General features: G+C 40.4%; 33 protein-coding genes across 57 annotated transcripts; 18 read left to right on the top strand and 15 right to left on the bottom strand.

The window, feature by feature from the left end:
- The first annotated feature begins 30,071 nt into the window (after positions 1 to 30,071).
- On the top strand, positions 30,072 to 67,867 carry LOC125766334 (ras-GEF domain-containing family member 1B-like). Of its 3 annotated transcripts, XM_049432184.1 has the most exons (11): positions 30,072 to 31,183; positions 41,342 to 41,999; positions 46,829 to 46,933; positions 52,811 to 52,930; positions 53,151 to 53,347; positions 53,597 to 53,720; positions 53,786 to 54,082; positions 54,193 to 54,336; positions 57,979 to 58,283; positions 58,537 to 58,700; positions 66,257 to 67,867. In XM_049432184.1, the coding sequence occupies exons 2-11, from the start codon at positions 41,841 to 41,843 to the stop codon at positions 66,325 to 66,327; spliced, it is 1,686 nt and encodes a 561-aa protein (XP_049288141.1). In that variant the 5' UTR covers positions 30,072 to 31,183; positions 41,342 to 41,840; the 3' UTR covers positions 66,328 to 67,867. The 3 variants fall into 3 exon arrangements, with proteins under 3 accessions (XP_049288141.1, XP_049288139.1, XP_049288140.1); XM_049432182.1 differs by lacking the exon at positions 66,257 to 67,867 and having other exon boundaries at positions 58,537 to 66,250; XM_049432183.1 differs by lacking the exons at positions 30,072 to 31,183; positions 66,257 to 67,867 and adding an exon at positions 31,427 to 31,500 and having other exon boundaries at positions 58,537 to 66,250.
- Positions 67,868 to 77,703: 9,836 nt separating this feature from the next.
- Positions 77,704 to 78,853, bottom strand: LOC125766359 (protein SCO1 homolog, mitochondrial). Its single transcript, XM_049432228.1, has 2 exons — positions 78,727 to 78,853; positions 77,704 to 78,655 (listed from the first exon to the last, which is right to left on the bottom strand). The coding sequence occupies exon 2, from the start codon at positions 78,642 to 78,644 to the stop codon at positions 77,817 to 77,819; it is 828 nt and encodes a 275-aa protein (XP_049288185.1). The 5' UTR covers positions 78,645 to 78,655; positions 78,727 to 78,853; the 3' UTR covers positions 77,704 to 77,816.
- Positions 78,854 to 79,075: 222 nt separating this feature from the next.
- On the top strand, positions 79,076 to 80,798 carry LOC125766339 (nuclear pore complex protein Nup58-like). The gene has a single exon (XM_049432194.1). The coding sequence runs from the start codon at positions 79,217 to 79,219 to the stop codon at positions 80,717 to 80,719; it is 1,503 nt and encodes a 500-aa protein (XP_049288151.1). The 5' UTR covers positions 79,076 to 79,216; the 3' UTR covers positions 80,720 to 80,798.
- A 193-nt stretch (positions 80,799 to 80,991) lies between these two features.
- LOC125766352 (DNA-directed RNA polymerases I and III subunit RPAC1) lies at positions 80,992 to 82,106 on the bottom strand. Its single transcript, XM_049432216.1, has one exon. The coding sequence runs from the start codon at positions 81,993 to 81,995 to the stop codon at positions 81,009 to 81,011; it is 987 nt and encodes a 328-aa protein (XP_049288173.1). The 5' UTR covers positions 81,996 to 82,106; the 3' UTR covers positions 80,992 to 81,008.
- Positions 82,107 to 82,143: 37 nt separating this feature from the next.
- Positions 82,144 to 87,019, top strand: LOC125766304 (leucine-rich PPR motif-containing protein, mitochondrial). The gene is made up of 4 exons (XM_049432124.1): positions 82,144 to 82,316; positions 82,469 to 82,650; positions 82,723 to 83,068; positions 83,137 to 87,019. The coding sequence occupies exons 1-4, from the start codon at positions 82,180 to 82,182 to the stop codon at positions 86,774 to 86,776; spliced, it is 4,305 nt and encodes a 1,434-aa protein (XP_049288081.1). The 5' UTR covers positions 82,144 to 82,179; the 3' UTR covers positions 86,777 to 87,019.
- Positions 87,020 to 87,389: 370 nt separating this feature from the next.
- Positions 87,390 to 91,228, top strand: LOC125766329 (very long-chain specific acyl-CoA dehydrogenase, mitochondrial-like). The gene is made up of 4 exons (XM_049432175.1): positions 87,390 to 87,666; positions 88,492 to 88,921; positions 89,100 to 90,362; positions 90,451 to 91,228. Exons 1-4 carry the CDS (start codon positions 87,602 to 87,604, stop codon positions 90,589 to 90,591), a joined length of 1,899 nt encoding a protein of 632 aa, XP_049288132.1. The 5' UTR covers positions 87,390 to 87,601; the 3' UTR covers positions 90,592 to 91,228.
- A 120-nt stretch (positions 91,229 to 91,348) lies between these two features.
- Positions 91,349 to 93,799, top strand: LOC125766331 (very long-chain specific acyl-CoA dehydrogenase, mitochondrial-like). Its single transcript, XM_049432177.1, has 3 exons — positions 91,349 to 91,971; positions 92,047 to 93,315; positions 93,380 to 93,799. The coding sequence occupies exons 1-3, from the start codon at positions 91,702 to 91,704 to the stop codon at positions 93,731 to 93,733; spliced, it is 1,893 nt and encodes a 630-aa protein (XP_049288134.1). The 5' UTR covers positions 91,349 to 91,701; the 3' UTR covers positions 93,734 to 93,799.
- A 111-nt stretch (positions 93,800 to 93,910) lies between these two features.
- LOC125766330 (very long-chain specific acyl-CoA dehydrogenase, mitochondrial-like) lies at positions 93,911 to 96,333 on the top strand. The gene is made up of 3 exons (XM_049432176.1): positions 93,911 to 94,505; positions 94,577 to 95,845; positions 95,908 to 96,333. Exons 1-3 carry the CDS (start codon positions 94,236 to 94,238, stop codon positions 96,259 to 96,261), a joined length of 1,893 nt encoding a protein of 630 aa, XP_049288133.1. The 5' UTR covers positions 93,911 to 94,235; the 3' UTR covers positions 96,262 to 96,333.
- A 127-nt stretch (positions 96,334 to 96,460) lies between these two features.
- Positions 96,461 to 99,933, top strand: LOC125766327 (very long-chain specific acyl-CoA dehydrogenase, mitochondrial-like). 2 transcript variants are annotated; one of them, XM_049432173.1, is made up of 4 exons: positions 96,461 to 96,700; positions 97,760 to 97,952; positions 98,012 to 99,493; positions 99,562 to 99,933. In XM_049432173.1, exons 1-4 carry the CDS (start codon positions 96,624 to 96,626, stop codon positions 99,700 to 99,702), a joined length of 1,893 nt encoding a protein of 630 aa, XP_049288130.1. In that variant the 5' UTR covers positions 96,461 to 96,623; the 3' UTR covers positions 99,703 to 99,933. The 2 variants fall into 2 exon arrangements, with proteins under 2 accessions (XP_049288130.1, XP_049288128.1); XM_049432171.1 differs by lacking the exon at positions 96,461 to 96,700 and adding an exon at positions 97,149 to 97,357.
- LOC125766353 (leucine carboxyl methyltransferase 1) lies at positions 99,849 to 102,323 on the bottom strand. 2 transcript variants are annotated; one of them, XM_049432217.1, is made up of 6 exons: positions 102,219 to 102,323; positions 101,799 to 102,086; positions 101,546 to 101,729; positions 101,101 to 101,452; positions 100,831 to 101,025; positions 99,849 to 100,757 (listed from the first exon to the last, which is right to left on the bottom strand). In XM_049432217.1, exons 2-6 carry the CDS (start codon positions 102,012 to 102,014, stop codon positions 100,721 to 100,723), a joined length of 984 nt encoding a protein of 327 aa, XP_049288174.1. In that variant the 5' UTR covers positions 102,015 to 102,086; positions 102,219 to 102,323; the 3' UTR covers positions 99,849 to 100,720. The 2 variants fall into 2 exon arrangements, with proteins under 2 accessions (XP_049288174.1, XP_049288176.1); XM_049432219.1 differs by having other exon boundaries at positions 101,799 to 102,147; positions 102,219 to 102,287.
- A 4,258-nt stretch (positions 102,324 to 106,581) lies between these two features.
- Positions 106,582 to 136,119, top strand: LOC125766333 (neurogenic protein big brain-like). Of its 2 annotated transcripts, none has more exons than XM_049432179.1 (6): positions 106,582 to 107,177; positions 110,034 to 110,200; positions 111,409 to 111,535; positions 134,272 to 134,479; positions 134,550 to 135,376; positions 135,477 to 136,119. In XM_049432179.1, exons 1-6 carry the CDS (start codon positions 106,993 to 106,995, stop codon positions 135,769 to 135,771), a joined length of 1,809 nt encoding a protein of 602 aa, XP_049288136.1. In that variant the 5' UTR covers positions 106,582 to 106,992; the 3' UTR covers positions 135,772 to 136,119. The 2 variants fall into 2 exon arrangements, with proteins under 2 accessions (XP_049288136.1, XP_049288138.1); XM_049432181.1 differs by having other exon boundaries at positions 135,444 to 135,593.
- Positions 136,120 to 136,632: 513 nt separating this feature from the next.
- On the bottom strand, positions 136,633 to 154,493 carry LOC125766332 (neurogenic protein big brain). The gene is made up of 6 exons (XM_049432178.1): positions 152,751 to 154,493; positions 152,044 to 152,210; positions 150,305 to 150,431; positions 140,811 to 141,018; positions 138,483 to 139,261; positions 136,633 to 138,357 (listed from the first exon to the last, which is right to left on the bottom strand). The coding sequence occupies exons 1-6, from the start codon at positions 152,915 to 152,917 to the stop codon at positions 137,934 to 137,936; spliced, it is 1,872 nt and encodes a 623-aa protein (XP_049288135.1). The 5' UTR covers positions 152,918 to 154,493; the 3' UTR covers positions 136,633 to 137,933.
- A 56,562-nt stretch (positions 154,494 to 211,055) lies between these two features.
- LOC125766312 (venom dipeptidyl peptidase 4) lies at positions 211,056 to 323,013 on the top strand. Of its 5 annotated transcripts, XM_049432136.1 has the most exons (18): positions 211,056 to 211,295; positions 211,827 to 211,905; positions 232,754 to 233,551; positions 281,593 to 281,688; positions 287,566 to 287,680; positions 287,811 to 287,905; positions 290,857 to 290,984; positions 292,466 to 292,677; positions 293,224 to 293,383; positions 302,555 to 302,668; positions 307,832 to 307,955; positions 308,989 to 309,103; positions 309,961 to 310,075; positions 310,197 to 310,811; positions 311,428 to 311,780; positions 311,877 to 311,995; positions 312,408 to 312,593; positions 314,167 to 323,013. In XM_049432136.1, the coding sequence occupies exons 3-18, from the start codon at positions 233,522 to 233,524 to the stop codon at positions 314,215 to 314,217; spliced, it is 2,628 nt and encodes an 875-aa protein (XP_049288093.1). In that variant the 5' UTR covers positions 211,056 to 211,295; positions 211,827 to 211,905; positions 232,754 to 233,521; the 3' UTR covers positions 314,218 to 323,013. The 5 variants fall into 5 exon arrangements, with proteins under 5 accessions (XP_049288093.1, XP_049288091.1, XP_049288092.1 ...); XM_049432134.1 differs by lacking the exon at positions 211,827 to 211,905; XM_049432135.1 differs by lacking the exon at positions 211,056 to 211,295 and having other exon boundaries at positions 211,326 to 211,905.
- LOC125766348 (testis-specific serine/threonine-protein kinase 6-like) lies at positions 281,336 to 282,985 on the bottom strand. The gene has a single exon (XM_049432213.1). It carries the CDS (start codon positions 282,813 to 282,815, stop codon positions 281,718 to 281,720), a length of 1,098 nt encoding a protein of 365 aa, XP_049288170.1. The 5' UTR covers positions 282,816 to 282,985; the 3' UTR covers positions 281,336 to 281,717.
- A 1,453-nt stretch (positions 323,014 to 324,466) lies between the features above and the next one.
- LOC125766342 (uncharacterized) lies at positions 324,467 to 333,834 on the top strand. Of its 8 annotated transcripts, none has more exons than XM_049432200.1 (8): positions 324,467 to 324,723; positions 328,645 to 328,932; positions 329,574 to 329,652; positions 329,738 to 329,852; positions 329,947 to 330,178; positions 330,342 to 330,715; positions 331,845 to 332,172; positions 332,240 to 333,834. In XM_049432200.1, exons 2-8 carry the CDS (start codon positions 328,822 to 328,824, stop codon positions 332,462 to 332,464), a joined length of 1,464 nt encoding a protein of 487 aa, XP_049288157.1. In that variant the 5' UTR covers positions 324,467 to 324,723; positions 328,645 to 328,821; the 3' UTR covers positions 332,465 to 333,834. The 8 variants fall into 8 exon arrangements, with proteins under 8 accessions (XP_049288157.1, XP_049288156.1, XP_049288155.1 ...); XM_049432199.1 differs by having other exon boundaries at positions 324,467 to 324,776; XM_049432198.1 differs by having other exon boundaries at positions 324,467 to 324,783.
- A 5,482-nt stretch (positions 333,835 to 339,316) lies between these two features.
- On the top strand, positions 339,317 to 343,909 carry LOC125766323 (bromodomain-containing protein 4-like). Its single transcript, XM_049432168.1, has 2 exons — positions 339,317 to 339,360; positions 340,500 to 343,909. Exons 1-2 carry the CDS (start codon positions 339,349 to 339,351, stop codon positions 342,474 to 342,476), a joined length of 1,989 nt encoding a protein of 662 aa, XP_049288125.1. The 5' UTR covers positions 339,317 to 339,348; the 3' UTR covers positions 342,477 to 343,909.
- A 421-nt stretch (positions 343,910 to 344,330) lies between these two features.
- Positions 344,331 to 348,090, bottom strand: LOC125766372 (REPTOR-binding partner). Of its 2 annotated transcripts, none has more exons than XM_049432244.1 (3): positions 347,764 to 348,090; positions 345,086 to 345,167; positions 344,331 to 344,959 (listed from the first exon to the last, which is right to left on the bottom strand). In XM_049432244.1, the coding sequence occupies exons 1-3, from the start codon at positions 347,809 to 347,811 to the stop codon at positions 344,742 to 344,744; spliced, it is 348 nt and encodes a 115-aa protein (XP_049288201.1). In that variant the 5' UTR covers positions 347,812 to 348,090; the 3' UTR covers positions 344,331 to 344,741. The 2 variants fall into 2 exon arrangements, with proteins under 2 accessions (XP_049288201.1, XP_049288202.1); XM_049432245.1 differs by having other exon boundaries at positions 344,331 to 344,956; positions 347,764 to 348,087.
- A 215-nt stretch (positions 348,091 to 348,305) lies between these two features.
- On the bottom strand, positions 348,306 to 349,485 carry LOC125766368 (translocon-associated protein subunit gamma). Its single transcript, XM_049432237.1, has 2 exons — positions 349,125 to 349,485; positions 348,306 to 349,033 (listed from the first exon to the last, which is right to left on the bottom strand). Exons 1-2 carry the CDS (start codon positions 349,258 to 349,260, stop codon positions 348,612 to 348,614), a joined length of 558 nt encoding a protein of 185 aa, XP_049288194.1. The 5' UTR covers positions 349,261 to 349,485; the 3' UTR covers positions 348,306 to 348,611.
- Positions 349,486 to 349,767: 282 nt separating this feature from the next.
- LOC125766328 (pre-mRNA-splicing factor CWC25 homolog) lies at positions 349,768 to 351,923 on the top strand. Its single transcript, XM_049432174.1, has 2 exons — positions 349,768 to 349,899; positions 349,970 to 351,923. Exons 1-2 carry the CDS (start codon positions 349,882 to 349,884, stop codon positions 351,851 to 351,853), a joined length of 1,902 nt encoding a protein of 633 aa, XP_049288131.1. The 5' UTR covers positions 349,768 to 349,881; the 3' UTR covers positions 351,854 to 351,923.
- A 217-nt stretch (positions 351,924 to 352,140) lies between these two features.
- On the bottom strand, positions 352,141 to 354,512 carry LOC125766326 (glutamate receptor ionotropic, kainate 5-like). Its single transcript, XM_049432170.1, has 5 exons — positions 353,741 to 354,512; positions 353,549 to 353,675; positions 353,371 to 353,479; positions 352,502 to 353,306; positions 352,141 to 352,427 (listed from the first exon to the last, which is right to left on the bottom strand). Exons 1-5 carry the CDS (start codon positions 354,428 to 354,430, stop codon positions 352,212 to 352,214), a joined length of 1,947 nt encoding a protein of 648 aa, XP_049288127.1. The 5' UTR covers positions 354,431 to 354,512; the 3' UTR covers positions 352,141 to 352,211.
- Positions 354,513 to 355,358: 846 nt separating this feature from the next.
- LOC125766335 (uncharacterized) lies at positions 355,359 to 357,983 on the top strand. The gene is made up of 8 exons (XM_049432185.1): positions 355,359 to 355,818; positions 355,887 to 355,996; positions 356,079 to 356,145; positions 356,214 to 356,621; positions 356,711 to 356,827; positions 356,887 to 357,103; positions 357,182 to 357,725; positions 357,794 to 357,983. Exons 1-8 carry the CDS (start codon positions 355,670 to 355,672, stop codon positions 357,880 to 357,882), a joined length of 1,701 nt encoding a protein of 566 aa, XP_049288142.1. The 5' UTR covers positions 355,359 to 355,669; the 3' UTR covers positions 357,883 to 357,983.
- Positions 357,984 to 358,004: 21 nt separating this feature from the next.
- LOC125766362 (transmembrane protein 147) lies at positions 358,005 to 359,054 on the bottom strand. The gene is made up of 3 exons (XM_049432231.1): positions 358,868 to 359,054; positions 358,613 to 358,754; positions 358,005 to 358,549 (listed from the first exon to the last, which is right to left on the bottom strand). The coding sequence occupies exons 1-3, from the start codon at positions 358,942 to 358,944 to the stop codon at positions 358,079 to 358,081; spliced, it is 690 nt and encodes a 229-aa protein (XP_049288188.1). The 5' UTR covers positions 358,945 to 359,054; the 3' UTR covers positions 358,005 to 358,078.
- A 235-nt stretch (positions 359,055 to 359,289) lies between these two features.
- On the top strand, positions 359,290 to 361,475 carry LOC125766346 (syntaxin-5). Its single transcript, XM_049432210.1, has 3 exons — positions 359,290 to 360,164; positions 360,250 to 360,530; positions 360,622 to 361,475. The coding sequence occupies exons 1-3, from the start codon at positions 359,609 to 359,611 to the stop codon at positions 361,090 to 361,092; spliced, it is 1,308 nt and encodes a 435-aa protein (XP_049288167.1). The 5' UTR covers positions 359,290 to 359,608; the 3' UTR covers positions 361,093 to 361,475.
- Positions 361,476 to 361,589: 114 nt separating this feature from the next.
- On the bottom strand, positions 361,590 to 397,464 carry LOC125766318 (striatin). 6 transcript variants are annotated; one of them, XM_049432147.1, is made up of 7 exons: positions 397,286 to 397,464; positions 393,321 to 394,446; positions 371,050 to 371,251; positions 370,750 to 370,977; positions 370,456 to 370,674; positions 370,099 to 370,215; positions 361,590 to 369,598 (listed from the first exon to the last, which is right to left on the bottom strand). In XM_049432147.1, the coding sequence occupies exons 2-7, from the start codon at positions 393,672 to 393,674 to the stop codon at positions 368,451 to 368,453; spliced, it is 2,268 nt and encodes a 755-aa protein (XP_049288104.1). In that variant the 5' UTR covers positions 393,675 to 394,446; positions 397,286 to 397,464; the 3' UTR covers positions 361,590 to 368,450. The 6 variants fall into 6 exon arrangements, with proteins under 6 accessions (XP_049288104.1, XP_049288108.1, XP_049288109.1 ...); XM_049432151.1 differs by having other exon boundaries at positions 370,456 to 370,632; XM_049432152.1 differs by having other exon boundaries at positions 370,162 to 370,215; positions 397,286 to 397,463.
- A 593-nt stretch (positions 397,465 to 398,057) lies between these two features.
- Positions 398,058 to 398,833, bottom strand: LOC125766373 (barrier-to-autointegration factor). Its single transcript, XM_049432246.1, has 2 exons — positions 398,692 to 398,833; positions 398,058 to 398,604 (listed from the first exon to the last, which is right to left on the bottom strand). The coding sequence occupies exon 2, from the start codon at positions 398,584 to 398,586 to the stop codon at positions 398,314 to 398,316; it is 273 nt and encodes a 90-aa protein (XP_049288203.1). The 5' UTR covers positions 398,587 to 398,604; positions 398,692 to 398,833; the 3' UTR covers positions 398,058 to 398,313.
- Positions 398,834 to 398,962: 129 nt separating this feature from the next.
- Positions 398,963 to 403,538, bottom strand: LOC125766305 (neurogenic locus notch homolog protein 1-like). Its single transcript, XM_049432125.1, has one exon. It carries the CDS (start codon positions 403,370 to 403,372, stop codon positions 399,197 to 399,199), a length of 4,176 nt encoding a protein of 1,391 aa, XP_049288082.1. The 5' UTR covers positions 403,373 to 403,538; the 3' UTR covers positions 398,963 to 399,196.
- A 2,985-nt stretch (positions 403,539 to 406,523) lies between these two features.
- On the top strand, positions 406,524 to 509,604 carry LOC125766320 (E3 ubiquitin-protein ligase TRIM9). Of its 2 annotated transcripts, XM_049432157.1 has the most exons (10): positions 406,524 to 409,133; positions 479,104 to 479,199; positions 479,560 to 479,691; positions 479,936 to 480,037; positions 488,752 to 488,911; positions 490,206 to 490,238; positions 494,745 to 494,884; positions 500,272 to 500,410; positions 505,128 to 505,361; positions 505,480 to 509,604. In XM_049432157.1, the coding sequence occupies exons 1-10, from the start codon at positions 408,255 to 408,257 to the stop codon at positions 505,767 to 505,769; spliced, it is 2,205 nt and encodes a 734-aa protein (XP_049288114.1). In that variant the 5' UTR covers positions 406,524 to 408,254; the 3' UTR covers positions 505,770 to 509,604. The 2 variants fall into 2 exon arrangements, with proteins under 2 accessions (XP_049288114.1, XP_049288115.1); XM_049432158.1 differs by lacking the exon at positions 490,206 to 490,238.
- LOC125766341 (uncharacterized) lies at positions 473,100 to 476,096 on the bottom strand. Of its 2 annotated transcripts, XM_049432196.1 has the most exons (4): positions 475,687 to 476,096; positions 474,328 to 475,557; positions 473,992 to 474,238; positions 473,100 to 473,910 (listed from the first exon to the last, which is right to left on the bottom strand). In XM_049432196.1, the coding sequence occupies exons 1-3, from the start codon at positions 475,738 to 475,740 to the stop codon at positions 474,032 to 474,034; spliced, it is 1,491 nt and encodes a 496-aa protein (XP_049288153.1). In that variant the 5' UTR covers positions 475,741 to 476,096; the 3' UTR covers positions 473,100 to 473,910; positions 473,992 to 474,031. The 2 variants fall into 2 exon arrangements, with proteins under 2 accessions (XP_049288153.1, XP_049288152.1); XM_049432195.1 differs by having other exon boundaries at positions 473,104 to 474,238.
- LOC125766310 (kinectin-like) lies at positions 501,041 to 504,290 on the top strand. Its single transcript, XM_049432130.1, has 4 exons — positions 501,041 to 501,396; positions 501,458 to 502,117; positions 502,191 to 504,052; positions 504,136 to 504,290. The coding sequence occupies exons 1-4, from the start codon at positions 501,184 to 501,186 to the stop codon at positions 504,188 to 504,190; spliced, it is 2,790 nt and encodes a 929-aa protein (XP_049288087.1). The 5' UTR covers positions 501,041 to 501,183; the 3' UTR covers positions 504,191 to 504,290.
- A 44,428-nt stretch (positions 509,605 to 554,032) lies between the features above and the next one.
- Positions 554,033 to 561,132, bottom strand: LOC125766314 (ER degradation-enhancing alpha-mannosidase-like protein 3). Its single transcript, XM_049432139.1, has 12 exons — positions 559,755 to 561,132; positions 559,420 to 559,566; positions 558,441 to 558,593; positions 558,225 to 558,378; positions 557,592 to 558,155; positions 557,439 to 557,528; positions 557,112 to 557,364; positions 556,777 to 557,045; positions 556,458 to 556,692; positions 556,280 to 556,375; positions 556,032 to 556,204; positions 554,033 to 555,965 (listed from the first exon to the last, which is right to left on the bottom strand). Exons 1-12 carry the CDS (start codon positions 559,922 to 559,924, stop codon positions 555,858 to 555,860), a joined length of 2,412 nt encoding a protein of 803 aa, XP_049288096.1. The 5' UTR covers positions 559,925 to 561,132; the 3' UTR covers positions 554,033 to 555,857.
- Positions 561,133 to 561,314: 182 nt separating this feature from the next.
- LOC125766317 (DNA repair and recombination protein RAD54-like) lies at positions 561,315 to 564,230 on the top strand. The gene is made up of 4 exons (XM_049432146.1): positions 561,315 to 561,606; positions 561,671 to 562,179; positions 562,247 to 562,742; positions 562,815 to 564,230. The coding sequence occupies exons 1-4, from the start codon at positions 561,604 to 561,606 to the stop codon at positions 564,162 to 564,164; spliced, it is 2,358 nt and encodes a 785-aa protein (XP_049288103.1). The 5' UTR covers positions 561,315 to 561,603; the 3' UTR covers positions 564,165 to 564,230.
- LOC125766311 (nuclear pore complex protein Nup50) lies at positions 564,152 to 567,398 on the bottom strand. The gene has a single exon (XM_049432132.1). It carries the CDS (start codon positions 567,271 to 567,273, stop codon positions 564,544 to 564,546), a length of 2,730 nt encoding a protein of 909 aa, XP_049288089.1. The 5' UTR covers positions 567,274 to 567,398; the 3' UTR covers positions 564,152 to 564,543.
- A 110-nt stretch (positions 567,399 to 567,508) lies between these two features.
- Positions 567,509 to 574,186, top strand: LOC125766351 (protein ABHD13). Its single transcript, XM_049432215.1, has 3 exons — positions 567,509 to 568,443; positions 568,511 to 569,273; positions 573,599 to 574,186. Exons 1-3 carry the CDS (start codon positions 568,290 to 568,292, stop codon positions 573,705 to 573,707), a joined length of 1,026 nt encoding a protein of 341 aa, XP_049288172.1. The 5' UTR covers positions 567,509 to 568,289; the 3' UTR covers positions 573,708 to 574,186.
- The last annotated feature ends 2,530 nt before the right edge of the window (positions 574,187 to 576,716 follow it).

The raw sequence follows: 576,716 nt of genomic DNA, 5'->3' as shown, positions 1-576,716 counted from the left end.
CTTTTATTAGTACCTCAATGTCTTTTTCTGATGCAAAACAAATTGTTCCATTTCGTTCTTCCCAACAAAAGAGTTATAATAGTGCTGCACATTTTTTATTAGAAAATGTCCTGTTCCAAAACCATTTTTTCGTTACATTATAAAAAAATTATGTAAACAATTATGCGACCGAAAATTTTATTAGTTATGCTCATACCATAGTCATATCATGCAAAAACACAATTAAATTATTGAAATACAATCAAATTTTTGAAAATTATGTACAAGAAAAGGAAAGGAAAAAAGAAGGAAAGTAATGGACACACTGCTATTAAGGATTAAAAAAATATATAATATTTTAAAACAACAATAAATAATCTATAAATAAAAACGTTCGCTAGCTCCGAATGGAAACATTGTAATAATAAAAGCATCCTCTACAACCGTACTACTCAACTGGAACACTAACAGCATATCAAATCAATGCTTCAATCAGTTTCTCAATCAACGTGCCAAGAAAAGTTTCCTCGATCAAATAATGAACTTAAGCGTATCATGCTGGTTTTGTGCTGGCCAAATTCACCATTACTCGTTGCACAGTATATTAAATTCCGCTTCGAAAAACTAATAATCCGAGGCGAATGATCCGGGGCGAGTTTATTATAAAATTTGAGCGCTTTCCTTTACGCACGCTAGACAAAGAAGGGGTCACGATCCATTCTTGTTTTCTGTACAATTGGTTTTTTTTTTCGGGGCGAAAATTCAATCGAAAGTTTTTTACTTTTCCTTCCGACCAGTAGGACGACTACGAAGGGAAAAAAATCACATCGACGCAGAGCAAATCATTTTGTTACTCAGTTACGTGTGAGTTGTATATTCTTCCTTATAAATGATTCAGTAAAACTCCAAAGGTTTTTGTTTATTTTATTTTAAAGATAAAAATGTACACCATTTGGAGCATTTTATGATGAGTTCAACTCCATATTCCAGTCATCTGAAGCTCAAATTAACGGCTAAAATACCACCTTTTGAAGCACATTTAAATGTATCCTGTCCATGTTAATAAAAGGCACAAGGCACCCTCACTGTTCAGCGCCATTTATTGCTCACGGATCGCTCAACACACAAAAACCGTGTGCTGGCGGGTTTTAATGTAAAAATATCCAAATAACTAAAGCACTACGACCCTCTACGGTCAGCAGCATCCAAAACGGATGCGAACACCTTCACGCAGGTGTTCACCAAAAACGCACATCAGCGGTCCAACCCGACCCACCGTAATTTTCATGATCACATTTTCACCAGCACTAAACATGTTACGGGCACCTCACCTGTATAATAATGTGGTTAATGGAATCATTTCGTGTCACGAGCCCTTCGCCCGAATGGGGACGCTTTTATTAGTTGAGGTGTTTCTGCTTTTTTTTTTGCCTTCTTTTTAAAGAACTGCTGCTGCGCTTTACGGGATGTTATCATGGAGTGATACTATACCGAGAAGGAAAAAGGTGACCATCAAACGATGCCATTAAAAATCATGATTTCTGTAGCAAATGGTTCAGACGGGTGCCATTGCGGGGGGTTCCGATAAAGTGAGCCTCCCTCGAGAAGCAAACGTCCCTTCGGTGAAACATCTTTCTCGTTCCACATTTTTCCTACACGATAGCGGTAGGTGTGCTCGATTGTGTGCATCACTGGAAACTAATATGGAAAATCTCATAATATGAATTTAATCGAAATAGCTTCCTGCTGATAGCGGGTCGATAAACGATGGTGGGATTGGAGAAAAAAAATACAAAACACATCCACTCATTCATGCCCTTTCGTTATGTTATGTATTATGAATAACATTACAAAAGCATTGTTATTTTATTTGAACAATTACCGGATTTTTCTGTTGCATTTTACATAGCTCGTTTTTCCAGTCTTTCACACGACTGGTACCAAAATCACATCGTCCGGATGTGAAGGATCCTAGCAAGGACGACTATCTGGTTACGTGGTACTAATTAGTGGCATGACCTTATAGACCTCAAGGTCAAGAGAGATAAACTGCTTCATTTTAGTTATTATCATTAGCGGTGAAGCATTGTACAGATTCAGTTAATACATCGTGTGTTTTTCGAATAACTGAAGAACTACCTCAAATATCACTATGTGTTGTTTTAAGTTGATTTGCATGTAATTAAATTATAAAATGTAGAGGTTTAAATAGTTAGGACAATTTTAGTTGATCATGTGACGCATATAACGCAGCTTCTTCTTCTCGGCTTAACTACCTTCCAGGCCATGCCAGCCATTTCTAATCAATCCTTCCGAGGGGGGGGATGATCCGTATGGGATTAGACACCTGGCCCTGTCGTGTGGCACTGGCACCATTAACCAAGTACACCTACGGTTCGCCACTCATTCCTTCTTGATAACGAATTATGACAATTTCGATAAGCTGATTCGTTTACTAGATTAAACTTAATCTAACTCTTTCGTGTAGGAAACAAATCGATCAAAATTACAACTACTTATCAACAATTTAACATCAACCAACATTTAACCCAAAACACAAAAAATGGCCAATAAAATGAAAAGTTATGCTAAAAAGACTAATTTGTGTGTAACATTTGGAGATGTCCTATTTCATTTTCTAAATATTGAAAACGAGTTCATTTCTATCCTCAAGTCGTTTAATGTATCAAATTATTCATTTAGCGTATTATTATAAAAAAATTGATTACTTATGTATACAAAGAACACAATGTACATTGCCTTAACTAGGCTAACTAGCCTTGATTATTGGTGTAAAATATTGATTATGAGCCAGGTAAGGCTCAAGATTGCACACTAAAAGCACCCTAAAAATTTGATTCCATTATACGGTTTTATAGAAAATTATTTGTTTTAAACTTCTATAAAAAAGAAGCTGGAATAAACGAAACAATAAATATTGTGCCTATTAAATAATATCACTCCAAACAATGAATCCCTGAAGAGGGGTATAATATGTTAGTGCTCTTTATGTTATTCGAATAATCCTTCCTAAACACTCTAAACCCGGACAGCCCAATCTTCCCACAGCTAAAATGCCAACCAATCAATGAAGGAAACAAAAAAAATACACTTCAGCGACACCTGAAACACCGTAAAGGTGTTGAACGACACGATTTGCAAGGCGTAAAATTTGTCCCAAGATGCGTTTTATGATGTTTACATTTCGCTTACCGTTCACATTTTTACTCGACCCAACTTATCGTTCCCATGGTGACTGTGTTTTTTTCTTTTTTCATCCCGGGTATGCTGTCGGCGAACAGACAGCACGTCGCAAGGTAAGGCAAATGATAAGATCTTGCGCCTCCCCACGTAAGATACGATCTAATGGTGCTTCGACTGAAACAAACTAGAAATGGTTTGCTGGTGAGCGTTCAGCTTCATAAACGCTCTATAGAAAAGCTGACATCGTTTGCAAAGCGTTTCGTTCACATTTGAGCAAAATTGTCACACACCTTAACAAAACGGGTTTATAATAGTATGAATGTAAATAAAACGTGTTTCAACCACCGGGACTGGAACTTTAAGATTTTCTTTCCACTGTCTTCAATGTTTGTATCCATGTGTTTGTTTGACAATTGTCAACTTGATTGGATATTTTCGGTATGATTTACTCTAGATCCGAGCTATTTGCTCAGCAATCATTTTCGTTGATTCTACAAATAAACAAACAATAAAAAAAAACTTCCAATTACATTTACTGCATGCTAACCGAACTGATTCATTCCGCAAAAACTTGACAGAAGCAATAAAAATTCATATCCCAGCACAAAACTCAAGTGCCCAAAGTTCGATATTAATTACTTTTTCAACAATTTTTTGAAAACAAAAAATCCAGTACCAGTGCGATAGCTTGACAGTACGATTGCCTCGGCCCAGAACTACTTGAGTGCGCTCAAAATTCAATTTCCATCAGGGATTTGCATAATTACAAAAATCATTTAGCTGACGTCGTCTGCCGGGTTCGTACAGTTTTCGACGGTTGGCTTGCAAAGAGGCCTCAGAGCTGGTTTATTAAAATATTTACAGCACACTTAAAGCTTTACAAATAAACAAGGATCATGCGAGGGCAGGGCTAAGTAGGTCACTTTACATACGGACTTTGATATGAGCATTCCTACCATCAGTCGTCAAACTGTGTTTTTTTGGGGTGCACATACAAGTTTCCGGTACGAATACTATAGCAATATCATATCAAAGTTCAACAATGGAGGATATATAATGGAAATACGGTCCGTTTGTTGGCATCTTAATTATTGTTAATATTTCAACAGGGTTCTTAATTCACTTGCTGTAAGCGTGTAAAAAATGAAACAAAACATACTTTTTACCCATCACACAAAACATGTCTTAATTTCCTCGAACAAAAAAAAACCCATCACCTTCTTATCTCAAACTTCTAATTAAACGACGGCACACCACAACAAACCATTTGTGTATAATTCATATGCATAATCTTACTCACGTTTTATGTCCGTCCGTTTTGTACCGAAGCCACCACCAGCCACCAGCCATCCAGGAAGGTTGAGAAGACCTTTACAAACAGGTGCCACTTCTCATTATTTGATTTTTATCATTTATGCCGAAAAGCAACATAAAACATGCGAAAATAAGCCCTCGTTGGTGGAGTAAAGAAATTGGTGTACTTCGAGGCAAGATTACGACAGGAGATTAAAATTAATAGCCACACCGACTTGCTCTCGTAGCGGTCCTCCTGAAAATGATCGTTATTTACACCGTTGCTCGCAAAAAGAGCAAAAAAAAGCTTTAAAGCCGTCAGGCTTGGTGGTTCATCGGTGGTGAAACTAGTAATGCATATTAAAAAAAGCAACAAAAATTCAGCAATAATGGAAAGATATATTATGATAATATTTCTTGTTTTGTAATGACCTTAGTTAAGATAAGCTTTAAATTCGAAAACGTGTCACGCACGACATTAAAATTATTCCGGTGACATTCGTTTTGATGGGCTTTTTGAATGCGTCTCCACTTCAGTAAGACTCGTGGCTTCACAATATAAAGTATGTACCATTATTATTTTATTAAATCACTCTTTTATGCCACATGTATTTAAATTCATCATTAGCGTTTAGCGAAACAGCTATTTAAATTAAAAAAATACCAATCGTGTGTATTACAACCACCTGAAAACGAAGCATTCTTGATATTGAGGTATGTAATGTTTATTTGTTTATTCAATAAATCCATGCTGCTTAAGGGCGGCTCGATTGTGATAAATGGCGCCGGTTTCACACGACAGGACCGAGTATCAAATCCCATCTGGACCGTCACCTCGCAGCAAAGAGTGACTATCCGGCAACGTGGTAAAAATAAATCTTGGTACGGCCAGGTCGTGTTCTTAAGAAGCAATTAAAAAAATCCTGTTGCTTTTCTAACAATCAATTATAATTTTAAAACACGTTATAATTTTAAACACGACCAAATTAGTTGTACAAATTGAATAAAAATGTTGTCAGCTTAATATAAGCCTACAATTTAATTGTCCTTAAATAAGAAATACTAGAAATTTAAAATGACATTTATCTACATTTATTTAATTTCGTTACTAAAAAAATTCCATGCAAGATGACTTTGGTTCTGTTTAAATTTTAAACATATATTACATGTGATTTTTAAATTATAACCATGACGCTTTGAAGCCTGTTTGGCTCAAAACTTTAAGTTTCTTTTCTGTTATAAAAAAACTCTCATATACAAACACAAAACAAAAAATTGTATTTAAACACCGAGCTAGAAAATGTGACACGGATATGTGTTTACACGTTACCAACTCATACAGCTCATAACACGTGTTCACTTCCAAACAGCCCGTGGCAATATTACATTGCAAGGCAAAGTAAAAAAGGAAATGCTAAAAACAACACAGCAAATGTATTATCCAGCCCCACCACCACTCTGATGCACGTTATTCGTACCGGAAAAGCCCTTGTTTTATCGCCACTAGCGTGTGTCTTTGTTGCGGAGTCGGGATTTTCCAAACGCATTGTCCTCACATTGTCTTACATTACAGCGGCACCGTCAGGGCGGGCGAGCCGCACCAGCTAAAGCATAAAAAGAAATGCATCTAGCGGAAACAAAGCTATGACAACTGACAGTTTGTCAGCTGGGTTGTTTGCTGAACCGCACAAGGAAAAGTTGTGGAAAACCGAAAGCGTACAGCAGAAGCAGCCACCAAACAAACCAGACTCACTAATGCATTGCGGTCCGAGTTCTGTCACCTTTCCGTCGGCATGATAGCCTGATGAAAAATATTGCACATGATGATATGTTGTGTAGCATAAATGGGCTCCCGGACAAAATGCCTCCATCCACCCATGTGCATGGGGATTGTATGTGAACGCAAACAGGCTTGTCCTACATTCAACCGCCTGTGCGTACCCTAAACAAACACTTGAGCAAATATAAATGAGATCACCACCGTGCCCGCACCACCGCACACAGGCTCGCACGAAAAGCTCATGCTTTGTCACCTTCGCTAAACACTCCCGTACAGGCGCCTTTAGAATCGCAAACAAAATAGCGGCATTACTCGCTACTTATTGCGTAAAGGAAGCATATTCAATTATTTTCTTTGTCACTTTCTGTGGTATGAGGGTGGAAGGTGCGCTTGCGACCGAGACCATGCAATGTAGCGTAGCAGTTTCGGTTTTCCTCGCTTGCTGTAGCTACCGTACCATCCAGGCACAAACAGTACGATGAGCTCCTAATTACGTCACGGATGCTGCTATTTACTGTGTGCCGTTTGGCGAAAAAATGGTCCGGAAAAATTTTTGTACAATTTTCCTTTCCTCCCTATTCAGTTATGGCGCAACTTCAACGGGCGATGACAACCGGGTAGTGAGTAATAGCATTCATAATAATAAACATGTCTAGACCAGCTGAATGAGGGCGGGTGGGCCGGACATTTTCCCCTCCGAAAACACGAATGACAAAGAAAGCGAACTATTGGTATCTACATAATAATTGTTAAATGGCACGTAAGAGGCGTCCACGAAGCAAGAGATCGTTTAGCGTACGAATGTGGTAGCATTTTTATTCTCTACAGCTTAAATTAGATTTAACGCTAAGAACTGTAACATGGAGCTTTAAAGAGATTTCGAATGAGTAATGGAATCATAATCTGAATACAATAGGAACACTTATTGAAGAAACAGACCAATCCAATATCAAGTGATTGTAGAGTTTTAGATAAAACGCATTAGCGTTATTTGCGATTATTTTAAATTAAAGTAACCAATAAATATGTTTTTGTGTTCAATTCTTAACACCAGAAAACAAAATACTAGAAAAATAAATACTTTTCATAAAAAATTTACAAAATAAAAGTTAAAATATCCTTTCTTTACCAACCTCATTAAAGATCATCAAATATTTTTTTATAGTGGCTTTGGGCCTATTGGCTGACATTTGCCTCGGTACTTTAAATTATTTATAATTGAGATTAATCTTATCATTTTCTTAATTGGGGCAATGGTTTTTTTTTTTTTTGCTCGGTTAGAACGGCCTGGCCGTATCAAGAATTATTTTACCCCGCAGCAGGATAGTCAGTCCATGCTACGGGGGGACGGTCCGAATGGTATTAGAACCCGGTCCTGCCGTGTGGACGGGCGCCGTTTATCACATGCACTCCCGGGCCGCCCCAAAGTAAAATTATTATTGCTATTAAATTTCTTTGTACATATTTGGTACATATTACATATGGTTTTTAAAAATTGCAAAATATTTCATTCATTTTCATTGTAATTTGTTTGGTTCATCTATGATATTCCCTATTTTGTGCAACATTCTTTCTTCGTTGCAGCCTTCTCAGTCTGGTATTATGATTGAAAAAAATGGTTATTGAAAGTATGATTGACAAATTATTCAAAATAATTCGTATACAAGAAGGTTTCGCCAACAACATTTCGAAAATAATATTGTGGCTGCTCTCTTATTTTGTTTTTTAAAAAAAGCTAAAGGAAATCTACAGAAAATATCAACTGATAAAGAGGAAACTTTTTTCACACATATTCCTTATTGTCAACCATCCCAGCAACGGCTACTTAATTTTTCATCCGAAAAGGAAACATGTAATCATTTTTATCTTTACAAACATCGTTCCAGTTCCATCCGTTCTCGGTCCATTCTCTACCACACCATAAGTACAGGACAACATATTCCGCTTTGTGTCCTTTCCTTCAAAGCGACAGACGATGAACCGGCGATAAAGTGCATTGACTGATTTTTCACTCCAACTGACCCAAATTACGTCGCCATCCAGCCGTCCAGAAGGTTCAGATCGGGGTCAGTTTTGTTTAAGTTTGCAAGCTTAAGACATTTTCCCCTCTCATTTCACTTTCTTACTGTTTTCATCTCATCGCTATGTTCTACCTATTTTTTACACTCCTCAACACTACGTGACTCAAATGTACAATGCCTGTTTGTTTGCCCCTTTTGTAATCTCTATAATTAAACCGAAAGTATCTTTTCCTTTTGTGCAATAAAATGGCAAAAACCCGAGATGATTTAACGACAGTGCATTTCATAACAGTGGCCCAAGTGTACGCAACACTTCCTGGACCCACCCCACGGAATGGACATTCTGCTTAAAAGCACTTGCTTAATTGAATAAAAATAGTCTTCCATTGCTTACTGAGCAGCGACACTCGGACCCGGGGAAAAAAGGGAAACTAATCATTTGATAAGTCACAATTTGCATTTAATTTTACTTTTTACCTTTTTACTTTCCTGCAACATCCTAAGCGTAATTTCGCTTCCAAAATTAAGCTCGTTAAAAGAAAACCAACTAAGTGATGGTGTGAGGGTGAGCGAAGGTTAGCTGCCTGAGGGGTGATGTGAGGGAAGGAATGGTTGAAGCTTCCCTCTTTCGCACATAAAAGGAAGCTATTTTGTACAATTCGGTTGCAGTTGAACTGAAAATGTCTACTGTTTGCCGTTTTTCATTAAAATAATTTAGAATCCTGATGAGACCCGCCGGACGTGCTTGTATACAGCTTCTTTCAATTAAAATAAATTAAAAAATACCTAGAGGTCATTATCACACGAAGCGTAAGTGTAACGGACGGGTGCCGGATTCTTTACCCATTACCCCGGGATGGGTGTAAAAGCGATAAGAAAAAGTCCAGCAGGTGGCTCTACACACCTTTTGGATATTAAATCCGAATAGCACCTTCACTGCAACAAAAAGACACTAGCTTGTTGCCGACGATAATGCCCTAGGTAAACTCGTTCGGGCAGTAAAGTTGTCTCTTCGTTTACCGATGTGCTTCCATTATGCAAATGAGTACCGAATGTAACTTCATAATCAAAAACTTACCCTAACAGGGGTAGGTTCAACTGCTGTGAAACGAACCAATCTGTATAAATTTCTGTAACAAGCACCGCGCCGAGTGCTTGGCTAACGCCCCCCGAAATGATACAGCAATAATCTTATGCAAAACAACACCTAAATGCGAACAAATATAACTGCCTCAACCGATCTCAGCAATATCAAGTCAAACAATTTGTAGTAATGTGTTTTTTTCTCTGCTTGTTCTTTTGCATATTGCTGAAACTAGCAGGAATTAAGCGCGAAAAGATTGGCTGCTAAATGTCGTTTTGCTGCATGTTAATGTATCGCCCAGATTCATTCATGATACTAGTTGAGGGAAAGCACTCGAGTCTTGTATTTCAATGAAGAAAATCTCTATGTCCAAGTGAATTCACTGAATGAATAGAATTCGTTATTTTTATTTGAACCATTTCGAATACTTTCCCCTCAGTGAATTCGACATACATTTCGCAATAATGAGGTTATAGTGAGGAAAACTTAGGATGAATGATTTTAGGAGAAAATTCTCCAACTCACTGGAAGTAGAACGTATCTTTCACTCGTGAAAAATTGTGAGAAAATTCATTCCTTATCTCATCAACTGTGATGAGATGGCATGAAAACAAATGAGTTGGGGAGGAAATGAAATAGTGAATGAATTTATTCGCTTGAAAAGATGATGAGAACAAAATGAGAAATTCCTTATTGGACCGATTATCACCGATGAACGCCTTTTCAAATGGTAGTTTATTATTTCAAAAATTTTCTTTAATATCTGTTGCAACATTTTGTAATTATTTTTACGATTCAAGCAAACAATCTAGATAATATTTAGCTTCAACCACCCTTTCTTGACTTATTTTATACAACATTTTAGACATCATCCAAAACAAGCATATTTTAATGAGTTGCGAAACAAATATACGCTAATCTTTTTATTATTCACAGGTTTAAAGCTAGCGCAGCAAGGAAAAGCTATGCTGCGTCAGTATCATTTGATGAACTAATGTGGTTTTGAAGAAGGTACCATAAACCTCAATTACACTAGAAAAGATAACACGGAAAGTCTTCCGTGTTTTTACTTATTCAATATTGCTTCAAAAAGACCGCAACCGCAGATTAGCAAAGCTATGAAGCAATTCTCCAAGCAGCCGAAGCTTTGAGAATCATGTTAAATATTAGACACGTGCTGTGGTTTACTGTAAAAACAGAATGTAAAATTGTTCTTGTGTCAATGGATATGCACTTATAAAAACCAAACATGAGCAAAAAAAGCTATTTAAAAACTATTAAGTTAAAAATAACTTTGATGATGATAAAAACGAGATTGTTTATAATTTACAAAACTACGTTGGTTTCAAGTGGTTAAATCGAGAAAACTTTAAATTCTTCTTTAAGGAGTGTAATATTGGTGTTATTACTATTTGTTTAAATTTAAAAAATTTCAAAAACTTTGTGCATTTACATTTTATATTAATGCTTTTTTAGGATTAGAAAGTACATTCATTATTCAACGATTAGCAAAATATTGTTTTTCCTTCAAATCCAAGAACAGTTGTCTGTTATTGCTTCGTGTTTCCTCTTTATGCGTAAACATTTCTATGTGACATTTCATGTATGGAAACAGGCACTTGAAAGCACATTCAATCCTGTCATTATTTAGGAATTTGAATAACACAATGGACAATCGTTAAGACGGCCGTAACAATCAGGATGATGGCAAGCATCCTGGAAGCAAGCCAAATGTCAACCCGGTGACAGAAATTTATGTGTATTGTACAATAATATGGCAACCTAATTATTCCATTCTCAAAGCGATCAACGATATTTCAGGCAAGATTCACTTCAGCGTTCACAAACCAAATCACTACATGATGATGGTTATCGCTATTATGAACGCATTAAGTTTTATCATCTATACGCTGTGATGATTAATGGAAGGCAATAGATGATTGAAATAATTATTAAGTTTAGTTTATTGTATTATTGAAAAGGTATGAGAATTAGTTACCTGTATCAAGTGATTGTTATTACTTAGAAAATGTGTAAATATATCTATCACTTCAAGCTTTAAAAAACAGTTTTACGATCACAGTATACAAACTACCAATACCGGAATATCAAATGAAATTCGTCTAATTTAAATTTAACAGTAAATTAGATACTAATTTTTAATGTGCAATATTGTTCACTTCCTACATTATTTTAATACATTTTTACTGAATTTTGCTTTATTACAACTTTACTAACAAAACGTTACCACATTTTTAGACGTAAAAAGCTAGTTCTTTGTTCAGATGAAGATAGAAAGTCTCCAAAACTAAAGAAACAACGGTGTCACCATGAAGAAATGTCATCCTTAACTACCATTTTGTACGTAAAGTACTGTATTTTTACACTACCCTTAACAACCTTCATGCACGACGATGCAGTAAGTGTTTCTATTCAATTACGATTCGATTATCCTTCGTTATGATAAACCTGCTATGAACCATTTTTTCTTCACGTCAAAAGAAGATCCAGTAAAGAACGGAAAATGTAATTATTGCCCCTACCAGCACAACGGTTTGAGCTTCATTCTTTGGCAAACCATAGCCGAAACCCAACATCGAACCCTTACCGTAGTACTTAGAGGCTCGTTTGCTTAGAGTGCATTCATAAAATGGAACTCACACAGGGTAAAATTAGCAACACGCGTTATGTTGTATGGTGCGTAGGTAAAAAAGAAAAAGTACACAAAAACAAACAAAGTTTAGCCAGTACTTATGCTACACAACCGTTTCACACCAGTACCGGCACCGTAAACCTTCCAATCACCAAAACTAGGCAAACAAATCAATCGAAGCGCGTAACCCACCACCGTCAATATTTAAATGGCAGTGAATTCTATCACCGGGCAACTGCAAACATCGGGTATAGTTCGAGTGTGAATAAATTATCACCTAATCGAATCTGTAATCGAAACAGATAATCAACTCCATGCAGCCTCTTGTGCGGTTCATTTAACAGCGCTACTCTGTATGAATAATGTAACTTCCGGCGATTTGTAAACGATCGTAGCCCAAATGCCTTCCGCATACTAATATGCTTCCTGTCCCAACAGGAAACACCACCCCAATGCTGTTCCATTTGGGATGGTTCCATTTTCACCATCCGGGCAAAGCTAGCTATTGCTTGCTCCACAAACATCCGTAGCTTATGAAACATGCTTTTAAATGACAGCGTGATTGATGTTATTTTATGAAAGAAGAAAAAAAACAAATCATATCTACTTCAAATTAAAAAAAAGAGGTAATGGAAAGCTTCTGGTCATTTTCTAGCATGCACCTTATCTTTTCTTCGCCGCAATCAATGTGAAAAACGAAGAGCCTTTCAATACAAACATGCTTCGCCAGTTAATTTGGCATTCTCATTCAAAGGCAATTTTCAGATTATAAAAGCACGAAGGTAAAGATCGGCCTCATATAAAATTCATCATCATTAAACAGAGCTCATGTTTTGCTTTCTCGGAACTCACTACATACTCTGCAATGTGCTCATTGCTGACCGATACAATAAATAAGCCTATTGAAAATATCACGAACATATTCCTGCATACCAGCTTCCCCTTCATTGTACTCCGAAATGAGACGCATATACAGTAAACCATTCTGTGGGCTGTATTCTATTGAATTTGAAAATCCGATCAAACTGGATGCGTTGTGCTTCGTGCCGGGATTGGAAATTGGGTACAGCATGTGTTAGGCTGTGGTCTCGAACTTTTTGAAGACCAATGATGTACAGGGAAAGTTGCAAATGATAGGATGCCGAGAGGCCACTTTAAGGAATCGTACAAGCGAATATGAAATACGCTACCATTAATATGAAAATTCCCAATAAGTTAGCGAATCATCCAAAATTGTTATGGAATCGCGTGCCATTGAAATGGAATGTCAAATGAGAGGGCCGTTTACATGCGAGGATTGAAGAGTTGAGCAAATATAACAATATTTTAAACGAAATTTTAAACAAATGTTTTTCGATACAGGGATTAACATTTTTTATTGAGAGTGATAAATCACAAATGGCTTAGCTTTTATCACATTGCAGCTAAAAATGTTAAACCCTAACAGTGTAAAGAACAAATTGACACACGAACACAACAACAACAACAGTCGTATGTATCTGACATTCCATATCAATGGCACGCGATTCCATAACAATTTTGGGTGATTTACTAACGTATTGGATGTTTCCATATTAATGGTAGCGTTTGTCATATTCGCTTGCACGATTCCCGGCTCTCCTCATTCTATCATTTGCATTTCCCCGTAAGATTTTATACACATCTATTACAGTATTGTTGCAACAGTTTCAAAGAAAGTACCAACAGAAATTTTAATAATTTATTTTTCTAATTGCACTACTGACAATTTTCAATAAATAATATTACCAAAGGATGAATCATTTTCCTAGAACACCGTCTAAGTACGCTGTACTAGTTTCTTTAGCCTTGTACTCATGTCTGCTGCCGACATAAGCACCAGTAACCGATTGCTGACTTTTCGTTATTGGTGGCCCCTTTCTTCAACCTTGTTGGATTATGCAGATGCCGATCGAGATGCAGCATTTTATATTTGTACAACAGCACAGAACCACTTGTATGTATGGTTGTTTCAATAGTTACGTTTGTGTGTATGCGCGTGTACTCCTGCGTTGTGCAAAATCAATTCTGTGACTACCTTCTGCTTCTTCATGCTGAGTAACTGAATAACCGATAGATAAGATATGTTAAGAGCAAACACCACACCTAAAGCTTTCGTTTTGTGGCAAACCACTAGCAAAACTTATTGGTGCAATATTACCGGCACAGGTTTACAATCGACAAAGCAAAAAAAAAAGCAAACTTATCAAACATGAAAGTTAAACACGCAACTTTGATTTATCTTTTCGATTGCTTTCAGAAAGTATCGTTAAACTCGAGGTAAAACATGGAGAATAAATTGCAGGAAAAAAAAACCTCAAACTACTCTCATAAACTATCAGCGATTATTCATTCAAACCAATTTATCGCTTTCCTTGCAGAAGGATAAATTCTGTTCCAAATTATACAGCCCTCTGCCGTGCTATTCCAACCGACCATCCTTGAACAAAGATTCAGTCATCGCATTATGCATATGACCCATCCGGACGAGGCGGTAATAATGTCGTTCTCAAATTTTCATCATGTCACGTACATTGATCCCGTACTCTTGTTTAGGAAGCTTTGCTGTGCGTGAAGAAAACCCCGGAACCGAACCAAACTTGGCAAACAAACAACAACATCAGCAGAAGAAAAATAGCACACACACACACACACACGCGCGCGCGCGTGCACTCACCGAAGACAGATTTTGAATGTCGATTTTTCCGTTATCAGACCGTTATCTATTGGGTATGGCACTTATCCTAAATTGAGTTTGCCGACAAACCTATGGAAATGTAAGAAAAAAGAAACCTTCACGTACATATATCTGACAACGTAACAGAGGATCACAAAAAAAGATCCTGACATGAATTTCAGATCATTATGACACCGGTACACGCAAATACACAATTACGCACGGCCAAACACACCAGCATTAACTCAAGCAGTGCTATGCACGGCACGCATCTACTCATGTGCGTGTCGGGTTTCGGCATTGTGTGATGAATTTTTTGAACCATTGAAATCAAAACCAATCCGAATCTCTTGAGATCCAGATCCACTGATAGCTATATGTAGTAGGGGAAAGAACTGCAAACCAACCGTACAAATAAATCATCAAACTCGCTCCACACTTGATGACACTGCTATCAAAAGTTTGTTTTACAAAGATCCTAATCTTCGCGAAAAAATCACTTCACAATGGGGTTCATAAATTATGAACCGAATAAGTTTCCTGGTTTAGAACTCGCTCCGTTGAGTCTTCGATAGAAAATTCTCCACTTCATACGTACAACAACTTTCTTCATCGGCACTTACATGATCGGCCCGCAGCATTTCTACGTCAAAATCACAAAAGCACTACTTCACGTAACATCGCAGCATTGATAAATAACTGCCGTTTTCCGCTATGCTTACTCGCAACTGCGGGCAACGGTTAACGGCGGTGCCTCAACCCGGAAACCCATTTATCGCGATAGCGGAAAGCGATAAAGCAACCCGACGATTGTCGTCCCCATTCGTCGAAACCGAAACGTTTCCCAAAACGATGTGACCACCGAAAATTTCATCTCGCCATCCAATCTCCCAGATTTGACCCAAGCCGAGGCTGTGTGTTCACCTTCATTTCAGCATTTACGGATAGAACAGATAGAACCGGTGGAAGCGCAATGTCATGACGTCCCCAAAAACCAAAGCATTTCCGGAACTGGTTCTAGCTAAGATTAGCTTGAATTCGACATCAACACTCCGGATGGTTGAGGTTGACGTCAACGTCAGTGAGTGAGAAATTTATGAAGTGGTGATACTGTTGTTATATTTATTGCGCAATAAGCAGCCGCTTGAAGCTAACCTTCATGCGATACAGTTTGAATTCCGAGCCGAGCAGCATCTTCGCATTGACGTGTTTGCCTAAACAGGTCCGTCAGCAAAACAAGCCAATTACGGAAAGTAAGGGTTAGATTGTAATATTTAGACAACGGATTTTGATGCCTTTTAGGATTTTTAATGATGCTGAAGCACAAGAAGCAGCTTTCGCAAAGACTCCCAGAATGAAATTCAAGTCGGAAATTGCTGACTGTTTTCGTCAATTTGAAAAGCAATTCTACGCTAAAAATAGTTCAATGATTGGAAGTTTATTTTTAATACGTGTATTAAAGGCATGAGTTTAGCCGACAAACCATCAATTGAAAACAAACACTTGCTTTACTTACGCCCAAAATCTACCTCTCATCGCTATGCTTGCTGTTAGAGAAGGGATTGCTATATTTAGATCCATTCGACCTATATCATCTAAACAACATACACTTAAGCATTCCACCTACATGCGATACACCAGGTAACAAGAATGGATAATCGCAATTTGTCATTTTGCTTCATTAACGTATATCACAATGATCTCCACCCAGTAATCTCACGACATCAATGCAGCCACATTTCCATAAGCTCTTCACTACACCAAAAACGAAACTGATTAAGTCAACTTTGACACTTTGGCTCATGTCGTTAGGTATCGGACTGGGAAAATAACGAGAACGAGGCTAAATGTTTTTCCCCCGTTTTCTTCCGCCACACCTCACGTACCTCCACCGCTTCGACGAGCGATTCTTTTTATCTTTTTCTCTATCAATCATTCGATTTGACGCCGGTTGCCAAATGCTGGGTCCTTCGCAGCACAGACACACACACATGTGGGCTGAACAGATGCCTCAATTCTATTGCCCTAACTCTCAACTAAGTCCCATCAATCAATCCACCAGCCAGAAACTTCTTTAGGCTGTTATCCAGTCGTTTTCAACGGCGTTCAAACGATACGTATGGTACGAAAGGTGCACACAGGTGTTTCGAAGAGTTTGACAAAGTTTTCTGGCCTCCTTAAACGAGACAACGAAACCGGTGAGTGGAAAAGTCAGCTACGCACGTGGTTTGTTTGTAGGCACGATCGTTTTTCATTTCCGGCAGAAAGTTGTAACTACTGAGAGGAAGCTTTACAACGAACCTAATTATGGTGCCACTAGTAGCATCTCCACTACATATACGGAGGTTTCTAATTTATCATAATAAAGCGTACATAGATGCAACAAATCATATAGATAGCCTGACTGAACATGGACACAATGATCGAATGAACATGACATGTCCGGTTCGTGTTATTCGAATTTATTTGGATGCATTACCGAATCAATTTCGAATATTAGTTTTGTGTTTTGTTAAAAACTTTTACTATATACATGTAAGAATTGGGTTTGACAACCCTGGAAGGCTATTCGAGGCAAGGAAAGGAGAATAAAAGTAGCATCAATTAGGATATCAGACAATTGTGTTATGAATATCGCAACGAAATAATAAGTATCACAATAAACTCTCGATTTTCCCCTCTTTTTACGTACATATCTTATCACTTACTGATAAATTACTTACCAATAAAACTTAATACAATATTCATTTGCGACTTAATAACCCGATTTGCGATCGTGTCTACATCCCGACCATATTGCTTATAAATTAATGGACTGCATAGCTTCAAGACCCGCACGCCTGAAATGTGATTTGGATAGGTTTGGTTTATTAAAGCAAGAGTTATCAGGAATAATTCTGTCGTATATTTCGATGACATGGTATGGTATGAGTGCCGGAAGTACTCTTGGCTGCCTTACTGTTTCCAACAGAGACAGTAAACAGTAAGTGGTATTTCTAGACCATGATCTGTCAACCATGTTCAATAAAAAAACCTGACAAACACCCATACGATAATAGGAACTAGACAATATACACTCAAATATCTTAGAGATAGCTTCGTCCTTCTTGATCTTATGCAGGGCTGGAGGTGGGACCATCATCATCATCATCATGCAACTATTGGAGACTTTAATTAAGATACAATTCAATTTGATTGGAAGACATTTCATTCTCCGAACCATGAAAGTGCACCTTATGACGGGTGTATTTCGGAAACTGACAGTTGGTACTGGTAAAACAGTGCATTAGACACGCCAGGCTTCGGTGGGTTGGTCATGTCATTTGAATGACACCGAACGACCTATCCCATAAAGTACTTTTAGATCGTCCACATAAACTGAGACGTCGTGTTAGACTCAAAATGAAATGGAGCGACCCTGATTTTGGATTAACAAACGACGGCGCTCCACCCGTATTTATAAGACTCTTGCAGCTATACCAGGACCTTGAATCTACATGTGGTCCTATGTGGTAGAATAAGTTTAATAAGCCAGAAATGGCCGGCATGATTTTTATTAATGCTTACTTAATTTTTTAGGACAAAAATTAATACACTATATCGTAATGATGATACAATACGGCCGAAGCCGTAATAATTAATTATAAATAAAATAAATAAAAAATTAAATATCGTCATGATGAAAATATCGTCAAAGAAAATTAAACTTCATCTGGTATTTGAACCGAGCTATGCAAAAATTCGTCATATTCACATTTATTAAAGCTAAAATTAAGCTTCAAATAAAAAAAATGGCTCTTCCCGTTTTTAGTTGGAATAAATTTGCTACCTACCACAATACCACGCAAAGCTGCATTGCCAATGAGCTTGAAAGCCAAATATCATCGCTGTCATTATGGTTTGTGTGCGAGTATATCCTTCAAGCAAAACCATGATCAATTATGGATACTTGCTCCATTATTATACCAGCAAGCCATTCGGCACCGGCCAACCCGTGCCACACCATTAGCAAGTCAAATCCGTGCGCCCACTTGCATCGTTTCAAAGCGTTACTATTGTAAGTGTGTCTCGGGCTGACTGTTCGTACGCTCAACAATCGTGTTATGGTGAGCGAGTTAAAGCTCATATTTCATCCCGGGATTGCTGCGGAACGTTGCAGAACCAGTCCAATTCCCATCTCCCGGAATGGTTCAGTCGAATGGGTTTTTGCGTAACATCAGTAATATCAGCTTGAATTTCAATTCGATTCAATGTCAATCGGATTGTCAGTTAACTTATTATGCTGATTGAGCGGCCTGCCGCTGCTGCCGTTGCAGGATATCACGTTTTCGACCCGGCTCGTGAACTCTCATCCTAACCGCCGTAGGTATTCTTCATCTTCCGACACGTGCACCATTCAGTGAACGCATGTGGCTGATCGACAGGAAGAGATTACATGCCAGTAATATCTTCCAAGGTTTCTTCGGCCATTGAATATCCGTTTCGTAAGCTGGCTAATAGGTAAGCCTCCGGAAGAAGAAGAAAAACATCAAGAAAAATGGATCATAAAATAAACGAAAATCAGTCATCAACACCCCATTTCAACTCTTTCAGCTCATCTGTACATCCAATACTGTAGAATAATATCAAATATGCATTGGTATTTATTAAATATGTATTTCTGAATAAATATTTTGTCACACTACGAACTACGAGAGAAGGTTTTTTTTTGAGGCACAGCAAATGTATTTGGCAATACTCCACCCAGTTCAAAATTGAAACAAATAATTCCAATTGTATGGCAGGCAATATTCACTTTATAGAATTGAATTACATAAAGAGGTATGAAGGATAATTTTCGTCGCGTAGTACAACTTACCCAAAATTTTAAAAAGCTACAAGGGTTAAATAACTAAACTCAAAGTAAGGCATAAGAAACATGAGTTTAGTTTCTTGGAACAGTCCTGAACTGTCTAATCCTCCAGTTAATATTATAGGAACAGTATAAAATTGATTGCTTATAAACCTTCATAAACTTCACGACGTCACATTTATTATTCATTGCTCATTCTATGCAAATTGGTCAAAACATCACAATTTCTGCTCACGTGCAAACCATATGCTTTGGTGTTTATCCTTACCGAAATCCTGCTCTTCCGTTTAAGCGAGCCAGGTGTTGTTATGCCTTAGTTTTACCTTTCCATCTTTAAGCCATTATTACGAGTATATTACAACCCAATTGGTTTCCGCAATGAAATATGAAGCTCAAAGGCTACCTTTTTTATTCACTTCCTGCACGGTACCAGATTGATTGTTTTTTCTCTGATTTACGTTGGCACCAGGTGGGCAAGAAGCATCGTATAAATTTTATTATCCACCTGTGTGCCGGTTTGTATACGAAGCAGGTAACACAGTGACGCCAATTCAGTTCTGTGTCTTACTTCTGTTGAAACATGTTTTTAAATGTTACTCAAATCATTTTAAGTTTAAATATAACAAATTACGAAGATTTCTTTATTAAAGTGTTCTCACCTATTTTGTACATAAATTTTGCGACTGACGACATTAAAACAATTAACTAAAACATTCATTTCTGTCCCGTTGCTCTCAGCCGATAGCCTACCCATTTCAACCAAAGCGCTACTTCCGTAATTTGCTGACGCTGGTTGCGCACAGTTTGCTTTCCGGGCAGACGTCGACGTTGCCCCACTGCGGTAACCAGCAATCCCTGCAGGGTGTAAATAACCGCAAGATATTAGCTCGGGATGGCTTGATATATGGCAGACTAAAAGGCGCAGTCGCTCTAAAATTGGCTGCCGGATAATTTATGTCACTCATTCCCGAGCGTAACCGCCGGTTCTGATGTGTTGGGTGCACCGTACATGGGGCCCTATCTGGGGGACGCTTTCGCTCATCTTGACGCTTTGCCCTATAAGTTTTACTAGCCGCAGATGAGCACTGGTGCATCTTCAGCGGCTACGCTACGCATTTATGAGTAGGATCGATTTCTCTAAGCACTTTCAAAGATATAAATCACAAACAAGAGGACGGTATTGCGCTCTTCGTTGGGATAGTACAGTGGAATACAGTGGAATAGTTAATAGTAGCTTAGAGCAATTACTCACAATCGTTTGATTACTGTTTCTCAGTATGCGATCAATATATAGGCAAAACGAAATTATATAGAAACGTTGTTTATTGTTTTATGTTAAATTAATTATTAATTACTGGAGAATAGTCCAATAACCGATACAAAGTTTATTAAAGCTGCAATGAACCTCTTTCAATTAATAATCATATATTTCGGTCCGGAATTTTTGGCATTCCTTGACTTTTGTTTAATCTTAGTTTAATAACAAAAAATCCCTCCACTTCGTTTTCATCAATTCAAAAACTTTTAAAATGTATTAATGATAAATATTCATTTTAATTGCCACAGTCAATCATGCAAATACCATTCCGATGTTCCATCCGTATGATCGATTGTGTGATACGCTGAAGTAATCTGTGCTGCATACAGTTCAAGTAAAGGTGACTGAGGATGCTGAGTGTTTCCACTTCAGACGGTTCCATTTTATCGTTTGGTTTGGTCATATGTAACATTATCAAATATCAGAGGAACTCCAAGGACAGTTCAAGTTGCACACTTCAGCATATTACGCGGAACGCATAAATAATATCCCACAGACAGAATAAATAAAAGTTTTTGAAAAATCCTGGAAAAAGTGGAATAAATGAAGCTACCAGTACTGCTAGCAGTAAAATTGTAGAAAGTTTTTAAATATTTTTTTATATTGAATATCTGGGCCCGACCATTCCTCCCCATCTATTGTTAAGTTAAAGTAAATTGAAGAATTTAATCATGAAATTTTTCAAACTCTTTTAAATATTTAATCACCCCGTCTTAGACAATACATCATTATGTTTAACAAACACAATAAAAACATTACATATTCATTTATTTATTGTACTTTTGAGTTTCCTCCCATGAAAAAAACAAATATTGCGCAAACACAGCACTTTTAATGCGCACTTCACCACGGTTGGCTCATGCATTGTTAAATGAGCTTTAACTAATGGTAACAAAATTAAGGTAAACCATGCTGCTGAGCTGTTAATTGCTTTTAATTATGGCTTTCCAATAAAATATGAGCTACCATGTCATCAGCCGTACTGACTATTATGAATAAACGCTTTGATACGTCCATCACATTGTTTTAACTCCAAATGAAAAACACCTCACGCGTACACTGTACGCATGAAAATAGAGATACAGCTGCTTGCAATTAATTAATTTTATTTGTGATTCAATTACTGGCCTCTGCAGGTAATCAACGCAATTAAACATTCTTTAGCCTGTTCTGGCGCATTCTGGCGTTACAATTTGCATCCCGCGATAATCGGGTAATGGTGATGAATTTACTCCCATAAATGAGATATGCAGTTGTTGATGGTTATGCAAAAAACCAAAAAAGTTGGAAACATGAATATGGAAATCTGTTGTTTCTTTTGCCTTCATGAAAGTAGCCATTTTCACCAGGTGTTATCTGCATGAAGGTCTCAACCATGAAGCTTACTAAAAGCTTGATCAAGTTATTTTATTGTCCATTCGCGGCAAGGTTCGTTCAAAGCTTTTCGTTAAATGATTCAACATAATGGCTTTGAAAACAGCTCTACAAGTCGCAATTGTAATCTAAGCGAAGTGCCATTCTTCTCTGTTGCAACATTCATTTGCTTTATTACTCCTCTGAGTTGCAACTTTCAGAACCAGTGCAAACCATTTGCCCTCAGCGTGTTTGGTTGAAAACGAAAAAACAGTCGCTGGAGTTTGCAGAACAATTGCTGTCCTTTCGCATTTTGCCTTTACCATTTCTTATTGTGTAAGTTACTACTTAACGAAACCACTTCCAGTGCACATTTTGCAAGAAGAAAAGCTTTATTAGTAATTTAGTGTGAAATGAATGACAAATGATGGCACAATATGGCTGGTAAAGTGTGATTCTTTGGATTGTTTTTATATACACAATCAAAAAAGATTTTATTTTCACTATTTATTTCTTGATTTTATTTTCTGACGCATTCTTAAATTTTATATGAAATCTTAAACATTAGGACAAATACCGTTTCTTTGATTTTTGGTTGTTGTTACCACTTTTCTTCAAGCATCAATTTGTATTAAAAATGGCTGGCTGTTGAAATGTTATTTATTTATAGCATTTTTTGTATTGTTTTCTTCGATATCAATCTACGCAAAATTATTTCATCACAAACATTCGAAGTATTCGCATTTGTACTTGTTACTGTAACAAGGTAAGCATTTAGAGAAGATACATGCAAAGTACAAGAACTTCGTCATGTAACAGTCGCTATAACCATAAATTCTATCAGTTATTCAGGAACATAAGCATTGTGAAACTTAATTAATCTTTCCACAAGGATTAAATGGTGTGTGGTTCGTTGTATGCTCCAGTTAGGGTTAGGTAGAAGATGCATAATGGCCAGAACATAGCGGCAGACAAACAATGGTACACAACCATGTATGATTGAAGTTTGCTTGAAAACAATTATCAACAGCCCGTATATTGCATTAAAGTTATCTAACTAAGCTTTAATTGAGCAAGTTTAGTTTACCATCCCAACATTGTAAACAATATAATAACCAACATAAGCAAAACTCATAGTAGAAATTATCATACGATGAAATTATGGAACAAAAAATGTGTCTTTAAAATCATAATTAAATTCAACAGAAATAAGGCTGTGTAGTAAACATATATTTCGTTTGTTTTAGAACATTTTTTGTTCTTTCACATACAATCAGCATTGTACTTAATGCTTGATTGCGCATATCTATTTCTGGACATATGAATTTCCAAAATTCAAATTTATCTCCACGAAAGTCGTTACAAATAAAGTAAATGCACGTTAGTCCGCTCATATGGCTTACATTCCTGTATAATCTTCAGGTAGTTCGCCAAAGACCGAAATCACCACCGACTATCGTTTGCAAAGTGTTTGCATCCAATGATGCGGTTGCACTACCATCCAGTGTAACCCACAACTCACCATTACACAGCTTTATCCACTCAAAAGGATTCATATTTCTGGGCTGGAGGACGGATATTCCTGCCAATCCATCCACGGTGACCACGGTAACGACCACTCACGGTGTGTTCCGACCATTTTCCGTAGCTGCGACTGTAATAAATCATAGTTTGACCTTGCACCCAACGGCAACCATTCGCGGTTAGGTGGATTTGTAGGTGGATGTCGATGACGCTGGAAGAGCGAACCTTTTCAGCCACAGTACGTAACCGACGTGAGATGGGCAAAACTTTACCACATCGTGCGACATGCAGGCACACGGATTAATTTAAGTTTTAACGCAACGCAAATAGGTTCGCATGCTTGGCCGCGTGTAATAATGAGCAAACTTTGCCGTTACCTGCTACCGAAAGTATAGTTGGAATCGCAAAGACACCGTGTTTAGAACAATGGTTAAGCAACGATTACTGTTTCAATACTACTAAACTATCAACGCTAAAAGTGTCAATGGCGTTGTTTGCCTTCGGAACTTTGCCAGCTCGAAAAGGGTTTCTAAAACGGCAAAAAGAGCATTTGTAGAAGGAAAAGGTTTCGCAATAATGGCTATTTTTTCATGCGAAAAGCTTAGAAAATTGGCTCTTGTTATCGCTCTGTACGTTAACTGAAAAATTCAATTCTCCTGTGAATAAAAAAAAATCACTTATCAAGCTTTTTTTTTCGGCAATGCAAACATATTTTTTCGTTTAAAAATATTGTTCACCCTATTGAAGAAAAACACGTTGCTAAATTGAAAATCTATATAAAGCAACGAAAAAAAAACAAACTCATCAAAATCTACGCGTTTGATGTCAATTCGAGCGTTTCGTAAGCTCTCGAAGAAATGACTTTCCTTTTAGTTCAATCCCAATCCCTTCCTGACCCGAAAGATGTGGATTAATTCGGTGCACAATACGACAACAACAAAAAATATAACAACAAGCCTTCAACAGCCACGCGCAATCAACATGATTGGCCTAAAAACAGAGCCAAAAATTAATCATCTTTGCGAAAGCGAAAATAAAAGCAATATTAAAACGCCATTAAAGCATTAATCGAACCGTTCGATTTTGGGAACGGGAGTGCAACGGGCAGACGAAAGGGAAACCTACAAATTTATCAACGGCAAGAAAAAAAATCGTACGCTCATGCACATACACGTATCTGTTCTCAGAAATAAAGGCCACCAAATACCGTGAAAAGGTTATTACGTCCAGCCGTCCATTATCCTTCTGATCCTTTTACCCACCGCTTTGCGTTACTTTTTATACATCAGCTAGATTTTATCGATGAAAAGGACACTGTAGCTTTTTTTTAGGAAGAGAAAGCTTCCAACAGTAGCTAAAAATATTTTGCCCTACAACTTGTATGTTCGCTCTACCTTCTGATGGAAGAAATCATCCGTTCCGGTGAAAAGACTTAAACTTTGACTTTATGTGAGTTTCGAAAAGTGACACTCATGAAACAGAAAACAGATTTTCGTTGGAATTTCAATCGTTCCCTATTAGCATCATTTTATAGGTTGCACATCCTTTTAGCTGTTTAATAATTCAATACTTTTACCTGCCAATGGTAGCGTAATAAGATTTTGTTTTGTTAAAATGTTAAAATTCTCAATTTCAAAAGACATCAAAAGCAGCAAGCGATCTCTTAATGGAAATAATGGAAACAAAAATAAAATTTACTGATATTGTGGGGCATTGGTGTGTGTAGTAGAGGCATCGGTCTCAAACGACAGAATCTTGCATCAAATCCTATTTGGACGCAAAAATTGAAATGTAAAGAATTTTCATACAAAAAATATTTATCGCAGCAAATTACAAAAAAAAAACTGAAAAGGCTAAAAGAATTACTGAAGAATCTTCACCGAAACTATTTAAGTGACTTACTAAAAGTATTAACAACTAAACTAACTTTCCTAATTTAGTTGGGTTGAGCTAACAAGTGGTATAAACAACTCTCAACAACAGAATTTTTAATTGTTGTATGTTATTTATTCATATTAAAACCAAATATACAAAAATACTATTCATCATATGCTAAAAAACGCATATTGTATGAAAAATTATATTAATTTAAAATTTTCTGCTTCCATTCAACTTTTTGACGCGTTTTACGAGTCACGCTCCTCTTCATGTCACATTCGCAACCTGGCGAAAGCAGTTTTTAAAACGAACAATATTATTTTCCAATTAATCTACACGTTAAGACAAACAACATGATTGTTACTTTTCAGCCACCTTTCCTTTACCTCAGTTACACATCCTACCAAACAGCGTTTCTTTCATGATACGTGGCAGGAGAGAAAGTTTCTGTTTAATTTTCACCGTGCCAGAAACGTGTCAGAAACACATCGCTCGAGCATAAATGCAGCATACGTCTTAACATGAGCAGTCCAAAGTTTGGTAACTTTGACAACAACGACAAGAACAACAGCCGTAAAAAACATTGATTGCCGGGCTTATGCTTTTTTTTTCTTTTTCATAATTTGGATGAACAATTTTATTCCTTGCCTTTCAATTTTGCACAAGCACCTACAAATTTACAATCACGCTTCATGCGGAGTTTTTCGTAGAAATGTTTCATTTTCAAGATTTTCGGGTGCTTCGTTTGTTTCGATTTGGGCACAACTGCATTTCGGGTTGAATTTCAAATACATGCAAAAGGATCTGTTTCCTTGGTGAGCAACATATGGAAGAACATTCTCACATTCTAATAAGTTTTATTTTTCCCAAGAAACTTTTTCCTTTTTCTTTGTTTTTAGATATTTATATTAATTTATGTTGCTTCTATTTAAGTATGTCAGACAAAACTTGCTTACAAGAACTTGTTTCACTTGTTCAAATTTTCATTCTTTGAGAAACTACCGCAACAAATATATTCCAAATGCATAATGTCTTTTAGAAAGCAGACTTCAAACATTGAACATGATTCAATCAACTTTCGTTTTCCTGTTTAGAAACATACGTGAAACCGAGATAATCTAACACTTTTGCTAATCAAACTAAACTACAGTAAAACGAACGTTTGTCAATACAGCAAAAAAAAACATACAAATGTATTACATTTCCAATCAGATTGTCTTATTGGTACCTTTTTTTGCATTCTATAAATAGTAGTCTGCCTTGCAAAAAAAAAACAACTCATGCACGACCATTATCGACCTTCCCAGATCCCTTCGTGTAAGCTTCCGGGGCAATATAATAAACCTGCACTGGGAGGTGGCATGCAATCAAAACCCCTTATGTTTACGATTGCTTTTAATTTATGTCACGAACTCCGTAAACCACAATTCAGCCCGCACAAACTTCGCCACACGTGCCACCGATCGATGGGAAATGTTCTCATTTTCGATGCGAAGAATCGAAAACCTCATCTTCGGCATTATCCCTTTTCCAACATGGGCACGGCTTGTTTGCGAATCGATAATCAATGTTTGGGGTTTGTGAAATTGAAACAAAAGTTAAACAAGGGTTCCACTGCTGTCCACCTGCTGGAACACACCGACCATATTTCGTATCTTATAAATTACAAAAAATAATATATACCCTACCCTTGTCAAACACTGCCTTATGCAAACGATTTCTATTTGTTTCCTTTTTTTACAAAATGTCAGTGAACATTATAACGAACCAGTTCAAACGGCATTCCGATTCCGGCAGGACCCCTTTCGGCACTTTGACCGCATTTTTCTCCACCCGAAAACCGTAACGGAACGTAAGCTGGGTTTTCGGAAAACAACAACACATGTCTCCTGTTCTGTTCTGGAAGAAAAGATAGGTATCCGGCTCACAAATAACGACAATCGTCCCAAAAGTGTATGCACTAACATACATATAAAAAAGGTAAAACCACCCAAATGGGGTTTTCAACCGTATAAACCCATCATAGTTAAGGGGCACAACATTTGAAGCATGCGAAAGTTGGTAGACAATTAGGAACGAAGCATCCCACTACAATCCATCGCACAATATGTCACTTTACTCTCAAACACCCACCGGTTTTGGAAACGAGCACTTCGCCAGGTATTTATTGTATGGAATGTATAAAAAAAGACGGGGTGCGGGTAAGATATCAATCAATTATCTCACGAATGCCATCTTAACCAATTAAAAGTTTCCCAACAGGCTCCGTAATACGGAAGCAGCTTTCTTTTGTCCACCAGGCTGCAATGCAAACCTCTTTAATTCCGAAGTGTTTCGTACGAAATGGCACCAGTTAGGCAGTTGTATTCGTGCGACTGCCAAGAAACTTTTCCAAAGCAATTAGAAGCAACAAAATTGCCTCAATAAATGGATGACTAACCTAACCTTACCCTAACCTAGAACATCTAGGTTGAATGTATCTGTAATTTCTTCGCACGACATAACAATAAAGAAACGTTGTTGTTTTGTTATGAAAGAAAAATCTTAACAACCAGCTATATAGCTCATCCACCGGATAGTCGATGTTATTTGTACTTAACTGGTGCTGTATTTTAATTATTTTCTAGAATGTTTCTACGATATAACATTTTAGTTTCTATTGCTCTCAAAGTAGTAAACATTTAAACCTAATCTGAAATATGAAATATGAATTTATTACTATTAAATAATAAACTCTTTTTTATAACAAGAAAGCAGTAACGCTGCTAACAACTTTAGATGATAAATTTTGTTATTAAAAACGCTTATAAAGCGTTAATATTATATTAAATATATTAAAAACGCTTTCAAATTTAATTACAAAGAAACTTCCTATCAAACATAAAAAAATTACTTCATATAAATAAGGCTTATTCTAAAAACAATTTCGTGGTCACAAAAACCGTTCTACGCTAATGCATCGTTTTTGAAATAGATCTATCTATCTAGCTGGACGGGAAAATCGTTTTGAAACCGAAAAAAAAAAAATTTTAAAAGATTACTATTTTTACCCAAAAAAAAAAATGAAACGTTTGATCTGCAAAACACAAACTGTGTGGCAATAAAGAAAAATCCTACCCCGCTTCATGCATAACCGAATCAAAATGCTGGACACAATCCATTACACGTGAACCTTCCCCTTCGAAACACTTTTCGCTAGGTTCATGCCCATGGTCCTTGCCTTACTGGCCTGGAACCTTTCAAGTAGCCTCCATTGAAAGGTCAAGCGCCTGGCTCGCTGCATTCTGTCTCCTGTTGTAAACTTATCCTTCCGGTTTGTAATTCAATAAATTTTCCCTTCGACTTTCATTTCCTCAGTGGACCGATTTTATGCTATCAAGCTGCTTTTTTTATTTGTTATTTGTTTTCTGTCTACTCTTTTTCTGTTTTGTCTCTATCTGCGCTTCTTTTCGTGTACGTTACGATGAAATTTTATACCATTCCCAATATCCGTTCGCTTCCGTTCTGCGTAACATGGCTTTCCGTTGGTTGGGCAGGTGAACGAAGCAGAAAATATTCATCACACCGACTGAATCGTTACGAGCTTGCTAGTGATTGAAAGATCATTTTCATTAGCGTTTAGGTGGAAAGATGCTACTCTCTTACTTAACCATTCGGCAGAAAGGGTCGCTTAGCATCCATTTCAATGTTGTTATACAATTATCGTGAAATGTGATATTTTATTCCGTTGCTTAAAACAACATGAAATATGTATTTATTTGAGAGGAGTTAAAAAAGGTTGAAATAAAGCGAATAAAATTCGTTCCTATTTTCCGCGTTTCATATTGCGTTTCATATTAAGAATGGTCAATGAAAATAAGATTTCAACAAATTCGCAAGTAGAAAGCATGTTCCATTACATTCATGTTTTTTTAGTTTAATTTTTAGAATTTACAAAAGCTTCACTTAACAATTACTTTACATTTTCTAATGTTAATTTAGAAATAAATAAATATTTATTAAAACTAGAAAAGAAAAGTATTTTACACTCTACAATAGCAAATAAAAACCCACTTTTTGTTAGTTTTAAACGTGTTGGTTTCTATTTACATTTGAAATATTCACTTTCCCTTTTTTTAATATAAAAAACGTTCAAACGTAAACTTAGCTGTTCACCCAAGATTCCCAGTACTACTTACATTACCCCATTCAAAATGAATCATATAGAATTTTGAATGAATTAATAGACGTTTTCAAAGAACATGACAATAAAAGGAACATTAATTGTTTGAAACAAAAGCCTAAATATATAGAAACTATTTGTTTTCGTAGGCAATTAATTGAAACAATTAAGGAAATAATTTTACACAAGTGATCGTTTCGATAAATGGATAAATTTTTACTGCGTTAATGTGTTGTTTTTTATCAATTAACAAAAATGCTTTCCCCTCTGCTCATAGAATTTTTAATACATCCAACGCAACACAAAACATTAAACAAATAACTAACTTAGACTAGCACTGAAATACGATATAAATATCTAAATTCAATTTAAAAAATCTAAAAGGAAATGAAAACAAAAGTATAATCAACAATCATTTCATTTCAAAGTTCAAACTTCCCCTTATTTGCAAAAAAAACCTCCAAATGAACCTCAAAATGAAGTCTTACACACAGCATCCCTGCCGTTCATGAGCGTTCATGCAGGAAATGACGGGCGCTGTAGGATGAAATTGTTTGACTAACAACGACTACATTTCGACGCTCAGTTTCTTCCGAACTTTCATCGCGTGTGGACCGAAGTTGACGCACGTGTGCTGTTCCCATCATTCTTTAACTGACACAGCTGGGTGTTACGTTCGCACATCCTGACCCAGGTCACGCCGTAATGGTTTACAATTTAAGCGACTACACGAACACTGGATACTATCGCTGGAGGATTACCAGACCTTGGATTAACCCTTATCTAGTCAACGAAAATTGAATTTACCACCGGGAATAAATTAACCGTTGAGTTAATAGAGTGTTTTTAAATTTTGTTTATTCTTACGTTTCCGTTCTGACCTAACCCAACTCATACAAACGTGATTGTGTTAGTGAAAAGTGTATGTGACAGGAAAATAGGATTGTCCATTCAGCAACCTAGTGAATGGACAAATTAAAAATGGAAAATATTTTCTCACCCCAACCACCCACCATTAACGGTTGAGTGATTGGAATCGCACGATAAAAGTGTTCCAACCCGCGTGTAGCCATGTGCCAGTGCAGTAGTGTGCAGTTTACAGCAGTGGAAGAGTATAGATTCTATGCGCGATAATCGGTGCGGCCCAACCCTTTAACAAGCACCTCCGACCCTTTGCGTGCAGGAAGTGAGTCTTAAAACCGGTGCGGAAACTTTTAGCAAGCCAATCCATTTCAGCGAAACGAGCACCGGGCGAGATAGAAAGTGTTGTAGCTGGAGCATATCCTGTTAGTGCTACTAAACTACTGGAACGTGCTAACGCTCGTTCGGCTAATGGAATGCAACGGTCGTATTTAAAGTTTCGTTATGGACAACCTATCGAACTTGGGTGAGTTAGAGAAGGAAGAGGTTTCAAATACACACCCAAAACGGCGTTCTATGGAATGTTACAATTTTCTTATACTTTAACTACTTTTTGTGTTGGAATTCATATGTACATGTTAACAAATTTGAAAATTTTGTGCGAATCGTGTAGTACAAATCCGTGTACAGCATTATCTAATGAAGACATGAAGCAAGTATGCTGTCACAAGTACAAGTAAAACTTCTGTTCGAGCTGTCTGCTAGCTCACGAATGGAATATTCCACGAGCAAACGCAGTAATGGTGGATACATGTACTACGTGGGTTTATGTTGCGCCAGCACGTAAGCTTTTTTCCCTCCCCCCTTTTTACCAATGCTTCCTTTTAGAAGCGAGCTCGACAAAGAGAAACAAAATAGCTAAACAAACATAAACCATAAACCTGTACCTGAGGTGAATTATTAACCTACCCATTTATCATAAACTCGATACGATACCTATGCGGCTGTTCATTTTCCTTCGACGAACAAAATTCGACATTATTTTGGTCAATTACTGGGAAGCTGCCAGTACCGATCCCACCACACGCTAGCTGCCATATATTTTTAAAAAGTATGCTCATTTTCTGTTAACTTACATAAAAACACATCACTAACTGTTGCAAAACATGTGTGGGGTGTGAGTACTGTTACGCATCGTAAACGGCGAAAAGCCAGCAGCGAAAAACGTAACACCTCAAACAGGCCAATATTGGTTATGGATAAGTGCCAAACAGACGACAGAAACAGTAACAAAAACGATTCAAGCGCAACCAGCGCAACAATCGTTACACGGAAATGGAATGAAATAAGTTAGGCTGGGTAACGCTTTTTTGTAACCAGCAGCAATCGGATGTTACGTGTTGGGAGCAAGCGAGACTTACGGTAAAAAGTGGCCATGAATCACGCCGATGTTTATTGGAACTTCCCGCTGTGATCGAGAATAATTAACCATGAATCGTGGGTAAAGGATACCATAAATCTTTCAGACTATTGTAAAAGAGTGTTTTTTTTTGTCAATCCCGTTTGTAACTGTCGGGTAGGTGAAATTTTAGCAACAGTCCGGGTCAATCCAAGGCTGAAGCAACCAGCTGAAGAAATGTAAATCATGCTCCAACTTATGCTTATCCATCCCATCCCACCTGTCCGGGTTGACGGAGACGAATAATATATGATCTTCTGACTCGCCCCACACTTAGTGATAATGTTTAGAACGATGTCACAGACGTGTGATACTACTACACTAACGGGGAAATGTTTATGTTTCGTGTGTGCAATTTCGTGTTTGGTACATTTTTCGAATCCTTTTATATGTTTAGCGTTTGTTTGTTGTTTTCTTTTTTTTTTGTTTTTTCTTTTAACCACGTTTTCGCATCCTCTTTTACCATAAATCATTTTTCATTTTTAGAATTCATCTGTTATGTCGTGAAATGATTTATGGATGGATTTTGTCCGGGCGTTTTTTCTTATATTTATTGCTGTGCATTGAACAAAAAAAAAACTGAAATGTGAATTTAAATTCTCGTTCAACCGTGACCTGCACTTGTCGGTGACACCTATTGCGAATGGGAATGGGAATGAATGTGGGATTTATGTAAACCTCGTACAGTGTCTCCAGTACACTCTCTCTTTTACCTCTCCTCTTTTACCAGTAACCTGAGTCGCATACCATTCGACACGGTACGAAAGTGGATGGTCAAGTGGAGGAGAACAGTTGATCCTCATTTGTTGCAAAACCGAGCCCAGCATGATGAAGCAACACTTATTCTGCTTATAGCGTACGTGGTAAAAAAACTAAAACATTAATCAAAGGTTTGTAACAAACTATTACGGTGTTGTATTCATCAAAACCGATTTTTGATTTTCGGAAATTGAAATTCAATAACGTTGGTATGCATTGAAAAACAACAGAAATGTAAACCAATTTTGTGTAGAAATGTTAAATTGTAATACAATCTGTTTGTTTTTCCTTGCTTGCCAGTAATTGAATGGTTCACTCTAATACTACTGTTTGAATAAAGTACGTAATCCAAATTTTTACATGTCTATTTTTTATAAAAACTTTTTTTTGTACATTTTGTACTTTTTGTACAAACGTACATACATTGAGGAAAAAAAAAGAAAAGTGTATTGAACAAATAATGTGTACACATACATTTACCTGTAGGACAAAACTACATCAAGGACGTTTTTATCAATCGCATCATCATTATCTGTCCTTTAAATCGCTCACATTCGAAAGTAGACTTTTGACGACTTTTAAAGCGTTGCTGACAATCCATCTCATTTTAAAACAAATCACATAACAAAGTAAATGTTAGATCTGAAGCATTTTTTCTTTATTTCTCCACAACAATCATTTAAACATAAAAAAATATGGTTTAGTTATTTTATTAGTTCATTCTTTACTAGAATCAAATTATGTTTATATCTTTTTCATATATTTCTTATAAATTCTTTTTATATTTAATTTATACATAAAATTTAATTTTAATTTCATAAAATGGTTTTTAATCTTTTAAATTTTTCCTAAACAGGTATTGATTTTTTCTACATCCTCAGAGATGCAACATTGGATGAAAGCAAATTCTCATAACCTGTTAAAAAACGTTTATATTGCTTTAATTTCTCATTCGTTGATAACCAACCGAAAGAGTTTTATTATAAAAATGTTCCCAAAAAAACTTAAATACCCAACAATAGTTCACAAATTCTCAAACTGACGCCACCGTTTTGTCACATTTGTTATTGTCAAACACTTGCTTTACGTTGTATTTTTGTGTGTTTCAATATATTTTGTAAAATCTCAACCCGCCCGTGCACTGCTTAACAACTTCTCGGAAATGTACAACCGATGCGTGAGAAAATGAAATTCCACATAAATCACACAATTAAAATTGACTTTTACCATGTTTTCAACCATACCCGTAAGCATGGCAGTTGCCACGGTGTTACACTTGGGCCAAACAAAAGCCATGAAACAATCCGGCAGCATCCGACATTGCAAAGCGCCCGGTGGAACTACAGCGCTTACATCGTGATGCTTGATCACGACCCGGCAAAAACCTTATCTAAATGTACCTTTCACTGAGCCGCAAGAAAATAAATCTCTCCACCCCAAAACATATCTCGCTGGGAAAACGGAACGAACAAATAACGGCTTTTCGCCACTTCGATGCTCCATATTGGATGTGCTTTTTTTCTCTTCTTTAAACTGCTACTGCTGCACGCTGCCCCATAGCTAAAGCATCCACTCATCGTGGTGGATCGCAACAACTTCAGCAATCCGGAGAAGTCCGGGTGCCCGGATTGAAGGACGGACGGTGCAGCTTCTTCAGCGACATTCCGTAGACGTTTGTGTCGTAAATTGACTCTACTGGCACGGACCCATACACACCCGGAGGGTTCGGTTTCGGGTAATTGAATTTTTGGTCACTGACGTGAAATACAATCTTTGCTGATAATAATGGGAACGTTTATCAAGTAAATAAATACATTAACAGCAGGCGTGTGTGTGTGTTTGTGTGGGTCGGGAGTGTCGGCAGCTTTCGCTGTGGAAGGAGAAATTTATTTTGCAAGCTAGCGCCGGATAAAAATCTTTCAGGGGAGTGAACGAAGGTTTATAATGTTTCACGCTGAATCTTTTCACGCCTGCACATTTCAGTGCAACAACGCGTGAAATTACAAAAACACTAGTCGTGTAGTACGTGTAATTTAGCACTCTCTCTCCCTCTGAATTTCTCTTGTCTGGAGATCTTGAAACCGAACACGATATTATTGCGAAAGGAGTGCAGAAAAGATATTAAACTTATTATTGGTACAGTATTCGTTAAGAATTGTGGCAAATAAAATTCTTTTGTTATCAACGGAAAGAGGGCAATTTTTAGGCTTTCCCATATGATATACATCTATTTCGGAGGATATTCGACATTTAATAGCCAATGCCTTTCAATAATGGAGCGTTTACTATGTTTGTTTTAAGTATAAACGAAGTTCTTCAGTACACCGAGGGAGCACTTTAACCCTGCTATAGTAAAGCTGTAGACATGCGAAACTGTGGATCGTCTTATACCTTGCTTTCGGTAGTAAACGGGTCTTGTGTATCAATGACCCTTGACTTTTGAATTTTTCCACAATTCTAAGAAGCCAATACGGTATGCGAATGCATACGGTTTGGTATGTATGATTTGACATACCCCATTCGCAGAACTATACAACCAGTTTTACCATAACACAACACGACTGACATACATACATTTGCTTTTCTATCGCTCTCTAATGCTATTCCAACTCATAGCAATTTGTGTCAAATACGGATGTTAAACATAACATGGGGGCTCCCGCATCACAGATGACGGCAGCAACATTGAAGCAAAGATCCATGCATAATCAACAGCATGAATAATACTCCAACCGGGCCTACGTGTGTATGTGTGGGCTATGAGTGTGTAGTATCTCGTACAAATTTCCTTTTTTGCTCGTGACCGTCCCAATTCCGCCGGGATCGGCCGAACCATTGTTTTCATTTACAAGTGAAAAATAACAACACAGCGAAAAAACCAATCAACCGAGCATTCTCGGCAACTCACCACCGAACATATGACACAATGGCCGCAGTGCTTTCGCACGATCGTCAACAAGGGCCAACCCCAAGAGTGCGCGACACCATCGCTTTTTTTCTGGCGAACGAAACGGGTCGATGGTTTTTGTTTTATTTTCTACCACTCCTCCTCCTCTATCTCTCTCTCTCTCTCACTCTCACTCTCTCTTCGTCCTAGACCATGGCAGAATCGAAAGATTTGAATTTTAATTTTTAATCCATCCCCAGCACTCTACGGTTCTCCAAAGACTCGCCGGTCCTCCGGGGAGGCGTCCATTGTCCTTTTTTTTTTTGTTTGCAAGCTTGTTGACGACACATAGTTGGTTCCATTAATGGCTTGTTGGCCCGTTTGTTCGACAGCTCATGAATTTCCGGCAATGAAACGCGACTAAAAAAAAAGACAACGGAAGAGATCCTAAATACTGTGGTGAGGCGAATGTACGTTAACTCCCTTCTCAGTTTACCAGTTCCGGGCTAGTACATACTGCTGAAAGTGCTTATTTTGTGTACGTAGAGATTGCATGAGTGATGTAACACATCCGGCATGGTCTAAACTATGTTTTTCGTTTTGTTTATCAAACAAACATAATGTGGAAAAAAACATGGTTGTATGAAAACAACACTATTTGTAGCTAAAAACCACCTAACCGGCTTAGTGGTTTCGGGCACTGTATTGTATATTGATGTGTTAATCAGCAAAATTGCAAATCAAACAACTTGCGAACTAAAATAGAGAACAGATTACCAACCCAGGCAAGTGGTTTGTTAGTTTTAGCTGATGATAGTTTTATTTACATAAAATAAATACAATCCTTCCGTTCGCAGTATCGCAACCCATTCAGCAAAACAAACCGATCGTTTACCATTTTGTTTGCCAAATGGTCTTTTAATTTATGTTTATTTTTTGCTCGTTTGAAATGTGTTTTAATTACATGAATTATGCACGTCCGTAATTAATGGCACATTTCATCAAACGTTTTTTCTTTCACTCTTGTGGTTTTTTGGTGTAATTTTTTTGTCTTTCACACACAGACACACACACACGCACACATTTAATTATCACTAGATCTAATTTTATATGCAGTAGAGAGTATGAGAAAGACGGAATCGCTTCCATGGTGATCTTTTAATTGCGATTCATGGAACCATTAGTCTCTGGTGACAGATACTGCGAAATTTGGCCTGAAATATAATTCACCGATGGCGAACTATTTTTATTTCTGACAAACAAATGGCTCCAACAGAACTTACGGAACTGCCAGAGTGAATAAATCGTTTGATAATTCATCGAAAACCAAATGGCATAGTGGTACCAACGTCATTAGCATTTTATCTATCAATATTCAGAAAGCTTTCTTTGTATAGGAATTTAATACTTAAGGAGCTTGCCGATATGCTTCCAAATTTCGACGTCATATTCCTTCTTCTTTAACATCCTGCTGTTTGTAATGGCGTAATAACTTTCTATTTTCTTCTATTGGTTTTCTTGTAGGGGTTTTATGACTTCACTATCACGTTGCATAAATGTTTTCGTTTTAATCAAAATTTTATCTAATAATTTTCACATTTACCAAACATACCCAGGATAATGCATAATAAAAGTTTTATGCGAAATAAATAACTATATTTTCATCAAAATAAATATCAGGTACATTTCTTTGCTACGATACATTGATTTTTTTTACTTCGGATTACGTGATATAAATATGTCAATTAAGCTATACTATTACTTAACATAATCTCATAAGTAATGTGGATACTTCAATAACTGTCGTTTATTGTGATAATAGTGAAGCAGCCCGGTGGTTAAGTCAAAAAGAGAGAATGAAAGAATTGTTGATAATCAATTCGCTGACATTTTGCTTAACCATCGGACTAACCCATCACGAATCTCAGAATCAGATTCATTCCTAAATAAAAAGAACTAATCACCCGAAGACATTGTGTTTTATTGAGAAATAAGTATGTTAGCTTGCTGAGAAGAAAAACCATTCCTATTTTAAAGCTTCCCAGTATCGTTCTACCAAAATTTGACATCCCAATTCCATGAAAGCTCTAAAAAATCCTGAACAGAACATCTCAACCAATCACTGAACAAAAAGTGTGCACATATAAGCATTTACTACAAAAATTCCCCCCAAAAATGCATAAATCATATTTTTTACAACCTTCAGTTACGAAACGAACTGAACACTTTGCAAATAGCCCCCGGACGAGCGGAATAAAAATCATTACGAAACGTTAGGTGCATATTATTTTAACATAACTTCCCATCAAAGACCCGACCGAACGTTCCCGGTGAAACTTCACCCGAAAACCCGATGCAAGGTGGATCATTTTTCCGACCACTTACACGCTATCGCACTCGCTGGTCAGCACTATCGAAAAAATCCCATTTTCATCGACCATTTCACATCGAAATAAATTTCCATTACCCGTTATGTTTCTGCTGCTGCTGCTGCTGCTCCACCAGCAAGCACTGCTTTACCTGCCGGTCGCTCGGTCACTAAGCTGAATGCTCTTCGCATGGCAAACACACGAAATACTGCCACGCTCAGCACGATGTGCCTGTGGAAACGGCATCGGTGGAGGATCGCTTCATCGCGACATGATGTTTGAAATTTATTATTCATAAGTCTATTTCCGTAAATTGGACTCGACTCGCCAAACGTCGCGAGAAATGCCCTGTGTTGCAGGTGCAATCCGTTGGCGCTGGCGGCAGTGGCCCCGGGAAGCCAAGAGTTGCACTATTTGCATAAAATGCAATCATCTCGAAAGCACTGCCGGAAGAAGGCATCCAAACCCGACCAACCAACCGAACCGAAAACGAACCCTACGATAGGCCAAAAATCGTACATTCCCTAGCACAGGTATGATACCGTTGATACCGTACTGGGTTTCCCGTGTGCAAACGATGAAAATCGACACGCGAGAAGCATGGTGGAAACGAGGGAGAGTTTTCCCGAAAATAAGGAAGTAATGCATGATGCTGCTTGTCTAAAGCATCGCCAAATTCGTCGTTATGCTTGGCCCCGCGGCCAATAAAGCACGATGAGGGTGGCACAAGGGTTCGGTGAAAGCGGGCTAGCTGGGTAGCTCAACAACATGATGCACATTTATATGCGCAAGCCTGATGAGAGAACCCTCCGATTGTCCGGGTCCGGGCGCTTGAAGCTATGCAAATCGGTCCCTGGACTACGCTTCCAAAAGTTATGTCAAATAAACGCGCCCAAATATAAGATAGCAACGACTGGCGCCAAAGATTTCGATTTGCATAACATCGGATTTCACTTACCCGACCGGCTGGGGCTCGCTTCACCTCTTCTGCCGACCGCTTGGACGCGTAGAACGCTTCCATCGTAGGGTTTGCAACGCTGGACGTTGGATCGCAGTCCTCACAACCAGCTGACAGTTGGGCTTGCATATTTATCGTCCAGTCTGCATACGCGTCGGATTCGGATAGTGTTACCTTTTCGGGCCCTCATGACATTCGGCTAACCGTCTAGCCTAATCGGACGGGAATGTTAGTGGAAATGGAAAATCGGTGGTAAGCAACCTTTTCAGGTTCGGGTTGACGTTTAGTTTGCCGGTGTTAATCACATGGTTCATTATGTGGTACACGTCTGTTTGTGAACCAACACTAAACATAGAAAGAACAGCTCTTTCTAAAGCACTAGAGAAGCTGATGTTTTGTTAACGAGGCCGTAGCTACATCAAAAGAAGGGTGTTTTCACCCTAAAATGGATTTTATTTCAAATTTGCGTTGTACGTCTATTTGCAAATTTAAAATTGCTTTGTAATCTATTCTAAAATGATAACCTTTACTGCATACTTTTATGAAAATTTATTGAACTTTTATGAAATTTAATTTTGTTTTAATAATTACAATCTGCATAATATATCTCATACACTAAACTTAAAGTAAGTTCATGTAAAGCTGATATGCATAAGTAAATGATCAGTCGTGCTGGTTTAAGATCACCTAAATGAAATACCTTTTTTATATACAAGTTTATGTTATTATTCTATTTTTATCTTTATAAAAAAGGGAGATCCTGGTGATTTAAATTATTTTCACTTAAGTTTTTGTATTGCTCATTTTTATAGCAACGATTGAATGTCTTTCATGCACACAAATCAATCATCCAGAAGCTTCAAACGCGCATCGAAACAAAAATAAAAACATTTTTCATCATTATGTTTAATGACAGCACTATTTGACCGCAAATATTATCTTCAGCCACCGCGTACAAGATCATATGATCAGTCGTAAGCGACACACCCGAAACAATTGTAAATCGTAATTTCTAAAACAAAAAACTTTCACCTTTTCGGTGCTGCATAAGAAATGGCAAACCATTTTCGGTAGCGTGATCCACCAACTTTGTTCGAATCCTTCCAAAGCTCTCCCGAACCGTGTCACAAACTTGTCCTCCAGCTCATTGGGGATTTAATGTTAAATTGGACTTTGTCCCCGGCTGTTAGCCGTCTCGAAGGAGCGGATTTTTGGGGCTTGGTTCAACGTTTTGTTTGCGCAGTAAACCCGAAGTAAAGAGCGAAATGGAGGAAGAAAAAAAGAATAACACAGAGCAACAACAACAAAAAACGCAATTCAAAGGACGCTCTAAAAATAAAACGAACCATGATCATCCTTTCCCACCCACCAAACCGGGCCCGGTCCTGGAATGTCCTCCGATGGTCTCTAACCGGCCGTTCTGGTCCGTTACGGGAATGTAAATAAACTTGAAAAGAGCACTTTTTAGAGGATTTGTCGATGGGATGTAGCTGCTGGCCGGGACAACTCTAGCCGGGGCCCAGCTATCAGAACAAAACGAATTCCACTTACATTAAAGCATTGCTTCAAGTGCTATAAAGTATTTTTTTTCACCCGCACAGTACATTCTGTTGAAATTGAGAAATAGTTCTTATTTTCTTGCTTTTGTGCTTCAATCGATCAGAACACCACAGATACAAATGGGAGTAGCATAATTAAATTTTCTCCGTAACCCAAACGAATTGGAATAATTAATTATGTTTTTCAGATCCTTTTTCAGGTTGAAGGTCAAAGAAATGGATTCGGGAAAAACCTATTTGAATTCATTTTGTATATTCTTTTTTCGTTTTAAGTAATTCAAACAATATTTAAAAAAAATACAAAGTAAATGATTCGGTATCGTATTAAACGATATCTGAAATGTACTTTTGTAGTACAAAATTAATTATTTCAATCATTTTTTTAAGTTTGTTTTTCTCACAGTCCATTCCTTGCTAGCGTATTAAACAAATCTTACGAGTAAAGTATTAACAAAATTCATAACATAAACCATCAATAGTTTGCAGAATGTGTTTCTAACTAGCGCATAATTCCATAAAACCATACCCTGTCCAATCCTTCGCAAAACTTTCACCCGTCAAATCTTTTAATCTTCCAATTTCATCCAAGGCACTTTCATTTCACTTCATAGCCCCAGGCCACATACCAGACGACTAAAACTAGCTTTTCTTCTTCTCACTCTGTGTCTCTCTCTCTCTCTCTCTCTCTTATAGCCTCTCCTGTGCAGATACGCAGGATGGACTCCCATCAAACGGTTACTGCATGCGTACCTGAGGCAGTTTAACAACGTTCCACCACTGTCCGATGCAAACGAAACTTTTCTGAAACAGCATTACCAGCGGCGGAAGCTCCATGTTTAGTGGTGTTCCGATTTTCCTGCCCCATCGTACTCAACACCACCCACGCCTGCCATGACTCACACACAGCCCTTCCCATCAAAAGAACAGAGGACGTACGGAATGAGACAGCCAAGCGCGGTTTAGCGGATAAGAAGAGAGCACTCGTACGTGGGATAAGGAACAACAAAAAAGAGGACGACACGTGGAACCCCCATTTGTACGCACACCGAAGTGCCTCGAGGGTTAAGGATCGTCCAAACTGTTTCCGCCGCACGACTTCGGGCACTTCACGCATAAACACACACAAACACAGACGCGCACGCACCAACTCACCTCTACTGCACGCCCCTAAATGTGCGGACAAACGTGACGTATGGCTATGTACTACTATGCTAGCAAGCTATCAGCAGTCGCATGCGGTACTCGCTGCCGGCAAGGATTAGCACGCCGCCAACGGACCAATCGCACCAACCGGCAGGGTGGCAAGAAGGACGACGATGAAGACTCCGACGATAATAGCAAAGATAAAAAGGTAATTGCGATCTCGCGCCCAAGATTCGCGGCAGTTCGTTCCGTTTTTGGGTAAGGCCGGACTGATTCGAAGGGGGAAACCGTAACCGGCGGATCCACCGTGTCCGCCTTCCCGGCGGGACTGACTGCTGGATGATCGTGTTATGTGAGGAGGTCATGTGAATATGTAACAAATCTAACACACCGACCGATGAGCACGCTTCACACACCGGTCGTATTACGGAAGGTGTATGAAAAAGCTGAAGATAGTACGTACACGGCCACCCGTTTGAAGTATGCAAAAAGGGCACCCTTCACGCTCGTACTCAGCCATGAACGCGCCGTGCATTGAAGGTAACGCTCGCAACTCGTTCACACTGAGGCCTTTTGCAATCGGCTTCTCCTGGGCTAGTGCTGCACCGTGTCAAGAGGGATGAAAGGTTTATCTTTCCGTGCGAGCACGGGCACAGTCAACTAACGCCCGGCGTCTCGTTTGCATTCAACGAATGCCTGAACGTAATAACGCCACGATAAGAAACGAGCATCTCGGTGATTTCTGGTGCAACGCTCCCAAAAAGCATACCAGGTGTATTGCCTGGTCTAGTGAAAATGTCACCACGCTGACGGTGCCACTAATCAGTTCAGCTCAATGGCGTTTGTTAGGGCTTGGAAGGCTCGTTGAAAGATTGCTGTGCCTGTGTTTTGTGCATTGAAGCCAGTCCTAGTTTTGAACGAGGAAACTACGGAAAACACTATTCTCGTTTCAATGGCATACATGAGGTTAGGTACAGGTGTTTGTAGGGATAAAAGTAATATCACTAATCACATGCAACGATAGCAGATAGTAGAAACTCGTTTGCACAACAACACAACCCCAAAGCGAATCCTTCTGAGAAGGTCCGATTAATGTCCTAAAAATTTAAAATGAAATCGAAATTCTCAAAAAACGAAAATTTAACCCTTTGAAATTGAAACTCAAATATTATTATTAGTTAATTCGTTGTTTCATCACTAACAAATCAGAAATTCTAATGCCAAAAAGGCAAACCCTTTTGAATTCAAGCTTTCCAGACTTTCTATTCATCACAGTACTTCACGGTTGGTAGCGACTCTTTCTGAGAGAAATGCTTTTAACTGTAATTGAATCATCGCACACCTGCCAGCTCATCAATGCAAGCTTTGTAGGAAACTGCTACGTTATAACCAGTAGAACTATAAATATTCAATGCGATTAAGCAAAATTGTTGTAACAGATTTGCTGAGTACAACCACCAAACTCTTCGCAATCCCTATTTACGTTAGAATGCGGTAGTACTTTCGTTAATGTTGATGTCTTCATTCTGCTCTTTCATGTGTTAAACAGCCCATCCGAGCTTCTTAGAGTCGGATTTATCTTTGGGCTGTAACATTGATAGCTAATCCATTAGCCTCAATCAAAACAAGTCTTGCGTGATCGTAGTCTAATGTCTGGAGTTATCCCAATCTGAAGCCTTCCTTAACAAGAAACATGCTTTTGGTCATACATCTATCTTGACATAACTTGTACAATTCTTCTTGATTAATGCAACTAGACCGGGAATTGCACTGGTCTTCTAAATTATGTTTTAAGTTATTTGATTTGTTCTATCAGTCAATCGATCCGATCCGGTAATGCTAAAAAAAAAGATTTTTATTTTTTATTATTTTCTTAATGCTTCAGATTTCAAGAACATCTGATGAAAATTTCAAAATTTATAATAAATTTAAAAATACCGGTTTTTCTTAAATCTTGGTTTTGTAAATCGGCTTGAAATTGTTGCCAAATATTCTTTACACATTGTACTAGAACTTGTTAAAGTTCTTTATTTTAAAATTGATTGCTCTTTGTGTTATGGGCAAAGTAGTGAAAAACTTTCGATCAAAAATCGCATTCTCAAATTTAAACGTCTGTCATTTTGTCGTAACAAAGTTCAAAACCAACCACGACAAAAATTTCATGTATCTATTTTCTTTCAAAATATTATTTTTTGGCCTTCGATGGTTTTTGACAAAACGTCAATGGCTACCAAAACTTCGTTTCTTCACAGTGCTCTGAAGAATGGTCTTTAAACATGTTTTTTTTTGTTTATTTTTTAACAAACTCTAACTATCTAACTTTTACTACCTCCGGAACTCTTTGTCTCTCTGGAAGCAATTTTTCAATTGGACATGCTATCGGACATCCTATATATAGAAAGCAAATCTCAAAACAGACTTGTTATTTGAGTTTCTGATTATTTATTCCTCTTGTATTCGAGAGTTAATTGATGTCCTTGACAGCGCTGGTTATTGCTCACTGGCTCATTTGGTTCGATTACTAAATCATTAGTTGACATCAAACAAATGTTAATACATTTACACGTTACAGAATGCAAATGTTAAATAATGCATTAAGTCAAACAAAAAAATCACTCGGAAAACGTGGCAAAACGAGGAAAACAAATACGTAAAACCGCCACCACAAACATGCATTACTGAAAATATTTTCCCTCAACTCTTCCAGGGGTGTCAAATTTTTTGATACCAACTCGCAGATTTATTACTTCCTAAATCATGACACCATGCTTCAGTTTTTGCAAAAATGCGCCTTGAAAAACGAATCAATGCGCCTATTTGAAACACATTTTCCTACGAGACGGTAGCATATGTAATTAAATTCCCACATCAACATCACCCATGGACACACGACGCCATCCGTGCGCATCGTTCACCGCCAGGCGAGGGTTTCGAAATTAGTCGTGATTGGGCTGCACAATCGTACCCTTGTACACTCGTCGTGTTCCACAGCTCTTACAGCAGCACAGCTCTTACAGTTCGAGAAAAAGAACCGAATGCAAACAGGCATATCCACTGAATTCCTGCCGGGAATCCTGCCGTGAATACGTAAATAACTTTTCAATGATGAATCATGGATACTTGGCTTTATCCTTATCCTTATATTCGTGATTTTTTATTATTGTATCTACTCGTTTTGCTGGTATGCTAGGCAGTGTTTCTCGCTAGCGCCCATATCACAAACTCTGCATTCCTAAGTAAGCAATCAGGCCGGTTTCATACATTCATGCAACGGTCTGTTTGCACTGGTCCTATGTTACTCTTTTTTCTGGAAAAAAGCTTCAATTCGATTTATTGCCAAACTGACTAGAATACGTTCTGCCGGAACCATCTCCATTCTAATGCAGCAGTTTGATGTAGCAACTGTGTAAATCTCGTGGCAAGAATGGAAAATAACTTCCAGCCCGAGTATAGGCGTGAAACCATGTACATCTCTTTACGTCACAGCCACTATTTCATATTTTGTCCACACACGCTACGTTACATTAGCGCACATGACGCACTGTCGCACTGTTAAATAGCTTTCCCATACGTTCGCTTTAATCGTGGCTGATACGTTAACTTTGTGGCAGTAGAGAGATTATTTTTGGGGTTACAAAATGGCACAACATCCGATGCAATCATGTACTGCACTACACAAATGGCTACGAGGCACGGGACTAATTTATTCAAATGATACTACACCGATGCCGTATAGGTTTTTGGTTTTAAGTTTTGGGCCCATGAATATTGTATAGAATGATTCCGTTATTAGCATGGATTATGCATAGATGGGCTTTGTTGCGAGCTGGTAGCTATTTGTGCGTATTTAATGAAGCGAATGAATAAGATATCTGCCGTTAGATATGTGTGTGCGGAGGTTCGTATGTATTAGTTTGCAGCATTTAGTATCGCACGTTACCTTTGCTACAAAACATTACAAGATAGGGTTGGTTGGGATGACATCGTTATTAGCTTGGGAACGGAAGAAAATCCTCAGTTCAATCCCTCATAGATAGTAATGTATTTGGAAAAGGTAACCGATTCCTGTTTAAATAAGGGATTTTCCACATTTATTTCCTTCTTACATCCTTTTTTGGGATGCTGTTCCCCAAAAATTAGACTTTTTTGAAAAACTAAATGGTGAAAGTACAAGCTTACCAGAGCAATAGAAGATCACAGACAACGATTTTGCGCTTCAATCGTTTCGGAGGTTGGTCTGCATATATGTCAGTACTCTAGTTTTGCTAGAGCTTTATCGCTTTAGGTTAGAGCTTCAAGATGTTATTACGCGTGTTTTACATACATATTACATAAGTGACTGAAATTTACAATATTTATTAAGTTTTTAATTTTGTCTAAATATTAATTTTTATCTACAATTTACATAACGTTTCTGTCAGATATTCTTGTTTTTTTTTTAATTTTATTTAACAAACTTGCGTACAAGGTTATATGTTATAGGTTGATAGGGTTTTTGATGCTAAACCAAACAAACCGTTCTTTAATACTTCTCTGAATGACTTCTCAATATTTACATTCCTTCATCCGCTTGAAACAGTTTTTTTTACATTTTTCGCTGTTTGTTTATTTATTTCCGGCTATATTACAATTCGTCAAGCGTCATCAAATTTACGGCACTATGGCAACATTCAAATGATCAGTAAAAGCCTATTATTTCTACAGAATTCTTCTTCTTCACTTGGCTGTTATTGATTTATCGCATAAAGCGTCTCACACCTCAACCTTCAACCTACTGCCCTAAGAAAACCTGCTCATGATTTCAAAGTGCTGGTTTTGAAATTGGATTCAAATTATTTGCTGGCCCCTAAAGGCTTTCAAACACTCGCCCAAAACACCTCCAGACGCTTCGCTGTGTGCCATCGAATCGGCAACATTTCACAATATTTATAAACTTCCCACGAAATGCTACTTTACGCTCGTTCGCCGAATCTCCAATTAGCCGCATTCGGAATAATTCTTTGTTTTCTTGTGATTCTTTCACGCTTCACTTCGCAGGCACTTTCGAGCTTCTTCTGCGAAAGCACCAACGATACTATTGTGATATCAGTGAAGTCGTCCGAGCAACCGGAAGTGTGCTGCGAAAGTACGCCAACCCTTGCGGTAAGTTTTTTTTTGTTTTTTTTTTGGGAAAAAGCTCACCATCACAACCATTTAAAGCTGTCAAAAAAGGGCAAAATAATAGCACATTTATCCACACAAGTGAATATTTTGCTGCCATAGTGGGTTCTGGTATACGTCCCCCCAAGGGACGTGGAACGGTTTTTGAGCAGAGCCCAAATTTTAATCATGATCAGGAATCCTTCCCTTCAAACAACAATCAACAATCAACCCGAGGGCAACATAACCCAGCCCATGTTGGAAGCATTGTAAATAACCATCGAATGAACATCGCTCCCGTTGGTGAGCACTGCCGGAAATGTACGGGAATTGAAAAACGGCTCGAAATCGAAATGTTATGTAGCGATTAAATGTGAGCCACGTCTATATCGAGAGCGTGCTTGACAGGTGTAACGCGAAGCGAAGTGCTTCGTGCTGGCACGTCACCGCACCGCAGAAGATAGGTTTCCGAGAATCGGATCAGATGCGTCTGTTGAATACCAAACACCTGGGTGGTTTCAGTTGATTTTCAGCAGAATTTTGCTGTACTGTTTTTAATGCATAAATTATTTTTAAAAATTTCTCCATACATAGTGATAAAAGAACAATTCATGATTGTTTCTTTGGCTGTATTTATTACTAAATATGCAGGCGAATATTTAAAAAAATATTTTCTATTGAAAATAATACAGGAAATAGCAGTCAAGAACATTTTCTAAACATATAAATCTCGTACCATGTTGTTAAATTAATAAGATTCAACATGATCCTAATCGTTAATCCATAAGCTAACCAGCATTAGCACTAAACCGCTCTAAAACATTCCAAAAATCTTTTAGATCAATCAAACGAAACTTCACCGCCGAGCTCCAGAACCCATAATCCCTCCATTGGCTTTACTGCAGCAAAACCAGACTCCCAGCGTCCATCAGGCCAAATTGATTAAATATTCTACTAATTCTCAACTTTCGCGCTACTGAATCTTTAACTTTCTGCCTCGGTCTTTAATACCTTGCCCAAACAGATCTACCCGGCACGGCAGCACCGTGTCCCGAGCACCTTTGCCACCCTGCTCCCATGCACAATTCCAATTTTGGGCCATATTTTCCATCCGAATTTCGAAAGAACTAAGCCATATCAAAAGCAAATCCGAGTATGAAACTTTTCCCATTAAGGCTCATTCGGCATAATACTGTTCCATCAGCCGCAGGTCGGCCAAATTTCACTCACCCTTGCATACCTTGCCCGAACCGGGGTTTTTGCTGGGCTCCGGGAAAACTACGATAAAATATCAGCATTATCACTCATCTGAAGTTAATACCTCCAAAAAACCCTAAACACACCGTAGCGTAGTGTGGCCGTCACCGTCGGTTCACACTTCCACGAATGGACCGTACGAATGGTTCGGCTGGTTTCCGTGTAAGGATGGGAAGAAAATAGGATTTTCCCAATTAATATCTGCTATTTCGGTATTCTATTTTGCTACGCACGGACGGAAACCAATATCATGTTTCGATATTGTAAGCATTCCTCCATTGTACTAGTCGGCACACAACCAGTCTTCCGACTTCTGGAGCCCAAAATCCAATTTCACCAAGTTGTCAGCAGTTTCTGTTTCTGCCCTCCGTCTGCACCGGACTTTGCTGGTTCTTCCGATACATTTTGGTTTACTTCGTGTTTTTACCATCCCGAGGGGCCAACGGTTTAGCCCTCCGGTCAAACTCTTCTCGAACCCGAAGTAAAGGAGTACCGACGGAATGTTGCCCCAAAGGCAGATTCTTAAGATTTATTTGACACAGAACGGAAACTGCTACTTTCCACCGGAGGAGTGGCACAGTGCTTTTGTTCGTTTGCCTCCCGCAAGGCGAAATGGCCATGAATAAGGTATGCACGGTTTGCTTACATGCTCAACCCAGTACATTCCAATATGTCTTTAGCTTTTTGACGGCCGACAACCTCATGACACATTCATTACATACGCCTGTTTAACACACATACACACAAACACGGCGAACCGTCGAGGATGGGGTGAACTTTTTGTTTCTTAGTTAAATCTTCTGCGGAAAAGTTTTGCCGCTCGCCATGTTCCATCGCATCATGTTAAACTTAAGCGAAGGTGTGCGTTACATGGAGAGACGCTTACAAATACGATTACACTGCGGTTTGGCGAATGAACCAGCATTACATTCATATTTCATATACCCGCATTTTGCCGAAATTCTTCAACATAAATAGCAACGGTACCATTTTTCGATCATTTCCCGAAGAAAATATTACACCCCAAGCATTCCTAGAGAGGGCAAAAAAACCTCGAAGACGTCGATGACAGACGCGTCCGTTCTTTGCAAGTCATAGATTTTCGATCTCTAAATACATATTTATTATGGTGCATAAGGAAAGAAAACAACACGGCCAAGGGGTCGGTGGATCGCTCGTAACAACAAAATCACACTCCAGTCGCTCTTGAACTTCAAATCAAATCCATGATTGATGACACGTGAGTGAACCGTTCTGCTACAACAGCTTCCAAAGCGCTCGACTCACTGTCGTCGTGCTTTTTCCTGTTCAGTTTCTCATGTCCGATACATTCCAAACGACATGACCGATGATGACTCTGTCATTTACTGGACCTTTTTGCTAAACGATCAAGGGCACAGTGTTGAAAGAAGTGGTCATAATGCGACTAATATGAGAGTTCTTTGAAATTAGTTTAAAATATTTTTATGTTTTTAGTATTTTTTAATTGAGAATTGTAATTATCAAAAAACTTATTGCAAGAAGTAAACATTTTTGTCTGTTTCATGACGTAAACGGTTTGGTATTGATTTAAATCTGGCATTGGCACAATGAAAGATGTAATGGGTATATTTTGGCTATCCGAAAGTGCCTCAACAGTACTAGAAAATTCAGTTCGATAAATCTATAATAAAAAAGCTCACCCTTATTTTTTTAATAACTTAGAACCAATAACCCTTATATGTAAAAGTCAACTTTATCTATATTATAGAGGTACTCTATATGGTTCCTAAAATATCTTGTTCAAGAAATAATTATTAATTTGCTATATGTTGTATGATTGAAATGATAATATTTTTATGAATTGAAGCCCCTTCATTGAAAATATATTTTGCCGTTTGTCGTTGTTCAAATTCATAACGAATTTCATACAGTCATACAATTCGTGCAATAACGGATAGTTAATATTCGAGGCACCAAACATCCCATCTCTAATTGTATACAAATTAATCTGTAATCTAACACAAACTAAATTTTAAAAATATTGTTGAAATTGTAAAATACCAAACGATCGAATCGAACGAAACGAATCGAACATACTAAAAGTGTAAGATAAAAAAAAATATTTTGAATTATATTTATATTTTTATCATAATTAGTATCGATTTTGTAAATAGTGTATTATTGGCAAACAAATTTACAATTTAATTATTCGAAACAAATTTGTACCCATCGCTCCTTGCCACATACAGATGTGCCTGGTCTGATAAATACGTTTTGCCAACCATAAAACACACTTCCGTTGATTAAATGTCGAGACCACAATTCATCCGAGTTTTCCCCATGGTTTGCTACAGAGTATCGCTCAGCGTCATTCGTCCATTCGCGTTTCCCCGCAGGAGTGTTTTGCGGATGGACACCATTTTCTAGCGCTTTCTCGGAAAACGCATTATGCTGCGCCACCATCGTTTTCCGATGACCGAAGCATAAAGAGTATCGATACATTTACAGCCGGAACTGTTCGTACGTACGCCGACATTCTTGCCGGCAAACGAGCTTATAGCTGTCAGGAAATCAATTTCATCGACGTAATTCCCAGCATCCCAGGGTTCCACAGCGGGAGCTACCATTGTTGGGAGAGAAATTTTTCTCCCCAATACATTCCGCCCCCGGGGTCCCAAGCAATCGCACCCATTGGCTATTGGACCTGATTAAAATTGAAATGGATTCCACGTTGAGTATGCGGCTCCGAAAGGACAGACCCGATTGTCTCTAAGCGTCTCACCGTTGATGGATTTTATTTCCATCTCCATTAGCGCGCTCCAATCGATCCCCTTCTCGGTACATTACGCGGGTTCCTGGACCCGGTACCACGGTGATGTAATTAAATTTTTCATTCTCTCCCGGTGACAGATCGAACCATGGACAGGTTTCACGCACAAGTACGCCACAATCAATGCCGCACGATCCCATTTCCAGCACTTAAATTAGAAAATGAACGAAGAAAGATGAGATGGCAAAGGAGACACAAACAAACCGGAGCAAAAACAAACCCCTTAAAAGGGACAGACATCCGGTGGTGTCTCTGATCGTTGGGCTCCACCGTGCGTAGGTTCAACAGTTATGATTCATCTTTAAACCATCAAAAATAGCCATCCAACGAGCGATCGAACGATGAAGACCCTTTCCTGGTTATTTGTTCACAGTTAATGTAGTAGAAACGGGTCCGCCGTTTCGTGTGGGTTTGTTTTCGAACTTACATTTTCATTCGTTGCCTGCCGTTCAGTGAGCCGTACAGTGCGTGTCCTAGCGTCCCGGACTTACTCTAGGGCAAACTGAAACCAGCGGAAACTTTGCATTCGTTTTCAACCGTCAACATTGTCCAATGGGGCACCAGCGAGATAATGGACGAGCCTTAATATCCGAACCACACCGTTATGCGGGTAATAAATAACATAATTTTACACTCTAGAAATGGAACGACCATCTCCTAATCGGGCATCGAGCACCCAGGCCCGCATAGTCGAAATGAGATGAGAGACAATAGGAACAGCAGAAGAAAAACTTTTTATTATTTTCATTTCATTTTCCACATTTCTTGGGAGTACGTTTTACAGGTCTATCAGATCTATAAATATGCTTTAAAAGTTTGAAACTAAGCTCGTTTTTACGCAAACCTAAGCTCAATTATGTTGAGGTGCGTTGAAATCATAACTTGCTTATAATAAATCCAAATGAAATAAAAATTTTTTTTATTGTTTTTGAGATGTCATCAAAACTTAAATCATTCAAGTTATTGGAACTCTGTTTTCGATTACCATTCTTTCACATAAAATAAAGCTTCTTTATGTTCGAATGAAAATTGCACAACTGTCCAATTAAATTATGAACTTTTAGTGAATAATTTTATTTTCATGTAATTCGTGCATAAAACGAACGAAGCCAAGTATAACGAACAAACACTTGAAGCCAAACATTTTCCGATCATGAGTACAATGGTAAGACTGACGCAATGAGAAGCCAAATGCAATTGTGCCGTTTGGTTAAAATGAGGTCAAGTACGCCTTATTAAAATGCATATCAACAACGTTCTCAACTGTTAAACTAACGAACAAAAAGCACCAAACAAAAAAGGAATAAAGAAGAATAGATTTAATGCAAACTCATTAAACATTATTGAATGCTATTCTCAAGCAAATAAAACGTTAATGCCGTGTAAAATGTATAAGTCACAAGTAAGCTGCTTGATCTGTAAATTATATACCATTAGGTAAGCATTACAATTTTTACATTGAGTCCCAATGATCCTATCAAGATTGGATTGCAAACGTTTTCGCCATTGCAAAAAGATAATTTGCGTAAAGGAAAGAATGTTTTCTGTTCAATCAAGTCAGTGTTTTCTCTCATCTTCCCTCATTAAATGATGCGTGAAGCAATTCAAGCCACAAATCCAACGGAACGTTTTTCTTGGAATAGCAAAAACACAGAATCTCACAGTAAACCATTCACAATACTCAATACAACACACTCGTTCCGAAAAACGGGTGGCTTCATAATGGCTTACTTTGCTTTCTTTCTTTTAACCTACCCCCGATAAACAACCACCACCCCATGGACGGTGGCACGTGAATCACCCAAAAGCAGCACACGCTAGGCAGTCTCGGTACGGGCGGCGTTATGTACGGTAACGGAACCATTGTTTCCGGTCCGTTGGAATCACTAATAGATTTACTGATGCCCGGCAATGTGGAAGAATTCGATCAGGTAAGTAGGCACTTCCGCCTGTCTAACCATCCACCTGTCAAGGGACCACCATTCCGGCAGACACAGCAGGAATGCATCGCTGTGCAGTAGACATTCTGCGTCATCCATTCTCGGGTGGAAATCTAATTGTGGTGCGTCATTTGCATTTCACTATCTCTCTTTCTCTCTCTCTCTCTTTTTTTCCTATGTTTGTCTCCCCTACCCTGTGCGTCAAATGCAGGACTACGTCTTTTCATTTCTGCTGTCGGCCAGATTTTTCATCCGCTCGTACGAGCTGCTCGGCAAGCTGCTAGAATCGATACCGGAACCGGAACCGCTCGAGCGCATCGTGCCCCTGCTCGGCGTCTGGACGCGTATGTTCCCGTACGACTTTCGCGACGAGCGCATGATGAATCACGTCAAACATATCGTAGCTAGGTACGGACCGCCATCCAGCTGACCAGCTGAGTTCCGTTGATTTGATGATTGATAATAGCCATCGCTCACCGAATTAACTATCGAGTTTCCGTATTCGAAAAATGTTCTTTTCCCTCTCTCTCTCTCTCTCTCTCTCTCTCTTTCTGTCTCTTTTTTCATGTGATACTTGTTTGTCTCTTGTTCGGTTTGTTTCACCTAATTAACGTTTTTTTTTTTGTTGCTTCTTTCGGTTACTCACCTCGTCGACAGATGTGCGGACACCAAGCTGGCGAATGTGGTGCCCCAACTACTGTGTGCCTTGCTGGCTCGACTTACCGAGCTGGAAAACCACGAGGAAGAGCTCAGAAGCTATCAATCAACCGTAGACAATAAGGTAGGTCCGTCCGGGATTGTGTATCGCGCGTGTCGCTCATACATGCTCGCCTACCCTTTTTGCAGACTGAATCGATCAGCTGGCCGACGGCAACGCAGCTGGCCCAGCTAGTGTGCCGCATCGAGCGGAAGCTCGCCAAACACGTCGGTCCGGAAGAGTTTGTGCAGTGTAGTCCCAACCTGCTGAAAGACCCCAACCGGGAGGACTTTACACCGAAAACTGCATCCACGGGCACGTCCAGCGCGGGTGGATCCGGTCCAGGTCACGCCACTTCACTCGATGGAAAGAAAACCTGCAACCTGGAAAGCTACCTAGAATGGTCTGCCCGATTGCGGTTGCTGGTGGCGAACGAGATACTGAAGGTGCGTTCTCTAGCTTAGCAGGGAGTGGTATTTTCATATTCATACATCCGTCATGCATATCGATCGGAGTTTTCATTATCAAACAACTGCATATGCTTTCCTCGCAACAGTGTCGAAACATTCAGGATCGCAACAAACAGTTCGAGCTGTGGAGCGGTGCCGCCCAATATTGCCTGCTCGTTGGAAACTACAATAGCGCAACTGCCATTCTAGAATCGTTTGATCTTCCACCCGTCGCTCGGTTGCAAGTCACGGTAAGCTTTTTAATAATATATCAACCATAAATGTGCCTTTCTGTCTAGAAGTAGTCGGGTGGTTTCATCGTTCGGTTTGGTTTGTTAGCAAATGCAATGCAACGAACTTTCCTTCTAGTGTTGTTGTATGAAATGCTATGTGCATTGCAGAAATAGCTTTAAAACTTTTAGTCTTTTGAAGGCACTAAGCTGGAAATGTTAAATGTATGTCCATACGGAAGGAATCAGGCAGCTGTAATGTCAACATTCAATAGAGTTGTGTCATGAAGGTTGTGTAGTGAAAAATACGTTTTGATCTTTCAAACTTTCTTTTGTTGTATTTTCTAAAGTTGAAAGTTGGCACTTTACTATTATATTTTAACATGAAACAATATACACTTAAAGTTCAATAAAAAAAACAGTATCATATTTCACTTAGCTTAAAGTATTTCAATGAAATTTTCGAACTTTGAAAATAACCATTCCAAAATGAAATGTTAAAAAATTAAAAAATGGTTTTTTTAAATAAATTTACATGCATAGTTTGTAACTTCAAAGAAGATAAAATGAACACAGGCAAAAGTTTTATAATATTATTATTTATTGAGTATTACGGGCTATGCCGTATTGTAAGAAAGTTTTATAATAATTATTTATTTATATTTTTAATTTGTGTTTGTTTTGAAGTAAAAAGTTTATCTTTAAAAATGTCATACATAATCGTAGCGATCATGAAATATTGAAAAATGTTCATCCCCTTTCTAAACTACTTTAGAAAGGCGTTAGGCTTTAGACAAAACGTTATTTCCTTTTTATCCTACAATTGTTAGAATACAGTAGTGAGAACTTTCGCAAATCTTAAATTCAATTTTCCCCTTCAACGAGTAAAACATTCTTCCAGCTCGTGTACATTCTTTGTCATCGTTCAGCAAATCATAAGCATTAACATTACATAAAAAAAATCTTTTCCTACAAACAAATCCATAATCCCTGTCAAGCGCATTAATGAAGCCGCCAGTATCGGTGAAAATGTAATCCAATCAAACAACGGAAACCACCCGATTGTTCCGGGTGCCAGGCCAGCCACTCGATCGAAATCACTCACAACAGATTATGCTTTCCCGCAAACCGCGTACGAATGGAGTCATAAAAATTAATTAAACGAAAAACGCACCAGCCTGGAAATGTGGCCAAAGCGTACCCCCGTAAGGGGGGAGGGAGTTGGCGAGAAGGGTTGAAAAAATCACTTCTCACCGATGGTTCTCCCCCGGGGGGGGGTTGCTGGTATGCTATAATTTACAATCAATTGCAAAGAGCACTCGAAGATTCTGTGAAAACTGCGCAGACCCCGCAGAATGAAGCTGAACAAATGCGCACCGATCCATTTCCTTTTTTCTATCCTGGACATGGATCGTACCTCACAAGGCAACGATGATAGTAAGAATGAAGTTAGAAAAGTGCACTTGAGCCGAAAGTATTGTGATCTGGTTCGCTGCATTCCGTTCACGTCCACTGCATATGCAGTGGTTGGGCATGCAGTGCATTGTTTTTTTGTTCTCTTTCTCAAATGTTGACTTCAGCATCGTCGCTAGAAGACACACATCCCGCACGCAACGTATGCTCTACCGGATATTGGAAAGGTTTGTGCACCAATTTTTTGTGCTGTTTTAACTTCACTTTTACCACAACGTTTGTGCAGACCAAAAAACACATACACACAGACATGCATGCAGGCACAATTGCCGAAGTATTTGAAACAAAGGCAAAATAAAAAAGAAATAAATCAACAAGATTACATCCCAGTGAAGCGTTGCAGTGCAATCGCGTACGATCGGAAACAACTTTTACCGGAATCCTCGAAAAACCAATCAACAAATAAAAAAGCACACATATCCGCATACACCCACATAAAAGAACCTATATTCACAAGCCCGAATGCAACGTGTATGCTGATCTATTGGTTTGCCAGTTGCAACGATAGCTCTTTCATGCGGACATCAAAGACAACTGCAACAACGAAGAGAAACCCTCGAGGAAGCAAAGGAAATCCAATAATGCTAAAACAACTCTATTTTGTAGTTTGAAACTATGTGTAGGAAGGGGGGCAAGCTTATGCTTGCAGTTGCCGAATGGCGTTTAGTGCATTTTTTGACAATTATGTTGCTGCCTAAAACGTGAGCTTACACCAAACAAATCTGCATGCGGATCTGTTGCACTCTACTTCATCGAAATTGGTTGTCGAGTACAGTGAATTTGTGTGAATTATTTTACATTAATTTAATTGAAATTAGTCGAAACGTTATTCAATCCGGAGCGTCTGTTCAACTCATCCCACAATGTGTTACAATTATGTGCACCATTGCATCAGTATGTAAATCTGTTTTCGATTCAAGTTTGCTTTTACAATGTGTGTTTCTATGAAAAGTGTAAATATTATTTTTGTAGAAGCAATTTAAAAAAAAAGTAACGCGCTATTGAACGGAATGATGGAAATCTATACCGGATTGTTATCTCTGGCTGATTTGCAGCCATATAAACAAACGGGAAAAAGGCGGTCTATTGTTTGTACAATAAAACGGAACAAACAAAGGGGAACATGTTACACACAAGGCAAATAATGGATATTAAACTCATTCATTACATGTTCACCATGTACAGACTTTACCTAAATGAAATCTATATCTGCAGCAGCGTGATTTTCTCGTGATGCGATAGTTTGCTTTAATCATTTAAAAAAATTACACCGAATGTGAGAAGAAATATCTTTGTTAAAAGTAATTTTCAACCTGGAATTTTAGTAACCAATCCAAACAAGAAAATTTGGGGAACAATTATAATCTTAAAATGGATCAATTTTTCAGTAACAAACTTTACAGTACAAAGCTAAAATAAGCCAAAAATAGGCCAATAACTTTTTTGAGCACAAGCATTTAAATTTTTTTTATTTCATTTTTAATTTCTATGAAATAAAATAGAAATACAATGTAAGTTATTTTGACATTCTGTACACTGAAAATGCTTTTTTCTCATAAAAGTAAGTTCAACCTATTTTCATCATCGCGGTTTTAGCTGTTCTACTACAGCTTTTGATGTGTTTAATGCATTGTTTTTGCAATAACATTTTCCATCGGAATTCATTACATTGAAACGTGGTGAAAATAGCAACCAAACCCATTTTCATGGTCCATTTAAAATCACTATCAATATAGCGGGAGAAAAAATAAAAACCCTTAAACCCCCCCGGTCACAAGTACAAACAAAACTCCCACCAACGCTGTGTTACACGTCAAGGGTGACACTTAAAATGTCCACCACAGCAAGTGGGCCAATGGTGTTGGGAAAGGTCTCACACTTCTAACCACTATCTACTACTGCGGAATCACGACGATGGGGGCAAAATTGTTCGAAAACAGAAGGCTCTCGATAACCCGCACAAAGTACCCCATCGTCAGCAGCATTGGCTGACAAGTTTCAATTAACCGGGACAAATTAGTTTCATTTTCTCCCATCAACGCCACGCCCTGATCGACCCCATCGGTGGATGCCAAATGGCAAACTGACGTCAGCCTCTTCGTTCGTCTTAATGCAACGTTTTACGCTTTTATTTTTGCTCTTACTTACTTTCTCTCCATTGTTTTACTCTTCTGCTTATGCGCCGGACAGTGGAGCAAATTGTCATCGACAACGAGCCAACAGCTCGACTGTATGCAGCGGCATGCCGAAGGCTGTGGTAGCCTCTGGAGCAAACAGACGGAGCAGCACGTAAATGGCAACAGCGAGGGACGCCGTTCCGTTCTGCAATCGACGTTAGCCGATGGAACCGCCAAACCATCGACATCGAGCTGCTCAGCATCGGTCGCGACCGGAAGCGGGGTGACCAGATCGACTTCCAACGAATGGGTCGTGATTCCGGTTTTTGTCGACATCATCAAGCTGGCACTGAAGGCAAGAGAGGACTGTTGCGTAAGGTGAGCACACACACACAGTCCTACCCACCTGTAAATGTTAAAACCCACAAACGGAATATCACTGGGCATTGAAATTGGACGGTACAGTACCATACAAATAGCTCTTCGACTGTCGAAATTACTCACATTTATGTTCCATCATCAGAGGATCGCCTGGAACTGTTTACCATTGTGCTATTTATCTTATCCGTCACGTTCTCTTTCCACCTATATTTTTTTCTTCTTTCACAAATGTACGAACGTTGGACGACAGACTCCCGAATGGTCACATAAACATGACAGCATTCGATCGACTGGCAGCCATCGTCGGAGCTTTTACCAAGCACATGATCCAGGTCAATCAAACGCTACCGGATGTTGGACAGTACGCGACACTCTGCCAGTTCATGCAAAGTTGTAAGCTCCTCAACGAAACAGGTGAGCATCTGTGTTTATTTGTTTGTCTTTTGTGCTCTTTATTTGTTCTACGTCCATCCTTCCAATTTGTTTGGCTTTTGACAGAGCATCGGAAGAAAGCAGAGGTAAACGAAACACAAACTTTACCGGATGTGTTCGTTTGTCGGTGTGCATAAACGTACGCTGCTATTTTTGTAAATTAATACCATGGACAGTTCCTAATGTCAGAAAAATGTCAGCTCAACTTCGTCAGAACAATGTGTGGAGGCCATTTTGAACCCTCTTTTTCTATTTTCCATGAACTCATCGTCATTTTCATGTAAATGAACGTTGATGGCTTCCGGTTGCATCAGTAACGTGTCACATGTGGTTATAAATGAAGCGATAGCAACAAAAAAACCCCTTTTATAGCATTATAATATTGAACGACAGGTTGATCGAACTACTATTGCGTTGGTGATCAATCAAATATAATTCAATCATGGGGCTTCACGCTTTACATGTTTTCATGTTTATTTAAATTTTCACATTGCCTTGCAACGTTGCTTTAATAATGCAAGTTGACTTTGCTTCAATGATGAGTCCACCAGGCGTCTCCATCAATTTCATAATTTTGGTAAAAAGTGGCATATGTTGCTGTAACTACAACTTAAACTAGTTAAAAAGGTTTTTTGTTTTATTCCCTTTATACTCTATGAATATAAGGAAACTTACACTTAACTAAAAACTCTAGCGCTAAAATAAACAAACGATATAAAACATCAGGCGTCTCCACTGGTTTTGAATTATGTTTAACAGTTTAATTCATATTTAAACCTTTTGCTGAACCTTAAACATGAAGCAATTAAAAAACATATTTAGTTTTTCTCTTTAAACTATATGCATGTAAGGAACTGAAATTAAACAAAAAATTCTAATGTTGGAATGATCGAATGATACAAAATACCAGGCGTCTCCTCTGGTTTAATTGTGTATTCTGTTCAACGGTTTAATTCATATATCAACCTTTTGCTTATTTAATTCATTGAGACAATGATACAGGCTGTGTTAAAATTTTTAAAATATGCTCATTCATGTTTCTTTTGTAATAACAATTTAATTCAATCGTGCTCAAAAGAGTGATAAAAATGTATGAGCGAACAAGCATTTTAATTAATTTAAAAATCAATTTTAGATATTGCAAATGTATTAAGTAACTTTTAATTATAACATATATTCATTCCTCATCGTTAGTGGAGTTGTTATTTAAATAAATTAAAAAAATCTGCCACTGAAAAAAATCGTTCAAACTACCAGGCGCCTCCATTAAATTTGACTTTCGAACGCATTTTTGTGTGCTTATTTCAAAATCAAGCTTTCACGCTAGGATTTCAAATTTGAATTCACTTTTTAAATATTAAATTTTTTTTGTAACACATTGCTCGATAATCACAGCGAATTCGAAAACGCTAATCGCTCCGCTAAGCGTCGAAATGCAATGTACAATTTATCAACCCTAAAGTATGTTCATAAATCAACGCTTTCATCTCCTAAATAACTACTATTTAATCGGTCGTTTGATCTTCAAACACTTAAGCTTCGTTTCGATTGCGCAAAAAAAAATCTACACTCAAACAAACAACCAAATCGTATAGCTGTCAGTGCTGATTGCGTTCATACCTAAAACGTACTGCACCCGACAAGGACATATTTTATGAGCCACACAAAAAAAAAGAAAGCAAGCGAACAATCCTAAAAAGTTCTCCCAACACGATGTTTGCCGACTGTTGGGAAATGGCTACAACAAAGCGAAAACATAAATCACCAAAAAAAAACCCTTCCACACCATCGGCCCACGGTCAGCCACCCGGAAAAGCGACCATTTAGTACGCATACAAATTGAATGTGACCACACTCGCTGTGTTTCTTCTTAATCTGGTGATGCAGCTTAAAAATCGAAGCTTAATACCGACACGCAAGCAGCTTAGAGCGTACCAAACATGTGGAGCAGAGAGAAAAAAAATCATATCCTAACATGAACCTCAGTCGGAAAAGAAACGAAACGACAGAAAACTTCCCTATTGCATCGACAAATAATCGCATCCGTGGGTGTTCGATTTCGTCTGTCGCTGCCATCGCGTTTCCGCTTCCGAAACACATATTTTATCAATTCATATGCATTTATCGATGATGTTTGCGCCAACTTGCACGGCCAGCCGGCATGTGAGTTCGTGTCCAGCGTCGAAACCGAAGCCGCGTTTTTGTTTGTGTTTGTATATCCTCACGGGCAAGGTTTGGACGAAAATTGGCATGTACAGCAAACCGCAAAACAAACCTCCCCAGAGCGTTGTGCAATTTATTTATTTCTTTTTTCTTCTTGTCCAAACCAGCCAATGTGGTTGTCCTTTTACTTGCATATGCTTTTTTTTGAGTTCCAAATGTGTTTCCTCTCGCTTTTATTTCTGCTGTAAAAGGTCCAATAAAACAACGTCCCTTAGCACAACGCTGCCGAGTAAGGCAATCGGTACTGCGGGGGCATGGGATAAAAATTCGTTTAGATTCAACATCACCCCATAAACCGGAACAGTGTGTTTCTTTCGCGATGCAAGAATGGGAAGTGTTGACGAAACAGAACAAAAAAAGTTAACCAATAGCAAACGAAAAGACACGAACTGGGCAAACGATAAAAGATACTGCGATTCGACAAAAAACCTACTCCAAAAACCAACTGGGCCACATCCGGTGCATATTTACCTAAGCTCATGAATAAGTCCACCTTACCCACGGGGACCGTTGAATGTTTGGAGCACTGCCTGTACATCGTGGCGATCTCGATTGGGGGCGAGTTAACGGGTGGATTTTCTCGTTCAACGCGCGCGTTCGAAAATCATGAAAATGCGCAAGAAAATATCAGCCCCTGAGCTTATGCCGTTGTCGTTGCTTCTTTGCTGCAACGGGACGTGTCATGAGCCAAACTTCCAGCGTCACACCGTGTTTAACGTGAGGGAATTTAACACCTTGCACACATTCACACCTCAAACCGATCCGAGAGTGACCGGGAGTGACGTAGCGAAAGCGCATGTTGATCCTTCCAGGTGAAACAGGCACACACACACACACCTGCATCGTGTGCATATGCATTTTTCAATAGCAACAGCAACGGTGGCAGCTTAGTAACATCCCACTGGGAATGCCAACCCGACCAGAAATGGTGTCACTGGACAGTGACCGTGCTCGGAAAAGCCGATACCATCGCTTAGAAACATGCACCATCCGGATGGTTCTGGAAGCACACACGCCGATGGACGCCTCAGCGGGGAACTCCCGCGTTTCGAATTTTCGAAGAATTGCACCAAACATATCGACAAAACAAAGCCCGATCCGATCGCTTACTGGTCAGTGCCGGAAAGGATATCACTTCCATACCTTCCGATGCACTTATTTCGCGAAAGCACGTCGTCCTAACGCTGGTCGGAATGAAATTTGATCGCACTACCCCGAACCAGAATTGGATTTTAATTCCCTTTCCATTGTTAAATATTTGCCAAAAACCCAAAGGGCTTTGGTTCGTGGTACACATTGGTGGATGGGTTTAGGCATTGTTTTTAATATGGAGACCATACGAGGCCAACGAGATCTCGAAACGACCGTGTAACAAATTGTGTTTTTGTAGCGTTGGGGAAAAAAATCGTTCCAATCTTTTAATGCAAATTGAAAATCGTTTCATTTGATTTTAATTCAATTCAATCGGTATGTAGTGACGGGGTTCGAATAACTTATATAAAAAGTAATATCTTTGACATTTACAATCAATAAATTATTCCACCATTAAGTTCTCAACGTTACCAAATATGTTTTTGTTACAAGAAGATCAAGTTAATCGATATGAGATCCCTTTGTTTTATGATGTGGTTGGGAAAGCTCTAAACATTCCTTATTTAAGCTTAGATACTGTTTGTTTATTCAATTATTTACAGTTCGATGGTCATTCATGCAATTCAAGTTGTTACACAAGAAATTCAATGATAAAGTCTACTCTTCCAACGAAAATCATCGATTAATAGCGATTCTCCTATGAAAGCAATATCGAATACATTAGAGAGAATAGTTTAACTACTGAGTACTCAAAAAAACGCTAAGGACAAAATTTCCTCTTTGTGAAAATCATAATTATATCAGCCTTCTGTGATCATGGAATATAAATAAAAAAATAAATAATCAAAAATTACTCAAAATAATTAAACACTTGTATGAAAACAACACAGACTGTTAAGCTCAGAGTCCTAACCTACCATAGATGGAGCATATATTCCCCAAGTGCTTCAAAGTATCTTATACTTGGATCGTATTCCTGCACGAAATACCAATCATCGTTCCCAACCATACCTTCAACATTCTTTCCATTTTGTTCTCTACTTAAAGTAGCAATAGTTCAAGTAATAGGACTCTCGTACATAATCTACATTGTTGGAAACAACAAAGCTGTAATTTTTATAAAAAATCGTTCAATGTTGTGAAACTCATTTCTTACCCTTTGAAAACTATAATGTAATAATTTAGTTAAAAAAAAGTAAATAAACTACTAAAATGAGACAGATTTTACAAGTTATCACCGTATGCATTATGCGTTCTAAACCAATTAAAATATATTTTTCTAATAGTAATCATATAAGATGTTTTTTTATTTAAAATAAAGAAACTAGACGTTAGTTTGTAAAACTCATGTTTCCCAAATGATCATCGCAACAACTAAAATCGACACTTTAAGTTTTACTTACTGTTGCTTTTTCACTTTCTCGCCATATAAGGAAAAAATACCACAGATTATGCTACCATAAAGCAAAACTATACAATAACACCCACCAGAAGCCTTTCATCCTCAGTCACAGACTTTCATCGAAGGTTTCAATGAATTTTCTCGACAAAAATCCTTTCCACCTTCCGTCACTAGATAGCGCGCCACACAAAGTTTTCTTCACTGGAATTCCAATAAAAACTTCACAAAAACGGCAAAATAATACCGTAAACCGTGTTATCACCGTTCGTCGTTCAGGGTGCACTTGGTACAGCAGTGAGTAAGAAGAGTCTTAGCTGAAAGAGTACACATTCTCTTCGTTGTACACTTGAGCCATTTCACCATTTTGCATCATAGAAGCACAAGGATGAGTAACATTCCATGCAAAATAGTTAATAACATCTATCAGGATGGGCCAAGGGGTTCAAGTATTTCTTTGAACTGCATTGATCCGGCTGGGAAGCTATGAATGTTCATTTTGCTCACCCGATTGAGAGGACGCGTAAAATCTGTACATTTCATTCTTAGTGTGTGTATTTGTGCTTTTGCATCCTAATAATGCTACCATAGAAAATAGCATCTTAAATAAATTATAAATCACACGCTTTAGTTGCCATAAAACTCCGACCCAATTATCTCGGTTTTGATTGTTCGTAAAGGTTCACGAAAATAAAACAAACCGTTCTATTGTCTGTTTTTTTTGCAATAGCTCATGCATCGCTCTACATGCAAATGCAAACTCTCGCAACAGGACACATGATGGACACGGTGGGAAATTTGCAAAATAAAAAGCGAACAAATTTGGCCAGACAATATGCATCATCCATGATGAACCTTTTTGCTACTCTCGTCTTTTTCGCTTTTTTCTCAGCAAATCGAGTTAAATTAGACCGCCAGACCGAAAGCTGTTCAGTGTGAAATTAAAGAGAGAAAGAAATACATCAAAACTAGAATAACCAACGAAAAATGGTAGCATACGCAAAAGAAAACAAAACATGAAGGACTATGGAAAGCTTTAGAAGAGCAGCAAAAAAAAGGAGGAGAAAAAACAAATCAACATATAAAAGTGTGATAAAAACTGAAATAAAATAAACTAACATCTTCTCTCCATTTTGGACCAAACTGGACCGAATTAAATTACCACATCGCAACGTAAACAGTGCATGCAATGCTTTTAACGCCACGTACAGTCTTTTGCTATTTTTTCTGTGAAAAATGATCCTCATTTCAGAAAACCCTTTCTACGGAGCAATTATGTGTGCTTCGCTTTTATTAAATGGTTTTCCTTTTATTATGCAAACTTACACTACGGGTAAGTTATCAAGCTTTAAGAGCTCCTTCAAACTGGTTTCACGAACTGTTAGTAATGCAAAACTCCATGCCAGAGGTAAAAAAAAAAAATAGATGGAGCACCATCCTCCATTCAATTGCATACGATGGTTTGCTGCACCAATACCTCATCTATTCATCCTGTTCAATAGCCGCTTTGCCTTGTTTGCTTTGGCAGCTAACGAAACTAATCAAAGTTGGTATTATCGCAACTTTGATCCGAAGCTATGGATCGTTCCCTCCAGAAACCGCACCCTGAACTGATGAAAGCCCGAGGATCACCGTCAACCGCAAGCCTGGGCAACCTGATTGCTTGAACTTCTGATTATCTGATAAATGGACTTTTCCTTATGGTGACCAACCACTGAAACTCACGCCAGGGGGAGCAGTTTTTTCTTCTTTTCCTTTACATTCCCATATTGTCACCAGTTATCTACGCTCAATCTTTGGGAAAATGTGCAAAGATACCGCAAAAACCTCGATGGACAGTTGGAAAACTATCAATCTTTCCATCTGCCTGCCGTGCTTCACATGCCACACCACGTATCAACCACCTTGATTCGTTTGCCCTGACTGTGAAGATCTACCGCCGGTAGCTGCAATTCACCGGAAGCGAATTTTCGGTTCCTTCCTTGCACGTTCAAGATGAAGTGTCATACTTTTGTTTTTCATCATCGCATCAGTTCTTACAGATCTTCTCGTGCTTTTTTCGCTCTTCCATCCGAGTTGCTTCAAAAAAAAACAACCAACCAACCATTCTGCTTTTGGAAGAGCTTTTTCACTACCGCAAGCTTAATTTAATTTAACGTTAACCGAGGTACAACAACAAAAAAAAACACTTCACAAAGAAAGAATGCTTGAGACGGCAAAAGTCCTGCAGCTCGAATAGTTGAAATAGGAAGGCAACAGGAGAGAGAAAAAAAGGCTCAATCCTTTGAAAGAATGATCAGCCTTTGAGCGAAGGACGCGTCTGCTTACGTTTACGGATAAAGAATGTTTCCTCTCCGAGCGATGTGCGATAGTACAGTTAATAAAAATGCCATTCCAAGACACCGAACCGAAGGTCCGAACGGTGCAGATAATAATGACGATGACGTTGGTCGTCCCAGTGCAGTGTCCAGCGGTGCTCGTCGTAAATGATTTCCCGGGAAGAAATATGCCCGACCAGTTTGTTAGCGGGAAACGTTGGGGTCGCTGTGTCCATTGAATGCACACAGTGCAGTGCAGTCGGCACCGGTCACTAGCAAAGCGACAGTGCAATGTTTGGCATTCGCAACCCCTTCAAGTGCACCGGCACACAGTGCTGGCTTCTTTCCGGTTATCTTTCGTCCGATTTGAATTACTTCCTTTCGTCGGCCGCTTCAATGGTCAACGGGTTTTGGCAAAGGGAGAAAGAAAATTGTACTTTTCTTCGCTTATTAATAATATTTCCTGCATCTTTTTCTTTACATTTCCATCGCTTCTTTTCCACCAGAGCTTATGCTGGCATCGTTCGAATGTGAAGCACCGACGCTAGCCGAGAAGGAATTGTACGACGTTGCATAGCATTTGCTTCGACTGTTGCTGCTGCTACTGCTGCTCATCTTCCAAACGGGAAGCTGGACCACGCTGCCAACCTACCAATGGGACGGGAGTTGGAACTGCTGCTTTTGCTGGTGACTATGGATAGTGCTACCGGAAAAACCCATTCTCGGCAAGTGGATTGAAATTCGATTGCAATCGGAACGGAAATCGGGTGCATCAACGGTGCGCAATTGCATCGAACACTCACATCCGGGAAGAAGGATGGTCATAAGGTGCCACTGGAACTGTGTCTCGGTACGGTCATGCAACGTGTGCATGATTTCCCACTGTATCATACATCAGAGCTAGGTTTATTAGAGTTTCTTTTACACCGCCATGGCCGTGTGGTCGGGGCAGGGCCAAACAAAGAGAAATAAAATTTTATTTCCAATTACCCATAAAACAAAATCTTTTTCCCTGGATGAAGAATAAACCCTGGGCAGCTGGAATGTATAGCAAAAAAAACAACACACTAGTAGCAGTATGTAGGAATAGGGAGGGACATAAAAAAGTGTGAGTTTCCGAGTGAGAGAGCGAGAGAAAAAAAAAGAGGGAAGTGATAAACGGATGAACGCTTATTTCCAAGTCAGTGAAACGGATGATTGTCTTTGGGGAGTGTGAGAAAAAGTATGTTATCCGACAACGATCCCGATCGAAAGCTTACGGGAACAACGGCAGAACATGATTCGAAAGCGTTACACCCAGTATGCAGCATCCGGTCAATATCGCCGATCGTTGATTTTATTCGCAGCGATTTTTTCCCCCTGTTTTTGTTTCATCATTACATAGTTTATTGTAGTCCAGCTGGAAGGAGTAGATACTTTTTTATCATTTCTATCTTTCTACCGTTCGATTTATATCGCGATGTACCAGTGCAGTTCGAAAGGTGCATCAAGCATGACGGTGGTTTTTGGGAAGGGAATGCGCAGAACCGGGTACACATTGTAGCCAGAACCTGGTAGACTAACGATGTCAACGATGAAGCTGGAACAGAAATGGCAATGATTAAAGAAAATTTATCGTTTTATCGAAAACACTCACTCGTAAGTCCACAAATCGTTTAATTGGTACTGGCCAAACCACTGTGCGCATTATCCGTAATTATATGTGCCGGATTTGTGCCTGCCTTTAATAATCTCACACTCAGCAAGGAACAGCAAGGTAAGTGTAAGGGAAATTAAATTCATAATGTATTGAATTTACTACATGGTTTGTATAGATAAGATCCGAAAATGTGGGATTTTTGCGCGGCCAACGATGAGCATGAATTTGAGTCGAAAGAAATTTAAGTCTTTCGTTTCTGTTTTAGCTTGTTTTTGGGAATCTTTTTCTAATGCGTTTTAAGGCGAAATATAAATATTAAGTATCTCGCAACAGTGGTTCTTCATGGTTATTTTTTAAGAGGAAAATTACACCAAATGTTGGATTCGATATCTTATCATATGCACACTTGCACTTGTACGCTTCCAAAGAGTATGAACAAAATAAATCTTAAAAAACATTCGTAAGTTAACCTTTTAAAAAGCTGTAAAAAAATCATTTTTGCCGGAATTCATGCTAGTGCTTGACAAGCTGGATTCTGAAAATGTCAATTTATGACAAAATGATTTACGTTTATTATTGGAACAAATAGAACTCATTTCAATTAAACAAAGCTCATCAAGTACTGGGAAATTATGTGAAGAAATCCTGATGAAATGGATTCATTTTTCACAGGTATTTGAGAAATTATGGGTACATAGATTTATTGAGAAAAGTGCGTTTAAACATAGGACCATGTGCATTTTCGCAGAGTTGAATTTTTTGCAGATGAATTATTTGTTTAAACTGTTCGTTGTTTGTTGATTTGACTTATGTTGATTACCAAAAAATTCTTAAACATTAAATTGTATCGCTCTTCATCTTTAATTGGATGTATCCCTTTAAAAATGTCAATAACATTAGATTCCTAATTCATTTTTGGAATAGATTTTCTAGATGAGTCAAAGTGTGTAGTGTTTTTATTTCTATTTTTCGTAAAGACACCTGTATACCTGAACAAAATATATCTTTCCATATATTTTTCTTTTTTTCTACACAATAAAATTCTCATTAATTTCGATTTATTTTCATATAAACGAAACGATAAACTCTTCTCTCATGTTGCATCCATATTAATATTTACCATAAAACAATTGAAACTGCTCATAAAATCGAAACATAAGTATACACAGTTCACTTCAACCACTTTTTCGGCACTTATCGTGGCAAACAATAGAACGATCAACATGTTAAAGCCAATCCGAAAATGGTACACAATCAACAGCGAGTAGCTGGAAATCGGTTAATATTTACACTTGCTCATCAATTGAAATAAACGTGCAGCACTTTAAACTTCGATCGCTTGTTTAAACCACTTGCATTCCTGTTTTCTGAGAATACACTCGTCAGTGGAAACTGTAAACTCGATTACGGTTTCCCACCCGATAAAGCCATACAGCAAAAAAAAAGTGGATATGAAAGTGAAGCAAACGAAACAGCAGTTCACATTGGCTCGTGCCACCGATTACTGCTGGTGCGGGATTGAACCACCGAACGACAATGATGTTGCTCATAAATTGCGTCCATCGGTGGGGCACGCGATATTGATGGTTTCCAAATTGTTGCCAAACACAAACAGGGAGCAAAGGAAGGAAATAAAACAATAACACACCTCCACTCCAGCTGCAAAAACACGTACAAACAAAAGCGCATTCTGTTAGCGCGAATATTTTCGATAAACATAAAGCACACCACATCAGCGTATTACAAGCGATAAATAAATCTCATAAATTTAACTTACATCCCACCGAAATTGCCAACCACAATAGCGAAATAGCTCATAAATAAAACCAACAAAACCACCCCGCAAAACAAAACAAAGTTCGGATAGATGGAGAGCGTGCGAGAAAGAAGGGGAGAAAAAAAGGACAAACGAATGCGTATAAAAGTGTTCCGGAAATGTTTTAAAAAAAAAAAGAGCGGATACACCATTGCACCACAGTCGGAGAATTATTTATGCACAATGCTAATGCTCATCGTCAGCTGTTTATTTGAATGCTCATAATATGCCCAGGCCTTTTTATGCATTTAACCTCCACAAACCGTTTGTCAATAAAAAAACGAACGAAACGAACGAGAGCGCGAGATCATTATGTGCGTCCCGTTTTTTTTTTATATCATTTCATTTTGCAACTTGCTCCCCATACGCAAGCTATCATTCACCCTTCGAGTATGTCGGTTGCAGTGAAATTAAAATTCCTTCCAGCACCCACATGGGGGCACTGGAATTGGTTCGCGCTGGTTATTGAAAAAGTTGTGCGGCAGTTGAAAATTCCCCGTCCCACGCAGAGGGAATGCAGGAGAAGAAAAAAATGAAGAAGAAGAAAACAACCTACCAACCCGCCACCCACAATCGCCCATCCGTGAAAGGGTTAAAAAATTTATGATGATTGCCAAACAAGCACATCATTGCGATGGGTTTTTTTCTGTTGTTTACGCTCGTGCTAAGCGAACGATCGATTCATGCCACAGAGTTACACTTATTTCCCTTCGGGCACGGAAGGTTTGCCTATAAGCCTTAAAGCGGCTGGCGTATGTTTTATGGCACTCGCATTGCACAATAAAACATGGCATTAAATGTATCCCGCTACACAGCAAAACGAAGCGAGGTCTGCTTCACCCGCAGTAAGAACAGCATTTCTCTCCTTCCTAAGATTCACTTTGTTTTCTTACCCTGTTCCTAACCGTTCTAACTTCGAACCAACTTCGAACAGTGCAATTCATGGCCATCCATTAGGCACACCAACCCGGTGGAGAGAGAAAAAAAGCCGTGGCTATATAAGAAAGCTTCCCTGGACCATGCCACACCATCGCCGAAGTGGACCGAAACGGCCACGATGCTCAATGTTTTCTTCAGCAGGAAAGTAAAACCCAACCGGAACAGCTACTACTCGCCGTTTCAAGCTTAATGAAGATGAGCCAAAAACCGAGGCCCGAAATCCATTTCACAGCCATGCGATGCAAACACGCACACACACACACCGAGTGAAATGTACGGAACAAAACAACAATCCGTACACCCCAACCCGGTTTGTCGTTAAGTTCAGACGATAGTTACCATAATGTGCCATCGGAGGAATAAATCTGGTGTAAAGTGCAAAAGCCCTTCAACGCGTTCCAGCCGTTCGCAGCCAGTTGTGGGGCGGAAAGAAGGTAGGGAGAGATGAAGGGAAGGTCCCGATTAGCTAAAAAGGGGAAACATTTGCAGTACACGACATGCAGCGGCACTGGGAAACCGCTCGGTGTTAAAGGTACGGTGGTAAAAATTTACGAAAATGTGATCCTCACCATCCCGGGGATGCCGGACCTTGATACAGTCTAACCGGCCAAAGTTAGACTTGTGACTTGTTTACACCACCATTGTGTATGTATGATGTGAGAGCAAAAGTTCAGCATAAAGAACTCATCCGCTGGTCCCTCTCTGCCTCTCTCCCACTAGAATGGCCTGGGCTCGACCCATTAAGAGCACTCGTTTGTTCGGTTTTTTCGGCCACTTTCATCGTTCTTTGCCCGCCACCGATGGACATCGCCGAATGGTTGATTCTATCCCACACTTACTAGCATGAGCTTTCAACAGAGAGAGAGGGAGATAGAAAAAAGCACAAGAAAGCTTACAAAAGATCCTTTTTCTCGTTCGCTGCCCCGAAGAAGATGTTTATGTTCTGCTACTCACAGTGAAAATGAAGATGAAAACTACACCCCATACCCAGGGGAACTCCAAACGCCCGGAACGCTGGTGTCGTGTACGTGTGCTCGTGTGTCGTTTGGAATTTAGGAAGTTATCATTCTCAACCACCACAAACAACCAACATGCCCTCGCAACCCATCGGTCCCGAAACTCCGATAAAAGGAGTGCCACAAAAACTTTTGCCAGCCGGCATTTTGAAAGCGAGCGAGAAACCTGCTGTAGGACCTTCTTCATTGTCCCTCGGTGCAAAACAAACACATCTACCATCTGTTACCATTTACTGCCACCGATCAACGACAGTGCAACACACCGGAAATGGAATACAGTGTCAGCGTATCGTAGCCTTCGCAAGGGTTTTGGGATTGCATTCGCTCCTCCAACCCCTCAAACGGCACGGTGGTGGTGGTGGTGATGGTGGCGGTGGTTCGAAAAAGCCACAACATAGCAGATTTATGAAATAGAATTGTGCAATAAAAATTAATCACAACAAATTTCTGCACTCTCTGTATCGGAACGTACAGGGCGAAGGAAGACAGCCAAAGTCGACGTCTTCTTCCATCGGCTATTCCGAACTGGGCTATGAATGCAGCTGGCACTGTACGAATGATTTAGGGCAACTGTTAAAACATACCCAAAACATGCCTCGAATAAATAATCGCCACAAATCAAACCCTGGCTAAGTGCGGACGAATGCGGATGTCGGGGGAAAAGCGAGAGTCTAAATGCGTTTTGGCGGGGTGAATGTTGTCCCAAATGTTAGTACAATCGGGAGCAAAAGATGCAACACATCGATTCTGGGACGATAAAAACAAACAAGAATTATTTTAAATTCTTACCACAAATATTATGTCAATTATGTTGATTCATAAAAAAAAGATTTCTTATTTACTTCTATATTCATTGTGAATCTTCAAGGGTTTCAAGGGTTTGGTCCCTTGCCGTGGTTGATAAGCACTATTTTTTAGAATCTTCATGTTTAAACAAAATCGAATTAAAAATTGCTAACGATATTATCTCATTTACTGGTAGAAAATTTGAAGCACTTGTTGCATCTGTTAAAGTTGGGGGCTATAAACAGCATCCCTAGATGCATTACTCATATTTCTAAAATATATGTGCACTCTGTAAGATGTTTAGTTGCGTGTGCTGGAAAGGATGATACAGGAACTACTACAGTGCTGAGATCCATAAGTTGTATGTCTATCGCGACACTTTCAGGGCTCTAAAAGTTCCGATGCTCTGACCATGTCATTAGAATGATCCCTCAAAGTCTAGCCGTCCATATAGGTAGTCTGAAATGAGATAGGAAGAAGCGTCAGAAAAACCGAAATATTTTTTTTATTCCAAACACAAAATTTCACCAATCTTGGAACTGAATCCTTGGAGATCTGCACCGACTACACAATTGATGTTGAAACAGGTGCTAGGGAATTGGCTGCCAACCGGTCTTTCTACAGTAGGCGTAAACTCCTCAGTACACACATACGTCCCTAAGACTTTATCCAAGACTGACGCAAACCTCTTAATGCCTCTATAATTAGGAGCTCTACGAGTTGCATAATGAGCTCAATATCGAACAGCGAATGAAACTCGCTAGGCTTCGGTGGGCTGGCTATGGCCATTAAAATAGCATCGGGAAACTAGGCTACAGAGTTCCAAGCCATTTTTATGTCGCCCACAAAGGTATGTCTTAAGCAATTACATTATGTGAGCAACATGGATTACAGTAACAACTGCTTACATTTTGGCATTATTTATTTACCATATTTGCTTCAATAAAAGCTTTCAATCACCAAAAAACAACTCTGATATATATTCTTCAAGTACTCATAATTTTAGCTGTATATTTGTGTTAAGCAGGTTGAATTAGATTATTAAGATCAAAATATGATCAATTCAATTGAGAGTTCTTTTGTTGAGCAGTCATGATCAAGGTCCTATGGCCTCATGACTTGGCGCTCTGTCTAATGCATCTTAAGTCTTGAATCAAAACTCAACAGGACCGGCCGTCCTATATTCACTTGATGAAAGTTTGACGATATGTTTTTTATGATACAAATAGGAGTTTTTTCAAGATTCCTTAACTTTGGTTATATTATAGAATTTGATTTACTGAACAGTCAGTTTTGCCGGCATGGGAATCGGTCGAAATAAGGTTTGGAATAGGACCTTTAATTTAAAGATCGACGTTTATGAACTATTCGTCCTGCATCTTACATCGTGTAAATTATAACCAATCTACCTATATACAATTTCATTTAAAATATCACTTTAAATTTCCATATTGAATAGGAAAAGCCTTTTGTTACGTTCATCGAAACACGCCAACATCGTTTCACTCCAACATTTGAAGAAATATCCGTTTTTTTTTGCAATTCATTACCCAAATTACCAATGCTAGAGCTCGTCACCCTTCTTGGAATATCTCACCAAAAAAGACAAGGCATTTCACATTTAAATGCAACATCCCTTCTCTTCATCCCCTTACTCTTTAGCTCGCATCACCGGTTAAAACGGGAACACAATCTCAAAACACCAATCGAACAATAATAAAAGTTCCTAATCTCATCATGACAGCAAAAATTAATATTAACTTCAACCGTTGTCAAATAAAGCCCGAAATCTCTTCGAAATATGAAAACGGTAGCGTCGAGAGGGCGCGGTAAAGCAATAACCCTCATCCATGACCATGACCAAGGACACTTACAAGCTTGTGGCAAGGAGAAAAGTCCCAAAACCAACGATCTTTGACGTTGGTGGCGGAACGCAAAAGGAAGTCACAAATTTGCAGCGGGCCCACAACGATCGGGGACAAGTGCAAGAAATGTCGACAAAATCAATTCGGCTTTGGGCACGGACGGAAATGTTCGATATCATACTGAGGGCGAGCAGAAATAAATTCAATTTACGATAACTTTCAACAAGCTCGAGCATCGCCATTCGATTTGTAGCACTTTTCTTTTTCCTTTCCTTATATCTGTCTTTGTACGATAAAAAATAAAACGTCACTCAACAGAAAGTCCAACCAAAAAAAAAAATCCCCCACACTGGAGCAACCGATACGGCCAGGCCGCCGAGAAGCGCCCACTATCAACAATCATGCTTCTCAGACATTCCGATCTCTTATTCGTCCGCGTTCGGCGGTTGTTTCTGCTACCTTCTATTTTCACTGAGTAATGCATTTTTTCCAATAAATAGATAGAAAACGTACACATCGCCTTCCTGTCCCATCCAGTACCCGTTCTTACATGCTGCGAAAAAGCAGCAAAAGAGCAGCTTACTCGCACCATCCTAGAGGAGAGCAATCAACTTTTGCAATTCTAAAAACAACTTTTTTTTTGCCGTTCCCATGTTCACCACCATAACACAGGCTTCTGGCCCAATTCCATCGATTCGAACGGCCCGAAAACTCGGAAACTGTAATGCAAAAGAAAAATACAAACATTCCAAATCAAGCCACTTCTTCCTATACAACGGCTATTGCCAGCTTTCGATACCGGTTCTTCCGGATGAACAAACCGGCCGAACGGACAGCGTTGATAAATTCTTCTCCCTTCGGATGGAACCTCTCGACGTTTCTTCTACTGGCCGGTCAGCTTACAATTGCAAATGGTGAAACTTTGTTTTTCTGGTACTTTTTTTGCCTTTCTTTTGAAACTGCTTTTAGAGGTGGAATTTCCATTTCGAGACATTATTTGAGCCGTTTTTTTAAAATACAATCCTTAACAAAAATATATTTCGCCTTTTGTTTAGTCATTTGCTTCATCACAATTAATTACTTCCGTCGACACGAAGGCTGCTTATTTTTGTTTACTGATTTGGTTGTTTTCACATTAAGATGCATTTACTTACATTTTATCATTTATTTCAAAGTTTCTTTTTTATTTTTTACTATACATCTTTAGTTTCTATGAAATGATTTCGCTCGGCATCATCCAAATAATTTGAAAGTTATTTTTTTTAGATAAATGATTTAAAAGGAATTTAAAGTCAAGGGTATTTATATCGGTACAGGAAGAAAAATCATGTTTTTTTTATTTTTGACAACAAAATATACTCTTTTGAATAAATTTCCATTACCTTTGTTAAGCTTAAATCTGTGGTTTATTTATATACAATTTGGATTATCACAACTCCACAAATAGCAGTAAGGAAACATCAGGTCGAATGAAGTCAGTGGCCAATTAAAATCATCTTTTAGGATATGAAGTGATCAGGAACTTAGGAACGATGATCTCTTAAAACCGATTGTAGCGACCGCAAAATTGCATCGCATCTCTTCCTATTCAAATAATGCATTCTCTACGCACTATTAATATCTAAAAGTCTACTATTATGGTCGTCAAACACGGTTGAGAATATCTTTTGTTCATCTTCAAAAAACTACGATCGTTCGGAAACTTAACTTTTTTTTTGAAAATAAGCATTTTGGATCAGAAAATAAAGAAAAGGTTCATATTTTGTTTGCTTTGTCTAACATAACTTTCCGGCCACTTACGATAAAATGTATCTTTTGATATGTATAACCATTCCCAAATTCGATCTAGCTTTAAAGCAACTCCAATAATGCCAAATTGTGTTTATGTTTCATTTTTTCCATGAGCCTTGCGATCGCATCCATGCTATTACATATGTTATTTCTCTTTCTTTCTTTCGCTCTTTTCTCCACCTTTGTTTCCCTCTTAATGTCCTTTTGTATATTCGTAGTTATTTTTGTTTTCTTTCATTTTTGTATTGTTTTTTTTTTTCTTTCTTTGAATAAAAAATTTGAATTGAAATTAAATGAAATTAAATGCTCATGCGAAATTGTGCGCTTTGTTTATGAACTGTTGCGTTTATCCCGATGAAATTAAATTCTCTTTCTTTGGTGTATTAGACGAACCACTATAGTTGAATAATTTATTATATATGAGTAGTAAAGTAAAGTTTCAACTTGTATCTTCGCTTGCAATAGGTAATATAATATAATTTAGTTGAAAGATTTGCATATCTAGACAAAAGATTGAAAATAGGAAATTTTTGCATGAAGGTGTAGGTGCTTTTCGTCAGTCTTTTAAACTATGAAGCAAAAATAGTATGAGACTATTCAATTGGCAAAAAAAAACTATAAAAAAAGGAAAAAAAGGAGTGAAACATAAAAACCAAAAAAAACACAGACACACATGCCACCAGCCATAAAACATGCAGAACGAAAGGGTTTACATTAACAACAGGAGCACAAGAAGCACTAGCACATGTTCAGCAAAAGTTCATCAACGAAAAGTCGGTGAAGAAGTGGCGCACAGCAGCCAGGGGAAGTGGAGGTAAAAATCGCCAAAATACAACAGCCAACAAGGGTGAGAAAGTTTTAATTTAATCTTCCCATGTCCGTGTTACCCCATGCAGTTAGTGCTTTAGAGTTTTCTTCCATGCTTTCAATGTCTGTTTATTTTTTCTTCCTTTCTCCCACGCTCGATCTCTGCACTTATGAACATTGCACTACTACTTGAGGTTGGTTCTGTACAAATACGTAAATAGTGCATCGAATGAAGGGAGCGAAAAAATGATACATAACTCCACAAAAAAAAGGTGAAAAGTTTTCAACACAGAGTAACGTTATTGTCCGTGTGGTGCAAGTCGAAACGTAAGTCCATGTACGACGAAAAGTCTTCTTGCGATGTTTAACACTTCGGGAGGCAAAAATTTGTCATTGCAAATGCGGCGATGATAGTGTTACGCCAACTAATGGTACCGGAAAATGCTGAAAGCGACCAGAGGTACAAAGGACTGGCCGGGAGAGTATGCTCGCACTTAACATCCCAACGATCAAAGCCATTATTGTTGTTTTCATTATTCCACTAGGCGATCATCATCACTCCCACATTCCTCCGCAATTGGTAGTGCTTGCATCGAAGACTTAAGTTTTAACACGTCCCCGGACGGTGCCACCGTTGCGGCTACCGCAAATACCAAGCAGGACGGACACGTAATCCTTTACGTTGCCTTTACGTTGGTTGCATTTTAGCATTTACACCACCAGGGGAGGTGGTTTTACAAGCATGGGCGAAAAACTAAAACACAAACAAAGATGTAAACCTTCTAACTTTGCTCTTCGCGTCTTAATTAAACTTTTGTAAAGGAGATTATGTTTTATGCTGGTTAAATCTTAACCGGTACGAAGAGTGTTGGCTCGTGGCATAATAGTAAACCGCGTACTTTGATGTCTTGGCAAAGATTCGCGCAGAGGGAAGGCAAACACTATTCGCTCTTTCTTCCTTTCGTTATCATATGCAAGTTCAATTTGCCCGGTTTTACATCTCAAGGGTGGTAGCTTTTGTTTATTAATTAGTTTAGGTTTTACGATTATTTTACTGTTTCTGATTTGTTACTTCTTATATTTTATTTATTTCATTTTTGTTGTGATAATAACTCAGAAAAACGATATTTATTAAGGATTTTTGCGGGACAAAATAGATGAAATTAAACGATAAAAGGGAAACAGGGAAACAGGGATTTATCAAATCTCAACATAAGCAATTATGTCCTTCATTCAAACATACCTTTTGCTATATTCTCAAAATTTTCCTTTAGATAGAACAAATGCAAATACGTAATAGTATTACGACGACATGCTGCCGAGTGTTTAATCAACTTAACCAATACGATTCATCGCCACTAGCGCTACTATACTTTATCGTACAAAATACCATAAGCATCTGCTAATCTACCACCACGATGATTTGTGCATCTGCTTAAACTTTGCCATGTTGATCAGAATGGAATTCTTTATCGATTCCTTATCACGGTTTTGTCCATAGTAATCGACGAATTCGCCGTTCGGATCAACCAAGTACATGATGATTGTGTGATCCACGATATAATCTTCATCCTCGTCTTTCGGACCGGCACTAAAGTACACGCGGAATGCTCGACATACCTGGGCTACCTGTTCCACCGTGCCGGTAAGACCGAGCAACTTCGGCGAAAACTCCTTCACGTATTTACCCACAATCTCTTTGGTGTCTCGCTGCGGATCGACGGTGATGAAAATTGGTTGCACCGGATCGGCATCCTTGTCCTTTTCCAGATTATCTACCACGGCCGCCATCTTTTCCAGCTCATCCGGGCAGATGTCGGGACAGTGCGTGAAGCCAAAGTATATCAGCAACCATTTGCCTAGAAAATCGGACGATTTGCGTGGCTGACCATCCGAGTCGGTCAAATCCCACTTTCCTCCGATGGCTGCTTTGCCCAGCTGTCGCTTCCGTTCCCGCAGCAGAGCTTGCTCTTTCTCGTCCTTTACGTACCACATGAATCCGAGCACACCGATACCGGCGGTGGCAATAAATGCAAAACTTTTCCACGTGATTGGGCCCTTGCCTTTCATTGGATCAGACTGGCGGTTTGTATGCTGAAACCGGCCAAAGATGGAACCATGTTTGGACAGTTTGAGCTGATGGGGTAGGTTTGTTCTGGTGGTGCCAAACAATCCGGCACTCCCACTCAGCTCGCGCAAACTTCGGCTGGATAATCTTAGCAACATATTCGACATATTGGTGTACCCTGCAAATGTTGCAAAACATAATCTGGAATAAGTAAGAAGTATGCAGCGATGGATTCTAGTGGATATTTACCAGCGTTTTGTACAGCACTAAATATTTACACACATTTAAACAATTTGTGCAATTATTTTACACTGTTTTCTTCGAGCCGGCAATGTTGTTACGTGCATATTGTGACATTTCGAAGCAATGACACTTTGGTGCCTGCTGGTGGTTGAATGCTTAGAAAGTTGGTTATTTCTGATAATTACGTATGAAAAGATTATTCAATTAATTTGTTTTTAAATAAATTAATAATTTGTGATTTTTTACTAACGGAAAGCAATTTTATATATTAGTTTTACAACAAAAAACTCTACGTATTTTGTCGATCGAAACCACTAGGCACACCGTGATGCTCGTAGTTTGACGTTTCACACCACTAGGCCTAGCTATTTGTTCAGTGCTTGCTTTCCCTCGTTTTCTGTCTGTGAAAACAAATTCGTTCTTAGGATAATTGCCAAATTTTCCGTGTTTGTGTTGTGTTCCGGCTCTAACCGCATTAAGGAACTTAGCTGCAACAATGTCCGGTTTCTCCTTCGGTACTCCAACAACGTCGGCTCCCGCATTTTCGTTCGGCACGCCAGCAGCAACATCAAGCATCGCTCCCTTGGCCGCTGCTACCCCTGTCGCTGCGCCGGCACCAGCGACGGGGTTTTCTTTCGGGACTGCTGCCGCCGCCACAACGACTACGGCTTCTGCAGTGCCTGGATTTAGTTTTGGCAAGCCAGCCGCAACAACGGCAGCGGCACCACTATCGTTTGGGCTCGGAACCACTTCCACGGCTGCAAGCCCTTTTGGGGGGCTGAGTGTATCTGCCGGGACTACAGCCACGGCAACAACGACATCGACATTCGCGGTGCCAACGCTTAATTTCGGAACGGCAGCTACTGCTACCGCTGGTGGGACCAACACGCTCGGTCTAGGAAATACCGCTACGGGAGGCCTTTTCGGTGCTCCCAAATCAACGACCACGGTAGCGGCAGCACCAACAACATCCACCACAACTACCGTGGGTTTAGGAGGGGTAGACATAAATGCCAACCTGCCCAAATCGGTTGAAGGCAAAAATGATAACACGAAAGCGAAGGAATCGCAAGTCCCGCAAGAAATCATCAGCACCGTGGAACACCTGAAGGAACACATCAAGAAACAGAAAACCATCGGCTCGGATATCGCTCGTTCCTCCGCCCGAAAGATGTCCAACGTTGCGAATGAAATTAAAAGCCTCACCAGCGTTCTGGCGGAACTGTCGAACAGTGTGAACAATAATCAGAACGCGATTAAAATGCTTCGACACGAAACGTCCGGCATTACGCGCCAGGCGGACATGGCGCAACGTACGCAAGAAACTCCCGCCGGTCTGCAGTTCGAAAACACACTGCCCTTGCAGTACTTCATCGAACTGATCCAAAAGTATGAATCTGACCTAATCAATTTGAAGCAGCAAGTAGAGCTAACAGAAAAACACATGAATTCCCTTACGACACCCCAATATTTCACGCCCCAAGACTTGAAGCTTTGTCTTCAGCAGATCTACGAAAGCTTTGTGGCGCTTGCGGGGCGTCTGCACGAGCTGCACCAGAAAGTTGAAACGCAAAAAGAACAGTACCTTAATCTACGGCGGTATTTGTTGCGCGACAATACGGACGTGTTCGAGAGCAGCGAGGGTAAAAAGGAGAGTAGTACCGTGGCGGACAAGTTTGCGCTTAACATCTCTTCCGGCCCGACACCTTTTTCGACCGTAATGGGTAACGTGAGCTTCGGCGTTTCCCTCAGGCAAACGGGTGCCGGTACATCGCTCTGGTCGGGTGCAGGAGCTGGGCTGACAGGGGCGGACCAAAACAAAGGTGCCTTCGGACAGACGAACTTTTTCGGTTTGAACACCGGAGCCAGTGCGGGCGGCAGTGATGGCCTTGGGTTCGGAAATCGGTTAGGGTTTGGATTTGGGACAATGTCGGCGACTGGTGGCGATGCGTTCAACTTGCAAAAACCACCACTAGGAAGCAAAAGAAATAAATTGTAAACGGACTGTTTACTGTAAGACATATTTTTGCGATTGTATATGACGAAACGGGAAAACATAAATTAATTTTTATTTGATTTACACCTGTGTTACGTCTACATCCGTGTCCGAATTGTGTGAATTACAAGCGAAAAATCTTGTTCGAAATCAGACTCTTACTGAATCAAACCTTTCGACTTTTTGCACTGCTCCAAATACATCGTGGCAATCTTCTTTAACACTTTAACATTTTAAAGACTTTATTTCACGGAAGAATTGACATCAAAATAGAATTAATTACATACCGATTTCAATTACCCTTTATTTGATCCAAATACATTCGACACTTCTTCTTCAGTACTTTCGCTGCCTCCACAAAGATAACCTCCGGCTTGAGGGCACCTAGGGACTCCACCGTAAATATGAAATGGTTCCGTACGCGGGCCAGCGTAACCGCATCCGCAATCTGAGGATATCTGTACACGTTCCGACTGCAACTATCGTACCGCGCATCCTTCACGTACGCACAATCATCCTTTGCGATCTCAATTACCCCCGGCGAGAAGCACTTCTGTAGCAACCGTGCATCATTTCCCATGACCGGTCGATTCAGTTTAATATCCGGCAACAGGCGATAGGAAACGGTTGCCGCCGGGGAGAACTTGGCGTGATCTTTACCGACACCTTTCACCGCAAACAGTTTAATGTCGAATTCGTGCCCGGGACGCATTTTGCTGATAAGAATATCATCATCGATCGGACCTACGGCGGCTTCCGTGTAAACGGTCGATTGATTTCCTATCGGGATCCACTTAATCTGGCCCGAATATATGCTGTGGTTCTTGTACATGCTATCGTTATTCGTCATCTCCGTCACTTCCTTCGTTTTGCGGGTACATTTCACCTTCAGCTCAAACTCTAGAGTGTCCTGTGCCGTCGGAGGATCGGTTTCGTTGGCTTTATACTCAAACATGCGCGGATCGGCACGCAGCGGAATCAATCCCAACCGATGTGCCAACACCTCATCCTGGATGATCGATGTATTGTTATAGATGTGCACCTTTTCAATAGCCATACTTGGCACCTCGCTCAGCATCAATCGTCGGAACACGTTCGCAATGGCACAACTCACTCCGATCATGTCGAACTCCAGCTCGTCGTCATCGTATCGTACGACGATTATTTGCAGCTGCTGCTTAAATCGCTCAAAGTCCCATGGCTCGTCGGCCAATCCGTAATCGTTTGCATCCTGCTTCAGCTTATATTCCTCCAGGTAGAGCAGTGGTTTAGTGGCCATGATCAATCGGTTTTACAATACCTCCAAAACAATTTACCAATTTCACGTGCTTTTTGTTGATACATGCGGGTTTTTTTTAACCGGCACAATGTTATGACAACGAGCACTTTGACGTTACCTTTGCTCTGTTTGACACATCTGCCGTACTGTCAAACATTGTTCGCGCACGCTTTCGTCAGAAAACATGGCCTCGATACTGCGGTCGAGCAAATTTGTGCGATATTTTGCCGGTTTCGCACGAAATTTAGTGTTTAGCACTGCACGGGAAACGGAAAGCAGCTTCGTTCAGCAATCGCAGTGTTTGTGCGGCAATTTCACAAGGTAATAGACGATTTTTGTGTACGGCAAAAACACAAATGTTCCGTGCCCATCCCGGACCCCACCGGCATAATTACGCAACATGTCGAGGCCCATTCGGAGCACGGTATTGTAACTGTGAAAAGCAAATATTAAACCGTATGTTTTAATTCCAGTGGATTTGCAACAGCGGCTACTAAGAGTAAGAATGGACTTGATAGGTCTTTGAAGCGGCTGGACGAAGATGTGCGCCGTTCGGGACGAATCTCTCGGCGGGACCTAGAGGAGGTGCTGGAAGAAATCCGCATTAATCGTTCGGCAACCAGCGCACAGTCTCTATTGGTGATTAGATGTTGTGGTAAGATTTTTTTCATCAGATTTAGCAAATTAGATTAGCTCCAAATTAAATGTCTTTTTCTCAACCCATCAGGAAATCTCGTCCCGGAAGAGCTACCCGAGGTGCGCACCGCACTTGTGCAGGAGATATGGAAGACGTTAAAGAACCTGAACGTTGCTATGGACGTGTCCCATTACAATGCATTGCTACGGGTGTATCTTGACAACGAGCATCCATTTTCACCGACGGAATTTTTGGCCGACATGCAATCGTTGGGTATTGAACCAAACCGTGTCACCTATCAGCGACTGATCTCACGCTATTGCCAGCAGGGTGACATTGAGGGTGCGACTCGTATTTTGGAGTTTATGCGTGAGAAACAACTCCCCGTAAATGAGTATGTCTTCAATGCGCTTATTATGGGTCATTCGCAAGCAGAGTAAGTAGAGATTGATCGATTGATAACAACCAAAAGAGGATATTTATGTTTCGCCTGTACACTTTTAGCGATTTGGAATCGGCTACGGGAATATTGGCCGTAATGGCTCAAGCTGGTCTTCAACCTTCAGCCGACACGTACACGACACTGCTCTGTGGTTACGCTCGAAAGGGTGATATTGATTACATTTGCAAGACGATTGATTCCTGCGAACAGAAGGAAATATTCCTGCTCGATAAGGACATTCTAGAAATCATCTACTCACTCGCCACCAATGGATATCCGGAGAAAGTTGACCAGCTGGTGGAAAAGATTCGTCGCCAAGCCGGCTACAACCAAGACGCTGTAAACGTAATCCTTCGACTGATCAACAGAGGTCATGAAGAAGTTTGCATGAAGCTGCTCCGTACAATGCCTCGTGCTTCGAAAAATGATGGAGAGCTGGCCAACACTGGAAGCTTCCTAGTGCGACAGTTAGTGCGCGCCAACCGACCAGCCGGCAAGGTGATTGCGATTTGCAATGAACTACAGGAAGGTGGAATGAACGATCGATCGTATCTCATCGCACTTGAGACGGCCCTGAAAGGTGGTGCGGTAGAGTTAAGTTTCGCCCTTTTGGAGGAACTAACCAAACAGAATCAACCGATCCGGCAACATTTCTTCTGGCCGCTAATGTGCAGCACCAATCCCGCCATGACCAAAGAGGAACGTACGGAGAATGTGCTGCATGTGCTGCGTACGATGTCGGATAAATTCAACATCTATCCGAGCAGTGAAACGGTGCGCGAATATGCCGTTCCGAATCTTCCGGTAAATAACAATGAGATCGTAATACAGCTACTGCGCAGTGCTGGTATCTCGCCAGCCGTTGCCAGTTCTAGCTGTGCGTACGTGGCGCTTGAACGGAACAACCTGAAAGAGGCAGCAAACATCGCTTCCCGGTATCGTGCGTTCTATCCGCCCGGTGTGTATCGTAAACCGCTCGTGCAAGCGCTTTTGCATTCACGAGACTTTGAGTCTTACGTACGCTTCGCACGTGCCCTGCACGATGGACTGAAGCGTGCGCGTTCCACCGAAGAGGAAAGCGAACAGGGAGCGGATGGAGAGAACGGAAGCAGTATCGAAGCACTGCAGGCCGAAACGATGGGTAATCTGATTTATGACGCCGTATCTACCTTCAAAACCGAGCGTGTGGAGGTGATGCAGAAGATTCTTACCGGCTTCGTGTCCCAAGGTTTATCGATCAGCAATAATATGGCCGAGAAAATCCAAGAACGAATGGGCAGCGAGATGACGGCGGAAATTTCTGGCATGTTGTCCAAATTAGCTGCAGGAGATTTGGAACTGGTCGAGCTGGAACGCACACCAACGCAGGGACAGCAGCGAGTAAAAACATCGATTTCGAGCCTTTCCGTGCCTCAGCTCGAGCGGCTTATTGCCGATCTGGAGTCTCGGAAGGAGAACGCTAACACCGTTAAGTCGCAGCTGATTCGTTCGGTCATTCGATCGAACGACATCGCCAAGACGAAAGAAGTGTTGCAGAAACTGGAGAGCGAAAACTACGTCATTAGCCCGGGAGTTTACGGGTTAGCGATTGACATGTTCGCTACAAACGGCAAGGTAGAGGAAGCTTTCGAACAGCTGGCAAGTGTTAAAGCCAAACAGCCGGACTTTATGCTGGATCGTGTGAAGATTGTACGGTTGGCTAACGGTTTGCTCGAGGGAGAACGCTTCGATGATGCACTTCGCTTCCTGGAAGAAAATGCCCCTTCAGCAATGGAGCCCGCTAAAGACGATAACCAGCGGGAGGTAGATTTTGTGTATAACAGCGCCTGTTGGCGTCTACTCAACACGCTTGCCGAAAAGGGTAACGTGCAGCAAGTGACCCAAATGTTCGACCATCTGCTGAGCAAAGGTTACATTACACCGCAAAACATATTCCTGGGGTCGCTCATCAAGGTGCACCTGGTACGCGATGATCTTCCTGCGGCAATGAGCAATTTTGCGGAAATCTGTCAAAAGTATCGGCTAACGCCGTGGAAAACGGAACTCACCTGTCGCCTGATACAAGCGGAAGATGCCACGAATTTGCAGCGCTTGACCGACCTCAGCACGGAGGTGCACGGTGAGGTGAACAGTCTGTACGATCTCGTGTTCGCTTTTGTGGACTGTGGACGCATTCGGCAGGCACGGAAGATTCTCGAAACGCCTGGTTTACGCACACGCTACCAACGCATACAGACGGCGTGCGAACGTTACCAGCAGGAAGGAAAAACGTCCAGCCTGGAAGGGTTGATGGAAGCGACGAAGGATCTGAGCCATATCGATCGAAGCGAAATTTACCATAAACTTCTGCAGAGTTACATCGGTGAGAAGGATGCGGTTAAATCGCTTGGATTGTGGACACGCATGCAGGAAGAAAATGTTACCCCGTCCGATGCTTTCTTGGCGGAGTTGGGAGAATTTTTGAAGAGCAATGATTATGAAGTTCCATTTGCTATGCCAGCGCAGCCATCTGTACCGGCCGGAGATAGCCAACCGAAGCCAAAGACAAAGGCTGGACAAACTGCTGCACCCGGTTCTTCTGCGGCGAAAGAATCTACCTTGAAGCAAGGTAACACGAAGCGTCTGCAGATTACCGGTCCACTGCGTGAACTAAAGCAAGCTATCAAAGCGAACGATCCGGACAAAATCCTTCTGGCATATGAACCGTTGAAAACATCAACAACTAAACCAAATCTCACGGAACAATCGGCAATAATTGAAGCGCTGATAAATCGCGATCGTCTCTCGGAAGCATCCAAAATGGTGCTTGCTCTGTTGGAACAGAAATTATTCCCCATTCCGCGCACGTTTAAGTACTTCCTGAACAAACTTGCGATCAGTGGCGATGTGGAAACATTCGATCGTATCGGCTCACTGATCTCGGATGACTTGAAGCGTTTGATTTCCTTCGACAACAGACTCTGCCATGCGAACGTATCCAACGGCAATGCGGATCAGTACTTACGAAAGCTGGAAGATGCAATCGAGAAGGCAAAGGATAAAGAGCAAGCGATCGTTGCAGCGAAACACTTCCCGATCGGTGGTGCGTCTGGCATTCTTTCTCAACATCCCGAACTGCACGAGCGTTACGAACAGTTGGCTGAAAATTACGCCAAATGGGGCCTGCTTGCACCAGTGAACGCTCTCTGGATACACTACTTCATTGCTGGACCAGCAGAAAAGGCATCCACGATCTGGAACCGTCACCTGTCGAACAGTTCCCGTATTATGTTCCAGAAGATCATTCAACAGGCACGCGACACAAAGGACGATGCGCTGTGTCGACGATTAATTGACCATCTGCACGAATCGAGTGTATCGGAGAAGGGTAAGGGTTTGATCTACAGTTGCATGATTGACATTCTGGTCGCAAAGGAAAACCCTGAAGAAGCACTGGCAGCGCTGGACGATGGTCTTAAGGTGACCTGCCTGGAGAACGTCAATCGGACGGCTTTGAAGCGGCTACAGGAAGCTCTAGTGGCGAAGGGTAAATCCTTCCCGCATACCATTCCGGCGAAGAATGCTAAAGCGGCACAGGAACCGTCGTCTACTAGCAGCAGTGACAGTGACAGCGAAAGCAGTAGTGACGAGGAACCCACCAAAACAGCAGCAGCAGTAACAGCAAAATCTAGCAGTAAACCCAGCAGTAAAAATTTGTCGTAAGGTCAACGGCTTGTTATCCGATCGGTTTGCGTTTTTAGTCGTAAGTAATAGGCCAGAAAGCTAAGGAACAAAGCTTAATATACACTGGACGTTAGGTAACAGTTCATCGTCTACAGATTGAAATCACCCAGCATTAGTCAAAGTATAGATATGTACGCGAATAGCCATAGTTGGTTTTTCGCTGTTCGCTTTGAAAGCGTGTTCATATCATGGAGCACAATAAATTTCGAAGCAGTAACTTAATCTTCGTTGGTTCGTACTTCAACATTGTCCTTTCATACCGAAATAGGAAATTACTGAATTAAATAACTTAAGCAAACAATTTCCACGTGCAACGGTTTTACACGTGCAAATTTAACGGCTAGTAACGCTAGCATATCGCGTAACGCTCATTATTGACAACTGAACAAGCCAATCAAGTGGGTCGTACACTGACAATAGAAAGCAATCCTCCTGCCAACAACCAACACGAAATGTGACTAAAATCTGAAATTTAGTAGCAAAAAACGGTCTAAAATTAAAGATTTAATTTAAATTTTTAGTTTGTTAAAACATTATTGTCCAATTGAATGTTATTCGCATCATTTTCATCCGCGATTGTTGCTATCTCTATTGCCCAGTGTATAATCACCCTTCGCATCATTACTGTCATCCGGTACGAACGATCAGGAACGTAAACACGTCGTAGAAAAAGGGACGACATCGCACCAATTGGAAGAATTCCCCGTTCGTTCGTCGCCATCGCAAGTTGTGATTGCTTTGTTCTCTCGTCCGCCCGACGCAGTGTGTAATTAGGAAGTGTAATATACAAATCACCTGCATAAAATGATTCGCATTGGACAGCTGGTTGTGCGAAATACGCAAAAGGTTAAGGGCATCGAAATTCGAAGGTAAGTCCGACGAAAAACTATTTATAGTGGCAATAGTTCCGCGTAAGGAGATTGCGTGCGGTTGAGTAACGAGGTTCCATTATTCCCGTACCCGTGCAGCAGTGACCTTGAAGGCTTACCGAGTGCCTTCTTCCTGTTTGTGAAATAAAGGCAAAAGCAAGAACAAAAAAATGAATCGGGAATGTGCGATTGGACTGAATATAGGTCAGAAGCTTTTGGGTAATATCAGCTCCCGAGAACTCTCCCCAATGACAGAGAGCGTACGAATCAAGAGCGCGAGTTCGCTTGAGAAACTCGCTGATGGACTTTGTACTTTCGTCTCGCCGTCATTTACGTAAACAACCAAGCACAGGGGCACTGTGTTGATGATGATGATGATGATGTTGACATGCCGATTGCGTTCACGTGTAGCTTCTTTACAGCTTTTTGCTTGGCGTGATAAATACTGTTGCAGTTGGCACTAGTTTTGTTTTCTAAAATGCATTTCCTCACCACCGATATCGGCACGTAAACGCCTTTCATGCTGGCGTGCTGGGTGAAGGGTACGGTTTTTTTTTAAATCTATTGACCATCCATGGCATGAATTTCGGTTGATAAGATATCACCTCATACACACGAGTTATCAGTAAAAAGGGATGTAGAATAAGGTTTTCTTTTATTTCAATATGCATCATTTGATTCGAACGCTTACCGTTGGGTAATAATACCCCACCGAAACCGTTTGATGATTCAACCGCAACAATTCTCACACAGATTAGAGATTAATGATTTAATAGCTCCATCACAAAATTCACCCGTTTAATGCTAATTCGTTGCTTCTTTCAGATGCCTTTCCGCTGCACCACAGGCCAAACAGGCCGAAGCTCAGCAGGCTGCACCATCAGAGGCCGATAAACGACCGAACATGTCCTTTCTAACCAACATCTTCCGTGGCCACGTTCAACCGGCACAGGTTTTTCCCTACCCGGAAGCACTGGACGCTGAACAGAAGGAATACATTGCTTCGTTTGTGGATCCGGTAACGAAGTTCTTCGAGGAAGTTAACGATCCAGTGAAGAACGATGTGAACGCATCGATCGATGAAAAAACAACCGAAGCGCTATGGGATTTGGGTGCATTCTCTCTAATGGTACCGCCGGAATATGGTGGACTTGGACTAAACAACACACAGTATTCCCGCATGTGCGACATTATCGGTGGGCAGGATCTCGGTCTGGGCATCTTCATCGGTGCTCATCAGAGTATTGGCTTTAAGGTACGTGCCACACGTGCTCGCGATGCTGCTGGCTGATAACGGTTTGGTTGATAAGCAAATGTTGCATTTGCTTATGTTTCGGCATTGATCCCAACCCCACTAACCGAGATTTAATGTTATTGAAATGTCCTTCAATCACGCCCACGATCTTTTTTTTGGTTTTCGTTACAATTTCCAGGGTATTATGCTGTACGGAGACGAACGACAAAAGGAAAAATATCTGCCGATGGTATCAACTGGCAAGGTTTATGCCGCTTTCGCTCTTACCGAACCAAGTTCCGGTTCGGATGCCGGTTCTATTCGCTGCCGGGCGGTTAAATCGGCCGACGGTAAACACTACGTACTGAACGGTTCCAAAATATGGATCTCGAACGGTGGTATTGCGGACATTATGACCGTGTTTGCGCAAACCGAGCTGGAGGATCCGAAGACGGGCCAAAAGAAGGACAAGGTGACGGCGTTTATTGTGGAGCGTGGATTTGGTGGTGTTAGTAGCGGTCCGCCAGAGAACAAGATGGGCATCAAGTGTTCGAACACGGCCGAAGTGTACTTTGAGGATGTGAAAATCCCGATCGAAAACGTGCTCGGCGGTGAGGGTAACGGGTTTAAGGTGGCGATGAACATCCTGAACAATGGCCGGTTCGGTATGGCGGCGACACTGTCCGGTACGATGCGTGCCTGCATCCAGAAGGCGGCCGAGCATGCCACAAACCGTGTCCAGTTCGGTCGTAAAATTGAAACGTACGGTGGTGTGCAGGAAAAGTTGGCCCGCATGGCCATGCACCATTACGCTACCCAGTCGATGGCGTACATGATCTCGGGCAACATGGATACGGGATCGCTGGATTATCATCTGGAGGCGGCCATCTCGAAGGTGTTTGCGTCCGAATCGGCTTGGTATGTGTGTGATGAAGCGATCCAGATTCTGGGCGGTATGGGCTTCATGAAGGACTGTGGATTGGAGCGTGTGATGCGCGATCTGCGTATCTTCCGTATCTTCGAGGGTACGAACGACATTCTTCGACTGTTTGTCGCCCTTACCGGTATTCAGTACGCTGGATCGCACCTGAAGGAGCTGCAGCGTGCATTTAAAAATCCGGCCACAAACATGGGATTGATCTTTAAGGAAGGATCGCGCCGTGCTATCCGTAGCATCGGGTACGGTGGTACTGACCTGAGCACGTACGTGGCGGACCCACTAAAACAGTCCGCTAAGCAGTGCTCGGAGTGTATCGATCTGTTCGGACAGACGGTGGAATCGTTGTTGATCAAGTACGGCAAGAAGATCGTGGACGAGCAGTTCCTGCTGAACCGGTTGGCGGATGCGGCCATTGATACGTACGCCATGGCTGTGGTTCTATCACGCGCAACTCGATCGATGCGAAAGGATCTTCCCTCCGCCGAGCATGAAGTGTTGATGACCAAAGCCTGGTGTCACGAGGTAAGTGGTGATCGCAGTTTGATCTCATTCGAAACGAATTGTTTTGTTAATGTTCCGTTTCCGTTTCCTTGTTCGTTTCCCATTGCAGGCTAGTGATCGTGTGCGTGTAAATATACGCAAAATTAACACCGATTCGTTCGCGAAAAATTACGGCGTTATGTCGCAAATTTCGAAAAACATTTGCGCCAACAATGGTATCGCGCACAACAATCCGCTAGATATTGAGTAAGGAGCGTCCCCTCCGAAATGACACCGCTGGAAAAAAAGGATTCCTAACATTTCGCCCGATGAAAGTTTCTTAAAGTGAATCGTGATAATGGTGGTGTGCAAAACAAAACGAACAATATTGTCCAGCTGCTGTACGGGTTTTGATAGCAGAACCCCAAATCAGGACAATTGGTGCGACACGAATGGAAGAAGAGAAGTGTGTTTTGGATGGAAGTGTTGTAGATGTAATAGTATAATTTTTTTGGTTTCGTTTTATCACTCCCGTTAATAGGACAATCTTCTTTAATGTATGTTTGTACGACAATTTACCATTTCCATTAACTTTTTTGTTTATTTGTCGAATCACTTTAAAGGTTTAAATTGATTTTTAAAAGAATCCCATCGAAGCTTAAGTTACTGACACAATTCCACTGCTAGAAATATTTTTTTTGCTTCTTTTTGTTAGATTCTTTTTGCTGGTGTGTAAGCTTTAAATCACCGTAACTCCATCTATTAATATAACGTACCTTAGGATTAATGAACATGTACATACAACTGATGAGCCTCAGCTAAAAAGCCAACTGAAAAGAACGCAAGGTCCACTTAAAAATACGAAGGTGGTCGGGCAATAGATGAATCATTTCATAAGTACCTCTCAATGTGGTGTCGCTTTTTTATTTTCTATTTCTAGAGGTTCTATTGAATCCGAAACATCTCCATAAGCTTAATAATCAACTGGTAACGAGCTGCGATTCTTCGTCGATGGGTAATAGGAAAATTCGAAAAGAATAACGTCTAATACATTAGATAAGTGGCAACACGTATGAAAAATGTACAAAGTTCAAACACTTATCGACAAAATCGTGCTATGGCTTAAGGGCACAATTTCGCAAGGATGCACGCCCATTCTGAACCGTATTACATATCTACGTTATACATTATCAGAGTGAATGTGGCCCTGAAAATGACGTGCACTTTTGTGATGCGATCATCATCTATGCTTTGATGTTATATTTTTAGTATTATGATAAATGCTAGCTTTGGATAAGAAATGACGTACAAACGTGTGCCGTATTTTACCGAAGTTGTCCACAGCTGAACGTTTCAGTTGCAACTGAACCTTAAGCTTAAAATGTTACGTCTTAGTACTGCGTGTCGTGCTTCCGATCACTGGAATGTAGTAAAAAGGTTAGTGCAAAACTCAATAGCAGGAAGTACGAGTTTCCATGTAAGAGCTGCTTCATCTTTTTCGGATGCACAACGTCCAAATCGATCATTTCTGATGAATCTTTTTGGTGGAAAACTTCAAACGATCGAACTGTTTCCTTATCCGGAACCGCTCGACGAAGAGCAGAAAGATTACGCCAGAGCACTGGTCGATCCTGTGCACAAGTTTTTTAAGGTAAGTGTACCTTATTACACGAGGAAAAGTATGACGTTAAGTAATGATGAATATTATATATTCCCTTTGTTGTAGGAAGTGAATGATGCCACACGTAACGATGACACGAGCAATGTCGACAGCCGAACGATCGATGCTTTGTGGGATCTTGGATTACTTTCCGTGTACGTACCACCGGAACTCGGTGGGTTAGGTTTGTGCAATGTGCAATCGGTACTGATGGCCGAAATAAGTGGAAGTTACGATCTCGCTCTGAGTTTACTGATCGGCGCCCACAAAAGTATCGGAACGAAAGGAATTCTTTTGTACGGAAGCGATCAACAGAAGCAAAAGTATCTTCCAATGTTGAGCAGTGGGCGTGTATTCGGTGCATTCGCTCTAACAGAACCCGGAACTGGATCGGATGCAGCTTCCATAAAAACGAAAGCCGTACTGAGCCCTTGCGGTAAATTTTACATCATGAACGGATCGAAGCTATGGATATCGGGTGGAGGATTTGCCGATATTTTCACCACCTTTGCACAGGTTGAAGTGACCGATGAACAAACGGGGGAAAAACATAACAAAATGACCGCATTTATTGTTGAGCGCAGCTTCGGTGGTGTCAGTACGGGTCCTCTCGAAGACAAAATGGGTCTGAAGTGTTCCGTCACGAATGAACTATTTCTCGACGATGTTAGAGTACCCGTAGAGAACGTGTTGGGTGAGCTTGGCAGTGGGTTTAAGATTGCTGTAAACATACTAAACTCGGGACGCTACGGATTGGGCGCGATGCTCTCGGGTACCATGAAAGCTTGTATTGAAAAGGCGGCAAATCATGTAAGTGACAGAATTCAGTTCAAGCGGAAGTTGATCGAGTTTGAAAACGTACAGGAAAAGCTCGGCACGATGGCTACCTATCACTATGTGGCGCAAAGTCTTACGTACATGGTATCCGGGAATATGGACAAAGGTTCGGTGGATTTTCATCTAGAGGCGGCCGTTAGTAAGGTGTTCTGTACCGAGGCGGCTTGGTATGTGTGTGACGAAGCTATCCAGCTGCTGGGCGGAAATGGATTCATGAAATCGGGTGGCCTGGAACGGTTTCTGCGAGATATTCGTGTGTTTAGAATATTCGAGGGAGCAAACGATGTTTTGCGGATGTTTATCGCTTTGACGGGTATTCAAAGGGTGGGAAATGATCTCCAAAAGCTGCAGAAAGCGCTAAAGAATCCGCTTGGAAATATGGGAATGATCTTGGCGGAAGGAACTAAGCGAGCAGGACATAGCGTTGGAGTTGGTGGCATGGATTTACGTCCGTTCGTTGCTAGAGAACTTCAAACTGCAGCTCAGCAGTGTTCTGAGGTGAGTTACTATGAATTACTATTTCTTGAATTCAATTAATTTTTAAAACATATTTTCTTTGTAGAGCATTAATACATTTAGCAACACTGTTGAATCTCTTCTCCGAATCCATGGCAAGGAAATTACCGAACGACAGTTCCAACTCGCACGGGTGGCTGATTGTGCAATCGATATCTACTCAATGGCTACAGTACTGTCCAGGGCTACACGCGCCATAAAGCTAAATCTTCCATCAGCTCAACAAGAACTACTGATGACACAGATTTGGTGCAAGGAGGCAAGTGATCGTGTCCAGCGCAACATAAATCGTATCCAGTCCGTCTCTTTTAAAGAGAACTATCAACGAATGGCGATCGTAGCTAAACACATTTCAAACCAACGAGGAATAGCGTTTACAAATCCAATGGAAATAGATTAAAGAAAGAAAGCAAACGTTTTAAATTTAAGTTAGTAAGTAAAACAAATGAATTCTTATAGCAATTTACGTTTTGACCATCGTTTCTCAACCATAGTGCAGCTTAGTTTAAAGCACAATTTCCACGTACACGAGATAAGTTTGGTTTCCGAATTAATTTCTCTGCCCTTTTGACCGCAATGTTTGGAATTCCCCCAAACCTAGGCAAATGGCAGATACCTCCCGTGGAGGTAACGTAAGTTCATAAGCCGCCCTCCCTGCTAGACGGGTACACGTTTTACTTCCTTTCCAGACACCTAACGATATTTGTTGCGCAGATAATGAAGTTTTTAAATCCGATATCTGATATCCGATAAAGCATGAAATTCCACAACGACGCCACAATGCGCAGTACTACCTTTTGTGGAAGTGGTTTAAAGTGGACTTTTAAAAAACGGACACAGTTCAGTTTCGAAACGGCTTCTAACCGGTTCACACGTGGCTGTTTCTTCCATTTCTCTTAATAATGTTGAAAGTTTGTACGAACGTTGTAGCGATTGCTAACGTCCGACGTACGTTGCTGGTGGGAGCTGTACGCAATGTGTCCACTAGCAATGTGTTGTCCGGGGCGGCAGTACAGCCCAACGATCAGCATAAGGCAAATCGATCGTTTGTGATGAATTTGTTTAGTGGGAAACTACAAACGGCCGAACTATTCCCATATCCGGAAGCGTTAAACGAAGAACAGAGAGAATATATACAGGCGTTCGTCGATCCTACGGTTAAGTTTTATCAGGTACGTTGAACGTTTCAATCAGTTCCATTAAGTGATCCTCTAATAGTTTTCTTTTCCTCCCCTTTTCCTAGGAAGTAAATGATGCTGCTAGAAATGATGCGACTGCATCGGTGGAGAAGGCTGTAGTCGATGCACTGTGGGAACAAGGATTTCTTGGACCATTCATCCCGACAGAATATGGTGGGTTGGGTCTTTCCAACTCACAATCCGTTCGTCTATCGGAGATCTCGGGAAGCTACGATCTGGGCATGTCCATCTACGCCGGTGCACATCAAACGATCGGCACCAAGGGTATAATAATGTACGGGAACAAGGAACAGAAGGAAAAATATCTTCCCCAGCTAAGTACCGGGCGTGTATTCGGTGCATTCGCCTTAACAGAACCCGGAACCGGATCGGATGCAGCCTCAGTCAAAACAAAAGCCGTCCTGAGTCCGTGCGGCAAATACTACATTCTGAACGGTGCCAAACTTTGGTGTTCCGGTGGTGGCATCGCTAACATCTTTACCACCTTCGCCCAAACGGAAGTCGTCGATCCGAAGACGGGTGAAAAGAAGAGCAAAATGAGTGCATTTATTGTGGAGCGTAGCTTTGACGGTGTTAGTACGGGTCCACCGGAGGAAAAGATGGGCATCAAATGCTCGGTAACGACGGAAGTACTGTTCGACGATGCGAAAGTGCCGGTAGAGAATTTGTTGGGCGAGCCGGGCAATGGATTTAAGATTGCGGTAAACATTCTAAACTCCGGCCGCTTCGGGTTGGGTGCGATGCTTTCGGGTACGATGAAAACGTGCGTTGAAAAAGCGGCCGAACATGTGACCAATCGGGTACAATTCAAGCGGAAGTTGATCGAGTTTGAAAACGTTCAGGAAAAGCTTGCGATGATGGCAACCTACCACTATGTGGCACAGAGTCTTACGTACATGGTGGCTGGTAATATGGATAAAGGTTCGGTGGATTTTCATCTGGAGGCGGCCGTTAGTAAGGTGTTCTGTACCGAGGCTGCTTGGTATGTGTGTGACGAAGCCATTCAGCTGTTGGGTGGAAATGGGTTCATGAAATCGAGTGGCCTGGAACGGTTTCTACGGGACATGCGAATATTCCGTATCTTCGAAGGAGCAAACGATGTTTTACGGATGTTTATCGCTTTGACGGGCATTCAAAAGGCCGGTAATGATCTGCGTGGATTGCAGAAAGCGCTAAAGAATCCACTTGGAAACATGGGAGTGATCCTGGCGGAAGGAACAAAGCGTGCAGGACGCAGTGTTGGAATCGGAGGCACAGATTTACGTCCGTTTGTTGCTAGTGAGCTTCAGAATGCAGCTAAGCAGTGTGCTGAGGTAAGTGCAACAATTCACAAAACTTTTGTACCATATGCTTAACCGATCGTCTTCATTTGCAGTCTATGGACGCGTTCAGCCAAACCATCGAATCTCTGCTCATGAAGCACGGCAAAGGTATCGTTGAACGACAGTTTCAACTTGCTCGGGTAGCAGACAGTGCGATCGACATTTATACCATGGCCGCTGTACTATCCCGTGCGTCCCGATCCGCCAAAAAGGGTCTTCCATCCGCCGGTCACGAGTTACTAATGGCACAGATTTGGTGCCAGGAAGCAAGCTCCCGTGTACAGCGCAATATCAACCGCATTCATTCGAGCACCTACAAGGAACACTATCAACGGTTGGCACAGGTCGCTCGAAATGTTTCGGAACGCCGCGGCCTACCGCACACTAATCCGCTGGAGATTGATTAAACCGGTTTGATTTCTTTTTTTGTAGATAAATGATAAATATCTTAGCACAAGTACATGAACCCAGCTCAAAAACAGGTGTCTTATCATTTCAGTGCGGTGTGGTGCTTTATCACAAAACAAAGCCATTGGCAGTAACTGGTTTTGGGTGTTATCATTTCCTTACGGGCGGACTCTGTTGCGTGTGCAGATTATAATCCAACCTGCACGTTTTCTTTTAGTTCTACCCCCTGTTTTTTTTTGGCTGTTAAGTGCAAGAATATTTAATACTATACTGTGCGATGCAACGAACGATCGGTCAGTCTCGTGGTTACCTTCGTAATTGGTTGGTGAATCGGAAGGTTACATTACGTTGAAAGGGAACAATGCTGCGCTTGGGAGCTTTTATTATCACACGCACTGAGCAATCGTCGAAAGCCATCGCCGTCAGTCAGTATTACAGGCAAGTATTGTGAGGATCTTGCACAGCGTGTACCAAGGGAAATATTTAAGAATGGAATTTATAGAGAGATACAAAGATTGTAAAGCAGCGAAATTAATTATAATGAATGTGTTCTTGGTGGATCGAACAAATTGGAAATGGATTTTAAGGAAGATCTGGTGCATTTTCACATTGTAATTGCTCAATGTTGCTTATTGAATGATTGTATTTAATAATGCTAAGAATGCATTTGATGATAACGAATTTAAACTACCGACACCAATTGCTCCAAGTCCTCCAGTGCTTCTTTGCCCCGGAACAAGCTTCTCCGGTGTCAATGATCGCGCCAATGTTGGTAAACAACAATGTGCGTGGTGAAATGCGCGTTCTTTCTCGCGTAAAAATTACTCGCGAGAGCTTACACGCAACACACGAGCGAACGCGAGAGAATTGCGCAAATGTCATCAATGAACGCAATTCCGCATCTTTATTCGTGTATTAGCAGCTGGCGTACACGTACGTACCGAACGTAGGAAACAATCATAGTTGTGGCGTGTTTATCCGCATTTAATTTAAAGATAAAAACGGAATGCATCGCTTTCATCGACTGGTCGTATCGAAATCAGGTGTATTGATATGTGATAACAATGTGGCCACATCCTGGATGTTGAGCAAAAGGTAAGCTGATGGGCATGGGCGAATGTGATATCCGCTCGAATGAAAGTCGGTCAATCAGTCGGTTGTCTCGGTGTATGTGCATTTGCAACATTGGACTTTGGACGCGAGAATCGCACAAATCCGTACGATGAAATCGTAAAACCGGTGGTGAGTTGGCAAAGTCGGTGTACAGTGGATGGGATGAACTTTGGAACGGGGAAGAAGGTTACTTATGCGTAGCTCAACTGATACGGAAAGAGGAGATAATACGCGTACCTCCGGTGTTGTAGCATAAGGGGATGACGCACGCGACCTTTGTTTCTACTGCGTATCGGGGAGGGGGAATTGAATGCAATTGTTTGAGTCTTCAAATTGAGACTTAAGTGATTAACATTCATTTCTTTTTTAACATTGCATTTCCAGATGGCTTTCCGCATCGGCCCAGTCGAAACCGAAGGAACGGAGCTCGCCGGCCGCTACGGTCAACACCTCGTTCATGGCGAATCTGTTCCGTGGTGAGATCGAGCCACTGCAGGTGTTCCCGTTCCCGGACTCACTCAAGCCGGAACAGAAGGAGATGATCGGATCGCTGATTGATCCTGTCACACGCTTTTTCGTACGTCTTTGTACGTTGTATGCTTCAATCCTTTATGTTAATGCTTTTGCTTTTTTTAGGAGGGCTATGATCCAATCAAGGCGGAAAAGAATGGCGGCCCTGATGAGGCAACGTTCCAGAGCATGTGGGAGATGGGACTGATGGGTATGCAGGCTCCGGAGGAGTACGGTGGATTAGCCCTACCGAACACCGGGTACGCACGTATGGGAGAGCTGGTGGGCTCGAAGGATTTGGGCTTGGCAGTTGTGTTCGGTGCCCACCAAAGTATTGGCTGGAAGGGCGTTTTGCTGTACGGTACCGAGGAACAGAAACAGAAATACCTCCCAAAGGTCGTTACCGGTGGTACGATAGCTGCCTTCTGTCTAACTGAACCAAGTTCCGGTTCCGATGCCGGTTCCATTCGCAGCCGTGCAGTTAAATCGGCCGATGGAACGCATTACGTGCTGAATGGGTCGAAAATCTGGATCAGTGGCGGTGGACTAGCGGATCTGCTTACCGTATTTGCGCAAACAGAAATAACGGATCCAAAGACGGGCCAGAAGCGGGACAAGGTGACCGCATTCATTGTGGAGCGTGCATTCACCGGTGTAACGAGCGGACCGCCGGAAGATAAAATGGGCATCAAGTGTTCCAACACGGCCGAAGTGTACTTTGACGACGTGAAGATCCCGGTCGAGAACGTGCTGGGCGGTGAGGGCAATGGGTTTAAGGTGGCAATGAACATTCTGAACAATGGCCGGTTCGGTATGTCCGGTACGCTCGCTGGCACCATGGCACACTGCATTCGGAAGGCGGCTGAACATGCGACCACACGCGTCCAGTTCGGGCAGAAGATTGAAAACTTTGGCAACGTGCAGGAGAAACTTGCCCGCATGGCCATGCATCAGTACGTGAGCCAATCGATGGGATACATGATATCGGGCAACATGGATGCGGGACACACCGATTACCATCTGGAGGCGGCCATTTCCAAGGTGTTTGCGTCCGAAGCGGCTTGGTATGTGTGTGATGAAGCGATACAAATTTTGGGCGGCAACGGGTTCATGACCGCGAGCGGTTTGGAGAAGTTCCTGCGCGACATTCGTATCTATCGTATCTTCGAAGGTGCTAACGACATTCTGCGATTGTTTGTCACGCTTACCGGCATCCAGTACGCAGGGTCTCATCTGAAGGAGTTGCAGCGTGCGTTTAAGAATCCGACCGCAAATTTGGGATTAATTTTCAAGGAAGGATCACGGCGTGCGGTACGCAGCATCGGTTACGGTGGTACGGATCTGAGCACATTCGTAGCCGACCCGCTAAAGGAATCGGCCGCACTGTGTGCTGACAGTATTGATCGTTTCTCGAAGATTATTGAAGCGCTGCTGATTAAGCACGGGAAGGGAATCGTCGATCAGCAGTTCCTGTTGATACGTTTGGCTGATTCGGCAATTGACATTTACGCCATGTCCTGTGTGCTTTCGCGCGCTACGAAAGCTATTCGGGAGAATCACCCATCGGCGGAACATGAGGTGCTGATGGCGAAGGCTTGGTGTGTGGAGGTAAGGAACTAAAAAGCAAAAACAATTTTATAGAAAATTGAAAATAATGGTAATATTTCTGATTGCAGGCAAACGATCGTGTACGGATTAACATACGACGGGCAAGTAATGGAGTGTTTCTGAAGAACTACGACACGATGAGCGCAATTGCGAAAAATATCTGCGCCCGCCAGGGAATCGTACAGTCGAACCCTGTTGGAATTGTGTAAAGTGGAAACACTCTCTATCTACCTCCATCACCCTTACATACACTCCGATTGTGATACAAACCCACTGCTATCAATCAAAAGCTTTGTAACCTTTTTGCTGCAAGTAAAAAGCAATGCGTGTCGAAAGACGATTAAAAAGAGGGTCGTTTCTTGCTGTTTTTGACACGACGTTTGATTTAGATTACTTTATTTAAAATAAATAATAACAACATTCGCACACACTCTATATAAGGAACACATGAGACCAATTCCGAACCTCCTAACTGCTACGTTTCCAACCCATGGCTACAAACATTCTCTTTTGGTTTATTCTTCTGTGACCACTAACTTTCGTGTGGTACAAAATGGTTTACAAATCGGCGTGGGATGGAGAGAAAAGAGACTTAAATATAGTCCGCATGGGTGCTATAAAGATGTTTCAGAGTTTATGCTTTCGTTAAATTCATGAATCTTTGAGGAGTTCACTGTGCGCCGCAGATATGATGTCCAATTTGTTACAACCTATCTACTAATCTAGCCAATGATGCAGTCTGTCCATGGAAAAAGGGGGGGGGGGGGGCACAATGATGATGATCGAAAGGAAGGAAAAGCATTTCTGCTGTTCGTTGTTGCTAACTATACTACAATCAGTGATGATCCGAATGATCGATACTCTAGGATGAAGATCGTCTTTATGGTTTTCTTACCGATTAGTTTTGAGGGATTCCTTACTGGTTCGATTGGAAATACATTTCAAAAAAAGAAGATTACTTCTATAAATTCTGTCCTATCCGATATTCGTTCACCGCCGGAAGAAGACCAGTTCTGGTGCGACAAGTGAAACTGTGCAAAAAACGTTAAAATACGATCAGTGTGCTATAGGGTATTGTTCCTATTGGATTTGATTGTAGATTTGTTCCTGCCATCGTACAAGGAGGTTCGGCTTCGGGTATTTTCTTTATGAGTAGAGGATTGTTAATATGCGTGTTAAAATGTCCTCACTTCGTTGCAGCACCACCACTTTCACGATTTGCTTCGATTAATCTATATTCAGTGAGGAGAGTTGTTTTTCCACCCTGACAAGTAAAACAAGCAAACAAATCAGTACCATAGCCAAGTAGGCGATGTTTTAAATAGTGCTGTGCTTACGTGATCTCTATGTCCTGAAATAAATCCCCTATCCAGGCAATCGAGATGCAGTAGTGTTGAAATAGCTGAACCAACAGCTCCGCCTCGTCCAGCATCTCAATCCGTTCGGTTCGTGCTCGCTCGGAAGCGGGAATACTGTGGTAGATTTGCACCATGTCCCACGCTCTGGCACCATGCCAATTGCATTGCAGAAATCTGTAATCCATCGCAAACGGAAAAATCGTGCTGATTATCATGTGGAGAGTGCGCAATTGGTACGCATTCACCTACCTGGAAATTTGCGCATCGAGCGATACGCATGAGTCCACACCGGCTAAACTGCAGCCTCGCTGTCGAAGATTGGTCAGCATCACCTCACCGAACCGATCGTTCATGTTGACCTGCTCGTAGTTCACGAATGCGGCCGTCTTGAAGTTGGCAGCGAACCATTTCAGCAGGTTGTTACAGTTCTGTGGCTCAATGTAAACCAGTACGCACTCGGCAAGGAAAATGGTCGGCACACTGTAATCAATCTCCGATTGTTGCAGCTTCAGCGCAACTTCTTCGATATTGCGAAGATCCACGCCTACTATGTGGTAGTTCGTTGAGTGAAGATCGGTCGGACTGAGACGCACCTCTCCATCTACGGTGATTAATGTAAGAAACAATGGAAACGTTAAATAGCAAAGACAAAACTACGACAAGGTTTCCGAGCTCCGAGCCACTGCTATATTACCTTCGACGTGAATTTTCTCAAGCAATATTTTGTTTCGCTTGATTTGGTAACATTTGCGGGAGGTAACGTTGGGAAAATCGAGCTCGACGAAATTTGTCACCATGTGGCCGGCCTCCCGCAGCCTCCAGTACAGCGTATCGAAACCGCAGCCCAGATTAACGATTTGGCATTTGTCTCCAGTTTTCTGCAAACGAACCATGAAACCGCGAGAGTAAATCATCTCCTTCATCAGCTGGTAACGTTTTGCACTAACCTTGAAAAACTTCTCAATGCACATCTCAATACCCTTGACGCGGGCATAGTAGCCCCGGTTTATTTCTGGTGCTTTGCGATCCGGGTTGCGCACAAAGTGTACGATGTAGTCGTCCTTCCAGTAGCCCAGCTTCACCGCGGACCGTTTGCAGTTGCTGGCATCATCGTTCGTGGAAATGACGGCTTCGTCGCACGGATGGAAACTCGGTGGTTCCATTTTTGTCTACCTTCTTTAACCTTTGCACAGGATAGTTTCGTTGTTTGTTGTATCCTGCGGAAAGACCTCCGCCTGCAAATATAGCGTATGTTTGGATCTTTAAACTACACTTCCACTGAAAATCTTTGCACGACTGAGGGTGAACATTTAATGTTTTGATATTTAATATAAACACTTCGCTTATTTTCTATTGCATCAACAAACCTTTTCACTATTTTTCACGAATAACAAATAGGAAATATTTTTTCGCAATGGAAGATGATTTTTGTTGACAGTTAACATTGACTTTTGTCGTTCTGAACAATTGTCAAAATCGTGGTAATAATTTTGGACAACAACATGACCCATAGTTATGTTTTGGCAGGGGAATACACTGACATACAAACTAAACGCCAACATGATTTTTGTTTTTTCTTAATTTTAATACTTAATACTACTCCATAGTACTAATAACAGAAGCTACAGTATTTTCATTTAAATTTTTGTTTAAATAATGAGCTATTTGGAATGTATTGATATTCTTGGAAACCTACGACGGAAGATGATTGTACTTAAAGGCAAGGTGTTCTTTCGCGGTTCGGAGAACAAAATGTTTTCCTACCAAAGTGAATTGTATCCTGGTTTAAATATTCAATAGTTGTAAGTAATACAGCCTGGTCGTTCTTCTTGAAAAAAAAAACAGCAAAGCCCTTTCAGGGGTCAAATTTTGTCATAGGAATCGCAAAGCAGCGTAAGAGTTCCATTTCACGGCTTATGATGCATTGGGAGTAAATATGCCGGTCTTTGTTAGTGGTATGCGGCTTAGAGAACTCATTTTGCCCGTAAAATAAGTCATTCACATGAATCTTCATACAAAAATCATTCAAAACATAACTCGACTCTCAAAAGATTCAAAGAAATGGAACTACTCCTGGAAAAATAAATCAGCTCTTTACGTGTATAAACCTCAGTAATTTCTGTGTGTAATTTGCCGCAGGATGTTTTATGATCCCGCAAATAATCCTAGATTTGATCCTCTCTCTCTCTCCTTGGCCTAACGATCTTAGAGGTCCTGTCGGTAATTTCTGGCTTACTAGACTTATTTTTACCACTTAGACGGATATTCAGTCCTTGTTACGAGGGACGGTCCGGATGAGATTTGATACCTGGTTCTCTGCTACCTCGAGATCGTCGCCGTAAAGTGATACTCTGCTTCCGAGTTGATCTCTACCACTATCAGAGCCTTCGACAGGCTGGTACCTTGTCTTCATCGCAATGATCTTCAATCCAATTCTATCGGCCTCGCGTTTCAGTCGGGTATTCGGATTCAGTATTCAGTCGGGTTCAGATGTACATTCGATGTCGATGTCATCCGCGGGCTCTCCATATCGATGTTACGCAAAATCCGTCTCCTTGCCCCAGACCCCGGGGAGATTCGAACGATTCCGAGAGCATGTTCGATACTCTTGAGAGTGTCGAGTAAGGTGATCACCTTGCATTGCACCCCATCCATGGTGGCCAAGGACAAGATATTAATAATGATTCAATGTAGAGATGAGAATAACAACTCTTTTAAGTGAGTCAACTCAGAGTGAATGAGTCGTTATTAGGAGTCAGCTCGTCTAATGACTCATTTCGGAGTCATAACAAAACCCCGGCATAAACTTATAAGTTAAGGTTCGGTCATTTTACTCACTCATGAGTGCAAGCATGTAGCCGTCGTGAATCGAGTTGCAAAAAGAGTAAATACGTGAGTTGAAACGAAAATGTGCGAGTGAGTTGAAACAAAAATGAGTTGTAACGAAACGTGTGATACACATGAATTTGTTTCAATAAGTTTCTTTTCACTCAAGTAACGCTTTAAATAAAAAAAAAAAGAATAAAAAAGATAAAAAATAAATAAAAATTCAATTTGAAAATTTCATAAGGCATTTATTGAGGCATTATTTCAAAATGAAAATTTTTAAATTGATGTATTTTAATGCGAATTTGTTGAAATGGACTTCTTTCCACACAAATAATGCTTTAAATTAAAAAAAGGATAAAGAGTAATAAAAAAATTAAAAAAATATCAATTTGAAAATTTCATAAGGATTTACTATTTTATTGAGCAATTAAGCAAAATGTATAGACTGATGTATTTTAATGCGAATTTGTTGGAATCAGTTTCTTTTCACTCAAATATTGTTTTAAATTGAAAAAGAATATAAAATTTAATAAAAAAGTCCACAAATAAATCCATTCTTCTAAGGCTATATATAGCCTAAGCCTTTTTTGAGTAATTTAGCAAGAAATATAAATTTGATATATTTTAATGTAAATTTGTTGAAATAAGTTTCTTTTCACTCAAATAATGCTTTAAACATTGCTTTAAACATTGCTTTAAACAAAAATTTAAAGAAAATCTATAAATATTGCCAATCTCCTAAGCCTATAGCCTTAACCTTTTTTTCAACAATTTAGCAAAATTTATAAATTTATTTAATGTGAATTTGTTGAAATAAGTTTCTTTTCATTCAAATAATTGCTGCATTGTTAATGAATTTATTACTTACAAAGGTTTTTATCTTTATGCTACTCGAAGCTGCTTCTAATTGGTGCTATCCGACTTCTAATATTCGATGTTGGTTGTATTTTTCCTGGTGTATGACGTGCTGCGCAAAAACATCTTCGTTTACCTATTTATGTCGTTACAATTTCTTCTGGCTACCGGAAAAATTATGACAAGATTTTCCAGCGCCAAACACACAAGAAAACAAAACGGACAAATCTGCGGTACTGTTAGCAGCATCCGTTGTTTGTATCACAGGAGTTAGCAGCATCCTGCCACGAGCTTTCTTGATGGTCCATTGTTTTGAAACATCGTCACAGGGGTTAAAAAAACTTGCCTTTCTCATCGACTTCATCAAAACAATAAATTTATTACTTATTATAATTGTCTTTGTTTAAATTAATTTAATTTAATTCATGATTATTTTCCTCGCTATCGGCTTGTTTAAAAACGTAAACAAATCTCGCACGAGAAAAGTTAAACTACCTTAAAGTCGCGCCAGAATCACAAAATTATTTTGTAAAATTGAGCTACTTTTGTCGCGTTTGCGAATTGCATCTGGTGACGGGGTTAAACAGTAAACAGGAGAATCCGTCCCCTTGACTCAGACCCCGGTGAGATTCGAACGATTCCGACAGCATGTTTGATTGATAACGATTTAATGCTGAAAGTGCTTTGATTAAACAGGGCTCTAGATATTGAATGGAAATGTAAAGTTAGAAAGTATGTCCTTTGATACGTTTAGCAAAGAAAATTGGGAAGTAAACATCATGGATTCATCTAGCTCATAAGATACCGACCGTTTTCTGACGACGTAGATTCTTCTGAGCACAATGTATCTATCATCTTATCTTCTTCTTCTCTTTTACTAGTTGCCCTAATCGCTTATTGAGTTATGTACGTTTGTTAACGAGGAGTGAAAATTTCATTGTACTGGCCGTACGTCGCTCATACTTGTGGCTCGACTGCTCTCGACACAGCTAAAACCACGTTTTCCTACCTTACCACGTGACTGAATAGTTAATCCTTACTCAGCGGTGGTCTAAAATACGGGATAGAATTAAGCAATACGATTATCAACCAGAAGATCACCCAGAAGATCACCAGGAGATCGTTTACATTATTTGCAGACTCCAAACTCTTGATGGAAAAATAACAAAAAGCATCTACTGGAAGCACTTTCATCTTCGTAGTGATCATTTCCGATGAGTTGAACCATGGTGTCGGGTAGAATTATTTAAAAACTGGATTTGGATTCAATAGTCGACATATGAAAATAATTTTGTTTCGACATTTATTTCACTAACATTCATTATTAGGAATAAACAACAAGGATGCAATTTAAAAGAAAATCATTAGTAACAGCTCTATAACCCTTTAATTGTTTTAATGCACATTAAAAATGGGCTTGGGGACAGCTACTGACCCTACCACATTACGTACCATTAAATATGTCCCCGACTGTAAGCTATCGTTGCTTTCGGATATATCAAAAACCAAACAACAAAAGGCAACAAAACGTGCGTTGAAAGCTGAGAATGTTTACACAGCGCAAAGAAGGCGCATCGGATACGCAATGTCTTACCGGGATCTTCCCCCATCATAAATCATGCATCGCTGCCGAATGTTCCGAATCTCTAGCATGCTTTAGATGCGCCATCCAAACCGGGGGAATCCGGGCAGGGAAATCCAGCTGGGAGTACAAGCATAAAAGTGACCTATTCTATCATGAAGCAATTAAAATATTGACGCCATAAATAAAACTCTCACGTATCGAGCTCGCGCGCGACGACCGACGGACGAACAAGGCAAGCATCCTGACGGCACCTCCGTCCCATGGTTTACCTTGGCCGCTGTAGGTCAGGAAAGTCCGTGCTATGCGAACGAAGGAAAACAAAACAACCCTACGTACTTTCCTTGCGTGGAGGGAGTAGATGGCGAAAAAGGAAAGGAAAGGAAAGCATAAATTATGCTGAGCGAGCACGACACACAGCGGGCTTCGGGTTGTGTTCGTGCGATCCGAACGTTTATGTTGCTCGCGCGAGCAGTAACATCAGCGTGCGCCAGCAGCAGTAGCGTTTGTTGTTTGCTCCGCGGCAACCGGCATCTCTCGAGCAGACGAACTCGTATGATCATAACACGCAACGCAGCGACGGTGAGTGCACGTGTTCGGTACAGTTTGGCTCGTACGTTTCAATGTGCATGTTGTGTTGAGTAGTGATCAAAGTAGGTATCTTCAGTGACTACAGTGTATGTGCTAAAAAGGATGCTGGTGCTTATCAGTGGTGGCATGGTGTGTTACTTTTGAAGAAAAAGCTTATGAATATTATCAGTTGTGATTAAACTCTGGTAGTGCGTGATAAGAAGGTGAAAAATAATTATTCAGTGTTTCCACTAACATTAGTGGCGTTTTAAAAAGTAGATACTCCTTAACATTCCACCGTCTCCATGAATCAATCGGCAATGGCTGAGGAGCCACAGTGTCACATAATGGATAAAAACATCGATTTCCACATCGTTCAGTTGTTTGAGCGGTTGGAAACACTGCGGAAGGATCCAGGTCCCAAGTTATCGCTCTCCGTGCAAGGGCGCGCCAACATGCACAAGGAACTTCGCACACTGGAGCTTTGGAGGTGCGTATTGCAATGATTATAAGCTTCCGTTAGGTATTGTTCGTTCGTGTGGTCAACATTGTCGTTGTTTTATTCTTACAATGTCCCAATCCCGTTCGTGCAGTACGTTCAAAGAATCAATTAAAACCGTACCGTACGGGTGTGTTGTGGAACACAAAACGTCGCTAATTAATCACTTGTATAGGCAATTATCATTTCCGCTCGTCCGGAACGAGATCCCCAACCATGTGGGCAAGGTGCAGTCAAGTGTTATGATGATATTTTTGTTGTGTTTTGGTATGTTTTTCCCCCCGTCCCCGCCTCTTTCTCTGGCTGCATTCTGTAATGTTGTGAGACGCTTCACCGGATCACTGACTTGGGCCTGTGCTTGGGTGTACCCTTGGATGGAGTCTCCGGATAGCTTAAGTGTGTCTTACCGAAATAAATGTTGCTAGTTTCTTTCTTATGGTACTGGATCATGCACACTTGAAAACAACAAACTATTTTTCCACCCCCCCGGGATCATTCCACCTTCGCCTTTGATGCATCGTTGAAGTTATGATAGGTCTATTAAAATTTAATTTCACTCTCAATGATCGACAGTGCCGGTCGTTGGCCGAAGTTAAAAAGATGGCGGTATGATGGCATTTGAGGGAAAATTAAACTGTTTGAAATGTTTTCCAAAAAAGGTGGGCTACGCGATTTGGACGCCTGATGTCTGTTTTCGAAGTATCTGAGGTTATAATTTACGACTTATTATTAAAAGTGATTTTTTCTTCCTTTGACTATTTTCTGTGCCTTCTAAATCAGTTTTTAGTTCATTGCTAATTTTTCATTTCGACTATTACAACTTCTTGATTTTGTACATTCTGTTAAAAGGAAATTCAAAAATAAAAGGACCTTTTTAAAACGTTAAATAGAATATACAATTGCAAGTTATGTTGTGCTGAAAACCGGTTTTTAAGTCCATTCGCATAGACTAAAATTCACAACAACAAAAAAAGGCCAAGAAACCATGATTTTCGTAGCTAATTCATATAGCTCGTTCAGTATATAGCATTTTTCAATGCACTTTCGGTTGTCTAAACGTGTCCTTAAAAATGCACACATACACACAGCAACAATAAAAAACCCACCCATGTTCGTTAAAATACAGCTCCCAGCGGATGCTTACCGGCTTTGCTGGTTTAGCTTAGCTGACGGGCAATCGGTATTTGTCGCGCGCATGTTTCCCGTCCTCTACACGCTATAGCCCGGCAAACGGAAAACATCTGCATCGTAAAACATGCATCGTGTTTCTTCATGGTTCATCTCTTTCTTCGAAAATTTTTTGGAAGCTGTGACATTGAAAAAAAAAAAACCTCTCTTCTGGTTCGAAAACAAAACTGAAGAACCCAATACATTGCCTGTTTTTTTTCTTTAGTTTTATTTTTTGAGTGATGGCGTTTTGGGGAAGAAAGGACATAAAAAAATCATAACGACACCAAACAACCACAAAAAAATGAAAAAAAAAAAATGCGTAGCACAGTATGCATGACGGATGTGTAACCGTGCAAATAGACCTGCAGCGATATTTCTCAGTGAGAAATCTCTCGTTGCGATGCGATGAAATGCGATGAAAAGTTCATATATAAAAAACAGCATCTAAACGTCGTTGCCATAGAAACATATAGAATTATATCATCACAGTAGCCGAAGAAATGTCTCACCCAGCGATTTTCCTTTGTTTGCTAAATTGAGCTACTTTGCGAAATATCTCACTGAGAAATATCGCTCCAGGTCTATTTGCACGGTAACAAATGTGTGCGGCGTGGTATACCAGTTTGGCGAAAATGTTTAAAGGATATCTTAAAATAAACTCTAACTAAGGATGGGAAAACATGACCGTTAAGATGACAAAAAACACACACGAGCGTGCACGTCCTCTTCAGCTTCTGCAAGATCGCGATCGCGACCATCGAAACAAATCATCTGTCGTTTGGTGAACGATACCGTCCTCTCCTCCCAGTTGGAACGGTTGACCTTGGGGTGTCGATTTTATGGAATTTTCGTTAGACCTCCCCCCCCAAGATGAGGTCCACCTTAACTTGGCAGCTCAGCTAAATGGTATCGTATAAAGTGTGCACGGTTTAAAAGCGAAACGTCAGCGCATTCATTGCGAAGATGACGATCGACGGTTGCATCCTGCAAGATGGACCAACAATTTATTGCACCATAAAATGTGTTCCCAGTCGTAAATTCCTAGTGCAACAAGCATGGATTTTCGCACCACCGTTTTTGGTTGCTAGAAATTATTGCATGTTTGCCTATCACCGGAAAAGTAATGATCGTCCACAATAATAAAGGGACATCATCATCATCATCTTTGCCATCGCACGGTTACATGTTGTTCAAACAGAACGACAGCGTGTTGATCGATGCAGTACATTCGGGGGTCTTTCCTTTGTGTGCGGAGAAATATAAAATTTATCATCATCCTTCGCCACCCCGAACCGGGACAAGGGGATGAACATCTGGGACGACAATATCTGGACGATAATGGATGGATTCCAGGTATTCGTCTAAGATTCTTCACCAAAACTTGGTAGCAGCATCTTGGGTTTTCGTGTGTGTTTGTTTTTCCCCGCAGAATGAAGCAACAGGCATAAAGATAAAGGCTATACCTTTGTGAGATGTGCGAGTACATGGGTCGTGTAAAACATACACCTTTTTGGCTACCAGAACAATGTCACTGATGGTAGTGTGAAAAAAGCAAGAATGTGTTTACAACCAGATAAGAAAACTGATCCACTAAAATGCAAATGTTTCCCTACATTCTCTGCTAAAAACTCGCCTCAACAAAATACAAACTTTCTCCAACATTTTTTTTCTTTCCAGATCGGTCACGTCGGAGTGTTTGGCTTCGTTTTTCTACGTGTTTGTCGTTTGCGGTGCAGCTGCCGGTGCGGGCGTTGGAGCGAGCGTGTCGTCACTATTGCTGGCAACATCGCTTGCTTCTGGACTGATCGTCATCGTACTGACGCAGTGCTTTCTGCACGTTTCAGGTAAGTTTTTGTACCGGTAGTTGAGTATTTAAAACGGAATATCCCTTTGGGCTTTTTTGGTAGATTAAGGAAGAGTATCGTAAACTAATCCCTTCAGGTAGAAGATTCATATTTCATGCCAGTTAGAAATTCCCAAAATTTAAATAATACATTAAATATATTGGACGTCAAATTTGTCCAAAAATGTTGAAGGAACAATTTTTGCGTTTGTTCAAGAAAAATTATCTTGCAGGATGTTAACCAGAACAAAAACATCAAGTAATCTTTTAACACCATGCAATATGTTCCGGTTACATCCCCTTTCTTAATGTTGTAAAAATGAAGCTATTCCTGCTGGATAAAGAAATAAGTTCCAGTGTTTATCTAGGCGGAAAAGTACAGCTTTTAATTGTGAGGTCACGTCGTTTTTCGACCATCGAAACCTGGACTCATGCTCATGTGGTAATTTATTAATTCACTCTCGCCTACACTTCGATGCTCGAGGGTTGCTCGTGGTCATTTACCACAGCTGTGTCACTGGCAGAATGGATCTGGCGGGCACAATTTATGGTTCCGTTCACTGCTAGCGTTGGTAGTAATTATGAAGGAGAAAAATTGGAAAAACAAAGGCAGCAATATTTTATCGATTTTATTTAACTTTTTTCTTGTTGTACACCCTCAATTGTACAAAATACACAATACCAATAATTATCGTGCTCGGTATCTGTTTGGTTGTTTTATCGGTAAATAATATCTTCATCCGATCCTTGTTGCCTGGTGCTGGTGGACATTTTCCGGATGGGCAAAATGCATACGAAGATATCGATCGCCCGACAGAGGTTGAACGGTAACAAACTGCATCTGAGTTCGCGTTTCGTTGCCGAGCCCGAAAGAATGAGGCCAGTGTGTTTATGCTGCTGGCATACACGTAATGGTATTGCCTGAATTGATTACTGGAGCGCCGGTCAAATATGTTCCTCTTCCCCCCTACTGTAAGGGTAGGACCACAGCTGCGGTTGGCACGTGTGTGTGTGTGGGGAAAAGTGGAGAAAAGAAACAGTACCACATTCATAAATGGATGTTCAAATCAACAAGTGCATAAACCGTGCATCTTTGCACTGACCGTACCGAACCGAACCGACCGGATGTAATGGCGCACTTAATGCAATGCGATCTCCATCACTGACTTGTGTACGTGTGTGCATTTTCTTTTTTCCTTCTCTCGGTAGGCGCACATATAAATCCAGCTGTCACCATGGCCCTGGCGGTGACACGAAAGATATCGGCGCTCCGTGCCATCCTGTACATTACGGCCCAGTGCGGTGGATCGATTGCCGGTGCTGCCATGCTGTATGGGTAAGTAATGCTATCCTTGGTAGATTTAGATACAGATGTAAAATTGGAAACAGTGCACCGCAACTATATCTATTTTAATTATTTTTTATAAAAAATTTAAAGTATCAGAAATCTTTTTTTTACGTATTATATCATTCGAATGGACAGTTAAACCACCTAATTGAATGTGACAAGAGCATGTGTGAGAATACATACAAATGAGGAAATATCTGAGCAAACGATCAAGGTCAAGGCCTTCTAAAATTGAGAACCCCAAACTGACCTAATACATCAATTAAATTTTTCCCCCTTCATTCAGTGTGCAACCAACATAAAATGCTCCTTCACTGTATATACGGTTTGCTCTTTCCTTTCGAATGCTCCTTCCTTTTTGAATCGTTCCTACATTGCCGGAAGGGTTCTTTTTTAGCTTCAAATAAGAAAAAAAAGGGAAACTTCACCGTTTATGAGACAAACGCCCAAGCCCCAGGTGCTTGAAGTGGTTTGCTAAAAAATCCCAACCATACCAACCGGATTCCATCACCCTTGCCAGATACACAGATGCTCCTTATTTACACCGCAAGCCATCGTCAACTCAAGCAAACACAGCCACTGGAAATAGAACGTACACACACACACACGCTGGACAGAATCAACCAGCAAATGATGATCCCCCCGTTTTTTTTTTTGCTACAGCACGTGCTCCAAAAAGCAAAACTTGGCGTACGATGCCGCGCGTGTGCACGGAACCGAAGCGAAACGATACGTTTGGCCCGGTGTTTGTGGCATAACCTCAATTTGCGCTGCGCCGAGGAGCCTGTTGCTGATGATAATTTATGGATGATAAAGGCGAACGCGCTCCTCCGGGCAGGTGCTTCCACATGGGTACACCGTGATGGTGACCGTGGTGGCGCACCTTTCGCTGCAACATCCCCACCTTGGGTTGGTTGAGTTTAGAAGAAAAAAAAACGGGCGAAACGCAATGGATCCGTGAATTGAATGGATAACAAAACAGGAAAGGAGAGAGAGAGAGAGAGAGACAGATTGTAAGTGGGGAGGAAGAAAAAAAATGTACCAAAGTGCCATCATTCCAGAACGTGCTGGGGGCATCTTGGTGACGCCATTGGTTTCCCATAGCATGCGTCAGTCAGGCTTCTCGATAATGATGATAACGTGTATGGGGGCATATGGTACGGTTTTGTCTGCTTCACTGATGAAGTAAAAGCGGTTCTTTGAGGTTTAAAGCAAACGTCTGTATGCGGGGGGCCATATCGCGGGAGAAACCAAACATTAAAAAAAAAACACTTCGAGTCAAGCCCGGTAAAGAGAGGGGTTTAGATTTTTCTTAAATAAACATCATGGCGATGCTTTTGTTGGACGCTCCAAGATGATCCATATTTGGGACATTTTGTTAGATACAATTCCCACACGTGTATCTTGCTGTCCCGAAAAGGTCCTATACGTGTTTCTTCAGACCGGAAGGATTTGTCCTAAATATCCTGCTTCATATCTCGATCACGATCATCCTCTCCGGACTGTAACAGCAGCAGTGCACCCAAACATGATGCAATGGCCTACATCTCAGTCACTGATGGACACCAAATCCTGATGGACCGGCTGCTCGCAGCAGTACACGGACCGGAAACGGGATGTTTCTCTGAGACGCAGCCTACCAATGCTTGGTTTCGATTTGATTTTTTGAACAGCGAACAGCAAAACAACGAACGGAAGTCCTGCAGCATACTTCTACATTGTAGCTATTCTTCGCCGGACTTACTCAGGATCCTCTAGGGTCTCTATACTGCCCGGAGAGTGTATTCTGCCTTACCATCTGCGCATCCGTTCCACCGGCCAGCCTCTTAAGGCGTTATTAGTTTTTTTTTGTCTTTTCATGAAGACTTTTTCCCATCGTTACGCACCGTCTGCTTGTATCCCGCAGCATGTTGTAGGAGTCCGGAGCTTGAAGATGCTGAGGATTAGTCTTAGAGAAGGCAAAGTAAAAAAAAATGCTATAGAAGTTCCAACCAAAGAACGTCTGTTTTTTTTTTCTTCCGTCACTAAATGATGAGAAAGTAATTTTTTAAATGTTTCTTTTCGAAATCGATACATCTGACGAGTGTCCTTGGTGCAGCTATTCGAATAGAACGAAAATGATTCTGTTTGGGAGTTACTGCACATTCTAATTCATCCAAAACAAAACGCTTCGGGCGCACTGTTTTTTGGGTCTTTTGCAAATGCACAATGCACGACTCCCAAAAGTGCAGCACTCTTTCGGCCATGGGCAAACAACAACAGGCAGCTGCCACCGGACGTGTTGTGCCACTTTTGCGCACTTCGCAGTCATTTGTGGTTGCTTTTTGTCGTTGTTTTTGTTTTGTTGATGCTTCCCGGAACACTCGGACCGTCTTGCGGCGCTTGGAGTGTGTCTCCCCGGGTGGTACACAGGGTGCGTTTCGATTATGATGATGATGATGATGATGCAGCTAGCTGCAGCTTCTCATTGCTACCATGCTTGATGTCCGCATGTGTCCATCCGGGTCGTGTGCGTCCTTGCAGGATGCCTGTTCCTGTGTGCTTGCAAGACGTCTTCAAGATGCACCCGGTATGGCAGTGATGAATTGCTTTCGTGCGTGCGCCTGAAGCTGGATTGGCAAGTACGGAGAATGCATACAATGTGTTCTTGCCAAACCGGGGTGCGTACGGATAGTGTCGTTGATTTTCGAACAGAGAAGGGAAAGAATTCTTGCTTGATCTCGAACATATTTAGGGGGGAAGGTAGTGTCTTGGATTGATGTCGGAAAACAAATATGTCAAATTGAGAGGATCGCAGACAAAGTTCGAGATTGATGGTAACTCTGCTGGAAATGATTGACCACGGTTGGTTTGTAAAATCGGTTGATGGGACATCGAACGTATTCTTCACATATCGAGACAGTTGACAATGGAATAGTTCATTAAACATTGCACAGTGACTGAGACTTCTCTAGGGGTTATTTAAGTTTTTTCCACGATCACGTGAACATATTGTGGTTCTCGTATAAATTTTCATTGAAATTTATTTTCCAGACCATTTAAATAAAAAAGGCGTTGTACAGAATAATAAACCGGTATTAAGAGTGACAAATTCATATTTCCCTAGCAACTCACAGGGCTTTTTTTTTTTTTTTTTTTTTTAATATTCGTGAAGTTTATTAGAACATTCATATATATTGCTCTCGTCTACTTCACTACGCTTGACTACTTCACTTGTTCCCGTGAGGGTTCCTTTTTGTGAAGTAGATCTCTATTGCCGCTATAGGCTCTTCTTCTCACCATGCTGAGCGCACCTTCCATTTTATTTTTATAATCTTATCAGGCTCGCTAAACTTTGTTGATTTCGCTTGATCTTGCCCACGTTGGACACTCCAAAATTACCTAAGTCCCCTTGGTGGTCTCGGACCTCACTTATTAGCGCGACGATGTGTCTGCCTCTGTTGCCGCGGCTTCTTCTGCGGCAGAGAGGCCTCCCGATTCCCTGACACTTCTGGCAAGTGCCTCGTTACTTGCCGGGAAATCATCTTCGTCACTAGACGAGTTCTCGCCATATAGCCTCGCCAGTGAAACAGCAGTCTGTCGACGCTCCCTCCACCTGGCGACACGTTCACGGTTGGCCGCACGGCGAGCGGCTGTAGTGGGCGATGGAGGTGGTGATGGTGGCCGCCCACCTCGCCTCGCCTCTTGCCGTGCCACCGTGGCAGCACGTCGAGCCGCATTCCTTCGCTGATTTCGTGTGATGGCCCCAGAGTTGTCTCGCTGCTGTCCCAGCGACGCTCTATCTTGTGCAGCCAGCCTCTCACGCTCTGCGTCCCAATCAACCTGAAGCCTATCTGTGATCCGTGCAGCAGCCTCACAGATGCGGCTCCAGCGCTCGGGGCTCTCCAAAAGACAGCTTAGGATGGTGTCAGCAGTGACAGGATCCGTCCCGCCCTCGTCGAGCAGCTCCTCTCGAACTGCGGCAAACCGCGGACAATCGAACATGACATGTTCTGCAGTCTCCGCAACACCAGGACAGCGCTGGCAGTCCGGGGACGCCGTGAAACCCATTCTGCACAGATAGTCGCGGAAGAATCCGTGTCCCGACAACACCTGTGACAACTGGAATGTCACGTCGCCATGCTTCCTGGACTGCCATGCCCTAACGTCCGGGATGGTGCGGTGGGCCCACCTGGTGAAGCGGCTGGCGTCGTCGCTCGCTGCATCTGCGTCCCACTGCTCCTGCCAAAACTGTAGCGTCCGTTCGCGCTCCTCCTGTCGCACTTCGCTGCTGGTTGTTGTCCTGCCGGCTGCTTGAAGGCGCTGGTAGACACGATAGTCCTCGTCCACCAGGAGGCAGATCGGCAACAAGCCCGACAGCATCACCGCCGTCTCGTATCGCGTCGTCCGGAACGAACGCGATACCCGCTTGGCCGTTTTCGCCTGCACCCGTTGCAACAGCCGTCGACACTCGCGGAGCTTCAGCCCGTCTCGCCAGATTGGCGCGGCATACCGGATCACGGATTCCACCACGGCCGCCAGTAGACGAGCCTTGCTGGCCTTCGGCCCGTGGTGATTCTTCATCAGCCTGGTCACTGCCTCCGCCATCTTGGTCGCCTTTGCGGTGATGTGCTGCACATGCGGTAACCAAGACAGGTGGTCATGCACCCTGACTCCGAGGTAGCGGATGGAGCGAGAGGAATGCACAACCACCCCGCCGATGTTTATGTCGATTGCTAAAGGACACTTCTTGCTCGAGATGAGCGTCAACTCGGTCTTCTCCGGAGCTAATTCGAGTTGGTGTTGCGCCATCCAGCCATTGATGGAGGAGACCGCCCGTTCTGCCAGCGCCGCCGCTGCTGCCGGTGTTGTCGCAGGAACCAGAAGAGCGAGATCGTCCGCATAAGCTACGCTCTCGACCCCCGGTGGCAGCGGCACGGAGAGAACACCATCATACAGGATGTTCCACAGCGTGGGGCCCAGGATGGACCCCTGTGGAACCCCCGCGGTAATGTCCCTCTCCACCAATCCGTCGCTGGTCTCGATCAGCAGCTTGCGCCCCGTGAAATAGCTCCGGATGATGCGTTGCAAAGCCGCTGGCACTCCCTTGTGCCGCAATGCCTCGGCGATGAGCTGCCAACTCGCAGAGTTAAAGGCATTGCGCACATCCAGAGCGACCACTGCTAGACAGCGTTTGTCGCGGCTGTTAGTACGGCGAAACGACATGGCCGTCTTACCTGCATCCACTACTCGCTGTATCGCGTTTATTGTTGAACGCCCCTTCCTGAAACCGTACTGGGCATCGGAGAACAGGGACGCGCCGGACTCCTCCAGGTGTTCGTTAAGGCGGTTAAGGATCAGGCGCTCCAAGACCTTGCCCAGTGCATCAAGCATGCAGAGGGGCCGGTACGAGGAGCTTTCCCCGGGTGGTTTGCCTGGCTTAGGCAGCAGTACCAGGCGTTGCCTCTTCCAAGACGACGGAAATTCGCCACGGTCAAGGCAATCCTGGAACAGACGGGCGAAAACCACCGGGTACTCCCTGATCGCCGTCTTCACGGCCGCATTCGGAATCCCATCCGGCCCGGGCGCCTTCCGGTTGGACATGTTGGCCACGATCGCCAACAGCTCGCCTGGGGTGACTGGCAGCAAGAAAGTCCGGCTGTCGGCCCTCTCGACCACGTCCGGCCATACGACGGGAGGGTGAGACGGGAACAGGTCTTGGTAGATACGCTCCAGCTCCGAGCGATCCGTCTCCGGTGCTACTCGACTGCCGCGCAGTCGCGACATGACCACTCGGTAACCTACCCCGAACTCGTTCTCCGCACACAGATCGATGAGCCGACGAAACTCGTCCCGCTTGTTCGCACGGATGGCTTTCGTCAGTGCTCGTCTGGACGTCCGATGATGTGCCGCCGCGAAGCTCCGCTCCTGAAGATCTGCCGTCTGCTGAACTCTATCACGCGCAGCCACACACTCTTCCCGCAGTTGCGCCAGCTGTGGTGACCACCAAAAGGTGTCGCGATGGGGGTCACGGTGCGACGGGGTGACCCGCTCCATCGTCTCATCGCAAGCCTTCAGCATGGCATGGACCATCCCATCATGCGAAGTGGCGCGCTCCGAGAACCGAGCAGCCCGCAAAGCATCGCGGAAAGCCTCCTCCGAGAACTGTGTTGCCTTGAACCTCCTGCACGCGTGACGAAAGCGTTGCTGTTGGCTGCCTCGTTGTTGCCGCCGCTGACTTCGACCGTTGCTTACGTCGGAAGCCGATAGACCAACGGAAAAACACACATACCGATGGTCAGACGCCGTGTAGCTCTGGCTCACCGCCCAAGTGTCGGGGCGAGCGATGGACGGGCTCGCGAAAAAAACGTCCACGACACTGGGTGTGGCCACTCCGTTGCCGTCGAATGTGGGCGTATTCCCGCGGTTCAGCACCCGAAGACCTAGCTGCTCGATGGCGCTGAGCAGCTCCTCGCCCCTTGCTGTACTGCGCCTGCTTCCCCACTCCTCATGCCATGCGTTAAAATCGCCTGCGACGACGACGTGAGGGTGGGGAAGGGCCTCCAACTCCAACCCCTCCAGAAGCGCAGTGAACTCATGGATGCTGAGCCGAGGCGGAGCGTAGCAGCTGATGAACACCACTCCTCCTATCTGAGCCGCCACCAGGCCGGGCACTGCGCTGGTCCAAACTCGCTGAATCGGGTGAGAGCCAGTGGCCACCACTGCCACCGTTTCCGCCGAATCAAAAGCCCAGTTTCCGTTGTTGGAAGGTGGCCTGTACACCTCCGAGAGCAATACCACGTCCGATCGCTCCTGCCGTGCCGTTTGTAAGGCAAGATCTTGAGCGATCCTGCCATGCCCGATGTTCGCCTGCAACACCCTTAGCGTGAACGTTGCAGCGGCTGTGCACATGCGCTATGCCCTACACGGTGAGCACCACCACATACAGCACACTTTATGTCGGCCTCGCATCCACGAGCGAAGTGACCTTCAGTACCGCAGCGAATGCATACCTTCTGCCGATCCACCTGTGAGCGACAGTCCCGCGCCAAATGGCCCAGGAGCAGACAGCGATAGCAACGCTGTCGCTCGACTGGCGCTGGCATGGCCTCCTGCAAGTAGCTCACGCAACCGCACAGCTTGATGGACCGTCCGGAGAGCACCTTCACCTTCTTCGCCGGCAGACGAACACGAGCCTGTTTGATGCCGTCGATCCGCTCCCACATGCTGATCGTGGTGATACCAGCATTGCCCTCGATTGCTACGTCGAGAGCATCACGCAACTCTGCTTCCGTGGCTGAAGGGTCGATGTGAGTGACGATAAGCTCGCTCATATCAGTCACGGTCCGGGTGGTACCATCTTCGCCCAGCAACTCCTGAATCTTCTCGCGGACCTCTTCTGCATCGGCTGACCGACTGAGTGGAAGCCGAAGGTGGTTAATGCGCGTCCGCTTGCCCATCTTAACATATTGGGCAATGTCGCGCACATTGTCGTCCGCGTTCAAGGCACGACGAACCTTGGTGTAGACGTCAAGCCACGTCTTACCGGCCTGAGGTACAACCTCAATGACGTCGTTCTTCGTGCGACGCTGTCGACGCTGTCCCGCTAGCTGTTGTTGCTGTTGCGAAGGCTGAACAGCGACCACTCGTTGCTGCTGCTGCTGCTGCTGCCGCTGCTGCTGCTGCTGCTGCTGCCGCTGCTGCTGCTGGCGTGCCGGCTTACGGCGCACCACCTCGGCCCAAAAGCCGCCTTCCTGTGTGTGAGACGGTGCCACTGTTGACGCCGCCACACTCTGCCGCTGCTGCTGCTGTTGCTGCTGCTGCTGCTGCTGCTGCTGCCACTGTTGCTCCTCCAGCTGCCGTTGTCCATGCGTCTGCAGTAGACGTCGCGGCATAGGGGTTGGCGAGTTTGCGGTTGGCCAGATTGCCTCCACTGGACGCTGATGTCCGATCACCTGCGCTATGAGCTCGTTGAGCGCATCGCGATCGCGCTGGTAGCAACTCACAGGGCTGGATGCTATAAAATGTAATTTCCATAAAAGCTTCAAACATCCATATGGGTACGAGTGTGAGCTCTTCCATCCTGTCGTTTAAAGATGTCATTCCATTTGTTCTGTGTGATCAATAAAGTTTATCATATTGCATATGTCACCCCTACAGTTGATTATTCAATCTGCATGCAGTAATCCCAATAAATACAATAGATGCAAATGCAACTCAAACTTCGATGTTGTTTTTATTGCAGATGGACCTTGCTGGTTAGGTTTGGTCGGATAAATAATGCGCAAGGGTTTCAGAATACCGTTTGCTCCGATTTCAATTGGCTCGATCTGTTGCACCTTTCCCCGTTCTGATGGATTCGGTAGACAAACTGGCACGATCGGGCAATTTTTGTTTTGGATGCTTTTCTCCACTTTTCTTGTCAATAGTGATGAAAATGAGATCCAGAATATAGCGCCCGGCAGTTGCATTCGAGTACGATGCAATTGAATGCAATCCGTTTTAGAACTAGAGCTAGCGATCAAGGGATAGGCGAGACCGGGGACAATTAAACAATAGCGTCGCTTGCCAATCAACCAATCATTCTCCGGGGCAAGAGTCTATTTGTACGACCAGCTGGTTCTAGGATATTCCCCTGTGTATGCAGAATAAAAGTGTCCGACGAAGCGAAGGACGATAGAACAAAGCGTAGGAAAAAAAGGAATAGGACAGTGGAAGCTTTGAAACGAAAGGATTAAGCGTTACCATAGCAAAAAAGGGTTTTACTGGTACGATCGACCACAAGGATTCTGTCAGAATGGATGGGAAATCCCTGGGAAAGCATTTGACAAGGATATATGTGCATATGGATGGCGAACAAAAGGTGAGCATGATTACGAAACGGTTTGTTAGCGCATGTGTTTTTTGTGAGTGTGCGCTCACTAACGTCTTCGACGTAATCTTCCCACCCTCAAGGAACGGGATCTTTGGAAGACGACAAGAAACCCCTTATGTCAGGGTAGAAACTTCGCGATCATCGTTGCATTGTCCAGATGGTGTCAGATTTCGCTCGATCTCACCATTCGCGTGGTTTTCTGGTTTAAGAAACACGCAACAGGAAGAATATCTGTGGCTGTGCGCGTGTGCGTGTATCATCTTACCAACTTCAAAGTTCCCAGATTCTCGGCACTGGTGTGTGAATGCGCAACAGTTTGCTGATAGATTTTTTCGTTGTTGTAGCCCATTCTTCCAACCAGCGCTATGTTGCTTAATTCTCATGCGCAGGAGGTCTTCTTCGGGACGTCATGCGTGGCCAAATGGTCCCATCTCGGTGTTTCAATCTGTTGCATCTTATGGGCGATTGCTTCACTGTCGCTGTGAACCACAAATGTTCTTCGGTTCCGATGAAGCAAGTCTGCCTTTCTGGTGCCATTTCTTTGAACCATGAAAATTCGACCGATCAATCCGATCCTGTTGCCTGTTGCATGCTGAACGAACATCTTCGGAGGAGGATATCCGATTGGAACATCTGCTCTGCTTAGATTCTTCGTTGCGCTTCTTCACGTTCCCGGGTAACGCCACACGCCACACTGATTTTTGATCCGCTTCTGCATTGTTCTTAGCAAGACATATTTTCTACGGAATAGAAAAATGCCTCGCAATGCTAGATTGCGTTTTGCTCATGTCTTTTGGCATAGACATGGAAAGCGCCGAAAAATGGTAGCCCCTAAAGATGGGACAAAAGATTTCGCGTGACGTCTCAGCTCATGGATGGGTTTCCTTTTTTCGGCAGAAGAAAATCCTTCCCAAACGTAGCACAATAAGAATACCATTGAGATAGGGATTGTGTACGGTTGTACCGTTTACTGGTGAAGGAACTATTTGTTCTATCAGAAGGATGCACAGGGATCAAAAGTTGACGACGTAATACGTTCTATCTCCGTCGTTCCCATTCACGTATCGAACCGCTGCCCTACATCTTTTCGGCTGACCGGGTCTGGCCATTTAAATGGTTTGACGTAAGAAAGGTACCGGTGACCTTGCGCACAATTCGGTGTGAAAAGTAAACAGTAGGACCCTTGGGCTTAAAACGGCAGCGACCATTGTACGGCATCCTTCCGTAATGGTGGCGCCGATGGTTTTAATCTTCTCGGCTGCAATGTACGATGATGCGGCACGAATGCAATTCTTGTCGCATGTTTAGCGTCAATGGTTCCTGTCTGTCTGGCGCGTAAGGATGGTATTGGTAATGGGGAATATGTGTGTTTTGTTCTGTTTGTCCTGTGGCTTTATTTGTAGTTTTCGGGTTTTTGCGATGGTGGAAATTGGCGCCAAATCGAACTCACATCGAAACCGCATTAATATCACATTAATTCGGACAATACTAGCGGACGAATACAGCTGACGGGAGTATGGAGAAAGATTCCTGAGAAAGATTGATGAATGGGAACGTAAGGAAATGTAAACAAAACACAGTATTGTTGACCGATACGATCGATGTTCGTGAAATGGATCTTAAATTAATCTTTAAAGTTATGGTTCCAAGATAATCCGATCAATAGGTGTCAGTTTAAGGATATTCCTGTCGCTTAACTTTCGGTGATGTGTTAATCTTTTCCAAATCCGGATATCGAAAACATAAAGTTATTTGACCATTTCGTAAAGCACTCTGAACATGTCTTGATCTTCAATCGTTCTCAAAAAGTTTTTTTTTTTCTAATTCACTATATTATGGGAAGATAAAATCTCCTAATTTCTACACGATCATCAACATACTTTCTTCACATCGTTGGCGCTAAATCTAAGCTTTTAACAGCAATAATAAAACCTCCTAACGATGCATTAACGAAACAATGCTCTTTGTTTTTTTACGATTCGCTAACTGCTGTGCACATATACGCTCGTATTCCCTTCGAGGGAATATGTGCGAAAAATTGTGCGGTGTTTCAGTCGTCGAAAGATGAAAAACAAATAAAAACCCACTAGCATGGTACATGTTCACGACAGTGCGGTGCGATGCTACCACACAGCCGCATGATGTCACGCATGAATATCCTGCCAAAATTAACTCGCCCGTTTCTTTTGGGTGCGCCAGCTTTTCACCATGATCTACGTTTGTTCCATTTGTCTGCAAGCCAGACACAAAGAGTTTTAGTCGAAAAATCACGTCTCTTTAGTGTTTTTGTGGATGAAACTGGGTAGTGGCTGAATGTGGATCGAGTGGTTTTTGTGTGGAAAGATGTCTGTTTTTTTTTGGAGTGCGGCAGATCGGAAGAACCCCTGGAGGCGTTAGTGGAGTTTTCCGACATGAAGGTTAACAACCGAATCAGGTTTAATTGTTTGTTCTAAAAATAATTATTTTATTGCATGAATGCAGCTTTCTGCCTCTAGAGATTGAACACTACGAATTAAAATTACATGCACCTTCAATTCCATTAAATAGTCAAAGACTTTGGTTGTAATTATTTGTTGAAATAGTACAGAAAAGTTATATTTTAAATTAAAATCTAAATATTCATTAGCAATTGATGATATGAGAAAAATGTGATGCAATTTTGCACATATCTGATTTTGATTCTCAGTCAATGTTGATGTTGGAAATAATCAATAAATCTAAAATAAATCGTTAGGAGCCACAACCTACGATAAAAGATAAAACGGTCTATGTCAGCTATCAGGATCAGGATACAACTCCTCCTCCGATACGGAATGCACATTATGAACCATTCACACAAAGCGGAAGTAGACTCTTGGCAAGTAGACTGAAGATGATTACATTCATCTTCTCCAGAGAAAGGAAGCTTTTCATGCAGCAACTTTTTTTTCTGCTTAAAATTTGACTACCTCCAGTCATCGAAACCAGCTGATGATGAGAAGGGTGAAAAAGATAAAACCGAAACGACATCCAATGCAACGGAATGCACCTCGGGCGTAGATGATCTAGATTGATATGTGCGCGTGGCCCGGGGAGTGCTTCTGGATATCATTAGCAGCTTCTAGCAGCGACGGATCATCCGGTCGGATGTCGTTCGGCTTTGGTGAGCTGCTGGTTCGTGCTTATGGCTGCCTTTTTTCGGGTGTAGTAACATCTTAAACGATGAGATACAGCGGCATGTTGGTAGCACGGGTACGGCAAATAGGTATAAAGCGAAAGATCCTGAACTATTAATAAATATTTCCTGGCGCGTGGAACGGGACCTGAAACGAGAGGGCGACAACCAAAATGAAAGGGTTTTGGAACGAAAAAAAAAGAGCGGAAAAAACTCGACCCTTTTATATTTTCTTCGGTTAAGGGTTTTTTTCGGGGTTAAGATTTCCTCGTCCTCACGAAAGAAGCTTGAGCCAGCGTTTTAATTTCTCTCCATTTCTTCAGAAGAAAGTTGCAGCCAAATATAATGTGTGGTGGGAATGTGAAAGGTTAAGCTGCATCGCTTATGAGTTTCCTTTCATGCCCAGCCCAGGATGAAGGTGATCATCTGCTGTCAGTGCAAGCTGTGTAGGATATAACGTAAGACATGCCTGATGGGAATGTAAAAAAAAGTCCACCGGAGCAAGACAAATCATCTACACTTTTATGAAGGTGGTATGTCTTTTTTTTCCTAGTATTTCATTTACTTACGAGGGAGGATTAACACAGGGGTTTCAAACGAATGAATTGGTTCGGTGTTGTAACCCATCCTTTTTCGGCATTACAGTCGTGAAATCGAAGCGACTAATTTAGAGTAAAAACCAGAATGGTTAAAAACACGCATTAGGTTAGCGTCAAGTCAGTATCGAGTGGTTTTTGTGTTGGACAGTTTTTTTACGCAGTTGAAAGCGGCATAAATAATGGTACGCCATCGCAAACACATCTGCCGGGATGTGGTACGAAGTTTGTTGGAATGCTGCGTTGCCAACTGCCGTAGTGGAACTGTGTTTCGTCGTTAGGAAGTTTCAATTTAATTTTCCGAAAATTCTCAAATTCCATCATCAGCACTGGCGGAGAGTTGTGGAATGATTTATGCCATACTTGGTTAGCCATCATTTTCCCAACCAGCGGCAATGTGCAGACATAGTTTTTCATGGTTTGGATTTTTTTTTCTCCAATTCAATTAAAGCATACTTTAAAGGAACCATAAGTCAATTCTTAGATCGTTTTTTACTTTATGTTGAAATTGTGGAACTACTAAAAAAAAAAGGTGACATATGAAGGGCTGATTCATACCAAGTTTAATGAAACAAAAGATGTGGCTTAACGTTCGTCGTAATTATTTATTACACTAGAACTTTTATAATAAATCAATCAAATATAATTTGAAAATTGACTGCTCTAAAAAATTTCCATAAAATCATGCAAACAAGTCAATTTACTTTGCAATTATAAATTAATTTAATTAAAATTAGTTTAATGCCCATGATTTATTGCATCTGCTTGCATATTAGCATTATACTGAAGCAAAGCCAAATTTGTATGGTTTTCGTAACGAATATGTATAATATTTAATCACGTGTTTGTATGTAAATTTGGAGTGAAACTTTTAAATTGTGGTTTTTTATTAAACTCTTTAGTGTTTTGTTTGTTACATAAATATTTCTAAAAGCAAAAAACACTAACCTTGTATGTTCGATGTGTTTCGGAGGAGAACAATAATTCTACTGTGCGGGAAAATGTTTTTCATAACATTTCTAAGGTTTTGAATTATTGTTCTAATATTTATTCGTGAGAATGTAAGCACATGTAGGACTAAATAAAAAAAAACACATGGGCTTGGGAGTTTTATGTTCCAGCGGCAGGTTGTTATTATTAAACTAACATCCTCTTCCTGTATGTGTTTTGTGTGCCTTGCAACAGCAGCCACCCGTTCGGTGTTACCAGCAACCCACCTGGCTGTAAACCAAGAAGGATGGCAGTATGCCACCATCGGAATGAGAACCCGGAGATTTTTTTCGGTACAAAACTAGTGAAGAAATGCAAAAATAATTATAAAAAACAGAACACACACGCATACCAGCGTTTGTGATCCTTAGAACCAGGTGCTCACAACACAACAGAACCAACCATCCCGCATGTATAAAAGGTTATCATCGAAGCGAAGCAGTGAGATTGTTTTTTTTTTGCTATATTCCTCGTGCAATGTGGAAGTATGTCAAAAGTAGGTATGGAAAGATGAAGAGAAGAGGGAAAAAAATACTACGAGTTCTTATTGGAGAAAGCGGAAGTAGGCGCCGAACAAGTTGCTCAAGTTCATCGCCTGTTCGCCAATGCTTGTACCTTGCCAAACACCCGGAAGCAGCTCATCCGGTAGCGTTCGTGCGACAGGCGAAGTAATCCAACACCATTCATCTTCAGCCTGGTCGACGAATGAGATCTGTTCGTGTATGTATCGGGATGCAGGAAGCGCTTACCGCGAAACACGTAAAGATCATGGCTGCGTACAAAACGTGAAGTAGCTCTGCTTAACCTCTGATGGACTCGGTCAAAACGATGTTGATGATGATGATGATGAACGAAGTGCTGAAAAGTAAATAATGTCGTTGGTAAAGAAGTACCTACTGCCAAAGAGCCCAGCAGCAACTAGAACTCTACTAAAGCCCTAGCGCAGAGAGGAAGCGTCTGTTGGCAGGTACAGTGTGAGTGTGTTTTTTTGTTCTTCACTGTAATGGTCAACTGCAAGAAATTCAGGACATTCGGCAGGACAAGGTGGTATGTGGAGCAGGTTCAATCCAGTAAAGTGAAATGTGTCCGACCCGTTTTGACACGGGTCCATCGTCCGTGGCGGATGTTGATAGCAAGCAAAATGGTTCCGGTTGCTTGTGACACCTGCAAGACCACGTCCGCTGTCCACGCGCTTCTGTACCGCATTATTCATTTTTCATTTGATGTGTGTCTGTGTGCTTGGACATTTTTTTAAAACCATTTTTATAAGCCCAAGAAAAGTGAAAAACAAAATATAGTGGAATGAAGGAACGGTGTGTGTGTTTTTATCCTTCCGTTTTCTGAACCGATGCAAACGCAAAACTCCAAAACGTAATGTAATTACCTCTTGGTACGTTTTGGGCCTCGTTTTCGCTTGAGGTTTTTTCGCTTTTGGTTATCGGAACTGAACGATCGGGTTGAGTGCGTGTATGCTCAGGACAGGTCGGGTACAGCCAACGCAATAATCATCATAACTGCACGTTAATGGGTCCGTGCGTTCGACCAAACGAGATGCACCTTACCGGGGACGATCGTAATGCATTAAGCACAGAATGCATTTCGGGGCAAAGGAATTGAAGAGTAGGGTTGGGTTTTCATTCAAGACCCAATCTAATGGAGAAAAGGCACTTTCTTCCGTAAATAATCATTAGCCGGTACAAGGTGCCACTGCATGGTTCCAATGCATTTAACGTCACCAGAGAGTGTTCGGAGAGAATGGATGAAACATTTTTGGGGGTTGCGGTTGAGCGATCTGTCATGAGTTTGGAAAATGTAAGCACGCGACCAAAAGATGTACGTTGATAAGTGCGTTTTTTGTGGACATTAGAACGGCCAGAACATGCATTTTGATTATATTTAAATTCTTAATTTATGAATCATTGAATGGTGAATTTTGGGTAGGTTTTATACACGTTTAAGAACATTAATGTATCTATCTAAATATCACTCATAATTACTACAGTTCGTTGAACCAACAGTTATGAAAAATAAAACAAAAAATAATGAGGATTATTAGCCATAGGTGCGGCCCAAAGTTTTATGTGATAAACGGCACCGGTTCCATACGAACGAACCGGTTATCAAATCCCATCCGGATCGTGTCCCCAAAGTAAGGACTGACTATCCGGCTACGTGGTAAACAAATTTTAGTAAGCTAGAAATGTCCGGCGTCACCTTCGAGGTCGTGAAGCGATAATACTTCCTAATAATTCTCATCGTGACATCATTTTTATATTCGGTTTTCTAACCGTACTCAAATTTTGAACCGTACTCTAATTATCTTGAATGATATTGCAGATTATAATATTTCTCAAATATATAAATTTGAAAAATATTAAGTTGGTCTTTCACAGTAAAATACATGTAAACAAGAATATTTAAAAATAATGAAACTGAAAATTACACATCTTATGCCAAAACATACAAAAATGTTGGTCATTCTAGTGTGCAGAAACCGCTCACAATTGTCCATTTGCTAGTAATGTGTATTATTTCCATTCACATCCATCCCTTTTGGTGGTGCAACCAGAAAAAAACTGAAGTAAACAAAACTGAAACTCCATAAGAAAACAAGGTTGGAGTGTGAAAATGGCAGTAACGCATGGCAACGACCTCAATTCGCAAAAAGTTTCTCGAGCGGAACCGCTTCCGCAAGAAGTAACCAACACGACGATACGGTGGTTTCCAGAATTTCGGAAGAATTATGTAGCTGATGAAAATATTTATATGCACTCCACTAACACATAGTTTTCGTGCCGTTTTTTTCTGCATTTGGCATAACGAAAAAACAATGCACGTCCGGGAAAGGAGTAGGTGAAGAATCGGATACCGCCCAAGGCCTGCATCGAACAATGGGGGAAAGAAATCTCAACATGTGCACCCATGTATAGGCCCAGTTCCGAACAGGGTGAGGAAAATACAACCCAGTTCCAGGCGTACTGAAAAAGTGCACGTGTGCTGGAAATGCACAATGCACACTTCCTTCGGTGGTGCATTTTCTCTCGACAAGTAAAAAAAAACGCATTGGTGTTGCTCCTTTTTGGTCGGTTGGATAGAAAACACCATTTTTCTGGAGGAATAATTCGAGTAAGGAAAAAAAAGAGCACGAATCACAACGAGTGCCACTTGAACCACGCACACAATACGTAGGGGCGGCAACAACATCTACCGCCCGAACGGCAAACATGCATGAGCAATCCGGAAGTATAGAATATCATCGGACCAGCAGCATCCCCGAGGCGGCCACAAACGTTCATCATACAGTTTGGTGGAAGGCTCACGGCATTGTGGTGGGGACACATTTGCAGTTGTGAGGAAAACGCATAATTATGCACGCCTGGCATCGTGCCCATCGGCCGGAAAAGGTTTCCCCGGGAACGGTTGTCAACTGACACGCACTGGGCATGTTCGCCGTGCGTCTATGATTTGTCACCCGAGAAGTGTACCACCGAACTGACGAACCGTACCGTCGGCACGATGCGTGAGAGGTACATATTTTCAATAATAAAGAACCTCTCGAGATAAATACTCATCTTTCTCGTACGGTTGGGTTGGGATGCGTTTTCATATCACTCGTTCCATTTTTGTAGGGCACGTTCGGGTGTCTTTCGAGACGAAGCGACATGCCCGTTGCACCCATATGTATGTTTTTTTTCCTCGTGTGATTTGATGAACCGAAGATGGATGGAAACCGATTGATGGCACGGTCTGGATCAATCTATCAATATTTTAATCATCGTCTCGATCGATGTTATGTTTGTTTGTGTTTAAAAAGTGGATCGTAGTATGCTGTTTGTTTTGCCGGTGATCGGTATCGTGCAACGCGATCTTACTATAAACAAGCTCATTAAAGTGTCCTTGATCCTGCTCTTTTTGTTTTGCTGTTGAGTCGGGAGACGGGTATGCTTATTTATTTTTTCTCGAATAAATGGGTTTACTGGTGATGAGTGACGGATGAGAAGTGTTTAAAGTACATACACACGCATCGTGGAACCGTAGCGCCAACTCGATCAATAAATAATCAACGGCAGATCAATGTAAAAGGTTAATAATTTGTGTATGGGAGTGGCATTTAATTTACTACTGGCTAACTATAATTTTGTTTAAAAATTATGTTGTACTAAATTTGTTTTATTTATTTCTTTTTAAGCGTTTTCTGAGAGACAAATGTTTTCTATAACGACTTACAATTTTAAAAAAAATGTTATGCAATAAGTGTTTTATTTATGATTGACTTTGGCAGTAAAAGTAAAAGTAAAACATTAAAATAAACATTGCCCTAAAATCGAAAGGATTTATTATAGTAATAACAAGATAAACAAAAGTAATCTACAAAATTGGATGTGATAGAAAATACTGATTCTTGAAAACTAAAACAAAACAACAGAAGATAATGAACAAGCTTATTAAAGATTTTTTTTTTGGTCGGTTAGAACGGCCTGGCAGTATGAAAACTTGTTTTACCCGCACCGTTTATCATATGCACTACCGGGCCGCCCCGTGGTACGGCAAATGGGCCACAAATTAAGGATTAATTATATTTTTTGTATTTTTTTCTTGAAGTTAAAAATATGGCACTAAAACTTGAAATAAAGAAAAAAAAGTAATAAAAAAATCCTTTCCCACTGAGACAAAGATAAAATTAGTAAAATTGGAATCATTTCAGGAATTTTGGATTCAAATTGATGTGGAAACTGTACATAGATATAGATGTTCAATTTTCACAACTTTCTCGAGCTTTTTCCAGATGAAATCGATTATATGTAAAGAGTTCTACACTCCAAGCACATGTCCAGCTTTTGTAAATGAAGGAATAACTTATACCTTATAAAATTTTGAAAAGGAACTATTTTTTTTATCCAGATGAGACGAACATCTAACTCTAGAAAATCCATATCAACTGAATTTCTGAAAAGGGTTCATAAATAGAGATACATCTATCTCCTCATTAGCTAATTTCGTTCGAGACTTGAAACAAAAGTTTTTACAAAAACAAAATGATTCATGAAACATTATCGTTAACCTCAGAATGAAAATGTCTTTTATATGCACATAATGTTGCTTATCCGAGTACCCGTCAAAAAGAGTTCAATGCCCTTTTCAATGCATTTTTCGCTTGTACCGTTTCGGCGCAATTTATCTTTCTCCTGCATGGTCCATCCTTCATATTTTGCTTCCACCGAATGTGTGCTTCCATCAAAGTTATAATTTTACGAAAAGATGCAAATGAGCGGGTTCCAAATGGTGAAATAAATTTAAAGTTTAATGAAATTCTTATCAATTAGTTCACCCAGAGCTTTGGTGCTGGTTGCGTGTCGTTTTGTCAGTAATATGCGGTGTCCACTTCCTTGCATCATTGCTTCGTCGGTTGATGTTGTTGTTTGGGTACATTGCAACGATCAAGCCTGCGAGCATGTACCGAAGTGCAAAAGGATCCACTTTCCCATCCAATCCGTACTGCTGGGTTTGTTGGCCTATTGTTTTCCTTCTACCATCTTTTCCATTTCTTTGTGAGTGTGAAAGTGAACCAGGAACCTGCGAAAGCCATTTTTCCCACGGGCACAAAGCAGCACGAACGGTCCATCATCGTCAGCTGCAATTTTGCAATTTTGCAGAACGGCAAGCAATCAATTTGCATATTTCCGTCACAAAATTTTTCGGACACTAGCGGATCAATTTTCCACTCCCGGACGTATGGGACGTATGCTGATGATGATGATGATGAAGGATGATGCGGAAGATGATGGTACGGTGTGGACATGTGTTTTTTGTCCGTGTGACACGCTACATTTTTGGCTAGCGTTTCAGTGTGGGTTGCAATTGTTAAATTTTATTGCTAATTTATGCGTCCCACAGAACGTTCTCGTATGTTTGCTTGCGGGTTTTTCGTGTTTGCATGCAGTGAAAAGCAAAATTTTGAATGCATTGGGAAATGTTTCGAAACGATGCCAGTCGTTGATTGCAAAATTTCCTGCTCCGAAACATACTGTTTTTCAAACGGCGAATGAAATGGGATGTTGTGCTGCATTTTGCGGTTCGCTACAATTAAGTCACACTAAGTGCAAACAAATCGCGTTGATGACATAGGAAAGCTTGTCTTCTTTTCATGCACAATAATACAATTAAAACCAACGAAAGCTTGTCTGCCACATGTTAGCGAGCTAGCGCTTGTAGGGAAACGGAAATAGTCGGATGATTTATACTGAATCGTGACTAAATGTTGCTGGTCGGTTCTTGCCGACGGTGACATTCGGTTGACGTGATCAGAGTCTTTTCTTCGCCGGCGCCGGAAGATCGTACGAGACGCGAACGTGATTCGAAACGCAAACGTTGACATTGTGGTCGGGTTTTGTTTCTGCTTGCATCAATAAAACAACGACAGAAATATCGACATTTGGCTGCAATGCTGTTCGTCCAATGCAAGTGAAAGCATTGCCCTTCAGCTCCGGTGCCACTTGTTTAATCGACCTGCGTATTATTTGTATCGTTAAAAAAATCGCTTCCGATTCGAATCCTTACGAGTCGTTGCGTCAACAAAAGAGTGCCAGATTAACACCCATTGCCGTGCTCAACCTTCACACACACACACATGGACGGGGTCACAATGAGCTGCATTCACAAAAACCACACAAAATGCACCAAATATTCCCAATCATAACGATGGCCATAAATCTCTCGCGAAACAAGTGGATGCGAAGGATGATTATTTTTTATGTGGCCCACCGTACTCGTCCTTTCTGATTAACGTAAGCCAAACAATAGACTACACTTTACTCTGTCGCCCGCCCAAATGGTTTCCTTTTTATGTTTTTGGGTGTATCCGGCGAGGGTTGCACCGCTTTTCCTGATGGAAATGATACACTTTTTCCACCCAAAAAAACGGGAAAACCCCTGAACTTCCCTTCTGGGGTTTATCCTTTTAGCCGAACATGTGAGACCCAGTGTTGGTGGTGCCATATGCAAATAAATAATAACCACAATCACCGTGGGCGCAACTCGTGTTCTCATCGTGGACGGTTGTTGTTGTTGCTTCTTTTGTCCCTCGCCGAAACGGAACCGGAAGGGATGGTTGAGTACTTGTTCGATTGGCTTAGTCACACGATTGGGCTAGAATGAGGAAGTGATTGTCGGGTAATAACATCTGCATATGCCAACAATTATACACTTCCGAGCAAGAGGGAAAGGATTACACGGAAAGGAGAACTCCAGGACAGATGTGAAGAAGCTGCACATTTGCGGTTTTCTGGAAGAATGCTGAGAAAGCTGGTGTGAAGAAAGTTCCCAAAGCGGAAGCAAGCTAACGAATCAATTATCTTCCGAGCACTTCAAGTCAGTGACAGACGCTGACGGGCATGATGGACGGAATGCCTTCAGGACAATGTCTTTTATGAATCGAAAATATTTTGTTCAACAAAACGATCCAATTTCGATCGGTTTTCGGTGCAATTACTGGAAAAGACCCGAGAGCCTAGTTGATTGTGATCGTAAAAGTTTCAGCAGTTTTTAAATTTATTGTTCATCGCTGTTGCAAAATTAAATCGATTGGCCAATTTTAGTTCCACACTTCCGGTTGGAAGTCGATGAGAAACGGATAGTGTGCACCGTGCTTGTGGTAATAACGCGCACTTGTCCCTTGACGATTGCACCGAACGGTCACATAAAAAAGTGTAACAAACTGCTTTGACCTGCAAGCCCACAGTGGTCCTGTTTTTGTCTGTGGTGAGCTACTCCGGACGGAGGGGGAAAATGACAACATTCACACTTACAAACATTCGCCGAGTTTTCCATCGCGCCCTTGCGCCGTTACGACCTCCGAACAGTGGAGGTCATAGAAAAACAAACAACTGTTCGTACCATATCCCTTGCCCTGGCCAATTTCTATCCTTCGATGGCAACAACCCTCTTTTTTGAGGTTAACTCGCACCCCTCGGAAGCTGCAGCGGGAACTCAGGAAGGATGTGAAAGATTCAGGACGAAGAGAGCTGTTGATCCACCGATCGCAGATTACGAGTCGAACGCTGAGATTGTGGTGTTAGACAAGGCGGTTTAAACTCTCGCTCTCCTCTGGACATGTATCAATTACAACGATGAACTTTAAAATCCACTTCCTATCCCTAGAGGATTCCCGAAAAAAAACCTGACCCGCAAATTGCATAACACGCAACTTGTGGAAGTACCTTCTTTACCTTCTGGCAGATCGGAACTGGTTTTTAAACAAAAAATCCCCTCGTAGTTGAACCGCATTTTTAAAGCAGCATACGACCCTTCCGTTGTCCGAATTCGGTCACGCACAATAGAGTCTAAAATTGCAAACACAAAAAAAAAAACAAGTAAAATTCTAGTTTCAGACCCTTCCGAAAAAAAACCTGAGATTGGCTTTATATGTAATGAATTTTAAGGCTGCGTTACGGTGTTGTAATAGAATTAAATTCCACTTGTTGTCGCTCCCACAACCACAAAACCGGATATCGGAACGATTTATCAAACTTTTCATCGTAACAAGTGACAGTGGGTGAGCACAGAGCGCATGATGATGATGGATGAAGGCTTTTGTATGATTGCTTGTTCTTCGCGAGGACAGTTGTTAGAGAAATTGTATGAACAGAACGATTAATTGTACCGTATGCTTCTAAGTAAGGAGTAAGGACATTGAGAACTGGTTGATGAAATTTGGAAATTTGTTGTAATAAAATAAAACAAGAAGCTGTAAGCTTCTTTTATATTGTTATTGTCAAAAATAAATCAAATTGCAAAAAATAGACCTAATATATCTGAAAGCATCATCACCCTAATCGATATCTGAATCGGGATTTGGCTACTGTTTTTTTTCATTGATCCTTCGACTCAATTGACCACATAAGCTGCAGTTGAACAAAATGCTTGCTTGATTATCGTTTGATCTTCCAATATGCAAATCATGCCTCAATTGAAAGGACAATTTCGGCTTAGCCGCATTTACCTTCTCGATCTTTGCAAATGAACCGTGCAACCCTCTTCCATCACGATGAGGTTGCTATAAATCCTTAACATACACTAATGGATAAAAAAAACACATTTCCCCTTTTAATGCAATGTTTCTTCTCTTTTGCAGCGTCACAGTTCCGGGTTATCAAGGTAATCTTCAGGCAGCTGTTTCGCACAGTGCTCAACTGGCACCCTGGGAGCGGTTCGGGGTCGAGTTTATCCTGACATTTATCGTCGTCCTGGCATACCTCATCTCGACCTGTTCCTTCAAGAAGTACTTCGGTTCGTCCGCGATCGTCATCGGTGCGGCATACAGTGCGTGCAGTTTTGTTTCGGTAATTTCTATAACAAAGTGAAGTTCTTGACATGATCTAATGTACTAATAAGCACATTGTACACTTGCAGATGCCTTATCTAAATCCAGCTCGCTCTTTGGGTCCATCATTTGTGCTGAATAAATGGGATAACCATTGGGTGTATTGGATTGGACCGTTCTTTGGTGGGATTATTGCTGGCTTGATACATCAGTTCGTGTTTACGCCAAAACAGAAATCGAAGAGCAAATCGAAGAGTGCCAATAGCTCGAACGTCTCTGCAGTCGCGGCAGAAGAGCCCAACAACTACACGGTGGACGTGAGCAAGATGGCTGCAACGCAAGGTATTGTTGGAAAGTTCCAAAACGCGCGTCATCATAGTGGTACACTACCCTCACGCTTCTGCCATAGCATGTACGCGAGTAGTGATCAACCGACGATAAAGATCGAACCACTGGAACCCATCTACGGTGCCGCTAGCAAATCGATGTTTGGCAAATCTCCGCAAATGTCTCGTTCGAACCTTAATCGCTCACAGTCAGTGTATGCGAAGAGTAATACCGCTCTGCATCAGGAAATTCCGGCCACAGTTGCTGCTACGGCTACCCTACGTCCAGGTGTATTAGTTCCAGCACAAAGCCTGTATCCACTGCGCGTCACACAACAGCAGCAACAGCAGCCCCATGTGCACACCCAAAACCAGAACGTACAGAACCAGCTACATCAACGATCGGAGAGTATTTATGGAATTCGCAATACGGTACGACAGCAGCAACAACTGGCAGAGCATCTTACACAGCAGCTAGCACCCCGGCCAAGCCACTCGGAAGGAGGGCCATCGTTTCAACCCATCTACTCCGTACGGAATAATCCCAGCTGCTCGGCGGATGGGTTGCGAGATGTTCACGAACAGGCCGGGTAAGTGTCGTAAGCGCACCGTCCTAATTGCACCTACTGACGCCATGTTCTTTTGTCTAACGAATAGTTCCCTTTTCTGAACCTCCTCCTTCCAATTCAGCTGCGATAAGGTAATCAACACGCTGGCGCGCACCGAGCGGCCAGAATCCGTGTACGCCGCCACACGCCGCATCCATTCGACACATTCGGACGACAGTTCGTACGGATCGTATCATGGAAATGGGCAGGGTAATACACCGCCAACGCGTGACCATCCGCACGGTGCCTACGGTGGTTCGCTGCTGCATCCGCCGTCAAGCTCTCGTACGCTGCCACACCCGCACGGACATCGGGGAGTCGTCATACACGATCCGAGCATGCCGCCTCCGCCACCACCGCTTATGAGCTGCAGCTAAATGCACAGACCGACCGCTTGAAGTCTGGTGCACCAAACATCTAATCCACCAATGAACTCGTGTAGTCGTTAAGTGTAGAATTTTGCGTGTGTACTGCTCCAACGCGTATTTACAGATAGTGATCCTATTAGTCGTCTAAGCATGTTATTTATAAACCGAACGAAGCCACAGAGCCCCGTAGAGTGTAGTAATTTATGGCAGTTCCAGAGCATGTCGCACTCCTGTATGAGCTGTAGGTGTAAGACTGAATAGCAGACCGAAGTAGGAGACAAAACCAACAAAAACCGATTGTATTGACATGCACTGTGTTTTAAGAATTTATGATGAATAAATGTAATCCTGGTTGAAGCTTGCTTCTTGTGTACATTTTACGCTTCAGAAATATCTATTATATCCATTATATCCTTTACATATCTTCGCAAAGAATTAGCTGGCAGAAAAAAACGAATTTCTCAATGAGCTCTAAAACCGAAGCAAGGAAATGTGTTTCTGTATTGCATACCTTTAGGCGCTTAAGGTGTTTCAAGCTGATCCGTAGAACAGTTTAAAGCTGTAGAACAGTGGAAAATCCGCAAGTTAAAATTATTACTTTTTCATGCTTCTTTGACTGTTGGTACACAATGTGTAATTTTACAAATTTGAATTTAAGCATTTCAACAAAAAATGTAGTAAAATTCTTCGATGCTCTTGATAAGTGAATAGTCCCGCAAATGCAAATATTTGTCAAGTAAAAAAAAAAACAAAAATTTGTCAAGCGCGATTTTTATACAAACCAAAACAAATTATTCCACTCTACACATCCCACCATTTCTTTCATATTAAACAAAAAAAAATTACGCCACGTTTTATTGAAAAGTTTGTTATATATTTTAGCTTCAATTCAATTCGATGAGTACTATAATTTGTTAAAGTTGTTACAATCTTTACTAGGTTAATCACAAATAAATATGTACAGCGCATAGAAACCGATTGAAACACCAGAGGGACTCGGGAAAAGGGCTGTACCATTTGATTCCCCTTACTTGCGTTTTCCTTGCTATGCGTTATAATACTTGTATAAATCTATGAACATTTCAACTTTTCATTACAATGCAGTATCGGCTGATACATAAGTTTGACAAATGGTCGATATATTCCAGTAACATTATGCATTGCTTTTTTATGTATTCTTTTCCTACGAGTACTTCATTTCGTTCGTACTCTCCTATCAATTCCATCGGTTTGAATATACCTAACAGGCTTGGTGATACTGGCTAGGAATCTAACATTTACGCACCATAAAAAATAAAATTAAAAAAACCGACAAAAAAACATAAAAAAGAAAACAAAACCGAACCGTCTATCTATTTACATTTGTACTACAGAAAAAGGGTTGTACGCTACACGCGAAACACCCCGCAAAACGAACTGTCCAAGATTGATCAGTCTGAACTTTGGAATAGTATGAAGCATGCGTAGTGAAACCTATCAAACACTCCTTTGTTTCGCTTTCCGTTCTCTTGCGCAGACTTTAAGCTTAAGATGATACATGATATTATTTATGGCAATATGACGAGAAATCCGCTAGAGCGAAGTTGAACGAACGGCTTAGGATAAATTCAGTCTCTTCATATCAAATGGAAACCGCTCAGCTATCGAATGTCGCGCTGCTATATGTGTGCTGACCTTTTAAGGGTCCACCGATAAACCGGAAAGCCAAGTGAAAGGGACGTGGATTCAAAAGACCGTTTAAATATTAGAAAATTGATTGCGGTCGGCTAAGTTGGGATAGTGCCGGATCAATTAAACATGATCAATAACTGACCCCCCTAAGCTACCGGTCAATCAAAGCTTACTACTCATTAGCTCACTGGGGTTTCCGAAGAAAAGCTTGTCGCCAATCTGGACCAAACAACGGTGGGTTGCTGTTGCGTACCAGGCTGTAACCTTACATTATACCGTGTGCGTACACACACCCACACGGGGAACACAAATACACGAACAAAATAGCACTCGGACACGCACAATCACACACACACACGCAAGCATTTTTTTTGTTGTTGTTTCATTCACAGCACTTACATTCTAGCCTCAAATGCATATGAATCGGAAGATTGTTATCATTCGAAGCAATTAGCTTAGAGAGTTCTGGGGAATATTTGGGGATGGTGGAAATTCTACGTCTAATTCTGTCTCACGGGATGCATGGGGTATGGCATCGTATGGTGCAGTGGCGGAGGCGGCGGTGGTAGACTTGTGTTCTGTATGCTGGAACCATTCTGACCAGCACCACGTGACTGCTGAGATTGTTGTTGTTGCTGTTGCTGCTGCTGCTGCTGCTGCTGTTGGTTCGAGGAGGAGGATGAGGATGTCTTCCGTTCATAGTTTGGCAGCACGGTACCAACGACCGGGTTGTAGGTGCTGCTCCCGTTACTAGCATTGCGCGTCGGTGGCGTTAGTGCCGGTCCGGGACCATGGTACGAGCCGTACGAACTATCGTCCGACTGTGCCGAATGGATGCGACGTTGCCCAGCACCACCGTACATCGATTCGGGCCGGTTGGTTCCGGTGCCGCGGGAGAACTTGGAGTTCAGCGTATCATCGCGGCTGCGTTGGAGAAGTCAGGAAAACGAAGTTAAAAGGAGAGAACTGTCAGTTACACAGTGGGAAATTAGTGGGCGATTAAACGAAAGTTCCGGACAAACTCTCTCGTTCGGACGGCAATGTCTTACCTGTTGGGATCGCGATCGAACTTGAGCGCATCGGTGGAGCAGTTGGGATTGTTGCGTGATCCGTAGATCGGTTGGAAGCCCTGACCATCGCCTAGTGGTGCCATCTGTGGTGGCATTTGGGAGGCCATCCGGCCATCGGTAGGTGCCGGTTGTCGCATCGAGCTGCGGATGCCGTATATGCTGTCCGAGCGCTGCTGCAGCTGGTTCTGTACGTTCTGGTTCTGAAGATGCGTCTGCGGTGCGGCAGACACTCGCAACGGGTAAAGGCTCTGAGCCGGCACTAGTGGTCCAGCACGGACGGGCAGCTCACGGTTCAGTGCGGTGTTACTTTTGGCGTACACCGACTGTGACCGATTAAGGTTGGCTCGCGTCAACGGTGGTGACTTGCAGTACATCGACTTGGTACCACCGTAGATCGGTTCCACACGTTCCACCTTCGATGTTGGTTCAGCGGTGTAGATACTTTGGCAGTAACGTTGCTGACTTCCGGTGAGGGTACCACTCGGTGGTCGGTACTGGTGGTACTTGCCCTGATGCTGTGGCTGTTGCTGAGGCTTCTCCAGGTCCATATCGTAGTTGATATCGTCCTCGGAGTTGAGGCTCGAATCCACGTCGTCCTTCGCACGCTTTGACGAACGCTTAGCACTGAAGATGAACTCATGGAGCACACCGGACACGGCTCCGCCAACCAGCGGTCCTACCCAGTACACCCAGTGGTTGTCCCATTTGTTGAGCACAAACGAAGGACCGAGCGATCGGGCCGGATTTAAATAGGGCATCTGTAGGGAAGAACCAAAAGGGAAGCGATAAAAAAAATCCATTAGACGACCTTTGTCCTGCAAACATCTTACGAAATGCTATTTAAGATCTTCTGGTTTTGGCCCTACTCTGCTCATCGGTCTCACGCTCTCATTGGACGCTTTAGCGTCGCAGAATACAATTCTCCGACAGGATCTTAATGCACAAAGGAAACCTTCAACTACCTGGCATACAAACAAACGCTAGCATACAACCCGACCCGGTCAGGACAATTGTGTACCGTTTGAGAAGGATATCCTTCTTTCTCGGCAGGCGGATCCAGTATCTTAAGGAAGTGCCGCGCTTAAATCGTTCCTCTCCTATATCCTGGACGCTTCATTCGAACGAAGATCCGGTGATGATTGTGAAACCGTGCGCGTTTTGTCTACCTGCTTAAACGTTATTCTTTTTTTTTAATGCTCAAACTGACACCTTTCTAGGTTTCTGGCCGAGCCTTCTGTGTGCAGGCGTTGCGTATCGGCAGGGGTTTCGAATGGAACCGCGCGTAGCAGATATCTAATGGTCGAAAAATTACGAAACGGTGCAGGCACACGGAACGGATGAAGAATAAAAAAAGAAATCCCCAAAACGTACCGAAGCAGAAATTGTTTAGCCCAGGCAGGTGTTTTATCCAGATTCAAATTTCATACTTTCACAATGGAAGGAAGATCTTCCCGAGCGGACCTGAGCGAACGAAATGGTTTTTTGTCTATGCCGCATCGTTTATTTCATGTTCATTCCACCTTAATCAAACTTAAAACGGAAATCGTTCGAAAAAAAAATAATAAAGGTGAAGGCAAAAGAAGAGATCGAGGAAAAAAAAGCCTTTAAAAACACATTGCACTGGAACCACGCGTCCTATGGGGTGGATGGCATACAGCATAATTTTATGCTGGCAGCACACATACGCATCGATCGCTTATCGCTTAATGCTGGTCCCATCAGGGTTGAGTGTGCATGAAAGACATGGGGAGGGATCGTTCTTTAAAGCAATCATTCGCTGTTTGTGTTTGCCATGCTTGTAACCTTAGCGATGTTGAACCTATATCGGAAACATGGGTTACGGCGAGGGAGTGTAAAATTTGACCGTTATCAGCACAATGAAGCATATCTGGTTAGTTGACCCATTCCGGCCGACGATGATATCTTCATTAAATAGTGGATTTTTGTTTCTCGATAACATCGCCTCGATAGGGTCCAAGTCGCATGGTATTTTTGTTTATTTGAGTTCACTTTTTTATGGAGGCTTATCTGTTTATCCTCGCGAGATCAGTTCAGTGAGCGAGCGAGCGAGCGACGAACTGCATTTACGATCGGTCGTAAAATGGGAAGCAAAATGTATACTACCCAAAATACCCAACTGGTAAAAGATGGCAACATCGGTCTTAGCGGGTTCGCATCAAGATATTTTCTCATTTCTCATCATTTAGTGAAATTCGTCGCTAAATTGATGATTAAACGCGACGAATGAATATGAATAAAACAGCAATTGTCTTGAAGCCAAATAAGCTACATTCCGTTTGATCTTACCGATACGAAGCTGCACGCACTGTAAGCCGCCCCGATGGCGATCGCTGACGAACCGAAGTATTTCTTGAACGAGCTGGTCGAGATGAGGTACGCCAGGACGACGATAAATGTCAGGATAAACTCGACGCCAAATCGCTCCCAGGCTGCTAGGGATGAGCTGTGGGAAACGGCCGCCTGAAGATTACCCTGATAACCAGGTACGGTGACACTGTGAAGCGTAAGAGAAGAGAAAGAACTTATTAGAAACACGAAAACAGGACGTGAAAAATTGACAACATGGAATAGCGCTTTCCACTGTGCTTGGAATAATTTTGTGTCCGGAGGTAGTGCCCAATTTCGGGAACCGGTACCGGGATGTCAGGTAATTTGGATAATGGACCGAAAATTGGTGCAACGGTTGGAAAATCCTTTCCAAAGTTGAAGAAGTAGCGCGCCAATTTTTGCCCAAGTCAGAGAGTGGCAGGTAGCAAAAACTGGACCAACAGCAGGGGAGATTTGGGATTTTTCGACGACAAAAATTTCCCAACAATTAAAGCAAAACAATTCTTGGACATATACAGCACGGGCTCTGCTTGAAGGTGAGAAAGATGTCCGAAAGATAATTGGTTAAGTGTTTGCAAGGAAGACAGTATTTAACCTTGCAGCAAATAATACTTTAAACAAGAGAAGTACCATAAATAGAAGAATCCTTCCCAGAGGGTGGTCTAACAGGTTCACAGTAAGAGACATTTGATTATTTGTGTACTTTTTTACATTCATTCCATCTTTCAAGTGTCATTTCCCAACTGTGAGTACGCTTTGGTGGATGAAAATTGCAGATAATTATTTTGTGGTAATATGTTTTGCAGTGGAAAACATCAATAAACCTAAGCCTGAGGGTTCTTGGTACGGAGGGCCAATCGTATGGCTAGTCTAAAACTTTCGTGAGAACGTTATGTTTTGGACAGCACATTTAAAAGTCTGCAGGGAGCACATGTGGAAGGGCGAAAAAGGAAAAGAACGAATGAAATGCGCTCATTCTGCACACTTGACCGAACAACAGCTACCCAGATGCACATGTTTCCAAAATTCTCTAATTGATCCTGAAGTTTGAAAGTTTCGTTTTTTCCTGCTTGAAACTGAAGAAGAGAACAAAAAACATAATTTATTATCGTTTGCACTTGCACTGTGGAAAAAGGGAAAATCCAGTTCGATGGGATCAACAACAAGTGAATTTTAATTCAATTACAATATCACGCACAACTGCTCACGAGGCGAAACGTTTAGTTCTTTTTTTTTGGCAAGTGTCTGTTTCCCCCAACCACAAAGTTTGTGTGATATTTTAAACATTTTTTAGTTTCGACCGAGGGTAGCTTTCCTAGTGAAAATATATCCTGTTCCGGGTTTGATTTTAGTCCAGAAGGCAGAGGGTTTTTTTGCGCTCGTGTTTACTCTTTCAGCCCTCCGGAACTGAGATATGAGAAGTGGATTTTAAAGTTCATCGTTGTAATTGATACATGTCCAGAGGAGAGCGAGAGTTTAAAACTGTCTCGTCTAACACCACAATCTCAGCGTTCGACTCGTAATCTGCGATCGGTGGATCAACAGCTCTCTTCTTCCTGAATCTTCCACATCCTTCCTGAATTCCGCTTCCAGCATCCGAGGGGTGCGAGTTAACCTCAAAAAAGAGGGTTGTTGCCATCGAAGGATAGAAATTGGCCAGGGCAAGGGATATGGTACGAACAGTTGTTTGTTTTTCTGTGACCTCCGCTGTTCGGAGGTCGAAACGGCGCTAGGGCGCGATGGAAAACTAGGCGAGTGTTTGTAAGTGTGAATGTTGCCATTTTCCCCCTCCGTCCGGAATAGCTCACCACAGACAAAAACAGGACCACAGTGGGCTTGCAGGTCAAAGCAGTTTGTTACACTTTTTTATGTGACCGTTCGGTGCAATCGTCAAGGGACAAGTGCGCGTTATTACCACAAGCACGGTGCACACCATCCGCTTCTCATCGACTTCCAACCGGAAGTGTGGAACTAAAATTGGCCAATCGATTTAATTTTGCAACAGCGATGAACAATAAATTTAAAACCGCTGAAACTTTTACGATCACAATCAACTAGGCTCTCGGGTCTCTTCCAGTAATTGCGCCGAAAACCTATCGAAATTGGAACGTTTTGTTGGACAAAATATTTTCGATTCATAAAAGACATTGTCCTGAAGGCATTCCGTCCATCATGCCCGTCAGCGTCTGTCACTGACTTGAAGTGCTCGGAAGATAATTGATTCGTTAGCTTGCTTCCGCTTTGGGAACTTTCTTCACACCAGCTTTCTCAGCATTCTTCCAGAAAACCGCAAATGTGCAGCTTCTTCACATCTGTCCTGGAGTTCTCCTTTGCGTGTAATCCTTTCCCTCTTGCTCGGAAGTGTATAATTGTTGGCATATGCAGATGTTATTACCCGACAATCACTTCCTCATTCTAGCCCAATCGTATGACTAAGCCAATCGAATAAGTACTCAACCATCCCTTCCGGTTCGGTTTGGCGAGGGACAAAAGAAGCAACAATAACAACCGTCCACGATGAGAACACGAGTTGCGCCCACGGTGATTGTGGTTATTATTTATTTGCATATGGCACCACCAACACTGGGTCTCACATGTTCGGCTAAAAGGATAAACCCCAGAAGGGAGGAACGATTTGGTTTTTCCATTTTTTTGGGTGGAAAAAGTGTATCATTTCCATCAGGAAAAGCGATGCAACCCTCGCCATAGACACCCAAAATCATAAAAAGGAAACCATTTGGGCGGGCGACAGAGTAAAGTGTAGTCTATTGTTTGGCTTACGTTAATCAGAAAGGACGAGTACGGTGGGCCACATAAAAAATAATCATCCTTCGCATCCACTTGTTTCGCGAGAGATTTATGGCCATCGTTATGATTGGGAATATTTGGTGCATTTTGTGTGGTTTTTGTGAATGCAGCTTATTGTACCCCGTCCGTGTGTGTGTGTGTGAAGGTTGAGCACGGCAATGGGTGTTAATCGGGCACTCTTTTGTTGACGAAACGACTCGTAAGGATTCGAATCGGAAGCGATTTTTTTAACGATACAAATAATACGCAGGTCGATTAAACAAGTGGCACCGACGCTGAAGGGTAATGCTTTCACTTGCTTTGGACGAACAGCATTGCAACCAAATGTCGATATTTCTGTCGTTGTTTTATTGATGCAAGCAGAAACAAAACTCGACCATAATGTCAACGTTTGCGTTTCGAATCACGTTCGCGTCTCGTACGATCTTCCGGCGCCGGCGAAGAAAAGACTCCGATCACGTCAACCGAATGTCACCGTCGGCAAGAACCGACCAGCAACATTTAGTCACGATCGGGAATAAATCATTTAACCCTCCTTCCGTACCTTTCAGAACGGAGAATTTCAAGCGGTTTGTTCCCATATGCCGGTGGCGCATCATCCCGTCATTCCAAATCGTTTACTTCCCGTCTGTTACGTGCGTTCGGAAATTTGTTCACACCGAAAATAACTTAATTGCTGCAACGGAACCACAACCAAACTTAACACAAGGTTCATTCCCTCTTTTTCCCCTTCATCGGGACATGGCTGAAAAAGGCAACAATTTTTTAAAATTGGCAAATCATCTTCGATCCACTGGCTTTGTATGCATCCACGAGGAGAGGGTATGCATAAATTAGCAATAAAATTTCACAGTTCTAACATGTTGCATGGCTGATTGAGAACGCGTAGCACAGTGTTCCGTTACTGCGGGTTTCGGACGAAATTTCGCGCTCCGTTTCTGGAACTGCAAATTGTCAACAGATTAAGGTCGTATGCAAATTAAGTGCCGCGACCATAAAATATGCTACTATCAAGTGAGTGATCATTTTGTACGACCGCATCAACGACCGAAAAGGCGTGAGAAAGTAAAGCTGGTTTGATTTGGATGCTCTGGAGCTAAATTTATTTTTCTTGCGACCATTAGATTATTATGTACCAAGCGGTTGGGTTTTAAAAATAGAACCCATTTTATTTGTATAACAGGGCCTCGTAATATTCGCATCAGGTAGCTTAACATGCTAGGTAAATAGTACCGTCCATTGTCAAGTTAACTGAACAGCACGAGAAATGGTTGGTGGTGAACCGTTTTGTATTGCTCGTGAATGGTTCAGGCCAGGTCAAAAGGTCTACGCTGCCTTATTTACTGCGTAGGACAGGTCACCAACGGTTCCCTGCCTTAAATGCCATTGCTCTGCGAACATTTTAACCCTCCAGGCAGCATTGTCGAAGAAAGAGAATAGAAAGGCTGGTCGAAAAAAAATCAACACCAGCACCAGATAGACAATTTTTTGTTCATGCTGCCGGAGCCCACCAACGCCAGTACAGTAAAGTTGAAGAAAAATCAGACATTCATATGCACAAAACGGACCGTTTCGTTGTAGGTGGTTCCCGTTTCAAGGTTCGCTTCGCTTCCAGCAGTTTGCGCCCTGAAGCAAAAAGGACCCTTTGGTGAAACACTGCTGCTGCTGGTGCTGCTCAACACGGTAGTGCACCTGGTTCCGAATGGTTTTTCGTCCCTTCAAATTCTCATACCGTTTCCTGTTTAGCATTCACATGCGTTTGTATTTAAAAATCAACAGCGCCGCAGCAAGGCATATAAGAAGAGGAGAGAAGAAAAAAATGGTTCGTATGCTTAAAGCTTACAGCAATGAAGGAAACCTGTAACCAGTAAACGGCGCACATGGAGGATCACCGGCACTCGCATGATATTCCCATGAGGTCAAAAACACAGGTCGTGAGGTTTTTCATTTCGCTGCTAAAGTGAATGTGTATGGATCACACAATGTGAGGCAGGTAGATGTTGCTCGATTTTCTTTTGCCACCACCATTACGGTATGTTTGCATCCTTGTACACACAATTGCGTCCCAGAAGGAGGCTGTGCTGTATAAATGGAAGTGCTTCATATTTGATATGGTTCGTCCGTAAGCATTTTTCGGTTTTCCGTTTTAATTATGCATATGTTTCATGTGAAGACTTGTTTTTAAGCACCACCAAAAATGAACCACCCGAACCACATGAAGCATGTTGTTGTGGGTTAATCCGATCAATTAGTCTTCTGAAAACCGACCATAAAGGAAAACAAAAGAACCAACTCAACGGAGGTTGCGGATTGCGACAATTTCCCAGATTCTTCACGTTCCAAGAATGTTTTTGGGGTCTGTGCTGGAATTAGGATAGTGAGAAAACTAGCACAAAATGCATCGTTCCTTCCCAACAGCAACTGGCGAAATGCGTTGTAAAGTTAGCCCGTCATTGTACAAAAGATCACCACAAAAACGCATTTCTCATTCTTTTTCATCCTCTGACAACAGCCAATAAAACACACCGATATTCTGCTGTCACTGGCAACTGGAAGCTGCTCCATGCTGCCGCTTGCATTGACGGCCCACCGTCAACCCGGGCAGGAACCTTACTTGTTTGTGAAGGGTGACTGTAAGATGTACATATATACGATTTCCCGCTCTTCGGAGCAACAAATTTAAGACACATGTTCACATGCCAGTTAAAGACAGTGTAAGTGGAACGCCCGAACGATAGACGGTCGGCTTTTCCCAGGATCCCCGTTGGCTAATGACGGCAACGCATAGACGTACACAGGGGGAGACACACACTATACGCCCTGTACCCCGTTGGTAACTCTTTCCTTTTTGCCCGAAAAAGTCACTGAAACGATGAGTGACACTTGAAAACGTTGTCGTCAGTGCATCACAGTCTACCGCACGGATGCAATTCCCATGAAGATAAAAACATGGATGCGAGTGGATTCAGCTTTGTTGGGCAACATCTTCCCTGGTAAACCATTCCTTGGGCACATTTTATGGGCCCGTTTTGCGTTTGAAATGGAGAGTGTTTAATTTACATCGAAACCAATTATTATGCCAAGTTGCACCCTTGAACGGTGGAAGAAACTGGGCCACATCAAGTGGGAATTTGTCGACATGCTTGGAGTTGCCTCCAGTCTCTAGTGTGTCATTTTCGCTCTCGTTTACTGTGGGGGAAACGTGTTCCCGCGTTTGACGAGCATGTATTTCACTGGATCAATGATGTGACGATGGAAGAACCATTGTTGAACCTTGTACTTCGGTTGTCGGTAAGGTCACAAAGCGCGTTTGATGACAGATTGAATCCTGTTCCGCGCGGGGACTAGATCCAGTTGTAAAGCGTCTTCTGATAATTGACGGGCACATTCTCATCATCGTTAGTTGCTTCGAAACACTATCAGCGAATATGAAAGCATATGGAAATCATATGCTCTTCCTTGTACATCATGTTTTGTAGATGAAAGACTGCATAATGGAACCGCTTCTTACAAAAAAACATGAAGACACACGGAGCATATTCAATTTTTGATGCTTTTTTTTCGCTATATGTCCGGTCAAACAAAGCGGCAACACGATCTGGTAGACGAGTTTTGGGTTTTGTTTGGAACAAAAAAAGAGCAACTTAACCCAAGCTAAGAAATCAGAGAAGGACAGGACAGATTATTAAGAAAACATTCGAGGGACACGCAGCGTTAACCAAAAAAAAAACAACTTTTAACGAATGCTACCCAAAAATGTTGCAGCTGTCACGTCGCGTGTGTGTCTTCAAGACACAAGGAAACGGGTGTGTTCTGTTCGGTTGGTTGGTCAATTTATGCCTAACGGTGGGGGGATTTGAGTTTAATTCTGTAGACCAAATGCTTTGGAAGGTTTTTGGTGGACTTCTTTTTTCTGTTTGTTTGATACACACGAAAGAATATTATAATGACCCGTGGGTCGTGCTGGTGATGATGATGGTATACCCCTGTGTCCGGTAAGTTACGAGAGCACGCTGGATTCATGATGAATGGTGGTCGGTTTGCCCGTTGCCGTTGACTTTTCAGCTGCAGCGAACCTAACGCAATTGGGGTGCTTTAATTCGACGCAAAGCGAAGAAAGCATGCGCGCGGCTGCATTTTCGTCGTGCGTATGCATAATCGTGACTGCAACTGAATGAAGCAGCTCACAGTAAGGTAATCGATATGACGTGATCGTGTGATAAAAATCGAACTGATCGCTGTAACAGCTGTGCGAGCTGCGGGAAAGACGAAGAATCGAAACGATTGTCCGAACGCGTTTGGGGCTACGATGTAAGGATTCGATTGCCCTACTGATGTGGGCAGCTTGAAAGTGGAACGGGTCAATAAACACCTGGCACCTGGTATGGAAAATGATTCCGTTGTGCTTGTTCTCGTCAATCAGCGTGTTGGAAGAAGAATTAAGTTTTATTTAACAAAAAACTGTAAAAATTAACAGATTTTTGTTTAAATTCGGATTTAAGCAGATTGAACTCATTTCCAATATTATTCCTACAGACTTCCAAGAAGTAACCAACGTAAATTGGGTATAGAATACAAGCTCAACGCGATGTGCAGATGGCGTCAGATTTCAAATCGCATCACTCATCTAGCCCAAGCGGATGGCGGCGGCACATTCAACAGATTGCTGCCACAAACTATGGCCGGCGCAACTGGTCCAAAAAGGCGAGCAGAAGGCGACCGTACCCAAGCGAAAGCATCCTCTTCGTAAGAGATTTCTTTTTTTGTGTGTGACGACTTACAATCTAGTGTATTATCCAAGCACAAACAAAAAAAATTGGGATTCCGTTCTCTTGCTCAGTGTTGGTGCTGGAAAGACAAGAGGCAACCAGATTTTGACCTGCGCCTTGTTGTCTTCGTCGAAGGAAGGAGTCCTTTTTTCCACGACGGTACCTTTTTTTTTCAACGTTCTCTTTCACCATTCGCATTAAGCGCTGTGCGATGCGTTTCTGTGATTCCTTCGGCAAAGCCAAAGTTCGCCGGTAACAGCTGCATCGGAGCTGGTGTTTATATGCATCGGAGATAGAATACGGTCGGCTGCATTCCCATGCAGCGAATGTAACAGCATCCCCCGGGGCAGGATCTGTGCGTCTAGTTTCCTTTTCTTTGCATTTTTATTTTTCAAAATGGCCGCCTCCTACATGTGAATTGAGAAGGACTCAACCACTGGTTGCATTCGATCTGTAGCTTATGCTCGAATATCCCGCCAAAAATGTGTTCTTCGCGCTCGTAATGCTTTCTCCAGCACGTTGTCTTGTTTTGAAAGACGATGGAAGAATACATTTGGTGGAAATTTATCGACCGCATGCTTCCATAATTTCTACACATAATGAAAGTCCTCCCCAGGAATGATTCCTTAGGGTTCAATCTTCTCACACAAGTGGTTGACAGGCCACGAGCAAATTGCTGCCACTCATTATTGCCACTAAACTATAACTTGAGCATGTTTATAAACATTCTTGTTGATTCGGTGCAAGCAGGTCGACTGATCGCAGCGGATCGTGCCACTTCTTGAAAAACGAGTTCGCCGTACATTCTCCGTGAGCCAATAAATAAGGATTTTGTTTTGATTTGGTAATGGCCATCGTTAACGGTTAAAATGAATTGCCATGTTTGTGTTTTGTATGCTGAGAGTCCGTATGTGTGGCAGTGTCCTATTGCATAACCTCAACACCAGCTGGCAGATTAATGAAGATAGATCGATCGTTAGCAACCCGAACCTAAGGTGACAATTTAGAGGATTATGTTTGGCTTAGCTTGAATCACATACTAAAAGACCAATTATGGTCTGAAAACATGAACACGAGTCGGGTGAAATAACTATAAAAAGGAATTCATTTTGCGTTAAGATGTAGAACTTCAAATAAATGTGAGGATTTTTATTTCTTTTTACAACGGATACCCAGCACAAAGTTCATTCACATTGAGTTGTGTTTCTTACCGTTGAAACAATTTTCTCGGCTATCTTCTTAATTACGCTTGAATGTACGAAATTCCATCGAGCGTCCACCGGCACTGGTTGGAATGGTCAAATTGCTAGGAGGCAAAGCATGCCTTCAAAATCGGGCTCGCTTTGGGCCGTATATTTTCTTTAAAGGTGCACTTACTGCAAACTGCATTTTTCGATGCCGCCTTCATCCTCAACGAAATGTGCGTTTTTGGGGGTTCGAGGCGAATGGCATTATTTTCATGCTAAAAGTATGAAAATGTGAACGTCAAACCGTTCCGAGCAAAGGGAAAAAAGCTCAAGCAAGATAAAACAAAAGCGCAAAAGCGAAGAGCGAAGAATGTATCACCTGCCGGTGATTACGGGGTCCATAAATTATCATTGGCGAAGGACCACCACCACCGGTTAGAAGCAGCAAACAACACCGGCTGGCGGGACCACGAATTTTGTGCGGATTTTGACCGAGGTTATGTTGACCCTTATATTGAGTTCAGCTTTAAGTTTGTTCGAATGAAGCGTCCAACAAATTGACGGCTTATTCGCAAAACCGAATACATTTTTGCTAACCGGTAGCTTTACCTTTGCAACTCATCCTTTCCTGGCACATGCTGTTGTTTTTGAATGAATCAGGTTATTAAAACTATGCAAAATTACTTACCCGTACAGTAAGGCAGCACCAGCGATCGATCCTCCACTTTGTGCCACGATGTACAGCAGAGCGCGGAGTGGTGAAACTTGGCGCGAAACAAGCATCCCGATCGATACGGCCGGGTTAATGTGGGCACCTGAAGAAGGGACAGAAAAAAGACACAAAAGGATATGGAATTAAATCCATCATCAATCTTCGCCTCATATCATCTGTGCATCTGAAGGAATTGAAACAACAACAGCCAACTTTAGTTTTTAAACTCGATCTACAAACAACCATCATCCGGGTGGATTCTTTAACATTCCAGGAGTTCGCCTTCTGGTGGTTTATTCTATTTCTTACTCTTCCCCCCGGGTGGTGGCACAGAACTCCTAGCGATAACCAGATTCGGCTGCGCGAAATTGAAGATTTATCAGCAGCTTTAGCTCAACCTGGATGACCCCGGAAGGTAGGAAGCCTTATTGTGCCCAACGGGATCCTGCACCGTAAGAACCTTCGCGTGGCCAAAACGAAGAAAGTAAAATTGGCACAAGCTACATTCTGAACGATGGTTCCAATGGTTTTTGGAAGATTTTACTGGCCGATCTTGACGGTTTGTTTCGTGTCGGTTTTTCGTAACCCTGGCAGATGTGTTTTTTCGGGTATCTCCTTGGTATTGTTTTCGCTTTTTTTTGTTTTGTTGGTGAGTTCTTTCTTCTCTCCATCCATATACACGCATGTACGCGATGTGCTGCATGTGATGTGAACGGTGATGGTGCTTTGGGCTGATGGTGCACATTTCTTTTATGCTCTCGGCGTTCTGGTCGTTCTTTATGGCCCACACTTGCACACACGCATACACAATGCGATGAAATTACATCCTCCTGTTTGGTCCTACAAAAATTGGTTGGGGCGATTTTGTTTCAGTAAACTCCTTACTCCACGGCTATGTTCACGATGGCAAAGGATACCCAATTGCTCGTATCAGCAATTTTCCAAGAATGCTTCCATGTGGAATGTTTGTCGCACTTTTCTTTCGCGCAGTTTCCTTTTGTACGTGCAGCCTCCGATATGGTGCTCCGTTATCAAAAAATTACACCGCGCCAAAGTGTGGAATTTAAGCAAGCAACCACACGAAAAAAAAATCCCTTTCGGAGAGGGGGTGCCTTTTAGGGGCGCCCTTAAACATATGTGAAGGTAGGTGAAAGGTGAAATTATAGTCTTTTATCGGGGGGGTTCGATTGCACGGTGCACCCGTGGTTTGTTGGAGAGAATGACGAGTTTGTTTCATGTTTATGTCCAATGCTTTAATGATGATTATGCAGCTCAGGGAGCCATATCCTTTGAGACGTATACCCACCGCCCGAATGTCCCGAAAGTTGATGAACATGGCACACGACCCAAAACGCAGCGTAGAGTCAATTTAATCGATGCGATGTTGGTTTTTTTGGATGTTGTCTTTTTCGCATTTCTTGTTCGCCTTGTGCATCGAACTGTGGACAATTAGTTGGCTACTTTCTCCATGCCATTAGTCGCATTTTTTTCTCCATCAAACCGGTATCGATCACTACTGGAAGGAATGTTGTTCTTAAGTTGATAAAAAAAGTATGACCCCACTGATGATATGGATGGAAAGAATGGATCTCTTTTGAAGCGTACATCATCAGCAAACAACAACATGGTCAGTCATGCATTGGAGAAAGTTTTATGTAGATTATCGAGAACAACTACTAAACAAAAACGGAAATAAAAAAAAACACCCAACTTACCCGAAATGTGCAAAAAACACTGCGTCAAGGCAATCATGGAAAAGCCCGAGGAAAGGGCAGTGGCTAGCAGCACCGAGGACACACTTGCACCAACGCCAGCTCCTGCCGCTGCACCGCACACAATAAACACGTAGAAGAACGATGCTAAACTTTCGCACGTAATAGATCTGCGGGGAGGGAAGAAGTAAAAAAAAAACGAAATGAGAACATTGGAAGGTCCATTAAATGGTTCAGCTTAATATTGAATGACATGATGCAGATGAAAATTTAAAATTCAATCATCAAGAAAATCGATTTCGGGGAAAAAGGGATATATTTTAATCGGGCCAACTCAAAGTGAACATAAAACTTCACTATCCTATTCGTATGCATATTTAATAGAACCATTTTTTGCTGTTGCAATCAACCGGTGAAGGAGGATTTCTCACCTCTCTTCCTAGCGGTTTTGCATAGAAAATAACGGAACGTTATACGTTGGATTTTATTGGCTTAAGTGTTTGACGCGTGTTTGGGTTAAACGAGCAGTTCTAACGGCCCTGATGGTATCCGTAACGTATGCTTATCGCATAATTTTATGCTCACATACACATCGCGTCCGATAAGGTGTGTGGTTTTGTCTGTCGGGGTGGGTTATTTCAACATCCGTTTTGGTAAGATTTTCGGGGTTCTTTTCTTCTTTTTTTTTTGAGATAGTTTTCCGTTTTTACCTCCAAAGTTCTAGACTGCGCAGCTCGGTATGCATGTTGATGCGGCCTTGCAACGAACGGGACAGCTTCTGGCCCGGTTCCTTGCGCATCGCCTCAAGTCGCTCGAACAGCTGTACGATGTGGAAATCGATGCTGGTGTCCGGTACGTGCAGGCTTTCGTCCGCCATGGTGTTGTGTTTCGTTTCGACAGACACTCACTCACACAAATGCCAAGTAAAATCACTCAATCAAATCAATTCGACCCCTTGTGCCGGCCAACGGACCCCTTTCGTATTGGGTCAATTAGTGAAGGCGTGGAAACAGGGGCAACACAGGAATGTTGTTGTAGTTCGCACAAATTGGTAAACAAATGCACCACTCAAATGGGGGATCGCTGCACACTTGCTGCACTCTATTTTGCACTAGCCATCCAAAACTGTCCGCATGGTTGTAAAGTTGAGGGCAATCGTTTATGAACCACTTGTTTGGACACTGGAAATCACTGGTTCACCACTTGTTGAATGTGACCGCACGGGAATGGGGAAAATGGCACACGCTTCACGCAAATTGAATGCCGCACACTGTCACAGTACACCGCCCGTAAATTCGCTCATCCGAAGAGCGGTCGAATCCGGTCACTGGCAACAAAAAAAGCACGTCCTTCCGTTCCGAGCGCACAACTGTGAATGCTCCGAGTAGCATAAAATCATGCTCAACATAGCCGGCATCGATGTTGCCGAGCAACCCTCATCAAGTTCTCGCCGTGTGTGCGTGTGTCTGGGTCGCGTTTGGGAGAGTGTAAAGAACAGAGAAGGGAATATGAGATAAAGAGAGAAAGGGTGTGATTTTGTTTCTCTTTCATCCACTAAGGGATTTGGCATGGGCTCTTTTTTATGCTTTATGCTGTTTTTTTCCTCTTTCTCGCGGTGTGCAAATGCAACGTGCGCGTCAAGCACTGTTTTAGGAACACAAACACACGCACATACACATAAACAATTTGTGCCATTTCCTGATCCTTTCGAGCATGAAAGCATGGAGAAGGAAATGTTCAGAATGCATAACTCACGAAAACACATCAGGCTTGGGGTTTGGAAGAATTGTGCCATCACGGTGTACGATATTGCACCGACTGCAGCAGTGACATTGGTGCTTTGCAGATGCACACGCACAGCAGAAGAAAAAAAAAGCAAAAGAGGTCGGTATTTAACTTAGCGCAAAAGTTGTACGCTTCTCGTCTTTAGCCATTTGTGTGTTGCTTTTGTGATGATTTTTTGGGTTTTTTGTTTTTGAGCTGGTTTTTTTTCATTTGTTCCGAATTTACTGGAAGAACAGATCGCGGCTAGTTTGATTGTCGTGAGTGGAGAGTAATGATTTACATCTTATCCATGCATAAAAGAACCGTGAGAATATGATTATGAGCCACTAAGTCGTACAAGCAAGTTTTTTCAGTCTGTGTTTATTATATTTGATTTGTTTTCATTAATTCCAGTGTTTTCTTCTCTCAAGTTCGGGAGTTTTCTTTTTTTGTTGTTAGTTTTAATTTTTTGTTTCCTTTTTTTAAATTTTATTTTATATTCATTTTGGTCAGTTTATGGTTTATATGTGTTTATTAATAAATTATTATCTTACTTAATCTATCTAATGAATAAATGCAAACATTTGGTGTCATAAATTTTGCGACACATTATAATAATGAAACTTTTCACCACACAATCCGAAAGATTGTTACAAATTATTTATACTATCTTTTTTATTTCATTTAAAATGATCTGATCGCATCTATAATATAGTAAACGGAAAACAAAAGAAAAAGTAAAATAAATCTCAATGTTATAACAATTTTATTTAGAGACATTTTTTTTATTTAATACCGCATAATATATGATATGGATATGAAAGTAGATTTAATTTTATACATTTTTTTCTTGTTTTTTAGGGATATATACGTAGTTTTCTAAATTTAATTTTACTATAAACTGCTCAATTTTTTTAACAATAATTGTTGTCTTTATAGTTAAAACCATATAGGGTAATTATTAAACACACACATTTTGACAAAATTTATTTTTACATTTTGACATTTGCACCAGTACAATGAATTATAGTTTAATATTAATAATGTTATATTATCAATTAATAATAATAATTTTATTATTTCTTATTATCAGTATAAATTATTATTTCACCTTAGATTTCATTTTCATTTTGAAAAATTTTCTGTTTTTTTCTTATTTGTCTACTCTTTCATCATTATTATTAGCCTAATATTCATACATGTATCGTCGGAATAAACCGATTACACACCAAACCACTCCGACAATAAAACATTCCACTAAATGCAATTCAAATCGTCAAGCAAAAAAAACCGAACCTCTTCCAGACAGTAACGATTTAATTGAACAACATTTTTTCGTGTGTTTGCAAGTTTTTTTTTCTTGGAGTAAAGAAAGTGTCCCACCCGACAAGTGAACCAATGATGCGTTGAAGATCCTTTTCGAAACATGCCCAAAAGTGAAACCAATTACGCGGCTAATATTCAAATGATTCGGCATGTATGCATAATTACATGTAATTTATTAAGGAAGCCACAACCCTTCGGCCCCGTGTACGAGCTATTTGCATAATGTTAAAACTCTCCTGCTCCATTTGGTCGCGTTCGTGGTGGCCTCCTCTTGGATGACTTTCACCCCGTCGAGCCCGGTGCAGAAGGATGTCACTCCGTGCCGCAAATCAATGCTAAATTCCAGAACGATGGTTTATGATTATTTGGAACGAAAATAATTGCCCTTTTGCAACGGTCGATTGGCGAATTGTTTCGTTGTAAAAAAACAATTTAAAGCAAAAAGTTGAAACAGAAACCGTGCTGATAAAACGGTGTATGCCGACGATGGACGATAAATGTAATGTCGCGCCGAAAGTTCGTTGCACTAAAACGAAAACGATGCGCGATGCTGTAGGTGCACCGAACCAGACACATGTGATCCGAAATGTACGGGAGACCTGCCTGCAGGACGAAGCTCCGAAAATGCAACGAACCATCGTTTGCAAGTTGCTAATAGCAGGGAAGCAAAGCAGGAACAGAAGAAACGGCGCGATTAAGCTGCTCCGTTTACGATTCGACCTTAAACGGCAGGTGTGTGATCTGATTCAACCTCGGTAATAGAGGCTGGATTCCAAAGATTCGTTTGGTGATGCTTGCCAAGGATCAGTTGTCGAGCTTGTGCATCCGTTGGCATCTTCTACGGGATAAGATTTCTTGTGCAGGAAGCTTAAACAAAGGGCAGCACAGTCCTGTTGGATATGTCGTTTGTTTTCGCTTCATCTTCATCACTTTTCTTGGTAAAAATCGGTGTTTTATCTTCCTTTTTTTATTTTGTTTTGGGCGCCTCTCGTATGCTTTGCGTTTACCGATTCTTTAGGCGGGCTACATCCCGAAACTGCATCCGAACTACGCCTGTCTGTACACATGAGGGTGCCATGACCGATCTACCCATAATGCTTTACATTGCGTACGAAAACTGGTTGGGGTGCGAGGATCAGGTTAATGCTGGGTGCATTTTTTTGCACTTTGACAACCTAAATTAGGGGTTATACGTTTTCACAGCTAAAAAGGGAATCACCATGAGGTGGTACGCGAAAACGATCGGTTTCGAGATCAACTATTTTCCCGCTGAATTGTTCCTTTTTTGTAATTAGATGAAATTGTGCACTTTGCTGCACATGTTTTTGCATTTTTTGAGGGAGATTACTCTTTTTTTATTTTGATAAAAATATATTTTAACTAAACCCAGATATATACCAGGTATAGCTAGGGCAATTTATAAGACTTTTGAAAGACATTAAAGTTTAATCATTTTTCATTGCACCCAACTGTTAAAAACCGTTCAATATACGCTACGTACTACGCCCACCATGTGGTATCAACGGATGACGAAGACCGAACAAAATTAAGCCCGAAAATTGGTCCAACGGGTTTAATGCGCTACAGTGCATCATTTATCTACCGGTTCCTTAACACAACCCAACAAACTTATTACCAAAGAGCGTTAAAGGTGCTAGACAGCAAAATGAATGAGAACAGCATAATGATAAAAAATATTATTCCAACCGAGCATACGGCGAAGGATCCGTGCCGAACCCCTTTTACATTTGGCGTTTGATTATTATTTCAAAGTTCAACGAAAGCTTTAATTGGTGGTACACTTTTTGATCGGTTCCAACCGATCTCGGGAGCACCCAGAAAATTACGTCAAAATTTGTGAGTGCTTATTTATTTCTCGTTGGTTCTGGGGTGAGTAGGGCACGTGTCACTAGTCGGGCGCTTCAGCCTAAGTTTGAGACGGTGAAGATGATCATTTGATGCGAGACAGCTGCCCAAGATGGACAACTGTTGGGCTGTGGGTTGGTCACTCGCGATGGGAAGCCCCTGCCACACGTGCCTGAATGAAATTTGATCAACCGGTAAACTGCTGGAATCAAATAAACGTATGATCAGGATGGGACATGAAGGATCCTTGGAATAGATCGAATTTACAGTGGTATTTGATATAATTTCATACATAAAATCGTTTGTGTAAAATTTGTGTACTTAACGAAATAAAACAAAGTTTATCCATCGATCCATCATAAATCGATAACTAAACGATGTTGGATGGAGCTAAGATAGAAAATTGCTCCACTACATGTTATTAAATAAATTTAATCGAACAATTCGAACGTTTTGTTGGTCGTTTTAATCAAATTAATAGCTTTGCGTGGGTTTTTGGGAACAATTTCTTCGGCTATTAGGTTTGTTACATTTAATTATAATCATTTTACGACTGATTAATTAATTAACTTAATGGGATTGACAGCATTTAGCTGTATTTGGGTACCAGAAGACTGTCAACTAAGATCTAAATTATAGCTATTTATTAATAAAAAAAAATATTTGTAGGAAACCTTCATCGTTTTGTTTTCGATTTCATAATAAAAGTAATTGTTAATAGGTCAGTTATAGAAATCAATTTTTTTTATCTTATTTTTATTATAATGAAATAACATCTTCTCATGTTTTTAACAAGCTATGTATAACTATTAAAAGTTTAATGTTTTAAGTATTGTATAAGTAATATTGTACTCTACAAATAACTGTTAAGAAGTTTTCTATCAATAGTTGTTATCAATAATAATCAATCAATATAATAATTATAATTATATGTATAAATATGTAATAATTGCTTTGGTAGTATCAGTCTATCTTAATGTATTTAATCGGGTTTTGTCGAACACTATCGTTTATTAGTCATTAGGTTATTAATGTTTAACTACAATTTATCGCAGCTTGGAATATCCACAATACTCCTAATATGAACTTTCTTTACAATATACAAATTATCCATTTTAATATTTAAAAGAGCTTCTTCACTCTGGACAATATTAAAAGCAGATTACTTTGGGACACTACCTCCATGCATAACATCATCAATAAAGTGTCCCAACATATGTACAGTTACAGCAAAATATTGGTAGGTATGTAGGTAGGTGTGTAAAGAAACACCTATTAATGCAGTATCTCTTCAGCGTAAAATATAGCAAAATCGATAAACCGCCACACAATTACACCATTTGCTACGGCAATGTTTGTTCAATGCAAGTTTTTGAGCTACTTTTTATGCAAACAGCGAAACCTAACCTCGAACGCAAAGTCGCTATTCCTTCCGGGAGTACCCAAAGCTACAAAGCTTTCCCCGGTCGGCTATTTGCTCACCGTGAAAGGTAAGGACAGATCCATTCGGTTGGCAGTATTTTCATAACTTAGGATTACCCGACTAATGCTGCACACACCTGCTGTGGTTCGATTCGACTGCCGGAAACGACGCTATGGGACACTTAGGAAGGTTTCGTAGAACCGATCCGCTACTAGGTGGTAAGTTCTCTTCAGTACGTTGTTGAAGTGGTTTTACAGTAATCGGTGTAAAAGGGAGACGTATTTGCTTGGTGGATTTTGAGGGAAAGATTTGATGCTAGGCTAAAGTACTCGGTAGCTTTTCGTGCCATGTTATGAATAGCTGAAGGAAAATATGTAAAACATTCATGAATTTAAATACTTTTGAAACATGGTTTGTGAGAGCTACGCAGTATAGTGATTGATATTTCTAGAACAATGAATTTTGTTCTAAATTAGAACGAACAGTTCGATATTTGACTCTCCATCGTTGACACACTTCAAACTCAAGAATCTTCGAAGAGTGAAAACTTTTTCATATTGTCCTTTAATTGAATTGCAAACAACAGACAGTAAGTATGGAAACCGGAAACCACAAGAAAGTTACACCACCACAGGCAGGATCATTCATCATCTTCATTTCATCTGACAATCGATCAAGCGTTCTGAACCTGAACTTGACATTGCGCAAGATGGCATCGATGGTAATGTTTCCAGCCATGCATTCTGAATGTAAGACGTATATATAAGTTTGTTATTTTTTTAAACGAATCTCTCTTCCCAGTCAATTAATATTTTTATGTTGCCAGTATGTGCTGAAAATAGCTTGGGCTTACGTCTTCCTTTTCACGGTTTTACTGTAGAAATGTGTAATAGTTGCAATGAAATAAAATACTAAAAGCCTTTATTAAGTGTTTAACAGTTAGAATGTTGTCAATGCGAGAAGGCAGTAAGCAACTTCAACAAGTCAATTTACAATGGTGGGAACTGAGCCTGGTTTGGTTAGTTCTTCCCGGTTTTTGACAGAACCAGGAAAATGTGTGAAGAAAAACCAAGAGCAAACCAGTATGGGTTTTGTGGAAAACTACACGTCCATCATGTTCGATTGTAATGAAGTGAAAACTGTAATTAAAACGATTGACCTCAATTTTTTTCTCATTGCCTTGAACTGGTTTGTTTTCTGGACGCTTTAGTTGGGGGGTTCGGTTGTGCATATTTCAACTGTTTCATCCACATATCCATTAGCCCTCTTTTATCATTGGCATTATTATCACGATCTTGTACGTTTTTTTTGTTTTTGTGCTTATGTTTTTGTTGATGGTATTACCAACTATTAAATTAATCGTTAAGTGATACGATTTTTATGCCATGTTTTTTTTTCTCTCCTCAAGTTCATCTTTCGGAACAACATTTGTGATGTTTTATCGGTTGCGTGGAACCCGTTTGCAACATTGTTGCAGAGCGAAATTTAAGTGCAATCAAGCAAAACAATTATCAGAACTCGCTTCATTTTATCGGATGGAACGTAGGGGGGATCTGCGGAATGTGTATAAAACAGTGTGCCCAAAATAACGCAGGTTAAACGATTCCATCGGTCGGTGATAATTGAATGGCAAACGGCAACGCGCACGTATGGCATTATCTGGTACCGAACACGTCCTGCATCTTAACGGAATGCGACAAACCAGTGAAGGTGAGGAAGTTGAAAAAAGATCGAACGAAGAGAAGCTGCGTACGGTTAAACTTCTTTGAGCAGGTATAATCAACCGTCATAAAAGTAATGACAGATGGGATGTAGCTGCAGAAAACCAAACCTCCATCCGACTGAAGGAATGCGTTTTACACGGAGGCTAAACCGGCATCAGGACGCCCAGGGGCGGATTGATGGGTTGGTAGCAACAGAAAAGAAAATTCGAATAATCCTGTTCAAGTTGATCGTATCCGGGGCCTGTTCGAAGGCGATTTAATTTGTGATTTTTTTCGGTATGGGTGGGTTTTTGTTTGTACTTAATAAGGAAGAGTTTTTTTAAGGAAGTGTGCCGAGGAAAGAGAAATTATTTGTGAAATTATTGATTAAAAGAGAACAGTAAAATAAATTTACTAAATTATAAATAGTGCAAAAATTAATGAAAACTTTATGAATTTAACAGTTATTTAAAGAAAGCTTAACATAAAATTAACGAGAAGAGATCAAGAGAAATTAGGTATTTTTAACTATGGATTTGAGACACTTTAACTAGACTTATTTGTACCACGTAGCCGTATAGTCAGTCCTTTATACAGGGGAAGGGGGGGACGTTCCGTATGAGATTTGTTTCCCGGTCCTGTCGTGTGGAACCGGTGCCGTTTATCACATACACCACTGGGCCGGCTTCTTGATAATTAAAGAAGATATTTAAATCATCCGGTTTTTATCTTTTTTAGACACTTGTTTGCTATATTTATACAATATTTAAAACTCTCTTTATTTTTGACTATTTATTGTTTATTATTGTTATTTATTATTTATTGTTGATATTAGACAGCGTGCGCACTTTATATTATGCCTTGTATGTACCCAATTTCGTGCGGAGATTTAACTTAAAAGTTTGTAATTGTTGAAATAAATATATTTGTGTCAAATATTTTATTTTTTGTTTACAGAGCAAACATAAAATAAGAGTAAAAAATTAAACAAAGCATATGTGAAAAACTAACCATTATTCATATTTAAAACATATCATATTATATTGCATATGTATTCTAACACGAAAAAACCCACAATAGTAGTTGTGCTATTCAGGGGGCTACTTTTTAACTGTGAAAACTTTGCTATTTGTTATCTAAAAACAAAAAAGTATAAATTAACCTTCTAGTAGAGGCTTAACACTTGGACAGTTAAGATTAAGAAAAAACAAATATGATGGAGTATACTTATAAAAGAAAGATCTTTAATAATTATTAATTGGCAAGCTATACACAACTGGTAAGTTGCGTGCTTTGGCTATTGCTAAAAACGGGTGTTTATTTAAAACACCACTCTGGACGTCTCATTAACAAACGGTCGAGTTCTACTGGTAAATTTCTTTTTAATGTTAAAAAGTACTCAACGCAACCATGAATGATCTGCATCGTACAAGGATGATCGATAATGAACAGCAGTGAAATCGCTGCATTATTTACTCTACCCTCTTTACTCTTAAGTAAACGACAGCTTTAAAGCAACAGCACTAATGACGCTTCATCCCGAAAGTGACAGGCGTCATGTAGTTGAGTTGCAAAGTTCGAAACCTTCGTGCTGGCCACTCACGATCAGGTTTTTTGGCGATGTTCATAGCAGACATGTAGCAACATTTATTTACCCCCATCCCTTGGTCTCCTTCCACCTCCCTATCTCTCTCTCTTCCTTCGCTTTTCCTCACAATCAATTGTCGATCACATTTTGCCGTCAGCTTTCTACACGGCATCGGCACCACGCGCCATCGCCGAAAGGTTCAAGGAAGAAAACGAAAAAAAAAACATTTTTAAAGCAATTTTCGTCACGGGCAGGTGTTTCCTGGACTGGTTTTTGGATTTTTATACATCTCGATCTCTTCCACACTGCTTTCGATTGTTGGTGGATTTTGGGTTAGATTTTTTTGTAATGTTTTGCATCTTGCCTGGTTTGCTTTTATTCGTCTCTCTTCTTTGCTTCCATTTCCTCCCGTTATCCATTGGCTTTGAAATGTAGGAAGCGAAAATTCCTTCACTGACACATCAGCATCACCGCCACCATCACCACCTGCTGCGGAACTGCAGTAGCAACAACATGCACGCGCTTCTTGCAGGGTGCAGCAGATTTCAATCTCCATCGTATGGGGATGGAACGATCGAACTGTCCTAGAAGAAAAAAAGATCGAGCAGGATGGAAATGGGATGTACGCGGTAAAAAAAGTATCAAGTATGGATATTTTATCCTTACAACACAACCAACCATGAAACAGGCGAAACACATTCCAACGCAGTTTCAAACACCTCTAGAACCATTCTGGGTAGTGTTGGAATGCGGATGCGAAACAGGGGACATAAGTGAATCAAATATTGATCTAAAATCCTGATGGACGATCGTTGTCGGATGCATCTGCTCGGAAGGAACGGTGTGTTTAGAAGAAAGGATTTTCAATTTATGGGCTTCTATGGCATTAATGGAAATGATCCTTTCAAATTTTATATTTAAGAGAAAACGTTTTAAAAGAACAAAATGTTGTAGCCGTATTTCAGGAAGTAGTTGTATTGTTCATATGAAAAAGTGTACTGTTTTCACTAATTTTCTCATTAAAACATAATAATGACATAAAAACGTTAGTATAAAAACCTTTGCAATTATTTTTTTTTTTGCAACTACGCAGAATCGGGTTTTATAATTTTCATACATTTGAATTTACTTTTACATACAGATGGCGTTTGTCTCGCGCAACAGGAGAGCATTGTAAGTAGTAGAAAGAGACTATGATGAAAAGAGAAACATGGGACAGAACTAAATCAAATTACGTCCAAGACACAGCATGCATTTATCGTAGTTTTTCTTTAAGTACGGCAAGAAGTAATGCCTCATAAGCTCCTGGAAAGAAAAACTGGATGAAAAAGGATGAAAACACCATACCCAAGCCACGGAAACCTCAGACCACTCCCGTAAAGGATCACTAAAAACGAGATGAGTGAAATACGCTTTGCAAAGAAGATATAGCCGAAAACGGAATCCAAACAGCATCGTTCTACCAATGGATTGAATGCACTTGGATTTTTAGGTTCCCTTTTTCGTTTAGGTCCTTTTTTGAGTTGTGTCTTTGTGAAAGTTTTCTTTTCATGCTTTGCAAAGAAAGGCAAGGAACGTACATTTTCGAAGGCAAAGGACATCATTCGTAGTTTAGTTAGCTTGAACCACGAGCTCATACTCATCCGTCAGCTATTTCATGGATCCATTATGTACAGGATCGCTCACAAATACATGCAGCGGATCGGTAAACGTTTCTTAGGAAGCGTTTTATGTTCACTGTTGCAGCTTCCACAGGAGAAGATCTTTAAGAAGGTGCTTCATTTCATTACCATCTGTGGCCGGAGCTCTTCGCAAACAACAGCTTCCACCATTGGTGTGGATCGTTCGTGCCGGGTTAAACCAGCAGAGATCATAAAAGCAAACGAAGGAGCAACAGTTAAAGTGAAAAAAAACAAGAAGGTAAACGAATTGCCACAGGCGTCTGTCGTGCCCTGAAGGTGGCCTTTGATTTCTTGTGGCTTCCCAGCTTCGATCGTGATGCGTGATGCTTTTTTTCTGTATGGTCACTTTTATGAAAAGGATCTGCCTGATGCTTGCTGTTTATTTCAACAGTCTTTCTTTTTTGTCTGGTACCTTTATATGCACGGTTTGGTTTTTTTTTCCTGCTCACTCCACACGGGAGAATGCACTTTGAAGCAGTAAAAAGCGTGACAAATGTAAAAGGATAAGTAAAAAAACACAACCAGGCTCAACCTTTTCTCTCTCTAACCCGTCCCAGCTGTAGCGGAATCCTTTTTCGTGCGGTTGTTATTAATTTGATTGGATATTGTTTAACGTTCCTGACGGCGGTCGCATGGCCGTCTTCCTGCCCGATTTAAGAAGCTTGAAGCTACGGTGGGCTTGGCATCACGCGTTCCGAAAGCATGCCAGACGTACGCACTACGCACGCCAGGTGTTTTTTGAGGTTTTTCAGCCACTAGTTTTGGTGCTTTGGTTTTTTTGTTGTGTTCTTTGCATACCTAAGGAGATGCTCAACAAAATCATGCAGCAAGCTTGGGTGCAACTTCAAACACAGTCGGGTTCTAACAACAACTGGTCTAGGTTATCGGGATGCCATCGGTAGCATCAGCCGGCAGCTTCCTTGTATGGGAATTTGTACGACTGAAAGCTATTATCGTCTTTCGTCGATCTTTTTCGTTCGAGTATGAGGTTGAAAATTTGCTAAAATCTGCACAAGATTAACTTAGGGCATGTTTCTCACAAAACGAAAAAATACATTAACTTTTCTAGCTAGCTGATATGTTATAGATGTTTTTTTAATTGAATCTGAGCAAGGGCACATTTCATGTCGATACAAAGTACAAAAATAGAAATGTTTATTTAAGATAAATTACCAATGTTTAAGCTTCTTAAAATGATAATTTTTTAAGTGATACCGTCCGTTCTTTACAAAACACAGATTAAGCTTAACATAGAGTGTGAAAATGGGTGAAAATTTGCGATAATTTGTGAGAGGGAAAATATACAACTACAAAATGATAAAAGCATAATTGAAAATAGTAAAAAGAAACTGGAAATTTGGGCAGTTGAAATATTGAAACCATTATATAGTCAAGAATCTGTTCAAATTATTTTTATCGTTTTTTTCTCGTTACTAATACTAATCAAACAAAATAACATAATAAAATAAAATGTATGAAATAATTGTTTTACAACTGTTTAGAAAACATATTTCATTTAAAAAAAAGTAATTTAAAAAATTTATAAAAAAGTAAATTATTAATATTATTTATATTTAGGGGTGGCCCGGTGGTGCATGTGATAAACGGCGCCGGCACACACGGCAGGACTGGGTTCAAATTAGTGATGGGTAAATCCGACAAAAAAACGGAATCGCTTCCGAATGACTCCATAAATTTTGGAAGCGGCTCCGGAAGGTAGGTGCAGTACTCCAAATTCGGAACCGTCCGGAACCGCCCGGAGCCGTCCGGAGCCGTCCGGAGCCGCCTAGTCGGCAGCCGGAGCCGTCGGAATCGTCGGAGCCGTCCGGAATCGTCGGAATCGTCCGGAATCGTCCGGAACCGCCTAGTCGGCAGCCGGAGCCGTCGGAATCGTCGGAGCCGTCCGGAGCCGTCCGGAGCCGTCGGAGCCGCTAGTTGGCAATGATATAACCTAGATTATTGCACTATCAGCAAATTTTATACAATCTGGTAAAAATAAAAAAATAAAGCAATCTTTATTTAAAAAAATAAAAAAATAAAGCGCTAGCAATAACTAGCGGCTCCGGACGGTTCCAGACGGTTCCGGACGGCTCCGACGATTCCGGACGGCTCCGACGATTCCGACGGCTCCGGTTGCCGACTAGGCGGCTCCGGACGGTTCCGGACGGTTCCGGACGGCTCCGGACGATTCCGACGATTCCGACGGCTCCGGCTGCCGACTAGGCGGCTCCGGACGGCTCCGGACGGTTCCGGACGGTTCCGACGATTCCGACGATTCCGGACGGCTCCGGACGGCTCCGGACGGCTCCGGGCGGAATCGTGGTTTTAACCTAGCCGGAATCGGAGCCGGAGTTGCTATGCTCGGAAGCGGTTCGGAGCCGTGGGTGCGATTCCGAGAACCCATCACTAGTTCAAATACCATCCGGACTAGTGATGGGCACTCGGAATCGGACCTACCTGGTTCCGATTCCGTGTTTGGAATCGGTTCCGATTCCGATTCCGCTTCTGGAATCGATTCCGACTCTGGAATCGATTCCGGAATCGGTTCCGATTCCGGAGTCGGTTCCGATTCCGGAATCGATTCCGGAGTCGGTTCCGATTCCGGAATCGATTCCGGAGTCGGTTCCGATTCCGGAGTCGGTTCCGATTCCGGAGTCGGTTCCGATTCCGGAATCGATACCGGAGTCGACTCCGGAATCGGTTGCGGAATTTATTGTTTTTGTTTTCATTATTGTACTTCATTCCATGCGCGCTTTAGTAATGTCGCTTCCAATGTTAATGTATGTGAGCATCAAAATCAAATTGTTGACAAGCGTTGTGGTAATAGTCCAGAAATAATCTGATTCAGCTAAGAATTTAATGGTATTAGTAATTTGAAGCCGAACCTTACTATATTTTTATCAATGGGAAATTAAATAATTTTAACTCAGATTTATAATGGTAAAAACTTTTATGATCTATTGTTGCTCACATACATAAACATTGGAAGCGACATTACTAAAGCGCGCATGGAATGATGTACAATAATAAAAACAAAAACAATCAATTCCGAAACCGATTCCGGAATCGACTCCGGAATCGGAACCGATTCCGATTCCGGAATCGACTCCGGAATTGGAACCGATTCCGATTCCGGAACCGATTCCGGAACCGATTCCGGAAAGTGATTCCGGACCTACTTTCCGGAATCGATTCCGAAAATTTTCGGAGCTAGCCGGAATCGATTCCGGCAAAAAATTCATTTTTCCCATCACTAATCCGGACCGTCCCCCCGTAGTAAGGAATGACTATCAGGCTATGCGGTGAAAATAAGTCTTTTTTTTTTTTTTTTTTTTTTTTTTTTTGTTAACGGGGAGGGAACCTTCAAAAGGTACCCACCTCGAAGGGCGGCTTGCGGCTACAAGCCAATCCCTCCGAGATGGGTTATGTGGGATTCATCGTGACGCTGGGCCCGTGAAGCGGACCCGGCAGCCGATGGGACCCTAACTAAACCACTCCTCGACCTGATCCGAACCCTGCCGATGCGCTTGATGTGCGTAGTACTCCATGCAGGAACGTTTGTGCGATGCACCCATCCTGTTGACGCGCTGCTGCTTTCCAATGCTGCTACTGCGTCATTCGTCCTAGTTGTCTCAGCTGCTGCTGCTGCTTCGTGCCTTCCTTCCGCTGCTGCTGCTTAATTCCGCCCGTCCGTAGCCGCTACTTCCGGTGCGGTCTAGCTCCTGCTGCTGCTCTGGTTACTCGTTGCTGCTGCTGCTGCTTCCGTTGTCGTCATCCTTTGGTGCGGTCACGGCGGCAGCTGTTGCTGTCCCGTTTGTTCCGTGTTCCGCCGGCGTTGTTGTCGTCTCCGTCTGGCCGTAGGTGGACTTTCCTCATTCCATCTCACTTGGAGGTTTCTGAAGATGGTCCTTGCGGCGGTCCGGACTGCTTCCCATGTGTTGCTGTTGGCACACATTTCCGCTGCAAGATTTTGTATCGTCAAGCGGGTGTGGCTCTGCTGCTGCATCTCGTGTTGGGTTCGAGCAAACCGTGGACAGTGGAACATTACGTGGTCGACATCTTCCACTTGGTGTTCACACACCGGGCAGTTTGGCGAGCCGTCGAGGATGCCTTTGTCGACGAAGTAGCTCCGGAGAAACCCATGCCCTGTAAAGAGTTGAGAGAGATAAAAATCAATTTCTCCGTGCTTGCGATTTACCCAGGACATAATGTCCGGGATAATTCTCCTCGTCCTCATCCCCGGCGATCTCGGCTGCCCCGCTCCGGCTGTCCATTGTTGTTGCCAGCGTCCCATGGTCTCTTCCCTTTGCCGCTTTCGTATGTCTGGTCCTGGACTTCCCCTCGCTACCTTTTCGTCGTGGCAGCGGATGTCCTCCTCTAGGAGGAGGACTAACGGGATAGTGCTTGCGACCACGCAAGCGGCATCGTAGGAGACCGTTTGGAAGGCACTGGCCACTCGAAGAACTCCTGTGCGGTGCGCCCTCTGAACCGTGGTCCGGTGAACGTCCTTCTGGAGAAGCGTCCGTCCCCACGATGGTGCCGCGTAACGGACAATGCTATTCCCAACGTTAACCAAGGGTCTCCTTCTGCTGCTTTTTGGGCCACACTTATTCGGCATCAGAGCGGTCAAGACATTCGTGATACGTGATGCCTTGCTGCAAACCTTCTCCAAATGCCGACCGTGGTGCTGTTTGCGGCAGAGCTCGACCCCCAGGTACTTGAGCGATTCCGTGGATACGATCGTGTGTCCCCCCGCACGTAGTTGACCTACCTGCGGGTTGTGATGAGTGCAGAAGATCATGTAGCCGGTCTTTTGATGGGCCAGCTTCAATCCCACTCCATCCATCCAACGCTCGATCATCTCCAGGTTCCTCGTAGCAAGGTTGCTGATTTCCTGCGGGTCCCTCCCGATAAGGGTGAACGCCACATCGTCAGCAAACCCTATAATGTCCGCACGCTTCCCGAACAGCTCCAAGCGAAGAAGGTCATCGTACATAACATTCCACAGTGTTGGCCCTAGAACCGAACCCTGCGGGACACCTGCCGATACTGGTAGCGAGACCATTCCTTCATCCGTTTCGTAGTGGAGCGTGCGATTCGTGAAGTAGTTCCGCAGCAACGCCTGGAGGTACGGTGGCGTGTTCCTTCGCTGCAGAGCTGCTCCGATCGCTGTCCAGTTGGCCGTGTTGAAGGCGTTCTTCACGTCGATTGTCACCATCGCACACAGTCGATCGCCCCTGCGCTTCTTGTCGAGCGCAACCCTTCCGTTGGCAATCACCCTGTTGATGGCATCCATGGTTGAGCGTCCTTTCCTGAATCCGTATTGGGCATCAGCGAGACCGCCCGTTGCATCCAGATGCTCCGTAAGTCTGCGCTGTATGAGTCGCTCCAATACTTTTCCCAGAACACTCAGCAGGCAGATTGGCCGGTACGACGATGATTCTCCGGGTGGTTTCCCGGCCTTCGAGAACAGCACTAGCCGTTGCCTCTTCCATTCGACGGGGAAGTGGCCGGAATCGATGTAATGCTGGAACGTTCTCATGAAGACGCGTGGAAACGCCGTCATCGCCGCAATCAAGGCCACGTTCGGAATGTTGTCGTCTCCTGGGGCACGCTGGGGATTGAGCGATTTTGCAATGCTCACCAGCTCGTCCTCGGTAACGGCATCCCGTGCCGTGTCCTCGTCCGTCAATCCTGTTGCCGTGGGCCATTCCATGGGCGGTTGCACCGGAAAAAGTTCGCCGACGATGTGCTGCAGTTTGGCTGGATCCCGTTCCATCGGTACTCGGGCTCCTTGCCACATCTGCCTCCGGATTTTGTAGCCTGGCCCGAATCCGTGGGGCCCCAGCTGTTCCGGAAGTTGATCGCCCTGCTCCTTCTTGCTCCGCTTGACCGCTTGCTCCAGTGCTGCTCTCGCTGCTGTGTACGCCGGACGGCGATCCTGTCGCTGCTCTTCCGTTCGGGCTCGCCTGAGTCTTCTCCGCATCCCGATGTAAGTGCGACGTAACTGGGAAATCTCGTTATTCCACCAGTACACCGATCGTCGTCCTCCCCGTGCTGCTGGCAATCTCGGCATCGTCGCGTCGCAGGCAGTTGACATTGCCTGCGTCAACTCGTCCGCCAAGAGGGTGCGGTTGTAGATGTCCAGTGACCCCAAAATTTCAACGAACAAGTCCTTGTTGAAATACCGGGTTGCCCATCTGCTCTCCGAAGCCTGCTGTGCACTGTGTCCCAGGTTACGCTGCGTCGTCGTCCTCCCGACCGCAAACTTGATGGTATTGTGGTCACTTGGATTTTCGTCGCAGACTCGCCAGTTATTTTCCCCCAGAAGAGACGAGCTGCAGAAGGAAACGTCGATAATGGAACTACGGCCACTGTTGTTGCTCCAGGTTGGCCGGTTGCCCCGGTTCAACAAGACTAGCTCAAGTGATGCCATAGCATCCATCACCACTGCTCCCCTATGAACTCGTTCTCCATCGTTGTGTCTGCGTTCCATCCCCCACGCTCCTGACCAGGCGTTGACGTCCCCGCCGATCACGGTGTCCCGATTCCGCGGAATCACCGACGCAATTTCGGTCCATTTGCGTCGATAATCCTCCACTGACAAATCGGACCCCACAGGAGGTAGATACACGGAGCAGAGAACGATACCACGCATTTCGACCACGACGAAGTAATCCCGCCGATTCTCGATTATGCGTTGGATAGGGTATCTTCCTGTCGATACTGCTGCAACTCTGCCCGTCGGATCCGCGACCCAGTTACCGTTGTTCTCCGGAATCCGATATGGATCGGCGATCAACACTATGTCGCAGCCTTCGTTCCGAGCAGTCTGCATCAGCATGTCCTGGGCCAGCTGGCTGTGATTAAGGTTCTGTTGAAGGACATTAATCATGACGAGGCCGGTTTTTTACCCCTTCTCCTACTTGGCGGCAGTTGCGCTGTCCGAACGAGTGCCCGATTGCTTCCGGGCCCTTGCAGACGAGGCATTTCCGTTCCTTGGTGCACGGTCCTGAGTGCTTAGTCTCCGCACATCGATGACACTTGCTTGACCGATCCTTCCCACGGCAGTGAGTGGCAATGTGGCCAAACTCGTAGCACCGATAGCATTGGCGCTTCACCTCAACCTTCTTGAACCGGCAGCACTGGCTGAATCCGACAACATGCTGTTTTAGTAGCACGTCGTCCGTTACTGCCACCTCTGGGCATCCGAAAAATGCGACCAGCGTTCCGTAATTGGATTTAACGGTACTGATCTGGTCCGCGTAGATCGTAACTCCCAGGGCTGTGCTTAGGTCCGTTGCAATTTCCTCGTTGGTGCAGTTTGGTGGAATGTTCGTGCAGGTGAGGCGAGTTGTGGGGGTCCGTGGTCGGGCTTTCGCTTTGCCCTCCAGTGCTTCGGACACTTTCCGCCACATCTCAAGCGTCTCGTCGTGGCTCTTGCAGGACAGTTCCAGAAGAATATTCCCCTGGAAATTCATCCTTACACGCTCCACTTTCTGCCGATCATCCCCCAGCTTTTCCTTGAGGATGCGCATCATCTCGTCCTGTGTTGTGTTGTTCGTTGTTTCCAACTCCAACGCATCTGGGACGCGATGCGCGCGCTGCTTCGGTTGTTTTGGTTGTTGCTGATGCTCCGGTTGCTGCCGCTGCTGATGCTGGTTCGCGTCAAGCGCCACTGTTTCCTGCTTCCGCTGCTTCCTCCGTGCCCGTCGCTTGGCCTGTTTGCTCAGAACTTTTGTCCATTCGGGTGCCGGTTCTTGAGACTTGTCCTGGTCCTGTCTGTTGCCCGTAGTCTTGCTCTTGTTTTGTCTGCGTTTGCGTTTCTTTGTCTTTTTGGCTGTCTGTGTGTCTGTGTGTTTATCTGTTATGTTGCTTGTCTCATCGTTTGAGAGGGTCAAGGGTGTGTCCGTGGTCGTGGGGATGTCTGTTTCAGAGTTTTGTGTGGTTTCGGTCTTTTTGTTTGTTTGTGTTTTGGTGTTTGTGTCTTTTGGTGTTTTTGTCATTTTGTTTGTGTGGGTCGAGGGATTGTTTGTTTGGGTGTCCTGTGTGTTTGTTGGTTTGTCTGTTTGTGTGGTGTCTTTGCTGTTTGGGTTGTCTGATGTTTGGTTTATCTGTGTTTGTGCTTGTGTTTGTTGGTGAAAATAAGTCTAGTAAGCCCGAAATGGCCGGCGTGACCTGTAAGGTCGTTAAAGCAAAGAAGAAGAAGATAAAGATTTATTTAAATAAAAAGTAATATTAATAAAATTGAGGTATGATCCAACCAAAATAAGCTATTTGGTAATTTGCTACAATTTTTTCCAAATTCGTATGAGGGTAGAAGTGGCATACACTTCTGCATGCTACTGTTATACACAAGTGCGTGTACAATATTACATTGGGTGCAGTTGCTTGCGTACAATATTATGGCAAAAACTATAGCATGTTGCAATGGGGCTAAAGAGTAGAAAGAGCCCACAAGTTTTACGAGCGTGCAAGTTGCACGCAAAACAGCAAAAAGTACGCCCATCCCTAGGCCATCTTGGATTTCGAGCGGAGTGTAATGCGCATTGCATACACTAACGGCGTATAACGCTTAGAATTTGTAACGCTTGGAAATTCAAATAATTGGATATTCGACGGTTTATACCATTTATTATTATTTCGGTTTGTTTCGCAAATCTTTTGCAAAAAAAATGTTTTAAAATTGGAAACAGTTTCTGAAACAGTGTTAAAAGTTATTAATTATTTATCATATTATTTTATATTGAATAAGGTGGCGTTGTAATAAATTAAATTAAGCTCAATCTGTAATCAATAATCAATTTAATTACAGCGGTTCACCTTTTTTTAAGCGTATTTCGCAATGATCGAAAGGGTGCTGCGCTGCTTCTAGTTCAGTTAACTGCAACCTATTATTTTACCGCTCTTATTTATCAAACGCCATTTTGTTAAATGATATTTAATTAAAAAAATGACAAATTTAGTTATAAAAATCTCTTGTCACGCTATTCATTAGATAAATACTCTTTAATGTCTGCATTGATTTGTATGACATTTTCTTTGTGTATTTTTTAGATATGAGATTATTAATATGTATAAGATAATATATGTGAAGCGTAAGCTTGGACATTAAATGTCGCTATACCAGCCGGTCACTTTTTATGTAAGAATCCACATGTTTGGCCTAGTGGCACATAATTAAATAAAATGAGGTTGAATGTGTTTTATTTTAGATTCATCGATTACGGCAGCATCAGAGTTTTTGAGGGATTTTCTCTGAAGAGGTCTTGGCCTGTCATTTATGGTGTTTGTTGCACAATCGTGTAAATCGGAAATTATTTAAAAAGTGAGAGGTAAAACACATTTAGCCCTGGAAAATGTCTTGTGAAATTTGTACACTTCAGCATCTTGAGGCTGACAGTACGATCAAAGCCGTAATCATGAATTTTAAATAAGTAATGTAATACACATTGAATTAAATTGCACAGTGAATTTTACAAAACAATAGTAGCAGCAGTAGGAAGGACCGTTGTTATTAATGCACAGTGAGATGCTTTTTTATAAATCTCCGTCATGGAAAATAAATGCACTGATAAGCACTGCGTATCCGTATTATAGACCAACATCACTACTTCCTCCATTAAAATTCATTTGTAGAAGGCAAAGCTAGCCTAGCCAGGACTGACCCAGGTCAGACAGTAAAAAACAGTACAGTAAAAAAATAATTTTAGGGTCGACTTTTTAGCTTGAATCCTTTTTGTTTTAAATGCTTCCATCTTGTGCTTTTGCTCGTTGGACAGATTATACTACACATACTTTAATATTAGGTGTTAATTGATAATCATTTATTATCAGCTTTTCTTATTTTTTTTGTTCGGTTAGAACGGCCTGGTCGTATCAAGACTTGTTTTACCACGTAACAGGATAGTCAGTTTTTGGATGGTCCGGATGAGATTTGAAGCCTGGTTCTGTCAACCGGCGCCGTTTATCACATACACCACCGGGCAGCCCCATCTTTTTTTAAAATTATTATTATTGTATTTTATTTATTGCATTAACACATTTCATTGTATTTTTCAACCAATTTCCATTAGCCTACGATTTTAAGAACATTTTCCTTGATTGGGGCCAAGCAAGGCGTGACGATTTTTTAATTGTTTCTTGAATTGCATTGCCATTATACAATGCATTTATCAATTAGTATGTGTTGGCAGTGCAATGCATTATGCAATGCATTTATCAAGTAGTATGTGCTGGCAGTGCGAAATGAGTGCTGCAAATAATTAGTCATTAGTAATGATTTTCAAGCTTTGGTAAGATTTTCGTATTTAAGATACAATAATCTTAAAGGTACTGGCCTTCTTGCACTTATAGCTACCAGTCCTGAATGGACAGTTTTGCAACAATGCAGTGGCCTGGATGGGATCTGTTAGCGTTTTTTTATAGGGAAAATTACAGCCGGTACTTCTAAACAGGCCGTTCCTTTCCCTATGATCAAATTAACGCTTAAACAAAAAACATGGATAGCAACTTTCAGACCGATTTTTTAAATTGCAAAACATGAAAAATTAATTTAGAAACATGCATCGCTTTAAACTTTCTAGGTGGGAATTTAGATTATTTTTTTACAGCTTTAGCACATAGGCTCTACTATCGTGTTAATCTCGAAATTATTGGTACAGAACTAGGGTATTAATCTTATAATATTAATCAGTGACAAAGGTGACTGTTAGACTGACAGACTGTTTCGGCTGGTCGCACCAGTTCGTGCTCAATCGCTGATTTTGGCCATGCATTTATTAAATAGCGTTTTATCCATTTCATTCATTTATCGCATTCAAACACTCTAAGAAAAACTGCTTGAATTTCAAATATTAAAAAGTTTAACAAAATAGATACCAAACATGGGATCTCAAGTAAAATGTTGGAAATTTTAATCCCGGTGACTATATTTCGTTTACCGGTCGCTGTGGATGTTCAGAGTGATTTGATTCTTCGGTCATTCGGAAAGGAATTATTAACACATTTAATTACATAACATAAGAGCGAAAGCTGAAAAATTGTCGAAAAGGAAATCTAATTCTTTAACACATTCAGAATGTTGTAGTAGTTATCATTGTTGTAGCTCAAATAATATTTTAAGTTTTATCGCTGTTCTTGCACCCTAATCAAGAAGTATCTACCAAGCTAGGTCTTTTAACTTTCCTCTCGGTGGGCCACTAAATAACAAGCAACCTTCAAAGAGGACAATAAAAGGTGGGTTTATTGAACATACATACATGTTCGCACGGTTCTCATGAAATTAATCAATTTTTAAAGAGATACACAAAAACAATGTTCACATGATTTGTGTAAAATGCAATGCAAATTTCTTTTTTTCTCCAATTGTTGCTCGATTTTCTCCAAAATGTTGCTCGAGTTATAACATCATAACTATTGTTTTCCATACCATTACTACAGTGCTATAAGCTTCCGCACTCCAAATTTCTGGGTTTTTGCTATCTCTTCAAAGGATTGGTTTTTGATGAGTTTTATCGTGCGAGTAGCTCCACTTATTTCATTTTTTTTGTTAATTTGATCTTTTATATTTAATTTTAATTTGAACCATGTATTTAATTCACTGTTACTTTCTTCGGTGTATGTTTCAGTGTGTTTTTTTTTATTTAAATATTTTATTGATATTTCCTGCACCTTTAATCACTTGAAAAACTATCTTTGGCATGTGGTGAACCAAATTTTTCAGTATTCGATATACTAAATACTCCCATGCTTCGGAAACAGCTACTTTTAGCTATCTTGTTGGAGCACGTCCTTTTTCCTGAGATTTTTCAAATAAATAGTACTAAACAGCTTGTTAGCACGGCATGACTGTTGAAGAGATGCATTTTACACGGCGTAAAAGTTAAATTTAATTTTGCTCTCGAACAAAATCCTATCCACGCCATTATCGACTCTTCACCGAAATTTTATTTGGAAAAGAATTGAGGATGCCAATAGCCGTTTAGCCCAACTGGTACATCAAGGTAAAAAAAAATTTCGTGAGAAATGATCACTTGTAGTTGGTATATCTCCACTACAATTTTTCTTTATTATTAAATTATCACGATAATCATACCGTGTTCCTCTAACGTGCCCCGTTTTTCTTTGCGTAAGTCACTCGTAGTTGTTTGTGTACCAGTGTCAAATTTGGAATCCCATTCAATGTAGAGCGAATTACATTCGTATTGTTTTTTAAAACAGTGCGAATAGTTTCGCTGTATACTGGTAAGCACAGTGATAATTTTATTTCTGCGAGTGAAACGGTTGATCGGTTGCCAAATTCAGAATACGTCTTTTGTCCCTCGGGGGTAGTTTCGATTTTCTTTGGTTTCGTTTTGCTAAACCATAATTGGCAGGATCTTTTAAGTAATTTCTAATTACTTTATCCGAACTACCGATTCGCGTTGGAATTTCTCATAATGAAACAGATTGAAACAGATTTGTGCCTAAACACTTCAACCATGCTCTATTCTTTTTCGTTTACCGCAGTACTTGACAGTAGTCATATTGACATTTTTTCCAAGAATTTTCCAGGTGATGAAAGGTACAGAAAATGCAACAAAATATTTAAAAACAATAAAACCGTATGGAAAAAATATCAACAGGTTAAATATACGTTTTTAACTAACAAAAATTACAAAAAAATAATATCTATAAAATTCATCAAAAATGTGATAAATTCCTCTTTTTTAATAACAAATAAAATTCCTATATTGACGAACAAATTATCCTTTGAAGAAATAGCAAAACCCAAGAAATTTGGGGTGCGGCCATAGAAACTGATAGCTCTGTATGTGGACTCTATTAAAACAATTTTAAATAATGAATTTAAAATTACCAAAAATCACTTTTTAATAAAATTCATATGAATATTTATCACATTTTGATTTTTAATCACTTTTTTTATTATGTAAAATTTATCATTGAAATTTTTATGACTTTTGTAAAAATGTTAATCAAAATATGTGTATGTTGTAGGTGGTGAACATTTCGAGATGAATTACACTATGCATCTTACGATAGTTTTGTTGTTCCGTTTTCCTATCGCGGAAGCAGGGCAGGACGAAATTAAGTAATCGCACAACGCCGCTTAAATATTCAAATAGCATGAACGAGTAAATGTATAAGCACAATCTGACCTGTTTTACAAAACAGGCTTAGACTATCGTGTAGTACTCATTTGATTACTCAGGAGAAAATGTTATGGATGAACTAGATGCGATTTATTTAAATATATAAATTCCTTTTTTTATTATTTAACGAACAATTAGGCCGTTTTTCTTTGATTAAGTATTACTAATACGAATTAGCTAAAGACTAAATAGGTCTAAAAATTCGTTAAAATTTTTAATATCATTTTCATACGTTATTCATCACATCATACGTTATTCAATAATATGAGTGAATAGAGCGGTCAACAAAATTAAAATTATGTATCTTTTTACAGGAAGAATTTAGTATTCAAAAGTTTAAAACCATGTGCAACTTATCTGCCACAGAAACTGGGACTGCATTGCCTATATCCTTGCTCGCTTTCGACTGGTAATCGTGCGCTGTTTAAACTGCGCGATGTGACCGCTCGTTTCACTTCTAGTGATGGATAACTTTGCGCTAAGGGTCAAGTTCAAAGAGGAAGCAGGACAGGTAGCCATTTGAGGAAGAGGCAATGATAATGTGCCTGTAAACAAATACAGCTCTTTTTTCGGGGGGAAAGGATAGCCAGTATGACCTTTTTGCTACAGAGCCGGTACGGTGTCAGATCCGTATCGAGTTCAAATCCCAATAGGTTAAACTTTTCTTTCTTTACATAAACTTTTAATACGCACGATTTATGCGTATTTTGGCAAGATTAGGCTTTTAATATGTGTTTTATTATGACCTCGTTGTTCCATTTCTTTCATTTCCGTTGTAAGATTAATTATTAAACATTCGATTGCCGCGGTGTAGTAACTAAATGGAGGATTTTTTTTTATTAACGTAGACTATCCTTATTATTTAAAATTGTTACGCTACTTATAGTTATGTGAATAAGGGACAATTCCTTCCCTCATTTAAATGGAGGATATATTTTTAAAATAATGTTTAGCTAGTAAACACTGACATAGCAACATATTCTCGCTGATCACAGCTATCTGATTCTCCCATTTTTTTTACTCTCGCTTAATATATAGGTATTGTTAATATATTGTTAATTTTTAGTATTAATTTTTTGTATTAGTTCTAAGTTTATAATTAGGATCATTGTTTAGCCTAAATGGCAGATATATGTATTTATAATAAAAACATAAAAACATAAAAACATAAAAACATAAAAACATAAAAACATAAAAACTTAAAAACATAAAAACATAAAAACATAAAAACATAAAAACATAAAAACATAAAAACATAAAAACATAAAAACATAAAAACATAAAAACATAAAAACATAAAAACATAAAAACATAAAAACATAAAAACATAAAAACATAAAAACATATATTTTAGTGTATAAGTTTAGCTAATACGCTACGATGTCAAACCATACAGGTGAAACAGTTTAAAGAGATACATACGCAAATACAAATAACAAAAATATGCCCAAACGATCAGTGATCAACTCATCGACTAGGCTGGCTGATAGATTAAAATTTTGGTTGAATATTTTAAGTAAACAACAAGGTAAACGATATATCAATACGGCTAGGCCGTTCTACACGACTAAAAGAAAAAACGGTAAACGATATGTAGTGCAGATTTCGTAACGCGAGTGTGCCTTGGTTCCAGTGCATCGTGTTGGAGGGACGCTGCAAGGAAAAGAGTAAAGAGTAATCAGATGGTTGCATATACGACACCTACTATTGGTACAAACCTCTTTGTTCTGCAGGCAAAAGTTAAAGGACGCCAATTGATCAATCCTAGTTAGTTGCATTGCACTTAGCTGCACTGTTCCGATGCAATGGGATAATTGTAAAATCTGAAAATAAACAAACAAACAGAAAACATTCTTTCCCCCGCCCCAGTCGGTATACAATTGTTGGCCATGATTGGCAACAATTGTAGTCCAGCCAGCACCACGTGGAGGTTGGGGTCGGAGTTCTGAAAATTCTTATTTCAGCATTTGCTAGTCAGCTGGAATGAGAAAGTGTTATTAAAATGGTTCTAAACAAATAAATATTCTAGTTCCCTACGCTCATCCTAAGCTGGCCCTACTCTGCTTTCAAAGCTTCTATAATTGTGGCAAAAACATTTGTGTTGTGGCGTTTAAACTCAAATTCCCTGACATACGAATCTATACTAGCTTTGTGTGTGCCCTTCCTCCTAAGGTATGGCTTAAGCTTACCCCAAAGATTTTCTATGCCCTGCGTATGTATTTCCCTATCTCCTGGATCTACGAAATTTTGCGAGTGATTAACTGTTCTATGCTCATAACCATAAGCCTCGAGTCCGTTGTACGCCCGCCAACAATCAGTGATAATGGTTGTTTCCGGCGCAACGTTCTCGAGGATTATGTCATGGAGCGTGGCCCTATCTCTTTTTTCTACTAACTCCAAAAAAATTTTTTTATTTTCCCTGCAAACACCCCCTACAACCCACACCTGATTATTGGCCGATAGTCGGCCACGGTTATACTTACGCTTTGTCAGGACGGACTCGTCGATTTCTACCGTCATTCCCGGTCCGCCTACGATCTCCCTATGCTCATCTAAATATTCCTTACTTTTTGCCCTAAGTACACGGAACCACTTATTCACGGTTTTTCTACTAACTCCTGACTCGGCCCTAGTGCTGCTAACATGCGAGTCGCGGGACCACTCGAAGGTTAAACGAAGGAGTTGTGCTAGCGACAATTTCGAGTATCGGAACACACTTCCCTTGCGGATAGAGCATTCCGATCCTTCACAATTGTCGCTTGCGCAAATCCATTTACACGTATTTCTTCTCCCTATACTACGTAAAACCATCGAGTGGTGGCACTTCTCGCACTCCTGTTCGCCCTTCAATAATCCTGCTTCCTGCATTAATCTAACTACCTCGCGCCCATCCTGCGTTAAACTTACTAACTCGCCAATTGTTTTCACCTGGCTAAGGACGCTCATTTTCCCTGTTTTCCTTTCTTCCTATTTGGCTCTTTTTAGCTTATCTTTGCTAATCCTCACTAATCCTCACGAATCCTCACTAATTTTCACTTCTAATTTCACTTTTCACGTATCTCTAAAACTGTAATTATTTTGTTTTTAACACACAACACAAATTTTCACAACCGGGCACTCGGTTCGTTCGCGTGGTATTGACACTTATTGAACTTAATAAATATCAGGCGGTTAATTGTTTACATGCAGATTACCGATAACTGTCAATCAGGGCGGTTGACCCGGTTTTATTTAAATTCAAGTGGCTAAAAAACCGTAATCATTATTTTATGCATGACCGATAAGGCTCATTTGTTAACCATTATTGCCTTATATCAAATTTATTTCTACATTATTTTATACTCCTTTCTTAAGAGTTGTAGCTTCGTAAATTATCTATTATCAACATGTTTAAACAATATCCATACGGACAGGCCGTTCTATCTGAATAAAAAAAAAACATGTGTAAACAATTATTTATTTATTTTTTACCTGATAACAGGTTAGGAACTGATAAAGTTTAGTTTTTTTTCGTTGTTTTTTATGTTAAGGTCGTAAATTCGATATTATTTAATAACCACGTAAGGACCACGTCGTAAACAAACCTTGATTACATGCAATGCATGTAATGCACGTGCAACTAGCCATATCAACATACCTTCTCGTTCTATCTTACGAACAATCAAACCTGCCAAAGCGAGATAGCATGTTGGTTTGGCTGGTTGGGCATACACATGTATGTAAACCTTGATTACGCGCAATGCAAAAACAATCCTTTCATTTTCATTCATTTTTTTCTCTGCGGGTGCTTCAGATAGTTTATCCAGATTTGTTTATTAAGGTTTGATAACTATCTGAAGCACCCGCAGAGAAAAAAATGAATGAAAATGAAAGGATTGTTTTTGCATTGCGCGTAATCAAGGTTTACATACATGTGTATGCCCAACCAGCCAAACCAACATGCTATCTCGCTTTGGCAGGTTTGATTGTTCGTAAGATAGAACGAGAAGGTATGTTGATATGGCTAGTTGCACGTGCATTACATGCATTGCATGTAATCAAGGTTTGTTTACGACGTGGTCCTTACGTGGTTATTAAATAATATCGAATTTACGACCTTAACATAAAAAACAACGAAAAAAAACTAAACTTTATCAGTTCCTAACCTGTTATCAGGTAAAAAATAAATAAATAATTGTTTACACATGTTTTTTTTTTATTCAGATAGAACGGCCTGTCCGTATGGATATTGTTTAAACATGTTGATAATAGATAATTTACGAAGCTACAACTCTTAAGAAAGGAGTATAAAATAATGTAGAAATAAATTTGATATAAGGCAATAATGGTTAACAAATGAGCCTTATCGGTCATGCATAAAATAATGATTACGGTTTTTTAGCCACTTGAATTTAAATAAAACCGGGTCAACCGCCCTGATTGACAGTTATCGGTAATCTGCATGTAAACAATTAACCGCCTGATATTTATTAAGTTCAATAAGTGTCAATACCACGCGAACGAACCGAGTGCCCGGTTGTGAAAATTTGTGTTGTGTGTTAAAAACAAAATAATTACAGTTTTAGAGATACGTGAAAAGTGAAATTAGAAGTGAAAATTAGTGAGGATTCGTGAGGATTAGTGAGGATTAGCAAAGATAAGCTAAAAAGAGCCAAATAGGAAGAAAGGAAAATAGGGAAAATGAGCGTCCTTAGCCAGGTGAAAACAATTGGCGAGTTAGTAAGTTTAACGCAGGATGGGCGCGAGGTAGTTAGATTAATGCAGGAAGCAGGATTATTGAAGGGCGAACAGGAGTGCGAGAAGTGCCACCACTCGATGGTTTTACGTAGTATAGGGAGAAGAAATACGTGTAAATGGATTTGCGCAAGCGACAATTGTGAAGGATCGGAATGCTCTATCCGCAAGGGAAGTGTGTTCCGATACTCGAAATTGTCGCTAGCACAACTCCTTCGTTTAACCTTCGAGTGGTCCCGCGACTCGCATGTTAGCAGCACTAGGGCCGAGTCAGGAGTTAGTAGAAAAACCGTGAATAAGTGGTTCCGTGTACTTAGGGCAAAAAGTAAGGAATATTTAGATGAGCATAGGGAGATCGTAGGCGGACCGGGAATGACGGTAGAAATCGACGAGTCCGTCCTGACAAAGCGTAAGTATAACCGTGGCCGACTATCGGCCAATAATCAGGTGTGGGTTGTAGGGGGTGTTTGCAGGGAAAATAAAAAAATTTTTTTGGAGTTAGTAGAAAAAAGAGATAGGGCCACGCTCCATGACATAATCCTCGAGAACGTTGCGCCGGAAACAACCATTATCACTGATTGTTGGCGGGCGTACAACGGACTCGAGGCTTATGGTTATGAGCATAGAACAGTTAATCACTCGCAAAATTTCGTAGATCCAGGAGATAGGGAAATACATACGCAGGGCATAGAAAATCTTTGGGGTAAGCTTAAGCCATACCTTAGGAGGAAGGGCACACACAAAGCTAGTATAGATTCGTATGTCAGGGAATTTGAGTTTAAACGCCACAACACAAATGTTTTTGCCACAATTATAGAAGCTTTGAAAGCAGAGTAGGGCCAGCTTAGGATGAGCGTAGGGAACTAGAATATTTATTTGTTTAGAACCATTTTAATAACACTTTCTCATTCCAGCTGGCTAGCAAATGCTGAAATAAGAATTTTCAGAACTCCGACCCCAACCTCCACGTGGTGCTGGCTGGACTACAATTGTTGCCAATCATGGCCAACAATTGTATACCGACTGGGGCGGGGGAAAGAATGTTTTCTGTTTGTTTGTTTATTTTCAGATTTTACAATTATCCCATTGCATCGGAACAGTGCAGCTAAGTGCAATGCAACTAACTAGGATTGATCAATTGGCGTCCTTTAACTTTTGCCTGCAGAACAAAGAGGTTTGTACCAATAGTAGGTGTCGTATATGCAACCATCTGATTACTCTTTACTCTTTTCCTTGCAGCGTCCCTCCAACACGATGCACTGGAACCAAGGCACACTCGCGTTACGAAATCTGCACTACATATCGTTTACCGTTTTTTCTTTTAGTCGTGTAGAACGGCCTAGCCGTATTGATATATCGTTTACCTTGTTGTATACTTAAAATATTCAACCAAAATTTTAATCTATCAGCCAGCCTAGTCGATGAGTTGATCACTGATCGTTTGGGCATATTTTTGTTATTTGTATTTGCGTATCTATCTCTTTAAACTGTTTCACCTGTATGGTTTGACATCGTAGCGTATTAGCTAAACTTATACACTAAAATATATGTTTTTATGTTTTTATGTTTTTATGTTTTTAAGTTTTTATGTTTTTATGTTTTTATGTTTTTATGTTTTTATGTTTTTATGTTTTTAAGTTTTTATGTTTTTATGTTTTTATGTTTTTATGTTTTTATGTTTTTATGTTTTTATGTTTTTATGTTTTTATGTTTTTATGTTTTTATGTTTTTATGTTTTTATGTTTTTATGTTTTTATGTTTTTATGTTTTTATGTTTTTATGTTTTTATGTTTTTATGTTTTTATGTTTTTATGTTTTTATGTTTTTATGTTTTTATGTTTTTATGTTTTTATGTTTTTATGTTTTTATGTTTTTATGTTTTTATGTTTTTATGTTTTTATGTTTTTATGTTTTTATGTTTTTATGTTTTTATTATAAATACATATATCTGCCATTTAGGCTAAACAATGATCCTAATTATAAACTTAGAACTAATACAAAAAATTAATACTAAAAATTAACAATATATTAACAATACCTATATATTAAGCGAGAGTAAAAAAAATGGGAGAATCAGATAGCTGTGATCAGCGAGAATATGTTGCTATGTCAGTGTTTACTAGCTAAACATTATTTTAAAAATATATCCTCCATTTAAATGTGGGAAGGAATTGTCCCTTATTCACATAACTATAAGTAGCGTAACAATTTTAAATAATAAGGATAGTCTACGTTAATAAAAAAAAATCCTCCATTTAGTTACTACACCGCAGCAATCGAATGTTTAATAATTAATCTTACAACGGAAATGAAAGAAATGGAACAACGAGGTCATAATAAAACACATATTAAAAGCCTAATCTTGCCAAAATACGCATAAATCGTGCGTATTAAAAGTTTATGTAAAGAAAGAAAAGTTTAACCTATTGGGATTTGAACTCGATACGGATCTGACACCGTACCGGCTCTGTAGCAAAAAGGTCATACTGGCTATCCTTTCCCCCCGAAAAAAGAGCTGTATTTGTTTACAGGCACATTATCATTGCCTCTTCCTCAAATGGCTACCTGTCCTGCTTCCTCTTTGAACTTGACCCTTAGCGCAAAGTTATCCATCACTAGAAGTGAAACGAGCGGTCACATCGCGCAGTTTAAACAGCGCACGATTACCAGTCGGAAGCGAGCAAGGATATAGGCAATGCAGTCCCAGTTTCTGTGGCAGATAAGTTGCACATGGTTTTAAACTTTTGAATACTAAATTCTTCCTGTAAAAAGATACATAATTTTAATTTTGTTGACCGCTCTATTCACTCATATTATTGAATAACGTATGATGTGATGAATAACGTATGAAAATGATATTAAAAATTTTAACGAATTTTTATACCTATTTAGTCTTTAGCTAATTCGTATTAGTAATACTTAATCAAAGAAAAACGGCCTAATTGTTCGTTAAATAATAAAAAAAGGAATTTATATATTTAAATAAATCGCATCTAGTTCATCCATAACATTTTCTCCTGTGTAATCAAATGAGTACTACACGATAGTCTAAGCCTGTTTTGTAAAACAGGTCAGATTGTGCTTATACATTTACTCGTTCATGCTATTTGAATATTTAAGCGGCGTTGTGCGATTACTTAATTTCGTCCTGCCCTGCTTCCGCGATAGGAAAACGGAACAACAAAACTATCGTAAGATGCATAGTGTAATTCATCTGGAAATGTTCACCACCTACAACATACACATATTTTGATTAACATTTTTACAAAAGTCATAAAAATTTCAATGATAAATTTTACATAATAAAAAAAGTGATTAAAAATCAAAATGTGATAAATATTCATATGAATTTTATTAAAAAGTGATTTTTGGTAATTTTAAATTCATTATTTAAAATTGTTTTAATAGAGTCCACATACAGAGCTATCAGTTTCTATGGCCGCACCCCAAATTTCTTGGGTTTTGCTATTTCTTCAAAGGATAATTTGTTCGTCAATATAGGAATTTTATTTGTTATTAAAAAAGAGGAATTTATCACATTTTTGATGAATTTTATAGATATTATTTTTTTGTAATTTTTGTTAGTTAAAAACGTATTAACTTGTTGATATTTTTTCCATACGGTTTTATTGTTTTTAAATATTTTGTTGCATTTTCTGTACCTTTCATCACCTGGAAAATTCTTGGAAAAAATGTCAATATGACTACTGTCAAGTACTGCGGTAAACGAAAAAGAATAGAGCATGGTTGAAGTGTTTAGGCACAAATCTGTTTCAATCTGTTTCATTATGAGAAATTCCAACGCGAATCGGTAGTTCGGATAAAGTAATTAGAAATTACTTAAAAGATCCTGCCAATTATGGTTTAGCAAAACGAAACCAAAGAAAATCGAAACTACCCTCGAGGGACAAAAGACGTATTCTGAATTTGGCAACCGATCAACCGTTTCACTCGCAGAAATAAAATTATCACTGTGCTTACCAGTATACAGCGAAACTATTCGCACTGTTTTAAAAAACAATACGAATGTAATTCGCTCTACATTGAATGGGATTCCAAATTTGACACTGGTACACAAACAACTACGAGTGACTTACGCAAAGAAAAACGGGGCACGTTAGAGGAACACGGTATGATTATCGTGATAATTTAATAATAAAGAAAAATTGTAGTGGAGATATACCAACTACAAGTGATCATTTCTCACGAAATTATTTTTTACCTTGATGTACCAGTTGGGCTAAACGGCTATTGGCATCCTCAATTCTTTTCCAAATAAAATTTCGGTGAAGAGTCGATAATGGCGTGGATAGGATTTTGTTCGAGAGCAAAATTAAATTTAACTTTTACGCCGTGTAAAATGCATCTCTTCAACAGTCATGCCGTGCTAACAAGCTGTTTAGTACTATTTATTTGAAAAATCTCAGGAAAAAGGACGTGCTCCAACAAGATAGCTAAAAGTAGCTGTTTCCGAAGCATGGGAGTATTTAGTATATCGAATACTGAAAAATTTGGTTCACCACATGCCAAAGATAGTTTTTCAAGTGATTAAAGGTGCAGGAAATATCAATAAAATATTTAAATAAAAAAAACACACTGAAACATACACCGAAGAAAGTAACAGTGAATTAAATACATGGTTCAAATTAAAATTAAATATAAAAGATCAAATTAACAAAAAAAATGAAATAAGTGGAGCTACTCGCACGATAAAACTCATCAAAAACCAATCCTTTGAAGAGATAGCAAAAACCCAGAAATTTGGAGTGCGGAAGCTTATAGCACTGTAGTAATGGTATGGAAAACAATAGTTATGATGTTATAACTCGAGCAACATTTTGGAGAAAATCGAGCAACAATTGGAGAAAAAAAGAAATTTGCATTGCATTTTACACAAATCATGTGAACATTGTTTTTGTGTATCTCTTTAAAAATTGATTAATTTCATGAGAACCGTGCGAACATGTATGTATGTTCAATAAACCCACCTTTTATTGTCCTCTTTGAAGGTTGCTTGTTATTTAGTGGCCCACCGAGAGGAAAGTTAAAAGACCTAGCTTGGTAGATACTTCTTGATTAGGGTGCAAGAACAGCGATAAAACTTAAAATATTATTTGAGCTACAACAATGATAACTACTACAACATTCTGAATGTGTTAAAGAATTAGATTTCCTTTTCGACAATTTTTTAGCTTTCGCTCTTATGTTATGTAATTAAATGTGTTAATAATTCCTTTCCGAATGACCGAAGAATCAAATCACTCTGAACATCCACAGCGACCGGTAAACGAAATATAGTCACCGGGATTAAAATTTCCAACATTTTACTTGAGATCCCATGTTTGGTATCTATTTTGTTAAACTTTTTAATATTTGAAATTCAAGCAGTTTTTCTTAGAGTGTTTGAATGCGATAAATGAATGAAATGGATAAAACGCTATTTAATAAATGCATGGCCAAAATCAGCGATTGAGCATGAACTGGTGCGACCAGCCGAAACAGTCTGTCAGTCTAACAGTCACCTTTGTCACTGATTAATATTATAAGATTAATACCCTAGTTCTGTACCAATAATTTCGAGATTAACACGATAGTAGAGCCTATGTGCTAAAGCTGTAAAAAAATAATCTAAATTCCCACCTAGAAAGTTTAAAGCGATGCATGTTTCTAAATTAATTTTTCATGTTTTGCAATTTAAAAATTCGGTCTGAAAGTTACTATCCATGTTTTTTGTTTAAGCGTTAATTTGATCATAGGGAAAGGAACGGCCTGTTTAGAAGTACCGGCTGTAATTTTCCCTATAAAAATACGCTAACAGATCCCATCCAGGCCACTGCATTGTTGCAAAACTGTCCATTCAGGACTGGTAGCTATAAGTGCAAGAAGGCCAGTACCTTTAAGATTATTGTATCTTAAATACGAAAATCTTACCAAAGCTTGAAAATCATTACTAATGACTAATTATTTGCAGCACTCATTTCGCACTGCCAGCACATACTACTTGATAAATGCATTGCATAATGCATTGCACTGCCAACACATACTATTTGATAAATGCATTGTATAATGGTAAACATTCAAGAAACAATTAAAAAATCGTCACGCCTTGCTTGGCCCCAATCAAGGAAAATGTTCTTAAAATCGTAGGCTAATGGAAATTGGTTGAAAAATACAATGAAATGTGTTAATGCAATAAATAAAATACAATAATAATAATTTTAAAAAAAGATGGGGCTGCCCGGTGGTGTATGTGATAAACGGCGCCGGTTGACAGAACCAGGCTTCAAATCTCATCCGGACCATCCAAAAACTGACTATCCTGTTACGTGGTAAAACAAGTCTTGATACGACCAGGCCGTTCTAACCGAACAAAAAAAATAAGAAAAGCTGATAATAAATGATTATCAATTAACACCTAATATTAAAAGTATGTGTAGTGTAATCTGTCCAACGAGCAAAAGCACAACATGGAAGCATTTAAAACAAAAAGGATTCAAGCTAAAAAGTCGACCCTAAAATTATTTTTTTACTGTACTGTTTTTTACTGTCTGACCTGGGTCAGACCTGGCTAGGCTACCTTTGCCCTCTACAAATGAATTTTAATGGAGGAAGTAGTGATGTTGGTCTATAATACGGATATGCAGTGCTTATAAGTGCATTTATTTTCCATGACGGAGATTTATAAAAAAGCATCTCACTGTGCATTAATAACAACGGTCCTTCCTACTGCTGCTACTATCGTTTTGTAAAATTCACTGTGCAATTTAATTCAATGTGTATTACATTACTTATTTAAAATTCATGATTACGGCTTTGATCGTACTGTCAGCCTCAAGATGCTGAAGTGTACAAATTTCACAAGACATTTTCCAGGGCTAAATGTGTTTTACCTCTCACTTTTTAAATAATTTCCGATTTACACGATTGTGCAACAAACACCATAAATGACAGGCCAAGACCTCTTCAGAGAAAATCCCTCAAAAGCTCTGATGCTGCCGTAATCGATGAATCTAAAATAAAACACATTCAACCTCATTTTATTTAATTATGTGCCACTAGGCCAAACATGTGGATTCTTACATAAAAAGTGACCGGCTGGTACAGCGACAATTAATGTCCAAGCTTACGCTTCACATATATTATCTTATACATATTAATAATCTCATATCTAAAAAATACACAAAGAAAATGTCATACAAATCAATGCAGACATTTAAGAGTATTTATCTTATGAATAGCGCGACAAGAGATTTTTATAGCTAAATTTGTCATTTTTTAAATTAAATATCATTTAACCAAAAAGCGTTTGATAAATAAGAGCGATAAAATAATAGGTTGCAGTTAACTAAACTAGAAGCAGCGCAGCACCCTTTCGATCATTGCAAAACACCCTTAAAGGATGATCCGCTGTAATTAAATTGATTATTTAGCTTAATTTAATTTATTACAACGCCACCTTATTCAATATAAAATAATATGATAAATAATTAAAAACTTTTCACACTGTTTCAGAAACTGTTTCCAATTTTAAAACATATTTTTTTGCAAAAGCGAGACACCCCGAAATAATTATAAATGGTATAAACCATCGAATATCCAATTATTTGAATTTCCAAGCGTTACAAATTCTAAGCGTTATACGCCGTCAGTGTATGCAATGCGCATTGCACTCCGCTCGAAATCCAAGATGGCCTAGGGATGGGCGTACTTTTTGGTGTTTTGCGTGCAACTTGCACGCCGGTAAAACTTGTGGGCTCTTTCTACTCTTTAGCCAAAGACAGAAACCATTGCAAAAGAAATGTTTTACTCAAGAACCGGGACGAGGAAGAATCAGAATTCAGTACAATAACGAAAAATTAAAACAGTCGCCACATTACAAGCAAATCGAGGATAGACCCTACGAACGATACCCGGCGAAATGTTCGGCAAAAAAAAGAAGGAAGCAAAAATCGCAACATAAATATTTGGTCACTTGCTCTACAATATTACGCACTTTTTGTCGTATCCGCTAGCTGCTGGCTGGTAGCGTATTTTTTATGTTCCACTTCGTTTGACTTCATGAAATTCATATTACACACGCGCTGGCACTTGTCGGTGGCGGTGGTTCTTAAAGGAGCGGCCTCTTCCGTCTCACTGTTGGCACCGCAAAGAAGAAAAAACAGTTGGTAATGATTTCTAACAATCAAAAAATCAGGTTTCAGATTCTAGGGAGGTCAGCTGTAAGTGTCCTAGTGTCTTCACACAAATCGTTTCGGCTGACTACCGCATTCGGCAGTGTTTCGCAAAAACAAAACAAAAAATGAAAGTAAAACATTGAGCCAACATTTGACCGGAAGGTCTTCAATGTACACATTATGGTACGGTAGCTTCCCTTTCGTATCGTAACTGTGTATTTTTTTCTCTCTCTTTTTTTGGTTCTTGCCTTCATTTTCGGATGGTTCGGACCGGTTGTGAATGTTTATGCTGATTATGGCATCGTTTAGCAGATGATAGACGTAATGCTAATGTCTTCAAGGATAGAGCGTCTGCAATCGTTCCCACTCTCGGATACTTCCTCCGTGAGTTCTTCAAATGGCTCTTCCAGTACTGTGGACGACGATCTACAGACTACAAGCGTTTGTCTAATAGAATGAAACGATATGGCCTGGTCGTTCGACGAAAGGTGATAGGTGAATGAGGCCTCAACATTTGATAGCCATAACTACCAGCCCTGATCTTAGCGATTAAAGTTTACGACGCAAAGGTTACCTCCTAGACAAAGTTAAGATGAGAAACTAATTCCTCATAATGTGCGTTGTCTGCCGGAAGAGATTAATGTGCGTGACGAAATGAGAAGAGGATTATAAATTATGGTAAAAAAATAAATAAGTAAGTATTGCTATCGTCTAGGAAGGAATGTCGAACAGCAAGGAAATTTTCGCGCAATCCAAATCGTTGGTACTACATCATCGGCTGTGGTTTATCATTTTCCACGCAATTAGTTTCACGTTCGCAAATGTTGCTAGGTGTGAGCATTTCACCGTGTTTTGTGTTTTTTTCCCCTTGCCTTCGTTAATAGTATGATTGATGGTGTCAAAGTCGATCGTTTCCTCCTACGATCTTGTGGATGGCACGTGGGAATGTGAACGGTATGCTAATAATGTCACGCAAAACCGATGGGTTTGTTAGCATTGCGAACGCATCCATTTGCAAGTCAGGCGACATTAATTAGCGGTTATGGATCCAATGTATTACAAGCGGTACCATTCGGTCCGTAATGGATATGGTTCTTTGGTGGTCATCGTGGTAGATCTACAATTATGACATAATGAGATAAGATGTGATAATGACACACATAGAACAGTGTGGAAGATACGCGAACAGAAAAGATTGTATAACATGAACATAACATGTTCTTGAACATGTTCTTGAACATGTTATTAACAAAATATTAATATTAGGAATGAACAAGAAAGTTATTTCCGCCTAGATTAGCATAATCTACAATGTTTGGTCAGAAAGGATTTAACAACTACCAACGTGAGCCAAAACTAACGTCAACGCATCGAAAAAGTTAAAGTACAATGTCAATGTGGTTGAACTAGACGTTCGAGTTTATTAAACTATTGGGTTTAATAAACAAAGAGGATTAGCTTTTTTGAAACAAGATAGCTTTTTCTTATAAAAAGTTTTTATTAAAAACAACTTACATACTAGTTTCAACAATGTATGGAAAACATGATGACGTAAAGGGATTACAAAGAACATTTAAGGATTGTTATATCAATCACAGCATTGTTGTTTCCAACAATGTGGATGACGTAATTGCAAACATCTTTAAGGGATAATAAAAGATTTTTATCAGTTGTCTACTACAACTTTGTTATGTGAACATAACAGTAAATACAATTCTAAAGGCAATTAATTGAATAAAAATACCAGAATCTAAGTTGTCGCTCCTATTGTAATGTTTAAATTCTCTATAACGATCTCTTTCTCTCCGGACTGTCAGTCCTTACTACGGGGGGATGGTCCAGATGAGATTTTATACCCGTCCTGTCGTGTGAAACCGGCGCCATTTATCACATACACCACCGGTCTGCCCTGTTTCCGGGGTCTTTCGTTTATGTTGTATAAATTCCTTACTATTTGTTTCAATAATCATTTATAATTAATCGTTCCTATTATAATTCTTATACTGTAGAACAAAAAAAAAACAATGAAGCATTTGCATATTAATTTTATTTCGAAAGACTTAACAACATATTGCAGTTTTCGAGGTGGAGGAGTTTGTATTTCAAACAAAATAAAATATTGTCCTTTCACTACAACACACTTTTTGTGTTTTTAAAGTTCAAGAAAAAGTCATCGATAGTTCGGTAACAAAAACAAACATCACGTCACATTGTTTCTTTTATTCGTTCATTATTGTACCATAATGAAGTGACCAATGACGCTAATGAGTAATCAGGCCGGAACTAAATGACTTAATCAGATCTGAATGCCACACCGTCGAACACAAAAACGGACAACAGACAACAGTAACACCGTGCAAATCCCACTGTCTCGGGTTTTGTGTGTTGATTTTGTTTGACCAACGACGAAAGCGGACAAACACAGTTGCCGTAACAACTTCTTCCCGACCAGGCCGATTAAATTTCGAGTCCGAGGCAACGGGGAGGGGGCGGGGGGGGGACTGATTGTCAACGTGCAAACAGCCGGAAACTCGTGCCAAACATAGTTAAATAACGAGTATCCACAGTCACATTGCCGGTAAACGTCGGTATTTATTGTGCAGTTTTTTTGCTTTTCTGTTGTCTGCTACACCATTTTCACATTTTCCATTCGTTTTTTTTGTGCTTTTGAATCATCTCGCAGCTAATATTTGCTATTATGGTCGGGTTTTTTTTTGTTTTTTTAACTAAAGCATAAGGATAAGAACAAGCTCGATGGATAATGCTATCATGGACAGTGAAGTTTTCTTCCCATGCAAAATTTCTTATGTTCCAAAGCACAAATATATGCACGAACGGGCAGAGGTTTCGAATACGCTATTAAATATTTACCAGCGTCGAGAGTGAAAGTTCACTAGTGTCGCTGCAATTGCCAAACATTAGAGCATGGATGCGAAGGAACTTTTTTTATTCATTTCTTGTTTGGGGTCTGGTTAGGCTAGCGTTTGGTGCTCTCAAAATGTGCTCTCAAACGGCACGGAAAATGGCAGACTACGAAGAAAAAAACTCACACCAATAAACTGCACAGAGGAAGCCAAACAAAACAAGGAAGTAGAAGTCATGCTTTTTCGTGTGCGACAACGATATAAAAGCAAGCGTCCGAAAGTTTGTCCACCAGTCCTTTCAACTGACCAGAATATGCATGCGAACAGTGCAAAGGAGAGAACGATATTGAAAAAAAACACATCCCATACATAGTAAGCAAGAAAGAAGTTCGACTGGATCTTAGCTGGAAAATGTTTTCAAAGCAAGTACCAGTTGGCGTGTAATGAGAGTTGCTAATTATTTTCAACAACTCAAGACTTCGACGGATGTCCAAACGTTCGCTCAAAAAAAAAAAAAATTGGACGGGTTTTGTGATTTCTTTGTGCAAAAGTCTCTACTAAAACCAACTCAAGAATAATGATTTTGCACAACGTTTCGTTCGACAGATTTCAACAGATTTGAATAAATTTTATGTTTTGTACGTTCTTCGGCCAAGCTGCTGATGGTAAGTTTGTTCAGCACAGAACTTACAGCAAGATAGCTGGTCCGGGAAGCATTTTCTGGTTTAATTTGTTAAAGGAAAGGGAAATTAGTTTCTCACTTCTGGTGAGTGCTGCTTTTGTTATCTTTCTATGTGCAGTCTTGTATTGCTCCTGGTTCTTTCAAAAACTAATAACTTGGTTCATAGTTTTGTTCCTAATGTGATCATGCGAGAGCATTGTTAAGAAAGTATGACAAGTAGAATTTAAATAAGAGTATTGTGTTGATTTGATGTTTTTTTTTTTGTAAAACGGTAAGTATCAGATATCTGTTCAGATATCTTTTTGTAATTCTAAACCTATTTATTTATATTTAATCGAACATAAGGTTGGTTACTAAAATTTGTTTAAGGTTAAAATAAGAATATTCACACACAGGCAAACTTTTGATAAAGTTAAGTTAAGGTCAAGCTTATATTTGGCGAGAACTTTACTGATAATTTATTTTTTAATTCTTATACAAGTTATAACTTAACCGAGTATGCCCGGGATAAGGTAAAATACAAGGAGGAAATGCCTTGTGAAAAATGTAATTCTTCAGCTTCAGGAGCTGACAATACGGCCGAAGCCGTAATCATTAATTGTAAATAAATAAAATAAATAAATTATAACTTGTATAGTACTACTGGAGAGTACTGTACCAAGTTATATACGTAGTATTTTCATTCGGTCAGTATCTCCGGTCATGGTAGAGACTGATCGACAGCATCCGGCTCGCTCTCTTCTGTTCGGACCGTCAAACGATACACATCGAGATGATTAGGATCTCATCACAACTGTATGTGTGTGAATAAACTATAACTTATACATAGATCTGTCAAAAAAGTGTCTCATCTAAATTTAAAATGCTCCATGGAAGACCCTTTATTAATAATTATTTTACCATAGAAAATACTAGTTCTCAGATAAATGATACTTTATTGGTTCGTTTTGGCGATTTAATTGTGAGTGGGGCTATGGGAGCCCATATAGAGCCCATATACGAGCCTATATAGAACTCGACCTGTTCTACCTGCTTGGTGATTGGAGTGAAAAAGAGAACGATTTGATAACGCTTGTATGATCCTTTTTTCGAATGTACGTACTGGCGATTCTATGCCATTTTAGTGTTGGGCAGGAAACACAAGAGCTGTCACGATCGTTCATCATCGTTTGTACGAATATTTTTGTGATTTTATTAAAGTTTTGTTTTTTGAGGTGAGCCTAACCAAGTAGAATAACAATATTTTCAATAAAAAATAAAAACATTGAACAGAAAATAATTTTAACAAATCTCAAAAGTGTATATACTTACAAACCTTTTTTATAGTGCTGTCAATCAATAAAAATCAATAGAATCTGATATTTTTAATTTATACTAAAATAATATCCTTAAGACTAGTTTACAAGTCTAGACTAGACTAGAATTCTAGAACATTGTTGAAGACTAGACTAGACCGGAGTTTGTCAGTATTTCCCCAATAGAAGAAAATGAATTCAAACTAGAAATAAAAAGCTCTCGTGAAGTGAACATTTTATATGATATAATAGAAGTATTTCAGGTTAATTGATTCCCAGGTTTTTGAAAAATTCAAACCTTTCGATTTTTAAAAATTCGCTAAAGGAGAAAAAAACATTTTTCGAGTTCATTTTTTTATCTATAACCTTAACCGTTGGATTACTAACAATATTTTTATTTTTGCCGGATATTGTGCTTCGATAAAATGAGTCATGAGTTGACATGTAGACTGTATACCTCTCTTTAACTATTTTTATCGAATGATTTTCTAAATTTATTTTAATTTATGTAGGTTGTCAGTAATTGTCTACGCGACTTGTCCAACTGAGGTCCGAAAGATGACAGGATCGTTGACCCGCTGAGCGGATAATTATTTTCAAAGAATAACAAAATTACACATCATCAAACGAACAATTGCTCAGTGGAAAAATGATATGCGAAAATTTCTTTGCCTTTAGTTTTTTTTTTTTTTATTGAAATTATAGAGGTTTTGAGCCTTTTATGGCTGCCTTCACCTCTTAACGTTTAATCTACTACATATGTATACATCAAATTCACTTAAATTCAGTAACAATGCAAAATTTGTTATCCATCAGATTCGATCGTAAATTCCTATCTTTCTTACAAAGCTTAGCACCTTTCGTTCATTTTTATCCTCGTTACATAATATTACATCGATTCCCGTATCCAATTCTAGTGTCCTCCTTTCCCCATCTAATCCGATACAATCAGCAAGCAGATGCCGAACGGTAACCCTATCACCACAGTACACGCATTGTGGTGGTTCCGTTTTTGCCAGTAGATGGTTATGTGTAAAATACGTATGGCCTATACGTAGTCTTGACAAGACGACCTGATCCCGATGACTCCGAAGATCAAGGTGTGCACTAACTGATGGCTTTATATATCTCAGTGCGGCGTCCAGATTTCTGCTCCACTCTTGCTGCCATGTTTGAGTTAACACTCTTTTTGCCCATCGTTGCATGTCTCTTCTGGATATTGATTGTGTGACGCAGGACGACATGTTGCGTCCCTCATTTGCCAATACGTCTGCCTTTTCGTTGCTTTTGATTCCCACGTGGCTTGGAACCCAGCAGAAAGTTATGTTTAGCGTAGGAGGAAGATCATCGAGAGACTGAACGTATGGGTCTTTTGATCTTCCGTTTTCTATGGCAGTCAAGACACTAGCACTATCTGTAAAGATAATGTTAGGTTTGGAAGGGTGCGCCTCTTCATCAGCTGCTATCATCAACGCTGTAGCCTCAGCCGAAAAAATTGAGGTGTGATCAGGAAGCTTTATTGCACATTTCGATGTTGTTGAGTATAGACCACAACCAGCAGAGTCGTCGCAAACAGATCCGTCCGTATAGATGTGATGATGTTGGCTGTACTTTTCCGTTATTAGTTCAATGAAGTATTTGTTTGCCGTAGTAGAATTTGCACCAGCTTGAATACATCGTTTCATCGACCAGTCAACTATAGGATGGTTGTTATTCCAGGGACGATATCCAGTTCGAGGTTGTTTGGTGATCTCGGGGAATAGTTGACTTGTGAGATCAAACCATAAATCCTTAGCTCTTTTGATGAAAGCTTCGGTGTCCGTATTTTTTTCCAACAGTCTTCCTGCTGCTGACACTAATCTGTAGGTTATAAGGTACGAGAAAGGGAGCTGGCCGCTTTCGCAGATTAATGATGCAATAGGGCTGGTAATAAAGGCACCAGTGGAAAGTCTAATAGCGGTGTGGTATAATGGGGCGATTGTATTTTCGAATTTGTGTCTATTTAAAGAAACAAATTCAATACCGTAAAAAAGTTTAGGCAATAACCAGCTTTTAAGGATATTTAACAAAGTAGTTCGTGACGCGCGGTGTTTGCCGTATCCTAGCATCTTGAAGAGATTGAGACGATTTTTAGAAGTCAATTTAATGTGGGCGCAATGGGCTGAAAAGGTCAACCGAGAGTCGAGGATAATACCTAGGATTGATGCTTTACGAACATTTGGGATGGCGATGTTTCCAAATTTAATTGGTGTAGGTTTCTTATTGTGGCGAATTCCACAGATATGCAATATTTTGCATTTCGTAGGGGAAATATCATATCCATTTGTTTTTGACCATTTCCGTAAACCATTCATTCCGTTTTGTAAGATTTTTCTGCACTCCTCAGGTGATTTAGAAGTGGCAACTAATGTCACATCGTCGGCGTATATAAATGCTTTTATATTAGAAGTTAGATATGAGTTTATGGACTCCATGCTTATAAGAAACAGAGTTGGAGAGAGTATAGCACCTTGCGGTACTCCATTTTCTAACTTTTTGCTACTAGAATGTTTACCACCAATTAGGACCCTAAATGAGCGATTAGATAGGAAGCTTTGAAGAAACCCAGTGAGCCGACCACCAAAATTCCAGGTTTTTAGCTGATGAAGTATCCCATAGTGCCATGTCCGATCGAAAGCTTTTTTGAGATCAATAATCGCACAATCCGTGTGGAGATGTTTCGTTTTTGCTTCATTTAGCAGTTCTTCGAGCGCTGCGAAATAGGTAATAGATCCGCGACCAGATCTAAAAGCATGCTGGCAGGGGCTAATTAGTTTTCTTGCTTCGAGTTCTTCAGTTAATCTTCTATTAACCATCCTTTCCAAAACTTTGCTAGTACAATTTAACAGCGATATTGGTCGAAAACTGTCCACCTCGTGGTTAGATTTGTGTGGCTTACGCAAAGGAATTATGTAGCTTACTTTCCATTCTTCAGGTATGTTGCCTGATTTCCATATGTTGTTAAAAATGCGCAGTAAGGTAAACAAACCTTCAAAAGGAAGTTTTTTCAATAGCGGATAGCCAATATCGTCGGGCCCAGCTGAATTTCCTTGACATTTTTTAAGAGCCCAGGAAAGTTCTTGAAGGGTAAAAAGGTTATTGTAGCTCTGGTCTTTGTGAGCATTGAATTTTATAGGGTTTATCTCGCAACGGGATTTATGCGATTTAAACGCTTTGGAATAGTTGGCAGTCGCGGATGTTTTACAAAAATGATCTGCAAAAATTTCAGCTACTTCGGTTTGATCGGAAATTGGCTTTTTGTTTTTTATAAGAATTGGGCTATTATGTGTACTATTATCTTTGAGAAGATTTACTCGGTGCCACATATCTTTGCTGGTCATGGATGGATTTATGCCCTTTACGAAGTTATTCCAACTTTCCGTTTTGGCTGAGAGAATGGCTGATTTAGCAACTCTATTTGCTTCCCGATATTGTTCTGCTAAAACTTCTATAAACATGTTGTTTTGATTTTTACTCGCTTTCTTAAATTTCCTGAGGGCAGATCTTCTTGCATGAATTGCTTCGGCTACCGTTTTATTCCACCAAACTGTATATTTAGTGCGATATCTTCCTTTTGTTTTTGGGATGCTGTTTAAAGCTGCTTTAATGATGATTTCACTGAAGGTTGAGATGTCAGGGGTTGATACGTGAGTTGATAAAAGAGAGGATATGTTTTCTTGATAATTATCCCAGTCAGCTTCATTATACTTCCATCGGGGTCTAAAAGATTCAGAGGAAGCATCAAGTTTACTACTCAAGAGGATTGGAAAATGATCACTTCCATGAGTGTCCTTCAAAACCGAAATAGAGCATTTTGAAGCTAAAGCAGAAGAAGTAACACAAAAATCTATAGTAGATGTTGTCCCATTTGATGGAGCAATTCTGGTCGGGTAACTATTGAACAGTGTGCACAAATTATGCAGTTCAAAAATATTTTGTAGCCGCATTCCACGACGAGTTGAATTTTGGCATCCCCAGTCCCTATTTTGGGCGTTTAAGTCACCTAGTATTAAAAGAGGTTTAGGTAGTTGATTTATAAGAGCGTGGATGTTGGAATCAAGTTCTGATAGATTGGTGTGGTTTGGGGGAAGATATAAACATAAAAGGGTGCTTTCAAATGGCGCCTTGATTCTAACGGCTACGGCTGGTAGAGTTGAAGACAATTTTAAGATTTTCATTGGTATATGTTTGAGTACTCCAATTGCTACGTTATGATGAAGGGTTTTGTTTGTTTTAAATGTCCAATCATAATTTTTTAACGGGGTAGATGCGATAGAGGCTGGATTCATTGTTTCTTGTAGGGCCACAAAAGGTGGTTTATACTTAGTTATTATAATTTTTAGTTCATCTAAATTTTTTGTCATGCTTCTGATATTCCATGAAATGGCGAGTGGTTTAGGTTTTTTATTTGAATGAGAATAAAGATTTGGCAGCATTTCATTGCAATGGGTTGAATCTATGTTTTTGGATGTATGGAATAATAAATTCCGGGATATTATTTAAATTTAGATTTCCGATGATTGTTTTTTGCCCTGCGAGTTACAATGTTTGTCTTTTCTTCTTTTGGAGATTTAGTGGGTGGTTTTTGCTCATCGGGAGAAAAAGCGGCGCATCTTTTGTTCTTAGGATTGTAGCTTGAGTTGTCGCTATGAACAGAGCTTTCATACGTAGAGTCAAGATCGTCTTCTTCATCTTCTTCGATAGATATTTGTTTGTCAGTAGTGCGTTTGTCCGTGATTTCAGTTTTCTGAGTCGATAGTTTTTTTATGGTTTCTGTTAGCGATTCAATTTGTTTTTGTAATTTTTCAACTGTGATTGTGAGTTGTTCAATAATTTTGTCTTTGTGGTCGGTTTTCTGGGCTTCTTCAATTCTCTGTTGTACTACGGTTGTTTTTGGTCTCTGGAGAGTGATTATGTCACGAGCTTCCTTAAAAGTGCAGTTTCTGTTTACTTTAATTTTAATTATCTCAACTTCTTTTAGGTAATGTTCGCAATTTCTATCAAGACTGTTGTGAGATCCACCGCAATTTATACACTTTGCCTCCGATTGACATGCACCGTGAGCAGTTAATCCGCAGTTCACACACATTTCGGAATTTTTACAGTATTTTTTGGTGTGCCCAAAACGCAGACAAAAGCCGCAGCGCATTGGTCTTGGATAGTATGGTCTTGTTGGTACGCGCTCCATGCCTATCAGAATGTGTTCCGGTACACGCACAGCGTTCATCGTGGCTACGAATGTGTTAGTTGCTAACATTTGATCGTTTACTTTTTTTGTAAAGCGGTACAGATCGGTAACCTTTTCATTTGCCAGGTGTTTCATTATTTCCTCAATACTCATACTGCCAACAGAGTTAGCGGAGAAAACAAACTTAACACTGTTAAGTGTAGGGTGCGGTTCCACTACTACTGGTACATCGTTTATAAGTTTAGTGATCTTTTGCATTTTTTCGAACGCAATAGCAGATCTGGTTTCTATTAAAATTTTCGTGTTTTGTGCGTCCAAAGGACGGCCACATTCTACCTTACCGGTGACTCTTTTTATAGTGTCACTGATAATCCAGGGGTTTTTGGGAAGTTCATTATTATCCACGGCCCTGAGAACTAAATACCTCTTCTCTCCGAAAGAATCATTACTGTCCATCCAGTGAGGAACAGTCCTGTCCCTACTTGAAGTGGGGAGGGAAGGACCCTCGTGGCCGACAGGCGGACACCACATTTTCGGTCAGCAGATCGTTCAAAATGTTAGTACGTACTCAGAAGTATGTCAAGTTTACTAATACCACCCCACTAATACCCGTAATGCCTATGACAGTCCACTATACCTGTACACCAATTTACCTACGCACCAATAATTGTCTAGCAGCAGCGCACCTCACTCACACAACCAAACAAATCAGGTTTTATCTCGGTTTAGAACGATAGCCAAAATACGTCTTTCTCCGTTAAGGGTCAGCAAGAGACTGTTTTGCCTTTAGTGCATGCAACCATTTGCGGTTTTTGTCTATCCACTACCCCTAGTACCAACATTCCCGGTGATATTTCATCAACACCAATTTTCGCTTTTCCGCCCTTCTAATGGCTCCCAGTTTGGTGCGTTTTGTTTGTACCATCACTATCATCACGGTGCGAAACCACCGGCACCGGTAGACAATTATAATTTTGAAGCATTTTCATCTACACCCTCGGTCGTGTTGCTTTTGCTTGACGAATTTCATCAACTGCGGTTGTTGCTGGTGTGCAATATCGTTTGGGAGAGTTTTTTGTTGTTTGTTTTGCGTTGAAAAACGCAAAGAAAGAATAAAAGCAATTCCTTTCATATTTTTCACCACGTGAAAAACACACTTAGAGCTAGGAGCAGCAGCACAGTGGAAATAGCGTAATGGGAAAGCTTTCACGAATAGAGAAAAAAAACACCCTGGAGCACGGATATGGATGCTAGCGTCTCGCTGAATCGAGAACAGAGATTAAAAGCATGCTTTCTACGTTGTTTTTCACGAAGGAATATTTCGCTCCACTCTACGTATACCTAGTGCATGGAACACAAACATAGTGGCTGTGCTGTGCAGCATGAAAACATTTCTGCGGCAAGTGTAAAGAAACCCCTGACAGCGGTGGTTGGAATGTTGGAAATTTGATGGATGTTACCGCTAAATGGATCAGTTCCTTATCATAGGTTTTGTGGGCAAAGTGTGGTAACTTTCGTACACGATCAACCATTCCGCGCCTGTATTTCACAGCCAAAGATTTGTCGGATTGGATTGAGTATCGTGGGAAACCGTGAGATGCCATACTTCTGAAAAGTCACCATTACATTGAAACAGAAGATCGTACAACGGAGTTTCAAAATCTTTAGAGGTTGTTTGTGATGCGATGAGTTTTTGTGTGTGTGTGTGAGTGTTATGCATTTCGTAACATTTTTACCCGCCTCTATTATTGTTGTTATCTTCTAGAATTTCAAGCACTTTCAACTAGTCGAAGAAACTCTAAACCTTCCGAACGACAAGCCAGCCCGTTGAGATTGTAATTGGATTGAAGATGGTTATCTGGCGAAAAAGCGGCAGAAAGCACACGGATTGGTTGCTTTTCAGATTGCCGCTGAATGTTGTTTTTCGGTGTTTTCAGGCATCTTAAGACGCTTTGCTGATTATTTTTTTTGTTTTTTTTGCAACAAAGTGTAAACATTTCCCAAGCCCGATTCATTCTCAAATACATGGTGCAAGGGGAGAAGTGCACAAGGAAAAACATTGTAATACTTTTATCACCGACATACACCCGCAATGAATGCGGTTTTCCATTCGGGTCGGATGTACGAGAGCAGCAAGATTTTGGGGTTTTAATTAGAAAAGCCAACATTCGGTTTATTGAAATGAACTTTTTGGGTCGCACGCGGTACGATCCAACAGTATGGTGGTAGTAATAATGGAATTTGGGCCACGTATCGTAGGATCTAATGGTAGAAGAGCACCAGCAGATGATAGGTATGAGGTATGTAATTGCATAGTTTGGAGCGTAATTGAATGTATGTTAAGATCGGGCAGATGGTTTCGATGCAGAACATTGAAATGTATGTATGCACAAGACCAATGTGTTGGGTGGAGATGAGCAGTTGGGGCTTAGAAGAGGTGTGGAATGCATAATATTAATATTGAGATTAAATTATGTGACCGGGGATTAGAGGTGACTGGTGTGAAATCGCTTTGGGAAGATTTACATGATTTTAAGATTGTAAAATCCAAGATACGGGTTAGTCCGCAACTTAACATCTAGTTTTTTTTTATTATAAGAGAAAAAGTTGAAGAGATAGAGTAAAGTGATGTAGTAAAAAGTAGTAGAGAATACAAAAATATGTACATTTTGATGTCTCCTGTGATACAAACAATGGATGCTACTAACAGTACCGCAGATTTGCCCGTTTTGTTTTCTTGTGTGTTTGGCGCTGGAAAATCGTGTCATAATTTTTCCGGTAGCCAGAAGAAATTGTAACGAGATAAATAAGTGAACGAAGATGTTTTTGCCCACCGCGTCATACACGAGGAAAAATACAATCGAGATCGAATATTAGAAGTCGGATAGCACCAAGTAATAAATTCATTAACAATGCAGCAATTATTTGAATGAAAAGAAACGTATTTCAACAAATTTGCATTAAAATACATCAATTTATAAATTTTGCTAAATTTCCCAAAAAAAAGCTAAGGCTATACCCTTAGGAAATTGGAAAATTTCTAATTTTTTTTTTGGGAAATGTCCACGAGATGAGTTTTTTTTCGAATTAACAGCCATTCTTCTGTTTTAAAAGTAATATTTACATTCACAAAAATTATATACACCGCATAGAACTAGAACTACCGGTCGAGTCATTTTGATTTGGATGCTTCATTTTCATCACATTATTCTTTAAGGTTATACAATAGCAGGTAGGTAGGTAGTTGAAACATGAATTTTAAATCGCGTAAAAACATTTTTTTTGACAATTCGTTCATGTATAAGGGTTTCAATGCGAAATTTCCCCATTATGATGATAAAATAATAATTCAAAATATGTATTAATAACGCTGATGTGGTAATTACAACATGCACAGAAAATAATTAAAAAAGAGAAATAGTATGTATATTTGGAATGTTGATTATTTTATGCGGCGCATTCAAATGTAAAAATATATTTGTACTAAATATTATTGTATATCTATGATTTTTATGCCTTAAATTTTGTATTAAAAATAAATGTAAAAATATTAAACAACCAAATATTAAAAATAGAAAAAAGTTGAATAGTTAAACGCAATGTGTTAGTAGTAAAGAAAATAAAGATAGTTATATAGTAACCCTTGTCCAAAATGGCTTTTAAAAGAACAATTCCTTATTATCATTACGCACAGGACGCATTATTTAAAAATCGATAAAACATCCAAAACTTTAAAACGGTTTCAATCGATATTTTCTACAGTTGTAGTAAATGTTGTTTACAAATTGGATATCAACTGTATAGTAGATACCGGAACGATGTACCGTACGTAATGACGTACTTCCAGATGATAGTTCCCAGCAGACACACGTGTACGACCAGGAACTTGACAAATCTAACCATCTAACCAAGCCGGATAGTGTTCGGTCGCAACAAGCACTCGTCGGTGCTGAGAACATTTTGCAAACGGCAACTTGAATTTATGGTCCAACGCTCAATTGACGAAACGTGCCACCTGCGCATAAACGAATGCAAACCATCCGCCGATTGAAAGTTCAAAGCTTAACCACAAGCAACACACTCCAACAACCACTTCCCGTCGGACACGGAAAGGATGGTTCGCATCACGTTGAATTATACATTAACGCAGTTTTCACCTTCATGCTAGTTTTGCTCGACACAGATGATCGTTTGTGATGGTGGTTTGGATGAAAAGCAGGGTCGCTTTACCCATTTTGACAGCCAACTCACGTCCCTGCTCGAAAGTGATGGGCGAATGAGTTGTGGAGAGCAAACTGCGTTTAGCCGATGCTACACGAAACACACTCTGATTGGGCTTGGATCGAAACGAATCATCACGATACATTGATGCATGCATAAAGGTAACACGATCGAGTCTGGCCGTACACACGGTTGCTTAACTCCATGGTCCATGTGATGGTAAAGTACGGTACCAGCAAGATGGGTAACGTAGGCAAAATTGGATACTGCCAAATCGCTCACTATAAGGTACTCAGGAACGGAACGATGAAGTTACCGACGTGCGATGATGAGAAAGTTTACGATTGACGAAATGGTGCGACACTTTCATGGCGATGCTGTAAATCACAAGTGAAGATATGGTTTCGAAAGGTAATATTAAATGGAAATCCTTTTTTTAGAAAAAGTTCACAAAACGTCACAGAAGGTTGTTTAACTCGTATCGTATGTCAGTATAGGACGAGTGGGAAATATTGCCATGAAATAATAATTTATGGTATAAATAGTTTAATATAATAATTACCTATTTTTTCTCAACGAATCACCAATGTAATTCCTTATTAAATACTGGAATAGAAGTTGTGTAAAAGGTAGAAAATAATAATTTAATTTAAACAAAATCAAGATTAGCTTTTACAGACGCAGAACAAATTATTGACTTATGTTAAATTTTTTTCTCAATTTTATAATTAAAAACTTTGATGATTTTTATAATTAACTTCACAACAGCATTGGCATTAGAATCAGCATTTGACAAAGTTTAATATTGTAGAATAAATTGTGCTATTTGTGCAATCTTTACAGGGAAATGCAAATGATAGGGTGCGGAATCACTAGAAAAAATGATATGGAATCGAGTGGCATTGATATGGAATGTCAGATTCGTACGATTGTTGATGTTGTGTTCGTGTGATCCTTTCTTCTCCAATTTGATGAATTCGTTTATTACCGGTAATAATAATAAGTAGTCCCTGTTTTGGGAAATATTTGTTTAAAATTTCGTTAAAAAAATATATTATGTCTTAACTCTTCATTCCTCCAAAATGTAAACAGCCCGTTCATTTGACATTCCATTTCGATGGCACGCGTTTCTATAACAGTTTTGGGTAATTTCCTAACGTATTGCGTGTTTCTATATCTATGCTTGCGCATTTCACATTCGCTTGCGCGATTCCCTAAAGTAGGGACTCCGCAACCTATCATTTGTATTTTCCTGTAATAACAATTTTACTTTCGTAAATAATTTTTTTAATATTATTATCATAAAATAAAACCAAATTTGACAGGAATTTTATAATATAAGTCTATCTATTGGCTTGGCTTTATAGGCTTAATGGCCTTATAGAGTAATGTTAGTCGTAACGTTATGAAATGTTATATTTTTATAAAAATCGACTTAATATGAAACTAATATAGCTAATATAAACCTAAAGCATACAAACTATTGCAATATATCAGCGAAAACTACCATCATTGTACACCCACACAGTAATAGAAAGAAATAAAAACCTTTTTCCCAAACCGCTCCCCCAAAAAAAGCAAACGAAATACAACTCTCAAAAATGGTATGCGAAAAGTTTTCGAATTAAGCGTCCGACACGTACCACTAGCGCAATGCACTCCATCGGATACACTGTGTTGCCCCGATTGTCTGTGGTGTGAAATGCATCGAATTGCATCGACACAGTGTGGATGTGTGCCCATTCCCATTCCCAGGATATATAAGTTTCCGGTTGTACATTGGCTTTCGCTTGTATCGTGCCGTGGGAAACTGTACCGAAATGGATTCATGTGCTTTTTTTCTGGTGTTGTTGTTCTGTTGGTTTTGGATGTTCTGAATAAATTTACAAAAAAATAAAACCCCTCACACCATACGCCCCTTTGTTATCTGTCGTCCGCCCTTTGATCTACAGTAGCTGAGTATTTATTTTGGTACGTGAACCCATTCCCATGCTTCTTCCGTTGAGATGTTGATGCAGAGGTGCAAAGTTGACGATGATGTGCAAATTAAGCAGCAGACCATTTACATCCTAGCACGGCACGGAACTGTGTGTAGGGCAATATATGCAAAGGGAAGGGTACGCGGTTTCGGTTTATGTAACACGCTTGGCCCGCTTTACGTGTCTGCCTGGGGATGAAATGTCACGAAAACCCCCGGAGGCAAGCAACGAACAACGTGTGCCTGTTTGGGATGTGCGTTAAGCTTCAAAGGAAAGGAAGTACGAGCTTTATTTCTTCCTTCTCTTAAATATGTAGATTTAAAATTTAAAGGTAGAATAAAAACCACTACAATGGAGTAGATCGTTTCGTTTTGATTGCTTATCGTAACTGTAACAAATTAGGATAAAGTATGCTAGGCTTCCCCAGCATAAATTTATAACAAATTATGCATTAATATGCTTATATGCAGCACGCAAAAAATATTGCAAAACTCACATTATCGTTTTACAATGATACTAATTTGATCATCATCAACATAGTATTATTTCATTCTATGGTCTCTCAACTACATTATCTATCCCAGTGTCCTTCTATACTAGCAAGCCATACAAGAACCGTGAAAGCATGAATAAAAAAGCAGATTCAGCACCATTTTCAAACCAGAGTTGTAGAGAGAGAGAGAAAAAAAACAACTCAAACGATGCACAGAGTGCAGCAAAACTGTCCACGCGGAAAATGATAAAATTATGGTATCATTACGAACGCTTCTTCCCCAGGAATTGCTAAATGGTTCACTGAGTGGTCGTTCTTATGGCTTGGAAAATCTGTTTTTTTTTTCATTTGATGCATTTTGATGCTTTAAACAAGGCAATACAACATAACGAATGCATCAGTATGAAGAGTTGAGAGAGATACTAGAGATGGTGATTTTTTTCTAATTTCCATTTGTTTTAAATTGATGTAGATGATTGTAAGATGATATGGAAATGTAATAATTGTTCTAAGCTGATTTCAACCGTATTATGATTGATTTATTTTAGTACATATAAGACCAGACATTATCGGACCTACTATTTTGTTACAGATAACGGTACTCAAAGAAATCCAGAAATGAAAGGCCAATCATTCTAGAACAATATTACGGCCTCAACATTTTCCAACCACTGACTAATGTTCCCGTTAGTATTGTGTCAGCTATCCTCAGAATGTCAAATGGCAGAAAGCGTTTAATGTTGCCAATCTGTTCTAGATTATGCCCAAATTTCTTCGTGCTTCTTGTTTTAGAACGAGTTAGGCTAAATTATAATTATTAATCTTTGTCTGGGGCCGACTTTGTAGAGCCCGACTCGGGAGCAGAGTATCAGTTGACGGCGACGATCTCGAGGTAGTAGAGGAGTTCTGCTACCTTGGTACGATCGTAACTTCGGACCGCAACATGAGCAGCGAAATCCGAAGGCTCATTGTTCAGGGAATTCGTGCCTACTACGGGCTCCACAAACTCCTGTGATCCAGAAGGCTCCAGCAACACACGAAATGTACGAGTCCTGGACTATGCTAACGGAGGTCGCCAATACTCTCGCTATTTTCGAACGGCGGCTGCTAAGGACTATCTTTGGTAGTGTGTGATATCCTGACGATTGTCAAAGCCGGAAGGATACGATGGCTGGGGCACCTGATGAGGATGCCGGACTCATGCCCCACCAGGAAGGTGCTTGTCAGCGATTCGTTCGGCACGAGGCGGAGAGGAGCACAGCGAGCTCGTTGGCTGGATCAGGTGGAGTCAAACCTCTCGGAGATCGGATGCAGCCGTGAATGGAGGACTGCAGCCCTGGACCGAGTTTCCTGGAAACGGATTAGCGACCTGGCTATGTCTTCGCGACGTGCTCGACCATGAGCAGGCCAAGAAGAAGAATAATCTTTGTCTGATGCCCGGTGGTGTATGTGATAAACGGCGGCAGTTTCATACGACAGGACCGAGTATAAAATCCCATTCGAACAGTCCACCCGTAGCAAGGACTGACTATCCGGCTAAGCGGTAAAAATAAGTCTAATAAGCCAGAAATGGTCGGCGTGAACTTAGTGTGTTAAGAATATTAAAAATAGTAGACATAATAATAATAACCAAAAAATAATTAGATTTAATTCAACAGAGCAGAGGGGCAGAGTTTTCATCCATTTCAGGTGCAGAGAGTTAAGCATTTAATACCTCACATAAACGTTTGTGTAAAATTCACGCACGTTCACACATTCACATTCATCTTAAGTGCACGATGATGGCAATGCAAATGAGCTGGAAAATGTGGGCCATTTGCCAAGGTCACGCAAAAGGGACCGACAACGATACAGTTTAATACGAAGCTTAGGACGCTGCGTCATCATCATCATAATCATCGATGGTTCGTGAGACAGACACGGAAAGTTGTGACGACCTTTTATTTATCCCAACAGAAGATGCTTGGTTGGTTGATTACAAATGCCGGTAAGCTGCATCTTGATAAACCTTTTGCATGATTATGTGATAGTATTAGCTCTGTTTCAGCTTTCACTGGTCTTCCATATCTAAAGAAGAAGGAAATATAACATCGCATTTGCTGGATGTTTTCCGATTGAAGGTGTATTCAGAATGCCGATTCCGAAAATATTCATTAACATTTAACAATCAAACATGTGCTGTTGAGCTGGGATTTATTCCAGGACATCGCTTTAATATCCTCAACCGGGTAAACCATCGGACTGTGATTATTCTGACACATTTTCGAGAAACCAATAATAGAACCAATAATGGATGATGCAATTTCATATCGGTATGTTTTCAAAGATTATTTGTCGTGCCCGATCGATTTGAAACCGAGAAAGGCAAAAACAAACTACCCGTTATCCTGTAAAGAGTAATTTAAAGTAGCAAAAGTAAATAAAATCAAAAGCAAACATTCGTACTTTTCAAGATGCAGTTCTTAAGAGCAACCAAGAATGACGCCCGTTCCGAAGTGACCTTTCTCGAGAGATTTTGCTAAAAGACTTAGTGCACTCGAGGGACCAAGAAGTTGGCCAACTGACTATTGGCAACCGGTGTTTAAGATTTCAATCGTTATCATGCTACCAGTTTAGTCAGCAGCATGCAGGTCACATCGGTATGGAAGGAGAACAAAAAAGCCGTATAAAACTTACCTTCTCTCGCTTACGACTTTTTTCCCTTCGTCGGGTAATTCATTTCACAAGAAAATTTCTCTGAAGATGAGTGGCATGCTTGAACGTAACGAGTTCATAGTGAAAGAAGCTGCTTTAAAGCTATTAATCATCGAATGCAAATTTATGCAGCGTTTATTTGCATTGAACTTTGCATTTATTGCCGATGCTGCTAGGGAAAGTCCTCATGGTGTGCATAAGAAGATTGAACTTATTCCATCATTGTTGAAAATATACTGTCCCATTGATTTATTTTTTTTATTTAAATCTCATGCGTGTTTATTATTTTTAGTCAAAAAAATTAAAAAAAGAAATGACTGAACAAAAAAACTTTATTTTTAAATTTATTTATACAAGTTATTAGAATAGGATGGCTGTTCTAAGAATTGGTTAGAAACCTTTTTCGTAATTTAAAAAAAATATACAAATGAAGGAAGTTAAACTTATTATCTATAAGTATTTAATGGTACAAAGCTCATAATCAAGAACATTAGTTTTCCGATAAATTTTGGTTTCCATTCCTGCGTACTATTAAACCAGCTCTTGACAAACATTTAAATGCCCATACCAACAAAATGAACAACAAATTGTACAATGCATGCTCCACTCAGTCGTGCAATGTTTCCGTTAAAAAAAAAACAACACAAAACAACCCCATTTCCTACATACGGGAAAGGATGGTTGCTGATATTTCCCTCCAGGAAACACCAGCATGCAGTTGGCGGATATTATTTATTGTGAGTGATTTCAATTTTCTCGACAATGTCAAGCGAAACCCACCATGGTTTCTGGTCTCGAGAGAGATTTTATTTTTGTTTTTACCACCGCTCAAGCAGTTCCGGATGTAATTCGAAACACGAACATGCAGTTCCGTGGAGAGGAGTTTCCGTCTAACCGGTGCGTTCGGTGTACGCGAACGGTACACGATTGTTTAACTCGAGTTGTTGGCGATTTAAAAGTGTGGAAAATGTACTCGGAAAGTCCGTGTAGTTTCCCATGCCAGCAAAGGAACCACATCTACAAGAAAGCTTTCATCATCAGCTGAAGCTTCGCATGGGAACGTTCGCATGGGAAGAACGGGTCCAATTCCATTTTACCTTAACAGCGAAAGGTAGCGGCGAAGGTGAGTTTACGTTTTACTTTCTGCTTCCAGGTACTTTACTTTATTTTCTGTGAAATTCTTAGAACCTGCAGTACTTCTTAAAGTGTCCCACATGGTACATACCGGAACGATCAACTGCATAAAGCTTCTAATAAATGAAAGCAACAAAGCAATAACGAGAGTAACGCGCAGCTTTAGCGAGAAAAAAATCACGATTGTCATAATAAAATAAAAGCCCCCAACAGGTATTTGCAAAGGTATCCTTTCTGTACGCAAAAATACACCACCACCAACACACGGATGCAAAGCATCAAAATGTTGTTGAACGTGTTCATCTAAACGATACAAACGAATGTGTTGGTACGTAATGTTTGTATGGAAATAGTTTTCCCCGACAATTTTCCCGAGAGCAAAATTACGGCTTTCTCCAGCTAAAGTTTTTGTTTGTCCAATCTCCAAGCGATTGTGGGAACTGACGTTCAGTTTGTTATTGAGCAACTATTCTCACTTTTCTTACTCTCTCTCTTGCTTTTGGCACTCTCTTTATGTTGAAACGTTTCCATGTGACGAGCACGTTGTATTGTGGTGTGGATTTATGGATCACCAGCAAATGTATCCTGGGGGCTACGTGAGCCTACCTGCTGCGCATGACGCATCCTCGTACATCGTCTGTGTGTGATTATGAGTATGTGTTTACACACAGTTGTATTATCCTTCTAGGTTAACGTTATCCTGGTGCCAGGATGAGAGAGAGTTGTGATATGCACAGCAAGCACAATGGGAACATTTGCATTAAATGGTTAAAATGAAATCGATATGTGTATAATGCGTACTCTTTAAATCAATCAATTGATTTTATTTATTTATTGGGAAATTTTTAATTTTTAAGCTAAAAGTTAATAATAGCCCCTACTACCTAGTTAGAAAACGAATGAAGTTTGAAACTCGTATTTAAAATTTAATCATTTCACTTAACATTCCATAAACCCTTAAGGGATTAATGGCATCTTCTAAGAGCGAATCGAACGCATCGGAGCATAAATCGACTTACTTCCACTCATTGGTTCCGTCTTCGTAGTAGTTTTGGAGCTCAGCTGCTGCCAACCAGTCTGCTGACGGTTAGTTTCTCTGTAACCGTGTGAGCATTCAGTTCGCAAGATCTGCGTTCACATCTTGACACTCTTGACACTTCCAGGAGGCTGAGAGCATTCACAGCAGAAGTTTGTTTCCCGGGGAATTTGTGCTAGCTGGAAGTGAAACTGGTAATAAACAACACCAGCAAAGGTAGACAAACAAAACATTGAACTTGGCTTATCAGTGCAATTGCGATTGGGACAGTGATTGTGGTGATTGTTTCCCGTTTACATCTTCGTCCGCATTGGAGTGTTCTGTGGGGGTTGATAATATTGCTGGACGTTTGTGACTGATATGTGATAAACAATTCTTGTCTGGAGCTCGAACTTATGCTGCTAGGGATTTCATAAATCAAACATGCAGCAGCTTATCATCAGTGAAACAAACCAACAATACGGTAGCGAGTTGAAGCTGTTTTCCCAAAATCACTACACATCAGCTAACCTCAGCTCTCGGTGTACCAGGAACAAAGTTTCGTTGCGCTCTTTGTAGCGCTCTCTCGAGGTGAAACCTTTTACGCTCTTCCCAAGGTTAGATAACCTCCCACGCGGTACCCTCGTTCTCGCGCTCTTGTCCCCCTTTTTTTCTCTCTCTAATCAGCTGTCAAACTTTTCGCACATTAGTGCACTGCTGTCTACACTACTGTGTCAACCTGTTTTCACTGACCGTTTGTTCCGCTAGGTGTTCGTGCAGTTCGAGGAAATAACGAGCCAGGAAATCTTGTGTCCTGTGCGCACGGTACGCGTGTGTTTGTTAGCAAGTGAGTCTCTTCTACTTCCAGCTGTATCGGAACAGCGGTCGAGTGCACTGATTCCCTCTGAATAGAGCTGTCAGCGAAGAAGCTCGATGTGTTGTTAGAAGCTTTTCGCTATGACACGATATCGAATTGCTTGAATAAAACAGTGCACAACAACTGGACGGGTAGTGAGTGTTCTGTTTGATAAAACAAAACGTGCATGTTTGTGTATGTGTGTGGAAAATCGGAAAACTAGAAAATATTGCGGTTCGGTTAATGTGTCGTGAAACGAAAGCACAATCATAACTTCTTCAAGTACGAAACAAGCACAAACCTTACCAAAGCGGGAAAAAACGCCGCACAAAAGCGTTGACAAGGTGCCATTATTGCCTATCTGTTCGATTGAGAGCGTGATTCAATTAGGTAGCAGGATTTTTTCTCAGCTGGCACCTTTTCCGATACCGTTTATTCCCATCCGAAAGAATCTTTTGCGTGATTGGTTCATAAATCAGTGGCAATTGTACGTTTGACGAAAGGAGAATTATGATTCCGGCCACAGCTACGCCTCACTACCACCACCCGTCATGAAATCTTGCGTGACAAGGTAAGCATTTCCCATCCCATAAACGACGCTTCGTAGCAAAACCTCACACTATTTCCGGCGTGGGTAGGACTATTTCCCGCGGTTATCTTAATTGTTGGTACTTCTTTGTTCCCATCCCGTCCTTTCTCTCCATGTTGTTGATTCATCCAAAGTTTTGAACCCTGCACCGGGACGCTGTTGTTAGCCATTTGCTAGGAACCTTTTTCGCCCTTGCCCGTGGATCGTTGGACGGTTGAGTCTTTTGAGAAGGAAAGAATTTCTTCACCTTTTCAATTCAATCACAGCGTGAAACGTGCTCGAGCGCACGGTGGGTGGTACCGAGCAAATGGACTCCGTTACACAGGGGTAACGGACCGATGCTTGAGCGTTGATTCCACGACCGTTCAAAACGTTGCCAAGAATGTGGAAGAAAATAAATAAATAAAAAAGGTCCATTGCCTGGACCTCCTACATCGAACCTACCAGCACAGTCCGAGTCCGAGTTGTTCTGTTATTCGCTTTTTCTTTTTTGTCTTGAGACATTTTGACGAGTACCGTACGCTAAACGAGAAACCCATGACAAAATGGAGATAGCTGTCTCCGGCATATCTATGCAAATGTATGATGGGGACACGAAATGAAAAGCGAAAAAAAACGATCTATACGGTAAAAAGTAGGCAACGCTGGCACAAGAGTGAAATGGGAAAGGTTGAATCCCGTGACCATTTTGTGACAGTGACCATCTGTGTCGGTTCGCCGGGCAGCATAATGGCAAAAGCGGCTTAGCTGTTTGAAAGTTGTTTTGTTGCTGAATTGAATTGAAAAGAACCGACTACTTAATCAAGAGTTTGATTGGGTTCTAGGAAATTGGCATACAATATTGGCCAAGGCAAAAGGCGGACTTTTCTTTTCATATGGAAGACAACACATGGTGTTAATAGATTTATCATTCCACTCCATCACAGGTAAAACGTAAATATTGTATACTACTGAAATTTATTCGCTGGTTAATCTTGCTTCAGAAAAGTATATTTTTCAATTTCAATAATTTAATTTAATTGAAAAAAAAACACACAGATGAGCTTTAAATCCTGATAGAAAACTATACTTTACCATGTAATTGAACCTATAAAGATACAAATAACAATAAAAAGTTCATTTACTTGCATTTGTCTGTGTATGGACACTGGATAAGGAAAATTTAGCTAAGCTGACAACAATTAATTATACGCTAAGACAAAAATTAATTATTTTAAAGATGAAACGGAAAACCTTTAGACTCCCAGAAAAAGGCCAAACATATTTTTACTGCTAATGAACATTGTTATGGGTATTTTTAATAGACAGTTAGGTAGGTTTGCTTTTAGCTTTTATTGCCATAACATTATTTGACAGAAAAGCTACCTGTTTTTGTAGCTTCTAGTGTTTAAAAGGGAGGCTGCTGGGAAAAAAGGTACATCGAAGATTATAATGGCATTTCGTCCCTTCCTGGAACGAATTTCATCGAATGACCTCTTCTCCCATTACTAGCAAACGGGGTTCGAATTGTTTATTGTGTGACGTTATTGATATTTATATCCGCTATTTTCGTGTTTTCTCCCACCGGAGAGAGAGCCTAGAATTTTTGGGGTCCTCAATCAAAACATCGGTGGAAAAACCTGTTACCCACGGTGCTCACCTTGAACGGGTGTTGGCCTTCGAGAATGTTTTTCTTTGAAAGCCAAAGTCAAAGCCATACCAAAACATTCCACCAGCCGCCAGGTACAATCAACAGTTCTGTTTTTTTGTTTTGTTTTGCTTGTTGTTGTATAATCCAAGACGCTCGTCCCGGCCAATTAACGGAGTTTGCTGATCGATATATGCTAATTTAGAACAGCTTCTGCGTAGCGGTTTATGTTTCGATGTTTACAGGTTCCTAATAGTACTAGCATAGGATGGAATAGAACGCTGGCAGGTAATGTTTTATGTATTTATTTTCCTTCTGCTCGGTACCTTAACATAGCGCATTTCATAGGCACGTTGAGGTAGTGTGATGTAGCCATAAGATTTTCAGCTTGCCCTGCGTACAAAGAATCGAGTAAGAAAAGCATCGTTGGCCGTGTCTGGCAATCGATACGTTTGGTGCGATTACAATAATTCTTCGAACGCTGGCACATTCCAGTGGTGTCGAAAATCGAACGTGTCGATAGGAGATGATAAGGAAAGGTACGGGGAAATTGAACCAAAACATTTTCGCCCATCGATGGTTGATCATCTTAACCACTTTCTATTGAGCTGTGGTCTTGCAACAACAATAGAGGGTTCCTTTCCTCCCTTTGATACGTCCCATTTCTTTAAGTGGAAGAGTAAAGGAAGTGTTTTAGAAAGTTTGATCCAAGAAAAAAGATACGTTTTCCTGATGGATGCGATCAATAGGATGGTAAGAACAATTTTCCTTTTCTTCACGTTATATAAACGTCTTGAAGAGATAAACATTTAGCGAAGAAGAATTGTAACCGCTAAAGGGTGTGTCTAATGGGCGTGATTTTTGTTACAACTGAAATAAAGTTATAACGCACCAGGCAGCTAAATCAATAATTTTTTTCTTCTTTTGAATAATATTTATGGACTGTTTTAATATTGTGAATATTTTTTAATTATCAGCAGCTGGTAATCTTTTTTAAAGCTGGTTTGTTTCTACTTATCCAGCCATAATTTCAACGTGTCGCCTATTACTCCATGGAGACGCCTAATGGAGACGCCTATTACTCCACGAAAGAGTTCAATATCTAATGGAGACGCCTGGTGTTTCATGAAAGCACACAGCACTTCATGGAGGCGCCTAGTACATTTTACTACAGCTTAAAACACGATTAAAACATTTGTTTGTGCCGAATGATATAAATCAGCATAGTTTCTAGGCGATTATTTCCATGATAATTATTGAAGTAACTGTTGAAAGAGTGTTTTATAGATACATAAGTAACAATACAGTACGGTTATGACGTGGTTAACGTTAAAAATTTAACAGTAAAATCAATTAAATAAACCAAATAAACCAAAGTATAAAACATAGACTGTCGTAACAGTAAATCGTAGATGAAATCATTTGAACAAAACCATTCTGGAAGAGGAAATGATCATTTTAAACTTTTGTACACGCTATTTCGATACAAAGACATTCGTTTGGCAATAAAAAAGCAATAACTACACTTTATGATGCAATCAAATGTATCATTCACTTGATAAGCCGTTTGAAAAAGCTCAATATGGTTTTGCATTTTCTAACAATTGTTTATGGTCCTTTTATACCTCCACAGTGGCCGGAGCAATTGCCATCGGTGTCATGTAAAATGTGCACCACAGCTTGCTTCATTGTTTATTGAATTAATATCCCGGACATGCAGCCTCTGTTTTGTGTTGTAAAACCGAACAAAAAATGCAAAGAAAAATAAAGTTTTTAAAAATCAATAAGCCAACGACAATGTCCTGTGTGAAGTATTTTATTTCATTGCTGCAGCGATCTAGTCACCTGGACCATGTTTTTTGTCCTTATATCCAAATTATTGTACTTGCGCGTCCATTCAAACGTATGACAAGGTGAGATAATAAATGTTGCAGATAATATGTGTCACACTGTCATGATATATTTGTTCCGCGCCGCACCGATTCACTGTTCATTGATTCGGTCCGATTTGTTTCACATACGATTCGTAAAACATTGGTTCTTTTGTTTTACGAGCACACACCCACAGGCCTTGGTCACGGTCAGTAGAGCTTTTCAATGAATCAAGTACCCGATGTTGGTTCCAAAATTGTGCCATCGAATTGTGAAGTGATTAATATTCGGTTCTCGACGGTGCGTATGAAGAAGTGCACGGAAGACCCGAACGTTTTTATTGTCCATCGTATCTAACAATGTGCCGCAGCACACCAGCAAGACCACCCATCCGGAGAGACATAGGTGACCGTGATTGTTCCATTGAACAATCCTATATTTCGTGAAACGACTCAAACATGTGTTCAAACGCAGCATGGTACGGCGTTTGTCATCCATTCAGTTAGTTGATCGATGATGCTCGGACGAGATCGGGAAACAGATTGCATTTGATACGAGCCGTATTGCAATTGTCATTGATGTTGAGAAAGCATAGCCCAGATTGTATGTGTTTGTTTAACATTAGGAAACAAAAAATCCAAACAATCAACAACATACTTCGTGGTTTATGAAAAGCTCGAATCGAAAATAGCTGCAGGAAAAGCCTCAAATTTTGTGTTCTGATTTAACTTTCCCGAAAATAAGCTCTTACCTCAAAGCGATTGATTAGTATGCACCGTGAGATGTGTTGTGATATGCAAATGAGATCTTTTGCTCTTCTGGATGTGTTTTTACGAGAAACATTTTTCGACAGCTTTTGATAGATTGTGAGTGTGAAATAATTTTTTTTCATTTTTCAACATTTCTAATACCATCAAACCGAGACGCCGAAACTTCGTTGGTTAAAGCTTACAAAAAAAACGAAAACTAATTAGCATTCTTAAAGAGATAGCCAAGGAAGCTCATGTTATGTTGGATTTGTGTTGGAAAACCGATTTTTGATTTCTATTTTGTAAAGCACATGGAACATTAATCTCGAAATCATATGAATGTAAATACAAAATAAAACCAGCGAAATTTGTTTTACACCATATTTTCCAATTGTTATCTGAAATATGTTTTAAACATAGTCCTGTTTTAAAAAAAATATTACTAACATCTAAATACTAGAACAAATAATTCGATTCATCACTCATAGCAATGTATTCCGATGTACTATTTACTCGATAAATATCATTCTTGAATCGTTCTAATTAAGTAACAATAATTGAATTGAATGTTGCCTCCTCTACCATTCAATTTTCATTTCTTCTATCCCACCAATAGAAATCGTATAGTCATCAATTTTTAGATTTTTCCCCCCCAGATTGGTGTTGGAAAATTAATTTGATGGTGTAGCATTATATGACAGCTGTGACAGGTTTTACCACCAGCGTTCGAGTTTCGATTTCGCTTGCCGTTTTTATTCCCGTTTGCCATCTACATCAAAAGTAACGCCAGCAATCAATTTGAACATTGAGACATTATCGGAAATATTCTATTTCATGTGTACTAGCGCCAAATGAAAAACACGCTGTACGTTGCCACAATGTCCGATAGCTTTGTTTCTATGGATTCTACTTCATCCCGCTTCCACTCGGTCAGTGTAGTAATGAAGCAATTAGTAAATGGATCGCATAATGTGAAGTTGGACTGTGTGTATGTTACGAGGGATAGAGCAGCAAAATCAATCTGCTGCAATGCGATAAGGCTACCAGATTTGTGGTCGGTGAAAACGTTAAATAAATTATTCCACCAATCGCCCAATTGCATTTGCGTACCGAGGATGAAAGGTAAATCCACTTCGGTTTTGGCTGAATGTATAATGTTATTGTACCATGCATAGACTTATGTATTAATTCTACTGTAACATCAATAGTTTTAGTAGAGAACGATTCAGCTGCCTAGTTGAATTACATTTTAAAAATAGATGAAACTTCATTTATACAACATCCTATTGGGACTGTACCAAGGATTGACTATTCGGGTACATGGAAAAATAAGTTTTAAAATGGCGTTTCCTTTCTTAAAAAAAGGAAAATTAACTTATTTCAATTGAAAAGAATTGAATTTAATTCAATTATTTTCATATACTCTATAGTACAAAGAAGACAAATTAATGTTCTCGATTCGAAAACCCAAAATGGTTCTTTACATTTAGATTTTATTTCAATTACTTACATATCAATATTCAAAGCTTTAAAGTATCAAAACATTTATCTAAAGTACCAAAGTGAAAAATATTAACATAATACATGAATGTCTTCCACAAGATTGATTATAAAATAAACAACTTTAAATTTAATTCTGTTCCCGCAAGACTGAGTTCTCCTCCGTTTTTTATATTCATTTCACAATGAAAACTAATGCTCTGAAACCTCACTTAAGTCTTTGAGCAAGCGAAGCTAAAAAACTATCTATTCATCGAAGGGACCACTGATGGTTCGATACGATAGCGATGAGTTGATAATTTTCAACCATGTTCGGCAGACCGATCAGCTTACTCAAACATCGAACGGGATGAATGCGCAACGAAACAACTTGCCCCTGGTAAAAGGGTGCAAAAGTTTTCCGAAACGCTAGTCAACACCTTTCGCCCCGTTTGCGGTTGACTTGCGTTCGGTTTGCCGGTGATGGACTCAAAAGGGGCCACGCTGACTCATCACCGCTCATCCCAACGATTCAACATTAAATGGTGTCTTTCGGGAGCTTCTTTTTTAAGTGTATCAAAACCCGCGACCGTCGAACACCTTGGCCTTTGGACCAACCCGAAAAGGTTCGTAGATAAAGTCATCCCGAAGTAATTATCATGCTTCATATCCTCGCCTACCAGGGTGAGGGTGACCGTCAAACACGCACGCCCTGACGGATGACTGACTTTTTATGACGTTCTGTCACCGAAGTTTTATTGGATTTTCATCAACATCAGCTTCACCGGATCTGATGGTTTTATTGATTGGAGAAGCTTTGCTGCACTAAAGCCGAAAAGGTTGCTACAATTGTCTAGTTCTTTTCGCCAGCAATCCGCAACCAACTGTCACATGTAGTTGTGTGTGAAAGTGCCGTCGACTTGGAACTCGAGCGAAGGATTGTTTTTCTTCATGTTCGCATTCCCTTTTTGCTTGTGTGGTTTGATGGACAAACTTCACTCGTCAAGTGGGTCGTCTCCGGCGGATGACGGTTCTTGTAGGACCTTTCTCCTCCCATGCCATGTTTGGCCCGGCATGCTGGGAAAGCTGCCCTTCTGCTTGCGTAAGATTCCACTTCTACAGAAATGTTGAACGTTTTCGCTGTAGGATTACAGGATGAAACAACGTAAAATCCTACGTCCAGATGCTGTACAAAAAAAAACGGACCCAAGGGATGTAAGCGATGAAAACAGTGGGAACAGATTGAAAATAGCTACTCCCTCTAGTAGGAGGGACTTCTCAACAGAAATAGACCCTCAGGGCGAAAAAGCTACTTTCGGCAGGTGTGAGAAGCATTCCCAAAAAACTCTCTCACTCTTTTCTTTCTCTCTTTCCCTCGCTTTTTCTCCCTTTATAACAATTGTCCCTTTTGGAAACCAACGTGACCTTCAAACGGGATTACGCATAAATGTGGGCATCCGCCATTTTGCTTGCTTATCATGTTCTCCATGATACTCGGGCAAAGATTAAGGTGCACAAGGAAAAATAATTTGATCATTTGTTATTTGTAGCGCAAAATCTCGTGCCAGACTTACACCGGTCTCGGAGCGTAAATGCAGCTAAATAAAACAACCGTCACGTTTTGAGTAATTTTATTACATTTTAAACATCGTTCCAAAAACATTCCTACCAAATTGCTGCCAAAGATAGCTTTTTTATTGTCTTTTTATTGCCGTTTTAAATGCACGTGAATGCGGACGTGAAGGGAAACGACGGTAACGCACATACTAAGCGCTAACAGATTGGCAACTATCGTACTTATTACGCATGCTTCCGGAAAGATTAAACCAAGGCTTTACCTTGAATATAGCCGCGTTTGTCTGTATGTACACTGTGTGCACGGTGGGAACTAAATTAAGGCAGGTATGAATTACGAACCTTTCGGGACGGTATAAAGCAGTATCAGCGTAAGCTCTTTTTCACTCGGAGCTTGCAAATTCATCGGAAAAGTTTTAACATGGTCTCCGCGGTTCGTTACGGTAGGGAAAGTTATGGTGCCTAACAAATTTTTGGGCCGCTTCCCTTTAGTGGGAGGCCGTAAATGTTGTTTAATCTTTCCTTTAATGAATGAGATAAATGGTGCAAGTTGATTTTTATATTCCATTTTTTTTAGCCGAAAACCAAAACAGATTTTTTTATTTAATTTATAAATCTCATTAAATGCTTGAATGTTATGATTTTTTTAAATCATTAAAAATGACTTGAATTGAATCTTTTTAACTCTATCATTTACCTACACTAAAAATTGTTTTTAAATTCATTCAGTATTATGAGTATTTGCACTCTTTGTATAATAGTTTATAACAATTACTGATTAAAAGCGAAAACAAAATCTTCATTTTATAAAATCTCATTTTCTTATCTTCCATAACTACACGGAAACACGAATGTTGTAACTTTCACTGTTCTGCTTTTTGTTCTGCGCTACGCAAAGTAATTTGCAGCATTTCTCGGGTTGTTGCGTAAATTTCATTTGTTGCAAACAAAACCATTTCCAAAAGCATGGCACGAAAATGTGCGAGTTTTCAAATATGAATGAAGAATACGGAATTCTTCGTTGATTAGAAAACAAAAATAGGCATTCAAATGCTGGCGTAAAACGTTAGTCCGGTCGACCGAATGCCAATTGCAGGATTTCGTTGCGAGAGTTTTGTTGTGCCGAGAATAGTCGAGAATGTGGCTGCTCTGTGTTATGTTCTGGAATGTTCAACCACATAGCAGGGCATCGTAATAAATTCATGCCAAACAGCAAATGCTTGCTGCTTGTTTTGCTTGGGTCCAGCTAGAACCCGGGTTGAAAGGCTCTTGGGAGATGAACCAATGAACCGTACCTTCCCTCCAAATCCTGAACGTAAGTTTGTAATTTATTTTGCGTGCCTCACCCACACGATGCCCGATTCGTACTTCTTCTATAGGCATCCCATGGTTTGCTGGAAATTATGCTTATTAGAACCAAAGTCGAAAATATGTGAAGCAATAAGCTAGATCACCATATTTCTTGTGGACTGTATAGCTTAGAAATATGTGAACCATAGTTATTACAGACATTTAATGAACATTTTGCTAATTCGACTTAGAGAATATTTATCCAGGAAAAAAATTTCCTGGATTTAATTTTAAATAGGATTTTTTATGAATTTGTAGACTTGAAAATAACTTAATTTTTTACTTATTTATTTTGATTATATGTTCCATGTTTTATCATGTCCAGAAAACTCCAGATATTAAATTTCATCTTTTAACAACGCTTTAAATATAACAATTGTTATTCGTAAAATAAGGTAAAATTAAAATTAATTTAAAGTTATATTTACCTACGAAGAATTTGAACGATACATAAAATCAAATATATTTATTAACGCAGAACAATAAAAACTAATCTCAAAATTTACCACAGCGCTATAGTAAAATAAACTTCTGTTGCAGTAGCAAGAGAAAAAATCTACTATAAAACTACCCTAATCACCATTATCATCATCATCATGTAGAGGAAATGTCAGTTACTCTAGATAAAATAATATCTTAATGACCGATAAATACTTCCTTCGCAATGTTGTACATCAATCGGCAAGCTATATTATTGGCCTACAAATTATTAACGCGTTGCCGCTACGACCGATAACGCATGACGTCTGCTCTTAAGAGAAATAAAAATTAATTCACTCATGTAATATCTCATTCATGGTATCGCTCTATACATTGCACATTAAAAAATTCGCCCTCACATTCATTTGCCCACAACACATTGTCATTGCAGCGTCGCTATAACCGGCCGACACTACTTAGACCGATCATTCGTAGCCGTAATTTAAGCCATCTTGCCCTCTGCTGCCAACGGCCATGAATATGAACGATCCCATTAATGAGCACTCGACGGGACGGTTGAGCACCGTGCTAACTGAGTCGGCGAGTCGAAATGTCAAGAGGTCATTAAACTGGGCTGGTCAAATGTGGCACCATCGCGCGAGTTAATAAATTGCGAGCGCTCCCTGGTGACAGGAAGTATTTTTCGGACAAAGCTCCCACCGTCACTCAATCTGTATCCGGCTGCTATTCAACTGGTTTCTGTCCATGCTCTGCAGCCCACGCGCCCCGACCTTTGTTCCGAGTACGTTTTTGGTTCCATTGTTACTTTTTCACCCGAATGACCAGCTGGTTTTGTACTCGACTAGTCTTACCAAAAAAAAAAATACAACCTCAAAATGATTACGCAGGATTCTTGCATGTCAACCAATTCTCAAGCTGGATCATGGTTTGGCACTTCCGGTTTGTTGTTTCTGTGCGTTTTTTTCTCTCTCTCAATGTCATCGATTGAAACGATAGTCGCTTTCGCTGTTGGCTTACCGTAGAACGGTGGTCCTTCCGCTGGCATTTTGTTTCACGGAAAAAGAAACACCAGTTTTGCCTTTCCTATCATACTTCATGCATCGCCAACGGCGCCAACAGTCGGTAATGATGGCAATAACAATATCGTAAAGCTTTTTATGGTGACGTTTTCCAGACCGAACACCGATGGCGGCTAATGTGAAGAAAAAATGTCACCACACTGGGAGAATGGTGGCATGACCGCCTGATTCTGTTCCGGCTGCAATCGGTAGCGAACAGATACTCTGAACGTGCAAACATCAACAAAAATTTCGAAGCGTTTACACTAATGAAGATGATTAGCTATGGTTTTATGCCGTATAAATAGAAGTGTTGTTAGTGAAGATGTCATAAAAATCAGCGCAACAAATCCTTGTTTCAAGGAGCGTACGGGAGCTGATCGTACGGGAGGTGAGCGAATAGAAAGGTAAGAATGTTCAAGTTCGCTGGGTGCACTGCTGGCATGAAAATATTTTTTATGGAAAACTTAATACCAATACAAACCAGACAAATTATCAAGTCCACCCTAGTTCTTGACTGTTACATAAATTATTTTTTATTAAACTATTCTAGCGTTGCCAATGCAAAATGTCATCCTGGGTAGGAGTGGGTTTTCGATTTAATTTGGGTTGGCCCAACATTTTTTTCTGCTCCGTGCACTTGATTTTTGGTTAGCAGCATGTTTTTTTACTAAGAACAATTGATTTCAACAGGTCAGCAACTGTCAGGCCTGTGGAAATCCAATACTCCTGGTCAAAAATCCAGTAACGGTTTCTTTTTTGATAAACTTACTGATAACCAACACTCAAACGAACGAAAAAGGAAAAAAATTAAGCCTGAACTAAATTTAAAGTCGCTGTATGTGTCTTGCGCATCTGATAACCCATTTTGTAAAATCAATTATTTATCTGAGCACTTATTTGTTAAAGAAACTGTGGTAGAATTGGTTTTTATCGTCGAACGAGTTTTGATAAAAAAGGAAAAATCATAAAATCATTGTTTTCTTCTTTGAATTAATCTTAAATCATTATCAATCTTAAACATATTAATTCATATGTATTTTGTACAAAACTTTTTGCTCTATTGTCCAAAGAATGAAATTGATAAGATATTTGAATTATTAATTTAAACTTAATTTTCGATAAACCTTTTCAAGACTAATTTATTCAATGATTGTACTGTTTCATAGCGTGCATATGAGAAAATTAAAATAATTTTAGGATAGTTACATTCAATTTTATGTTATTTTGGTGTCTGAACTAGTTTTCACAATAATTTGATCAAATCATAACAAGAGTTAGATTGGTTGTGGTTGAAAATACGTAATCATTAAATATTTATAAAATATATGGAAATGAAGTTCTAAAAACCAAGATTAATAATTTTGTTTAAAAGGTCTACAATGAAAATTTATTTACAACGAACACACCAAACTATGAAAACATAGTCACTTCTTCTTCGTTCGTTTTCAACCTTTTCAGTTATGCTGACAACTTATCATCTGCAACACATATTTTCCACTATTATAGCATTTCTTATTCACGCACACAAACCAGTAACGAGCTAATAAAACATTCAGCAAAGAAAACATACGATACTCTTCCCATCGTTTGCGACATGCGACAAATGCAGTGCCGGTCGTGTACGATCCAATACGGACCAATCGAAACATCCGCAAACATTAACGTCGTTAAGGGTTCGTCGTTTAGCTTGACATAAATTTTAAAATTGGAAATCAATACCTGCACTGGCCGCAAAGGCACATACTGGCACAATGCCGTCGCAATAACGGTGCAGCATTGCGGAAGAAGCCGTACACTGTCCTCACCACGAAGAAATGAGGTTCATTTTTCCCCCCATTTCCCCATGTTTGTCATATAACGATATGCTGTCGCTTCCTCCCGAGAGTGCAGTAAAAGACCAATTGTTTCGTTTCCCTGTGGTGGTTAGTGCAACACCAAGACGGTCACTCTCTTATCTTCTTCGTGAAACATAGTTTTTGCAACCTGTACGATTTGCTTTTATATTTTGAAGGTGTGCCAAGCAGAAGTTCACACACCACCCTTTGACGTGAGGAAAACTGTGTGTGAAATCGATATGACCACACACAAGCATCGATGACCGTCGGGCCGTTGTGAAAAACCGCAAACCCGATTCATCTGCAGAGGATGGGAAACCATAAGGATTGCGGAGCAATGACGCAGTTGATAAAAGGGCAAAAAACTGACCTAAATATAAATAAAAGACTCTGGCCCGGGGTTTGCAAAACGGGAGAGAAGAAAAAAAGACAACGGTAAGCTGCTCTGTCCTGTACGATTTTTCCTACCCAGTTCCCGGGACGCTGTGGGAAAAGCAGGAGCAAGTGAGACATGAATAATGGGAAAAAGTGACGAGTGATGTACGAAGTTAAAGTACAAACACTTGCATTACCCGCCTAGAAACGATGGGAAAGATGCGTGGCGTAGCGATGTGGTTTAGAAGAGGTGGAAAACAGAAGGGCGGTACGGAAGTCAAAGGGACGGCAAAGTTTTCCACCTTCTGTCCAATTAGCTGCCGGGCGAGCAGTGTCACAAAGGGGTTGCTGTGGTTTTAGGGCGGAGAATGTGTTGCTCCATGATAAGAGTATTCCACTCCTATCCGAACTAACCATCATCTCAGTATCACGTGTTCCCACACCCTGAATAGTGCGGAATGGTAGAAAGGATGTGTCATGAGAATCTGTACAGGACAGGAAACAACGGAACGGGGTGCACTTTGTGCGATGGTGGGCAAAGCCATGTTTGGTTTCTTCCAGCCCGAATAGGTTATTGTGGCGAAAAGGACTTGTCTGCTTGTAACACTACGGCTTAACTCGTCCAACTCTCTGCCGTTAAGGACTCGCGAGACCGAATGCAGGGATTCGGGACATTCTGTGGGGTTTTTTTTTGCACGAAAGAGCGTGTGTAGTGTATGTGTAGCGAAAAGGATCGGAGTAATGGTGGTGATGGGAACTATTTCTAATTTGCTTTCATTTCCCACACACATCCCTCGGTTTCCTTCTGGAGTGAGGCTCGGTTCGTCCTCCAGCTTGCCTTGAAGTTGTGTCACTGATCAGACACACTCACACACAGCACGGTTCGTGGAAGCAATTCAGTTCCGGATGTACTTCTACTACTGCTGCGACATTCCAGATTGAAGAGGATTCACGCTGAAAAGGACGATGATCGGTTTGTGGCATAATGAATGGCCTACCGGTGGCGTTCTTCACACGAGTCCGTCTTGTCAGCGAATGTCGCTTCCAACAGTACACCATACCCGCATGTGTGTGAGTGTATTTGCCTAAGAACGTGGCATCCGTCCTGTAGCAGCCGTGTGCTGTCAATGCATGAGTTATGGCTGCCGGTGAGATGGTGATAAATTTAAACGGATCGTTTCACCAGCTCGCTGCAATGGCTTCATGCTTTGCTTTGCCCACCCCAAGGTGCAGGTTTCATCGTTCAAACGTATGAAGAGAAAATTTATGCAACGAACAGACGCACCCGGGTAACACCGGGTTCGACAAAATTGATCTTCCTTTAGTCGTTGTACAATATTGATGTACATTTTACCTTAGCAGAGGTAACGGCACTTCTCGCTTCCGGCTGCGTCCTTTTATGGCCTCAATTTCCGGCACACAGGACAGACAAAAAGAAAAACGACTAGCTCGAAGATAAAGCCACCAACCCTCACGAGGCACGGGACATTCGCCCATGGATATACAGATTAGATTTGTTTCAATTACATCCAAATTATTCCAATTTGTGGCAGAAATAAGAAGGCGCTCGCGTGTGCTCGTTACTGTACTGCCAATTTCGCTTCTAGCGATGCAAGTGTGGACCAACCGGCCGAAGGACGTTAAAGTCATGGTGGAAAAAGCGTCTCCACCTCCTCAGTAATGAACACCCGACACAGTGCAACAACGTGTGAGCGTAGGCTCTCGATTCCGACGGTTCCCACGGTCAAGTACAGGTCGTTTTATGGATTTTCGTCCTGCCGAAGTGATGTTTCCCTTTCGCCGACGAGAACGCTCTTTTCTAGTTTGAGTAATAAAACATACTACACGCCCATCAACTATCGCAACTGCTGCTTTCTTCCTTTCAACAGAACAGACAATGAATGGCCTCTGGGTTCTTGCTGCGGAACATCAGAAACTGTTAGCAGGGGTTTTCGAAGAATATTAGAAATTGAATGAAAAGATATCATTCGATATCAATACATCGTTCAGATTCAAAATTTTTAAACAAACTTTTTTTTCATGCAGTAAATTAATGATTAATCTCAATTGTTGCAGTAGCGTCATATTGGTAGCTTAACTTTCTTTATTTAAATGTTCAATTAAATTTTTTTACAACATAGTTTAATATCATTCTCTGTTTGCCAGTAAAATCTCAACAAGTGTCAACAACTTTGTGAATTTCTTGACTTTGTTTATACGTAGCAAAATACTCAGTCTTTTGTACCTGGGTATGGTTCGGATGGGATTTGAAATACGGTCCAGTGATGAAGGACCGGCGCGTTTGCTCTATAAACTACTGTCGTTCGTTTTTATCACACAAGCGATAGGAAATCATTAATCTAACTCTTAGTTAATCCTTTTCTTTTGTTTTTTTTTACATTTCGAGAAGTACAAAAAATGAAATCTTTAAAAAATAAAAATATATTTGTGTAAAACCCTGTACAAAAAATTTCACCAACCTTCCATTAACCCAACCAGGTACGATGTGAATCCCAACCGTGACTATCGTTATGTTGCGCAAAGGTGAAAATGTACATTTCCCCATCGTGAATAATTGACATGCAATTTGCCGCCCTTTTGTAGCCGTTCTCGATTGCACATAAAATGTCCCATAAGACAGTGGAGCAGTCAGCTGATGGTGGAAATTCGGATGGAGATACAAACTCATGGGTTTCAGCTACCAGTCGCCAAGCTCCGACGGTTTCTTGTAGTGCATATCCGACTACAGTTTGTTTTTTGGGAGACTTTTGTTCAACAACAAAAGTAGCATTCGTTTGCATGTGCTGATGGTAGGTTAGAAAAACTTCACCCAAGCACGCGACTAGAAGATTTAGAAATAAAGGTAAAGAAAGGTACTGATGGCGAAATGGTGTTGTTGCTTCACTGATAAATAATCATTGGTGCTGTATCATTTATGTTAAGTACACCATCATTCATGGAGTTTTGCAGTGTATTAGAAGGAATTTTATACGGTTTTGTATGGGAAGTAGATCATGCAACAAGAATATAATTAAAAGACATAAAATTTAAATCTCCTTTTGTTGTGGCACTACAAACTTAAGAGGTTTTGGCCTACCATTTCTGACTTTCCTTGACTTTCCGGAGCAGGATAATGCTTTATAGGGGGGATACGGTTCAGGTGGGATTTGATTCTTGATCTTGCCTTGAAGCATATATACCACAGGGTAGTCTTATATTTAAATTAGTAAAAAATGCATGCCACACATTTTAAAGACTATAATGAATTATTAATTATGGGGCTGTTATGGTATATAATATGATGGAGGCGCCTGGTTGCAAAATCCCAGCCGAAGCATTTTCCACGTAAGAAATGATGATTAAACATTTGAAAATGTACAGCAAAACTGAAATTTTAGAACAAAGGTGACAGAGAAAAAAGGAAGAAAATGTGATTCTCAAAACTAGGTATTTAGTGATAGCATACATAGAATTATTCAAAGACTCAATACATAAGCACAGAATTATTTCACATCTATTTCAAGATAGTAAATGTGTCAGGGTAGCTATTAGTGGAAACCAATAACACTATTTGTTGAAATCACAGATACAAATATTATGCATCAATAAATCATAGCGCTATATACACCCAGTGTTGCTTATATCTTGTGTCTGTTTCAACATTTTAGTATTGCTTTCCATTTCTCTCCTTTCAAACGAAGAAAAATAAAACATAAATAAAAAAAAACGTCTGCAGATGGCCTTATTGCCCATTAGCGCGAATAGTCTGAATACTCCCCACAGGAGAATGGGTGCTGAAGCGCGACTACATAACAACAGTTCTGTGCAACGGCCTGACAGTATATTGACTGCCGTTCCACCACAACGGGATCGGTAGCCGAACACTGGTCTGATTCATGCCGGTTTGCCGATGCCTCAAGTGACACTTTCTGTCACTATCATTCAAAGGCTGCGGCCTCTGCACAGTCTGACACTGATTTTTATTGAACTTACCACTTCTAAGCGATCCTAGCAATCGGTGACATGTCAATGGAACTGGCAGGAAAATGCTATCCGTGTAAGAAATAAAACCCAGCACCGCATCGCAGCAAATCTAAACCCGGTCTATGGAAGGGAACGGTGTTCCAAGCTGGGAGATTGTATTGCGGTAATATATTCAGCAACTTTATGAAGTTTTGTCGCCTTTTGGGACATTCGCAATACGCCCGCTCACGTGAAAGGAACGTATTCCCTGATGTCGCACTTATGGAGCAGACAGGAGGCTTACACGAACATATATCAGCGATTTATTCACTTTTGTAGATCCCTGTTTTTTCCCTCTTTACTCATCTTCCACTGCTTAACAATACTACTTGTGTGTGGCGTGTAAAAAGGCAAAACTTTATTATTGCGAATCCAAATGTCTACCGGAAATGGTGACCAGCGGAATCCTGCTGCGAGTCTAGTAACGTACGCAGTTTTTTCTTCACCAACTTCGTCCTTCACGTGCGTCCCATTCTAAGAACGTAAAGTTTTCCCACCAGAACGATCCGTTACCACAAACGCCATTGGGATGGGTTATTTCTTGGGTATGGCCATGGACGAAACGGATTCATTCTTTGTAACTGTGTACATGTGATATTGTTGCAAGACTCAGCCACATCTCGCCGTAGAGGGATGGTTAGGTGTGGTTGTGTGGTTTATTGACACCGTTGCCTTCTTTTTGCTTCCTCAACCATTCAACATGGAACGCCAGACGAGACTACCAAAAAGGATTACATGAGTTTCGGCAAACTTTCTTGGGTCAAATGCGTACTCTTGCAACTGCTTCCCGGAAGCTTCCGTTCGTGGCAGCTCGTGGTGCTGTCGGAAATGTATTCGATTTTATTGTGAATTCTATTTAGATATTATACAGACCCGAACGCACCTTAACGTGTGCGACCTGCACACGGTCTCGTGCTGTATATGATGGAACACGGTATTTGTATTGCCGTTTGCTGTGTGCCACCTGGCCTTGCTTGCTTTTGTAGTCGCAACCCTCTAATGCGAAACGAATGTCAATAAATTGTATGTAGTTATTAAGGGAGTGATTTCTTTTTTCTGCTAGCTATCGGTAAGCACGCAACATAAACCTTGCTGAATGAATAAAGCGGTCAGAAAGAAATATTTTCTTTAGCTTTAGTAAAAAATGACGTTACTTTTATATAGACCATTGATTACTTAGCATTTGTAGTGAATTTTTTTTATCAAAAAAGGATTTTTACATCAAAATATTTTCCTTCACACACTCACAAAAAAAGATTTCTTCATCAAACCTTTTATTAAAACAAAACAACATATTTCGTTTGACTTAATTTAGTTTAGATCGTTAGCACCTGTGTTCGATAGCACATTTATGCATCAAACTTCTGAAACATTCCATCAATATTTCAACATGCAAACATTTCTCCAATGCTTCCTAATGTTTCCCCAACCCTGCCCAGATATTTTAATATCCTAAATTCCGGAACACTAATAATGAATGTGCGATGGATGCTAAGTGTTTTCAGAAACATTGCTACCATATGCTGCCACTAGTCTAATGTTACGCTGTAGCTCAACTTCGGGTGCGCTGTTGTTCAAGCTTTTAAAATTGGTTTGCTCATGATTAATTGAATGCGGTCCGGTACTGTCCGAACCAGTCCAGCTTGGTAAAGTTGTGCTCTCGAGCGCTGGAAACGAATGTACCATGCATTTGGGTGGGTCAACAGCCCACTGAACGGTGGGGTGGTTATAATGGATTTTCGGCTATCCAAACCCGTGAAGCGAACGACAAATGCGTGCAATTTGTTTTGTGCATCATGCAACAGGGCCACTCGGGTAGAATATTTCATCCGGTTTGCCATACGGGTCACGAGAGCGCAAGAGAACGGAAATGTAGCTAAATTGGTTTTAAATTCAATATTGCTGCAAATCGTTTTACCCGTTCGATGTTCACCACCGTAAGTGAGGCAAAATGTATGAGGCAACCAGCAGCAATGATGATTGTCGTCGATTTCTTCCCCCTGTGCAGTGGGTAAAACATGTTGAACGAGGACACATTTCATAGCAGCTAATTAAATATGCTCCCGAATATGTTGGTTGATGTAGGTAAAAATCTGATTCCCGATTAGTGATAAGCTGCTAAATAAGTGAAATCATGCAGCACAGAAGGCAGTTCTGGCTGATAGGGAATATATAGGACAATTGTATTGATTTGCTTTGATGAAATATTGTTTGATAATCTGTTTGGTATGGAGTTAATGGTTTTTGGGGAGTTTTTTCGAAGTACCGAAAAGATGTTTTATTTATCTAGTTATTAGAAATATTTTGAAATATCATGAAACTGAAGAAAAAATTATTTTTTTATAAAAATGAGATCGTTTTAATGTTGCTAAATTTTAATTTAATTTACAATTCATATGCAAAATATTTCTCATAAATTGTCAAGAGCTGAGTAGCTTCATTATACTAAGTTACTGTCTTACGGCTAATATATTATTGTTTGCTCGTTCCACTGTTTTGTGTTAAATGATCATTAAAAAAAAATAATTGTGGCATATTTTTCTAAATTATAATTAGTTAAAATTGAATCGTAATTACGTGATTGTATCATCTTCAACTTAAATTCCTAAAACCAATTAATTATATAATTAAACAATACGAAAAATAAAACGAAACTAAAGTCTAAACGACAATGAAAAGATTTATCCACTTTTCACCGCAAACATCACAAGAAGCAGTACTCCAATTTGTTAATCACAACATACACAATTTCTTCTCTGCTATTGCACATAAAACACACAAGAAAAAAAACACAAAATGTAATTAAAACGTAACAAAAACACGCTAACGCAAACTGTGTTTTCTTGTATTCTCATTCACAGAGCTTCTTAAGATTGGTTTCGCAACTGCTTCACCAGTGTACTGTCTTTATGGTGCAATAAAACAAAACCGAAATGAAATGAAATTATCAAGAAAAATACACTCCAACAACCAGGTAACCGACGATACAGGCAACGATACAGCGTCCAAATCGTCCACGACAGAAGCACCGGACGTGAGCAGAACCATAAACAACAAACATCAGCCAAAAAGGAGAAGGCAAAAAAAACAGACAATCGTTGCTTCGCATCTGACGTGACCGAAGAAAAATCATACCATCACAGGAAACACACCGTCCCGAAGGTGCCCGAGCAGGGTATCCTGCCTGCAATTGCAATTGAATTGCGTCCGGAAGTGAAATCTTTGGTCACAGTTAGTGCACGCTTGCTGGTGGTCACATAATCGTACTGACGAAGCGAATGATTGTGCAGTGACATTTGTCAAGAAGAAAAGAGGTTTTTCTTTCTTTCTTTTGTGCTTTTAAATCAAGTCGAAAGCAAGCAGAAGACAGAAGAAGAATGCAACCAAATGGCATAAAATGTGGTTGCTTCGTGCGATGAAACTGAACTTGGACGCTTGCAGTTTTGCCTCGATGTAACCCAATCAAAGCTCAATACGGTTCAATCAGAAGTTAAATTGTACTGCAGAGATGAATATGTTGCATTAGTTCCATTGTTGCAAACAAAAAAAAAAATTTATAACCAACAACATTACTCAAGTTCCCGTGTAATTAAACCGAAGGATAAAATGCTTCTTTTGTTGTATTTTTTGCTCACATTCTTCAATGCATTGCGCATAAAATTAATATGACAGGTTTTGCTTTTATTGGTTCTTGTAACTTTTTTTGCGGATTTAATGTGACATATTTTTTCTGCTGAGGGCGCTTTGATAGACTGATGCCACTCCATGTTTATGTGCAAAAACTCCACCCACCCTTCGACTTTAGTACGAAAACAAAAACCACACAAATAAACAAGTTCTATCTCTCTTCATTTCTGGTACAGCCCGCAAAAAAAACTCACCACCACTGGCTGTGTGGTTGAGCAGCCGCTCCACTGATAAAGACATCAACCAAAAATGCGAAAGATCACCATCGGCATCAACGCTACCGCCGAAAGCAAAACGGTGAAAAGTTGGGCGTAAATCGCGCGGAAAAATAAAGTGATGAAAATCGGTGCCCCGACGCTGCGTGGCTTCTTCCACACCTCGGCACGCCTGCGTGAGTGAGGGCCAACGTAAATGAGTACATATTTATAGTAAAGCAGTGCAAAAATCGTCACGCCCTGATGGATAATTATAATTGAAACCGCTTCTGGTCCGCCGGTGACGATAAGCTTGAGCTTTTTGTGGTTGTGTGGAGAAAAGTTTCCTCCATTCTCCATCCAGCGTGCGGCCGCTTCTGTGTGTGTGTGTGTTTGTAGGTGCTTTTGTGTGCTGTGTTTTGTGTTGCCGTGTTATTGCCACAAGTAAGCAAAGTGAGCAAGTGAGAATTGTGCTTGTGCTGCTGCCCGTGACGCAGCCCGGAAGCGTTCCAGGCGTGGTGAGTCGCTTTTGGCGCGCTTCCAGCCGTGAAGCTCGATTCCGAATTGCCATAAATTAAAAGCATCCCTAATCTCAAGCACTTGTTCGTTGTGGGAAAACTGCGAAAGTGCTCCGGGATATCCGTCGAACGGTTTTGCCTGTGCGTGTGACATTATTAGCAACCGTAGCATAAGCAGAAGCTTCTAGCATCGTTTCCTGTCGAACGAAGCGCATCGGAACCGAGGAACGCAATGACGGAAGCGGACAACTACGATGACGAGGTAGGTGCACTGTTTTCCTGGTACCGGTTATATTCGAGTGATATCCCTTAGCATCAGTCTTTCGATTCGATGCGTCGAAATAATTACCCGACCGGTATGGAAACCGTTCGTCCCAAAAAAACAACCACTGTTGCTTTATTTCGATGGGGCGGAAATTGCGTTCAAAGAAATTTGTTTAAATTACCCGACCGATAATCTCGCGAAGGGATTAAGGAAGTATCCTTTTCTGAAGAGGGCTTAGTATTGAATGAACAGTCGACGGTTTCCTGTTTTCCAGGAAACGGGGAACAACTAATTGGATACATCCTGACGGTTTTTAGGGGTCTGTGATTGATGGGGTTGTTTGTTGGAACAAGCATACGGAAAGTAGATCGTTGCAATAAGGAGCAGAAGAACGATTTTTGTGAAATTAATTTCGAATGACAGGAAGATAATGAGCAATAACTAGTGAGTGTCATTAAATTTGTCCTTTTTTCTTTTCAACTCACACTCAATTAAACATGTTTTATGGTTTGATTTTTTTTTTTTACATTCATTTTTTACTAATTTATATACTTGCGTTATTTTATATTGATTTTTCAAGACTTATTAAGACATTATCATAATTTAAGTGAAAATATACCAACATTAATCGTATTCCTTTTTCTTAAAAAAAGTTTTATTGCAATAGAGTTTTACGGAAATTAGTAACCGATTCATTTTAAATGTGTTTTCGACGTTCTTTTACATAATGATTTAGTACTGAACACGTTTACTGCCATGTCAGTCCCTAGGGACTGACAGTTCACTTTGCAATTTGCAACAGGCTTGGTAGTTATCGTATTAACAAGAGCTTTTAAGCATTATTTCCTGGCCATAAACAAAAGCATTTCGTTTTCTTTAGCAGATTTTGTTTCCTCGTTTTTCTTTTTACTGTATAGTTTGCCATTTTGCTCTGATGTTATAGGAAAAAATCCTTATACGGATGAATTCCACAAGTTTTAATTATTTTTTTCATATTTTTCATTTTTTATTTATATTTAATTATTACATCATATTGTCAGTCTCAACAGGCTGAATCGTACTATTTTCACAAGGCATTTCCTTCTTGAACTTTGGCTTATCCCGGGAATACTCGGTTGTGATAGTGCGTTTATTAATTTTTTTTTTTTGCTTATATTGTTAAATCTTTACTACCCATCATGGTGTGCTAGAGGCTGAGAGAGCGCGAAGTTACGCATTTGTCCAGGATTAGTTCACCGATGCTTAAAATGTCCCCATAATTGAACATTTTTTGTGCATTAATTTACCTGCATTGAAGTGTGTGATTCTCCGCTAGAGAAAGGCATCGATGGCACCAGCCCCCATATCGTTTTCTAATGATTAAAACGCGTTTTCAACTGTTCTTTCCTGCTTCATCTTGTTACGTTGAAACTCTATTTACACTAGTTTTAGAGTTGTCGCAGATGTAGTTAAGATGCGTACGCACCGGGTAATACGTAAGATACAACATTATTACGATTAATTCGTAAACTTTCGAATTTAAAGACTTTGCAGCTAGAGTTGAGTTGAGAAGTTGATCTCAGGGCGTATCCTTCCATCTTCGGTTGCTATCTGGATGATCGCTTATAGTTTGTTTGGCTCGCTATATCTCATTCACGTTTTTTCAATTCAATTCTCACGAGACGACTGTTAAGATTTTTATCTTAACGAAATGATAGTGACCTACAGTCAACTCTGATTGTTTTGTACCATTCCGAAATAAAGGCGTATAAAAATGTCAATATTGTTACTGTTATTCAAAGTTATCAGACATTTCTCGTTTTACTAATTAAAAACGAAATTGCCTATAAAATCAACAATCAACATTAAACTCCGAAAAAGCTGCCAAACAATGTAGGTATCAATATTAGCAACTTAAATTCCACAGGTAACCCAAACAGGTGGTAATACGTACTGTACCAAGAATTCCACTGTCAAACACTTCGTTTTTCCATTTGCTGCAAAGTAAAAAACCACTTAAAACGGTACCGAATGATCCGCAAAATTAAACAAATGTACATTCCGACAATGTACATCCCAAATCGTAACGCAACGAAAACAAAGAAAAGCACAACACACCGAAACATGTTTCCATTGGTTTGGCGTGTTTTTTTTATGTTATAAAAAACCCCTGCGGTTACATTGCTACTGTAAAACATTTTTCATTTCAACTTCGGTTTCCACTTCCGTTTCGCCCGGACCCAACTCGTATCGAGTGCTGCGTGAGCGGACAGAAAATCCTTAGGCTTGTGTGAGAGCAGTTGTATGTGTATGTCTTGTGAATCTCCCCGCGGGCCATTAATTTTCCCAAGAACAAACCCATCATTGAACAAACATACACGGGCAGCACACACACACACACACACACACACACCCCGCCGCACATAATTGCTCCTGCCACCATCATTTCCGCTGGTCGCACCGCTTATCCAGCAAGTATTCAGCGATAACGATAAGCAACAGCGCACGGGAAGCTCCGTGACTCAACAATTCCGGTGAATTTGAGTTTCCGGACTCGGGCTTTTCTTTTTCGTGTTACATTTCGTTTCTCACTCTGTATAAAACATTTAGTTGTTCCCTTCCATTGGGTGAACGAAACGACGGTGCACTGGGTAACTTCCCTTGGAGCATCATAAACCTCGAATGCCGGTTCCGTCGGGGTCGTCTGACAAACGCAACCCAACAAAGCATAATATTGCTTTCCAGCGTTTATCGTATCCATCATTGGATACCACTGGCGGCGTATTTCTTTACAGGGGTAACCGTTTTACGCCAGTCATCGACACCCGGATGGGAGTCGGTGTTGGAGCTTTTTGTCGGTCGTAAGTTCCTGTTGGCGAGTGGTAAAAAATAAAATCATAATTTTCGCACATCGGACACGGGGCACTGAATCGGTTTTTTGATACGGCTTAATCATTTGTTTTACTTTCCTTTCCCCCGGGTGTAAAGGAATGGGAATCGCATTGTACTGCTCATGCGAGCCTGTTTTAAATTAACCTGTTCATCGAGGCAGTTTGTATTATGGCGTGGTTCAGCTATTGAAATGAATTTTTTTTAATGATTTTTTTATCAGAAAATCATTATAAAACTTTGTTGATTGTTCATACAAATTATGTTAACCAGAAACGTAATTAGAAACAAAATTTCCAAATTAGATAACCTTTTTTTTGCTCATATGTGAATAATCCTTATACCTTACTCGTTCGCATACGTAACAATTGTTCAGCTGTATTTCGATTCACCTATACTTGGAATCGAATGAAAAAAAAAATAAATAAAAACCCTTGCACTGACGTACAGAAGATGAATCAACCTACATGCGTGCATGTCATGAGAGCAGCAAATCCCTGGCCGTGACGTGCTGCCAGTCAGATGTCAATTCCAACTGCCACAAACTGTATCATACTTCACCTTTCACCCGTATATGTTACGTTTAGCTGACAAGGTAAATGTATTGTAGAACACTGCACCAGCAGATATAAAGGAAAGCCAGCGAATGTATTCGCGTTATATTCGTGTGAAATAATTCAACGACTTTTTTAGACGAGGTAAAAAAAATTGATTTTTTTTTTCATTTATCGGATAATGGAAAGAATTGTTTTTTAATTAATAAATGAAGTGACGACTTATGTATCTATTTTCATCAAATTCTCACTATATCGGGTTTGGCCTACTAATAAACCTAGTCTTCAACTTTAAGGGCTAACCTGCTTGGTGTCTTTATCTTCTCGTAAATATTTTAGAGCCATTTCCATTTTTCAAACATACTAACAGAGTTTTAAAGCAATATAGTTTAGAAAAAACGTAGTTTATAAATCTTCATATTATGTTTCAATTACAATTGATTTCTTCAAATGATATCATTGATTAAGACTAAATAAAATCATTCCACTTGTCTTGAATTGGGATACATGGAACATACAATAAAATCAAGAAAAATACAGCTTGATCCACTTTAAAATCAATATCGTTTTGTACATTTAACATCAGCTTTCAGTTAAAAACATCAACAGAGTACTCCTTAATGAACAGAAACTCTATTCCTCGGTGCATTCTTTATGTTGTGTTGATAAATTAAGCTTCTAAGAAGTTTACATTGCAGTGCCAAACTATTGACACAACAAAAAATACCGTCCACAAAACGATAAAAAACTCACCAACCACCAAACGGCTGCTTGAAAACTCCGTCCGTTCGACATTGACACACTGCCACAGCCATCCAAGGGAAAATGGACAGCGCAATTGAAAAGCAAATAAACTCCAGCTCAAGAAATGTGCAAACAAACAGTTCACCCAGGATGGCCCGGTCACAGCAATGGGCACCATTGGTCTGCATTTTATAACCAAGTTTTGCACGATCGCTTCACTATCTCTCAGCTAAGCGAGCTTCAAACTTTTGTAACAAGTTCGTCGTCGTAGCTGAGCCGATAGAAATGGAAGAAGAAAAAAAATCCTCAAACACCCACTAACCTCTTCCGCAAAAGCAAAAAGTTTTGTTCGCGATTTCGTTAAATACGGAAGCAAAAAAAATTGGAAGCGAGAAACTAAAAGATGCTTTTTTTTCTTCTGAAAACTTTTCCAGACACACTTTCCACCTACCACCACGATGCGTTTCACAATGTTGCAAAATTGCAATCATACATTCCGGAAGCAAAAACTTCAAAAACTCCAAACAAGTGCGATGGAAAATAAAATCACATACCGATCCACGCGATGCTAAAACAATGTCACCGGCATTACGTTATAATGTGCACACAACTTTTACGAGTACACTACGGGAATGCGTACGGAACACAACTTGACAACTAAATATGCTGTTGTCGCTATGGCCATGGAGGACGTTTTTCATATCACGCTTATGTTTTGTAGGAGAAAAATTTCCGACGAAACCGTCTTATGTAGTGCAGAGTGTCTGCTTTACTGCCTCATATCCGTGTAAAGACGGAAGAAATGAAGCACAATCCACAACAAAACCTGCCAGAGTAGAAAATTAACTTCTGTTTTAAGTTTCACTAAAATGAACCAACTTGATTTTTTGTTGTTGCGTACTTCGCTTCTACAAAAATAAAAAAAAAAACACCAACCCAGAAGATAACGTAGAGCAATATCCACAGCCAAGATTCTTACCACGCTCGGCAAACGATGACGTTGACGGCACGAGGATGATTATGATGATAGTTTCCTTAATCAAACCATACCAAAACCCACCCACCCACGGATCGTGACCGAATTGTGGAACTTTTTTCAACTTCCCACCAAAAAATTTATGAGTCAAAAATTTAAGCCACTTTACACTGTGAAACCATTGCTGGACGATTTTGTGAAACTATTCCAGTGCGAAAGCGATTTGCAACGCTTTTGCTTACCATTCACCGCTTCATGAATATTTCAATAATGATAATCATCCACATCGGTCCCTCCCCAGACCATCCGGATCCATCCACACATTTCAAATGTGCATGCTATTTAAATTTCATTTTTCATACCACACTGCTTCTTTTTCACTTTATGATTTTTGTAACCGCAAAACGAAACGTTGGATGATTTGTCCTGCTACGGCTAGAAGCACAACCCGACACCTCCTGTCCTTGGTTGATGGTTTGCCTGATGGTTGGTATGTTGGCGAAACGCTGTTGTGCCCATAATCCAATCTGTTTTAAAGCGTTTGTCACAACGCAGCCAGCATGCATGCTGTACGATCGACAGAGATTGTAGCGGGCGGATGGAAGAAGCACATGCCTTCGGGACTGATCTGGATGGGGATAAATATGGGAGTGAATTTATTTTGATAAAACCCAAACTGAGGGCTTTGTAGCCCTGGATAGAGGATGAAACTAAAAGCCACAGGCATTACTATTATCATAAAACGGAACCATGCACTGCTGCTGCTGCTGCTACTGCTGGTGGAGCGAATGAATGGAAAAATATGCTTCTGCTATATCGCTTTTTTCTTCCTACGCTCAATGAATAGACATTACACTGCATTTAAGATTCTGGAGAGTAAATCAGATGCAGCCAAGGGCATTCATTGCTTCAAAAGTCCATGACTACCATAAGGCACTAGTGCTTGTGTTATCCTTCCAGCTCCGGCATAAGGCATGCTTGCTCCGAGTCTTTCCCTTTCATGGTTTGACTCATGTATGGTTAAGCTAAAGGTAAACTAAGACCGTTTACTCTTCCATTTGATCAGAGAACCGTTTTTGTTTTCTTTTTTTCATTTTCACTACAACCATCACAGCACAATGGTTTATTTTTCAATTAAAAAGCATTTTCGGAAAAATAGTAATGTCGAAATGTTTACTGCTTCAAGCAGTACCAGGCGCCTCCATTGTACGATTTGCAGCACGTTACGATTTGAAGAACAATAGCAAATATTTCCTCGTTTTGTGACCGCATACGGAGAAAAAACCTAATGCGATGGTCATAAAATAGAGTAGTTTTCCTTCTATTGTTCCGAACACAATGTTGAAGACCTTAACAAACGCTTAATATTTAATCGTCGAGCATTATGCTGCAACCAGATTGTTTCGCAGTCGTAATACGAAGCATTCTATGAATAAAGAGTCCTTTTTATATACAGCGAAAGAGTTTTGTTGCCTTGCTTTTTTAATATTTATGTGTTTTGCATTGAATATGCGATATATCTTTATGAAAAATGCTCTAATTATTTATTATCTAAGTTATTAATTAAACTTAGTTATTTTTTATTTCATTGAATATTCAAGCCATTCATTTTTAAAATTTTCTAATTGAAATTTCTAAATATGTTACACAAATCACTATCTTTTGTGTAACATGCATAAATTTAGTATTTAATTTAATTTAAAAAACTACAAGAAGGAAATTTTTTATTTATCTTTTTACTAAAGTTTGTCAACAGTCTTCGTATACTGAAGCAAAGCTAGTAGTAAAGCATAAAGCTTGTAATCATAATACGATTTATATGGCAATTTTATCTATTTTATTTAACTATCATGATAGTAATGCTTCTTGCTCAAAATAAAAAAAAAAATTTTCAAAACCAATCTTTAATGCTGGCTTTAACTATTGCCTTTTCCTGGAGTCAGCTAACGATCCCTGTTTCTATTTCCGATTTTCAAACACTTTCATTTCCAACTTTTCCTCTGGGAATTGATTCTCCATAACCCTGCGTCAGCTCCTATTACCGCTTCCCATCACAATATATTGGTGCTATCCGAATCCAAAACGACCCTAGTTGGCTTTCTTTCTTTAACGATCGTCGAGCCTTAAATCATGGTCCCGCTAGTCCCGGAAGTGTCAAAACATGTTACGTTCACGTTGCAGCTCAATACTTTTCACCTGTTTCGACATCGATTTATCAACTACTACCTGGCGGCCATACACGAAATATCCTGTCTATCCAACGAAGGACAGCTACTGCTTCTGTTCAACTGCCCTGCAACTACCCTGCAACTTGTGGCCAAAGGGGGAAAAGGATGTGTTTCCTTGTGTCTGGTAGGTTCACAACAAACCAGAAACCATACTTTTATGCAGTATGCGGTAGGTGTCAATATGTTGCCATGACCGTCTGTTCTTTCTGTGTGCTTTTTGGTCTGATTTTATTATTCTTTTTTTTTGCACTATCTGAGATTGAAACATCCCGTATTGTTACTTCATCGTATGGGTCCAACCACCAACATCACTAGCACATTAAAGAAAAAAAGGAACTCACCACAACATAAGTTTGTGTACCCTACATCAACGCCATACATGTGGTCATATCAAGCAGTTTGGTGTTTTTATTAATTTATTCTCATTCGGTGGTTTTCTGCTCTGTTTGTATGGGGAATTTTACTAAAAAATTTTGGACTTTCTCTCTTCTACAAAAAACAAATTATGCTCATCCTTTACTCTTGCAGATCGGGACAATTTATGAGTAAGAAAAAAATAGGATGGGAAAGCTCATTTATCGCTTCATTGAGTGTGAAGCTTTTAATACAGGGAAATACTGAGAGCGTGTGTGTGTGTCGTGACCTGTCAGATGATTATTGAGCTTATTTTCCGCTTGACGTTGGGCTGGTGCAAAATATTGCAAATCGTTGCGTGCATTAAACGACTTAACTTTTATAATTGAACCGTTTAATGACCCATCTACAGCAGATTATGATATCGCAAAAGAGCAGAAAGTGAAATAATAAATTAAATCAGCACACTAAACGTAACACCATATTTCGTAATCATTCTTTTTCAAACATCGATTTGAGTTCTAAACTCCTATATTTGTAATCATTGGATGGAAAATCGATTTATTACAATTCATTTTAATCCCCGAACACGTTCTTACTCGCCATTAAGTTTCATGTAGTGCTTATCACTAGGCACAATTTAAAATTACAAAGTTTTTTTTCCCCAAAAACTCAAAATAGTCTGATTAAAAGTAAACGACAACGCTTCTTGGTCAATATTGACGAATATCTCGGTAGGATCAAATATATCACCACAAACCGGGCTTTTGCGGAAATCCCCAAAAATAGTGCGGACCACTACCATTTCCGTGCACGTACTACGGCCTTAAAACTTGCCTTCAAATTCAATCACCCTGACAGTGATCAATCGTTGTTTATCTCCACCACCACCCGTCGCACAGTGTCCAAAAATCGTGCCTAATAAGCCCGGAATGAAAAGCTTTCCCTCGAAAAAGTACCGACCCGTGGGACGAAAAAGGGAGCCACAAACGACACGCCTAACTCCAATCTTGTCGATTGCAAAACAATACAGCTCAAGCAGCTCGATGGCAGCCCGCGGGCATTACTCGCTGATCAACTGTATCGGGGTAGAAGGTCCGGGCCAGGTGTTTGTGCGCACCACGCAAAAGTTCAAATTTAGATCTAATCAATCATGTTCCAGTCAGTTACTGTTGCGATGAGACCAGCATAAAAACAGCAAACCTCCCAACTTTGCTGGCTCCTGGCCGTAAAACAGAGCACCTGCAATACCTTTTCGCTGACAATTTCTGTCACATTTTTTTGTTTGGGGCTAGCCCAGCAATACGGTTTTGTCCTTGACATACCCGAGAGGCTGGCTAGATGGCAAAATTGTTTCGCTAACAATAAGTTAGCCCCAGGTGCCGGTGGTGTTTCAGCATAGTTGTTATGGGTCGTGTCCGTGTCCGGTTCGAGAGCTTGAGTTTAACATTCTTGTCTAAAAGGTTAGTTAGTACACTTGATGAAAACTCATCAATCTTTGTTAGCAATGGGTTGGTTGAGAGGAGACATTTCGGTGTGGTATTTAAAATGGGAAGCAGTAGGCTTGAAAAATGAGACCGCCTACGCTTGTTTAAAGCAAACAATGAAACAAAAGCGCATTTCATGTTTAAATGATTCAATTGTCTTTCGATTAGGAGCAAACAAAATGTTCATTTTCTTTTAGTTTTGTTTGCCAACTAATGTTCTTGTCAATTTGTATTTACCTTTCAATTTTTTTATTTAGCGTTACCATCATTTCTCACTCTTAGGTTTCCTTCAGTTCTATTGATTTTGCTTCAATGATGATAAACTCAAGACTCGAAAAACAATAATTTGAAAGATGATTAATTTTGATACATTGAGGCATATACGCTCATGAAGAGAATGGTGGATACGAAACATCATTCATGATAATTTTAAAGCTATTTTCCTAAAATAAATTATAAAAATATATCATTTCAAAACTTAGACAAAAAAATTGTGACACATTTTTAAACAGAAAATATTCCTTTATTTTTTATCTTTCACAATTGTCACAATTTAACAAAGCAGCGATAAACCTCTTTAGACATTTCGTGATTAGTCTTTATCACAAGTGTCCTCTAAGCAGCTTTTAAGGGGAAATTTCTCTTTGGTCCTGTAATCAGAGATGAAATTCAAGCGTTCAAGCTCTTTCTATTTCATGCTCTTCGTTTATTAAGTTAGATTTAATTACCATTCCAATTCTCTTGGTATACCTAATAAGAGTTTCTTCGTCTCGAGAGTATAAAAAAAATATCAATACCGCAGGTATGTTTCATCAAGATCATGCTTTTCGGTAAATATGATTTCGTACCATAATCTAATTAGAACCAACGATTATCATTTACGAATAGCGCGCTAACTGCCCCGACCACAGACCCACAAATTAATGATAATGAAGGGGCACAAAGTTCAAGACGAAACCGTCGCATCAATTATGCGGACCACTGCACCGTACAAGCGTATCCGTTTATCGAATTAGCTGAATGCAATGTAATTTCTCCCGAACGGTTCGGTATCAATGTGCGTAAGTCGGGAGTTGGTGACGTGGTAACTTCAACACCACACGCCGGTTAGCAATCGGTTCAGCTGATCAATAAATTCTAATGAGATACTAGCGCCCGGTGCGAGAAAATGCAATCGGCCATCGAACCGCAATCTGGCCACAAAGGTCAATTACCGATCGATCGAAGATTAGACGGCTGCAAACACAGCCCTCCTTTCGTCACGAGGGTAAAAACCCATGCTAACTTTGGCATTCGTTGGGGCCGTTCGTTTGTTTACCGAAACATACTCGTAAATTTAAAACGCTCCCCAACGATTTCAATTCCAATTTCGATTGAGATAATCGCGTTCGTGGGGTCTTATTTACATGCTTCGTGTTATGAGCCCTGCCTCGATCGCCGACCCCACCGACTGAAAGTTACCATGCCAATCAATTTGCCATTCCAGACGTGATTGGCTAAAGCATCCAATTAGTGTTTCGGGTATTTCAAGCTGTTTCATTACATTGATGGTGTGGTGAAATTGTTCGGTAGTATTTTTTAACACTTCACTACATTCCCAATCACGACACGCAGCGCGTTTGGAAGCATGGTTAATGTTACGCGAGAGTTTACGGTGTTACGATTCCGAAGCAGTAAGTCACGTTTCAAATGGGCTGTTTTTTTTTGCAATGAACATATTAAAAAAAATTGATTATTTTCTTCTTTTTTATTCAAACCAAATAAAATCAATTTGAAGTATCGGCTAAGACATGAATCTGCTTTAAAAAATTTTTTTATAAACCTTTATTTGCATTCCACTTGGAAATGGTTTGATAACACTATACTCTTCTCAAGGATGCCAATTTGAAACAGGGTTAAAAGTTTTTTTTCTCACATCGAACGAACTTTATCAGACCCAACAGACCAAAAGCAAATATTTATGTTCTACCGTTGGAAAAGGTTGACTTTGCTTTCTCGCCAATGGGGTTGAATACCTTTCGGAGTAACATCAATAAAATAGGAAAACAGAGAACAGGGATAACTTTATTGCTCAGAAAAAAAAAGCAAAAACAAATGAAGCTATAATTTCTGGTGAAGGGTGAATGATTTTGAATGTTTATAAAACATGAACTTTCCAAAACAAAATTTTAAAAACATCTTTTTTATATGAAGATTGATCTCCATGCTTTTCCTTGATACTATTCTAATACTTAATAATAGCTGAGACAATATAAAGTAGGTTAAGTCTCTGTCTCGTCTTCGCTAAATGACCATTTTGGCTTACTAAACTTATTTTTACAACGTCGCCGGAGATCAGTCAGGAACCCTATATCACATGCACCACCGAACCGCCACCGGTCAAGCAGAAGGGATAATTCCCAATGACATACATTGCATAAACAACATCAATTTACCGTACAACTGAGCATCATTTCTTTCATTGGCGGGTGTCGATTAATATTTCTCAACTCATTTCAAACTGTTCCAAAACATTAAGCAACGTTCAATCGATCGCAAAACCCTCGTTCGATGGGTTGAGAAAAGATGCACACTTTTGCTAGTCTGCAGTACGGGTTCCTTCGGCGAAGGAAGCAGTCTATCTCACCCCCGAAAGATCCTCGCACTCGGGTCGTCCATCTAGCAAGAAGCCGAACAACACATCGCCCCCTCCTGTGTGTCTGTGCAGCGATCGAGAAGCTGAGAAAATTAATTACGAATCAATTTATCATTACGTTCAATCGCTTTTTCTCCATCCTTACCCAGCGGCCATCTATAGCGAACATTCGCGAAAGTTAACGCAAACTGTCCAGACGAAACTGTGGACCGAAACCGACCGGTTGGTGGGAAAATAAAAACTTTTTACCACGAGCACGATTTAATGAGACGGCAAAATCGACATCGGCTGCCATTCGAAATTGTTCTTTTTCTGCTGCTTTTTGATGCTTCCATTCGCTATGGTGCCCTTTTTGGTACGGTTTGTGTGGACGATCGCTTTCGTTAAATGATGTATCGTCATTGATCGAGTCTGAAACAAACTCTTCCACCACTAACGCTTTTCCACCCAACCCCTTCAAATGACCCAATCAATGGGGCTGATGGGAGTGATCCATCAACAGGAATCGCATGCACCACAACGAATGGGGTTGCATTATCGATAAGTTCGCTGACTGCAAAAGATCCATCGCAGTGCCCATTCTTCCCATTTCCATCAGAATAATTTGCTGCACGCAACGTTTCACATCGACAGTACTTTCAGCAGTTCCCTCAAAGTGTTACGCGAAACATGTACAGCTAATGGTAACTGCTGGGTAAAGCCCGTGCATAAATGATTGAATCATTTACAGCAATAATTAAATTTACATTTTTCACGCCACGCTATCACACATCGCACGTCAATCTTTTCGCATTAGTGCGGTGGCATCAGTTTCCGGTTGCATTTTGCAGTCGGTAGTGGTGTTGAAAAATGAAGCACCGGAAGGGTGTTTTACGTGTGAACAAATGTGTTGATAGACCCAGTAGAATGGGCTTATCGGATGGTAATGGTATGTTCCTCTACAGTGAAGGTCAAGAATAAAACAGGACTTAAAATATGGAACAATATTTTTTTTAAAAAAAGGATTTTAACACCTCAAAAGAGAAGAAGCAGTTTTGCATTCGGCATATTGAACATCAAATTAGTTATAGGAAAAATCACTAATTTTATCCGAAGTCGAAGTATTCCAACTCCACTAGAATCTGCAGTGAAAGAAAATAAAGAACTGCGGAAACCACCCTAACTAATTTGCAGACTTTCACCCGAACTAATTTATTGTAAACTCGTAAAAAATGTGAGAAAACCTCTCTGTATTTTTTTGACATATAGTCAAAAATGGAGCTATTGAAGCATTCATACTTTCTAGCAATACCAATTTAAATATGTGAAAAATACCAACGAAAACAGTTTTAAATACGAGAAGTTCGAAACATTGAGGAAAACTGTGGAAAACTCCATTTCGAATAATCCTCAATAAAACGGAGTTGACTCCGGAGTTAAATCCGGATTCTGTTGGAGTTGGCATCCGATTCCGATCCGGAGTTCTCATCACTACATCAAATCAACATCGTGTAATTGTTGATGTAGTGGTGAAATCTAGAAATAGAGTAACAATTACATCTGATATACTTTTTCAAGAATGAAAAAAACTTTTGACTTAATTTTTAAATTATTTTACCCTATTATTATTTAGATTACTTTACCCTATTATTAAAAGAAAGGAGAAAAAAACAATCGAAATTATTCAAAGCAATAGGTTGTAGTTTCTTGTAATCGCTGCTTCTTATCGTCAACGTTGAATGTTCGTGACTTGACACCGTTTCCCCATCTCGTTACCTTATCCAAGCCACCTGTAGGTCCACCTAACAACGTTCAGCCATTCACCGGAAAGGTTTATGTGTATATTTGCACATGCAACCATTTCCGGTACAAACCCGGAGCCGATTGCTTCAGCTACAAAGTTGGTGTGATTTTAAATAGCACATTTCTTTCCCTGTTGCCATCGCGTACTGTGCATGTGCATGAAGGAAGCTTGTGTTATGAACTCTGCATAAATTACGGAATAATCATCACACGACTGACTCCGCACAAAGGCATACCGCCACTAACAAGCTCGATTAGTCACGGTGAGAAGTTTATTGGCTACTAGCGATGTTTATCTCGGAAGCCAAGGAATCAACGATTCCTTTTCACCACTACTTGAAATAAAATCGACACAAACGTGCACCACATTGTTAACGAGTTACCGATGTAAATACGTACCGAACTGCACTGCTAGAAAGATACTGAAGCAGCACGACTTATCGCGGTTAGAGGGAAAACCCTTTTTGCTTATCATACAATCGGAACCGGGTCGATTGGAGTGAAATAAAAGTGGTGAAGAAAAATGAAACCACATTTTTCATGTCCAACTGCTCACCCTCTGCTAGGAGCCGCTTTTCCGTTGACAGCTATTTAAACTCATTTGAATAGAAACGAGCAGCTGTGAGAGTGAAACGCAGAAAGAGAGGGAGTTACGAAACATAACATCCTGTCCGTTTTTATTGGTACAATTGTGCCATGCTATGAATACGGAGAGGATTAGCTTTGTGATATGCCTTTATATGCAGATGGAACGTTTGGCTAATATTGCTACATACAGACTCATCCGTAATTCATACTTTACAGGCAGAAGAACAGAATAAAGAAAGAATGGTTTAGTGTATATCGTGATAGAAATATTTTTAAATATAAAAATCAAAATAATATTTCCGAAGGTTCGTGCTCAAACATAAAAAGACTCTTTTCTGGCTTTGCCAAAAATTTATTGTCTTGAAGAAAATTTATTTATGAAAAAAAAACCACAAATAGCTTTCGGACGCAATAACCCGGTCCTGGTTGGATGGAACCACTAAACCGTAATTCATCGATGTTACGACACATATTCACCAGCCGACGACAGTAGATCGGAAAGCCGATTAAGATAAGCTTAGTTTAATGCTATGCAATCTCCAACTGACTCGAACCAATGCCACTCTGCCAAGATAAACACTCTCTCACAATGAAAACGACCTACCAAAAAAAAAAGGATCGTACCATTGTCTAATGAATTACTTTTCTAGCCTTCCGGAACTGTCCCTTGGCGGTGGTCAGAGACTGTCCCTTCTGACAGAACGAAGACCCGATCCGATGTGCCTTCTCGTCGCCTAATCCAACTGGCATATAAACCGATGGTAGCTGCTTTATGGTTGTAAAATTTACGATGGTGCTAAAACTGTGACTGCTTTTTTGTGTGTGAGTGATAGTATCGTCCCGTGCCGGATACTGGATACACAGAACACAGAAGATGTCAAATCAATCACAAAGAGACGATCAGCAATTTTCTTTACTGCAGTGATCGACTAGGAACGCATAAACCGATGCTTCCAATTTGCGTTCGGACGGTGCAAATGCAGCCATGAAAGCAGTTTTAGCTGAGTGGATGTCTTGTTGAGGCAGCATCATAGCGGGAGGCTACTTACTGTTTACTTTTTTTATTAGTTACCCACTAGAAGAGACTTTCCGCTACGAAAGAAAGCAGTTTACGTACGTCCCTATATATTCTAGAAGTAATCCCAAATTGTGTCTCAATCTCAATATATTTTTTACTTTTTTTATATTCCAGAACAATACACATATAATCCTCCATTTTTGGGACATTTTTAAAAGAGATTAATGTCACCCCGGAAACGATCCATAAATTTCGAAATCCACCAATCTTATATATACCATACCATTTTTTTCGCCAAAAAAAATCCCATCTTAAGCATTAAAAGAGGTTTTCAAGGAAGCTGAAATCTTTGCTGGAAATTGGAAAACACAGAAAGACACATTGTGTGCAACTGTTATGGTAGGCAACATGTGGAAAAGATACTTGCCTGAAGATTTCCCGGAAAATTTTCCTCCTCCAGAAGGAATCGTTTTTACGACGCTTCCGAAGCGACAGAAATTTGCATTTAGCATACACCGACCAGTACGGCGCGTGTTGCACTGTAGAAGAAAATGCATTCTACCACAAGCTCCTGCAATGCATCAGTTGCAGAAGAACTGCTTCGGCCAACCGCAAGTCCATTGCTTTCTTTGCTCTGTACTAATGCCATGGAGAGCACAGTACACCATCTCAGCAAAGGGGAGCAAATTTATTACCTAAAACCGTACGGTGGTACACCATTGAGGCCATAATCATGAATGGTGACCGCTAGTGGAAATTCAATAGAGCCCCCATCCGTCAGGATATTGGAAGGAAATGAAACCCAGCGGCAACCACACTGGACACCGGAACGAAACGCTCTTCTCCCGTATTCTTTTTTTTTAATGCGCATACTACAATGTACCGACCCGTGTCGACATTGTCTGTCGGTAAGATGAATGTCTGTACTCACCATCCTTTAAAAGCACACGGAGCACATCTAATGGGATCCGGTTCGGGGGGTGGTGTGTGACATTATTTAAGACCGGTTTAAGAGGTTTACTTATGCAAATGTCCCCCTGCACAGCAATGCTCGTGTACGTGAAGAATGTCTTTAAAAAGGCTACAGTGAGGGTACATTTTCCTTGCTCAATATCACCTTCACCTTTGTGGCAATCTTTGACGTCTACATACAACTACTTGAAGCATTAGAATGCTTCCGATGCTCGGAAGGTAGCAAAGGAACATGGATTGCGATAGGTGACCGTCAAATGGTTGACTTTATCGATTACTGAAACGAATAGCCTTCAATCTTGACCTAGTCGTAACACAGTGGGAAAAACTGGTAATAATTATGGCATATACACATGTTAATGTGTTGAAATGTGAGAATAGTAAAAATGTAAACATTTTTTTTTTCTTTTCAAAATATGTTAAACTTTATACATAGCAACATGGGCTGGTGTGCGAATAAAAATACATACGAAAAATAGACTTTAAAAGGCCAACAACAAAAAATGAACAAATAAAAATGAACAAATGAAAATACCATTTATGAACAATACTGACCAAATCAAATGTTTACCTCGTGAAGCAATATTTAGTCCAGTGGACCGCTCTACAAAACAAAGTATAAAGAAAATCGAACCATTGATCCAACAGCAAATGCCACGTGCTGCAAGGCACATGTGTCAAGCCTAACAAAGCCTTTTACATCAAATGACCTGCACAAAATTGCACTCCCTTTGCATTGTACGTTGAAAGTTTTGCTGCGTTGCATCCACAGGTGTGCGCACCAGTGCATTCGTGCATACGTCGGTGATCGGGTCGTAAGCGCAACAATTCGAAGTTCAATCGCAAATAGAACCTTTTGGGGAATAGAAATCGTGCTGAGTGAAGGGTTACGATGTGTGGTTTCGTAGGATAATTTAGATCTGCAAGCGATGCAACAACCGATACCGATGGATGGTGGTTGGTAAAGTTCACAGCAAAGTTAAAACGCTCGAAAAGTTTATCAATTTCAGCTGTAACAAGTGCATCGCTGCCAGCTTGTCAGTTAGTAGCAAGTGATGGAGTATTTTCGTGTGCAGTATGAGCAGGATATGAAGGTATTTGGATTACGCTAGATGAACATGGAACTCTATTCTGCATCAATTTCAATTATTGCGAAGGATATGTTTGAATTGGAAGTTTTAGCGCCCGTCCGTTTCTAGTCCGATGCACTGGATCAAAACCATTCGAAAATCTGTATTTGTTTAACATACATCTGTTTCCAAGAACTTTTCATTTATCTTGATACGACCAGGCCGTTCTAACCGAGCAAAAAAAAAAAAAACTTTTCATTTATGTTAGTTTTAGAAAATCAAGTTCTTACTAGCTATGTTCTTACAGGTTATTTATGTGAAAAAAAAGTTTCTTTGGAATATATGAATCACAAGCCAGAGACAGAAGTGGTGATAATCTCATTGTTGATATCCAAGTGATAAAATGAAAACAAAAGTTGAATTATTAATTTTAACAAAAGTTAAACCATACTTTTCTTTGTTCCATGCTATGTTTGAAAAGTGCATAATTTCTAGTCCTAAAATTAGATATATTTAACACTAGAACTACCAAGCGTTTATGCAGTTTTCGTTTGTGGTTAATTTTTAAACAATTTCGAAGAGTTGGAATAAATTTTATTGTTTATTGGAGATCGTACTTTAGAATATGTATGTGAAACTCATGTTTTACCTACCTTAGAATTGTTTAACCCTAAAAAATTATGTGATGAAAATGAAGCGTTCCAGTCAAAATGACTGGTGCGGTAGTTTCTAGTGTGCACTCACCTCACCACATAAATTATATTTTAGTTATTTTTTTTTCATTCTAGATTAAAACATTGTTTAATAATGTTAATATGTCTGAAAAAAGGTAAAAAATCTAAAAAATTCCATCATTTTTCTATCTAAACACATGTTTATAAAATACTCATGTACAACAATGTTGGCCGTAACGTAAGAGTTTACCCAACTTGCTGGAAGTTGAAACAAATCATAAAAGTATCAACTGGAAGGTTGGAAAAGTTTGTTTGAAATTTTATCCTCTCCACTTATACCTTTACTTGTTCACCGGCCCCAACGCATATATAGCTATGATTGACGCCACAGCAAACCGAAACCGAGCAAAAGGCCCTTGCTTAGCTGGGTCCCACCTTTTGATCAACATTTTATGAGAATTTCTCCTCATGTGGCCCAGGCGTAGGTGGACGTATTACTTTCCTCAGGCTAAAACCCACTGTGACTGCTTATGAAACAACGTATTTGTGGGTAGCTTTGCGATTAAGCTGTTACAGCACAGCGAACAAGGCGAGGAACAAATTATAACGGACATAATTTCGTTTGCTTCAAAATGTCACTTTCAAGACACGAGCATACCATCGCAACAATGAACAGAATGTTTGTGGAAATCTTCATAAAGTTTTGTTTTATTTTACATGATTGTGGAGTAACATATTTGATAAGAAAAAAGACAGTTACAGCTTCATCATATTAGCAGACATAAATGTATGATTTGCCTTCCAGTACCGTTGCTGGGTTTTTTTATTCTAAGCATCTGTACGCAAGTCAATTATTTTCCCCACACACACATGTTAATTATACAATGCCTCAGTAGCAGAAAATTTCCCATTGGTGGTGCACCATGTTCAACGGTTCGCTATTTATTCGCTACCAGATTTATGTTTGCCCATGACGCGCGTGTGAAACCGCTTAACCCACTCGTGCGTGAAAATCATTTTTGGCTGCCAACACACGAAAATGTCCCACGTGAATGAATACGTTCTGTCGAATATACATACATTTGTGGGGTTTTTGGTGCACTAAACCAAAACATACCAATAACGCTTACACACGTTCAAGTGAATTAATACCTTTTGCGCCAGTTCGTACACACACGATAAACGATGCAATGTGTGGTGGCGATGGTATGGCCTGAAGTGAGCGATAATAATTTTCCGCTTACCATCCATCGCGGTCAAGCTTATGTTTGGTCGGCTGAACAAGAATTCGGTTTGCGAGCGGTACGTGGGGCGATTAGGCTGCCCGCCGGCTGTGTCTAGTAGAGCTTGTGCCGCGTTTAGTTGCGTGACCAGGCCGGACAATGGCTATCTCGCAGTCAGGACACGTAACGCATGTCTCCGATTTGTGGTGACATTCGCTAGCTAAACGGATCCATTTTCGGTGGTTTCGCATAATCTGATTGTTGGGAAACCGTTGCGATAAGCCGGTGATCCGTACGATCCCAGGCGGTACCGCACGGCTAGTGGATCTGGAAAGTGTTCCGGATCCGCCGGGTGATTTTGGTTTTCAAATGTGTAGCAATTATTGAGTCACTTTTAATGGACAAAGGACGTGAATAAATTTTAATTTCTCAATGTTTCAGTACAAAACTGATGTTTTTTTTTATAACAAAACGAATTAAACGACTCTTTCAAAATGTTCAAACAACAAAGTCTATCCAACATGTTTATCAATTAAAAGCAGTTATTACTGCATTGTTTTGTTTCGTCTCACTGTGTTTATTTTGTTGATTTCTTTTGTTGAAGCTATTACGGAAGCGAGAGAAATGCTTAATTAAAATATTTATATTTAATTACGATACACAAATGTATAAAATAATGATGAGTACAAACATATTTCATAAAAAAATTTGTCAACTCATGGAATATGTGCTGCAAAATGCCGCAGAATAGAGCACCAACACGTGTTCAGTGAAACACAAACGATGCGTGCAAATGCAGCCACAAGCAATCAATGCGGCACTGATGACCAACTGCCCTAATTTATTCAAGCACGTGTTAAGGACAAATTTCCGTTGAACACTGTTAAAAAAAAATCATTATTTCTGTTTTGAAAGAATGAAAAACTCTGTATTCTGAAATGAAAAATAAATCAAATAATAAAGAATAGTAAAAAACAAAACTGAAAAATAAAAACATTTTGTATAAAATTATCACTTATAAATCTTTACATTCATAAAACAAGCTGCAATGAAATATCGTTAGCCGTTCGTTAGTTGTTTACGTCAATTATTTATTGAACCGTGTTAACATCATTTATACCAATGAACAGACACTTTTCATAGCACTTAAGGGAAACCTTAAACCTCTGAATAGTTATTTCCAAAGGCTATAAACCACCTAACGTAACGTCCATCTCGAACGTAATGGGACGGAATTCCAAATCATGCTCTCTGGATCACACATCCAGTGTCATCTGTTTCGGCACCATGCCTTACCAATTGGTCCTTGTTGCCTCTTGATTGCTCACCCGCACAAACACACACGGTCATTTCTACAGATTTCACTCCTTGATTGTGCGAAGTGAGAACCATCCACACCTGGAGCTGGAAAATGGGACAGCGAATGAAAAATTCTATGCATTTCGTATTACTTCATTGCTCGGGGCAATGTTTGAAACGTTATAAATCGTGCGAAATCTAGATCGGATGAATACTAATCTGAAGGGAGGGAATGTGAAAACGATTTCGTAAAGCTTTATGCTAATTGTCCACATATTTACGGGTTTTTAAGAAATAAATTTAAGATGTGTAAGTTATCCTAGTTTTTAGTCCCATTGCAATTGTTCCATTTTTATACTAACAAGTTCATCTCAAATAGTATCAGCTCTCGATGGTTTCTTTATCGTTGATTACCTGCAAACACTGTCTCTTATTTGTGGATTCTTCTTAAACTATTTGGCATAGTTTGGCACGAAACTGGTTTGAAAAACGTTGAACAAACATCTGCAAGCACTTAATACAATATATTGCCAACAGAAAACTGTGCATCGTCAGAATAGCTATGGACACCATTATGGACACCGGTGTACCAAAAATTAAGACTTACTTTCAATTCGTTCTACTATCGAACTCTCAGGAGTGTAAGGTTTTTTTGGTTTTTGTTTTTATATGCTGGTAGCATTTTAAAGAAACCACATCAGGTAGATATAGTAAGATTTCAGTTTCAACCATTCTCTTTTCTATGCCATGTTAAAGCTTAAAGTGCTTTCTTTTTAAGAATTTCCATTGATATGTTATGGAGAACGAAATGTACATGTTGTTATACAGAAGAAAAAAAAATGTACAGAGTTTAACTCAAAATTTAAATTAAGTTTAAACAGCATTTTAGGAGAATCATTTGATTTTTTGATATAATTAACATGTAACATGTAAGACTTTAATGGTAAAACGAACAAGCGTATAAAATAGCTTACTACTATCATTTCTCAATTAACTTCGAAGCCAGCCTGGTTCCTGAAACAGGCAAACACTTCGGCTGGTCCCAATTTAAAAAATTCAACAAAACTTAAATTTTACAAAATCCAGCAAAAAATTCAATATTGTGCCTACTAGAACATGATTTCTCACAACATTGAAGATTGAAGGAACATGATTTCTCAGAACATTGAACATTGAAGAAATATGATTTCTGAAAACATTAAACATTGAAAAAAAAAACAAGATAAGAAAAGGAATTAAAGCGGGACGTATGATGAATTTAAGTATGTTTTATGTACTTTAAACAAATGAAATAACTCTACGTAGTCGAAGTGAGCAAGTAAAATTATGAATATGGAAATTGAGAATAAGGCAAAACGAAAGAGAAAAGCCTTGAAATCCTCCAAAATTATACATGCAGCTAGCATAGGTACAACCTCAACCGTTCACCTTCTTGATGATGATACTTAAAATAGATGTAGTAAATCAAACACACATAAAGTTAAGCACATACATATAACTCGTCATGTCTAACGCATCAAAACATGCCACTCCTCTTACACTTATTGGACCACGGGAATCATCACTTCAGCAGCTTATGCAAATGAACGGGAATGAAAAAATACATCACGCTACGCAATGCTTATTCGCTATGCACACCGGTTTTACTTCAATGCTCTTCCAAGCTGCAAAGGCAAGGTGCTTGGAATTGAATTTATCTGTTTGTTGACTCAGGGTAAATTCGATTACAGTATTTTTCTTCCCTTTCTTTTTCTTACCTCTTCAAACGTACAACTCGTTGGCCTGGATGCTGATTGTACACTCTTCGACAAAATAAAATAAAACGTCTTTCAGGTGCGTACTTTCCGAAACCGTCACCAGCTTTGATGACACCCACGGTTATGCGTGGTGGCCTGCCTTCCGTGCCGAGCCCTTGGAATGATTTTATTCACCACGACGCGAAGGCGTAACGCAAAGGACGTTCCCAATTTTCAACCTACGTTCCGGAGCCAGCAAACCGAGAAAAGTCATAAAGTGCTGGTTTTATGGTCTCTCCCGATAGCTGATGCCCTTGCCGTTGCTCAATGTGCAGCGAAATTTATCGACCGTGGCGCATCCCGTGAAAATGGGGATGAATGGGTCACTTTCCGGCTTATTTTTACAACCCAGACCAGGAATGCAGGAATCGTTTAGAGCTTTTGCTGCCACAGTCCCGAGTGTTTGTCACGATAAGGAACGCATTCAAAACCATCGTCATGATATGGCAACGCAACATAGAAAAAGGTGTTTTCCTGGGAAAGTACTAAAACAGATAAAATCACAAAAGCATGATGTTAGTACACGTACAAACGACCTTCTACCATTTGACCTAGGATTCCGATCATCAACATTGCAACTTAATTGTTTCCCAGCACGGGTTTGGGTTAGGTGTGCCACACCAGGGCTCACACACATACAAAATGAAACAAATGTTCGAATTTTCGAACCGACGCCCATCCGTTGATGAACCATAAAAACGGTCAGCAAACGATGCTTGATGGACATTTTTGCATTTCTAATTGCACCAGCCGTGGAAAAACAGGCAAAATTTTGACTATCGTTGTATAACGTTCCCTGTTGCACGCGCTATTTTACAACGCAGAGACGAACGACAGGCGTGAAGAGAAAGGCCCCATTAGCATAACGGAAACACGATTGCCATTCGGCTGAGAGTGGCCCATCCGGCCCATCAGTCATCGTTGGTGCGCTTCCAAACGTTGTGAAAATGGTTGATGGACAACGGCCAAGAAGTCGAACTTGATGGCTGTTGTTGAACATCCCCTGGCAGCATAGCGTAGAACACGCCAAATTGCATCGTCCATCGGGGTACAGCTTATGGGGCATGATTTAATTAATTCCCCCATCGACTAGCGTATCTCTAGGGGTTTGGATGGCCAGACAAGGCAAGACTTTAATCGAGTTGAAATCAGTTGCCAGATGACACTAATGGTGTTGTAATCGGAAAAATATTATTTATGAAGATTTGCTACACCAAAGTCGTTTTCGCGCATTAATAAGCTATTGATTAAAGTTTTTCTTAACTACAACCAATCGGGTCATGAATTGATAATAAGTAAAAATGAAAAAGTTCAAACTACTTATTATAATGTAAACGCTAAAAAGACCAGAACTCATACATTCAGCGGACTAAAGGAAAAGCTTCATTAAATGGGTTATTTTTTTAATAAATTTCGACCATAAAAATCACTACATTCAACATAAACTAAAAACCCAATACAGTTTAATATGAGCAATAATATAAAACATTTAAAATTACGGCTTCGCAATCGAACAAATAATTGAAATCATTTTTTTTTTAAGTATTTGAAAACAAATTTTGCAAAATAGATTGCTTTTTTGGCAATTTGCTAAAACTAAAATCAATTAACATTAAAACCGTGGATATAAAATACTATATTAGATATGTAAAAAAATGACAACTAAAAAATAAAATTTACTTAATTATTTTATGTATATTTTATTATTGCATATTTACGTTATTTTTAATACATTTATATCATAATACTTATCACATTTTTCAAACATAATTAAAATAATACACATCACGTGTTTGGTTTATTTAAAATAATGGACACAATGCACGAATAAAAAAAAACACAAATACACCACATCCATTGATTACAAAATGCCACCATCTTCATCACGCTTTAACGCTCGCAATGGAAACAGTTTATCTTCTTCGAAGCTTGCAGCGGCTGGGCAAACATTTGCATTCTGTACTATCAAAGGCAAAGGCTGGCAATTGTGTTGACTCTTTGCCGTGTACGCACCCACCCCCGTTCGCTACAAATCACTTCTAAGTGGTTCTTGCAATCGAGCAAACATGACCGTGCTGCATTTTGCTTCTGCCCCTACGAAAGGAAGCGGAGAGATAGTAGCGGTATGCGCTGGGAACAAAAATGGCGAACGTGTCCCAAGCACGACATCGGCAGCAAACGTCGAGCGCTCGGTGTTAATGAATTCCTTTTCGTTCTGGAATCAGATGGCGTTGTGTGCGGACGCGACAAGGGAAGCGTTTGCGGCAAGACGCCCGGTTCGGTTCCTTCTTGTGGCGGTTGTTGTTATGTGAGCACAAAACCGGGCAGCATCTTCTGCCTGGTTGCGCACGAAACATGCATGTGGCCGGATCGCTCGGAGCAACATCTCTGCTATAACCGAACCGGGTTAAGAACGTTGCTTCGTTGGGATTGTGTCGAGACTGACCCGGAAAGCTATTCCAAGCTCCGGGGGACACTGTTTAATTATTTGTACATACCATCAAGGATCGGTGCACCGATGCACTGTGAAAAGGGGAACGGTAAAAAAGCAACTCCATCCCTTGCAAGCTGCCTGCAAACTGTGCAGATATCTTCAATGGAAAAGATTTCCTTTTCGTTCCCTGCTGTTGCCACACTATTGCAGGAACTCGTTTTATTTGGATCTTCCGGTTCAAGAAGCTTGCAGTAGCGTAAATAAAAGGGATGGAACAAAATAAAAGTATCGTTTCTTAGTTTAATTTTGCCCACATTAGTTTTCCGGACCCGAACAAAAGGGTTCTGCAAATATGCGTACAGAAAACATGACAAAAAGGGCTCGCTGACGATAACAACATTAGGAAAACCAATATTCTGTTGGTTTCACCATACGGATAGTTTGTCTTTGATGCATTATAACTGTGAAATATATATTTATATTTGATATTTTTAAGTCATATTATCCACGTAGATCTTAAGATACTATGTGAGTATGTGGGTATGTGAGGATGTGAATATGTGAGTAAAATTATTAAATATTTTACTAAAATCTTAATTCGCCATAATTGATAAAATTTTCAGCTGTTTACAGTACTCATTCAAACATAAATCAAATGGATTTGTTATCCATAATTGACTGGATGAATAAATCACTTAAACTCTGTATTAAACTTTTCTAAAAATGTCTTAACAAGATTCTGGTTTAAGTTGCCAAACCTATATTTAATGTTTATATATTGAATTTAATCGTTATAAATTTTAATTTATCTTATTCTAACTTTATTTGCTCTACTACTCTCTTTTTTTAAATAATTCAATGTACTAAGATTCAAATTAATTTACATTATATTACTTTCGGTTGCGTATTTCCAACATAAATATATCCAATCGAAAAGAAGGGAGTCCCAACTGAATATATTTTCCATAATGCACGGCTAAGGCATTTTTCATTGCTATCGTCTATAGCCGCCTTCGTTACAGCTTCTATTCATTGAGTTATTTTCCAGTAAGCATAACTGGAGTAACTGGCAACGTTGTGTAAGTATGTCGTCAATACAACATCGGTACAGAACAAAGAAATTTGCTCCAAACTATACACAGCCAGTTACACACGGTCATACCAGACATGAGATTGAGCAGATAAAGATGTTAAAAACCATTAAGATGAGAAAAAAGCTAGCTCGTAAGCTACTGCACCACTAATTATGGTAAAACTCATTTAATTTCTTGGATAACTCGAACATATTGCGATGCCTTTCCACATTGCATTGAATTATCAAACGAACGGCAACCATGATAATGGTTATTCATCGTAATTGTGAGTTCTTCAATTTTACACTTTTATTTTTTTTAATCATTTCCATTTTACACCTCCAAGACAGATCTGCAAGCTGCCATTTTTCAAGTGGCAAAAGTGACAGAGTTGATAGCAATTGCAGTACGCTGGTTCAGTGCCAGGACATCTCATTGCCAGGACACTTACGCGTGCACCGAACGAGAAGCTAAATTAATTCCACTACACAGCACTAATTTAGTGATAATGATGCTTGGCGAAGGCGGAACGCGTCCAAGAATTCAAACGTCAAGCTGTGTGCCATGAAGCGAGACCCGAGTATGCAAGAGTAAGAAATGTAAGGTTCTTTCGCCTTCGGTTTTCGTCTGCAATAGTATTCAGCGCCATTTAATGAATCTGCTTGTGCACAGCACAGGCCGGTACAGACTTCGGTCGGGAAGTCATTAGCTAATTTGACCCCGTACCGTCGGCCAACGGTGGACAGTTAATGGTCGAAATGACACTTTTATGGGGTATTGAACATCGTGTAAAGGAGAAAAAACTGTTACATTTCTTACTGCTAGGATTCTGCCATAAGTATAGGGTGGAACTTTTAGTCCGTGCTTTTTTTTGCGGTAAGAAGCAAAAGTATGAAATTTTATAAGCACTATTTCTTGCTTGTAGCGAGCAGCATTAACATTGAACATGCCTTCCAAAGAGCACGATGCTTCCTCATTAAAATGTCACTAAACACCGACCAAACTTTGTGCTAAGTGCATGTCACATCGTTACAGTACATAGAACTTCTTGTAATCATTTTCGTTTCTACTTTAGCTTTACAGTTTGATATGCAGCAGTATGTACAGCAGCATCTACATCATCATGTTTTCTTTAGACATTCTACCAACTGAGAAAATAGTTTTCAAATTGTTTCTTTGGAGAGCTTGTTGTTTTCCTAGAGTTAACAAGATACCAAATAACGAAAGTGTTTCAATAATTTCCACTCTCAACAATCACCCTCTCAACAACCATGACTGTTTTTCCTTCCAATCAGCGGTCCATTTTGCGTGCCACAATTGAAAAAGTTTCCCGATAGCAAATGTTTCTCGTATTTATTGAATTCTGCACTCCTTTACTGCTATCGCTCTATAGCAAGTAAAGGGGAAAAACAATCAAGTTCATGGGAACCTCCTCCTTCGGTACCGAACCATGCACTAGCTTCGAATACACCCAGAACGATAAAATATGTGCAAAAGCACACTACATTGACATTGCACACTGGAGTACGATGCATTTGAGATAATAGAACTGAAACTGTTGAAGAAAGTGCAACGATCCATGCAACGTTGAGCAAACATAAAATGTGCACCTTACTTACGCTATAACGTATTCATGCCAATTACTTATGCTTCTCGTACCTATCGTTCCAGTTCAGGCACATTTGTGAAAAAAGTGAATGAAAATAAAACGTTATAAATTTAGGTTTGAGTTTTGTTTGTTTTAAATGCGATAGCCAGCGTTTGCTGTATTGTAAAGCATTCTTAAAGATTTTATTTATTTAAAAATAATGCAACAGCTAATTTTTGTCTACTTTAAATTATTGCACAAATAGAAGAACGTTTTAAAGAATAGAGCTACTTAAAAATATCGATAATAATCTTATTATTCGTTAGACACATAGAAACCAAAATCTACATAATCATAAAAATGTTCCTTTGAACACTCAACAAATGTTACCAACATGAAAGAAATTAAAATATTCTTCTGAATCGATTTTTTTTCTCGGAACAAATTAAAACGCTATCAGACAACGTTATCCTTTCTACGTTGGTATCGATTACCGATCAACATTATAACAAGTAGAACGACGCCCGTAAGCCAACTACGAGAACTTTCATCAAACTATGATTACTTTCATGACAGTAACAATGCCCTTTAGCGGACTATACTTCGCCAAAGCATGGATAAGCTGAAAGGAAAAATAGCACAGCTTTTGTGACATTACATTGCAATGAAAAAAAAATTACCAGTCACATGCCTTTGATCCGAACCTTCTAGTCGATGGAAGCAGTATGGTAAAAAAAAATGAAAGAATCCGGCGATGACTTTTGATTGGATAGCTCTTGAAGAACGAAGTGAGAAACTCATTTCCTGGCACACATACAGCAACAAGTGAGTAAAGTGTTTTTGATGAAAGCAGTATGCAAACTCCAATGGACGCGTTTCCAGATACCTACTGCTTGCTTACAGCGGCGAAAAGCGTGTAAGCGCGTTTAACGAAGGAAGATTGATTGCAGGAAAAGTTGAACCAGCCTCAGGTGACAAAGGCGTATGGTAATCATCATCAGTGCACATTAATGGTGCTACATTACACTGTTTGCCTAAAAAACTGAAGACAATAATGATGAGTCGAGGCTCGATGAGGTGTTTATTGCTTGATGATTCGCACAAAAAGAGAACGATTCTACCGGCTACCGATCGCACGATGCTGTTTCTTTGTGTTTGTGTGCGACACACACGTGCGCACATGCAGTTATGAGTGTCGTATCGCCTGTATATAACGCCTAGTCCTCTGCTCTGGTCCAGTACCGATATGCCTTCTCCTTGGCATATAACTCCTCCGGGGGTAAGAGTCGAGACGCCCTCGTCTGACGGATGCAGTTGTTCATGAGGCTCATCATTTTTTTTTTTTTTTACGTATCATTTTTTCATAAACGTTATAATAAGTAATCTTAATACTAGCCCTATCTAATCCCTAATCTTTACTGCTTCGCTTAAGGAAGAAGGAAGATAAATTTGTCGGTATACTTTCAAGACTTTACAAAATTAAAGTGTGGAAATATGACTAATTCTTATTTCTGTAGTTTACAAACGGAATACATAACATTACAAACAGATACAATATGTGCTTAACTTTCAAGTAATTTCAAAGAGATCATTCAATTCTTACAGTTTTGAGTCGCTTTATCTTACCCAAGTAGCCAAATTAATAAAAATGCAACCATAACGCTGCTTGCAGGCTGCTTAACGAAAAAACGAACCTTGCCCGAACCTTGGGGTCGTTTAAACTGCACACCGTACTCGATAGAACTATGGCGCTTGTTAGTGGTCGGTTAATGGTTCGTTATGGAACTATAAGGTCCATCAATAAGCACACGGTACTCGATGGAACTATGGGGCTTGTTATTGGTCGGTTAGTGGTTCACAATGGAACTACAAGGTTCAACAAGAAGCACACGGTACTCGATGGCATTTTGTTTACAATCCCATCGCTAATCTGTCAAATGTCGGCATCGCAAAACGACGCCATGTGCTCCGAAAAGTGAATTTTAATAATGCAATGTTTTCCGGTGGAAAAAAAAATCGGTGGAAATTTAACGTAAACGCGATCAAATGAAAGCGCTGTCGTCTTCTGTGCGTTAATGTAAACGTTTCTTGTGTCGTTTATTTTACCTCAAATGATAAGTTTTGCCTTGACTGCTAACTGCTAACAGTTCCTTATGCCCTCAAGCGTCCACAGTTTCAACGATGTTAAACGGCATCTTTCGACATTCAAAGAAAATATTGTGATTGTGACTGATGTCTGGAGGATGTATAAATGCAACTCCAAGCAGAAATGAGTCATTTTTTCACATTTTCTTTGGTTTTTTGTAATATAATGATATAATAACATTAACAATAATAATAATAACATAATCTTGCGTGAAAATAAAACTTGCATAAATACTTTCTTTAACATTTTGACGTTCAGGCTGCTTAAGGGTCGGTTAAAAGTACGGCGAACTTTGAAGCTGTTTATCTACTGCAAAAGTCGTATTAGAGAAGCGATCTTTAGCGGGCTCAAAATAGCTGCTTAAGATAATTTGGCTATTTGGGTACTCTTATGCCTTTTTACTCCTCTGATATTTTCGAACGTTTTTTCTTTAACATTTTTAGCTTTAGTTTTGATCGCTCTTGGTTGAGTTTTTGTCCTGATGTTTGGAACTACGAATACGTCTGCAGACTCCGTAATAGATGGTGGAGAATTTTTCTTGATATTTCGCTTCAGTTGTCGTTTAACCGCGTTATCTAAATTGTGTTTTGCGTCACAAAAAAGGCGATTTGCTGTTTCCAAAATCTGTGCTGGGTTATCCTGATTTGTTTGGTTGAACGTTAGTTCATTTGGTGTGAACTTAGTGGCAGAATGAATTGTATCATTATATAACGCTACTGCTATTCTTATCATGGATTTTACATCATAGCCTTCATATTTGCTTTTGTTTGTATTATAAATCTCGGTGATTGTGCTATGTGTTTTTTCGATCTGTCCATTTGATTCCGAGCATGACGCGTATTTTAATGCCACTCTTAATGAACCCAAGTAGTTTTTCAGTTGAGTCGATCTAAAGGTTGTTTCATGATCCGTTATAATCTCTTTTGGTAGGCCGTATTGCGCAAAATATTGAGTAAGTTTTCTTTGTACTTGAATGATATTCTTATTCTTGATATGTAGCATTTGAAGATGTTTAGAAAAGGAGTCTATTAAAGACAGGAAACTTGTATTGTTAATGATATAGATGTCCATGTGTATCCTTTCTAAAGGCTTGTTGGTTATTGGTCGTGGAGATATCATTATGTTATAAGGTTTACGATCAAACTTATGAATGTTGCATATTTCGCAGTTATTGGTGAATAGTTTTATCTGCCTTTGCATATTTGGAAAGAAGTATGCTCGTCTAAGTTTACATTCAACTTCTGAAATGCCGCGATGCGCTCTATTATGTTCCGTAGTAATGAGAATATCTTGCTTTTGTGTATCCGGTACATCTTCTACTATCGTTTGTGTTAATATGAAATGACCTTTGATAGAAATATTATTTTTGAACGTATCTTGTACTAGCTGAATCATATTTTCTGGAGCATGAATTGCAGTTTGCTTCCCATTATGGATACTTTGCAAATGACGCCTAATATCTTCCATTTCGAAATTTTGTTTAGTTACAATTATCCTATGGAAATTCGGAAATGGGGTTTCTTTTACAATCGATGGATCCGTATCTGATATTTTGAATATCAACTGATTTCGGTAATAATTAATGGGCCTCTTCGTCATATGCATGAAATGATCACTTGAATCTTCAGCTGAATGAATGGTCTCACATGAATTAGTTGTTTCAGAATTTGTAATTTCCACGGATTGCATTTTAACGTTACAGTGATTTTGAGCTAATGTTTCATTCGTATTGATTTCTTGGGGTATTCTACTAAGGGCATCGGCCACAACATTTGTCTTGCCTTGTTTGTACTTTACTTCGTAGTTATAATCCTCTAACTCCAAACGCCAGTTGAGTATTTTTGAGTTTTTGAACGATGTTTTTATAAAAACTAAGGGCTTGTGATCAGTTACGAGAGTAAACTTGCCTCCATACAGATATGGTTTGTATTTTCTAATTGCCCAAATTATGGCAAGCGCCTCCTTCTCGGTGGTTGAATAATTGCATTCTGTTTTGTTTAACGTTCTGCTAGCAAATGCTATTGGCCTTTCTTTGTTCTCTTGCACTTGCGACAAAACTGCGCCAAGTGCGAAATTACTAGCATCCGTTGTTAATATGAAAGGTAAATCGAAATTGGGATAAGCTAATACTTGATCTGAAGTAATGATATTTTTAAGTTCATTAAAGGCTTTCAGAAAGTTTTCGTTTTCATAGTTTACTATTGCATCTTTTTTTAGGCAGTTAGACAAAGGTTTAGTAATTTTTGCATAGTCGCGAATAAATTTTCGATAATAACCTGTTAACCCTAAAAACTGTTTAAGCTGTGTTTGAGTTGTAGGCAACTTCCAGTTAGAAATTTTATCTATGATTTCGGGGTTGGGTTTAACACCTTCTGAGGTTATTATGTGTCCTAGAAAATATGATTCTTTCTTCAGAAACTCACATTTATCTAATTGTATCTTCAGATTGAAATTTGCTAGTCTTTTGAGAACGGTATCTAAATTTTGTAAGTGAGAAGTTAAACTACTGCCAATAACAATAATGTCGTCTAAATAGACAAAGCAAATAGAGCCAACAAGTCCAGTTAGTATGTGGTTCATCATTCGCTGGAAAGTTGCGGGCGAATTTTTCAAGCCAAATGGCATCCTAGTAAACTCAAAGTGCCCATGTCCGGTAGAAAAGGCTGTTTTTTCCTGATAAGCAGGATCCATTTGAATTTGATGGAAGCCGGACTTTAAATCTAATGTTGTGAAATAAGATGACTTTCCCAAGTTATCGAGAATCTCGTCAATTTGCGGTATAGGATACCGATCGCTAATTGTTTTTTCATTTAATTTACGATAGTCTATAACGACCCTTATTTTTTTTTTGCCTGAGGCGTCTTTCTTTTTTGGCACCACCCAAATGGGTGATGAATAAGGACTGCTAGAGTGAACAATTATTTCATTATCAAGCATTTCTTGAATTTGTTTGTCTACTTCTGGTTTGAAATGGTGCGGGAAACGGTAAGATTTCGTATAAGTTGGTTCATTATCTTTAGTGATTATTTTGTGTTTTATAACACTTGTAGAAGATAGTTTTTCTCCTTCTTTTAACAACACTGAAGAGTTTTGAAGAATTGTATTTACTAAACTTTCTTTTTCTAACGGTGAAAGATGTTCTGTCCGAATTAAAGATTCTATAATTCTGTTATCTATCTGTTTACAATTCCGTATGGGAATAGGAGTAATGGTTTCAAAGTTGTTCACATTTAAATCATAAGTTCTTAAATCTGTTGGTTGATTTTCATCCAAACTTAGAACGCTAACAGTTGATTTGCCTTTTTCAGCTTTATATAAACCTGGCTTAATTAAACAATTTTTGTACAGAATTTGAAAGGATGGTACTAACCAATCTCCGTTTTTTAAAGTATTGATTGTAATGAAATTATTGTACAGTTTTTTCGATGGGAAATACTTGGAAAAAGGAATAGTAACTTCGTTAATGATAATAGCTTCCTTTGCATAGTTGATTACAGATTTGTTTTCTGCTAAATATTTTGAACCCAGAATTCCATCAAAGAAATTGTGAAAGTCCACTAAATAGAACGTTTGTTTTGGCAATCCAAAACCAAGGAGATTAATCGTTCCCTTCCTATCAATGGGATGTCCCCCCATTATGTTTTTTACACGTGTGTTATTTATCGGCACGGTTAAATGTTCTGGAATAATTCCATTTCTCAAAATATTTTTATTGGATCCAGTGTCTATTAACAATTTCAAATTTCTTTTCGTTTTCGTATTCACACAATTTAAATATGGAAGAAAGTCTACGTAACATTGGTTCTTGTAGCGACTTCCCAAAAATTTGTCAAGATATCATCTTCTTCGCAACTTGAAGCTTCAGCTTCAAGCAATGGTATTTCGTTATTATTCAAAAAGTTCTTATTGGTTGTAAACCGACTTTTAGTTGATGTATCAACTTCCATTTTTTCTGTTGGAGCTTTGTACTGAGTTTTCCTAGGAAAATTGGTTTGAACATTTGGTTGAGTTGTCCCCTGTCTATTTGTAAAAATATTTTTACCAATCGCATTTGCTGCATAACTGTTCATTGTTCTGTTAGGTATAGCAGTTTTCTGATTTTTCACTTCGATTAATCGTGAAGAAATTTTTTCATTTGCGGTAAATTTGCACAGGAATGCATAGGCGCTTTCAATGTTTTCAGGCTTAGCTGCTTGCGCGTAACCAAAATATGGATGTTTTAGTCCGGCAATGAATGGGGCTAGCACATCTTCTTCAATGAATATGCAAATAGCTGACCAACTATCACTATAAATTTTATTCTGCTTTGCGATCGTTTTAATGTTAAGCATTATTTCTTTTGTTTTTTTGTAATACGAATGGATACTCATATCATCACTTTGTTTATTTGACCAAAGCTGGGCTTTGTATGTGGCTAGTTCTTGGCGATCGCCAAAAGCTTCTATCAAAACTTTTTTCACATCATTGAAATCTGAAGGATTTCCTGCTAGGCATAACGCGTCTTTAGCATTACCAGAAATTTTATTTACTATCGACTGAACGTAAATATTATACACTTGGCTGCTCACTAAATTTTTGAAAATACTAAGCGTGTTTTCTACCACTATTATCCAGGACTGTAGCTGCTTACGATTTCCATCATACGAAGGGATCGATTTGATTGGATCAGGGATCCGAAAAACATCACCAGCAACAGGAGTAGACAGAACAGGCATTGTAAAAGAGTTTTGAGAACACGTGTTTTCAGGGTTCGTCAACCTGTGCAGTGAATTTTCATACGATTCCTGTTTTGCGGCTATCTGTTGAATATTCTCATTTAAAATGTTTATCTGCGACATTAATTGAGTCAAAATATTATTCGCTTGTGTTTGCGTTTGCGATTCGTCGAGAGACATCGTTCCTAGCGTAATATCAAAATTTACTATCGGAATATGTGCTAAACTATCGGAATCAGTAGAGTCGACACTGTCACTGTATTCACTATCACTGACGGGATCACGCCTGGCGGATAATATCTTATGCAGGTCACTCATACAAACGCACACGCTACGAAAGAAAAAAAATTACACAGCCCGTCTATCTAGTAGTGCGGTTTTGTGCCTAGATTTTGCGTCTATCTAATAGTGCGCTCAATCTGTAGCGTACACGGAGTACTTAGCTCTTTTTATTATTTGAGGTTAACTCAAAATGTGCTCAGGTGGAACAAAAGGCAAAAATCGTCTATTTCGTATAGCGATTTAGCTTGCAAATTTTGCGTCTATCTAGTAGTGCGCTAAAATTAAATTCCAATACGAAACACCTCGTTATTGTTTTGTTCTGGAGTCAACGGTCACACACAAAAGACTCCGTTGTAAGCACGTGTTTACAGGACGGCGGCACCGCAAATCACCCGAACTTTAACGGTCGAACGGAGATGAAATCACGTTTAAATTAACACAAACGAATTTCGGGTGCACTTATTCAAAGATTCACTCTCACTAGTTAAAATCTTCTTTCGCACTGTTTTTACCTGTAAATTTTCAAATTGTACTCACAACTACCGGCTGCGCCAATGATGAGTCGAGGCTCGATGAGGTGTTTATTGCTTGATGATTCGCACAAAAAGAGAACGATTCTACCGGCTACCGATCGCACGATGCTGTTTCTTTGTGTTTGTGTGCGACACACACGTGCGCACATGCAGTTATGAGTGTCGTATCGCCTGTATATAACGCCTAGTCCTCTGCTCTGGTCCAGTACCGATATGCCTTCTCCTTGGCATATAACTCAATATTGAATGTATGTAAAATAACCAGAAGTTTTGAATCACATTTTATTTTTATCTTATCTACGTGCAAATCATTCTAATGAACTGTATGCATGCGTCAGTTATGAGATAAAAAAAATATCATCCAAACTTGAAATAATATGTTTCGTTCATTGTTATTATAGGAATGGTTTGCTTTAAATAACCACAGGTATTATAAAATAAAATTGAAAAAAATTTATGTTGTTTCCAACAAACTAACTGCTTTCATAACACTTATAACAATTACTTATGAACAACATAATCATTAAAATTTGTTATAATGTTTAAAACACATTATAGAACAATACAATTTAAGGTTTTGGAAAATGTATTTCACTTAATTAGTGTAGCTTGACAAATAAGAAAGAGTAGCGATAAAAGTGATTACTGGTGGAGACGCCTAGTACTTAACGATAATAATGATGAAAAAACGCGATGCAAACGAATCCAAAAGGTTTTGTTAATCAAATTAAATTTATTAGTATCAATTCCATTAAATCATGTCCCTTCATTTCTGTTTTTTTTTACTAACTTTGGAATTGAATCAGTTAGAATCAACAAAAATACTTATCGATGGAGACGCCTAGTACTTGATGCACAAATTTTGAAAAACTTTATAATTTAAGTTCATTGAAACATACTCGTACATATCCATATCCATATCCATATCTATACATATTCATTGCCACAGGAAAAAGGCTTTATTTTGTATGAACTACCTTGTCTAAAAACGCTTTCGTCATATGAGCATGATGATGACTTAATGTAAAAATCTTAAACAGCGAAAAGCACGATCCACACGAATCCTAATGAGTTTGTTAATCAATTTAAATTCAATGTCATGAAGTTGTTTATTCCCATGTATTCAGTAATAATTTAAGGTTTTATCATACTGTGTCACATCATCTTTTTTATCATTAATCTTTTAATGTGAATCGTTAAGTGCGAATGAAGAAAAATGCTTATCGATGGAGACGCCTAGTACTTGAGGCACTAATTTTCAAACACTTTAAAATTTAAGTTCATCGAAACATACTCGTCTTTACACTGCCACATAAAATGCGGATTTAAACTATATGAACTACTTTGTCTAAAAACACCTTCTTCCTATGAGCACGTATCAAAAAGATTCAACGGTACTGCATTCGTTTGGCGTATCGAACATCATTTTCGCATTAGGGCAATGTCACATTGAACCGGCTCGAAAAAAAGCCAAAGTGCGCGATCGTTTGACTCGTGTGTGCACAACAGTTCATCCTTGGTTGATTTTAGGGATTTGCACACATGACACCATGCTTCTTTTTGCTTATCCGTCGTAGTTGTTCTGATTTTGCACATAATTAAACCACGGGGGATCAGTTCGCTTGTCATTCTTCTCTTTATTTCTGGCTCCTTTTTTGTTAAACAGTCATAGCTTAATAAGAGAAAAACAATCAAAACGGATATATGCACAAGTTTTTATGTTATGTACTGTAGCTAACAGCAATACGAAAATGGGTGTGCGTTGCGAAAAAGAACTCATTATTCCGTAGCTTCTATGATGTCCAAGCATCTGCCATAAAAATTGTGCTAATGAACGCAAATGGAGCAAAACGGGAAAAAATCTATTTGATATTTGTTGCTTTCTTTCGCTAACCATTTGTTCGACAATTAATTGATTTTATTTCTTTCACTATTTTGCAACAAAAGACCACATTAGTTTACTATTATATTAATACTGTTATAATTTATTTATTCTCTAGTTTTTTTAAACACGAAAAGTATATTATTCGTGGTTTATTATATTTATGTTAATGGATGACAGCTTTAAAATTTCCTTTCTAAATTTAAACCTACTTAACATTATATTTCATATTATGAAAAATAGAATATAAAGAAAACATTGAAACCTGTAACAATTTAATGCTGAGCTCGGATTGTCCTAATCGTATTGCTGACTAGTTGTTGATTTAATACAAACAAAAGATTGCAAAAATAATTATCACACATATCCTCCGTAAAGAAAAAAAAAATAAACATTAGATTTACCTTGTGGCGCTCTAACATAATACCCTGAACCTTAGTTTACTTAAACCTTTTACGTAAAAATTTAATTGATTCATGTGATACGTGTGATGTTCGCTTTACCAGATCAAAGCCTTAGCACGCAAAACTGGCCACAGGTATCAGAGACTGTCAGTTGTGCATCTCTTTCGCAAATACATATCACACCGGTTTATCTGACGCTAATCCCGATTATGCGTGTGCGTGACGCACATGCCATGTCTATGACACAACCTGATATGCATAACGTATGTTCCGATGTTTGTTTTGCTTTGTTGCGCATTATTTTTTTTCCCTTCCAACATCGTAAGCCATATTTCTCGGAATCAATCCACCAGACCGCCTGTATCACTTTTACACCGAAATTGGAGCACTGGTGCGTGGTTGCCATATTTGATGGAGTTGTTTTCTATCCACCTCGCCGTGTTTCTAGCCCGTGGTCCTATGTACACACACAAACACACCGGATGATAAGACGAATGTAGAATGTGCTCGAGCAAATTTGTCATCCCGATCAGTGCGTCATTTGCGAGCACCGATTTGGTCACCGATGAAGAGCCGCTCGGGCCAATAAAGCTCAACGATCGGCACATCGGGTGTTTTCGTGCCCGGTACATGGTTTCCGGGATGCTTCAATCTCAAGGAAGCGCGATAAGTGGCCCTAGACGTTGAAGAGGATCGACAGGACAAACAACCGTGCCTCATCTAGTCGTCGTATTGAACATTAGCCCAAACAAGAACACCCGGGATATGGTGCTTGTTGATGCGGGGAAAAGGAAATAACAGGGATACATATATTTTCTCACACAATATTTACATACCCTCCTACAAACTGCTTCGTCCATTCACGGAGGATAAACGATGATATCTAGCCACCCTCCGACCATGGCTTATGAAGGGATGGTACAACCACCACGATTGCTTCTTTTGCTCTGCTCTCGAATGTCTAGAGCTAATTTGTCAAGTAACAAAAGCCAACACTTCTTCACTGGAACAATAACGCTCAACCAAGGTGGTGGCATACGGGGCGACAACGGCAGAAAGCTACCATAAGAAGTGAGCCATTATCCCACGCAGCAATAATGATGGACGACGTAACCGAACCAATATTTTACAACCACTCCACACTAGCCGTCAAACAAGTGTTTGAAGAGGATTTTAAAATGAAGAAGTACACAACCATTTTTGACGTTTATTTGATGGGTTTTGTGTACCGTTACACACTGCCCGTTTCGTCTGGTTTGTATGAAGGTTTTGCTCATCCTTCCAACGTGTAAAAGTAGACAATTTAAATATTGAAATCATTCACGAACCAAGTGTAGCGATGTTGTATTTTTTCTTCGCATGAGTAGAATTGTAGCGAATTCGAAATGTTGATTTCCTAGAACGTAGTCTTCATTACCACCAGTTCACTCAATACCAAGAACTACTGATTAATATGATGATAATTCATCTGGTTTGCTTTGGCGAGGTACATGACGCATTCGGTACCATGGTGCGTATACTCAACTGTGTTCGAGTAGGATGTTTTCGTAAAATAAGTGGTGTGAAAATAATTAGCCAAACGAAGTTGACATATCATCATCCATTTTATTACTAACGCAGTGATGCATAATTTATTTAATATATCACGAATGAATGGGTGTTTGGTATAACTACATCGGACTTCAAATATATTGAATATTAAATGTAATCAATACGGCCAGGCCGTACTACCTGAATAAAAAAAATATTTAATGTAAATAACAACAATGTTTATTTCCCTTAAGCAATACATATAAGAAAGAAAATACAGTCAGCCTACCTTTATAAAATATAAAATAGTTCTTCTAAAGCGTTTATTCAATTTACACCGTCCAAAAGAAAGCTAACATTTTGGTAAAATGACTCATAGTTGAAGTAATAAAGATTTTTCCATTTAAAAAATAGTAAAATAAAGGACAGCAAATAAAAAGATAAATATATTGCATATCTGCCGGTGCTAAAGCTCAAACGAAGCTAAAAAGAGCTACTGCCTGTCTTGAAAATGAACGAGTTGATCTGTGAAAATAATAATCCAATTTTAATTATTATTTCATCCTCCTTTTGATAAGTGATGAAAATTTAATTAACTTTCAGATTAATATAAAAAAAAACACAATGGAAAACAATTTCACAACAGAAACGGTGCGAACGTTCCATCGCCCAGTCTACGGGTCCATTATTTGTAATGCCATCGTTTTTGCCTGAAAGTGTTCTACGAATCGATACCTTTGTTTAATCCATACCTATGGCAAACGAAAAAGAGATCAACAAGCGTAAATCCTCTCCTTCAATAAACTTATCTTAGCATCTTAATGCTGGTGTATCGTAACACTATCCACCGTAACCCTGTGCATGGCATCAATCAATCCGGCGCAAACCCTTCCTTATCTAGCTGACCCAATTTCGGACCAATCGTCTGGTAGCTCTTGAATGTTAGACATGTTACAAACGCTTGCGTACATGTGCTATAAACCTTGTAGTTAAATTCCAGCAAGCGACATGGCGACAGAGAAGGAAGAGAAACCATTGTATGTAATCGGCTGGGACAACACTCTTGACCCTCGTGTCTTCTTTTGGTGCCTTCCCTTCCTTTTTCCTTTCCAAACGTTTACGTACGGAATTATTTTAATCCCATCAATGTAATTGAAGTTTCGGGCGCCATAAACAGTTATCCTGTCTTGCTTGTTTGCCTCGTCATTGCCTTCGCTTTCGCCACATCGCACCTAACGTGCCCCTTCACAAAAGGGCGAAGTTCCAAGGGCGCCCTGATTTCGAAGTCATGCCGATGCCTTCACACCGATCCATTGAATGTTGGCAATCGAATTTCGATTATGCTAGTAGTGTCGTACGGTTCACACTCGCACGCAAATACGATCTCGTGGGGAGAAAGAACTGCTACCGGTTATCATATCGATTTGGCCGAAAACCACTTCCGTCCGGTGGTGAACGTTTGCCAGAAAGGGGAGGGGACACAATTGGGGTCCTACGGTCGGAGAAGGTCGGAGCAAGTCGATCTGTTTTATCTTTCAGTTCTGATAACTTGCCGAAAGGCTCTGCCAAAGTGTAATGGGAATTTACGTCCCGTTCCGTGATTGGAGGTACTGGCACCAGCAAAAGCCAACCACTTTTCCCATTACGAATGGTGCGAATCGATATAATCAAATATTTTTGCATCAAAAATTCACGTTACTTACATCTTTATAATGGGATATTCGATCGATTGTTGAACCGAAGAAAAAAATGTTCTGAAAGTGTTAATGTTAGTATTCCATTCGTTTCAGTAAATAATACGAATCAAACAGTTATATATAAAATATTTAAACCATTGTAATCAGAAAAAAAGTGAAAGAGGAATTTCGTACAATTTATTCTAAAGCGTAAATTTAGTGTTACAGCAATACTTATGATCATATTATAGAATTCCAACAGACTCATCCTTCGAACAAAGTAGACGACACCCTGAAAGCTTCCATCCAATAACCATCGATTTCCGCTCATTTTCAGTCACTCACTGAAAATTGAACCAAGCTGGTAAATTAGATTTCCTTCTTCCGACGAATAAAATATATACATTTGAAAGCATACAAGTCCCCAAAATAATTTTTCATCCACCCAGTTTGATGATGACGATGATGCAATTTCGAAGGATATTTGGCTCCATTTGCCAGACCAAAATAAAAAAAAGAACACTGTTCGACAGGTAAACACAAACCTTTTTGGCCCCTCCTGAAAACTCCATTTAGTCGAATGGGAAATGCTTAGCGTATTGGTTGTGTGTTGAATTCCTCATTTCATGTTGCTGGTGCTGATGCTGCCTCTGAATCGGTTTCCCTGGCAAACGTCACAAAGCAAACAAAGCCGTCTTTCCGATTTTTTTCCCAACTTTTGCGCTTTAAATTGCTCAAAATGTATTTGTTGTAAGGATATGAAAAATACTGGAATGGAAATGAACAGTCAAAAATTAATGTAAAAAAAATGTTATAAGAACTTAAGTTATTTTTTTCATTCCATTTTTTCATTACAAGAAAGAATATTTCGTGTATTGGAAAAACAATTTTTACAATAAAATAAAAACATATTTCAATTCATTTTACAACCATCAGTAAAACAAGTAGTATCGTGACCACATATTTGAAAACAGACGTCACATGAAATGTTCTAGCATTTTCCCGATCAACTTGAAATTTTCTTCCCCGCTTACAGCCAAACGCCGATCCGCCGCCACCAAATTCCCCGGAAGCAAATGCAATGAACTGTGAATTTTTTATTCGATTTCTCGATTCTTCTGCCTCGCTAGCAAACATGCAGGATAACTCCTGTTCCACCATTGTACACATCCCAGCACGGCATGTTGCCCTAACCACACCGGCCAAAAACTCTCGTACGATGCAGTCTCGATGTCTCCCGATAAACCAGAGATCACGTACTGGAATAAATTTATTTAATCCAATGATCAAATTTATTTCGAACACATTTGAACATTTGCCGACCAGGAAATTCGACTCGTGTGAAGCCACATGGCTGCAGTCAGCTTGGTTTGGCTTGGTTTTTGCTAATTCCGATCGGAAGGACTTACTAAACCCGGTCGGCATACCACGAGCCTCTCTCTAGTGGCTATGACAAAAGTCATCTCACCACACGCCGAGAACGCGCCAAAGACACGACCCAACTTTGCACCGCGGTTGGTCTACGATGATGAAGACTAATTCAAGGATCATAAAAATTAATCAGTGCCTTTCCAGAGTGTGCCAGCAGCGAAATGGGTGGCCGCTAGTTGGGGAAGCTGTTCGTTCAACATACGGTTCATAATTTGTGTCTGTACGAGGAAGAATCGTAATTTCGGTGCAATAAATTTTCACCCAGAACGGTACACTGTACAGTCTTCATATAGCTTCATTGCTGTTTCCAAATTTGCTAGCTGGCTTAAAGCACTGACAAAAACTCATAATAATTATGTGACCGTTACGTTTTACTCTATTCTTTCCACACCGATTTATCGGATTTTTCCTTCTTCTTCATACTGAACTGTTTCTCAATAAAATTCCCACATTTTAACTTTGCCACCAACTGAACCGCAGGACACTTCTGCAGAGTGAAATAAAACAAAAAAAAGCTTAAAAATTGAAAGAAAAGCTCCCCACTCAGGAAAGAATTTTCTTTGCTTTATCCATTCCGCAAAAGGCGGCAAAAGGTGATACAAAGAGCGGAAAATGTAGCAGAACAGCAGGTGTCGGGATGTGCAGAAGGAAAATTAAAACGAGTGTCCTTCATTATGCAAGACTAGCAGAGAAGTACATCTACGGTCCCACGCTGTCGAACATCCAACTTTTGCGCGGGGTTAAACTGTCAAGCTCAAAAGTTGTGTGAGGCGCGTTTTAAGCAGGACCTTAGATAAAAATTTAAATAAGAAGAAAAAAAAACAAACCCAATCCCTTGTCCAGACACAAAACTTTGACCGCGACCGTTCGTGACACCTTTTTTTGGGGCGAGTAATCGAAAAGCGAAGGGAAATAAAAAAAATCGTGTACTTGTGAAACATTTTAAAGTACTAATCTCGTGGCTTATTTTTAAAGGACTAGTTTTATCTTTCAATAAAACTTTTGTCTCTTTCTATTGTTAATTAAAAACGACCGGAGCTATGCAGAAAAACAAAATGATTTAATTATGAAAATGATTTCATTTTAATTTTATTCTAAATTATTTTAAAATAATATTTAAAACCTTTTTTTCTTCCTAAAAAAGCATTTCATATGATTCCTCCATAAAAGTACTTGAAAGCTTCACTTTCCCATTGCATAAATAGCGTTGAAACGATCCTGATCCTGTGCACATGCATTTCGTTTTCGTATGCTTTCAAAAAAGGGGGGCCATTCACATCGACCAATCCACTACCACCGCATCATGAATTATTCATTCACCCCTGCCAGGATTGGGCTTTATTCAATCACTTCAAGCCATATCGTCAGGTTCGGTGCTGGTGGATGCATTATTATTCCCGTCAAATCAATCCCCAAACCCCGGTCCGGTGTCGGCTTTGTTTGCCCGGTGGATTAAGTTTCATCATTTATTCTATCCGGTTTCGATCTTGCTTTTTCTGCACCTCCAATGGAGGTGGAACATTCATATTTTGCATCGCTTATTTTTGAAGTCGCAGTTTGAAACATTGGCCGATGGTGCTGAGGGATGCAAAAGTGGCAGCAAAGGCACACTAAGCCCGGAAGGATTTTAATTTCAATAATCTCGCCTCCGTGGTGCATCCTTTGCCGGAAGTGCGCGGAATATGAGTCAAAGCATGAAAGATGCCGTCTCAATCAGTACTATTGTAATCATCATCATCATCATCACCATCCACATTCTCATCGTCATCGCAAACATCAATGTTGCATACTGTGCGATGACTTGATTCCGTTCCTGACCTACCCTCAGTGTTCCATTGAGCGGGAGTGTTTGTTTTCATCGTCTTCTCTCACTTCCGGGAGCTTTATTCTTAGTGGAATATAGCTTCACCTAAAAGAGAAGCTGAAAAAAAGGTCAGAAGTAGAATATTGTTGGCACGAATGCGCTAAGAGAATATCAATAGGATCCATCCCTTTTTTTCCAACTGCACAATTGTTCAGGGATTGACGTGTTCAGGTTAGGTGTCCAGGTGAGCCATCCCTAAAATGTGGAAAAAGGAAAAGCGTCAATCGAAGTGAAACATTTTTATGCTAATGAATGTGCCCACTGCTCGGGTGCTAATAAACGGATCTATTTCATTTCATCGCCATTCGATGAATCGTTCTATTTTTACCATTCTCTGCTCCGTTTGCTACATTTTCCACATTTTCCTTACATGGACAATAGTAATATTCTGTTCCAATGTAAGCGCTTGTGGGAAATTCACTTTTAAACTTCATCCAATGCTCTGTTTGCAATTCATCTTCACATCAGTGTGGCCACACAAAACGCATCGCAATTCTCCCAGTAAACACCATCAATCAAACAACGTGCAGCACTCACAAACGTTCGCTTCTTCCGCGTGCCACTCGGTAGAAATCGTGATCTCACGGTCCCCACGGGAGCAAGCAACTAAAAACACACATCCTTTTATTTTATTACCATTTTTCAACACTCGTCGCTGGAACAGAACAAACAGAAGACAGTTTTGGGTAGCGAAACGAGTTGTGCTCAACGGACGCATTCTTCGCGCGCTTCAGGTTGCGGGTGAGGTTTATTTATCCATCTGATGGATCACGTTTTGCGATTATTTATGACCATTTGGCGCACGAGCTCGATTGATCCGAAAAATGCTAAATGCTCAAGTGTTCCGGGCCCGGTAAGAAGGAAACATGATGGATGTGATGGTATTATATGTGTGCAACGGAATACGTTTTGTGTGATAAATGTTTACCACTTAAAGTATGTTTGATGAATATGATAAGGGAGCGATATAAATCGATCGATTCGTACCGAAACGTGACACATAATCCCATCTTCATCGGAACGTGTATCTTTGGAAGAAAGCATCATTCAGAGAGAGTCTTTCTTCACAACGAGGGGTATTTTGTACTTGCCATTTACCTTACTTTATCTCGGAGTGAGTGTGAGACAAGATTGAACTGTGTTTTCTTTTGTACGTCATGCAATTGTTTACCTCGTAAGTTTTACAACCATAGCTTAGAAAATTTCCGAAAACAGTTTAAAATTTAAATAGGAGTTACCACTGATTAAGTAATATACAGGGCTATCATGCTCATTCTCAGTAACAAACGGGAAACTTTCCGTCACAAACACTCTAACCAAACGGGAAGCAAATTTGCATTCTGCACACCCGTTAGAGTCGATGAAAGCTTCATCGACTTTTTTCTTGGATCAATCAATCTGTCAAGATGAAATCCATAAACAAAATTCAAAATGGCAGTTCGTCGAGAGAAGCAACTGTATGATTTTTTAACAAAATTTGAGTTTTGAAGTCGCAAATCTCATCACCACTGTTGTATTTCGTGTGAATAATGAGTTACAAAAGAAGTGGACACCTCCGTATTCACTTTTTTATAATCAATTCTCAAGAAAATTGTACTTTCCGTTGCTTTCGGCTGACGGAAAATTTTCTCTCTAACGGGGTTTCCGTTTGGCACAGGTAATGCAAATTTTTTACTTTCCGTTGAACATCAAGTTATCATTGATTTTTGAAACGTCTGATTGTGCCAAACGGAGAGCCAAACGGAAAGTCATAATACCAAAATGACATTTTCGTGACGATTGAGAAGACGTTTGTTACTGAGAATGAGCATGTATTATGAAACGCAAACATCTTTTCAAACGTCACACAAAGTTGCCTTTCGTATTATGACTTTCCGTTTGGCTCTCCGTTTGGCACATTCAGACGTTTCAAAAATCAATGATAACTTGATGACAAACGGAAAGTAAAAAATTTGCATTACCTGTGCCAAACGGAAACCCCGTTAGAGAGAAAATTTTCCGTCAGCCGAAAGCAACGGAAAGTACAATTTTCTTGAGAATTGATTATAAAAAAGTGAATACAGAGGTGTCCAGTTCTTTTGTAACTCATTATTAACACGACATACTACAGTGGGGATGAGATTTGCGACTTCAAAACTCAAATTTTGTTAAAAAATCATACAGTTGCTTCTCTCGACGAACTGCTATTTTGAATTTTGTTTATGGTTTTCATCTTGACAGATTGATTGATCCAAGAAAAAAGTCGATGAAGCTTTCATGTACTCCAACGAGCAACCATAATGCAAATTTGCTTTCCGTTTGAATTGTGACTTTCCGTTTGTGAAATTTCCGTTTGCGTTTCATAATAGCCCTGATAATCAAACTAGTTTGCCCAGCAAACCTAGCTTTGTGCCTTAAAATATGTTTTGTAATTAATGTTTTCCAGTGGCCATTTTTTATGTTTAGTCTTCACATAACAAACATTTTCTTAAAAACTCTTGTCTTTTATTGCAGAAGAATTCGTTAGAGGCAATCAATGACTTTTTGAATAGATTATCGGAAAACTTTTGAATCAGACTATGTGTTGGTAGAAACATTTTTCCTGAGGTTTACGTTTCCCACCTGATCCTGGTTTAAATTTGAGCACATGACGAAGTGGACGTTAATTATGCATTATTCCGATAACCACATTACTTTCTTTCTTGGACTGCTTATAGTCGAGAACGTCGCGAACACATAGCCAGATCGCCAATCTGTTTCTAGGAAACTCGGTCTAGAGTTGCCTTCCTCCATCCACGACCACATTAGGATGAGCCGAATATTCTTCGGCTCTGGGTCATTGTTAAAGACGTGGCGAAGGAAATAAGCGGATGTAAATTCCCGATGTGGTTATGCGTGATATTTAAGGGATTCGCATTTTTTCATAACAGCACATAATAGCACAGCACATGCTTTGTAACAGCACATTGTGTGTAACAGCACATGCTTTGTATTTACCACTCACTTTAGGTTTATTGAATAGCATAGCGCAAATACATCCTCATGTGTACCTTCTTTGATTTATTTATTCGTTAGGATGTTTTCGTTTCAGCAGTGTTCAACATTATTCGTATTGTAAAAATGGCTATGCCTACTTGATGTGCTACTAACTGTCAAAAGCGCTGTAGAAAACGCAGAAAGTTTCGAGTTTTTGTTTGCACACAAATACCGCGCCACGAAAATTTTAAATATACGTATAGATAATAGAAAGACATTTTAAGTTTTTTGGTTCGTATTTACAAATGCTTTTCTTTCTCAGACGAACTTGTTTTCAACACATTCTTCTTCTTCTTGGCTTTAACGACTTTGCAGGTCACGCCGACCATTTCTGGCTTACTAGACTTATTTTTACCACGTAGCCGGATAGTCAGTCCTTGCTACGGGGGGATGGTCCGGATGAGATTTGAACCCGGTCCTGCCGGCGCCGTTTATCACATGCACATGCCTCCATTTTTTCAACACATTAAATATATTAAATAGATTTGCAGAAAATAAATAATTCAACCCAGGCACCAAATATGCTAGTGTTACAAGGTATCACAAATTCATCGACTGAAATGTACAAAATATTCAGAATCAGTTACAACGATTACCATTTCATAGAACAACAAGTTTCGCAACAGATTAATGGCTATGGAAAACCTGGCCGAACGAACGGGAGAAAAAGGTTAGCTTTAAATATAAAAAGTATTTTTTAAATAACAGCAAACCCATAATAGAAACGAAATAAAAACCAAAACATACGAACGGAAACGAAAGCATAAAGAAACACACATTTAATTACCTTAGGCGAGGAAATAATTATCTCTTTTATAACTAGCAACCCAAAATCCACGAAATTTAATACATCTCAGGTTTTTGCACAAAGTTTACTATTACTCTCGTTTCAGCCATTTTTAAATGCTACAATACGAAGAAATAGGAAAAGTCCAAGGAATCATATTGACCTTCACAAGAATCCCAATTTAAGCTTTATTGTCTTTTTGGGGATTCGGGATAATCTATTCGAAACTTCCTGGTCATAACTTTTAATTAATCCACTCTTACCACGGCATTCGCTGTACCCTTCGAACGTCTCAGGGATCCATAAAGGGAATTCACACTCAGATAACCGTCAAGGCCGGCATCGTAGCATCGTTTCAATCAAATGCCTCATTCTAATTGGTTGCTCGCGTTTTCTTTCTCCCATTTCAGCTCGTCTCGGCCAATCCGAACCAACGGAACTGGCGAGGGATCCTGATTGCCCTGCTCGTTATCATCGTTGTACTGGCGCTGATCGTGACATCCGTTGTAAGTATCTTGACGAATTAACATGCACACTAACCTACGACCCACGGGTGTTGTGCCACCTGTCCAATGGTAGCACGCACACTTACATGCGGCTCAATGAGCCTATCAATCAGGTCTATGATCATGGGGTTTAGTTTCATATCGGCCGGATAACCGTACTGCTTGCGCTCTTGATTCCCAATCGTGACCGCTATGTTGCTCTCGTCAAACGGCATCGTACCGGACACCATGATGAACAGGACGCACCCAAGCGACCACATGTCGTGTGCCTTCGGATCGTACGGAATTCCCTTCAGGACTTCGGGTGCAGTGTACGCTATCGAACCGCAGTATGTTGCACTCAGCTCACTTGGCGCACCATTCGGTTCGCTACACTTCTTGGCGAAGCTGAAATCGGTCAGCTTCAAATAGGAGGTGCTGGCTAGTAACACATTCTCACACTTGATATCCCGATGGCAAAAGCCCTGCTCGTGCATATACTCAACAGCGGCTACCAGCTGCCGGAAAAAGAGCCTTGATCGGCGCATCGACACTCGTTTATTCTCCTGCACATACTGCAACAGATCCCCGTGCCGGCAGTAGTCCATAAAAACGCACACGAACGGTCCGTACTCTTGGATCGACATCACCGACACGATGTGTGGATGGCTGAGGGCCAGCATCGCCACCGTTTCACGCGGCAGCAATCGCTCGTAATCCTTCGAGGTGCGGCGCCGATCGATCAGCTTGCAAGCTATCGAGTGTCCCGGTCCGGACTCCAACCGAGCTGGTCGATAGTATGCTTGATAGACCTTCGAATAGGACCCAGATCCAATGCACTGTCCGATGATGTAACCTTTCGCATTGAGAATGTTCTTCACTCTGTTCCGACTCCAGGTAGCCACCGGTCCGGTAGCCTCACTGCCACTGCTCGATGCACCACTTGTCAGTGGTACATACTTGGAATTTGGCTGCATTCCGATGAAATTTTGTATGTTCGAAAATAAGCACCCCCGTTTATCTTGCTGGAGTGCGCTAGTGACGTTGCTGTTACAGCTGTTCTGAATGAACTGTTCTTTATGGCTTGCTTGTATTCCAGATTGAATGTCAACTGGCGATATTTGACGTACAGTGTATACATGTGACATTCATCTAGCAACCATTGGACGCGTTTAAAAATAGTAACGAATTGACAATGGCCGACAACAAATCAATCAACAAAAATTGTCGGAATGTTGTTTATACTTTGTTAAGTTATTTAGACTTTTAATATTCCTATTAGGCTGGTGGCAGTGCTGCGTAAATCCTCATTTTCCCGGAGTCGAATTAATCCGACTCCTAGGCATTCCGGTAATTACTCCGGAATAACTGCGGAGTAACTCCAGACTAATCCGAACATTCGGAGTTCGCTCCGGAGTAATCCAGAGTTAAATCCGGATCAATTCAAAGTAATTACTCCGGAGTTTACTCCAGAGTTCCCACCTCCTCTAGTTGGTACATGAGTGTGACGGAGTATTATAAGTTGTTATCTTTCTTTCGAGGTTTGCATTGACTTTGTTGACTTTGTTGAATGACTTTGTTGCATTTGCCCTCTAATCTTAACATCTTTAAAAAGATGCCTTAATAACAGTTGGTAAACAAATAAAATTACCAATATATAAAACAATATACAAACAAACAATAAAATTACAAAACAAATAAATAAATTAAAATAATTCTAAACATAACTTGCAGTTGGTTCTACTTAAATAAAGAAAACCATCCACAATAATCACCCCAGGTCATGTAGCTAGGGAAAATCTATCAACCTGAAACCCTAGCTTGCCTAAAATAGTTGGTCCCAAAAAAAGGCAAATGAAAACGATTCAAATCGCTTTTATTATTATCTGTCTACCTATCAATTTTTTTATTTCTGTTTAAAATAATCAAACATACCAAATCCATCCCACACGAGCAACCATTGTCATCCGATAGCTCGTTTCTTGGCCAAATCCAACTGCATCACATGGAATCCAATTTATGTAGCTCGTCACACCTTCGCCTTGCCATCCGTTCCACACTTCGCATTCGCGCCGTTACACACGCGTGCGTCTAAACACTAATGCAATTCTTCGATTCGACCTTGAAACCGATAGCTCCCAATGTCCCATAGAACTCTCACGCTATTGCCATTCCCGTGACGATTGGATCCGTCACCAAATTCAATATACCGAATAATTTAATTTGCCAAACCCGACACCGGTTCGTTCGGTTCGCCACCGGCGGATGGCGTTGTCTTTCTTTCTCGAGATCCGCACACCCGATGGAGAGCGCTTGAAACGTCCCGAATCCTTAGCACCGAGAAGTTCGGAAGTCCTCCTGTCGAAAACGAGCTTATTTCCCAATTCCTGCCATTCGGACACTTGACACGATGTGGTTAATTTCCTTATACCCTCGGTTAGCTTTACGGTGCACATCACAGAGACTTTTTCCCTTTGGTCTACTCACTCACGCTAGGGTTGAGGAATGTCGCATCGTTGGTTGTGGATAGTGTTTGATACGGACCGGCGTGCTCGAGTGGTTTGACCAAGTTGGCAGATTACTTTTGACCTTATCCACTCAAAGAAGGGAAAAGTTAAGCGAGAATAGAGGAATGAAGCGAACGACAGAGGGAGAGGACGATGGTATGCTCAATCCTTTGGTATTATTAAACACACAGAAAATCAACTCCGGACAACAGATCCGTTGGCTTAAAGCCAATTTGTAGCAAACTATCCGTCAAGCCAATGATGGTTATTTAAGCTTACATTAGTAGCATAGCATTAGGTTGCGGGATTTTTTGTCAAAAGATCTCTTCTTCAACTTTTCGCTCTTTTTACTGGCAAATTTCCATAAAGAATTTAAGAATTTATGTTATGATTATTCAAAGTAATATTTTTTTAATTGACTTTTGACACTTTTTTTAGTGTTTTACTCTTCTTTTCTAGTAAAAATCATTCTATTTTTAGAATTTGTGATTTTCTTTCCATTCATGCAGCTCTTTAAACTCCCATACTTCTCTTGTTCAGGGTCAGAATTGAATTTTGCACGTTTTTCAAATTCCAACACAAAAGGGAAGGTTATTTCCAAAATAAACCAGCAATTGAGTTTTGCTGTTGCCCCAAAAACCCACCAGATGGTGCCATCATGCGTAACTCTTTCGTATCACGTGGTCCGATCAAGGAAACCGATCTTCTTCCACCTCTCGATGCGACCTTTTTGGTGAGCGAAAACACTCGACCATGCTGGTATGCAGTCCCATAACATCAGCAAACAAGCAAACAAACAAAAAAACAAATCTCAAACAGCTCCAACCAAAAAAAAAGGACCTCCGTAAATAATTGAGTACATTGTTCGCACACCGTTTATCAAGTATCTAGCCTCTTCTATCAAACGGAACGCAAACCGGATCCTTCCACGAAGTGCGCCACATCGGTTCTGCTTGACTTCTCTGCAACTGTTATCGAATTTAAGCTTTTCTCTTATTTTCCTTTTTGGCCAACGTCAATCATCTTAAGCCGGGTGCCAAAAAGCAAAGTTAAAGTGTCTGAAATGCTCTCCCAGGGACTGGTTGTTTCCGCTTTCCCAAACCTGGTTGGCGCACAGCGCAGTCATTCCCGCGAAAGCACCAGCCAACATATCAACACGTATACCTCGTAACAATTTATTAAAACATAAAACATTTTCCCCCAAAAGTCTAATTACGGCACCCTTCTACGGCACCCTTCTAATGACTGCAGTGTGCTCTTACGGGGAGAAAAAATACCCGTACGTCAAGCAATAGAATGTTTTCCCATTCAGTTGCCATGGTAATGCACGGTCGGAGAGATGCGTTTTTATGGTGGCAAAATCACAAACACACACACACACAAACGAGCGGGTTCAAACATCACCATGGCATGCTTCGACGATCGGTCATCCGAGCACGTTTCGATGCCGGCTTGCAGTTAGAAAATGATATTTAATTGCTTTTTGGCTTCCAGCAAGCGCTTTGGTGCCGCAACACGAGCACTGCAACGAATGGTTTGTTGCATTCTATGCGCATTGATATGCGTACTGAAATTCGTTCCCGGCATGCCGAACTGTTCTCAACAACAACGTTTTCTTATTATTTACCTTTTAATGAATTTTAATTATTTTACAAAGGTATTTTCCGTAGTAGTGGTTATTTATAAAAGTTACATATACTGAAGCACTCGCTTCAGATGCTTCACACATGCTTTAATAAACCATCTATTACACCTGCAACTGGAGCAGTATCTAACTGAAAAGAAAACCCTTGAAGTCCAATCTCAAAAACCGGAAAACATACTTGCAAAACAGAAAATCTCTACGCCCTCCACAATTGCCATCTGTCCGTACCAGAATTACCTTCACCTGAATGTTCGGCAGCTTCAGCATCATCTCCAACCAACCAACCGGTGGCAATCATTTGCATTTCTTTGCAAACACTCTTCGGTCACTAATCACGATCTGTCCAGTGCAAATGGTGTTGGTGGCTTTTGTTGAAAACTGTCCCACGTGCTACCTGGTGTCGTCGACAGCTCGGTGACTGCACCGACCTACATTTGGACTCCTTTTTCAATTAAACATTTTCTACCGGGCGGAAATCACCGCACACAGTTGTTGAGTGCTAACAGCTACTGCTGGTTTTACCGTTTTCTGCAGAAAGGTACGCAATTAAAATGTTTTAATTACTTCTAAGATATGCAAAATGGAAATATATTAAAAACGAATCGAATGCGTCGTACTGTGTTAATACCAAACTGGGCCAAGGTTTTTTTGATGATTGCCAACTCAAAAGATGTTTGCAACAATGCTTTGCTTTGAATTCAAAGTGTACTTAAGGGGGTTGCTCTATGCTTTTGATCTATAAGGACACGTGACAAAATCAACTGAATAATAAACACTGTTTGTGGGTTCGAATGCATATTTGGAACAGCGAAATGTTCGCCGTTGCGCTATGCAATCAGAATGCAATGCAGCACAATGCACCTCAACGGAAACAGAACACTGAAAACACACATTGGAAATAAACTTGAAGGTTCGAAGCTGCTTGTCGTTCACCAAAATCCTAATGTAAACATTGCACTGTTTTTGAAATTGTTTCAACGATCGTTGTTTCTGCTTGTGACAACAATCCATCAAACATCTTGATGATAGTGGCGGAGTATACGAATGACGAGTTTCTTTAGAGGCATTAAAACAAACCAAAACTCCGGGAAACCTTTATTGCTCGAAATAAGCTTAAGATGAAGCAAAACTATTCTTTGAATGATACAGTAGCAATAGGCGATATTCGTTATATTTAGAAGAGTTTAATGTAAGTTATTCTCACGTATTATTGAGAGGTTTATAATACGTTGACCATAAATGTATCCAATTCGTGAATTATTCTCATAATCCCTTAAACTTCACGTGAATAAAACCTTTTTCATTCGTAAAACGTCTCCAATTATATCTATCTCATTCCTGTTTACCTCTTTACTAGTCTCTTTTTCTATATGATTCTTACTCTTTTAGATATTAGCTTTAAACTATGCAACTCCTAGCCACCTTTCAGATTTAACCTATTGTCTATGAATCTCTGATCAAACAACTCATTTAATGCCACATCGTTCACATACCTCCCTTCCCCCCTCCCGAATGATCCGAATAGTTTGAATAGTTTCCCTTACCAAAGCTACTTAACCCTTCGAATTTTCCTGGTACACTCCAATCTCCCCAAAAAGCCAACTCTTCCATCTTCTACAAGCATTGGATGTCAATGTGTGTTCATCTTACCACACTTTACGATGCTAAACCTCATGACCTACGAGAGCTCAATATCAGCTTCTCACTAACTCGTTATATCCGCTCCATCTTCTTTCACCCGACCAGGTATTGCTGACTCCACCGGACGAGGGTCCCCGTGTGAAGGGCCAACGGATACGATTGCAGGATATCATCGATGGCGAGTACGCACCGAAGAAACTCAACGGCAGCTGGATTGGACGTAAGTTTGTTCAGTGGGCTTCTATTTCTACGATCGCTCCATAATCTGCTTAACCGTTTCTTCTCTCCGGGTTTTGCTGCGGGATCTTCTGCTGTACGGTTGGGTGCCTCACATGATGACCCGATGATAGCCGATGAATTCCTCTACCAAAATCACTGGGGAGAAATAAGTTTGCTCAACATGAATAATCTCTCGGAACGGGTGCTGATGTCTAACACGACAATGGTAAGTTTGAGCACGACGTTTGACATTCATTAGATTGCAGCCATACGTACTGATTTACAGCAAAGTATTGCATAAGACTTCCGGTATACTTTGTACAATTTATAGCAAAAAGATAATAGAAATTTGTTAAATGATTGCAGTATTTTTAACAGAAACCATTTAAGTTTATCTCTGGAAACAAATCTTAAGATGAGACGATTTCTGTTTCACTCAATCATCATAAGAAATCTTAAATTCAATTTCATTTCCGTAACAGCACCCATTAATCTTCCAGAGATGAGATTTCAATCAAAACCACACACACACACAATTTACCAACGAGCTTTTAATATCCACACTTCCATGGTCAGATTCAGCATCATGAACGATACGGCCTATGTAGCGCACGAGCTACATCAACCGCCTAATCTTATCATCTAAAATCTGATTTGCAGCTGCTAGGATGGGAAAATTGTCATTCTTTTCTTAAACGCTACCAAAGCTAGATCTCCATCCAGAGAGTTTTGTGGTTCGGACGAGAATTGACTAGAACACCACACATAAAAAGTGACACCATTTCACAGGACACTGGGGGCGATGTAATTAATCGTGCCTCTCCACAGGCTAAAAAGCAGACTCATGAAACCTAGTACCTGCCGTACGGCTGCTTGCTTAAACAAGCCACAAATCCTTCTGCTTTCGTACCACAAAATAGCGACATCGTCGACGGGTACCATCGCTGTCAGCTTTTTGGCGTAACGCAACGAGAGCGAAGGCTTAATTTAATTACATCACTTTAAAGGGACAAATTTTTGGGCAACAACAGCTTAAAGTTTTCTGGTGAAAAAAAAATGTATTCAACCATCCCCCCAAAAAAGGTTTTTGAATAGGATGAAATGGATTAAAGGAAATGCTGCCAAAAGAGAACGGTGGAGCGTTGAGTTTGTTCGCGATGTTGTTTTCGTGTCTCTGCGGGATACGAAAGCTTCTTATCATAGTGATGATCATTCCTTACCATCCTCGGACACCCTTGTGCTGTCCCAATTATTCATCGACACTCTCCTCACCCTCAAAAGCACTTGTTTGTGCTGATGGGTGAATAAACATTGTGCTCTGTTTAGCTGCCAACTCCCATGGTTTGAAATCTCAATCCAATTTTGCAAAGTGCAACCCGTTCAACCCGTTCGTCTACCGGAAAGGTGGAGGCAGATACAAACCAAATAAAGCAAGCGAATAATAAAAAAAAGCCGGACAACTGCTCAACCGTGTGGACTGAATGCTAACTTGACGCGTAATAAAGATCAGAAGCGAAATATTTAACACAGCGTTAAAAGTGGAGTTTCCACCACGAACGCCGTTGTAGCACGAGCTCCAGTGGCTCTCTGGAGACTGTGGGTGCGGTTTTGCGTGCCCCAAACCAACGCGGGCACCATCTGACGCTCGTGTAGGCTGTGGTGGAAGTTTATGCTTTATGTGTGAACTTCCCCGAATCCAAGGGGAACTGTCAACTAGCCGTAAAGGGGCAACTTTTCGCTACACACTCCTAGCAAGCAGGAAATCACTATCATCGTGGTGTGTCCTTTTTTTTTTCTTCTGCCACTACCAAACATCAGGCCAACCGATGATGTACAGCGTAGTACATTTACCCCAAAAACTTTCCCAATTACTTTCTTCCTTAGTGTACGGGGAAAGGTGAACTCACGGCGCTTTCTGGCCCGTGTAAAGCTGTACTCAAGCAATGGACGGTCTTGCCCAAAACTTTCACGCATACATCTGGCTGGTGCCAACAACCGCAAGCATGAGGAAAATGTATTGTTTATATCATGCTCGGAAGAAAATAAATAAAAAATATTTCATGCAAGATAAAAGCTCTCTTCAGATTTTTTTTTCGTTTTTTTTCTTTTGTTTTTTTGGAGTTGCCTCACTCAAGCACTCAAGATCAACCACTACTAGCTACGACGTGGCTGAGAATGAAATGTTGCAACTCGAACAGCTGTTCGTATCAAGTTGGAACCATCCCTCGCTGATGAGGTTGGCAAGCAAGACATCATGCAGCGGTTTGAAGAAGTTGCTCTTACAAAAATAAGTTTTTTTTGTCTAAAATATTGACATCAGAATTATCGTACCATCGGGATTTTTGTACTTTACACTGACAGTGAAAATTAAACAATAAATTGAAATAGCTAAGTAAGAATAAATCAGAATATTAAAACCCTTGTTTAAATAAACAAATTCGGATTTGGAGTATTATTTCTAGTAGAAAAATTATAAACGATAAATGTATCTGTGTGAAGAAAATCGGTAAAACTTGCTACAGCTCAACAAAACCTTTCAAAAAATTAAGCAAATTAATTCAAATCTTAAGGAATTAAAACTGATTACTTTTTATTCAGCAACCGAGTATGCCAGGGATAAGACAAAATACAAGGAGGAAATGCCTTGCTAAAATTGTACATACTTCAGCCTCTGGAGGCTCAATGCTGTAATAATTAAATATAAATAGAATGAATAAAATATTTTTTATTCAGTGGATAAACAATGGTGGTGTATGTGACAAACGGGGCCGGTTCGGCACGACGGGACCGGGTATCAAATCCCATCCGGACCGTTCTCCCATAGCAAGGACCAACTATAATAAAATACTGACCAATAAAACAGAAATGACCGACAGGACCGTGCAGGTCGCTAAGCCAAGAAGAAAAAGAGGGAGAAACAGAGGGAGAGAATTAAAGAATCCCTATAATGAATGATAAAAAAGTGTTTTATTTAATCACAATTAAATCGTTTCAAGTTTATGGAAAGTAAACCAAGATAACCGAAGTTGTTTGTAGTAATACACATTAATATTTACAACAATCTTGTACACAGCATCAGAAACCAGTGGAACAATATTAGTGTTTTACCTGCGTTTAAATTTTTCCTTTCATCTCCAGCTTTCGTTGATAGTCTGTCATTTCCCTTTTCTCACACAGAAAACCCTTGCTCCAGTAAAATTTTCCATCTCGGCGGATCGAAGGTACTTGCTGCTAGCGCAAAACGTCAAAAAGCTGTTCCGACACTCGTTTTTGGCACAGTACTCCGTTTACGACATAACTAACAGGTGAGCGAGCTTTCTTACTTTCAGCATTAATTAAAAATCAACCTTACCTTTTCGGACGTTAAACGGGCAAGCGAAAATGAACCCTAGGGAGGGTAAAATGGCCGCCCCATAAAATCGATCCGTTACACTAATATAACTTAGTATGTAGCCGCAACACACATAAATATCGACATCGCAAAAACTGAGGATCACACCCAAAACGTAGCTCTTTCCCAAGGACTCCCAGATCAAGGGATGGAATGCATCCGGATATTTGATTTGTTCCGAAAATAAGTTCGATCCTATAAAGCTTCCGTCTATTGGCAAAGTAGCAATAATATTAACACATACACACACACACACACACATTACACAGCCCTTTTCCTCCCACAAAGCGATGGACCAAGGATAAAGGATGGAACAGCATTAATGGACGCAAGGTTTTTTCCCAAGAACGAAAAATTAACGCTACCCGGAATGAATAAAAAACGGGCCCAAAAACTGGACCGGAAAACTCGTGATGACGTGCTTTTAATGGCCCATTAAACCGGAAGCCCAACTGACAGCTGCCACTATAGGGCGAGCAGTCCGTTTCAGTTTGTCGTTCCGTCGTATCTTCCCGGCGTTTTTGGTTCACTATATCCAGAGAAATAAAAATTGTTTCACGCTGTTGGATCAATTTGTGGCCTTTAAGTGACGTGACATCCGCAGACACAACACGGGTTGGCGCGCCCGATGAGAAACGGTTTGCTTCACTGATTGGACAATAATTCATTGATTTTTGTTGCTTCCGTACCCGTGCAGGGCCCACCCCGAAACGGTAGGGAAACAGTTGTTGGCTTCGTTGTTTTCAATCGTAAACCGAAACCCAGCATGTTCGATGGCCACCGTTCAGCTGCTCAACCCGTGGTTGATTCTTTGCGGTGCAGCATAATGTGTTACATGTTGACGCTGTTTTATTTGACCCAGTGGGGGAGGTTTATTGCAGTTCGGTTCAGTCAGTAAACATCACGTATCGTGGAGTAGATCAGCTAAAGCATATTATACTCTCTTCGTTGCACAGCTACGCTGGTGAAGTTGAATGGAAATTAAGCATATAATAATTGAATAATCAAAACGGTATCATAATATACTACCAACAAAAATGTATGAACATTTCCGCTTCAGCTAAGTGGATGAAAATAAATAAAATTACGCTTTATGATGAAATTAAGCAAACCTTTCAACAGTGACACGTTTCATAAACCAACTCACTAATGCTGATGGATAGTTGACTTTAAAATCCACACCCCTGTAAATTCCCCAAGGTATATCCACGTGTTAGCACAGAAAACCACAACACAACCTTACCAAATAGCCACCTGGAACATCAAAGTGTTTCGCGCGTCCTTAGTGTCCTTAAGTATATAACCACATTCGGTCAAAAACGCAGCAATTACCATCACAACATGGACAGCAACAGACGCAGTTAACTGTTTCCGTTTAAATGGTTTCCATTCCAGTGAAACGATCCCACTGACGATCATTTCGGGGAGTGGCGAATGGCCGTTCCTGCTGCACGCCGAATTCACTCCCAAGGGACAAGCCATCGTGCTAGTGTATGAGTACGACATCTACTATCGACCATCGGCCCAGGCTTTGCAGGCCTACAGGTTGACGAAGAATGCCATACCTGGTATCATCTACAATGGCGTTCCCGATTGGTTGTATGAGGGTGAGTTGAAATAGCTTTTAACCAATATTTCAAAATGCAAAGGGCTTAACCTGAGCTTATAATCAGTAGAATCAAAAATCACTAAAAAAAAATATGAATTGAAAATTTTCTTTCAATTTTCTTTATTAATTTATTAATACTATTGTTAAGTTTTTACAAATTTTTCATGCTTTAAGGAAGCTTCACTCATTTCTTAAATATTGTTGAAGATAATTTAACTGTCATTTAATATCCATTAACAGACTTTTATCAATTGATAACTCTGAAATGCTGTGCTCTTATTGTCATCTCTTTTTATTAAATTAACCATTTATACCTGCAAAAGCATCATTTAATTCCTATAGCTTAATTTCCTCATTTCCAACCAGTTGTTCCCGTAATAGGATTCGACCCAAAAAGGTTAAATGCATCATATGCCAGCCACACTATCCCATTTACTGCATTGCCATTTACTGCATTGACTCTCCAGTGCAATTATGTGATTTTTAATTAACTTACCATTTTGGTCTAACGTCTCACTTCTTGCATTCGACCATATCGACACAGAGGAAATCCTGCACACCAACAAAGCAATCTGGCTGTCGACCGATGGCCACCTGATGCTGTACAGCACCTTCAACGATACGCTCGTACAGGAGCAACAGTTTGCCTGGTACGGCACGGCGAACGGTGACATCAATCTCTACCCCCAGATTCGTTCCCTACGGTAAGTGCTCAACAACCAGCGTGGTTTTTTTTTCTTTCTTTCGTTTCTACTTCTAAAGCCAATGCGAACGAAGCGAATCAGCGCCAAGACGATGAAAGAGAATATAAATTACCCCGCAAAGGATAAACCATTCCGCTGCCATTCCGGTGGTAATGGTGATGGTGGTAGAAAACGCTTCCCTGTTAATTGCGGCTTGGTTGCGGGTTTTTATGTAATGTGTTAGAAAATGGGAGCCGTCTTTGGACGGCATTTCCAAACCCACCGAGAGGGAGGTCTTTCTAGTGGCCAATATTTATAATACTCCGTGCCAATCGCACCATCATGCGAGCAATCGGTACAAACTTTTTCGATGAACTTTCTGGGCTTAGAAGTAACATTAGCATTAAAGTCACGTGTGCGTCTTCTAGCGCACATCTATTACATCAATCGCATGGGCTGAAGTCTTCCAGCTTTGGCGCTTACCAGTGGCTCTTCTGACAGAGGATCAGCTGCTTAAATCATTCCGCACATTATCAACTCGTTCAAAATGTTCTTGGACGTGCTACATGTGTCATGATAATCGAACCATCCCTTGATAAGCAATCAAGCATATGATAAACGATTATTTTGTTTTCGTTAATAGCTCTGTCGTTATTATGTGATGCAATGATTGAGTGTTTTCAGTCAGTTTTTGAAAAAAATGCTACTAATTGTACTACTAAAAATATTATGTAGAAAAGCTTTTTATAAAACTATTCAAATGACATTAAATTAACAAAATAAACCAAAACCGGAAACGTCTCCACAAGTTTCGTATTTCCTAGTACATTCCATCCATCCTTGTTAAATGTCAGATGACAACGAAAAAAGTCAGCATAGGAATTTAATATATTTTGGGTGACAAGTGATTTGCATGCCTGCTGCTATTTATCACCTTTCTCTTATTCGGAATAGCACCGTGCATCGTGTGATGTATTAAATAATATTGTTGCCTGGATGATTCTACACTGAAAAACAATGTGTTTTTTAATCCCAATCCGCGTTCTTTTTGTTTTGCGCCGCAAAAACACCAACATACAATTTGATATGAAAGCTTATTTCATATCACACTAAAGATCGCCATCTATTGCAGCCATTCTTACAATTGTCAGTAATGTGAAATACATATCCATTACTCGCTTCTTTCATCTTCTGCTCCCCCCCCCCCCCCCCCCCCCCCCCCCATTCTTCTGGAGCTGTTGCAACTGAAGACTCATAACGCAAGACGCCATGAAAGAGTTCAACGGTGAAGCTGATAAGGAATCGTCTTTTTCTTCCGGACCCGATTGTTCGATTTCAATTACGCCAAACATTTTTCCACTATCTTCATTGCCATCGTTGAACCATTTCGCTTTTGTTACATCGATTGCTGGCTAATAAAGGGAAGGAAGGAAGGCGAAAAAACACGTTCTAACAACGATACGGCATCCTTTGCCATTATCTGTTTCTTTTTATTCGTTCTACCTACCTTCTGGACGTTTTGTGAATTCTTCCACAAACTGTGTCGTCTTTAAACGCGCGCTTTTTTCTAGTTACTATAAGACATGATCTTTAATCCACCGTATTTGCTGCCAAACTCTTCTGATTACATACCCCATTCTTTTAAAGATTTTTTTTCTGTTTCAATTTCCTTTTTCATTTATACGTAGAAAAAAAGGAAATTGAGAGTGTTGCTGCAACACAACGCCCGTGTTTTTGGTAATATGTTTCTTATTTTCCGTCTTATTGTTTCACCCGAAAGCCTTTCGTCCAACCACCAGTGTATGCGACACTGTCACACGGTAACAAAACGGATGATTCCATTACCCACGCACATTACCCGACCTTGGGCACAGCTTTTCTTGTGTCCTTGTTTCATTGCTTCCGGTACGCAGACAGACAAGATTCCTTCCCGTACATCCTTTTGATGCTTGCATCCGTCCATCATCCGGGACAAAATCCGGCCACCGTACGCTGGTATGCAGAACCATTTGTGTGTAACATTCTTTCGCGCCGTTCATGCCGTTCACCCCTTCGTTCATTTATGTGCGAAAGCTTTTCATCAGTGAAGCTCATCTTAAAGCGGTAGTTACTGCGCTACACGCCGAGAAAAGTAGCATAAAAAGCATAAGCACTCAAGGACATGCCATTTTTCACACATCCATCTCGCGCTTGCCACCACTCATAAGGACATCATCTCTCTTCTTTCCTTTTTTTCTTGTTGAAACCCTTATCCTTCCACTACCTACTCATCTGATGAGCGGACATGTTACTTTCCTTTACTACTCTCGTGTTCGCGTTACTTACCAGTACCAGCGCAAACTTTGCATACCAAACAACCGTAAAATTCTTTACGTGAACGCCTCTCCTGTTTCGCGTCAGGATACGCCCAAACACACAATCACATTGTAACCCAGCGTACGGATGAATAGCCCTAACGTGTTCGCCGTGCTTATCCTTGCTACATTGTCGTTTTGCTTTGGATCGAGTTGAGGTTTGAAAGAAAAAAAATGGGATGCTTCCTAAAACGATCAGTAGTAGCAACAACAGCAAATAGAAGAAAAAAAACTGGAAAGACTGTCTTTTCAACTTTGCCTCTTCAGCAAGGCACCGAAACGTTACAACCGAACGGGGAACATCAAGGATCACAATTGATTCTGCTGCAGATCGTCATGCTGCGCATCGTCCTTTCAGTGCCAAACGATGCCATTAAAGGATAAAACAGAAGTCCTAAATGACGTCGTTTGCGCTTGCTTATGATTTCCTGTTTGCCTGTTGGCGGGTTTTGCGCCAACCGAGTGAAGATTATAATGAAAAAATATACCTTTCTGCATACAATCCTTTTTTGTCGCTTGAGCCGCGTATTTTGAAAAGAAGATGGAATGTTGCCTTGTGTGAGATGTGAAGGATCGATTAGGTAAACTGTGCTTATAATAAGTCCACTGGTTGATTCAAGCTGATTTGAAGGTTACGGATTTTTTTTCTATTTTTAATTATTACTTTTTACATTTATAAGTGACTTTAGTATTTTTAACCATAATCGGATAATTTTTTTGAGATTTATGTTTTGAGTATGGGACACGTAATAAAAATCTAAAAGGGATTCCTCTTTCAATAGATCATTCAATAGAACTATGCAAGGTCACTTCTATGAATGTCTATGAGAACTTATTTGTTTTAATTTATATTTTGATATCTTATGTTTCATTTTAATATCTCAGGTTTCATTTGAATTGAGCTCTTGATGGTTCCGTTCCTACCATAACCTGGACAAAATGTTCATGTATATTAGGGATGAGCAACCTTTTAGAGTTTCAGGCCACATTCAAAATCAAAACCTGATTGGCGGGTTACATTGCAGGATGTGTTAATATATGAATGAATGTATTAAAACTCCTTTCATCCGGTCTGTTTCGGATTAGACGCATTGCTGGATTCTTGAAAAGTAATTTGGGATTTAAAACCTTTTTCCTTATTTTTGAGTGTTGTATTAACCTGGTATGTTTTGTACTTTTAATTCATCACAACATTTGATATAATGGGGCTATGGGCTTGAAACTAGATTCGCGGGCATCATAAAACCTCCTCGAGGGATGCGGACCGCCGGTTGCTCATGAAAATTGCTGGTTGCTGTAAATATGAAAAGGAATGTTTGGATTACGAATTCCTTCTCTGAACAATACAGAATATGTTGTTCACAATCAAGCACAGTCAATTGTTCAATACATAACACATAGTAAACAATAAAAAAATACAATACAGCAACAAAAATTGTAACATCTCCCATATTGCTCGGCACGTTATTACAATGGTTGTTTTAACTGATTATTTTACATTTTTTCATAATTGCTAAAATTTATCAATGTCTTTACATCTGTCGTTTTGAGGAAAGTACTTATAATTTTCCTGATGTAATTATTCTTCATTCTTCCAATTAATTCAATAATTTGATGATATTTCAATTTCCCTTCCTATCAAAGCTTTGCTTTTACTTCGCATAAAGCCGCTTCTTTCATTTCATCCTTTGTGGTTTCACAAACTTTCTAGAGCAATCAAACAAAAGCAAAAGAAACATCTCGGCTGCGTGCTGTTCTCAATTTCGGCATTTATTTAATACAATTCACAGCAATTTGGTGAATAGCAAAACAGTTGAGAGCAAAATGTTTAGCTATTTTTGTACACTTCTCCTAAAAGTATCGTGTGTTTCTTCGCCTTTTACCAGGAATAAGCTTTTGTTGTGTTGTTTCTTTCTCCATTACCATTCTTCTCCTTGGTTTTATTTGCATTCCTCAATCAGATTCAACAATGGTGGGATGATGGGTTGCAGCAATCTGCACCAAAACACCGGTGTAGTAAGAAAACGTAAGGGAGTGTTCCGTATTCTGTGACGCGTAGTATTCGCAATGAGCCCGAAACACGGGATCCCGGGAAGCTCGATACAACCTTGAACAGGGTCGTGATCCTGATAAGTGGAAAAAAGAAAAACAACCCATCATCAGCAAAGCATTCCCGGAACCGTAAGCATGGACAAACGGAAGAGAAAGGAATTTCAATACAAAAACTGCAGCCTTTTCTCTGTCGAACGGGGTATTATCCTTTCTGCTTGAAGCATTTCCTTTTGCTTATATATTTCTCCTTTAAAAAAAAAAATCATCGACGAACAAATGTTCCATGTTCGCGTGAGCTGGGATGCTTTCCGCCCATTTTTCTCCCGTTCCGTCACTAAGAAGCTCATCGGAGCGCCATGTTCGCCTTAGCGATTTGATCCTTTTTCTTTCCACCCATGTAACCGTTGGTTACCTCTCGAGAATGACATATGTGAGTGAATTATTTAGAATATGCTTCTGAATGGAAATCCATAAATAACACAAATGAAAAATGACCAGCAGTCTGGAGCGGGCCCAAAATGGGAAAAACCGCGGGAAAAAGCTTCCTGCAGCCGAAGCTTAATGTGGTGGGGAATGTGCAGAATGTGCTCTGGTAACGATCGGTGCGATTTATGTTTGACAAATCGCACCGTGGCTGATCCGTAATTGTGTGGCAATGGCGGAAGGATAAGCTTGCAGCAATTCCGGTGCTATATATACACAACACCACGTGCTGCTGAACATGCTGAATGCATACTGTCCTCGAGGTGTGTGGTCACATATTTTGCAAAAAAAAAAACAATGTGTAACCAATATAGACCCGCAAACGATTATTTATCATTTGCGTTTAGCCTTTTGCCGGATATTGTTTTGGTGATACATATTATTTTCGTGTCATGTTCAATATAACAACCTTTTACAGAAGATTAGGAAGCTGGTGAAAGGACCCGGCGGCAGCATATAAATTGTCACACAATATGTTCAATGTGTTCCAAAAAAACAATCCAAAAAAGTTCCTTACCGACAACGGATTTTTCTGTTAGTTTTAATGTCATTGTGTTTTAGAGTAAAATTTATATTTTTTTATGTAATTTTTTTTAAATTGAAATTAAAATGAATGAAAGATATTTTGTAGCATATTTGCTAAACATCTAATCTTAAATAGCACATTAAAACTGGTCAAAGTTTAAGATTAGAACAGCATAGCATTTCGTTCAAATTGCAACAAACCGTAAAAAGAAGAGACCGGAAGGGACTGTTGAAAAATCGCGTGGACAAAATAAACTAGATCACATACAACTCGAAGAACATTTTTAAGAAATTAATAAAACACGAAACACAGTACTTGGCAAAACGAAAAAAACTAAATATTCACATCCAAATAGATCACAGAAACATGCAGAAACTGATTGTGCATAACTAGGAACCAGGCAAAAGCCTAAGAAAACAAATCATGGGACGGAGTATAAACGGCATTAAACACAACCCATAAATCAAAAACCATAAAACAAGATATCCCAAAACTAGCGAATGATTTCTTATAAACAAAGATAAAAATGAGATAAAATAAAAATCGGGAAACTAGGGTAAACAACCCGAAAATTCATTATCAATGTTTAATCAGTTACATACATAAAATGCTTGAGTAACGTTTGAAAGTGAATATAAATTCACAAATAGGACACATTCGATGCATAAAAACTTATGTAAAATCATGTATACAATAACAACTTGGAGTATAAAATACACCAAAAACCGTTAGATCCAGGGTCAGTTGTACAACTGGGTTTCCAGTAGTTAGCTTCATGTTCTTATTTCAAAAGCATTGAAAGTTCCCCTACCCAAGATATGCTTTCGATGACTCCAACATCATAAAGAATTTTAATATTCAACGTAAAGTAAAGATACAGTAAAAGCTGTATAACAATAACTAAAAATAAGTCCGATAAATAGAATAAATAAAACAATCTAATTACTTAGCAATATCTATATCAAGGATAGGATATTTTTTTCTGGATTAATAAAGTCTGCTAAAACATTGAAAAAATAAATATACTCGTTTACAATAATACAATTCCAATATCAGCTTAAAAAAAGGGCTTGAAGAACCTTTTTGATAATAGTAGTTAAAATTTAAATGCACCTGCTCTACAGCAAGTGTTCAGCCGTTAAAGTACACGGTTTAGTTCGTGCACTTACTTGACCCAGTCCATCAGCCACTACACTTTATCGCGTTATTCACGCTCCCTCATCTGCTATGCTGTTGTATCTGTCCTGCCTGTTGTTAACCGTGTTCATTTCCGGAAGAATGATCAGCACAAACATAATCGTTAGGTTACAACTTTACACTGGCACACGAAGCTACCAACCGGCATCGACCGTGCACACCGATCGCCTGCAATGTCCCAATGCGCAATGTGATGGAAAGTTAACGAAGGTGAAAATTTGTTTGTCACATCTGGTGCGTTCCGTTTGTTTTTACTAACATTTCTAACGAACATAGTACAGTGTATGTGTTCGATTGCGTTTTGGGGTAGTTGTTAATTAACTTTATCCGCCGAAGAGTTACACAGTGCTGCAATACCTACTGATGAAGTTTGTCCGGCAACTATCGTGTTCATGTATTTACGTTAGCTGTTACTTTAAGAGACAAAATGTTTAAAACCCTTCAAGGTACTTTAAAGGATGTAGAAAACAGAAAAGTGAAATTTTACCTATGATCATCTGTTGTAAATTGCTTCATTAAACGATGCTTGAGTTTAAAGTCCCACATCTCATGCAGAATTCCTCTTCGACATCTCGGAAACTATTACCCTTGGTGAATAATTTATTCACTTCCCTGAATTCCTTCTACCAGCTGTGCTATGTCTAATTATTAATGAGATTAATAGTTCGCCTGTGCGCTTAGTCTCAAGGCATGGTTTCCTTCTCGCTTTCATCTTATATCAATTCACATGAAAGGTAAACCATCTTCTACTTTCTACGATATTTAAGGAGTGGGTCAGAATTCTGAAAAACTGTCACTGATACCACCGATTCAGTGAACTTCAAACAAACTCTATTCTTGCCGAAGTACTTTTCGTCTGCTTATCAAACTTTTCTTTTGCATCAATTTAAAGTCGTGTGCCTTATGTTGGAATAATAAACAGGAGGAGACCAATTTGAGCGGTATGGCGTATGAAGTAATGACAACATCATCTTGTAAACTTTAAGCCTAACATTAGAATTGGAAATTTTAAAGACACACCTTGCAAATTTTAAGCTCTCCAACTCAAAACGTCTAATGATAGCTATTTACTACTTTTAAGCCTCATCGAACTTGTGGGCAGAACAAACTCCTTAATTTCACTAATTGGAAGATAACTCTTAATGTTGAGTTACTTAGGAAAAACGAAAGACTTCTTTGCGAAAGAAAATGAAGAAAAAAAAGCACAGTCTATTCAATGAAGGAATTCGCAAAACTGCTTAAATGTTAACAATACGCGCGCAAATGCCTCACTGAGAAGAAGACGACACGCGTCACACGATACATTGGTAACAAAACAAAGCCAGAAATGTTCCACCAAACCGTGTGGACTCATGATTTCTATAGCTAGCTTCCACTTGATTCTTATCAAAAGTCTTCAGTCAAAATCGGTTTAACTTCAAATTTAATGATATTCTCAATTATTATTTTTCGGTTTCTTCGCCAAAACATAAGAGCCGAAGAATAAAGTTTCAACGTTTCAACGATCTTTGCCTTATCGAGGTCAACAAATGGAAACCATTCGTACAGGATTTATGTCCCTTACATCTGCATCGAATGGATTGTTATTAATATAATGTACAAAACGCTCAGCCACTTTTGTTTAAGTTGAATTTAATTTATGCTTTCCAGAGTTTCCACCACTGTGGTGCGCTTTGTGTTTTGTGCTCCAGACCATGGGCCCGCAAAATGTTATGATTCAATAAGCCAATCGCTCTTGCCAGGCACGTCACCACTAATGAAACAATGGCAGCGTGCAAAAGTTGGGCTGGAAATTGATAGCTTTCGTACGTCGCCGGAGCTGTGGCGGTTATTATCGCGGGTTCCCCGAAAACCCTCAAGAAGGAAGAACGCTTCTGCAAACTGCAATAAAATCACAACCATTTTGCTATTTTCGCATTCAAGCTTCGCAACACTGGAATCGAAATGAAACGAAGCACAGCGAACAGCGATGGATGCTGCAGTCAGCTGGATGGATAAACTTTTCGCAGCAAAAAAAAATGGCCATGTTACCCGCGCAAGACGTTTGCGATGGTGTGATAAGGGAACGGGGAACGGCAAAGTTCAAATGCTTCTTTTTTCCATGTGGGAAAAAGCATAAAAGTAGCTACCAACTTCGATGGAGCAACTTTTCATCGGTTTGCGTTTGGCTCGCTGGTTAAGCTTTAAATGTGCACTTCCGTTCCGCTGGTTGAGGATTTTCCCTATTTTCCCCTGCACAACTGCATGGGAAGTGCATTCGAGAGTGTGTGTGTGTTTTTTTTTTTAATCTCATACGCCGCTCCTATAACGATTGGCAGTTAGTCTCGCTGTTTTCCTGGTTAGTTTGGTGGTACCGTGTAAGAATATAAAAGTGCGATTCAAAAGGGTAAACTATTTCATGCTTCCCTTTTCGTACAGACAGCTGTCGTAAACATTGGAATCATATCGTTACGAACGCTTCTTACTGTTTGAACAATAATCCTAACCGTTGTGTTAGCACAGGCTTTTATGGCGATGAACGCGTGTACTTGATCATATTAATGAAAATACTTCTCTCTTCTCTCTCTCATTCTTCCACAGATATCCCAAGCCGGGTACGAGCAACCCAACGGTCACATTGAACGTTGCCGATCTGACCGACCCGAAAACCATTCGTATGAACAAGCTCACTCCGCCACCGATTCTGCTCAATCAGTAAGTATACTCCAGGGCAAAAGAACGAAAAACGAAAAAAAACACTCTTCACAACTCATGCATTCGGGCACAAGTTTTTACAAAACTTTATAAAAACTTCCCCTTTTGTCACTTTGCCCCGATGCTTTATAGCTTATCCAAATCATTTTCTGTGTCCTTTTGGAGTTATTTTTCTTTTTTGTATATCAAGTGATTGAAAAATATGTAAATCGTTTGTTGATGCACAGCATACAAAATAGATGGAATAAGAACCCTTTTGGAATAAAATCAAAGAACTTAAAGTGATGTTAGAAAGGTGGATGATATATTTACGTGATGTTTTTTTTAATGCGGAATGAATATTTCATCATCGTTTCATCTACATGGGAATACATCCATCAAAGCATTTTAACGCAATATTAAATCTTTTTTTAATCCATTATTTTAGTGGCATGAAACAACAATGAAATATTTATTAATCAAAGATCGGTATTTCCATGAGCATATCTCTGAAAACACTGAATCTTTATATGTTAAATCCAATTCGTTATGTCTCACTAGAACTTTTCCTATCGAGTATCAATTAATAGAATATTAAATTGGTAACAAATTTCATGAATGTTTCTCCAATTATAATAAGGTTAAATAAGTTAAAGAAAATCCGAGTCTGAATATATACTATGCATCATAGAACATAGAATTGTTTTCCATTTTTGTCAAGACCAGTTAACTCAAGGTTTTTATTGCAATAAATAATAAACTTGAATACTTATTATTATAGCCACTAGCTTCTAATCTCTAAAGGAATTACGAAGTGGATTTTGGATTTTTTATTCTCGTGAATAAATCCTTGTGAGTTGCCAATGCCATAATGCTCAGCAGCAATATCTCGTAGGATAGCAGATTAACTAGAAACCAAAGAAAGAGAATTGCTATTTGAAGGCTTTCATTGGATTCATGAAAAATGAGATTGATAATCTCAATGAGCTAATCAAAAATGTCATAAGAATATCATATTTTTCTAAGTAGATAAGGCTATTAAAGATAATATACCACTAAGAAGATTTCTTGATACAAGTTCATAGTAATTGTTATTTTATTTATACTTGATTATTACGGCATTTAGCCATATTGTCAGCCTCAAAAGGCTGAAGTTCAAAGAACTGAAATGAATTTTTGGCGAACAATTGTGCTTAAATTGTAGTGTGTTCAAACATGTCTCTTTACGTCAACATCAAGAAACTGTAGGAAAAAATTGAAAGATATCTGTGTATTTCACACAAAAATAAAAGTTAGATCGCTGTAGGAAAACATTTCGGCATCGAAGTTATGGATTCCTAAATAACTAAGAGAGTGAAATTTTTTTTTATTCAAAAGCAATGGCCTGGCCGTATTGCAAGAGAAAACACTTACCATATGTACATTTGTTACGAGCTCATAATGCCATAAAGCCACCGTATACATATACTTCTATTTAGTAATAAATAACTAAATTGTGTACTCACTTTTCACTTGAACGGTTTTTCAACATATACATTAAGAATCCGAGGTACCGCGCTGGATGTTAATACTGTCGATGAATGTCGCATTTGTCATGCCTAGTTCGAACAAATCGCAGACATCGTTTAAATTACAGCACATATTCAGGAACAGGTCGGAGAATCCACAGTGCGTCGATTTTCCACCGCTAGTAAGGATCGCACCCGAAGAGCACGAGCAGACAAGTAAAGGTTGATTGCCGAGAGTAGCGTAGAAGAGTCAATGTGGCCATTTATTAGACCCGTCACAAACAATCTCCTGGCGTTCAGCAACCTTTCCTCCAGCAACCAGCGATAGTCCAATCAGCGATTCCAGGAGCTTGGACCTGGAAACGCTGGATGGATTATGTTATCATTTTCCTGCTCAAAAAGTGTATTGTACTGTAGAGCTTAGTAGAAGCGTCTGGCCTTCTGAGTACTCTTTACTATATGTTTCAGATTACATTTACTCTAATGCCCGTATCTCTAAATATCAGGCATTTATTCTGCGATCGCCTGATATATGGTGTTTAATAACTAAGCTGTGAAAATGTGCTTTAAAATAATGCATATCAAATTAAATGTACGCATTGTGCGATGTTCGAAAATGTGTTTAATGTTCAAACCCAACAATCGTTACAAATCACACGCTACGATGAGCAACACTTTAAGGGCATTACAAATAATTACATAATGGAGTCGCATGCATGTAACAATAAAATTTAGACCATTTTAAAAGCAAACTTGCCATTTAAACTGATGCTAACAAAAGCTTTGTTCTACATCAGTAACAATGGTCAAACGTACCGCATTGACGTTCGTAATTATAACGATGCTTACAGCGTCTGTTTTCGGTCATACTAAACTTGTACCGTTGGAAGAATCGTTGTTAATAAAACAAGTGACACATTTACTAGAATCGATCTTCACTGCAGTACGAGATCCACAACCAATCATCATCGTTCATCGCTTTGGATACGATTTTGCGGTTCCGTTCGTTACTGAGCTTCTAAGATCGATCAGCGCTCTTCGAAATCCTTTAATCTACAGCAAGTCCCCATCGCCACAGAATAGAATGTTTAACGAAAACAGTGTACCTTACAAAGCAAAAGTGTGTATCTTATTCAAAAATAGTCTAACTGACGATATTCCCCCGTACGAGCTCTTCTACTATACTCAGCAACGCTATTGGGATCACAACGCGTATCTTGTGGTTTTATACGAAAGTGCTCCATCCAGGAACGGGAAGCATATCCTAACTACGGTGCTTCATAAATATAAAATGCTTGGACTCTACCGGATATTGCTGCTAAATGTGGATTTACACTCCGCAACGCTTAGCATGTACACTATCAACCCGTTCACGAATCATACGCAAACACTGCAAACAAATGAAACTTATTTCTCACACTTGTTTCCCGATTATTTGATCGATTTGAAGGGGTTTGAGTACACGATCGTATCCGCCGTGAACGAACCTTTATACATTGCGGGAAAGCTGTATGGTACGGAAGTCGATTTGATGCGCGATATTGTCCAACATCAAAATGCTACTTATCGCTTATTGATCGAGCAGCACGTTTCGGATCCGTTCGTTACAATTGGTTTAGGTGATCTGTCGTTATCGAAGACATTCCTAGCTGGTACTACAGTCAATCAATTTCACGCCATTCCCACATATGGTGGCATTTGCGTCAACATACCAGCTGGTGATATGATCAACTTGATCAAGTTTTTCATCAAACCGTTCCACTATGAAATTTGGGTGTGTGTGATCGCCAGTATTGCGATGATATTGGTGGTTAAAATTATGTTCCCCAAACGAATCTCGCTAAATGTGGGATTCTTTTTCGGTGAAACACCCGGCAATTGGGCAGTCTTCAGCGGACACGATCGCATGTTGACAGTAATGCTTGCGCTACTCATTCTGTTCTGTCACACTATTTACGAGAGTCAGATTTTATCCCTGATCACACTGCGTGTGTTTGAGAAGCGCATCGATACGGTCGAACAACTGCTCGCTATTGATTATCACTTTATTGCATATTCAGCAATTCAGCAGTTGGTAATTGCCATTTTTCCAGAGATCAAACAGCGCATTGTGTCAGCAAATGACCTAGCGAAGCATTACCGCAAGATAGAAAATCATTCTGAGCGACTTTGTTCTTTGGTTCCATGCTCTTATCGGATATACGGGAGCTTTCAAAGCGAACACAAGGGTGGAAATTATTATATCATGCGCGACACTTTTATTCCAATGCTGGAGTTTATGAGTTTCAATCCGTACACAATACTGGAGCTTAAATATCGCACCTACCGGCAGTATCTGTTACAGGGTGGGCTTTCCAATTACTACAACAATTGGTACGATCAGGTTAAACATGAGATGATGCGTGAAACGAATTCTTTGCCACAATCGGGAATACTTACTACAGATACATTAAAAGCCATTTTTATGCTCTATCTGTATGGCATTGCAGCCGGTAGCATTGTATTTCTTATGGAAAATATGTTCAATTTCTATCACAGATTTAAAACCAATCCTTCAAAATGGTGGAAAATTATTATTGATATTGTTACCATAAAACCAAAAGCTGCTAAAATTAATAATAATAACAACATAACATTATAAAAAGAAGAAAAAATCCATATTTACTACAATAAAAGCGACAGAAAAAGAAACAAATTAATATAAAATTGATCATTTTAAATTATCACATCAAATCATTTTTAAACTTCTAACAGTGAGGAATAATACGTATTAATCCTTGCTTTAATTTTTATTTTTTACTTATATAATTCTTATAAATTCTGCTCATAAAGGATCATTAATAAATTAAAGTTTGTCGAAAAATAAAACTCTCTATTCACGACATTAAATGACTTGTTATTGATTTTAGTAAAATAAAAAAAAAAATCTCCTAGGTATATTTCAATATATCAATGCATATAATGTCAACATAAACTTCAGTAGACGATCTACAACAGAAACATAAAAAAACTTCTTTGCAACACAGTCGTTCACATTGCTGATTAGAATCTCCTGTGCACACTAAACTTGATAAAACCGCTGCAGCGTAACCCAAAAACGTAACGCAAACTCAAACACAATTACAAAGTTTCCGTTCAATTGAAATATTTCACTCGACGCTTACGACGTCCGTAAGGATATAGGGCGACGGCAGAATCGTGAGGCAATCGTTCATTTACATGATTTTCCTCTATCGACACCGTATCGCAACGCTTTTTCCCACTTCGACGATTGGTCATAGCATCGCGAAGTTTCGCCAGCAAAGTGAAGCAAAGTTGCAAATGAATTAGTGAGCAGTTTGGGCAAACAACTTGTGACAAAGTCACCAGTTGCTTAAGTTGTAGCAGTGTAAAAAGTAGCGCAGAATATTAAAATATGTCGATGTGTTTTAATTTTCGTCGTGTCATAAAATCGTCTCCAATGTACAATTCAATAAAACATTTGTTTAAAACACTTCAACCCAAGGTGGTAAATAAAATTCCAATCACTGCTCACCCAAACACCAATGTTTCAAGCCTGTCAGCAGCTCCATTCTTACTTCAATTAATCTAGTGCACATTCGAAAAACGATTCCGATAACCGACTTACCTAACGATATGTCTCCATCTGTTTACTTGTGTTTCTTCCTTTACACAGAGAGCATTACTTTACCAGCGCGTCCTGGGTGTCACCATCGGAGGTCAGCGTGGTTTGGATGAACCGACCCCAGAACCTGTCGGTCGTGACGCTGTGCAAAAGCCCGATGTGGTACTGTCAGGAGGTAATTTGTCTTCCAAACAGCATTATCCTAGTCCATTCGCTTCCGCTTTCCCAGTCGGACGACGGCAATCATTTGCCTTCATCGTTTGTCGGGGTTCGGGGTTTTTTGGCTACCAAAAGACGAAGCAACAGAAATCCGGCGATGGCTTTATTCCAATCTCTGGTCACAGACGGCATAACAAACGAAGCAAAACTACAGCGCCACCAACCATCACAGATCAAATGCATACGACTAAATCTCACCGAGATACTTAACATCCAGCTTTTGCCCGTTTTCGCCGCTGAACGTCGCGTGGTCTCTGCAGCGAAACGTTATTTGAAGAGGAAAATTGTCTCAGTGTGCCAGTACTCCTCAAATGACCGCACCGCATGCACCGCTTAATGCAGGAACGTGAGCTGTCCGAATGTTTCGTACGAACGTGGAACGTGGGAAGGTGAAAAAGCTCGACAATTTGCGAGTGGAGCTTTATCTATGTGTCTGTATGAATCTCTGATGGTGACCCATTGCATTTCAACTGTGAAATTGAAACAATAAATCTCTGACCAACGGTTTTTGGTCAGCCCCGGTCCAATGCCGGCGAGAAATTGGGTTGGGTGAACAGGTGAGACACAGAGAAACGCTGTAAAATGGTTTCGAGAGGCCAATCAAACCGTACCATTTCATCCGATGCATCGTTGCATCTCGCCATGAAAAACCACAATCTAATGACACTTTTTGTTTTTTGTTGCTCCACGAGATGGAAAACTGTAAAGTAAGGAGCTTTAGTGTTGAAAAGCTTCCTTCACTATGAACATGGATTAGCATGGACCCGTGGGTGTAAACGGTGTAAGGATGAAAAACCTTGGAGCAGTACCCGCCACTAGCCCGAAGCGCTAGATCAAAGCCACCGACCCGTAAGGACCGATGAATGGACAGACACTAAAAGCGACATCATCCACTTTGCAATGTTTGTGAATTAAGCAGGATTTATTCGAGTGTGTCTCATTGCTTTTCCCTCCCCATTTCTTACCTCTCCCACTACACACCGACACAGACACACCGGATTAGTGGCGATGGACGTGGCTGGGTCGACGAGATGTCTGTACCGTTCTTCAGCCTTAATGGCAGCTCGTACATTGCTATCTCACCGTTGCGCGATGGTTCCGCAGGTAAGTCGGAATGTGTGCTTTTAGTTTTTTTTTATTTATTTTTTTTTTGTTAGAAGTCGCGTGTGTGCGCTTTTCTTTTGCCACACCACGAGTCGGATGTTGCCGGATGTTAAGACACTTCCCTTTGCCGGATGAGAGCCGGTACGCTTCCGATACTTTACGATAAGCTCGTGTGTATTAATTATTTAAGCATGTGCATAATTCATGACTGCCAGGGGCTGTGTTCTAATTTATACATTAGCACAGTAACTGCCATTTCATTCGTTCTATATACCTATAATGTGAAAAAAACTGTTAAGTTTAGTTTATAAAATTTATGTCGAAATATAACATAAAAATTAAATTAAATTTTAAAATTAAGCCTAGTGTTCATAATAACAGTTTAATAAGGAGAGAGCATTAATAACAAAATCTAAGAAATACTCCTGACGAATCATCCAATGATACAGGGCAATCAGACACTAAAAGCATCGACGATGTACACCCTAATGCTAAAGATATGTCATCCTGCCAATTTGTAGCTCTGCGTACCGGCAAATGCATATACTTAGCCCTCTGGTTGTACCATTGAAACCATACGTTTCCCTTAACGGACAGGCACATCATTCATTCGGGTTCGACTGGTGAACCACAAATAAAAGTAGAATACCTCGAGCCATACACACATGCCACCTTTCTTTCTCGTTCTCTTCGCACACACAACACTAACAAGCCGAAGATGGATGTTCCGTTTGATCCGTTTCGGTTCCGGTTTCGAAGTTTCTCCAAGGATTTAGCTCATTATTCAGCCACTCCATTATCCTTGTTCATATGGTTATTCTTCTTCCCTATCGTGCTGCTTCCGCAACCGAGTGCAGGACACTTTCGGCACCTGGTACACGTACACATTGGCAAAAAACGCATCATACCATTGACTCATGGCCGGTTCGAGGTTAATAAAATTCTCCATTGGGATCAGGCGAATAACTTCGTGTAAGTTGTCCGAACTGCCGATAAAAGTGCCGTATAGAGTACGGTGGTGTAATTTATGAATGGTTTTATTTATTTTCTTCATTTGTTGCTTCCGTGTTTTTTTCTGCCGTCGAAACTTTAGATACTACCTCGGAATCCCGGAACACTCACCAGCCCAGCAGCATCTGTATCGGGCCTCCTCACTGCCACCCAAGCAAGGTACATCGCCTAGGCCACCGCGCTGTCTTACCTGTAGCCATCAGCACAGTTCGCATGCGCACGTTGCGATCAAGGCGTCGAACCGGGTGCAGCAACAGTGGAACGACGATTGGGAAGATATCGAGGATGAGGAGGAAGAGTATGTGGAGGTACCGATGACAACACCACCTTCGAAGCGAAAGCGAAAACCTTCGGAACCTGAGGTGGTGGTAGCGCTACCGCCAATGCCCTGCCAGTACTTCACGGCCATCTTTGCGCCCAGCAATAGCGAGTATGCGCTGATCGAATGTCTCGGTCCGATTGTGCCATTCAGTGCCATCTATCGTATTGTGCCCGATATTGCGAAGAGTCCGACGCAGGTGCTGTACTACCTGCAAAACAATACGGCACTGGCAGAGCGTATCAACAAAATTGCACTACCACAGGTTAAGTCCTTCCCGGTCATGATATCGGGCGGGTATCATGCACAGGTGCGACTCTTCTTACCACCCGGGCTGCGGGAAGATGAGATCACACGTTATCCGATGATCGTACACGTGTAAGTAAAGCTGTTCTTTCAACATTCGATATCTCTCTATTAAAATGTTTTTTTTTTGGGATAATCGAAGATTTTGGGAAAGAGGTCTCACTTGTCTATTAATGGATGCGCAAAGGGATTATCAACATCAATTACCTAACTCTATAAAAATCCTTGAAAAATTAAATGATCAAGAAGAGATTTTTCTTTTCAAACACACTTGAAACATTCATCCTTTATCCATCCCATATCCTTATCCAGGGGCGGTCCGGTGGTGCATGTGATAAACGGCGCCAGTCCACACGGCCGGACCGGGTTCAAATCCCATCCGGACCGTTCCCCCGTAGCAAGGACTGACTATCCGGCTACGTGGTAAAATAAGTCTAGTAAGCCAGAAATGGCCGGCGTGACCTGTAAGGTCGTTAAGCCAAGAAGATCCTTATCCATGAATTCAGAAATACACAGTATGGGACAAACACCCCAAGATCCTCCATGTCCAGGGTATTTAATACCTTATTCGAACATTTCAATCTTCAGTAGTGTATCCTGTGTACATTGCGTCTTGTTTAGGCAGTTAACGGCAGGCATGAAATCCTAAATAAATTATAAATTATGAAATTGCCTTTTCATTCTACAGATACTCCGGTCCCGGTACGCAACTTGTGACGGACAAGTGGCGTGTCGATTGGAACACCTATCTTGCTGGCACGAAAGATTACATCGTAACACAAATCGATGGCCGAGGATCGAGTGGCCAGGGCTATCAGCTGCTACACGAAGTCTATCGAAGGCTCGGTACCGTCGAGGTATCCGATCAGCTTGAGGTGGCCGAATATCTGCGCGACAGTTTGCACTTTGTCGATAAGCGACGTGTCGGTATCTGGGGCTGGAGCTACGGTGGATACACGGCGGCCCTGGCAATGGCCAGCCCTACCAGCCTGTTCCAGTGTGGCATCAGTGTTGCTCCTGTCACTAACTGGAAGCTTTACGGTACGATGTCCTGGCGAGCTTTACCACCAAACCTTCGACCATAACTCATATCTCATTCGCTTTGCTTCCAACCTTTTTTTCTCTTCTCACGCTCAGATTCCACGTACACCGAACGGTACATGGGCATGCCGAACGTAACAGACAACTACAAGGGCTACGAGGATAGTGATCTGTCGAAGCACGCGGAAAAACTGCGAGACAAGCAGTTTCTCATGGTAAGCGACCGCACACGTCCATTAGGCATTAGATATTACAGCAGGGAAGCAAAAAAAAACTTCAACAAAATGGAAAAAGGATCGATTGCAGCTAGATAGAGTGTGCTAGATTACGGCTATCAACCCTACCAGGGTGAAAGCGCAATCCTTCATCGAGCGTTCGCCACTAGCGGCCATCCCATGGACACCCGCGAAGTCCGGCGTTTTTGGGGAAAGCGAAACAGACGCGACGGAAAGCCTTACACCGCCGTCATCGCTCGGCACAATTTATGTTTTTCCACAACCCCGCTCGGCAAAGGCACAAACCACTGCCATTACATTTAATCAACCATTTCTTTCGCTTTTCACCATTTACACCCACACACACACACACACACACCCACCCGTCCCATCCCAATTCCCCATCGCGCAGGTTCACGGTACGGCGGACGATAATGTGCACTTCCAGCAGAGTATGGTGTTTTCGAAGGCGCTCTCCAGCAAGGGAGCACTGTTCAAGCAGCTGATATACCCGGACGAGGGCCACAATCTGGCCGGCGTGAAGAAGCACCTCTACCGTTCGATGACGCTCTTCCTCGAGGACTGTTTCCGGAAGCTGGTAAGTTTGCTGCGGCGCCGAGATTGAGTGGAAAGTGCCCGGATAAATCTTTTACGAACCCGTACCGAGTGTTACGGGTGATAAAATGGGTTGGCCAAGGGGGCAGCGAGGAATGGGGGGGGGAGGGAGGTTGGTTGGACTATGCTTTACTATTCTTAACAGCGGTAAATTGATGCTCAACGCAATTCTCTTTACGAGCTTTGACGAGAGCTTTGAACAGTTGTTCTACGGCAAATATAGGCGCCATCTGAATTGCAAATGACTCTGCGGTATTTGTGAGCAAGAAGTTAGCCTTACTTGCCGTAGTAAAATCGAAACATTAATGTATATTCGCTTTTGGTGTTTAGTTTTGCAAAACACTAAACAATCTTTTCTTTATTCAAACAACCGTACTTCTAACGGAATCCTTTTCGGAATATCAACAAATGCAGATTTGTAAACTGGATTTTCACAACTTCATTATAAATCAGATTCATATTAAAACATCAACGCGACAGCTCGCTTTTCATGCTTATTACTTCACAATTTCTAACGTATTTATCAGAATGAAAGGCCAGCAAAATGTAAACACAAATCGGTACTAACAAGTTAATCAGTTATTTAAAAATTTATTCTAATCTGCAACCCTGTTTATCCACCCATTAAATGAACTGTAACTATAAATGGAAGCCCCAGTTTTCCAATCGTCTAACTTTAGGCATTAATTTCATAAAACATTTCGATGTAATGTGTAAATGCATAAATTATTTTCAATCAAAACCGATACGATCCAATACCCAGGCACAAAGTGCATAAAATCCTTATCGCTTTGAGCTGTGTTGTTTGTCATGTAAAACGTTCACCGTTGGATCATGGACAAACGAGTTTTGATACCTTAATTAACATTCAAAATTCGCAACTTCATACGCTGCGAACATCTAAAACCGTTACATGAACAGGTCAGAGTAAATAAAGGTTTATTTTCCCTCCACTTCGGATCTCATCACACACACACACACAAATTCAAAGGATTTCCTTCGGAAGTAAAACTTTTCCTCGCGAGTACCGCTTTTCTCCGTTCGAACTGGGAAAGCGTTCGACTGGGGACTCCATCGCACGAGGCGCTTTTGCCAGTGTTTCATTAATAATAATGCTCTCACACTTGAAACCCTCCGATTCGAAAGGGCGAAACGAAACCCTATTCCGGTAGGTCGTACGTAGAGGACATACTATGCCTGGGGCCACCACAGTAGCATAGCCTCCCACCGTTTGGTTGATCGATATCGAGCAAACATGCTGATAAATTAAGCCATTTGGCCCAAGTTGACCCGCCCGCTCTAATAAACTGACATCGCATCATTTCAAACGACAGTTACCCTCCTCGACGGTACTCACATTTTCGACCCCGTTCAACACACACTATTCGGGAAGGGAGGGGGGGTGCGTTTTTCCGGACACGCCTTTCCTTACAAACTCACTTCCTTTAATATCCTCTTTGTTTTGCTTATTTTGTATGTGTGTGTTGCTTTCTTCACTACTAACACGTACATGATCTTCTCACTTTCTTTTCGTCGTGTTTTTTTCTTCTTTCTAGGTACCACTGGACGTAAAGCCCGGCCTGGGAAATGGTGGTTCCAGTGATTAATATTTGCTTGATTACTTCGGTGCTACTGATTCAGCTTCAAGTTTCATGTAAAAGTTTCTCACTCTTCTCTAGCAAAAAACGTTTCCTTTCTTTACTTCGAACTGGCACAAATCGGGAGCCTAACGGGAAATGGTACGATGAAACGATGGTACAAAATACAACCAAGGACAGCCCAGTGAAGCAGTAGGGAAAAAAACAAAAGACTGCAGAACATTCATACCAGTCCAATCGTGGACTCTGGGCGATTCTTGTGTAGAGTTTTCTTTGGCATGCGTGTAATTTTTTTATTCGCATATGCCTACCCGCTCTCTTTCTGCGGAACACTTACCATCCGATCAACCCTGATCAATCCTGCAGTACCATCGACATCCTCGTAGTCGTCATCATCATCATCAGGATGTAGTACCACCGAACAAGCCATCCCAACAGCGCTCAGAAACTCAACCAGAACAAGAGATTCGAGGCGTAACACAAAAACAAACACAAACGCACTAGTGAAAGTAAAGAAAGGAATCGAAATAACAAATAGGAAACAATACGTTACACACAAACTTGTAGTTGAGCCAATTTCTGCGTAGTATCTGAAGTAGGATTTTCACATTCAGTGACTCACTCAGCTGTCTCTCTTTCTCACTACTTCTTGCTCGCTCGTACACACGGCAGAAGTAGTGAGATGATGTAAAAAGGGGAGAAAAGGGGACACACATGTGCGGGGTGTTTGGTCTGGCAGTGGCGTTCAACATCCTTTGCCGCCGCTGTGTCAAAATTCAAACCCATTCCATTCACTTCAGTGAGCAAATACACTGCATCATTAAAAACTGCTCGTGACGTACCATTCCATCCAGCATTAGACGCGGGCACAGAAAACACAACGTCACAGACGGTACGCAAACAATGCCGCGAACAACATTAATACGCGACCGTTGTATAGCGTAAGGAATACGGAAACGGGTGTATGATCTGGGCACATATTTGAGGAACTGGGAGCTCACAGTCGGCGATTGGCACGTTTTTGCGCTTCAGTATGACCGGGATGACACGAGAGATGTGGTAGCATTAATTGCACGCCATTGCCTCGAAGGAAGAACAACACTTTAAAGAACTGTTGTCTGCAATAAGGGATTAGAATGGGGTGTGAATTACAAATGGCAAAAAAATGTAACAATAGATATACAATAATATTTGGCACCAAGTGAATAGAAGCTTTGGAAAACATCTCCACAGAAACGACCGGGATACCGAGAGCAAGAAAAAAAAACAAGAAATTATGGTTGTGAAAAACTTAAACGATTCATATAAAACGAGCAATGTTCAGATCGATCGGCTAAAGTGGCGAACAGAAAAAAACACACACAAACAATTCAAATATGTGCGTAAAATAAAAGGTCACCTTAATAAAAAAAAACCACCCTGGCCGGTAATGAGCACTAAGCCGACACGTTACGCACGTTTACCTTTGGGGGTCAACGTATAACAGTAACTTTCGTCCTTAAGTACGGACCCGCTAGTAGGTCTCGGTTTTTTATTGCCCATGCAAAAATAAGCAAGGGTGTGTATCTACCCTCTACGTGGACACGTGGGCAATCGATCTGGTTATCGAGCCCTGTTTTCGCCCCTCTAAAATTCCAATCCTCTGTCTCTCTTTCCCTTACTCCATCGTTCTATTTTCCATGGTTAAGAAAAAGTGTAAATATAACAAACCGAACGTGTGATAGTGCGACCAAACCGTGTGACCCGTGTGAAGGATCTAAAAAAAAACACTTACACGTAACACGTGCAAAAAGGATTAGTGAACAGCAGCAACACGTGCTTAACGTTACCAGTTACCAGGTTACTATCGGTCGATGCCAGAAAGAAATTTGTCTTCTGGGGGGAAAAAAACCCTTGGAAAGAAGTGTAAAGATAACCCCCTTGGTTTGGAAGAAGTGATGGTAGTTGTAATGGTGATTGTAAATTTATCTAAACGAGATAACAAGAAAAATCCCGATTCTTATGCAGCCATTTCTGTGAGATGGAAAGGTTAAACTATTCCACAAACACTCACTCACTTCGTTTCCATTTTATTATTTCATAATCAGAACTGTTTGGAGAATATTTACTTTATTTATTTTAATATTCTTAAAAAAAACAACATCTTTGCAACGTTTTCAGTTTAAGCACATTTGAGCTCAACATTTAAAGCAATAACATTAGAACAAAAGCCATATCAACTTAACCCATGCACTGTTGCGTTACCCCAACAAGCAAGCGAATATTGTAAATTGTTATCTGTACCGCAAAGCAGACAAACTTTTGTCGTCTATACATTCTCTCAAATCATTCACCACAATGTCATACGAAATAAACCGAACGAACCTATGCGAAACGGCACTAATCGCATCCACCTATCGTAAAAGCTCCAGCGGTCCCAACAGTATTATTCCGAAGCAGAACCAGCACAGTTCGACCTGGGGATACCCAAATTAACCCACCTTCTTTTTTTTGCTGTTGCTGTTTGCACATTACCATTTCCGTACTCCAGCGCAGAAGGAAAAGGCTTACTCCCTTTTTGAGGGAAACGGCACTGTGTTGCGTTGTTTTAAATTTAATTAACACCCCGATGGTATCATCCCGGAAAACCACCGATAGCTACAACTCAGGCTCAGGCTGCCTCATGCCCAGAACAATTCTTGCAAAATCTAGTCCCCAAAGCGTCCGACGGTTGAGTAGATGGTAGAACCATCTGTTGAAAAGGAGGACACTTTCAAGGACAACCATTGGGTTGTGGTTTCCGGTGAAAGCAAGATCCAATTTTCTCCTTACCGTCTACACCGCTCTGAACAGGAGTCTAGCCCACGCAAAACACTCCCGCCTGGTTCGGTGGACACAGATTTCATGGGTGTTAAATTAATTTACGATTATGATTCTGCTCGATTTCATACATTTGGCAAAACCGCACAACCGGCTGCCTGTAGATGGTGTGGCACAATTGCCAATTTCTCGTACCGAAAACATTCCAACAATTTCCCGGAAGAAGAAAACTCCCGCCAGCTAGTGTCCGTACGCGATACCTTTGCCAATCGAATACGGGGTAGATTAAACGTAAAGCTCTACTGTAGAGAGCTTCCGACTCGCACCGATACATGTCGGCGTAGGGGTGTTGTGTTTATTCTCGCTTTTTCCTGGCTTTTTTTTCCTTATCTCGGTCGACTTATTTGAATTTATGCGAACGCTGTTGAACGCTTGTATCGCTTTATGTGGAAGGCTCGACCTTTTGCTCGACCACCCATATTACAAGGCGTGTGTGTGTGTGTATGTTCATGTAGCAACATGAAAGGGGTGGGTCTTGTTTCTGGTACGATTGATGGTCGTATCTGACCGTGACGCATTTTTAAAATCACTTTTACATGAGCATCTTTGCTGTCGTCTGGCGTCTCGCATTACGGGATAGATCGACCGAAACCGATTTGGCGGGATTTTGCAAAATTAAAATCTCATCAATTTCACGTGAACGCAAGCTGGAAAGATTATGGTTTGGGAAACGTAAAAATAATATTCATTATGTTAAATTACGTTACTGAAGACTCTTCTCGACAAGCAAAAAAATCGATTTTTTAGCATTTTATAAATTATGCATGACAGAGATTGTCTTGCTTTTGCAAACGCTGTCGTCATTTACGAGTACTAGATACTAAATTATTAGTTATTTCCTAACTAAATGCAAAGGTATGCATGACGATACATTTTTACGACCGAACCATAAAACCGTGATCCCATCACCGGGAGACGGATCGTCAAAATCCCGATGCGAGTTTTTGATACTTTATTATTTACCTTGCAGCCTTACAGCATGACCGAAAGGTTCGTACTTCAGTGTAAATCATACAGAAAAATAAACCAAACCTTCAACCCAGATTCTGCTGGTATTATCTGCCTCGGGCCAGCAGCCACACATAACACACCGTAACCGAATATGGATGTAAGTGTGTACGCCTAAGAAACAATACTGTGGAGGCATAAAAAAAGCTGCGGGCCACCCGGATTACAAACAATCCTGACAATCCGTAAGTTACCACGCAAAAGGATGTGATGTGAAATTTAAACACAAAATTCACCCGCCACCAGGCGTCTCCATCCTGCGTAGAAATTTGCTCCACTTTTTTTTCTTTACATCCTGTAACAAATTTTTGAAGGGAAATTGTGATGGAAAAAAACATACACACACACATATACACCAGTGAGTGTGCACGATGATGCGTAGAAATCATTACCCCGCTCATGGAGGTTTCCATCCAAAAGCCCACTTGTTCCCGATAACGGTGAAAGCCTTCCAAAAGGATGAGTTTTACCTTTACTTCACGCTCGGCATATTCCATTAGGCAGCGTACAGTGCTTGTATAACAGTGGCACATTATTTCACATGTAGCGTTATTTGCGCCACGGTTGGCCGGGTCTTTTTGGGGGGCGAAAGAGAACACACAAAACATTTACCAACCAGTCATGTTCCGGTTTGTAAGGATGTAAGGGCTATCATTGTACTTTAAGAAACAATTTTGACCAACCCAACATTAATCACGTGCTGATGTTTGCCATTAAAATGAAGCAAATGAATAACGGCTCCAATGACGGCGTTTGTTGCGTAAATAAATGGCCGCCCGCCAACGCATAACGGGTGCCTTTCTTGCATCTTTTCAGTGCGAACTTTTTGAAAACCTCGGACCGGCCTGAGGAAAAGCTTTTACGAATCATTCTTGTTGGGTTAGTTTTCTGCATGCGAAACATTGTTTCCTATCTGGTACGTTACTAATGTTATGATCGTTTATTACTAAATACCTGTTTTCCCCGTCCCTAATGTGATATCCTCAGTACCTCCCATAACTCATAACGCTCACTTATGACAGATTAATTATCCGATCAAATCGAAATTATTGTTACGAGAAAAGTTTTGTGTTGCTCTACCACTCACTTACGAACAAAACGTATTGCTTTAACGATATCATTTCGCTACTCCAAAAATATGATATTCCCCGGCTCATACCAAATTCTCGCGTACGACCACGTCGCCTACGGTTCCACTACTCTCAATCATATCAGTGATAATAGTAGACACGTTGTTTCCGCTCGATAGGTTGATAGGCAATCAAAACATAGCAATTATCACACTTGCGTAGTACTGTAGCAAATAACCTTCCACGTAATATGATGCTGCAACAAAAGCATAAACTGTGAGCCACAATACTGTAAGCAACAGAGCACGTTACACTAACGTTATGAAAACCACGACGGGAGAAGGATTTTATAAAGCAAAAAAAAAACAACATTATTCATCACTTATTCTTAACCCTCCTCCATTTTTCTCAAATTCTATCAGCTATGTTTCCTTGCTTACTAGTTCCGAACGAAAAAAAAATGTCAATAAGTAGAAAGTGTAACGCAATATAACTCCTCTTTAACAAGAAACCAAACACTTCCTCCCGTTTCGTTTATCGGAAACACAAACTACCTTTCTTTAGATCGTTTACTGTGCTTGATGTGATACTGGTTAGAGTTTGCAAAATAAACATTACTAGAAACTAAAGCAAATAACAAAAAAAAGATAATACAATAATAGTAAGACCGTAGCGATAAGAGCTCCTCTTCTTGACCTTACAAAACCGCTCCGTAACGATCGAATAGTAATAGCGCATAGGAACATAATAAATTAAGGGTCCAAACAAAGCAAAGAAAAAAAATTGTTGCAAAAAAAAGAGTTTAAATAGTGTGTGAAAAAAAAACAAAAAACAAAAAACAGAAACATTAACCAAAATAAATTGTACCAAGATGCGTCGTACTGTAAGTTGCGTGTACAATTTAGCAAACGCGTGAGTTGATTATAGTTCAGGCTAGTGTTTAATGTTTGATGAATCCCCTTAACTCCGGACATAGTAAAGCCACATGAGCGCAGTGCGTTCGGTTAACTAGGGCTTTTCCATCTAATGGATCGCGGAAAAGTGACATTTTCCCTATGTCCATCAATAAGTGTATGTGTTTTTGGTGTGCGTAGTCGTTGAGTAGCTGCCTTCGATGTTCTTCTTCAAGTTTCAGCATCCATTCGTTTTGAGCCACACACCCTAGCCTCATCACACTTGAGCTGAGGAGTTAAAAAAAAACTTGTTAAAATGTAAATAGATAGAACTTTCCTCGCATAGGCAAATCTTTCGTTGTTTTGTCTCCGTGGACAACTGTTGATAAGTAAATTTAATGAAAGCTGTTGCAATACTTAGCCTTTCTGTTGCTATTTGAACTACGCTTATGTTCCTAGTATGTTAAGGAATGCATCTACGAAGATATTAATTTTTGCATTAGACATTTAACGTTTGTCAACATTACCTAAAAGACAAAAACAACTCTCTGTTCATGTATTATTCTCATTACGCAAAACGTTGTGCGCATCTTCTGTACAAAGAAATAAGTATTTAAAAAAAACAAGAAAACGCAATCTTTTGATAGCTAACCAAAGAAGGTTGAAAGAGACATTCATAATGTTTTTTGCGGATTTTTTTTTCGATGATCAAACGATTGATGAACGAAAGGCGCTGCGACTGGACTTACCCGTCCGATCAAAGGTTTGCGCCCCGGGTTTTTCATCAGCGTGCAACAGAACAATTCTAAACGGGAGAATATATAAATATATCATTAAACGAAACCAAAGAGAACAAAACCTGGACTGGATGCGTTACGTGACGTCATGCCGATGCCCGATGCTTTGTTGTTTGGAGAAAAAAAGAACAAAGCATATTGGGTGGGGGAGAGTGAAAGTGATTTGGGTGCAGCAGCATGCTTTCTAACGGCCGTTTAAACGAACGTCAAGCATAACTTGCACACAAGTCAGATCCACTGTTGCACCCAATATTGCATGTGCAGCAAACACACGTCGTGACAGTTGCGTCCAAACCACCAACAAATAATTGGAGGAAAATCATTTTCCACCCCGTACGCTGGAAGATAGTTTATGGACATAAGAGCTGGTGGTATTTATTGTTTTAAATTGTAAAAACAAAACATTACATTTAAAGGAACTAAGCAACACATGTAACATAAAACAAAATGAACGTAGTAACATTATTAAGCACGCTTGCGTGACATCAAACGCAATTCCACGCTCTGTGCTCGTTCTCGAACCCGTCGTAGGCGAATAGGAAACGTTACCTTTCATCTTTTTCATCCCCCGCGGTTCGTGATAGTATGGAGATGAATGAAATAAACATAAAAAAACACACACACACACAAATCACTCTAGCAATAATGTGGATCTTCATTCCTAGGAAGATGGTCCTAGACTTTCGTACCGTTTGCCTTTTAAATTACGCTCTATTACCGAGAGAAACCTAACATAAAATGAGAACGCCCCCGAAGGGAAGAGCCGCGAGCGTGAGGCACACTTTACTCATCCACCGTAATCAACAGTGTAGATTGTAAGAAGTAAGTTAATAAAAATTAATAAAATTAAAAAAAAAGAATGAAGCAAACATAAATTTAATTTTACCGATACGAAAAGCAGTGGTCGAACAATGTGTAATCGAATAACAGTATGTATAAAGACAAGAAAAATCAACAACCACATCACTGTTCGCGAGCGTTTGATACGTTTGAAACGTTAAAAAGCAGAATTACCACACATATAAACTTCATTGCATAAATAGTGAGTAGTGGCGGGAACATATTGTTCCCTTTCAAACAATGCATCCACGTGTCCGGTGCGCATAGCTGAGGAACGTTTCAAAAACCATACCGTACCGTAGTGAAATGTGCGACCATTCGACCCTAAAGAATGGTCCACATACCTAGGCTAACAGCTGTTATGCATTCTTCGAAATACACCTATCTTCCTTTCGTTTCGGATTTCGAATTTAACCGTTTTCAATGACACAATAACTTACACCCCGTTCGCCGGTTGGCAATGTTTTTTGGTCCGGTCGACAACTGTTCGTACTGTTCATATCAGCGTAGTGTCGTTCTATCCATCAACTGCATCGGTACTAAGTAGATAAAACTTATGAATTATATACCCCTTCGAACCTCGAAAGCTCAAATCTGAGGACCACCTTTACAGTGCGGTGGATAGTATGGAACTGTACATAGAGCGAGCGGGCTCCTTACATTCAAAACCCATGGCTAAAAAAAATAGAACGTTCATGCATAAGTCTCTATTCAAAAGGAACAAACAAAGTAAGTAAAACAGAAACAAGGAGAAAAGAAATATTTAAATAAATAAATACTAAAGTAGTAAGCTGACTATAAGCGAACAAAAAAAAAACAAAACAAACAAAATACGAAGAAGAAACATGTCAAAAAAAGCGTTTAAAAAGAAACACACAACCAAACAAAACGTAGTATATACATTTTACCTTCGGTTTCGGTTTACGCAAGCAAGGACGCAAGTTTTGGAAGGGAAGTACTATGAGTGCGGAAGGGGGAAGAAATAAGCAAAGCTATACCAAAACAAAAAAAAACAATGTAACCAACACAGAATCAAACGCAAATCAAGCTGCAACAAGAACAAACAAATTACTCCAACAAAACCAGAATGGTTAAATATTTACAAAACAAGTCCCACTTACGTCTCGATAGCCTGAACTGTTACACAGAAAATAAATGCCAGTAAGTTATAAGTTATTATAATACCACTAAATGCGTAAAGCAAAAAAAACGTAATGTGACAGACGAAAGAAGACCGACAGATTGGCAATGGCATTAAAGCAAATGAGATAGCAAAACAGAACAACCAAACTGGATACTAATTGCGCGAGTTCAATAAAGAATGATATTTTAAATTCATGACGAATGCTTAGCCGTTTTATTCATCATTTTTTGGGGATGGTAATTTTTGAAGATGTATTTGTGTCCGAATGATTTTATTTGCTGTATAAATTGTACAGGTTGGTCACGTTAATTCATCTAGGTAAGGGACAATCCGATGACACACCATGGGTTTGCAAATCAATTTCTTGATTTGATAATGACAGCAATAGTTCGTGTATGATATGTTTTATATACACATGCATGTATAGGTAAGTGACTAGAGGTTGTAAATAAGGGTGAAAAAATCACATTTAATGATAACTGATAAAAAATTACGTCCTACGTATTTGCTAATATCTCCTTCGTTTGATGAGCTGCACAACTCATCGAGGAAATCAATTTTATCAATCTTATTTTATCAATTATTAAGTTTTACCAATTTAGGCGACTCATTTTCATTTATTTAAAATGCCTGATTGATCCTTTAATCTTGTCCGTTCCACTTTTTTATTGTTCTGCCTTTCTTTATTTCTTCTATTTGTTTAACTTTTTTTATTTTACTTATTTAACTTCACATTTTATAAATATGTTTTTTTATTATTAATAATAATAAATATTTATTACTTTTATATTAATATTTTATTTCTTTTACACATCGAACTTTTCTTTATTGTTGATTTTTGCCTTTTTATTAGGACATTTCTATGCTTGAATTTTAGATACTTGACATTTTACTACTCGTAAGCGAAAATCTATTATCATTGTTCAATGTGGCAATAAAGATGAACTATTTCCATATTTATATACATTCATAAAATGTAGAACATAAAACCAAGATTGCTTCCCATATGCATCAGATATCCATCCTGTAAAGTTAAGCCATTCTTAAAGAAAACAATAAACAAAATGTCGAAAATTATAAAGCTATTAAACCATGAAACATGATTTCTGATACGATGCGTTTCTCAAACGATCATGTCAAACAATGTACAACGTGATGCCGGTAGGGCGAGAATCACAACCGATTGTCACCATGCATGATTAGTCATCGGTTACTCAACGTCTACAAGCGTAGAACGGCCAAACCCCTACCGCACATACAAAACTGTGGAACTCTACCACGAGACATGGCATTGCATACCAGCTAAGATGCGCGAAAATAACCTCTAGCAAGAGAACGAAAAGAGCATGCGAGCCGAATATATTCTCACGTCCGGAGAGTTTCGAATGGCCGTCCAATAAATGTCACCATTTTAGATGTATCAAGATGGAAGTGATTGAAAATGATTTATGAAACAACAATTTATGATCTCAAGTTTGTCGTTTTAGATAAAGTTTTTTTTATAAATAAAAGCTTTTAAATAAGAAACTCACCACTCTCCGTTTTGATCACAGATCCCCCAAAATCAACATCTATTCTAGGCAGAAAACGCACAATTCTAAGAGCACGAGAGAGTGCGCGACATCGATCGAAACCGAGCAACCTACACGTTCGACGGCCCGAGATTGAAACGGACCGGCTCAGAAACTCGACACCACTCCGACACGATACACACACTGTTCCGAACAAAAACCAAAAAAAAATCCGTCACCATCCGTTACACAAAACGCGTGTGCGCGACCATCCCTGCCCGATCAGCTTTGCCAAAAATCACTGTTGCAGTATCGCAACGGGAGCGAAGGAAAACTTAGTGAATGGCCAAAGGAAAATCCCGTGATCCGTACCGTAGTTAATGGAAGCTGCGTGTGAGTAAGCTCGGTAAGCGTGAACTATTCCGCGCTTGGCAGATGATTGGCCTGTGAGTGGTGAGCAGAAGAAAAATCGCATGAGCAAAAGTGAAGCTGGCTTACGGCAATTTCTTTAGATGTTTCAAGTGGAATCAAAAGTGAATATGTGCGGGCTAGGTTTTTATTACAGCTTGAAGTGGTTCTTTAATTAAAATATCGACGTCATTGTGGCTGCTTTTGGAAGTGGAAAATTAGAAGAATTTGAGATACCTGGTGTGATGATGAGTTGCTCACGAGGAGTAACCAGCCGCACACATACCGTGTCCGCGAAAAAAAAGCCATTTTAGGACGTTATATTAGATGAAGTGAATAATTCCATTCCGCTACAATTTGCCCATCGGCAAGCAAACGGGTCCAATCGTGGAGCGTACGTCGTGAGTGACACGCGTGACACCATCGTCACTCTCTGCGAGTGAGATATTTTCGTGAGATGAATCAAACGTGCAGTTTACTCGTTGCGCCCCAATAGAGGCCACTTGCGAATGTGATGGTTTTGCGTTTCCGTTTGGTGCATGTTCTGCACAAACCGTACCAGTTGGTCGAATTATTCTGCTCGGTCCCTCCCAGCTCATATCGCGCTCATAAGCTTATCGGTTGTAATCTAACATATTCAACGCTGCTGATAATTAAACAAGATGACAGTTGCACTCTGCCGAGAATTGAGATAATTGTGCAGCATTTGCGCGCGCGTGTGTTTGTGCGTGTTAGTTTTATTTGAACGAAACCGTTTGCTTGCCACCGGTGACGCACCAGTATCTTCGTCTAATACGAAAACATCTAAAACCAAAATACACATCGGCGACGGTTCTGGCACGGCTAATAATAAAACCGCGCACCGTGGATGCGGCCGGCCACGGTACGGGCAGGAAGGGGTGTATGTTTGCGATGAACATGTACCATGCATACACAACCGACGGCCAACAGAATGGCGGGTTCAACATCATCCGTCCCGGGGGTTTGTTTAGAAGTTTCGAAAATCGATCTGTTTTGGACTGCGTAAATCGATAAAGTTCGGTGCGCTGTGGGGTAAACTTTCATCAAACGATGCGCCGTACACGGGGCACGCGCTCTAAGCTAGCAAACCAACCCCTTATGGAACCGTCCCACCCACATGGCCACATACAGACACACATTCATGCACGTAGCGATCGCTCCATCGCAGACGATCAGCTGCTAGCAAATTGTGGTGATGTCATCGGTCGATCGAACAACGATACCCCGATCTTGTTGGTGTTAGACGCCTAGCGCACACAGATCGGAACTGTCGAGATCTTGCCACCGAAACTGTCAGCGGCGCTTCTTTCGCTTGCGCCAATGAGCGACTACAGCATGAGGCGTAGATGCGTTGAAAAGTGGATTTAATTAAGATCAACATATCACTTCCTCGGTGTTCCAGTGGTTTGTGGTATGCTCTTGAAACTGTGCTGTCATCTCGATTGAAACGGGGGAAAGAAGAGAACAAAACGTAGATAAAGACACCGTAGAAAACGAGTCTTTTCGCTGTATTCAAACAATTACTATCTCTCGGTTAAAGTCGGGTTTTAGTGTACGTGCCGGTGTGCCGTGTGGGTGTGGTGCAGTGTCTTTCTATCGCAGTTGTAAAACTCGGTACGTGTAAACAAACCGCTTCTGAAGCGATCCCGTCTTGAAACGGTTACTGCTGATGCATCCTAATGGCGATGCACCGATGCCGGGAATGATGGAATATTTGTTTTGACAGACACAAATGCAGCGCGATGGATCTTGTTAGTTATTGGAAAAATAATTTGTTTATAAAAAGTTAACGGTAGATTAGGTTGCCATGTGTCAGATTAAGGATAGTAGTGTACGAATTAATTGAATTTTAAACGATACAAGATGAAGATCGAATATGCGCTCGAATATAAATCTTCAATGTAACTTTATTTTCTTTGCTATTTGATTCAATATTTTGATCGATTTCACAAATGGTTTCTTAATTATAATTAAATATAAACGGAACCATAAACGTAAGTGAAACAGTGAATTTTTCGCCAGTTTCTCACGCCACTGGACTGGAATCAAATCCTATTTTTTTTTTTGGGCCGGCGCCATTTATCAAATACACCACCGGGCCGCCCCAATCAAATCCTAAATTCGGTAGGAATTTTTCCACCCCAGGCAGTTTCTATACCGCTTGCTATAACAAAGAAAAACAGTTAGAAATGGGGAACTTAAGTTTCTTCTGTTTCCTATAGACTTCAACCTATTCCATTTTGCTCAATTGTTTATATTTCTTTGTCCTTCTTTCTTTTATCATTTTTTTTCTTCGCATATTATAGTCTTTCTTCTTCTGTTGTCTTCCATTTTACGTCTCCATCTTTTTTCTTCTTTTGCCATCCTTTTTACTCCTTCACATTTCTTCTTATATCGTTTTCTTCTCTCCAACTTATTTATTCTTTCTTCGTCTCGTTTTTTTCGTTTTTTCGTTTTTTCTTTTATAATCTTCTTTGTTTTTCTACTTTTTTTGTTTGGTTCTATAACTATTATTGTTTTTTTGAACAACCGAGCCAAATAAATCCTACAAATTTAGACAAAAAGTTAGAATTTTTATAGTAAAAGATAATGTTAAATTGGTTTAGCGAATTTTCTGTTAATTCAATGAGCTGGAGACTGACAGCAAGGAAGAAATACAAAAGATGTTTAATGCTCATACGATGTACGTTGAATTTGGTCATTTGATATAATAATAAACCAATTTTCTTCACCAAGCAGATTTTGAAGACCGGTCCTAGTTGTGACTAAATAAGTAATTCATATTAGGCACAAGTGTTAGGCAGGCCGGTTTCATCTATACAAATGCATCCCACTCATATGCAAATAAAGCAAACTCTGCCAATCGATGCAACCGTTTTTTTTTCTACGACACCTTGATCACCTTGAATTAAGTTAACATAACTCTCTTAACACCTACGAACAGGTGAAAATGTTTACTAACTGCTGCAATCTCAATCCACCCCACCGTTAGTACCAAATTACGTACTAACCGACCTTCACGCTGTGGATGTGTTTTGCTTCCCGATTTGCAATCGTTACTCCACGTATACGATGCACTTGCGATGCATTTAATAAGGCAACGGGTGTCAAAAAAGGTTAAAATCAACCCTCTGCCCACTCAATGGACGGATGTTGTTTTGGGGTCACAAACATTCAAGTTCAACCACGACAAGAGGAGACCGATCACAGATGCGAATTTCGCACCCTCATGTGCGTCCAAATGTATGTTGCAATGGACACTGGGCGTGAAAATGATTTTGCGTGCGCATGAACGCACACACGCTTACACAAAGACACACGCCTGTACTTGTTCACGCATCGTCACAGTAACAGTAACAGGAAGATCAGAAGACAAACCGTGCGCGAGAAGCGGTAGAGAATATTTTTGAATAATATTTATTTCTGTTTCCGGACGGCGAACATCACCGATGACGTAACGTTCGCGATCGCATGCGTTAGAGCGTAACGGGGCGCAACCACTATTTGCCAGACACGGTCGGAAAGGCGGTCGGAAAGCTTACACCGTTTGATTTCGAACGTATGTAAATCGTCTCTTCGACGCTTCGACGTTGCGCTTCAACTTATAGGCACGAGCGACTGCAGCCGGGTGTACTAAGCATGAATAATAAACATGTAGATGAATGAGGCATTTGCTTACGGATTGTCTACCAAGCATTACCACCAACCATAAGCGGTTTAGATCAAGATCCATTCGTTGTTTATGCGATCTAAGCAGGAAGGGCTAATAGTTCCGTTTAAGTTTAAGTCAGCAATTAAATAGAAACACTAAAAAAATAGTGTATTCTACGATGTGATTTTCCCGCAATATTCAAATTTTAATTACAAAATCAACAAAATCAACAGCTGTAACTTAACGAACAAACGAATCGAAATCATGTGCCATCCATTTGTTTGATCGCAACACATTGGAATAGTGCATCCGATATCAGTGACGATAAACAGTGCTGAAGAACACTTTCAAAAAAAAAAGGAAAAAGAAAGAAAGTTTTATCACACATACGCACACGAGAAAAAAAAATCATGGCCGAACAGAACGAAAATACGTCGACGAAAAAAAGCGTCAAAATTCAGGACTACATTTCGCCGGGTATTTCTCGAGAGCGAAGTTTTATACGCACCTCAAATCAACAGGTAAGATAGGTAACTAGTTTTCACTCAGGGAAAACTGGTCACTAAACCATGGCTGGCTCAAATGTCTATTTAATTATGTTAACAAATTTTTACTTCCCTTTCCATCGGTTCTCTACTCTACTGCAATGTTTTAAAAATTGACTATTTAGCAAATATTTGAGGTAAACCCTTATTCTAATATTTTTTGAGTACGCGAAATTTTAGATAATCATTTCATAAAGCTTTAAAATCTCATTCTGAGATATTTGTGTATTTTTATTAACTTCTATAACTTTAAAATGCTTTCAGAAGCTTAAAACGCATGATGATTAACGATCTGTTTAATATTTTTTAGTTTTACTACTACAAGATGAGTGTTACTGTAGTTAATTTTTTTTCTTTAATTTTTAAACAATCATTTATTTAATTGTTTAACACATTAACTATTCATCTACATGATTTAAAATCCGGGACTTCGAACAAATTATTGTGACTGATCATGTCACGATCGTGTGTAATGTTAATATATCGTTACTAATAATTATTATGTGTATTATACAAATTAAATTGCACTTTAGCTTAATTGGAATTTCATGCACTAATTAATCAAAATTTCCCTGCTGTGGCAAAGAATAAATCCGATCTTTTACTCCCAATGGCAGATCAATAATAGCAACAAACGGCGCAGTTTGGCATTCACCCAAAGCCAGGCCCACCAACATGCCCAACAGCAGCTACGTGGTAGGTTTCATTCAAACAAAACATACACAGGAGAATTACTACCTTTTTCTTTTTGTTATTGCTTTACCATCATTTTGTAACCTAGAGGGTCGCCTGGATGGGCTATCGGGCATGAACAACAAACTGAACGTGCACGCGCAGGAATTTCAGATGAATAACTTACCCCTTAACGATCATCGGTTTCCATTGCAAAGCTCGAGGTAAGATGGCGGATGCTAAACTTTCGTTCAATTTAAACGTTCCGATTTAACACTAAATACACTGCATCCGTTGCACGTTCTTCCGCCGCGGCAGATCTCTGAACATCTACAGCAGCTCCCTGCAGCACTCGAAGTCAAGTGTCGCGATGCCGTTGGGTGGTATGCACGGTCGGCATCATGCACTGCAGCTCGGTAGCATCGGTAGTCCCATCCCGAGGGGATCGCTTATGATGCCCAACCATACGCCACTGCACCACGTCGGCGTGCAGATGCAACCGTCACATATGCCGCTGGTAAATTCACCCTCTAGCAGCAACATTCTTCACGTAAGTCCATTCCGTAAAGGCTCGGTGGCACGATGGGACAGCCTCGTGGAGCCTGGAGCAACGCTCTCATTACAGCTCTCATTATTATCATCGCTTACTGTAAAACGTAAATGTTCGTCTCTGCTCTTCCATGTCGCCGCAACCGTTTACTTCATCCTCGCAGTCCAGCGGGCCACGCGTTAAGTTCGCGCCGGAACCGATGCTTCACGCAACAGCACACGCACACAGCAGCAACACGCCACATGCCTCCACCATCAACAACAGTGCCGTTGCTGGCGGTGCGAACAACAATAACAACACCCAATTGAATCTGGCCCCTTTGCAGCGCTCGAAGTCTCTCTCGTCGGCGGATACGTTGACCCGCGGGTTGGCCAGCCTCGGGCTGGGCATCGGGGCGGAAGCAACCGATATCGGTATGTTCTCGCCGGAAGTACAGGCCGCCATCAACAGGGCGATCGAGGATCCGAATCAGCTGAATGCGCGCTGTTTGATGGATCTGGCTGCACAGCTTCTTCATCGTGCCGTCGAAGGTCGTCGGTAAGGATTAGTGGATGGGCTTTACTACTTGACTAAAGCAATCCGACGAGATAATAAAATGGGAATTTAATTTCAACAAGTGGGAATTTCAACAAAAAGTGGCATTTAGCCTCCTAGGTTTTGAACGACTATTCATTTCTGCGAGTGATTTTTATTCAAGATTCTAAATTGTTGTTCAATATTTAATATTTATATGCATTTACTATATTGAATTAAGGAGTTGTGCAGCTTTATTTGGTTTATCCAAAGTCAATTTAACTTAAACATCCTCTGTATCTTTGTGAGCAGGCAAAGCTCTCCAATTTAATGAAAGTTCCCCAATAATTTGAGGATTCCTGAATAGTAGTAACTTTATAATAGTGTCATATATTTTAAATGTCTTTGCTACACAAAAATACCACTGGACAACTGGTCTATCTCAATCCTTGTGAATGGATATCATCAACTTAAAGGCATTAAGAGGCTACGATAGATAGTCAACATTTGCTAAATACCTTTGCTTTGTTCTTTCATAACATCTCCATTTCTCTGCTGATGCTTAAAATTTGCATTGCGATATCAATTGCTTATATTTTAATGAATAGCTCCTGAAATTATATCCTCTTTTTTTGCGAAAAGTTGTATGTATGATTTTAATTCCGAAAGCTCTAATCTTGAATGTTTAGTTTCTTTACAATTAATTTATTTGAATTTGACGATATCGCAATGAAGAAAAACTAAAGTTAAAGACTTAGAATTCCATCAATCTGGTAACATAAGTATTACATACAATAGGACAACTATTCTACCTATAGAACCAGAATATCCTCTAATTATAATTGATGATCGCTCAACGATCACCGCACTCCAACTTCTATCACGGTCATATAGAAATTCAAATTAAGTTCTCTAAGCATTATTTAAAGAAATTTAATGACGACACTTAGTGTTTCCATCTTTCCAAAAAACATGTATAATGTTCACAACTATGAAATATTCAACTTCTGAATGTCCAGATGTGTGTTTGAAGCACTCAAATAACATAACATGATCTTCACAACATAATCTTTCAACACACAAATGCAACTGTTTACTTGTTGTTTATTTAAAATATAACAAAAACATTATATCTTTACTTTCTATTTTTCAGCTACTCCTTACCAATATCGCGCTTGTGCATTTCAATCATTGCAAAGGAGAAAAAGGAAACCTTTCTAGAGGCACTGCTCAACACCTGCCGCCAATGGTACCAGGAACGGGACAAAGTGCTTGGTGCGATGCAAAACTCGAAGAACCCATCACGGCCCCGCTTTACCTCGTTCATGGCCTTCCTCACGGAGATGTTCTGTCAGCTGAAGCGGCGTCAGCTGCAACTTCGCACCGAGTGTGACGGTGTGCCGCCTCCATTGGTGCTCCTGACCGTCCTAGGCAAGTGCTGCGAAGATTGCGTTCAACCACCGGTCCGGTCACTATCCGAGGTATGTCTAAACAGTGAGATTCTTCTCATATGTGCTATTCCTCTCATCATTTGTTTTAATTTTGTAGATCGAATGTTTGTTTTTTGTGCTGACCTGCATCGGGCGCGATCTGGAAACGCATCTGCCGCAACAGCTCGAGTCCCTGCTGGCCGGAGTTCGTGATGCGTTCCTCAACTCCGCTGCCTCAGCACCAGCCATTCGCCGCACGCTCCTTCAGCTGATCGAGTTGCAGGCGTCCCACTGGCAGCTACCCGGAAACACTGTCTTGTACTATTATCCCTCCTCCAAGTAAACTGGTCACCGGCTACTACACCAGCATTGCGATGGGAAACGACCCAAAACCAAACGACCCATGGCCCACGGGTAAACGGGCTGTTACATTTAAATGCGTTTTTGTTTTCTTTTCTTTTTTCGTTTTTTTTCTTAATTTTTTGATGGACTGCAAGTCTGGTAGCGCCACTGAGTAGGGCACGGCCACGTGCCGTCGCGAACGAACAAGACGAATCGAACGGAACAAAGAATTGATAGTAAATTTTGAAAACAAGAAAAAAAAACCCTCATAAGCACTGGGAGTGCCTACGATCACTTTATTCGAAACGTTCGAGAGCGAGAAAGCAACAGGGAAAAAAGAAACAAACCTAACCTAACGAAGCGATCAGACTACATTCCATCAAGATGGGTGAAAATCCACTATAAAAGGAGCTTAAGTCAAAGTCAAAGTAAATTAAAGCTAAAAAATTATTTACCATTCTAGCAAAACGCTAAACGACGACCGGGGACGATCCCTTCATATGTTAGCTCATCTTAATTCGGCCATGTTTTATTTTAGGCAATCATCGCAACTGCCCCATTATTTATCAATCCTATTTATTGCTTCCCGTTTGTTTTTTATTCTTCTCAAATAATGGCGAAATTATTCTTTTTTACTTCGTATCAACCTTTTCTTTGAAATGATTTCCAAATCGCCATTTTTGTTTGTATTGTTGTGCAAGAATTAACTCATGGACCAACGGACACAAGGGATAGTAGCGAATGTGTTACGAGGTCTAATGGTTTAATTGTAGCATTCGTAACAATCCAACGTCAGTGCCATCCGCCCAAGCACTAATTGCGATCGCATAAAACCAATCAAAAGATACAAAAAAACAAAGCGATCACTTGGTGGTAAACACAACAACAGGGGCACAAACATAATCCTAGTCACTAGTGGTGTGGCAGTGAATGGAGGGGTTGCAGATTTGTGCATAATAACGACTGCAAGTTATCGTACGTAGCTTATCATCCTCTACCTTCCCCCAAATCAGAATCGTACGACTGTGCCATTGTACGATTGAGGCATTGAACAACTAAGGAAGACAATTTTGAGACGCGTTTTGTTTAGTAACCTCCGTAGTGAGCTGTAACGCTAATGCATACTCCCCAAAAAGCTGGAGGTTAGTGACGTTATGTAGTGGACAGGGATTATTTATTCAACCAATGTTTAGTGAAAATAAAAAGTAAAATACTTTTCATCATTTACTACAAACTACACCACTTAATCGTTAGGAGAATGTAAGATTGTTTTTTTTATACGTGAAATTTGACAAATCAATTAAACTATAGTTTATTACCAGTTGTATCAACAAAAAAAACCATGGGAAATATATTATCTGCAACACAACATGTGCAAGTGTGACTTACAAGACTTCTTTTTCCATAGTTTAGCAATTTTTTAAACGAGTTTCATGCCACCAAGAGATGTTTCCAGCAGGTTTTAATGTATTATCCTATTTTACTCTGAAAAATGTGATAAAATGTGATAAATGTGTGGATTCTTCCAAAGAAGTTTTGCATCGTGAGACATTTTCAATTTTCCAGATGTAGGCAATATGATATTTGCTCTATTTTATATCTTCCTTAAGAAAGGCCAATTCGTCGAACAAAATACTACCACAGCTGTACAACTTTGTGCATGTTGGAGAAACTAAAGCTCAAAACAACATAGTTCCTACTCAAAATGGAGATCGTTCTACCTAAGGAAATTAATTAATTAATTCATTCATTCATTGATCAAATCTTGACGCTTTGTTCATATTGGATGACGATAGCTAGCACGAATCTACGTCCTTCGTCTAGGTCAGGGGTCGGCAGAGTTTTCACCAAAAGGGCCAGGCAGTAAAAATTAACCTGGAACTGCGAGTCAAATACTTGAAACCAATCTTGAAACAAGTGGAAACAGGGTTCCTTGCGGGCCGAATCACTTCGTCTAGCGAGCCGGATTTGGCCCACGGGCCGGACTTTGCCGAGCCCTGGTCTAGGTGATAGAATTCATGACTCCCTCACCACGATACCAAAAATGCTCCAGCTGTACTCGACGATCAGCGAAAAGGAATGATCTCTCTTTCAAAACTTGCAGTGAAATAAGGATATCGATTACAAAATGTGTTCCGTAAATTGCCACTTCCTTCCAGAAGTATCGTGTAAGGAATTAGATGATCTTTTGGTCTTACTAATGCTGTTGTTAGTAATTCACCCTGTAAGGAGATCACTGAAGAACGTGAGGCACTCATTATACGGATTGTCGATCACCAGGATAACGAAATGGCTGACCCAAATTGTTGAGAAGCAATCGACTGAAGATTGTGTTGCCCTTATTTATACTGTTTTCCCGCGACCATTATGTCGATTCCTGTCACAGGGTTCCGACTTCCGGCAGATTCCTTACTTGCTATAAAGATTGATCAACAACGACGCGTTGTTATTTACCACGCAAATGAACCATTTTTCGTAAGACCACACACCAACATGTCGCTGCATTAATCTGGAAAACTTATTAAAAATAGAATTCAGGGTAATTTTATTTCATTTTCATATCTTTAAAAAAATTTAAACTACCATTTAAATGCTTAGTTCATTTTTCTAATGCAAACGTTATTTACCACTCTATTATTTGCTTTTAAAAATAATTAAAAATGTAGCCTCGCATAACCATCACATAAATTCAAACAGAGTGCAAATGTAATTATTATTTGAGCATTTCAATTAGCGTGCGCACTAGTTTGTGTACTTTTTACCCAGATTATTATGTAATTGGAATAACTCCTATTCATCTTCTGTACTTTATTACGTTGCAAAAAAACACACCTCAAAAAGCACTGATTGTATCTTGTATTCAATGCAAAAAATTGTTACAAGTACTACATTAATTAGGTTTACCCACCTTTGTTACCGTTTTGTGCCATAGATCCGGATCAGTACGAGTGCACTAACATGTCTACTCCTAAACAAACGCTTTACCATCGTTAATGAGCTCAACCGTGTAGGAAACAGGAAGCTACGTACGCTTTTCCACATTTTAATGGCACCGAGGAAATTGATGGTTGCAAACGGGGGGGGGGGGGGGGGGGGGAGTTGGCACATACCACCCGCAACCAAACTACCGTGGGCAATAAAATAAACACACGAACAATAAATGCAGACATATTTATTTTTCCCTGCGTATGTGCAGTCGTAGGACGAATGCTTTCCCGACAAGGTTTGCATTGATGCCACCGTTGTTACGCACTATCCATCGCTCTCTTTCTTTTTCTTTTTTTTGCGCAAAAATTGCGCAATATGTACAGACAAGCGAACAACAACACAGGCTACAACATGAGCTACAACTACACGATCAGTGGGAGGAAAACGGAAAAAATCTCACCTATGCAAAACAACGGCAAAGGAAAAAAAAAACCACACCCGCCTACCGAAAGTGCAAGTGCACGCACGCATACGTCGATCGTAACGCAAAACTATTCCAATTGTCTACAACGGCTGTCCCCAAAACGCACAATAAGATCGACGGTAGGGAAGGGAATAACTGCAGCGAAGCTGCACTCCACGATGCACATCATTGAAATGGGAAGTGCAGCACGGCACGCTGCTAGATAAACATGGTGATTACTAACGGCTTCACTCGAAACCTTCACCCACCAATGGAACTTTCTTCCATGCACGTAACATTCGGCTCGGTTAGGTAAATGCATTGTGGCATCCAATAGGTTTCATTTTCACTGCGCTTTTGCAGATTGAATCTGTTTTTTCCCCTTTTTTATTTGTTCCATATCGGATGGATCTTCTTGATTGCGAGCGATCGAATTTATGCTTTCAGCGAAGTTTTTTTTTCCTTTTCCACCAGAACCAGTGTGAGAAGAAGCTACAAAGAGGGGCTGGCGTGAATTAAAGCACAGCCAGATAAGCTACATGCAATGTTCACGCATAACGAAAAAGTTTGCAAAGAACACATAAGCCATCTTTCAATGGGAGCCGCCTAATTTGCAAGTGTGAGATGGTACTACTTGAACAGGTACTAATCGTCGGCTCGTTTATGCTTTCGGAAATATGAACAGTTATCTAAGTACTGAGAAAAAGTGTATTCCCGGAAGGTAAGAAAACTGATCGCGAGGCAACCCTTACTGTGAAAAACTCCCTTCCATTTCATCCATTTCCCACAGTAGTTGAACTCTTTTTCTCTTGTTTGGGTTAAAAAATATATAAAACAAATTTTAAACTTACTTACTTTTGAATCTGATTTAGGCAAAATGGTCCGGTATTATTCTCATAACATGGCGAACCAGTGGGCTTGACTGGCAATTTAATTTCACTCAAACTCTTATTGCAATAGTGCTATTTTCAAAGGAAAAAGTTATTCAAATAACTACCCTGCACACAGTACGATGGTCGTCAATCGATTTGCTTTACCATCTTCACGATTTTCCATAACATTTTCCCCCTCAGAGGGGGGTAATTTTTTTTATCCATACATCAAAAGTTGATCGAACTTCACACAGCGGTAAAACGCTTCGCGGTGCATACTGCATCTGCTCACCCTAAACGATGCACCGCAGCGCGCCTACGATGCATTTTTCTTTGACAGCTCGTTTCGTTCGTGTTTTCGCCACTGTCACGAAACCGTACCGCACGCAGGAAAGTTCACGCGAGTAAGCCAAACCACCGGCCACAAAATGCACACGTTGAAAAGTGCAAAACCACACGGGGGTGCAGACATGATGACGGTGCTTACTACCATGAATATGCTGCATGGTCAGCTCATTGGTTGCCTTTTAAATGCAGCTAATTTAAGGATGACGGACTGGCGGAACTTGGATTGCGTTGTTTGAATGTTTCAGCCCGAAAACGAATCGTCTTGGAGTAGAGGAAATTAGAGAATCTGTACGATCGATTGAAATTTGCATAAATGTATAAAAACTAAAATGTTTAAATTATCTTTAAGACGGATCGATAGTATTAGTTAAAATGAGCAATACGTTTGAAAATATATAGAAATTCTCTGTTAAATTTCTACATGCATGACTTATTTATTTAAACTTTATTGAAACAATAAATTACTGCAGGAGTCGTCTAAAATGCTCGAGGTCGAGCGTCATCGTTAGTTGATCCATATTCCCGACCTTTCAAACAAACGAGTCAACGCCGTCAGTCCATCTCAGTTTGAACCTGGCACGCCTTCTTCTGTCCATATAGGTACCTAAGGTACCATCCGATGAAATTCGGATGACATAACCAGCCCACAGGATCCTGGAGAGTCTAATCCGCCGTACGATAGTGAGTTCATCGAACAACTCCAATATCCTTCCATACATGGCTCCATGACCATGAGTAGTGGAACTTATTAAATTCAATGTAACCCGAGGTTCCGCACCTAAGGAAAAAAATGTAAGAAGTAAGTAAGTAAGTAAGTAAGTAAGTAAGTAAGTAAGTAAGTAAGTAAGTAAGTAAGTAAGTAAGTAAGTAAGTAAGTAAGTAAGTAAGTAAGTAAGTAAGTAAGTAAGTAAGTAAGTAAGTAAGTAAGTAAGTAAGTAAGTAAGTAAGTAAGTAAGTAAGTAAGTAAGTAAGTAAGTAAGTAAGTAAGTAAGTAAGTAAGTAAGTAAGTAAGTAAGTAAGTAAGTAAGTAAGTAAGTAAGTAAGTAAGTAAGTAAGTAAGTAAGTAAGTAAGTAAGTAAGTAAGTAAGTAAGTAAGTAATTGAATGAAAAAAAAATAATGAATCAATCAGTATGCAACAAATCAAATAATTTATTCTTTTTACTTTTGACATTATATGTACATCAATATCAGAAGTATTTAACTAAACTCCCTTATCTGTTATTAATTAGGTCATTATGTTGCGATTTTTGTGCACCATTTGTGAGAATCTTCTGCGATCTACCGAGTTTCGAAGGCTACTATTACGTTCACCACCTCCAATGTTCCTGGTAGTCACCAGTTCCCCTTATCTGCATAACTTTTCGCACATTTCGTGAAACCAGCCACAATCTATTTTTCCCTCTTGTCCACCTCAATGTCTTACCTCTGTTTTACCTTTGCTACCGGCTTGTTTGAAATGTTTCTTTTTTCTGTTTTCATGCATTTCCTCCTGTTTGCAACAGGGGGTTTGCACCGAACCACAGCACACGAACTCATCATCATCATCATCATCCCCGCACGTAGCGCTTTTGCACGCGCGGAAAGAAGCATTTGCCCCATCGTAGGTGCTGAAAACACGAAAAACAAAAGAAAGTAGCTGCGTGCGAGGGAGACCCGCCGGCCCAACGTCAAAGCGTCGACACCCTGCCTGCCTCCCTTTCCCATGGCGAACCATGTAACCGGGTGGTGCTGGATGGAAGTAGGAAAAGAAAAGCGAAAGTACTCCACCTGACCGCGGGTGCAGCACTAGTTGCAGTTGGTGCTTTTAATTGGCGCTAAAATGGAAGCCCTTTTACTTGAGCGTGATGGCAACAGCAATTTCCTCCGCTAACACTAGCTAGTTTTGGGTCCCCAACCCGTACCTCCTCCCTGCCGTGATGTGTCCCGCTGGCGGTGGAAAAGCGAGTCCGGAAAACATTGCACGACGATCCGGACACGGCCCGCAACATAGATTGCGCGCGTCCAATGCAAACGAACCCATGGGCTCGCTGGTTGTTCGACTAATTTTTACAGCAGATTTTCCAACGAAAAGATTCCCCCACTCACATCTGGAACAGTCCGGCTGTCGGTGGGGTGGGGCACTGGCAAGCTTCACCCCAAAGCGCCATGCCTCGGAGGCCAAAACCCGCTACGGATACGGTTGGGTTGGTTAATTAATATATAAATAGGCTTGCGCTGGTGGAACATTCAACCAGTAAACTTTGTACTCTCCGTCCATCCATAAGTGTATCGAAATGAAGTTTACGGTAAGGATCCTGCGCTTGGTGAGCTTCAAGCTTAATTTTGTGAGCCTTTTGAGGCATCGGTGATTATACCAGATTGTGTTGTGATAATGAAAATATTTTACTGATATTTTAACGAATAAGAACTGTGTGTTTGTGGCTGTTTGTGATGAATAATATGTGTTTAATATGAAGTGAATGTTTACTAGACTCCAGTGATCTTAAGCTGAAACTGAACTGGAGAAAACATAAACTGTAGAAACACAACCATAAATTGTGACTTATCCAAGGAATTCGTGAAAACGATCAAGAATTTGTGATATTCCAATGTGACTCTTGCAATTAAAATAACCAAGAAGTGTACTCATATGTACCAAATAAGTGGCTCACGCAAATAAGTGAAAGCAGTTAATGAATATAGTGTAAATAAAGTAAACATACGAACTCCTATCTGTTAGAGTACGGGTCTCTAAACCACGGCCCGCGAGACCCTCCCGAGAGATACCGAAATTGGCCTTTAGCTGTGGCTATTCCACTCAAAGCGGCCCGCCATCTAAAAAGTTTGGAGGGCCCTGTGTTAGAGGACGTCTCTCGAAGATCTTTCGTACAACGATAAAATGTTCTGCTTGCTTACTAATTAATACAATTATCCTTGCGGTTCTTATAACGTTCTATTCCCGATCGTGTTATACGTTAAGATATTAATTATTTGATCTTCAAGTATTTGTGGTAAATGTTTCCAAACTCCTTTGGTGAATGAGGAAAGATTTGTACGCGAGAATCTAATTGTAGCACATTTAAACTTAGTTGAGAGCAAAATGGAAATAATTATATAAATGTGACCATTTATTTTATAATTATTTTATTTTATTTTAATTTTCATAATCAGTTTGTAAAAAACTAAGCTTGCAATTTAAGCTCCACGAACAGATCGAATAAATTTGATTCAATTTATTCCTATTATGCAACAAAGCGGCCTATGCGGACTGTAAAAACGACTCTAAGATTTGGGTTGTCTGGTGTCAGGTGGATGACGTATCCAACACATTGATTTCGCGTAGCGTTAATATTAGAAAATATTTGTTTAATCAAGCTTTATATCAGATGTACATTATTTCCCTCGATTAACGTCCAAACCTGTGTTCTTATTTGTGCCCATCCAGATACTGGTGGCATCGGTGGCTGTCGTCATCTCGGCAACACTGGCGCTGGAGTTCGAAAGCAGAAAGCTGCACCCGAACACCGACGGGCACGATGACGGAGGACTGTCCATGCTGGAGCAAACACCGGCCGAGGATCGTCAATGGCAGGCGGTGAAGAAGCACGAGAAGCGCCAAACGGGGAAGAAAATACACATCTTTCTCAGTAAGCCAAAGGGCAAGAAATCGAAGAAGCATGCCGGCGGCGCTGACGGTGAGCCGGAAACGCAGACACGCAAAACGCCGGAGCTTACGACGCGCTCGGACAAGGGCGTCATCGATACGACCTCGGATGCACCGGATGCGGCGGTCGGTGAAAGCCAACATTACGACTTCGGCGAGCATAATATCGTGAAGGAGAAGATCAAGATCAAGCACCATCATCACCATCACCATCACAATCACGTCAAGACGGTGGTCAAGAAGGAACCGTACCCGGTGGAAAAGGTGGTCCAGGTACCGGTGGAGAAGATTGTCCACGTGCCAAAGCCATACCCGGTGGAAAAGATCGTCGAGAAGGTGGTCCACGTGCCGGTGGAGAAGATTGTGCACGTCCCGAAACCCTACCCGGTGGAGAAGATCGTGGAGAAGGTCGTGCATGTGCCGAAGCCCTATCCGGTGGAAAAGATCGTCGAAAAACCGGTGCACGTACCGAAACCGTATCCGGTGGAGGTGAAAGTACCGTACCCGGTGGAGAAGATCGTGCACGTAGACAAACCCTACCCGGTGGAGAAGATCGTCGAGAAGGTGGTGCACGTACCAAAGCCTTACCCCGTATACAAACAGGTGCAGGTTCCCGTTCCGGTCGAGGTGAAGGTTCCGTACGAAGTCCCAAAGCCCGTACCATACCCAGTGGAGAAGAAGGTCCCATATCCCGTCGAAGTGAAAGTCCCCGTTGAGGTCGAAAAGAAGGTCCCCGTTCCGGTGAAGGTCGAGGTGGAGAAGAAGGTCCCATATCCGGTGAAGGTGTACGTACCGCAACCCTACCCAGTGGAGAAGAAGGTCCCATACCCTGTGCCGGTGAAATCTGCCTCCTTCCCTTTCCCCTTCGACAAGGACATTTCGAGCTATTCGCACACGAAGCTACATCCGTTTGAGTCGCAACAACACGAAGAGTACGCTGGTTCGGAGGATAGCTATCGCCGTACGACCAAGACCGGCTATAAGAAGGGCAAGGGCAAGAAGTCGAAAAAGACGGAACAGCAATCGCAACATCCCTCGAGTGCCCCGGTAACGGAGGATAACAGTGAGGGACAGACGGGTATGGGTGCGTCCTACTCCTCGCTGAGCACCGGCACGGATCATGGTGCACACTATACGCAGACCACCATCTATCACGGTGGTTCCGGCCATCAGTCCCAAGCACAGCAACAGCAGGAACAACAACAGCAGCAACAGCAGCAAGCTCACCAAGCCCTACTTCAGCAGCACCAGGATCAGCTCCAGCAGTATCATCAGCAACAGCAGCAACAGCAACAACTACAGCAGCAGCAGCAGCAGCAGCAGCAACAACAGTACGGTAGCCAAGATGCCACTAGTTTCTTTAACCAGCAGCTCATCCATTATGGCCAACAGTCCAAGTACGGTCCATCTACCTTCCCGAGCCAATCTTCCCAAGGTGCCGATTATGGAACGGGTCCTCAATCGACCGGTCAGGACGGTAGCCAGTACAGTCATCTACTGACCAGTGGTTCCGATCACTACGGTTCCGGCTCGAACCACCAGGAAGTGATGGTAACGCCACCGTCAGCTGGTGCTGCATCTGGCCTCCATCATACCACCGGTTACGGTCAGCAGCAGGCCACCTACGCCCTGACCGCTCCATCCAATCCGGGCGGTAGCTTCCAGCTCGAATCCCAACCACAACCATTCCAGCTGCTCCAGTTGGCACCGTTCCAGTACCAGACGCCTACCGGCTTTTCACTGCCAACTGCCAGATAGAGTGCCTGTTCTCCACTGACTGACAAAAAATCCCCCCCAAACCCCGTGAGACTGACACCAAAAAAGAAAAACACATTAGCACCACATTCTGCAATGCCGTTGCACTCACGCCCGCCTCAGGCTGGATCGGAATATGCTTCGAATGTACAGATTTGAAGAGTTCCTTCATTTAGACAGCCGGTCCACGTGCGTGGTGCTTTGCGGTTTGCAAATGTTTGTTTGTTGTTTTATGTTGTTTTTTTGTGTACTTTCGTGTTTTAAAAATAACCAGTGTTTGTTTTTTTATTAATATGTATAACATGCCAATTTAAATGCCGTCCACGCTAGGGACAAACCTGAAAAAGGGGACTTCCGAACGGATCGAACGGATGGGCTGTTTTTGTGAAACAGTCTGCAGCCGAGAGCCGTTTGTGTATGCCTTCCCTTGTTCCTGCTCCTGTCCTGTCTTTGCACATAAATACACACGCGCATAGCAATTCGGTATTCGGATTGCTCAAAAGCTAATGAAACCAAACTTTAAGTAAGGCATCACTTAACGGCAGTAGCCTGCCTACGGTAGGATGCGTTTGCTAGAGGCTAAGAAGGATGGCTAGGTAGTCTAGGATGCAAATGTTAACGAATGTATTTTAATTCACCAGCCACCCAGGTCGTACATAGTTGAGTGGCGCTACGCAGTACACTTAAGTGTGAGACTGTGCTCGTGAGTTGGTAGGATTTGTGATTTTTTAACATTGGACTTTTACCGTATTATTGTACATATTATTCTTCCTTCTGTTGAAGACACTGTACGCTGAGCAGTAGAATTGATGCTATTGTTGCATAATAAAATGAGGAAAAATCATACATTTGTTTGTGTGTGTTTCGAATGGAGTGTCTCTAATTAGTTCCGTTGGTAAGTATTCCGGAAGAGAAATCGCGATTTTAGTGTTTCAAATTTAAAACTTTGTGCTGCTTCTATAAACGACCACGAGAAGCGCTGTGGTGAGGAGAGAAGCGCCACCTGTAAACTAATAGCCGAACTAATGTGCAATTCAAAATTTTAACCGTTTTTCTCCCTTCGTTTCCATTTTCGCAACATATTGCATTGATATAATATAATTTAATAAATAATCTTTAAAAACGGTGTTTATCAGAAGAAATTCTGCATTTTCTAAACTTATCACCAATATTATTTACAACTAAGGTGAACAGAAACTTATTCGATTTAGCATGATGGAGGAAATGTTATGTTTATTATTAAAATTCACAAATATATCATACAAAAATATTGTTTCATATTCTCTTCCTTAAACAAATGATCATTTATTCACATTTCACGCAATGTTTCAATCGTTGCCGGCAAAGAAGAAGTGTAGTATCGAAGCCGATAAATCGTGCATTATTCTACTCTTCATGTATGGAGAGATGTAAAACGGAACGATTAGTTTTTTTTTGCTTAATTCCACAAAAATCACTACTGTCCCTTTTAATTATCCAAACATGTTTACTTTTTGGCAAATTACCAATTTGAAGATCATCTTCGTTGTGAGCTGTTTATTTTCCTTTTTCGCGTAAAATCTAACACAAAAGCACTTAATCATACGCCTTCCTAATATGTAACGTGTCACGGGTCACCTAACGATTTTGGGTGAATCACCTTCTATCACCTGCATTGAGGCCATCCGAAACCTATGTTTGTTTGTTTTTTTTTGTACCATAATATTATCGTAAAACTAACGTATTAATATACAGACAAGTGAAGAAGTTTTGTGTACGTTTTCTATTTCTTTTACACAATCCTCAAACGAGTTGGTAATGCTTTCCACTCATGTTAATGAAACTTGTGTCTTTAGGTCATGTGATCGTTTAAGATTGGGGTTACTTCCTTCGTTTTTTTTTTACTTTACTTTCATTTTTTTCATTTTTTATGTAGCTTTTCTTAATCACCGCTCTTCCTCACACTGGAGCTCGTTTCTTTTTTGGCAAAATGCTCATTGAACAGAAATATTAAAACGTAACGTAGAAAATTAGGAAGGAAAGCAAGCTGTGTACGTACTATGTGCAACCAAATGCAAAGGATATAAGGCCAATGATGTGTAAGCTGTCCACACTCGTACCAAAACGGTCCAAATTTCCACACCGATACAGGACAGCGCACACTAACTCAAGGGCCCCGTTCTCCCGCAAAAACTAAACCTACTCAACGGAAGCATTGAATCTTTTGTTTTGTTTTTCAACTTAAACACAACCCTTACGAAAGCATACTGATCTACCCTGGTGGGGCTTTTACTCCTGCTTCATGGCACCCATCTCCTCGAGCAGTTCCTGCAAACCGTCCGGGCAACGGCCAGCTTCAACTTCCATTGCCCAGTTGTACAGTTTCTCCAGCTCCTGGCGCAACTCAACCACAGCCTTCTCGCGATCGGTCACCAGCTCCTCCAGGTATTGGTAGCGAAGCTTCTTACGAGCACGACACTCACGGGCACTTTGTCGGCTGCGTTCTGCTTGGTAGATAGAAGGGAAACGAAACGATACGATTAAACCATTAGAAGAGTCCGTTTGAGGAATGCATAAGCCTAGCAGGACGTTTGGCAGAATTCACCATTGTACTGGGCGTTTATTATACTTACCGAGTTTTGCTTTCATGTCGATCTTCTCAGTAGATACTTTACGACCTGGTTTGCGACCTCGTTTTCCGCTTTCCTTACGCTCCTGGAAATTAAAGGCAAAAGACAAAAACATACATAAGCTTGTAATATATTTAAATTATGTAGAATATAGTTTCGTTTATCAAAAATCTTAATCAAAACCCATTAAAACCGCAGCACTGGTCTGCACAAAGATGCAACAAGGCCAGTAGTTGCAGCTCAAATTATCACACCCCGTCTTTTGCCACTTGACAGTGCACTATTAATAAATCGTAGCAATGGGCCATCGGTATACCGCAAACAGACCTGCGAATCGCTTCAAACGTGTTTAGGCTTGGGCTGAAGGAATCAATTCACAGATAGGTCGGATAACGGACCAAATACCAGTGAACGATAGCGACGTCATTAACACCCTTTAGACGTGCGACTGACATTTTGTGCAGAGTTTGACCAACCGAGACGCAGCTGTACCGCTCGACGATGACGATTTATTACGCATCAGTGTTGATTCTATCTGCTTCTTTCGTGTATCCATTCCACAAACACCTTCTTTCGCTTCGACCGGTTCACTGGTAATCTTTATCCTTTTACTATGAGCTTTTTAACTTTCTCCCTTTTCCTCTCTCTCCCCTTATACATGCAATATTTAATTTATGATAGTAAATTAGTACAACTTTCAAAAATGATCATAAAACCTAGTAATACAACCGGCCACATTACATGACGTTTTGCGACGTAATTCAAAGGACGCAACACCATCTCATTCGGGTGGGTGGAATCCAGTACGAAGGAGGACGTTCGCATAAATGCGCGGTACGAGAACCATTCCACCGGATTTGAGAGAAAGATCATTAAAGGATAGAACCAACACGGCCGGTGAGAGTTAAATGGAGAACAAATTGGGGGTCCCTAATTTTACGATAAACCTGTCCGGGTGTGATGAATTTCTTGTTCTGTCTGGGGTGCGGTAAAAAAGTAAGGTACGACGCATAAAACCCTCCACGTGAAATCCCTACAGTGTGCATGATTCAGGTTTAACTGTGCTTAGTAGCTGATGCCGGTGGGAATGGAAAAATCAACGATACACGCAGAAAGGACACTAGTTCTTATATTTTCTTGTACCGATTTGAATACCGGCAAAGTAAAGTTCAGCAAATTGTGTCCTAGGAACGGATGTTCCTTTACCCCACGATCAGGAGATCCTTTAACGATCGATTTTAATCAAACGATCGTTGTTACCACGGTTTAAAGTCACGCCACACAAACACTGCAGGGGGTCTCCTCTTTGATTAGTTGCTACCGGACCTGGCCGATTCCTGGTTTACCCGTACGGACACTACAAACCAGCAAATCGGGGTTTGCGACCAAACCACGGGGGTTCAAGCGCGAAAACACTCTACACGGAACAGCGGAACCACCGAAACGACCCTCCCCACGAAGCGGACCAACGGCAACAGAACAGCGATGCTGCGCCATTCAAGTTGCGAATCGTCGGCAAACTGTCCACCCTGCACTTCCCCACCCAACGACGGCCACCCCTCCCACATGCCCATCCAGTCGCACCCGCGCGGCAAACGAAATGGTTTCTCTCGGTTAAGGCCAACGACGTAATTTGCGTTTAGAATTGCAGCCTGTTTTCGCTCTCGAAAAAACATTCGTGACGAAGATGGTGCGAGAGAAAGAGCGAGGGAGAGACATGAAAAGAACGAGAAAAGAGCTGTTTCCGATGGGAGAGGAGCAGCGTGCAGGATGTATTACGCATTGGAAATTGGTACGCGAAGAGAATGAGAGGATTCGATTGCGTAGCCAAATCCAGGGGTGAGCAACTATTTCGAATGTTTGTGGTACCCATTTGCGATTGCATTGTTTTGCATCTTTTATGAACGTATCAGGTGAAGTGGTACGGCAATGCTTGTGCAAAACGTATGAACTAACACATCACAAATTATTGGTTTAATCCTAAAGTATAATTTAGATGGTAAATGAGCTACATTCACTGTATGAAAAAATAAGTAAAAATCGTATGTTATACGATTCTTGGTTTCTAGCAATGCAATTCAGCTTCAAAAATATAAAATACCAATAACAGTTTCCTACAATTCTACAAAACATCCCAGCACTCCAAGCCAAGACGCTCGATGAATGGCGTCGTAGTGAAATATTGCACCCTTTATTAGAATATTTGCGCAAGATGGTCATCGAACCCTTCTTAAGGGTGGCTTGGTCCCCTACTACCTATTTTCCTGCATTTGCTTGTTCCAATACAGAGTGAGAGGGAGAGAGAGAGAGAGAGAACAAAACACAGCCATTTCGTCAACTGATCAATGACGTCATAAGTACGCGAAGGGCTAGCAAAACGAATGTGTGGCATTGTTATTGAAAGCGCGTATAGAAAACGAACGCAAAACACATTCGCCTGGGACGAAATTGTATGACTAATCACGGAACTATATCATGTTGAGAGCACTGCACAGCAATCTGTTAACAAATCGGACAGCTAAATAAATCTCAAGGTCCCCACGTAAGACAAAATCAAAACAAACAACCTCACGCTGCTACAGCGGTCGCCATCTTTGTTTTTATCGTCATTTCCGTCTGCTTTCGTACATACTACTATTTGGCACGTTTTAACCGCATGAATAGCACCAGATTTGGCTTACCGATTGGTTTTGCTCCTCCGCCATCGTTGCCAACTCCTCGTAGTCCATTGTTGATCAATTTGAACTGTACGGCAAAATTGATAGTTTCTTTTGTTTTTCTCTCGCTTACGCCAAAAACTGTAAACACGCGTACAAAATGCGCTAAAAATACAACTTTCACTGCAAATGTTCACTGTCACCAGGGAAGGGCAGCTTATTTGCTGACACTTTCTTCAAATGATGCACAAATTATACTGGAAAACCTTCTAAATATGCACTGCTTTGGAAGCTCGCGTTTTTCACGTTGTTGTCCTTCTGCGTAATGTTGTGAAGTGTGTGCTTTGTTTTGAAAACGTCTCGTGACGTCACACGTGTAAAAATGTATGTATTTGTGTGTGTGCGTGCAGCCTGTGCTCGTTGCGCATTAATCGATTAAACGATTCGGCATTGTTCGTCGATAGTGAGATGGAATCGATGAACGAATTGACACGTTTTCTACGTTGAATATTTGTTCGGATATTTCTTTTTTTCTCTTCGTAAATTTGATGGCATAACTCCAAATATACTTTTAGTAACTTAATCTTTACTGAGCGATGCTTCGAATGATTTTTGTTTAGCCGAACGGCGATCATGCGACGTACAGAGCAGCGAATGAATGTCTCAGTTCGTAACGATGCAAAAAGATATGCACCAAAAGGGGCACACTCACTCGCACTTTAAATTATGTATGTGAGTCTTATTGTTTTGCTGGGAAAATAAAGAGTAGAATTGATTGCGCCTGTTCGTTCCCTAACATAGGATGGAATCACTGATGCCAGTAAGGAGACGTATGTGCGTGCAAAATCCCTCGGGCGCTGTTACTATCCTATTTACGTCGATTTTCCAGTCGACAGCAAGGCCAACAGTCCACCGGCACTGACCATCGAGAAGATGTAGTTGAAGGTCGGTGTGAACGATCGCAGCAGGTAGAAGCTGGCGAAAATGACCACGGCCAGGAAGAGGGCGTTGTTGTAGAAGATCGAGAAAGTGGTCGCCTCGTATTCTGCTACATCAATCTTCTTCCAGAGCACACGTTCATCTTTCTCCTTGCGGCTCATCTTTTTGTCGTCGGCAAGCTGTGCGGTCATCTCGCGGGTCACCGCATCCTCGCGCTTGATGGCAATCTTGTGCTTCATCGTGAACTTCGTGTTACGGTAAGCCATAGCCAACAGGTACGTGCACAGTGCGGTGACAATCACGAAGAACACTACCGACGGCAGCAGTTCCATTTGATGCACTCTCCAAAACAGCCCTGTGAGAACGATACAACGCACAAAAGAGTAAAACATCAATGAAAGTAACGAGCTAACTTGTGGGAAAGCATCAAGGTCGGTTTTACTTACAAATAGGCACCGCCGAAACGATAAATGCACTGCCATAAAACAGCACGTTCGATTTGGTGCTCACATTCCGGCTAAAATCCTGCAGCAGCAGTTCCTCTTCCTTGGTGAAACCTAGATCTTTCGTTACTTCAACCATTTTAAATTCAACTTCGAAAGTTCGTACACGAAACCAACACTATTTATTGCTTTGATACACGATGAACCAGTTACAGTGCGTACCGCAATTCCTTTGGAACTATGAAGCCGCAACGAATGCACACAATCGGGAAATCTGCGTCGACGGACCGCTACGCGAAGAACCAGGACCAAAAAAAAGGTAAACGTAACGAAACGTGTCAACTTTCTTGGCGATGTGGAATCACACCTGTCATTTTGAAGGCTCAAGTTTGACAACTGCCACAAGGCTGCCAGATTTACAGCCGCTCAAATGCATTTGCATTAAATTAAACAGTAAAAAATAATTGAGTTAAAAAAAGTGATTGTAATATACAGAATATCATAAAAACTTCATTCTTTTTTTTAAAATAAAAATAACCAAACATAAGTGGCGTAAAAATATAGGCAATATGCTGTCCCGTTTGGTCGCTGGTACATTTTAGAGACCTTGGGTATTATAATGGCCCAAAACTTTGTTTCAATTATCAAGGGGGCAGGCCTGCTGTCAAACAGTGTGAAAACAAAACAAACCAAATCATTTGCAATAGCCCGGGAACGCGCTTTCGCTATTGATTAAATACATCGGGAAAAGTGATTCAAAATGGGTGGAGGCGATCTGGTGAGTGAAAGATAACCGTGCATTTCCAGCATTTCATTTTTATTGTCTCATGGAACATTCCTATTTAAAGAACACGAAGAAATCATGGCACCCGAACACGATGAAAAATCAAGAACGCGTATGGAAGGCGGAACAGCAAGAAGCAGCCGAAAAACGTCGCCTAACCGAATTGCGTCGCGAAATAGATGAAGAACGGAATCGGGAAGAGCTGAAAAGCATCGGACAAAAATCGGGCATCCTTCCGAACGATGACGGTGATAAGAAGCTCGAATGGATGTACCGTGGTCCGTCACAGCTCGTCAACCGAGAGGAATATCTACTTGGACGCACCATCGACAAAACGTTCGAAGATCTGGATGCACAAGAAAAAGCCTCCAACTCTACGTTTGGCGTTGCGCAACCGAAAAATCACGTCGAGCATGAGTGTATACCGTTTTCCATCCGGCAGCACAAGGATGTACTCAGTAACGACCAGGTAGACCTTACCCGTAAGCTCATGGAGGACCCTCTAATGTTGATTAAGCAGAAGGAGATGGAATCCCGGCAGAAGATTCTTCAAAATCCGGTCAAACTAAAAGAGCTGCACCGACTGCTCAAAGGTGACCAAAGCTTGAAAACTTCGGAAGAAAAGAAAGATAGAAAAAAGGATAAAAAGAGCAAGAAAAGCAAGAAAAGCCAAAAGAAGAAGAAAAAGAACAGAAGGCACAGCGATAGTAGCGAATCCGGAAGCGATAGTGATGGTAGCGCCGATTTGGATAAGCTGCTGGCGGAAAAGTATAAGAAAGTGGCAGGAGAACACCAAGACGGTGTTAGCATTGACAAACTGCTCAGCATGAAGTATGCAAAACTGTCCCAAGAGCTAGATGTGATGGGTAGCAGTGGTACAAAAAAGAAAAAGCAACGACGCGGTAAGAGTGAAAGTTCCGATTCTTCAGAACCGCAAAGAAGAGAATCGCGTAAGCATGGCGACGATAATCGTCACGCAAAGCGGGAAGATCGTGTTAAACGTACTAACCGTGATGAGACAAGCAGAGAAAGGGGTAGAGATACAAGAAACGACCGTTCGCGAGAAGTGAGGCAGCGAAGAAGAGAATCTTCCGAAGAGATAGATCGAAGGCACGATAGGAATAGAAGTAAGGAAAGGTATAGGAACAAATCGCCAGCAGGTCGTTTGAGCAAACGATCTCCTGAACGCAAAGGCCACCCAGCGAAAGACAAATACAGCCGACGTCATCGTTCCCGGTCGACATCGGTGGAAAAGAAAAACACGAAGGATGTAAAACGTCGATCACGTTCCAGATCATCTGCAGCAGAAAGGAAAACGGAGAAAGACACTAAACGTCGATCCCGTTCCCGAAGTCCACGTAGAAGAAGTAGTACTCCTCCATCAAAGGCGAAGGCTTCAACAAAATCGCGAAGAACACCTTCCAATTCATCATCATCTGGTTCGTATTCTGACGCAGCGGAACAACCATCTCAATCACGACCGTTCGCTGATGATTCCGATGATGAAAGACGCATCAAAAAGAGACGAAATTTTGGTCTCGTAACAGCTTCCGGTGAGAAACTGGACACACCTTCATCACGTCCGGAAGTACGTCTGTACAATAGGGAAGAGATAAAAGCTGAACAATCGAAACAAAAACCAACCTGGACCAAACCAAAGGAATCGAAACGTCCGCTCAGTGAAAGGGAGCTAGAAGAGAAGCGGCTAGCGATGATGAGCAATGCACAGTGGCGCGAGAAGGAACGAGAGTCCAACGTGAAGCGCTACGAGTCGGAAGATCATCGCGAAGAGTCGGCGACGGCAGACCGGGAGTATGATAAGGAGTTCCTGACGAAGCAATTCAAACGTGCGGCAGCGAGCGAAACGGTCGAATCTCGCATCCGATCGAATCGCAACAATATTCAACGGTCTAATGGTGCAATGGACAGAAATTTTGTGAAGCGATGAGTTGAATGTTGCTAACGTTAATAAACAATTGCCAGAAGAAATTTAAAAAAAATGTCGAATCTTAGACTATGCTTAGCAGCGTATTAACACATAATGTCCAAAGAAATCAAGTGTATCTGATGGATCAGGTTTTTTTTCCAAATAATTTAAATCAGTTTACGAACATGGAGAAATATGGTAAGTAAAGTAAAGTTATTTATCATTGGTTGAATGTTATGACGTATTTCGGATTGAAGCAATTTAAGGTTCCAGTAAGTATTAGTAATTGTACTGTAGAACTGTTATTACGTTTCAATTCGAGCACAGAATTATTAATTTAAATAATAAAAACGATACCTAATACGTTTCTTTCCTTTTTTTAGGTTTCAACTTTACCAACAAGATCCGCGTTAGCACGATAAACCAAAAGTTCAACAATGAAGACCAAAGTGGCAAGAGTTAGTCCCACAAAAAGGATAAAAAATACGCCGAGAAAATGTGCTATCAACAGCTTAACCGGTTCATGATCAGCATCATGCACACGTGCATTCGCAAGGTTGCGTTGAATTTCCAGACCCATATTGCGGATGACGCTCTAGGGGTAGAGGAAGTGTAAAAGAGAAGAAGTTATTATTTATAAAAACTCCACAAATATCTCCGAAATCTTACCCCTAGCTCCCAGTATCGTAAAATGCCATTCTGCTGTACACGCAATATTAAATCATCGTAAAATCCCATCAATGGCCAAGTTTTGCTGCAAGCCGTTATGATCTGTTCCCAGAACACATCTTCCTTCAGTGGCTGCAACAATCGAGTGGCATTAATGTCGATGAAGGACTCGAGTGCATAGCTTCCATACTGGAGCCGCTCATGCACATAGCCCATATCGCGCCGTGTGTGAGAAAATCGAGCCAGCGTATCACCGCCGTGTACCTCGTAGCTGTTTCGTATCGTTACAAGCTCCGGCTGTTCCGCCATTAGTAACGAATTCATCCATGCAATCGTTGGGCCGGACCATTTCATACCGCTAGCTGCAAAATCGGCCCGAGTGTCAATGGACTTTTCGTACCGTGGTATGGTCATTACGCTTGCGAGCGCACCGGCGTAGCTGTTGCCAACCATAAAACCACCGAAGAGCAGAAAGGAAAGCAGAATCGACCCGGCCATCATGTCATTCGGCAATGGAACCGACTGTTCAACGTACAAGCTAAGCATGAAGAATATGGCATCAAGCAGCTTATACCGTTCTCCGAGCGACCGGCGTGAAGAACGCACATATTGCCGGGCTCGTTCGGTTATGAAAACAGCCACTGTCCCGATACAAAAATACACACAGACCATCAGCCATAGACTCGCGGGGAAAGACAGAAAGGGCGTCTGCCAAAATGGTAAAAGACGTGGCCGTGGTACCAGACAGGATATGCCCGATCTACCAGTGTACGCAGACATCGTCACGTATTTATACCAATTGTACCTGCAATTGAAATAATGTGCAGAAACACCGCTTACGGCAGTCCTACAACAGACAACTTTCTTACCAACGATAGATAGCTGCCACAGCAACATCGGATCGACGATCGATTAAAGATCCTATTAAACCATCGGATGAACCATTCGGATACACCTCGCCCCATTCCGAGTTAGCAACTGTTTATGGACAGAAAGAAAAGAAGAGGAATTGGTATGGAATAATGGTTCCTCACCGTTTGAACCTACCCAGTTCAATTTCCAGCGTACAATTGTGTCGGCGACAAAGCTCCAGAATCATCAATATTTCTGTTCCATCGGCCTGTAACGAGTAATTTGCTGGAACCGTGCTGCGAGCATTTCCTTGTCCTAATGGCTGCATTAAGCAAATAAACGGATTAAACAGGAATTATGCTAATAAGATCGATGTCGAAATATTACCACTTCATTCGCCACAGCACATGGTGGATACGGTAAGGTGGACAATCGTACACGCCTGCCCTGCATATTGCTCAGTTTATCGGGAAATTCGGACACAGATGCCGGCAACAACAATTCCGTGTCCAGCTTTACCGGGATTTCATCAATTAACGTCAAGTTGACTAATATTCCTCTTGGTTCTGCAGGTGACAGTATGGTCGTATAGAGACCAACCGTTCCAGAAACCATTTTCGGATTCACTAGGAGGATATTAGGTGTAACTTCCATGGTATCGTGTTGTAGTAATTGTTCTCTTTCCGATGCATCCAGACGCGTAACAGCCACGATACGTTTGTTGGAAGCACGAACGTATGCAGCTTCGTGTGCGGAACGATAGTTGTCCAAGAACGGAAACAATGCATCCTCCAGGACCAGAAATCCTTCGCATCCTGCATTAATCGAACTCACCAGGATATCTTCAAAGGTATGGGAGGAATCAACTGCTCCCAAGGCAACCATTACGCTGGGCCTTGGAAATTCCAATCGAACGTCATCCTGAGCTCCACGTATTACGCACACACTATAATGACCAGAAAGATGTGTTAATACAAGCGTTTTCAGAAACATTTGAAAGGCACTGTTGAATTGGAGCGCATTAATTGAAGATTCCATGTCGACTACCACTTTGAACAGGTTTTTAAATTTCACCATGGAGTTCGTTACATTTATACTGTCCGCTGGACACACAGCCAAGGTACAGAAGATTAAGAATTTACCATCGATTCAAAAGTCATAATGTTGTCGTTTGTGTTACATAACGCTAGACATGCAGAGTACCTTCTGTACGATATTTGCTCATCAAGATTTATGTTCCCGGGCCTATGTTTGTTGAATCAATTGTGTATTATAAGCAATGCTCGATTGCACAATCGGTCAATCTCAGATAAGCTGGAATCTCATTCCCCCATAATAAATGGACAGGCCAATTGAGGAGAATAGGGTTAAGGCAGGATGGTGATATACAGATAGGCCAGTATCGGATTATGAAATGTTCCCTTTTACATTTGATATCTGATGTTTGTCCATCGTCTAAAGTAAAATGGATCGATTTTTGTTCCCTTTATCTTCCTGCTAAGTTTAGTATTAGAATAACAAAAATGCAAAATACAGTGTATACAGCCACCCTTTTCTGTTCGTGCTTAAAACACCTGTGTAAGATTTGTTTTAGTTTCCAATATAATATAGTAAGTACATCCCTTTACCCTCCATTTCCCCGATAAGTTTTCAACTAGCGAACTTAACATGCTTTCCCGCTCTGTCTAAGCAGCAATCAAACTTGGCTACTAGATCTTTATTCCTTCATCTGTAATTTGAACTATGCGATTAACCTTCTAGCGCATGGAAGGTTGTGCACCTCTGCCTCTAGCGTTGCTATAGCAACTGTGGCGTGATTATACGGGACTGAGGCTTGATTTCAGTAGGTCCTGTGATTTACGTTTTTGAATATGAACTTTTCTGTGTGACTTTAAGCTCCAAAGACGCAGATAATGGATGCTTAAGTCGGTGAAACATTACCAATACCTGCCAATAATTAACGATTCAATAATGCGTTGGATTTCAGTTCAAATTTCGACTGAACCGATACTTTAATTACCTATAGTAAGTAAATTTAACCACATATACATAGCTATAGCCACACATAGGCGAAGCCAAATAAGAAGAACAAATGCTTACCTGTACCGATGTTGTTGCTAATGGCAACCGTTAGAAAACCGACAGTTCAGCGAACAGTACAATTTAGCAGGCGGTCATTGTAGAGAAGAGCATCAGCACAGAAAGTTCTTGATGCGTCGTTGCGTGATCGAATCCTTTTTCTTTTTGTTTAAATTGTACCTCTTCAAGCTACAATTGTTTTCAGTACGATAAGAGTGTTGCTAAAGTGTTGCAAAGATGGCAAACGAACGAAATAATTCAAATCACAAACTAGTGTTGATGAACGATGAAATTTTCTCGCGTGTATATACTGCCGGTACGGATGTGAAGAAGTTTACGCAACAATCGGGAAAACACAATCAGGTCTTAAACATTATGGAAATGAGGTAAGGAAAATGTATGTTGTTTGCAATTCCGCATTTATTATATGGTTTTTTTTGTAACTCTTGCATAGCAAATTTGTTCTAAGTATTGTTGAGAGCCGTAATCTGGCGCTGGAAGTAAATGCCAAAATTGTATGCGGAATGGGTCGAATTCTGCTGCAGAATTTGCAGAACATTTTTGGTATGTATAGAATAAGTGTACATCGAAAATGGTGTACAGAGCTCGATTGAATCTGAACATATTTTACCTGTTGCATTTGCAGATGAAATGCTCTCTATACAAAAGCGATCTAAGATAAACAGGCGTATTGAGTATGGAGTAAAGAATATGTAAGTTTTTTCAAGTTAAAGAATATGTAAGCTCGATACGATACTCTTTTGTTCTTATCTCTTGGTAGTGTGAAAAAGGTGAAGGTTCAAGTAGAACGTAATAATGGTACCGCAGTTCCACTAGATATTGACCTTGCAGTAGTCAACTTTGATGTGGACTTCCAGGAGCAAATTACCGAAAAGGAGGTAATCTATTCGCTTTCGTGCAATAACGGCACTACGGTTAAAAATGTGGAAGACATCACTATGCGTGATGCGCCACATCCGGAAGATTACAGCAGCCAGGTGCAACTGACGGAGGATAACGATTTTGGCGAAACAATGCCCACCGAAATGCTGGATTTTCTCTATTCCAACGATGAACCGGAAGTGCACCCTGCTATTGAGAAAAATCCCGAGCCGGCTACCTTAGATGATATGGACATCGATCTATCGGTAGAAGCAGATGTCGATATGGGAAATAATAGCAACCATATGTAAGAGTGTTGAAACAATTTTCCTTATTGTTTTACATTTACTGTAAGAGCCATTTTTGTTATCTTGTTTCCTATTATTTTTTTTGCAGAGAGCATGATTTACAACCTTTGGAAGATGCATTACAACCAGTGCCAATGGACACCGCCACTGGTGAGAATGAAGTCCCGACATTGCAACCAGTTGGTAGCCAAAAATGCGTTGAAGCGTACGTATAACGTAAAACTTAAAAAAGCAATAAACTTTAATTCGTTTGCATACTTTTAGCTCCATTCACGAGGGGAATGATGAAGGTACTTCAAATAGCCCACCTACGGAAGATGTTATTCAAACGGAGGAGACACAAATGGCACAAATGGTGCCCAGTACAGCGGTACGCAAACGGCGATTAATTATCGATGCTTGCATAAAAATAAGCGCGAAATGTTACGAAAAATTAATATGCAATTGGTCTATGGTTTATTGCAAAAATCCGGAGCCTAGCGTAAGTAATATTGTAGCAGATAGTTTTCCGATTGCACCTACTTTACCACTTCTCACACCGCGTTTTTATTCATAACAGCTAGACGAAATCATTGCAGAATATAAACTGCAGAGTCTATTCACGAAACCATTGCGTGATTGCTGTAATCGCATGCAATTCGACCGCGATCCGCCATTATCTCGCAAGCGAAACAGATGTTACGATATTGAAGTTGACTTTAGTAAGAAAAAGCGACAAACGAAACGAGTCGAAACTGCTAGCGAGGAGCCACCGATTCAGGCTGCCGACGAACAGTACGCTGAAGATCTGCAACTAAATCAACCTTCTGATGATCCACATTTTACATCAGTTGTACCAGTGAAGGAGTCAGAAATGACAAAATTCCTAACATGTTTCACTGGAAACCCATCGCAGTGGGATTTCCTGAAAAATTCCGAACCCTCTACAAGCGAAGGGGACAAGCAGAAAAAGAATGACACGGGTGCAGTTACACGCTACGCAATAAAGACCCTGCTGGGTTCTATGTTTCAAGATACGACGGATAACTGCGTACCGTTCAAGTTGCTACAGTCAAAAATGAGCAATCGTTTGATTGCTGTATCCCTGTTTGCAAAGCTACTAGGTAAGTGAAACACCTTGACTGTCTGGCTACTTTTTCCTACCGACGTTTCTTTCGTCTTATTTCCACAGAGCTTTCGAAGGAAAAGATCATACGGGTATCTACAGCCGAAAACGGATCTCCTCTTAGTGTACATAAATACATAAACTGGGACAAATAGCACTGTAGAAAGGTTCCAAATGTTGATTAATGGATTAATTCATGGACCAATCTGGAATATGTAAAGAAACTTAATTACATAATTAAAGATGTAAAAGAAAACTTCATGATACTAATAACATCTGACGTATGATTGCTATGAACTTTATAGTTTTTAAACTACCGAACAGAGAAAGTGTAGCTTCACTGGCATCCATTTACAGTCCAATCTGTTGCGCCAGTCCCGAGTAGATATGTAGCGTACCAACACCCATGCAGCTAGTAATGAGAGCTTTCAAGGCCAAGCTAAGCCATGGACCGGCGGACATTGCGTGCAGGGTGCCCTCTAACCAAACACCACGGTATGAAGTTGCCACCAACAGCAACACGACTACAGGGGCGAACTTTTTATCCAAATCATGCCGGGAAAACAGCCACAACAGTGTAGCGGTCGACAGGTGTTGCACGAGCAATACATTCGATTCCAGACACTTTTGAATGTAGATCCAGGAAAACTCAGCTCCCCTTGCGCCAACCCACAGCATAAGACCGCGTGAAAGAATAACTTCGGCGGTAGCCCATCCCAAGCCGGCAGTGATCAGTTTGCTGTGTCCCTTGCCAGGAATTCTCGACAGCACGAACGCGAGACCCAGGAAGTCGACTAGATCGACACTGCATCGCAAGAACTCCTAAAAGCCAAAATAAACGCATGATACTGGATGTACTCGACATACTAGCGACTTTATACTTACCGCAATAAAATTAAAAGGTGCACCTTCGCTGAACGTGTCAGTGTCGGGGAAGAAAGTTGCCAATACAAGCATTTTGCAAAGCTGTGTGAACACATATATTCCACCTGCCTGAACACATTTCCAAAAGGCACCATATTCGGATCTGTAAGGGAGGGACACGTTGAATAGCATATAATTTAATTAAGGAACAAATTAAACCACGGAATAGACCATTTGCTTGCGGGGAACAAATGTACTTCATGACCGCAGACTTACAATCCGGAGTATTTGTAGGTGAAGTAATATGGCACATATACTAGTGCCGCACAGTTACCAAAGTGGTACAGCGTCATTTTCGGTTCGGGAAATTAGTTTTCTTTTATAATTTCACGAATATAAAACGGTGTACTGATTCCAAAATACAACCGGATCGTGTGCCTTGTAAAAATTTGACATTTCTCCTAGATCATGCAAGATTCATACGTTGCAGGTGGGTACTTTTTCTCAATGGCAACATTGGAAATGATTAATTTTGCTTTCATTGAGCGACATATTCTAAAAAAATCCACAATTTACCAAACACACAATCAAATGCCTTATTACCATTGAAAAAATATTTAATTTTCTCTTTGGAATCAATTTTAAATTGCACAAAAATATCAGACACATCCCAACGCATAGCAATCTTGAACCCTAATGTCAAAGTCCCATCGAAGAAAAAACAAAAAAAAATTGTCAGCAATTGTAATTTTTCCTTTCCACGTCATTTTGCAGGAAATCTTAGCAAAACAATTGATTTCATTCATTTAATCATCCGCAAATATATCAACTCTTCGCGCGATTCGAAGCCAAATTCAGTCTCTGCTATGTGCCTACGGTAGAAAAAGTGATTTAATGTACGAGAATTAAACCTCCCTCCCTTGTTGTGAAGTCAAAGTGAAGATTCATCCAACATCAGTGCGCTGGTAAAGTTGATGGATGTTTTGATTGGTGCTAGCGCAGTAGGGCTATTATGCGATGCAATCAAGGGCAAGACGTCGATACGGTGCTGACGATACGGGTGACTCATTCGCTGTAATAACGATCGGTTCCGACGGACCTAACAACCACCAGCGCGTCGAAGATATCGAGGAAAAACCGAAATATCCACAACCAGCCTCAGCAACCAGCTGGTTACCATCTCTATCGCAACGAATCTTTGCTTCCGTTGCACCTGCTCCAGCAAACCCAGAACCTCGCAACGCTTGGCCCGAGGTGCCTCCCAAGAGAGGTACAGGATATTGGACGGGTAACGGACCAGCCGAAGTCCACGACGACGACGACGACGACGGGGACGATTTGCACGGTAAAGGAAGCCTAGTTCCAGAATTCACGATGACGGCACGAGACCGTTCCGGCGAGTTTGCAAGTGCAATTCGCTCGCTGCAGGGTCGCAACATACAGCGAGCAGTAAACTTAAAAGACCCACGAAAGGCGAAACACATGCAAAGCTACGCGGAGTTCATGATGATTGCCAAACACATTGGTAAAAACATTGCCAGCACGTACACCAAACTGGAAAAGTTAACGCTGCGTAAGTTGGGCACACCCACTGCGGTGGCATTCCCTTGTCCCCCTGCGTCTCATTTATCCGTGTTTGTTTCCATTTTCATGTTCAGTGGCGAAGAAAAAAACCCTCTTCGACGATCGACCGGCCGAAATTCAGGAGCTGACGTACATTATCAAGGGCGATCTCAACTCGCTAAATCAGCAAATTGCCCGACTACAGGAAGTCTCGAAATCGCAACGCCGGTCCACGAACGGTAAACATTTGCTTTCACATTCCTCCAATATGGTTGTCGCGCTGCAGGCAAAGCTGGCCAACATGAGCTCCGACTTCAAGCAGGTGCTTGAGGTGCGGACAGAAAACTTGAAGCAACAGAAAACTCGACGCGATCAGGTATGCTGCTGCTACGTTCCGAATGATCCTCTTCTCAAACTCGATGGCACAGTACACTAACAACGTCCTGCATGGGGTTTAACATTTCCAGTTCAGTCAAGGTCCAATGGCGGGTGGTTTGCCTCCATCGACGATGCGAGGCTCAACCCAAGGAAGCCTGCTGCTACAGGAACAGCAGGATCAGGTCTGCATCGATATGGGTGGATCGTCGTCGGCGTCAAGTTCTGAACGGGCACCACTGTTACAGCAGCAGCAACAGCTCGTACTGTACGACGAATCCGACAGCTACGTCCAGGAACGGGCCGAAACGATGCAAAACATCGAAAGCACGATCGTGGAGCTGGGTGGCATCTTCCAGCAGCTCGCTCACATGGTAAAGGAGCAGGAAGAGATGGTGGAACGCATCGATAGCAATCTTCAGGACGTCGAGCTGAACGTGGAGGCAGCACATGGGGAAATTCTCAAGTACTTCCAATCCGTCACCAAGAACCGCTGGTTAATGATCAAGATCTTTGGCGTGTTGATACTGTTTTTCATCTTTTTCGTTATCTTTCTGGCGTAGGGTACCTTTCCGCTTGGAACCAAAGGTGTTATTTTTGTCCGCCCCTTTTTCTTTCTTTCTGTACCGATGTAAAGTTAATGGTTCTTCTCGATGTCATAACAAGTTTTTGATTTTCAAGTGGTCCCACTACGAGGATAAAAGGGATCTTTTGTAGTATATGTTTTATTTTTTTAGCAAATTCAACCGAATTACTGCTTTAGCTTTGAAAGAACGAGTACCGAATGGTTCACACGGTGAATGGAATAGGATCTGCTTTTGGGGAGAGTGAGAGAAAGATGAATATTATGTATTATTAAATCAATTGTTTGTATATAACACGGAACAGACCATGTAATACGTTGTCCCACGGGAGCAAAAAATAAATGCATATATTAATTTTAAAAGCTTGCTTTTCTAATGGCTGCATATTCAATCGGAAATGATCATCCGGAAATGAAGGTGAAATCTAATAAAAGACCATAAGGAAGAAAGGAAAAAAATAATTTAATTACAACCGGTCGGTTTGATTTTAGTCCATTTATTTAAACTTTAATAAATTTAATGTCATTTACCAGCATTCCCATCCTTCCTGCCTATTTGTTTGGTTTTGTTTTCTCGTTATTATTTTTCCGACTAAGGAGTTTGAATGCTGTTTCCTGTTTTCATGTGTCCCGTTTATCTGGCACGACTGTGTTTCGTGCGGTCGCATGGACGCGCTAATGCGTTTCTAGCTTTCACTCCTTCGGAAAAGCTTCCGAAACAAAACAAAAGAAAAAAAACGTTCCCTCTCAATACGGCATTGATACGATGTATGTATATGTACTACTACTATTCGTTCTATTGTGTGTTTTCTTGGTTTGGTTTAGTGAGTTTTCCCCCTTTTTCCCCTTTTTGTTGGGCATGTTCCATTTTGCAGTGTTCCAGTGGAGTGAATGTAAAGTGAAATTGATCGTCTTACTTTTGTTTGCTACCACAGGGGCAGGCGTTTTTCTCTTGCCCGCCTTCAATTACATCACATCGATCGGGGCGCTTTATTGCATGGTTTCTCTCTATCGTTTTGTTAGCTTGTTTACATCATTTCATTTTTCCTTTGTTTTTTTCGAACGTATCGCTAGCATATTTGTTATTCGCAACATTTTCCTCTCTTTTCATTTGTTGTTCGTTTACCGTTTAAGATTAACTGCTACTTTTCCACTACTTTGTTGGTTTTGTTTCCTTTCTTTTTTTTCTTGTTGTTGTTGTTGTTTCTTTTTATACGTTTATCATTACTCAATTTATTAGTACATGTTTCGTTTAAATACAATATATTACAGGTAAAACACAATGATCCACTTTGCCTTCCGGTATGCGCGTGTGAAGTGTTTGTTGCCTTTAATGATCCTTTGTAGTCCTTTTTTGGTTTTTCGGCTTTTACTCTCATAAACTGTGTGGCCTGGTTGTATAAACCAATTACTAATTAGCAAACGATCGAGGACAAAACCCGAACAAGTGATCAGCAACTCTCTCTTTCTCCCTTTCTAATTCAGCAATTTTACACAGCATTTACGCCCTATATCTCGACCATATGGCGGTGTTTCTTTGCTTTTGCTACATTTTGTTTTTTATTTGTCCATATTTTGTTTCTTTTTTTGTTGTTGCATTATTTCATCCTGTTTTTACTTCCCTCTGCTCCTGCTTATCGCTTTATGTACGTGCTTTGCAGGACAATTAACACTATTTGGTTTTTGCTAGGATGCGCCCTATCATGTGGGTGTTTTTTTCTTGTCGTGTGTGTGTGTTTATCTTGCTATAGTGAGATGAGTATGAGTCGTTTTAAATTTCATTGCTAAATATTGCGCTTCGATAGTGAGACAGAGTTTGCTACTTATGATGAGTGATTCTGTTTTCCCTTCTTCCGCTTTGCGTCGTTACTAGTGTTGCACTTAGTGGAAACTTTTGTAGGTTTATTTGTACCCTTTGCGGGTATAGGATAATAGGAATAATTTTGCATACGAGCGACAAACTTATGTGGTCCGATAGTGTGTATTTTGTTATACACTGTTTGTTGCCCCCTGGATTGATTTCGTACTAGGCGAAAAGCATCCGTTCCAGGTTCAATGTACAGGACTGCTTTACGCAGCATACCGATGCATGTTGCTATTGTTTCATCGTCTCATTTGCTAATAATGATGTTTTACTACATGCTTTTGCTCAATTTAAAACGGGATCTCATTCTGGTCGGTTTCTTCTATTGCATTCATTCAACCTGTCACCCGCGTGCACGTGCGGTTCGGTGATCTTTGCACACGTGGGGGTAATTTTACTGGATTTCTATGCTTTATTGGTACGTTATTAAAATAAACTACAATTCTGCGATCCATTGAATTTTATTCATATCAAACGTTTTTTTTTTTGCTTGGTTTTGTTTTATAACTACTTATTATCATTACGACTTGTGAAGGAAGTGAAGGAAGTGCGTGAATAGTCACACACACATACTGTTGCTGCTATGTTCTGTTTCTGTGTTTTTTTTGTGTGTTTTTCAACGAGTAATTCTGATTCCAAAGTGTTTGTCCAAAGTGGATTAGCGGTTTGCATGTCTAAAACAAATCAAAACATTTTATTAATGCTTAAGACCTACAAAATTTGCTTTGCCTGAAAAAGGTGTTTTTGTCCTTCTTTTTTTTTGTTTCCCGGTGTATCTATATGTAAAGCGTACAAAAAAAAGTAAGCACATTTAGCATCAACATAAAACGGGTCTATTGCTTTTCATCTCCACCACCATTTTATGGTTTGGCTGGCAAACAGAAGAGCATTAATTAGGTGTCTGTTCTAGCGCGTATTATTGTTCCGTGTTGCTTCAAGAACGTGTTTTTCCATTTTGTTTTGTTCTTTATTCACTATTTCTATTTCTATTACTATTCTTTGAAATGCTACATTTCGATTACGAGTTGTTTATATTTAGAGCTTCCTTCCTTTTGTTTGTTTCCTTCGTTTGTTCTGCTGCTAGGTGTTTATGTACCATTGCACAATGCACTGGGGCCTTATATGGAGGCTTTGCTCGTTCGTTTCATTACATTTTTCCGTATCTACAAACACAGCAGAACCTTTCCTTCGTCCTGTTTTTCTTACAATTGATTTTATGTTGCTTGTTTTATCCGTTTCGCAAACACGATCCATTCGATTTATCGTTTGATAGCAAATAGTAGTAGAGTGTAAAGGAAAAAAGAAACCCAAAAGGCAGCAAATTCGACGTATATCTCGCTCTCTAAGATTCTGTCTTTTATCCGATGGCTAATTAGATAGGAGAATTACAGAACATGATGCTTCGAGTGAAGAATAAGCTTCTAGCTTTGTCCGGAAGCGATTCCTAGCTGGCAAGGGTGATTCTTGTGTTTCCTTTTTATTCATAAACATAGAAACCATAGTTCATTGGCCAGTACTGGGGTGTATGAAAGTTGGGCACTGAAGCAAGATTTTTTTTAGTGTTTTGCATAGTTAAAGTATGCAAACTATTTCCTATTGTTAGTTTCTCTCTTTCTAGGCTACACACTATTACTGCATCTAATCCTTGTGTCGGCTTGCAGGCGTCCGTGCAAGGCGTGTATTACTTTATTTTCTTCCTGCTCCATTTTTGTTAACGTCCATGCTTGCTGCTTGCTTGCGGATACGCGGTTTAATATAAAATCTGTATTGCTATTAGTGTGTACGATCGCTGTTAATGATCACTATCCTAGTGCTAGTCAGCCCACATCTTCTTCTCGGAACAGCAAAGTTTTCGGACGATTTGCGTAAGCGCCTTCTCGCTTCTCAGGCATTGGTTAAGTTGGTTATTGTGTTTTCGGTGCATTCTGTGCAGCTAGTAAGAGCCTCTACACCTACACACACACTGCTAACATAAACACGTGGAGGTTTTAGACTTATTTGTAGCAAATATGAAACGTTTCAGCGTTTCTCATTCGGATCGCAAATTTGTTGCCGTCCCACGTTTGTCTGAAAATTACTTTCTCCACGCTGGGTAAGTGTGTGTGCATATGTGTGTATGTGCTCTAGAGATTTCAACGGCCAGCGCTGAATATGGATTTGTGTTTTCCCGCTTGAGTAGAGAAAGTTTCAACCAAAAGCGACACATTTTTGTTTTCATTCAGCTAAAAGTAAGAAAATAAAAGTAAGTTGAAACGAAAAAAAAAGTTACAAAGCAAAAGAAAAATCCCTCCCTTATCCGAGAGTAAAGCAATGGACGAACGATTGAAATCATAATTACTCTACACTTTATTAATAAATCAAAATCTTTAACAACATATTTCCGTTTTCTTTGCATGTGTGTGTTGGGGAGGGGGCGGGGAAGGGGAGGAGAGTTGAGTAAAATAAATACAATTTTCATATCATATCGTATGTATGTTCGCGCGACATTACATTTGTTCGTCGTATTACCTTCAACCGCGCGCGATCGCTCTCTAGCGATGTGTGTTTTAATTGCTCCTACACACCAACACACGACTACGATCGTGCCTTTATCCGGTTATCCGTTTGTTGATCTGCCGATCGCTTGTACATCTGATCTCGATGCCATTTGCAGGGCTCTCATTACTAATATTATCATATACCGTGCTTTTGTTGTTAATGTGTGTCGTTTTGCTAGGTTCCATTTTTGTTTTTCCTTGTTGCTCGAATTCGGGAAACGGATGATGTGCAGATATTACACCAATCGGGCAACCGTGTGGGGTGGAGCGTTTTGTAAGTAGACGCATGTTTGTTTGTTTTTTACCTTCGATCAGCATATCTATATGATCAAGGGATATTATCTGCTCAATATGATGTACTTGCATGTCTCTATGTTATATTTATATGTATATATATCTAACGCACATTCCGATCCGTTATGCCTAATGGGTAAAGATTAAATCTTCTGTTAGGACTTTTGTCAGCGATTCGCTAATGAATATCTTGCAAGCACGCAATAACACGATGAGAGCAGGAGCATTTTTTTCTTCTTCTTAAACGTGTCGTGTGTGTTTGTGTGTGTTTTTTCTTCTTCTTCAAATATATACGGTTCAGTATCTCGTGTTTCCATCTTTCTTAGCCTGTATCGAACCAAATATCAAATCAATCAGCATTTTGCAGTGCCTGCACCTGTGGTTTAACTTTGCCTTTATACGTTATTCTAACACCTTCTAGTGCAAAGATTATCCATGTACGCTTCATTTGTTGTGTTGAAACTTTTCTTACGATCCTCCTTTCATGCCGTGGTTGTACTGGGTAAGGGGCTGTTATCTTTTTACTCTTTTCCTTGGTGCATTATATCAAACGTTTCCTACTTTTACGATTCCGGCACCGGTACTGTTCATTATCCTGCGTATTATGACCCCCTTTGATTTATCATTTGTTGTGTTTTGTTTTACTATATTTTGTTTAATCTAATATTCGCTTGCATGAAAGTGTGTATGTTTTCTTCGGAAAGTGTGTAGTTTCAACTGTAGCTTTGCATCGAAACCAGAAACATAGGAAAATTAACAAAAATTTGTTCTTACTTGCGTTTACATTGAACGGTCGATGTTGCCAGTTTCAGTGTTCAGGTTTTGTCAAATTAAAAAAAAACAAAACAATGGAAACACATAAGATAAAAAGCCAACTTACATTGGTTCTATGAAATGGGGCACAAATGACAATTTTACCGATTTATGTGCTGATCAAATTAATAATCATATGAGACGATTCGGGAACTACGAATACGCGTAGGTTCCGTTTGACTTTGTCGGTTGCGCATGAGGGGCAGGTTGCGTTGGCCTTCATGTATATGCCTTCATGTTCCTAACCTTTCTGCACACAGTACTCATTATCGATTGTTTATTGCTGTTTTTTCACGTTGTATGTATGTTTCTTTTTTGTGTAGCTTGTGTTCTTTCCGTGTGTATGTGTGTGCTGGCTGAAAGGTTACCACGTGAGACACTCAACGAAGCGATTACAACAGACAGGGAGAAAAAGAGAGATGCAGTCAAACCTTACTGAACTAATCCACAAAAAGGATTGTCCATAAAGAAAATTCAACCAAGAAGCAATAGCACCGAAACTACTAAAACCGTCAGTAACGTTCAGTAACGATTTGTAACGACGTGCACAGCTCAATGAAGAACGATAGACAATTAATTCAGAAAAAACAGACATAACTTTAACCATAAGAGTCACGGCTTAAGGATAGTATGTGAATACTGGGACTGTCAATATTTTACTTATTCCCAGCATCGATCATCTCTCAGTCTGTATCCGTTTCTCTGATTGCGATCCAAGTTCTGTACAGCCACTCCAGTATGTCAAATGAATTTCATACAATCTTCCAACAAGAGGGCCAGTAGTGTAGAAAATAACGGCGCCGGTTTCACACGACAGGACCGGCATCAAATTCCCATAGCAAGAACCTCCCTAGCAAGTCCTGACTAATGGAGTTACTTGTTAAAGGTAACTCTAGTAGGTCCGAAATGGTATGGCATATGGCCTAATAGGTTCGTTACACCATGAAGAGAAAGAGACCATCGTCAAACAACGGTAACCACTTTTGAAAGAAACATCCGAGGTTACTGCTTCTCATATACTGCAAGAAAGCCAGTTAGTGATCGTGTTATTTATGATCCAGTGTTAGATCTTCATATTGGATAAATGAGTCTTTCTTTTGCAGCGACTGAAACGCCCAAGTATTAAGAAATGTACGGAAAGACAAGAGAACACTACCGGAATGCAGCTGAAGGGTAATATTATTGCCATCAAAAAAATATCCAGCCTAACAAGCTATAGGTATAAACAGAGAAAGATAAGGATTTACTTTTACAAACAGAAAAAAAGCACATTTGATGATGTGGCGATTTTCTGGACAATTGTTTAAAAATGGCTAAATGTTTTGTTTACTAGCATTACTCCTCTCGAACCACTATTACCTTTCCTTTCTTGCTTCCAATTTTTTAATTGCTAGACGCAGCTTACGTGTGTCCGCTTGTCAATCAATTGCCCGTGACACCATCATCCTGATCCTCAAACCGTTCGATGCTCAACTTTTTTTTCCATATTCTGCTTCCGATACATTTCGATGCTATTTAACAACGTGAAACCACACTTATATACTCTTGTGTTCATATATCGTTGTTACAGGCGTTAGTGTTTTGCTTGATTCGATCGTCAGTTGGGATAAAACAAACATTTGTCAGTGTATAGCTACAGCAGAATTATGATTTAAAAACTAAACATACACAAACTTATGTGACCGCACTGATAACGGCGCGCTAGTCTTACGGAGTTCTTGACGAAACGCCAATCATTTCACCGCCCTGCTTCGCTAACAACCTCGCGTACGCACACATACACACACACACACTAACATACGAGCGCTTACGTGTTACGCGGTGAGAATATTAAACGAACACCTTCGCTATGGCGTCAGCGCCAGCACTGGCAATGAACGGTTTCGAGGGATGAAAGGCGACGTCCAGTATGCTTTCGTCGAACTTTTTCCGATGCGCTGTAATTTCCTGTACGCACGTCTTGTTGTCCATGTGCCACAGTCGGATCGAGCAGTCGTGCGAGCCGGATAGCAGGTACAGTCCGTGGGCATCGATGGCCAGACTGGTGACCGCGTCCAGATGGGCAACCATCGAATGCACTAGCGAACCGGTACCATTGTCCCAGAATCGGATGTGCCGATCCTCGTGCGCCGTTATGGTGACCGGCAGCGTCGGATGGCTGATCACCTTGTTGATGTGTTTGCCGAGATTGCCGGTCATCTCCTGGCTGGCCTCTAGTTTCACCACCTGCTTGCCCGTCTCCGTATCGTAGATGATGCAGTGTGTGCTGCTGTACGCCACCACGATACGATCAATCTGATCCTTCACGAAGTCCACCGACGTCGGTATACCCTCCGTTTCGGACGAGAAGGTGGTACTGTTGGTTGGGATCTTACCCGACGGTGACCACAACTTTACGGTACCGTCCGCCGAGCATGACACGAGCGTGTTCTTCGCATGGTTCACCGCCAATCCCCAGACGGCATCCGTGTGCCCATCGATTGTGCAACGCATCACCTCCGGATCGTAGCTATCGTACGGATCGATGTTGGAGCTCGGCAGATTCCAGCAGTTGATCGCACCGTCTAGCCCACCGGAATAGCACTGCTCGCCGGTGGCTGACATTGCGAGACACAGCACCGGACCGTTATGCGAGCGGAACGTGTACAGAGGTTCCACATCGAGACTAGCAGACTTTTTCGCTGGCACAGTTTTCTGTAGATTCCACAGCTTCAGTGTGTGGTCCTCAGAGGCAGTTATCAGGACCGGTTCCTGCGGGTGGAATGCCAGCGCCCGCACACCGTCAAAGTGCGAACGGAGCGTGTACTTGGCGTTCCACGTCTTGCGGTATGGCTCCTTCGAGTTGGAAACGTCGTACGCCGACTCCGTCTCGTTGTTTACCGTCAGCTGAGCCAGCTCGCCGAGTGACGAATCCACTTCCTCATCATTGCCTATGCCCGGTATCGTCGGATGGCGTGGCATTCCTGCTTTATTGTATCCTGCATTCGAGAAAGTGAAACAAAGACGGTCGTGAATTTGAAGAAACAAATTTTTTTTATTGCTTTCTTAAATTTGAATGATGTTCCTGAGAAATTTGTGACGATCGCAGAAGATGATCAATATGTTGTAGTGTCTATTATTACGACCGAATGCTTCTTCCTTGGTGGTATGAGGTATAACAAGACCAAATAAAACTCTTAACGTAACAGAAGATGTTACAAATGCAACACTTGATGAAGACAAAATATAAATTAAATATTAATTATTGTGAATAATAATGAGTAAGCAAAAGCATCCATTGTAAGAACTTCGTTCGCAAAGTTCGTTAATGAAACGATAAGCCACAGACAAATTAAGCTTAATAAATACGAGAGAAAAAAAAACTTCATCTCATCATCTTGAGATTTGATGAACGATGCAAAACAGATCATAAAGCAACATGTCGCTTAACAGAAACGTATTCCGAGGCCTTTCAACCACCACAAAAGAAATCACTCACCAACGTAAAGATCATCTCCGGTGACATCGATTTTGTTACTGTCCTCCATAATAACATCCTCACCTTCTGTTAATGGATTCAATTCATTGATTACTTCATCCGCTTCTGCATCCATATCTGATACACATCCAAAGTAAAGCATTCATACCAAGGTAGAATATAAACGACCGAACGAAGGTAATTACGAGAGCCCAGAAAAAAAATAGATTAAAGAGAAGACAATTTAGTACCGAAAATTTAGGACGTACAGCAGTGTTCCACACACGTGCAAATTCGCTTTCTTCGCAGTTTTGTGATGCGGTTCAATAGGATTTGCATCCACTCGTCCGGTGCATACGGAACCGTTTCTAAACTCACCATCATTCAAAGTGTTTCCTTTGGCTTTCCGTTTGGTCGTTTTCATGTCCGTCTCGTCGCTGTCCCCGACGACGTCTATCTCGTCCGACACATCATCGTCATCGGACATCTCCACGTCCTCCCGGGCCAGGAACTCGAAGTTCGCGATGACCGCCGCTTCCGAATCCAATATCATCGCTTCAGTTACAGAAGATGGTTTTTTAGCCGGCGTTCGGCGTCCTGTGGGCATAATTTACCATACAGTTAATATGCGTGGCAAAGCGAAAGCTTGCAAGCTTCCATTGAGACCTTTACCTTGCGATTCGCTGGCCCGCTTGTTCGATTCCGTCCCACCGTTTACGTTCGGGTTGACGTTTTCCTCCTGCTCGCTGTTATTGTTCAACCCTAGCAGCGAGCGTACCCGGTTCGAGCGTATATCTAGAATTGTATCGGTATAGCCAATTTCCTGCAAATACTGACGCAACAGCTGTCTACCCTGCCGCCAGGTAATGTTTGACACGGAACTGTAAGGTACCTCCGGATCTGAAAAGCAAAATAAAAATTAATTAAATAGTTATAGTTCATTATGCTGAGTACATGATGTCTCGCACATACCGGGAGCTACTTCTGTTCCAATACCCGGCTCATCCGTTGGCGGTTTGATATCGTTCATTGGTGGATCGACGCCGTACTTTAGTCGGTGAAATTTAGCACGTTCCTGTTTAAGTGCATACTCTAGCATCTTAATGCGCCGGATCAGATCGGATTTGAGGGATTCCTGACCCTTCCGTTCGCCTACCAGGACAGCAATTTTTGCCTAAAACAATGAATGGAAAAATAAATAAATTAAATTAGTAAGATAGACAATAAACTTGAAACAAACTTATTACGATTGTAAAAGATCGTTAAAGGTAAATTAAAATACATTTTCAATACTTCTCATTTGATATTTAAAATAACGGTTTGTTTTTACAGTTGCCGGTGGTAAGATGTCACTTATGGATAAGAGCATAAGAACAATCCTGTTTTCCACTGGAACTATCAAGTTTGATTGCCATCTTATGTATGGTGCGTAACGGAACCGTAATTTAGGCGTCATGAAATATGTCATACATTGAATCTGCTTTACAGCAATTATATCCGTGGGTATCCTCGCTTGATATCTGCCGTCTTATTGTTATGCCATTTCTCCATCTCACTAAGCGGGTCTCGGGTCGTTGAAAACAAAACTAGCATGTGAGAAAGCATTGTCCGTTGCTCGGTGTGTGAACAAAACGATCCCAAGATATGATGTTTTACAGATTCACAACAAAACGATCGCAAAACATTGCGAATGAAATGTTGAACATGAAACAAAACAAGATCAAAATTTATTGAATTATTCGTTGAATTTAATATAAAACAAATATCTCAAGAAACTTATCTTAAAGTATTATAACAATTTTAACACAAATTTATTAACGATCCATTGTCGTATATACTACACGCTACAGTCTTCGTTTGTACTATTGATCAATTGACTCCCTTTGCCACCCTATATTCTGCCAGTAACAGGCAAAGGAATATTCCTATTTTTTCTCTTTTTCTGTGTCACAGCAATGTTATTAAAACAAGAAGGAGACACAAACAGCAGAACAAAAATATACGGCTAACACCCACTGTTTGTAAAATAATAGGTGAGAACAACAGAGCCCCTACGTTGTGCAACTTGTTTTATTTTATTTCACTCTTCGACGTCCTGTTCGACTCGCTTCTGCTTTGCAACTGAATTCGTACGTTACCGCAAGCCTCGTATCTACTGTGCAACTGATTTCGTACGTTGCCGCAAGCCTCGTACCTGCTTCTAAACCGCTATTATTTTTCGCAGAATTCTAATTCGATAACGCCTAGTCCGTTCCAAAAAATCCAAACATACCGGCCGCCTTAAAAATCTATCTTTTTAATTAACGACTCCTTAGCAAAACAATCCTAACCAAATTCATGAAGTTAATTTCAAAGCAATTATTTACATCATAATTCTTTCTCGAATGGCAATAAACAGATTTTGGAGGAAGGTCTCTTGTAGATTCCTTTGACGGTTTTGATCGATACCACTCTAACCACGTCATCCTTACCAGGATGTAAACCCACAATCCTGCCTAGATACCATTCATTGCTTAGCTTCTCTTGTTCCTTCAAAATGACCATTTGCCCAATTTTTAAACGCTCAACCCGGGGTACATGCTGTGATTCATTGTGGAGTTCCGACAAGTATTCGGTGCGCCACCTCCGCCAGTGATGCTGGACCAACTGCTGCAGCTGTTCGTATCCCGTTAAACGGTTCGAAGGCACCTCACAACGGTCCACATCGGGTAACGCCAATATGGGTTGGCCGATCAGGAAATGACCCGGCGTAAGGACATCCAGCTCTTCAGGGTCATCAGACAATGGCGTTAAGGGACGTGAGTTCATTTGAGCCTCGATCTGGACCAACACAGTAGCCATTTCTTGAAAAGTCAGTTGTCTGCATCCCAACACTTTAAACAGGGTCCTCTTCGCTGATTTAACAGCAGCCTCCCAGAGGCCGCCGAAGTTAGGAGCTCTTGGTGGAATAAAGTGCCACGTTATTCCTTTCTTACAGACGTTTTCTTGAATAGCTGTCTGAAAAGAATCTTTGTTGGTTAAAGCATATAATTCACGCATCTCTCGACTAGCCCCTTTAAAGTTTAGCCCGTTATCCGAATATACCTCGACAGGTATACCACGCCTGGATGTGAATCGCCGGAAACACGCCAAAAACGCAGCTGCAGACAAATCCTCCACTATTTCAATGTGAACCGCCTTGGAGAAAAAACACACAAATATTGCTATGTATGCTTTCTGGCAGGTAGATTTACGGTGCGGCTGTCTGAGCATCATTGGACCACAATAATCAACTCCCACTGTTGAAAACGGTCTGGACGGTGAAATTCTTTGCTTAGGCATCTGCCCTGGAGGTTGACGGATTGTGGAAGGATTTGATTTGAAGCATGTGTAGCATCCTCTGCAAATGTAACTCACCAGAGTTTTACCGTTCAATGGCCAAAACTCTTGACGCAATGCAGCCAGTGTTAGTTGCGGACCTGCATGCAAAATCATTTCGTGATAAGCGGCAGCCACTATTCGCGAGAAATGGCATTTCCCTGGGATAATCATGGGATGTTTCGCTGCATATTTCATATCTGCGTTCCTCAATCGTCCACCAACACGCAAAATGCCGCTCTTGTCCACAAATGGTCGCAACCTTTTCAGTTTCGAACTCGCCGTTATTGGCCGATTCTTTAATAAGAGTCCAATTTCTTCTTTAAATTCCTTGTGCTGCAGAGCTCTGATTAGTGTTTGTTTGGCTTCCACATATTCGCCACACCTAATGAATCCATATTCAATTCTTTTTCCTTGACAGCGCCGTATAAACCTCAGACAGTAAACTGTTACTCTTAAGGTTTTCCAATACGAAGAGAACCTTTCTAGTAATGGATTCAGGTTTACCGCCGAAACTGTCATTGAAACCATTTTTTTTCGTTCTGGAATCTCGTCAATGGAGGTTTGTTTTCTCGGCGCGCTAGTAAAAACAGCTCCCTGTTGCTTCAACCAGGAAGGCCCTTGAAACCATCGGCTCCGTTTAACCAAATCACTTGGCAACAATCCCCTGGAAATGTCATCCGCTGGATTATCTTCTCCTTTAACGTGTAACCATTTATGGCCCTTGGTTAACTCCTGCACATGCGCCACTCGATTTGCAACGTAAGTTGCCCAGTTATATGCAGGCGAAGCCAACCAGTCTAAAACGATCGTTGAGTCGGACCAGAAAAACACCTCCAATGATGACAATTTTAGAGCCTTAACAACTGCATCACATAACCTTGATCCGATAACCGCCGCACAAAGCTCCAATCTCGCCAACGAAACACGCTTTAAAGGTGCAGGTCTGGATTTAGATGTAAGCAGCTCTACCTTCACTGTTCCGTCAGCATCAACCGATCTAGCGTAAACACAAGCTCCATACGCTGCCTCCGAAGCATCGCAAAAACAATGAAGCTGCAACAACACTCCTTTATCGACAAAGGCATGACGAGCTACCTTAATACTGGTTAGCAGATACAATTGCTCTCTAAATTGGCTCCATGTTCTGTTGACTTCTTCCGTTACAGGATCATCCCAATCGGTTTTAGCTATCCATAGGTGCTGCATTCTTATTTTTGCCCACACTATAATCGGTCCGATTATTCCGAGCGGATCAAACAGCTGCGCAATCAACGAATATATTTTCCGCTTGGTAAATATCTCATTCGATGACGCAATTCCTTTTACTGCAATACTAAGCTCGTCCGTTGCTGGGCTCCAACAAACGCCCAACGCCTTAAACTGGTTTTCTGCTCCCAAATCTATGGAATCTAAAACAGCCTTTTCGCTGGAATGTAACGCACTCAGGACACGTGGCCGATTCGAAATCCATTTCTTTAAGACGAATCCTCCCTTCTGGAGTAACAAACGCAGTTCTTGTACAAGCAGCGATGCTTGATCTTCATCGTTAGCACCTCCTATAAAATCGTCCACATAAAAGTCTTCAAGCAGAGCCCGCTTTCCGAGAGGCAGCAATTCACCTTCATCTTCAGCCAATTGCTGTAGTACTCTTGTTGCAAGAAATGATGAAGGACCAAGTCCAAACGTAACTCGTTGCAATTCGTATACTTTTATAGGTTCTTCTTCTGAGAATCGCCACAGTATTCGCTGATATGGCGTGTGTTCCTGATGCACCTTTACTTGAAGGTACATCTTTTCGATGTCGGCTACAAGTGCTATTGAATTCACACGAAACCTCAATATCAAATCGAATAGCGGGTCTTGCACAACAGGACCAACCATGAGGCAATCATTCAGGGAAATCCCGGACGTCGATTTAGCTGAACCATCGAACACTGGCCTCACTTTGGTACTTGTACTGGACATCTTTATGACGGGGTGATGTGGTAGATAAAACGAGCGTTCATCCTTCCTGTCATGAACCTCTGCAAGAAATCCCAGCGATATGTATTCCTTTACAACCTTTGCATACTCACTTCTCAGATTTTCATCTCTTTTGAACCTTCGTTCAAGTTGCGAGAAACGGCTTAATGCTGCTTGTTTTGAGTCGCCTATCATTTGCAATCCTCCCATCTTGAACGGCAACTGCACAACATATCGACCCCCTTTTTCACGATAGTGGAATTGCTGGAAATGTTGCTCACAATCCCTTTCTTCTTGCGTCAGCTTCGATGCGGTATGGATTTCCTCGCAGCTCCAAAACCTTTCGATTTGTTTCTCTAAGCTGGCTTGAGAACAAAACGTTACAGCGTCGCCTGTTATCTGCTTCTTGGTACCAGTAACAATCCAGCCGAAAACAGTGTTCAGGAACAGTGGACTGCCATCGTTGTCTTTTATAATTTGCTGCCGGCCGCCATCCAAACCCAAAAATTCAAAGAAGAATTCGGACCCCAGCAACACATCAACTTCACCACCATCCTCCATGTCCGGATCGGCCGCCACCAAATTACCAGGAAGCTCTTTCAATGCAAGCGGTTGCATTGGAAGAATAGCACTAGTAATGTGCTCCAACACTACAAAGTCCATCACTCTTGAATAGTTGCTGTTCCTGGAACTCACGATTGCCGTTACCGTTGCGCTACCCCCTACCTCGCACTGACCAATTCCCGTCAACCTAATGCTGCACGGCCGCGCTGGCAGTTTCAGCTCACGACATAGCCGCTGGCTCAATAGATTCAACTGGGATCCGCTATCGAGTAAGGCCCTAGCCGCACGCACATGGCCACTGTTTGTCGCTATGTTTACTATAGCCGTTGATAACCTGCCTCTTGCTGGTGATGATTCTGGGCTAGCCACACTTGTAATCATAGCTTCTTTAACCGTTTCAGTATTACACGTTTCACTTGAGCTCACCGACACAATGTTTCCACTGCCAATTTCGTTCTGCATTGGTTTCCAAAAATGCAGCAACGAATGATGGTTTCGGGTGCATGCACGGCATCGCCCCTTTGATACGCACTTGTCCTTAAAGTGACCCGGTGCTAAACAATTACCACACAACCCTTTACTCCTCACGAATTTATATCGGTCCTTCACAGAACAGTTAACGAATTCATTGCATTTTGAAACAATATGATCACCACTGCAGATCACGCATTTCATAGCGCCTGCACCAGTCGCAACATGCACTGCCACTTTCGATTGGCTCAAAACCGGCTGTACGGATCTTTGCTCTGATTTGTTTTCATTAGACGCTTCTAATATTTTCACTTGCCCACGAAGAAAGCTAATCAAACTTATGTAATCCGTGTTACCACTGTCCTCAACGGTACGCTCCCACTCGCGCTGCGTTATATCGTCGAGCTTTGTAACAAGCAGTTGCACTAGCATCACACCCCACAACTTTGGTTCTTCGCCTAACTGTTCTAGGAGCTTGGTGTGTCGCTCGAAGCCTTCTATTAATGCATTCACGTTGCCTGCACTAATCTTCTTGCTTTTCGGCCAGCTCAGCAATTCGTTGACGTGACGCTTTTTCTGCAGATACGGGTTCGCGTACCTGTTTACCAACGCACTCCATGCTGCTTGGTAACTCGCTGCACATGTTGGAAATGCTTCTATTATCTTCAAAGCTTCTCCTTTCAATGAGCTCTTCAAATAATATAACTTTTCTACATCACTTAATGTTTTTGTATTGTGTATCATGGCAAGATACATGTCATGAAACTGCATCCATGCATCATAATTACCAGCAAAGCTTGGTAATGTAATCCGTGGCAATTTCAAACTGCCTTGCGTTTCCTTCATTGTCATGGATTCTGCTTTTACACTGCATTCGGCAGCCTCGAGTGCCTTTAATCGCCCCATCAAAACCGTAACCCTTTCATCGACCATATCGAACAGAGCATCGTTTTCTTCGACGTTTACTGGGCCACTCAACCGGCGTACTTCACGCGTTAGGTTCTGGAAACTTTCCCAGCACTTTTCCAGCCGCTGCGCACGCGCAATCACTAGCTCGCGTGATGCTCCTTGAGGATCCTTTACGAACGCTTCTATTCTTGCGACGCAACGCAACAAACTGTCTCTTTCAGCTTTTACTAAAGCAAGCTCCTTCGCGATCGAAACAACCATCGTTTCTTCAGGACCAGCCTCAGCAAATCCATGAAAACTTTCTTCGGCTTCTGACGTCGACATTATTCCCTCCGATTTTACAACAACTTTGTCACTACGACACTAAATGTTTATAAAATCCTGGTCACTAGGCACCAAGTTTTATGTTTGTAAAATAATAGGTGAGAACAACAGAGCCCCTACGTTGTGCAACTTGTTTTATTTTATTTCACTCTTCGACGTCCTGTTCGACTCGCTTCTGCTTTGCAACTGAATTCGTACGTTACCGCAAGCCTCGTATCTACTGTGCAACTGATTTCGTACGTTGCCGCAAGCCTCGTACCTGCTTCTAAACCGCTATTATTTTTCGCAGAATTCTAATTCGATAACGCCTAGTCCGTTCCAAAAAATCCAAACACCCACAATGGGTTTATCATCAAACTATTATTCCTTTCGGTGGTGCTTTCTGCCGTTGACAGGATGCAACCCAAGTAAAAAAAAGGAACAAAATTCTACTTTCGATTCGTAGTCCGCTGTCCACTGTCGGAGCTATTTCTATCCACACAGCCCGGAATGGATACTTCTAGGACAGCTACTCCAATCCCATTTTGCGATGGGATTTCTTTTTTGTCTTTGCAAGTGTGTGTATGTGCACACAATCGAGAATATGGGCAATATATCTATTTATTACGATAATTAAATTTCAGTTCCATTATACACATTTATGTGGCAACAGTTTGTGCGTTTGTGTGTGTGTGTAGAGGACAACGGTTGTCTGCTGAACACGATGTGAACAATTTTATGTGGTGCTGTTTTTAGAAATCCCATTTCCATCAAATGTCCAGCATGAATGTTGGCGGCAAAGCATACCCGTACCACCATCGGCGGTGCAGTAACATTTGTCGTGATGTTTCGTACGCGTTATGCTTTAATACGGTGTTCATCACAACTGTTTTAATAATCTAGGTATATTGGGCGTGTATTACGTTGCGCACAGTTTACCCTTCTTACAACAATGTGTCTTTTCCGCCATGGTAGATTACACAAGAAGGACGTAACGGCCACACATCCACGGGGTACGTACAGGTCCTTGTTGCAAACCTTCCACTGCTTCCTTACGACCAGTGGGCAACCGAAAAGCTGCTACTATTCGGTCGCGTACCGTTGCACAATTTACACAAGGAAAACAATAACATTCGCACACTATTACCACTTCACCAGCAGGATGCGCACAACAAAACAAAAGACAACAGTGTTCTACAACAACGCGTACAAACAATGATGCCCGAGCAACAAATAACCAGTGATAGTTTCACCTTTTACCATCAAATACTGAAGCGCCACAATGGTGAAGAGCGATACGACCATTGCGCGCGTTCCCCATTAACCAGCGCCCAGAGTGGGAGGACTGGAAGCATCGAACATACATAATGACGCATGGAGCGTGGAGAAGCAACTGCTGGCAGGAGGACGTGTCAGTGATATAGTTACAACTCACAACTTCCAAATACACTTTCGCTCGGATGCGTTGGTTGGCCGCTTGCTTGCCTTGCAAACAATAACAACACAGCTGTTTGTAGTTGTTGCCTTGCCTGCCCATCGTTTTGTGGTGTTTCGTTTGTTTCTATTATTTTGTTCGCAAGACTTGAAAGCAACAAGCACGACGATGGCCGGAACTGGCACTGACAGTAGTAAGCTTTTGCTATCGGGCAGGATAGAAATGGAGAGACCCAACTTGAGCTTGTGCTGTCTGAAACTGATGTTCTTGAATCAAGTGCAAGATCTCTTTAAATATTTTTCCTTAACAGTATCTCGAATGTGTCAGGATCGTTTCAATAGTAAAGTCAATAAGGTGTAATGTTTGTTCAGGAATAAAACCTGGAGTAGAACTGGATGTCCTACGAACACTAATTTACGGAACTTACGGTTAGTAGTGAAGGATCAAGACCAACCCGAGGCCAACATCAATACCCAAGAGCCTTAGTCTTTCACCGATGAGTATTTATTGGAGATAAAAATTTATTTATTAAAAAACCTCCTAATGCAAAATATAATTTACATCTGAATACCCTTCCAAAAAGTATATTTTTACGAACGATCTGATAAAGGCAAAGGCAAATAATAACTTCACTGATTGATCATAAAATTGCACCAGATAAACAATAATTGTACGTAACGAACGTATGGCTAGACGAATCGAAATATCAATTCCCGCAACAAAAAAAAACACAAAAAGAAACTTCAATAATACAGGATTTACGCACAGAAAACCATCGTAAAATGTAACACACTTCACCGAGACGGACTTGAAGAGTGTTCGACGAAATATATAACATGATCGATGTCTCTCTATGTGACTAAGTAAATGATGTATTACCTTCCCAGCGAAAGACATTTGCGTTTGTGCTAATCGTTTTGCAAAGGAAAACGCGAGTCCTTTCTTCAAGAAGACAAGTTTTTTCGTTGCTTTATTTCTCCTTTTGCTTATGCTCGCTGTGAGTTCATTATTTGTTTGGACGTTTCTGTTTGCCCACCCATCGTGCTGGGAAGGGAGTTTTCCACCAAGCACACAGTTAAAGCGTATCAACCGTGTGGTGTTCGCGTTCATCGAACTTTTTCATGCTGTAAAGTAAAATCGAACTCGGCACCCAAATCTACCACAGAGACTCGAACGCCAGCCCTCGGCCACAGCCGGGTGAAATTCGTTTTCGTTACAGGATCGATATCTAATGATGAAGAGTTGATTGCAGTACGCGGGTTAGCTAATAATCGCGTATGCGTTACGTTGAAATTGTCTGTCCGCCCCTAACGTTATGCCGCGGCAAACGTCCATAGATTGATATGTGATGCGGTCTTTGATTGTCTCTCGATGCCGACGCAGTCTTACGATTTCTCTTCCTTGTGCTGGGCGGTTGGAGGAGCAATCATAATCCAAGCAAATATTACATGAGATACAAACGAGCTGTGATTCATTAAATTGATGATACACGCTAGAGGTAGATTGATATTTCGGAAAGAAAAACTCTTGAAACTTGCCAAAAAACAACTTTACCAAAAAACGTAAGACGTTATTTAATTTTTTAAAGTTTTTAATACTAATTTTAACCAACATAGTGAGTTTATTAATTTCGAAATAAAACAGAAATTATACTTAACGACTCACTAGAGAGTTGTGTACCTATGCGTTATATGTGGAATTAAACAAATTATTTTTTTAAACGTCATTGAACAATTTTTGGGGGGAATCCCAATGTATTGGGATCCTTTCTGATCTTACCGACTGACTCAAACTCAATAAGCTTAAAAGATCAATTTGGAGTTCTCAATCAATCTGAAAAAGCACAATCTGGATTGTACAGGACTCACAACAGTCAGTAAGAACGATATGCTGATCGCTTTTCTTAATAAACTAATATTTCATTCCATTTGCTTTAAATACTACAATAAGAAAATTGTTTGAACAGGAACCGATTTGCATCAAATTTGCATACATTTAGGCGTCAACTGTGGCAGAGCATTACAGCCACTTCCACTGATACAGTTCTTACTGATCGTGTTGATCCCACGGTAATTACCGCTCGTTGAATGTCATCAAAACAAATCGCCACTGTTAGGATGGTGGATGGTGGTGGTGTTTGGACGCCGTTGAAAAAGTGGACGATTTGTTTTCTATCCATCACGTTCATTTCTCACACCGAAACATGCAAACGCTCTATAGCTGCGGGGCCACGACAGTTGAGGATTCCCTCAGAACTCAAAACCTCAGGAACTCATGAGTGATTTTGAGGGATTTGCGTTTTGAGGAAAACCTGGCCGATCAACAAAAACCTCAAAAACTTTTTGAGACTTTTTTTGAGGAATCGTTTTGACAGTTCCGATGCCTCAGCTGTTCAGAATGTAAACAAAACATATTTTTGTTTGCGGTTTTTTTCAATGAAAGTACACTTTTCTTGTGGCATTGTTAATGCAAATACCTACTGAAGAACTAAAATTAACATTAATTATAATTTAACACCATATTTGTGTTTTTGTTTTTTGTTTTTTGCGACGGTAAATTGTTCATTTGTTGCACAGTGTGTGACACAATTTATGTATACGTTTTAATTTAAAAACTAAACTTTTTATGCGAAAGACTACCCTTGAATCTCGTTCTTTTGATTGATAAAATGTTTAAATACTTTCTTTTCCATAAAACAATTTTTTATTGACCATATTTTCCATTAAATTGATCAAAAACACCTTCGAACAAAGATTACAATTATATGAAATACGTAGCATTTGTCAAACACTGTTTGTTGTCGCTGACGAAAAGAGAGGCAGCATGAGTGATTGTTTGTGTGACTAAATTTGAGGAAAACCTCAAACGGCCACGGGAACATTGGTTTTGAGACGCTTTTTGAGGGAATTGAGTGACTGAGGAAGTTTGAGGGAAAGTCTCAACTGTCGTGGCCCCGCAGCTTATGGGTAGATGGTGTGGGAAGGATCAGTCGGAAATTCAAACCTCTTGTACCGCCGTGTGTGCTCATGTCACGTTTGCTGACCCACCGCTGTTCTGTTGGGTCATGACCATGATATTGAAAACAGTGCTGAACTTGTGTGTGCTAATCGTTACCCGTACCTGCATCACATCATGACGTACAACTCTTAGCCACAGTGTGTTACACCATGTTAATGATCGGTGCGCATTGCAACATTATACAAATAGATGCAAGAAAAAAAAGAAAAGACTCAGCGGAACAGGAACGAGGAGAAAGCGGGAAGTAGTCGCCCACACTTTACCACGCGGAACAACGATACAGGGGAAAAGTTCCATCTCCACTAGAAAGCGATCCCTTTTCCCAATACGGATACGGCGCCCCATGAATATATATATGTGTGTGTGTGTGCATGTGTTTGAAAGGCAACGGGAGAAATTGAGTTGGTTTTATAATTTTAGACACACAATCGAGAACGACTGAAGGTGTGCGCCAGTGAATGATGTTATATGCAACACCGAACATCTCCCGTTTTAAGCAGTGGTACAACATAAGACGGGTACGACGGCGGAGGCATGTTTAAGCCCCTGCTGCAAGTGGACTAAATATAAAAATAAATAATTTTCACTGCTGTTCGACTAGTCGTACCGGCGTGTCTTGTCCTATTCTACTCTTGAAACTTCACAGCAAATACTCCGTAAATTAACTCGGGTCTAAAAGAAAAAAAACATAAACGCATGTATAACACACTCTCATCTCATGATGGGTATAGCTTTTGCGAAGGTGTAATGTTATGCGGAAGTCGATAAACAAACATCCAAAATTTGGAAGACCACGACCCGAATGAGATGAAAGAAGAAAAGATTTACTAACATCCTCGAACAGGAAGATTTATGTAAAAGAACCCGCTAATTGTAAATGATATAGTTGATTAGTTTTCCCTTCAATCAAAATAAATTCTTCAACACGACACAAGGAACAAGTGTTAGATAATTCTGTACACAAATTACAGTGTGTAGTATGATTATACAAATTTCTGTTTGCTTGAGAATTAAACTAAAATTTAAAAAGACATACCTATAGTGTTGATGTTCAATTAAGTTGCGAGGAAATGACTAAAATCCTCGTTTCATGATTTTGCATTTTTTAACAAACATTTTTTTACGATCTTCTTCTTCTATACCGGAGTAAAGATTGTATCCTCTTATGGAGAGTGAAACTCTGTGCGCCCGGCCATAATTAAAGGCCTACCGCACTATTTATTTGCCTTTCGACATCTGCTAGTCATATTACCGAATTAGTTTTGTGACCTATTTAACGCTTAATTACACTTCTTAATATTTCAAAATTTTAGCGTACACTTCCTTATAAAATTTATTTGCTTCATTGTATTTCCATCTCTATCTTTTCCATGTTTCTATAAATCTCCAAAGAATCTTCAAAACCCTAGAGGTGTTTCTACAAATTTGGGATTCCGTATAAGACTAATGAAAAATTGTTATTTTATCAACACATATTACTTAGTCCTTTCAAATACAAATTGTTTGAACATTGTAACTATATTTTTTAACTGTTTTTTTGTCTTAAATCTTATCTGTCTCTTAAATCTCGTTGTCAAATCTTTGATATTTTTCAATAATATATTTGATAGCAATTGTCAATTTGATTATGAAACATTGGTTCAAATTTCAAAATCATTATAACTTGGAGAATAAAACCAATTGACTGGTGTAAATTTTACTTAGATGTCAATGTCACAAGACTGACTATGGTACTAGGAAGGAAATTAAGTCATACAAAGCAGACTCTTTTTTTGCTAAAGAAATTAAGTAATACTAATAAAGACTACTCTTTAGGTTGTAATGCCACAAAAGAAGAAATAGATTTCTTACACTGTATATAACAATAATTATAAAGTTATTTAGGGATAATAAAAAGAGAAATATCTCAATTTTTGCATATTGCGAGGCTACTATGGGGGCATTTTCAAGAACTGGGACAACGAACAAAATAACAGTTTTTTTTATTTTTCAAATGTTTTCTACGATAACAAATGTTCGTACAGTTATGTTAAACACTGTATAAAAGAAATATAGCAAGTTAATAATTTGGCATACATCTTTTAAAACAGAAAAACTTCCAAAAAAAAGGAACGTTATTTTCATTTCCATTATATTGACCTTAAATCAACAAAAGGAAACCCCTGACTAGCTAGAAGCCTTGCAAATATCATCGATTCAGGTACGGTTGTTGGTCTAGCAAAAGTCTTGTGTGGATAGAAATTATAAAACAAACACGGTAACACACATTCCAATCATTTCGTATCGGCAACATATGCAGTGACCCGCTCTTTTTGCCATAAAATAAACATTAAAAACATTTCTGTCTGGTTTTTGTGCTTCTTCTGGTTTCCCACTATAATGTTTTCCTTCTTTTTTCAAAAAAGCAAATACACACACACACACATTTCTATTTACCATTCAATGGTTAGGCAATGTTATGTCTGTGAAACTTTTTCCAATTCAATTGGTCTGCCGTATGTACTGTGCCGGTCTGGGTGGGAGGACATGTGGTAAACTCATCCCGGAGAGCTCAACCAATTGCAAACGATACGAAATGATTCATTATCAAAGCTTATGGTTAAAGGTCACGGTCGGTAGGTCATTTTTTGCAGAACAGAACTTAGACACACGATCTTACCAATGCTTATTTTAGACATTAATTTTTAAATCGTTTTTTGTAAATGAATAGTAAACACAACAAGTAAATTAATATTCACGCTTGTACAAAAGGAAATGCTTTGATGATTGCAAGTATTTAAGAAATTATTTCGGGCTCGCCCCTGGACATGGTTAGCGCAACATTACACAAGCTACCGAAAGTAAGCGGGCATACCAAGCATTATGTAAGGGTTGAAATGTTTCCTGGAAAAAGGTACAACATACCAATCCGTCCCTCAACGTAATAGGGCGCTGGCCGATGCTAAAACAACAGTGGACCGCCGACTAACATTCTTTTTTTTTTGGGGTAACATTCTGCGAATGATTGATTTTGCGATCCATTTCACCTCCTACGAGCTGTGTTTTGTTTATCATCCTTTTTCGTAAATTTAAAACCGAGATTACACCAACGATAAATGGCCCGGATTGTACACCATTCAAGGATCGGGTCGTTTCAACCGAACAGCCTGTATAGATGGTGTGTTAGAGCTAAAGACCGCAAATAGAGCCACAGGTGTTGAATGGCCGTTCCCGCGACAAGAACGCACTTCTACAAGGGAAGCAAAAATGAAATATGATCATCAACACACACGCTTTCCCGGTTGTGCTATTTACTTCTCTGCAAATTCGGACAAGGCGTTGAATGATGCACCGTTCCAAGTTCTAAATTTATGATGTTTAGATGCCGGCCACTAGGAGAGTCACTTCATATGTCCATCGCTATTTTTGCGTTCATTTTACGCTTGTGACTTCAATATGAATTAATTTATTCAGATTATGTAATGAAGAAAGAATATTAATGTTTAGGAAATTAATTGGCCATGTAATCATCAAAAGACCTTAAAATTATACAAAAAAACTGTGTAAAAAAACAATTGCATAACTTTTTTTTTATTTAAACGACTAATTTTTCCACATTTATAAATTATCTGTTATCAACGTAACATTTAGACTTGTCTAATGATTCACCATGTGTGAAAGGAATTTTAGAGTTGAGCCTTACTTCACTTATTGCTTTGTGAAACAAATATAACTGCCGCCAAAAATTAAGATAAACCTGTGCAAGCTTGTGATTAAATTGGTTTGCAAAGAGCCAAGAATGTTAAAAACGATGTTACTCAAAGGTGTGGCATTTTAACCTTGAGAAACAAAGAATGTAGGACAAACGAACATGTATTTAAAAGTGTATCATATGTAGTATCAAAGCAATTAGATCTCGTTACGGTGGGATCAATTAAATAATGTTCATTACGAGCTTCACATGCTCTTTGAATCCGTATCACATTAGAACGTCTTTGTTTGAGAAATATCACTCAAACTCTCATCGTAATTAAGGATCAACATGTCTTTAAGATTAAATTCTCTTTCATTTCATTTCAGGAAATAATTAAGAATACTTCACACGAACATTAAAATTTCTGCATCACTCGAACAGAATGAAGGATCTTTTCAAGGATCTCCCATTACACGAACCGTTCGTATCGGTGCACAAAAGATGAATCTTGTTTAATGTAGTACAACCATCAACGAGCCGGTAAACATTAGACCACACAACACCTGGTTCATTTCACTTGCCACATACAAACCTCAGGTATTTATGTGCACGAAGATCGGTTTAGCGCGTGTGGTATTGCTAGTAATGGCTGCAAAGATTTCTCTCTGCTCGCCAGCATATACCGGGGCGTGCTGGAGCTCTTAATTTTAAGGGTGTGTCGTACAAGCACTTCAACTGCGCTTCGTGAAAAGGATGAGTCGCATCAGAGAGCAGTGAAACGTGTAAACAGTTCCGATTCACATGGTTCCCGTTCGTACCGGTGTCAAAGAACAAGAGATTCCTCCACAATAGTAGCAGATAGTAATTATAGAATGGTGCCGCGAACGATCATCTTTTGCTTATTTTATCTAGTTAAATCACGCAAAGATGAGCTGTAATGCCGATTGGAATAGAGCGAATGGAACTGACAAATTCTTAAAAATATTGCACAAAGATAGCTATTTCATGAGTTCTACGCTTTTGTGTTTGCTTTAAACGTTTAAACATCTGTTGTATTTTTTTGTCGAGATATGTTTAACATCCACACATCTTTGGTTTGTAGTAGTGTAAATTAATGTTTTAAGACAGGGATGAGCAACCTTTTAGAGCTTTGGGCCACATTCAAAATCAAAAACTGGTTGGCGGGCCGCATTGCAGGATGCATTGATATAATAATGAATGTAGTAAAGCTGCTTTTATCCGGACTTTTTCGGACTAGATGCATTGTTGTATTTTTTAAAAATGAATTAGGATTAAAAATCATTTTTTTAGTTTTGCGTGTTGCAATAACCGGGTAATTTGCACTTTTAATTCTTAATAACATTTGCTATAAAATTTGCTTCGCGGGCCGCATAAAACCACTTCGAGGGCCGCAGGTTGCTCATGCCTGTTTTAAGATACGTTAGGAAAAATGTTGCACATGGCTATCAATCTTATTTTTTTCTAAAGTGCAGAATGAAATGATTTATACAATTCTTGCAACACCTTAATGATCCTTGATAAGTAAATCATTTTGACTCGTGGATTCAACATAATTGATTTGCGTATTTCGAATTTGAAAGATTTACTTTAACACTAGAACTACTAACCGTTTTAGTCATTTTTTTTTTATTTTGAAAACAATTTTGGAACAGCTTGGTTATAAGTTAATATTTTTTAAAAAGTTCATAATATAGAATAGACCTGTAAAATGTATGCATTAATAGAAGTTTGACTTTAAAGAAACAATCATATTATTAAAATTAAGCAAATAAGTCAAAATATTTGATCCGTAAGTTCTAACAATTTTTCGATTAAATTTTAATATCTTTTTCCCTTTACAAGGCCATACATCTATATTAAAATAAATAAAAAATGCATGTAAAATATACCTTTTTTTACTAAATATACTTCATTTATAATCGAATATTGTTATATGCAGGCAGAGGAGAGTATATGTTTTTTGCTTTAATTGAAGAAACATATTTGTCCTACTTGTGTACGATAGTGATGTGCCTCATCGACACTGCCCTTATTAATAGGACGAGGTCGATGATTCGTGAAAATATTACATTTAAATGCGATCGATTCTACCGACCCGTGTGTTCGTTCCAACGGCGTAAAATGTGCCATAGTTTTTTTTAATTCTCTTTCTTTCTCTCTTCTTTGGGGTAGTAAAATTTCCGATTCCTATTTTTTCCCCCTGGTCACGGCACGGCTGCTGGCGGTGGAAAACGTTAGCTTCATTTTATAAGTAACAGGAAAAATAGTTTCTAAGAATGCTTCAAACGCAACCGAGAATGGTAACTTGTGCTGTAAAAGAAAATCCATTTTCATTACTTCTTTTTGTCCCTAGGTGCTAACAGCAAATCGCCTAGCAAGATTCATGGTTGTCAGGAGCAATGTAAAGCATAGTATTTTGCTTACAAAAGGATATGCTTTACTAAACAGAAAAAACACGGTTGATTTTTACGGTTCGACACTATTCGTTTATTTTTGTCCCAGTCGATTGTCCCTGCCGATTGTAATATCACAACGAATGTCCTCCTGCTTCAACGGATGCCATCATTGAATTGCGGAAGTGGGAACGCGTTCGGAAATGCAAACTATTTCCTATTTTTTTTTTGTATTATTGAAACGTTCACAAAGCTCACAAATTATTCCAACATTCCATGAGTTGCAAGATGCAACACGATCGACATCGAATCGTTGTCAATGCAAACGTAAAGACTGAGCATAGCGAAACTGTGTAAGCAGCTCGGCAAGGGATTGCTCACGTTTCCTGTCCTGTCCTTTCTGTACCGATGTGTTACGCGCTAGTGGTAAAACAGAAAGGATACCCAGAGCAGGTCATTTAATCCACACCAAAAAGAACCACCGCTAAAATCTAAAAAAAAATCCGCCCTTTGTTTCCGCTTCGTTTCGCGATTGCATCATAGAGAGGTTGTTCCACAGGCGATCAGGAAGAGGTAAAAACAATCCATTTGACTGGAGAAATTGAGACCAGCACCTAACTGAAGGGACTGATGATGATGATGGTGGCACGCAGTGTTGAGGTTATTAGCACACAACCTCGCTAATGAGATTTTCGCTCGAAACAGTCACCTGCGCTATTATAGCCTGGCCAGAGCGAACTGGCCAAGGGAGAAGAAGCTATTTTAAGGAGTTTAAGTTGTTCATGTTTTCTAAGCGAACGATGGTACGTACCATGTTGAGCGCGGGTTTTGCTTCAACAAAGAACACCGCGCAAACAGTTCAACCCATTCACCCATTCCATCCTTCGTCTTACGACATTCACAAGGGCCAAGGATCGGTAAGAAAATTGCATATTGTGTTTTACCTTGCCGGGGTCACCAACAGGGGATACCGGTGATGAAGATAGCACCGCATCAAAAGGCACTACAGTGGACGGTAAAGTATGCTTTACTGCTGTCATTGCAAGCAACATATTTCTTTCCAACACACATCCGGTAGTGTGCTACCAGTTCCCAACGTAACACGATTCTGATACAAATCAGTTCGAGCTGCTCGAGTATCAAATTTTAACAACGACGAACAGAATCTCAATATTTGCCCCACTCAAGTCCATAGTACCGTTGACGAAGGACAAAATTCGCATGATTATCACAAAAAATGAGTTCATTTTAATTGGATTACATCGATAGTCTGTTGTGCATGTAGGTCATTGCGCATCGTAGTATTATTTCTTTGATAATACAATGTGATACTATTATGTTATGAAGTGTATTATTAATAAATTAGGATTTACCGCATGAGCATTGCTAAGGAACTACACTGAAGTTTTATTACCCACAACAAAACGTAGCTAGTGATCCAGAAACAAATGATCTTAACTTCAAAAATTTTGGTACATTACTTAATTCAAAATATCGTTGATCCATTGCAAAGAAAATAACCGAAGTCACGCGTCAAGGGTTTTTTTTTGGCAGAGGAGGAAATATTTGATTGAATATTTACTGATCGTCAAAAAGTTGGGAATTTGTGATAATTTTTGCATGTATTATTCGCTTATCCAATGTAGTTGATTTCTCTGATTGATTTTATATAATTCATTTTAATTCTTCATATAGCTCAATTTATATTATCTATTTCAAACATCGCCTGCTATACTTTTGATAATTGTCTTAAAAAAATATGTATTCTCTAATTCTATATAACGTTAAAATCAATAAACTCAACACTATCTCAAGCTTCGTTTATTAGAAATTCTAATTGCAAAGGGAAGTTTCAAACGAGGCGATCTACATAAGAAATGATATGGCAAATTGCCGTGCGTCTGGATAAGGTTTTTGGAAGATTTGTCCACACATTAAAAAGATTATTCCTTACATCTATATGTACAAATTGTCTAGTTGCACACGAACATGAATGAGTGTTGATTTTTTGCTAGCCCTTACTTAATATTTTAATATTCCTTTATAACAACCTCATCTTGTATGGCCAGTTTGTTCTAACTGCGCCATTTGCTGCTCCAGACGTGCACATCTGTTGTACGGATGAACTAAAGGGCATTTATATCAATATACACACAGCAAAGCACTGTTGATCATTACGTGACGACTGGCGGACGCTTGTAATAGTGCTGATAAGCGCGTCCAGATAAGCGGGTACAGAAAAAAGCGACACTTTTGCATCGTGTACTGAAACCCCAGACAAGAATTTATACAACATAACACAATAACAATAACAAACCCTTTTTACTCACATATGCCGCGAAACACCGCTTGCATTAGTCAGTGGACATGGTAGCAATAGCAGCAGCAGCAGCAGCAGCAACAACAAATGCAGCCTTGAATGACCTTGTGAGATTTACCCGTTGAGCTTATTTACAATCCCACTAGAAACAGGGAGAGTCATGTGTATGTTTCAGCCCTAACATGTATCGTGCTTATGCCATTTGTGTGTGGAGCTGCAAAGGGGCTCTTTCAACGTTGCGGAAGCTTATCGAGGATTATCGATCCGGTCGCAGTTGATTTTGCCTGTTGAAATATAACATCTCACCATCATACACACAAACAAAACAACATCGGCCTTTCTTTACCAAAGTGTAGTATTGTCATTACTACCATGTAACTAGACCGTTCGGTGCTCGTTAGCACAAACAAACAAGCATTCACACCCATTCCAAGCGGAACAAACACCACCCTGTTACTTTCCAGGCACATAACGAGCAGCAGGACCACATCAAAAACAAATGCTAAAAACAAAATCGATCCCCCAACTCATTTTCCCCGTTGCAATTCGATTAGCCAATCAGTTGAGTGGTTAGAATTTTCATTTGGTTTCAACGCTAATTTGTATATCGGTTTTAACAAAAATGTTTAAACGCCTTCGCAAAGACAAGGACAACCACCAACCAGCCAAATGTTTCCTCCTTCGGGAGCAGCGATATAATAACGGTCACGAACTTTGCAGTGCGGTAATTAAAACTGACAATCACGCAAAATGTGATCCTGCTATCCGCGACGTGGCATCATCATCATCATCCACGCGTCTGACTATGTTCTTCTTCGTCGGAAGCAAAGGGACGAAAACTTGAATGAACACGAAAGAGAGAAAAAGATAAGTAAACGGTCACAAATTGAGAAGAAGACCCCCAGAATCAGATAAAACACCGTAAAAACTCAGTAACACGATATGGTTCATGGTTTTTTTATCATCTTTTGATGCCACTCACTGGAACCAACTATAAAAAAATTCTAAAGAAGAAAATCTAAACCGTACACCAAACAGTCAAAAACCATGTTCCCTTTGCGTCGTTTATACTTGATAAGCTTGCACCAGCAGCACGTTGAAAGAAATAAAAAGCGAACCGAAAGATGATGTGAGTGAATGAACCGCCAAAGAAGCAAAAGAAACAAATCTTGGATCATAACCGAATCTTCTCAAATCGTTGCACAACCGTCGTTCGTGATGTTAAGAAGGTGTAACCACAACGTAAAACTGTTGATCAACAGACACACCTGTTTTACAAACAGCGAAAGAGAAGCAAACAGCAAAACGAAGCTTAAACGGCAGAGATAAGTTGCGTTTGCTTCGTTTTAGAGCTTCCAATGCAAAACTACCAACGTAATTTCCATTCGCCATTATGAAACATGCGAATTTGTATTTAGCTTTATGAATTTATGAAAATTTTAGCCTCTTTCTACAGAGGATGCGCGTTTCGTACAGTTGGGGGGTAAGCTCTTTTTTTAACAAATGAAATGCTGTGTCTTTCGTGTAACAAACAAAAAAAACATTACTTTTAACCTGCACGAATCAGCACCGCAACAGGTTTGTTTAATGCTATTAATATTAAATTACTTTCTGAAATTATTATATCACCAACCATTCCTGAACCGTCTAAAGAATCGTCCACCAGATTAATGTCGGCAACGTAACAATTCCCACCCCCCCACGTTTTTCGGTCGTGGGGAATGCAAAAGCACACTCCACAAGCGCTAACGGCAAACGCAAAATATTCAAGCGCGATGGCATAAGTTTGTCGTCGCACTGTTCTTTAAGCCATATATCCGGTGCAGCGGTCTTCACCCACCCATCATCCACCCACGCACGCATTCTGCCTTCATGTTTTTGATGGCATACTTCCGGCGTTCAAAGTTTAATTTCACCTGCCGGAGGAGGAGGGCGGCGAAAAAAAAGGATAAACTTTGGCCCTTGGAACCTTCTTTTGTTAGCGATTTCCATTCTCTATTAGATTTTAAGGGAAATGGAAAAGGGGATGGTAAATGGGTTCAGATCCATCCGAACGTAGCTCACGCGCGCAATCCACTTGAAGAGGTGTGAAGAGGTAGTAGTTAAAAAAAAGTGTTTCGCGCCGTTGCAGGCTCGTTTAAAATCCCAAGGTTTGGTAATCAGTTCCACTGTTTCGTCGTGTGCTTCCCACACACACACACAACACAGTGCTGCTGGTGGTTGTCTGTCTGGTTTGGGTTTTTCGTCCGTCGTCTGGCTTTCTCTGGTTTCGCTCCATTTGCGTATTGCGTATCTCGTCCACCTCGGTTCAGTTGGATTCAGCCGTGATTGAAGTGTGCGCGCCATTGCATGCACCACTTTTTATGCACTTTCAGCTCAAACAGGGACAATTGTTCTATGCATCTCTTAACTACGGGTTTTTGGGTTTAAGTATTGTTTTGTGTTAACACAGTAGCATTGACGGAGCTATCCTTTATCCAACAAAATCAACTAAAATATGGAAAGAAATCATCAATCAAATATTCATCAAATGAATTAATAATGGGAGATTTCTATCCATAATGCACACTGTTTCAGCCAGTCCATTAAAGATCATCAATTCAAATTGTAACATAAATGAATTATAATGAGTTGTTGATAGCAGAACGAACAATCTTTCTTCTTCTTTGGTTTACTTTCCTTAATGAAATGAAATTTCTTCGAAATGAAGATTAACATGTCAACTTTGTGTCGGTCTACATCGATGTAGAAATCGTCACAGAACCTTATCTATGGGAACAGATTGATAAAAATTATTTAAACCAGCATTCTTACCTGCAGTTCTGCCCGATCCACATCCCATTGCGATCGTTCCAGCTCGAACCGTGCCCATTCGTGCTGTATGAAGTGTAGTATGCCGGGGATCGAGTACTGGGTCGGCGTTTTGTTGTTCTGATCGTCGCAGTTTCCGGCACCGGACATACCGCCGCCGGCCGCACCACCCTTGCCTACCAACCCGCTGCCAGCACCACTGTTGGACATGTCACCAAGCCCGCCGGTTCCACCGCCCTGGCCGCTGCCCGCACCGCCGCCGATACCACCCAGCTGGCCAACTGCACTTCCGCCACCGTTCTGGTGACCGAGCGAACTGTTGTCATCCATTCTATCTTCGATACGATTAATTCTCATGACATGTCCACCATTCACCGGAGAAGCAAAATAAAATGATTCCAACTATGGACACACGGTGCACTCGTTTCACAAAGCTTTACTCGGGTCTCACACCACTGCTTGCCGTATATACTAGACACGTGATATTTGACAAGAACCGAAGAAAAAAGGATATGAGTAGCGTAGTAGGCGTTTTCTTGGACGAAAAACAAAAATTCACCAACAATTGTGATTCATAAGGAAAAAAAACACACTTTTATCCGGCTTTTAAATTTGATCCACACTCGTGCTCATCAACTCCAAACTACTCTGTGCCCCTTCACTCTAATGCACGCATAATGACATTCGAACACACTGATACATAAAAAAAAGACTACACTTTTGCGCACACGTACGCCCTAGAACACGTACATACACACGCACGCAAAACGCAACAACGGCAGGCTTGCGAGAGAAAACAAGTGTTCTACCACTTCTCACGCGTGACTCGTTTTGTGAGTAGCCGCTACGCTGCGTGAGCTGAGTGAATGCGGAATTGCTCACTTGTCATGCAAATATTTCACCCGGTCGTAACGTTTCTGCCTGCGTGGGGCACATCAATATTACTTTTTTTTGTACGTTCCAACACACCAACCGTGTATATGGTCACTCGGTAATGGTTTTACACGTGCAACTGTTCGCCTACGTGTTCATCTTCCACCGGGAGCAGCGGGCGAAGGTTACTGCTTCCTTTCCGGTGCCGGTCAACACACCGATTTCACTCTTTCCTCTACAGCTCACAATCAACGATCTGCAAATAAAAGCACACAACATATAAGTATCAATAACAGTTCTCGATATAATTACCAACATAAATAAATATAACTGGAGTGTGTGGATTTTTTTTGTTTTATGACAACCATTCATCGCTAAGCTACTTTGGGCAGCTTTTTTTTGGTTCCTTTCCCACTTCCTACGCTGTTATGATAGTCACCACCTGATACACTACTACACACAAATGCATGCGTAACGTCGCGTTCGCGTAACACAGCCACGGATACTACAAATCACGCACTCACGCACCAACGCATTTTTTACGAGGAAAAGTATGAAGAAAAACATATTCGCAACCAATACACGAAAAGAAAGAAACAGGCTCCAAATACAACCTTGAGTGAAGAGTCACACATACACACACACGCTAGGACACATACGCACAATTCGTTATACACGCTTTTCCTTTCACAACTCCGATTTCGATAAAGAAAAAACAGAAAAGTTGCCAAAGCGTTTAGAAAAAAAAAAAATAAATTCGATTACATTACACCCCAGATGGCCAGTGGAAAACCTTGTGACATATTGGATGTAAAAAAAAGGGTGGCGAAAGGTATTGATTAGCGACACACACGATGTAGTAAATCGTGCAGAAAAGTAGGCGATCAACAGTGGAAGCCCCAGGTTGCCACTCTCTCTCTCTCCTCTCCTTCTAAGGGCACCGAACAAACGGCCTGCATTTTGCTACCAAGTGTGATGAAGCCGTTCAGTATGTTCGAATTAATATTGACAAACTGGCCACCAGAAGGAACTATCTTCCTTCTGCTCATCTCTGTAACAGATATGGTTTTATGATCCATTTAGATCCGGTTTTGCGGGCAGCAGCAACTTGTTAGTTTAACTTTCTTTTCGACGTGACAGCGTGTTAGAATTATACACACCAAAAATGTTTTTGATACTTTTTTTTATGCACTAAGTATCATTGTAGATGATTTTTCCCTTCTTTCAACAGTGATGCACATATAAATCGTACAATTTTAAAACGTTGTTTTGTAGGGGCGGCGACCTACACGCAGAAAAGCCGACACACGGTTGCTCTGATTGCGAATTTCACGCTGTCATACGCGAGTGGGTTCAACTGCACTCACATACGCACATAACACAGCAAACAACGGAGGTCGCATATATACACACACACGCGCGCGCGCCTCTCCACACACTACTGGACAGCGAAAAATGGTTTCGGCGTGTGTGTCGTGCTCTTGATTACACAATGCCCTCTCTCGCCCGTGGTCGTCACGCATGATGAGGATGACGTTTCTCCGAACATTTAGAAATTAACTCAATAATAAACGATGGAAAGGTGCTGTTATACGTCGGAAGGGATTCCACTGCACTACACACACACGCACACACTGCACATACATTTCACCAAGAGAGATGTATGTGCTCTGGGTAAAAGCAATCTCCAATGTGCGTGTGTTTTCGCCATTCATTAATTTGCAGCAAGCGAGCGAGCGATACAACTAATGTCCCCCACTCCACCGGATCATCTTCCAATGGTCGTTTGTCATCCATGAGCAAAAAAAAAAAATCACCCGTCAGCTAGCCTTTTCGCGTTGGGAATCCGAGTACCGCAGTAGAGAATCCGTTGCATCAGTGTTTTGCATTCATCCTACATTTAAGCACTAAAAATGTTCGTGCTGCCTCTATAAAAAAAAAAAACATCCCAGCACAGGGTGAAGAACGAACGATTTCAGGAAGAATGCATTCACAGATCGTTTGCCCAGATCACAGAGTGTTGGGAGAGTTTATATGTGACCACCGAAAAACTCGATTCACGCACACACACACACACACACGTAACCACCAACTCACGACGGATCCTCGCTGCTGAGCACCACCTTGCTTCACCCGCCCTCCACGAAGAGATAGCGCCACGGTGTCAACCGTGAAATTGAGCGAACAATCGAGGGCAAAAAGAAAGGAAAATAACACAAAGGCGTGTAAATTCGCTTCCTCGCGAGTTCGAACTAGACGGCCCAAGTTTGTGTCTGTGTTCGGGCCCTTAGGGAGGTTCCACACACATACACACCCCGAGGATGTGCGAGCGATGTACAAGCAGCAGCGGTTGCTATACGATTGGAGCTGCAACCTCCACCATGCGATCTTTGGTTGCATTCTGCACACAACTCTTTATGCGCTCCGTTCACGGCTGCTATGTTCAAAGTTCAAGAGCCGATGCTACTTGGCTCCAATTTGATCGATTGAATCCAGGAATGACTTCCGTTTGTTCGTTCGGCATAAACCACACGGGGTACTTGGGGTAGAATAGAACTGCATTTTTTTTCTCTTCCTTCCTTCGTATCCGACGAGCAGAAGGGAGCGGCAAAAGATGTTGTCCCATGTCAGATGTGGCTCCGTTCATGACACATTCACTGCTACCCACATCATCTCACTCGTTTTCACACCCCCCCGAACACACCATCACTTCATGTACCGTAAATCGGAATATTCCCATTTTTTTTCTTCTTCTCACTCTTCAACCCCCACCGAACGCAGGGTGACACTCCCCTGTAATCATACACCCATTCTTTCCCTGCCACAAACACCCAAAAACCGTCCACGGGAAGAACAGGATGAAAGCGATTGCGGAAGACGATCGAAGAAAAAAAAAACGCCACATCGGTTTTCACAAAGCAGCACCCTCTACCATAAATCCGTGCTCCAACATTTGGTCCATGCGAATGGCCCACACCACACCACAAAACTTTTCCACGCCTTTTATCGCACTGCAAAAAAGATGGTGCTACACATCGGATATAATTTTCCACCTCGCACAGGCTGTGTGATTGTGCGACAAAGTGCGGACCGACCTTTTTTCCTCTATATCAGCCTTTTTTCTCCGATTTTAACTCGCTCTGCTACGATGGAACTTCTTTTCCGTACGGATTTTCCTGTTTCGAGCAAACTGGCTACGGTTTTCACCAACACCATCGCCTAGGTGCTATGGGATAACGATTGTACCAACACCATCACCGGCCAGTGTCGGGCGAATTTAGGGCTGTCGCGAGTGAAGTTCGACAGTGTGCGAGCGAGATAAATCGCTATACGAGAAGGACTGCGCGCGAAAGAGAGAAAAATCGATGATGGAACGGGGCGAAATTTTGTAGCAAACTGACAGCTGCGTACATCAATGGCGATTTGGAATAAAAATTATATTCTTAAAATGATTTTCCTTTTTCCATCTTTTGCGTATTTTAGTAATGTTAATTATGTTGTTTGATGTTTCAAACTGATTTACAATAAGTCATATTAAAATTACAATCAATTTGTTTGGATGACAACAATACAGCACGCGACTGTACGCATTCTGTCAACAGTTGCAGGCTCAATTTTTGTCTACAAAAATTAGTTTATTTTCATAATTTTAATTTACGGAATGTTCCTAAAGTTTTACATTACGCATATACCCTCTGGCACATATATTTTCTAGTATGCAAAGTATCGCTCGGGACCGATTAGATTCCCTTGGTGCCGGGTATGTCGTCATGCTAGAAAAATCCTATTGAAAGTGGCGTCACGCGCAATAATCTAAACAATGAGTAATGAACATTATTTTCGGGAAGGAAAGTAGACAAACGAGCGTTTCACTTACACTATCGAGATTTTATAAAGTTAATATTTAAATTGCGGTAAATAATCCATTCGTCATATTTAATTACATAGAAGCAAAATTAGCCCGCTGTGCCTCACGAACAGAATCATGCGTTCGTGAAGGTCTAAAGGCGCTTCAACACTTGCGGGACACGGCCAATGAACCAAGCCATATCCTGCCACCGTCCCGTCGTTCTGTTTGTTTCCATTGTCAAAATGCGCTTAAATGCAACTGCTTGATAGCTATTTACAGGAATTCGTCACACCAATCGCTCAAGCACTGGTAACAGTCGGCCGCCTGCTTCGAGTTCGCTCCGCAGGTATCCTTCATCCACTCCTTGAACAGTTCGGCATCTTTTTTCAGAATAAGGTACTGCCCGAGAACCGTGTACGCTCGGTCGAAGCCAGCTGCTTCCAATCGCTTGCCCAACACATCGCCCACACCGGCGAGATCTGTGACGGGTTTCTCGCCCATCGGTTCCGCTACGAAATTTCTATGCTTTTGCGATGTACTCGACATGATGGTGCAGTGAAGGTTCTGTTGGCAGGCGGGAAAAGTAGAAATCACATAAATTATAACGCGTTCACTGCGTTTGGGTTAAAATAGATAGCTGCAAACACTTACCGTGGATGGAAACACAAAACTATCGCCACAGTTTTAGCTATTAATGTAATGCCTTTCGTTTACCTTCTTGGAAAAGCTTGTGTTTGTCGTTTGACCGCTTCGTATGATGCTTCCGCGTTGTTTTTTTGTGTGTGATTTGGAACGTTTGACAGCTTTGACAGTTACGTTCGAATTGCCTTCGTTAAAACGCCAAATGTCAAAACGATTAGACCGCGGTCTTGTGATTGTGTCGTTAAAACAATGTTTTATGTTGATGTGCCGATACTGTCCGAAGCTAAATTCGATCTAATTTTGTTTTACAAAAACTACGCTACAAAACCCACAACAAAAAATATATGATCCATAAAGAGGTAATTTAAACAATCAAATAACATTGCTTTCTGTTGTATTTCAACATTGTCCAATGTAAATGTATTTTATTTATTGCACACCACTCTCGACCGGTTACAACAAACTGCACGTTTTTTTTAAATTACACATACCTACTCTTCCGGTTACGAATTGTTCAAAAACCCCGGCGCAAATGTTCGCAGATTTTCGTATCCCTGTACTGGGCGCAAAACGTGGAAGCTTCCTTAAAATTACATCCTTCCCCATCCTCTTCTTCACAATCATACGTGCTGCATCGCGTGGGACAATTAGCCGGTCCAAGTTCACACTGCATACAATCTAGTGAGTGATTATCATCATCCTCCAGATCATCTTCTTCATCTTCATCGAAATCGTTCACTCCGTTGCGTTGGCTTGGAGCCACGTACAGTCGTGTTCCTATCTGCAGCGTGCGTGACACCGTCAGATAGATACGATCGTCCTCGGTGAGACAGAAGGAACCACAAAGACGCTCCTGCTCATGATGGCATTCACTGTTGTCGTCACAGATCCGTGGTGAGTACACCATACAACATAAATCCACACTTTCCCGGTCCGAGGTCCATGCTCCGCCAGCCGGACTGGCGGTATCGTTCAAACATTGAGCACAGGATAGGCTTCCCGCTGTACTGGAAGGCAAAATCGCACACGATGATCCTGTGGACATTTTGGTACAGACCCGCTTTACACAGGCACCATTGCGCAGTTTGTAGTCCGTCGGGCAGGATGGGGTTTTATAGAGTTTTTTCAAGCAAACACCATTCTGGTAGTGATATTCGGCGGGACAGTTGTAAACGGCACGTTCCGATTTGAGCTGACAGAACTTTGGTTCGTACCGATCGGGTGTTGTTCCGGTGGGACAGGATGGTTTGCTGGTAACGAGCTGCTGACAGCCACGTCCATCAAAGATGGCCCCCGAGGAAGTACAGCGAGGTGGTTCCAGCTGGCAAAAGCTATCGGTACACGCTGACCCTCCGGCCGAGCATTGTGCATTTTCTGTATGGCTGCTGTAGCATCGACCTCCAGTCAGCGCATAGTTTGAAGGACATTGCGGTGTTCCGCCAATGCATAGCTCACCAACCCGACTGCCCTTTCCATGGCAGGACGAATCGGTGAACGATCGAATCTGACACTCACCGTTAACGAGCGTATGATCCGCATCCGCGCAACGTCCATGCTCCACACACTTGCCCTTGTACATGTATCCCCGACTACACATTGCCAGTTCGTACTCAGCTCCCTTGCATTCATGTGCGTAGGACATGATACAGAAACCGTTGCAAAGTGTGTAGTCACCAGCCGGACAACGTGGACGAGTGACGTGCAGCGTGACGCAGTGTCCATTGCGTAGAAAATGCCCCTCGGGACAGATGATTCGTTCCGCTGTGCACATCTCCTGTCGAATAGCCATGTTGGAGGGACAGTTTGGTTTCTCCGTCTGACACGCAATACATCGATCGTCCCGCATCCGGTAACCCTGGGGGCAGGTTGGAGCGGATCTATGCCAACAATATCCTCGCGAGTCCACCTCCGAGCCGCATTCGGTGGCCACGTATTGGACATCCTCACACTCCGGAGCGTCCGGATACACGCAATGCTTTCCGTGGCGATACGTCCCATCCGGACAGGGTGCGGGATCTGCTATTTGTACGCACATACCATCGATCAGAGCTGAGCCGGGACAGGATCCTTCCTTTGCGCAGTCCTCTCCCCGCTGGATGTAACCTTCCGGGCAGGTGGGTCGTGTGAATTCTCGCTCAACGCAGTACGCACCTTCAATGGTTCCGTTCCGGCAAAGCGATCGCCGGTAGCAAGCTCCCTGGAAGAAATCCCACCCGGGTGGGCACGCTTTCGGTGAGCGAAGTTCACGCTTTTCGCACGTCGTCCCGATTCCCGTAAGTTTGAACCCGTTCGGACAGGAAGCCTGTATGCAAGATCCGGCATCCGGTGCGATGCGGTATCCTGAAGGGCATACGGGTGCGAGATGGATGGTACGTGTACACTCGTCCCCACCATCTAGCTCGTAACCATCCGGACACACTTTGTCGTAGTAGGCGAGACAGGAACTGTTAACGCGCTCGTATCCGGGCGGACAGACGAGTCCAATGACGGTCTGTGGTGGACAATCTTCATCGGTTGCTCCCGGCGTTAGGCAACGTGTCGCACGTGGCCCAAATGTTGCCGTCAGTCCCGGCCCATCAGCAGCACAAGGTTCAAAGGGACATGGCGGGAATGTGCACTGGGTGATGCAGTATGCACCGCCACCACAGAACGCTCCGTAGCACGGATTGAGGAAGTTTACCAGCGAGCTGTATCCGGCCGCACGGTACGTACAATCCGTACCAGTTCGTTCGTAACCGGTGGGACACATTAGGTCCACCTCGCAGTAACACCGATCAGTACGATCCGTGTAGATGGTACGTGGTGGACATACGGGGAACGTGCGTACTAAGCGCACACAATCTCCATCCCTTCCTCGCTCGTACCCATCGGGACAAAGTGCTTCTTGGCGGCTGATCATGGCTTCACCTATCGATCGACGGACGCAAACATCTCCATCGTAAACGAAGCCGACTGGACAGGACGGTTGCGTTGCATTAAGAAACCGTCGTGTTTCTCGTACGCAGGCGTCCGATCCCGATTGGAACCCATCCGGACACTCCTTGGCGACGGTGCACCGGCCATCCAACGGATAGGAACCCTCTGGACAGTGAATATCCTCACGAACGATACAACTCTCACCCTGCAGTTCGTATCCGATCGGACAGGACAGTTCTCCGTGTACACACTGCTCGCCATGCTCGTATCCCTTTCGGCAATGGTACTTACGCGTGTCGTTACGCACACACATGCTATCCTTCCATTCGTACCCCGAAGGACATGCCGGTTCGTTCCACGTACACTGTCCACCCGTGAAATTACCTCGCGCACACGTCAACGATCGTTCTTCACAGCGTGTGCACAGATCAACTCGCGGATCGTATCGGAAGTTGGAGCGACAGATCGGTGTCACACTGATGCATCGTTCGCCTCGTTCGATTGTTCCTTCGGGGCAGCTGAAGGCTGGCCGAACTGTTTCCCTTACGCAGTGGCCACCGTCGCTTAGTGTGTAACCTTCCGGACAGTTTGCTGGGAGACCGCACCACCGATTTTGCCTCTGATAAGGGCCACAGTCGAACGTGCAAGCTGTGGCCTTTCGACACAGTCCATGTTCATCCAGCGTGAAACCTCTCGCGCAGCGAGGAGCTTCCAGAGCGCAAAACTCCTTTTGGAACGGAACTCCACCATCCGGACAGGTGACGCGACTTTTCGTCTCCCGCACGCACACTCCATTCCGTAGCCGAGCCGGTGCTCTACAGTGTGCCCGTGCCAGCAAACACTGACCGTCCTGCATTTTGCCTACCGCACACGTGCTTGCCACGGTCTGTTCGAGCTCGCACGAGCACACATTGTTCAGCGTGCCACGCATACATTTGGCAACTTCTACACACGAACCGTTGTAAAAATGACCCGCCCGACATACTGGCCGGCCGATCGTACTCATCGTTTCGCACTGGCCACCATTAAACGTTTGGCCAGCGGCACACTCAACCGGCAGCCGGTATGTGACGGAGTGTATGCGTAGATCCGGAGATGCTTGCTGATGACGCACGCAACGGCCCCACTGGTTGGTGTACCCGGAAGGACAAATGGTAGCCGCCATCTCGTCACGACAATCGCAACAGTCCGAACAAGCCGCAGGCGCACAGTTTCCACCGGGATGTTGCTCCGTGTAGCCGGGTGGACAGAAGATTCTTGCGGAGGCAGGGAAACAGAGGCCACTTTCCCACCGGTAGCCCGGTTGACAGATGTTATCACGTACGCAACTCTGTCCTCGTTGCATGTAGCCGGACGGACAGGTGTAACTACGCACGATACATCGATTGCCCTCGCGTGTACTGCCCGGTGGACATTGGATTTCTTCCAGCACGCAACCACCAGCCCCACCGGCGCCGGACCGTTGAATGTACCCGGGTGGACAGATACCGTCCTGGCGCTTGGGACGACAGTACTGTTGCTGTGCATCGATGGTGTAACTATCCGGGCAGGTACGCGTACAGTTCACACTTCCGTCGGCACATTGCGTGAGCAACCGTACCCTATCCGGTAGTACGGGTGTACGATCTAGTAGTATCATTTTCTTCACCGAACGTTTCGATGCTTTGCTACCTTTGTTCGCCGTTGCTAAGCAATCCAAGTGCGGCAGAATGATTGCAAGCAGTAGCAGCAGAACCACCGAAAAGGTAACCTGGCAAGTTGGTAGCGGTTTCATCGTTCACAATCCTTTGGCACTTATTAATTTGTTCACTTCAATTTGGTTTTAGCACACTTGGTTCACTTGCTACATCACGCTCACGGAAACGGTTAGCTGGCTGCAAACGATGACTAGTGCTGCCCGGATGGACACTACTGATTGCATTGTCTTCCTGGTACGGATCCTTATAAAGAACATCATGCTCAAACAAACGCAATCAACAATACGAAGGATGATCACAATGTAACACATTGTATAAGTTATCGTACGCGTAGTCTGGAGAAAAGTAAGTAAAACAGGAACGAATCCATATGAGCGGATTAAACCATAAAATCAAAACTAAGGAGATAAGATACATCAGATTTTATCAGATTCTTCTAAACATGCTAGGCTTTTTATTTCAATTTATTACACCATTTAAAATTCACGTTTGAACTGAACAATAGTACAGATTACGGCGGGAACAAGGCACCGTGTAGCTCTCCTAGGGGGATCGAGAGTCAGGAACTCATAATAGTAAATATTAGTTCTAGATTATGCGAAAAAATGCATTTACAATGTTGCTGCCAAGGACGCGACTCTTGTGCGTTATCGATAGGTCGTTGAGTTTCGTCTAGCCGTTACCTTCGTTAGCGATCAGCCGACGGATCGGTTTCACTATCGCCACCGTAGAAGCAAGTTGCGTGCGATAAGATTAGTTTCAATTTGTGGACGAAGCAACTGATTACGGGTCTACGGGAGGTGTTCCGTTCATAGTGCTTCTTCCAGGGGGATTTTGAAACGCTGGCTTAAAATAGCTTTAAATTATACGTAACGATTGGGGTAGGTTACATGTGCACTGAATAAAAGGTCACGTAAAATACAGTCCCAGTAGTTAAATGATTTGTTAAATACAAAGAGGCTTGCCCGCCTTCTTAATGGGTGGTCCAAAGTGCGGAGCAATTGCAGAGGTTTTTTTCCAACTCAGGAAATAATCGCTGTCAAATTGTACGGTCGTTATAAATGGGTCTGATTCCAATTCCTTACTGTCCGGCTGCAAAAGTGCATTTGCTTACTTCTGTTTGGCTGGTTTGCGACTTCCCATCGCGGTCCAACCTCGGTTTCAATTTCGCTCTCCCTAAGCGAAGATGATGACATTTCACCTTAAATGGTGCTTCAGTGCCATTAATAATGTGACGCATCTTTTCCAATGCCCGGAACTGGGTGACTTACTCTGGTTGAAGTCGCTTTAAACCGTAGCTACGAGGTATCTCCTACCCACGTTTTGAATTCCACCTCGGTTTCCTCCCTTATCTTGGGCGGCAAATCTCGTGCCACGAAACGTGAGACCCAAGGCACCTTCCTTCCGACTGCAGTGAACAATATGTTCATTAGAAGCAGCAGATTTTTATCGGTTATTGGCTTTTTATGCAAACGGTCTGGTATGGTGGTGGAATGGACCTAAAAATACTATTACGGTTATGCCGTCTTTCTGATCTTTCTGGCACTAGTAGATGGTATGAGCTGGCGTGGAGTAATACATAAATTTTAAAAGGTGTGTCATGGCAATGGCGACGGTTGAACGTTAACCGATCGCGCTCTGCTCATTTATCTACTTTCTTCCTTCCGGAGGCATTGTTTCGGTAGTGCAACGAAGGCACTGCACAGTGGGCAACGGCCATACAAATGCCGGGATGAAAATCAATTATATGAGCCATGGTGGTTATTTTCTTCAAACATATTTGATATAACTAAAAAATGTGTAATTACACTATTGTTCATTATTTTTCTCAAATAATAGTGTTTTCAATAATGAGTACAAATAGGAACTAGTATGTTTGACAGAAGCTAGTGGAGTTTGACTCCAATTAAGGAGCACCAAATTGAACAAATAAGGAACAAATTATGACGAGGATGTACTAGGTTTTAAAATTGAGAAAAAAATAATTAATTATTAAAAAGTAACTAAATAAGTAATATTTAGTCAATTTTACGTATAATAATGAATAATCAATCAAAATCTTTTCGTTTAGAGAGCGACGCCGCTATCATATCACGTATTAGGGTCTTTCTAGAAAAACTTAAATATTTTTCACGGTCGCGCATGGTCGCAACCAATTAAATCAAAAATATATAGTAAAAATGGTGGCCTTTCATATGCTATATGACACAAGAGTCATCTCGAGTCCAAACATAATTTTTTTCATTGTCTAATACATCATTTCTGAGAACAGCAAGACCTTCTTTTGGTTTTTGGTAATTTTTGAAACGAAAAATATTATATTATCAAAACAATGAATACAAATGAAAAGTATATTAAAAAACCTATTCAAAAAAGTCAACGGTATTAAAATCGGTCAATTGGTTTTCTCAATACAACGGTTTTAATGTTGCTTGCAATATAACATATTTTTGAAACAAAACATACCACCTACTATTTTGATGTACTGTTTCTCAAAAAGTTTCAAATTTGAAAATGAGATATTTTGGTTTTATCTTAGTTCAAGTATCTACTTTCCAAACATGTATTAAGTTTGCATGAATGACGATGTAAGTTTTTCGATTTTCATACAGGCGTTTGCCCACTGTGCACTGGTGAGCGACAGAAAAATGAAATCATTTATCATTCTTTTAAGAGCAAATAGTGCATAATTGTAGTGTAACCAATGCATAATTATTATGTTTTTGATAGTGAACATGAAACGCTGGATTTGAGCGCGCTAATATGAAATGGTACCTTATTAACGTAATTGTGAAGTGTAATTAATTTTGAATGAAATATTGTTTTTTTTTTCTTTGAAAAGTATATAACTCTCTAATTACTTTTTCAACCAGTTTACAATCTAAGAAATTCATAATATTATGTTATGTTATGAAAATTAGTTATGGAAATTAGTAAGTTTTCTCAATCAAAAAGATGAAATATTCCTATTTACTAATAATAATATTGGTTTGCTGAAACAAACAACACAATACTGTGCATTACTATCAAGTACTATTAGTTGATAAGGATTTCCCAACTTGTAAACAGACTGTACACTTTATACTCCGATTTTTATCAAAGAAATAGTACATTTAATCTATTAGCAACTTATAATAGTTTAATAAATTTTAAAAGCATATTAAACGAAACGTAGAAACTAACCAATTTTGTTTAAAAAGGTTTTTAATTTTGCACAACATCGCTAAAAATCCTGATCCTTCATAACTGAAACGAGTGTATCATCTGCTAATCGGTCGGACGACTCTCCGACGTCCATTGGCGTAAAGAGAAGGGAGCGTTATTCGGGTCGATGCGCTGTTTCTGTCGTGCATGTACGATAGATGGCAGCTGCTAACTTCGGCTCTTCGCGAGAGTGCAGCGTGGACGCTGGTGTATGCCATACCGTTTCATCGCTAGCAGAAGTAAGAAGAAGCTCGTCGAAGCAAGTCGTGCGTCTGGAGGCTGTGCGAACGTATATTTTGGTGTTCCGCGGTACAGAAAAATCACTCGCAACCAGCCATATAGATCCATCCATCCATCGATTCGTGCATATCGGGCGGTGTAAAAGGCGCGCGTGCGCTTGGATTTTCTTTGCTGCCCTGTTTATGGGGCTGCAGCAGTAGGCCGACGCATGCAAAGGGTGCGCTTATGGTGAAGTTTATCATATCGTAAGAAAGATTGGGTGCATCCTGAAAGTGGCTGCACCTGCCGGGATTTTTCGCCGAGAATGTTTCCCTTGTGGTGATGGGAATGGAGGAGATAAAGTTTTTACGCTGTAAGATACCGCTTGTGGCGCAGTGTGTTCCATAGTGGAGCGAGCATTTGGTGAAGTTTTAAAAAAAGAAATCTTTACGAGCGTAAGCAGAAAAAGGAATTTGTGCAATTTTGCGTGAATTGTGCCCAGCTTGTGCTTAAGGTATAAGAATTCAAATCAAACCGATAGTTGATGGTAAAATCCTAGTAAATCGGTAAATTGAGTGAAGTTTTGCGCGAAAAAAGTAAAACCGTTTCTCTCTCTACGAGGTGCTTCATCAACAAAATAAACAAACATCGGTGCGGATAATTCAAATAAAAGCAAAATAATATTATCGATCATTTCCTGAATACCGTGTCCTGATATGCGTGTGAGTGTGTTGTTTACGAAAGAAGAGAAGTAAAAGATACAAGCAAGGAAAAAAAAATTGAAGGAAAATCAACACCGGTTGATTGAAGTCCTGTTCTTTAAAACCGCAAAAACAACCGAAGCGGAATAACGTCCACAGGAAAATCCTTCACCTTCATCCTTTGCTTGTGTCGATCGAAGTAACCGGGTCGAACCGCACGCTGTGATGGTGATGTCAATTTTCCATCATCATTGACGAAACAGGTCGGAACGTGTGTGTAAGGAAAGAAGGTGAATGTTGTCCGTGCTACACGAGATGTATTAGTGTTTGTGCGTGAGAAGTGTGGGTGTGGTGTGTATGTGTGTTTTTGCGTTATGTTTGTGGTTGGGAGTTGGGTTGGTGTGCCATGATTTGCATATAAATTGATTGGTGTGGTGTATACAAGCCCGAAAAACCAAGCCAGTTTGTTTGCCAAGCAAAGGTCTTGAGGTAACGTGGGTTTTTGGGTGAAGTTGTGCAGGTGAAAAGTGTCCCAGGCGAAGGAGAGAAGAGATCCTGATTATCTCGTCCAGGTGTGGTGCATTCTGGTGGTGTTTAGGTTTCAAAATTGTTGTCCTTTTAAACGTCCCCAACCGCGTGGTGTGAAAAGTGAAGTGAATGTTTGGTGTTTTCTAGAACCGTAAAAGTGTGTTGCGGTTTTCCGAGTTTCCTGGTGAATGGTTAAGCACCTTCGTGGGCTTCTGCTGCGTGTGTTCGTTTTCCGTGGACTCCGGGGAGTCCGGAACATCATCGCCCAGCTCGTTAGTGCCCGCCGAGGCAACCGTCGTCCGTAGGCATGGAGGAAGAACTGCGGTGTCCGGTGTGCAAGCAGCTTTACGCCAGCCCGGTACTGCTGCCCTGCTATCACGCCCTTTGTCTGGCCTGCGCTCTAGACATTCAGACTGCATCCTCGTCGTCGGCGTCCTCTTCCTCGTCCACTGCCTCTTCGTCGTCGTCGGCAGGTTCGTCGGCCGCCGGTACGGCACATCCGCCCTGCCATCCCGCCATTGCGGCCGCCCACATACACCAGCAACACTCGCAACATTCGTCCTCGTCTGCGGCGAGTACCGGCAGCTCGAGCGCAACCGAAAGTGTATCCTCGGATCAGGATCAGGCAGACAAGGTGAGCATCCTGAGCGAAGCCGATTCGGGTGTTATCTGCTGCACATCGCGGCCGGGCTCATACGCCGGCACACCGAACCTACAGGGACTGCTGTTTCCTCCTGCCGGGTCCGGTGGTTCAGTCTATTCGCTCGCCTGTCCCGTCTGCCGGAAGTTGGTGTTTTTCGACGAGCTTGGGGCCCGCAATTTGCCACTGTACCGGGCGATGGAGTCGATCGTGGATCGGTTCTGCGAGCGGGAGGCACTACGCTGTCAGATGTGTGAAACCGAACCACCGAAGGTGGCGACCGTCATCTGCGAGCAGTGCGAGATCCGGTACTGTGATGCTTGCCGTGAACTGTGCCACCCGGCACGTGGTCCGCTCGCTAAGCATAGTCTTACGAAGCCCCGGGGTGCTTGCCAGCTGCGGGAATCGATTTGTGGCGAGCACACGGAACCGCTGACCATGTACTGTATGGGATGTAAGCTGCCCATCTGCAATCAGTGCATCGGTGACAACCGGCACCAGTCACACGATCTGCAGTCCATTACGGCGATGTGCAAAGCCCAAAAGGTAGGTTATTATTAGCATGACATGTTATAGCATTTGTTTTGTTGACTTGAGTTGAAATTTGAATTCTTCATTGAAGTTGTGAAGGAAATTTTGGAATTTAATGCGTTTCAAAATTAAATAACTTCCAACTCATTAAGTTAGGATACATCAGAATAATACTATTCGATTATTTCTCTAAAACATTCATGTGGGTTTATTCTGGAATTCCAAATATGACTAGAAGCTAAACATTGGAGATATTATTCTTCATCTCAGAAGTTGAAACATTAGTTAGACAGAAGACTGCCAATGCAAGGCATTCGTTTTGGAAAATTCTACTCTCTATGTGTATGTTTTAGCTGGGAATGCTCCGTTTTTTATTATATTTGTTTGGTTTCATAACATGTTGTTTCTTGGAAAAAATGCTGAAAATTCCATTTCATGAGTAATATTTTTATTGCTCGTCTAGACATTTTACTTGGGACATGGGTTCGCAGCGTCTGGGACTATAAATTGGATACTTTTGCAACAATATCTCGTCGCCATCTCTCGTTATGAAATTATTTTTTCTATACACTTTAGAGACATTTTCAAATTTTAAGAACTCCTTGAAGGAATGTTGTTTAAATATAGATTGCATAATATGTGATCCATGTACCAGTGTCCTAAATCGCCAAAGAAAATTTAATGATTACAACATTACAAATTTTTCATAACAGTAATGTTCGTCGTCTCGGTGGTTTCTCACAACAGGACCGGTACAAAATCCCATCTAGGTGGGATACCTTGTACACTTTTGGTCAAAGATCATCCGCTTTTAATGTAAAAAATCAAGAAATGTCAGAAATGGCAAGATAAGATTTGCTGAGGTTTAACTGCCACAAAGGAGAATAATGGTTGTGAAAACTTTGTTGTGGGCTTAATAGACAAAATTTTATAATAAGTTTTTTTTTTTTTAAAAAAAAGGCTGCTAAAACCCTTTATCCGGATTTTATTTAATTATTATTGATGTGTTTTGCATATCTACAAGAAACTGCTTAGGTGTGCCTTTTTACATGAATTTTCCATTTAAGGGGTTGCTAACTGCCGCTAGTTAAGCTAATGAGTGGAGGAAATAATATCCTTTGCATACAATGTGTATGAATTTAGGTTAAGCAAAGCCTAAGTACAATAAAAGTCCTTTTTTAAATTTCCTTTATCCCAAATAGACGATGAGTCATTGAAAAGGTTGAATGGGTTTAGATTTTTTTGTTGCTTCCCATAACTACCTGATTTGAGGTTTAAAAAAAATCTTATCTGCCACTCGGTATTCCAGTTTAACCATTTAAAGAGCGATGATCATACAACTTCGGTGAGGTGAGCTATGAGCGAAGGGAACTTTGAAGCCGCAGCAAACATTTGCTCGGATAGAAAGTGAACAGTGAAAAGCAAAAGGATAAACCTGTCCCGTCGTACGGGGAGAAACTTCGTACGACCGAAACGAACAAAACAAAAACGTGAGAACATAAAAACGACGTCGGGGAGAAGGTTCAGGGCTTCAAGAGTACAGGTAGCTTGCGTAACTGACAAAAATACCTTTAAACATTCAAAACACAAAACCGCTAAACATCGCATTTCTTCGTTTTTTTTTGTTTTGGTCGGTGAGAAAAACCGGTTCACCGGTCTGGATAATTATCACGCAATCCTTTCCCATCGTCACCTTCTTTCGATTAGCAGTGCAAACGGTTCAATACCTCTGTGAACTGTTGCGATGCGTCTGTGTGTGCATTTTTGGTGATTTAAACAAACAGAAAAGTGCACTCAGGAGGAGGAGGAGATGGGGGGAGTGCAGTTGCATTTGTTTGTCATCAACAAACAGTATGGTCGGTGTGTTCCTATGGATATTGCAGTTTCTGGTGCGAGGGTGAAGTTAAGTGATTTTTGTTTTCATTTTGAAGGTGACGAGGCGTGTCAAATCACTTTAGAAAACGAGGAGTTTTATTCAAACTACAGAAACAGGATCAGATTTTGACGTTTGTTTGAAAAGTATTAGAAACTGGACAAGAATATTACAATATTTGAGGTTAAAAAAGCTTATCTAACTTGAAATTAAGTAAAAACTGTGGGCTTAAACTGTGCAAACTTGAGTCACAGTTTACAAAACCAATTGATACATCATTTTAGCGTTTCATTCTTCAATCAACTGTATTTGTTTTACTAAAGCAATAATCATGTCCGGCCGTAATGTTAAACACAACAACAATGGACGTAAATTGGCATGTTTACCAACAGCAAACACACATGATGAGTGACCAAACAGTTCCAATGTTGGCTGTCAGTTTGCATTATTATCGTGCCGATTTGTCGCAATTACGAAGAAGAAATCGTACCCAACGGCGGCGGAGGGGTTTTTTGGTCATGCCTATTGGGTTTTACGGTTCTGCGTTCGATTGGCTTTAGCCAATATCTTCCCGACATCTTAACACCTTTCCGGCTGTCACAACTGGCTTGTGCTGGTACCGGCCCTTCCCGAACTGATCGTTCATGACAGTTTAATTACTTCTCTTGTCTCCCTTCGTTTCCCTTTGTTTTGCGTTCTTCTCTCGCTGGTGTGAATTGAAGAAGCACCGCCCGAGTTTGGGCATTTTATCGTCTTAATCTTTCGTTCGTCATCGTGCACAACCCTTAGGGGCAAACTGTACCGACCGTTCCAGGTTCGATCCTAGCACGTAGGAACGGTGCGTACTTCCGTGAGAAAGTTCATCACAATGCGTACCGTTTTTCTTTATCTCGTAGCCGGCGGGCCGTTGCGTTTATTCAAGCAGAAAGAGCGAATTTGATGTTGTTTTTTTCGGGGAGTGTAACTAACTGTCCAACTATCTGCGGACGGGAATTTCTGGACAAGGGCTAAGTTTTTTTTTGTGGACCATGCGAAGCAGCAATGTCTTGAGTGCGCGAGCATGTCCAACCGTTACAAGCATGGGGTCGATGGGTTTGCCAGATCGAGCACGGGAGAAAATTTGTTCGCAAACGGAAAAGGGGCACAAACCCATTGAGCTCAGAATTCATGGGTCCCGATTGTTTAACGATTCTTTTCGTTACTCCTTCTTTGATGAGGTTAACCTTGGTGAAGTTGATTTCCGGGCGGTATCTAGAAAGGGGTAGGCTATAAAATTAGCACAAGGGAAAGAGAGTTCTCAACGAATTAAACAATTACCGTAAGCTGTAATTATGACGGTGACAAACGTCTTTAGCATTCGTGACACGTGATGATAATTTGGGTGAGGTGCATATATAGGGGTGGGCATTAAGCTAAACGTCAACAAACAAACAAGGGAGAAAAATATGTTTTTTGTAACAAAGATAGTTAGGTAGCAGATTGTATTACTTTGCTTGCCTTAAAACAGCAATTGGCAGATACGCAGAAAACAGATTAGGCGGAATGTCTGACATAATTTGCTTGATAGTATTGATAATTTTCAGTGTTTTTCTATTTTTAAGGGATGCACTGCCCTCTATGAAACTGAGAAGTTCACAACTCCTCAGTTCTATTTTTAGTTTGTAATTTTATTATTTTACACCATTCCGCCAAACATTTTTTTTACTCGATTGGTTAAATCTAAACAAAACCAAGTAAACCTAAACTAAGTTTAAAATACTAAGAGACACTTAATAACGATGCTGGCTTATTCTACAATGCGTAATGTTTGCATAAATGTGCTGATGTCTTCATGAAATTCAAAATAGTCGTACAGTTCATTTAACACTCTAGGCATTGCTCTTATCAGTTCATGCGATTCATATCTCGTAAAAATACGATCTTAAATCGATCTTACGAATTGAGATCTTAAAAAATATCTATGACGCGTGGTCTTCCTCTGTATATTGATGCTCTGTATATTGATCATGGGAATTACTTGGGAATTTCTTCATCTGTTAGTAAGAGTCTATAAGCCCAGAAGCAGACACCGTGACTGATATGGTGGTGGTGAGTTACGATTGTTCCGTGGTAGTCACAGAAGTGCGTAACGTGTAAATTTCCTTTTTATAGACTCTATCGTTCTCTGATAGTTTTAAATATTAAGCCTATGGTCCTATTAGCACGTTGAATAATCTCCGCATAGTTATTGTTTAAAACATAATTTATCGTCCAGTGCAGGGGTTTCCAAAGTCCTAAAAAGTTTTTAAACTAGGTTTGGTTTGACAAGGGAAGGAGGAGTGCAAAAAAAAAGAATAGAAGAAATGTTCCGCAGCCTATGTTCGTGCAGTGTATGATTCACCAGCAAACGTTATGCGCCTAATATTTAGATATTAGCTGCGTACTTCAGCCCGTATTTAAAATAGCGAATTTCGTTCGATCAGACAGTCTGAATCAGATCATCAAGAATTGCCTTATTACACAGCAGTAAGATGGTTAAGTTGTAGAAAACTGTTGACCAGAATGTTCGAAAGAAGATAGGATGTTATCTTCTTCTTCTTCTTCTTCTTCTTGGCTTAACGACCTTACAGGTCACGCCGGCCATTTCTGGCTTACTAGACTTATTTTACCACGTAGCCGGATAGTCAGTCCTTGCTACGGGGGGACGGTCCGGATGGGATTTGAACCCGGTCCGGCCGTGTGGACTGGCGCCGATTATCACATGCACCACCGGGCCGCCCACATAGGATGTTATAGAGTTTATAGGCTATAACATAGGATGTTATAGAGTTTTTAAATAAAAAGAGCAAATAAGAATTTTGACATTTGTGGCAGACGTAATAAATCACTTAGATTTAAACATCAAGCACATGAAAATCTTATTTCCGACTTATGCTCTAATATTAAGGCTTTTAAATTAAAGCTCTGGTTATCTTAAGAACAGCTACAGAAAACAAATTTAACACATTTTCCGGAGTGTTAAGTAGAGTTCCCAGGTGACTATGCATGTGATCTGATTATTAACCTGCAAAACCAGTTCAACGAAAAGCTTTCTGAAGTATATGCAAAGGCTTCGGAAAAAATATTTTTTGTAGTTATGGATAGTTCCAATAAATTGCAATTGGAGCTCATCGAAATTCAAACAAATAATATAGCTTGATTCAAGGATACAGCAACTTGTTTTAGGCTTTCGATTACTAGAGCCATATACCTTATATGATGCATTAAAACTGCTTTTCTGAGGCATAATAAACCTGGAATGACAATTTTCACAGATCACTAGGGTGGGAACTGTATGTATTTATTCTTTCGGAATAATATTCTATCCTCCATAGGTGTTTCACGTTCCCAGTCTCAATCTCAAACAAAAAAAACTACATCCTCAGATTGTTGGCGTTACCATCTCCAGGATGATTTATGCACTCGCGGAAACAGCAAAGACTTCGCTGTGTTGAAGGGCGTTTTTGCTGTTTTGCTATTTGGTTGCAGAAAATCTGGTTACGTTTCGCGCTGTTATAATTTATGTATTTATTCACAGTCCCGAAGCCTTGTGCAGGAAGAAGTTAAAAATTGTTCCATGCATGCATTCCCGACCGAAACGAGTTCAAACTCACTCGCAACTCACGTTCAAGCGGGTTTTACATGAATATATCTTTACACATCAATTTCGCACCCGAAAGTGTCATAAAATTCATGGCGCATTGATTTTTCGTCATGCGTGTGACTTGCAAGTGACATTCCTGCTCTGGGAGAGGAGCTGCTTTTTAACGATACGTTTTTTTTTCTTTCTTCATTTTATTGCTTTCCAGTTACGCAAGAATACTAATCTTCCGTGTGCTGTGCTGTTTGAAATGTGTTCAAAATGAAGTTTCCTTTGCAAGTTGTGAACATTCCGATTCCTTTTCCAGTCAGCGGTTGTTAGGAAGGGATCCTTCATACAGGCATTAAAATTTAAGATCACATCAAACGCGAATTCATATTTGATTTTCCATGTCTAGGTACGAGTTGTGATTCGTAAAAATATTGATTTGTTTTTTTTTTAACCTGTAAGCGACATAAAACATAAAAGGGTTCAATAACTCATAAAAAATCAATGTTTGATCCAGACATCCAGTTTTATAGCGTCGTCCATGTTTAGGAAAATATTTGTCGAAAAGTTAAAATGACTTTCTGATACAAGAGAAAGAAAAAATATCATCAACTTTTTGTTTAAAGACATTAGTATCATCAACATCAACCAATATGTGGCAGCTAGAGTTAAGCGTTACACCATAAAATCTTGACTGCACACGTCTGCCCATACATTATAGCAAATGGCAAAACCAGTTACCAGTTTACTGGCGCCTAAAGGTGGTCGACATTATGTCGGTCAAACCCGTGTGTATTCAATTTGTCTTTGCTTCAAAAGACGGGCAACAGCAATTTGCATAATCGTGCCCACGGGCGCGAATCGTGGAATCGTTTGCAAGAATTGTAACAGAATAGCAAAACCAAAATAAAAAAAGGACATGCAAAAAATAAGACGAATCGTCTTCCGAAATACTAACACCGAGTTAGTGTTTAAAGAGGAGTTCCATGCTCTGTCCCGGTATTTGGTCCAGGGTTTTGTGTTGGGAAAATTAGGTCGATGTTGTCTTCCAACAACAAAAAAGATGCAAACACACACCTGCAAGAACGTCGGTTCGTATGGTAGGAAAGCTTCAACTTTTCGCATTTCATTTGATACAGTTTTGCAGGTACGGTCCCATATTATCCTCGTTTTCCATTCTTTCCATCTTGCCCGCAAGCGAAATGGCAAAGATGGCTTTGAAGGGAGAAAGGCGGGGACTGTGGAAAAAAGAACTGGAAAGGGATTAAAAATTGGTGGAGAAAGAAAGAAAACAGGAAGAATAGAACAAAAATTATGTAAATTTTGAATCACCAAGATAAGAAGGGGATCCCTACGTAAGAACACACTGCAGAGGACATGCTTTTCTTCTGCGCAGCGTCCCAGACGTTCCGTACGGCGATGAAGAATTCCGGTTCCGGTTTCAGTTCCTGTGTTGTGTTGTGTGTGTGTGTATATGTTTTTACTCCACACCGGATGGCGAGAGTCGATGGTGTAAAACGTAAAATATCATTTTCGTTTTACCCTGTAAACGTAAACACGTGCTGAAGGAAGGATTTGCCTTCTTAAGCGAACAGTTTCGTTCGCTCGTGAAGATGGATTCGATTTTCACTGCCGATGCCAATGTGTCCTCGACTGTTTGGTTGTAGATAATGTTTGGCTGTCCTTATAACCGGAAGCAATGTAAACTTCTTTGTCTTCATTTGAGATATAAAAGGGATTCATATGAAACATTTGGTCAGTAAAATCGTTTCGAATGTTTTATCTTTTTTCTATTTAAGTTTAAGTTTAATACAAGCGCTTTTTTATAAGATGAATTTCGCAATAGCACAGCAACGTAAAATTCTAAAAATATCTCCCAAGACAAGAGACGTTAAACATTAGAAGTAAATAAATAGTTCTATTTATTTTCTTCGAGCTCCATCGTGTATGAGTTACTAATTTTACAACAACACATGCAGTAACATTTCATGCATAATTACCACTTATCCATGGGGAAACCCTGTATGGAGCGTGGAAAAATTATCACTCGAAACAGCGAGTACGCATCGGATGAGAAAAGCCCATTCATTCTATGCTATTTTGCGCCACTTTGCATTCTGGTCCTGGTGTGTCTTATTTTCTTTCGTTCGGGAAAATGCCGCTGCGGATTTTTCCATTTTCTACGTTTATCGCCCATCCGCAGGCCGTTTCGGGAAGCCTTCGTTGCTTTAGCCAATTGATCAGGATAAAAGAAAGAGACCTTGGTTCTTCTTTCAAGAAGGCGCGGGAAAGAGGCAAAATATACGTCGACAATTTTCCATCACTTCCAGCCGGAAGTTACATCCATGGGGTTTTCCTTCAGTTCCTTTTACTCGTCTGGCAGCTGGTTGAATAAACTGTACAGCTTGAAGGGGGACTCCTTTACTACGCTTTTCCCGTGTTGGCTGAGGCGCACGTTGCTGTGTGTGGTTTGATGGTTAGAAAAAAAGAAAGAAGTCAAACAGAAACGAGACACGGCCTGGTAGAATAATACGCCTAAAGTTTTCTTTTGAATATAAATTTTTCCACCACCATCGCGATCGGTCTTTAGAGCTTTGCGGAACGTTTTGCTTGGAGTCGTGTCGTGTCGGATGTACACTTTTCCTGTGCTCCCATTTGCGTTTTTATCAAGTGGCATGGTCTGTGTTTTCATGGTTTTTCGGAACCGTGCTGTGGGTACTATTTTCTTTAGCCTGGCGAGGGAAAACACAGAAGGACAGCTGAGGCCTTATGGTTTTCGTCTGATTTTGCCAAAGTTTTCAGGAATGGAAAATGAACTGCTCGCTGCTGGTGTCTTAGTGTGGTGAACCATCCAGCCAACACTACTGCAGTCTGGAATACCCTTTCGGAGGGTCATGCTTTTATGGACCTCTTCAGGACCTCCGGGACTGTTTCCAGAATGTCACATTTGCCGCGTTTAATGTCGTGTTTCTGGGGTTGTCGTGCATTGCGTTGGAGATGAAAGTGGGTTGATTGTGTACAGGAGCAAAGTGGCAAAGAAGTCAAGTCTGTTTCATGGTGCCAAGCAAACACGAAGACAAGCAGAATGCAAAACCACGCACAAGAGAGTTTTTGGGCCATGAACGTAAATATACGTTAGCGGATGTGCGATTATCGCTAGAGTGATAGTCAATTCCTTGTCCAGAGCTTCTGCTGCATTGAGGAGCAACTTAATGAAGTTAACTCACTGGAAAGAATTAGCTCTATGTGTGAGTTTGTACTGTTTTTGTTCTTAAAAAAGTTTATTTTAAAGGAAACTTAAATTAGCCATTGTTTGGGAAATAATGGTTGATATATTAAACATATTTTTAAGTCTATTTTACTGAAGCTCAATATATGATGTGAGGTTAAAAAGAAATTCTCTTCAAGCTATTTAAAATTGTTAAAATAGCGTTTTAAAAGTACATACGGGTCCATTTGGTAAAATTGTTTTCAAAAGGGTTTTGATCACTTGATAAATGTGACGAGATTTTGGTAGCGAGAACCAATTGTCACCCCTCTCAGCTTAATAAAAGTAGTGTACAATAATTTTTTCAATCATAATTCATCACTGTACGTAATTGAAAGGATTGGTTTTTAAGTGGCAACAGTACTCTGAAGCTGTCCAATTTGCCCCCCCCCCATCAATTAGTGAGAGGTGTAAAATTATTTAATATCGTACCATTTGCTCGTTCATAGTTGGAAGAGACTAGCTACTGAAAGTATGCTTCCACAGTTTCGGAACATAACGAGGTTGAAGTATACTTGAAGGCAATTTATTTGTTACGTACAATCAACTTCCTGCTCGCGTAGCAAACAAATTAAAATAGTTAATATATTGTAATCGTAATTTGCTCTAGCAGTCTGTTGTATGAGTTTTTGATGATTTGTAAAAACTTTAATATTTATAAATTTCATGTTGCAAAGTGCACAAGTTGCACAATAAAAGAATTATCTTAAATTAACAATAAAAGAAAACGAATAAATGATGAAGAGCATAAACAAATAATTGTAAAGCATAATCATTAAAAGACTTTAATATGAAAGTGTATTTAGTCTAGATATTACAATATAAGTGTCAAGCAGTGAGTGAATTAAATAAATACAATTTGTGTTGTTTATTTTCTGGTATGAAAATGTTTCCAAACCACCAAACGAGTGCACTATTTCCGAAGTTTGAATACTAATTGATAGAAAAAAACACTCTCAGTTAGAACAGTTCATAATCAGATTCAATTTTCCACAGTTGCATCGAACCAATCGAACTTTTCAAGAGTACTTGCGAGTTAGAAACTGGAAAAAGAATTTTAAACAATAAATTGGCCCCTGGAAGTGCAAAAAAAGGGTGTGCCAAATAAATTCATAACGAATGCAATCAACCCTCTGTGAATGAAAATTAGCAAACCCATCTGGTTTGCTGATAGCAGAAGCAAACAGAAAAAAAAGTTTTTATGAAGTACATCTCAACCTCCTGCATTACCCCCAGTGGTGTTTGTTCTCTTTTTTTTATAATAACAACACTGTAACTTTCAAATTGTTAGTTCTCTGACATACAGCTGTTACTTTTAATGAAACACGTTGAGAGTACTGCTTCAAAAATCCTAAGATTGCATTTGGTATGAAAAGGAAATTGAACTAACTTTTACAAAAGAAATAACGCTTTGTCTGGCGCATTCTGTGTCCGTAAGGGTGGTTCCGTTGAAGAGCGTTCGATATGAAGGAAGTGGAAAACAAATTTTCGTTATGATAGCGTTTACTTTTGCATGTATCTCAGTGCCTCAAAAAATGAAATTATATTGGGAGCAAAAAATTAAACTAAAAGACAATATTTGCGACATTTGCAGATTCCTAAGGAAATTGTGACCCACGGAAGCAAGAGTAGTTTGTTTGATTTTTTTTGTACAGACATGCACTTTTTGTGCTATGGTAGTAATGCTGTCTGCTTCTTCCACTTAAGGACTCTATCGCTTGAAAGAAGAATGCTAGAATCAAATGATGACACTCGACGAGAACATCATGGGAAAGGCATCAACAATAGATGTTGTACAATTTGCAAGAAATCCCATTACGCTTGATCGTAACAAGAGGCTACACGTTGAAATGCACGTTTGTAAAGGAAAAAAGGGCATGAAGGGAGCCTACTTGCTGCTCGCCCGTAATTTAAAGCCCCAAGATAGGGATCTTTTTCGACCGAGCAAAAACCTGGTCGATGTCTTAGTCATCTCTTTTTTCCGCTTCATTTCAGAATCCTGTACCTTTCTATCTCGCTCTGTGGGTATGTAATTTCAGGTCCATTGGCAAAACAAGCACAAGGATGCCCAGTAAAAGCTCGATAGTTAACCGTACTAGACGACCGGTTTCGATTTTGGGGACCCAATATAGTACGGAAAATTGTGCTGATTCGAGTTCTGTTTGCGGAAATGGAGTGTTAGTTTGTTAGTTATCCTCTACCAAACCGGGGATGATTTCGTTCGTGTGTGCGTGTGTGTTGGTAAAGCTGTGAGGAAAAACCATTGCAAAAGGTTGGCTTTTGCAATAATTGGATTAGAGTGTCTGATTGAGTTTTCTATTTCGGAGAGTTAAGGGAAATGGGAAAACCATTGCTGAATTTCCCGAACCGTGCGCAAGACTGGGGGAAAGATATGGTCTGTTGTGTTTTGGTTTCGGGATGAAACATACAGTAGCGAATGGTTTCATTTTCTTCAACGCATCTACCGTATACCCGGTAAGGAAGCAATCAGTGGTTCAATCGGCTTAGAGGGACTTTTATTGATTGAAAGTGTTAATGAGTTCATCAACGGGACCGTTGCATTTGCTGAGGTATTTCGTTACGGGGAAGTCTCACCTTGATACGAAGATGGTTGAGATGGTTGAAAGTTATTTGATATTCGACTTGTTATGTGTTGCGGGTCACCGTGCTTGTAATGGTGGGAATTTTGTTTGTTGTGAATCAATCCTACGAGAAATCATGTAAAATGTTTGTTTCATATACCTAACTCTAGAATATCTCAAAGATATTCATTGTTATTCCGAATTGTCAATAACTAACGTGACCTGCTAGGTGACGGTGGAAGGAAAATTCTCAGGTCTCTCTGGGTTTGCGTCAGGAAGATGTATTCACCTGTCAATTCTTGAATCTAACGTTAGAAATAGCTGCCCAAGACTCGGAAATGAGTGAAGAGATGAAGACTCGGTGATGTTTCTGGAAACATCCTTCTATATTCATTATAGACACAAGACCCAAATGCTATTGCCAGCAAACGATCCTACTAACCAGTGCCAAACTACACAGATGCAGAGATATGAAATCGCACTTTTAATAGCGTTCATAATTTTACCTATTTTAGTTCAGAAGTCAGCCTCCAGAAGGCAGAAAAATAACAGTGATGTTGGGATAGACCCTCGGTGTTGGAAACTTCTCTACTCAAAACACTTGTCGCGAACACGGTCTTGGATGTACTGATGTTGTAAACAACCTTAATCGGGCCAATATTTCTGAACACTTCTTTGACAGCAGCTCCTTTCAAAGCTGACGAAATCTTGGTCATGTTCGAGAGATACAAAGTAGAGTATGTGTTCTTCAAGTTATACGGTGACCTCATTGTCGTCCTTAGATTCGTTCGTTTGGTGCGTTGGTCATGTCATTAAAATAACATCCTACAACTCATTAAATAAAATTCTGTGTTAAAGTTTTTTAAATTAAAATGTTTTAAAGCTTGTGAACTGTTAATTGCAAATCAAAATTTTATCTTAGTTTATGACAATTAGTATGTTATCTAGTGACGTAACAATAATAATAACATTGATGTCTTCTTGATGAGATCAATTTCTTTTAAAACCATCAGAATTGTTGGTAAATGAGAACACTTTTTTTACATTGTTCTACGAAGGTAACAAGGTGCAGAATACGTAGAGTAGATGTGGTCCGGTTTTGCATTTGTTTAATCTTTTACTAACCAATGTGGTTGAACCAATTACGAGACCGATTCAAACATGGACTTGAATCAATCGACTAGTTTAAATTCTATTCTCTTCCGTTGTTTATGGTTTTGTACTGCAAACCACTTAACAATTGTTTCTTTGACCAAAAAGCTAAGCAACTTCAAGCACCGACATCCTTTTCACGTTCAATTTTCTCCATTTTTTCTTTTTTTTTGTTAACCCTCTGGATGAAAGAACTGCTTTGTACTTACATCAATCCAGATTCCTATCTCAACTGGGTTTTAAATATTAATCTACAGCTGGCAGGTGAATGTCTCTGCGGACAGATAAACCCATTAGATAGATGGGACACATCAATGCAAAACCTTCCCCAAAAAGGTTCCCGAAAGTAGTTCTTCTTCAAGACATAAAAGGCAATGAAAGGAGTAGAAACAATGGACATCACTCCCAGAGGTCCTTTTCATGGACCTAGATAAACAACGCGCCCTGCGTCGAAGATTACGCCTACAGATACAGCTGAAATCAATCGTACAGAGGACAAGCAACAGTCGTGGGATGATAAACAGTGGGCAACGGTGGAATGGAACGTAACAAGGGAACACACCTCGAACACACCAGGGGAAAGCAAAGGAACTGTTCACTGACGGTACGATAAAGGGCGATGAATGTTTGGCTTTCAGCAACTATTTCTGCACAATCTGGCAAAGTCTTTTACAAGTGTGTGTAGTGCATGTCCTTTTTTTCCAAAGGGTAGGAATCGGAATGATGGTGGAGTCGGACGGAGAGTTTGGAATGTACGAACGTTTGCTAACAACCAACTGTGCCTCGGCACTCGCTCGGGAATTGAGGAAGTGCTGAAGCCCATTTGAAAAGGGTCCTACCGGGTGTTGGTGTGTTTCACCAAAAAGGGATCTTCCTGTCGGTGTCCTGCAAGCACGGGTGCACGAGACGGAAACCGGGAAAATATGTTTCGCTTCCACAACGGTTTTCGGTGATGCTTTTCACTCTCCCCCTGTGAAGATTTTGTTGTTGCGGGAATGTAGAGGCGAACCCGAAATTCGTTTGCCCCCTAAAAGTGAACATTGATGATGCAGAAGAGTCTGCTTGTAAGGATACACGTTACAATAGGTTGATGCTTCCTTTGCCGAAACACTGTAAAGCCCAGCGTAAAGGAAGATGAATGCTTTCAGGATATCGTTTGCATGTGTGTATATGTGCGTGTGAGTAATCGCCTTGGGTTAGAAAAAAATGGACTAGGCAATTTTATTACCCGTCTGAAATTACACTAGCACGAACCACCGGTAATGGGGTCAATGGCCCCGAATCTGTTCAGCCCTTGTCGCGATTGTTGCAACCAGGGAAGAAGAAAGGTTTTCGCTAGTGTACGACAAAAGGTGCATTTTCCGTTACAATATGTGTTTGGTATGTAAAATTTTATTTTCACTAGCGAAACATGATTTATGGCACCATAAAAATACGAAATGACGATACTAATGGCTAACAATATTACTAAAATCTAATTTTATATTTCATGATTACTTAACATATTGTTTATTACCATTGTATTGTCATTTTAAAACGGCACTTTTAAAAACTAGTTACTGTATTGATTACATATTTTATATCATCCTAAAAATTCAATTACCAATGGAAAATATTTTCAAATACCCAATAAAATATAATCACCTATTACTCAAGGTTACTTTAGTATATTTTGTACACTTAGCATGGATTCAATTATTTATAAAATTGTTAACAAATCATACAACCTGAAACATTTCATAAATATTATTGTAATATATCAACTATGCCATAAAAATATAAAATTATGTTAGTGTGAGTAAAATTCTGTTTTTAAACTAGAGTTCATTAATTTTGCTTAAAAGCACTATCTTACTCAAAAGTAAAATGGTTATTCAATGCTTCTAGTAAATAACAGGTTTTATAAATTATTTTAAATATTTTCAATTCGAAGCTCCTAACATCGACATGTTTAATGCACAATCTTGCACTTTTCCAAACCATATCTGTTTGTATTACGTTTCTAGAAATTTCCCAACCATCGTTGAATGTCGGTGAAAAGATTTCAAACTCACCAACAGCTGCTACTACCAAACCGAACCCCCGAATGTTGTATCCTTGCGCTTGCTTCTCGTGACGTCTGATTTCTGTAGGCAACAACCACTGCCCAGGCACAACAGGCGCACACCACCGTGCTGCCATGGCAAGTGCGCCATCCTGCGGAGGGATAAAATTTAGGTCGTAAGTGGTTTTCCAAAGGTGCCTTTTCGCTGCTGCATAACGTTTCGAAGTAACGTACTTCTCACCCTCCATTTGCTCAGCCGATCGTACTGACGTAATCGTAACCAACCAAGGGGCGAAGCATCCGGTGCCGGATGCTTATGTTGCGAGGATGGAATGTGAGCTGAAAAAAAAACTGTAGAAAAACGATTGGCACGGGGAACGAGGGAAGGACGCGATGGATAGTAGAGTGCCTTCTGTGCGAAACACTTGAGGGTGATTATTCGTGGAACATAAATTGTTTGTGTTCGATAGGACGAATGATTGCTTGATATTTTGCTTTGAAAAGGATGCTGCTGTCGTTGAAGGAGGACACTTTTACCGGACGTGGTAGTAGCTGAAGTAGGTGAAGGTTTTGCTGTTTTTCGATTCTTAGAAGATGAAGGTACGGATGTGGGTTTGTTTCGGGCGATTGTTATGGTTTTTTTTTCGCTCTTCTTGCTCGGACATATTTTATGGGACAAACGATTGCGATTGTTTTCGCAAAGGATGAAAGGAATACAAAATAGAACCTCAATTGTGGGTTGCAGACGTTGGCGTTCGAATAGGTCAGAATGATTATTGTCATGTAATCTTTGCGGTAGCACAAAGAAAATATTGTGCATCATTAATGATGCATGTACGAAAGGCTTTTTTTTCTCAAACCAATACTGTATAGATTGGTTGATGTGTTCATGCATATTTTATGAGTAAAACTATACCGCTATGTTTCGTAGACGTTATTATCTTGTTAGTGTCTTCAATGCATTCCACCCATTAATCATTGTGTTTAAAGAAATGTGCAACTTTAAGCTAGCTGTTCGTTTTCCCTTGAGCACCACAAAAGAGCGTTATCCTTTCCACACTTTCCACACTAAAATACAAATTGATTCATTATCCTGCGAATCAGCTTTGCCGCGATGCCTTCTTACCATTGCCGTTGCTCTTCCGAGAGGAAAAATCAAAATAGACGGAATAATCTGGCCAAGCATTAATCAACGATAATTGCTTAATAATGATCCAGAGCTACTACGGGAGCGTTCGTCAGTACCGAGTGGCTCACCAATCAATTACTTACGGGCTGCCGGAAAATTTGTGTAGTGAAGCATATTGTTTGCTTGAGCAGAATTTTTCTGCCACCATTTCTGCATTTGCTTCGTGCTTTTCCGGTCTATTGTTTCGCGTTGGCGCGGTGGTGGTGCCGTGACCAGGAGAGGAATGATTCTAAGAACTAGGTCACATGATAGTATAAAAGACGATGCTTCTTCAGGAAGCAAACGTACAAGTATGTGCTGGATGTTGAGTTTTTTCTTCTGCATGTTACTCCAAGAAAAAGAGCTCCTGGAGCTCTAATCCATCGTACGTCGAAGACGCCTCGGAGCTACTGGCTGCAAACGCGGTGGGCTGGTATAATCCGGAACTTCGGTAATGATCTTTCAACGAGTATGCCCTATGATGATGGCGTGCTTGTAGGAGGATGCATACAGAATATCATAGACAGGGATATAAATAATTTAGTTAGCTGGGGCTCAGGAAATAAAAAAAGGAATTCTAGCATCGACATTGAGTGTAAGAAAAGAAAAACATTTCTTAACAAGCTGCAAACGAAGTAAAGGAAAACATATTCTTATTACAATCAACCCTGGAACAAAACTAATGATCATGAGCTCATTTATTTTCGGTCTGGTTGCTTGTTCGGTCTGCTAGTTTAGGTCTCCGCCTTTCTCTGATGTCCAATGGTTTATGCTAAAGATGTACCGCAATCGATTGTCGGTGATAAATAAACAAACAAAAAAAGCACTCCTCCAAAAAAAAAGGATCATTTGAATTTCCTGCGCATTAAGCAAAGGACTGATAAATTTTATTTATGTTTTTTTAGTAGAAGCCTAACTTTGTTTTCCTGCCAGCCAAAAATTGCCTCCACAACGAAGAACTTAAAATCAGAGCTGCGATAAAACTTGAGCTTCCCGTAGCTAGGATGTCACGTACGTTTTGTCACCGTAGCTACCAAGCGCTGTCGGTATGGCTTTCGGGTATGTTTGACAGATTTTCCATGGCTTCGCGTTCGCTGGAGGGGCATGTAATTTATTTGTTTTCTTTTTCCACCGAAAACACCGTCCAACTCTGGCACGGTAGGGCGGCGCGCCAAAGTTGATCAGCAAACACCTCGGAATGGATGATAAGATGACATTGTTGTTGAATTATCCTTCTTCTGTTTCTGTGTGGTGTTGGTTGGCGGCAAGCTTCATCCTACCGCCATTGTGTAGATTGTTGTTTTGACCGTTTCCTTACAGATTTCCGCAAGGATGGGAGAGAAAAGTTTTTCATTTCACGCACGCTATCAGAACGGTTTAGCTTATGCAATATTTGGGGAAACGGAAAAACGTGGTGGAGCAACGTTCAATAATATTTTATGTCCAATAGTGTGTTGTTGTGTGTTTGGTGATGTGATTTATGTGATTTATTGAATGGATTATTTTGCAAAGGCATGGTACTTATCTGAAGAAACTACAAAACATACAAATAGTGGGTTTCGTTAGCTGTTTTCCAGTGTCCGTGTTGCTGATTAAATTGATTTTATGTTATTGTTTTTTTTTTAAAGTGTATTGATAATAAAGTTTAATATCATCCCTTGCTGTAGATATAATCTGCTATTCAACGAGCATGCAATTCACACCGATAGTATCCACCGGGCATCGTCAAGTATCAAGACAAGTTATGATTATGTTTGTTTGCTCTGGTGCTCGTTGAGATGAGAGCTACTCGGAATATTGATAGCTATGGCATAGAAACGATAGCCATGATATGGATTTTAAATTGGTTCCCTCGTTACCATTTGTGGCCGAACCCACAAGCGAACACAACACTATCTAATCCATCGATTCCATAAGAACTCATCTTTTGATGCAATTTATTGCATTCACGTTCAAGAAGTGAGAATTGGGATTCTGTATCCGTTTGCGTATTTCAACTCGCACTTCAAACATTAGTTGTGGTGCTTCATTTGCTGAATGGTATATGAATGTTAACGTAAAGTAAAGCAAATAATTTGGTTTCAGCAATCGTGCGATGAATATCATACCGGTTCTCTGATTAAATTGCCTGCAAAATTGTTCAATAAAATACGAAATGAATGTAATATGCAATAACTCATAATGAAATATGCAACGTGATATTGTTTTATTTATTAAATCGGAAATTTAGCTTAATTTGGGATAAGATAGTTTTTAACGTTTAATACATATTATTAATATGCTTCAGCATGATCGCTATAGTATTTGACCGAGCAGAAATACTAGTCGATAATGTTTGATTCTACGAACGGTCTTACTGAAAATCCTGTTTTATTATCATGAGTCTTATATGCAAGACTGCAGTAAAGTAGGTGGAGACTTGTCAATAGTTGTGTGATAAGATTATGTTCGAAATTAAAACTTAGAAATAGGACGATCGAACAACGCAAGTGGCTACGACAAACATAGTTGAAAATGACATCTTAACGACCTTAGATAGCACAACGATCGCATCCGACATAAGTATAACGAGCTAACGATCAAGTATAAACGAGTTTAGGATTACATTTTTAGAAATAATTACAGTATTGGGATATTTCTTATTTTAAATTAGAAAGCTTAAATATTACAACGGTATCTATCAAACGATCGAACTAATTTCAACGATGAAGTGATACCAGGTAGTGTCATTCTTGAGGATCTGTTCGGAATGTTCGATCTGCTATTAGACGCTGTTCTGGGATTTGTCGTATACTACGAACGACAATGACAAGTTTTACGGGTGCTCTAGGATCTGTCGTCCAACAAACTGTTAAACAACCAAGATGCATGTATGGAAGATGTGCTTACGACATGTTTGACGGTGATTACAGAAATAACAAATTGATTTGTAGGACGACAGATGTACGATCATGTTTTACAGGATTTTACAGGAGAACCTTCATACATTCGCCGTATACGACAAATCTCAGAGCAGCGCCTTAAGCGATCATATCGGAGTAATTTTCTGAAACATTTTCTTGAATTTTGCACCCAAAAACTCGTTATATTTTTATTTATCTAAACATGGTCTTAGAGTGTCCTATGCATTGTATAGCAAACATAAACGAACGGAAGTCACCTGCTAGAAGTGAACGGAAGTCACTTCCAAAACAAAAACATTTGTCAGGTATTTTTATTTATTTATAATTAATTATTACGGCTTCGGCCGTATTGTCAGCCTCTGAAGCTTTGTCAGGTAGCTGATTAATTTTTTTATTTAAAAAAATAACTTAATCTGAAATAAACAGACTAGTTTGGCTTGGTGGGGCAGCCCAGTGGTACATGTGATAAATGGCGGCGGTTCCACACGACAGGACTGGGTATCAAATCCCATCTGGACCGTCCCCCCGTAGCAAGGACTGACTAACAGGGTATGTGGTATAACAAGTCTAGTAGCCAGAAATGACCAGCGTGACCTTAGGGATCGTTAAGCCAAGAAGAGAGAGAGTTTTTCTTGGTTATTCCGTATGAAAAGTTGGCAGCAAATATTACAGCAAACGCCAAAAGGCGTACATAAAAAGCAGTGGAAGGTATGATTGACCTCATTAATGGAGTAGAATAAACTTTATTTTCCGAAAAATATTGTAGATCGTCTGAGTGTCAAAATGCATGCCAGGACTCGTTTATAGTCGTACGATCATACTTTGCTTTCTTTATGCTATCATATGCTTTAAATTCCCATTTCTCTTTAATTCTTCCGGCACAATTCCACCAATCACCATCCAATAGCAATCAAAATCGTCTTTAGCGTTTTATGTTTTATAAATAAAAAAATTGCTTAAGTATATTTGTAGTGCACTTAAAAAATTAATTAAGCTTGATTAAAGTCCCATGGTTTATTTTGAAAACTGTACAAAACCGAACAATAATCAATCAACGCACACACATAACGCAAGGGTAGGGTGTTGATCCATATCTCTTAAAAACCATCGGCTGCCCTGTGCTACGTTATCTTTATAGGTTTTAATGGTATTTATGTCTTTTGCCGAGATTTTTTAACGTCCACTGCACCAATACGCAATCGAGACATGGAGGTCCAATAATTCATTGGTTTGGGCCATTTTCTGTCCCGATCGTGATTTAATAGCTCTCTCGCTAGTGGTACGGCACGCGGCAAAGCTCTACAGCTGGTGTACCATTTCGTTCGGGGCTGGTGACAGCATGGGTGAACACACCACATGGTCCCCGTTGCCCATAAATGATGTCATATTAACGGTTTTAATCGTACCGAATGATAAATCCAACCGAATACAAAGGTTGAAACAGCGTTGTTTTTGTTTTTGCTGTGGCCGGGCGATTGCTTTATAAGGGAGGTGTTATGATTTCTTTTTTCGGATTTTCTTAATGTGATGATTTATTGCATTTTGGGTATGAATCAATTCATCCAGTCACCGCGGCACGGTAGGAGACGATAGCCCGGTTGTGGGCTATAAAATCGAAATCCATATTCGAAAATTGGTTGGTATTGAGACATTTTATTGAATTCCCGACGGTGGTGAAATCATCGAAGTGAAACAAAACGGCTCACAAAACCTTTTGTCCAATCAAGTTTTTATTTTACGGCACACAAAAGGCAACTTTTGCGGTCTCCGGTACGGTTTATGCTTTGATGTTAAAGCACATGTTGTACAACATTATTGCTGGAATGACTTTTTAAAGCCTAATATTTTAGTAAACCGACTTGGATCTTTCTTTGCGTGCCTTCGCTTTCGTGTGTGCACTGCCGAAAAATGCAACTGGTTTTTCCAGCCTGAAAGCACAGTGACGCCTGCCGTTGCAGCTGCCGGTCTGCAACCGATGCATCTTTCATTGACACGGTACAATAGGAAGCATGGTGGTTGGCACGCGCCATCATACCGTTTTGCTTCGGTCACCGGATTTGAGGGAGATGAGAAAGAACGAAGCAATATCCACTTATACGTGTCGTGCCTCGCTCTGGACATTATGCGATGCAGTGTGTAAAGGCCTGCAACATTGTGCAGTGAGTGAGAAGAAGAATTCAAAAGGAAACGGGGCAGCATATTTGTATGTTTTCAATTATGCCGCATCAATAGAGGGCAGGATTCTCGTTTCGCATTTTTCGTTCTCTTCCATTTCGTACGTTACACGGTTACGTTTGCATTTGGAGATGACTATCTATAAGCCCCAGCGGGATATGTCGGATGTGGGAGGGTATGGAACCGAGATTAAATGGACCATAGATGGACAGCTGAACAGCATGGTACGAAAGAAGGTTTAGTTGTTTCGGTATGGGACCGAATAATTGCAAATATTTGCTGCACCATAACGCCCTCACTGCGTGGTCCATCGTGAGGGGTATCCATTACATTCCACCTTTTCCGAATGCTATTCATAATGCATTTGTTCTATTGGTATTCGATTGTTGATGTTGTACTGGTTTATATTGCAATTAAATTTGCAACATTTGTTATTAGGCAGCTGTATCCATAACGTTCATTTCACGCCTCTTAAACATCGTAAACATTTCCGTTGTGAAATAAATACCCAAACTGATTTTTTTTCGTTTGTTAGGTTTTATTATGGCTATGATACACTATTGGAAATAAGTATATAAACAGATGTTTTTTGTCCGATTTTTCAAACATTATTTTAATACAAACTGGGATTACACAAATTTGTCTAATTACGTGGTAATTGGTAATTACATTACTTATTTTATTTTAATTGGATCTTTCTGCCGGAGGTATTAACGCCATCGTTCCACTTAAGTATGAGACTATCACGCCTCCTCTGTCCATGTGGACGATCTAAGAGGAATTTATGGGATTGGTTGTCCGGTGACATACGAATGATGTGACTGGTGCCTTATTATTCTTGAGCCGACTGGTTGATTTTCGGTATTCTTCAATGCTAGTAGTAGTTCAATGGTAGTAGCTATCATCTGCTAGTGGAGTCTCTAGCTACTCGTTGAACTGATCGTTTATCCACCAAAATACTGAGCGAGACTCCCATCGCAAGAGGACTTCTGGTTGGTAACTGATCAGATCTTCATCCTTATTTCGATAGCAGGTCATCTTAGGTCTATAATTGTTTCGGTGGCCTGCTTTCTCTTAATAAAACTTTCTTCCGGATACGTATCGTACTTTGATTTCTTGAAGTAACAGCACCGGCCTTTCCTCCCAGGGTTGGTTCTTTCACTCCGCACGAAGATGACATGATAGAATAGGAGTTGGGTAGGAGTGCCTATGTGACCTTCAAGAGGCTTTGGATCCTACCTCATTGACTCTAATTTTGTGGTTACGAGCTAGCTAAGCTGTTTGGCGATGCAGACAGCCTGACGGTTGTAAAAGCCGGAAGTATACAATGGCTGGGGCACGTGATAAGGATGCCGGACAGGTCCTCGACAGCGGTCTGTTCGGCATGAGACGTAGAGGAGCCCAGCGAGCTCGTTGGCTGAATCAGGTGGAGTTGAACCTGTCGGAGATCGGATGAAGCCGTGGATGGAAGATTATAGCCTTAGACCTAGTTTCCTGGAAACGGATTAGCGGAGGCCTGGCTATGTCTTCGCGACGTCCTCAAGCCCCAAGACAAGCTAAGAAGAAGAATTTTGTGATAAACATTTGTGAACCACGACTGCGACATAAAAAGCATTCGTTTGTGGTTATAAACATAAATTCATGCTGTTTAGTTTTTATAGTTTAATGAAAAACGCATAAACGTACTCTAAGTAATCTTTTTTAAGGTATATTATTTATTCTTTTGCAATATGTTTATCATTAATATTTAATGGGATGAGTCACTGAAATATGTGATTAAGTAAAAGAATCTTTCTTTACATTTACTTGTATCACTGTACCACTATATTCTTAGAAATATAGACTTTTAGGTTCTTAATTACGTAAACTAGTATATTCCTTAATTTAATTGTAATTTAATTTCCACATTAATGTTTAACACATCATAAATACATAATCACTCATTTCTCAAAACTCATTAGCAGCTATTGTTTTGTTCTGCCTTTTTTTGCCCATAGCAGAGGCTTAACGTATTGTCGTATATTAATTTCATGCGTATTCATTATGAGCACTCGTAGCAATTAGTATGCAGTTTCATGAACGATGTACACATATTTGGTAAAATTTGAGGTTTTTGTATAGAGTCGGGGCTACGAATCGATTGGTTGATAGCTATCGTTCACTCGTGTACTGCACCTGCTGCTCCATTTTGATAGACGCAGAAACATCGATGAAAACGTTAGTAAAACCCATGAGCGCATAATTTGGAGCTTGATTTACATATGCATTATTGAATTTTGCTACATTCCAACACTGCTCATGCAATGCGAAACGATGTTTTCGTGTGTTGGAAACATTACCAAAATAAAATTTCAAGCTCTCTTTTGTTGCTCAAGCTTTCGCATTGTATGATTGTTTGCTTGTTTTTCATACCCAACATGTTTCCCCACTACTCCCCTGCTTTCGGTCAATAAATTAAATTCACCCTGTTTTCTGGTTACTCGTGTATGCGTGTTAATAAAACGTACAAAAGAACTAAAACATGCCAAAATATTGGAATCGGTTGCAGGTTGAAAAACAAAATGTTGGAATGTATAAATTATTTCCCCCTTTCGCGAAACAAATGAATGTTGGTAAAGGGTAAGCAGTTTTGCTTAATTTTGTAGGAATTTGCAATATCCAATAATTTGCAATTTGGTACTTCGTAAGTATAACCACGAGTGGGTCGCATTCACTCATTTAATTGTCGTTGTGTAAGGTTATCCTACGAGTGTTGTGGCTTGCGTTTTATGTGGAATCCAATAATCCATGTGGAAGTGGGTGGCTCAAGCATTTTGGCAGTGGTCCCGATAATTACTATGAACCATAATTAGCTGAAAAAGTTTCTAGTGATGTCTAATTAACCTTTACATTAAATCGCTTTAAATTAAATCGAAAAAAATCTTAGTATTATTAGGTAAAATAGTTTAGTAAATTAAAATGATTTAAATTGCCTGGAGTACTTGATAGTATATTAGACATAGATCATGCTTAACATTAATATTAAACCAAGAAGATTAATTAAAGTAGAACATTACAGAATATGATAAAAGCAATATTAAAATATCAGGAAAATAGACATTTATTTAGTTGATTATCATTTTGATTGGGAAAACATGATGCGTAGGAAAAGGGAGACAACAGTGGGCAGTATTGGGATGCAAGCGGTTTCATTAAATAATAGATCAACGCTGCATGTGGATGAAAATTCGTTTGTCATTAATTAACCTCCTAGCAGGAGTGGAATTCGAATGCGAATCGGCACGAGGACACTTATAGAGACATTTTCGCATGTTAACAGTTTCATCAGCGAAAGGCACTAATCGATATTGGCCTGCTGGGAGGCCGCAGAGTTTACTGTGGATTTGAAGCTGTTTCGATTAATTGCCCACTCGCGAAGTCATGAGTTAGCTGTCTGAAGGGGGGATGTACAACATTGATCCACACACTCTTTTCGATATTTGCGCATCCAAATCAGATCTTTGGCATGTGAACTACTGCCGTATTTGGTGCTGTAAAGAGAGAGAGAGAGGGAGAAGAATCGAAGTGTTTCAGGTTTGATGTGACCGCCTCATTGGGTATGTACATTGCTGATGAGACATAAACGTACCGCTCATATACGGTTGGATTAGGCTTTGGATAGTTTGCCTTTAGGCGGTGGATGACTGGATGGATATTGGACATTTAGCTGCAAGAGCTGAACCACAAACCATAGTGCGGTTGTGGAGTAGAACCATTTCTTTTCAGTTTGCATTCCCTTCAATGGAGCTTGGACGACTCGAAGTTAGAGTTTGGATGGAAGTACCTGAAGGCACAATGCAGGCTAAGTTGTTGTGCCTGTGCTATGTCCTTTCAAAGATAGAACAGATTATAGTGGCGCGCTTTTGTGGTTATGGGAACCGTGAGAACCGAAACTTATGTCGTTATCGCGCAGTTTGCCGCAAAATCTTTTCTGCCGTGCTCCGCTACGGGATGGAGGATGGTGAGATAAAATTTGGACCAAAACAGGCAAGCCGAGCTAAAATCCGCGCGAATTGTTTTGTGTAAAAGTGAACGCTTAGTTAAACCCTTGCAGATGACGGCGTTGCAGCTGAGCATAATAATCGTTCCAAAGGAAATGTTCAGAGAAACAAAAGAAAACTTGAAGGTAAGCTGTGTTAACGCTCAAGTGTTTAGGATAATATGGGCCATTGTTTGTGTGATGCTGGTATCGTTTTATCTGTATGAAGGATAGCCGAATCTCAGGTTGTGATATTTGTTTGTTTGTCTTTTACGCCTTTTCATGTCATACACATCACCGGATGCAAATGTTTTGTGGTACGTCATCAATCACACTTTACAGAACAGAAAAGAAAATAAAAATCCTCACAATTCGTTACGTATTTTTTACACACATCCTCAAAAAGGGAATATCGAATGTCCTTATCGGCAAACAACATTCTCCAATACATTTTTGACGCCATTCTCTTTTTGTTGTATGTGTGAATGGAATTGCAACTGCATGTCAACCCTTCAGCAATTATGTTAGATCTGTGCATGTGAGAAAAACTTGCCTGTAGAAAGACACTCTTGGAAAATGTCATCATTTTCAGCTTCGTTGGAATGCTTCGTTGGAATCAAGAAATCGAGAATGTTTTTGGTACATAATGGAATACTTAAAAAGGTTTTTTTCTAGTCTACAGTTTGATACCTGTGTTGATCAGTTGTAAAATGATATTTTGCTTATTTATAATACTGGGCCGGAATCATTTAGAAGGTATAAAAGTTTATTAAAAAAATTACATATTCGGGTTTTTTTGTTCGCTGAGGCTCCCTAATTGATAATAATGTTTTAATTGATTGTTAATATAACATTGTTTTAATATCTTGTGATTTAGTAAAAGCGAAACAATTATTCGACAATTGAAGAGGGCAATGGATTATGTTTTTAGAAAATTTATTTCCGAGATTTGTTTTTTTCAGTTACAGAAAAAAAAACCTTAGTGCACGCTGTCTAGCCTATAGACAACAATTTGTACATTTTGTTCCCGCTGGGCAGGTAACCAAAGAACGTTTTCGCTTAGAAGAAACATAAGCATTCATTTCGGCTTGGACATTCTTGACGCAAGACTACCTCCCGGGTTCTGTGTCGACAGGCTCTTTGGCAAGCTTGGCTTTGCAAACTATTCACCCTCGGCCGGGTAGAACTCCCTTTTGATCTGGGGAGCAAGTCATGGGATCGATAATTTGCTGACCGTTTTTCATTGCATCGTTCTTCTTGCCCATATAGAGCACGTCGCCGCCCTAGACGGGGGCGCATGCACGTGTATATGGCGCGTTCTTTGGCGCATCATTATCGAAACGATGGGATAGTTTTTTTTTCTTCTCCCGCATTTGTATGCTGCTGCTGTTATGTTTTTTTTTGGTTCTTCCTTTACCACGAAGGAGTCACGCCGAGACCGCCGAAACGGAGTGATGGTTTGGAGCGATGCATCAGAAATGTGTCGCCCGGAATCAGTTAAAAAGGGTTGAAAATGGTGCGAAGGAAAGAGATAGAGAGATGGGTTGGGGGAAATCGAATCACAGCCCACGACACGGCCCGGTATTCGGTCACAATGCACTCATTAAGCTGTGCTGATCTCGTTTCGTCCTGGTCGGTCCGTAGGTGCCCAGTTTGCCTACAGGACGGGATTGTCCCATCGATGCCGACAGCGATATTTATCATGAAGGGAGGTAGTTCTTGTAGACCGGTGCATGGTTCTGGTCAATCGTGCTCGGTCGCGATATCGTGACCAATGCGGCGCACTGACCGGTAGGATACCTTTTATGGCTGAACGGTACTGTCCTTCTTCCTCTCGAGGGGCACCAGTGGACGTGGTTGATATTTTTTTGCAGCTTGAAAATTAAACCAATTTACCATCGAGGACAATGTTCGGCCGTAGTGAATGTAGAATCTAGAAAGTGATCCTTATTAGTAAAGCATGATTACAAAGATTGATGCAAGGCAGTTTGATGGTCAGTTTGTATCCTTTCACCTGAGTGTAGATAGTTAAAAATTCCGTGAAATCTAGTCCAAAAATATTTTTAAAGTTATTAAGCAATTTTAAGCTAGTTTCTTATTACATCAGTTTTATTAGTACTTTATTGAATTGTGCTGCATGCGACCCTATACTAAATTGGTCAAAATAATTCATATAAACATTTAAAAAACTATATTACATATAAAGCCAATCAATTAGGCTTTGGTGTCAGGAAGTTTTTTATTTTTTTGTTTTAAATAACTAAACAAAAACGAGATAAAAATAAGAAGTTGGTTTGATATTATTATTTTAATAATAAATTTATAATCAGTGGTAAGATATCAGCTGATCGGATTTTGAATTCCGCTTTTACTATTGTCTATTTGTAATCCTGTTGTCATTATTTTTTGTCTTTTGTTTGGTTTAGTTACCTTAAATATTTTCAATTATAAATTACCTTCACTAGAAAGTTAATAGAAAGTCATAACACGCAGTTATGACCGCAAGCCGTGAGGTGGTGTATATGATAAACGGCGCCGGTCCACACGGCAGGTCCAGGGATAAATTCCCATCCGCACGGTCACCCCCGTAGCAAGTCTTGACATTCTGGCTACGTGGTAAAATAAGTCTCGTAAGCCAAATTTGGCTGACATGCCCTTAGGGTCGTTAAGCCAACAAGAAAGAAAAAAAGAAAGAGAAAGAGAGAAAGAGAGAGAGAGAAAGAGAAAGAGAAAGAAAGAGAGAGAACACGTAGTTAAGCTTACAAAAAACCTAAATTGCATTAATATTATTCATAAAATTACAGTACTTACATGAAATATAGCAAATAAACTTTTATTTCCATAAGGATAGTGGTGTGATTAGTTTTATTTATATTCTCACTCGCACCCAATTTCTATAATCTGTATCTTCGCTCGTTTTTGCACCATCGAACACTGTCAATGTTATATATTACCCAGCATTTCATTTGACCATCATTAAGGCGCTTCATTGCTAAATTCAACAGATCGTTGATTTGCTCTTATTGATTTCCAATCCCGCGAATGTAACACATCGCGCTGTAATCGATCGCGTCAGTACGCTGTGAAGTGTTGGCTGGAAGTGATGTTGTTAGAAGTGATGAAGCGAAACACTCCTATGCCCACTACGGACGTCTCCACGCGGATGGACTGGAGCACGGGCCAATCAGTTTTGATTGATCGACGATGATTTATTGCAGCCCACAGAATCCATTGTCGGTTAAGAGTGCAGGCCGGGGTATCCGTAATAGAAAGACTGCTGGTGGATCCCGCGGGATGAAGTGCTATTTATGCAACCATTTTCCCATGCTGTACCGGGCTCTACAATGACCTATTTCTATTTCGAACTTTCACGGTGAGCGACTGGACACATGAGTGCTTCGTTTGATGTGTGTTTCGGTATCGCGTACGGGGAAGTGTTCTCGTTCGCGGCAGGATTGATTGATTAAAATACGTCCAAGTGGGGGTTTTTGGGAGTGCTAAGGTGGCTCGTGAATTCTTCAATAAGTCAAATGGAGCTATGGAGCGTAAGGCGCGTGCTAGCTTGATGGGTGTGAAGCTTCTTCAGCTGCTGCAAAAGGAAAGGAACATGCGATGTGGGAAAAATAACCGGAGTGAAGATTAATGGTGTGGGAATTGGAGACGCTGAACGAATATGTGAATATTGTTGATTGAGAAAAAAAAGTTCTCACACGTTCAACTACTGCTCCAGCTTTCGATACTGTTGTTGTAGGATTATTAGTCTGGTAAAGGCAGGAAAGGAAGAACTGAATTATGAATTATACATAAATTATGATTAGTTATATTCACCGGAAAATAGAATGTTTTACCATAGTACGACCAGCGTTATTACAAAAATACTTTAAGCATGTGTATTAACATTCCGTTGGACATAAAATAAGCAATAAATTTGTTTCTAATTTTCGCAATTCCAAAGTTCCAATCGATTTTACCGCTTCACTGAACCATTGCAATGCGGTATTTTAGGTGTAGCTTCGTTTTTCTTTTGGACAATTGTTATGAAACGTTTACGACGAGCTTAAGTTCAAGTGCAATTATATCGAGATCACTAATGGATCGCACATCGGTCACGATTGGTTGGGTTTTGTTTCCCCGAAGCAGAGGAAAATCGATTGATAAATCATTGTCTCCATTCGATGTCAAGGGTACAGTCACGTTAGGTACGCTTGAACAATCCATATGTGTGTTTGGGCGCACATATTCACGTGGTCCTTTTGGGATTGGAATGTTGCCAAAACTTCCGTCCCAGAAGCACACGTGAACATTCGATCGATCGCATATGGTATTGGCCTTAGTGCTCGAAGAACTTCTGTTGAGAAGAAAGTCTCAAAACTTAGCGACACGGTACTTCAGGAGTGAAACAGAACAACTTCCGACGACGATATTAGTATATAGGGATGTTGCTATTCGGTTTACTCCTGTCCAGGGCTTTACCTCCCGATGAAGTATGTACGGACGTAGCCATTTGTCAGCAGTGAACCGTGGCAAATAATCCGCTCGATTCGCTACGCGTTCATGTCCGCAAAGCAGGCAAGCAGGGACGAGAAGAACCCATAAGACACCCGCTAGCCCGTACACACCCATACGAAGTGAAGAGGTTCACTGAAGCTTTGCGAGTGGGATTTGTTTAACGATACGGTTGGCGTCCATTCCTCATAATATTGGGTTATCATTGGGGTTTCCTCCCAGGGTTTGCCTACGTGCCAGATGGTAGTGCTTTCCTCGCGTTTTTCCAATGATCCGGCAGGGACGCTAGTTTATCTTCATCATCATTATTATGATGCTCATCGGTCGCTGCCGACACCGGTAATTTTACATGATGCATTTCGATTGTTTAACCTAAGCGGATGGACCGGAAAAGCTTCTCTGGATAGTTGATTTTTTCTTTTATCGAGCATTTTGTGTTCAACGTATTTGCTGATCAACCTTAGAGATCAACCTCTACAAATGGAGTCTCTTCTAACTTCAACTTGGTCGGTAGTGGCTAAACGAGATTATTTTGAAGAGTACCCCGACATGAAACAATCCCAATGTCAATTTGATGCTTGTGGGTTGGGAAGTGATTTTCTATGCCTTTGAACAATTTGTCACGGATATTGAAGTATGTAGCGATGTTCCCTTTTCGATTGGATGTCTTGTTTGGTTTTACCTCCTGTTATCTGCCTCAGGTGAATGCATCAAATCCAATGTTTTAACTGCTGTGTATTGTTTTTAAATCTTTTGTAAAATAAAATACTATACCAGTGGGATACTTGTAGGCCTAAGGGTGGAGTGAAAAACCAACGAACCCACGGATGCTCTGTAAGCAGATAACGAATAATGGGCGGTTTTTTTTTCGATACTATCTCTTAGAAGAAGTCACCTGGAGCATCAGAAACCATGTTGAACGAGCACGTCAAGTTGAAAGTCGACGTCTCGTGTCTTGCTTGCAGCCGAAGGTGTCGGCAAGGGTTTTCACGTGGAAGAGGACAGAACGTTGGATCCTTCTAGCACGTCCAATTCCAGCGGCTCTTGAGTAAATGATGATTGATGCGACCCGGTCGCTTGCGTACTGCCCTACACACACGGTGAAAGGTAAACAATGGATGGCAGTACGGATCAATGCTGCTGCTCTTAATGGTGGATAATTTTTCTCCATTTCTTCGTTTGCCCCAACTTCATCTCTTCATCAAACGGGAAGAGGGAGTAGTTTGCCTTTTGTCGGAATAATTCATTCTTTGTGTGTGTGTGTTCCGTGCAACGGATGAGTGTGATTTTTGTGTGCATGGGAAAAGAAGTATGATGGCGGTGAGTTATGATCATGAATGCAAAGCACATCATGATGGATGCTGTATTGATGCTCGGTAATGGTGATAAGGGTTCAACAAGTGTTGTTTCAGTGTATAATATTTACCCTACGGATGATGTCATGCACAATAGAACTATGTATAATATTCTTTGTTGTTTATGAATATTTATACTTGGTAATTTTGTTAAATTAACTAAATTAAACAAAAATGGCAGCCATTGCTGCATGCACGATTGTTCATTATTTTTGTATGACGTTAAATAAATTAAACAAAATAATTTTATATTAAAAAGTGAAGCATATAATGAAATCACTTCTAAAGTATACATTTTTGTTTATTCCTGAAAGGAAAGTACTTTTTCTTATTTCACAAAAAATATCAATTTTCAATAAAAGAAAAAAAGGCCATGAGAAAAGTTAGATATTTATTGAGATGTTACAATAAAAAAAACAGAAAACTTGTATAAATAATAATAGTTATTATTACATGACAGTAATTGTCAGGAGCAGTCATGAAACACAGTAATAAAATTGGAATGTGCATCAAAATCAATAAATGAATTATGTTTTTTTTCGTACATTTTTATTTATGGCTTGAACTATTTGGTATGAATTATGTTTCCTACAGCTTACCACCGTACACAACAGTAGTGTGCACTATTCAGCATTTCCCAAGCTCATTGCACGACATACAATGTGTTTTGATTTTGAGGGGCAAAAATAAATAGGTATAAATAAAAATAAACTAGCATTACTTACTCGTTCGTCACGACACGAGGCATTTTTCTCAGCGTGACTGTTTCGCTTGTTTGATCGAATTTTCCATTTTTCCTCCAGCGAGAGCTCCACGTGTGCTAGCCGAAGAAGAGATGGACGATGTATGGAGCTTAGTTTATTTATTATTTTTCTAACCACAAACAACATTTTCCCATTTGCTTCCGTTTTATGGTTGTGTGGTACTGCTGCTGCTTGGCCACCGTTTTTCCGTCGTGTTTTCTTATGGATTGTTCGTATTTGGAATAAGATTTTTAAGCAGCATTGGTGGCAAAAAAATAACTCTTCTTCTCGCGCATTCTCGATCTGTAGCCGAAAATCGGTTAGATTGTTAGTTTAAGCAGCAAATTTTACTGTAATTGTTTTAACTACTTAAAAACAAATTACCGAAAGAACTTAATACATACTAAAAATGTCTCGTGAAAGGATACAGACTGGCAGCAGTTTGATATTTTTGTCAAAGGCAAGAAACCAAACTGGGAACGTATCCAATTTCGATTCTTCATTTCGGACCTCTATTTCCCCCCTCCGAAGTAGTATCCGGATAGTTTTTATTTTTCCGGAACAAACTGTCGCCGGCGGGAAGGTTGATTGGGAAATTCAACGAAATTGGATTCCAAAAGACAAGAAAGAGTCGGAGAGGAAAGGCATACCTTTTTTGCTCCATTTTTATTCGAAAGAATTCAAAATATGCTTCAAAGGCGGATTGGCAGCCGGTGAGATAATTTTTTTTTCTACTAGCAACCGGGAATTGCATTTGCTTGCATCGGCGCAAGCATTCAACGGGGGCGGATATTTGTTTTCCTCCACCCCCGAGGCCTAAAGTCAAACCTGTGGTACACTAGGGTGCGTTCCAATTCGGAAGGTGGCAGACGAGACAGTTTGAAAGATTTATTGCAGAGTGATTGATCTTAATAGATTTATGGGTGGGATAGTTCTGGCGTGATTTAGTGTCCACCGAAGGTTGATTTTCGGGGTAACCAATTTTTACACTATCTGCGTTTTTCCGCTTTTGCTTTAGTAACTTCATTTGCCACTTTTGTTTGGGAATCGGGAAGCGATAAATTCAGATGACAATTTATTGACCGACTGATCAAGGGATGTTTTCGTCGGAGTGTACGAGCTCGAGTAATTAACCCAGTTTCATGTGTGATCGTGGACAGTGATTGGCAGTGCTTCGTCTATCTGGTTCGGTATTTCATTCTTTAGCTTATTTATTTAGTTTCACTCAATTGATCCATCGTTTTGATGGTTGCTCGAATACATAAGACAGGATCTACATATTTCATTCATGCTTTGCCATGAAATAGATGAATGTTTAGAAGAAACGCTCCATTGCACCCAGAAACCATAAACAAAGGACATTTTCACTCATCTAGTTTACTCTTATTTCCCAACGTGATCTTATTTGCTCCATTTAAAGAAAAAAAAAGCATGGTAACTCTTTGTACCGTTGGGAGATTTAATTTCTGCACCGAAAAGATGTTGCAAATGGAAAATGCTGTCATTTGCACTGCTGCTTCATTTCTTTTTTGCCGAAACAAAAATCCCATTCTCGTACAACGGTATCTTCTTTCACGACACCATGTCTCGAAATGTGTCCTTTTATCATACGCTTTGGACCGATTCCTTCTGTTCTGGGAATAGTGTTGCGGACCACCGTGGAGATGTGCGAAAGTGCGAAAAAATAGCACCATCACGTCAATTGGAAATTTTCATTTCACTTTCCCGATGGCCGGTTTGCAGATTATCTGAGTAATTTTAACGCTGAGTAACGGAACACTTCGAATGGTGGACGGAAAATTGATGATGTCTCGTCTGTGAATGAGTTTCCGAAGCGGAATTCGTTTGCAGCATTTCCGTGTTTCGCATTCGTTCGTTCGCTCGATCAAACGAAAATAGATATCAAACGGATTTCTCGTAAACACGATACTAATCTTCTTTGCTGCTCCGGAACAGTGATAGACAGTCGTCGTCTATGAGATTACGTACAAATTTTGCCTGAAGATTTAGGTGCATTGAATCAACTACAAATGCATTTGGGAGTCGCTTTTGATTGATGAAAATAGTGGAAATGAGATGGACAAATATATATATATAGAATGCAAAGTTCCTATAAAATAGTTTATGTTTATTACAAAAAAATACTTCCATCCTTCGTAGGTGTTCGTGTTTTGTATTTTAATCATATTTTAATACATTTTTTTATATTTTCTCTTCCATTGCAGGTAACTAAAGTTAATGAAAAATGCATATTTAACCAACTGTAATCGTGGTAAGATTGATACAAACAAATATTCCCCAGAATGTTATTTGCTTTCTGACATTTAAATTCATACGCACAAAGTTAGAGGGGCGAACATTACTTTGAGTGTAAAAACAGTGTAAAAACAGCTTAGTATGCAAATAAGTTGAAAGATGAAGTTATCTTTGGTGTGCAGCAAACCAGAGAAAGGAGAAACATTTCTCATCACCGTGAAGGAAATGATGATCCGTTTTGCTTCTTATGTTTATTAAAATTCCATTAATGTAGTAAAATGCAGAACGCTTCTTCATCATGCTCGTATCGTCTGCTCGTGAGAAAAAAATAACATACAGCTACTCTCAGGAAAATCTTTTTCATCAAGTTCCTTTTTGGGGGGAAAAATGGCTTCTTAAAGGAAGGATAATTTCCAAGATTCAATTTTGAAACTATGGTAAGCTGCTTTAGGACACCGATTTGATGATGTTTCGTTCCTGTTGCGCTGTAACTTTATCACGATCCACAAAAACAGCATCCGCTGCCCGAAGTAACACAATTTTATTAATTCTACAACGCAATGATAAATTACATCGGCGGCAAGTACGTTGCTTGTACGTTTTCGCGTAGTCACTCGTAGCCAGGATTAATGCCGTCTGTCGGTATAGGGATGTATTTTCCTTACTCTTTAAGGTAGTATTCGGTTAGTTTTTAGCTTTAGTATTGTACAGTAGCAACACATTTGAAATTCCAGCTGCATCCTCTACCGCCAAACCGACGCAGGATGGTGATGGACGGCAAACTCTGTTTGCCATAGCATCGGCAATGGTTTTTTGGTGCAGTATGAACCAAATTTCGAATTGTATAAAGATGCAAAATGAACCTACGGGCTACGGGCACGGGCGGTAGAAAGTTTGTAATTTTTGCTTGTTATGTTTTCTGCTGCCGCACGATGTTTGTGTTCTTTGCCGTCGAGCACGTTTGGACGCTCGTTGACTTTCTTGAAAGAGGAATCTAATTACGGGAAAAGGTTCCGTAGTAGTCGGTGGATGTAAATGAAATATCCGCATCCGTTGGTTTGTGAAAACGGTTCCGTTGAACGTAGCGCGTAAGTTGATACAGCGAAGAAGTAAACGGAAAAGATGGCGTCTTAGAGCAAATATGATTACGAGTAGAAATGCGAATCTTGGATTTTGTCAGCACCATTTTGGTTGTATTTTTGTAATTATCGATTTTGTGATAATGATTTTGACACCTGTCAGAGCCTTCAGCTTATTAAAAGTAAAACGTGTCAAAAGTGACTCTTAAAGTTGTGAAGATTATGAAATCGATTTCATATTGGTATTATTGATTAAAAGTATGAACAAATTCAAATAAAAGCTATCAAACCAATAAAGAAAACTTAACAGTTAATCAAAACTGTATAATATGATAAATGCGATTAAATATAATATTTTTTTCTTCTTATGTGGCACGGGCACTATAACAAGCTCAAAAATGGTGTGCTTGCCATTTTCCGGCATTTCTTTAGTTCATAGTCAGTTCTACGAGTATGAGAGTTCGGTACCGCACAAAGGAATTATATAAATAATGAGGAATGCATACCGAAGAAAAACACGCAGAAGATTCACTATATGTATTTTGGCCCTCAAAATACATGATAGGGAAATAGCAGCGAAAAACAAAAACAATAAAATACAACAGACATACAGAAAACCAGAAAAACCAAAGACTAGCAGAACACAGAACAAAGAAAAGAAAATAAAAACAAACATCAAACAAAACAAACCAAAGATTTAAAAGACTTGAACAACAAAACCTAGAAAACAGAGAAAACCTAGAAACTAACAAGTCTACTGTACAGAGACAGTCAAGACTCTGATTATGAACTAACCTGCTGACATAGGAGAAAAAAACTGTCAACGGAGAAAGAAGATGAAGAAGAAGTAGGTTCGGAACGGATGAGATATGACTCCTGATCCTGTCGTGTAAAAACTGGTAGCGATACCATCTCCACCACGGAGCTGCCCGGTATTTGACTACATTAAACTTAAAATAAATTTAGAAACTTTAAGATTGTTTCGTGCTAATACGTCATAACCGTCTTTTCATGAACAAAAATGCATAATTTAGTAACTTAGTATTTGTATGGGTTCCTGGTCAATATAATCAGCATAGCGATAATACATTTTAATCATACTGTGTCCAAAATAAAGTGTATTGCATCACTTCCAAATGCATCTTTTGACACATTGCGAACAACAGGTTTGTTTGCATTGCAACGTTAAAAATATCCATTGTTTGTCCCCATGTCCCCAGTCCATCACCGTTCCGACATTCCATATTAACTGCAATGTTGTTCTCTCCATGGCGCCATGGCATGACACCTCACGCTTGTCCGTGCTTTTCTCGCAAGAATGCAACCATACGCTACGCTCTGCGTTGTTAACAGCTTCCGGGAGCTACACACGAGTCATGCTTTCTTTAGTGATCCCATTTATCTTACTTTCTCGTCGTTGTTCCCCGGATGTGAGGTGTCGTGCTGCTTTCGGTGAAGCTGTTTGTTGGCATTTTTCCTACACATGAAGCTATTTAAAATTCCCCCGGCACCATCAGGTTCGGTACGGGAAAGGAACACCGCACCGCATTGCCATTTTTCCGGTCAGTGCGCGTGTAAAGCATGTCCTTTTTGGCCTGGGCAGAGTGAAAGTGGTGGCGCATATCCTGTTGTGCAAAACGATGAGTCGTGCGGTTTGAAAGTTTCCTTTCTTTTCTGTATTGCATTCCCGTTGGCTTCGGTTGGGTCGTACGTATCACTTAACGTGGGATCCCAATTCTCGGAAGAGGTGATTACTATTTGTTTCATTTCATCAGTTGAGCAAAGTTGGCCCAAATGGGCCAACAAAAAAAAAGCGTACGGTAACGCTTGAAACGCTATTACTTTTCCTGCTATTGCTTTGCTGCGTCCTGCGTCACGCTGTAGATGCGAGGTTTCACGTGTGTGGGTATGTGTGTTTATGTAGAAGATTTTAGATAGAATCCCTTTTTTTTCTTTCGACCCCATTTTCACTTCCACACGATGGCACCGGAAATGAAACGGAAGCCAGAATTGGGTAACGGGAGTGAAATTGATGGAGCCATGGGTCCATTTGTGTGTGATGTTTTTTTTTGTTGCTACAGTAGCTGCTGCTACTACTACTTACAGCTTCCACATCATGAATATTTGAGGACACTTTAAAATATCACTTTTCCAACCAACCAACCCACACCCACTCGGCCAACCGATCCACTTGTGGGGTGAGCAGATGGTACTTCACGCCGTCCCAGTAGAAAACCGGTGACCGAAATGCGGGCAGCTGTGAGTCCTTTTGCTAAGGAGATGGAAGAGCTTTGAAGCGTTTTTATTTATTCGACAAGCATATTCTGTTACAACGTCCTAATGTTTGTTGTGTGTGTTTTTTTGTCTTCTGTGACCGACAACCGTTCCTTTCGCCTTCATGTATTGTGAGCTTTAATTAGAAAACATGGTGAAATGGTTTCGTGAATTGGTTAGCAAAATTATGAACGTGTAAAACATGATAAACTTTGCACGGTTTAGAAGAGTGGATATTACTTTTTGGTCATTGTAATGGTGGATTAAACCAAATTGATGATTTCTATAAAACTTGTTTATTTATATGTGTTTTAGCGATTAGAAATGATAAGCATCAGTTAATATCCTGATTAACTGTTCTTGCTGTGTTTATGCACAGTTTAAATTTTTGCTTAATTTTCCAGTTAGTTTATGATTTATTTAAGCGTAACAGTAACCAAGTAGGGCTGAAATTACTAAGATAATCATCAAAAACATTTCACAGTTCTGAAATTATACAATAAAAGCAATGAATGCAGTTAGTCGAAAACAACATTCGATACGACACGTAATGCCAACCGTGCACCGAAAGTAAAAGTGGTCTCAACGAACCAAAAAAAAATAACTGAACCCAACCTGTCAAACTGCGTCTGTAAATCTGTGGAAGAGTGACAGATTCCATTCCAAGTTTCTTACCCTGCTGAAAGGTGACCCACAAACCTTTCGGCAAGACCAAGATCAAGAAGAGCCAGGAGCAAAGCGAACGATCAGCTCAACGTCGTTGGCGGCTAGTGGAATCGTTTCGCTGTACGGTGTGGCCCCGTGTCGAAACTTGATATCCTCTTGACAGCTCCAATGCCATGGTGAATATTGATTATTATCGTTTCAACAAGGGATTAGCCCGCCATCGTCATATTGACGATTGGTGGTGTGAAGCGTAACAGAAGGAATAACAAAAAAACGCATTCGATATCCATCGCAAAAATGTGAGAATGTGAAACGCGTCTGTCTCTGGTCGGGGTACGATCGTTGAAATTCTCGTGCAGCGGTGGAAGCGGGAATAAAATAGATTAAGTGTACGTCGCGACGCCCGGCGAAAGGCAAAGCTCAGTGATAAACCATTGGATAACATGGATAAGCCGTTGATGGTTATTTGCTTACGGTGCAGCGCCTGCATGGTATGCACGCCGCTTGACACCGCGCCATGTGAAGCAGTGACAAAGCTGTGCCAGATCTGCTGGTACTGTGCGACGCATTTCGTCAGGATTTTTCTGAACTGATGGCTTATTGCTGTCTTTGACCTTGCTTTCCAATCGCTCACTCAGCTGGTATGGGATAAAAGGATATGAATGTGAAATATTTTAATAGCTTCGTCTAGCTTAAAATGGAACGAAAATGCCATGCATGAATGGCATTTTACTTAAAGCCTTAGTTTCGTTTTCGACGTAACAACAACCATTACAGAAATGAAGTGTTAGATTTTAGTTTTGCCTTTCTGATTGATCTTTCATGTTACATTATACTCACTTAAAAGATCCATTTGGGAGATCTATTATTCTTTCTAACCTTTTTCCAATTAGTCCCTAGCACGGTCGATGGATATTTAAATTCTGTAATTAAATGACGCTCATCAAAACCCATAATCCATGCTCATCAATTAAACATCTGCCCCCCTCCCCCCGAGGGGGTCCCAAGCATTCAGTGTCCAATGACCGTGGGTACTGCAATACTACATGACATCACTTAATTATTGATTATGTAGCTATGCTACAAAAGCGTAACGCAGCAGCAGGGTCATAAAGCGGCCCCAAGCCAAAGTCAATCCCGAATAGTGATTGCGGAGAGAAGGGTTGATATAATTGCAATTTCACCTTACCATGGCAATGCATCGCGCTCGTCGATTCTACGGTTCTAAAACGGTACGGTACGTTGTGTTACGGATGTGCACCCACAGCATGCATTCGGTTTGTCTCGATGCAACCATCAACACTGGCAAAACATCATTATGCGTCAATGCACATGGATCCGGAAACCTATCGGAAACATATCGGTCGTCCAGTGGATTCGACAAGCGTATCCTGAGCTCTAGCGTTTTACAAGCCGTTTGAATCCAACCGTAATTAGACGGCGAATCAACATCCGATCCAACAGCAGCGGTTTCCGCGTACGCATTGCATCCTGCCGGTTATGCTGTGAACGGTGACAGCACGTTTGCACTGTGGCCCTGACGTTATGGCGTCAGCGAAATGGTGTTATTACTGCCGAGTGCCGACTGCAGTTGGTAAACAGCATTCAATGCATCACGGGTAAATATTGACCAACGCATCGGTGAGTGAAGTCGCTTCGGAATGGTCCTGTTGCGTCGGTGGTGATTTGTGGTTCGCTTGTTGGCAAAATTGATCCGACTGTATTGAGTCGGCGGACGGGACGATGATCTCATCGGAAAGATCTTGGTTATTAAGTTCTATTTTCATTGATTAATTCTAAATCAACGATAACAAATTGTATTTTATTCACATCGCGCATCGTTTGATAGATTTTATTGCGTTGGAGATACAGTTTGTTGATTTCAGTATTAATTTACAATGTTTTAACCACTGTTCGAAACATATTCTCTTGATGGTTTAAATGTATCTGATCAATTATTAGATCATGCTTACCATAACCTTGCTTAATAGCACTATTTTACCAAGTTATTGAATTGTCGGCCTTTATTACAGGAGAACGTTCTGGATGGAATTCGACACCAGTCATGTAAAGTGAAAAACCGGAAAAGCATGGTTTGTTTCACTGTAAAAAATAATATTTTTATACCTACATATAATATGCTATGATCGGAAACGATCGATGAAGCTTTCAGCCAATAAAGATTTAATCGAGTGATTTCGATTTCGAATAACTTTCCGACAGCAGACGCAGTGAAATTGTGCCTAGAAAATGGCCCCCCAAAAACGCACTTACCTAATGAAATCGAATTGTGTTGCCATAAAAGGTAACGGCCTAACACTGCGCGCCAACCACCGATGGATGATAATACTGGGCCCGTTCGGTTCGGCCAATTTCTGTACGTAAAATTAGCGAATGAAAAGCTTCATCCCAATATTGGTGGCCGAATGGTTTTTCCCCCCGGAGGCAATCACTTTCCCATTACGATGGCACTTGGGGTACTTCCGCGTGGTTAGATTTATTTTATTTTCTCATTTTCCGCCCCGAACCGGTGTGTTTCCTCGCTTTTTGCTCTTCCGGTTCGGGAGAAGATGGCATGTTCTGCTGTGTTTTTTTTTTTTGCTTAGCTTTTCATCGTTTGACGCATTTCTGTGGGACGCAAGTGAGTGCCGGCACCTGGGAAAACGTAATTATGGGCGGAAATTGAAAATTTCACTTCACTCGATTTTTACCACCGGTGGAGACCTGCACTTCCGCATCCCGCTGACCGAATCTGATCGTTCTAAGTTTTACAATGGGAAATCAGCATCCTGTTCCGATGGGATGAAAAGCAATTCAAAGCATTTGATCAGCAGGATCCTCATCGGTCCCGATTCTGTTTTTCCGCATTTGTTCACGTGCTTCCCTTGCTTTAACTGTTCGCGCTCGATTGCGCCATTCGTGACAACAGCGTAAACAGCACAGCGGAACATTTTCATCGACAGCTCGTTCGGTTTGGCTACGATGCAAGGTTTCGGGTGTTTCACTGATGGAAAGCTCGCAATTTGCAATTAATTTCGCCATCAAAATGTGATAGCGGCTAATTGAATTAAGTCGTCAACGGTTGCGCTTCGGCTGACTAAACACATCGGCAAAGGTGGGTAAGCGCTGGGACACTTTTGCGAGTCCAAGCAGCATCGCCAACATTCCGTCTGAGCACCTTGTGGATGTCTGGGCAATGTTGGTAGTGCCAAGGGTATGGTTCCCATCTTGCGTACCGGAGCTAAAGTTAATTAGTGTCGTTTAAACGGCATTTTAATGAGCTGAAGAAATTGACACGCTTCACAGACAATGGCGTGCGGGTTTGATAAAGGGTGTTGAAGCGTTTTTTCTTGAGTTTTCGTTTCGGCGACAGAGCTAGGGGTGACTGTTTTTTTTGGTAGTAGGTGTCGAATTATTAGAATAGGTTCCATCTCATAGTTAAGTGTGCTATTATAGCTATTTAAGCTGAATATTTTCACATTAATGGGCCACGTGTGCAAATAATAGGATCCATAACATAGTAAAATGTTAGGGATAACAAGCAATTTGGATACAACTCATTGACCATTATAGGTAGAATGAACATGGATGATTTAGCCATTCACTTGGTAATCTAATAACTTGTTTAATAACATGATACCTATTACATCTATCAGGGAAATTGAAAATCATCATCACAAAAAAGGCAAACGGAAAGCATCAGCACAAAATGTATGAATAGTATTTTTATTTAAAGCGTACACAGCCTTTCGGTAATCTGAACAGATATTAACATTCGTTTTGTGATCTTGCTTGACTTAATTTACCTTTGTTTAGCAAACCCAAGATAATTTTTTCTCTCCAAATTTATATTTATTTACTAAAAGAGAGACACTTCAAAGTAATGACATTTATGTTTGATCCAACCTATATAAATAAATTAATTTTAAAAAACTGGTGTCGAGCACTTGATTATTTTTAAACTGATTACTTTAAAAGCTTTTAATTACTTATGGATAAAGTTTAGAAAAATATTGTTTTACAAAATCACGGTAAAAATGTAACCTCTAGATAACGTTGTATCATTTGCATAAATTTTTATTTTAAAAAATAAATAATTTTTTTCGAAAATTTATTATATAAACTTTGATATTTCTACTGTGTGTGAAGGTGTGCGACATCATTTGATGTTCATTGAGTTAATTATAAAATAATTAAAAAATAGCTAGGTCCGTACGATATTCTTTATAGATTCACAATAAGTAGAATAATATATTGATATTAATAGTACGATGCTATTTATAGAAAAAGTCTCAAACGTTTAGAGGGGAAAGTTCAATGTGAATTTCTTAAGAGTATATTTTAGTACTATTAACCTTGAACTGAGAGACAAAACAACAAAACAAACGTTCATAATATGTCTCCTTGTAGACGTTTCGTTAGATAACGCTCCTTATAGAGTATGAAATCTTATCCAATTCAATAACACCTGGACAATGGAGCACAGACAACAGCCAAAATCCGATATTGCACCGCAAGCAATCGTTAAGCACCCTTTCTTATGTTTCACCAGTTCGCATTGAAGTCTGGAGCTTCAATTTTGCAACCCTATCAAAAACCAAACATCCTTCACCAACTGCCTCCGGCACTCGAAGTACTCGACAGAAGAAGTGTGATCGTATGGCCAAAAATCCATTCCATTTCACGCACCTCGTATCACACCCTTTCTGTGTTTACGTTGGGCGAAACTGGCCAGTTAATCGATATGAAACGGTATTTTCGACACCTTCCCTATACATTTGTAATGGAATTCCGGCGACACAAACGACTCGCCCCAAAAATTTACACCCAACGATGTAGAGAATGAAAGAGAAAAAACGTGGTTGCAATATCGCTTCGAAAACAATGTTAAAGCCGGTGGTGTTAATGTGTCGTGCCAAGTGGCGTAATCTCTTCTAAGCTGTCCAAGTTGGGCAAACTGGTCAAACGTTAAGGTCGCTGTCGCAGAAAAAAACGCCTCGCGTTTTGAATGTTGGCAAAAAACAAGCTAACAATCAAATTACAAAAATGGTCGTTAAAAAGAAAACTAAATACCCGACGAAATAATAACATCTTAAGGCGATGATAAAATTAAGATGTCATCCCGTGAAGCACCACCAATGAACGTCAATGAGGCGAGAAGGATAAAAAAACAGCTGGTTTGTTCGATCATTATCACATTGGTAGCCAAAAAGGAGAAAAAAAATATTAAAAATGAAGTCACAAGGTGAAACACGTTTTTGCAGCTTAAGTGAATTAACGGGGTGCTTTTGATGTTGCAGTTCCGTTGGCGTACGTCGACTTTTGCTGTGTGCTGTAAAAAAGTTACTGTATCATTGTACTTATTTTAAAAATATTTTGCATTATAAATATGTTTCTTTACGTTCTGCATTATCTGTGAAAGCTTTGAGATAAGACATTCCGCATGTAAAATCTCCATTCCTATGCGAGTGAGATCATGTAAAGGATTTTAAATCTCTTTCATTTCTTGATAAATAGGTACCGAAGAATGTTAAAAAAAACTATCTAAAAGCCGCTTGTTCCTAGTTGTTCCGATTTAAATGGTGTTATTTATCATTTTAATCATGGCGGCTCTTACTAGCAGATTTACTGAAGAATTGATATCGCTCGCCGTTGGGTTGATGCTGGATGTACACATTTACCACACGCGCGAAGTATGTTTCTTTAATTGATTGATTAATGTGGAACAGTTAATCTTCCAACGTAGGAAAGTTGTCTTTTGCATTCGATACCATCCGAACGATACATTACATCCTACTTTCGTGTTGTAGGGGATGTAGAAGTCTTCTCCTACGCAAAATAAATGTAGGTTGTTGAACAACCTTCCTGTAAAGTGTGTTGAATAAACCATGAGAGTTTAATATAATTTTTGTTCTTGTCTAGTGTGGATTTATAAAGTTGGTATAGTATAGGCGGGAGGTGTAACAAATTCACAGTATGTAGATAACAAATGTATTAAAACGTTGAAAAGGTACATATAGGACTATTTTATAATTATTAAAAGAATACATTTTTTCTAATATTTTGTGCAAAACATTGTGCATGAGTTAAACAATTTTTTTGACAAAGTTTTGAAGTCGTATAAGTTAAAGTTAACTTTGTTATGTGGACATTGAAAAAAACAGATATATAAATTATCATATAATCTTCAAAAAATCTTCTTGGCGCCTAATATAATGAGGTCATAGGTCAATTTTTCTTATTTTTCATACAATATGCAAATTATATATGGGGATTAGTTTTGATATCAACAACTACGTATTCTAGAATATCATACTAGCAATTACGTTTAAATGTTATCTTTGTTGATATAAGAAATCATTCGTGATGTTGTGAACTTGTAACGAATGTAATGTGAAATGTAAACGAAACGGATTAATATAATCCTTTGGGGGATTTTTGCAAACCATGAATTAGAAATTTCAAATTTTGGTCATGATGGAGTCATTATATCTGGAAAAAAATTAAAAATTAAAATTAAATTAAAATTAAGCACAGCTAATTGTTTGATGCAACTATTCTTAATGTATTAACTCATTACACTTTCTGTTGTGTTACACTCTGCAACTGTTGAGCTACATAACCTTGAACATCCCTTAACTGACTAAAATCTTCCTTTTATGGCACCTGTTTTCGATAAACTGTAAAAATTGAGACATCTAAACTTGATCATTTTCCTGAAATGAAGTTGCTGATAAAAAAACGATGTTCCAAGATTTTTTTTAGGTTAAATAAATACAATGAGGGCGGCCCGGTGGTGCATGTGATAAACGGCGCCGGCCCATACGGCAGGACCGGGTTCAAATCGCATCCGGACAGTCCCTCCGTAGAAAGGACTGACTATCAGGGTATGTGGTGAAAATAAGTCTAGTAAGCCAGAAATGGCCGGCGTGACCTGTAAGGTAGTTAAAAGCCAAGAAGAAATACAAATACATTCCTTTAAGATAATCTACAAAAAACATTCCTCAACGATAGTTTTCTGATATAACATAACAAAGGATAACCTTCTTCTCTAATGTTAAAGATGCATTCACCATCTTTTACGAAGGCGCCATTCATTCAGTCCCATAAGAAGAAGAAATTAATGTCCTTCCAGGATCGCAATGCGATGCATAATGCCATTAGCAGACGAATATGATGAGAAGCAGTAATGAGTGCCGGAAGAATAAATCGATAGCTAAGCAAAAGTCCAGCCAATAGCAGCCAGAGCCAGAAGAGGCATAACATTTCATTAGCAAGCGTGTGAGTCAACGCTTTGAACCGCGTCTGTCCGACGACATAGCGAGTACGCATTTACAATGAAGCTATAAGGCCAAGCAAAGGAACTGACCGATTAAATGATAATCTTTATGCACATGCACACGCGGGACATGATCCCGGAGACAAAGTGACACGACCAGTACGATACTGTTTCACTATCGACTACAAACAAGCCATCGTCTCGTTCTGGTTTTGCCAAGCACAAGATGATCACAACGGTCGATGTGGCCATGGTGCAGATAATCTCGGTGAAATGAATGCGGTAATAAAATGAACCATTGCATATTCTCCCGAGAAGTGATTTTGCTGAGGGTTTGCTGAAGATAGTACACGTTGTGTTTTTGAATAAAGATGTTCGAGTTTGGAGCAATATGCGAATAAATTACTCTCATATCTTGCCTTTCGAACGTCTTCATATATGCCATTGTTTGAGAGCTGAAAGCGAAGAATAATAACTCTTTGTGTTTGTATAGAAGAGGGACTTTCATGGGTAAAATGAAATCAGAACTTCAATGAGAATCATCTCCACCTTGAGTTTTCTACTCAGCGTCCAACTTGAAATGATTGAGTTTGTAGAATGTTGTCAAAATGTTTAAACAAAAAATAAAACGATAAGACTTATGGTGAAGGATAAGTGAAAGAACTAACATCGCCAACAATGACCAACATGCCATACAGGCGCATGATCGGGTTTGGTAAAATATTGGACACTCTTCTTTTGTACGCTTTCCGTCACCGGTACTCCGTATCGGTCCTTAATCCGGTGATGAAATAACCCGGCAAAGAATCCCGTATGACACCGACGTAATAAAACAGCATGTCCTGAGATGGCACAAAACAGGACTCTGATCTATGGTGCCTTGCGGGCAGCTTCACTATTCTATACTGCTACATCTTGTCAACGTCCTTTCTAAGTTGGGATCAAAAAAAATAAATAGAAAAAATAAAGGGTTGAAAGAAGAACTTCAGGGCATGGCTTAAAAAAATGTATCAAGCGTTAAGAAAGGAACGGAAAGACGTTCTACGCCGGTCGCACTGTTGACAGCTTGATATTATCCTTTCGGGTGGGGTTTTTGTACAGCAAAACCTAGATTTGCCCAGATTCGAGGACACAGATCAACCGTGCAATCCGTTTTCAAACCTTGTGTATTAGCCCATTCCTCCGTCCCTTTTGCATCATCATGAGCAGCAAAAAAAAAGGAAACATTGCAAAATCGATAACTAAAGAAAAGCAGCAAACAGAAGAAAAAAACTCGGATCGAACATTCAAACTTTGACAACGGAAATTGAGAAATTGCAACCAACCCGGGCCCCGTTTTGCACGGATGACGGGAATTACATAATACGATTGCCGCAAGCGAAAAGTTCAACACGATCCTTTCGAGTGGCTTCGAAACGTCACAGACTTTGCTCCAAACTCAGTTGTTTGGTTTTTCTTTCTTTTTTTTCGCTTCGCTTCAAATTCGCTGGCATTTTTGAGACAGAATGGATGAAATGAATTGACATATTTTGACGGGTTGTTTAGACTTGTTGATAATGATGTTTATTCGCTTTGCGACATGTTGGTTTGTAAATTGGATATGTCAAGGATGTGACACGAATTGGGGAAGTTTTATCATGTTTATGCAGTGCATTGGATGCGTCTTATGATTAATGCAAAAAAAGGAACTACACTAAAAGAGTTTATTAAAAATAATCTATATCGAATTTGATACTGCCGATGAAGGCAGAAATGTTTTTATATTTAATTTTTTTTATATATTTTTTATATTTTTTTAAATATTTTTTATATTATAATTTCCTGAATTTGAAATATATGTACAATTTTTAGCAACATTATCAACATGATGCTATGATGATGAATAGGTATATTTTTGGCCAAATTTAATTTTAGTGTAATAGATTTTGTTGATTTTTTTGACATAAAAAAATTATATATATAAAATCTTTGTCTTCTTATTTTGATGCACAAGGACTTGGTCTTCAATTTCTGGTTTGGATTTATTTTATTTAATATATAGAAGGATTTTGCACCTTGGACCTTATTAAAAGGACTACCAAACCTCCGATTGTGAAGTGGTTTGGTGTAAGTCCTGTAATTTAAAAGACCGATTCCGCTAGCCTTAAACCCGATATGAATGAAACCTGGATTGTTAGTAATTAATTTTTGCTTTAAAAACTTCTTTTTCCTTCACATAAAAGCAGTACCTACGTGGAAAAAATATCATCCCTTTGAAATAATTCATTTTTCTTGCTAAATTGTCACGAAAAAAAAACAGATTTAACTAACTCAATTTGTTGACGAAATGCATGATGGGCAAACTACTGATCAGAGTTTGGTTGACGACGAGACAGACAAATACAGAAATGTCATCGTACGAAAGCCACAAAGCCGTTTGCTTGTACTCAAATGCACGTCACTCACAAACTGATGGATGACTGAATCAATCGTGCCAGTCGTATCGTAGATCAATATTTGTGTAATTGGCGAGTCTTACTGGTTGCGGCGTTTTTCTCTACCATCATGTGTCCCATCCGTGTGCACTCATAAGTGCAATGTTGCAATTGTGTGTGCATTTGCATATGAATCATCCGCTTGTGCGTTTGTTTGTACCGTTTTTCGCAGATTGATCGCAAAAAGGCATGGTAAATCCTCAAGGGGAGTCTTTTCGGAAGTACTACACGGCAACGCGGAGGCAAGGCTATGGGAATCTATGCTGCTTTTAAGCTTCCGTCCAGTTGCGTTTGCATTGCACGCTAGCAGCACAGCCTTCACAAGTCGTGTCGTCCGTAGCATCCGTAGCTGACGGATGCTGGTCGGAAATCATAATATTTACACTGATTTCAAATGCATAATTTTATTTACATTTCCTGGAGAGGAGATAAAATTATTATTACCGTTTCACCGTTCCATCATTCGGTCGGCAAACGGCCAGGGTGCACCCGGGCCGGGTTGAAAGTTTGGAATGGTTACGAGCGGAGAGCAACGACTGTTAACGCGTTTTCCGTCTGTTTTTTCCGCGTTTGCGTAGGACAGTGTAACTTGCCGCGGAATGGAATTCGTCTCGGTACGGCTATGCATATTCGATGCTTCAAGAGGAATGCAAAAAGAAGAGAACACATTTACGCACTACGGGTAACATGGTAAAGTTTTTGATGCCGTGAAGAGCTAGACAACAGAAATGTGAAAATTAAACAAATTTACCCCATACAGTGTTGCACTGCGATTCTCTTGCAAACGTTGGTTTCGTATTTAAGCAGCAAAAAAAATATACATACACATTTGTTAATTATTCTCTTTTCTGTAACGAACAAAAATGGTACCGCCTTTCCACAAAGTTATCACTAATGGAATTGGTAACTTTTTTTCACATACCGTTACGAATGTTTTGAATAGCATTGTAACATATATTTTTATAAGAATAAAATATTTTGCAAACTAAATAATAAAAGCAAATTTTTTTATAAGCGGTTTGTGGCAAAAAAAAATATAAATAAAACTTTGGTGGCATACATTGAAGGGTTGCGGTAAAGAAATTACTGGAATACTTGACGTCTGACTTGGGGATAAAAAAAACAGGGGTGAGCTTTTTTACGATTGCACTTAAAAACCCAGTTAGCGTTAAAAGTTTGGGATGAAAAATGGTTGTACAAAAAGTTTTGCCCGTACAGTCATGTCTTCGCGTTCACGTTTTGATTTTTCTTGTTTGCTTTTGCGAGTTATTTTTCGTTGCGTTAGACACATTGAAATATGAGTAAGAATACGTTTTAAATTTAATATTTTATACTAAGCGCTAGATCAAAATTCAATAATTGTTGGAGAAGTTAGAATGGTTTTTGGTTAGCTTGTTGTAGGGACAAAAGTTTTTCTTTCCGAAACACTGTCTATATGCTTAATGACATCAGCTTCTTAGCCCTTTGCGTTTAGGAACTCTATTAGATCATTTGCTAGAAAAGGGTATGCGTAGTAATTCAGCTCATGGCCATCAAGCAGGCAAGCATCAAACGCGCTACACATAAATCAGAAAGCTCGACTAGCTGCTGGATGGAATATGGACGTTAACGCTTGATGCTGGCCAAACCTACTGAAAGGCTTAATATGCCTAGTTAGCAATGCGAGAAGCCCGTGAAGTCCATCAGCGAAGCCCATCACCGTAGCATAAACTGGAGAACCATATTTAAATGCATCGATCCCTGCGCGAACGAAGGGCGCTTGCGAAAGAAGCATTAGCGAACGGAGTGAATTATGGTCCGATTGTTATGCCGCGCTTGGGCACACTCAGCCAACGAGTGCCACCATTGGCAGGTCCCTTCTATTTCGGCTGGAACGATGGAAAAACATTAGCCAATGGCTTGTAATATTTGCATGGAATTTAATTACACTAATGGAGTTTTTCTTTTGTTGTTCGGTTGCTCTGCGTCTTTTATTTGCCATTCGGAAGCATCCAAATGCTTACCAAAGATTCCCTTTTTTGGAAGGAGCAGAACACACGAAGGAAGTGGCTAGCTGAGCACGCAAATGGTAGGACACTGTTTGCAGTTATGCTAGTGTAACGAGCAATTTAGCGCAATGTTGGTTTTTTTTATTAATTACATTTATTGGAATCAATTTCGTGTGGATTAGAAGCTGCTTTTTGCCTTCTTGGTTCAACCTGAAATGTTATATCTTAGTGTAATCAACCCACTCGAATGATTGTTACTTAGACATGATGATTTAAGAAGCTAAGTAATTAGTTATTCCTTGGAATCTTTATTCAAGAAGTTGACTAGTTTCGTATTCAGTATCTTAATAGTTATATATGGCTGTTCTTATTTGTCCCAAAGATAGGATAATGAGTACCAAATTGAAGTGCCATAATAGTGATCTGACCCGGGGGCAGCACGGTGGTGTATGTGTCAAACGGCGTCAGTTCCACACAAGATGACCAGGTATTAAATCCCATTTGGACCATGTGGTAAAACAAGTCTAGTAAGTCTAGTCTAGCAAAAATAGTCGGCGAGACCTTATCCGTCGTTAAGCCAAGAAAGAGTAAAGATCTGACATGAAGAGAGACAGTAAGTTAGCTTCACAAATGAAAACAAATTCCTTAATTTGATTACTTTTAAAACATAATTGACATGATGTAAATTTCAATCACAACATCCCATCAAAACAAAAAAAAACAAAGGCAAAACACACCTTGTTATAATCGAGTGATTATAAAACCATTAGCGAGGCAACAAAATCTACAAAACTGCTGGTCGACATTATCGGCGATCAACCAACACCTTAAACATCAGCTGTCAAATGATGAAAGATATGGTTGACACTATCGAGCACAAGGCATCTGATTGAATCAATCTTTTGCCGCCCCAGAGTTGGTCAGGTTCAGTGTGTTTATAATACAAATTGAGCACATAGACACACACACATACACAAATGGCCGGTTTGTCGATGAGAAAGGTCCTCCTGCGGGCGGTTGCTGTCTTGTGCTTTGCAACAGCAGCACCAAACGGAGTTCCCATTATCATTTCGAACAGTGCTGCTGCTTTGTCGATTCTCTTCTTTTCGACAGCTTACTACCAGCTGTCATTCTGTACCATAATCTCAATCTACTTGTCAGATGCTACGTTACAGATTACTTCAGCCAGTTCAGGCGTAATTATTTTTGCCATAAGTTTCTTACGTTCATGTTGCGTGTATCGCTTTTACTTTAGTAGACGGAAGAAAGCTATTGTTATTTTTTTTTGTTATTTTTTCTATTAACACTTAATGCGTATTCATCTGTATTTTAGTCGTTTTGTTTGTTGTCAGATTGTTTTATTAAGATAACAGAAATATTTCAATTATGTCTGTTTGAAAGGTAAAATTTGATCCACATCAATCTGTCAGTGTTTGACATAAAATCCACTATTTATAGGTAACCTGTGAACGATTGTGAAGTCATCGTGTAAATAAACCATCATCTGAAAAGTAAATACTGCCCCTTAACTCAAGACACTCGCTCGCTCATCGCGCTTGACAGCATCGCAGTGTTTCACCGATCCGTGTCTCAATCCACCGGAAACAAACGTGCAGTGAAGTGTCTTATGATGTGTGGCGTACACCCACACCCGTCAGATGATGAGGAAATAATTTGAATGGACATAGGACGGAAAGTCAGAAACAAAACGACGCGTGCAAAGACAAGGAGAAAAAAAACCCCGACAAGTAAATATTGCTCTCCGATCGGTTCCATAGCAACTATACTGCAACCAACAACCGATCTGACCGTGTCGACTTTGTCTGTCTTCGCCGTCTTCGGCTGAAAAGAACCTCTCCAGGCAACGGACGCCATCGATGCCGCCAATTATTATTATGCTACTCTCCCAAGCATACCCTCGGTAGCACGTGCCATCCATGACCCTGGCCGCCCACACGTGTGCCCGGCATCGGGAACGGGAAAGGGCACCGTTTGCCACCGGGAAAATGATGAGCAGTGTTCGACTTCGTTTCTTTTGCTCCCAAGGGCCATTCAACGGTGGGCTGTTTACATCTTATTACATTTTTTTCCATCTCCATATTTATGGGGCTGGCCATATACTGTCGGCTAGCTTTTCTCTGTCTTTCCGCCTTTTATAACAGCACTCGAGACCATGTATCGTTAGAATGTTGTGCGTTTAGAAAATGCGGTTGGCCTTACAAGCGCGGTCGATCGGCCAAAGGCACTATTCTTGTAACTCTTTCGGATGCATTACGGTGCAGATGCGTTATTGTGGTGAAGCAGAAAGGTGGGAACTGATGTTTAGATGCTGTGGTTTTGTTTTTCTTTTTGGGTGCGTAGAACATGAGTGGAGCAAATGGTCATTAAGGTCGTAATATTTCCGTTTTACGCGCGCGGCAAGATGAAGCTCTATTGCGATGGGGCGTTGAATCTTGCGCCGTTGACCCATTGAATGTGCCACGCGTGGAAGGAAACACGTTTGGTGGACATCATATTTACGAGATTTAACTCGAGACATTTACATGTACTATTATGTATTGTGAATTGAGTTTTTATTATATTTCCGTATTTCAAAAGGTTTTTTTTACCAAGCTTCATTCTATTAGTTCTTCTGAATGCGTTATGGCATATAATAATTTCTTTTTTTACGGTCCATTTACTTTGGCTGATTTAACAATATTATAGTGAATTATTGGATTATTGGAAGTATTTTTAATGACATTGAAATCATAAATATGATGAGAAAAATGATCATATAGTTCTAGTTTGAAAATTTTGCTGCTTTTTTGGTGACAATTGTATTGTTCGGTATAAATTTTTTTATACCTTGTTTTTTGTCATTTTTTTACATTTGTTGTTGTATGGGTTTGTTAAAGCGAAAATTCATAAAAAATATCTTATGCCAACAGTTTTACTTTCCTAAAAGAACAGTATTTTCTTGAGTTACGCGTTTTTAAAAATAAATTTAACAGATAAATTTAAACACAGATTTAAAAATATTACCTACGTTTCATTGATTTAGCATAAAAATTTGTTTGATACAATTTCGCGAAATTAAGTTTGATATAATAATTTGGAATGCGTTTCCCAACATGCTATAAAGTATTCAATTCCTGTATACGAAGTATAAACGACGTGTATTAAACGATATTTGACTTTCGCGGATTAACTACGCAACTCGATAAATGACTGTATTCCACTGTACCGGAACACATCTAAGTACAAGTAGAGTAAACACATTAAGAATGGAGTTTTTTTAAATACATTGTTTAGGTGAATATATCTTCAATGTAATTATTTTTATGTAATTTTATATGTTTCAAATGGTCTCGAGTACGTCTCGATTACACCCTTACTCGACGTGACTTTAACAGATAGATATAGAACTGCACCCATCCATCTTACTTAAAGTATCCCAATTTGCCTAATAGAATGTTTGTAAGTTAACCTTGGTTCCTTCGTTTTTTGTAACCGGTATGTTTTCGTTAGCAGCTAAATAGAAGATAATTGTGTGGGGAATAAACTATCTAACATCACTTCATTGTAAGTCATTTACGCTAGGCCATTAGTGAAAACATTCTTTATGAAGGAAAAACACGTGGGTTCCAACACGGTTCCAATCTTTCTTTGCCTGAGCTTAGCAGTACGATGGGTTTCGTACGTTCGCGTGTCAAGAGGCATGTTTCGGTCGGAGCAACATAAAGTACTTTTCGGCGCCTAATTGCTATCACATGTAACCAGGTTTCGATACGGGTGGAGAATACATGTCGGCATCGGTCACGGATCAGTTGTGTATTAAGCTATCAAAACGACGCATGAATTAGGAAGAAAGAAAAAAAAACGAACCATACCATCTCACAGACCATTTCCCCGTCTTTTTCCCAAAAAAATGTCGGCCTTAGGCGGCTTAGTGGAGTGCCTTTGGCAGTTCCCCAGGGCAGGGATGACTCAAACCAGCCGTTTCCAGTGGCGTGTGTTAATACTGCGGAATGATTTATCAAACCTTACCGAAATATTCAAAACGAAAAAAAAGGTAAGCTTCCTTCATGCACAGACACAGAAGCCGTTGCACTCGATGAAGACGTCAGACGAAGCATGAATAATAACTGGCTGCACTTTCCCTTTTCGCTGCGGTCACGTGGCCCACAATGTGAGGCGACGGAAATTCAAAGTGGAGAGACAGGGAACTCCTCACCGGTGAGGCGTAAATACATCTCGAATGCGTTTCGAAGACATGGGTCTGGTTTGTATTTTTGTTTTTGGGGGAAAAAAAGGGAAAACGTTCCGTATGTTCTTCGTTTGCTCCAGACAGAGATTACTAATGATTCAGAAAGGATTTTAAAAAGAAATGCCCCGCGTAACGTGTAACCGTTGTTTTCGAGAAGGTAATATGAGCTATCGGGTGCACCGAAAGGTTTTGCGGCTTAGTGTTTGCGGCAAACATTCAAGCAAGGCGCCCTACTTCGCCCTTCCATTATGTGTGTGATGTGGAATTGAGTTATAATATACTCTTTCACCATCTCCTGTCCCGTATTTGAATAGTTGAAGATACATTGCCAGCACAATTGTAGCCAAAACGTAAACGTTTTTGATGTTCCAAAATCGTAACAAACGATGACCGATCGGTGGTTCATCGGTTTGACGCCGCAAACGAACCGTCCCGAATCGCGGTTGGATCAGCAACGGATCCTTTGGCCCAATGGCCATTGCGCGCGCTATTGGTTACGGTTTCCCACGGCGAAACAAGTTAATTTAATATTTGATTCAATAAATGGTCCGACCATCATGCTGGTGTGTATCCGTGCCATTCAAGAAGACGAAAGGAAATTAATGACGTAAATATGGTGCGGTACGTTTTACAGCTTGCGGCTACGTTGAGCCGGTGTTGGGCAGCATAATTTCCATTCGTCATAAAAAAAAATCAACGACATATTTACACGTCGTTTTAAGCCGATCCCAGGGCGCACGGTTCGGGGTAGAAGCATCGCAACGTTTCGGGCACTTGAAACGAACTGTAACTAATGTGCTTCACGGGTAAAAAGCCTCCAGACAGACTCGTTAAACTAACGCTGCCAGGGTTATCAATAGCAGAAGCAGGCCGGATTTAAGTAACGTTTTTACGAGTGTTGGCTATTAATGTCTTTTATGACCGGAGTGGGTTTTTTTTGTTATCACATATTTTTATTGAGAGTCCCGCAATTCGTGGCACCAAGGATCACTTAAGCTGGTAGTCGCGTATGACCAATCGGTAACTAGGAATAATAAATTATTTAAATTCGTAGTGCGATGTTTGTTTGCTGTTTACGCTTGGTTTACTGTAGGAACAAGAGAAAAAGGTAGAATTTAATTAATTGGCAAACATGTTTTTTTTGTTTATTTTGTCACCATACTATTGACAAAACAATGATAAAAAAAACCTTTCTAAAATGCCCTTAAAATGTTTAGAAACTGTGCGTAAGAAACTTAAACGTAACGAAACCGATCTCTTGTCCGATTGTTTTATATACTTTATTTGTATACTGTTTTGTATACTTTATAACTTGTACAACACACATTTAGAGCTTTGAAATATTATCTTTTTTATTTAAGTCCAAAATGACGAAAGATCTCTTTGAAATATTATCACATAATAAATATTATTACATTAGGGCGGCCCGGTGGTGCATGTGAAAAACGGCGCCCGTCCACACGGCAGGGACCGGGTTCAAATCCCATCCGAACCGTCCCTCGTAGCATGGACTGACTATCCTGCTACGTGGTAAAATAAGTCTTGATACGGCCAGGCCGTTCTAACCGAGCAAAAAAAAAATATTATTACACTTAACTGTTTCGTGTTTCACATGGGACGAAGTTGTCTATCTCATGAGATCCTTCTTGCGTATTTTTATTTACAAATTTATATTCTTATCAAGTCACAAAATACTAGGCAAATATATGTTAACACTTTTTTTATTTCTTAAGAAAGACCAGGCCGTATCAAGACTTGTTTTATCTCATAACGTGATAGTTAGTCCTTGCTCCGGGGGACGGTTTGGATGGGATTTGATACACGGTCCTGTTGTGTGAAGCCGGCGCAGTTTATCAAATACACCATCCGGCCGCGCCCTTATCAGCACTTCACGATGTTAGTACTTCTTAAAAGATCATTTTTATTCATATGTGAGCCACGAATTATTTTTATATTCTAAAAATAGTATGGTAAGAACATATAAATTAATTCACATAAAACACTACACTAAAAAGTCGGGAATAAATGATGTAGCTGAACTTTAGGTATACTTTTTTTTCATTGAAAATAATATAAATATTTCCTTTGTAGACCAGGCCGTATCAAGACTTGTTTTATCTCATAACGTGATAGTTAGTCCTTGCTACCGGGGGACGGTTCGGATGGGATTTGATACACGGTCCTGTTGTGTGAAGCCGGCGCAGTTTATCAAATACACCATCCGGCCGCGCCCTTATCAGCACTTCACGATGTTAGTACTTCTTAAAAGATCATTTTTATTCATATGTGAGCCACGAATTATTTTTATATTCTAAAAATAGTATGGTAAGAACATATAAATTAATTCACATAAAACACTACACTAAAAAGTCGGGAATAAATGATGTAGCTGAACTTTAGGTATACTTTTTTTCATTGAAAATAATATAAATATTTCCTTTGTAAAGCTTCATATTTTACAATGAATTACGAATCAAGCATCAATTCTATTCGAGTCTATAAATTTCATTCTAAAATATTTCCATCGTTTTGGCAAATGATGCACCATAAAGGTTTTATCAATTAACGAAATGTGTTCCAAAGCAAACGCCCTTTTTAATCAAAGCGGTTACCATGAAATTGGTGGTTTAAGCAAAGTGACTTCCCGCTGGTAAAACCGCAATACTTAACACCCAGCGACCTGTTGGATGGTACACATCCAAACGGAGAATGGATGAAACAGGTAACATTTCCATTAATTACGCTCAGTTTTCCCTCGGCACCGATTATCACTGGCCATGCATGCCTGGTACGAATGAAAGCGCAAGATTAGCGAATATGGGATTCGTTTTATTTTTTTGCTGTACCTAGCTTAAGGTGATGGAAAGATGGAACAGAACAAAATGGAAGTAGAATTTATCGAAATGCCTTCAAATCACACCGTCACACGCTATCGCGCGAGAACGAGCTCTGGGTTTGCTGGCCAAGATATATTGCGCTGAAACGAGGAGAAAATTCGACGTTGGGATGGGTTGTCGCGGGAAAAATAGCAGAGGAAGAACTTATGGAACTTTCCAAACGATGTTAGAGTTGTTGAACTTGATAAAAAAATGTTAGAAGCAGAGAGCATAAATTTGCCCACGATTCCAATTTATTCCATCGTCCCACGGGGTGTGCGGGAGTGATATGTATGTAATCTCGGGGGCGGGGTAACCATGTTGATATGTTTCGGTGGGGCACCGGTGGGGAAAAAGTACCCAAAAACCGAAGCACCAGTGGGGACACCGATAAGCGGCGCCACGCTTCGTTTTCTATACCAATATCGCACGGGATCGATTATGCTTTATTTGATTTACCTTATTACAGTGGCGTTCGCGTTGCTTCGGGCATGGAATTTCGATTCGAATTCATTTCCGCTCAACCTTCCCGACCCCAACTTTTCCCTCGAACCCGCGGACTGACGGACTGGTAATCATATTCGAAGCGTGGTTGGGTTTACTTTAGGATTCCACCACAGAGAAGGGCACACAACGTTGGGCGTTTTTCGCGTGATTTACTTGCTGCCAGGATGGGCAAAAAGCAAAGAAGGAGGAGAAAAAAAACCCATTCCAGACCGACGAAACGACAATGAAGAAAAAAAGGTAATCAACCAAACACGACCACAATCCTAAAATGTACCACACCCAAGACGTGAGCCGTTTTGGAAAAGGGTCTCGTTTGAGGGCTTGTAGTAGGGGTTTTTTTTTTGTTTGCTGCTGTTCGCTTCCTTCTCCTTTGTTACAACGATAGCGTTTTGACCCGACATCATTCAGCATCGGTCAACATTGGGCTGATAGGCTCCCGCGTAATTTACATGCAACGTCAATTCATTTCCATTCGATATATTTTTTCTTTCTTCCGTTTTCACCCACCATCCGATCAGGGTACCGCTACCCGTCCTTAGGGCCGTTACAGCGATGGGGTTCACCGAGAAAGAAAAAAAGAAACCAAACCATGCTATGAATTATGATTACTTCGATACACTGCAGCACGATCGCCTGCACGGCTTGCAACGGTACGAGCTATATAGTCTTCTAGGCCTATTTTTATAGTTACTGCTCGATTTATGTAATTTTAATTTCTTTGATTGATGCTCACGATTTCAATTGGGTCGATCAGCCGATTGTTCCCCTTGGGGGTGGTGGTTATAAATGATCGTGTAGCAATTTATCGTAGAGCGATTGGCCGGTGGGGTCGATGTGATCATATTCCTATCGGGTTTAATTATCAACTGAATGGAATGTTTTGCAGATGACACACAGCTATGTCTTTCTTTATTTGTGTTGTGTGATTTTAGCTTCTATGATTTCATCGCGCTATTAATCCTGGTATGATTTAATATTTTATAAAAAAAAGTTCCTATTCCTTATTCTTATTTTTGAAAATTTGTTTTAATATTATAATGACGTGGAAAATTTATTTCTACAAGTCGATAAAAGCGTCAAAAATGTGTAAATATGTTTAGAAATTGTTCGAATATCTTGCAAACTCGTTGTAGAACGTTTAAATTTATTTTTCAACGTCGAATTACAAATAGTGCTGGGTAAATTTTAACTCCGACATATGAACTATGGAGGAAGGGGGTGGAGGAGAGAATGTTTAATTTTTCAATCACCTAATAATAAGCTTTAAAAACATGCTGCTGCTATCAACAAAATGATACAGATCAGCGGAAAACACCCTTACTAAATTATGGAAAACTATCTGTAGTTGTGGTTGAATAATGTCATGGACGACAACGGAGCTGTCGAAACATTGATGCTCAATATCAATCGCAAACTATATGAAAGTACCAATGAAAACTGCGGTAAAACTAGAAGAAACCTTTTAGAAACTTTGAAAAATGTGAAAAACTCCATTTCGAAAAATCCCTCAGAAAAGCTTTGTGGAAATTTTTTAAATACTTTGCAAAAACATTTGGAGAAGGCTATAAAATATACGGAAAATAATTCCGGAGTGGAAATTGGAGTACAAATCATCCGAGTTAAAGTAGATCAACATCGAAGTACGAGTAAACTCCAGAGTAAACTCCGCAAGTTGGCTCCGAATCAAACTCCAAAGTTTGGTCCGTATTTCTTTGTAGTCGATTCCGAGTTTTTCAATCTCGGATTCGGAGTGGATTCATGATTCCACTGCGTAGTTTCCGTCACTAATTACAATCGAAACCCAAGACCCGTCTTATCGCAATCATGATCAACTGATCGACAAAATATGCATTGAAATCAAAACGTTCGGTCAGAATGATAGTTTAGTCGTGCCATAATAAGCTCTTGGGATTTAATTGAAAGAATGAGAATTATATTCTTCATTTTTACTATTTTTCCCTACTATCTTCTAAATAGTTGGATCAAAAATACCAAACTAACTTCATTGAAACTTTAAGCCGTATGCGGATTCACGTTCAAAGTCCCATTTCTCGTCCCGCTTTACGTCGCACGTAGCATTGAACCGTGAATACATATACATAAGACAATGCCACGAAAAAGGGAAAATTATACACCTTTTAACTTTTACGGCCGTATGTCACGAAACGGCCTGTCGGAAGTATGTGGCAAGAAAAGCATATGCAAAGAGGAATTGGCTTCGAAGGTAGCGCCGTATTTTTGAAAGCTTCCACAGCATGGTGGGACGTAACGAAAGGACATTGGAAAAGTTTATCCCTTCGGAAAATGCTTTGTACGCCGTGTTTACGTAGCTGCGTGGGTGTAAAGGCGTGTAAACAACTAAATACAAAAGTAGCGTATAAATGGTAAATGGTTCATGGAGGCCTCTCCTCCATGATGTGATTTGTGTAGCTACCTTTCTGTCGTTCGTTTGTACGGTGTTTTCTCAGCCAGGTTTTTTTTGTTTTGCATTCACCTCACATTCGAGGGGTTTTCACGTTGTTACCTTATTTTCTAACTTTTCGATGTCATAACGTCACCCAAAAATAGAGTGCTTGGTATGGTGCTTTACGATATCTTAAGCTACCACAATGGAAGAATGAACATCCGAGCATGATTGCGCTTTTCTTTGCGCTACCTTTTGTTTTCATTTCCCTCACCGAGTCTCAGTGCAAACAAAACAAATGACGAAAGTTTCGCACTTCATCGTGTATGTGCGTGCAGGCAAAGCCACGCGAGCGGTTGAACCAGCATGTTCGATATGTTCAACTTTTTGCGCACAAAATTGAGAAATAAAATATGAAAATTTAATTTATGCTTCCAATATGAACTGTACACTCAATGGATTTTGCAGGTGGCAGAGAAGCGGCCATGTTGTGCCAAAGAAACGAAACAAAAGCGATCAACGGACGTTTTTCCTCGTTCCACTGTGGCAGAGTGTGGCAGCTGAGCATATAATACGCCTTCGTCCTTTCGTGGCGGCAGTAGTAGTAACCATTCTCCCGGGAGCCATTGGTAAGGTGTACCAAAAGTATGCGGAATTATATTTTATGGCCGGTTACTATATTCTACCCCGTGTTTGCTGGAGGTGTGTGCGTTAAAAAAGGCACAATTTGCACACAAGCAAAAGGTAAACGAATGAAAAACAAGCAGCTGATAGTGGAGCCATAAAGTGAATGTGTAGATTTTATGGGCTTTTCCATGTGTTTACCTTCGACAGCGGCGGGGGCGAATGGTGTGGAGCAGTATTTTCACAACATTGGAATGCAAGGGGAGGTTTACGGTCGAGTTGGAGATTTTTTTCCCCCCTTTGTACCCGTGGTGGGTGGTCACTGGAGAGTGTTTTATTGTTTCACGTTTTTACGATCATCGTGCTCCTCCTAAGCGTACGACGGAAATGAATATTTCAATTCATTCGTTTCATAAGCAGCTGGACGATTGTTTTTTTAAAGGTTGGCCAATATGTTGACCGATTTGTGCTGAGTTAGATTATTTGACAAAAAAAAATGGAAGAACAACAATTCGTCTTAATCGTACAACTCACATACTCAATACATTATCATCAGAATTTCTATAAGAGTTTCCCACGAGAGTAAAAGCGAAATTAAATTTTCCATTGTTGTTTTTAAACGTATACATTTTATTTTAATTCTTTGGTTTTATTAATTAATAATCAATATGCGTATGCTAATTTAAAATTTCAGTTAATTTACTCACAATTATTTATTAAGTTTTGTTAGTCGACGCATGGACTTGCTGGTAGGGGCGTTGCGACGCAAATATGTTCGGCTAAAAGCAAATCTTCTTAACACTTAACACACTAGTGATCAACCTTCCCGCTACTTCATTTCTTTCCAATCATTTATGGAGAGTATACACCCCAGAAAGAAGTTATAAAAGCTAAGAGATTCCTATCGTTCCGAACATGCGAATTTTCGCATTTATTTTGTTTTGTTTCGTATGTCCTTTATTTTTCATATTGCTCTATTATATTATATTATAATACATTTGCTTGTGTAAGTAGCATCCTAAGAATATTTGTTTTTGATTAATGTTTATCCTTTTTAAGCCAGTAATTAGTATTGGTTTCCATCCTTTTCATTGCATGAACTGGGCGCACGCATTGTTAGTTCTCGCGTGTTATAAAGTGTCTTTTACACTTGGCACGTTGTTAAGGCTGATGTACACTTGTCAAAGGTGTTTTTAGTACAAGCACGAGTAAGAAAGGAATTTTAATTTAATTGCGCTACGTAACAACTATAAAGTTTTTTTTATTTAAATGTTTCTACGATTTGTTGTCAAACAATTATATTTAAAGGCGTAAAGATTTTGCATTTACTAATGTGTACTACGGACAGTTAAAATATATAAGAAAAGGTTAGTGATTTTTAATTTACATTTTATCATTCAACATGTTTCCAGTAACTTCAGATTACAATTACAGCTTGGAATTTTACCAAAATTTAATTGAATGCTTAAATTGCCTAACACCAACAAACAAAAGTAAAAAAAAAGATTGCTCAAAGTTAGCAAAACGCAACCCTCGTCAACTGGCAGTATAACAATAATTTGATGTATGATGGATATCGTTAAAACTTGCACTAATGATTGTTTTATCGCTATAGCTTCAGATAACTGTACAAATGCAAACTGTGAAAAACAGTTGCTCTGCCAATCGCAAACAATCTCATAACGAATCAGGGAATAGTAACAAACTTTTTCACCCCGTTTTTTTTCGAGCCTTTCAGGTTGTGGGCGAGAAGAAGAAATCTCTTACCGAGGCATGACAGTCAAAGTTTTTTAATGGTTGAACTCTTGCCCTTTCGATGGGTAGCACTGTTTAGCCTTTTTTCTACTATGTATTGGAGCATTGTTCCCGAGGGTCGGCCGCGTTGCTCCTCTGATATGAGCGACCTATGCCTAAATGGCATAAAGTTTGTGCAGTTAAATGGAAATCCACCCATTCAGCAAAACCCTCATTACCTCGATAAGGATAAATACTGCGAATGTTTAAAGAAGGATGCGTTCCATTTTAAACATATTTGACTGTACTATTTACGCGTGCTGATGTGTGCCTTGCTTATGATTGAATAGCAAAAAAGATGTGAATTGTAGACGTAGCATTTGAGATTGGTTTTGTGATGGTGTGTCAAAGCTGTTTATTTAAGGAGAAAATTGTGTTTATCGATATGATCGAAAATTTAAGACATTACCATATGGCACGATGTGAAAGCAACAACTCATCATAGGAATTGAGTTCAATGGCAACGAAAACCTCATCAAGCTGTACCGTTTCACTTGAATAAATGTCTAATTTGCTATCGAGAGAAGTGTATAGAGTTTCCTTCATTGCTCACGCAAATATGGATTCAGCCAGCTTACTCTTGATGTTTGATCGTTTTCCACGCCTTTGCATATGTTGAAAATCATTGAGGCATAACGAGAGCTGGTCGGCAATTTAGCCAAGTTTACTGGGAGTGCTGATGGAAGTGTAAATATATGATATCAAATATTGTATGCATTTTGCAGACAGTCAATGCAAGTATTACAGACAGACTATAAAAGTTTTAGCTTCCTTTTTTATAACATTTTTTATAGCCTTTATTCAAGTTAGGTTTACATACTGACATACTATAATCTTCATGAAGATTTAAAAAAAGTTAAATTTCTGTCCGTTCAATGACGGACTTTTTTCATGTTCTTAACATGGTATCTTGGGGCGACCCGGTCGTGTATGTGATAAACGGCGCCGGTTCTACACGACAGAACCAGGTATCAAATCCCGTCTGGACCGTCTACCCGTACCAAGGACTAACTATCCCGCTATGTGGTAAAAATAAGTCGCTTAGACTTAGAAGAGCTTATTTTATTATTTATTTATTAATAATGTCAGCCTTATGGCTGAGCATACAAACTTATTTCTACTTAAGGTTATATAAAAACTAAGCGGAGAACTGTGTTCCCAATTTAACTGAGCTAATTTAAAACCAGTACATTATTTAAGCTTACCATGAACCCGCGGGGCGGCTCGCTGGTGCATGTATGTGATAAACGGCGCCGGTCCACACGGCAGCACCGGGTTCAAATCCCATCCGGACCGTCCTCCTGTAGCAAGGACTGACTATCCTGCTACGTGGTAAAAATAAGTCTTGATACGGCCAGGCCGTTCTAATCGAGAAAAAAAATCAGAAATGGGCGGCGTGACCTGTAAGGTCGTTAAAGCCAAGAAGAGAGAGAGAATTTACTCACCATGGGATTTGTATTCGTCTTTTGATCATTTCTTCTTTATGATACTGCATCGATTCATTGGACAGGGCTCAATGCGTCCATTTATATGAAATATTTCCACACCGTTAACAGTTTGACCTAGTTCCGGTTCAGCTAAAGCTGTGACAGACAAATCAACTAACCGCGTACGTAAGGTCATTGGCGTTGAAACGCCATTTCCTACAAAGAAAATTGCTTTCCCTTCCAACGACTCCTAGCATGCCTTTGGGAATGGGTCCCGAATGGATGAGTCGTAAATCTTCTAATCAATGGCGAAAATTTGATTCCTTTCATCCGCACCGCAGGCAGAACTCGAGTTTTACGGACCTTCAACGGATGAACCACCACATGCTGACTAATGGGTTTAGCCTCTTTTATTTTTGTACCCTTTGCAGGGGTGTTCATAGTGGCACTTTTTTACCGATCGTTTTTCGTGGCTTGGTGAGCCGTGGATAGGGTAAATAGTTCATTTTCCCCCAAAACATTCCTGCACTTAATGCATTTTGAATGCAGTAAAATAAAACCACACTGCAGTTGGGAGCGATTTTCCTTCGTAGTTGACTACTAACAATCAGAAGATGGTTGGTCGGAAGTAAATTGAACCACTATAGCCACTATAGCTGTGGAATATAACTTCCAGCTGTGTTACGTTTTCCAGCTGATGTATCTTAGCGTCTTGTGAGGTGTGCTGCGGTAGGTCGAAGAAGAAGAAAATCGAAGGCCCAAAAATCGATAGATATTCTTTTCATTCTTTATATTACTAATCGGCTAAATCAAATTAAGTTCGCATGGGGCTAATTTGATCCACCTTGAATAACATTGCCATTTGATGGCATTAGCCGAATGACGTTTATGAATGACAGCCGTACCCATTAAAGCAGTTCTATGTTTTAATTCGCAATCGGTATTACATGATTAAAGCTTTGTTTATTTTTTTTTGCATAAAGAAAAGTTAGGAAGTGTTGGTAATTAGAGCCTTATACAAAACCGAAGAAACTGTTGAACTTTTTAAAAATTTTAATTTTACCGGTTTTGCAATACTTACTCCCAACTAGTGATGGGAGAAACAGCTCCACAGCCGGAGCCGGCTCCAAAAAGATTTGAAACCGCCTCCGGAGCCCAACACAGTGGAACTTCCACATCTGGATTAGACCCATATCAATTTTATGTAGATTCGTATTGATGATCGCGGTGTTTTAACATCTCTCTAAAATTTTACATTCCTTCCTATTAAGCTTCTTCTTGGGGTAACATTGTTCTGAGTAACGCCTGTCACATAATGAATTATTAAACATATTTAAGGCATATTTCAATAATCCGTCCTTGGTACAGGGTAATAGTATAGATAAGATTAAATTCACAAACTAATCAGAAACATGTATATTGCATATTTCCACCTAAATTTATTCAACATGGCAAAAAATGCATTCTGCTCAAGCTCTGGATTATGCTTACCGATTGTGATCTACGAAAATAAAACACACATTACAGATGTATATAGGAATCCTTTTACATTCGCAATCAGCAATCGATTAATCGAACTTACTTGTCGATTCGTAAGCATTTGTGGGCAAAATCAAGGCAATCTAATTCGGATCTTGTGGACCCATCTCGTGACATGTTTCGACATCGTCCGAGGCCGAAACAAGTGCCTGCATATTCTTTAATCTGCTGGTAACTACACAACTGCCAAGACGTTTAACACTGGCAGTTAACTCGGCATCTGCGTATGCTTCTAATGATGCCACCTTAGCTTCTGTCTTGTCTCCCAATGCTATGTAGTATGGTCCAATCTGCGTGAAAGCATAAACAAACAATTACTGTATAAAGAATATCACTTTTTATCACTGATCATGCACCGTGGATAGGTGATGATACTTACAGCAGTAAGGCATGGTCCTGGTGGGGTCTTTGTGTTGCACGCCGTTAAGTTGTCAAGCAAGTCTTCCACATCAAACAGAATCAATTTACAAACCGCTTTAGTCACATCTTCGAGAAAGCCTAGTCGGTACGATTCCAAGTTGTAGCATCGCTCCACATCGTTAATGAGCATTGCGTAATAGTTGATAAGCCGGGGCGAATACTTGAAGAAGCAGAATCGTGAATGTGGACCACCTGCAACCAGCACCTCGATCAGGTATGTGATAGCTTCGTAGGACCGTGGCACTAGAATTTCGACATAATCCGTAAAGTAGGTGTCTGCAGTTTCGATGTATGCCTCAATATCATCCGGAATGTTTTCTGTATACGTGTACAATGCTGAGAAAGCGGATCTGAATTTTTCCACTCCTACATAGGCGCCGTCTTCGTATTCGCTAGACGAGGCAATATTCGATGTGGCATCAGACAACCCATCATTTATCGCCTGCCAGTCATCTTCCAAGTCGTCTATTGCTGCTTCTACCAGATCCATGTCATTTGTTAGCGAATCTTCGAATTCGCTGGTGTACGTCTGTAGGTCTTGTAACAACGACTCGTTCATGTCTTCCAGACTGTAGAGGAAATCATCTGCAAGCTCAATGTTGTCAATAGTGGACTGAATGGTGTACTCCACCGGTGATATCGTCGCCTTAAAAAAGCTAACTGCGACCACTACGTTCGTCACAATAGTCGGATCAACTTGGGCTCTGCCGTTTCGTATGATTGCAGTTCTAAGAGCACCTTTCAAACGTAGCATTGCAGATTCCACCTGCGTAAGTGCATTAGCCATGTTGCCAAAAGAATCACCAAACAGATGGTCGATATCTACCCCGAGCAGATCTGTCAAGGTTGTACGCGTGGAGGCCTGTTCTGTATCGATAAAGTCTTGTAAGTCAGCGATGGCGTTTACAATTGGATCAAACACGCCATCATAGTTTCTGTCAGTTTTAGGCACGGCCGTGACAATCGCACTAGCTATCGGAGGACCTAATTCAGTCACTTGGGTACCGAGGGATTCCATTAGAGGCAGTACCTGGACGAACAGGTCATAATCCGTTTTTAATTCAAACCCATTTCTATCGTCTACTGCTTCGAGCAAAGGTGTGATTGAGTTGGCAGTGTTTTTGATAGTCAAACTCGACTGCACTGTGCCGATCGAACCAAACTCTGGGCGTGGATCAGCGAATGTGCGCTATAAGTATAGATGCGTACAATGGAGATAATTAGCATTTTTGCACACTTTAGTAGTAACGTAGAAAACAGGTTGTGAAATAGTAAAACTGCGAGAGTAACATCGACGGTTTTAATCGTATTACATTACCTGAAGCAGCAAGCAACCCACTAGAAGATACAACGATGAACTTAATCGTGCCATTGTAGACTGAGCCAATGGCGTATAAGTGAGACTTGCTGATCGTTCACCATGAGGTATTCATATATAGGTAGTATCCAGATACACGAACCGTACAACACTTGCGCAAACAAATCTAAATGAAAACAGATTTTTTAAGGGATTGTGGAAAAGAACGAAGCGAAACTGAAGCCATACTAGCTAATATCTAGATATTTTACAATGTGGTTTAAAATGTTTTCGAAAAGCTTTGTTTGTAAAATAATCCAAAACAACATACATCATACAACCTACAGGGAAAGTTAGACAAAACTGTTTAACTCGATGGAATCTGATGTCTTTCCATATAGTATTATAAAGAAGAGACTCCTCTTTGAGCGCTACATTAAGCTCAACTATTAAAAATGGCTTTATAAATGTTTTAAGCATGATAAATTAGCTTCTAGCGTAGTAAAATATACTATCAATTTATAGTGCTCTTTCGTGGAAATTTTTGTACACATGTGTACGCTTGCAAAAGGTACACAAACTTGTTTTTCCCTTCGCTCGTACTGTCTGCGTGCTAACCTGAAATTTCCATGGTTGAACCACAATTCTGTCTCTCCAAATCAGAGCATGAAAGAACAAACATACTGTCTATCGCCGACCTTCGACCAACACAAGCCCGACTTTCGTACGGAAACTATGCGTTTGGTGGTAATTACTGTTTCGGTACGTGTACCACAATTCATTTGTGTCAATAGTGAATGCAAAAAAAGGTAGGAAAAAGAACCACAGTTGTACAAGCGCTTTTCATCAATGACGAAATCGTTTTCTGTCTGCGAAAAAGAGCCACTGCTGGATGAAGGAACTCGGCTGCGATTCAATTCGCATTGTGAGCTAGAGCGTTGTTGAAGATGTTTTCACATAATTTTTTCTCTTAGGTTAATTTTATTATTTTAGTGTTGTAATATGTTCTTACGCTATTCATAACTTTACTCAAATTTGTGTGTTTTAAGTAGAAAGTGTTTTCTTTTAAAAAAAAAAACAAGGTATGCATAACGAAAGTGCGCAAAACGCGATTTTTTGGAGGACCAGCCATGAGAAAACTAAGGTACGATAACTAACGATAAAGTGTTGTGAAATTAGCATTAAAAGTTGTAAACTCCATTAAGGAATACGCAAAAAAAGCATGATAGATGACACTCCCGAGCGCCATTTGCAAACATGAATAAGAATTACATTTGTGAGTGGAAAATTTGATGGCTTGGTGATTTGGAGATAATGGCGTATATTATCGCATTTACCATTCATGTGACCGACATTCGGCATTATTCTTATGCCACAATCTCTGTTTCTCTTTAAGCAAGAAATGATCTAATATTTCCATTCAAGAGAATAGAAATGATGGCAATTTGGTGTCCAAAACTTTCGGTAAAATTTACTGTTTTCTTTTATCGCATTTTTAAAGCAAACTTTTCACTTGCCGTTTTTATGCCGCCGGAATAGTTCAGTTTCGGTGTTCGGTAGCGTTGGAAATTAGACCACCGCTTGCATAATTTGGATGTTTTTGCGCATGTTTAGTAATAATTTCCATTTTTATCAACCAGATCATGAGAATCGTGTCCAAATGAGTGCAGACGGTAAGGGGAGGATTGAGCTAAAGAGCTATTTTGTGTTGCTAGTGAATAGTTTGAATTTTCCCGCGCATACCGATCATGAGGTCTTATCTTACGGCGCTATTTGATGTGCCAGTTTTTTTTACATAGTACCAAATGTTTCCGGTTTCCTTTATTTGCTTCTGCCAAATTTAGCGCGAGAACTGTGCTGTGCTAAGCAGCGAAACTGGCCCACATTTTTTGGGAATCTCGTTACTTGCTGATGGGAAGTTTAGATACAGTAGTTCATTATGCATTCAACAAACTGTTTGTGTGTATTTTAAGCTTTTGTTTTATGTTTCAGAAGTTGTTATCATGTAAATTAATGAAGGCATTTTACGAACATAAATGCGGGTAACACCATAAATTTGGAAAATAACTGAAACTAAATGCACGCAGTTGTATGGTTTGGATAACGGAAAGTTTGGATTTTAATTCTTTAGAGAAAGGTCTGGTAGTACTACTTAAGAAAATGTTTTGTAATCGACAATGTTTCTCCATTTGATATAAATTAATATTTCATCATTGATAATATTTACTTAACAGTGCGACAAAAGTTGATTGTTACTTATTTTTCAGGATAAAAAATCATTATAAATTTCGTTACAAACTTGTTATTAAGTAGAACAATCGGTGCTTCGGTAAAAGTTCCACAGAATGCAATAAACTGCAGCAATGGTTCATTTTATCCGTTAATTCAAGAGCTCCTCCGTTTGGGTGCATCGATGCGTGCTCTTGGTACTGTACTCGTACCAAAGGGATTACGAACTGTTCCTGAACAATCTTCCTGAATAAATGCTTCCCGTCAAGTGGAGTCAACTTTGTAAACGGAACAGATGCCATTCACTCATTGTCGATCCCCGGTTGTGGTTGAACCATTTTGCTCTACAGCTGAAGTTATCAGCTACTGGGGAAAAACCCCTTTAGCATGGTATGTTCGCAACAGTTCTGTAGTCTGTAGTGATGTTTCCCTCACAAAACCCCTATTTGTGCGTTGATGTTCTCAATAGCTAGCGGCAGACGACATCGGTTGCGTGTAATTTCAAATTAATGTCTGCAAACGTATGCAGCGGCTGTAAACGCTTGGTATGTTGCGCTGCATCTACGCAAGGAGATCCCAACAGAGTTGGGGTTCCGGTTCCGGTAGCATCACGAATACATCCGTGTGCCGGTTTAATTTTATTGATGCTGTCTGGCACCTTAATTACTCGTTTCAGCACAAACCGAGCGACGTGCAGGGAAAATGCCATCTTGTTCAACCATTTACTGGAGGCATTGCTAGCAGCATTGCGTAGAACTGCTGCTTTAGATCAGGATATGCTTACCTTAGCAGAAGCTAACTAACCTTCATGAAAGCGAATGATTTGAAAGTGTTTTGAATGGGTTCCAATCAGTCTTATCATCGATTTTCTCTGTGGAAAGCAAATAACTTTCCTAGGAGGTAGCACTTTTCATTCCTTATTAAATGATAAGGAAGTTTTCTCTTATCATTCTCGATAAATGGATACAGAAGCCCGTTTAGTCATGTTGCAGCCTGTCGTTAAAAATGTTTTTAAGCTGAAAAATAAACATATTTTTTAATTACAGATCATTGACAAATATTTGCAGAAGAATTTTCATAAAATTATCTTTTTTTATACTTTTATTAATGCACATAATACGAATTTGATGAGCTAAATTTAATATTGAAATAATCACATATGATAACATTAAAAATATTAATTTGCCTCATGTTTTTTCCTCTTTTCAGACTGAACTATCACACAATCTGCAGCAGCTCTCGGAAAAGGCGCGTTCTACAACCGAATTCATCCAAAGACTGAAAGGAATGAGCGATAAAGTGACGGTGAGTCCCATATGAACCTGCAAAATCGCTAACTCCTCGCTACACCGAAATTCAGCCTCCAAAATCATGTTCCGTTTCCGGTTTAGTATAAATACCGCTCTGTAATTTACTCCCCTTTTCCGAACGAGAATTCGCGAAAGTGGATCCTATTGTATAGCCGACCGTTTATATCGATGGGAAATCCTCTCCATCGGTTTTCCACTGTTTTTTGAAAAACGATACACGCGTTAGCCAATCCCTTTGTTCTCCGATCGACCCAAAAGGGCTTTTCCCATCGTGGCGTGCCACGTGTGCTTTTCCCAACGCTTTGCCAAAACCGGTACAACCTTCTCACACGCATTCGTTTGACTTTCGTTCTAGGATACGTGCATCGAGTTCGAGCGGCTGGTTGCGGTACAGTGCGAGGCGCTGATAGCGGCCATTAACGCCCGAAGGGATGTCCTGCTCGATGTAATACGAAGCGATAAGGAAGCCAAAATACGCACACTAAAGGTAAGATTGATTTGGGTGTAAACCGAGTCCCTGATACGGACCGCTTTGATTTGCGATACGGGAATGTTTGGTAATGATATCCTCGGCAGGGATGCTGCCCAATAATCAATGCGATCCTATCAGGAAGATGAACGTTGTATGGGGAAAAGTTTGGTGCTTTAGATAGTGAAGCTTCGAGAACGTTTGATGCGTATCTTGTTTGAACTATATCAAACACTAATACTAATTTTGCTTTCCATTACAGGATCAACAGGCAAGCTGTACTGGGAAACTTCAGCAAACCACCGGCCTAATTCAGTTTTGCATCGAAGCACTGAAGGAAACGGATAGCGCAGCATTTTTGCAGGTAATTTACTCCTATATAATACTTTTTTCCTACTTCGAAGGGCTAAAATTTTATTGGAAATAAATAATAAACAAATAAAATCGTATACGAGTAGTTGTTTAAATCCTTATTTCCTATAGGAGAATTCAGAATTTTGGGTTTTGTTTTCCTTTTCAAGCGATTTGTGAAACATTTGTATCCCAACTAGATCATATGGCATCGTTTCGATATCATTTTACGATTGCAACATTGCAGTAAAACCATACGATGTACCAACCAGCAACAACCATCCATTGAGATGTCCGCTATCGATATCGTTGGCGTCAAAGGGACGAAAGAAAAATCCATAAAATATTTAAGTGCTCCTGCTGTCCATGGGGTAGGCTCATGGGTTTGTTTAACGTTCGAAGTTAGCAGAAAAAATAAAATTTATTATACGGTTCTGTTTGTTTTTGAGCAACGTTGCGTACGTTGCGCTAGACCGCGAATGGAAATTTCCATTGCATCTTTGTTTGTTTAAATAAAAAACACACGTAACCATTGCATAACAATGAGTTTTAAAAGTGATGATTTTTGAAACCAACTAAATAAAAATTTAGTAAAAAAGTAAATTAAATAAAGATTTTTTTTTGTTTAAATTTGTTAATACGATTTGAAAATATATTTTTGAATGATCGTACTTTTATAGCGAATATCTTCTGGTAAAAACATTTGCTTAACTCTATACATTCTTTACTGTACAGTCAATAAAATCCACACTTTTTCTACCCGCCGATAGTTAGTAGAAGGATCATGTTTGGTTTTTTTTTCTCTCCCCACAAGGATCATGTTTGGTTTTGTTAGGAAAACTTTTGATACCGTTTGTTTATTCTCTCGGTGACGCATGTGGATGGTTTTGTATTGTTTAGCAGTTGTAGTTGTTTTCAGATGGAAAGTTTCGCTTCCGTATCGAGAGCAACGGAAACACTAACCAAAGCGTACTGAAAAACGATTCAGTTAGGGGATCCCGTATCCTGCTACGACTTCTCACTCACTATAGGCATTGCCCTACTGGGGTGAAATCAGTTGATTTTTTTGGGATTCGCGGGAAAGCGCTTTCATGCGTATGGTTTTTGTCTGCCCTTATGGCCAATAGAATCCACACAAACAACATCAAAGTATACGTTGGCCAGGGGTGGGTGAGGTGAGAGAGTTTCAAAAGCAGAAGCAAAACCACTTCCGAACCGTTGGTTATGTCCGTTCGTTATAGGAAATGGTTGTGGTTCACCTAAAATGGTAAGGTTTTTTCTGGTAAGAAAGAAAATCTACCCCGAGCACAGACATAGTACTAATTCAATGATCGTAACATACAAAAGATGGGTTAAATATTGTTCTCACTCTTTATTCATTCAAATATTGTTTACTTCTATTCGTATAATTGCAAAGCTGCTAGAGTTTAGAGATCAACACAATAGAATAAACGAATTTACTTTGTATAAAACTTTGGTAGAGCTAAATTTTTGTTGCAAGGTAATCAAAAATAAAAATTATTATTTTGTGTATTAAATACAAAATGTCAGTTAAACTGCTTAAAGGTATAAAGTTGTCATAAAATTTATATTGATTGTAATAACACTCTATTCAGGACACTTTCCATCAATTTCTTGGACAAGCTAATTTCATTTAAAGCATCATAATAATCCTCCATTTGTGTGGCAGCTCTGGTTGGGCTGTATACAGCAGCATTGTTTGCCAAAAGTTTCACACATTACCTGATACCATTCGATTTGTGCGAAAAACTGCGAACAACGTAATCCCTCGTTGCGTCTGATGAGCGATTCACATTTGCGACTAATTAAAATGCATTTTTAATTCCCCTTATCTGGTGGTTGCGATGTGACCGACTGGAAAAACGATGTACCTCTGCAATGGGGGAAATCCATGCCGGGAGCAATAAACTGATAGAATGCGGTGGCGCGTAGGTGACTTTCCGGTTTCGATTAGCAAGCAGATAATATCGTTGTCTGCATTGTTGGAATAGATTTATGAACTGCTAAAGAGCCATATCCTCGGTTAGGGAAGAATATATTGTTTTTATTTTTTTTGTGTCGCGTTCCAGTGTTAATACATGTGAAGTTGGGTGACGCGAGCGTGTGAGCGAGAGTGTGTGTGAGCGTGTGAGCGAGGATGAACGCGAGCGTGTGTGAGTGTGAGTTCAGCGCGGTAAGGGGATATAAGCGGCGCGCGCGGCTGAACTGGGGCAGTTTGGATTTGGGTTTAAATGAATAAAGCGAAATTTGTTTTGAACTTCTAAATTCCTTTCTCACATGGGGGCTCGTCCGGGAAATGAGTAAATTATCCCTCTGACCAGTGTCGTTCCTTAGTGGAAATTGTGAGGCTTTTCGTTAAGCAATTTGTGACGTTCCTTAGTGGAAATTTGTGAGGCTTTTCATTAAGCATTTGTGACGTTCCTGAGTGGAAACCTGTGAGACGTTCCTGTGTGGAAAACCCGTGATGCGTTGTAATTCCTGTGTGGAATACTGTGAAGATTTTACAACAAATTGTGACGTTCCTGTGTGGAAATTTCGGTTGTAACATTTTCTTTGTGTGCGAGTAAACAGCGCAACATCATGGGTACCGTAGAGGAATTATGTGAAATTTTCACTAAAGTTGGCCTGATGCGTGAATGTGAAAAGTATTCGTTAAACACCACTGGTGGCAAAGTGGAAATGGCCAACAGAATAGTGGAATATCGGGCAACGATTGCTTCGGTAGTTAATGTCGGTACACCCAAGAGTGGACGTAGTGTGGAATCGTTGAACAACAATCCCGAAAACCAAGAAGGCGAGGGTGCTCAAGCGATTCATGGTGAAGAGAATGAAGGAGTTGACGAAGAGGATGATCCTCTAGAAAATACAAAAGGCGAAAGCGAAGATGTCGATGACGACGACGAGTCCGGTGGTGAACTTTTTCAAACGGCTCTGCGAACATCATCGCCAAGACGATCGCGACGAGTTTATACGTTCCGCGATATCGAAGATAGTATTGAGAGTTTTGGAGCAGAAGAAGGTCAAGACGTGAAACTTTGGTTGTCTCACCTTGAATCTGTGGCGAAAACCGCACGTTGGGATGATGAGCAACGGCTAATCATGTTGCGGAAAAAGTTGACGGGTGTTGCGAGAAAATTCGTGTTTTCCTTACGCAATGTGTCGAGCTACGCGAAGCTAAAGAGAGAATTAGTTGATGAATTTGCTCCATTAGTGCGATCGAGTGATGTGCATCGTATCCTTTCAAGCCGAAAGAAAGGAGTGACCGAGACAATGAGGGAGTATTTGTATGAAATGCAACGCATAGCCAAACAAATCGATCTCGATGAACCAAGTTTGTGCGAGTATGTTGCCAACGGCGTCACGGATGATGATTTCTACAAATCTCTTCTATACGAGGCTCGAACGGTGCGCGAGCTTAAGGAAAAATTACGGAACCATGAAAAGGTTCTCAAAACGAAAAAGAAGAAGGCAACCGATAATGCAGAAAGTAAACGAGAAGGCACGGCGAGCAAGCCGGATACTAAGAAGACGGAACAAAGGTGTTACAATTGCGGAAAGAAAGGACACCAGGCTCGTGCTTGCACAAAGGCGCAAGGCGGTCCGAAATGTTTTTCGTGCCAGGCATACGGCCACAAGTCCAACGAGTGTGCGCAAAACAAAAAAGTTGTTCCTGCTAAAGTGAATGTGATGGAAGAAAGTGAGGGATTGATCGACGTTTTGTTCCACAATACGGTGGTAACGGCTTTGTTTGACAGTGGTAGCAAACATAACCTTATGACAAAAACGTGTCATAACAAGATCGGGGGTACTACTCTAAGTGATACCACAACGTGTTTCCGTGGTTTTGGAGGCGTGAAAACAAAAGCCATCGGTTTTTTCGAAACGGACATCACGGTAAACTGTAACGTATTCCGTGGAATAAGGTTCTTTGTTGTACCGAGTGAGTGTATGTCATATGAAGCAATTTTGGGACGAGATTCGCTGAATTATTTTGGTGTGACAATGACAACAGCCGGGCTGGAAATAAGCCCGTGTGATACAACAAATGAAGTTCTTTCGATCTTGCGCGAAAAAGATGACGAAATCGATGTTCCCCCACGATTCGCAAAAGAAGTAAAAGAGTTGATTTCGGCTTATCAACCAAGTAAAGAAGTGAGATGTCGTGTCGCGACAAAAATCATTTTGCATGATGACACACCAGTGCGTTCCTCACCTAGGCGATTCGCGCCGGGCGAAAAGGCTGTGTTGGAGAAAACAATCGAAGAATGGTTGGCGGCGGGTATAATCAAAGAGAGTGAGAGTGATTTCGCGAGTCCCGTTACGCTTGCGCGAAAGAAGGACGGCACATTACGTGTGTGTGTGGATTATCGCGAACTAAATCGGAAGATGGTGAAGGATTGTTTTCCTATGAGAAACATTGAAGATCAGATTGATCGCTTGAAATCGGCAAGTGTTTTTACCACGCTCGACTTGAAAAATTCGTTTTTTCATGTTCCGGTAGAAACAGCGAGTCAGCGGTACACCGGTTTTGTTACCCACGCGGGACAGTACGAGTTTCTTAGAACTCCTTTTGGGTTAGCAAACAGTCCAGCAAGCTTCAGCCGATTCGTTGCTGATGTGTTCCGCGAATTGATAAAAGACGGTCGAATTCTAGTGTACGTGGACGATCTGATAATTCCATCGTGTGACGAAGAAACAAACTTTCAAACAATCAGGGAGTTATTGAAAGTAGCGAGTGAATACGGTGTACAGTTTAACTGGAAGAAATCGCAGTTTTTGAAAAAAGAAGTTGAGTATTTGGGTTATGTGATAAGCGGGGGGTGTTACCGCATATCACCAGCCAAATTACGATCAGTGCAGTTTTTCCCGGTACCGAAGAATGTAAAGGAGCTTCAGCGATTTTTGGGACTAACTAGTTATTTCCGAAAATTTATTGCCGGGTACGCGACGATTTCAAAACCTTTGACGAATTTACTGCAGAAAGATGTTCCGTTTGAGTTTGGTGAAGCACAGCAAAACGGCTTCGACGAGTTGAAACGTGTTTTGGTAACCGACCCTGTGTTGCGGATTTACGACGAAAATAGTGAAACTGAACTGCATACGGACGCGTCTAAATATGGCTACGGAGCTGTATTAATGCAAAAGAATGACGATGATAAGTTTCATCCGGTTGCGTACATGAGCCAACAGACATCTAGTGCCGAGAAGAACTATAGTGCGTATCACTTGGAGGTTTTGGCAGTGGTTCGTGCTGTGGAAAAGTTTCGTGTTTATCTGTTTGGCATTAAGTTTAAAATTGTGACTGATTGTGCGGCTTTTAAGCAAACATTAAAGTCGAAAGAACTATCGGCTAGAATCGCGAGATGGGCTTTAATGCTCGAAGAGTACGAGTACGAAGTAGTGCACCGATCAGGATCATCGATGAAGCATGCCGATGCTTTGAGTAGAGCACCAGTGATGATAGTTACGCACGACCCAATGATCGAGGCTCTCAAAAGGTCGCAAAAAAGTGATGAACGTATTAAGGTGATTATCGAACTATTGAAAACTCAAGAGTATGAAGATTATGTGATGAGTGATGATTTGTTGATGAAAGTGGTTCAAGGTAGGGAACTTATCGTTGTACCATCAGATATGCAGAGTGAGTTAATACGTAGAGCACACGATAATGGTCATCTTGGAGCACGTAAGTTAGAGGCCATTATTCAAAGAGAGTTTTATATTACGAACTTGACTGAGAAAGTGAAACAAATCATCGCGTGTTGTGTGAAGTGTATCCTCTCTGAGCGGAAAAGAGGAAAAACGGAAGGACTACTAAACTCGATTCCGAAGGGTGATATTCCGTTTGACACCTATCACGTGGATCATTTAGGTCCAATGGACATTACGGAGAAAAGGTATAGGTACCTGTTTGTGGTAGTAGATGCGTTTAGCAAGTATACCTGGATTTACCCTACTAAGACGACGAATTCGTTTGAAGTTATTCAACGACTTAAGATGCAGAGCGAAGCATTTGGTAATCCAAGGCGTATTGTGCATGATAAGGGAACCGCGTTTACATCAAACGATTTCAAGCAATACTGTGAGAACGAAGACATTGCACGAGTTGAAATTACGACAGGAGTTCCACGCGGAAACGGACAAGTGGAAAGAGTAAACCAAGTCATAATTGGTATGCTGAAGAAGACGAGTGCGAACGATTCTACGAAGTGGTACAAACACATCGCAAATATCCAGAAATGGATAAACTCCAGTCCGCACTGTAGTATCGGTGTATCTCCATTTGAAGCCATGTTTGGCGTACCGATGCGCAACGAGGGCGATCTCCGATTGGGCGAGCTCATGGAGGAAATTCGAGTGGCCCAATTTAACGACGAACGAGAGAAGTTACGGGCCGGAGCTAGATCCTGCATCGACAAGGCGCAAGAAGAGCAACGCAGATCTTACAATTTACGAGCGCGACCGGCAACCGTCTACAAGGAAGGAGATTTGGTGGTCATCAAGCGGACGCAGTTCGGCCCTGGACGGAAGTATGCTGCGGAATATCTTGGTCCGTACAAGATAACGAGTGTTCGACCACATGATCGGTACGATGTGACGAAAATCAACGGTGAAGGGCCAAAGACGACCTCGACGGCTGCATCACACATGAAGCCATACCGGATGTAATACGTTGGAGATCCTCCGGGGCGGAAGAATCTGTCGAGGAAAGGCCGTGTGAAGTTGGGTGACGCGAGCGTGTGAGCGAGAGTGTGTGTGAGCGTGTGAGCGAGGATGAACGCGAGTGTGTGTGAGTGTGAGTTCAGCGCGGTAAGGGGATATAAGCGGCGCGCGCGGCTGAACTGGGGCAGTTTGGATTTGGGTTTAAATGAATAAAGCGAAATTTGTTTTGAACTTCTAAATTCCTTTCTCACATACATTTGTACAAATACAGCTTTCGTTGCAAATTTCACTTCCTCTTTCAGCTTTGCTGTTGTATATGGGATATTGTTTGTGCATATTTACCAGACACCATCCATGGTGGCGCTTGTTTTGAAGATATTGTGCAAATGTTTCATGTGTTCCAAACGGATTTATTCGTTTATTAATCTTTCGGTTTCATTATTTTATTTATTAATAATTTTCATTACAAACGTTATTTCGTTCTCATACATTCATTCATACAAAAAACAACTAAAAGTTCATTTTTTGATGTTACGAATTACCAACCGTTTCATGATTTCTATTCCATGTGAACCATTAAGGGAATCGCAGCAATGCTCCGTATAGGTGGTTCCCGGGAGAAATTATCAAATGCACCCTTCCAATCAACCAACATTGAAAAGGGTGTGATGGACTTGCCGGTGAGGTACATTAGTATAGCCACATATCAGTGCCGCCACCACAAGTCACGGCATTTCCGCTTAATCAGTCACCAAGTGTCCTAATGGCTGTCCATCGTTTGCTGGAATGTGCTCTTTGAAACTGGCAATCGATTTCTGTGGTCACCTCTACTGGGTAAAGCCTGGCCATTGGTTGTGGTTGTCGGGCGTACAACCTATGCCTACGAAAACCTAACCGTTTATGGTTTGGATCAGGTGAAGCGTAACGTGGACAGTGAAACCTTTATTAGTAGCTTTAATTATTCGATGCTGATTGGGAAATGGATTTATTTTGGGGGCTTGGAACACATAGATCAATACTTCAATCATGTGCATCTAATTTAATTCGCAAGTTAATCACATACGCAGCATGAAGAATAATAAATGCTGTCATTGAATGAAGTGTATAACTTAGTTGTATAACGTATAACTAAGGCTTAGTAAACCCTATTTTACACGCTTTTACCATTCCATAGCATAAAACAGTTTTTCACATGATTTTGCTCGGTACTACATAAAAGCATTGATTTATTGTGAGAAAATGCGTTCATCGATTCCACCATATTTCATAACGATGACCACAACCCACCAACATGGCGTGGTTTACATTCGGAGCATTCTGAAAAAAAAGCACGTGCGGTTAGGGCAGCATTTGAAATTCGACTCGTGACACCGTCTCCCTAACCTTCTGCATCAGCTCCAACCCGTTCGCTCTTTTCGTTCAATATACTATTTGACAGACATTTTCAACGCCTCCTCCAAATATGGGGTTCTCGTCGCGGCCACGACTTTTTAGACTTCATTTACTTTTGACACTGGTGGGTCCGCTTCAGTGATGCAGGTTTCGTCTACTATAGCGGGAATAACATAACGAGAAGCGCCTGCTTAAATAGAGAGTATTGCGGTACGATGGAGGTCGTCGGTTGAAAAGGTCAAGAAATAAATCAAACAAAGAGACATCGGTTCGTAATAGATACGTCTATGCACTGTACACTGGGCCTGTTGTCTTCTTTGCGGTTGCAGTTACGCAAACGTGCAAGGTGCATTAGGCTTTAACCGCAAAAAGAGCCTTAAGTAGCGACCGGGCGTTTGTGGTTTGTGTTCATTCGCTTAAGAAATATAAGAAAAAGAAACTAACGAAATAAATGTGTCCCGATGCTACATGCGACACGAATGTATCGACAAAACACCTCCCGATAGGGTTTAGAAAATAAAAACATAACTCATTCCGACTTGCCATTGGGGTTGACGATTCTATTCCATCGCTGGCGATGTCTTTCGTCTTTCGTTGTGATGTATTTATCTTTCCTTTCTTCTGCTTCTTTTTCGGTTCTCCCGGCTGCAGGTGGGCTCAATGTTAATTAACCGCGTCGCCAACACGGACATGACCTGGCACCAGGAGGTTACTAATGCGGCCCCACGCGTATCGCCAATTATCGATCTCACGCTCGACGACTCGTCGGTGATTCGCGCCATCGATAACCTCAACTTCATACAGATGAAGCGTAAGTATCCGTACATGGTAAGATCCATCCCCGTTCATACCCCCCGGGGCATAAGAAGGGTTTGTGTAAGGCGGGTTTCGGGCGTGACTTTCACCACATAAGAACCCGCACACGCAGAAGTGTCCGAACGGTTGTCCCTTGTGGGTGGAATTAATTTATTCAAGGTGTGTTATGCAGCACGCAGAACACCCCATGCTGGGTGAAACAATGCACGAGCTGCATAGTTCGTGCTCAATTAAAGACAGAATTAAGATTTTCTCACGCAGCCCAACATTCGGTTGGCGCTTTATTAAGGTAGAATTAAAGTAGAACGTACAGAAGCTACTTGAGCATATGTAGATGTTCACAGAATTATTTAAAACAAAAAACAAAAAAAAAACAAAATAAAAATCCAAAAAAGAACTAAAATCTTCTTTTCCTGGTAGCAAACTAATTGATAAAGATTTCTTGTACAATATTGTAATGTATTCATTTTCGAAGGTCGCTAATCGATTTGACGTTAACATAAAGAAAAATTGTAATTTCTTTTATCATTGTTCTCATGAGTCTCGGAATCAATACCTAAATTGGTCATTATGCCCAAACCCTCCACACGATGTACTCGTTTTGGTTTATCCAATATTTGTGTCCCCCATTCGTGAATATATTCATCGTGTCATTAGTGCTTCTAAAGATAAACGAAAAACATCATCAAAATCTTCTCAGTTTTGCGACTCGAGCTGGTGAGAAATATGGGTATTAATTATTCCCGACCCGTTGCGAAATGCACTATTAATAACGAGCCTTGCCGATGGACAGGACAGGAGTTCCCTCCGTTTATTTACATCGATGCCATTCGGCACGGTAATTTGCGGCAATACTCGATGGCAGTTGAATTTTAATTAACTCGTGAAGTAGTACCGCACATGGTGGCAAGCTCCACACACGAGACACAGCAACGGGGAAAAATGACCTGCTCTCCCGAGGGCAGAGTGGTTGAGGCAATGGGTTTTTAATGCTCTGCTGGTAACAACATGTCCGATCGATAGGAACCAACGGCATAAATGTTACGGCGAACAGGTAGTAGGTTTGTGAAGTAGCAGCGTACATACAAAAAACCTTCTGAATGAATGCGTTAATTGCACCGTCGCCGCGCGATCGATGGGAAATGCAATCACACCACAGCAACAGAGTTGCCATTCCGCTACTGACACGCAAGATACGATCGCTAGATGTAACCGTGGCGGGCGTGTATGGTAATCTTAACCTGTTTTTTTCTCCTTCTCTCTTATCCTTCTTCACTCATTTCATGCAGCCGCCAAGGAAGGCGAAGAACGGCTACCGGCAGGTGAGAAAATGTAGATAACAAAATGTTTTTTTTTTCAATTCCATTTTTGGATTTTTATTAATGTGTTTGTGGTGATTTGATTTCACGCTGTGTTAAGTTAGCATATAATTTAATTTTATATGTTTTTCTTTGTGAAAGTATTTTCGTTTAATTTATTACACGCAATATTTACGCATTCAAAGGGTATTATTGGGTTTTGTTATTCAATTTCTGTTATGTTTCCATATGTTTCCTTCATATTATGCCAAATATTGAAATATTCATTCAATGCGTAAAATTGGTTGCTACTATCTAATCCAGCTTCGTACGTTCGCGGCCTGCACAATGTTGTTAACTGATTGTGCAAAACAACGGAATAGAAAATGGAGTACCACTGCTCGTCGTTTATTCACTAAGCCTTGGCAACCGATTCGTTAGTACGTTTTGCAGGAAAGAGAACGGAGAATTAGGGAGCATTTTCTTTGTCAATGTGCTGGGAAAATCGAACGCACTCTATCAGCAGCATGCACGATAACATACATAGCAGCGACTGTAGGCTTTATCATCGCAGCCCCGGTTATGGTGGCGTTCACCGTACGGGCACCACGTCAGCAAGGTGACATTATTGCGGCAAGGACACTTGAGCGCAACAAAAACATCCTTCGACGAGTGTTTTCGTACATTGTGTACTCCGATTTTCCCGTACATCCGGAACGATCCTCTTATCGGAGGCTGAGGATCGTGTTCTTTTAATACTTCCCCGCTCACGCTGTTGATACTGAGGGAACGAATAAGTGGGAAACGAAGGTAGACGTTCCGAAGCACGGGCACTGTGGACATAAACACCCACTTGACACCCTCGGTCGAATGGGATTGGTAAGCGCCGGGTGGATGTATTTTTCCATCCACGTTCGATCAGCGTGTCAACATTGGCACAGTGGGCTGTTCAAACAACCGTTCACCGCGTGTCTAGCCGGTTCGAAATTAACCGAATGTCCTCGATTTAAATTGGATTCAATTTTGCAAATCTGCTTCATTTTTTTTTTGGGTGTTGCTAATGTTTCATCAAAACAGGGTCTGCCAGGGTTGAAAAATCGATAGGAACGTTTCGTCGAGTTTTATGTTGAACAATGCGCACAAAAGTTTTTTTGTTAGCTACTTTTCTATAAATACCAATCAGATGGTGGTGCAAAGGACAAGTTGTTTATTTAGTGTTTTATTTATTTGCTCTTTTTATGTTAGATCTAGAAGTTTGTTGTAAAAAGTGTAAAATTTAGTATGGCAATTTCATTTTCCATAAAAACATAGTAAATGATTCACTTTTTTGTGAGTTGAACATTAGAATTTTTGGAATTTTAAATTTTTGTATATATTGTTAGAAGACTACGTGATTTACTTGTTACTATTACAAGAAAAAAACAAATTTTCTCAATTAACGTGGAAATTTTTCCATACACACGTATTCATTCCCATGGTGCTGTTCGTTTTATCACAGTAACAGTTCCCTGCATTTCTTGTATAGAGGCAATCGTTAGTTACAGTACTCTGTACTCACTTTGTCGCTGGGAAAGGCTCTGATTAGGCCGATAAAAGCAAAGGACCAAATCCCATAGTAGAAATAGTAGAAAAGCGTTGTGCAGGCGTGCGGACAAAAGAAAAAAAACGTACGCCTCTAGCGCTTCGAAAACCTTGACAACGCTAACCGCACTGATTGTGGCCATCTCCGAATTTGCTTGAACCCAACGTTGTATCAAACCGTTACGGTGCATCGAAACATAAAGCTTCATCGATCATGTGCTTCCGTACGAAACAGGTCTGTCATCGCAGAAGGCTTTCGTTACATGGCAGGATGATGTCCTTGTCCGGCTGGGAATTTGTGCGGCTGGTTTTTGGCGAATTTTTTGTTGCTCTTACCATTTTTTGTTTCTATTCTGCTAGTAAGCGACCACTCACAAATTGAGGTTTAGGTTTTTTTTTTGTTTGAGTTTGGCATGTTTTCCAGAATCTTTCCCAATACGCAGCTCTGGTTGTGTGCAAAGTACGGTGTGATTTGAGATACTAATCGGTATCGATTTAACTACCATGCTGTTCCCGGGTACAGCTTCCCGTAAAAGCTAATGGTAGAAAAACTGGGGTGTTGCATTTTTTTCTCTTTCCCCGTAGCAATCAACCACACTGCAACGGAACGCACCGTCCCTAAATTGTAGCACACTCATAGGGCTTTATGTGCACTAACCGACAGTGTCATGCTGCACTGATAATAACGCTGTAACGCTCATCCAAAAAGAAAACACAGAAAACTCCCAATAATGGAAGATGGCCATACACTTGCGTACGCAACGGTATAAACGCAAACGATATAAGCAGAGACCTGCCCTCCTCCATTACGTTAGGTGCGTTCCGACCCCGGATGTGATAAAGTGTGAAGTTACACGACATTGTTGCATTGCTACTCTCTTACTGCCACTTAGTGGTAACGGGTGCGTATTACGTGCTATCTCAACTGGTACCGCACGCCATGCATAAAGCGTCGTTGCAGTCGTTTTACCACCAAAAAAAAAAAACTCGCCTCGCGGATGGTGTGTTTTATGTGTAAAGCAACCGTGCCGTGTTCCTTTTTTTTGCACATCGTTAAGCAAAATATTCATTGTGGAAGAATTGTTTTTTTTTTCGTTGTTTCATTTTATGCACTTTTTTTGCTTCATCTGTTCACAAGCTGTCGGTGGCGGTGATTTATTGACCGGTCATTATTGAACCGTATCGCACATGCAGAAGCACTTTTAGGCGTCAACAGCAGCAACGATGCATTCAATCAACTCGAGCAGCTAGCACAGTAGATTGTGGTTGTTACAGTTGTTGAGTTGAAAATTGCAACATTGTCTGGCGATTGGCATGTTTGTGGCAGGTTGTTGATGGTACAGCACACCTTTAGATTTAGCTTTATTTGTGTTGTTTTAAAGTTCAATAATTACTTTCTTTGTTACAGTTTGTGGTGTCCGATAAAGTTTGGTCTTTATTAAGATACATGCATGAGTTTCCATTGCTCCCATTGACCTTCAAAATTTGTTTTTAAAAAGTTTAATTATTTAGAAATTCACTTGTTGCTTTACGGAGGTCACGATCGGACCCGTTAATGAGCTTTTTAAATTGCTCAATCAACAAGAGAAACTGTTATGCATCATACTTTGCATACTTTTAGGCGCCTTTTCTCAGGACCGGATTAAAAATGATCATCAGCGATGTAATTAATTTAATGTATTCTGTATTTCTTTTTGTTGTTTTACTTCAAATTTACCTAGAATAATAATCGCAGTTTTGCCTTATATTGAATTTATTCGAGAAAATGGGCCACATTCTGGCCGTACGAATTAGTGATGGGTAAAATTCTATTTTTTCCGGAATCGGTGTAATCCAACTCCAGGACTTTCTCATTCCGAAATATGAACGGCTGTATGAAAGCTGTTTAAATAAAGTCAACGATGATAACGGAGCTGTCAAAACGTTGGTACTCAATTTCAATACCAATGGAGAGCTATGAAAAATACCAATGAAAACTGTGGAAATCTCAAAAGAAACCAATTTGAAACCTATAAGAAAACCATGGAGAACTCCAATTGGAAAAACGAAGCATTTTAAAACTTGTGAAAATTTAATAAAACACTTTGGGAAAACATGTGAAAGAATGCCACAAAATGTAAGGAAAATATGAAGAAAACTTCAATAAAACTATGAAAAACTTATTCCAAAACTAGTTCGAATATGCGTTTGGTACAATGCTGAAAAATTCACCGTTTATCCGGAATCCGGAAATTGGATTCGATATCTCATTAAACTCCGGTTTTGACTACGGAGAAATACGGGAATTGGCCCCAGATTTGACTCCGAAGTTGACTCCAAAGTAATTCGGAGTCGAATTCGGTTTTACAATTCCGGAGTCAGAGTGGATTCTTAATTTCACTCCGGAGTTCCCATTGTTAGTATAAATCACGTAGACAAGAACAGCAATAGGAATTCAAGAAAAGCTTCAATTTGATCAGATCAACCATAAAACATATTTTTCCCTAGTTTTTTTTTAATCAGATTTTATATATTATATTATTTGTCTCCCACGGTATTATACCATAATGCTACATTAGTGACGCATTACAGGACAGAACTTTTTTTTTTGGCTCATAACGACGATCATTCAGCGAGTCAGCGAGCGCATCGACGGATTTTCCTCCCAATGAGCATAGTTTTAAAGTATTTATGATTACGTTAAATTTTAATTGCTCCATTTACTTTTTACCATTCCATTTCGCCATGGTTCGCACGGTTTTCCCATTAGCTGGAAAAGCTTTTTCCAGTGCTCGGCAGCACTATTTCCTCAACCCTTCCGTTTCAGTATCAGCAGCTTCCTTTATTGTGCACGGAACTGTGCAGTCAACGGGCGCGAGGAATGTTCCTCGCAACGCTTCATAATTTAAATAATTCATCCTTCATTTCGCCATTCCTTTTGCTAATGCTCAACGTTGTTGTTTTCCACAGTGCCCCTAGCACCCGTCATCATACCGGAGGACTGCTCGGCAGAGAATAATTCCGTAACTGTTGCATGGCAGGCGCCGAGCCATTCGTTCGTACAAGGATATGTGCTCGAGCTGGACGATGGGAACGGTGGCGAGTTTCGGGTAAGTGTTATACTGGTTGCACATTTTACAATTGGTCGGCGTTTGCAAATCTGCAGTGTGCTCGGTTCGATTAAAGGAACGAAGCGCTAAAACCACATCAGAAACAGATGCTTTTTCCTAATCGGTGGTGTGTCTGTTGCTTTTCATCTATGCACATTCTGTAACTCTTCTGCTAGGAGCAAGAAAAGACATCCTCAGCCAATCGGTTTTGTTAGTCGGGTGGTTGTGTACCGCAAGGATTTATCGCATACAAGCGGTAATGGCAGCATCAAAAGCTTCAGGCAAAGACAGGAAGATGACTTTGGGGATTTATTTACAATGGACAACGTTTCGTTACGAATGTAGTTCCATTGATGTCAGCTATGATCGAGAAGAAAATGCTATTTGAAAGGAAAAAGATTGTCGATTGTCTTTGATATGTATCAGCATACTAGAAGAGAAGAAAATAATACTGTTCTGATTTATGTTACTTTAAGCCTTACAAAGTACTATCACTGTGCTATAGCATTAATACATTAATTCAACAATTATAAGTAAATCAACATGCATTCCCTAGACATATGGAAGGGTAAATATCTTGCGTTAAAAAAGGTCATGAAGTTGATAAAAATGCAGCTAGATTTTCGGTTCGGCCCAACAGTGCTAACAAACGAGCGAAATAAAATAAAACATATTCGAATAACTTAATAACCCAACGGTATCAAAGTTACTGCATTTCTCGCCATGTGGTTGAAGGTACATAAAATCTCTCACACGTCCCGTACACTGAAATATGTCTAGTACGAAATGAATTCCATTATGGTGCGTTGTCGTAAAGTTTGAAATCCCTCCGGAAACCTTCCCCGCGCGCTCTTGGTTGGCATCTTTCGCATGCGTTGAAATCCTAGAAATGGTGTAGATGGTTTTTTTTTGTTGCGCCTTTTCCTGAACACATCAAAGTGTCACCTCACCCGGTAGAGTTGTACGTGAGTTGGCTGTAGTTGAACAAGAATCCTTCACCCTCTCTCGCTCTCTCCTGCCTTCAAAAATAGTGCCTTCATCAAACGTACTATAACTTCGGTGAGGCATTATCAGCACCATCTGAGCTGGTGCGGTAAAAGCTGTCCAAAAACCCAGTGCCCAAGAAGGGATTGACCTTTTGCCTGCCCATCAACAACCGGGGCTGTCCGACGTCGACTTTGTACGGATCATTAGAGGCAAAAATGCACATAAATTGCTACCCCAAAGGTTCTGTTCGCTTACGAAACGGAACCCCCCGGTGACCCGGTGGCACCCCATGCCCCCTTCCCGCTTCCTCCTACCCTCGGGTAACACGTGGAATGTTCCCTCGGGGAAAATGGCTTCCGGGTTTTGGGACGACAGAAAACTAATGCATTCCAACGACAAAGGCATTTGTGGCCTGAATGAATGAAGATGATGACGACGGGTGTGTGTGTGTGCGCGCGTTCGCGTGTGGTTTTTGGGCAAGGAAAATTGTAACGTTCATTGTGGTGTGGATAAGGTTTTTTTTTTTGCTCCGGAGTAAGGGGATGAAACTACACGCACAACGAAGTAAATGGCCATCGTCGTTGCTTTGGTTTGGCAGTGGACTACTCCCAAATCGGAGAAACACGGTAAATTAGCAGCACTCCTAGGTATTTTTTTAACTATTTTTTTTTTGGTCCTTATCCATATTACCGAGTTCGTTTACGTTTCATTGAAGTTAGGGAAAACCTTTTTGAAAGCGGTTGTTTCGTAAGTAGCCTTACCACTTCCGGTGGGCCATTCTGTTGAGTAATAGGACGGTAGTTTTCTTGCATCAACTAAAATGAATAAAAAGGGAGAAACTCTACTATTGGTCAATTGTCACCCTTGGTGTCAACGTGACTTCATTATATGGTTCTTTTTGGGGGGTTGTTTAAAGGTAGCTTATTTGTAGTAGTAAAGTGTAGTCAATGTGGTCAGTCTCACTTTGCTTAAAACTGGTTTTTATCGTAATCTCTTTTTATTATCTACAACATTTGTAGCATTTGTAGTAAACTTGAGTTTTGAATTATCAAAAAATTACCATAAGTAAACTGTTAACGTTTGAGCTCGCGGAATGAAAGTAGGAATTGTAGGAATTATCATTTCATAAATATACATCTATATTGATACGGGAAACTGTAATAATTCCATTACTAAACAATTTATCAGTTTCATTTGTATTTCCTTAATTTCTTTTCGTTTATATTTCACGAAGTTTGCCGCCTTGCTCAGAAGAACGTCCGCCATTTTGGCAAAAACTGAAATTAGACAAATTCTTCTTGTCAATTAAATGATTTGAATTTTTCTTTTGTATTGTTAGTAATGGTTTGGATTCTGATAATTTTTGCTACCAGAAATTCATTTTCTTGTGATTGTTCAATATTTTTTCAATCTTGTACTCTTTATTGTGTATACTGTTTTCATGTAATACTAAGGTAGATATAATTTTAATTTTCTTTTAAGAAATCACGAAAATATCATATAACTTCCGCTATCAAAAAAACGTTGTGTTGTAGCTTATTACTTTATTATTAGGAAGATGATGCAAACGTTAGGTATTTGCATAAAATAGCTACTATTATTCTTCATAACAACACCATAGACAAGAAGCAATAGGAGTAAGAAAATTCTTCTTTAGTGATATATCTGCATTTAAATTCTCGAAGGAAAATATTCTCAGAATCAACATGATGCTCTGCTGATAAAAAAAAACACAACTCATTCTAAATTCAACCTCAACACAAATCTGTGCCCACCCATCAGAACGAATGCCGTACAGACAGATCTAAATTTAAGTTGATTCTCACCTCGACCGACAAACAATCAACGTCCCCGGGATGGCAGCCGTGCATAAAATTTTTCATTTTTCCTCCAACAACAATAGCAAACCCGCCTCCGTACGTACGAATGACTTTATTTTTGCGAGAGCAATATGACATTCCTTTCCAGACTCCGATGGGACTATCCCATCCGACATACCACGTGCGCGCCCAGTGTTTGTACGGGCCGGTCGCCTTTTGTTCCGGTTCCGGTCTGACACTCCATCAGCATTAGAACAGTTGTGTGCAGGCAAGAAAAAACAAAAAACTTATTCCGTAGGAAAATAAAGAAATATTGCACATACAAACCCACTTGCGGAATAGCACACATACACACATTGTGTTCCGTCCTGCTACTATCGCGTTTTGAAATCGTCCTTTTGGGGTGTGTGTTTTTTTGTTGTTGTCCTGTGTGCACCGTACATTCCTTTCCTTCCCACAATCTGCTGAACAGAGACCACAGCGAAAGCGATTTTCATATCTTATGGAATGCCATTCCGGTTCCATATTTGCCACCCTCGCGATCGCTCGACCTCCCGGACCCCGTTCTTGTCCGGACTTAATGGTGAAGCTGACGCGCTTCGGTTGTCGGCTAGCTGGTGTAATATTTTTGCAATGGCAGCAGACGACGCACAAGGGTAGAAACATTCTACGACATGGCTGCAGGCCATGCACCGACCGTATCATGTCAAGTGACGTTGTTCGGTGGTCGGAGAACTTTGCATCTTCAGACACGAAAGGGGAGCACGGGTTCTAAGCACGGTTGATAACGCTTCGAATGTGGTTATTGGAAAGGGTGGGAGGATTTTTCGGGAAGGTTGTTCCGTACCAACACTTTATCAAAATTGCCTTCTACAACACAGCCAGCAATCGTTTATGCACGGTGGTGAGTTGATATTGTGTGGTACCGCATACGTAGCGGTTGCTTGATAAAGTAGGTCGAAATCGCTATGGCCGTATATGAGCTCAAGTAAAAAAAACTTAAATAACCTATGTTGATAACAAGTTTTTTTATACGATTTTTTTTACTGCAAAATCAATCTAAAATATTAAGATATACAGTCAGCCTGTTTGGAACAATAATAAAACACGACAAAATAATGTGAAGTTTCACGAATATCTGAGATGAATATCAAAGAGTAAATCGCCATGGAAAAATGCATAAGTAAGACATTCGGGGCCTGGTCGTCCTTAAGGAAAAAAAACAAAAAAAAATGTAAAAATTCAATATTCAAAAGACTTAAAGAAGTTGAACTTTTCTTCATATATTTTTCACGCATTTTACCTGTACCTGTAGTACACTTTTATTTATAAATTGGATTCTTTATTTTTAAATAGGCAAAACACAATCCAGCTAAAAGTTGTTATTTCATCTTTAAAGTACACATTTTGACAAGTATTAAGTATTTGGCGGCCCGGTGGTGCATGTGATAAACGGCGCCAGTCCACACGGCCGAACCTGGTTCAAATCCCATCCGGACCGTCCCCCCGTAGCAAGGACTGACTATCTGGCTACGTGGTAAAATAAGTCTAGTAAGCCAGAAATGGCCGGCGTGACCTGTAAGGTCGTTAAAGCCAAGAAGAGAGAGAAGTATTTACGCATCTTTTTTTCAATTACCAGCCAAATAAAAAAGATGGGTACCAAGGACCTACTATGCGGCTAAGTCTAGTAAGACAGAAATAACGGTCTAAGCCGGCATAACCTTAGAGATCGTTAAACCAAAAAGAAGAAAAAATCAATAGTCTTCTTTATTCAGCGAGATAATTAATAATAGTCTTAATCATATATAGATAATTAGTTTTTTTTGTCACATTTGCCCTTGATTGTTCGCTTAATGATTTTTCAAAAACAAAATCTTATACTACAATTTCATTACTTTTCCACATTACATACTCTCATACTGTTTATTTTTCATAATGTTTATTTTTCCTTCGTTTGATCATACTGAAAATCGTTAAAAATCTCCATGCAGTTAAGATACTTTTCCATGGGTTATTCTTTGTGAATAAAATTTACATGAGTCACCTGTGTCGTCTATTTCCAACGGAGTGGAAAATAAAACAACATTTTCCTCTCTTAAGTGTATTGTTGTACTCGAGATGTTTACCCCAAGCTGCAAACCCCAAAGAGCTGGTATAATGATGAAAAACATCGATCCGTGCGGTGGTGAAGGTGAATGGCAAAGGTTTACTTAAAGCTCCACCGAGGGGAATTAAAAATTCAAAACTCGTCCTCTTTGCTCAACCAGGACTGCACCATTGTCCCGGGTGTGCCATGTACAATTGATGTGCTGCTGCGAGACAGCGAATCGACAGTTGCATAAATATTCATTTCATGACCGAATATGTCAGACAGTATTGTACGGTATGTTTTTTTTACGTTTTTTACACAAAAAAAGAATCGAGAAACTTAAAGTATGATGGAGACGATTTTTATAGAGTCAAAACAATTTTAAATACTTTAAATTTTTAAATACTGCTCGCAACAAAATGCATAAACTAGGAACTCTTATTCTTATAACAAATTCTTCAATTTCTCTTTAATTCGTTCGCTCGGTACAGGAGGTCTATTGCGGCAAGGAAACAATCTGCACCGTCGACGGACTGCATTTCAACTCAATGTACAACGCACGTGTTAAAGCCTTCAACAACACCGGTGAGGGTGAATATTCCGAGCTTATTGGATTACAGACGGCAGAAGGTAAGTCGGTTCGGTTGTTGCAGCGTTACGCTCTGAGTACACACATCGTTGCGGTGGTGGTTGATTGAAATAAAGTGAAGAGCCAGTGAGGTTCGTAGAATAGCATAAACAACAACAAAAAAAACTCACCACCAAGGGATGCTGGATTACGCCGTGATAGATGAGTGTGGCATTTCTCTGCTGGCACCCCTGCATCATATGTACAGAGTTGCCGGGAAGGACACAACAATAATGTACCATCGCAATGGTGGTCGTATTTTGCAAACACACAGATTAAGCACTTGTTCACGGGAACGGAAGCTAAACCCTCGTTGCAGCACGTGTCTCTTCTGTTTTATGGTGGAGAAAATTGCATTTTTTTCACTCCCTTTTGTGAAAGAACTCCAAAAGCGAAGTGAATGCTTGAGAAGATTGGTACATGCACCACATAAGAAGTGTTTTCTTGCCAAGGACGTAATGATGCCGTCTTCTCATTAGTGTCACTTTTGCCATGCTTGTTGGGCTCTCGTTTCACGAATGAGATGAAAATATGAGCCTATTTTGTAAAAGTAATTTCGTCCGTATGAAAAGTGTTGCTTAGTAACCAATGTTTGAGGTTTAACGAAATGACACTATTTTCTAGTAGTCTTTGTCGAATCGTGCAGGGTGTTGGTGGAGTGTAGAGTAGCTAGGGTTCATCATCAGCATCCGTTGCGAATGTAGTGTTTTTCGGCTGAGGAGCAAGAAAGTGAAGCACTTGAGACAATCTAAGAAACGCATCTGCTTTTGTAAAGATGTCGTACACCACCCAAAAACAGTTCCTAAGCATTGCGTTCCCGAACGAAGGTCCAACACTACCGAGTCGCAAGCGTAGCGATGCAGTACTGAAATCGTACAGTTCTTGCTACGACCATCGTGCTTGGTCTCGAGATGGGTTGAAGCAGTCGCAGTTCATTGGGGATGTCGCCAATCGAGCACTATCGCAGGCTGCAAAACTTCCGCTACACGTAAGAATCTCGTTAGACTGATAGCTTTGGGGGCACACTTAAGTAATTTAATTTTAAACAGTTCTTCTCCGGGGCAGAACTAACGAAAGAAATTCTAGTTCGTCTGGATGCTGATAATCTGGCCGATTATATCCTGAGTCTAAGGGATGAGGCGAAAAAGAAGCATAACTCGATCGAATCGCTAGAACAGACCAAACAAGAGCTGGTGAAACGAACCGAAACACTCGACGAAAAAGTGAATGCATTACAAGAAGAGAACCGCCTGCTGAGTGCTGAAATCGAACGGATCGTTGCATGTCAGGATCAGCAACGTGAAACGAATCAGTTCGATGAGCAGGAACTCGCCGAAATTAGCCAAATGATCATTGATCTACGGGACTATAACGAAGATCTCGAACAGGAAATGCAGATCTTGCGGGGCCAGTTTAAAGCATTACAAACGGCCGCAGATCCTGCAGGTGGTGATAATCAGGATGATCGGGCAAACATTGAGGCTGAAAACAATTTTCTCAAGTTTAAGGCGAAGGACTATGACCGATTGGAAAGTGAACTGACTTTGTTTAAAGCCGAGTATGATAACTTGACGCAACAAAAGCGTGAGCTGGCAGAAGAAGCGCAGCGCGCACAGCAATACCGATTGAAGGCAGTCGAGCTGAAACAGAACCTTAAAGACGAACTACACCGTAGAGAAATGTGTGAGGATCAGATTGAAATGTTGGTGGTAAGTTGAAGAGAAGTTAGGAAGCTACTGGCCTCGATGTATTCATTAATTTGCCTATAATCAAACCCTATAGAACATGTATGAACAACAATCAGTTGAGTTGAATCAACTGAAGGGTCACGTAAAAATGTTGGATCGATCATCCCATGATCGTCTTTTCGATGAATCAACGAATGGATCCCAAACACCCATGACCGAAACAACGATAGAAAATATCCCTCATGAAGATCGTGAAATAGCAGATGAAACCACGTGCCCGAATTGCGCCGAATATCTGCAACAAATTCAAGAACTTAATAAATGTATCATTGAGCAGACGCAACATGTCGAAGACCTTAAACAACAAATCGAGTCCAGAGTAGGAACCGAACCCATTCAAGGTACCAGTGGTACGAAGACAATGACTGATGAGAGTGCAGTATATCAGCAGCAATTATTCGATCTTCAGGAAGAATTAACAGAGTGTCAAAGGCAATTACAGGAAACAACGGATAAGTATGCCGTTCTGCGCGAAACTTCCATGGCCGATTGTAAAGAATTGGGACGGTTGAAGCTGCATCTAGAACAGCTAACCAGTGACACATCATCGGATGTGACGGTAGGACAAATGGAACTACTTGCAGCAAATGAGAAGCTAAATGCATTAGAGGAGGAAAATGGAAAGCTTCGGGAAGACTTAGCCAAATTGCAATCATCAGGTACTCCGAATCAGAATGATACTGCAGGTGGTACGGAATGTTGTGTAGAAAAGAACAACAAAATTACTCAGCTGGAGCAACTCATTTCCGAATTAAAAGACGTCCCTAATGCGATGCCTGTGACCTCCGGTAGTATGGAAGAAAATGCAAGCCTGCTCCAAAGAATATCTAATCTTGAAAAAGACCTGCAGGAAAGGGAACAGAAATTGAAAACGTTACAAGAAGCATTAGAAAAGGGTGGCGGTCCGCAGGAAGCTGGTGTCGATAGTGCTGAGTTGAATTCGTTGTTATCCCAGCTGGCCGAAAAGAACGAATTGATTGAGCAGCTCGAGAACAAGCTAAACATTCAGGAGACCGCTGAAGGAAAGGCTTCAATGCCTGCCGATGACGCTCGTGCATGTCAGGAAGAGCTTGCTGAACTGAGAAACCGTCTGGCAATGTACGACGCGGATGCAATAGACAAGGTGGTGTCTAATCCTTCTAAGGAATCGAGAAAGAGCGTCCGAATTAGTGATGAAATAGAACAATTTGAACCACTTTCCATCAAGGAAGAGCTGGGCAGTGAGCAGGATGAGAAAGAAACGGAGGAAATAAAGGCCGAATCGGAGAGCGATGCCGACAACGACGAAGATGCGTACGATGATGACGATGCGAACGGTGATGCCTTAGGAGCTTCCGTTGGGCGCAACAAACTGGACAGTTCACTCGAAAAGCTCGAGAAACTGCAGGAGAATCTTAACAAACGCTGTACGTTGAAGGGACGCAGCTCGATGGGTCCGTTGAGAAGTGGAACGACTGCATGCGACTGTATCCAAGCGATAGCTCTCAAGATAGCTCAGGGCGGTCTAGAGTTGCTGTTAGTGGCGGAGCTGTACGTGTTGCTGCAGGAAATTTGTAGTGCCATCACGCGGAAGAATGCCGTGCTCGGTCGTAATGTGACGGTACTGGCCAACAGCATGACCAAGTGCTGGCAGGCCATCACGGATGCACGGGTCATGATGAACATGGAGTTGACGAACCGTACTAACCACCAGTCGGTTCAGTCGGCCGAATGCTTGAATGTGCAGCAGGATGAGGACAACCGCAGCCGAACCGCTAGTCATATGGGCCATCTGAATCGATCTAGCCTTTGGACGGGCATGCTAGAAACGAGACCATCAATCCCGGTACATAAATCGCTGTCAGTTGGAAGTGACGATAACAGACACTCAAATGTAACGTCTGTGGATATCCAGAGGTATGGAAGGAAAGTTCTATACAAGGATTTTTTACAACCCACATACAATACAAACATACTATTTATCCTTTTTCCCTTTATAGACGTCGAACTATTAAATGGATGGAAAATGTGAAACAAATTCATCAGAGAAGTTAAAAGAACATTTCATGGCGGAGTAGTCCTTCATTTGACCGTAGTTTGGAATGATTAAAAAACTCCTAATAAATTCGAATATTGCTGATAAATTAAAGAACAATCTGGCGATGGTAGAAATGTGTTTGAAACTATACTACATTTCAGTATACCTATAAGATTTAATGTAACTAAACGTTTAAGAATAGGTTGATGTTCAACGTATAAACCAGCCCCTACGGTGGTTAGCATTCATCTTTCCTCCATCCACAACAATCGGTGATGTATTTATCGAACGCAGTGATGCTTAAAACGAACCGGGAAATTGCTACCACAGAATTCCACTAGCAAGTCCCAGTCCCAACTTTTAATGCTCAACGCAATCCTTTCGTATCTATTCCATTTCAACCCCTTTCGTTTAATGTAACGCCATTTCGGTGAGGTATTTGCGGTAGATCTAACCGTTTTTTCTTCTCTGCGCGTACCATTCCACCTTTCAGGTGTGTTTGTTGTTTAAATGCCTTTTTCACGGTGCTTTATATCGTCCGTGGTTTGTAAATAACATGAATGGTCAGTGTGCGATAGGACACTGTGCGATAGGAGTGTTGCAGGATACAATTTAAAAAAAAGGATATTTCTATGCTTCGTCAAGCATCGTGTGTGAATGGAGGAAATTTATACTCGCCGTCCTACCGATGGCTTCAATCGTTATTTCGGCAATAAGGGTGATATACAGCTTCAAATAAAATACGAATTTTATTCATTGGTTAACCCATTCTACGGTAAAGGTGGACGTTTTTGGTGAATTATCAGTTGTGGTGAATTGAAAGGTTTTCAGCATTTTGTAAATACTTTAAAATTCTTTTTCCCTCCATGCTCGTTATTTTACAACAACAAAAAATCACCCTTACGATGTATCGATTTCTCAAGCGAAATGAAATCTACTTTCTTTTCCTTCCAGTTGCCTGGTTCACATTTGATTCGGTCCTTAGCGGCGGTCCCTGCTCCGGGCTGAACTTTTCCAACGAAAACCAAACAGTCTCGGCAGATGGATGGGAGCACCGAGTTGCGCTCGGTTCCGTTGGGTTTTCCCGGGGCGTACACTACTGGGAGTTTACCATCGACAAGTACACCGCCGACACAGATCCAGCATTTGGCGTGGCGCGGCTAGATGTGGCCCGCGATAAGATGCTTGGTAAGTCGCCGTAATGTGATGCTGCTGCTGTTGCTACAACCATCTTGCTTCACCCACTACGACATACGGTGCACAACTAATGTGTGTTTATTTGTCTGTTTTTCCGATTTTGGTACAGGCAAAGACGACAAAGGCTTCGCGATGTACATCGATAGGCAGCGGTCCTGGTTCCAGCATAACAGCGTTCACGAGCGACGTGTCGAGGGCGGCATCTCGACTGGTAGTACGGTCGGTGTGCTGCTCGACCTCGAACGGCACACGCTTCATTTCATCGTCAACGAGATGCCGCAGGGTTCGGTGGCGTTCCGTGATCTGTACGGTGTGTTCTATCCGGCCGTAAGCGTCAACCGTGGCGTGACACTGACCCTGCACACTGGGCTGGATGCACCTCGCATGGACTATCACTAGAAATTGGTTTGACGATCTGACCCGGCCAATCTGATCGATCGAGGTTCACACCGTTCCTCGTCCGTTCGCTAACACGGTAAGGTACTAACGTTTGACCGAAGTAGGGCGAACGTTTGTGTAGTATGTGACGTGTAGAAAGTTATTCCTCCTAAGCAAGTAGGTTTTAGCAGCGGTTTTAAATTAAGAAACAACAACAAAAATCAAAAATAATCGTTGGCGATATGTCCAAGAGAATGTTTATGGAGTGGAGTAACGTTTTTCTTTTCTTTTTGTATATAAATATCCTCCACTCAGTTTAAAAGGCAACATTGGAACATTTTGATACATAAAAAACAGATGGTACATTCGCTTGTAATCATATTGAAGCATCGCATGTCTGTAAGAATGTGAACAATATCTCGACGAAGAAAAAAAGGTCACACATGTAAGCGTTTCCTCGTAGAGCAGTTGATATTTCTCCCACGGCTGAACTTCGAACCGGAACGCCATTGCTTTATCGGTTGGTTTCAATCACTGCCCACGATTTATTCACAACGTTACCTTCGTCGGTTCGTTGTCTGATCGCTCGAGGGGAAGCTTTTGGTAGCAAATGCTAATAGAAATGTACCGAATCAGCCATTGGGTTGAGGAGATGAGCCCGCAAATAATTTTGCATATTCTCGTTTCAATCGTTCCCTTTCGTGTTCAGGATCACCGAATGCTTCGTGAGGTCAAAAGGTGCTCAATAGCTAGTTTCTTGGGTTTCTCGTACTACACTCGCAAGCAAATAAGGCTGATCTTTAACACAGCTGCTGCAACGCAGTGAAAGCGGCAAATTGTTACTTTTAAGGGCACGTGTCTACGGTACTGTTTGTTGCTGCCGTACCCATTCTATGTCCAATTAATGCAGAAAATAATACACCGGTACGGATCACGGCCGATTAATCGCGGCTATGCTAATGCAAAACCGAACCAGTGTTTGCACTTGGGACGATACAAGATAATGTACTGCATTTGCATACTTGTTGTTGTGCCATCTACTGTTTGTTTAGAGTTTTTATGGTACAACTGACATGAAATGAATAGCAGTAAGAAGGAAAATGCTATAATTGGTAACTTTTGATGCGTTCAAAACATTCATACCGTTAGTTTGTGGTGATTTTCTATCATTTGTTTTGATTTTTTTTTGCAGTAAAACGCACAGTTTATAAAAAAAAGTTAAACCTCGACGCAATTATACGGGTCAACTGTGTTTCCTTTTTTATCGATGAATAATCATTAAATGATGCTGAATGAAAAATTCAACACTCGTGATAAACATGCATATAACGAGTCGCAAATGATTGGGCCCGGTTTCCAACCGTTGGCGATTTATTAATTGGCTGGTAAAGGCAGAAGAGGAAGAAAAAACAAAATGATAAAATAATCGCAAATAAAACGATGTTCTGATTGGAAAGTAAAAAAAAAACAAAGCCCCCAAAACAAAGACTACCCGGCAAGGCACGAGATTTAAAATAACTGGTGCAACCATTATAGAAAAGGATGTGTGAAATCGATTCGAAATCGATTAATACGGATCGCACTCCATTGCGATGAATGTATTTGAGTAAAAAACTGCAGGCAAGGTAAAAGTCGAAACTGAAAGCAGAAATCCAGTGTAAGAAGCACATATTGAATTAACGTTCATTATAATTGTCCGCGCGAAACAGCACGTTCCAGCCTCCCAGGTTCGGAGGTCAAGCCACGGGAAGAACATAGAGCGGTGTCGATTTTATTTTTGAACTTGTCACTACAGTGACCGACTGTCAATTTGGCACTGCAAAGCATTAACGGAACGTCTATCCAATTATTGGTTGGAACACAAAAGCCAACACAACACACGTGCGTATTTGGTTCGAATTTAACTCGCCGTGACCGCTCTAGGGTTGATGTGGTGATGTTCAATTATTTGTGGTTCATTATTGCAGTCGATCTTTCTTTTATTGCTTTGCAGCAGATGCGAAAAGGGTAAATCATATTTATCATTAGTTGTACATTACGTGACATTGATTCTGGATTTTTCCTGTTGTGGGGTCCTGTTTTATTATAGGGCAAAACAGCGGGAAGAGATTTTATTTATTCGGCAGAAAAACGTCGTCAATGAAGGTAGGAAAAGGAGGTTAATTTTTGCTATTGTTTTAAACAAATTGATAAGATAAATACTATGTATATAATGCGTTAATTTTATTTACATGTAGTTCAAACCTCCATCATTTGCCGCTTTTGGACGAGTTTAAGAATGAAATTAGTGATGAGCATACTGGTTCAGAATGAATAAGTGAATTAAATTTTACAAGCGAGTAAATTATTTCCTTCTCGGAACATCTTTATGGTACACTTACGGTGTAACTCACTCACAATTATTTAGCTCACTTCATAGTTATAGTGAGTTGAGTGATAGTGACTCGTGAGTGAGTTGAGTAAGAGTCAAGTTTCAAATCTTCTCGATGACTAGCAACTCACTCATTTTCCAAGGGCGATTTAAAGAATCGATTCTATTTGTTAGACTTACTCGCTCAATCTGATTCAATTCACTTTACTGAATTGTTATTCCCATCACTAAAACAAAGCCGTTTGAATGAGCAATCTTAGGACAGATTTGGTATAAAGTAATGTCGCTTTAAAACAAAGAAAACGAAGTGTAATACTCAATAAACTTACTATAAGCACATGCTATCACATTTTTGCAAGAGCAGTTATAAAAATTGAACCAATTTGTTTTAATTCAGATTTGGCTATAACACTATAATAATGCCATAACGGAAAAAATGCACCCTACAACATAATCACAACAATGTACAGCAAATACAGAGGCAGAGGTAAAACGATGGTATGGAGCGAGAAAAGCCATTAATTTTGTACAAATTGTAAAGTGAACTGTATTTTAAAATTAAGTTATTTTATTACAAATCTCGAAGTAGTTAATGGAACGCGAACTTTACGCGAAACAAAATCGGAACGAAATGAGGTGTGTATCATTGTGAATGTGCACTACACAATTTACTAAAATGAAACAAAAAAGGAAAAAAATCCTAAATGTGCTCCACGTAAACAAAAAGTGCAACAGAACGAACACAAAGAAGAAAAACTTCTGATAAAACGAAGCAGATGGAACAATTGAAATTTACCGTGCAAAAAATACACAACAAAACCAACGCACAACGTTAGAAAATCAATTCATTAGATCAATAAATCGGAACAGAAATAAACTAACGTTGATACGCGTGGATTGAACTTGAACTCGAACCCAATTGCCACGATCAACCGAGCCTGTAATGTAAAAGTTAAACAGTGGTAGCTGTAGCTGAACTTCTATACTGCAATGTATTCGCTCGCTTCGTAACCGTAAGTCAAACTGAATCGTGTGTATCATACCCGGATGGAAAATAACAAAGAGCTTCTAATAGTGTAACCATGTAAAATCAAAGCATAACGCATAATGAAATAGTTTTTAGCAAAAATCTACACGTGAAACAATTATCAAACGAGAGCAACCAAAAGTAAATGGGAAGAAACAAGTTAAAAAAAGTGGTAACAAATCGGAAGCATTTAAAACAGCACTTTCCCGTTTTGCTAAGTGCAAATGGAACCAATTGCAAGAAACACATCACCGAAAGTAGTCGACAGGTATTGCGATCAAACAAACAGTAGAGCTTTTCGCAAAGAAAAATTAAACACAACAAAACATGAAAACAACAAAGTAGACAACCGCATTTACGGGATACACACTATTCTAGCGACAGTGTAGTGATGGAATTTGTAATCCTTTGGTAACGCAATGATAAATAATAAAACATATTAAAATCCTTAAAAACTAGTTGTTTTATTTGCTAATAATTTATGTGAATGTAATTTACACTAATTTACACTTGTGTTTTAAAAATTAATCGTAGATGTGTCGTCAACGTCGATTTGAGTTAAAGTGAAGTGATCTTACACCGAAGGTTCGGGTTATCAAATCCCAAAAGAAAAAGAAAGAAACTTTCAACATTTTCTATCACTTTCAGCTTAGAAAACATAGAAATTTTTATAGTTCTAATACACACGAAGTCCTTTTGTCTGCAATGAAAAGTAAAGTTAATCTATATATATAAAATTCTCGTGTCGCGGTGTTAGTGTGCAAACTCCTCTTAAATGGCTGAACCGATTTATATGAAATTTTCGCTAAACGTTCGTTAGGTATGAGAATAGGTTTACCGCTAATTTTTGTTTCGCTAGGTGGCCTCTGGCCATTATTATGAGTTCTTTTCGATTTTTCCTACGGGAGTTATCAAGTAGGCATAGCCTTTTTTGCAACACAAATAATGTTGAATGCTACTGAGACTAAAAGCTTCTAATGAACAAATCAATCAAACTAGGTGCACATGACGATTTATTTGTGCAATTTTATTCATTAAAGCGTAAAGTGGGTGATAAATAAGTAAAAAGCAAGTGTGTGAATAATTCTCTCTCTCTCTTCTTGGCTTTAACGACCTTACAGGTCACGCTGGCCATTTCTGGCTTACTAGACTTATTTTTACCACGTAGCCGGATAGTCAGTCCTTGCTAGGGGGGGACGATCCGGATGAGATTTGAACCCGGTCCTGCATGGGGACCGGCGCCGTTTATCACATGCACCATTGGCGGTGGATAATTGAAAAATGCTGTTTAGTAATTTGCGGCTCGGTGGTACATGTGGAATCGGCGCCTTACACGGAAGGACCTGGTATTAAATCCCAATCGTCAAGGAAAGCTAGAAATGCCTCCTGAAGTAGCAAAAAAGGAGAAGAAGAGCCACAAAAAAGAAGAAAAATGGCTTTGATTGGGAGTATCATTTGGATTAAGAATGGCAATAATTTAAGAATTTTCAATTAATCAACGATATTCTCTAATCGCCACTCTAATAATACCACACGAATCAAGATTGAACACTCAAAACGTTTGCTTTAATTACAAAACGCATGTTTAAGGGCGCAAACTAGGTAGCCGGGTAAGCTAGTATATAATATAAATCACTAGGATGGTGTCATGAGAACGGCACCGAACAAATCCGCTCATCAATTCTTTTCGTGTATTTTTTGAAATATTCGTCAATGTGGATAATGGAACCGGTGAAGGTTATTCTAGCATGTTACATGGAGAAAATTTGCGAATAGTTTCTTTGGTTTTTCAACAAAATTTTGTTTAGACATCCAGCTCATCTGGATCCCTTAAGCACATACTATGTTTACGAACTTGGCGACAAAAAAGTTTATCATTTCCAACGATTTCTCCAATATTTTTGCCAATTTTTCCCGATTCATTAACGTTTATTTATATATCCTTCTTTTATTATATATAACAGCAATTTATAATGCAATTAATCGTTGACGATTGAGATAGTTTTTATATTTGATTTTATAATCGACACAAACACATAGAGGTTTAAAATCTTTAAAAGCGATGTAAAACAGCATACGCGTGCGTTAATAGAAACGTAAGTTTTGTCATGCTTTTAATCACTTTGTTATTAAAAAAGGTGTATTTTTCATCATCAAGCAACATAAAATGCTTTACAATAAAAACAAAGATGTCGTAAACTTCCTACAGAACGACACGTTAATAAACATCAAAACTGTCGGTGTTGTATGCGGCGCTTATGCTTTAGCTTTCACGTCACGCTCATTGCTGTGAGTTACTGCCGGACATTCGCATCTCGCCAAAGCTCGGCTCACGCTTAATCCTCCAACCAAATGGGAGAAAAATCTGTTGCTAGTTACTACTGCTGCTGCTGCAGCAAGAAAATGCGCTCCATTTTCCAAAAAGCTTTGTTCAGGCGTCTCTGTCTGTTTCTGCAATTCCTTTCAGTCGTGTTGACGTTTCTGCTCCACCTTGTGCGACTTGGTGGTAGTATGACCGCGCGCAATAAACGGAAAGCGAAAAGTACAAACCCATTACCCACATCTGCCATTGCCCGTTGGTCCCTGCCATTCCTTGGAGCACCAGTGAAAGCAACAGATGAAAGATAATGTGAAAGTGCAGTGGGGCGTTAAAATTCATTTCACTACGCTGGTCTGAAATTACGTTTTCCAAGCATACTGGGCGCAATGGTTTTGGGTTGGGTCCCTGTTCTGGTGATGATTATCCCTTGTCATTGGGGAATGTGTATGTGTGTGTGTTTTACGTTTTATCAACCACACCATTTTCCCGCATTTTTATCGCGTGAGCAAGAACCATTTTCTGTTCCGGCTTGAAAATGGTCGGCTTTCGTTGATTTTTGTGCTGAGTTTCAGAGACCAATTTCAGCTGGTAATACTAGTTGGGGCGGGTTGGTTTGCGCGTTAAAATCTACATTAATCCGTTCTGTCCGGGTCACCGGGATCAGTGCAAAAAGGAAAAACATCACACTCATCCTTTGCACTGTTTTCCTGTTTGTATATCGAGCAGATGAAGAGGAGGCGCAAATGAACAAATGTGACCAAATCCCTTACACCGTGTAGAAAGCATCCTTACGCCGCTCGATGTATCCCTCCCTCTGCTGGGGATGAATTTTCTAATAACATTGACCTTAAGCTTGCCCATCCCGGGGTAGAAGCATCCTTTTTTTTCCTGTTATGATTCTACCCTCGGTAATGTTTTCCACCTCCGCAAATCCTCCATACACCCACTCAGGTTGGCTCGGTTTGGTTTGGTTCCTTTACCACGAGCAATTTAGAGTTGGGTGAAAGATTTAAGCTTACGCCACGCCTATCCAAGGAGCAAATAGCATACCGATTCTTTTTTTTGCGATTTTTGTAGGGTGGAACAAAAATGGACAAAAGTCACATTAAAGCCAAAACAAGTGTCTCTTGCAAATGGAAAGGGCTCGGACAAAATACACACAAGCACACACATACAAAATAAAACCGAAAGAAGTCAGAAAACAAGGAGAAAAAAAATGTTAAAACACATCTACGGGCGGAAAATGTTTGTAATCCAATTATGAGAATAGGGAATTAGGGTATGGACATAGGCGACATTTTTTCCATTAAATTGCATGTTCTCTTTTCTATTTTCTCTTTTTCTCATCGTGTGTGGGTGTGGGTGTGTGTGTTGATATGGAATGTATTCGATTTACCGTAAAAACCGTAGACCCTACAATCAACCACCACGCATCGTTTCCACTTGAAGTCATAGCTTTTAATAATCTGTCCTTTTCGAGGTCAGTTTTCCTTTCCTTCCAGTACTATCTTGCTTTCTATTTTCTCTGTCACTTTTTCTCTTTACTGTGGGTACTGTTTTTGCTGGTTTTCTTTTGCAGCAGTAAAGCTTTTCACAGAATCCCTCAACTGTTTAGAGGGAAATGATTGCAGAGATAGAAAACCCTTCGTTTACTGTATCGAACGTCGTTTTCCACGTCCTGAAAGTGACATGTGTTGTGAGATGTGTTTAACGTTATGAAATGATTAGCTTCCATGGTATCACATGTCATTGCAAGGAAATTGATTTTTTTAAAAGATATTTTGTTGGAGACTAATTGTGAGGCAATTTCACAACTTTCTTTTTACTTGTTCAACAGTTACTGATGAGTTGCTTATAGGAGAAAGGATTATCAGAACAATTATACAAAATATTATTGATTTATTTTGTTTTATTTTTTTATTTCGTATTATGTTGTGTATTTTAAAAATATTTTTAAAAATTTTAATAATTTCCTGATCAATTTATGTTAGTTCTGTTTTCTGAATCTTACTTGTGTTTTGTGTGTGTTGTAAACCGCAATAATAGGTCATTTTATACAAGTAGTTATACTTGTTGCTTTAATGAATGAAATTTAAATGATTGAGAAATGTATTGAATAGATAAAGAAACAGTACAATAAGGAGCAATATAAACTTCTTGCGTAAGAATCAGATTGTCTTACCACTGTTACTTATTTTGGAATATAAAAAAAAAAACACATTAAAAAATAAAGTAGTAATTTACCTTTTTACTATCCCATAAACCCTCATTACTCACAGCTGTTGCACATGAAATTGCTTATTTGCATGGCAATTGTTTTGCCATCCTCTTCCAAAATAACGAACAAATAGCACAACGTTGCACAATTTTGGCGAGGGATTTAAACCGAAAGATTACACGCCCAGGCAAAATTCTCCCTCTTTCCTCCCATTCCCCCATCTACCATCCCCACTCCTACCCTTGGCGCGGCCTAACCACGAGACCAAACATTAAAACCATAGCCGAAATCACCCTCGATGCCGTCCAGTTTGGTCAGGAAATTTATTGGACAATTTGTACCCATCCCACCTCCATCCCATCCTTCTTTCCTCCCCCACCGGGATACCATACCGGGAGGCGGGTCTTATCGGTGGCCATGAGATGAGCGGCAAGATTGAGCCGGAATGTATTTCCGGCCTAATGGAAGGGATTTTTGCTGTGCCGTGAGATGTAATTATGATTAAATTATAAATCAAAAGCATCGTACCGGCAAAACCCGTCAATTGCTATTGTCGGAGGATGAGCCAAGCTCGATAGCATCAGGTTCAGGTTTCGAAGGGAGGACTCTAGATGTCCCAGTCTCCCATTCTGCTCCCTTTTCGCAGGACTCTACACATGCCGGTACAGGAAGGGAAAAGGTATTTTGTTGGGGGCTTTGTATGTTTGGGGCGGGATTTTTTTTCCCTCTTCCAAAATGTAGCACAAGAGGACTGGAAAGAATGGAAGGAAACAAATGACATAGACAATAATTTTGACAATGAAGGGAGAGAGAGAGAGAGAAACGTGCAAATGTGGGTAATTACATTTGCGAATTGTCACATGTCAGCCGCAGATGATGAATGTTGGTTGCGATGAAGCAGACCGGTTTGGCATTTATGGCCATTTTCGGTGAGTAATAATTATCGGCAATTGCTACCCATTTCCTGGTGCGACAATGGCTTTTGGGGGAGGCACGAGGTTTAAAAATTTGGGAAAAGTTTATTGTGCAAGGTTAGAGGACGGATTTAAAGTGACGTGAAGATAGGGTGAAGCTCCAGAAGATGATCAAATTAGTGCGTGAATAAGTAAATTGTTCTGGTGGTTCACAAAAAGGGGAACGAGAAAAAAAATGTAACACAATAGATATTGAGTTTGCTACAAAGGACACATTGTTTAGGTGATGTCAAATGCAGGATTTGAAGCTAAATTCTTTTTCTTTTCTGGCCTGCTAAATTCACATTTTATGTAGAATATTTTATCTTGTTTCTGTTATCCTTGTGTATTTGTGACGAATTCCACTTATAAGTACGAATATGGATACTAAAACTAATGGAATAGAATTCACATTTGTTGGTAGATATTTTCTTCCCCGAGCCGTGAAAGGGCAACTTACATACCGGTGTACTGGGGTGTACTTGTTGTGTGAATTTTTTTTGCCTACTAACCATTATTCATTGTGGACTTTTTTATAATTTTGGGCCGATTGAAAATAGCACAGTTGATCAGACTTGCGCTCAAAACATGCCAGGGGATCTAGGTGTAAAGTCGACTGAGCTTCTCATTAGACAACTTGACCAGACTAGCCAAAACGAAAAAAATGGCGAAAAGCATTTCAATCTTAAAATTGTTAGTAATTTGACCAAATTTTTTTAGTAAAATGGTTAGTAAAATGGCGTTCAATCTCGAGGCTATGCGAGTCTCACAATTAATATGAAAGCAGCATAAATAATATGCAAATTCAAACTAGAATTTAAATCTATTATTTGCCATGTTACGGTATTTGAAACAAAAGTCCTTTTGTTGTCATCGTTTATTTTAATTTTGATAAACCACATAAATGATTCAGTTTATGTTAGATCTGCATATTGCTTAATAGCTTAATGTGTCAATGTATACTAAGCTTAAGGAACAATACGTTTCATACCTAACTAGTGATGTCCTTGTACCATGGATGTCCTGGTAGGGATAGGCTTTTGTTATTTGTTATTTCTTTATTAAATTCAGCGCACGATGTGTGTCCTCTTGAAGCGTTTTTTACGTTTACAGAATCCGAAACACAAATCGCGACAAATCCGGTTCGAAACGATCGAAAACGGCGTTGAATTCTCGCCACGTGACGAGGAACGGATCAACGGCGCCAAACCTGGTGCGACGCTCCTCTACGTCAAGTAGAGTTCTAGCACGGAGCGATCTCGCCGGAGCTTGAATGTCTCCGGAGCCGGAGCTCCAGCCCAAGTAACGACCATCGTTAATTGTAGTCAACCTCTGGACGCTCCAGCAACGCAGCGCCAACCGTGTAAATTTGCGGTGGGTAGACTCCAGGCGCGTCAACGAGAGTTTCGATATTGGTCACGACACCAGTACAGCATCTTAACGGCGACCGAATCAGTTATATCGCGCACAAGCTTTTTTAGGATGCCAACTAGTAGATTTTCTAGATATCGACGAGGGGCTCAAGCTGGACTTGGAAGCTTAACTTATCGTCAAGGAGCACTCCTAGATCCCGGACACTGAGCTTTTCCGGTCAAGGACAGTGCCGTTTAATGCATACGTGCAAATAAGGGAAAGGCTTCCTGGCGAACGAAACGACAACACACTTCTCGACGCATAACTTCAAACTAGTGATGTAAATTTGAAGATCACTTGATCTGATGTAATCCATGGCTAAAACATCTGATCCTATGTTCATTTTCCATCACTACTGCAAAGCATTCGTACAGCACCAGGCCTGGAATAGACTCAGGGCATTTTGAAGACGCTGCTGATCTTCCTGGCTGCGAATCGGCAGAAACAATTTCGCGTCATCCGCGTAAAGCAGATGGCTATCAGGACGAAGCACACGTGTATCGTCATTCAGGAAGATCACGAAGAGATCCCATTTTCACAAGATTTTTATTGGGGGATCCAAAAATGTGTTATGAAACCAAAACTGCAAACACATAAAAATTCTAATCGGACAATACGGCGAAATGCCGTCATGATTAAAAATAAATAATTTCCCATCAAGGCCCGGGCGAGACGTGAACAAATGTACTGGAAGGATACTATTTTTAACGACTCTTGAAATAGAACATAAAATATCCAAACAAAAATCCAACGGACGGTTAAAATGTCCCTTTCTTCTCTCTTTTCAATCCTAATCAAAATGTGTACTCCTTCTTGATTGAGATAAGAAGCGATTTAAAAAATGATTACAACACTTGTCACACGTCGCGCATTAAATTTTATGCACATGCAAATTTGTTGTCGTATAGAATTAAGCAACAGACGGTACCACAAGAAAGTTATCTTCCGCAGTTCCAAAAAAAAAAAAACGTGGGAAGGTTTGAAGCAATACACCGCAGGTGTAATAAACCACCCATTTCTACTGAACCTCAGTAAAGTAACCTAATCGACCCATACCATTTTCCTCCATTTCCCTTAATCTTTAAATGGATCGAAAGCACATAAAATCAAACTTCATTCACTCTAGTGTCTAGCAGCACGGTCGCTTGCTTGTGCCGGATGTGTGCCAGCAGACATGGAAAGATCCTACGGAAAATTGTGAAGAAAGCTCCCGCGGGTGGAAGCGACTCACATGAGGCAACACATGGGATGAGTGTTTAAATTTTCAAATTTTAAGTAATTTTCCACGTCTCAACAGAACCCACAAACACCTGTGTGCTTGAAGCTTCCGGTGTGCAGTGTGTAGCCGGTAGTGAGGCGTGGATGTGGGTGAATGTTGAAGTGCGATTGCGTACTTTCGCCATTACCAACGGATTCAGATGATGCTGGCGGTGACGACTACGACGAGACAGCATGTTTCAATTAAATTTTACATGCCGTTTTTCAAATGCCTGTTCCAACCGCGCGTGGATGTGACGCCTTTGGGAAGTTTTCCACATGTGGTACGTATGGAAACAAATAATGGCAATATGGTAGAATAGGGAAGCGAAGCTGGAAAGCGGAAGTGTCATTTCGTGAGAGAGAATTTTCGGGGTGTAAAAAAAAAACAGTGAAATGTACCAAGTGCTAATGATGTCACCTGCTACCTAATAGAAAGGGGGACGACAGCTGGTGAAGGTTTTGGGAGGACGCTTTTACTGCTTTTCCTAACCCGTGAGCAGATACAAAGCAAATCGCAATGAGCATGTTGCTCGTTGCCAAATGATGAGGAAAGCGATTCGGAATCAACACTTTTCGACACTAATTTCGACACACCCATGAGTTTTAATTTACATCTTTTTGGGAGAAGGGAGAGCTATTCCAACATTAGCAAAACATCCTGGATCGTGTTTAACAAGGTGTTCCAATTAAATTGAGGAAGAATGATCTTTATTTTTTCGCAGAACTATTTTCGAAGTTTTGTTATAATTTAAAGGTAACTATGAAAGTTGTAGTTTAAACTCCTTAAAGGAAATTCGATTAAGAAATGTTTTTAAAAAACAAATTTAACTCGCATTTGTTTGCAAAATATTTTCTGGTAGACGGAAAAAAATGTTGAAATGTTGAGGATCGTTCCAATTTTTCAAAACTACACTACAACGAATATATTATGCATTTGAGTTGCAATAAACGTATTCGGAAGTGATTTAAAGTAGATTGAATAAATGCATCCTGACATCACATTACTGTGTTTCAGCATGATTGCGTGCGACTGGAAGTTAGAAAAAGTTAGCCAAGTCTCTTGTACTAATTCTACATGGATTAAGAAAGGTAAGGTTGCAATTCCATATTTTATGTTATGTCCCTGTCTTAAATGAAAGGACTAAGATACACAAGTTCTAGATTATTCAACTATACACAAGAATTTCAAATTTTTACAATCGAGTTTAAACTCGAGATGTAGTTAACATTCTTATAACATTATTCAAATGCTTTAAAGACTTGATAAAACAGGTTTATAAACCTAACTTGAAGCAAAAGAATTCATCTTCTTTCAGTAAGTGTCAGTCAGATCAGATTAGATCCAACAAAAAAGTCGAGACTAAAATTTAATTAACTAAAGTTAATAGCTCCTAATATTTTTCTTTTGCAAAAAATAAACAAACTTGCACCTTTTGCCCAGGATGCATAACAAAGCAAAAACCACATCGCCGGCACCACAGAAATAGTGTCGAGCAGCAAGCCCCAACTGTCTATTAAAAATTAAATATGTTAAAACCCTGCCAACCATGTTTCATTTTTTAGCGAAACTTTTACAACTTTTACCACAACCATTTTACTTCGACTTTGGCTTTCGTCACAAACATTACAATCGCTTGCAAAACGAACCACGCACACGGTTTGCTGTACCTCCATTTGCAGCGGATAAGTTTTGAAGTTGAAGTGAAAATTAAATACCATCCTTTTTATCCTCCCCCGAACCGAGTGCCGCCGAGAGGGTTTTGTACCAAGGCTCTTACCGTAACGTGAAGCGATGGTACAAAAGCTTACAGTTGCACCTTCTGCGCCAAACCTTCGGACGGGTGCTCCACTGTATGGTGAGTCCTGTCAAAAGTTTCTGCGTAAAAACAGTCAACTGCAGTCAAGTTTGGTCAACGCTGAAACATCCACGGTATACCGAACCCGGATGGATCATGCAAAAACGGCCGGTAAAGTGAACGAAATGGAAAACTTCCGCTTCCGGTAGACGGTTGCTGTACGGTGAAATGACCAAGACCAGCCGATGACCCGACCAGGTGCCAGTTTACGTAACCGTGATATAACACACTTGCTTCACTAAAAGAAAAAAAATAGAGAAACATCACCAGACTCTCACCGGTCACGGAATCGGAATCGAATGAAAGCGGTAACAGTAATGGCAGTTTTTCCTCGGTGGCATCAGGGTCGGTGGAATAAATGGCCGTCCGATAACGGGTGCTGACATCAGTGTAATAAAAGTTCGTGCCATCCTGGATCGGTTGGTATGGAGCATTATGGGATGGAAAAGCAGTGATCTGTTTGCAGAATACAACAGTTTCACCAGCTTTCGAGGCTAGATTTTTGTTTGTTCAACCGATTCCATATGTTTGTGGACATTTTCGTTTCATTCGTATATTTGTAAGGCATGATACCGTCTATCCAATTGTAGTTTTGCGTTTCACAAAAAATGGTTTGTTAGTTGGAAATTTCTCTTAAAAATAGAGAGAGAGAGAGAGAGAGAGAGAAAGAAACAAAGTTAAAAAAGAGATGGGGGAGGAAGGAGGGGGAGGTTGTGCTTTTAAAAAAAATATTTAAATGCTCTATAAAATAGTAATTTGATATACTTTGGCGGTAAACGTCATTTATTTGGTTGAATATATTGAGTTACACTATCATAATTCAAACCGATTTCCTTATTGAAACAATTTTTTGAAATTGTATTGCTAGAAAATCTCATTAAATCAAACACAAATTGTTGTATTTACAACACGTCAGCTTTGGACTAAAATTTCGAATAAACTGTAGCTTCGATACGTAGAACTAACCATTCATTTCATTACCATGAAAGTCACGGAAAACATTTTTTAATGTAAGAAATACCAATAATTAAGAGAAAACGTAAATTATTCGTGTTTTACAATGATTTATTTATTATTAGTTTATTTTATTAACGGACTAAACTGTAAAGTTCAGTAACTATTTGTCATACGCGGTGGACACAAAACCGTTTTGCTAAGAACAAATCTTCCTAACGTTGCGGACAACAGTGGTTAATTTCTGGATCAGCATCAGGGTGAGTTTTTTTCAATCCGAATATAAGAAAAGCATAAAGCTTTTCATTCCGTTGATAAAATAGAAATGCTTATTCAATTCCCCAATTTTTCTCTTATACAGCCTCCACATTTGCCTGTTTTAGTAGCATCCTAAAGGCAAGTTTAGGACACGTAAGTCGCACACGTAACAACGTTTGTTGTCAAAATGTGACATCATAGACGAAAAGAAAATGGAAACCAGTGGAAGAATCGGAATACACACTATACAAACTTTGATAGTAAAAGGTGAGGTTTCATTGGATAATGTAGTCTGTTACGATCAGGAAGAGGGTCAAAAGGATATTTCCAGTATGTTTGTAAGAAGCTCAGTGCTATTAATATCAATAAAAATTAATATCAATTTACACTCACAATCATCAATATAGCCAGATTGTTTTAAATGGAAGTTATGACAGTATTTTTGTAACTACCAAGCTTTTAGCAAAATACTATAAGTATATCATATATTATTGATATTATTTCGAAAAATCTATTAACAGATACTGAAGAAAAAATATTAAATCAATAGATATTTCCAGGATGTTCGTTATAGTACACGATTGTCATCACTTTATTGATTGACAAGTACTACTGAACTTCTGCTGTACTTCAGGCTTAAGTGAGCGCCGTTGTTTTTCGGCATATAAATTGGAAAATTAAAAGCTTTATGTATAACCTGTTCAAACTGATAATAATACAACAACAGCCACATACGTCCTAGTCATATTAAATTGGAACACTTTTTTCGTTGTCGTATAAACACGTTGGGTTTCGATTTAAATTGAATTAATTAATAACTCAATTGTTTTTCCTCTTACTAAATCCTTGTAGCACTCCCAATTCCTATTTCCAATATTTAAATTTACCTTCACATCTGCCATGCTGGATGCATACTGGTTGATTCTGTGCGAAGTTGAAGTTCATTTCCCCCTTCTGCCTAACCACAGTTATGCTACCAAAAAACGTATGAAGTGCATAGAACTGTTTGCATAATTATTGATGCCATACTACTATTCTGTTTCCTTTGCAAAACCCCAAACAAATCGAAACCTTCATTCATCTGCTGCTTGTACACAAACACTACCGAACGCGCTGTACAACCGTTGCACCAGTTCCTCATTAGAAATCAAACAAACGTTTCCTTTCCAAAACAATGCTGCACAAGTATGCAAATGGTTTCGTCGCCCCATAAACCCATCCACCCCATGCATCGTGTGGAAGCTAGAGAGAAACACGCTGGAATAAATTGCCATTTACACTTACTAAATCATAAGCCTTATCGGACCTTATGGCATTGCGGCAACCACTCGACCAACACTGGCACCCTTGTGTCTGCGCGCACAGCCCACCAACGGCACATTCCCGACCGGGAGACTTCGAGACAATTCCCAAATGGGAGGGAAATTGCATGCAAGGAACAGTAAATTGAACAAACAACGTCTGCTTTTCCTTCCCTTGTTTTCCTTATCGTCCTTAGCGTCCTGAAACACGGAAGAGTTCCTCCACTACTCCAACCTGTCACGATGCACTCGTTTCCCTTTCTTCATCCTTCATGCCATCCGGCTTTGGTGGATCAACTCGGGCTTCATGCTATACATGAACCATAAAGCCGAACCTGGATGCATATAAATCTTTCCCCCTTGTGGAACGGGCAAGGGTTTCCGAGGGGTTTTTGAAGGGCAGACGTATGGCAAACACACCGAAGACAAGAGGGGACCATGGTAGCACCGACACGAACGGTAAGACTCGCGTGAAAGTCAGAAAATTTATCGTTTCCATTAATTTGTCACAGTGCGATATAATTTAGTGAAGTATTAATTAAGTCCCACCGGTGGTCTATGATTGTGAGTGCAAAGGCTACGGATGAGCTGGGTTTGATACCAAAAAAAAAATAGTTGACCAGTTCGGTCGGTGTGAAAAGAGGTCAAAAGGAGTTGGATTGTGTCACGTTTGCAAATGTGCAGTTTTGTACAAGGGTGGTGGAAAACTTATGACAATAACTTACAAGACTGGTGGAAGATAATGGATCATTTGGCGAAGAATGGTACATTTGTTTGGGGATTGTGAACGTTTACTAAGGTAATGTCTCTAGAAAGAAATAAGTTGAGGGCACTTTTTTTCGGAGCGACTAAATAGTTTCGTGCATTCGGATTGACAATTGACTACAAACTTAAAATAACTCTAAAAAGACATAAAGTGAAACTTCATGGCCAAGGCCAAAACTGCGGGAAAGAGTATTAATGTTGTAATAGAAATTTAGAGCTGGTTTAAAGTATAGAAGAATCCTCGAACCATCGACTGCATTTACGCAGACTTGAAGGTAGACTTTGACAACGTTTCTTATGGAGTGCCTTTGTGGTAGTTTGGTTGGTCTTTTTGATGCAGTTATACGATGATTCCCTTCTAAATGGACTAAATGGATGCTATCAAGTGAAATCCGGAAAGTTAGATTCCCTGCGGGTTTCCCTTCTAACATTGCTGTTCGTTGTCTTCGTCAATAATGTGTCATCTTTCATTCTTGACCATAAATTCTTCATGTTTGCTGATGAGTTTCATCTATGTTCACTGTCAACGATTGTAGCCATCTTCAAGATTTATTGACTGTTTTTAAATATTGACTGTGAATACTATCTGTTTGCATCGAAAAATGCAATGTAATAATGTATGCAATTAATACTTCGTCAATGATATCCAACTAGTGTGGATTCAGCAAATCTGAGACTTAGGAGTTATTCTTGATCTGGGACTATATTTTACTGCACACTACGTACGTATGTCAGACCGAGCGAACAGGACCCAAGAAAACATTCTTAAAAAGTGAAGATATTTTGAGGATATTGGTCTCTGATTAAGTCAACCTTGAAGTGCTATTCCATAGGGTGGTAGGTTCTGTAGGTTTGAAACGGTTCATAGAAAATTAACAAAGATTTGCACTTCGACGTCCTCAGCTGGAGTGATCAAACCCAGCTTCCTTATTATCGTTCAAGTTGTCTACTATGTGGCCTTCTGAAAATCTTTGGAAAAAAGACTCAAAAATGCACAGGAATTCTTTAAATCTAACCTACTACACGACAATATCGATGGACCGGGAATTTTAGAAAACTTTAACTTCTTTGTACAAATACAAATATTTTGTTTTTACATCATGAACATCATCTTCATCATCTACATCTACATTGGTTTATTTTGGTTATCATATAAGTATTATATGAAATAGATATTGTATATTTTATTTCAGTTGATTGACGTCATTGATTAACTTAACATACAAATATTAATATACAATAAAAGGAAAATAGACGGAAATGAAAAAGCACTGGGGAGAGATGAATGTTTCGAGAAGTTAAAAACATTAACAACACGCAGTAGAGGATCACTAGGACCTACGGTAGTGCATTGTAGGAGAGGACGTATACGAATGAAATTACGACGGGATTAAGACGAACAAAGCTGGAGCATCAGAAGTGTCGAAAAGGAGGACAGGAATAATAGTGATTTGGGCGAAGAAACAGTAGGATTCGAGGGGAACTAAACCGAGTGAGAATGCAGAGCAAAAGTGTAGTAAAGGACATCCACACTCGCTCGATGTGATAGATATTGATCTTGACTGAGGGAGACCTGATCGATGATCATTACTCTGACTAATGACCAGAACAATGTTTTGAGACATAAGGGATCGACGACGTTTTAGACAACATGCCTAAGGACGTCAGTCCTCAATGATGGAAACACAATTAACTAAAACCTGCGCTAGGGAATAAGAATGAAGATAATGATTAGAGAACGGGAACGGCTTAAAATTTATAAAATGGCTTAAAAATTCAACTGAGTTTATGGTGATGTATATTTTATATTTTAAATTCATTCTTGAATCATTGTAAAATATTAACAGACCAACTAAGTACCGTGAATGCCAAACCGGCCGCATTCATACTGTTGCTTCTCCGAGTCGTTTAGTAACAATTCACTTATTTCGTTGATTTCCCTAGTGCATCCTTAAACCATCTTTGAATCGTGGAGCAAAAAAACAAAATGTTCAACTAAATTACTCCAGTTCCATCTGACTGGACGGAACTCGTTCAGGTGAACGCACTCGTTCATCTCACTTCATGTCGAGAAAACAGTTTTTCCCATTTTATGGTAGCAATTTTTCATCATTTTCCGAGATGGAAAATCTTTTCGGCCTGCGTAGGGATTGTCCTTCAGCAATAGCAACACCATTTCACCTTTCATTCTCCGTAGGCTGTCCTTTCTCCAGTGCACTTTCTCCAAAAGTGAAAAGAAAGTGAAAAGACCGATGAAATGTAGCCATTGTTGTTTGCATTCGTAATTAGTGGAAATTTATTTTGTTTTTCAAGCTACCGTAGTAGATGGTTTGGGAGTTTTTTGTTTGTTTGTTGTTTAGACCATCTCTGAAAGCATAAGAAGAGCTCATCTAAAAAAGGGACAATAAAATAGCTAAACCATCACCATGTACAAACCGTGTGTGCAAGAGGGAAGAGGGAATGAATGCAAAACACCTTTAGACAGTTTCACGGTTGTGCCGTTTGTGCTCTACGCACAATCGCTGGTGAAGATAAGTTTAATAGCGCAAATAAATCATGTACTTGAGCGTTTTTCTTTCCCTTGCTCTAACTCACCCGTGATTTTGTGGTTTCTTCCGCAACAATTTCACTAAGACCTTTTAAAGCTTCAGGCAGGGCTTTCCGGGGTGGTAGATTAAGGTTCTATTTATTACCTCACGAAACACCTTGCGCATCTTTGTGGGTATTATTGTAACGGGGATTGTTTTATGGTTTTGAATGTTTGTGCTGTACTTAACTTGAAATAGAAGCAAGTTATCACATCGTATTGCGTTTGGAAATGAACATTTACTTGGTTGGTAATAAGATTTTATCCGTTATCAACATGAATTTAGGTGAATATATATTTTTATTTTAATTTTTAATTATTGAGGCTCAAGCAAAAAATTGTGTTTTCTTTTAAATACCTAATATTTACTTTTATGGATGTTGTTTTAGGTTAGTAACTTTCTTTAAGAAAAAATGCTTACTAAAATTATTTTAAAATTGCATTTATATTCCTCTTGTTAATCAAAAATCGTTTTCTCACAACGTTTTGCTGATTAATAGAGGTCTTTCCGTTGATGTTGAACAACACATGCACCAAATTATTCTCAAGGGAAACATTAATCTTTTGATGACTTTAATATACTAGCGATGCTTCACTAAAATGAATTGGACGCTGAATATTTTAAACTTTTTTTTCAACCACAAAACGCGAAGTGGAACTAAATATTATAAAATTGTAAAATGCTACAATAATTCCATTTAATAGAAAAGAATCACAACAAAATCGAGCACTATTCGAGGTAAACAAACATTTGAATGGTTTCATATTTTTAATGCACAAATGCGTTCGCTGTAGCACTTTATTCCGTTCGTTAAATTATCCCCTTTTACTTACTTATGTTCCCCATTTCCCCTCGATAGCCCACAAAACGAATGTGCCAGCCCTCGTCAAAACCGTCTTCAACCTGCAAGCCGACAAACTTCGTTCCGGTTCCTGGGTTTAAAGCCCCGCCAAAAAACCCACGACACGTGACCACCATTATCCACGCGTAATGAGTTTTGCATTTTCAATTAAACTTCCCGAGTCGAGGTACACACCACTTTGGCTCGCCGGCTTACGTTCGGAATGATGGAACAAAATTTTCTCCACCGACCTGCCAGGATCGGTACAGCTTGAAGAAAAGATTAAAGAAAAAGGTGGCCTTTTTGGTATGAGCATAAACCCAATGCCCTTATGCCCGAGTGGTTGAGTGCCGGTAGACGGGACTGATTATTGATCAGAGAACCTGGACCTCGGTTCGGTTCGGACCAGTTTGCCACAAAAGCCCGGGAGGTTTTTTTTTGCTTTCCAAAGTTTATTTATTTGCACTACCTTTCATGTCGCCCGTTCGATGAGTGATGGTTTAATGAGCCACTCGGCGGCACGCGACTTTCGGTTCGCGGTTTTGAAGTGGTCTGTCAAAACATTTCAATAATCCGATAGCTGTGCTCAGATCGTGCCTTTATTTTCTGTCGAATGTCCTTTGGAAAGCCGCAAGTGTGGTATGGGATATCAAGAGAATGTTTCGATCGATGTGATTTAAATGAAATCTGTCGCATTTTAAGCTTGTAGCAGCAACAATAATTTCATTTAAAATTTTTTAACATTCTGTTTCAAGTATTTTCAAAAATTGTGTTCTTTTTGTGTATAAAACATAACAATGTTCAATATAACTGATTTTTTTAGTTTGGACATTGTTAATATCAGAGTTCTATTTTTCAACACTTATTTAAAACATTAATATCTCTACTTTTCGGCACCGTTTAGAATTTATAAATACAGCTTTTATTAATTCTTTTGTTCATATTTTATTTTTACCTACAGGAATTAAATATATATTTCCTTATTCGATGAAATCTGCTCCTTTCATCATACTTTTCCCAACTTACTAAATCATTAATGCAATGTGAAGATAAAAAATTGATAAACAATTCTGCAAAGTACCTTCCTCGTCTTAACACGCAACGCATTCTATTGTAAACCCTGCCGAAAGACGCGCGAGACACTCGATACATCATATTTGCTAAACATATGCGCTGCAAGTACAGACCCTTCATCCCTTTAAAACATATGAACGGAAAATGTATCCGATGCCGGTTTCTGGGGAAGGAAAGTTTTGGGATAAAAATCACTCAAAAACACAACTCAAACATGGGTACATACGAAGGGACAAAATTAAACCCTCGCATCTCCACAATACGACCAAACAGGGCTCGGGAATGCAGATCATCTGCCAGAAGAGTGAAGCAGTGAAGTGAGCATGTTTGTAGGGGGGGGTGAAATTTAATCCTACCGGTGAATCCGTATTTTGTCCATTCGGGCGAAGGACGAAACAGCTCAAAATAGCCATTGCCGAGTTGCTCGCTGGCAGAGGGTTCTTGCTCCGGGGGGCAAAATTGGTAAAATGGCCATCCCTTTTTTATCGTAACCCAGCGATGCCGTTTGTTTGGATTTTATTTATTATGATTAGCTTATGAATATGAATTTTATGAACAGCATTTTTCAGATGATTCTTAAATCCCTTATGCACGGGATTTAATGTTCCGTTCGTTCCATTCTCGACGTTCCATCCGTCCAAGCCTGAGCCATAATCGTAGGGAGAAAGGTTCGTGCATCGTGCACTCAATATTTCATCAACTTCCCACACCGTGTTTCCCTTCCATGTGATCCTTTCCCCACAAACTGGACAGAGTTTTCGGTTCTGAAATGATGGATTGGATTAAAATTTATGTACATTTGAAGATTAAGAGTCGTGTACGATCGATTCCATCGCGTGGTCCTGGAATCCGCAGCCGGGTTTTTCGAATACATCCTCATTTCTGGGGACCGGGTGTTGGTTTCATCATTTAAAAACTCAACCGTAGCAAACGTCGTACGACCTCATCGGAGGGGGAGAGCCTGCAGAGTGGATGATGATAATGCAGATCATAAATTATCCAGAAATTAATTACTTCGCGCTATCACCGCTATCGATTTATGTTTCGCTGTTTCACCAAAAATGGTACAGGAGGTGGATTTTGTTTTTTTGCTTTGCAGCTTCCGAGAGGGTGAAAATTCTTTCACTTGCAATGGCGATCAACCACGCAACAGGGAATGAAATAAATGATGATAAAGCACGCAGAAGAATTAGTGTCCGCGTTTAAGCTGCGGGGAAGGCGAACTTTGAAGGGTGGATTGGGAGATAACGAAAAATCAGGTGTTTTCCACTCCTCCTGGACGGTATTCTGGACGAGATGAAAGATATATTGAATTGAATCTGGGTATATCGAATCGAACAAAAGATTAAAAACAGTCGATTGAAACAATGCTTGCTGTTGTTATCTTAAATGTTAAAGAAAGATCCATTTTGATGATGAAGATGAAAATTAGCAAGGATTATGATTTTCATTTTCCAACTTGAAATATCACAAAGATGTTTCTGTTATTATTATAATTTATTTAAAATAACGGTTTATTCAATCTATTTTTGCAAAAAAAAATCATAAAGCTTATTCAATGTAAATTCTTTTAAAAATTTTTAATTTTTACCTTTATTTTAAATTATTTTTTTAAATACAATTAAATAAAGTCCTACTCTGAACAAATTCTTGAAATCTTTAAAAAAAAATCCTGATTTGTGGTGGCTAAATTAGAATTAAATCTTTTTTTTTATTTATCTAAAAAAAATTCTTCTTCAAAATCTTCTTGTTAATCAATTTGTTTTACAAGTTGCATTTAACATTTTCTCATATTATAAAAACTGTTAAGTTTCATATTGCATATTTTAATTTACATATTGCCTGCCTTTTCCTAGGCAATGGATATAGAGTATACTAATGCTAAACTTACTACTATAAGGACGGAATGTTATCGATCAGAGGAAGGAAGAAGGTGCGGAGACGAGTGCAGCTAAAGAGAGAGAGAGAGAAATCAAATAGGTTCGAAGACGAAATAAATTACCGAAAAGCAAGCAGCACCTTCAGCTGGACGCCGTGTTGCAATAGCAAGGTTAACAAGGTAAGGGAAGAAAGCTAAAAAAATAGTGTTACCTACTCTTCATTTAAATTTTCTATTAAATTTCAAGTCATACTCGTTTTCTTTATTTTCTTTGTCTTTATTTACTCACAGCTTGGTAGTTAGCCCTGCCCACGTGGCAAAGTTTCGGAAGGAATTTGATACCGATTCTGTCGTATCACCCCAACACCTCAGTATATCAGTTTTCATAATTGTTTTGTTTATTCCTTCCGTTCATAGTTTCTATTGTGAAAGTATATCTAGAATTATTGTTTTGTTTATCATCAATTTATATTTTTCTGTTGAAAGTTCCTTATTCCTTTTTCTTTGTTAAAGCGTTTTACAATAAAAAGAGCCATCTTGATAATTTTTTATCCTTGTTGTGTGTTTCACAGTCGTTTTTTATTCAATGTTAATTTTTGCTCTAACATTTTCTCACATCCTTTTGCTAATTTTGTTGTTCTTTTTATACTTTAGTATTCTTTTTCCATACCTGATTTGCCCAATATCGATATTTATTGTTTCGAATTCGATGTTTGCCTTTATTTATGTAGTGTCAATTCCTATTTTGCATACTTTATGTTAAATAATAGTTTGGTAGTGGAAGAATTGTACACTTTAAATTTTTAAAATTAGTTGTAATGTATGTAAGTAAGAAATTTGAATATATTTGAATGAATTTGATCCATTCGCTCCATCTCTTATGCATATTGCTGCAGTACTCTAAACCATCCTTTAAACCCACTCACTGTCAACTGTTTCATTAATCATCCGTGAAGCAATTCAGAACATTGAAAAAAAAACCAACCATCGTTTCCAGTATCAATGCATGAGAATGAAACAAATGAAATGCCTTTTTTACGACTCTGCCCTTTATTGAACAAATCATTTGTTTGGATTCTACATTCTGTACCGTCGTGAGACACAACCAACATTAGCCTTTTTTTAAAAGAAAAAAAGAATACACTCTTACCTTATTGCCTTAAGAGCAAAAAAAACGGTGGAAAAATTCACTACTTCCCTGGCAAAGAAAAGTCACTTTAATCCAAATAAATAATGATGTCGCTAGCAGACACGGCCCCCGTCGACGGTGGCTGGATATTTTAATCTCAGCCCAGCACCAGAGCCGTTTTGATATACCGGGTTTTGCCCATCTCTAATTGCTCTACCAGCGCAGTGCAACCCGGTGTACCCGGTGTAGCTAGCAAGAGTTTCCGTTGAAATGACAAATGGGGATTTAATTGTGCAACTATTAATCCCGACAGACGTTCTCGATCTGCACCGGCGTGGGTTGATGCAGTTTGTTGTTCAACCCGGCTACCATTAGGGCCCGGAAATGGAAACGGGGGCGAACATTTCGTAGCCCGGTTTGGCTGCCAGCTGCAGACACACACACGGCACATTCGTTATCAATTTGATACCGAGAGTCTGTGTGTGTGAAAGAGAGTGGATGTGATGGGAATCCATTTCTCTTTCGATTTGCGTCATGTTTTGTGTCGTTTTTCTTTCCTTCCTTTGCCGTGATTGGTTCGAGTTTTGCTGTCGAAAGGACCACCTGTGTATCAGGTGTCAATATTTTTGCCAGCCCGTTTTTCCAAATTGATTGGAGATTTAATTTACCAGCAGTTTTGCGTTTTTTTTCTCTATACGTTTTGTGTTGCAATCGAAAAAGGTTGAAAAGCGGTGTCGGTGTGTGTGTGTTTTAGTACAGATTTGAGGCAGATGGAGTTCAAGTTTAATGTTTCGTTTTTTAGTTTCGAAAGCAACAGTCATAAAACGATTTGAATATCGGTTTGTATATGCATGTAGTGCAAATATGTGCCTGTAAATTCTCTTCGATAATCGAGATTTCACTAGTTTGTACAGTGTTTTGCGTAAACTTTTTTATAAAATGATTAATATACCATTGTCAAGATTCATAACTGGCCTATCCATTTCATATACAAGTAGTGACCAGTGAGTCGATTTAATCAGTGGTCGATAAAGAATGATTCAGGAGCCGCATGCAGCCCTTTGGCACTTTCACTGTGGTTCTTCGTCAAATATGCTACATCCAATTCATCCTTGATGATTTTTTTAACCAGAAAGTGGAGTTGCATTTCAATATTGCAATTTCATGAGAATAGAATATCAATTGAACATATTGTTGGAATATTCCTTGAGACCAATGAGGACTTATTATCCTGCTTAATCAACCGATCGGCAACACCTCGGCGTGTAACCGAATAACCTGAGGCTTACCAAATCCTTCTCGACAAGTACCGAAAGACCACACTATAAATTTGATATCATACTACATGAGCAAAAAAGAATTTTAAACAATTATTAGTTGGTAGCATCCAAGCTAAGTACAATTCAAAAATGTATAACTCCTGCACTCTTAAGCCGGGTGTGAATTTTTCCAAAAATAAAGTGTGATAAATTGGACGATAAATTGTGTAACAGGTTTTAATGAAATATTCAATATTCTCTGCCTAATTTAAATTCAATATAGAACATAATTTAAATTCAAGCAAAAAAAATCATATTTTGGTTCCTGTATGAACCACTTCCCTAAAGATATACAAAATTCAATTAATACATTCGGCTTAGGTACAAAATACTATTGTGGACTGTTTATCTCAAGCTGAGTAAGATGTCGAATAAACTATACCGTAAAGATAATAATATGATATAATGATTATTTTGTTTGCATTTAAGCCCTTAGTAATAATTAAAAATTATCCTTTCTTTTGATCTGTTTATCGATTTATCAAGCTTCCTTTTTTATCTTTCCTTGTTTTACTTCATTTCACATTGGTTGTATGCTAAACGTGGTTAAAAATTCCGTTGTGTTTGAATTGGATAAAATGTACAGGGGATTTATGATTTAAAGTCGTTAATTGATTGCTTCAGTAATGTGTTTGTTCCATCATTTATCATAAATCTGTTATTTAAATCGCCATGTTTTTTTATTGTAGTTAATGAATTATATTGGATGGTTTATATATGTCTATGACAAACTGTAAACTCAATAAACTAGCCCTGCAAATTGATGCATCATTAAAATCAGATTACCTACCATACCGGTAGAGGTTAATGCAAACAATTTTATTGAACATTGATCGATTCAACTTTAACATTGATTGGTAGTCATAAAAACATTCAATTGCTTTTTTCCTCTTCTTTTCTTCCACTCCAATACGGTTGCATACATTGTGCATTCGAGCGATTGTGCGTAACTGCAGCTAATGAAGCGAATGAGCTTAGGAAACTTCATCATGATGCAATCATTCTTTCGATCGAAAACGATGGATAAAGGCAATCTATGTGAACGGGAAGCTATTTTAATATCAATTCAATTATTATACTACAAACACACTAGGCAAGTATGTTTTTTTTTGTTAACGAATATGTCTCGACGAGATATTTCATCCTTTCTGGTGTGCTATTCCAGAATATTATACAACCTGGCCTGAAGGCTCTCTGCGGAGGATTCGCTGGAAAAGCCCACACGGTTCTCGGCGCACACCATGACAGACACATTAGCATAATTGAGAAAACGTGCACAAGAGCGACACATTTCCGACGAAAATTAGATTGTAACATGCAGCAAATCTCTTTGTCCACGATATTCAACTCAGCGAACAATTTGCCATGACGTTCAATCAATCGTCGTATTTTTAGTCTAACCTTTAAAGATATTATGGGGGATTCTCATTACAACCATCGTGAAGTGTTTAAAACCGAGAATTGTGTCTTTCTTTATGTTATTTTTGAACAAAAACCATTAAAATCTTAAATATACACACAGCAAAACCTTAGCTGGTACAGCTTTAGTTGGTACAGCTTTTAACCACAAGCGTATGATTCGGCTGTTCTCTTTGTTCTATGGAAGATCATGAAACAATCCACTATAATGCGATTGTGCAAGAAACGATTACACATTTGCACAGTGTGCAATATCTAATTTGCTTATGCTAATATTTGATCACCGAATGCATTGTGCAGTGTAGGGGAAATAATTATACGATTTAATGTTGCACGGGATTATGCGGCAGATTTAACACCGAATGCAGCGCAGAACTTCCACTTGTACGGTATGTAGATAAACTGAAAGATAATGAATAAGTGTAGATAGTTGTGTTACTAACGGGGCAAGCATTATTATTAAATAATCTTCTTTATATACTCGGACTTTTGGTGTTGTCTGTTAATTCATGCTGATGTGCATAATTGTATTAAAACGTATGTACTAAGAATAATCGATCTTTTCTAGTACTGTCGGATAGTGGACATAGTGAAGGTTATGTTTCGAATCTAGATGTTTCTCAACATCAAGCTTTTGTAGCTCCGAGGTGGTTTTAGAAATATTTTAAAATACGAAAGTTTGCATGTATCATTACGCCAGATCTTCATCAGGCGCGCTTGTCACTTTCCACATCGTTTTTCTCGTGTGATGAGCACTTTTTGTCGATCCTCTGTTATTTCAGAGGATTTAATAGATTTAATGGACAATTTAAACAACATCGAACAAAGATGGCCTTAAACCTGAACAACGTTTCGTATATGACGAGACTTATTCCGATTCTCAATAGTTGTCGGTAGCGTCAGCTAGTACGTCCTTTAAACGGATCTGCCTGTTCCAGGACCCACAGATCCCCTCCCTACAGATCCGACTAGTTGCCTCTATGTTCCTTTTGAAGAAAAGCGCTAAAATTGAAGTACTGGAACTCGATTGAGGACATCCAAAATATTGTGCAAGCAACCTTTAAGGACATCCTAACAGAATACGCATTCAAGGGAACGGGGATGTTCCCTGCTCAGAAATGTATTGATGCAGCAGCTGAATCCAATTTTGAAGATGTTGAAATAAATAAAAAAAAGTAATATAATATATACAAGGCATGTAAAGCGATCGATTCCGGCCACTTCCCCGTCGAATGGAAGAGGCAACGGCTAGTGCTGTTCTCGAAGGCCGGGAAACCACCCGGAGAATCATCGTCGTACCGGCCAATCTGCCTGCTGAGTGTTCTGGGAAAAGTATTGGAGCGACTCATACAGCGCAGACTTACGGAGCATCTGGATGCAACGGGCGGTCTCGCTGATGCCCAATACGGATTCAGGAAAGGACGCTCAACCATGGATGCCATCAACAGGGTGATTGCCAACGGAAGGGTTGCGCTCGACAAGAAGCGCAGGGGCGATCGACTGTGTGCGATGGTGACAATCGACGTGAAGAACGCCTTCAACACGGCCAACTGGACAGCGATCGGAGCAGCTCTGCAGCGAAGGAACACGCCACCGTACCTCCAGGCGTTGCTGCGGAACTACTTCACGAATCGCACGCTCCACTACGAAACGGATGAAGGAATGGTCTCGTTACCAGTATCGGCAGGTGTCCCGCAGGGTTCGGTCCTAGGGCCAACACTGTGGAATGTTATGTACGATGACCTTCTTCGTTTGGAGCTGTTCGGAAAGCGTGCGGACATTATAGGGTTTGCTGATGATGTGGCGTTCACCCTTATAGGGAGGGACCCGCAGGAAATCAGCAACCTTGCTACGAGGAATCTGGAGACGATCGAGCGTTGGATGGATGGAGTGGGATTGAAGCTGGCCCATCAAAAGACCGGCTACATGATCTTCTGCACTCATCACAACCCGCAGGTAGGTCAACTACGTGCGGGGGGACACACGATCGTATCCACTGAATCGCTCAAGTACCTGGGGGTCGAGCTCTGCCGCAAACAGCACCACGGTCGGCATTTGGAGAAGGTTTGCAGCAAGGCATCACGTATCACGAATGTCTTGACCGCTCTGATGCCGAATAAGTGTGGCCCAAAAAGCAGCAGAAGGAGACCCTTGGTTAACGTTGGGAATAGCATTGTCCGTTACGCGGCACCATCGTGGGGACGGACGCTTCTTCAGAAGGACGTTCACCGGACCACGGTTCAGAGGACGCACCGCACAGGAGTTCTTCGAGTGGCCAGTGCCTTCCAAACGGTCTCCTACGATGCCGCTTGCGTGGTCGCAAGCACTATCCCGTTAGTCCTTCTCCTAGAGGAGGACATCCGCTGCCACGACGAAAAGGTAGCGAGGGGAAGTCCAGGACCAGACATACGAAAGCGGCAAAGGGAAGAGACCATGGGACGCTGGCAACAACAATGGACAGCCGGAGCGGGGCAGCCGAGATCGCCGGGGATGAAGACGAGGAGAATTATCCCGGACATTATGTCCTGGGTAAATCGCAAGCACGGAGAAATTGATTTTTATCTCTCTCAACTCTTTACAGGGCATGGGTTTCTCCGGAGCTACTTCGTCGAAAAAGGCATCCTCGACGGCTCGCCAAACTGCCCGGTGTGTGAACACCAAGTGGAAGATGTCGACCACGTAATGTTCCACTGTCCACGGTTTGCTCGAACCCAACACGAGATGCAGCAGCAGAGCCACACCCGCTTGACGATAGAAAATCTTGCAGCGGAAATGTGTGCCAACAGCAACACATGGGAAGCAGTCCGGACCGCCGCAAGGACCATCTTCAGAAACCTCCAAGTGAGATGGAATGAGGAAAGTCCACCTACGGCCAGACGGAGACGACAACAACGCCGGCGGAACACGGAACAAACGGGACAGCAACAGCTACCGCCGTAACCGCACCAAAGGATGACGACAACGGAAGCAGCAGCAGCAGCAACGAGTAACCAGAGCAGCAGCAGGAGCTAGACCCCACCGGAAGTAGCGGCTACGGACGGGCGGAATTAAGCAGCAGCAGCGGAAGGAAGGCACGAAGCAGCAGCAGCAGCTGAGACAACTAGGACGGATGACGCAGTAGCAGCATTGGAAAGCAGCAGCGCGTCAACAGGATGGGTGCATCGCACAAACGTTCCTGCATGGAGTACTACGCACATCAAGCGCATCGGCAGGGTTCGGATCAGGTCGAGGAGTGGTTTAGTTAGGGTCCCATCGGCTGCCGGGTCCGCTTCTCGGGCCCAGCGTCACGATGAATCCCACATAACCCATCTCGGAGGGATTGGTTTGTAGCCGCAAGCCGCCCTTCGAGGTGGGTACCTTTTGAAGGTTCCCTCCCCGTTAACAAAAAAAAAAAAAAAAAAAAAAAAAAAAAAAAAAAAAAAAAAAAAAAGGCATGTAAAGCGACAGCCTAAAATATGAATGGATCAGTGAATATGGCTGAGGAATTGTGAGCTTTTTATTTTGCTACAAAACTCGAAACAAAAAATGAAGAAGAAACGAAAAAAGTTTTGTAACATCTTTTATAATATTCTTAAAATAACTGTGACTTTGCAAGAGATCTTAGAACATGTTCAATAGCCTTGAAGCAGCTTTTTTTGAGTCAAAAATAATAGCAAAGGGTTTCTTGTTCCATGCGAATTGATGTAAAAAAGTTAAATATTCTATTTTCGGCACAGTTTTATTTTCTATCACGATCTCCATGCATGTGCAAATTGTTCCCATTAACGCTTTTGTTTGTTTTCCCTTGTCGTCCCTTATGTCCCTTATCGGTACACACAGGTGCACCATAATGATCCACTCGAATTCGTACTCAAAATTCAATGTTTGACAAACTTTTTCTTTTCTTTCCTCACACTTGCCCTTTTCCTTCGGTTTACTATTTTTGTCCAAATGCTTTGAACCGAAGATTCCTGTTTTTTTTTCAAAACAATTGTTACGATCGATTTCTTCACGGAGTATTGTTCGCGCACACCAAAAGCGAATCCTTCTGCCGCTGTTTGATGTTTGGCACGTGGCCGGGAAAAGATTCTGTTTGCTGATGTCTGCAAGAACACATTTCCCGACAGATTCGTGATTCTTGTTTCGGTGTACGTTCGATTGCAGTTTGCGCTCCAGGTTATGGCCGCCGTCATGTTTTGCTACGTTTGGTACGTAATGTTATTTTGTCTAGACGCCCGACAGTGTCGATTTTATCCCGGTACGTCCTCGTCCCCCCCTCCCCGGGGGTAGTCATCTTCCTCCACAGACGGACTGCTACAAATTGAATAATTTATCGTCAAACAGATTACGCCATGCATTATAGAAATTGCTAACACTCTTTCGCCACTGTACACACCTCCGCAGAAAAAAGCACGAGGTAAGCCACACTGTAGCCAAGCCATCGGTAGCGACTTGTTGAGAATGGCGTGCAGCATCGATTGTTGGCTCCTTATGGTGCGAAAAAAACGGGACAAATTTCCCAATGAAAATGGCTTTATACTTGTTTTGCTTATTGTGCAACAAAACAAAAAAAGGGAAAATATAGCAAAATAATTGTCGAAATAAATACCATTCTAAATCAATACGGAAACATACCGGGCTCGATTCCCGTGAGTGAGAAGTACATTTTTGATTAAAAAAAACCCGCCCATTGAAGCCGTTTATGGGCTTGAAGTCGTCGTACAGAAAAGGTGCCACAGCTTCCAATTAGGGGTTCCATTGTTGGTTGATATCAAATTTGCATTTTGATAAACACCCGTTCGCCTTTCGCATGTTCACCATCGGCCGTCCTAGTATCGCAGCGACGAATGAAATAAAACAATAAGCTGGAAAAATCAAACGGGGCCACAAAATGGGGGCTGAGGAATGTGAGGAAAATGAGGATTTGAAGCTCCCAAAAGCTTTTCTGCGTTCCAGTTGCGGTTAACCTTATGCAATTTGCGAAAAACCCACAAACATCATCATCATCGCCACCATCATCATCAGCAACACCATTTGCTGAAAGGGGTTTTCCCAGAGGGTTTTTACTCAATCATCCATCCTTACCAACTGTAGCGGAGATGGAGTAGTGCCAGCAGAAGTGGACTTGGTTTGATTTAAACACTGTAGAAAACAATAGAAATTCCTCGTTCCTCCGATCCACAAACATTCCGACACAACCGACAACATGCATTCAACCAGCGAATGTTGAAGGACTTTTCCGAAATTTTGCCTCCTCTTTCCCAATTGTGGGCTTGTGGAAAATGCTAAATACTGCTAAAGCTCGATAGAACCAGCAGTGCAGTGGAAAAGGGTCGGATTATGGAAGGGGTGCTTTTAGCGCCAGCGCTTTAGGAAAAACAATAGTCGAATCAAGAGTTTACTCCATAATCAATTTGCATATTCCATTAAAATTTTGCCAACCATTTATCGTGTTATGGGACTCGGGTGCGTTCTTGTGGGGCTTTATTGTATAGCCTGGCCCTTTGCGCGTGCATGCGAAGGTAAACGCGCGCGCCGGACGAGCTTTCGACGATAATGCATTAACTTGTTCGGTGGGTTTTGTTTTGTTGTTCGATGGCCGGATGAATTGTTTACAGTGTTTGGCGAGAATGTTGCCATTTTCTAGTAAAAGCGTTTTAAGATGTTTTTATTATTGTTTGTTCTTGAACGCTTGAAAATATGAGGAATTGATAAATATTTCAACTATTGTTTTTTTCATAATTCGAGCTTTTAAAGTGATTGACTATCTAATTTTACATTTTCCACGTTATTTTTTAAATTTGGATACATTAAATAAACTATTTTTTTTTTTGCTCGGTTAGAAAGGCCTGGCCGTATCAAGACTTATTTTACCACGTAGCAGGATAGTCAGTCCATGCTACGGGGAGACGGTCCGGATGGGATTTGAACACGGTCCCTGCCGTGTTGACGGGCGCCGTTTTTCACATGCACCACCGGGCCGCCCCTTAAATAAACTATTGCTGCCTTTGAAAAAAGCAGATAAAATCATAAAAATAGAGAAACGAAAAATAATTGTATAATTCAACCGAGAAATTAGGTATGATAAGAATATGAAATAATTTCGAAATTGAGAAAGAAAAGGTATAAATTAAAAAAAGGGCGAAATATAGTCATTCAGTCAAGGAAATTTCAGTAACTATTTTCTTTTAAAGTATAAGTTTAAAACGAAATAAATTTGAACAATGACATATGTTAGTTTTTTTTTAAAGCAAAATAGCATCTATCATTGGTTTTCCATCCTTTATTTGTAAGCTAGGATATGTGTTTTTTAATGAATGTTTTATAAAATAAATAGCTTAATGTTGCAATAAAAATGTAAAAACCCATTTGCAACAAAATTTCCATTTATGATCGCTTTTCCGGCAAAAAGCCAATCATGTGTAGAACATTGTACAGCGCTCGTATTCACACGTACAGTAGTCGTTCAGTTAGCCCCGAAGGCATCGTACAAAATAGCTTACTTGGATGAAAGAATAATGTAATTGATTTTATGTTAAGCACAGTTCTGCACCCGTCCAGAACGCTTTAGCGCAGGAACCTACTCGTACTTTGCCAGGTTTGTTAGCGAAGCATCGAATGAAACTTTTTAATAAAATCAATTACAACAACACATACCATCAATGGTACGCCCCTCTCTCTCTCTCACGTTCTCTATCTGTTTTTTTCCTATTTCCCCCCAAACCTCCCAATCTCTTTGAATGCGAAAGCATCCTTGAAAAGCGTGCTATTCGATCGGAAAGTTTTCCGGTTGATTAACGGAAGGAAATGAATTAGTTATACTTCCTTCCTTCCATTTAGAGCGATGCTACTACACAGCTACGGTTAGCTACATATTTTCCTGAACCGGCTGATCCGACTGTCCCGCGCGCGCATGTAGCAAATAGTGAAGTTTTGTACTGTGAACCGGAAGTAAACAAAACCCCAAACCTAACCGAAACAACAACCAAAGCATAACAAGATAAAGCAAAAAAACACACACACAAATGGGCCGAGATGAAAGGAATGCCAGCATTGAAATGTGCTGCAATTGTTTCCTCCTCAAAGTGGTGGCATACTGACGATGATGATGGCCACCGAAACGGCTAGTGCGAGCGACCTCTTGCTCTTGAAAGCATACCAACGTTAGTCGGAGTTTTGGAGCAACAAATTAAAACAATTGGACCACGTCATTCCCGCTGCACAGTGTGATGACGTGTTGGGTTTTTTGGGGAGGAAAGGAGCTGGCTGCAAGGGTGGGGATGTGGGAGTGGAAGATGAGCCGGTTAGGTGGAAATTTCATAACTTTCAATTCAAAAAGCCATTTCAACGACGGCTGGCTTGACGTTGATGTTAAAAGGGGCGAGCTTTTTTTTTCGTTGTTACCGTTCTTGCTGACGTAAAGGATGGGGTTTTCCTTTTTGGTAGAGAAGTAGAGTGGTGGGACGAAAGTTTTCGAATTTTCCGGCTGTAGCATAAATTCCTCAGCCACGCTTCAACAGAGCTGGAAGAAAATTTTTAAACTATCTTATAATTACCGGGTGACACCGAGTCCCGAGTAGCGTTTTTGGTAGCATTTCGCCTCCGAGTATCATTGTGGAGTTTTATTGTTTGTCTACTAACGGTAAAGTCACGGCCATTGATATTTGTGAGTCAAAATGAAGAATGTGTACTGCGTGTGGTTCGATACTTTTATTTAATTGTTGCTGTTTTCTTATTTACACCCCAAACGGGGTTAGCTGAAGCTTGCCTAAAAGTTCTAATGAGACAAACAAAATTTGTAAGGAAAACCCCGCACGGAATGCTTTTGTGGAAAAACCGAGCCAATGGTTTACCGTGTAATTGTTTTGAGGTTTTTTTTAAATTATTTTCCCTTTCACGTCATTACGAATTTGCTGTAAATAATTCCTTGAATTCATTTATTGTTGAACTATTTTGTTTGGTCCTGTTCTGTAGGTCCGAATGCAATGTCGTCAATTTAATAAATCCTGTTTAAAAGATCAGTTTAGTTCCTGTTGCATATTTCCGTAATTAGTTTCAATTTTTATCCCAACTAATTTGTGGAAAGGTAAACCAAAGTCGCATTCCTGGTAGATCATTTTATGCTCTTGTCATACACACAATATTTATCATTCATCAATTCTTTGATAAAGATGACCTGCCCTCACATTAGCATTGGCAGCACAATTTTCCTAAAGAGAAAGAAACACCAATTTCAATATATTACAGTAAATGAATTCTGGGCAATACATTAAAAGCTCACTCAAACGAATAAAGTGTACCTCGAGCAGAACACTTGTCTTTGCTTATTTTATTTTATTTTTTGGTGAGTAAATGTTCAAAATTACTTCTTCATATACCTTACCAAACTTACACATCTAGCTCATTATGAGGTGTCACCATCCCATTGTTGGATGCCAATGAGTCACCATGACGCATAGCTACCTATGGACGAATTTCCAACTGAGACATGAGCACCGTTAGTTCAGATAAAATTTCACAAAAGGGAGACTTCTTTTCAAAAGAAATTTTTTAAAGTAAATCGATGATACAACAGCAGAAAACAATAGTATGACTTGTGCTAAGACTCTCTACGCTTGGATCATTCCATAATCCTTACGTGTGAGGTGTGGAGCTTAGAAATGTTATAATTATTCATAGATTAGTAATTGGGATATTAATCCCAATTAATAATTGGGATATTAAAAAAGTGAATTAGGAAGTTTTATGTAAACTAAATAATAAAAATTAATGTACATATACTTAATTATACCAACTATTTCTTCCACATTTGATTTGTTTAGGCTTTAAACTTCTTTAGCCTTAAGATTTTAGCACAATTGGCAGTAAAGGTAATGCGTTGAAGGGAAATTTAATTTTTTGTATTTCTTCGAACTTACCTGATTTTATTTTTCTGTATCGAAAGTATAATTTATAAATCCTTCCCAAACGATAATAGTCCCTCTTTTGACTGAAAATGATTGTGCATATAATTAGTTGGACATTGTACCGGAATCAAATGTTCAAAAACGGTTACTAATCATCAAAAGTTGTTAATAAATACCTATTATTTCATGGCAGCCTATTCTAATGGTATGGTAGGTGGAGGTCGACGATGGCTTTTTGTGAATGATCGAGAAATGTGAACTTAAGGAAATATTTTTCACCAATGATCGGTCGAAGAATGCAGTTAAGTGCAACTGTGGAAAGGTTGATTTCCGTTAGTAAAAGTAATAATACACTTCCACTATAGAGGAGGATAGATTCCGGTGGCTGTAATTACATGTGCAAAGTATTTATTGTGAATTGTGAATTAATAATATTTATAAATAAAATTAATTAACACTCGCAGATAGAACAGGATTTCTCAAACATAAATTGGTGACTAGTTTGGGCCAACATTAGCTGTCGGCGGCTAGCATCCGTAGAGATTCGTTCTGTAGCTGTTGGCCCACAACAAGTTATGAAGAGCTAATGGCTAAAAATGGACCGAGGATCATCAGCTTGCACTGAGTGCTACCAGAACACAAAACTACGTTGTGTTCTAGAGTCTCATCGGCCTGTAGTATTCTGCTGCAAGCAATCCACAACATGAATCCCACCCTTACTCCTTCATTCCTCCGTTTCCCTCGCTCCGTTTCCCTCTACCAACGAATATTAGTAAATGTCCTTAAATGTTGTTTGCAACTTTTGGTTATTGTTTTCTTCCTTTTCTTTTTGGCTATAGCTTTTTTTTTGTAAACTAGTACATAAGTTTAGTTTTATTGCATTTCTTTTATAAATAAATTAAATTTAAATTTTTAAAATAAAATTAGGTGAACCTTGTCCTCGGTGCTAGAGAGAAAGAATATGGCAAAAGTGTCAAAATGCCAACATAAGCATATTAAGCAATAATGTAATGATAATAAAAGAAGTGTGGTTAAGATAATTTAAATCTTGAATTTAAACTTTTTTTGCATCACTTATATTTAATTTTAATGTAGTTTAATTAATTAAATTATCCAGTTGAAATTGTAAATCATATCAATGGTCCTATAGAAATAGAGCAATGAATAGGATTGATTGTTTTCTATTACCATTTATTCAAAAGCAGATTGGTTCTGTTGTTAACTTCACTAATGAGAAGTCAGAAAAGAAAAATTCCGGTCAAGCAGAATAGACCAAAAGCAGCTTTTCATTAACAAAGGATTTAATTGTTAATCCGCAACATTTCTATACCTATCTGCAGTTAATTGAAACGTAATAAGAAGCACTAAACAGAAGCATTCTTATTGTTTCTTTTGTGTTTCATCATCCTCAACACACGTACATCCGGACTCGATATTATTGCATCCGGTGTCCGGGCACAGTTCCGGGCTTTGAAACCAATCATTTGATTCAATTCCTTGTCAGCAGCGCTTGATGCTAGGCAGCAGTTGGAAGCAAACGAACCATAAACGGACCGATTTGTTTTGCTATTCTATACGAATCGAAGTTCGTTTACGGTTGCCCGGCTGTTGGGATTTTCCTCTTTTTTTTTTGACGGTGCTTTTTTTTGCTTATACCTATTCTCACCCCGTTGCAAACAAAATGGTGTTCCGCGTTTTTCCATTCCGTATCGTGTTAGTAAACTCATCGCCTACTGCGATGCGTATGAGTATCTCCACTTCTGTAGTCGTATCACGAAACCGAAACGCACCCAAACAAATCCCGGAAACGAAAAATCAACGCCAACTGCGTCGAATACACTGTGCTGTGTGCTGGTGAAGTGAGCAGTAGTAGAAGAAAAGCTACGCGTAAGCAACGGCCTACCTCGTTGCCCGCGGATTGTGGTTTTGCTGTGCGGAGTGTGGTTCTTTTTTTTCATTTGTTAGTTTGAGAGAGAAAATTTGATTTTCCTCCATGCTTTATATCGTGCAGCTTGCGTGGACTTGACACCACGCACGCTATAACAGTAAATGACTTTTCCTGGTCAAATCAAGAGCGCGCTATCGATCGGTACCGGAAGCTGCCGGCTATGATGCTGGTCGGTTTGCAATTGTTATTTTTTTTTCCTGTTCTCTTCGCTTCTCTCTACTGTTGTGTGTTCGTGGTAGACGCGTTGGAGATTCTTTCTTTTAAAATATAAATGGATACAATCGGATTTCAGCATCAGCGTTTGCGGTGCGCAATCGTGTGCGTTCTGCTGTTGTCGACGCGAAAGCCGCAGCGTGATTGGCATGCGATTTGTATATTGTATTTCGAATTCAATTTTTGTTAGTGTTTGAAATCGAAATAGATCTCTTGTTATGTTTCGTCAATAAATGCCGCAAAAGTCGCTTACCATGTAGCATTGTAGAAAGGACTGCAGCAAAGTAATAAAAATGTTATGTTTGCGCAAAATTTCGAAATCATTTTACATATTCTTTTTATGTATTTTAATGTAAATCAATTTTGTTTAAACCATTACCATATTTTATACTTTTTACTTGAAAAATTAAATTTAAAAAAGTTTGAGCCTGAAAAACCTAATACAAACAAACCTTTTTAAATTTTACTGACAAAATATTCGAGAAAGCAATCATGGTTTATTCAAAATCAATTACTTGCTTTATAGTTCAAAATTTGCATTCTTTTGAAAGCGTCAAAGATCATTAACAATGGTTAACATTTCCAATAAAATCCTGAACAATAAAATCCGAATCCACAGCGAAAGCACGATACTCAATTGAATTACTTTTAACGGAACCATCACACCGATTCCACACCAATCGTAGGTCATCGGTTTTATTTGCGTTCCGGAAAACGATAAAACCAGCCCCAAACGTTTGGCCAATATGTTGAGGTTCGATTGTAATTTCCGTTCCCTTCCAAAAAAAAAAAAAAAAAGGTGGTAGCCCCGAAAACTTCAATAACCTTTGGAGCCAAATTATGATTCATGACGAATCGTCGGGCAAATGTTTACTTCCCCCGTCCCAAGCAACACTCCTTTTGCTTTCGTTGGCCACGCTGATACACTGATCTGCTGGAATGTTCCTCCTGTTTGAGGTGATATTCAATTTATATTCCACTTGGCCATCATTAAATTCGGAATTCAACCGGACGCGATTCCATAAGCTCGGCTCTCCATCAGCGGAATGATGATGTGGCCACCCACCCCTCCCGGGATGGAGCATTTTTAATATTCTTTTGCTCTTTTGCGTTTGCCAAAGCCAGGGCCACAGTCCATTTCCCGGTGCTCCAGATGTTCCACATCCGGAAGCCAACCTGAGCTTCCGGAGAAGACAAATTAAACATTGAAAGGCAACCGAACATCAAAGGGAATGCGTTGCTCCGTAAATAGTACCGGATTTCCGAGAAAATGAGATGGTGGAATTTCTTCCTTTCTCCATTCGGGCACTCCGTTTGGTTCGGTTTTTTTTGGGAAAAGGCATGAGAATTGCCTCTGTGTGTGTGTGCGCGTGGGGGAAGGTCGAAAAGGCTGTGTATAAACAATTAAAGAATTTAATATCGTTTCCGTTGAGAAAGATACAGCCAGAGATTGTGAGATTTTATGATTTGTTTGTTTGTTAGTGCTAACCTGTTGAAAGCGTTTTCGGAAAAAGTTGCTACAATAATTTACTACAAAGATTAGTTTTGATAAGTAGAACGAAGCAAAACAAGGATTAAATGCTACAACATACCAAAACTCATTGTTTTTTAAACGCATAAAATGCTAAAGATAACCGTAATGATTAACTAATGAATTATTCCTTCCATATTATGACTTTTCCTTTTGGACTAAAAGGGTTCTCGGGAGTTCGTTGCCAGTCCATTCTGGTTTTTCTTAATTTTATTCGCCCTCGAACCTGTAGATTTTTCTTTGTAAAACTTGAAGAACAACATCTAAAAACAGAACACGTACATACGTTTTTTTTAATCTACACTAACAACAACATTGATAAAGATATGTGCAACAACGAATCTATCTGAGTCTGAAGCAAGCTTCTTCACCATGGAGATTGGTAAGCTGTATTCAAGTAGCTTATGGCAGACCCGGGAAATATTGTAAATCTTCGATGATTCGAACTTTGAATGATCTTCGATCATTCGAACGAACGATCATCGTGCAAAGACACATTAGTGAACTCTTTTTGGGTACAATCAGTTAAGAGTTTCACATACACTTCCCCCACGATCTCAAGTTTTCAATTGTATACTTTCTTCAGCTGGATTTCCTTCAGATTAAACTAACGGCGGTTAGGTACATAAAGTTAGGACAATATTAAAAATTTACAGTTCTGTACTCATTTACGATCCTGTTAATAAATATTATTTTTTTCCAAAGCTAATGAAAACTTCTTTATTTGAGAGTGAGCACGATCTCATTATGATACTGATCATATCATTAGAATGGACAGATATGGTGTGGTACGCCCAAATTGAGTTGAAATGATCGTTCTTAAGTCTACCAGAATGAGTAATGTTCAATGGTTAAATGAACTTCTCCATCAGCCTAAGACCGATAAGCGAACATCCCATCTAAAAAGCCCAAAGTATGTAAACCACTGGGCGCCTCCTTCATATGGAAGTCATATGATGCTTTCACGCTAAGTGAGTTGAGAGGAGGCGTCATAATAGCCCTTTCACCTTGTGACAACTTGGAAGAATTTCGTATGTTTATTTGACCAAAATGTAAACAAATTTTTGTCAAAAATGAACTATAGTGCCAGAAAACTGTGTCCGGAGTGTTCCCAAATGTAATGAACGCCACTGCCAGGTATCGTCTGGCTCCTGCTGCACAGGTTGCCTTGTGTTTTCGTTACGTTGCCCTTTCGTAAATAGTTTGATAAGTTTTTCATTTGATTTTGATAAGATTCTAGACAGCTAAAAAGTTGAAATTTCACTGTGAAGTAGTTTAATCGCTGACAAATTCAATTTCTCTCACTTTGGTTTCGCACAACGACATTTAGTATATTAAACTAACCGCCATAGTACAATACCATAGGACCTTTCATACATATATCACACATCCTATAAGTCTAGCCAAGCCAATAAGATAATCAAAATTTGTACTAAAATATTGTGTTCATGCTGTTGGAATATTTTTTTGGAATAAGTGTTTAAAATTTATTTCATCCCTTTTGCGCATTGCTAACACCTGTTTGTCTTAAATAATATTTATCTTATCTCGTCATAATATTTACATTACTCAGTTCTTAGGTAAACTTCTGCATTATTACAACCTTTTCTAATAGTTGTATCCTTATCTTAACATCAACTTCTTAGTTTACTTCTTAGTAAACTTTGTTTATTTAAAGATTAATTATGGATTAGTTCAAGGTGAGGAATAATAATATATAAATAATAATAATTATATAAATAATCGAAAAGCATATCACATCGCACGATTTTGTTAGTATTACATACCATTTTAAGCGACTTATTGAAATACAAACATATCGAGAAAACCTATGTGCTATAATGTATAAATCATAAATAGAAACCGGAACTTTCAACTACGCCTTATTATAATCAATTTGAAGTTACGGTTACTGCTTTTAAATGCTATACGCCACCACCGATCACATGGACGCATCGATTTGCCAGCAACACGAAACGGCTAAAGGGTGTTAAAAATATTTACAAAAATTGTTTCTCACATTGCACAATCTTGGCATAACCATTGGCACAACCATTAGCATCAGTCTGCCTTTCGCGCTTGATGATAGTTGAATGAGTTTTCGGCTGGAAAAGTTTTCACGTTCCACCAGAGTGTGCTGTTGATTCAGCAATTCGAAAAAAAACCCCACCATGAAAACGCCCATTTTTTGTGACACCCTAAAGGATGACAACCCAGTTCCATCCAGTCCAGTGGACCGAATTTAAACGGACTGAATTCATTTAAAACTATTCGCTAGACCTATTCCGTCCGAGCAGCAGCGTCCAAACTGTTTCGTGTTTGACTTTGATCGAACATTTCAGACCGGGTGGCAAAATGGTTGAAATAGTTTTCCTTTACTTCCTCCCGTTTTTTCGGGTGTTGCCTTCGACCGAGCGTTTGTGACAATTACTGTAAATTCATTCAGTGTAATAAAATGCTTCTTCTTCTATTTTTTTGTTCTCTTCCCACACAGTAAGGGGTAGCGATCCAATTTTACACCAATATCAACAGCCGAAAGGGAACCAACTTCCAATTGCAAATGTTCAAACTGTTGCAAAAATGGTTAAAATTGAGCTGCGTGTTGCGTGTTTGTGGATCAAGGGCATCGGCAGGGGGGGTTTCCAATTTGCATTCGGTTGCGTCTGCCCAGCGCCTCGTGATAAAAAGCTCTTCACCATTGCTTTCCATGTTTTCTCTTGTTCTCGTCCTTTTTTCTAGTTGCATTTGTCCTGCCTTTATTTTATTTTTACCAACGGGGTGTCGGATGTCGAACTTTCACAATTGAATTTAGCCCAATGTGATCCTGGGCGCCTGGGTCGCAGTAACACAACAAGTGTTCCGATTTGGCCATAAACTGTTTGCATCACTAGCGGGAAATGCAGCTGGTGGAAAAAAAAAACATTGGAAATTGGGTGACGATTTGATTTTAGTAGCACTTTATTCCTCACTTTTATGTTTTATCGCAGTATGAAAGTTAAGCAATATAAAGCAATAATGCTGGGAATGATCAAATTAAGGAAGGCATGCGACGTGTTGTTGGCATATTATTAATTTGTCATAAGAGGGATCACATAGGACAATAAAAGTTAATAAAGAATTCATAGGAAATGGTATCATTTAAGAGTTTACAAATTTAATAATCACCATGGTTTAATGAAATGTATGTATCATAAAGCTCACGTGGCCCATAAAGCTCACGTGGTGGTATATGTGGTAGTGGCATCGATTTCACACGACAGGATCGGTACAAAATCTCATCCAAAGCGTTTCTCCGTAGCAACGGCTAGATAGAGTAAACGACAAAAATAAGTTTGGTAAGCTAGAAATGGCCGGACGGCCGGCATGAGTAATATGATAAATTCACTTTTTTGATGGAGACGCCTGGTAGCCCATGAAGAAGAGAAGAATTATGAACATATCATCGCTTTTTTCAGTTAGTTTTTTTAAGTTGTTCACAAAGAATGGTCTGGCATTATTGATAGTTTTTTTTAAGTTAGTTGGTTTTCATTAGTTTTTGGTTTTTAGGTTTTTAGTTATTCAAACTTAATTTTCCTTAGAAATACGTAATATCGTGTATGATGTAGCTACTATGGTAGTTATGGACACATAAACGTTATAGACATTAAAGACCTTCATTAGAACCCCGAATGTGTTCTGTGTCTCGGGCGCCAAGAAGTATGCAATTACTTTTCATGTTAGTTTATTTAGTGTTAGGATCAAGTTACGACAAAAGGTTCTGATAAAGAAAAATCGCAAAAAAATAATAATAAAACAAGAGCCAAGAAGAAATAAAATTTTATATTACTCAAAAATGGTATAATGTTGTAATAAAACAAAAAAAATGTTTCCGTCCTAATCGAAAAAAAACGATCAAATGTAAATTATACGTAACACAAAAGTATAACTGAAAACAATTACCAACCGACTGTCGGAGCTTTTGCTTGATATTTGCTGCAAATGTTCACCCCTCAGTGGCATCCATCATCTAACGAAACATCGATGCTACAATTTCGTAAAAGATTCATTCATCTGAGAACAAAAACAAAAACGAAGAAAAAAAAACATAAAAGCAAACCCAAACATGCTTCATTGATTTTCTTGTTCATGGTTGAACCTTCCGCAGCCGCAGTACGCAGCTAGAAGGTGCAATAAATTATTCCACGACGCAGGATGCATCGAAACATATGATACGACATCGTGTGGGTGGGTGAGTGAGCCTCTGCCATACCTTCAAAAGTTTCCGTTTCTACCACCCCCCCTGGGGGTGGGAAAGAATGGCACATTGACGTTGGTATGGAATGTTGTAGAATTCACAAAGCATTTTTCCGCATTGCTTGAGGGAGGGTTGGATCTTGGATGGTCGTAAGACGTTTTGGGCAAACAAAAATCCCATCCCACAAACCAATTCACTGAAGGTGTTTGGTGAACTAAAGCGGGACGAAATCAACAGCAGCAAGGAGCTGTTTAAGAGATATGAAATCGATAAGAAATGGAAGCAAGAGAAGAAAACAAATGTGTTTTACTATAGATAAAATGCATGTCAAAATATAATTAAAGCTTCAATTAAAAAAGTCTTACAAAATTACACCGAAAATAATAAAATAAGGAATACTTCATCGAAACTAATAGACCATCACAAGGGACATCATTTTCTTCACTGAAACCCCCTAAAAATCATTCCAATATGCAGAGAATGTTTCAAACCAAAACCCATCACGTAAAACCGACCGCCTTGCGGAATTTGCTGCAACACAGATAAAACACACCCTGAACTGGAAAAGAACTTACCCCTCGGTTGCATATGATGCGATCAGTGTGCAAACATATTTCTGGGATGCAGATAAAGATACTGTACCCGAGGGGGGGGGGGGGGGGGGGGGGGCGGGCTGCCCGAAGGCTACCCGAAAATTACGTTCCTTTCTTTACACGAACGATCCCCAGTTGCGTTAATGTTGTCTGCCCTTGTGCCTTCTGTAGTGCCGCAGGGTTCTGTCTGGAGAGACGATGTTTAGTGATGGCGTAACGCTTCAACGCATTTCATCATTTCGTGTAGAATGGAATTTGTTGAAGCATTTTACACGCCATAACGAAGAAAAATGGCAGTACATACATATATGTATTTATCATCTAAAATGATAAACAATGTGCTAAAATAGAAGTTATAAAAATGTTTAAAAAGGTGTTTTTTTCTTTTTATATTGACGTTTTTTTATGTTTGTTTTTTCCCTTCTATTCTCTACTTCACTACAAATTAAAACTTCTAATCAATAGTTGATAAAAATTAAATTTAATTTAATAAAAGGATCATCTATCTCTCTCTTTCTCTCTTGTCAGACGTATTAATTCGAATGACTAAAGCAGCTCGTATTATAATTATTCTTATCTACTTAATACCAACACTTAACATACTTCTCCCCAGAAAAAAAAACTTTTCTCCCCCCCCAAATTTTGCTAAGGTGTTAGTTCATATTTTACCAGCTTGCGACATGTGTACGAAATAGTCTGCCAGGCAAACACGGACAAGGCGCAGCATAATGATGACATGAAAAGTTTGCTAAACAATGTAAAAACACCCGTGTTCCACGGCGATGGTGACGCTGAGAGCATGTGCCACAAGTGCATCCTTGTGCCTACGCCTAAACTCATCTCTTGGGCTTCGGATCGGAGACACAAGGGAATGAGAATAACGCTTCATATCGGTAGACAAGGTTGGATCGTGTCTCTATAAACTTCTTCCCAGGCAGACTAGTAGTAGAGCCAGCATTCCTCTTCCTCCCAAAAAAAACCCTGGCGAAACTTATTATGCTTCTTCCTAGAGCTATCTATTCCGCTTTTTCTTGTGCATCGGAACGTATGCAAATAGTGTTCCAATGTGCATGTTTGATAAAACATTAAAATTGAGTTCGGGCTTCATACACACACACCGCTTGTACTGAGCGCTAAGAGTAGATAGGAAGGATTGGGCAAACAGTTCTCGGCAACTTGCGAGCTGTGGTGCACCACTCCTGCAAAACCGAAGGAAGTAAAACTGAGTGAAAATATTTACCCATTTGCCATCGGGTGTACGCGATGTACTTTATTATTAATTTTGCTTCCGTTTTCAATGGCACTTTTTTTTGGTTGGCCTTACGAAATGCACTGTATTATGTAAGCACTGTATTATCCATGCATGCCTGAATAACATGCACATGGTGAGTTATTGAAAAGCTAAACAATTAAAGTTTTTTGTACGACACGCGTGTGGAATTTTGTATTGTTCTCTACCAAAATTGTGGTAATTAAATAAAACGGCACACAAAACAATATGGTACAAACTTTTTGGGCCACTGTTTGTTTCCTATTGTTAGCCATCACGTAGGGTGTTGTTGTAGCGAGAGTTTTTCCTTCTCTTTTTGCTAGTGAAAATTCTGCAAATGGTTTCGGTTTCGTTTTGTATGCAAATTTTAAGTTTTATTCTTTGCATTGCATTCCTTAACAATGAATCATGTAAAAAGAGCTATCGCGCAATCTGTCCGCACGTTCGTGTGCGTGGGATAAGGGAGAATGGATTCAATGAAATTGATGCAGACAGGTGTCCATCTAAAATTGGTTGCGAGAAGAATCGAATCACTATTTTGTTGTAAAACTTTTTTTTTTCTCATGCTACTATGCTACTATCTTGAAACAAAAATACTACAATGCTGGACCAAGGAGATGGGCTAGCTTATCTACTCTTCAGCCTAGCTTTGAAAAAGTCCATCCAAGACTCGAGGTTGACTTTTTGAGGATCATCTTCTATAAGTCCCCTGGCATACGCTGATGATTTAGACGTCATTGGTTTACAACTCTCCTATGTAGCGGACGCTTATCAAAGGACCAGTGGCCCTGCTAACAAATCCTGATTTCCGCAGTGGTAACGTAGGAGATTGCACTTTTGAAGGACATGGACTCTGTCGAAAACGGACGAAAGCTAAGAAGGATTGTTGACTCCGTATGTGTGGAAGGAAAATGGAGGAGTCGCTGTACGGACGATCTCTATGAGATGAACTCTCTGTCGTACAACGAATTAGACTCACCAGGGTCCGGTGGGCTGGTCGTGTTGTTCGAATGACAACCTGCCCGTGCTTTCAGGTTGCCCTCCACATAGACAGAGGAGGCGTATTAGGTCCAAACTGAGGTGGAGCGATGGCACTGACGCGTCGACGTCGGACAGGCTGTCACAATGGATAGAGGAGTCCTGAAGCGGGCCAAGACCGCGAAGTGTTTATAGCCCCTGATAAGTAAGTAAGTAAGAAAATAAGTAAGTAAATGTTTAAGGAAAGACATACACTATAAAATTCTAAGGTGATATTGTTAACTGAAAATTGCTCAGTATTTTTACTTTATTTCAGATTCAAATGGTTTATGAGAAAAAAAAAAAAATAATTCAAAAAATTAAGAATTTGTCTTTCGTAATTCATTTCGCATTGGATTTTTAAAATCAAAACTAAGTAAAAGTAGTTTGAAAAAGAAAAATACAAACAAGGAAGGATATCAACCATGATTAGTTTCAAAAACCGTAAGATAGTACACAATAAACTCAAAATCATTCATCCATCCCTAAAAAAACTAACACATTTAGAAAACACAGCGGATTTTTTTTAGCTTTACTATTAACACTATTAACATAACAATACGATGCGGTTAAATGTATCACGAAATAATAAATTCTTCTCACGAACGAAAGAAATGTTAATCTTAAATCTTTTTAAATTCCCCATATTGCTCAAGTTCAAGGAAGCGACCTTTGCATAGAATGTTGCATCAATCGATAACTCATCAAAAAATTTTAATTAAACCCTGTCGGAAGCACCTGTAGGAAGATGTCGACGATCTGCTGACCGGTGACAGGATACAAGATTTTTAAAACTAATTCGTTTGGTATCATTATGCATCTTGTTCCAAGAAGTATCAGCAAATGAAACAGATATTTATTTAATAATATTATGATATGCAAAGAGGAAATAATATTCATAATGTTCCTTCAAAGGACCATTCATAATTCCAACCACTAATGAAACAAAACGATAATTTCGATTACAAGCAAATGTTATTATCCTTAAAAAATGCTTTAAACCCTATAATTGATAATCGTTCATATTGCATAGAATACAATACCCTCCACATCAACGACCAGCAACATAAGTTACGAAAGTACAGCCCAAATTATGTTTTGCCTTCGGTACACTATGTCTATAACAATGATTACCGACTAAACATACCAACGGTCAACCAAACAACATATCTTTCCATTCCTGTCCCATCCATTTTCTTCCGTTTTTCATGGACGACCGTCGCCTGGAAACGTATCCGGCAGCAGCAAAGGGAATTTACTCTGTACCATTGTGTAATTGGAGAAACAAAACTTACTTGGTGGCCAGCGGAAATGAAATGATTTGCACAAACTGCCCAAGACAGGCCATAACGAGACAACGGCGACTACTACTACCAGACATCAGGGGTCATCCCAGCTGCTGTCCGTTTTGCCTTCCGGGGCAGGAAGTTTCCTAATTAGCAATTATTTGTCGGGCAAAGAAGCATGCTTTTATTTCGAATTTTGAATAGAAGCAAATGAAAGGGCAAATGGAAAAAAAGAGAAGAAAAGAGAAAAAGCATAGTTTGTATTTAATTTAAAGGCAATTAAATTGGTAAGTATGCAGTATGAAAGTTTTTGAAAATGTCATCAAACGGACAATGCAAAGAATATTGTGCAAAAGAACCGCTTTGTTTTTGATATAAAATTGCCATTTTTATTTACACAACTAAACAACATTATTTACCATGAAACAGAGACAAAAACGAACAGAAACTAATCTCGTCATTCCTCAATGGAAAACAATAATGCATTTCGTCTTCCCGACTCCGTCGCGACTCCTTCCACTTACAGTAGTGGCGCGCCCAAGAATTGGCAGTCGGCTTGGAATACAATCCCATCCCCATACGTCGTTCTCTATCGTGTGTGTGTATGTGCCGTGTTGTATCTTCTTCGAGAGGACTTGTTCTTAAATGCTATACGCTCAGTTATACCACCTGCGCTACATATTGCAACATGTTTCATGAAATTTAATCTACTTACGTCTAATATTTCGCTCATCTGAACATCACCGACCGGGTTCGACGTCTCTTAACCCATGCAGGAGCGTGTGATGCATTCGTACAAAATAGTTATTTACAAACTTGCGCTCTCTAAATCACATCCTGGACATGGATGAATTGCGGGAAAATTTTGGTTCTATCGACGGATTCCAACCTCTTTGTTCTTCTTTCAATTAGCCTATCTGTTTCTTCTTTCTGCTCATCTTCAAAATATTGAAACAGATGAAAAAAAGGCAAAGCTGATGAAAATATAGAAAATAGAAGTAAGGACATAGTAATATGTGAACAAGAACAATATGGATGCAAAATATAAAAAAAAGCAACTTAAAGAAAATTCTTTTTAAATTGTACAAAAAAAAAGAATATTTGCCTTCTGTTTTCCATTTTTCTACATTGATAGACTTTTTTAGATAGAAATAGAATGCTATTACTGAATGTTCTAAATGTTTTATATATTTTTTCGTCTACCAAATAGCAACGGAAGAAGAACATAAAATAAAATTGTATAACAAAAGGCTGAGGCACATAGTTAACAACTCAACTAGAAAATTAATATACTTAAAAAACCCAACGTAACAAGTGTAACTTGAAAATATAGTCCTACGATATGTTTGTGTGTGAACGTGTTTATATTTGTGCAAAAGTTTTTTTTTGACCAGTACGTAAAACAACATAATTACATCATAATTGATTGGCTAAGATGATTGCACAGAAAGGAATGAATATAACGAACAAAACAAAACAAAACAAACAAACAAAATACACCCCATTCTAGAGGATTACTTTCACTTGTTTCATTTTGTTTAAAGAATTTTTTTTACTTTACACCATACCTTCCATCTTCTTTCATTAGTTCCTACGCACTTTTCGTTTTGTTTGTGTGTTTTTTTTTTTCATTTCATTCTTTAGTTATCTATTATACACTAATGTATCACTTTTTGTTTTAGGGTGAGAAATGAATAACAAAAAATAAACCACAATACTATAATGCACTTGAATGCATCTCTCATCTTTTACAATCTCATGCGCTCGATTTGTATCTAACCATCATACCATGTTTGATGGCATGCGCCTTTTTTTGTCTATCTGTACTAGCAAGTATAAAAAACACCAGCGCAATTTTTGCTTCTTCTATACCAGAAAAGGCATTTTGCCTCTCCCTTCCATAAACCGCACACTTTCCAATCGTATGACAATTTGCTAATAAATTCTTTACTATCTAACCCGTTGCGTGTGCGTACGCCTGTGTGTATGATTCCCAGGACCTACAATGGAACGGTCCGCTGAATGTGAATGTAAGTGACTGGATGAAATTACCAGAACCGACGGAACACAGAAAGTCGAAATAAAAAACACCTCTGTTGTCTTTCATTTTCCTCACCGTTGCTTGGCAACGCGGTTCACGGCAGCAGTATATCGTTGGATACTAATTCCTACTCTGCTCTGCTACTACTATGGCGTCGCTTTAGCGTCACTACTTTTCGTGTCAGTCTTCGTTGTGCTTGCTCGCTGCTCCTTGGCTAGTTTTTCCTTCAGCCCGGTGACGGACATGAGCGTGAGCTACAACGTAGAAAGGTAAGACAAATTAAAAAGCTATTTAAATCAAACTTTAAACCAATCATTCACCTCGAGGTTGGGCTGCTCTTTAACCGCCTTGATAAGCTGTTCCGCTTCCTTGGTAAAAAGGAACACTACCGGTATCTGCACATCGTCCCGCCCGTCACCGGACATGGCAAACATTTGCTGATTGTTGATCGAAGTGTTTGGTGTGTTGTCGAACACGATTGCCGCCACAGCACCTGTGCAAATAATAAGCCAATTTTATTATCAACCAAGTTTCCCGTAAACATTCTTACAAATTACGGCACACTTACCTGCCGTCTGTACACGTCTCGCTTTATCGACGAAGGTGCACTCGCCTCGCTCGATAATGACAATTTTGCCACGTATTTCATCTGCATTTTTCAGGGCTGCAATAGTCAACAAAGCAATAAAGCAAAAAATAGCATTAATTTTTTAATTGAAAAAGAGTGATGATAACGATTCGCTTACCAGCACAAACCTTTGCCGGTTTGGCAAAGACGGCACGTTGCACCACGGACAGATCGTTCACCAGTTCCATGCCGAAGTGACTGGGACCGGCTTCGAGGATACGCAGTTCCCGATCACCGTCCCGTTTATATGCGACCGCCTGCAGCTGTGTGTTGGGGATGGAGTTCGAGTTCGACAGCTCCACCATTTCTTGCATGAAAATAAGGCCGCGTTCGGCGTCCTCGGGTGATTTGGCCTGGCCGAAAAAAAAAGAAACACCATGAGTACAATATTTCGCACATTCGCTGGTGGAATTATAAGCGAAAGAAAGAACTCTTACATTGTGAAAGCTGTGCAGCAGCTGAACTTTGCCTTCGCCTAGAGAAACCATCGTAATGCCCATGTCATAAACTGTTCGTAAATGATCCGTATTGCTTGCCTGAAAGTCAGCCGCTCTAAGTCGCTTGGCACTCGATATGCGCGGACAGACTCCCGTAACGAGGTCACGGAGTGGACGCCGGACTGTTTCAGGAAATAACTTGTTCGGGCTAGGGCAGGAACGCATGTAATCGAGCATATGCACCTGCTCGTCCTGATCGCGTACACCGTCTAGAATGAAGCATGCACAAACACGCATTAGAAGTGATCGATACAAGAGAATTCTTTTAAACTTACTAAATGTGTGGTTTCCCAGCTGTCCCAACGTGAGTGGCAGTAGATGAGCTTCGGTAGTGAAGATAAAGTCTTCGATGTTGAGTATCAGATCCGCTGGATCTGAGAATAGCAGGAAGAGATACTTGAACGTTTCGGAAAGTACGTACGAGTCCATTCGATCCTCGTGTTTGCCCGTGCGGACATCGTTCACGGCGGCATACCCGCAGGGAACTTTGGCGTGTTTTTGAAGTGCCTTTAGAGCTTTCTTGCCCGCCTAAAAAACAAGGGAAAAGGTCATTGTATTAAAAACGATTTCACGTTCCTACGTTCTTAGTTGGATCTACGTACATGCAGATAGTAATGATCGCCAGTGGCTCGGTACAGGAAGTACGTAGATTCAATGAATTCAGGTCGTAGATGATGCTGACCCCAGTGGACCTGCGTAAACGAAAACAAATGATAAATCTTTTTGCCGTCTTAAATCGTCTAAACAAACCATACCTGGAAGTCAAACGTAAATGCCTCCGGAATGAACGTATGCATCTGCATCACTTGGTACAGCATCTCGTGCGTCTGGACGGCCGGTTTCAGATCGCCAGACAGTACCTGCAATCCGGGCCAAAAGGCAAGCAGTGCATCCATAAAGTTGCGCGTCTTGGTATGTGGCCGATGCATCTGCACATCGAGCAACATTGGACCTTGGCTGATATACTTCATGATTGCGTGATAGTGGCGGTTGAATCGGGCCAGGTAACGCTCATCTCCCAGCAGAATGTACGACTTCAGGCAGTACTCGTAGTACGAATCGATACCGGCTCCAACACCCGATTCGCGCCGTATCCAATCACCGGAATGTACATTAAGCACCGTGCCCATCAGCTCCGAGCTACGATGGCGCATTTTCCACAGCGCATCCATGGCCGCGTGAGCTTTCACTTCAAAGATAGGCTCACCACTCAACCGGGATAGTGCGGCAAATTCTAACAGTATCGTACCGGCACAAGCGGTACAAGTTTCACGCGAATGTCGCAATGCTTCAACTTTCATGCCATGCTTTAAATTCACCTACAAAGAACCGAAAGAATGAGTGTAAAATCACTTTCAATTATACATTTATCAGTGCGATTAGCTTACCCGTGCATGCGGTATTCCGGTGGAAGTGTTAAATGCTGGCAGCAATCGATAGCCTAAATCTTTCGCCATCTCAAGCAACTCGCCACGATACCAAGTCATTACGTCGGCCTGCTTCTGCACATACTCTGCCAGTATGTGGCCGGACAGAAGACCACTGAAATGGGTGCAATTGTTAGTAAGGAGTAGGAGCATAATCCTATATACTACCAATCTCACCCGATCATGCGAATGTTGGTTTCAAATACCGACACTATGATGTCGTTATCAAACTTCACGTCCTTGATCACTAGCTTGACGGCATGTTCGAACTCCTCTATATCACCAAGCACCACCAGCGTATCCAACGTGTCCACCAAGGTCATAGAGAAACTAAAAAGTAATTATTAAAGCTTATGTTAATTAGTGCTGTGATCGTTTTTTTATATCTTGCAACGTGTTTTATTAACAAACGCCTCCAAAATACACGAAACCGATACTTTCCTTCTTTGATAAATAATTATGGTTCAATATTTGATTTCATTTCCATTTTAGCCTTCCAACGTTTGTTTCAGTGGGTTTCAATGTTTCCTTGTAAATATTTTTCATGCTTTACTGTTCTTTGGAATTTTAAAGCTTGCGTCAAATAAAATGGTTATAAATAAATAAAAAGTTTCTAGACAAGAAAAAATAAATTATAATTCGCTATAGGTCGTTTCCAAAACATGATAACGATGAGGTCTATTTTTTGTAGATCATCGTAAAACAGAATCCCCTCAGTAAAAGGGGATACATATTTCAGTGCCAAACGTTGTACAGCCGTTATAAGCAGATTAAGCAACACAAACAAACGAAATGCTTGAGTAATCGTTTCTGTGAGTAAAAAACGGCCATCAAGTGACGCATTGGTCTAGTGTGTGGTTGTGGTCAACGTGTATATTCACCAGCCAAACCGTTCCAAGATAAGAAGGTATCGCTCGTTTCGTAGCCGTTTCACCCGTACCGGACGATAACGATATGTTATTCCTTTCGCTTGGTGTGTATGCGTATGCATAACACACCTGTAACGAAACAAATAATAGAAATTAACCACGACAAGTTGGCTGAAACACGTCGCATTTTGTTTGGTCTTATCATTTTTTTTTCGTTCCCATTACACGTATGCAACCGTACGTTGAAATTCCCAGACCACAAACCAATCCACCACTAATTAACTTACTTCCCGAGCGTATCGTCCAGGTCGCCTCGGGACGGTGTCACACCACGGTAACGGCCAGTGCAGCTTAACGGCATCAGTTCATCCGCTGGGTAGGCATTGTCCATGTACGCCCGGTACGCGTGGTAAAACATTTCCCTGGCTTCCTCTCTGTTGTTCGTGTATGTGTTTGATGCGAGATTCAAAATGTCCCTTCGGACCCGGGCCCCAAAAGGGAACTTTCAGAACCGGGCCCGAAAGCGTCATTATGGGTGAAAAAAGAACAGAAAGAAATGAATTAGTTGATGTTCTTGCATTTAGAATTTTTGGAGGGAAGGGAACATTGCGTTGCGCCTTACTTAAGCTCGTTTCGCTCCTTGTTGGACATGTTGTGCGTAGGTACGGTCGGTATTTGATCCGCCAAGGCCATCGAAAGGGCTGCCAGCACCAGCACCACACTTGTCACCATCGCTATGAAGGTGAGCCGCTCGTGTGAGATGGTCTCACCCCCAGTCTTAACTGTCCGCATTTCAAACGTATATAGGTGTCTATTGTTTGCTACTGTACACTATCACTATTACCGCGTTGGTCACTACTTTCCGGGATTCCCCTAGATTAAGGGACAAGATCGCTCAGACCAACAAGCAACTATATTTTACGTATTTATGCCACAACTCGAATGCCACGCAATCTTTCTAGCGGGAATGTTGCGAGCAAGAAGACCGTTTGCCTTCCCACTTCACTCGGTGACGACAGGACGGCAAAGCGCGGTATGGTGGATGGCGCAGTATAACCTATGGTTTGCGGGTATTTGTTTAGCTGCTGCTACCATTCGGGTTAACGTTGCTAGATGCTGTTGCTGTACATCGTTCGAGAACTATAGGAACGATCTGATACAATGCAGCAGTATTGAGCAGGTCGAGATGATACGGCTTTGTTGTTCTCCAACTGCTGTTTTGTTCTAGTTCCTCCACCTGTTCGGAACGGTTCTTCTCACTAACCCCCCACCCCCGTCGCTGCACCGATGATTGATTCTTTCACCGTCCAAACACAGCAACCACGGGTCAGCATAGCTTCGAATCTTCATTATGTGCACCACATCATGCTCTCATTAACTTCCTTTTTCCCACGGCCCACGTACACGTCGTCTACACGACCTGCACCTACACGGAACGTACTATCAGGAAACGGTATCACACATCGACATGTTGTTGGCCGTGAAATGAATGCACGCAGTTACACACGGAAGCGCAGGAAATAATCGCCACTGCTGCAAGGGATAGTTGTTTGGAAGATGCCCTTGTTTTCGGTGATGACGATGACGGTGATGATGTTTTCACCCTTGTGTTGTTGGCCACTACCAGGTAAAGGAAACTACAATCTTTTGCAATCTTTCACTTGCGGAATGAATTTTTCGGTCCAGCGGGGTACACAAACTACGAGCAGGAACAGGAACAAACTAAACCTATTATCGGTAATGTTAACAATTAGAAGGTTTGTAACTGTTCAGCACAAGCCGTCCTTCACAATTGTACAGAATTTGTTCCGAACTCTTTTCTGTATGGGCCTTTCTCCTGTTCGTGCGTGCGTATGTGTTATTTTTCGATTATTTTTGCCTTCTGAAATAGTGACACTGACAGATACTGACAGCTCAACTCCAACTGTCCGGTGAAAAATAGAAGCGTAATGTATGTGACAGTATAGTTTTGTGTTTATTTGTTTGAATGGTGCGTTGCGTACAGTGGTAATAGCTGTGATATTTGTTAATTCTCTTTTGCGTTCACTTTGAGGATTGTTTTACTAAAAAAAAAAGATTTTTTGTGCTATGAGTTGCATTCCGTAAAATATTTCAGCAGTAATATTATGCAATGTGGCGAAATAGCTTCGAGAATATTCAATGCTTGAACGGCAGATAGTTGTAGAATTCGTTAAAGTAATCGTAAAAGCTTTACTATACCCATATGATGTGTAATTTAACTTTCGTGAAAACATAATTTACAATTATTTGCGTAATTAAGATGTCATCATGTTGGCTACAACATTCGCAGTGTACCACAATCAAAACTGATACGCAATTGTCAAAACACACGGCGCGAAAACAGACGCTTGCACAAAAACTACACAACAAACCGTGCTCAATGTGTTCGCATCGGAAAATTTTTTATTTTTAAACTGTTGTTTTGCCCAAGGCATCTTAACTTTAATAAAATGGTAAGTAAGCGTACAATAAATGTTCTATTGTGACTTCGTTAAACATACCCGTACTCCATTTCAGCGTAAGAGCCTTGTACCACAGCGATGTATAGCGTCGAATGCTGTGCATTCACCGTTCAAGAGCCCGCTGTCGGCTCAAAAACGCCAACGGGAATGCCGCAAGCGTGGATTGGAAAAGGGCGACAAAGAACAGCCACCAACACCGAAGCTATCGGTTTCCGAACACGAGCTAATGATAATGAAAATATTGACCCAACCGTTCATGATACCGATCGCAAACTACGTGCCGGAACATTCGACGCGATGTCTGGGCATGAAGCGTTCTGCTGCTCGGCGTGCCTTACATGACCCCTATGCTTGCAATGCTCTTGTGCTGTTTGCTCCTCCGGAATTGTCCGAGCATGACAAACTTAGAATGGATAAGAACAAGATACAGGTGCACGTGGTTGTGGACCCATTGCTTGGCAACATTCTACGACCGCATCAACGAGAAGGTGTGAAGTTTATGTACGATTGTGTAACCGGTGCTAAGGGCGATTTCAATGGTTGCATTATGGCCGATGAAATGGGGTAGGTTTGTGGGCAGGATCCACACACTAGCAGGAAGCATAAATAACGTGTTTTATTTCTCCTCAAGGCTAGGTAAAACACTGCAATGCATCACCCTGCTCTGGACGCTGCTACGACAAAGCCCGGACTGCAAACCTACCATTAGCAAAGCCATCATCGTGTGTCCAAGTTCGTTGGTAAAGAATTGGTACAAGGAGTTCGGCAAGTGGCTCGGATGTCGCGTTAATTGTCTATCAATCGATGGAGGATCGAAAGAGCAAACGACGAAAGAACTGGAACAGTATATGGCCAATCAAAGTCAACGGCACGGGACACCTGTTTTGATAATTAGTTACGAAACTTTCCGGTTGTACGCAAACATTCTGAACCATTCCGAGGTGGGTGCGGTGTTGTGTGACGAGGGACATCGGTTAAAGAATTGCGAGAATCTTACCTATCAGGCGTTGATGGGTCTAAAGACAACACGAAGGGTTCTGCTGTCGGGTACACCGATTCAAAACGATCTGACAGAATATTACAGCTTGTTGCACTTTGTTAATCCTGGAATGTTAGGATCAACTGCGGTAAGTTTCATAAAACTTTATGTTCCTGTATGATAGAAGCATGTAAAATAATTTTGCGGTTCACAATTTCAGGAATTCCGTAAACAATTTGAAAATCCGATCCTTCGAGGGCAGGATGCAAACTCAACGGACACAGAGCGGGAAAAGGCAGCCGAACGACTGCAGGAGCTCGCAGGTCTCGTGAACCGATGCATGATCCGTCGAACCAGCGCACTGCTCACGAAATACCTCCCGGTGAAGTTTGAAATGGTCGTGTGTGTGCGTATGACCGAGGTTCAGACGGCACTTTACAAAAGCTTCCTACAATCCGATACCATCCGTCGTAGCGTAATGGAAAAATCTGCTTCAAAAGCAAGCTTAACGGCACTTTCTAACATCACCTCACTGAAGAAACTGTGCAATCATCCAGATCTGGTGTACGATAAGATACAGGAGCGAGCGGATGGGTTCGAGAATGCCGCCAGCATCCTGCCGGATAATTACAGTCCCCGAGAACTACGACCAGAGCTGGGCGCCAAGTTAATGTTGCTAGATTGCATGCTGGCCTCGATTAAAACGAACACTACTGATAAGATAGTGCTCGTTTCTAACTATACACAGACACTTGATCTATTTGAGAAGCTGTGCCGGAAGCGTGGCTACGGTTACGTGCGCCTCGATGGCACGATGACCATAAAGAAGCGCGGCAAAGTGGTGGATGAATTTAATCGACCCGATTCGAAAGATTTTATCTTCATGCTTAGCTCGAAAGCGGGCGGCTGTGGATTGAATCTCATCGGTGCCAACCGACTTGTGATGTTTGATCCCGATTGGAATCCGGCCAACGACGAACAGGCAATGGCACGTGTATGGCGCGATGGACAGAAGAAACCCTGCTTCATCTATCGTCTACTGGCCACCGGTTCCATTGAGGAGAAGATCTTCCAGCGCCAAACACACAAGAAAGCCCTCTCGACAACGGTGGTCGATAATGCTGAGGATGGTGAAAGACATTTCACACAGGATGATCTGAAGGATCTGTTCAAGCTGGATGAACAGACGCGTTCGGACACACACGACATTTTCCGCTGCAAACGTTGCACCAACAGTGTTCAGATGAAGCTACCGCCGGACGATAGTGACTGTATGTCGGATTTGGTACATTGGTACCACTGTGCCAACAATAAAGGCATCCCGGATGAAATCTTGTCCAAGTCGTGGGATATTACCGGGTGCGTTTCGTTCGTGTTCCATCATCGTTCCAATTCGGCCGTGGTTGAGCAACAGCTGGCGGAACAGAGACGCCTGCAGGCACTGGCCGCGAAGGAGGAAAAAGACGAAGAGGAGGAGGATGATAAAGAGAACGAGGGATATAATTCTCAAGGCGACGAGGAGCACGAAGAACCATCAGATGATGAAAAGGATGTTGATTTTGTTGTGTAACGCAAGCCAACATACGATCGTTTATTAAAAAAAAGATCCTTAACCAATGATTCCCTTTTCTTTTTGCTTTGTTTGGCGTTATAACTGAGTTGTCTTTCTCGGCCTAGCTAGGATCATGTTGGCTGGCTATTTGTATCGTTTAGTCGAAGAGACGATCTGAGATCCTCTGTCTATTTCGTGGGATTGGATTCCGAAAGATATGGCCGCCTGTCTGCCGATTGTAGTAGCATTCATCCCTTAGCTGCAGCATGCGTGAGGAATTTCTCTACAAATCTTTTCGTTTTCTATTTTATTTCATAGTTAGCTTGTATTTTAATAATGTACGTAATGTATGAATTACCTAACATGGGTGAGCGTCATTTTACGGAAACGGTCCTACCTATTTAGGTTTGTATTTCGCCAAGCTTTCGTAAAGCTGGTCCGCTTCCTCTGCTGTCTTCACGCGCAACAGCACCGACGTTGGCGGTGGCTTTGAATCCGGTGTCGGCAGGCAAATCATCATGACGTTATTCTTGCCCAAACGCTGCAGCGGCACCGAATCGTTTAGGATTATGTTGAGCAGAATATTTCCCAGGCTCGTGTCTGCTCGCACCAGCACCTGTACCTTGCTGTCGACCATTTTAACGTGCAGCGTTCCAACGCCCCGGTCCGAGTATGATCCGCCCACCTTCACGAACAGCTTGCAGCGTTTGGAGTAAAGGCTGTCCTTTTCCTCGACAGGGGTAAACTCTACCTTCGGTGGTTCATCTTCGTCGGCTTCTCCACCATCGCCGCCACCACTACCACCACCACCGTCTTTATCGGTGGTCGCACTGCTATCAGGGACGGGTGGTTTAGTTACGCCGCCGAATGTAAACCCACCGGGAGATAGAGCTTTGCTGGCGAATGTGGACGCACCGGCAAAGAACGAGGGTGAAGTGGTGGAAACCGACGATAAGTTGCTGGTTGGCGCAGTAGTGTTCGCGGTGTTAGCGGCTGTTGAAAATCCACCGAAAGTAAGTGGCTTTGTAGTGCCACCGAACATAAAACCTGCAGTGGCCGGTGCAGCAGTAGGTGCAACTGGTTTCAATGTGGTCGCTGATTCTTTGGCTGCAGACGTACCAAAGAAAAAGCCCGTCTTTTCCTTTGCTTTCTCGGGTTCCTTGGATATCTGGTCGGAAGGTTTGTTCGCCGACACTGCTGCTGTTTGTGTCGGTTTCTCCATTGGAGTATCGGACTTTGAAGTTCCGGAGGATTTCGCTGCTTCCGAATTGGTAGTACTACTTTGTTCCATTTCCATAATTTCGGCAAAATATGTCTCGTAACTTTTGAACACGGGAAGCAGGCTGCAGTAAGCATTCTCCTTACACTTTTCAGTGATCCAAGCAATGAATGATTTGTTCAGTGCAATTATATTGCCGCTTTTGTCACCCTGGGTTACGGTTGATTTTGGAGCAACTGGTGCTACTGCCGCCGGTTTGGTGATGGTTGCGAACGGTGCTAAAGGAGATTTCTTTTCCTCACCTTTTTTCCCGGCGTCCGCTCCCTTCGGCGTTGCTGTCGATGAGGCAAAGCTGAACATTTTCTTTAAGGTATCTTCGCTATTTTCCTTCGGCGTAGCGAATGTTGTCTTACTTTTGTCCGTGGTTTCTTTGGACGGGGAAGTAACACCAAAGGAAAACGTTTTCTTCTCACTTTCGACTGGTTTGGGTGGTGATGGTTTCACACCCGTATCGCTGTTTGTGGATTGTGATAACCCAAAAGAAAATGTCGCTTTTGGAGAGGTTACTGCCGTATCTTTCGCGCCCGAAGCGACAGATCCGAACGAAAATGGGGTCTTTTTCACTTCGGTCCCATCGTCTGTATTCGTTTTTGTCGGAATAGATCCAAACGAAAAAGTACCTTTTGGTGAAGCTAACGAACTGGCGGACGTATTCTTCATTCCAGCGGGGGAACCGAACGTAACGGTTGGCTTGTCGGATAACTCCACGGGTGCTACCGGTTTTGTTGCATTGGAGCCAAAGGAAAACATACTTTTCAACGGAGCAGCAGATGCAGATTCTTTCGATGATGCTGGAGAACCTCCAAAAGCGAACGTTTTCCTTTCTGTCTCGGATGAATCCGATTTTGTCGCAACTGAACCGAATGAAAAAGTACTCTTTGCCAAACTGTTCGCAGTGTCTTTTGCGGCGGCTGGAGAACTACCGAATGTGAACATTTTCTTTTCCGCATCGCTGCCAGCGTCGGATTTGCCTGCATTAGATCCGAAGCTAAACATGCCCGTTGATGAAGCAGCATTTAAGGAAGTATCTTTTGCACCCACTGGAGTTCCGAATGTAAGCGATTTCTTTTCCGTTTCTTCGGGACCCGTTTTGGCTGCAACGGTACCGAACGAGAAGGTAGGCTGCTTTGTTGTCTTATCTGAGTCCGCGTTTTTACTGCCGATAGGAGAGCCGAAGGTGAAATTCTTTTCCGGTTTCGTAGAATCCGTCGTTTTAGCTGCCACCGAACCGAAGGAGAAGGTAGGCGTCGCTCCGGCATTTATAGGATTTGCCGTCGTGTTGGTAAAGCTGAACAAACCCTTGCCCGAATCCTTGTCACCATCCTTCGACGATGATATGCCAAAACCGGAAGATGTGGAAGACGCATTCTTCGCCCCTTCCGTACTGTCCGCCTTCAGGGCGCTCGGTGTGCCGAAGGTGAACATTTTTTTACTCGCATCCGATGTAGCGATCGTGCCCTGGTTCGAACCGAACGAGAACATTGGTTTTGTAGATCCGGCTGCACCGCTGTCTGCACCGCTCGATGATACCGTGGCAGTGCCATTCCCATTCGTCTTCGCGGCACCGAGACTAGAGAGAAAAGAAAAAGTAGGAGCCCCGTCCGGCTTGTCCACACTTTTCGCAACTGGAGTCGAGGCGAAACCTTTGAAGGCGCCAAATACCGACGTCGAGGCTGCTGGTGCGGTACTGTCAGCAGCATCCGTTGCCACCCGACGACGAGCTTTTTTGATAACCCGCTGTTTTAAAACATCATCGCTCGCCTTTGCAAACTCGCCCATCTCCTCGGGTTCGTCGGTTTCATTCCAGTTGAGATGGTTTAACGACGACTGCGGGCCGCGTTTAGCCATTGCGAAGGATGTAATCGGGTGCGGGGGATGTCTGGAACGTGATACGAGCGTAGTATTGCACTTTTTCCTAATTTTTCAACAACGAAAACGTGAAGCGATCGCGTTAACAATAGTAGAGCTGTGCTATTGAATGTCAAATAATGGCTTGTCAAAATTTGCCGGTCAAATCGTTGTCACTTCCAGTGTGCATGGCGTGTTTTGGCGGTCTTGATTTTGCTTTATATCGGTCATATCAGTTGACGATAAGCGTTCTCAAAATCGATTTTGCTCAATCTTTTAACTGCAAAGCTTCAAAATTTCTTATTTAAAAACTATTTAAAATATTTACGATGCCCCAAACTGATAAAAACCAAAACACTATCGGTATTTAATACTGAAATAGTGAACAAGTACTTGCCATTTGAATTATTTTCAAGCTTACCACACACTTGATTATACAATGGACATTATTGTACGTCACATAAAAAAGATAAAAATAATTTTTAAAAATTAAAAGCTGAAATTACAATTGAAAATATAGTTTTAGTACAACAGAACGATTTGCGACATTTAGAACATGCTGAAATTTAGAGCTGTCAATGTGTTGCGAGAATAGAACGAAAAAACAACAAACATTGCCGTGCCACACAATCCGCAACCAATCGAACAAAAACAGTTCAATTTCGTAACGATATTTCCATTGTTAAGTTTAATATTTTCCACTTAAAATCGAATATTCGGATGATGAGCGTACGTTAGCACGTTGTACGATCAGTTTATTCCGTATGTACGATCCCGAAAATCATGTACACACGTACAAACGATGGCCATGCGTCTGCTTCAACAAACGTTGCCAAACGTAAATCTCAACCAGCGTTAAATCCCGGCAAAACCCTGTTAAGAATTTAAGCCCAATTTGGCGTTGGTTTTCAAAATGTGTTGATTAGGTTTTGCTTGTGTACGCGAAAAGTGCGTTATACTGTTGTTCCTGCAGAAAATAATCCCTTTGTTAGTCGTCGAAACAAAAGCCGTCCGAAATGTCAATCCGTGATTGGAAGATTGTCCGGGTCCTGGCCGGTATAGCGATGCGGATATGGGCCGCTAGCGGTGCCGCTTTGCTATCCGCCTTCCTGATATACATGGTGTACGGTGGCTTTTTTGCTTTTCTTCTGCTTTTGTTTGCCGTGTCGGGTAAGTTTTGGTCGCCGAAAGTTTAAACATCCGAGTTGTTAACATGTATATTTGGTTACTTTTCTAGGCATCCTGTACCACGCACAGGACAACCTGCTGTACCATCCAGAGTTGCCAGCCAATTCGCGCATATTTATCCCCGTTCCGTCGATGCACGGATTGCCTTACGAAACGTTACACCTGAAGACGCGAGATGCCGTTTCGCTACACGCCTTTTGGATTCGGCATCCCGGCGATAAGGGTCGCTACGTACCGACAATAGTGTACTTTCATGGAAATGCCGGTAATATGGGTCATCGGTTACAAAACGCGAGCGGGTTTTACCATACGCTCCAGTGCAACGTGCTGATGGTAGAGTATCGCGGGTACGGTCTGTCGACCGGGACAGCGAGCGAGAAGGGATTCTTTGCCGATGCTCGTTCCATACTGGATCATCTGTTCAGCCGACATGATTTAGACCACGGGCAGATAATAATATTTGGCCGTTCGCTCGGTGGTGCCGTGTCGATCGATCTAGCAGCTGATGCCGTGTACGGTTCGAAGATAATGGGTGTCATTGTGGAGAACACGTTCACCAGCATTCCGGACATGGCGGTGGAATTGATTCACCCGGCAGTGAAGTATTTACCTCTGCTGCTCTACCGGAACCAGTACCTGTCCGTGGACAAGATCCAGTTCATTTCCGCCCCAATACTGTTCGTTTCCGGCCTGGCCGACACTCTAGTGCCTCCGAGGATGATGACGATGTTGCACACGCGATGTGGCAGTACCCGCAAGCAGATGCTGCAAATTGTTGGTGGATCCCATAACGACACGTGGGCTGTGAATGGGTGAGTTCGATCGAAATTCATATTTTATGATCCTATTCGTTCCGACCGTTCTAAAGATAGCTTTATAGGTGGACGGGCGTGTAAAGTTGTGTAACATGATGAGGGGAAAAGGAACAATTTCGTTGGATTGTTGTACCACGCGTGTTTACGGATGTTGTGTCACGCAATGTCTGCTATATTATTGGATTGATTTTTGCAACATGGTTGTTATACATAGGAATAACACATTGGTTGGAAAGCCTAGTCGTTTGGGCCGTTCGGGTACTAATACAGAAATTTATAAATTTATATCAAACTTTATGAGGGTGTCTTAGGTGAAATTGCGAGAATAATAGTTTAAAAATGTCCAACCTGTTTTATTATATTTAGTATACAATTTAAATTTTGCATACGTACAATAATAGACATCGGAAGGTGATTAATAATGATTGGTAAACATTTTTCTTAAGTTAGGAATGAATCGTAACTTGCCCAAGCAAGTGTCCTGGACCAATTGCTGCAAACCCCAACTATATGGGTTTCAGAGGGCTAAACGATTAGTTTGATAGAAGCATCCATCTTGACGGACAAGGTATTTCAATTTTGTTTTATAAATTGCTTTGGTTAGCCTAAAGTTAAAATTAAAATCTCTCATTATTTATGGGATTATTTGAAGTTTGTATTGGTCTATACACTATATACATATTGTATAGGTTGAATACACCTAAATAGCAAGGGCAGATATACCATCCGAAGAACGAAAAGAAGTTATTTTTGATTTTAAAGAGACTTCAATTATTGGATTAGAATATTTTTCATGAAAAAGCATACACATGTTAAAGTATAAGAAAATAATGTAAAATGAAAGAGGACACATAAACCACCATTTGTAGTTTGTGCATTCGTCACAAACCATCAAAAGAAATTGAAAAGGTGTTAAAATTGGAAATTTTTTAAATTAACATTTGTCAGTATTTTGATTACAAACCAAAAAGAACAGATTTACAAATCATTTCTCAAGAAGAAGAGAAATTCCCTTTTCAATTACATTTGCAATTATAAAAGAAACATCGGATGCATGTTTGATAACAAAAGGTTTCCGAAAAATTCTGGATCTAATTTTGTTAAAATTGTTATATTGTTGTTTTTTTTTTTGTTAATATTGAATTGATTTCTTTATGTTTAAGAGATCTTTACCTAGAAAAAAAATTGACACCAAATCCATTTGATTTAAGTCATTTTCTATCTGTTACATTAGAAATGCTAATTAAGTTTGCACAATTAGTTGTTCCACTTAACTGTTTGTTGACGAAATAATGCATTTTTTTATCAGAATTTTGTTCAGATTTTCAATTTCTGGAAAAGAAACAAAATAACCATATCTACCACCTGTCTCAGCATAGTGTTGCCTCATCATAGATTATCTATACCGTTCAACAAAATGTATCAATTGCACCGTACTGATGCTACAGTTAACGGAAAGCATATTTTGACACAATGGTAATTAAGCCACCCACCACCACCAATGCTAATGGTGCAGGAAATTCTCACCCAATGCTGCTGTACAGGGACGACATTTCCGGTAATACGTACTAATACGTCGTCAACGCACAATCTGTTAATGCTTCCCCGCCGCTATGCAGACACTGCAGTATTATTCTGCTCCGTGTGTTTGCTCATCATCACCTCCTCAATCCTCCTTCCTGCATGGGTGCACGTGGGTGACTGCTTTAACCTTCCAACGATGATTTCCGGTGTTTCGAACACTCGAGAGATAGACAGACAAGAGATAGACAGAGAGAGAGAGAGAGAGAGAGAGAAGGAGATACTCCATTGATAGGATTATTCTACATCACTTGATATCCTCTTTTACATAAATTGAAATGATTGTTGTGATTTCCCTTTTTTCCGCTTGAACGGGCATCGATTCGCGCGCGTAGTTGCATGTGAGTGCGCACGCCAAAGGCTGATCGCACACACGTACTTGTTATCTGTCCGTGTGTGTGTCTGTTTTGGTGGCTGTTTGAAGGGATTCCTCCTTTGCCACCGTTGCGTTAATGTGCAAAAGGGCGAGACAACATGGCGGTGAGCACCGGATCCGGACGCGGAGGCATACATTTTAACTGTCCGCCTGTTTTGTTAATGGGTGTACATGGTGACGTTTGATGGCATTAATGCTGACGAAGGAAATTTCTGTCACAAAATGGAAAAACCGCGCATATCTACCTTTCCATGTAGTGTTTCCATTTGCTACCTAGGATTTCTATCGTTCAGCTGCTGGCACATTTTACTCATTTCCGAAAATGGTTGTTTCCCTGTCTCGAAAATGCTGGCTAAAGGATGATGGTTAGATTTCCGTACGTGTCGGTACGATGGGGGTCGGCTTTACAACACTTGACGGGATTAATTTTACATTGTTCATTGTTTCCACCTTTCCACCTTTCCATGGGGACGGTCGTAGAGTTAGTAGCACGGGACAGATTTGAATCCATTTTTCATCATCAATCGCGTTCCCTGCTATTCTGCTCCCGATGGTGACAGAAATAATGGGTGCCACGTGGTTTTTGTAACCTTACGAACTAGCGAAACGTCTCCGCACAATAAGTCCCTAATGGAGACACATTGGGGCGAATGATTCGGATGAGGTTAAGAAAATAGGGTAAAGGAGATTATTTGGAAAAATGGGGTTAATTTTTACCATGCATGATGAAGTGGTGTAGAACTTTGAAGTACCCAGCCTATTGTCTTTCACCTGCTTTATCTAAAATTTAAGCCGGATTTAATTTTGTTTTTCGCGATTAGAAATGAATGCTTTAGTAAAGACCATAAATAATTAAAGTACTACCATATTTTATTATTTTTCATCATATTGAAAATTTATTTTCAATCTATCATTTGATCTTTTGAAAATAAGAAGTTTTGTTGGGTAATAATTTGACCACAGTAGTAACACAAGATTGTCAAAAAAGATCCTTTTTCCTTTTGAAAAATTCTTCCATATTCTTCCATTCGAGAGAATCGCAACCCATTCACACACGCATATAATCCAACAGCATCTTTGCTGTAGCTCCAGTTTAATGAGTTTTGGAGGTGAATAAAACATCAAACCTATCGTTCCCAGCTACATTGGATCGCTACGCACGTCCAGAATGCCTTCAAATCGATAGTATGGCTTCCGGGCGGGGATCGCATTTCTATGTACGCCGTATAATGGTGCGTGACAGACGGTACTACCGACCATTACCGGTACGGTTGTGCGCTTAATGTACCGTGGCTGCGGTCGACCGTGTACGCATTATCCTAGTTAATGTGCATGCATCAGGTAATCGGATTAGAGTGAGAACGGAGATCCTGGGGAGAATGGGAATTTCACTCACACTTTCCTTTTGTGGTGTAAGTGGTGAGATTATTTTACTGGGTAGCATCTAATTTCTCTATTTTCTTGATTTGCTACGATGCTGGGCGATGCTACGATGCTGTCGAGTTAAAGTGTGAGAAAATTTTGAAAAACTAAATAAACAGCCACATCATCTGCATTTCAATGGAGACGCCTGGTTGTTGGTGTAATTTTAGTACCAACCGTTGCTTGTAAGTTGAGGCCGGTTTCAAAACCGTTTGAGTTGAAATTATTACATGTTAAAATATACAAAAAAGCGATTTCAAGCAATAGGTTTTAAGAAGTAATTTTCAACGTTCATTATTCTCCTGCTCCGGTACAGTATACTACGTCAGCCGAAAGGTCCACCAGCAGCGGTAGTAAGTACGCGACGATTAATTCTATAATGAGATGATTTATGTTGAAAATTAACTTCTTCAATCGACCTTCCCAACCGCAGGACGGTATCATCGAGGCATGCTCGTACGCAATGTGACCTCGCGGCGGAAAAAGTGATTTTCCGGCAGCGTGATTAGATGTGCGAGCTGCACCGGAAAGCGCCCGATCCGCTGAGCGATGGGTAATGATTAATCGTTAGCCATTATTCAGGTTCCAACTAGGCAGCGTACGTACTTGCAAAATGTGCGGCTGTTTTCGTGCGGGTTTTTGAGTGAAGTTTCACATTTACCAGTCCATGTGTTTGCATTTTTCGACAGTCAGTCGTTTTTGGGGCTGGAGTTTATTACATTTCCTTCCAGTGAAATGTTGTGTTTTGTTAGGAGTTGCTGTTTGAAGGACGATGGTTGGAAGGGAGCGCACGAAAGGGAAGCACCTTTGTTAGGAAAATGGGGCAAAACGGGAGGGCATCATTTAAATATGAATAATGTGCCGTGATTGTGTGTGCGGTGAAAATGGTTACGCATGAACTTACAACGTTTCTTCTTTGCTTTCGCTTCCATTTCGTTCGCAGGTACTACCAGGGTGTAGCCCAATTTCTAAAGGAGTGTAGAGAAACCAAAGGACCACTACAGACGCCCCCGGTAAGCCACAACGTGTGGCCAAACATTGAGGAAGTGTGAGGCCACTCTGCCTTACGATTTACTACGATCGGTACCAGCATAGGCCTACCGTTGATGCTTGCCAAAATTCGGTGATAGGTACCCGCGGGGGGGATGGTGATGGATAGACTAGCAATTGACCCGTAATGATGATGATGACTTAACGCGATTGTCGGACGGAACATTACGGTTCTAACGGGCCTAACTTGCCTACAAAATGAACACTAAAAACCACACACAAAAGTTACGATTACGCTGGTCGCGTTAACACTGGAACGCCACCAAACAATTAGAATCTAGCGAACAAGCGCCCCAGCGACACAAAAACTTCTTGCGGCATACGTAATGAGGAGGCGCAAAAATAGCTTGGTTCCTGCATAAACAATAACAGTCAACGCACCAGCATCACGCGCCACAGCTCGAGACAGTAACAATAAGCGGTTAAATTTTTGAGCATTAGCATAATAACAATATTAAAATAATAAATTAGCGTTAAAGTATTTCCCTATCCTTTCCAATCATTTATTTATCATCCACCGTCTATCCAATTACGTTGAGGTTGGGTTGGAGCTACATCTTTCTTAGAGAGAACATCGGCAACAGCAACCAATGTCCAAGGTCGGGCAGATTTTGCACAACAATTTTTCTTTCGCCTCGAAACGATGCTGTACCAGGCTTTACTTTCAACAAAAACCCTAACCTGTTACGATGCCTGGCAGGAGAAAGAAAATTACATAAAATTCTTATTAGCTTACGTTGGCCGGGGGTCCCTGTGTGTGTGTGTGTGGGACACTAGAGCTTCAGGTGTATGCTTTCTGTTTTTGGGGCAAGATTTACGTGTACCATTCTTGCCAACTTTAGAGAAGATAAATTGACGGTAGCTGGGACACAGGGTGGCAATGATTGAATTTCCTCCGTACTCGTAGGTGAGCAGTAGTGCAGGTGAGCGTCCTTGTACGCACAATCAATATTCGGCCCTTCGGATGGCATCGATTCTTATTAAATATTGACGAACGCTTCGTTTACTTGCCGTACCGTGTAATGGTATTTATTGCGTTCCATTTTTCGTTTGTTGTTCGCTTCGGGGGGTGGCTTCTACTTTTTTTTACAAATGGAACGGTGCAGAATTCAACGTTAGTTGAGAGACGGTTAGATAAGGGAAGGTGCGACTAAGCAGCGTACACGAAATTAACTTACATCGATACTTTATCACCATTTCTTTCGCTTCATTTGTAACGGTGAATGGGAAGAGAGAAATTAGGTATCAACATTTCTTTTTTTTTTAATTTTTGAACAAATGGAATTGATCTATAGATTTCATCGTGAGCCCAATGTTTGACATCTGTTTGGCTGGTTTGTATAAAAAGTAAAATTCTTTTGTTCATTGCTTGTTCATAGCATTCTCAGACAAATCTTTTGCAATTTCTCTTCTCTCTCGACAGGTAAGTGGAAGAGTGGTTAGAAATATTGCTTATTGAATTGTTAATAATATTGCAATTTCTTTTGCAGAGCTGGGAATTTCTGGTCCAAAAAAAAAAAGGAAACCGACAACACATTTTTGACGCAGGAGATGTAACGACCATTGAACCAAAGAGAAAAGCGATGGAAACGGTGAAGAAAAGAAAAACATTAACATTATTTGCCTTGTCGAAACGAATCTTTTATTTCTCTCCCACAAGACACGCATACACACATACAATATGCCTTGGAAGGAAAATGGTTGGATCAAAGTTTTTGTACCACTTCTTTTGCTTTGTGTAAAAAGGTTTTATGCACAAAACGTATCACAGAGGGGAAAATGTTCCAATTTTTCCTAAATCGCCTCTACCTGGACCCGTTTCGTCTAGCCATTTTCAGCAGAAACAACACTTACTATTTATTGTATAGGGAGATCGAAGAAGAAAAAAACCAAACCTTCGGCACCACTAACACCACGTAATTGTGCACTTCCAAAGCAACCAAAGCACAAAACGCGGAACCAAGGTACGTGCGCTACTTACATCCACAACTGACTTCTGCTCATTGCCCTACGGTGGCAGGTGCACTTTTTCGAGTCACTTTCAACTGGTTCCGAATGAGGGAAGTGGTGGGGTCTCTTCCTTCCCTCGATCATCATTGTCATTGTCGTCGGTAGGTGGGAGACGCCTGGTTGCTGGACGAACTTTTCCTTTCGCATTTCGTTCCGCTCCATCCCTTTGGGGGAAAATATATTACAATTAATCCTTTTTGTGAAGCAAGTCCACAGTTTTGTTTCATCTTTGTTTTTTTTTCGTTCTTTGTGCTACATCTATCTGGTATTTGCATGTAGCAGAGTGGTCTAGTTTCAATGGGTGGAGTAGACGAAATGGAGATGATGTGTAACACACCGCTGTGAAACTTTGCTTTTGTAAGTCGTAAAATAGGGAGAAGAGAGAGAAAGAGAAAGCGAGAAAGAGAATTAGTGCATCGTTTCATGTCTTTGGCGTATTACTACCTCGTCTCCTCCAAAGCTTTTGAAGATTTTTGTTTCTTTTTCCCAAAGAACGGAAAAATGATTTTCACCTCGACACCGTCGGTTTATTGTAAGCGGAATGATATTTTTAAAAGAACGATATGCTTTTTTTAGAAGTCAAACTGTAAAGTGTGGCGCAAAGTTTCGAGAGTGAACAGAAACAGAAACAGGTTCTTGGGTAAAAAAAAGTCGCATTGGATACTTTTATGAATTGGCCTAGCGTTTGCTGGGTGGAACAAATTTTAAGCTTCTTTTGGTAGTGTGTTTTTTTTTTGGTTGCTTTCTTCTCGAAGTTTGGCATGCAGTGCCTGTAAGTTATTAATGGAACAGTACTATTGCAGTGGCGGCGCTCTTCTGCATCGACAGCGGTGCGCAATCAGGCGGTTATTGAAAGTGCAATCCATCTATTCAGTACTGCGAGTGAGGGTTTTGAGGGTTTTTTCTTTCTTTCTGTGGTTGGTTGTGAAACCTAAAAGCAGTAACTTTTCACTTTCCGCGCTGACAAAGACTTTTGCGCTTTGTTTTGAGAATTAAACATG

The sequence above is a fragment of the Anopheles funestus genome, chromosome 2RL (assembly GCF_943734845.2).
Source record: "Anopheles funestus chromosome 2RL, idAnoFuneDA-416_04, whole genome shotgun sequence".
Classification (NCBI taxonomy): Eukaryota; Metazoa; Arthropoda; class Insecta; order Diptera; family Culicidae; genus Anopheles; species Anopheles funestus.
The sequence above is the reverse complement of the archived record's forward strand: the minus strand, read 5'-3'. Positions and strand labels throughout refer to the sequence as shown.

What these genes read in the sequence shown, in the direction of transcription:
- LOC125766351 (XM_049432215.1), top strand. Translation starts at nt 568,290, where the DNA reads ATGTCAATCCGTGATTGGAAGATTGTCCGGGTCCTGGCCGGTATAGCG. An exon ending in GCTTTTGTTTGCCGTGTCGG is followed by an intron (nt 568,444 to 568,510) that starts GTAAGTTTTGGT and finishes TTACTTTTCTAG; the next exon opens with GCATCCTGTACCACGCACAG. An exon ending in GACACGTGGGCTGTGAATGG is followed by an intron (nt 569,274 to 573,598) that starts GTGAGTTCGATC and finishes TTTCGTTCGCAG; the next exon opens with GTACTACCAGGGTGTAGCCC.
- LOC125766342 (XM_049432200.1), top strand. Translation starts at nt 328,822, where the DNA reads ATGGCCGAACAGAACGAAAATACGTCGACGAAAAAAAGCGTCAAAATT. An exon ending in TACGCACCTCAAATCAACAG is followed by an intron (nt 328,933 to 329,573) that starts GTAAGATAGGTA and finishes TCCCAATGGCAG; the next exon opens with ATCAATAATAGCAACAAACG. An exon ending in CGGTCCGGTCACTATCCGAG is followed by an intron (nt 332,173 to 332,239) that starts GTATGTCTAAAC and finishes TTAATTTTGTAG; the next exon opens with ATCGAATGTTTGTTTTTTGT.
- LOC125766348 (XM_049432213.1), bottom strand. Translation starts at nt 282,815, where the DNA reads ATGTCACATGTATACACTGTACGTCAAATATCGCCAGTTGACATTCAA.
- LOC125766317 (XM_049432146.1), top strand. An exon ending in ATTATGGCCGATGAAATGGG is followed by an intron (nt 562,180 to 562,246) that starts GTAGGTTTGTGG and finishes TTTCTCCTCAAG; the next exon opens with GCTAGGTAAAACACTGCAAT. An exon ending in GAATGTTAGGATCAACTGCG is followed by an intron (nt 562,743 to 562,814) that starts GTAAGTTTCATA and finishes TCACAATTTCAG; the next exon opens with GAATTCCGTAAACAATTTGA.
- LOC125766310 (XM_049432130.1), top strand. Translation starts at nt 501,184, where the DNA reads ATGTCGTACACCACCCAAAAACAGTTCCTAAGCATTGCGTTCCCGAAC. An exon ending in ATCAGATTGAAATGTTGGTG is followed by an intron (nt 502,118 to 502,190) that starts GTAAGTTGAAGA and finishes CAAACCCTATAG; the next exon opens with AACATGTATGAACAACAATC. An exon ending in ACGTCTGTGGATATCCAGAG is followed by an intron (nt 504,053 to 504,135) that starts GTATGGAAGGAA and finishes TTCCCTTTATAG; the next exon opens with ACGTCGAACTATTAAATGGA.
- LOC125766330 (XM_049432176.1), top strand. Translation starts at nt 94,236, where the DNA reads ATGTTGAAAGTTTGTACGAACGTTGTAGCGATTGCTAACGTCCGACGT. An exon ending in CTACGGTTAAGTTTTATCAG is followed by an intron (nt 94,506 to 94,576) that starts GTACGTTGAACG and finishes CCCTTTTCCTAG; the next exon opens with GAAGTAAATGATGCTGCTAG. An exon ending in CAGCTAAGCAGTGTGCTGAG is followed by an intron (nt 95,846 to 95,907) that starts GTAAGTGCAACA and finishes CTTCATTTGCAG; the next exon opens with TCTATGGACGCGTTCAGCCA.
- LOC125766305 (XM_049432125.1), bottom strand. Translation starts at nt 403,372, where the DNA reads ATGAAACCGCTACCAACTTGCCAGGTTACCTTTTCGGTGGTTCTGCTG.
- LOC125766327 (XM_049432171.1), top strand. Translation starts at nt 97,269, where the DNA reads ATGCATCGCTTTCATCGACTGGTCGTATCGAAATCAGGTGTATTGATA. An exon ending in TCCTGGATGTTGAGCAAAAG is followed by an intron (nt 97,358 to 97,759) that starts GTAAGCTGATGG and finishes TTGCATTTCCAG; the next exon opens with ATGGCTTTCCGCATCGGCCC. An exon ending in CGAAGGCTTGGTGTGTGGAG is followed by an intron (nt 99,494 to 99,561) that starts GTAAGGAACTAA and finishes TTCTGATTGCAG; the next exon opens with GCAAACGATCGTGTACGGAT.
- LOC125766362 (XM_049432231.1), bottom strand. Translation starts at nt 358,944, where the DNA reads ATGACGCTGTACCACTTTGGTAACTGTGCGGCACTAGTATATGTGCCA. An exon ending in ACCTACAAATACTCCGGATT is followed by an intron (nt 358,755 to 358,867) that starts GTAAGTCTGCGG and finishes CCTCCCTTACAG; the next exon opens with ATCCGAATATGGTGCCTTTT. An exon ending in CACCTTTTAATTTTATTGCG is followed by an intron (nt 358,550 to 358,612) that starts GTAAGTATAAAG and finishes TTTGGCTTTTAG; the next exon opens with GAGTTCTTGCGATGCAGTGT.
- LOC125766352 (XM_049432216.1), bottom strand. Translation starts at nt 81,995, where the DNA reads ATGGCCACTAAACCACTGCTCTACCTGGAGGAATATAAGCTGAAGCAG.
- LOC125766335 (XM_049432185.1), top strand. Translation starts at nt 355,670, where the DNA reads ATGGCAAACGAACGAAATAATTCAAATCACAAACTAGTGTTGATGAAC. An exon ending in GAATTTGCAGAACATTTTTG is followed by an intron (nt 355,997 to 356,078) that starts GTATGTATAGAA and finishes TTGCATTTGCAG; the next exon opens with ATGAAATGCTCTCTATACAA. An exon ending in CCTGTTTGCAAAGCTACTAG is followed by an intron (nt 357,726 to 357,793) that starts GTAAGTGAAACA and finishes TTATTTCCACAG; the next exon opens with AGCTTTCGAAGGAAAAGATC.
- LOC125766332 (XM_049432178.1), bottom strand. Translation starts at nt 152,917, where the DNA reads ATGGCGGACGAAAGCCTGCACGTACCGGACACCAGCATCGATTTCCAC. An exon ending in CGCAGTCTAGAACTTTGGAG is followed by an intron (nt 152,211 to 152,750) that starts GTAAAAACGGAA and finishes CCCTCCCCGCAG; the next exon opens with ATCTATTACGTGCGAAAGTT. An exon ending in TTCGATCGCGATCCCAACAG is followed by an intron (nt 138,358 to 138,482) that starts GTAAGACATTGC and finishes TCTCCAACGCAG; the next exon opens with CCGCGATGATACGCTGAACT.
- LOC125766320 (XM_049432157.1), top strand. Translation starts at nt 408,255, where the DNA reads ATGGAGGAAGAACTGCGGTGTCCGGTGTGCAAGCAGCTTTACGCCAGC. An exon ending in CCAAAATACGCACACTAAAG is followed by an intron (nt 479,692 to 479,935) that starts GTAAGATTGATT and finishes TTTCCATTACAG; the next exon opens with GATCAACAGGCAAGCTGTAC. An exon ending in CGAAGAACGGCTACCGGCAG is followed by an intron (nt 490,239 to 494,744) that starts GTGAGAAAATGT and finishes TGTTTTCCACAG; the next exon opens with TGCCCCTAGCACCCGTCATC.
- LOC125766372 (XM_049432244.1), bottom strand. Translation starts at nt 347,811, where the DNA reads ATGGACTACGAGGAGTTGGCAACGATGGCGGAGGAGCAAAACCAATCG. An exon ending in CGGAGGAGCAAAACCAATCG is followed by an intron (nt 345,168 to 347,763) that starts GTAAGCCAAATC and finishes TTTAATTTCCAG; the next exon opens with GAGCGTAAGGAAAGCGGAAA. An exon ending in CGACATGAAAGCAAAACTCG is followed by an intron (nt 344,960 to 345,085) that starts GTAAGTATAATA and finishes CTATCTACCAAG; the next exon opens with CAGAACGCAGCCGACAAAGT.
- LOC125766341 (XM_049432196.1), bottom strand. Translation starts at nt 475,740, where the DNA reads ATGGCACGATTAAGTTCATCGTTGTATCTTCTAGTGGGTTGCTTGCTG. An exon ending in TGGGTTGCTTGCTGCTTCAG is followed by an intron (nt 475,558 to 475,686) that starts GTAATGTAATAC and finishes CTATACTTATAG; the next exon opens with CGCACATTCGCTGATCCACG. An exon ending in CAGGACCATGCCTTACTGCT is followed by an intron (nt 474,239 to 474,327) that starts GTAAGTATCATC and finishes GCTTTCACGCAG; the next exon opens with ATTGGACCATACTACATAGC.
- LOC125766312 (XM_049432133.1), top strand. Translation starts at nt 250,816, where the DNA reads ATGGAGTATTTTCGTGTGCAGTATGAGCAGGATATGAAG. An exon ending in CGATGTGGTACTGTCAGGAG is followed by an intron (nt 307,956 to 308,988) that starts GTAATTTGTCTT and finishes ACACCGACACAG; the next exon opens with ACACACCGGATTAGTGGCGA. An exon ending in TATCCGATGATCGTACACGT is followed by an intron (nt 310,812 to 311,427) that starts GTAAGTAAAGCT and finishes TTCATTCTACAG; the next exon opens with ATACTCCGGTCCCGGTACGC.
- LOC125766329 (XM_049432175.1), top strand. Translation starts at nt 87,602, where the DNA reads ATGATTCGCATTGGACAGCTGGTTGTGCGAAATACGCAAAAGGTTAAG. An exon ending in ATCAGAGTATTGGCTTTAAG is followed by an intron (nt 88,922 to 89,099) that starts GTACGTGCCACA and finishes TACAATTTCCAG; the next exon opens with GGTATTATGCTGTACGGAGA. An exon ending in CCAAAGCCTGGTGTCACGAG is followed by an intron (nt 90,363 to 90,450) that starts GTAAGTGGTGAT and finishes TTCCCATTGCAG; the next exon opens with GCTAGTGATCGTGTGCGTGT.
- LOC125766339 (XM_049432194.1), top strand. Translation starts at nt 79,217, where the DNA reads ATGTCCGGTTTCTCCTTCGGTACTCCAACAACGTCGGCTCCCGCATTT.
- LOC125766373 (XM_049432246.1), bottom strand. Translation starts at nt 398,586, where the DNA reads ATGTCGAGTACATCGCAAAAGCATAGAAATTTCGTAGCGGAACCGATG.
- LOC125766359 (XM_049432228.1), bottom strand. Translation starts at nt 78,644, where the DNA reads ATGTCGAATATGTTGCTAAGATTATCCAGCCGAAGTTTGCGCGAGCTG.
- LOC125766333 (XM_049432179.1), top strand. Translation starts at nt 106,993, where the DNA reads ATGAATCAATCGGCAATGGCTGAGGAGCCACAGTGTCACATAATGGAT. An exon ending in GTGCGTGCAGTTTTGTTTCG is followed by an intron (nt 134,480 to 134,549) that starts GTAATTTCTATA and finishes GTACACTTGCAG; the next exon opens with ATGCCTTATCTAAATCCAGC. An exon ending in GATGTTCACGAACAGGCCGG is followed by an intron (nt 135,377 to 135,476) that starts GTAAGTGTCGTA and finishes CTTCCAATTCAG; the next exon opens with CTGCGATAAGGTAATCAACA.
- LOC125766331 (XM_049432177.1), top strand. Translation starts at nt 91,702, where the DNA reads ATGTTACGTCTTAGTACTGCGTGTCGTGCTTCCGATCACTGGAATGTA. An exon ending in CTGTGCACAAGTTTTTTAAG is followed by an intron (nt 91,972 to 92,046) that starts GTAAGTGTACCT and finishes CCTTTGTTGTAG; the next exon opens with GAAGTGAATGATGCCACACG. An exon ending in CAGCTCAGCAGTGTTCTGAG is followed by an intron (nt 93,316 to 93,379) that starts GTGAGTTACTAT and finishes TTTTCTTTGTAG; the next exon opens with AGCATTAATACATTTAGCAA.
- LOC125766368 (XM_049432237.1), bottom strand. Translation starts at nt 349,260, where the DNA reads ATGGTTGAAGTAACGAAAGATCTAGGTTTCACCAAGGAAGAGGAACTG. An exon ending in CGTTTCGGCGGTGCCTATTT is followed by an intron (nt 349,034 to 349,124) that starts GTAAGTAAAACC and finishes TCGTTCTCACAG; the next exon opens with GGCTGTTTTGGAGAGTGCAT.
- LOC125766318 (XM_049432147.1), bottom strand. Translation starts at nt 393,674, where the DNA reads ATGAGAATTAATCGTATCGAAGATAGAATGGATGACAACAGTTCGCTC. An exon ending in TGGAACAGAAGTAGCTCCCG is followed by an intron (nt 370,978 to 371,049) that starts GTATGTGCGAGA and finishes TTTGCTTTTCAG; the next exon opens with ATCCGGAGGTACCTTACAGT. An exon ending in GCGGGCCAGCGAATCGCAAG is followed by an intron (nt 370,675 to 370,749) that starts GTAAAGGTCTCA and finishes TTATGCCCACAG; the next exon opens with GACGCCGAACGCCGGCTAAA.
- LOC125766314 (XM_049432139.1), bottom strand. Translation starts at nt 559,924, where the DNA reads ATGCGGACAGTTAAGACTGGGGGTGAGACCATCTCACACGAGCGGCTC. An exon ending in CCGGAATACCGCATGCACGG is followed by an intron (nt 558,156 to 558,224) that starts GTAAGCTAATCG and finishes GGTTCTTTGTAG; the next exon opens with GTGAATTTAAAGCATGGCAT. An exon ending in GCTGGGAAACCACACATTTA is followed by an intron (nt 557,046 to 557,111) that starts GTAAGTTTAAAA and finishes GCTTCATTCTAG; the next exon opens with ACGGTGTACGCGATCAGGAC.
- LOC125766311 (XM_049432132.1), bottom strand. Translation starts at nt 567,273, where the DNA reads ATGGCTAAACGCGGCCCGCAGTCGTCGTTAAACCATCTCAACTGGAAT.
- LOC125766346 (XM_049432210.1), top strand. Translation starts at nt 359,609, where the DNA reads ATGCAATCAAGGGCAAGACGTCGATACGGTGCTGACGATACGGGTGAC. An exon ending in ACTGGAAAAGTTAACGCTGC is followed by an intron (nt 360,165 to 360,249) that starts GTAAGTTGGGCA and finishes TTTCATGTTCAG; the next exon opens with TGGCGAAGAAAAAAACCCTC. An exon ending in AGAAAACTCGACGCGATCAG is followed by an intron (nt 360,531 to 360,621) that starts GTATGCTGCTGC and finishes TAACATTTCCAG; the next exon opens with TTCAGTCAAGGTCCAATGGC.
- LOC125766326 (XM_049432170.1), bottom strand. Translation starts at nt 354,430, where the DNA reads ATGGTGAAATTTAAAAACCTGTTCAAAGTGGTAGTCGACATGGAATCT. An exon ending in TACGCTGGAAATTGAACTGG is followed by an intron (nt 353,480 to 353,548) that starts GTAGGTTCAAAC and finishes GTCCATAAACAG; the next exon opens with TTGCTAACTCGGAATGGGGC. An exon ending in GTGGCAGCTATCTATCGTTG is followed by an intron (nt 353,307 to 353,370) that starts GTAAGAAAGTTG and finishes TTTCAATTGCAG; the next exon opens with GTACAATTGGTATAAATACG.
- LOC125766304 (XM_049432124.1), top strand. Translation starts at nt 82,180, where the DNA reads ATGGCCTCGATACTGCGGTCGAGCAAATTTGTGCGATATTTTGCCGGT. An exon ending in ATTGGTGATTAGATGTTGTG is followed by an intron (nt 82,651 to 82,722) that starts GTAAGATTTTTT and finishes TCAACCCATCAG; the next exon opens with GAAATCTCGTCCCGGAAGAG. An exon ending in ATGGGTCATTCGCAAGCAGA is followed by an intron (nt 83,069 to 83,136) that starts GTAAGTAGAGAT and finishes GTACACTTTTAG; the next exon opens with CGATTTGGAATCGGCTACGG.
- LOC125766334 (XM_049432182.1), top strand. Translation starts at nt 41,841, where the DNA reads ATGGCTATGTACTACTATGCTAGCAAGCTATCAGCAGTCGCATGCGGT. An exon ending in AAAGTACGCCAACCCTTGCG is followed by an intron (nt 46,934 to 52,810) that starts GTAAGTTTTTTT and finishes ACCCAAAAGCAG; the next exon opens with CACACGCTAGGCAGTCTCGG. An exon ending in TGGCGAACGAGATACTGAAG is followed by an intron (nt 54,083 to 54,192) that starts GTGCGTTCTCTA and finishes TCCTCGCAACAG; the next exon opens with TGTCGAAACATTCAGGATCG.
- LOC125766353 (XM_049432217.1), bottom strand. Translation starts at nt 102,014, where the DNA reads ATGGAACCACCGAGTTTCCATCCGTGCGACGAAGCCGTCATTTCCACG. An exon ending in TGAGAAAATTCACGTCGAAG is followed by an intron (nt 101,453 to 101,545) that starts GTAATATAGCAG and finishes TAATCACCGTAG; the next exon opens with ATGGAGAGGTGCGTCTCAGT. An exon ending in CTCGATGCGCAAATTTCCAG is followed by an intron (nt 101,026 to 101,100) that starts GTAGGTGAATGC and finishes GATGGATTACAG; the next exon opens with ATTTCTGCAATGCAATTGGC.